The 576,716-nt window shown below is 42.6% G+C and overlaps 5 protein-coding genes and 2 pseudogenes across 12 annotated transcripts in view; 4 read left to right on the top strand and 3 right to left on the bottom strand.

Moving 5' to 3' along the window:
• Positions 1 to 95,745, bottom strand: part of POLA1 (DNA polymerase alpha 1, catalytic subunit) — a 305,648-nt gene extending 209,903 nt beyond the window's left edge. For both annotated transcript variants that reach the window (XM_079911477.1, XM_079911478.1), the window contains exons 1-26: positions 95,662 to 95,745; positions 90,674 to 90,798; positions 87,618 to 87,714; positions 86,065 to 86,145; positions 72,535 to 72,650; positions 71,701 to 71,763; positions 70,742 to 70,834; positions 70,224 to 70,311; positions 69,771 to 69,972; positions 69,504 to 69,682; positions 63,483 to 63,595; positions 62,656 to 62,772; positions 61,356 to 61,430; positions 58,609 to 58,747; positions 57,403 to 57,557; positions 53,634 to 53,718; positions 49,119 to 49,180; positions 47,567 to 47,656; positions 45,525 to 45,641; positions 42,083 to 42,258; positions 39,633 to 39,762; positions 39,021 to 39,140; positions 37,420 to 37,519; positions 35,693 to 35,817; positions 29,253 to 29,402; positions 28,724 to 28,846 (exon numbers count right to left, since the gene is read on the bottom strand). In XM_079911477.1, coding sequence (XP_079767603.1) covers positions 28,724 to 28,846; positions 29,253 to 29,402; positions 35,693 to 35,817; positions 37,420 to 37,519; positions 39,021 to 39,140; positions 39,633 to 39,762; positions 42,083 to 42,258; positions 45,525 to 45,641; positions 47,567 to 47,656; positions 49,119 to 49,180; positions 53,634 to 53,718; positions 57,403 to 57,557; positions 58,609 to 58,747; positions 61,356 to 61,430; positions 62,656 to 62,772; positions 63,483 to 63,595; positions 69,504 to 69,682; positions 69,771 to 69,972; positions 70,224 to 70,311; positions 70,742 to 70,834; positions 71,701 to 71,763; positions 72,535 to 72,650; positions 86,065 to 86,145; positions 87,618 to 87,714; positions 90,674 to 90,798; positions 95,662 to 95,704 — 2,964 coding nt within the window. In that variant the 5' untranslated portion in view covers positions 95,705 to 95,745. The remainder of the gene's footprint in view (positions 1 to 28,723; positions 28,847 to 29,252; positions 29,403 to 35,692; positions 35,818 to 37,419; positions 37,520 to 39,020; positions 39,141 to 39,632; positions 39,763 to 42,082; positions 42,259 to 45,524; positions 45,642 to 47,566; positions 47,657 to 49,118; positions 49,181 to 53,633; positions 53,719 to 57,402; positions 57,558 to 58,608; positions 58,748 to 61,355; positions 61,431 to 62,655; positions 62,773 to 63,482; positions 63,596 to 69,503; positions 69,683 to 69,770; positions 69,973 to 70,223; positions 70,312 to 70,741; positions 70,835 to 71,700; positions 71,764 to 72,534; positions 72,651 to 86,064; positions 86,146 to 87,617; positions 87,715 to 90,673; positions 90,799 to 95,661) is intronic.
• On the top strand, positions 59,038 to 59,576 carry LOC307180299 (cytochrome c-like; annotated as a pseudogene). The gene has a single exon. The product of its transcript is annotated as a cytochrome c-like (transcript).
• A 28,385-nt stretch (positions 95,746 to 124,130) lies between the features above and the next one.
• Positions 124,131 to 273,339, top strand: PCYT1B (phosphate cytidylyltransferase 1B, choline; the record flags this gene model as incomplete). Of its 3 annotated transcripts, none has more annotated exons than XM_079910043.1 (8): positions 124,131 to 124,361; positions 177,514 to 177,613; positions 190,241 to 190,357; positions 220,835 to 220,986; positions 224,434 to 224,512; positions 235,609 to 235,751; positions 238,415 to 238,603; positions 273,127 to 273,339. In XM_079910043.1, the coding sequence occupies exons 1-8, from the start codon at positions 124,200 to 124,202 to the stop codon at positions 273,337 to 273,339; spliced, it is 1,155 nt and encodes a 384-aa protein (XP_079766169.1). In that variant the 5' UTR covers positions 124,131 to 124,199. The 3 variants fall into 3 exon arrangements, with proteins under 3 accessions (XP_079766169.1, XP_079766171.1, XP_079766170.1); XM_079910045.1 differs by lacking the exon at positions 124,131 to 124,361 and adding an exon at positions 135,166 to 135,302; XM_079910044.1 differs by lacking the exon at positions 124,131 to 124,361 and adding an exon at positions 185,717 to 185,805 and having other exon boundaries at positions 177,512 to 177,613.
• Positions 273,340 to 284,114: 10,775 nt separating this feature from the next.
• On the bottom strand, positions 284,115 to 543,255 carry PDK3 (pyruvate dehydrogenase kinase 3). Of its 3 annotated transcripts, none has more exons than XM_079910041.1 (12): positions 543,085 to 543,255; positions 338,511 to 338,652; positions 334,715 to 334,786; positions 330,688 to 330,872; positions 328,637 to 328,726; positions 314,307 to 314,384; positions 304,924 to 305,000; positions 303,530 to 303,631; positions 303,012 to 303,122; positions 300,770 to 300,883; positions 299,347 to 299,486; positions 284,115 to 294,856 (listed from the first exon to the last, which is right to left on the bottom strand). In XM_079910041.1, exons 1-12 carry the CDS (start codon positions 543,161 to 543,163, stop codon positions 294,826 to 294,828), a joined length of 1,221 nt encoding a protein of 406 aa, XP_079766167.1. In that variant the 5' UTR covers positions 543,164 to 543,255; the 3' UTR covers positions 284,115 to 294,825. The 3 variants fall into 3 exon arrangements, with proteins under 3 accessions (XP_079766167.1, XP_079766168.1, XP_079766166.1); XM_079910042.1 differs by lacking the exon at positions 543,085 to 543,255 and adding an exon at positions 422,710 to 423,448; XM_079910040.1 differs by lacking the exon at positions 543,085 to 543,255 and adding an exon at positions 361,027 to 361,329.
• On the top strand, positions 393,699 to 413,946 carry LOC307180173 (tubulin epsilon and delta complex protein 2-like; annotated as a pseudogene). Its single transcript has 3 exons — positions 393,699 to 393,793; positions 411,686 to 412,243; positions 413,251 to 413,946. The product of its transcript is annotated as a tubulin epsilon and delta complex protein 2-like (transcript).
• Positions 446,231 to 448,451, bottom strand: LOC307180172 (transcription factor SPT20 homolog; the record flags this gene model as incomplete). The annotated part of the gene is made up of 3 exons (XM_079910308.1): positions 448,423 to 448,451; positions 446,530 to 448,309; positions 446,231 to 446,459 (listed from the first exon to the last, which is right to left on the bottom strand). The coding sequence occupies exons 2-3, from the start codon at positions 448,287 to 448,289 to the stop codon at positions 446,231 to 446,233; spliced, it is 1,989 nt and encodes a 662-aa protein (XP_079766434.1). The 5' UTR covers positions 448,290 to 448,309; positions 448,423 to 448,451.
• On the top strand, positions 490,901 to 493,525 carry LOC307180171 (transcription factor SPT20 homolog; the record flags this gene model as incomplete). Its single annotated transcript, XM_079910307.1, has 2 exons — positions 490,901 to 490,929; positions 491,043 to 493,525. The coding sequence occupies exon 2, from the start codon at positions 491,063 to 491,065 to the stop codon at positions 493,523 to 493,525; it is 2,463 nt and encodes an 820-aa protein (XP_079766433.1). The 5' UTR covers positions 490,901 to 490,929; positions 491,043 to 491,062.
• Positions 543,256 to 576,716: the final 33,461 nt, after the last annotated feature.

Here is a 576,716-nt window from a genome sequence, read left to right as displayed (position 1 = left end):
AAGACACTGAAGCAGGGAGGGCAGGGTGGGCAGAGATTAGCAGCATCAACCCTTCCAAAGATGCAGGCATGGGGCCTTCCTGCATCTTCTGTGATAATCCTACTTATTTCGCTCAGAATCACAGAACTGGCCCAGAGTTGGAAGGGACTTTAGAGGTCATCTAGTCCAACCTCTGACCCAAAGAAGGCTTCTCTTTTCTATTATGTACTTGTAATAGTCTGGAAGCTTCTGTTTGAATTCTTCCACTAACTGAAAGCGCAACTCCACTGCTTAGTAGAGCTAAGTGATAGAAAGTCCCTTATTGCTAATTTCTGTCAATTAACACATCTCTACTTTCTGGAGGCACACAGTATCAATCTTTCTTTTTTTTTAAAATAAATTTATTTTTATTTTATTTTATTTATTTTATTTTTGGCTGCGTTGGGTCTTTGTTGCTGTGCGTGGGCTTTCTCTGGTTGCGGCGAGAGGGGGCTACTCTTCGTTGCAGTGCGCGGGCTTCTCACTGCGGTGGCTTCTCTTGTTGCGGAGCATAGGCTCTAGGCACGTGGGCTTCAGTAGTTGCGGCACATGGGCTCAGTAGTTGTGGCACGCAAGCTCTAGAGCACAGGCTCAGTAGTGGTGGCGCACAGGCTTAGTTGCTCCACGGCATGTGGGATCTTCCCGGGCCAGGGATCGAACCTGTGTCCCCTGAATTGGCAGGCGGATTCTTAAGCACTGCGCCTCCAGGGAAGCCCACACAGTATCAAACTTAACCTTTCTTTATGTGACAGTCTAATATTATAAAACATAAAAGCAAGACTTGTCCACTACATTTGTAGTATAGGCCCGTTCTACCTAATGACGTTGATTCCATTAGTCATTCATTTAAGAAGTATGTGTTACCTACCATTCAAGAGACAGAAAGGTTAATAACGACAACAATAGCAGCTAACCTTTAATGATCACTTACTAAGGGCCAGGAACTATTCTCAGTGCTTTACACTTAATTCATTTAATCTTCCAAACATAGGAGCTAAGTATTCTGTTGACTTCCATTTCACAGATGAGGGAACTGAGGCAAAGAGAGATGAAGTAACTTTGCCCAAGGCCACAAAGCTGATTCTAGAAGGACTGCTCTCTGTACACTGGTTCCTATGCTTAAAAAACCCACAGTTTGGTAGTAAAGAACTAATAGCCATCCCTCTCGGCTTTATGACATACATGTAAATCTGCTAAGCACATGGTCTGTTTTCATCAAAATCTCAACAAATAATGTTGGTCTGGACAGGGTCACTGATCCTCACCACAAAACAGAGGGGTCCCTACCAGCTGACAATAACTCACTAATAAAACCCTTCTAGGGTATAGTTGTTCAGCAAGCTAGAGATGCCCCCAATTCTATGTGCATTCAGTTCACATCAGTCTGATTGGACCACGATGACAGTACAAGAAATTTTGTCAGAGCCTTCAAGAAAAAGCAGATTATGTGATCTTGTTTACTAAAAACTTATTAAAGGTGGAAAAACAACATTGGCCTATCCTATTTCTTTGCTGTGTTTATAAATAATAGCTAATTGTGGTGATGCTGTAAGGGGAGTTCTTTCATACACTCCAGGAGGGAGCATAAAAGAACACATCCTCTAATGGTAAGCAATTTGGAAATAGGTATTAAGAGTTCACATCCTTTAACTTAGAAATCACACTTTGCACAATTTATCCTAAAGAAACAATCAAGAGTACAATGAGACCATGATTCATATAGATGTTTATTACAGCACTATTTACCACTGTAAAACCCCAGAAACAACACAAATGTGCTAAAATAGGAACACGGATAAATAAATTATGCGACATCTACTTGCTGAAATTGTAAAAGTAAAAATTCAGTTTCTATAAATATCTGATTACAAGGAAATGCTTATGATAGGTTCAATATAAATAGCCAGATACTCTACAAAATTGAACTATAGTCTAAATTATGTTTTTTAAAAATAGCATTCTTGGGCTTCCCAGGTGGCGCAGTGGTTGAGAGTCCGTCTGCCGATGCAGGGGACACGGGTTCGTGCCCCGGTCCGGGAAGATCCCACATGCCGCGGAGCGGCTGGGCCCGTGAGCCATGGCTGCTGAGCCTGGGCGCCCGGAGCCTGTGCTCCGCAACGGGAGAGGCCACAACAGTGAGAGGCCCGCGTAGCGCAAAAAAAAAAAAAAAAATGGCATTCTTGTGATCATATAGGGAAAGATGGAAAGATATGCATAAAAATAGGTTGTTAGCTTATGAATAAATTTTATTTTCCTCTATTCTTCTGTATTTTCTAAGTATGCTATAATGCACATGTATTAATTTTATAATCAGAAAAAACGCAATAAAAACTATTAGAATACAAAAGTATTGGAACTTCCCTGGCGGTCCAGTGGTTAAGACCCAAAGCTTCCACTGCAGAGGGGCACAGGTTCAACCCCTGGTCGGGGAAACTAAGATCCCGCATGCCTCACAGAGCAGCCAGGGAAAAAGACAAAACAAAACAAAAAAACAAAACAACTGTTGATATTCAACTGCTTCGACTTTCAAAATTAGCACTTTCAAGTGGTTCAACCTAATATCAATATTAAGCCTAAAAGGAAAAACAAAATTAACAACACTACTGGATCTTGGTGAACCAATACTGAGCCTTGGTGACTGCTGTAATATACTGAAGAACAGCTGCTTAGCATTTTTTTCTAGAATTGTGCTCTTAAAAAGCTAAAATTTTCTAGAGTTCACCCTTCAGGAAACAGAATCAATACTTGCTGTCTTTGGTCTTCTAGAATGAAAACCTCAAGAAAATCCTGACAAAGTTATATGTAATTTGCATCCCAAATTACAAGAGTTATGACTCGAAGACCCTGCTATTTCTCCCCTGAAAGAAGTACTGAAAGGTTCTCCACCTTATACTGTATGAGGTGCTAAAGAATCCCACCTTCAGGCCCAGGGCAATGTCCAAGTACTGCTTATACCACGCCTACTACAGCATGGAGAACATGCGAAACATTCTGACTGAGCTTTGATTCTTGACTTCTTCCCTACAATCCCCATCTTACTGTACCAAAACAACCTGAAAGATCAGTTTGTTCCAGGAAGGGGAGGTGGTCTCCAAGCTGGGCAGATGCCAGAACACCTATTATCCAGGATTCCTCAGATTACCAATAGCCATTTCATATCGAATTATTCTTCATCAAGTGTATATCAAGGGTGAGGCACGGTGCTAGGAATTACAAGTACCTTCAGCATTCTGAGCTGAGATGTACTGCATCTGGCTGGGAGATGGAATTTATAAAGGAACACTTAAATTTTGAAATATTTTTTGCTTATCTTGGGCTTTAATTTATACTAATGATTTATCCATAATCTTTGTTATTCTTGTTGAAGGTGAGGAGGCAGCTTTTTATCCAACAACACTAATCCCCTTCTAGCTCCATTCCAAAAGGTTAATATGAATGAATCACAGGAAGATTTCAAGTTCTGCTGCCCTGTGGCAAAACAAACCTTTGTTGAGTGCCAGTTATGTGCTGAGCTGGAATTAGAAAGCCCTCTGCCCTTTCTGGTCAGAGAAGGGGATGAGGAGAGGTGGAGCTGAGGAGAATTCAAAATTAAGAAAACAAAGTTTAATGGCTGTAGAAATGGAAGACCCTTCACTCACCAAAAACAAAACCTTCATTAACCTCATGAATCTAGACCTCTAGCTAGAAAAGAAGGTCCCCAAGGATGTGACATCATATGGTTGCTCTTGGGCTTCACTCTTACAAAAACAGCATGCCATACCTCTCTGGGCAAATCTTGGCAATCACCAAAGAATCAACGGAACTGAGAGTAGGAATTATTCTATGGACATGGGTATCATCCTCTAACCCCAGGCGATAAGCATCTTTCCTCCTTTCCTTAAATGTACCTTATCCATATGGTATAGAATTCAATTACAGGTCAATGTCTTTCCTTTCCCTCTACCCTCTCAACTCAGACTACAATCAGGGACCCCTGTATCCCTGTATCCCCAGGACTCAGTACTGTGCCTGGCACATAGAAGGCCAGATAACTGAACTGAATTTGACCCATTTACAATTTTAAGAAAGAGTTCTCTATTGAAATATAGTAACAAAAAACCTATTATAGCCTTTTCAGCAATTGGACCACCCAGTATTTTACTTACCAAGCATAAGAAGATAAATACTGTTGGTGTCTGTGTTTCCTGTATTTCAGAAGAGTGGCATGGATGTAAGAAGCCATATTCATTTTAGCCACTTACAAGTAAAGAGACCTTGGCAATTTCCTTAATCCCTTCGAGATTTCTTCTTCATTTGTGAAAAGGGATAAGATCCCCTACCCACAGGACTGCGGGAGATTAAATGAAATACAGTAAAAGTACCGTATGTGGATAGCAGGCATCCAGCCAGAGATATTTCCTAGCTTCCACTTCTTCCAACCAGGCTGTCCTTATCAATCACCTGATTGCTATTTTATGTTTCCAGCTATTCCGCAGGTCAGTCACACCAATGCACTTCAGTCTGAATCTAATGAGGAGCTCTTTATCCCCTTCACAGCCCATTCCCTCCCCACTTCATCAAAGCCTTCCATAAACCACCAATGCCAGGAGCTGGCCGCTTTGACTTCTTAGGTTTGATAGGTCTCTCCTTCTGCCTTCCCACACTTAGCTCTTACAACGACCGCTTTGAAAAAGAAAACTGAGGCTAAATGGAAGATGGCCGAGCTCCTGACTCCAGGAAGTAGATGCCTTAGGATCTAAGCTACAGCAGGGCTCAGGGAGTAAGGAAATATGTTGCCTTGGAAGGAAGCTTTATACTTTCCATCACATGAGCATTGAGCACCCCAGCTTCATTTTCAGGAAGACAACTACAGGCAGCAGAATGAAAACCCAGAAGCATATTACCAAACCTGTAAATGGAAAGGCAACATGAGACTGGAGAGCACCAACAGCCAACTTCCATTACCCAGCCACTGAAGCCCTGGGCCAGCGCACACTTCACTTAAATCCCCCAAAGTAATTAGCTCCAAGGAAAGATGTCACCTGATAGGATTGAGAGACGAGGACCAGAAAAAGCTAAGGATAATTCTTATGCAGAACGAAGAAAGAGCAGCGGTGGGGGGGGGGGGGGGGGCGGCGCTCCGCATTCTGCCAAATCTACAATATAAAATTAACTGAATGCTGGAAACCCTCATGGTGTAGAACATGAAGAAAAACTGAGAGTGACTAAAGCAGGAGGAAGTGTTCTGTATTAGTAACAGCGTGATGTGGTGGCTTGAGCAAACAAAAGGGACACACAAGAGGCCAAGGATAGGATGCAGAGATAGATGGTCTGTGCTAATTCTCCCCTTCCTCGCAAGAAACAAATTACAACACAGGTTCACTTCATTACATTGCATGTAAAAGAATAAAGCACTGTTTCCGGGCAACAAACACTTTAGGAGCTTAATATTCACTGTGCAGAATCCTAAAAAGTCAGTGAATGCCTTGGAATTTCACCACACAAACTTGCGTCACCACACTCTTTTGTGTCAGACTGTTTCATTATCTTCAAGGCTTAGCATAATTGGAGCCTCAGTCTAAAAATAGGCTATTTTTTCCCTTTGCAATCTGACTGGTAAATAAAAGTTAGGGGAGTTTTTATCCCCTTCATTTGTTTTAAACAACCACTAGCTTCTGCTCACCAAGCAAAGATTACTGAATACATTTTCTGGATCTGTTTGTTTATTCTGCTTATGGCAAACACACTTCGACCTTCACAACTGTAACAGGCAGTGAGTGCCACAGACAAGCTATGCAGACATACTCCAGAGCCACCCCGGTTTCAGCTGTGGGGGACTGCAGCACCGCCATGTATGCCGCAAAACACACAGGGCAGAAGGGAGTACTCCTCCCCACCCGAGTCTACCCTTGTTTCATCACCCAATCCGCTTCCTTAACAATTCCATTCTTAGGGCCTCATTAATTAGGACCAATCAAATTCCTTTATCGCTGGTGTGAAAAGACTGAGGAGGTAAAAAGGGAATCAACGCTCTTGGAAAATCTATAAAATGGCAGCAAATATTAACCAAACCAGCATGATACATGCAAACTGGCACACATCCCCTCAAACAAAAATGGCTCCCAGCACGGTGAAGATAGAACCCTATTTTCTCCCACCTCGTGATACCTGTTGCATAGACATGCTCTCAAAAAACACAGGCAATGTATGCTGGAGGCAGTTAGAACGATTGGATAGCCCGGACTTAAATCATGGCTCTGTGATTCACCAGCCCCGTGGTCTTAGGCGAGTTACTGACAATCTCCATCCTTCAGTTCTCCCGGCTTATACAATAGAGATCATGGCCTAAACCCCCTTGCTAACCTGCCTCGTCCACGCAGCTGTCATTTACAGGACCGGACTAAAGCCTGAATCCAGAGGCTGCATGAGCAGCAAGGGAGGTTAGGAAAGAACCAGCTCAGGAACATTTCGATTTTCCCAGTTCAGTACATTTCTAAACACCTAATAAGTGAAAACATTTTCTCCTCCATGCCACCCCACACACACAGTAACTAGAAAACAAATTGAAAAACACTGTTTTTCATAAAACTCATAACATGACTCCTACACTTCACATAACCGGAAAAAACATTTTTTAAAATTCAGCTTATATGTTGTAGTAGGGCTTTGCTGTTAGCATAAACTGCTTAGAACAGTGTCTAGCAAGCATTAAATGCTTAGTATAGCTTAGCTATTATTATTATCCCTAATTGAATGGTGTGTCTAATTTTTACTGGTTAAATATAGAGGGAAAAGTCAGACCAGATCCCAATCTCTTTGGAAGTTCATAGTAACTGTTACCCAGCCTAAGTCAAGGGCCAGTCATGTGTGCCACAATGAACTGAGTGCGGGAGGGGACGACCAACATACTCTAAAGTGAAAAAGAAAAAATTAGAAGGCATTAGCATAGCATTGAACTACAGCTGTACTATTTCTCCCTCTAAGAAATGTCTCCAAGCATAATCTTCGGTGATTCAATTTATCAGCGAATGGTTTGCACAGGCTCCTAGAGGACAAAACAAGATGCCTTGTACTGAAAATGAGGCCCAAGATGTGATTATAGCATCGATCTCCATTTTAAGAATAGCAGACGGCTGCGGAGCCAAGATGGCGGCGGCACCTGGGGGATGCGGGGATCGCGCCCCCGGTGCCACTGAGCCTGTGCCCAGTGCCCAGTGCCCAGAGCCCCATGCCGAGCCGACTGCGCACCAAGCCGCAGCCGCCCATCGTGGGGCCACGGCCGGGGGACCAGCAGGGTCTTGGTGCTCTTGCCGGGAGTCAGCCCTGTGCCTCCGAGGTAGGCAAGCCGAGTTCACGACACTGGTCCACCAGAGACCTCCCAGCTCCACGTAATATCAAACGGCGAAAATCTCCCAGAGATCTCCATCTCAACACCAAGACTGAGCTCCACTCAACGACCAGTAAGCTACAGTGCGGGACATCCTATGCCAAACAACTAGCAAGACAGGAACACAACCCCACCCATTAGCAGAGAGGCGCCCTAAAATCATAATAAGTCCACAGACACCCCAAAACACACCACCAGACGTGGACCTGCCCACCAGAAAGACAAGATCCAGCCTCATCCACCAGAACACAGGCACTAGTCCCCTCCACCAGGAAGCCTACACAACCCACTGAACCAACTTTAGCCACTGGGGACAGACACCAAAAACAACAGGAACTACTAACCTGCAGCCTGCGAAAAGGAGACCCCAAACACAGTAAGTTAAGCAAAATGAGAAGACAGAAGAACACACAGCAGATGAAGGAGCAAGGCAAAAACCCACCAGACCTAACAAGTGAAGAGGAAATAGGCAGTCTACCTGAAACAGAATTCAGAATAGTGATAGTAAAGATGATCCAAAATCTTGGAAACAGGATGGAGAAAATACAAGAAACATTTAACAAGGACCTAGAAGAACTAAAGAGCAAACAAACAATGATGAACAACACAATAAATGAAATTAAAAATTCTCTAGAAGGAATCCATAGCAGAATAACTGAGGCAGAAGAACGGATAAGTGACCTGGAAGATAAAATAGTCAAAATAACTACCGCAGAGCAAAATAAAGGGAAAAAAATGAAAAGAATTGAGGACAGTTTCAGAGACCTCTGGGACAACATTAAATACACCAACATTCAAATTATAAGGGTCCCAGAAGAAGAAGAGAAAAAAAAAGGGACTGAGGGGCTTCCCTGGTGGCACAGCAGTTGAGAGTCCGCCCGCCAATGCACGGGACGCGGGTTCATGCCCCGGTCCGGGAGAATCCCACATGCCGCGGAGCGGCTGGGCCTGTGAGTCGCGGCCGCTGAGCCTGCACATCCGGAGCCTGTGCTCCGCAACGGGAGAGGCCACAGCAGTGAGAGGTCCGCGTACTGCAAAAAAAAAAAAACAAAAAACAAAAAACGAAAACAACAAAACAAAAAAGAAAGGGACTGAGAAATTATTTGAAGAGATTATAGTTGAAAACTTCCCTAACATGGGAAAGGAAATAGTCAATCAAGTCCAGGAAGCACAGAGAGTGCCATACAAGATAAATCCAAGGAGAAACACGCTGAGACACATATTAATCAAACTATCAAAAATTAAATACAAAGAAAACATACTAAAAGCAACAAGGGAAAAGAAACAAATAACATACAAGAGAATCCCCATAAGGTTAACAGCTGATCTTTCAGGAGAAACTCTGCAAGCCAGAAGGGAGTGGCAAGACATATTTAAAGTGATGAAAGGGAAAAACCTACAACTAAGACTACTCTACACAGCAAGGATCTCATTCAGAGTCAATGGAGAAATTAACCTTTGCACACAAGCAAAAGCTAAGAGAATTCAGCACCACCAAACGAGCTTTACGACAAATGCTAAAGGAACTTCTCTAGGCAAGAAACACAAGAGAAGGAAAAGACCTACAATAACAAACCCAAAACAATTAAGAAAATGGTAATAGGAACATACATATCCATAATTACTTGAAATGTAAATGGATTAAATGCTACCACCAAAAGACACAGACTGGCTTAATGAATACAAAAAAAAGACCTGTATATATGCTGTCTACAAGAGACCCACTTCAGACCTAGGGACACATACAGACTAAAAGTGAGGGGATGGAAAAAGATATTCCATGCAAATGGAAATCAAAAGAAAGCTGGAGTAGCAATTCTCATATCAGACAAAATAGACTTTAAAACAAAGACTATTACAAGAGACAAGGAAAGACACTACATAATGATCAAGGGATCAATCCAAGAAGAAGATAGAACAATCGTAAATATTTATGCACCCAACATAGGAGCACCTCAATACATAAAGCAAATGCTAACAGCCATAAAACGGGAAATCAACAGGAACACATTCATAGTAGGGGACTTTAGCACCCCACTTTCACCAATGGACAGATCACCCAAAATGAAAATAAATAAGGAAACACAAGCTTTAAATGATACATTAAACAAGATGGACTTAATTGATCATTATAGGATAATCTGTCCAAAAGAAGAGAATACATTTTCTTCTCAAATGCTCATGGAACGTTCTCCAGGATAGATCATACATTGGGTCAAAAATCAAGCTTTGGTAAATTTAAGAAAATTGAAATTGTACCAAATGTCTTTTCCCACCACAATGCTACGAGAGTAGATATCAATTACAGGGAAAAATATGTAAAAAAATACAAACACATGGAGGCTAAACAATACACTACTTAATAACCAAGAGATCACTGAAGAAATAAAAGAGGAAATCAAAAAATACCTAGAAACAAATGACAATGAAAACACGACGGCCCAAAACCTATGGGATGCAGCAAAAGCAGTTCTAAGAGGGAAGTTTATAGCAATACAACCCTACCGCAAGAAACAAGAAACATCTCAAAGAAACAACCTAACCTTACACCTAAAGCAATTAGAGAAAGAACAAAAAAACCCCAAAGTAAGCAGAAGGAAAGAAATCCTAAAGATAAGATCAGAAATAAATGAAAAAGAAATAAAGGAGACAATAGCAAAGATCAATAAAACTAAAAGCTGGTTCTTTGAGAAGATAAACAAAATTGATAAACCATTAGCCAGACTCATTAAGGAAAAAAAGGGAGAAGACTCAATAGAATTAGAAATGAAAAAGGAGAAGTAACAAATGACACTGCAGAAATAGAAAAGATCATGAGAAATTACTACAAGCAACTATATGCCAATAAAATGGACAACCTGGAAGAAACGGACAAATCCTTACAAAAGCACAAACTTCCAAGACTGAACCAGGAAGAAATAGAAAATATAAACAGACCAATCACAAGCACTGAAATTGAGACTGTGATTAAAAATCTTCCAACAAACAAAAGCCCAGGACCAGATGGCTTCACAGGTGAATTCTATCAAACATTTAGAGAAGAGCTAACACCTATCCTTCTCAAACTCTTCCAAAATATAGCAGAGAGAGGAACACTCTCCTACTCATTCTATGAGGCCACCATCACCCTGATACCAAAACCAGACAAAGATGTCACAAACAAAGAAAACTACAGGCCAGTATCACTGATGAACATAGATGCAAAAATCCTCAACAAAATACTAGCAAACAGAATCCAACAGCACATTAAAAGGATCATACACCATGATAAAGTGGGGTTTATCTGAGGAATGCAAGGATTCTTCAATATACGTAAATCAACCCATGTGATAAAACATACTAACAAACTGAAGGAGAAAAACTATATGAGCATCTCAATAGATGCAGAAAAAGCTTCTGACAAAATTCAACATCATTTATGATAAAAACCCTCCAGAAAGTAGGCATAGAGGGAACTTACCTCAACATAATAAAGGCCACATATGACAAACCCACAGCCAACATCATTCTAATGGTGAAGAACTGAAACCATTTCCTACAGGATCAGGAACAAGACAAGGTTGTCCACTCCCACCACTATTATTCAACACAGTTTTAGAAGTTTTAACCACAGCAATCAGAGAAGAAAAAGAAATAAAAGGAATACAAATTGGAAAAGAAGTAAAGCTGTCACTGTTTGCAAATGACATGATACTATACATTGAGCATCCTAAAGATGCTACCAGAAAACTACTAGAGCTAATCAATGAATTTGGTGAAGTAGCAGGATATAAAGTTAATGCACAGAAATCTCCTGCATTCCTATACACTAATGATGAAAAATCTGAAAGAGAAATTAAGGAAACACTCCCATTTACCAGTGCAACAAAAAGAATAAAATACCTAGGAAAAAACCTACCTAAGGAGACAAAAGACCTGTATTCAGAAAACTATAAGACGCTGATGAAAAAAATTAAAGATGACCCAAACACATGGAGAGATATACCATGTTCTTGGATTGGAAGAATCAACATTGTGAAAATGACTATACTACCCAAAGCAATCTACAGATTCAATGCAATCCCTATCAAACTACCAATGGCATTTTTCACAGAACTAGAACAAAAAATTCCACAATTTGTATGGAAATGCAACAGACCCCGAACAGCCAAAGCAATCTTGAGAAAGAAAAATGGAGCTGGAGGAATCAGACTCCCAGACTTCAGACTATACTACAAAGCTACAGTAATCAAGACAGTATGGTACTGGCACAAAAACAGAAATAGAGATCAATGGAACAGGATAGAAAGCCCAGAGATATACCCACACACATATAGTCACTGTATTTTTGAGAAAGGAGGCAAGAATATATAATGGAGAAAAGACAGCCTCTTCAGTAAGTGGTGCTGGGAAAACTGGACAGCTACACGTAAAAGAATGAAATTAGAACACTCCCTAACACCTTACACAAAAATAAACTCAAAATGGATTAAAGACCTAAATGTAAGGCCAGACACTATCAAACTCTTAGAGGAAAACATAGGCAGAACACTCTACGACATACATCACAGCAAGATCCTTTTTGACTCACCTCTTAGAGAAATAGAAATAAAAACAAAAATAAACAAATGGGACCTAGTGAAACTTAAAAGCCTTTGCATAGCAAAGGAAACCATAAAAAAGACAACCCTCAGAATGGGCGAAAATATTTGCAAATGAAACAACTGACAAAGGATTAATCTCCAAAAGTTACAAGCAGCTCATGCAGCTCAATATAAAAAACCCAACCCAATCCAAAAATGCGCAGACGACCTAAATAGACATTTCTCCGAAGAAGAAATACAGATTGCCAACAAACACATGAAAGGATACTCAACGTCACTAATCATTAGAGAAACGCAAATCAAAACTACAATGTGGTATCACCTCACACCAGTCAGAATGGCCATCATCAAAAAATCTACAAACAATAAATGCTGGAGAGGGTGTGGAGAAAAGGGAACCCTCTTGCACTGTTGGTGGGAATGTAAATTGATACAGCCACTATGGAGAACAGTATGGAGGCTCCTTAAAAAACTACAAATAGAACTACCATATGACCCAGCAATCCCACTACTGGGCATATACCCTGAGAAAACCATAATTCAAAAAGACACATGCACCCCAATGTTCATCGCAGCTCTATTTACAATAGCCAGGGCATGGAAGCAACCTAAGTGTCCATCAGCAGATGAATGGATAAAGAAAGTGTGGTACATATATACAATGGAATATTACTCAGCCATAAAAAGAAATGAAATTGAGTTATTTGTAGTGAGGTGGATGAACCTAGAGTCTGTCATACAGAATGAAGTAAGTCAGAAAGAGAAAAACAAATACTGTATGCTAACACACATATATGGAATGTTAAAAAAAATGGTTCTGAAGAACCTTGGGGCAGGACAGAAATAAAGACACAGATGTAGAGAATGGACTTGAGGACACGGGGAGGGGGAAGGGTAAGCTGGGACGAAGTGAGAGAGTGGCATGGACATATATACACTACCAAATGTAAGGTAGATAGCTAGTGGGAAGCAGCCGCACAGCACAGGGAGAGCAGCTCGGTGCTCTGTGACCACCTAGAGGGGTGGCATAGGGAAGGTGGGAGGGAGACACAAGAGGGAAGAGATATATGTATATGTACAGCTGATTCACTTTGTTATAAAGCAGAAACTAACACACCACTGTAAAGCAATTATATTCTAATAAAGGTGCTAAAAAAAAAAAGAATAGCAGAGGGGTACAGATAAATCTGTTTGATCCCATGAACTGGTCTTCCTTCTCTATGTGTGAATTCGGTATGTGAGTATCAAATAGTTTAATGTAAAGTCTGTGATGGTAAGGGAACACTTAACAGTTTCGAAAAGCAAAGCAGAGAACACATGCACTGATTTGTGGAGCCTAATAAAAATGAGACTTAAAAAAAAAAATCTGAAGGTCAACAGTCCGATTTCCTCTTGCGTCTCTTTATCTGTGGCATCTGTCTCCTATGCATAGCAAAAGTTCTATTCCAAAAATAAATATCAACAGGTGGATAGTTCTTTATTTTCTAATTTTCAAATAAAATGATTTTAGAATATAAATACAAAACCCCTTTACCTCTGCAAAATTCTATAATAAATAATGCTGCAGATATGGAAGGAGACCTCAGCTGATCAACCCAGCTCCTTTAATAACCAAAATGAGCCCATGTGGCTCCAAATCGCTGTTCACCTCCACATTTTGAGATGAAAATAGGTTTAGTTCAAAGCAAGTGATTTAAAGCTTTGTTTCTCCTCAGCTCCCTTGCACACCGGATTTACCTCATCACCTGCACTCATTACCCATGGGATTTGGCAGTTCATTTCATCAGTCTTCACCTTTCTTCAAAAGTCTAAAACCGATGATCAAAAACTAGAGATGAAGCATACAAGACAGATGGAGGGACTTTCCTGGTGGCGCAGTGGTTAATAATCTACCCCCCCCCATGCAGGGGACATGGGTTCGATCCCTGGTCAGGGAACTAGATCCCACATGCGTGCTGCAACTGAGGAGCCCACGAGCCGCAACTAAGGAGTCTACCAGCTGCAACTAAAGGAGCTGGCGAGCCACAACTAAGGAACCCGCCTGCCACAGCTAAGACCTGGCACAACCAAAATAAATAAAATTATAAAAAAAGAAAAAGCCAAATGGAAAGCAAGTAGCTGAATTAATACAACAAATACCAACCAAGTATTTACTACATGCCAAGGTCCATAGGAGGTGCTGTGTGTATAGAGGTGAGTAAAACAAACCCCCTACCTTAAATGGGGCTCATAGTCTAATAAGGAAGATGAATGTGAGCATGCAAACAGATGTTTGTCCAGTTAGTACAAAATGATGAGTAGCAAAATAGGGTGCTGAGCAAGAAAAGAACACGACAGAGAAACTCGCACACATGTACAAAGAGACAAATACACGAATGTCTACTTTCCGTAATAGTGAAATACCGACAACAATCTAAATGACCATCACTAGGGAAATGGAAAAATAAATTGCAGAATATTCATATGATGGAACACTACAGAGCAGTTCAAATGAATGATTAGATCTATATGTATCAACATGGATATACTTCAAAAATATAAACGTTGAGAGAAAAAAGCAAGTTGCAAACTCAAATATGACACGTCATTTACATAAGTTAAGTGGGTAGATTTCAAAGGTAAGAAAAGCATACCAAATGGAAAGCTACATATCAGCTTCACAAAAGCAGCTGCCTGTGGAGAGGTAAAGAGGAGACGAGGGAAGGGGAGGCACGCAGAGGATGCTGACTATCTGTAAGGCTTTCATTTAAAGAAAAGCTGAACCAATTATAAGAAAATCTTAACATGTATTAGTTCTGGGAGATGGCTACACGAATATGTTACTTTACTCTATAAAAATTAATGGGAAAAAAGAAAAACATTTTTTTTTAATTTAAAAATGAGAAAAGGAAGTGGGGTGAACGGACCAATGTAGGCAGAAGACCAAGAAGGTGCCGTATAAGCCAAGACCAGAGGAGAGAGGAAAACACAAACTTGCACCAAGCTGGGGAGAAGCATTCCAGGCAGTGGCGCCCAGAGCATGAGGGCTCTGCAGAGGGACAGAAGTGAACATGTGTGCGCAACTCAAAGAAAACGTAGCCCCGGGTGGCTGCAGCAAAGCTGGGGTGGGGAGTGCAGAGGGTCATTAGCAGGGAAGGTGACCGGAGAGGTGAAGCGACCCATGGAGGACCTGAGAGGCCATGGTGAACTGAGATGGAAGCCACTGGAAAGGACGTGATGCAATCACACGTAAAAAATACAGATCACCTGCTGTGTGGAGAACTGATCAAAGGCAAGAGTGGAAGGGAAACACCAACGGGAGGCTGCTGCGGTGATCCTGGCCAGAGACGGTGCGGTCTGAACTAGGAGACAGGGCGGAAGTGCCAATGGGGAGAAACGGATGAATCTGGGTATACTGAAGGTAAGGTTGGCAGGACTTAAAACTAACTGCATCTTAGGACTGGGCTAAGAAGTGATAGGAAAGACAACTATTTCTTAAATATTATAAAAATGGCTGGTGTTTGCCACTTAGGGTCCACTACTAGATGTTACTGAAGGACATGATAAAACACTCCAGGCTCCAGAATCTACTTAGTAAAAATAAACGAAAAAACTTAAACTCGTGAACATCAAACTCTTAAGAGTAAATGTAAGGATCAGCTGAGGTCATTAAGTTAAAGAGTGAGGAAGGTCAGGTTAGATCACTCAGGGGAAGTGAGTTTTCAGAAAGACTGAAAGAGCAGAAACTAGTGATGTGGGTGGACAAAGGCACAAAAAGCAGAAGAAACAACAAGTAAAAACACAAAATAGAAAATAATTTGGCAAACAGCCGACAAATTGGTCTTATAAGAGTAGACGTTTAGGCATTCAAGTGAGAGAAAAATGCAGACGGTAAGAATGGGTCTGGAGGGCAGCCACCGCTGCTAAGGTGTTAGATTTTCAGGTCACGTTTACTGAGCGCTTATTATGTATCAAACGCTGAATCGAAGCATTAACACACACCATCTCAGTTCATTCTCCCAACAACGTCGCTGGGGAATTACCATGACTAAAAATGACGAAGCTGAGGCTCAGAGAGGTTATATAACCAGCCAGGCTGCGCGTACCTGGGAAGCTGGGGGGCAGGGGGGGCTGAAGGCGGCAGGCAGGGTGGGGAGAGCGGGGAGCGTGGGACCCCCAGGCGTAGGCCTGGATTCCAGGGCTGCCACTTAGTTGAGGCATTTCACAAGCTACTTCTCTGGGTCTCACATCCCTCATCTATGAACTGGGGAGAATTAAAATATCTAACCACAGCAATTCTGGTCGCCGCCACCGCTGCACGCATACAGCACCAGCTGAAGTCAATGATCACCTCAGTGTCCCCCAAATTTTCAAAGCTATCACCTGTGTCTCTTGCTGACAGTCACCCACCACCTCCCTGAGACACTCTTCCCTGGCTCCCACGACACCTTGTGTTCCTGCTTTTCTCCTTCTGTGGCGGCCTCCTCCAAGCCATTCCACACTGGGGATCCGTAAGACAGCGTCCTTCCTACACCCACTTCTCTTTCTACTCTCTCCTCTCCCAAAGTAATCCCATCCATGTCCATGTTTTAATTTACGTCAATTCGCCAATGACGCCCAAATTTATATCGTATCGTGCCACCTCAAAATTAACATGTCCGACATCAGACTGCTCATCCTTCCCTCCCCTGGCCCCAAACCCAGGCATCTTCCAACACTCCTCACCTCAGTGAAAGGCTTGCCATCCATCAGCCTGCACAACTCAGAAGGCCAGGAGTTATCCTGAAGTTGTCCTGGATACTTTCCCCATCCTAAGCCCAATATCCAAGCTGCCACCAGGTTCTACTGGTTTTTCTTCTCTCACATCTCTCTCATATCTGCACCTTCTCCCTCTCCCAGCTGCCATCACGCCAGCCACGCTACCACCATTGCTTGCCTGGAATACCTGAATAAGAGCCTACTAACTAGTTTCCCTCATCCACACTGACCCTTCCAATCCACTCAGCCAGAGCGATGGTCTCAAAATGCAAACGGGAGCCAATCCCTCCACCGCATGGAGGACCTGCTAATGTCCACCCCTGCTCAACATGGCCGGCAAGGCCCACATGGTGTGACCCTGTCCTCTCCAGACTCGCCTCCCATCACTCCCCGCTTCCTCTCTACGTCCAGGCTACAGCAGCCTTCCCTCAGTTCCTTGACCACACAACGCTTCCACCCACCACAGGACCTCTGCACAAGGCATCCGTCACCCTGGAATGCTGATCCCTGTAACCCTTTAGCTTGTTAACTCCAGCATCCAGCACACACTTTTCTGATCTCAGCTCAAGTGTCACATGCTCAGGAAACCTCTGATTCTTCAGTCTGGGAGCTTTGATTCTTCAGAGGGCCTTTGTTAGCAGCACTCAGAAACTCCCATTCGTTTTCTTAGCTCTTATTTTCTCCTGGGTCGGCATGATTATTCATTGGACAATTTGCTTAATGGCTCTCTCCAACCAGAATGAAAACCCCATGAGGACAAGATCGTTGAACATTTAAATGTATCCCCAACACATCAGCACCAGGCCCAACACCTGGTAGGGGTTTGGCGCCTTCCTCTGCATTGTGACAAGAAACCATGGTGCCCAGGCTTTCCTAGGTTAAGGTGCTTTGTAACTGGGGGACAGGGCAGTAGCCATCGTCAACTAGCACGCTCTGGCACATGAAAACACAGAGGCTCACAGGGACCGACTTGCTCAAAGCCAAACAAAGCAAACACGCAGTGAGCATGGCGCCCGTGTTTCCAGTCCAGGCTTCCTCCAGCACATACTCAGGCTTTTCCGCGTGGTGTTTGCACCTACCGCAGATCCTTTGTCTTGCTTACTACTAAGGAATCATGAGTTTGGCCTCCTGAGCTCTAGCTCTAGTTTTACTGGAATCATTACCTAGGCTTTCATCTCAAGCCTACAGGTCACAAGCAATGTCATCTGTCTCCATTTCCCTCCATGGGACAGACTCAGCAAATATTACTGGAAGAATTTCTGGCTATGAGGCAAGAATCAGTAATTGAATTAAATATATTCACCTGCTCTAAGCCAAGCTTCTGAAAACACGTTATTTTTTTCTGCCCTGTCAGGACATGATTAAAGAAGAAATATCTGGATCTTTCGTGTGATTCAGTGATCAGCTGTCCATCGCATCAGTCCATGCAGTCCAACTTGAATAGAACATACACCCTACCCTGTTGGCCAGTGCACGGAAGTATTACACGTGGCCTTATGAACAATGCACATTATTAATAGCCCATGAGCTTATGCTTTTCCCCAAGTGCTCCCTACTCAACCCTCCTCCTCCCTGCCTGCGGAAGGCACACCACCCTCCTGCACTGGGCTGAAAATATAGTCTGTGGCTAAGTCAGCAGGGGTGAAAAGCCCCTGAAACAAATATAGCCAAATGTCTGACACTCCAAATTATGACAGAAACCTAATATCTTTGCTCCACTCCCATCCCCACTCAACTCTTAGCCCTAAGGCAAACACTCTCATCACTAGCCTCAAAAGAACAAATCTTTTCTTAAACGTAGAACAACAAAGGCAATAAAAATAGGTAATAGAAAACAAAACCCAAACCTGAAAAGAACAATTAGTAATCCCAAACACCGCACACAAGTCATTTCTGGAAATCCCTCATGCTCTGTTGTTCTTTTAAAAATGCAAGTAGAGATTGGCTTCAGTTACATTCTATGTCATTTCGCTTTTTACACGAGGGAGGGAACCCTCAAAGAAAAAATTTAAATTCTGAGACTCTAATACATTCAAGTGTACAAGTGACACCAGCCCATTCACCCACCAAAATTAATAATAAAAAGGAGACAAGGACAGCTGTACAACCTGACACTGGCACTAAATTTCAAAGTATGTACAAAATCTCTAAAGCAATGACTACAGGGCTCAGGAATCTCTGGCTTAAAATCAAACAGCTTCTTAGCACATACACACATACATAAAGCCATCCTTCTCCCCGCCTTCCAAAACTCCCACAACTTACCAAACTCGGCTCACTGTAATTTCACACCGTATTTATGATATGGCAAATTGACACAGGCTCATGCTGCCTACCGAAATGATGAAACGCAAACAGAAGGCACTAATTCTATTAGTCTGCTCTCAGTTAACCAGTCCTGAGCCATAATAAACCCAATCAGCTTGTTCTGTTTTTAAATTTGAGATGGATTTGTCTCTGAAGGGCCTGACTGTACTGCTGGGAAGAGCACACACAAGCCACCAGACGGCGCGGGCTGCCGAAAGCAGGTTCTTCCAATTAACACAGAGTGTCCCTGGCATGGCTGAAGCCAGGAGATGGTGCGGTGACATCTTGTACATCATCAGATTCAAACGCTGGGGCGGCTGATCCATTTGGGGGATGGGGAAATCTGCAAGGTTGCCGAGTGCAACCACATCACCCATAAATCTACTACCTGGGTGGATGAGGAAAGGAAAATCTGGAGAAAAGATCAATATTTTTGGCTTGCAGTGATCCTTTCTCTACAAACCATCTGTATCCACAATCTGTGAAGGGGGGTGGACATGGGAGGAAAAGAAATAAAGTTACAGGATATTTTCCCCTTTCCTTAAGAGTAGCATTGTCCAGGAAATTACCTAGGCAGACTGACTGTGGATCCAGACAATTAAACCTTACGCCAGTTTCTGTGCCACTGGTGAATAGTGGTTAATAACTTCACACTTTTCTTTTTGTGTCTTAACAAGGAGGGAATGGCACTTTCGAAATCATTACTGCTCTGTCATCTTGGTTCACTGCCAAAGCAATGAGCTGTAGAACACCTGGCAAATAACACGCGGCTCGTGAAAAAGAAACATACACCAAAACAGGTTTATAGAAAATGTTCACATATGTAGAAAGAGGAATGAGTTTGGGTTAACAGAAAATCACTCACTGTGGCGAGGGGTGGGGAAGAAAGGAAGAGGTTTCCAGGCCTCAGTTTCTGTGATTCGAGTCAGAGTAATGAAACTCAATCTGAGCAGAGATCAGCGGCGCCGACACAAAGTTAGTCCTATAGTATTTATCTCCTCATCCTCAGTCACACTCCCAGTGGGTTCAGTAATTAAATGGGCAAAATGTCGGGGCAAAAATAACATCCCTGCCTTCTCAAATGAGAGTGGCCCAGTAAAAACGTATAAAGTAGCCTTTTTCTTATTCTGAGTATCCAGGCCATTCTTATAAACTCAAATAAGGCTTAAATATCAAGATCCTATATCACAAAATGCATCTCCTCCACACCCACCCATCTATAACTGCAGAAACTACTAGACCAGCATGATCCCAGAGTCACAGCAAACTAGCACACACTCTGTGGGGCACGGGGCTAGGTGCTGGGGTGGGGGTGGGGGACATCAAAATACAGACATAGTGATCCCCGACAAACCAAACGCAAGTAGAGACTGGAGAATATAGAAACAATTTGAGGCTGCAGGCTTTTCTTTTCTTTCCTTTTTTGGTCAATTAAGAGAAAAATTTTAAGTATTCATACTAGTTTTTACAGACCCATTATGAAATCTAGGTGTAAAACTACCAACATGTGGGTTTTTAAAAGACCCTAATTTAGACTGAGAGTAAGGAAATTCCACCTTCTTTAATGAAATAAACCATGGCATTCTGAAGACAAGGGAGGCCAGCCCCCACAGCCCCAGGACCACCTGTCACCGCCGCTGACACCCAGGAGGTACATGTGAGGACGGGTGCGAGGCACTTCTTTCTGACAAAAGACTTGCTCACAGACCCAGCCCGGTTCACAGGCAGGACCTGACCCTGTCTCCCTCTTCCCAGCTACCTCTAACATCAACCGCCTGTTTGCTCCTAAACCTATACATTGCAACGTTCAAAACCCAAAGAGCACATGAAGGCAGATGTCCAGGCATCTTGGAGGGGATAGGTTCCAAACATTGAGAGGGATAACATTCTTCTGAATTTCTTTTTGAAAGTCTAAAGTTTTAGCCATTTTGAAAGAAATATTATGTGTGTTCAAGTAGTACATAAATTCAAACCAGGCCTAAATGTAACCCACTTATTTATAGAGTGCAATACTGTGTTCTATATACTTGAAATTGTTTTGTCATTGCATTTCTCTCAAATTATTGAAGGTCTAATTTATCATAATTTGAACTGGCCTTCCATAGGGTATCTCCAAGGTGTTTCCTCTTCTTAGCTTTATATTTACCAACATTACTTTCACCAATTTCAGAAAGGATACAGACAAAGGGACAAGCAAATATAGATGTTAATTAGTAAAAGTTCACCCATATAAATAATCTGCAGTTAAGATGCCACTTACTCAACAGAAAACAGGTGTTTCTATAGAAGTTAAAGGTATATAAAAAGAACCTCGGCTCTAAATTTGCTATTAATTTGTACTATGAAGAATTTCAACTCATTACATCTGAATTACCACCAATTCTGAATTAGTAGATGTGAATTAATAAAGTTGAATAGTATGAAGAATTGCCAAGAATTTAGAACCCAAACATCCCTGAAATACAACAATAAAAACTGAATTTAAAGTTTCTCTGGCTTAGAATATTATAATGTAAACAGCTTCAAAGTGGTAAGTAATCTGTAACCACTGAAAAAGGATATTGCTTTTTTTAACGTAAAATATATTCTACCAAAATATATTAAACCTTCACTTTCAGCCTTAAGAGAAATTATCTTCTTATATAAAAAAAAAATCAAAATGTTAGTAGGTCAGCTGAAGTTAAAAGTAGTCTTAATGGTGGCTATTAAATCCTGGAGACAGAACTCTTCCCCTCCTACCACCCACACAGTTTCCATGAGTCTGGTCTGGCAAGAAAATTCTTTATACTGCCATGTTTTAGGTAACAAAATCATACGTTTTTAAGACTAAAGTGTCCCCTGAACCTACGAGGGCAGAAATGAAGAAATATAAGAACCACCAATTCTTTAGCATTTTTGCATCATGGTGCCCTTCGAGAATCTCTTAAATGCTATGCACCCTTTTCCCCAAAAAAGCACACACATGCACAGACACATAAAATGTCACAAAGAACTTGAGGAGTCACAGACATTCGCTCTGCTTCTATGAGAAGTTCTCATATGACAATATAAACAGATAAAACTTGAAAATCTATGTTTTTTTAGATGTCCGAAAGATTGCTTTCCTTCCTTCTTACTACCTTGAGTGTACTTTCCTCTACTTTCACCCACTGTGACTGATGCTGTTAGAAATGAGAGTGACTTTTCTATTATACGTGACTCTCTTTTAGACCAGAGGTCCACCAATCTTTTTCTGTAAAGGGCCAGAAAGTACATATTTTAGGCTTTGCAGGTCATTCAGGCTCTCTGGGCACTAATCAATTCTGCCATTGTAACAGAACACAAGTGCAGCCATAAACAAGTGGGTGTGGCTGTGTCCCAACAAAATTTTATTTACACAAAACAAGCAGTGGACAGGAGTTAGCCCTGGAGTTCTAGGTTCTCGACCCCTGGAATAGAAGAATAGGTTCAACAACTCCACAGGAAGCAAAAAGACAAATAGAGTTAGATCCCTAACTTATACGATCCCTAAAAATAATTCCCAGAAGGGTTTAAGACCTGAATAAGAACCAAAGCTTGCAACTTTTAGAAGGAAATAAGAGAGAATGTCTATGTCACTGAAGGAGGGAAAGGTTTCTTAAGAAAAAAAACAACACAGTGTACAAGGGGGAAAAAACCAAATATTTGACAATAAATTTAAAAACTTCTGCACAAGAAAAGACCACATATAAAGTTAAAAAGATAAGTCACAGACTAAAAGATATCTGCAACAAAAATGACCGAAAAAGAACCAGCCTTTGAATAACTAAGAAGAAATACTAAGAGACATACAACCCAGCGAAATAGGACCTATATGCGCACAGGCAAATCACACTGAAAAGAAGAAAACTGAAGAGTTAAAACACATGAAAGGATGCTCACCTTAACTAATACTTGGGGAAATGCAAATTAAAATCACAATGAGATACCACTTCACACTCACGAGATTGGCAAAAATTTTTAATTCTGATAATAACAAATGCTGGCAAAGGTGTGGAACACTAAGGATGATGCAACAAGCATGTTTACAAGTATCTAAGAAGTCTAAAAATCCCTCAGTAGAAAAATAAACAACAAATTCAAAAAGGTAAAATTGTATATCAAAATTATTCCCAACTGTTTTTAAATTAACCTCTGATTCTGTGACGGAGGGAGTCATGTATTGTAGTCCCATGGCCATAAATATGAATTTAGCTATTTGAAAGAATTAACTCGCTATGATAAATTAAATGACTGCTCCTACCAATAACATGCCATACTGCTTGCAGATGTGCAAACTCCACTCTTAGTAATACGCTAGAGAAACTCTCACACATGTGGCACTGTCTACTATAGCACCATTCGCAACAGCAAAAAAGTAAAAGAAGTGAAAATGAGGAAAGCTAAAAAGATGGCCAATGGGAGAATAAAAAAGATCCTGTGCTGTATTTATTCACTGAACTATTACACAATAGGTAACATGAATAAATCAAGTCTAAAAATGTATCAACATGGACATACTTAAAAATTGGTATACAGAGTAGGGATTTTCCCATACTTTTCTTTTGGCAAACTGCAAAAAATATGATAGCATGACACATAAATGGTAAAAACTTGTAAGGCACCACGTGTATAGGTACACGTATTTGTTGTAAAAGCAAAAATCCCTGGGCAAGAAGGACAAAACCAACCCGGAGGGAGCAGTTACCTTGGAAGAAGAAAAGAAAAAAATGAGTGACGGTGGGGAGGAAAGGGTCTTTAGCTGTCTCCACAATATTTTATTCCATTTAATTTTTTAAAACTAGGCTTTTTTAAGAAAAAAGATTGGAAAAGTGAAATTTTTGCTTATTTCTAGATAAAGTTGAAAGTCTCCTTTAGCACTCAATTATAAGATTCTATATATTCACTCATTCTCTTTTGCCGCTGACATCAACAAAGGCTACAGCCCTCCATCCCAGGGCCATTCTGAAGGGCTCCTGACAGGTGCTAGCACATGGCCAAGAGACTCCCAGGAAGGCTTGCCCTGGGCTTGACTGCAATGTTTTCATGCAATGATTTGGACACATTTTCTAAATGCACAAATTTCAGCTCCAAACACAATTGAAAGCTAGGCAGTCTACAACTGATTGGCAAGCAGGCTGGCAAAGACTCACTTTAGCCTACTGGGTGAGAAAATGAAAAAGCATGGGCTCTACACCCAAACATTAGAGCATGCATTCACTTTAAAATGCAATCAGAAATCCAGACCAAAAATCATTTTCTCAAGGGCACAGAAATAACAGAGTGCAGAAATAAGACAATACCAGTGTCAGTAAGCAGTAATTATTCCATAAAGACAAATATTACCATTACACTACGGATTATGCAATGAGTATGCTTATAAGTATAGCGTAAGTTTTAAATCCCTCAAAAAAACCCCAACAAATTCAAAGAGGCAAAATTACACATCAAAATCATTTCAGTTCTCTTTAGATTAGCCTGATACTGTGACCAAGGGAGTCATGGATTGTAGCCCCACGGCCAGAAGTGTGAATTGAGCTCTCTGATAGAAGAATTAGCTTGCTATGATACATAAAATGATTGTTCTTATCAATAAAACTTTTTATTCAAAGACTGTCACTATTTAAACACTAAATACACTAGACTATTACAATCCTTTGGTCCTTTCTTTAATAATTTCAAAATTAATAAAAGTCAAAAATTTGGACAGATCTGTGTCACTAAATGGCTTTCACTATTGTTCACAGAATAAAACCCTTAATTGATTAATGATCTCAGGGTGTCTATCGCCATCTAGTGAAAAATCAGTTCAATTACCACACCAGTCACTTGACTACCTAGTCTGTTTTCTCTGTGATTTAAAATATATGTCCACTTACTGCTACCAACTTGCTCAGTATCTTTTTTATGTCTCCCTACACATACATTGAGAATAAACACAAATACAGATGGTATTTATATAGACTCACTTTCGAGTTATCTGTCAACTAGGTTTCCATATTACTTCTCTGGAAACATTGAGTTCATTATTTTTAAATAACTTGCACACCATGAGGTCCCTCATACAATTCTTTAACCATTAACTAATTCCTCTACCACCGAGCAATTAAAAATCATAGAAGAGTTTAAGTGTGAAAGATCACACCTGGGAAAAGACAATATTGATGTCCATTTGACACAACTATTAGCATTTTTATTATAAACCTGTTTTTAAAAGTACAATTAGTAATTACTCTGAGTACTCTAGCAGCCATAATACATTTGATTACAGAAATTATTAGGTCACCAGAGCCAAACCTGCACGATTCCAACAAACTGAGCACACACAAAACAGACTTAAAAATAAAAAGGGCGGGGGGGGGGGGTTAAGGCCTCCCCAGACTGTGTATTAATCTATATTCAAGTGCAAAATTTTATAATCTTTTTCAGACAACATGCTACCAGGTTTCCTTCTCATTAATTTCCAATTGAACCTTAATCTAATTTATCCCACAAGGACTTTAAAAGCAATCAACTTCTAGGATTTTCAGGTTACTATATTACTCGGTCTACTCTTAGTACAAAAAAGATAAGTTCGGTAAGTTACAAAGATATTCCAAAAGCTCGGCAAACTGACTCTCATTTTACACTTCGCTTCTCCTACCTCTAATAATCAAGAGATGCTTGAACTCACAAAGACCTAATAGTACGTACGGGAAAAAACAGTAAACCCAAAGATTATCACATAAAATACTTCCATCCGCCAGTGCTAATAATTATCATCAATACGTTACAATCATTTTTATTATAGGAAATAATTTCTGTACGTGGCTTTGAATCCTCTTCTAGAATAAGATTTCCAGGAAGCAACTGTGTAATTATTATTTCTCATTAACCTCACATTACTTTAAAGGCCCATTTCCCACCGTTGTATTTTTTATTTGTGGGAAGGAGCAAAGGGGAAAGAGACAAAGGGAAGCAGAAGCCAAGAACTTAAATCACATATGATTATTTCTAGATTTGTCTGAAGTTCTTTGTTTTTTAGTGGGAAGAGTAGGGTTTTTTAAAAATAGTTTAGAAAGATTTGTTGTTATATTTTAAATAAGAGAAAAATAAAAATTGAGTTTAAATTCCCCATTAAAAATCGAGCTAACCAAAAATATTGCCGTTAAAGTACAATGGATTAGGGGAGTTGGGGGAGATTATTGGACAAATTTGGGGCTTATCATTATCAACAGTGCCCTTTTAAGCTTGTGGATTTCTGAGCCAATGCAGAAAATGTAACAACAGGGATTTCCCAACAGCAAGAGGCACTCTCCAAGGGAGTAAATTGTCAACTACTGCCTCTCATGAGAAACTTAAGAGTAATCTTGATCCAATCTCAATAGTCAACCCATGTATTATCACCCAGTTGGGGCATAGTGAGTGCACTTCCTAATACAAAAATAAGATGGTATTCTATCAGAAGCCACTGGATACATACAGAGAAATAAAATTTAGATAATTTTAAAGTAAACTTGGCCAAAGAAACTGAAAACATCCTTTCCTCACTTCAATGAGCCCCTAAAACACCTGTATCTTCTCAAGTAAAAAAGGCCTATGTCGGGCTTCCCTGGTGGCGCAGTGGTTGGGGGTCCGCCTGCCGATGCAGGCGACGCAGGTTCGTGCCCCGGTCCGGGAGGACCCCACGTGCCGCGGAGCGGCTGGACCCGTGGGCCATGGCCGCTGGGCCTGCGCGTCCGGAGCCTGTGCTCCGCGACAGGAGAGGCCACAGCGGTGAGGGGCACGCGTACTGCAAAAAAAAAAAAAAAAAAAAAAAAAGGCCTATGTCTTGAGATGAGTATCAAAAACAACGTTCTTCTAGGAATAAGGGCAGAATATAAAGCAACAGGAGAGCCATCCTGAGATGGAGCAGACAACCCCCATGTAGCAAAAGCCTTACAGTCAGGAAGAGCTGGATTCCCATCCAAAGAAGTCACTTGTTACACTTCACCTCTTTCAGTTTATTAGCTTCGTCATCTGCAAAATTGGAACACTCTTGCCTATATCGATTGATTCTTATGGGGTCTTAAGGAAATAATGCATCTGAAAGCTTCTCGCATAATGCTGGTGTCCAATACAAGTGTCCTTCCTCACTGTGCCCTCAGCGGAGTGAAAGCGGGCTCCCAACAGAAGAGCACCTCTCAATATCCTGTTCGTTTCATGCCAGCTAGATCTGCACTGTCCAATACAGCAGCCACTAGCCACATGTGGATATGTGAGGTTAAATTTATTTTAATTATCATTAAATAAAACTCAAAATCCACTTCGTCAGCCAGCCATCAGGTGCTCACTAGCCACTTGGGGCTTGCGGCTATTGCACTGGGTATTGCAGATGGAGAACGTTTTCGTCACCTCAGAGTGCTATTAGACAGTCCTGATCTAGACTCTAAGCAGGGGTTAGCATTTTTTTTTTTTCTGAAAAGGGCCAGATAGTAAATATTTTAGGCTTTGCAGGTCATGCAAGTCTCCACCTTGACTACTCAACTTTGCCGCTGTACTTGCAAAAGCAACTATAGATGATACTTCAACGAATGAGTATGACTGTGTGCCAATAAAAGTTTACTTATAAAAATAGGTGGCGGGCTGGATTGGGCCCATGGGCTGTAGTGTGCCGAACTCTACTCTAAGAGTACTCTGAGTCCACGCTCCCAGCATGAGCGTTCTGCCCATAACCACTACCTCCGTAAGACCGAGTAGTCTTAAATCCACTGACAGAAATCAGTATTTTACTGGAGTTAAATGGAATATAATATTTAACATAACTGTTCTTTTACAAACTAAGGAAAAGCCATGCACGTGGTGCTAAAGCAAATGAAGCTTTTAGTGTTTACAAAGGGACAGTACCTCAAATCCGTTTGGTATCTGGCCCATGTTTCTAAAACCAATTACCCTCAATCTATAACTCCAGTCCCGATATATTCCTGACACTGGGGACTTGAACTGATACATCCAGCTGCCTACTTAACATGCCTACAGATCTATTACAAGCCTCAAAGGTAACATATCCAAGATAAAACTTAATCTTTCTCCCTCAGATTTCTCCTTCTTAATAAATGGTTCTACTAGCTAACCAGCTAGAAGACAAAAATGGAGGCATCCTCCTTGATTTCTTCTTTTCCCTCACACTCCAACCTAATATATCTGCAAAAAAAAAAAACTAGCTCCCTTATGTCGCTTAGTTCTCATTCATGTTAGCTCCTAAAGAAGCCTTCCCTGACCAAGCTAAACTAGCCAGCCATCTTAACATTGTTTAGCCCTCCACCCTGTTTACTTATCTGCACAGCATTACTTCTATCATATTCTCTTATGTTTTGTATTTGTTTATGCACTTATTTAGACTCTGTTTTCCTGAATGACGCTCTCCCCACCCCAAGCCCCTCTACACCCCCTGCCCTAGGCAGAATGTGAGGCTCACGATGCAGGGACTTCTTACGTCTTGCTCACCACTCTATCCACAGTACCTAGAATAATCCATGGCACACAGTGGATGCTCAATAAATAAATACACACACGCACACAAAATGTACGAATGAATGAATCCTTACTTAAAAAGCATATCTGTCTCAAACTTGTCCTAAGAAAGGGATACTTGAAGCTATATAACTAAGCAATAAACTTTTTGGCTCTCCTACCCCATAACATGTTTAGTTTAAAATACTCTCATTTTTAGATATAGGACGGTTACGCCATTTACCTCCCTTCCTTTGTATGTCACCAAAGCAGCCAGTGGTTTGGCATAAAATCTGCTGTAGGAAAATCCCAGGCAGCCATACATACTGTTTGCCGTGAGCTTCAAAGCCTTCTGTCGAATATCATACTGCAGGCCACATAAGGACAAAAGACAAACAAAAGTATTTGTAGGTGCTTCAGCATTACATTAGATGCTTTCTAGCTCACCAATAAGAAGAGGAAACCCGCAATAACCCTGGAAAAAAGAACTCTTAACATAATCAACCCATCCTCCCAGATCCATGATTCCCTGACCTCCTAGAATCAAGTAAACACACTCCAAAGTTCCCAGAAGTCAGAAGGATGTTGCTCAGATACAGTTCTGCAGATGGACGTGCCTTGTATTTTGAGGCATACAGTGTTTTTGAATGGTTTCCTACCCACCAACTTAAAATAAGCACATGCATTTGCCCACAGCATCAAGTTTAAATCACTCCTAGATAATTTTCAAAGGTGAGACTGTCACTCGGAGGTTGCTGAGTGGAAAGAGATACCTGAAGGACAAGGTCTGGATTTAAATCTTGCTGTTTCATTAGCTGTTTGACTTGTCTTCTCCGCTCTACCAGTTTCCGGATCTCTCTGGGCAAAATGCCCATTTCCAGGCTTGGATCTGGCAGCTCAGGGATCTGTTCTTGTTCTCCATCCTGATGAACACACGATGAAAATTTCAGACAAATCAAAATTTCATGAAATGAATTCCCAAAATCATACACTGTGGGAGCTGACCCCGTGATCACATCTTGAAAAGCTACTTTCTTGTCTAAGTAAAGGTCAACAAAGTGTGGGTGGTAGAAGAAAAAGCTGAGAGGGCTGCAGAACAACTCAACATTGCCCTCTTCTCCTCCAATTCTCTCAGCCCATCATTCCCAGTACCTCCCCCGTCTAGTTATTGACAAATGTAGGTATCATTTAAAGAGATGAATTTTTACACATGCTCCTTTCCTCCCTTCAACAAGATTGGGGAGCAATATGTTTGGGGAAATTGTTCTTAAAATAAAAACACTGGGCTTCCCTGGTGGCACAGTGATTAAGAATCCACCTGCCAATGCAGGGGACACGGGTTCGAGCCCTGGTCCGGGAAGATCCCACATGTGCACGGGCAAAGCAACTAAGCCCGTGCGCCACAACTATTGAAGCCTGCGTGCCTAGAGCCTGTGTTCCACAACAAGAGAAGCCCCCACTTGCTGCAACCAGAGAAAAGCCCGTGCGCAGCAACGAAGCCCCAACGCAGCCAAAAATAAAATAAATAAATTTATGAATAAATAAATAAAAACACTAAGAGAGATCTCTAAAATTTAAAAAAAGATAAAAAAGCAGCTAAACTACTGTTAAGTCCTGTGTACTAGCAAACAAAATGCTATAAAATTTTTTTAAACTATGGGGAATCATAGCAATTATTGTAAATGTTTTAGACTGAAAGATAAAAATATAAATACTAGGGGCCTCCCTGGTGGCGCAGTGGTTGGGAGTCTGCCTGCCAATGCAGGGGACACGGGTTCGTGCCCTGGTCTGGGAGGATCCCACGTGCCGCGGAGCGGCTGGGCCCGTGAGCCACAACTGCTGAGACTGCGCGTCTGGAGCCTGTGCTCCGCAACAAGAGGCCGCGATAGTGAGAGGCCGGCGCACTGCGATGAATAGTGGCCCCCACTTGCCGCAACTAGAGAAAGCCCTCGCACAGAAACAAAGACCCAACACAGCCAAAAATAAATTAATTAATTAATAAAAAAAAATGTAATTGATGAGTGAAGTCAGAGTATTTAAAAAAAATAAAATAAAAATAAATCCTAAATCAGCAGGTTTCTTTTAGGAATTTGGAGCCCATATTTTAATAGGCCACGACATTTCTAAAAATTAATACATGTATATTTCTTAGTATTTATGTAGTACCTTTTGTCTACAAATTGCTTTGCAATCAGTAAAACAGCAACATTTTAAGAAAGCAACCAGCAGTCTTCTTATATTACAATTTACAGCAGGAAAATGCAGGGAAAGCATTAGACCATTTTTCTCAAGGCTCCATTAATTCTATTAACAGGCTGCCAAGAAAAGCCAGGCACATTTGCCCTTTCAAAGGTTCAAAATTAAAAATAAACCTCTTGGCTTAAAGTATGTCAAGTCAATGCCATTTGATAACCCAGTCTTTACAAAGTGTCTGATTTTATAAAGATCAATAACTTCAAATGAACAATCTCACAATAGTAACAGGGACTATTATTGTTTTCCAATAGAGCAGATGATGACAGCAAACCTATTAAAGAGATCTTGGTACACATTCCAATTTATTTACAGCAACTATGGAGGTGCAATAAAAAGTAAACGGAAAGGATCTGGAGTCAGGAAATTTACAGTCCAGGCCTGGCTCCACCAGCACTAGCTGTTCTCAAGACTTGAGGCACTGCACAGGAAAATGATATGGAACCCATAAACTGCTACATGTATAGTATTTTTTAGATGACCTCTAAGGTCCCTTCCGACTCTGAAATGTTTTCATATCCAAAATCCAAACTGGAAAGCTCAAATAAACAAACTGGTGGCGGGGGGCAGGGTTGGTGGGGGGGGGGGGGTTGGCGCTGGATAATGATAATCATCCTAATACTGACACAGCAGCAGGACAAAGTCCAAAGAATATTATTAACCGAATGTATTCACTACCTTGTGGGGATGTCTACTCAATACCTACTCTGTAAAATTATCCTCTAGTCCCACAGAAGGGCCCATCCTCAGCAGACGTATTTGTACTGGGTGAACACACTCCTGTGGTCATGGCTGATGGATGAGTGTGTTCAACAACTTAGGCAAGCCTCTAAGATTCTCTCTTCTGGGAATATGGAATTGGGACTGAAAAACAGCCCCCAAGCATGTGGCTGGAACCAAAAGACATGTAAATTCAGGAGCTAGAGGGCAAACAGACGTCTTCTGCCCCATGTACAAAGAAGCAGAGAAAAACATACAGAGATAATAGGTTAATTTACATCTTTTACTGCTGGAGAACCAAATCTAATCAAATTCCCTACTGACAATCAATTGTATAAGCTTTATATACGAAGAACCACACATTAAGTTATTAAGCCCTACATAAAACTGTTGACTGAATGATCACTAGTTAAAATCCATGTGAGATAATTCAAAAAGATCCTTTTGAAGAGGATGTTTAATGAGTAGAATCATTAAGAAATGCTTTCATAGCCAAAATTTAAAAGCCTGAAAATAGCAAGTGTTTGGAGTAGAAGGGGAACAATTCACATACATGGCTGGTAAGAGTGCAAAACGGTATAACCACTTAGGAAAACAATTTGACAGTTTCTTATCAAGTTAAACATATACTGCCCATGCAACCCAGCAAATTCCCTCCCTAGGTATTTACCCCCCCCAAAATGAAAGCACACATCCACAAAAAGATCTGTACAAGAATGTTCACAGCAGTTTTATTAATAACAGCCCCAAACTGAAAACAATCCATATGCTCATCTCAGGGGAACAGGTAAGGGTGAAATACTTCTTAACAGTAAAAATGAAAGAACTACTAATACTGCAATAACATGGATTAATCTCAAAAACATTACATTGAACAAAAAAAGCCAGATACAAAACAGTACAGGGCTTCCCTGGTGGCGCAGTGGTTAAGAATCCACCTGCCAATGCAGGGGACATGGGTTCGAGCCCTGGCTGGGGAAGATCCCACATGCCGCGGAGCAACTAAGCCCGTGTGCCACAACTACTGAGCCTGTGCTCTAGAGCCCACGAGCCACAACTACTGAAGCCTGTGCGCCTAGAGCCCATGCTCCGCAACAAGAGAAGCCACCGCAATGAGAAGCCCACGCACCGCAACGAAGAGTAGCCCCAGCTTTCCACAACTAGAGAAAAACTCGCTCGCAGCAACAAAGACCCAACGCAGTAAAAAAATAAATAAAGTAAAATAAATTAATTAAAAAGAGTACATACTGTATTATTCCATTAATATGAGTTCTCAAACAGGCAAAATTAAGCTATGGTAATAGAAGTCAGATCAATGACTGACTGATGGAAGAGGGGATTGACTATAAAAAGGCCAAGTGTGACATATCACAACTTACAGGATGAAGCTAAAGCACTGCTTATAAGGGAAATTTACAGTTGTAAATATTTAATTAAAAGAGAAGACCTCAAATCAATAACCTAACCTTCCACCATAAGAAACTAGAAAAAGAAGGGCAAACCAAACCAAAGAAACCAAAAGGAAGTAATAAAAATTAGCACAGAAATAAATGAAATAGAGAACAGAAAAGCAACAGAGAAAAACCAAGGAAACCAAAGTTGCTTCTTTGAAAAGATCAACAGTGGACTTCTCTGGCAATCCAGGTGTTAAGAATCCACACTTCCAGTGCGGGGGCGTGGGTTCGATTCCTGGTCAGGAAACTAAGATTCCACATGCCGTGACAAATAAGAACAATAAAATTTGGTTAGAACCCAGGGAATTGACCTTTAAAAAAACAAAACCACACAATTTATGGGAATTCCCTGGCGGTCCAGTGGTTAAGACCCCACGCTTCCACTGCAGGGGACGCAGGTTTGATCCCTGGTCAGGGAACTAAGATCCCACATGCTGGCGCAGCCAAAAAAAAAAAAAAAAAAAAAAAAATCAACAAAATTGATAAACTTTTAGCTATTCTGCCAAAGAAAAAAGGTGACTCAAATTACTAAAATCAGGAATAAAAGGGGGGACCATCACTACTGACCTTAAAGAAATAACAGTGACTAAAAAGGAATACTATTTACAATTTTATGCCAACAAATTAGATAACCTACACAAAATGGACAAATTCCTAGAAAGATATAGACTCTACCAAAAGTGACCAAAGGAGAAATAGAAAATCTGAATAAACCTGTAACAAGAGACTGAATTAGCAATCAAAAAAAGTAAAGTCTAAGACCAGATAATTTCACCAGCAAAAGTTAAAGAAGAATTAAAGTGAATCCCTCACGAACTCTCCCAAAGAAACAGAAAAGGAGGGAATACTTCCCAACTCATTCTATGAGGCCTGTATTATCCTAAGACCAAAACCAGACAAAAACATAACAAGAAAAGACAACTACAGGACTTCCCTGGTGGCGCAGTGGTTAAGAATCCGCCTGCCAATGCAGGAGACACTGGTTCGAGCCCTGGTCCGGGAACATCCCACATGCCGCAGAGCAACTAAGCCCGTGTGCCACAACTACTGAGCCTCCCCGCTCTAGAGCCTGCAAGCCACAACTACTGAAGCTCACGTGTCTATAGCCCACGCTCTGCCACAAGAGAAGCCACTGCAATGAGAAGCCCGTGCACCACAACAAAGAGTAGCCCCCGCTCGCTGCAACTAGAGAAAGCCCGCACACAGCAATGAAGACCCAATGCAGCCAAAATTAAAAATAAATTAATTTAAGAGAAAGAAAAGACAGCTTACACACCAATAGCCCTTATGAATACAGAAAGAAACTCTTCAACAAAATACTACCGCATCAAATCCAGTGATATATAAAAAGCATTATCTACCAAAGCCAAGTGGGATTTATGTCAGGGACACAGGATGGCTCTACAATCAATATAACACATCCTATTCAAAGAATAAAGAACAAAAACCGTACAGTCAATAGACGCAGAAACAGTAGCTGACGGAATCCAAAACTCTTTCATGATAAAAAAAACACTCAACAAAATACTGATACTGATGATATACTGATATGGCCTCATACTGATAAAGGCCAGCTATGGAAAACCCACAGTTCACATCATATTTACTGGTGAAAGACTAGATGCTTTCCCCTAATGTCAGGAACAAGACAAGGGTGTCTACTCTTGCCACTTCTATTCAACTGTACTGGAGGTTCTAGCCAGGGCAGTTAAGCAAGAAAAAGAAATATAAGGCATCCAGATTGAAAAGAAAGAAATAAAACTATCTCTGTTCACAGACAACATGATCCTGTATATAGAAAATCCTAAGAAATCACAAACTATTACAACTAGTAAATGAGTTCAGCAAAGTTGCAGGATACAAGATCAATATACAAAAAATCAGTCATATTTCTATACACTTGCAATGAACAATCCAAAAATGAAATTAAGAAAACAATTCCATTTGCAATAGCACCCAAAATAATGAAATATTTAGGAATTAATTTAATAAAAGAAATGCAAGACTTGTACATTGAAAACTAGAAAACATATTTGAAACACATTAAAGACCTAAATAAATGGAAAGACTCGATTTTCATGGACTGGAAGACTTAACAATGTTAAGATGGCAATATTCCCCAAACTGATCCACAGATCTGATACAATCCCATCAAAATCCCAGCAGGCATTTTTGCATAAATTGACAATCTGATCTTAAAATAAACAAAATGTGAGATATATCCCTACAATGGAATATTCAGCAATAAAAAGGAATGAAGTACTAATACATACTACAACACGAATGAATCTTGAAAACAACATGCTAAATGAAATAAGCCAGACGCAAAAGGTCACATATGACTCCATTTATATGAAATGTACAAAAATATACAAATCTAGAGGCAGAAGGATTAGTGGTTGCCTAGATCTGGAAGGGATGAAGGGATTGAGGGAGGTTACAGCTAAAAGGGATAGGGTATCTTTGGGGAATAATGAAAATGTCCTAAAATTGATTGTAGTGAGGTTTGCAAACTCTGCAAATAAACTACCAGCCATTAAATTGCACACTTTAGATGGGTGAATTGCAGAGTACATGAGTTACATCTCAATAAAGCTGTTAGATAAAAGACACAGAACCAGTCTGAGTCTCCTTCTACCCAACCCTCCCCCCTTTTTTGACCACTAAAAAAGGATATAGTGTTATCTTTTATGAGGAAAAACTAGAACACTGAGCCCTTTGGTTATCTTCCTTCTATAAGCACTACTTTTAATCTCAATATCCAGAGTTCCCAGTTGAATACAAACCTCTGTAACTTTCTGTGCCTCTGAAGCAACTCTTTGCACCGTTGTAAAACAAATGTTGAATTCCTGAATGATGGAAGGATACAAACTGTTGAAGTCCAGAAGCAAAATGAACTTATCATAAAAACCTGCAAGAAAAAAGCCCCGTTACAAAAAGTCTTTTAAAAAAGTAGATTTGGCAAAACGCCATATTAGAAGTAACATATTATGAAACGATATACTATCCAGAGCTGTGAGGTACACAAAAGGAAAAAAGGAGTCAACTACCACTCTGTAAAAATGACTTGGATTAGAGTGAAGAGTCAGGTCACAAAAGGAAAGAAGAGACACTGTCTCGCCTTGAAATCCCAGCAGTCGCCAAAGTACGCCATTATTATAGGCAAACAGCTTCCCATATCAATTACTTTAGACAAGTACCATGTCCATTTCCAAAAAATGCTGTTAAATTCTCCTTCAAGAAAGCATTCCTTCCCACCTACCCTCCACACCCCCACTCCCCAAATGTTTCATGGGCTATACCAGTGAGTGGTTATACATTTTTTTACAATCACACCTGCAGGGAATAAAAACAGGCAGCCCATTTACCTGTACACAAACTGCTAAGATGAGACAAGAGATGTACACATAAATGTCAGCAGTGGAACGATCCACCCTTTTCACTTGCAAAGGGTGAACAGAAAGCTACTATATTTCTCTAGGACATTTACAAAGAGTTATCTTCACCTTGAGAAGAAACTGAATAAAAATAAATGTCCACAATTAAGACAATAATAACAACAGCAAGCATATATTGATAGCTTACTCTGTGTCTGGTACTATTATTCCTTAAATCTCTGTGCGGTATTTTTCTTGCCATCATTTTAAAGAAGAGGAAACTGAGGCATACGCAGGCTAAAACAGGCAGCCCAAGCACATAGCCAGAATTCAAGGCCAGATCTATCTAACACCAAAGGATGAGTGATCTGTCTCATTACAACTCACAATAAAATTACTTTTGTCAAAAATGTCTCCTACTCAAGAGTTCAAGTTACTTGATAAAATTGACATTCATTCCTGCACAACAATGTGAATACAGTTAACAACACTACTCAACTACACTTAAAAATGGTTAAGATGATTTAAAAAAATTTTTTTAACCTTTTCTAGCTCTGTTTACCACAAAACATCTTATTTGCCATTCATGATTACAGGAAACAATTATTCTCTTCTTAAAGTTCAATTTGGTAGTTACTGCCTGTACTTTAACTTTGCTGTCCAACTGCACTGGCCCTCGCACGCTGGGCAGAGGCGGAGCCCAAGAGTAGATGGGAGGAGACAGAGGCGCTCCTACCACAGGACAAATAGGTTGGCAAACTGCACAGAGCAAATCCTCCAACCTACCCCCTTTTTGTACCACTCATGAGCTAAGAACAGTGTTTATATCTTTAAATGGTCGAAAAAAATTTTAAAAGACTATTTCAATGATATGTGAAAATTATACAAAATTAAAATTTCTATGTCCATAAATAAAGCTTTCTTGGAATACAGCAAAAAAAAACCCACAAAAGATTCACATTAATTCGATGTTAGACTGGCAAACAAGATTTTCGCATGAACATGAGAAAATAAGGTCATTATGAAACCTATTTGCTAACCTACAAAACATAACTCAGGCCTTCTCGTTTCTCAAGCCTGGCTCTGCATTAAGTTCCTTAGCATCAGGGGCAAACCGAGCCACTGCGTTGCCTTACCAACTTTGGGGTCCAATACCAAGCCTCCAGAATAAGCTGCCTTCTTACGTCCTTTTTTGTATTTATTGGTATCTCCATCAATGTCTTCATCTTCATCTCCCTAATATCAAATGGAAAGATAACTTCACCAGCCAGCAACTAATGGACCAATTTAGAAGGTTTATGATTCCCCCCCCCCCCACCTTTCCAACTGCAGTACACAGTTCTATTTAACATTCTATCTAACATTACTTTTAGTTAGTGGTCCTACCTCTGAGGAAAGACAGTTATTGTAATATTTTCATAAATCCTAATGAATGCCAAGCATGGTAGTTACCGAAACAAACACTATATCTGAGTTGATAAGTATGCAAATTCTACTTTAAAATATTTCTGAATTCACAGAACTTCACATTTTAAAATCAATGGACAGGGCTTCCCTGGTGGTGCAGTGGTTAAGAATAGATCCGCCTGCCAATGCAGGGGACACGGGCTCGAGCCGTGGTCCAGGAAGATCCCACATGCCATGGAGCAACTAAGCCTGTGCACCACAACTTCCAGGCCTGCGCTCTAGAGCCCGTGAGCCACAAGTACAGAAGCCCACGCACCACAACTACTGAAGCTTGCACATCTAGAGCCCGTGCCCTGCAATAATATAAGCCACCGCAATGAGAAGCCCGTGCACCACAATGAAGAGTAGCTCCTGCTCACCGCAACTAGAGAAAGCCCGCGTGCAGCAACAAAGACCCAACGCAGCCAATAATAAACACATAAATTAATTTAAAAAGATAAATAAATAAAATAAAATCAATGGACACTAAAAATTCAACTATTCATATTATGTAAAATTTGAGATTCTAAGAGTCCTCTTAAATTCATTACTCTAACATTCATGATGTAAAAACACAAAATATTTTATATAGATATTATCATTATTCTCATTATTAATATGGACACCTTAAAATAAGTACATCCATATAGTGAAAATTCTTTCCCAAGTAGTTTACTAATAGCCAACATTCAATACCTCAGCAGATGTCAAACTCCTATAAGTTAATACTTCCTTTACTAATTTTGATAATGTGCATAAAACAAGCAAATATAAGAACCTGGGTCATTTTAACATTAGACTCCCATTCTGAATCAATTACTATCAGTGCTGATAAAACAGTAGCTAAGTTTTACTTCCAATGCGATGGAGGCCACTTCAGAAACCTGATTGTAGTGACCTTAATCCTACTAGAATATAAAAATGAAACAACACAACACAAAAATAAAGGCTTATGGGTTCAAGGAAATAAATGGTTCAACTTGCATCTAAGTTTGGGTAGGGCTAACGAGGCAAAACGCTTTCCAGGTATGGCCACCTATCAGAGAGGCCTAATGCCTCCCTCAAAGAATTTCGTATTTCACAAATAATTTTTATCTGTATAGAGAAATGTAAAGAAGGAAATGACCACACAAAACAACAAAACAAATGTGACACAGAGTCTAGAGTATACAGGGAATTAATTATTTGGGGAGCAGATACTATCACAGGAAAAAAACCCCAAAAAACAGCTATCTAGATAATAAAAGGGGGGGATAAGAAAAAGCAAAACACTATACAATTTTGGACCCACCGGTTTTTGCTGAGGCTTTCTGAAAATCTGCTTGTCAGGCACAATATAGTTGTTTTCATAAAATGCATGAAGCAACAAGAACTCATTACGCTCGGATCGTCCACCCATCAGCGTCCTAGACTATTAAATAGAAGTTTTTTTTAAAAAACTTGAGCTCAAAACCAGAATAAACAAAAGCAACTTCCAGTTGGCAGATTTAATCATAGCACCTCCTTCAAAAATCACTCATCATAACAAGGGCTGCTTTAAAAAAAAAAGGTGCTAAATTATTTCTAGCAGTTTCTTTAAGCACTATGGTTAAAATGAGACAAAGAGCTTAAAATACTGACAACTTGCGCTATTTCTTTACTTCCAAATGGACCATTCCACAAATCAGACACATCCAGATGTCAGAGATGGTCCTTATGTTCGTCCAAATTTCAACATACTGCACCTGGCTTTCCTCCCCTTCTCCCAAGCAGTTCTTCATTTTACAAAAGAAGCCCAGCTTTCAGAATACAGGTTACTTATTTTATAAGCATGCATTTAGACTCATTATCATATAACAACTACCCCCAGAAAACATTGGATCCAACAGGAAATGCTTTTTCCCCCTTTCTATGTTAAATTTACCATAATGTTCCCAGCGATGTTAGTGATCTGCAATGCTAATGGAAGAACATTTAGCTCACACATGATCTGCAAAATGAACCTGGCATCTTTCCAGGTGTGTTCCAACAGGTACAACAGACGAGAAGAGTCACTGTACAGAAAAGAAAGAATGAAACAGAATCAAGTAATTAAAAGAAACAATGATTATAATCAAAACTTCATAAACTATCACAAAAAATTTTTGGTATAAGTTAACTTCAGAGCAACGGCACCACAGCTTTGGAAACAATTTAAAATAAGGTCAGTATGAAATTAGGAATTCATTCATACCATTGGTCCCAATCAATGCCCTTCTCTAAAATACACAAAAAAATCCCACAAAGATACAACCTGAAAACTCCCTAAATTTTTTCATTCATCCATCCATTAAATACGTATTACATACCCACTCCGTGCCAGGCATTGTTCTAGATGCTGGCTGTGACCAAAACAGACAAAAATTCCCGTCCTCATGGGGGAGACAGAATATAAATTAAAAATTTAATATGTGATATGTTATATAACACTAAGCATTAAGAAGAAAAACTAAGAAGCAAAGGGAATATTAAGTGTCAGGAGCAGAGACAAATTTTAATTAGGGAACTGAGAAAGAGTTCACTGAGAACAAAAACTTGCAGGAGGTGAGAGAGCAATCCTTGTGGATGGGTTATCTCTGAGAGAACATTCCAGGCAGACAGAACAGCACATTCAAAGGCCCTGAGCTGAGCATAAATCTGGCAGTTCTAGTACCAAGAAGGAGGCCAATGGTTGCAACAGAGAGAATGATGGAGAAGAGTAGAAGGACAGAGCTAACGGCAGAGAGACCCATTGTATAGGACCTTGTAAATCGAAATAAGTACTTTGGTTTCTACTCTGCACGAAACAGAAGGTCACTAGGAGACTGTAAGCAGAGTGCCATATCTAACTTTAGCACAGTGACTCTGGTTCCTGGGTTGAGAACAGACAGCAAGGAGTCAAGGGCAAAAGCAAGGAGACCAGTGAGGAGGCTAATATAAGAAAGACCCAGGGCTTCCCTGGTGGCGCAGGGGTTGGGGGTCCGCCTGCCGATGCAGGGGACACGGGTTCGTGCCCCGGTCCGGGAGGATCCCACATGCCGCGGAGCGGCTGGGCCCGTGAGCCATGGCCGCTGAGCCTGCGCCTCCGGAGCCTGTGCTCCGCAACGGGAGAGTCCACAACAGTGAGAGGCCCGCATACCACAAAAAAAAAAAAAAAAAAAGAAAGACCCAGTGACCCAAGAGAAAGAGTTTGGTGGCTTAGACCAGGGTGGGTCCAACGGAGGGGAAAAGAAGTAGTCAGATAAAGACATATTTTGAAGATGGAGCTGACAGGATTTCCTGATGCATGGAACATAAGATGTCAGAGAGAGGAATCAAAGATGCCTCAGAGGTTCTGGGCTGAGGATGACTTTGGAGGTTTCCAGCGATACTGGAAAAATAAGAGAAACCTAGAGGAGGTCAGGAGCTCAGTTTTGGAACAAGCTGAGTTGGAGGTTAATGTCAGACATTAAGTAGAACAGGCAGGTGGAGATATGAGTCTGGAATTCAGGGAAGAGAGGTCTAAACTGAAGATATGCTGGCGGGAGGCATCAGCACCCATGTGGTATTGAAATTCCTGCGACTCAACGAGATCAACCAGGGAGGGAGTGCAGTCAGAAAGAGAAGCAGTCTGAGGACTTGGGAGGAACAGGCAGAAAAGAACGAGGAGTGGCCAGAGGGGTAGGAGAAATTTTAAGAGATCATCAAGCACAAAGTTTGTTACGCAAAATGAGTAAGTTCTGGAAATCTAATGTACAGCAACGTGGCTACAGTTAACAATAATGTATCGTATACTTGAAATCTCCTAAGAGGGGTAAATCTAAAGTGTCCTCACCACAAAAAAAGAAAAGAAAAGAAAAGAAAAAAATAGTGATCGTGTGAGGTGATGAATAGGTTAATTAGCTTGACTATGAGGATTATTTCACAATGTATATCAAACATCAAGTTGTACCTTAAATAAAATACACTTTTTATTTGTCAATTTGACCTCAACAAGGCTGGAAAAAAGAAATAATCAGCAATATCTCCAAATATTTGAATGACTTCTCAGATTTTATATTTCTAAAATATTTCCATCAATTTCTGAATTAATGAATTAAGGGCAGAAACCTAAATATCACATCAACTTCCAAACTGCTCTCAGGAAGCATCAAGATGGTGTTAAATGAGGGAGATATTATGATAAAATTAGAATAATTCAAAAAGCAAAATAATTCAAATTACTCAAGTAATGGAGATGGTGAGTCTGACATGAAGACAGACAATCTCCCCCTTCATAACACCACAGGCTCCTGTCTCTCCAGCCTAAGGATGATTCTGGTGTCTTGCTGTTGTTAATTTCAAGACAGACAAATTCTGAAGCATCCATGAACATACCTGTACATATTTCGTACATTTTCCATTGGGATTACAACCCTTTCAGTTTTCAGAATCTGTTGAACAAGTTCAGACAAATGGTAGCTTTTACAACGAATCAATTCCTTTGCTGAAATTTCCACATCACAGATCATTCGGCCACAGGTAGCATTTCTTTCACCAAATCCACTCCTGCCCTACAAGGGGAGGAAAAAAAGCAAATCCCATGGAAGAACAGATACTGAGAACATTTCATTCTAACTTGCTTTGAGGCTAGTCCCAAAATTACAATGATGAAACTCTCATTGTTCCATTCATGCATTCATTCAGCCATCAATCAAATATTTTTGAACACTGACTACGTATCTGACACTGTTCCAGGCACTTGGAATATAGGGATATAGCGGTGAGCAAAATAGAAAAGATTCCTGGTCTCAACTGAAATATACAACAAAAAAAAGAAATTATATAGTTTTAGGAGGTCATTAAGTACACGGAAAAGAGAAAATAGAACAGGGTGAGGGGAAAAAGGAATTTGGGGGGACTACATCTTAAATAGGGTGATCGTGCAGACCTCACCGAGAAGATGCCATATAAAGAACCCTGAAGGGGGTAAGGAGTTAGCAAAGCAAGTGTTTGGATGAAGTATTTATAACAACTCTACCGCCATAAAGATATGAATAGGAAAAGAAGCAAGAGCACTGGCTCCCAACTCCAAACTGTGGCAGCAGAATCCTCTGGAGAGCATTATAACGGTAGAGTCCTAAGTTCTCTGATGAGGCAGCATGCCGTTCTACTGATAAGGCTTTGACTAAAATAAGATTTCAAGCGCTGAGCACTGTCAGGTTTAGGAAATGAAGGTGCTTCATCCAAAACCACCCAACCTCCCTTCAGTGAAGCAAGCAGGTAGAATGAGAAGTGACAAGCTTTACAAGAGTCACACGGGGCCTGGATTCAAAATTTTAGTTCTTCCCTTTACTAGCTCTAAGATCTTGAACAAGTTCTGCCACCCCTGTGAGAATGTGCAATAAACCTGGAGCTACTGTGAGAGAGAACGAACACAGAAGGCATGCTGCCCGTTGTCTTCTCACATACTCAGTGTCTGCTCCCCTCCCCCAACCCCCGTTCCTCCTTCCAATCTCCTCCCTTAACAAGAACGCGCAACTCTGCTCTCAGGGATGCCCAAGTGGAGCTAACAAACATGTGCTGTCTCTAGATTCTAAGAGCTGATTTTTAAAACTACCAGTGGATTTTTAAGGAACCTCCATACTGTTCTCTATAGTGGCTGTACCAATTCACATTGCCACCAGCAGTGCAAGAGGGTTCCCTTTTCTCCACACTCTCTCCAGCATTTATTGTTTCTAGATTTTCTGATGATGGCCATTCTGACTGGTATGAGATGATATCTCATGGTAGTTTTGATTTGCATTTCTCTAATGATTGATCATGTTGAGCATTCTTTCATGTGCTTGTTGGCAGTCTGTATATCTTCTTTGGAGAAATGTCTATTTAGGTCTTCTGCCCATTTCTGGATTGGGTGGTTTGTTTTTGTTATTGAGCTGCATGTAAATTTTGGAGATTAATCCTTTGTCAGTTGCTTCATTTGCAAATACTTCCTCCCATTCTGAGGGTTGTCTTTTCATCTTGTTTATGGTTTCCTTTGCTGTGCAAAAGCTTTTAGGTTTGAGTAGGTCCCATTTGTTTATTTTTGTTTTTATTTCCATTTCTCTAGGAGGTGGGTCAAAAAGGATCTTGCTGTGATTTATGTCATTGAGTGTTCTGCCTATGTTTCCTCTAAGAGTTTGATAGTTTCTGGCCTTACATTTAGGTCTTTAATCCATTTTGAGCTAATTTTTGTGTATGGTGTTAGAGTGATCTAATCTCATACTTTTACATGTAGCTGTCCAGTTTTCCCACCACCACTTACTGAAGAGGCTGTCTTTTCTCCACTGTATATTCTTGCCTCCTTTATCAAAGATAAGGTGACCATATGTGCGTGGGTTTATCTCTGGGCTTTCTATCGTGTTCCACTGATCTGTATTTCTGTTTTTGTGCCAGTACCATACTGACTTGATTACTGTAGGTTTGTAGTATAGTCTGAAGTCAGGGAGCCTGATTCCTCCAGCTCGTTTTTTTTTTTTTTTTTTTTTTTTGGCGGTATGCGGGCCTCTCACTGTTGTGGCCTCTCCCGTTGCGGAGCGCAGGCTCAGCGGCCACGGCTCATGGGCCCAGCCTCTCTGTGGCATGTGGAATCTTCCCGGACCAGGGCACAAACCCGTGTCCCCTTTATTGGCAGGCAGACTCTCAACCACTGCGCCACCAGGGAAGCCCCCTCCAGCTCCATTTTTCGTTCTCAAGATTGCTTTGGCTATTCGGGGTCTTTTGTGTTTCCATACAAATTGTGAAATTTTTTGTTCTAGTTCTGTGAAAAATGCCAGTGGTAGTTTGATAGGGATTGTATTGAATCTGTAGATTGCTTTGGGTAGTAGAGTCATTTTCACAATGTTGATTCTTCCAATCCAAGAACATGGTATATCTCTCCATCTATTTGTATCAGGTTCCTTAAAAAACTACAAATAGAACTACCATACGACCCAGCAATCCCACTACTGGGCATATACCCTGAGAAAACCATAATTCAAAAAGAGTCATGTACCAAAATGTTCATTGCAGCTCTATTTACAATAGCCAGGACATGGAAGTAACCTAAGTGTCCATCATTGGATGAATGGATAAAGAAGATTTGGCACATATATACAATGGAATATTACTCAGCCATAAAAAGAAACGAAATTGAGTTATTTGTAGTGAGGTGGATGGACCTAGAGTCTGTCATACAGAATGAAGTAACTCAGAAAGAGAAAAACAAATACCATATGCTAACATATATATATGGAACTTAAGAAAAAAAAAAAGGTCATGAAGAACCTAGGAGTAAGATGGGAATAAAGACACAGATCTACTAGAGAATGGACTTGAGGATATGGGGAGGGGGAAGGGTAAGCTGTGACAAAGTGAGAGAGTGGCATAGACATACATACACTACCAAACGTAAAATAGATAGCTAGTGGGAAGCAGCCGCATAGCACAGGGAGATCAACTCGGTGCTTTGTGACCACCTAGAGGGGTGGGATACGGAGGGTGGGAGGGAGGGGGACCTAAGAGGGAAGAGTTTTGGGAACATATGTATATGTATAACTGATTCACTTTGTCATAAAGCAGAAACTAACACACCATTGTAAAGCAATTATACTCCAATAAAGATGTTAAAAAAAAAAAAAACTACCAGTGGTTTTTACCAATAAAATGCTGAATTCAAAGGAAAAGGTGTTTAGTGCCAAAGTTAAAATGTCCTATCATAAGGCAACAGATTCCTAGTCAAAGAAGCACAGGGTACTCCCTGGTAGCTACTTCATATAAAGAAACCAAATAGAGAAGTTAAGATTTTGAAAATTATTATTACCCCAAGCTTTGGCATGTTGGATCGCTTCAGCCGACCTATCTTGGACCAGTAAGGAACTTTGCACACATTAATTCTCTGAAGTAGCACTTCCAGTTCAAACCCATAAATATTATGACCCTAGTGAGAAAAAGAAGGCAGCCAATAACATTATAAGAAACGCAAATTAGAGGATTTATCTTCATATGCATAGAATTTCTTTGCCCTTTCTTTTTCTGGTCTCTAATTGAAGGCCTCATGAGCTTACCTCCGATTGGGGTCCTTTCTTCTTCAGGAATTTATTCATCAGCAGCATTCATTAGCCTTGACATTAACAAGGCTGCTAAGCAGATTGCTGGAATAAACTTTATTTTATCCTAATTGATGCAAGGTTCATATGATGTCTTTTAATTTGCAACTCATGCTTCACAGTCTCATGCAAATTTTAATGTCCCATACTTTTTAGCTGATCAGTAAAAGCTGTATTCAAACAATTTCTTCTTACTTCCTTAAAAACCAAGAACCCAGCTATGTTGCGTGACAGTTTACATAGACATCTCTAGAAAACGGAGGAAGTGCATCTAGTTTCTTCCTAAAGAACTGAGTTCAAACACTACTGATTTAGACTCTTAATCAATGTGCAACTAAATAAACATATACTATCACTCCATACTTCAAATAAGAACTTTGCTAAAAACATGGAAACAAAACCATCCCGAGTAAAAAAATCTCAAAAATATTACCAAATTTTCCATGTCTGTAATGATAATTCCCATCATGTGAATTATGTTTATTCTAGTAAGTTAAACTAGATGAAGTTTAAAATAAATTAATAAACATATTTGTCACTAATTTTAATTAAAAATATATACCACTATATATTTATGGCAAGTTTGTCTATTAAACTAAGAGACCCAAAGGACATGAGGAAGTCTCATTTCCAAATTATCATGCCTGGGATTAGGGACTCAAACCCATGTCAGGATTCTCTCTTCTTTCAGTTTGGATTTCTCACAAAGTCTTGGCTCTTACACCCTAGAGCAGGCCAGCTACCCTAGACTCCAGGATATCTCCTTGGGGTCCGAGAGAGACTACTAGTGGAGATTGGGTGAGGGCCTGGTGCTGAGCCAGAGTACCACAGGAGGGCACTGTGGACAGAATCTTCCCAGCACTTTCAAGATGGCTCCTGAAATACCATAAGGGAAGCGGGTGCAGAGACACTGGTAGCAACCTACAGGCTCTCAGTACTTGGCTACACCATCTTCCAGAGAGGCGTCCAAGAGCAAAAACGAACACAGAAATATACGGCAAACATTTTTCACAAGGCTTCAATGTAACCAAATTACTGATGTTACACTTAAAATATAGGCATTTATATGCTACTTCCCTCCCAAAAACCCAAAAGCACAAAATAATGTGATTGGTCCATTAACCCAGAAAAAAGACAAAAGGAAGAACTCCTTGATAGGAGTCTACAAACTGAGGAAGGCTGGAGGAAACACAAAGCAAAATGTTGTTTTAGGACTCTTCGGAACTGTGGCAAAGACAACTCAATGAATTATTACCTCTTACTATTTAGTAGGAGCTACTCAGTCATCAAGAGAAAAAAAGACTCCTAGACACGAGCTCTCAAAGGAATATGCCAGAGATCCACGGAGCTCATAAAATTAAAATACTTACACTTTGGGGATATGCACCAAACCAAGGGAATTCACTCCTGTGACATTATACTGCTGGGCCACTAAGCCAAAATTTTGGAGCTATTAACAGCTGACATGAGTTGACTTACTTCTGGGTTGCTCTCTAACTATAAATAACAGGAGTATCCTAAACTTCAACAGTAATTCGTGAGTTGCTTTTCTATTAGAGGGGAAAAAAAAGTATCTTATAGTAGGTTGGAGTTTTTTCTCCTTTCTGTTAGGAGAAAGTATAGCAATTCCCACCAGTCCACAGGGTTATTTCACTCTGAAAAGATTCTCCACTGCTCAAAAAGTACCAATCAAGTCACACTGAAAAGAACTATGGAATGAAGAGCTTCCCCACAATATGGTCAAACATCTACTCACCACAATGATATCAGGATCAATTTTGTGAATTTTTGCAAGGAAAAAACCTAGCAGTGTTCTTTCTGTTGCAGCAACCTCAACCTTCACATTCTGTTAGACAAAAACATACCAGTCACTTATCTTTACTCTCAACTACTATACCTTGGCTCCTTGTTCAAGCAGGATAAGATTTCTTAGGGTTAAAAGAAACGATCCATTTCAAAATTAAAGGCAGCAATGAAATTCCTGATGCTAGATTTCACAGTAATAGTTGCACAAAATCTCTGAGGAGCTCATTCAAGTAATAAACATGTGAATGAAGCAAAATTTTAAGTGCTGAGCACTATCGAGTGCAGAAACGTCCCTCCATAGGGACACGCTTGTGTATCTGGACACATTTTATAGCACCTGAATCAGAGTACCTATCAAAAACATTACTTACTTTCCTATATAATCCCTGGTAGGCTTTGTTGTTTATGTATTTACCACATAAAGAGATCCCAAGGACTGTATAAACTAATCCCAAATAGTAGTGTAAAAACCCATAAATAAGAAACTAGACTAAAAACAAACATACATGTAAGAATTAAGTGTCTTAAATAAAACCTATCTACACACAAAAGGCTTCCACTTGGATTACTCAATATAAATCAGATATTCAAAAGATCCACTCTTACTAAGACTCTTAAAATGAAGTTGATAGCTATGTTTTCTACAACTAGCTCAGGTTTAAAAAATATCAGTTTGACTCTAATGGAATTTTCCAAGGTCATTTTACTTACTAATTCAGGGCACTTCGCAAATAATAGCCTGATCCAATAGTACCCCCAGACTACTGGACTTCTCAAACCAATTTAAAGTAAGTGGAACCTGATAAGGTTGCTAACTTTTAATTCTGGCAAGTGAAGACTTTAAAAAAAAATTTTAAAACCTACACATTTACCAACCCAGGCATTTCATAAAATAAAAAACATACTCTCCAAAAATAAAATTCTTCATATTGAATACGTTTACTTTTATGAAAAACTCACATTATACTACCCCCCCCCCATTTTTATTAAGGACTCGTGAAAACTTCTTCATGGAGTATACTGGGAGTTTAGAGATCACTGATCAATTATAGCCAGCCCACACCAACCTTCCCAATATATGTCACCTTTAATATCCACAGCGTTCTCAACTTCTCTTGACTTCCTTCAAGTTAGCGGGGTGGGGGTGGGGTGGGCTTTACCCAACACTTTCCCAAAACACTAATCATGTGATCATGCAATTTTGGAAAAGCTTCCAATTAAGTTATCTGAAGGAGGGTTTGAGACCACCCATCTATTAATAAAGTGTCAAATCCCATTATTTCCAGGAAGTAACACATTTAAACACTGTTAAATAACACTTCTAGTTTTAAACTTCTAATACATTTTTAATGGGTTAATGCCATAGTCCAATCTAACAAGAATAGATCTAATAAATTAACATATAAAATAGCGTATTTCTACTAATCCATAGCATTCTCCTTTTCTCTTTTTAAACAAATACATATTTCATATTTAAAAGGAATAAACAGTGAGTTCTTTACCTTTTCCTTAATGCCTTCTTTAAAATCATATGGAAAAATACAATCCTTTGGTTTAGACACAACTGTAAAAAGGAAAAAAAATAAAGATTCCAACACCCATCTTAGTCCAATTTCAAGTACACATACACTGCAAGTTTCTGAATGGAAATCATCTTAAATATAAATAAATTCCCCTTGATCTCTAAATAGTTGCCAAAACAAACTACATATCCTAAAATTCATATGGAACCACAAAAGACCCTGAATAGCCAGGGCAATCTTGAAAAAGAAGAACAAAGCAGGAGGCATCATACTCCCTGATTTCAAACTACATTACAAAGCTACAGTAATCAAAACAGTATGATGTTGGCATAAAAATAGACATACAGAGAGCCCAGAAATAAACTCATACATAACATGGTCGATTAATTTATGACAAAGGAACCAAGAACATACAATGGAGAAAGGAGAGTCTCTCCAAAAAATGATGTTGGGAAAACTGGACAACCACACACAAAAGAATAAAACTGGACCACTATCTTACACCATACACAAAAAAGTAACTCAAAATGGATTAAAAACTTGAACATACTGGTGGCGCAGTGGTTAAGAATATGCCTGCCAATGCAGGGGACACGGGTTCAAGCCCTGGTCCAGGAAGATCCCACATGCCGCAGAGCAACTAAGCCCATGTTCCACAACTACTGAGCCTGTGCTCTCGAGTCCGTGAGCCACAACTACTGAGCCAACGTGCCACAACTACTGAAGCCCACACGCCTAGAGCCCATGCTCCGCAACAAGAGAAGCCACCGCAATGGGAAGTCCGTGCACTGCAACAAAGAGTAGCCCCCGCTCACCACAACTAGAGAAAGCCCGCACGCAGCAACGAAGACCCAACACAGCCAACAATAAATAAATAAAAATAAATTTATTTAAAAAAAACAAACCTGAACATAAGATCAGAAACCATAAAACTCCTAGAAGAGGGCCTTCCTGGTGGTCCAGTGGTTAAGACTCCATACTCTCAATGCAGGGGGCACGGGTCCAATCCCTGGTCAGGAACTAAGATCCCGCATGCCATATGGCATGCCCCCCCGCTCCCCTCAAAAAAGAAAAACAACTCCTAAAAGAAGACATAGACAGTAAGCTCCTTGACAGCAGTCGTGGCAATGACTTTTTGGATTTGACACCAAAACCAAAGGCATCAAAAGCAAAAATAAATAAGTGGGACTACACCAAAGTATAAAGTTCTGCACAGCAAAGGAAACCATCAACAAAATGAAAAGGCAACCTACTGAATGGGAGAAAATATTTGTAGATCATATATCTGATAAAGCATTAATATCCAACATATATATATATTTAAATTCATACAATGAAAACAAACAACCTGATTAAAAAATTGGCAGGGGAGCTGAATAGACATTTTTCTAAAGACATACAGAAGGCCACCAGGTACAGGAAAGGGTACTGAACATCACAAATCATCAGAGAAATGCAAAACCACAATGAGATATTACCCACACCTGCTAGAATGGTTATTATCAAAAAGAGAAGAGATAAAAAGTGTTGGTTGGAGAGGATGGAGAGAAAGGGAAACCTTGAGCACAGTTGGTGAGAATGTAAACTGGTACAGTCATGGAATTTCCTCAAAAAGTTGAAAATAGAACCATATAATCCAGCAATTCCACTTCTGGGTATTTATCTGAAGAAAATGAAAACAGTAACTCGCCACTTGCGATAACACAGATGGATCCAGAGGGCATTATGCTAAGAGAAATAAGGCAGAGAAAGACAAATACAGTATGATCTCACTTACATGTGGAATAACAAAAACAGAAAAGAAAATGAAAAAAATGAGCTCACAGATACAGAGATCAGATGGTGATTGTGGGGGCAGTGCACGAAATGGGTGAAGGGGGTAAAAAGGTACAAACTTCTAGTTATAAAATAAATAAGCCTTGGGTATGTAATGTACATCATGGTGACTACAGTTAATAACCCCGTATTGCATATTTGAAAGTTGCTAAGAGAGAAAATCTTAAAACTTCTCGTCACAAGAAAAGAGAAGTTTGTAACTATGGTGATGGATGTTAACTAGACTTATTGTGGTGATCATTTTGCTACATATACAAATATGGCATTATTATGTTGTATACCTGAAAGTCATACAATGTTACATGTCAATTATACCTCAATTTTTTAAAAGTTTAGAAGATTAAATCTGAAAAAAAAAGAATACCCAAGTACAGAGCCCTAAGTCCCTACAACTGTTAAAACTGCTTTGATGAAACATTTGCTATCCATCTAAGTCAGAATGGAAGATATTTAAGTCTTTCCCAAAGGAAATGCCCACCACCACCAAAACCTCAACCAGCATACAATGGAGGAACTCAGTCCAAACTTCTCAAAGCTAGGATAGTAAAGATGACCAAAGCTTCCCCCACTACACTCTCGACTCCCTGTCATTCACAACAGCTGTTCATACAGTGACATACTCTGAGGAGGTAAATGTTGAAATGAGCTCATGACTCTCTCTTCCACATATTTTCCAAACTATTCTCAACATCACTTTGTTTTGTGTATTCAACCCAACTTAAAGGGTAAAACTTCACAAAAATAACACATCACCCTCCCTTCTCTGCTTGCTTCCCTTGTCCCACTTTCCTAGTATCCAAGAAACCTGACAGGAGATGCTGCCCCAGTTAATCTCTGGTTCTGGGCTGGAAAATAACCCGGGAAGCATAACACATCAATAGTGTCGTGCCCTTATTTTATTTTTTACAAAAAAATGACTATTTAACTGGCCAAGTTCTCAACATGCAATACATCATAATCCACGGTGGAGACTGCCTCATGGCACGCAGAATTCTGTGGAATAGTTTCAACTATTTCCAACTCCAGCACGATATTACCATAACTCTGCCCAAATAGGTAAACATTTATTTATCCCTTGGCATCTTGCCTCATCACACAGAAAACTTTGGCCAGGCTTCTATGACAGGCTTTTAGGGTGACATCATGAAAAGAAAATAGTTACAGCATAATTTTGACCCAGAAGAAAAAAACTACTCTACCGCAATAGAGTAACCACTGGAACAGAGAAAAAGATATCAAACTGCCTCCCGACTTCCGCTCCTAGAAAAAAATTAAACAGCTGAATAGGAGCAACCAGTCCAATAAAACTTAGGGTCCACAACTGACCAAAAAAAAACTCCTTTACCAAACAAAACCAAAAATAAACAAATGGGACCTACTCAAACCTAAAAGCTTTTGCACAGCAAAGGAAACCATAAACAAGATGAAAAGACAACCCTCAGAATGGGAGGAAGTATTTGCAAATGAAGCAACTGACAAAGGATTAATCTCCAAAATTTACAAGCAGCTCATGCAGCTCAATATCAAAAAAACAAACAACCCAATCCAAAAATGGGCAGAAGACCTAAATAGACATTTCTCCAAAGGAGATATACAGATTGCCAACAAACACATGAAAGAATGTTCAACATCACTAATCATTAAAGAAATGCAAATCAAAACTACAATGAGGTATCACCTCACACCGGTCAGAATGGCCGTCATCAAAAATTCTACAAACAATAAATGCTGGAGAGGGTGGGGAGAAAAGGGAACCCTCCTGCACTGTTGGTGGGAATGTAAATTGGTGCAGCCACTATGGAGAATAGTATGGAGGTTCCTTAAAAATCTAAAAATAGAACTACCATATGACCCAGCAATCCCACTCCTGGGCATATAACCAGAAAAGACGAAAACTCTAATTCGAAAAGATAAACATATCCCAATGTTCATAGCAGCACCGTTTACGATAGCCAAGGCACAGAAACAACCCAAGGGCCCATTGATAGACAACTGGTTTAAGAAGATGTGGTGTGTGTGTATACACACACACACACACACACACACACACACACACACACACAAATGGAGTGTTACTCAGCCATAAAAAGGAATGAAATATTGCCATTTGCAGCAACATGAATGGACCTAGAGAATATCATACTACGTGAAATAAGTCAGAGAAAGACAAATATTATATGCTACCACTTATATGTGGAATCTACAAAATAACACAAATGAGCCTATATACAAAACAGAAACAGACAGACTCACAGATATAGAAAACAAATTTACGGTTACCAAAGGGGATGGGCGGTGGTGGGGGGTATGATAAATTAGGAGGATGGGATTAACAGATACAAACTACTATACATGAAACAGATTAGCAACAAGGACCTACTGTAGAGCACAGGGAACTAGAGCCAATATCCTGTAATAACGTATAGTGGAAAAGAATCTGAAAAGGATAGATATATATTATATATAACCGAATACTTTGCTGTACACCTGAAACTAACAGAGTACTGTAAATCAACTATACTTCAATTTAAAAAAACTTCTTTAACAACATGCACTAAGTATCTTAAAAGCATTTTTTTTTAAGTTACTGATCCAACAGCTGGAGAAAAAACAAAATAAAAATTAAGCCATTAATAAACCAGCTAAAAAAATACATACCACAGAAGTGTGAGTGAAAGGGAGGCCGTGGGGGTGCTTTATCTAGTGCGAAGCTGTGATGCACCAATGCTGCCACAGCAATAATCTGCCAAGAAAGGAGGAGAAAATCACTTATCAGATACCTACTACGCAGTCTGCATTCTCACCACAACCACCGAGAATAGAAAAAGATACAGATTTTAATCCGTAAGAATACTTTAATTTTTTATTACGGAAGTATTTAAACAAATAAAAAAATAGAATAATAAAATCAACTCTCATACGCCGATGACCCAGCTTCAATCATCAACTCATCAACAGCCCTACCCCACATTATTCTGAAGCAAAACGCATACCTATCACTTTATCCAGAAATATGTCAGCAGGTATCCCTAACCAAGGTTTCTCAATCTCAGCGCTATGGACATTTTAGGCCGAATAATTCTTTGCTGTGGGGCTGCCCTGTGCATTGTGGGACGTTTAGCAGCATCCCTGGCTGCCAACAGCACCGCTCCCCACTCCCCAGTCTCCAAGTTGTGACACCAAAAATGTCTCCAGACATGGCCCAAAACCCCTTGAGGGTTAAAATCTCACCGAATTGAGAGCCATTACTTTAAAAGATGAGAAGTTTTTAAAATGCAATACAATCATCTCAGCTAATTCAACTAACAGTGTTTCCTTAAAATCATTAAATATCCAGGCAGGATTCAAATTCTCATGTTTTCCCAACTATCTCAATTTTATTTACCAAATAAGTCCATACTTTGCAACCAGCTGATATGTTAAACTGTCTAAGTACAACTCCTCCCCATCTATTATTTCTTGCAATTTATTTGTTGAAGAAACTGGGTGGTTTTGCCCCGTAGAGTGCCCCCCCAGTAAAGACTCTGCTGCTCGTATCCCAATAATGTCATTTAACATGTTCTTCTGTTTCTGCACTGCCTGTATATTCATATGTGGATCTGAAGGCTTGATAAAAATCAGATTTTTTGGCAAGAATTCTTTGGAGGTGCTACTGATCACTGGTTATCACATCGGGTCTGGTTATCTCTACTCTAGTGATACTAGCAGCCTCTGAAAATCACTGCCTAGATCCATTATCTCATTAGAGATTGCAAAGTGGTCACATTCAATTTTTCCTTTATTTTATTTATTTATTAGCTGGAAAGCTTCTATGAAGACAAACTTCCCCATATCGATTATTTGGTTACCTGAGATACAATATATGTTCAAAAAAGTCAAGATAAATGCTTGATTCAATCTATTTATTTACCAGTTTTCAAAATAATGAGTTAGTTCCCTAGCTTTCTTCACAGGTGAGCAATGCGGTGCTGTGTTTACAGTATCATTATGAAGTCGTATGTTTCAATCTGTTGCAGTTATACTTATACATGCTCAAATTGTCCCACCTTTGGTGTAGGAAACTCTTCAAGTTTACTCTTGAGTCCTTCTGACATATCTTCAGTAGATTTTAATATCGTCCTTGCTTTCTAGTATAACAAGAAGTTCCAGGCTTATCCTGGACATTTCCTGCCCCAAATCAGCTATTTCTTCACAAAACCCTATTTCCTTTCTGGGGAAATGGTATTTAGAAACCTCACTCTGGGTGCTGGAAGGATTTTTTTTAACTAATTAAATTTTCCCCAAACACTTAACTAATAAATATCTACTATATCAACTATTATTAAAAGATCAAATCACATACAAAAAAAAAATTGCCAAAAGGCTGTTAAAAAAGATCCCCATCAATGTCAAAGGATTTAGAAGCAAACACAAAGAAGCTCCCATCGAACAAAGAGAGACAATTTAAGCAGCAAAAATAACAAGAATAATTAATGAATGAAACAGATTGAAATATACTAAGTATATATAAAGCCCATGAGTTTATAATGATAGTCCATAAAAGACGAAGCAAAAATAAGTAACAAGAAAAATAAACAAATCATGTGTCAACAGTGCACATAATGTAGGTCCCCAACTTCCCTCTCAGAAAACTGGCAGCGAAAGAGAAAGAAGTACACATTTATCTCTTCTTTCCTATATAAAGTATTGCAGCATAACCAAATAGTACTGGTTAATGAGGAAAAGTTAATTTTATAGAAAAATTTAACTAATAATCATTCTAATATTTCACATGCTTAACTAATAAACATGGAAAGGATGACGGAATTAGAAGACCATTTTACAACTCCTAATGAAATATCTAATTTAGGCAAAAATTAGATCAGTGGTTCTCAACCAGGAACAATTTTGCCCGCAGTCCCCAGGGGACATTTAGAGATGTCTGAAGGCATTTCTGGTTGTCAGAACTAGGCGGTAGCGGTGATATTTGGCATTGGGTGGAGGCCAGGGATACTGTTAAACATCCCACAATGCACAGGACAGCTCCCACAACAGGTTCATTCGGCCCAAACATCAGTATTGCCGAGGTTAAAAAACTTGAACCTACTAATCAATGATAGCCCCACTAACAGTGGTTTAACCAGACATTACGTGCCTACTGATACAACCCAACGTGAAATACACTGTACCACCTACACAGTATTTTGGCCAAAAAAAGTTAAACCTGAACCTAATCAATTCGGCAGTGCTAATGAGCAGGGGTGGATACTTTTTTCCGTAAAGGGCCAAAAAGTAAATATTTTAGCCTTTCAGGTCACAGAGTCTCTGCCATGACTACTAACTTTGCTGCCGTGGTACAAAAGCAGCTGTAGATAATATGTGAACGCACAGACATGCTGTCTTCCAGTGAACTTTATTTACAGAAACAGGTGATGGGCTAGATTTGCCCGCAGGCCACAGTTTGCCAACCCCTGATATACAGGAAGAAATCCACAGACACGAGGAAGCAAACAAATACAGAAAATGGGTCATTCATTGAGACCACTAACAGTGATTCCTCAGTAAGTCAACGTCACTGAAAAAGCTGGAGGGGGTGGGAGGGAGCTGCTCACATTTAAAAGAGATTCAAGAAACAAAAATTAAACACCGTCTGTGGATCTTGTATAAATCCTGACTCAAATAAATCAACTGTTAAAAGACATTTCTGAGGGCTTCCCTGGTGGCACAGTGGTTGAGAGTCCGCCTGCCGATGCAGGGGATGCGGGTCCGTGCCCCAGTCCGGGAGGATCCCACATGCCGCGGAGCGGCTGGGCCCGTGAGCCATGGCCGCTGAGCCTGCGCGTCCGGAGCCTGTGCTCTGCAACGGGAGAGGCCACAACAGTGAGAGGCCCGCGTACCGCAAAAAAAAAAAAAAAAAGACATTTCTGAGAAATAGAGTCATGTGACTATGGACTAGGTATTTTAGCTGGTATCAAGGAATCACTGTTAATGTTAATAGGGGTGATAATGGTATTCTATAAGAAAGTGTGCATGTTTTGAGAGATGCAAACCAAAGTATACAGGGGTAAAATGACACAATGTCTGAGATTAGCTTCAAAATACTTCAGGAGGAAAAAAGAAGAAGGGGGGCGATAAACAAGTGTGACAAAATCTTGCTAAATGGTGAATATGAGTGATGGGTATATAGGAGTTCATTATATTATTCTATGTCCATCTGAAGTTCTCCAAAATAAAAAAATTTAAAAACACAAAGTCCAGCAATTTAAGTCTTTAAATAAAAAAACCCTCCAAACCAGACAAATTCAATTCATTCTTCAAAATGGAGTTTGGTAGTGAATTAGTATTCTTTCCCTTCCAAAAAGAACAACCTCCCCTTACAGAAAAGCTATACAAGTGCAAGAAGTATCGCACCTCTGGCATAGGTACAAAATCTGTCCTGTTTCTTTACCTCGTTTTCATGTGTCTTTGCATTCTGCATTGTCTTCATGCTCAAAGACATGACCACAAGTGGAGGAGGACCAACATCCTTAATTACGTTCACCAGGTCCGGTTTCAAGGCCACTGCCTCAACTTTACACCAACTGATTGGCTGATTCAAGAGCTCTGAAAAAGAATAGGAACAACAGATCAATAGCTATTTGCTGAAAAAGAAAAGTTACTATAATTAAGACATCTGTGATTAACCGAGATTGTCTTCAATCCTACCTTCTACTAAGAATGTCTTATTATAACATCTAACTAAAACTAAACCACGTTATTGGATTGTATGCAAATCTTCGTGTGTGTATACATATGTTCATTTTCCTGGGAAAAAAGTCCACAGCTTTCATCTGACTTTCCAAAAAATCCAAGACCCAAAATAGGTTTGTAAAAGCCACAGCACTGCCTTAGAGGAATAAAAAAAAAAAAACAGTTTTGGGACTTCCCTGGTGGCGCAGTGGTTGAGAATCTGCCTGCCAATGCAGGGGACACGGGTTCGAGCCCTGGTCTGGGAAGATCCCACATGCCGTGGAGCAACTAGGCCCGTGAGCCACAACTACTGAGCCTGCACGTCTGGAGCCTGTGCTCCGTGTGAGAGGCCCGCGCACCGTGATGAAGACTGGCCCCCGCTTGCCGCAACTAGAGAAAGCCCTCACACAGAAACGAAGACCCAACACAGCCAAAAATAAATAAATAAACAAACCAATGAACCAACAATAAATAAATAAATTTTTTAAAAAAACGGTTTTAAGAGATTCATGAAGACAAAACAAAGTATCACAAATGCAAGTATTGAAAAACATCAGGTAAGAGACCATACATGCACTATCCACACCGGGCAGTGATGTTTTGCTCCTTCAGAAGTCAGCAGTTCACTATGTAGAACAGCTGAGCCACATCAGCCAGGTTGGAAGTCCACGCTGACAGCAACACAATGAAGGATGCACCCAAATGCCCGAGTAGGCTAGCTAAAACCTCCTTCCCACTAAAATGCTAAGCACCACGGTGAAAGAGTGATTTCAAACGTACTTCCTATACTCACTCAAGGAAAACCTTAAAGAAACTAACATTAAAAAGGAAGTGGTCGCACTGAAATTGAGTCCAATTCTTTAACTTCTAGAAACCGCATCTAACAGCAATTTACTTAGCATTCTGAAAGTAAATTTTCCCTTACGTGGACTTTTTACTTCGAGCCAACAAGGTCCTTTGATCTTTCTGTTCATCAAGAACAGTTCCAAGCTGGATGTGTTGGTCCCAAATACATGAGAAAAAGTTTCTCCTTTCAAATCCTGAGGAAGCTGTGGCATTTCAGCCTGAAAAAGGCAAAGACAAAAAAAAAATCTTTTTTTGTTTAAAACTATTACTTCACATTTTCCAAAGTCTATATTTGAAATAAACAAAAGTCTCTCTATGAACCACCAGAAGAAACCCCTTTGATATATATGAAATGTAATTTGCCACAAATGAAATCCATAACAATTCACAGTAGGAAACAAAAACAATTCACAATGACAAAATAATGCATCTTGATGACACCCATCAGAAGAAAAATGGGCCAAGAAGCTCCTGCAAAAGAGGATTTCTGTCCAGAGCTGTACATACCTTACTGATAAAGAATAGCCAAATAAATACAACTCCGTTAGAAGAATGAAAGCGAGAGAGCGGGACGTTCGGCTTGCGAGCGGGAACCTCTTAGTCATGCACGGAGAAAGAACGATTTAAAAATGGGTGATGTTGAGAAGGGCAAGAAGATTTTTGTTCAGTAGTGTGCCCAGTGCCATACTGTGGAAAAGGGAGGCAAGCACAAGACTGGGCCAAATCTCCATGGTCTGTTTGAGTGAAAGACAGCTCAGACTTTCAGATTCTCTTACACAGATGCCAACAAGAACAAAGGCATCACCTGGGGAGAGGAGACGCTGATGGGAGTATTTGGAGAATCCCAAGAAGTACATCCCTGGAACAAAAATGTTCTTCGCTGGCATTAAGAAGAAGGGAGAAAGGGCAGACTTGATAGCTTATCTCAAAAAAGCTACTAATGCATAATCGTTGGCCACTGCCTTATTTATTATGAAACAAATGTCTCATGACTTTTTATGTGTACCATATTTAAATTGATCTCATACACTAGAATTCAGATCATGAATGGCTGAGGTAATATTTCTGTCCTGATTTAAATAAGATTGGCTTGTGGCTAAATGAATATAGTCAGTTTTTTGAATTTCGATAGTAATTCTGGTTCAAAAAGTACTATCACTGTTTTCCCCTTCTAAAGAGATGATTAAACTTAAATAAGGAATGTTAAACTTTTCAGCGATACGGTGAATGCCTTCTCAAACCCTATAGGAGATTGGTTTTATATTTAGATTTCTATAACTGGTTATATTAATATATTTAAATACTGAGAAGCTCCCTTAACTGTCTCATAGACCAGCAAGATTCACCTGTGTTTCAAGTTGTGTTCGTTTGCCTGTTAAGGCAAGGGCTGAAGATATACTGACACATCTACTTTATCTTTTTGGTCTTAACTACGCCAATTTAATTAAAATTCTCCATCTAAAATATTGCGTTTTACGTAATGAAAGGAATTTTAGTGTGGTTTATGTATAGCATCAAATAAAGAATATTTAGTACTTTTCACATTTTATAGATGATCTTTAAGATCAGATGCTTTTAAAATTCACTGTGACAAGATATGTTAGGAAACTTGCTTGTGAATTCTCTACAAAGTCAGACTAAGTTATAATTCAGGATTGTCTTTTAAACAGGTATTCAGAAACACAACGGCAGAACTACTGTAGATGTGTGATGGGCAATGGTGCTTTTGCCAACTCAGAAGGGTTAAGGCAGAGGAGCTTTATCATCAGCACAAATTTGTAAATTATCTGATCATAAGGCTTGAAAATTAAAAACAAAGTCACAGATCAAAATAAGTAAATAAATAAAAGCAAGGGAGTAGGACTCATTCAAAATGCTTCCATGGAGAAAATTTTTTATGGGAGACAGTGTTTTATTTTTCTTTTCATAAGAAATATTCACGTTCTCAAGTTCTATATATATTGCCATGTGTGCTCTGATGAATACAGCCTAAACAAACCGATAATAAATTCAGTAATTTTCTTACGTTATCTGAGCAAAAAATAATGATACTGGTTATCATCTTCCTGTTGATGCTTGAAACAGTTGCTGCTTATAGAGCAATTTAAGACCAGGAATAATTACTAGTGCATCAGTTGAATGCTACATACATCCCTCAGATTAGAAATCCACAGCTAAAATTATCAAGTCATAAGCAATGTATTCCATCACAACTTTATTAATAATTTACACATGGCATGCAAGAAATGTTATTTCAAATTCATTTCTAAATAAAAGTTTTGACAGTTACAAAAAAAAATGCTTCCATGGTACTTTTCATCACCACTGTCAGAGATATTTCTTAAGTTTCCCTTTTCCAACATCATGAGATCAAAACACTAGAACGGAGAGGTAAAGAGAGGTTAAGGTCCAGTTAATTAACATCCTGCAGCAGTGACCTTGTCTGTCAAGGGAGCAGGAGCAGCACTACAGTGACGCTACTGACGCTCTTCTCTCACCTTCCCACTGCTCAGAGGGACACTTCAACAGACTAATGATGTCCAACTCCATCTTGTGGCATTCATTCCACTTGACAAACAGTTGTGCAATTTCAACTTATTTATGTAAAGATGCATACTTGAAAGCAGAGAAAGGCAGTATAACCTATAGTCTACATATTTAAATTCATTTTATTCATTTTAATTATTCATGACTATAAGTTCACTTCAATGAACTATAAGCTTGAAGAGCCCTGCCAATACTCCTAATTGAAAGCCAGTTGAAATTTCAAAAACAGGAAAATGCCATTTTCAAGCAAAATCCATTCATTTTCTTTGTTTGACTTACCGAGTATCTAACTTCCAAGTACTCCGACTTCTCTGGAACATCAGGTATCTCAAAAGCATAGTTCTTTTCCACTGGCTGGGTAAGTTGATATTTAAAAATCATTAAGATAAAAAAACTTTTCACAAATTAAATTGACAAGCATTACATACACAACGCATGTCTCTGTATTTAATCATTATGGAACACAAAGGTAAATAAAGCCAAAAAAGCACCTTTTCCCCCTCTCAACTGGGACTAAAATAGCCAGTGACAAAATGTTAAAAAGACTTCTTTTGGACACTAGAGAACTTAGAAGTATTTGCATTCAAGAGAGGTAATAAAACATTAAAAATGTTTACACTGTCAATGCACTAAATTATTTGCTACTCTTCGATACTAAGCAACTCCATCTTGCTACAAAAATTAATGATAAACATTATAATCATAGCTCACATGTACTGAGTGCTTGCTATGTACCAAGGATTGTTGTAATCACTAATCCTAATTAATTGACTTAACCCTTCCAACAGCTCTTGAAATAAGGCCCCACTTCTCAGGTGAAGAAACAGGCCCAGAGAAGTCACTCAGCACTTGTTCAAGGTCACAGACCAGGAAGTGGTAGGGCTAGGACTTAAAGCACAAGCAGTCTAGCCTGAGCACCTATGCTCTTCACCATTGCACCACATTGCTTCTAGAATTTTAGAGACCTGATCCATCAGCCACAAGTCAAAAAGCTCAAATAGTTCAGATGGTTAGCCTCATCTTCAGCAACTCAATCCTCCCTTTATTGCAATCACTGTTAATATAGCCAGTGTGCTGAGGAACTTACAGCCCCACAACTATGGCCAAAGGCATCAATAGCTCACTAAAATGAAGACAACTGATCAATATGTATCACACGAATAGAAGAACTTTGTTCTATCAGAAATTGCATCATAGACCCTGACTTTTAAAGATTTAACCTTCTGACCAAGACAACTTGGCAATAACCAATGTAAACAAGATCAGAACAGTTTCTTCTCCATCTAAGAATAAGAACACAAGCTATGCTTCAAGTAATTGCTTCAAGCAATTACTTTGCTAATGTTATCTTTTTATTCAAATTAATGAACATCATACACAGTTTAAAGAGAAAAAATAAATATTTTTATAAATCTAACATATTGGTTTTACATTGCTATCTATGAAATTTCCATTCAATGAATTATAGCCACACAGAAGGCATTTTGCAAAAAGAAGATATGCAATAACTATTTGCTAAATCAGGAAATTAACAAACAACCAATATATAGACCTGAAAAAATTATCACCAAATACAAACCTTGGACTTGAATTTCATAATCTTATATTTTGCTGCTATTTTCTCATCAAATTCATCATAAACATCCTTCATTGTAACTGGAGTTCCACTTTCTTTCCCTGTATTTAGATCAATTTTCTGCTTTCACATGGAGAGCGGAGGGGAGGAGAAAAAATATCTGTACATAAGATCTTTTCAACCACCAGAAACCCAAGCCTAAATCAACTTTCATCTTCACGTACTTGAACATTTAATAGAATAAGGTGAGTTCAAAGATACAAATGGACCCAAAAATGTACTAAATCCAACACCCAAGTCCTCCCAATGGCATCATAAAACCCAGAGATAAAGATGATCAATCCTACAAAATGGGAGAAGAGTGTTGTAAATCTTGACCAAGACGCTTCACAGTTCAACTGAGATGGGAAACAACTGGGGTTGAGAGGAGAGTGTGGATGTTAAGCCCTAATAAAAAGAAGGAGCAAATGGAACTGACCTTGTTAAAAATGGCTGTGGAGGAAATAACAAAACCATGAAAACTGGGCCAAACACCATGTCATATTTTAGAGTCATAAACTCCCAACCCCAATAATTATGGAAATGGGGAGTGGGGGGGGAGACAGCATTATGTACTGAAACTCAGGCACTTTTACGCTCTTTCTAACAAGTTGAAAAACAGATAGTGTTTCACTCCACTTCCCCCAATGTCTAATGGAGCTGCTGACAATCAGTGGTCACGAGGCAGGCAATAAGAAAGGCTGTAGATAATCCACAGCCCTGTCAAAGGACAGGGCTAGTGGCAGAAGACAGAATACACTTGGAATTAGAAGCTGTCTACTAAGGTTTACCGTTTCACGCGGAAGGAAGTAGAGCGTTCGCTCAATGTTTTTCACCATGACACAACAGCTCACATGGGTTTGGGCGAATTCGATCCAAACTTTGCCAAATAGAAACACCACACCTACAAAAATAAGGAAAAACCATGGGAAAATAAACATTTCAGTTATATCACATTAAAGGGACGATGTAAAAGCTCACTGTGTCCACACGTTTATGCTTTGGTAAGTCATTTCTTACAGCAAATGCATCTGCTGTCCATTCCCAAAAACTAGTTCCTTTACTCAGTACCTATGCCATGACAATATCACACCAGTAAAACCTGTGACCACTGGGAGGACAGGGAACAGAATGATTCTCTAACTTGGTGGGAGCATTTTTCCCTAGAATTAGGGAGACATCCCAGGTAAATAGGGACAAACCTCAGTTATCAGGGAGACATCGCAGGCCCGGATAACTACTGAGACACCCTAGGTCAGTGTAGAAACCGCTGGGGAATTAGAGAGACATCCCGGCTCAATGTAGACAGACCTCGAAAACTAGGGAGACATCCTAGATCAGTGTAGGAGGAAAAAAAGGACATTTTCCCTAGAACCAGGATTACCCACATTAAGAGAAACAAAAAAAAGCAACTTATTCTCCAACAAAACTCGTACTTAAACCTTTTATGAGAACTCTGAAAATGTAATACTAAACTCCTTTCTAGCTTGTACTTACCAATAAAACTTAACATTCATGTGTAAGGATAACTATGTATGGTATATCAGTATTCTCCTGTATGTAAAATTGTGTTTTGGAAAAACATAATTCATCTCACATCTTATTCCATATAATAGTATATATCTCCTAATAGGGCTAAACTATTATCTTCTATTTCACCCTTTCCATCTCACAGACTACTGAAGACATCTGGCTGGGTAGCATTTGTAATGTTCCTCCCTCTCCTATTTCAGTTTAACAAATGGGGTCTAGTAACCAAATCCTTTTGAGATCCCTAAGTAACATAGACCACAAAGTGGTAAACCAAGCCTTTCTGGACATCAAGCCATTGTTCATGAAACATGGCCATCAAGAAAGGACTCCAGGGCTTCCCTGGTGGTGCAGTGGTTAAGAATCCACCTGCCAACGCAGGCGACACAGGTTCGAGCCCTGGTCCGGGAAGATCCCACATGCCTCGGAGCAAGTAAGCCCGTGCACCACAACTATTGAGCCTGCGCTCTAGAGCCCTCGAGCCACAACTACTGAAGCCCCTGTGCCACAACTACTAAAGCCTGCGTGCCTAGAGCCTGTGCTCTGCAACAAAAGAAGCCACCGCAATGAGAAGCTCGCGCACCACAACGAAGAGTAGCCGCCATTCACTGCAACTAGAGAAAGCCCGTGCGCAGCAACAAAGACCCAACTGAGCCAAAAATTAATTAATTAATTAATTAATTTTTTAAAAAAGAAAGGACTCCAGAGGGAATTCCCTGGCAGTCCAGTGGTTAGGACTTCATGCTCTCACTGCTGAGCGCCCGGGTTCAATTCCTGATCTGGGAACTAAAATCCCACGTGGCCAAAAAAAAAAAAGGACTCCAGAGATTTGATAGTCAACCTAAGAGATGGTCACTGTGCAAAATCCCGGGCTCCATGAATAATTAGACAGCAGTAATGAACATAGCCGCTTATAGGGCCACTTGCCTGAGGCACTTAGAAAATTCTGGCACATGCAAAGGCTACTGTTCACAAGGCCAATTACTCCAGTTTCACAAGATAGCTCATCAGCGCTTCCTTCTGTCACTCGTTCTAGTAGAAATAAGACTATCTAAGAATTTTCATTTCTGCAGATGATTAAAATTCTTACAAGAGTTGTGTAATTTTCAGCTGGGGTAAAAGAGGTGTGGGGGGAGATAGGGGAGAGAGAAGGGAGGACTGTGGGGATGATTAAAAAAGAAAAAAGTCACAGTAGCTCAGAAAATTAAAAGTCATCCTCACAACAGTTAGAGACGAAAAACCAAAATTCCATGCAAAGAAAAATAAAGACCCTAATACTGGATTCAAAGATTCAAATAGCTCATTTTACAGTCAAACTAATATCACATTTCATGCAACACATTTGACACTGTTTATGCCTCATTTGCCACAAAAAGATCATGGTAAACAAAGATTACATTCCCCTTAAAGTTACTAGCTGAAACCAGGTGCAGTCAGGATTATTCAACCTTGAAAAAGTCATAATGAAGACAGGATATCTTCCCATATGCAAAGAGTAAGATTCTTTTCATAATTACGGAGCATTCAGCAACAACTGACTTACTTAGAATCTGTAAGAAAGTGAGAAACAATAACAGGGTCTTTAGGAGTACTTCGTTTTTATTAGCAACATTGATTTCACCAAAGCTCAGTGATCATTACCTGCTATCATGATGAAACTGTTCAACCCTCTGAGATTACAGGACTTTTTTTTTTTTTTTTTTTTTTTTTTTTTTTTTTTTGCGGTACGCGGGCCTCTCACTGCTGTGGCCTCTCCCGTTGTGGAGTACAGGCTCTGGACGCGCAGGCTCAGCGGCCATGCCTCACGGGCCCAGCCGCTCTGCGGCATGTGGGATCTTCCCGGACCGGGGCACGAACCCATGTCCCCTGCATCGGCAGGCAGACTCTCAACCACTGCGCCACCAGGGAAGCCCAGGACTTTTTTTTTTTAAGCCATCTACATCCATCGCAGAGGACACAACTTCAGAAGTACCACAGAACAGCAGAGTGGATTACGAGTGAGAAGCCCTGAACTCTGCCACTGAGGAGCTGACCACTTTATCTTTTGGAGCCCCAGCTTCCTCTGCTTTAAGTGAGTAACTAGAGATGATGGTATCTGAGGCCTTTTCCAGCAATAGAAACTCCCTTTTACCCTAGCATTTAGAAGACAGGCCAGTAACAGACTGGTACCTCTTTCAAATGCAAAATATTTCCCAATAGTGGTTGAAAAGGCCTACCCATGACTATGGTCAGTACCAGAATTCAACAACAATATATACCATAAATCGGTTGCTTTGCAAATATAGCTGTGCTTCAACGTGCTTCAATCTTAACCTACAACATCCATTACTGTAGATCAACACTAGTCAACAGAAATTTCTGTGATGACAGAATTCTTCCCTACCTGTGCTATCCATGGATAGGGTAGCTACTAGACACACGTGGCTACTGAGCACTTGAGATGTGACTAGTGGCTGAGAAGCTGAACTTTAAATTTTATCTCATTTTAATTAAACTTAAAGAGTTGCATGTGGCCAGTGGCTAACATAGTAGAGAGCGCAGCTCTAGACCCCTGCCCTGCGAAATGATGCTGTTTTTTACTAAGAGTATCAACCAGTAAGCAACAGACAGAAGTAATAAACTCATTTTCACACGGGAAAGAGAGAGGGTTGTTGTTTCCTAAGGTTCTAATTTTTGGCAACTGACACCAGCAATCTGATGCTTTATATGTGGATTTATGGAAGACCATCCACTTTTGTGTTAGCCATTCTTAATCCACAATGCTACAAGGCTTCAAGAGGCAGACTTGGTAATAGCAGCGAATGCAATGCTGATTCTCTGAAACCTTTCACGTGCATCTACAGGACTGTCGCTGTGCAGTTTATTTCAATGAACATTTACTTAACATCTACTATGTACCTGGCATCATCCTAGATGCTGGAAATAAAAGGTCCCAGCCCTGCAGGAGTTTAAAAGCTCTGAGGGAAAAGACAACACAGAAGCAGATCTTTTCAAAATAATATGACAAATGCTGCAATGGGTAAGGGTTCGATGGGGGTCACAGAAAGGGCTCTTAGGCCAGTTTGGAGGATTAGGAAATTTGGGGAGACCACACTGGGGCTGAGCCAGGTGAGGTCATTCTAGGCAGACAAATACAGTGAATAAAAGGATATGGTATAAAGAGCAGTAGGTACATACAGCAAACTATTTCTAGGACACAAAAGTCCTACACAGCAGGCAATAGAAGCCTTACTAAGTAACTTGGACTGTAAGTCACAGGCAGCAGCCACTGCGGATTTTCTCTAACGAGGAAATGACGTCCTGAGCAATCACTCAGGCTGCAGTGTGGAGGATGACAGCTGAGGGATCAGTTAGGAGGCTGGGTTCAGTAGCAGGAAGGAAGGGCTCAAGGGTGGGAGTTGCGAGGAGAGAGAGAAGACAGCTTGTCTAGTTTAGAAGGAGAAAACTAATAAGACTTGGTGAGGGAAGGGAGGAAAGGGGGGACTCAAGGCTGGCTCCCAGGTTTCTGGTTTTCATGGGACCATTAATCAAGTCAGGGAATAAAAGCCAGCCTGGAGCAGATACAGCAAAGCACAGGGAGTGGCACCAGGATGGGCAGGCCCACCACGTCACCCAAGTCCAGTGAGCACCAGCCATGCTGCTGTGCTGGGAGGTCACACGACACACACGTGAAAATGGTGTCCCCTGAAGCTGTATGATGGGGCTGCCCTGGGTTTAATTTGCAAAGCCTCATGAAATCACACTTGCCGGCCCACCCTGCACCAGCGAGTTACAAAGCAGGCAAAGAGGCGAGAGGGTCTAACCAGATCATCTTGCCCTAGCTCAGGTAGATGAGATACCATTTCTAAGACTGCTTACATCTTTACCTCAGCAATGAACACATGGCAGTTTGCTACTCAAGCAGCTCCGCAGGAGTTTCAACTCTTCGATAAGCGGAGCATACTAATGCTGCTGCCCCCGCTCTGATGGCTAATACTCGGACTCCAGGAAATCACTTTGAAAAAATTCAGTTTGTATCTACCCTTACATCCAGAAACGGATCTGAATAAAGGCAACTGTTTAAGGGTGTATGCTGTATTTTTTATGAATCTGACATGCCCTATCCTGCCCAGCCCCATAGTGAAGAAGTGCTCAAAGGAGCACAGAAGGAAACTAGAGAGCCTCCTGGCCCTTTGTGAGTCAGAATTCGGAGTATCAGCTCATTTGGAGGAGGACCTGGGAATTAGCCTGGATCCCTCCTTTCCGTCAACCCCCCACATCCATCCATCCATCCGCCAACGAGTTCATGTCGAAGTACAAGTTACGGGCATTCGCTCCTCTCCTCCACAGCCGCCACTAGGGCAAGTAACTAGCACACCTGCTGTAGACGGACTGATCTCCAGAGCTTCCACACTCCCTGAGTCCAGCCCCAGGCGTGCGCGCGTGCACACACACACACACACAGCCTTTTCTCCGCATAAACCAGAGGGTTCCTGTTAAAATGTAAACCCAACCATGGGGCCGCTCAACACCCTCACCCCTGCACCCTGCACTGAAAATCCTCCACTGCTCTTAGAGTAAGACTTCAACTCCTTAATACGGCTTTTAAGGTCCTTTATTATCCGGCCTTTGCATTCTCTCCGACCTGACTTTCAGCCAGTCCTGTCGCTTGATTACTCTGCTACAACCACGTAGGCCTCCTCCTTTCTCTCCCCAGGCCTCTGCACTTACGGGTTCCTCAGGCTGAAATACTCTCTCCTCGGCTCTGAATGTGCCTCAAATCTCAGCCCAACGGCCATTTCCTCAGACAGGCCCTCCCTGGCCATCCCCCAACTAACTGCCTTTACACCATTCATTAACTTACCTTATTTACTGCCTATCTCTCCCACCCTACTAGAACGTTAGCTCCACCAGGACAGGGAATTTGCCCAGCGTGTTCACCCCATCTTAGTGCCTGGCACAGGGCAGGTGTTCAAATTGCTGAAGGAACAAATTAAAGACTGATTCCACTTTAAGTAAAGTGCATTCCAATACGTTCAGATACATTAACAGTGAACTATAATACAAGCACACACTGCAAAACCACATATAACTGGTTTTGGGGATAAGCGCCTGTAAGGACTATTCACACCACAACTCCTCTCCATCCGGGTGGCTCACCCACTTTACAGTTCATGAGTGTTGCTCTTCCTATGTACGTACATGAGGGCAGAGCCTGTTCCAATTACAGTCACTAACGCTTCAGGGAAAGGCGCTATTCCACATTAAAGACATCCAGTTACCGTATGTAACTGTATGATTACCTGGTTGGCTGTACGGATCTTCATAAGCATCCAGCCAATAAAACTGAAATACTTGTTCCTCATCTGCCCCTTTTACCAGTGGGAGGTGACTGGAATCCACTTGAACTTCCAGGGCTGAGAAACTGCTGTCATCTTCCTGATCAATGTCCCAACAAGAGACATCTGGGAGAAAACTTGCTCTGCAAAAATCACATTTTCAAAATCCTTTCAAAATCCGATGGGATAATTGTAGCACTACTTGTCAGAAAAGTCATAAAATGCTCTTACGAGTAGGATATGGTCCCTTTCCCAGGATCTGCCTCATGTTTTGTCCCCTCTGCTGGCTCCCTCTCTTGGTCGGAGGTCTTGGCACCCACCGGCTCCACATCCACCTCCTCCGTTTCCATGGGCTCATCAAAGTCGCCATCTTCAAAATCCATTGCCCCTGACTCCTCCTGGTCAACTGTACGCAATGCCAGCACCGGCTCTCCTGGGGGTGGCATCACACAATCCCATCATGTGCCGCTGCCAGGGAGCACAAAAGCTTCCCCTACGCTGCAACGGCAGCCTACCCCTTGCCCACATGCTATTCGCATTTCTCTTCAATCTCCAAATTGGATGTTTTTTAACTTTCCCTGCTATGAATTCAAACCTTTCACGCTGAAACTGGCTATTGCAAGCCCTTCAAATTCCCCCCACTTCCTCCTTCACGGGGCCTCCATCTTTTGACAGCAGACTTACCAGCAAATCCAGCACATTTAAGAGGGGCAGGGGTTAATGAAGGCTCCTTCCTTGAGACCGGGGAAGTGGTTTTTCCTGAAGGAGCTGCCTGTCAATGTTTTTAAATGTTTAGTCAGTTAGACCTGCATACTAAAAATACGCATCTGTCCTACCCTGACCAGAGATAATGACAGTTCCTATCTATAAAACGGTTTTCTGTTTTATTAATGTAACATCTTCAATTATTTTACTGTTCCTAGGTTTACCAAAAAAACACTTGTTTCCAGAAGGAAAATTATTGCATCTAGCACAGCTGTAACGCCTATACTAAACATGTACTAGTTACTACAAAATTTACTATGAGAAACAGGCACATGCTATTGTTGAAATATATGAAACTATATAAAATGAAACAGGAGTCCTAATTTAAAACAAAAGCAAGAACAAATTCAAAGGCATTTCGCTCACACAGAAAAGCAACAAAGTAAGTTTTAAGCAATAATATAAATCAAGATTGAAGGTATTTCCACACACTATACCTTGGGGGTGTGCATAGAGAAAGGATTCAGTGAAGCTCCACTGGATCCTTTCTTCTTCGGTATTATTACAGGTGGTGGAGTTATTTGAGGTGTCTAAAAGGAGGGGAAAGACAGACATTCACTGCCATGCTTGGTTTACCACAAGACACAAAAAGTATGTTTCTTCCCCTAGTGAAGCCCAATGAGCAAAGCACTCTTTTCCTTCCCTGCTCCCCCCACAGATCTATGTTCATGCAGTGAGGTTACTATAGCAACAATACCACAGACTCACTAGAAAACCAGAATAGATATTGAATCCACCCCTCATCAATTTTTTCTCTTTAAAACTTAACATACTTCTCCCTTACCCTTGCAGAATATTACATTTAAAAACTGCCAAGCGCGAACTACACAGTGTAGGTGTAAGTCATTTTAATCAAGGGTCACTTAGAAAGAAGCACATCTCTAAATGAGAGCTTAGTCTTGCTGTGAAACAGCCCAGTTGCAAATTTCAGTACAGATGAACCTGTCTGAGTTCTATCAGGGACAACTCACTGCCTCTTCCCTCAACCCCACTCAGAATTCAAGACGAGGATCTCACGCCTGATTGTGCAGACTGACAGGCTTCAATCCATTTCGGGAACATACACGGCAGCAACTGAGCGCAAGCAGTGTGTCTTCCCAGAACTGACTCACGTGGATTCTTACTACTTCAAACACAGCCCCACACGGCCCAATCTACACAATCACAGAGCCTCGAGGAGCTAGAAACTACTCACCTAAAATGGTGAAAAGAAACCAATTTGAAGGGCTTTGTTTTGGTTTGGGGGTTTGTTTTCTTTTGTTTTGTTTTTTGGTGGTGGTGTTGTCACTGAATTTTCTGTTTTGCATTCTAGCAATAGTCTGTTTTGTAAAATTACTGAATTGTTTCTTCAGCCCATGTCTCCTGAATATTTGACAACTCCTGGAGATTCACTTACCTCAGTGTTCAAATCCTGTAGAATATCACCTAGCAGATCATCCTTGGACAAGTCAACAGCTTTCTGGAAATTATAAAGGCAGGAAGAATGAGAAAGCCCTGCCCTTCATATTTTCACCCAGACCCCATGTCAGTGGAAGGAAGAACCCAGCCAGTCAGTCCTTGCCTCTTCATCCCTAACTCTGAGGGCTCCTCTACTATTCACAGATCTTAACCACCAGGGGCCTAAACATAACTCCTACACCCTGAGCCCCCGCCCTCAATTTTCAGCTTCATTCCATAATCCTCCTGCTAACCACCAAAATAAACACACTCACTGCCAGTGCAGCTTTCTGGTTTAGGTTTCTCTTCTATCTCCAAGCCACAACCACTGAGGTGCCTCAATTCACCTAGAAATCTACATCCAACTTAGTGACTGAGATTGGGAAAACATTACTCAAATATTTGAGTTCAAACATATTGGGACTTCCCTGGCAGTCCAGTGGTTAGGACTCAGCACTTTCACTGCCGTGGATCCGGGTTTAATCCCTGGTCAGGGAACAGAGATCCCACAAGCCACGCGGCACGGCCAAAAAAATTAAAAAATACAATAAAATAAAAATAAAAGCAACATTAAAAAAACATACTGACCACCTACTAACTGTATAATCAAACATTAAATATAATCAAAGATCAAAGACCAAGCTCATCTAGAACCAGGGGATGAGCCTAGAAGCCTTCATAAGATCATCTGTTTAGAGCTATGGGGAATCTGACAGGAAAGGTGAACTATGAAGAAACAGGACTCTTCGCTTCACAAAGGAAGAGGCAAATATAAGAAAACCATGAGACGCACATCTGCGGTTTTCCTTCCAGCACTGGCAATGAACATTGACTTGATATTGTTCGGTTTTGTCACCATGGCCTTCTTGACATTCCTCTTGTCTTTGCTGCATGCTTTATTATTTTTTCCTGTTGGAAGAAAATTTGTTTAGAAACACGCACCAGCAAAAACCAAAATGGAAAACCAAAAGCCCAGTCACCTGCCCTCTGTATATGAGATTGTGACAAGAAAAATGTTAAAAACTCAAAATACAAAACTATGAGACTTTATGCAAGGTACACAGGAAAGAATCTTTAAAATGAACTGAATTCAGGACAACTTGACTAAATGTTACTACAGAAACTGATGAAATGCCAGTCAAATATCAGGATGAGTTAAGTGGGACTGTTTAATTGCTGCTGTTAATGTAAATAAAAAGCTTTTTAAAAGGTGGGTGGATTTTTCCCCCCCATAGAAATAAAAAGATCAAGCTCATCTGGTTCCAGGGGATTAGGCTTGCAGTCTTCATGAGATCATTTTAGTGTGATACTGACTCTGACAGGAAAACTGAACTACGAAAAAACAAGATCACCAGTTATGATACTGTAGCATCCTAGCTTCCATTTTATGAGGAACGCATGTCCTAGCAACATTAAACAGCACGGAGACATTTGTTCCATAAAGAACAACTTGTGCCATATGTTTTCTCTTCCGGGCATGTGGAAACCACCTGCAAACTCCTCTACTACTGTCAATTTTACTCTCGCTTTCTAACTCATCCCAGAGCAGCCTCCACCTACAAAAGACCTAGAATGAATAGTCAACATAGTGTGGTAGTGGCATACGAATACACAGATCAGATGAAACAGAATATAGATCTAGATAAAGACCAAATTACTTATGGAAATTTAGCATAAAACAAAGGTAACATCTCATATTACTGGGGAAAAGATGGACTTTTTAATAATTAGTGTTGGCTACCCATTTGTAAAGAAGTAAATCAGTATAAACACCAAGCAGATCACAGGTCAAAATTTTAAAAATGAAATTATACAAGTACTTTAATAAAAAAGGCAAATTCCTTGTAACCTGGATGTGGGGAAAGTCTTTCTATCTATGATTCAAAATCCATCTGCAAGAAAAAAAAAAGGATCGACAGATGCAATTATATCAGAAACAGGTTTAAAGACAAAACAGAAGAAAATTTTTGCAATACGTTTTACAGAGAAAAAACCAATTTCACTGATATTAAAAAAAAAGGCCAGTGGAATTCCCTGGCAGTCCATTCGTTAGGACTCCACACTTCCACTGCAGGGACCCAGGTTCGATCCCCTGGTCAGGGAACTTAAGATCCCACAAACCACATGATATGGCCAGAAAAAAAAGGCCAAAAACCCAAAGGGAATGTGGGCAATAAATACTAACATATGGTTCACATTAAAAAAATATACAGGGCTTCTCTGGTGGTGCAGTGGTTAAGAATCTGCCTGACAATGCAGGGGACTCGGGTTTGAGCCCTGGTCCAGGAAGATCCCACATGCCACGGAGCAACTATGCCCGTGCACCACAACTACTGAGCCTATGCTCTAGAGCCCACGTGCCACAACTACTGAAAGCCTGCGCGCCTAGAGCCCGTGCTACACAAAAAGAGAAGCCACCGCAATGAGAAGCCCACGCACTGCAATGAAGAGTAGCCCCTGCTCGCTGCAACTAGAGTAAGCCCGCATGCAGCAACGAAGACCCAACGCAGCCAAAAAAGTAAAATAAAATATATAAACAGCTATTAAGTTTTATGAAAAGATACCCAACTTCATACGTAAAAGAAATGCAGATGAAAACCACACCAAGATGTCATTTCTTGCATGTTAGAGTGCCAAAAATGTGAAAGCTTGACAACACATTCTCACCACATTCTGTTGGTGAGGCCATGGTGTCCAAATGGACACTCATATGTTGTTCATGGGAGTGTAAAATGGAACAACTCCAATGGAGAAGAATTTGGCAATATCTCATGAAACTTCATGTGCATGTACTCTCTGAGCCAGCAATCCCACCTCTAGGAATTTTCCCTGAGGAAAATACCATATGCATAGTTATTCAATGTGGTATTATGTGCAAGAGCTAATTACTGAAAATCTAAATGTTCATTCAAGAACACCACATGGGAGACTTCCGGGAAGATGGCGGCAGAGTAAGACGTGGAGATCACCTTCCTCCCCACACATACACCAGAAATACATCTACACGTGGAACAACTCCTACAGAACACCCACTGAACGCTGGCAGAAGACCTCAGACCTCCCAAAAGGCAAGAAACCCCCCACGTACCTGGGTAGCGCAAAAGAAAAAAGAATAAACAGAGACAAAAGGATAGGGATGGGACCTGCACCAGTGGGAGGGACTGTGAAGGAGGAAAGGTTTCCACACACTAGGAAGTCCCTTCGCGGGCGGAGACTGCGGGTGGTGAAGGGGGAAGCTTCAGAGCCGCGGAGGAGAGCACAGCAACAAGGGTGCGGGGGGCAAAGCAGAGATTCCTGCACAGAGGATCGGTGCAACCGGCAGTCACCAGCCCGAGAGGCTCGTCTGCTCCCCCGCCGGGGCGGGCAGGGCTGGGAGCTGAGGCTCGGGCTTCGGTCGGAGCGCAGGGAGAGGACTGGGGTTGGCGGCGTGAACACAGCCTGCAGGGAGCTAGTGCGCCACGGCTGGCCGGGAGGGAGTCTGGGGAAAACTCTGGACCTGCCGAAGAGGCAAGAGACTTTCTTCCCTCTGTTTCCTGGTGCACGAGAGGAGAGGATGAAGAACGCTGCTTAAGGGAGCTCCAGAGACGGGCGCGAGCCACGGCTAAAAGCACGGACCCCAGAGACGGGCATGAGACGCTAAGGCCGCTGCTGCCGCCACCAAGAAGCCTGTGTGCGAGCACAGGTCCTATCCACACCCCCCTTCCGGGGAGCCTGTGCAGCCCGCCACTGCCAGGGTCCCGTGATCCAGGGACAACTCCCCCGGGAGAACGCACGGCGTGCCTCAGGCTGGTGCAACGTCACGCCGTCCTCTGCCGCCGCAGGCTCGCCCCACACTCCGTGCCCCTCATTACCCCCGGCCTGAGTGAGCCAGAGCCCCCAAATCAGCGGCGCCTTTCACCCCGTCCTGTGTGAGTGAAGAACAGACGCCCTCCAGCAACCTACACGCAGAGGCGGGGCCAAATCCAAAGCTGAGCCCCTGGGAGCTGTGCGAACAAAGAAGAAACAGGGAAATCTCTCCCAGCAGCCTCAGAAGCAGCGGATTAAAGCTCCACAATCAACTTGATGTACCCTGCTTCTGTGGAATACATGAATAGACAACGAATCATCCCAAATCAAGGAGGTGGGCTTTGAAAGCAAGATTTATGATTTTTTCCCCTTTTCCTCTTTTTGTGAGTGTGTATGTGTATGCTTCTGTGTGAGATTTTGTCTGTATAGCTTTGCTTCCACCATTTTTCCGAGGGTTCTAGACGTCCGTTTTTTTGTTTTTTTTAATTTTCTTTCTTAATAATTACTTTTTATTTTAATAACTTTATTTCATTTTACTTTATCTTCGTTCTTTCTTTCCATCCTTCCTTTCTTTAGACAACGATTCATCCCAAATTGAGGAGGTGGACTTCGAGAGCAATATTTTTGATTTTTTCCCCTTTTCCTCTTTTTGTGAGTATGTGTATGCTTCTGTATGAGACTTTATCTGTATAGCTTTGCTTCCACCATTTGTCCTAGGGTTCTATCCGTCTGTTTTTTTTGTTTTTTTCTCTTAATAATTATTTTTTTATTTTAATAACTTTATTATATTTTATCTTATTTTATTTTACTTTATCTTCTTTTTGTCCTTCCTTCCCTCCTTCCTTCCTCCCTCCCTTCTTTCTTGCTTGCTTGCTTGCTTTCTATCTTTCTTTCTTTCTACTTCTACTAATTCTTTCTTTCTACTTTTGCTCCCTTTTCTTATGAGCCGTGTGGATGAACGGCTCTTGATGCTGCAGCCAGGAGTTAGTGCTGTGCCTCTGAGGTGGGAGAGCCAACTTCAGGACACTGGTCCACAAAAGACCTCCCAGCTCCACATAATATCAAACAGCGAAAATCTCCCAGAGATCTCCATCTTAACACCAGCACCCAGCTTCACTCAACGACCAGCAAGCTACACTGCTGAACATCCTATGCCAACCAACTAGCAAGACAGGAACACAACCCCACCCATTAGCAGAGAGGCTGCCTAAATCATAATAACTCGACAGACACCCCAAAACACACCACCAGACGTGGACCTGCCCAACAGAAAAACAAGATCCAGCCTCACCCACCAGAACACAGGCACTAGTCAGGAAGCCTACACAACACACTGAACCAACTTTAGCCACTGGGGACAGACACCAAAAACAATGGGAACTACGAACCTGCAGCTTGCAAAAAGGAGACCCCAAACACAGTAAGATAAGCAAAATGAGAAGACAGAAACACACAGCAGATGAAGGAGCAAGATAAAAACCCACCAGACCTAACAAATGAAGAGGAAATAGGCGGTCTACCTGAAAACGAATTCAGAATAATGATAGTAAACATGATCCAAAATCTTGGAAATAGAATAGAGAAAATGCAAGAAACATTTAACAAAGACCTAGAAGACTTAAAGATGAAACAAGCAATGATGAACAACACAATAAATGAAATGAAAAATACTCTAGAAGGGATCAATAGAATAACTAAGGCAGAAGAACGGATAAGTGACCTGGAAGATAAAATAGTGGAAATAACTACTGCAGAGCAAAATAAAGAAAAAAGAATGAAAAGAACTGAGGACAGTCTCAGAGACCTCTGGGACAACATTAAACACACCAACATTCGAATTACAGGGGTTCCAGAAGAAGAGAAAAAGAAAGGGACTGAGAAAATAGTTGAAGAGATTAGAGTTGAAAACTTCCCTAATATGGGAAAGGAAATAGTTAATCAAGTCCAGGAAGCACAGAGTCCCATACAGGATAAATCCAAGGAGAAATACGCCAAGACACATATTAATCAAACTGTCAGAAATTAAATACAAAGAAAACATATTAAAAGCAGCAAGGGGAAAATAACACACAAGGGAATCCTCATAAGGTTAACAGCTGATCTTTCAGCAGAAACTCTGCAAGCCAGAAGGGACTGGCAGGACATATTGAAAGTGATGAAGGAGCAAAACCTGCAACCAAGATTACTCTACCCAGCAAGGATCTCATTCAGATTTGATGGAGAAATTAAAACCTTTACAGACAAGCAAAAGCTCAGAGAGTTCAGCACTACCAAACCAGCTCTACAACAGCTGCTAAAGGAACTTCTCCAGGTAAGAAACACAAGAAAAGGAAAAGACCTACAATAACGAAACCAAAACAATTAAGAAAATGGGAGTAGGAACATACATATCGATAATTACCTTAAATGTAAATGGACTAAATGCTCCCACCAAAAGACACAGATTGGCTGAATGGATACAAAAACAAGACCCATATATTTGCTGTCTACAAGAGACCCACTTCAGACCTAGGGACACATACAGACTGAAAGTAGTAAGGGGATGGAAAAAGATATTTCATGCAAATGGAAACCAAAAGAAAGCTGGAGTAGCAATTCTCATATCAGACAAAATACACTTTAAAATAAAGACTATTAGAAGAGACAAAGAAGGACACTACATAATGATCAAGGGATCAATCCAAGAAGAAGATATTAACAATTGTAAATATTTATGCACCCAACATAGGAGCACCTCAATACATAAGGCAAATACTAACAGCCATAAAAGGGGAAATCGACAGTAACACATTCATAGTAGGGGACTTTAACACCCTACTTTCACCAATGGACAGATCATCCAAAATGAAAATCAATAAGGAAACACAAGCTTTAAATGATACATTAAACAAGATGGACTTAATTGATATTTATAGGACATTCCATCCAAAAACAACAGAATACACATTTTTCTCTAGTGCTCATGGAACATTCTCCAGGAGAGATCATATCTTGGGTCACAAATCAAGCCTTGCTAAATTTAAGAAAATTGAAATTGTATCAAGTATCTTTTCCCACCACAACGCTATGAGACTACATATCAAGGCCGTATATGACAAACCCACAGCTAACATCGTCCTAAATGGTGAAAAACTGAAAGCATTTCCACTAAGATCAGGAAGAGAAGACAAGGTTGCCCACTCTCACCACTCTCATTCAACATAGTTTTGGAAGTTTTAGCCACAGCAATCAGAGAAGAAAAGGAAATAAGAGGAATCCAAATCGGAAAAGAAGAAGTAAAGCTGTCACTGTTTGCAGATGACATGATACTATACATAGAGAATCCTAAAGATGCTACTAGAAAACTACTGGAGCTAATCAATGAATTTGGGAAAGTAGCAGGATACAAAATTAATGCACAGAAATATCTGGCATTCCTATACACTAATGATGAAAAACCTGAAAGTGAAATCAAGAAAACACTCCTATTTACCACTGCAACAAAAAGAATAAAATATCTAGGAATAAACCTACCTAAGGAGACAAAAGACCTGTATGCAGAAAACTATAAGACACTGATGAAAGAAATTAAAGATGATACAAATAGATGGAGAGATATACCATGTTCTTGGATTGGAAGAATCAACATTGTGAAAATGACTCTACTACCCAAAGCAATCTACACATTCAATGCGATCCCTATCAAACTACCACTGGCATTTTTCACAGAACTAGAACAAAAAATTTCACCATTTGTATGGAAACACAAAAGACCCCGAATAGCCAAAGCAATCTTGAGAACGAAAAACGGAGCTGGAGGAATCAGGCTCCCTGACTTCAGACTACACTACAAAGCTACAGTAATCAAGACAGTATGGTACTGGCACAAAAACGGAAAGATAGATCAATGGAACAGGATAGAAAGCCCAGAGATAAACCCACGCACATATGGTCACCTTACCTTTGATAAAGGAGGCAAGAATATACAGTGGAGAAAAGATAGCCTCTTCAGTAAGTGGTGCTGGGAAAACTGGACAGGTACATGTAAAAGTATGAGATTAGATCACTCCCTAACACCATACACAAAAATAAGCTCAAAATGGATTAAAGACCTAAATGTAAGGCCAGAAACTATCAAACTCTTAGAGGAAAACATAGGCAGAACACTCTATGACATAAATCACAGCAAGGTCCTTTTTGACCCACCTCCTAGAGAAATGGAAATAAAAACAAAAATAAACAAATGGGACCTAATGAAACTTACAAGCTTTTGCACAGCAAAGGAAACCATAAACAAGACCAAAAGACAACCCTTAGAATGGGAGACAATATTCGCAAAGGAAGCAACTGACAAAGGATTAATCTCCAAAATTTATAAGCAGCTCATGCAGCTTAATAACAAAAAAACAAACAACCCAATCCAAAAATGGGCAGAAGACCTAAATAGACATTTCTCCAAAGAAGATATACAGACTGCCAACAAACACACGAAAGAATGCTCAACATCACTAATCATTAGAGAAATGCAAATCAAAACTACAATGAGATATCATCTCACACCAGTCAGAATGGCCATCATCAAAAAATCTAGAAACAATAAATGCTGGAGAGGGCATGGAGAAAAGGGAACCCTCTTGCACTGTTGGTGGGAATGTAAATTGATACAGCCACTGTGGAGAACAGTATGGAGGTTCCTTAAAAAACTACAAATAGTACTACCATATGACCCAGAAATCCCACTACTAGGCATATACCCTGAGAAAACCATAATTCAAAAAGAGTCATGCACCAAAATGTTCATTGCAGCTCTATTTACAATATCCCAGAAATGGAAACAACCTAAGTTTCCATCATCGGATGAATGGATAAAGAAGATGTGGCACATATATACAATGGAATATTACTCAGCCATAAAAAGAAACGAAATTGAGCTATTTGTAATGAGGTGGATAGACCTAGAGTCTGTCATACAGAGTGAAGTAAGTCAGAAAGAGAGAGACAAATACCATATGCTAACACATATATATGGAATTTAAGAAAAAAAATGTCATGAAGAACCTAGGGGTAAAACAGGAATAAAGACACAGACCTACTAGAGAATGGACTTGAGGATATGGGGAGGGGGAAGGGTAAGCTGTGACAAAGCAAGAGAGAGGCATGGACTACCAAACGTAAGGTAGATAGCTAGTGGGAAGCAGCCGCATAGCACAGGGAGATCAGCTCGGTGCTTTGTGACCGCCTGGAGGGGTGGGATAGGGAGGGTGGGAGGGAGGGAGACGCAAGAGGGAAGAGATATGGGAACATATGTATATGTGTAACTGATTCATTTTGTTGTAAAGCAGAAACTAACACACCATTGTAAAGCAATTATACTCCAATAAAGATGTAAAAAAAAAAAAAAGAAAAGAAAACCACATGAATAAACCCTGGTACATCCATATAATGGAATACTATGCAGCTATATAGAAAGGAGCAAGCAAGAAAGAAAGCCCTCTATGTGCTGGTATGCAGTGATTTCCAGGCTTTTATTTTTAGCATTTCAGAATTTTCATTTTTTTCTGCATTATCAATACAGTTTTATTTCTTTTTTGTTTTCCTTTTTTAATTGAAGTATAGTTGATGTAGGATATCTTCTTAAGTGAAAATATGCCAAGTACAGAAGTATCTATAGAAAATATCCTTTGTGTAAGAAAGGAAATAAAAATACATACACGTAATTCCATTCCTCAGCATATGCCCAAAAGAATTAAAAGCAAGTGTTCAAACAAAAACTGGTACACAAAAGTTCATAGCAGCACTGGTCAGAATAACCAAAAGATGGAAACAATCCAAATGCACTACAACTAATAAATGAATAAACAAAATGTCGTCTATCCTTGCAATCTAATAGTATTCATCCCTAAAAAGGAATGAAGTACTGATTCATGCTACAACATGAACGAACCTTGAAAACACTATGCTAAATGAAACAGGTCAGACACAAATGTTCACATAATTGCATGATTCCAACTGTATGAAATATTCAAAATAGGAAATCCAGAGACAGAAAGCGGTTAGCAGTTGCCAGGGGCTGAGGGAAGGAAGACTGGGGAATGACTGCTTAATGGGTATGAGTTTCCATCTGGGGTGAAAGAATGTTCTGCAACTGGATAATGGTCATGGTTGCAAACACCGTTAATGCACTAAATGTCACAGATGATAAATTTTCTGTTATGTACTTTTCACATGCCTAAGACTATGAAAAGATTTGTAGCACATTTGTGAAAAACATAAGACAGGGGAATTTAATTTTTTAAAGAGATCATTTGGAGCAGTTTGAAAAGAGAATATAGGCAATGGTCAAAATGTTTAGTAAACAAAATTCAGGTCCTAATAAAGAATATCAAAACAGAAGGTCAATAGAGGTTTGACTAGCAAGGAAGGCTTCACTAAGGGGCTTTAATCTCACCATTGTAGGTTAGCAGGAATTAGATAGGACAACAGGAAACAGAGAAAGAACAGGAGTCAACATTTGAGATGAAATTCTTCCACAATTTTAGGGCTTCTGTTTTGTTTTTGTTTGTTTTTTCTTTCTTTCCGCTTTTTTTTCCTTGGCCGTGCCACGCAACATGCGGGGTCTTAGATCTTAGTCCCCCAAGTAGGGATCGAACCCAGGCCCCCTGCAATGGAAGTGCGGAGTCTTAACAACTGGACCGCCAGGGAAGTCCCCAATTTGATTTGTTTTATTCGTTTTCCCACTGACTTTTCTTCACTGGGATTTAGTTGATGTTTTTCTCTCTGTTTGAAAACAACATGCCAGGGACTGGATCTACACCAAAAAGAGTTGACCTTTTACTCCCAGGCAGAACTCTACGATTTCTTCTAAGTGTTTAAAGTGGATTGCGGAATTCCATTTCCATTCTGAAGATCTTGGGACCTTACTGGGCTCCTTGGGAAAGACACTGAAACGGCAGCAACTTGTGGGTGAATGGTGACAAAGCATGGAATAGATTTCTAAGATTAGTTCTCCTTCAGAATGTCAAGTCATTCTCTCCACTGATGTATTAGTGGGAAACGATAACATAGTGATTACAGAAACAGAGATGGTTCATTTATTCAATAAGTGCTGCACATTTTCTTTGCATTTGCTATTGTGATCAGCATTGAGATGATCAGGACGTGCGTCCTTTCCTCGAGAACCTCCCTGTCCAGTCCAATCTCCTAATTTACAGCTGACAAAACTAATGTCCAGAGAGGTGATGGGACTCATTCAAGATGATATAATTAACAACGCCAGAAACTAACACAAACCTCCTCACTTCAGGGAGGTGAAAAATCACATGGGCTCACTTCATCCTCTTCTTCATGGACTCATAAAAAGTAGGAATAACACAATTAGCCACACTACTATCTAATGGTAGGTACCAGTGTGTAGCGTTCCTACATGACACAGGTTGGCAGAAACCAGGAAGATGATCCACATAATTTAACTAATGAATGAACGAATAACATCCCACATGAAAAAAACATATACAACCCTATTTTTTTGTAAAGGGGAACACAGGAAGGATAATTAGAAACTAATAAAAATGGTTACCTATGGAGATGGGGAGAAATGAAGTAGAAAGCATAGAGGTGAGAGTAAAAGTTATCTAGTCTATTTCTTGAATATCATTTTGATTTTTAAGCCATAAAAATGTTTTACAATACTCAAAATCTAAAATTAAAACAAAAGGAAAAAAAAGGATATTTTTAAAAGCCTAAATTCAAATACAAGCAAAAACAAATGAACCTGTGTAGTAAACTCATACTACAGCACACAGAAAAAAATTACTTCATATAGCTTCTAAACACAACACCGTCACCATACACCCTCAGTAGGATATATGCCAAGAACAAATAAAACTGCAAAGAGGACTTCCCCGGTGGTCCAGTGGTTAAGACTCCGTGATTCCACTGCAGGAGGCACGGGTTCAATCCCTGGTGGGGGAAGTTCCCCATACCATGCAGTGCAGCCAAAAACAAATTTTAAAAACTGCAAAGAAATTGTAAACTTTACTTAGAAGGGTTGTTGCTAGAGGTATAGGTTTAGTAATTCTAAAATTCCCAAAATTATTCTGAGTATATTTTAGAAGACAAGGGTTTTTCACTGAGGGTGAAGCTAAACACAAATATAGATTGGGAAAATGAAGTACCCTGTGGTTTTACACTTGAATCGAATGTATCAGTATGAATTCACAGCATACATGTATATATAATCTCCTAGCTCTGTTCACTGAAAGGGCCTAGAAACCATTACATCCCAGGAGCAACGAGCACATCCCTCCCCCAGATCTGCTACCATTCTCTACTAAAAGGGACCATGATTCTTGGGAGAAATGGGTGATTCCAGGTCTAGGACAGGAATCAACCAAGGAGAACCTGGAACATCTTGTTGGCCCAGAAAGCAAGGAAATGCTCAAAGACTGATGAGACCATGTCAAAAGGACAGTAGAGCCAGCTCAAAGGGTCTCCCACTGCCAAATCTGTGGTAATTTGCACATCAAACAGAAAAATGATGATAATGGATACTGAACTGTAACAGCACTTTTATTTAAATCCATGAGTTTGAAATGCTAATTTAAAAAAGGAGAGTAAGGGGAATTCCCCGGCAGTCCAGTGGTTAGCACTCGGCACTCTCACTGCCGGGCCAGGTTCAATCACTGGTTGGGGAACTAAGATCTCGCAAGCTGCACGGCGTGGCCAAAAAAAAAAAAAAAAAACGGGTAAGGATCATCAGTAGAGGCTGAAAGCACTGGGTAAAAGTTGGTGGGAAAAAGGGATATACACACACTGTTTCAAATTATCACCCCTATTTCCATTAATTACAAAGGTGGAAAGGTAGCTTCACAAGGAAGAGATCTGACAAACATCATCTTAAACCAAGAGATCAAACTTCTTTTCACCAGTAATGGGACAAACTGACCTTATGTGTCCCTGATATGAGTGGCAAGGACACAAGTTCATCTAAATTTTATTTTTGTCAAAATATTTAACCTGATTCTAAGCACAAAACGACAATCAGGCAAATCCCAGGTTGTGGGACATTCAGCAAAACAACCAGCCTGGTCGTTTTTTGTTGTTTTTTTTTTTTAGTTTTATTTTTGGCCACACAACATGGCTTGCCAGGATCTTTGTTCCCCGACCAGGGATCGAACCCACACCCTCGGCAGTGAAAGCATGGAGTCCTAACCACTGGACCCCCAGGGAATTCCGTGGTCCCTTTAAAAATGTCCATGTCATGAAAGACACTGGGCCAGAGAGGGAGGAAGGAGGGATGGTGCTGCTCTCTACACTAAATAAGACTAAAGAGACATGAAAAGCCAAGTGGACACTGCATTTTTAAAAACAGTTATAAAAGACATTACTGGGCTAACTGGGGAAATCTTAATATGGACAAAATCTTAGATAATATCCTGAGAATGGTGCTGTGACTAAAAAGACAAGAACCCTTGTTCTTAGGAGATCACCACTGAAGCATGTCTACAACTTACTTTCAATAAATTCACCAAAAACAAAGTCTGCATGTATGTGTCTGGGAAAGGGGAAGAGGGACAAAGTGAACAAATGTCATAAAATGTTAATAATCTACAAATTAAGATGCAGACTTTCTGAAAAGGGTAAAGAGAGCACAGATTTTAGGTTTTGTGGCCACACACGTCTCTTAAGCTGTTGCACATTCTTCTTTGAATTTTTCTTTTCTTTTTTTACACACACTTTAAAAATGTAAAAGCCATTCTTAGCTTGAGGGCTATATAGTAACAGGTATGATTTCCTTCTGGGGTAATGGAATCGATTGTGCTGATGGCTGTACTACTGTAACTATACTGAAAGCCACTGAAATGTTCACTTTAAATAGGTGAATTGTATGGTATGTTAATTATGTCTCAATAAAGCTGTTCAAAAATAAACGGGCCGTAAGTGGGCCATAAACAAACTGGCCGTAAGTAGGCCACAGAGTGCTGACCAGTGATCTACCACTTGGTGGTAATAATGAACTAAACCAAAAAAACAAATACTGAAGGGAATTTTCCCCTCTCATTTTACAGGAACTAAGTCAGGCTTGTTTACTCAAAAAAAATTTTTTGCCAATGATTGTGTAGCTAAGAAACTATGACACATACATTCATATCATTTTAAATTTCAATTAAACAAAGCAAGTCGACAGAAGTTCTAAACCTTGTTATTGTACTGTACTTCTATCAAAGAGCTAAAATTCTAAGTATGTCACTTCAGTAGGAATGAAAAGACATCAATTCTTGCAGCCCCCAAAATTATCAAGGCTAAAATGACCACAGGACTAAAAGTTCCAAAATAAGTAAGACTAAACTCTTTGGATAACAGAGACATGATACTTCATTTCCTGGTTGTTTACGCTTTTTGCATTTAATTTTCTACATAACTACGCTTCTTTCAACATTAGAACATTTTTTATACTGAAAAACAATTGTGGTAGGTCCTTTATCCTTAAAGAAACTGTGTCAAAGTACCAAGTCATCTGAAATTTTAGACAATTCTATATATCTCAAAATGTAGATACCTTTCTCATGGGAATCAAGGGCATGATCTTCAAGGTCATCATCAAAAATCTCTCGGCCATCCTCCACATAGCCAATACCATCTGCAGGAACAAAATGTAATATCGGGATCAAATTTCTAAAATTGGCCAATAATATTTTAGCCATGACAAAAAGATTAAAAAAAAACCTTTTATACCCACTCAGAGGTTCTCCTGGCCCAGGCCATTTTTAAGTGCAGCAAAATCCTGTTCAACCAGAAGTCAGATGAAACACAGCACCCACACACGTTTTCTGAGTCAAAACCAAAGGATATACAGTTGACCCTTGAACAACCTGGGGGTTAATCCACACATAACTTAGTCAGCCATCAGTATCCACAGTTCTTCCAACTCTGCGGATTCAACCAACCACGGACCATGTAGTACTGTAGTATTTAATACTGAAAAATATCCACATACAAGTGGACCCAAGCAGTTCAAACCCGTATTATTCAAAAAAAAAAAAAAACCCATATTGTTCAAGGATCAACTGTATACTATGCCTATTTAGGTGAACTAAGGTAATCATTTGGCCCATAGGATCAAAGTTTGCCACAATAGGATGCTTTACAGTACTTCTACTCTACCAGAAGAATAAAAAGTAAAAGAATCAGGCTTCCCTGGTGGCACAGTGGTTGAGAGTCCGCCTGCCGATGCAGGGGACGCGGGCTCGTACCCCGGTGTGGGAAGATCCCACATGCCACGGAGCGGCTGGGCCCGTGAGCCATGGTCGCTAAGCCTGCGCGTCCAGAGCCTGTGCTCCGCAACGGGAGAGGCCACAACAGTGAGAGGCCCACATACCACAAAAAAAAAAAAAGTAAAAGAATCAAGATCACCAGAAGTCGGGCTTCCCTGGTGGTGCAGTGGTTAAGAATCCGCCTGCCGATGCAGGAGACACGAGTTCAATCCCTGGTCTGGGAAGATCCCACATGCCACAGAGCAACGAAGCCCGTGCGCCACAACTACTGAGCCTGGAAAGCCGGCAATATAGCTGAGTTCAATTACAGAAGTAGGAACAAAAATATAGTGGCAGGCACAGTCTACACCCCCCTCCCTCTGCTCCGCAGTCAGCACTCACACGCCCAAGAAGTCAAGTCCCACAAACAGGAACCATCGAGCTTTCCACAAGGGCTGTAAGAACATGGGGACCAGCCTCTGCCCGGGGCCCCTGCCAAAGTTACTCTTCACGAGTACAGTCTCCTGTAATCCTCACAGCTGTTCTGTGATATAGAGTTTTCCTACGCCCCATCACATGGGGATGGCCCACAGGTTCCTTCCAATTGCTACAGTCATTTCCTGGAGGATTTATACTATAGCCTGAGGTGTGTGCCTGGCTTCTCCAAAATGTCCCTCAATAAACTTCCTATTTTTCTGATTCCACACCCTCAAATCATGCATTTGAGGAAAACCCAAACCAAAGGTATGACCTTAAGTTAGCGCCTTACATCTGCCCAAGCAAAGCAGCAACTCCACCGAGTGAGAAGCTACGAAAAGCAAATGACACAGTGCCTGGCAGGCGGTTTCTTCCCACATACCATCATCCACGATCCAGTCGTCATCCTGGCGGGCCTGGACCAGCTTCGAGTACTGTTCCTCATCAACTTCTTCATAAACACTTGTGAAGTCCTCTACCTGCCATCGTACAAGTTTGAGAGAGCTTCAAGTGGAGTGAAAGTGTTAAACAATTCTGATGAAAAAATTGTCAAATTCAAAGTGGAATGGCAGCCTGAAGGAGTAGCTGCAACCAAATCATGAGTTCTGACATTCAACACCACTGCAGGATTTTCCTTAAATAGACATCAATTAACTTAGCATTCCTTTTAGGTGGGTGTTAACATAAGATATTAAATGATTCCATTAGCATAATATACTTGTCACACCAGCAATTACTCATCTACTTCATAAAAAACAAACTGAATTATAGCCAATTCTTCATTAGCTGCTTTGGGGATTAGTCACTTGTAATTTTGAGACTGGTTTCTCCTGTACTTGACAAACCTGTAAGACATGCCACCTCCCTCTCCACTAGCTGATGGTGCCCCACAAATGGACAATAATCTTAATAACTGTTCAACCAACCAAATGTAATTCAAAAGGAAAATCTCCCCCATCCATCCCCCTCCAAAAATCAGCAAAACACACACTACGGGTACACTAGAAATGGTTTTTGAGTGATCCCTATTTGTATTACCACCGATTCCCCACCATTTTCAGGTCTTAAAAACTGAGGGCAAGTGCGGACAGAATGGCAAGGCCTGAAATCATACGGGCTGCCCGACCGCCAGAAGGCCAGAACACCACAAACTACTGGCCTGAACAGAGCAGACCACCTCAGCACAGTTAAAGCAACAGACAGCATAGATGCACACCACTGCAGTGAGAATTTGGCGGGCTGGTTAGCAAGAACTTAAAGATACCTCGTTAAAAACTCCCCCTTCTCTTGAGAGTTCTGCCTTTTCAAGTGGGGACTGGAGGAAACGACCAACTCCATCTGAAGAGCTAAGATTCTAGGAGAAAACACCTGGACACAGAGCTTTGAGAGCCTGATGGGTAGAGGTAACTGGATTTCTGCCACACCTACCTGGGCTTATAGTAATTACAGGATTAAGCTTAGTTTTTACCTCCGGTTTAATCTACTCAACAGGGATCACTGGCAAACACTGATCTGGCCTTTGATCATTTGATGACAGAAATTACCTGCCCTACCAAATTAAGTTTTTTGACAACCCAAACACAAACTAGTCTAATTAAAATGACTGTACTGACCAACTTTCTTTTTGAGGGGAGAGGGAACTGGCAAGGTTAGCTTTGTTGGCTTAAGTCTATCATGCATACTGTGTCTCTCGTTTAAGCAACTCATTTATATACTATCAAAAGACACCTGAAAACTATTTTTAAAAAATAGTGACAAAGTGAGAGAGAGGCATGGACATATATACACTACCAAACGTAAGGTAGATAGCTAGTGGGAAGCAGCCGCATAGCACAGGGAGATCAGCTCGGTGCTTTGTGACCACCTAGAGGGGTGGGATAGGGAGGGTGGGAGGGAGGGAGACGCAAGCCGGAAGAGATATGGGAACAAATGTATATATATAACTGATTCATTTTGTTGTGAAGCAGAAACTAACACACCATTGTAAAGCAATTATACTCCAATAAAGATGTTAAAAAATAAAAATAAATAAAAAACAATAATAATAAATAAACAATAAAACAAATATTGTTCTAAAATATAAAATAAAATTTAAAAAAATTTTTTAAATATCATTTTGAGGGCTTCCCTGGTGGCGGAGTGGTTGAGAGTCCGCCTGCCGATGCAGGGCACACGGGTTCGTGCCCCGGTCCGGGAAGATCCCACATGCCGCGGAGCGGCTGGGCCCGTGAGCCATGGCCGCTGAGCCTGCGCGTCCAGAGCCTGTGCTCCGCAACAGGAGAGGCCACAGCAGTGAGAGGCCCGCGTACCGCAAAAAAAAAATCATTTTGCGTTAAAAAGTCATTTTGACTCAATCTCTAAAAACACTGCTACTGCTCAGCTTGAACTCTTAGAGCCATGCCATTAACATCAGCGATTAATGGGAAATCAGTCACATGGTGTCAACATCTGAAATGCCCCACAGAACTCCTTTATAGAAGTACCTACATTAAAAATGCTTTACTCTTGCTTTACTGTAATCCTTTTAGCAACCCTTTATGATCTGGTTGACTCCCTTAACTTGAATGAATGGTGCCAAATGACAAAAATCCTCTTCTACTTGCTTACTAGCCCAACACAGAACAGGCCATGGCTAAACAGGAACATTCTGAAGCCAGGCTGCCTGGGTTCCAATCAAGGCTCTGCCACTGTGACCTCAGATACCTCCCATGCGAAATGCTGTTAATCACAGTATCTAATTTTATACGGTATTGGAAGGATTGAATAAATGAACATATTTGTAAAAGCACTTAGAACAGTGTTAGCTGAAAAACTGCATTAGTTGCTATTGTTGCTGTTGATATTATTATTTTCTCATATTAATCACTTTCCAGCCCTGAGGCAGTTAACATCCTCAGCGAGTGCCCTCAATGTGAAGCTAGACAATGTTGTGCAGATGGTACCAATCTGCTTTTCTACCTGCAGGGCATCGACAGTGGGTAGAGGAAAAGAGCCAAAAGGGCATCACATTCAATCCTACACGCAGGACACAGCAGAGGGAAGGTCCAAGTCCCTACCGCGCTCCCCTTGCATATGAGATTAGGAACAATTCTCTCCAAGGAGCAGCAGTGCTGGGCTAGACTGCTCAATACCTTATGAGTAAAGTAAAAGCATCTGTAAGTTCCCTCAACGAAGCCATGGAACTTAGCAGAGATGCAGTGTGCTTACTAATTTTAAAATCATCTGTAAGGTGCCTCATAGGAACTTTAAGAGTTCAGTAGTCTCCCATAACCTGTAAATCTACCTCATACCCATATGTTTGATATTAAGAAATTACTATTATAAGAAGCTTTAAATATATGCATATTTCTAATCAGTGACAAAGGTGACCTAAAATTATCTACAGGCTATGAATTAGATGAAGCACAGGAGAAAAAGCCCAGAAAAATGGTTACTTACTTCATATTTATACTTCTCACCAGCTTTAGCCCTTTTCAGTCTTTCCAGAGCTTCCTGTCGCCCTTTCTTTGATTTCTTCTCTCTCCGGGATCGAGAAGTTACAAAACTCCCTGAATCTGACACAGCTGAAAAGAAGCCAAATTTACATGAGATGTACAAAATTGTCAGCCATCTTCCCTCAAAAACAAAGCAAGTTTTTAGCCAATAGTAATATACAAGTTTAATGTTATACAAATGGATTCTTTTTATAATGGAAATAATTCACAAGCTCAGGGCTGAATCTGCAGCTCCTGTGGCTCTTCAGAAATTTCCAGCTGAAGCAACTGTTATTTTTTTTCCGCCAAAAAGAGAAAAATTCCAAATTCAACTGATATCCCCTGGAGACACTAAAGGGAGATCAGTCGTTAACCCACAACCTTTCCCAGGGAAACGGCAGGCCGTTAAGTGGTTATGAAAGGGACAATTCATTTTGTGTTCTGTTAATCAACATTTGAAAGGCTTTGAGGAGCACCTGCTCTTTGCAAAGTACCAGGCGCTCTGAGAGACACAAAGATAAGAAAGACAGGGCCCACAGACTCACAGAATTTACAATCTGACCTGGGAGATACCTGGCAGACCTCGGAGATACTGTGGGTTCAGTTCCAGACCAACACCCATAAAGTGAATATCGCAATAAAGTTAGTCACACGAATTTTTTTTTTTGGTTTCCCAGGGCATATAAGGGTTATGTTTACACTATACTGTAGTCTATTAAGTATGCAAAAGCATTATGTCTTTAAAAATACTTTATTGGTAAAAACGCTAACCATCATCTGAGCCTTCAGTGAGTTGTAGTAACATCCAAGATCCCTGATTACAGATCACCATAACAAATATAATAATGAAAAATGTGAGAATTACCAAAATAATGTTAACACAGGGACATGAAGTAATAAGCAAAGGCTGTTGGGAAAATGGCACCAACAGACTTGCCCGATGCAGGGATGCCACAATCTTCAATTTGTAAAAAAAAAAAAAAAAAAAAGGCAGTATCTGTGAAGCACAATAAAGCGAGACATGCTTGTAAGTAGCAACTAACTCTAAAACAATTTTTAGAAGTAACACATGCCCTAACAGAAGTACAGATAAAGTGTCTGGAATTCCAAAGGAAGGATAAATTGGGGGTTGGGAGAATTTAACAAAGGTGGCTCTGAGGAGATTCTTGATTCCACCACTGATTTCCAGGCCTCATGCAGTTGGTTACGACATTAGAGGATGAGGTGAAAGATTACAAAGATTAAAATGTGTTTTGTAGAAAATTACTGAAGTACCAGAGAGCCTCAGTGGTCAGTCATTCAACTTTTGAATTACTCACACTTTGGGTCATCATAAACTGACCACTTCACACACGTACTAAAAAGATTTCATCCACAGAATGAAGACTTTCATATGCCAGCTGATGAATACCCAAGCCAAGCAAGACAGTGCCTCCTGCCAGCGATGAGTTGAGGCTCAGCATGACTGCCACCTATGTCTGTGAAATTGAGTACTGTATTGTATTTGTGCTAATTATTTTATAAAAAGTAGTAAGCACAGAAAAGGAGAAGTATTGATAACAGGCATCGTAAAAGCTCCAACCCCCCTGGAACATTCATAACAACATTCAGCTGTTTGACTAAGTGTTTGAAATAGAAGATGCAATTTACAGACCACGTACCAAGTGCTGGCAATAAACTGTTGAAAACTGTATCTTAAAGGTGAGGCATAATTAGAGATTTTTTTTCCTTAGCTTTCTGGAAATGGAATCTCTCTATAACATCTCAGCCTATTGTTTGACTTTCACATTTGACTTTTAAATCCATTTTCAGGAAGGCATTAAGGAATGCAGGTACTTAATGATGACAGCCACAAAATCTTGGGTGTCACTCAAATGATTTCAAAAAATCGTGAGCAGGCCTACATGAAAAGGTTTTGGAGATTATGGAACATGACCACTGAGAGTGAAAAGGTGGCCTCAGTGTATTCCCTTCAAGACTCCCTTGACTCCTTTGTCAGATTATCCTGACAAAAACCATAGGTTTTCAATAAGACGTATTCCACAGGCAACGATGTGCCCCTCTAAGGGTTTGGGGTACAATTACAAATAGGACAGAGTTGCCGGTCCTCAAGGGGCTCCCAGTCAAGGAAAGCAAAAAGACCTGAGGCTCCCACCATCATATAAAGATGGTGCCGTATTAGAGGTAGGAAGCCAGTATTGAGGAAATGTAGAAAACAGAGCCATTAATTTCGCCTGGGAAATCAGAGAAGGCTTCACAGGGGAGGTTCCCAACACAGAAAGAGTAGAACTTCACTATCAGAGTACAGGGTAACAAGGGGCACAAGCAAAGGAAAAGGCATGAGCCAAATTACAAAGGGATGAAAATGCAAGGTGTATTCAGAAACCAAGAGGAAGTCAATGTGGAAGGTAAGCTGGACATGAGAGCATAGAATGAGTGGGAGATTAGGAAGAAGCGGCACAACCAGGCTCTGACACTTACTGGGTGACGACATGAGACAACCAGCTAACCTCTCTGAGCTACAGTGGCCAGGTGTCTTGTTTTTTAAGCTGCCCAGCATCAGAATCTGTGAAGTCTCCCCTCCCTTATGCCCTTGCAGCTAGGGCATGGGCATATAAAATAGGCCCTCCAATTATGAACACCTGCTCAGACTTTAAATCACAAGCTAGTGTAACAAGGAAAGGGGGACGGCTAATGGAAGATTCTAGAAATAGCAACAGCTACAGGAGGATTGAGTACCTGGAACAACAGTGCCAGCAATGTCCCAAGGTACTTGAAGGCTCTAATTTCAAGTACTTGGCCATGGTTGGCAAAAACCTCCTCAATGGACCAGTTTTGTGGCATGATTTTAACCACTGTTCCTAGCTAAGGTGCCCCCTGACTGGGTCTCCGGAGTTTGTGAACACCACAGTATCCTTCAGATAAATTCCTTTTCGGTTTAAATCAACCAGAGTTGGTTCCTGTAGCCTACACCTAAGGACTCTAATGCAGAGCCTCAGGGTCCTCATATGTGAAATGGGGATAATCATGTCTGCTTCATAAAGTTGTTAAGGATTAAATGAAGATGCTTGGCTTACTTTGTACTCAGCAATACAGGAGCTCACTTAATGTGTATGTGTGTGTGTGTGTACAGATGCACACACATATGCCAACACCTCACAATTAGCACTAACATGGTCTAGCTTCTAGAAAACAAAAATAAAGCAAAGCCGTTTTCTCAGGGAAGCCCCAATATAGCACTGCATATAATTACATGTTTACATCTCAACTCCATGAAGACAAAAACCATGCCCAGCTTACCTACCACTGTAACACCAGAGCCTGACAGAATGCCTATACCTCGTAGGTACATAATGAATATTTGCTGAATGAACCACTATACCTGCTTTTTTTAATCATTAAACTCTCCCCTATCCATTTCCATATACAGTAACAGCTAGTTATAGACCTTTCAATTTTTCACAGCCACCCCATCTTCCAATACTTAAGGAGAAAAAAGGCCTAAATTTTCCTTTATGGAATATGTCTCCAATGCTTCAAGTAGGTAAGTTAGCAAAAAAAAAAAAAAAAAAAAAAAGAAGAAGCATGAAAAAAATCCAGTTACCAAAGTTTAAATATTTGGTTCAAAATTACCATCTAGAGTACCCCCACCACCCCCCAAGGCAGACACACACAAGGCTGCAACAGTCTTTCGGGTAACAATCTTTCCAAGTCGGCTGGAAAGGAAAAATTCCAGTCACAAGTCCCCAGCCACTCATCAACACCATGACTTAAGAGGGATCTCAAGACTGCACGATGTCCTCCAAAGAGTGATTTCTTGATGTTCACGGAGAACGTAATTTTTAGTGTGAAGAAAGGGCTTAGCGACATATCACTGATGGAGGGCTGCAAAGACTGTTCACATACATCCCACATTCCATTTGTAATTCAGGCTAGTGGGCTCTCCAAAACAAATTGTCTTAAAAAGCGAAAGGCTAGAAGAACAAATTGAAATCTGTGATTCACGACTAGGTGAATGCAAAGGAAGCTGATTAGGAAGCAAGTTCTCATTAATGGTGATGTATTTGAGTGACAGGAGATGTGATGCTTGAGCTGAGAGAGTGAAGCAACTAATTTTAAGTTGGAAGTTCACTGAAGTCACACTTTAGTTGCACACTGCTCAAAACTCAGAAATCAGACAAATCCATTTGCATTTTTGTATTCTATTTTTGGAGACAGAATATTACCACTAAAAACGGAGTAATATACAAGGCATCCGAAATGCTGCTGAACTGATACTTTTTTTTTAGAAGCTTCACCTGAGATGACTAGATTGTGAACACTATTTCTGTGTGGCACCTGAAGAACTTTCCATAGAATTTGAAAAAAAATTGTTAATGCATAAAGTAGAAACCTATTACCTACAAAGACAAAACGCGTTTGTATCTTCACGTGACAGCACTTAGAGCTTTCTTTCCTGCTGAGGTACAACGTGTAACAACCTCCCCAGCAGTTTCTACCAAGAGAAGGGCGCACATCCGTTCCGTCCCAGCCCTCAAGCGGACACCTGGGGCGGGAGCAATGAAATACTTTCGGCCAATACTGTGCCCCACCGGGGCCAGTCTCATGAAGGTGTGCCCAGCACGTGGGATGAGATTCACCAAAAGAAATAAAAAGAAAGGCAGCCAAGTGCGGAGACCCGCAGTGAGAGAGGTGAGGCAGCCTCCCAAACAAAAAGCCCCGCAGGGGGTTGCTCGGGCTTGCCAGGACCCCACAGCCCTGCAAAGAAGACCTGTCCGAGGCCTCACAGGTTCCAGTCCTGGACGTCCGAGGTCCGCGCCCAAAGAGACCGGCGGGTCAACCCGGGCGTGCGCCTACCTAAGAAAAAAATAAAACAGAGCCCCCACCACCCACAATCATGCCACAGTCTCCGCACTCCCCACTGGGGACCCCGCGCGCGGGGTCATCTCTCACCGCTCGCCCCCAGCTCGCAGTCATCGCCGTACGCCAGCGCCATGGTCCCGGAGTCTTCCGATTCCGCGCCAACCAGCCCGAAACTGGCGCGGAGGCCGACACAGGCGCCACCCAGAAAGCCAATCAGCAGCTCCGGAGCCTGCCGACTTCCGCCCGGAAGGCCACTGACGTGCCGCGCCGCGCCGCGCCGCGCAGCGCCGCGCAGCGCCCCGCCCCCGGCCTTCCCGCGGGCGCGCGTTTGGCGCCCCGTGATGACCCCTTAGGGAAAAGAGCGAGCGGCGGGGGAGGCCGTGGAGAGCAGAAAAAGAAAGCGGTCGGGCGCTGGAAAAGAGCCTCCTGGAGACTCGCTGCGCAGGCGCACCCATGCTGATGGGAAAAGATTTGGGCCCCTTGGAGTAGGAGCTTTCTGGTTCTGAGGGTTGATTTTCCGAGAAAAGGGGCGCGGGAGGCAGTAGGGTGGGCGTGGTTGAACGGGTTTCCCAGGAGCCTGGGAAAACGACTGCCTACTGCTGCGCACTCGGAGTCTTGCCTGATACTTTGCTTCTCTGAGTACGAATACAGTCGCTGTGTGATATATGGTATTGCAATATATGCACCAAGTTAACCAAAAGATCAAAAATACCATCACCAATACGGGGCCTCCCGATGTGGTGCTGTTGGAAAAAAGGAACAATATCACCTATATAGTCTTCTTGCAAATAATGTTTAACCTGAATCTAACCATGAAGAAACAATCAGATGTATTCAAAACGTAGAACAATCTATAAAACAACTGGCCTGGACTCCTGCAAAATGTCAATGTTATGAAAGATAAAAAGGGCATTAGATTCTTGTGTTTGGTACAATGCGTGCAATGTATGCACCTCATATATTGTTTTTTTTTCATTTATTGTTTAATAGTAAAACCAGAGACGTCTACATGTATATCTTAACTAGAGAGCACTATTTAAAGCAAGAACTTAAAATAAGAGTTAACCATCTGGTTAATTCTTTCTACAATTTGTGTAGAATTAACTTTAACCATTGAGGCCAATACATCTGAACACTTTTCTCAAACCCACTAGTGCACAGGGCTCTTGGTCCCCCCCCACCCCCTACCCCTCCCCCACTACCCCATCCAGAACAAAGTTAGATCCATGCCCTCAAGTGATTCAACATGAATTATTGACCAATGGACAAATCTTTTGTGATAATTGAGCCCTGGCTCATAGCATAAACTTGCAATGTCATCGTGAATAAAACCTGACCCCAAAGACAAATAGCTGTACTAATGCTTCAGAATCTTCTAAACCAGCTGCATGAACTAATACTTGGGGATGAAACCAGAATTATTCTGGGAATTATTAAAGGTATTGGTGCAATTAAGAAAGCATTATGAGTTAGAACATTGATGGTATAGTGAGTCAATAGTGAATTTTAGATTAATCCTTTGTCCGGTGATTCATTTGTAAATATTTTCTCCCATTCTGAGGGTTGTCTTTTCATCCTGTTTGTAGTTTCCTTTGCTTTGAAAAAGCTTATACGTTTCTTTGGGTCCCATTTGTTTATTTTTCTTTTAATTTCCATTACTCTAGGAGGTGGATCAAAAATGATCTTGCTGTGATTTATGTCAGTGTTCTTCCTATGTATTCCTCTAAGAGTTTTATAGTGTCCAGTCTTACATTTAGGTCTCTAACCCATTTTGAGTTAATTTTTGTGTATGGTGTTAGGGAGTGTTCTAGTTTCATTCTTTTACATTTAGCTGTCCAGTTTTCCCAGCACCACTTATTGAAGAGGCTGTCTTTTCTCCATTATATATCCTTGCCTCCTTTGTCATAGATTAGTTGACCATAGGTGCATGGGTTTATCTCTGGGCTTTCTATCCTGTTCCATTGATCTATATTTCTGTTTCTGTGCCAGTACCATACTATCTTGATTACTGTAGCTTTGTAGTGTAGTCTGAAGTCAGGGAGTCTGATTTCTCCAGCTCCATTTTTTTCCCTCAGGACTGCTTTGGCTATTCAGGGTCTTTTGTGTCTCCATACAAATTTTAAGACTTTTTGTTCTAGTTCTGTAAAAAATGCCATTGGTAATTTGAGAGGGATTGCATTGAATCTGTAGATTGCTTTGGGTAGTATAGTCACTTTCACAATATTGATTCTTCCAATCCAAGAACATGGTATATCTCTCCATCTGTTTGTATCCTCTTTAATTTCTTTCATCAGTGTCTTATAGTTTTCTGCATACAGGTCTTTTGTCTCCCCAAGTAGGTTTATTCCTAGGTATTTTATTCTTTTTGTTGCAATGGTAAATGGGGGTGTTTCCTTAATTTCTCTTTCAGACTTTTCATCATTAGTGTATAGGAATGCAAGAGATTTCTGTGCATTAATTTTGTATCCTGCAACTTTACCCAATTCATTGATTACCTCTAGCAGTTTTCTGGTGGCATCTTTAGGATTCTCTGTGTATAGTATCATGTCATCTGCAAACAGTGACAGTTTTACTTCTTCTTTTCCAATTTGTATTCCTTTTATTCCTTTATTCATTTGCAAAAATATTTGCAAATGAATCAATAGACAAAGGATTAATCTCCAAAATATATAAACAGCTCATGCAGCTCAATATTAAGAAAACAAACAACCCAACCAAAAAATGGGCAGAAGACCTAAATAGACATTTCTCCAAAGAAGACATACAGATGGTCAAGAAGCATATGAAAGCTGCTCAACATCACTAATTATTAGAGAAGTGCAAATCAAAACTACAATGAGGTATCACCCCACACCAGTTAGAATGGGCATCATCAGAAAATCTACAAGCAATAAATGCTAGAGAGGGTGTGGAGAAAAGGGAACCCTCTTGCACTGTTGGTGGGAATGTAAATTGATACAGCCACTATGGAGAACAGTATGGAGGTTCCTTAAAAAACTTAAAATAGAATTACCATATGACCCAGCAATCCCACTACTGGGCATATACCCAGAGAAAACCATAATTCAAAGAGACACATGCACCCCAATGTTCACTGCAGCACTATTTACAATAGCCAGGTCATGGAAGCAACCTAAATGCCCATTGACAGATGAATGGATAAAGAAGATGTGGTACATATATACAATGGAATATTACTCAGCCATAAAAAGGAACAAAATTGGGTCATTTATAGAGACCTGGTGGGATCTAGAGACTGTCATACAGAGTGAAGTAAGTCAGAAAGAGAAAAACAAATATCGTATATTAACGCATATATGTGGAACCTAGAAAAATGGTACAGATGAACCAGTTTGCAGGGCAGAAATAGAGACACAGATGTAGAGAACAAACGTATGGACACCAAGGGGGGAAAGTGGTGGGGGGGTGGTAGTACTGGTGGGATGAATTGGGAGATTGGGATTGACATGTATACACTAATATGTATAAAATGGATAACTAATAAGAACATGCTGTATAAAAAAATAAAGTTCCAAAAAAAAGAGTGAATTTTAGGAGAGGATGGCAGCATGAGGGTTTCTTAATTTACATATGGCCAGTGTTCTAGAAAGCTTAGAGCAGTGGTTCTCAACTTTAGTTGCAAATTAGAATCGTCTGAGCAGTTTTTCAAAGTTCTAACGCCCTCTGGACCTATTAAAGCAGAATTTCCGAGGATGGGATTCCAATGTGCAGCCAAAGTTGAAAACAAGTGGTCTAGACTAGGTGTTGCTAAACCTTTTAGAGTCATCAGCAGGATGGCTAACCTGGACATAAATATCCAGTTGAACAATTATGTGGTCACGCATGCCTGGACACACCTCTTTCCGTGAGAAAAGAAAGGAAAGCTCATTTCCCACCTGTTCTAAAGACTTTCACTCTTTAAATCTTACAGCATTTAGTGCTGTAACTTCCTATAAATTGAATGATATCTAGGTTACCTAAAACTCTTATGCAAGGGCAGCACTAGCTTTATTAGAAACAGTGTGAAACCACCCCCATCGTTAACCATCGGTCACCAATAGAAACCATAGCCTGAGTGTCTCCATGGTTTGTGTTTAGGAAATAGAGACCTATTTTAGTTGAAGCGGTCATCACTTGTTGCTTTATTTTATTACCCTTGATGCAGAATCCCGCCTCTGTACACCGACACCGAATTAACTCTCGGAGACAGAGTTTTGCATAAAGTAAAAAAGAATAGCTTTATTGCTTTGCCCTGGAAAGGGGGCCACAGTAGGCTAATGCCCTCAAAACTGTGTGTCCCAGAGAGTGTGATCAGCCTGTGGACATTCTTCTGATTGGTTGGTGGTGACGTAAGTGAGAGTCAGCATCACCAACCTTCTGGTTCCAACAGGTCTGGGGTCTACATGCTTGTGGGCAGCATACCGTTAACTTCTCCCACCTGGTGGGGGCTTCAGTATCTGCAAAACAGCTCAAAGATATTGTTATGTGTATCCCTTGAGGGGGAACCAGGACCCTGCCCCAAGGCTGCACTATTGTTTCTTGACTGCTCATCCCTTGTCTCTGCATCACCTCCCTTCCCTGATTAGCAACTGTTTGAACCTGCCCATTGGAACTCAGGGAAGGTCATGGAGGCTGAATAAAGCCTGTTTCCTGTAATCAAGAAATGGGGGACACAGAAAGACTTTTGTGCCCAGGAACCCCACAGGGTCCTGCTTGGTTTCACCCTCTGTGTTCCTTCCACAGTAAAGACAACTTTCATTTCATTGCCCTTTGTCCTTAACTCTTATTGAATAATTTCTGCCAGTGAGACAAAAGTGCCCAGTCATTAATAGTTCAGGCACAGTCAGTAATTTGTTTTATAATCAACCGCTCGAAAAGATCATCCTGGATAAACCTAGAGATTATCATATTAAGTGAAGTAAGTCAGACAGAGAAAGACAAATATTATGATACCACTTATATGTGGAATCTAAAAATTGTACAAATGAACTCATTTACAAAACAGAAACAGACTCACAGACATAGAAAACAAACTTATGGTTACCAAAGGGCAAGGGTAGGGGAGAGATTAAAAAAAATCATCCTGGAAACACAAAATGTGTTCAAAAGTGGGGGAGGGACATGTCCCCTAGATCAGACGTAAGCAAAGTAAGTCTGCTGAAAAGTTATGTATGTGCATGTAAATCTGATGCTTTCCAGAGCTGTATATGTTCTCCTTAGATCAAAAACAAAGATTGTCTTGATGGATTTATTTTCTTTTCCCTCTATTGGCATAATCAATGGTGAGCTACACTTGATGACTTACTATGTTATATCTATACCGCTTTAATACAGTGTTGCTTAAAATTCCTGTCAGTATTTACTTGCTTTTTACATGTTGTAGTCCACCTTACATTTTTTAATTAAATTTTTAATTTTGAGATAGTCATAAATTCACAGGCAGTTATGAGAAATAATACAGAAAAATTCCATATATCCCTCACCCAGTGTCTCCCACTGGTAACATCTTGCAAAACTATATCACAACCAGGATATTGGCATTGATACAGTCAAGATACAGGACATTTCCAGCTCTAAGGATCCTTTATGTTGCCCTTATGCAGCCATATCTGCTCCCCTCCTGCACGACCTGAGCCCCACCCCATCCTTAACCACTGGTAACCACTAGTCTGTTCTCCATTTCTATAATTTTGTTGGAGGTCTTTGTATAGACTTTCATTTCTTTTGGTAAAGACTTAGGAGTGGAACTGCTGAGTCATGTGGTAAGTATATGTTTAACTTTAAAATAAACTGTGAAACAGTTTTTCCAAAGTGGCTGTGCTATTTTACATTCCCACCAGCAGTGTATGAGAGATTTAGTTGTTCTACATCCTCAGCAATAACTATCAGTTTTTATTTTAATTTTTGTTCTAGTGATTATGTATTAGTATCTCACTGTGACTTTTACAGTTGTATTTTTTTAATAGTTTTTTTTTAGATGTTGGGGGTAGGAGTTTATTAATTAATTAATTTACTTTTGCTGTGTTGGGTCTTCGTTTCTGTGCGAAGGCTTTCTCTAGTTGTGGCAGGCGGGGGCCACTCTTCATCGCGGTGCGCGGGCCTCTCACTACAGCGGCCTCTCTTGTTGCGGAGCACAGGCTCCAGACACGCAGGCTCAGTAGTTGTGGCTCACGGGCCTAGTTGCTCCGCGGCATATGGGATCCTCCCAGACCAGGGCTCGAACCCGTGTCCCCTGCATCAGCAGGCAGATTCTCAACCACTGCGCCACCAGGGAAGCCCTCACTGTGACTTTTAATTTGCGCTTCCCTGATGACTAATGAGGAGTGCTTCTTGGCTATTTGCAACTGTTTCTCTTGGATGCACTTGTTTTTTTTTCCTCTTTGTTCTTTGTTTCTCTCTTTTCCCCCTTCTCTGGGTTTAATGGAGTATTTTATATGATTCCATTTTATCTCATCTCTTGGTATATCATTTATACTTCTTTCTTTAAGAACTTTTTTAGTGGTTGCCCTAAGGTTTACAATATACATTTTAAAATAATCGAAGTCCACCTCCAAATAACATCATACTGCTCCATGTGTAGTTTAGGTACCTTATAAGTGAGTATTCCCAAATCCTCCCTCCTGTACCTTGTGACACCTTGCTGGTGTCCAGGAATTGTTTGTTAGTGTAGGAAAATGCCCCACCCGCACATTGGAAATTGGGTCTCAGAACACTTATTATCTGGTTTCTGATGAGAAGCCACTGTAATTCTCATCCTTATTCTTCTATAAGTAAAGTTTCCCACCCTCCACCCCTCACCTCTGGCTTCCTTCAAGATTTTCACCTTGTCCCTTGTGTTTTGTTTTTTTGTTTGTTTGGTTGGTTAGTTTCTGGTTTTTCTTCTTTTTTAATAAATTTATTTATTTTTGGCTTCGTTGGATCTTCATTGCTTGGCTCAGACTTTCTTTAGTTGTGGCGAGCAGGGGCTACTCTTCGTTGCGGTGCACGGGTGTCTCATTGTGGTCCTTCTCTTGTTGCGGAGCATGGGCTCTAGGTGCATGGGCTTCAGTAGTTGTGGCACGCAGGCTTTAGTAGTTGTGGCCCACGGGCTCTAGAGCACAGGCTAAGTAGTTGTGGTGCACAGGCTTAGTTGCTCTGCGGCATATGGGATCTTCCCAGATCAGGGCTCGAACCTGTGTCCCCTGCATCGACAGGTGGATTCTCAACCACTGCGCCACCAGGGAAGCCCTTTTTTTTTTTTGCTTGTTTGGTTTTGGGTTGGGTTTTTTGGGGGGCGGGGGTTGTTTGTTGCAATTTGAATATGATGTTCCTCGGTGTGGGGTTTTTTAAATTTGTTTGTTTGCTTTGATATTTATCCTGCTTGGTGTTTTCTGAGCTTTCTGGGTCTGGTTGTGTTTGTCATATTAATGATACATTATTTGGAAAGTTCTTGGCCACTATTACTTCAGATATTTCTTCTGCTCTATTTTCTCTTTCTTCCCCTACTAGTATTTTGATATTGTTCCCATACTCCTTTCTCTGACTGCAACAGTTGCAATCTATTTCCTCTAAGTCTTGTCCCCCGTTGACTATGATTATTTTTGTTTTTCCTCAGGTGAAACAGAAAAGCTGGAGAGAGCTGAAATTCCCTTCCCCAAGCCGGGATAATATTGCAGTATTGCCCTTTGACAGTCTTTCCTCTGCAGAGTAGGCCTTTGTGATTGAGAAGATTCTGGAAGGGTTTCCTGTTGGTTACTCTTCCTCTTCCCCTGCCAAAGCCCCCAAGGGATTTTTCTCAGATCCTCAAGTTGAGAATCTGGTGAGGTTCCTGGAGAAAAAAGCCCACAAATGTGTGTGGTCCTCCCTCTGATTGCAGCGTACCCCTCAGGAATTTCTTAATTTCATGCTAGTCCATACTCAGCCTCCAGCAATTCATCAACATTGCCATGTAAGTGTTCCCACCAGATTATGGTTCCAGGTAAGCAGGTCTCAGCTGTGATTCCCTGTATGTGCCTATCTCTCCAGATTTGGTGATGGAAATTTTCCCTGTTTTCTCAATTCTTTTTGAGAATTTTCTTGTCTAAGAAAAGTCATTATTTTCAGTTTATCCATATTTTTCTTTTTCTTTTTTTTTTTTTTTTTTTTGCGGTACGCGGGCCTCTCACTGTTGTGGCCTCTCCCGTTGCGGAGCACAGGCTCCGGATGCACAGGCTCAGCGGCCATGGCTCACGGGCCCAGCCGCTCCACGGCATGTGGGATCCTCCCAGACCGGGGCACAAACCCGTGTCCCTTGCATCGGCAGGCGGACTCTCAACCACTGCGCCACCAGGGAAGCTCCCATATTTTTCTTGATGTAAGGATGGTAGCAACAGTGTCCACGCCCTTTACATGTAAGAGCAGAAATGAGAAGTCACTTGGTTATCTGTTGTATACGTTCTTTGGTGAATTATTTGTTCAAATCTTTTGCCCATTTTTAAAATTTTGGGTTATTTGTCCAATTATTAAGTTACAAAAATTTTTATACATCCTAAATAAAAGTCCTTTTGAGGCAGGAGATAGATGGGCCTCAGGCTGAGCAGCTGGAGTTCATCCCCTGTGGACAAATACTCCAAAATAGCAAGAGGGAGGAGAAGCTGAGCCCTGCCCAGATAAGAGATAAAAGACCACATATTCCTCATTCTCAAAGTCAAGGAGACCTTCCCAACTACACATGCCCAGAAAGGCTCCTTGAACGTCAAAAAGGGAGGGGGCGCCACCCCATAGTAGGTGATGTCAACCTACCCATACACCTCTTTGCTAGAATTCATCTTGGCTAAGAGATGCGTGCGCACACATGGGAGGACGCTGAGATAAACCAAATATGGACTCAGAACCAGCCAAAGCAAGATGATTGGCCAAAGGAAACCCAGAAGAAATGCCCCATAAAAGTGATTCAAACAACCACGAGGGTGTGGCTCTCTCTCTAAGCCTGCCCATGTGTCTATCCACATGTACTCTTTTTCCTCCTAATAAGCACTTTACTTGTTTCACTACTTTCCCTTTCTGTGTGGAAATTCAGTTCTACACAGCTGACGGGCCAGGGCCTTGTCACTAGCCACTGGTCCCTTGTGCTCTAGAGGCTAGGATTCAGTGCTCTCACTGCCACAGCCTGACATCATTCTCTGGCCAGGGAACTGAAATCCTGCTTCAAGCCACTGTAGGCCGTGGCCACCCGAGATCACTTTATAAATATGTGTTTTGCAAATATTTTCTCCCAGTATGTGACTTTTCTTTTTTTGTGTGTGACGTTTCATTTTCTTAACTGTGTCTTTATCTTTAATATATTTATTTATTTATTTATTTATTTATTTTATTTTTGGCTGTGTTGGGCCTTCGTTGCTGCACGCGGGCTTTCTCTAGTTGTGGCGAGCGGGGGCTACTCTTCATTGTGGTGCGCGGGTTTCTCATTGCAGTGCCTTCTCTTGTTGCGGAGCATGGGCTCTAGGCACATGGGCTTCAGTAGTTGTGGCACGTGGGCTCCGTAGTTGTGGCTCGCAGGCTCTAGAGCGCAGCCTCAGTAGTTGTGGCGCACAGGCTTAGTTGCCCTGCAGCATGTGGGATCTTCCCGGACCAGAGTTCGAACCCGTGTTCCCTGCATTGGCAGTCAGATTCTTACCCACTCCGCCACCAGGGAAGCCCAACAATTATTTTCAAAGCAGCTATTCTGTACTTAGAACTATGCTAGACAGAGCAAATTATTTCACCTCAGTCCAGAATCTAGCCCTCAGCCACTAGATTCAGAAAATCATACTGTTCGTACATTCAGAGATGATCAGACTTTTGATAACAAACTACTTGTAATTAACTGTAATTAAAATAACCAGAAAATGCAAAAAAATTCATTGATTTCTACAGTGATTTCGAATACCTCTAGCTGGGCCTGCTTTACTATTTGTGGAGTCAGGACAAGAATATGAATGGAAGCCTATATATCATATGTCTAACTATTTAAAAGTTTGAAATTAGGCTAGCAGACTGTTTGTTATGTGGGGTGGGGGAAGCCAGAGACAGAACCCCTCCTTTGTACCACACCACGGGGTGCGGCCAGCCCAGATACCCAGATTCTGTTCACATTTTCCTGCTGAAAGGTTGACCACCCCTCGTGCCCAGGGATATACCACTCTGCAGTGAGGTTACCTCCAGGAGGGTGGCCTTGAGGAAGAGGCTGCACATGCCCTGGAAACACGCTGAGAACATTTTGTCAGAGAACTCCAGAGTGTTCTAGAAGGGGGTTGGGGGTCCCAAGGCGTGTACCCTGTCCCCATGACCACATGCGCTCCTCAGAGGAGGAGAGCCAAAGTAGGGCCCTCTTAAACATGGCACACAAGGCCATGATCCAGGCACACCCTGCCCACTGGTGAGGTACTAGAAAGCCAACAGAATACTGCTGGGGAATTCGTGCAACAGGAGGGTGATTTCACCAGCTCTGAAGCTGAGGCCTAGTTGATCATCCATGTCTCCCAGCGTAGAACACCTCGTGGGCCATGAGGATACTTGTCCCCCAGATTCAGGTGTGTACTGTGATAGGGCTGACACAGTTTGCTTCCCCAACAATATCCTTTTCTTTGAAGGTCAGGGGCTGCAAATGCTCCTCACAGAGTGGGAGAATAGGGGCTGAGAGCCAGCCATCCCTCTGCTCACCAAATGGGGCTGCTTCTGTCCAGAGGAGCTCCTTTTTCTAATTTACACAAGGTGCCATATAGGGTAGCTGAGACATGTTGCCCACCCATTTCCAATTCTATGGACCTGGGCCACTAGGCTTCACCCACTGACACAACGCTCAGAGCTCTGGAGCGCCCCCTGTGGTAGACAGGGAACTGTTAATAGGACCCTCCCAAGACCATTTCAGTTCAAGAGGCTCTCAAAAGTAGAAGAGACCCCAGAAAGCCACCAATAAGTGTTCAGATAATAGACACATTCATAATCCAATTAAGGGTAATCGGCTTAATTTACTGACCCAACGAGGTCTGTGATAAGAATACAGAATACAGTTGTATCGGTAGCCCTCTTTCCCTTCTATTTGCTTTACAGTCAGAATTAATCAAGACCTACCCTCTCAACTTTCTCATGCTTATGACAAACAATCACCTTCCCTAAGCAGGAATTAACTGAGGGAATAGATTGGCAGTGATTCTTATTTTGGATGTGAGACAAGAAGCTTGGAAATATAATCAAATGCACTGTTATTCTAATAGATGACAACAAGAGGCAATTTCAAAACAAGTCTCTCTTGTGAACCATTGGGCCTTGATGACACAAGAGTGATTTTTCCATTACTGAGAAGAGCAAACCAGTGTAAATAGAAGTGGATGGGGCTTCCCTGGTGGCGCAGTGGTTGGGAGTCCACCTGCCAATGCAGGGGACAAGCGTTCGTGCCCCGGTCTGAGAAGATCCCACATGCCGAGGAGCGGCTGGGCCTGCGAGCCATGGCCGCTGAACCTGCACGTCCGGAGCCTGTGCTCCACAACGGGAGAGGCCACAACAGTGAGAGGCCCGCGTACCACAAAAAAAAAAAAAAAAAAAAAAGAAGTGGATGATGGGATGATGTTTTCCTGGCAGCTGAACCAAGCTTCAGTTTAGATTTAGAGAAACCTCCTCTTTGAATCAATCTGTACTATGTCGAGTTGGGCCATCATTTCAATGGATCCAGTGAATCACTCTGGAAGAAATAACGTGCCCAGGACTTCCTTCTTTTTTTCCTCTTTTAGTTTACTACCTGGAACCCACCCTGGGAATGTGGCTTACCTCTGATGTCCAATCCCAGCCTCTTTGAGGGAATGATCCATGGAGGATAAGAATTAAGATGAGGGAAAACCTAGGAAGGAAGAAGGAAGAGGTATCTGCAAAAATGCTTGGATCTGAAAGTGTTGCAGGGTGAGGGCTATGGGGAACTGGAGGGAGAGGTCCAATCCAAATATAGCATCTATTTCCTTGGGTTCTGCAGTAGCTTCTACACACAGGTTCTATGGGGTTGCCTCCATATTGCCCTCTAAACTTCCCCCATGCTGAGGATTCTCTCCTAACAGTCCTCGTACCATCTGGAAAAATGAGTGTATTTGTCCTAGTTCTGTCAGGGAAGCGGAGCACTGTGAGCCATGGAGGAAGGGATTTATTATAGGAAATAGACCTGGCCCATCGTGGGAGGGGCTGGGGTGTGGAGGTCTGGGAGTTTGGAGGATGAGAGAGGCCACCCACCTGGCAGTCAGAAGCCCAGCACATCTAGCTGCCAAAGTGGAGGAGGAAGCCCACGAGAAGCTTTGGGAAGCTCTATGGGACTGCACACACATCTGATGGTGGGCCTGGGGCTGCTGTTGATCAATAGTGTAGCAGTTGGAAAGAAGATCTGGACGCAGAGTGAAGAGAGGGAGGAGAGGCTGGGACCCACTGTCATATCCCTCTCTGTTTGTCACCACATCCAACCACTCTCTTCACTCTTTTTGGAAGATTTTGCCTTCCAAATCTTGTGCAAATTCCTCTCTTGGCCAACTCTAACCCAAAGCTAGGGGAATGGGATCCTTGGAAATGTGATTCCAGCTCACCAAGTCAGCACACTAGGACTTCCCTGGCGGTTCAGTGGTTAAGACTCCACGCTTCCACTTCAGGGGGTACCGGTTTGATCCCTGGTCGGGGAACTAAGATCCTGCAAGCCACGCGGCCAAAAAAAAAAAAAAAAAGTCAGCACACTACATACAGCCATGCTAGGAAACCAGCAGCAAATTCACTGACAGAGCTTCCCCTGCAACCATACGGCACCGGATCAGAGAAAGTGCGGGATGGATGGATGGATGGACAGACGGAAAGCTTGAAAGGATCCTTCAGCTGATCAGAGCAAGTTTTACCGTCCGGAAGATAGAATATGTAAGCAAGCAATTAAGAGTTTTCCTGCCAGGATGGGACATAGGAAATCTTTACGTGGCTTAGGTGAATTTAGATAGCAGTTTTTCTGAACTAAGTTATGATACTCATTTTAACAGTCAGCAGGCAAAGTTCCCATAGCACTTTGCTGCAGCCAGATTGAAAAAGAATCTTTTTCAGAGAAAGCCCCAAGCACATGCATATTTAAAGAGTTCTTTTAACATACAGCATTATCTGAGGGGAAATGACTTTAACACAAATTGTGAAGATTCCACGTCGCTAAAATGCACAAATTCACTGCCAGTGGTGCTTAGAATAGCTACCTGAAAGAGATAAAACGTTTATTAGAATCAAAGTCTGTTTGAGAGGTTTATTTTCTCTATCTTTATTCTCATATTTAAAGAAAGTGCTGAGTTGTATGTTAACACTTTAAGGTCTTGACCACTTTTTATGTTGAAAAAGAGAGAGAAAATGTTTGTCATTCCAGCAGCATAATCAGTTGAGCCAGCACACAATGACATTGTTAATTCACCAACAGAATTTGTTGCCATAGCTCCAGTGAGAGACAGGGTAGGTTAAACAATGGCCTTTTTCACCACAACCTGCCTGTCCCCACGCAACAGGCCTTCGTTGCGCCGGGCCAGAGCACAGCAATTGTCAATGAACAGCAGCCGTAGGGGACAACAGGAGGCTTCTGGTAAATAAAGCAAGAGCGCCTGGCAACTTGGATCTCCGCTTATTCAAGCACTGGGACGCAACTAGCTCCTCCGAGCTGATCTTTAAGCTTAACTTTTGGTAAAGTGCTCCCGTAAATCCTCAGAAAGAAAATTTTCACCTTGTGCCCCAAAAGAACTCCAAAGGGAAGAGAGGACTCTAAAAAAGAGGGAAAGCACGTCAGGAGCAGACATGGTGGGTCGCCAGGATTGCACCATGGAAGAGGACACCAGGGACCATTGCACCCCCCGGTTCTGGCGCAAGGTAATGTACACTCTTTCTTATTGATTTGTGCCTCTTTGATTAAGGTAGGTTCAAAAAGTTAAGTCCTATGTATCTTTGATGGACCTGTGATAATTAATAGAATCACACTCAAAAGAGAAATGTTGAGAATTCCCTGGTGGTCCAGTGGCTGGGACTCTGTGCTCTCACTGCCGAAGGCCCGGGTTCAGGCCCTGGTTGGGGAAATAGGATTCCACAGCCGTGCAGCGTGGCCAAAAGAGAAAAAAAAAAGAGAGAGAGAGAAATACTATCCCTTCTTAAGAGAAATATTTTCCCTTCTTAAGGTGATAAAAATAGAAAACTGTGGCTAATGGTTCTTTATGCCCTGACTGAGGATGTATGCACCCTGGACAGAGTTAGAAGACAGGAACAAATTCTCTTCCTAAAAAAAAGGTCAAACAGATACACACTACTATATATAAAATAGATAAACAACAAGGACCTACTGTATAGAACAGGGAACTATATTCAATATCTTGTAATAACCTATGAGGGAAAAGAATCTGAAAAAGAATATATATATATATATATATATATATGCGTGTGTATAACTGAATCACTTTGCTGTACATTTGAAACTAGCACAACATTGTAAATCAACTATACTTCAATTAAAAGAATAAAGAAAAAATTTTCAGGTCAAATCAGTATGAGTAAATGTAGGTAGTTCAACGCCAAGAATGATGCTGTAGGAACCCGAGGGTGCTGGAGAAATATTTTAACAAAATGTTCATTATCCTGTAGAATTAGAAACTTTCCTAGTAGAAAAGTCACAAAATCCTGATTAGAACATCCATTTCTGAATTCCTTGCAGTGTAACCATCATATAAGTGATACTACCTTCTATGGTCTTTTATTTGGGGGAGGGGTGCCTAGGGGAATGTGCACTTTAGTGGAGCCTTGTTAAACCGAAGAGTTCTAGACAGAAAAAGTTTAGGTGGTGAGACAAAATAGTAAGAAGGATTCCAGATGATGTGAAGAAGAGATTGATGTACTCTCTCTGCTTCATAGAAAAGCTGGTTTCACAGCACTCCCCGGAGACTGGTTTCTCAGGCCTTAGGACACTTGGCCCTGTTCCTTCCCATCCCAGCACTCCTTCAAAACTTTCCCATGCCCCTGGGAGTGGCTGGGGATGGCTGGTTAAAGCGTCGGATGGCTCAGAAAGGTGTCTGGGTCCATATCCACCAGGCACTTGAGCTACATGACTGGTAGACCATTTCCCCCAATCGGTCCCTTCCCTGTTTGCCTCCATATTCTCTCAGATTTGGAGAAATTTGTATGTTGAAGACTCAGGAGTTTTACCAACTCATTTTATTGAGTTAATGGGGGACTCAGGAGGCATTTTAGTCATTCATTCATTTACTCACTCATTCATGCCTCATTCCAAAAATAGATTTGAAGTGGTATCAAAACAATTAGATTCAGTTCTTGACTGGTCCAAATATGGAAAATTGATTTAATCTTTCTACGTAGAGTTATGTAGAGTTCAGTCTGCAAATATCACTCTGTACTCCTATACCTTTTGTGAATCGAAAAAAAGCCAAAGGCTTCTAATCTCATGGATCTCCTAATAGCGTCACTTATTATCCTAATAATAGCTGACATTTTTAGTTCTTAGTAGGTGGCATGCCCTGTCCAAGTACTTTACATGCCTTATTTCATGTGATTATAGCCAACGAAAGTGTTCAAACTCCTAACCACTAGCCTATTCTGCTAATTTGAGCCTCAGTTTCTCCCAGTTAAATGGAATGGGTTTATTTAACCTCCTTGGGCAAGCAAGACGAATTCTATTATTAATTGTAACAATAATAAAGAGATGATTGCATTAACATTTTAATCATGCTTTTCGGTTCTCAATGTACTTTTCATACAGAAACTGACCTCAATTTCTGTAAATTTAACTTTCTGACTGCCAGCCCTTTGGGGCACCATACATTGATACCCTCAAGCTGACGCATGACCATTTAAGGCTATTGCTAACGGTGCTGCTTACCAGCTAATAGTTATAAACATTGTCATTAAATATTGTATCTGAACGGTGAGGTTTTGAATTTAATAATACAGTTGACCCTTGAACAGTGCAAGGGTTAGGGGGCCGACCCTCCGTGCAGTTGAAAATCTGAGTATAACTTAGTCTGCCCTCCGTATCCAAGGATGCAACCAGCCACGGATGGTGTAGTACTGTAGTATTCACTGTTGAAAATAGTAAGTGGACCCGCACAGTTCAAACCCATTGTTCAAGGGTCAAGTGTATTTTTAATCTCTCCAAGAATGGAAACTCCCTTTATTTGAAAGAGTTGGTTATTCACTTTCCACGTATTTAACTTTAGTACTTGATTGGCACTTATTTTGATAATAGGAGAATGCCTGGACATTATCTCAATTCCTCTTACTCCAAATGCTATGAGGTAGGTATTATTTATATTCTCATTTTCAAGTGAAAATTGAGGCTCAAAGAGGTTAAGTAAATTGTCCAATGTAGTTAAGCAGAGGGCTGAAATTCAGATTCTTGGAATCCAGTTTCACTTTTTCTTTCAACCTACAGCATCAAATAAGGTAGCCACTAACCACATATGACTGTTTAAATTTAATTTTAATTAATTATAACTAAATAAAATGTAAAGTTTAGATCCTCACTTGCACTGGCCACATGTCAAGCTCTCAGTAGTCACAGGTGGCTAGTGGCTACCCTATTTGGACACTGCAGATACAGAATATTCCATCATTGCAGAAAGTTCTCTTGGATAATTGCTGCTTTAAGCCATAATGTCTCTTTTAGATATGTTGACACATTTCCTCAGAATATATTGCAGTTCTGTCACAAGTTATAAGGATTTAAAATTTTCCTGTGAAATCGCATTCATGTGAAGTTTCTTCATTTGCATAGCACCAAGTTAACTTTGATCTGCAAATTAATAATATAGATAAGAGTCAAGGAGACATTAAACACACTTCAGAGACCAAAGTTTTAAGCACCGTCAAATAACTCCAGAAGCACTCACTTAGATGTAAGGAACTGATATGATAATTACACATCATTTTTATTTATTCATTAAAACCGGGATCCCCTAAATTGCCCCGGTAGGAAATAATGTGGTTAGCCTAGTTCTTTCTAGCAGCGCTTCTGCTATTCCTAAATTCTATGTAAAATCATTTTATACTACTGATTTACCTTCCTCTCTTCCTTTGGTAAGTCAGTAGCATAAAATACTTTCAAGCTGAAAAGTTCTTTTAAAATTATACTATGATTTTTTAAATTAATATGTATTTATTTATTTATTTATTTGTCTGCGTCAGGTCTTAGTTGAGGCACATGGGATCTTTGTTGCAGCATGCGGGATCTTTTGTTGCCACACGCAGGCTCTTCGTTGCAGCTCGCGGGCTTCTCTCTAGTTGTGACGCACAGGCTCTAGAGCACGCAGGCTCAGTAGTTGCGGCTTGCAGGCTTAGTTGCTCCATGGCATGTGGGATCTTAGTTCCCTGACCAGGGATCGAACCCACGTATCCTGCATTGGAAGGCAGATTCTTAACCACTGGTCCACCAGGGAAGTCCCTCATGCTGAAATTTTTACTAGCTCAAGATCTAGTTCCAAAGCCCTTGCTTCTTCCACTATATCCCAGGTCTCCCTGGCAGGAGTGCTCCTGTGGGCCCCTCACAGAGGTTGGCACATATAGGGGTTCCATGAAAATCTGTTGATTGGTAGACAAAGACAGTTCTTTCAGGATGCCACCCATTGGAGTAGACTCTGATTTTCTACAAAGAATTCATGGATTAAAAAGAAAACTCTCTCCTTTCTTCTTTTTCCTTTACCAGTCTTTGCTGCAAAGCCTTCATGATGAGATAAGGGCTTCCTGTTTGTGAGGAAGATGTTTTCTGGGCACTCAGGTGGGAGTGGGGAGTGCTGAAAGAGATGTATCTAAAAGAGATATTATGGAAATTTCCCTGGTGGTCCAGTGGCTAAGACTCCGTGCTCCCAATGCAGCGGATCTGGGTTCAATCCTTGGTCAGGGAACTAGATCCCACATGTTGCAACTAAGAGTTTGCATGCCACAACTAAAGATCCTGCACGTGGCAACGAAGATCCCATGTGCTGCAACTAAGACCCGGTGCAACCAAATAAATAAATAAAATAAAACAAAATAAATTAAAGAGACATTATGGCTTAAAGCAGCGTTATCCAATAGAACTTTCTGCAATGATGGAATATTCTGTATCTGCAGTGTCCAAATAAGGGGTGGGGGTGGGGAGTGCTATCCAGCCTGAGGATTTGGGAATGAAATCTGCCAGCTTCTTCAGAAGGGACAGCTGCCTTCCCGCGGCACCAGTCATGGGTTGGGTCCATCAGTCCCTAAATATTATGTTGAGCACATTTGCCAGGTACAGGTTCTAGGTAACAGGAGAGAGAGAAGAGAATTTCGATTTCTTTAGAGAAGAATGGCACTTGCATTCCTAAATCTTTAGCTAAGGTGGTTTCTTATAACTTGCTTTGTTTGATCTTACCAAACTTCAATGCCTTTTTTAGCAAAAATAAAACTCAATTCCTCAATTTAGCAGTAAGTCTCAAAGAATATGACTTGTCAATTCCTTATGTTCTCTAAAGGAAATTTATAGTGCGTAGGCCATAAGAGAAGAAAGAAAAATTAATAGAAACAATATAAGTGTATGTTGACTATTTAGTCTTTATTTGGAGGAAATTAAACAGTTAGAACCCTCCAAATTTCTGAAGTTTAGATATCTGAGCATTTTTTTCCCTGCCACTTGTGGGAGCCAATCTCTGGTTCAGGCAAGGCTAGAAGGAGATCTCTTTGTCATGAAGTCGTTGCCAGCTCCTGTATAATATCTGTGGCAGAGTCAGGACCATTTGAAAACTTAATAAATGTGCCAAAAAGAAAACCACCACAACTATCTGAGCAGTTTTTAAAGCCACTTAAAGGGAAAGTAGATATTACATTTTGACTTTTTGTTCCAAAAAGCAATTAGGCCTTTTTCTTCTCATTCCTCTGTAATTCCTGCACATGAATCCTAATATTACAGGAACAGGCATTTATTTGCACAGCCTTCAGCTAACTCAACAGTCTTTGTCTCCTTTGGAAACTGTATGGTAGATTGATCCAAGGTCACATGTCCTCTGAAACCGATTAGCAGGCGTGTCATCACTGCCATAGGCTGCTCTGCTGATGGTTCTTAGTCTGAAAATTGACAGGTGGAGCACATGCTCCATTCCCGATACAACTGAATCCAAGTCTCTAGAAGACACTGATGTCTCTGCCTAAACTGGAGAGCCTCACCCACTGTGGTCCTCTAAAGCAAGCCTTGACCATCAAGCATCTGAGAACTCTCACAGGCTCACAAAAATGGCTCAATTAGCATGCAAAAAGATGGGACTAAGAGGCTGGACTTGGGAGTGTGTGAAACCTGAGGTTCCCTTGGTCTTTCCAGTGCTGGGAACTATGGGGAGAAAAGGCATCTTACTGGTTTCTCTTATTTTTGTCCTTTAGTCTCAGGGACTTGGAGCCAACTCTCAAATACCATGGAGTAAAGAGTATACAAGAACTGGCATAAAATTAATCTTGCCCCATTCTCACAATGAGCCCTCATTATGTGAAAACATACTCTATTTCAATCTCACCCCAGGTATTAGGACATTTGAAAAGTTCTCTGTCTTTCCATGAACTCCAAATCCTCTCTCTCTCCCTCTCTTTCTTCCTCTCTCTCTCTCTCTCTCTCTCTCTCTCTCTCTCTCTCTCTCACACACACACACACACACACACACACAGAAGGAGAAAAGGAATTTTAAAAATTAGAAAGTATTGGAAAGTATGGCCCAGGACAAAAAGGAAAAATACCTGTTTCAAATCTGTTTTCCTCATTCCTTAAGACAGAAATAAAAAGTACAGAAGCATGTAAATGATAATTCTTTTGAAAGCAAACACCAGTATGATTAGAATTTTTAACAGTACCATCATATTTACAAAAATTTAATCTTTAAGAGTTTGCCCTATATATATATGTTTTATTCTATATATTCTTTGAGAGTGAAGACTATCACATTCATCTTAGATACTTGGCTCCTGACATACTGTAGATGCTTAGTAAATGTTTGTTGAATGAGTGAAAGGAGTTTAAATCGCTGTTTATTCTATATCCTCTTTGCCCATGGAGAGTCCTGAGTTTGTCCATCTAAGGTCATCTCTAAGGTCATCTAGGAGAGTGAATGAGTTTCATCCCAGCCTTTGAGACACAGATCAGTGTTGGGTGAACCAACTTCAATTTGACTCCAAAAGCAGAAACTAACACACCATTGTAAAGCAATTATACTCCAATAAAGATGTTAAAAATTTTTTGACTCCAGCCTCTATATTCATATTATCATTAACACCAGCAACAAAGATGTGATCACTGTTTACAAGGCTCTCCACCTCAAATCCTGCCAGACTCCTAGGGTTGCTATAGGTTTGTGATATCTGAAGGCCAGGTGGGACCTGCTTAGAGAGATGGCAGACTCACCCTCTACAACTCTTCCTCAGCTTCCCCAGAGATGGGCAGAGCTGGATCAACATCCAAGAGAGATGGGTAAGACTTGAACACAAATCTGTCCCATAAATTCTTTTCCATGTGACTACCACTCTTTTTCTTTTTTGTTTTTTCGGCTGCGTGCAGCATGCGGGATCTTAGTTCTCCGACCAGAGATGGAATCCGTGCCCCCTGCAGTGGAAGCCCGGAGTCTTAACCACTGGACCACCAGGGAGGCTTCTCATTGCAGTGGCTTCTCTTGTTGCGGAGCACAGGGTCTAGGTGCTCGGGCTTCAGTAGTTGTGGCTCATGGGCTCAGTAGTTGTGGAGCACGGGCTTAGTTGTTCCGCGGCATGTAGGACCTTCCCGGACCAGGACCCCGTGTCCCCTGCATTGGCAGGCGGATTCTTAACCACTGCGCCACCAGGGAAGTCTAATAAGAGTTTTGAAAAAAAATAATAAGAGTTTTGTAGGGCTTTCTCCATTATACAAGGTAGTGGAGAGTTATGATCACCAGGGAGTATAGAATTCTTCTTATCCTATACAATGCAGACCAGTAGGTCAATTCATTGAAAAATAAAATGGTTATAAGGGAGACATGTTTTAAAAAATGATAAATACATAAACATTATATTTAAATTTAAAATAAATATTATAATTTGTCAGTCCTTTAACTGGTCCACTGATTAGAGTTCTGTGTTTTCTTTTTCATTAGGCATACATATATGCAATGTCTCTGATTTCCAAATTTTATGAATTCTAAATGAAGTGAAAACTCAAGATAGTTTCAAAATACTCTGAGCATAAAATCCTAGATTTGGGGGTGTTTTGTCCCCTATCTTTTATAGTCTTGTTTGCACCTAATTCAACAGCAATTTAAAAAAGTCACATGACTGTATCTTTTCTTTCTAAAACAATTTAGTTTCTTTAAAAAAAACTTCTTGTTTCCCATAATTTTATCAATTTACGTAACAGTTAATTAAATTATATCTTTACAATCACAAGTAAAATGGGCATAAACAGATTTGGGGAAAAGTTCAGCTAACTCTTGGAAAACTTATGACTCAACTGGTGGGAGCAAAAGTATCCAGGCATTCCCAAGAGTAGCTTACCTACTTACTCTGAAGCATTCAGAGTGCTCTTAGGACTCTTAGGGGAAATGGAGAGCATTGATTAATTCTGCAGGTTGGTTAACTTTGAGGTTATTTAAGAGAATAACTACCGTTACTTTTTGGGCATAAAATGTTAACATATTAGTAATCAGAGCAGGAAAGAAATCTTTTTGTCTTCCATGCCTCAGGTGTACTGCCTTATTTAATGAGCACCTACTGTGGAGTAGGCACTCAGCAGATTGAAAGACATTCTTTTACAGATATAATTCACATTGTAAAGTATGTAAGTCGGGCTTCCCTGATGGTGCAGTGGTTAAGAATCCCCCTGCCAATGCAGGGGACACAGGGTTGATCCCTGGTCTGGGAAGATTCCACATGCCGCGGAGCAGCTAAACCCGTGAGCCACAATTACTGAGCCTACACTCTAGAGCCCGCGAGCCACAACTACTGAAGCCCACGTGCCTAGAGCCCATGCTCCACAACAAGAGAAGCCACCACAATGAGAAGCCCGTGCACCGCAACGAAGAGTAGACCCTGCTCACCACAACTAGAGTAAGCCCGCACGCAGCAACGAAGACCCAGCGCAGCCAAAAATAAAATAAATAAATAAATAAAAAATAAAGTATGTGTCAAGCTGTACACCTGAAACTAACACAACATTGTAAATCAACTGTACTCCAATAAAATTTTAAAAAATAAAGTATATATGTCAATTTTTTTAGTATATTCACAGGGTCATGTAAGCATCAACACAATTTAATTTTAGAACACTTTCATTATCCCCCAAAAGAAATTCCGTACTCATTAGCAGTCACTTTCTGTTCCCTCCTAATATCCCCAGCACAAGGCAGCCATTCATCTACTTTCTGTCCTATGGATTTACCTATTCTGGAAATTTCATATAAATGAAATCATACAATATGTGGTTTTTTGTGTGTGTGTGACTTCTTTCACTTAGCATGTTTTCTTTTTTTTAAATTTATTTTATTATATTTTATTTTTCGCTGCATTGGGTCTTTGTTGCTGCACGCGGGCTTTCTCTATGTGCGGTGAGCAGGGGCTATTCTTTGCTGCGTTGCGCGGCTTCTCATTGTGGTGGCTTCTCTTGTTGCAGAGCATGGGGTCTAGGCAGGTGGGCTTCAGTAATTGTGGTGCATGGGCTTAGTAGTTGTGGCTCACGGGGTCTAGAGGGGAGACTCTGTTGTTGTGGTGCCTGGGCTTAGCTGCTCCGCGGCATGTGGGATCTTCCCAGACGAGGGATCGACCCCGTGTCCCCTGCATTGGCAGGTGGATTCTTAACCACTGCACGACCAGGGAAGTCCCATTAGCATCTGTTTTCAAGGTTCAGTCATGTTGTAGCATGTATCGGTACTCCATTCTGTTTTTGTGGCCAAATAATATTCCATTGTATGGATATACAACCATTTGTTTCTCTATTCATCATTCAATGGACATTTGGGTTGTTTTCACTTCTTGGTTATTGTGAATAATGCTGCTATGACATTCGTGTACAAGTTTTTTTTGTGGACATGTTTTCAATTCTCTTGGATATATACCTAGGAGTGGAATTGCTAGCTCAAATGGTAACTCTACTTTTAACTTTTTGAGGAACTTTCAATCTGTTTTCCAAAGAGGCTGCACCATTTTACATTCCCACCAGCAATGTGTGAGGGTTCCAATTTCTCCATATACTCACCAATACTTGTTATTTTCCATTAAAAAAATTATAGCCATTCTAGTGGGTGTGAAGTGGTATCTGATCATGGTTTTGATTTGCATTTCCCTATTGGCTAATGATGTTGAGCATTTTTTAATGTGCTCATTAGCCATTTGTATATCTTCTTTGGAGAAATGTCTACTCGAAGTCTTTGCCCATTTTGAATTGTACTATATCTCTCAAAGACCCATCTTTGCCCTAAAACAAGTTCTCTCAACTTTGGCATTATTGACATTTGGGGATGGATAATTCTTTGTTGTGTGTGGTTTTCCTGTGCATTGTAGGATTATAGCAGCATCCCTGGTCTCTACCCACCAGATGCCAGTAGCACCCTCCAACTTGTGACAATCAAAACAGACACTGAAAAATCACCTTGGGGCGGGGGGCAGGCACAAAATCTCTCCTAAGCAAGAACCACTACTGTAAAGGATCCTTCTGTGCATCTAAGAAACACATGGAAACATAACTCAGTTTTAGTGGAGTGGTGGAGGCAGAAGTCAGTTTGAGTGGGTTGAGGATGCTGTGAGAAAGTGGACAGACCCTTGGCATATGAACTGACCTTCCCAAGTCTGGTTGGTGAATTAATTGACAAAATGAGAGATAGGTATCAAGGTTACAGATGAGGATTAGGTCACATGATGAGATCAATAATAATTCAATATAATAACACAAAATGAGTTGTAAGACTGTATATGAAAGTATCAAAAATGTGGTATATCTAGAACTGCTTATAGGATTTCTGAGACAGGGAATTTACTGGGAGCTGGTCTCTGGGGCCGAGTGTCGTCCCTTGACCCTCCTAGGCATGAAGCTCAAATGACTGTTAAGTGGCCTTTCCGTGTTAGACAGCTGTCAGCTTCATTTCTCATGTTAGTCTCATCTCTTGGTGGTGATGTGGACACATCTGTCTCAGACATAGATGGTTGGATTGTAAGGAACATCACCCACTAAGCTAGCTTTTTCAGTAGGGAGGAATGCAAAGGGCTGTTTAATAGAAGCCACAGAAAGCTGAAAAGCAGGCCTTAGCAAGGACAGGAACTAGGGCAGCTTGAGAAGCTGTCAGGAGGGGTCGTCTGTGGACATACTTACTCTGCTGCTCTGCCCACAGCTCAGCTCCTGACCCACTTAGTCTCCACCTTTTTTTTTTGGCTGCTCAGTGTGGTATGCGGGATCTTAGACCAGGGATTGAACCTGCGCCCCCTGCAGTGGAAATTCAGAGTCTTAACCACTGGACCACCAGGGAAGTCCCCAATCTCCACCTCTTAGTTCTAATTCCTGAAAGAGGGAATCTGAGGATCTCGGAAACCACTGAGTAGGCCATGGCTTGGCTCTCTTAATCGGGTGTCCTAACCCAGTTCCCTGGGCTGTGGAGTGGGGCAGTTTTCATGGGGTGGGGTGAGGGAGAAATCAAGAAATAGGAACCACATCATAGATGCTTAAGCCATTCCACCACGTGTACAGATTTCCCCCCACTTTTTACCTTAAACATTTTTACCCCACTCTTCGTTCCCCACACCCCAACACACAACACATCTCACAGAAGCAGCCTTACCATTGTTTGCCAGTTGAATACACAGTTACCACCATTTACCTGACTCTTTCCTTCAGTGCCTGTGGTACTATGGTCTTGACCTCAAGTATCCTGACTTTAGAAGGGATGGAGGGGAGAGACGAATTACCCATCATGTTTTCTATTTAATAATGACATGCTAGGCAGGTGTCATCTAAACCTAGCTGGGCAATGTTTTTAAAATTAATTTATTTTTTAAAATTTATTTTATTTTTGGCTGCATTGGGTCTTCGTTGCTGCGCGTGGGCTTTTCTCTGGTTGCAGCGAGCGGGGGCTACTCTTCGTTGCGGTGCGCGGGCTTCTCATTGTTGTGGCTTCTCTTGTTGCGGAGCACAGGCTCTAGGTGCACGGGCTTCAGTACTTGTGGCACATGGGCTCAGTAGTTGCGGCTCACGGGCTCTAGAGTGCAGGCTCAGTAGTTGTGGCACACGGGCTTAGTTGCTCCACGGCATGTGGGATCTTCCCAGGCCAGGGATCGAACCTGTGTCCCCTGCATTGGCAGGCGATTCTTAACCACTGCGCCACCAGGGAAGCCCCCTTAGCCGGGCAATTTTGTGTGTGTGTGTGGTACGTGGGCCTCTCACTGTTGTGGCCTCTCCCGTTGTGGAGCACAGGCACTGGACACGCAGGCTCAGTGGCCATGGCTCACGGGTCCAGCTGCTCCACGGCATGTGGGATCTTCCCGGACCGGGGCACGAACCCGTGTCTCCTGCATCGGCAGGTGGACTCCCAACCACTGCGCCACCAGGGAAGCCCAGCTGGGCAATTTTAACAAGAGAAATATATCTGTTTGGGGAGCAGTGTCTGAAACCTCTTCATCCCAATCCTCCCCCATTGGCATAACAGTTGGGAATAAAGACTACCAAGCTGTTGGGAGATGGTACATCCTTCCCAGTAGTTAACGAAGTGATGCTCTGCCTTCACAGTATATTAATTAAAAAGGTAATCAGTGCATGCTTCAAGTTTGCTGTTTGAAACTCAACAGCAAAAAAAATCAGAACACTACTCAGATTTTTTTCTCATAAAGAAATGAATAACAAATTAGGGCCACAGAGACAGAGTAATCACATTTTGAATGATTTCTCCTGAGCATGCCTTTAATAACCTGTATGCGTCGGGTAAGAAGAACAAAGAAAGGCAAAGTTAATTATCTAGGAGAAGCTTCATCTAGGAGTTTTAGTCACATTAGCCCAGGGTTTCTCAGCCTTGGTACTACTGGTATTTGGGGCCAGATAATTCTTTATTGCGGGGAGCAATCCTGCGCCTATAGTAGGATATTTAGCAGCGTCCCTGGTCTCTAACCAGTAGATGCCAGTAGCACCCCTCTACCCAGCTTGTGACAACCAAAAATGTCTCTAGACATTGTTAAATATCCCCTGTGGGGCTAAATCACCCTGGATTGAAAACTACTGAGTTAACTACACACGTTTCTTCTCACCCCTCATTCCCTGGATCCCGCCAGGGTTTGCTGTTTTAAACCCTTGGAACCAAACGTACCAGGCCATCTACATTTTCCAGGGAGTAATATGAAAAGAAGTTGACTGGGTCAAAATTTCTTGTCCAGATGACAAGAAGGGCTCCTTGCGTTTCTGTAGTGAAAAGTAGCAGACAAAAAGAACAAAGGAAGAAAGTCTAATAAAGGTATTTATTTAAGGCACTCAGCTGAACACATATTTATTCCGTACAAAATCCTCAGGGACATCATTAGCCTTATTTTTTTGGTGAGGAAACTGAGGCCGAAAGATGCCGAGTAATTTGCTGAAGAACACACAGTTTGTAATTCAGCAGTGGAGCTAGAAGTCTGACGGCAAACTTTGTGCATTTATACACATTGCCTCAGTATAGGCATTTAAAGTGCTAGACAGCTAAGAAAGCAGTGACCAATTTTTATCTTTTCAAAAAATGCTTTTATTATGGAGAGATGCAAACACATGCAAAATTAGACAAAACAGTTCCTTCCCATTTGTGCTGTTCATGTACACTTCACCTAGCGTCAACAATGATCAACTCATGACCAATAATATTGTTTCATCTAGAGCTTTTCAACATTGCCATTATGGACATTTTGGGCTGGATAATTATTTGTTACATGTGTCCAGTCCACACACAAGACAAAGCAAGACCCTAGCCAAGGTCTGACTGATTTGACTGGTAAAAGTACATTGAGTTGCTTTTGGTTTCAGACAGTTTTTTTTTTAATTTTAAATTTTTAAATTTTTGGCTGCATTGAGTTTATTGCTGCTCGCGGGCTTTGCCTGGTTGCGGTGCGAGGGCTTCTCATTGCAGTGGCTTCTCTTGTTGAGGAGCATGGGCTCTAGGCGCGTGGGCTTCAGTAGTTGTAGCACATGGGCTCAGTAGTTGTGGCACAAGAGCTCTAGAGCGCAGGCTCAGTAGTTGTGGTGCACAGACTTAGTTGCTCCGCGGCATGTGAGATCTTCCTGGGCCAGGGGTCGAACCCATGTCTCCTGCATTAGCAGGCGGATTCTTAACCACTGCGCCACCAGGGAAGCCCCCAGTTTATTACTTGCGTAGACGTGAAAGAAATGTAGCCAGCTTCCTGTAGTCCTTGTCGCACATATCGAAAAGGACAACATGGACACAAAAGAGGCCAGATGACCTCAACTCCCATTGATGAGGAGCCCATTGTAAATGGCAACTAACTGGTTTTCTACTCTTCAGCTCTACAGTGAGGAGGGCAGGGTAGGAAGCTCCATAGTCAATAGAACCGAGAAGGCATTAGAAACTCTCATGACAGCCTCTCAGAGGACGTAGGGAGGGAGTGGGAGATGGGCTCAGAGCGGCTCCTAACAGGCCTCCCATCTCTCATGTTCCAGGAAGATCACAGGGCATTCTGCCAACACTCAGATGAGCTGCAGTTCAAGTCTTTGCCGGTGTGAACTACATGGAGAGGTTCAAGGTCATCAGGGTGCCGGGGCAGAGCTATTCCCTCACAGTGGAGGGCTGTTCCTGTGCATTGTAGGATGTTTAACAGCATCCATGGCCTCCACCCACTACACGCCTGGAGCACCACCCCGCAAGATGCGACAACCAAAAATGTCTCCAGACATCCTAAATGTACCTTGGGGGGCAAAATTGCACCCAGTTGAGAACTACTCATCTAGAGTCCTATCCACTCCTCACACCCACATGATATATTTCATCTGCAAATACTTTAGTGTATATTTCTAAAATAAAGCTTTTTAAAACATGAACACAATATCATTTTCATACCTAAACAAATTAATAATGATTCTTTTATAGCATCCAGAAACTGTGCAAATTTCTAGTTGTTTCATAAACCTTGTAATTTTTTTTACAGTGCTTTGAATTAGGATCCTACTAATATAGTCTATATATTGCAATTGATTTCTATGTCTTCTAGATATGGTTTCTTTCAATTTTTTTTTTTTTTCTGCAAAAAGCTTTATTGTTTCCATTTGGTCCAAGGCTGGGGAGAGGGCTCCAGGGTGGTTAAAAGCTGCCTAGTGGCTGCAGAGCGGGGCTTCAGGCAGAAGCCCTGACGCCAGAGGGGCTCCTCAAAGGCCGCTGGGCTCCGGACGCTCCTACTCGTGCTGGAGGGCGAGACTTTCGACGAGGGCCTCGCCCAGCCCCCCCCCCCCCCACCGGGGACCAGCCGGCCTGCGGAGGTTGGTCAGGTGGGACGAGTTCCCACCTTCTGGATGAGTTTCACCTGCTCATCTAGGAGGCGGCTCTCCGGGAAGTCACAGAGGCGGGGGTCTGCGCGCGCAGAGCCCGGGGCGTGCAGGTCTACAAGGGCCTGGTTCAGGTTCTCCGCGAGCACGACAGCTTCCACAGCGTCCTGGGTTTCACCCCACTCATCCTGAGATGCTTCTGCACGTCCTGGAAGAGGGCGCGGCTGCCGCGCTGCTTTTGCATTTTCAAGAGATGCTGGGCGTCCTCACGCTTCCCCTCGGGCACTTCGCGGAAAAAGTGGCCCAGGCCCTCCAGAGTCGCGTCGTGGCGGTGGAAATAGGAGCCCAGACAGAGGTAGGTGCGGGAGGCCGGCAGATGCCTGTTGACCAGGCGGTTGACGGCGGCCTCCACCTCGGCGGAATCATTCTGACGAATCTGGGAGCTCGTGGTGGATTGGTAATACGAAGTTAAGCTCAAAATATGGTGTTGGCGGTCCCGGTGGCCGAGGACAGCTGAGCGGCTGGTTCCAAAGGTTGCGAGTGGAACACAGGTTGGAGGTGGTCGGAGGTGGGAGCGAGGGGCGCCCCTGGGTCTGTTCTGTCCACACACCGCTGTAGCAGGAGACGGAGCCGCGGGAGTGCCCAGCGCACTGCCTCTTTCATTTTTTGATTGTACAAACTGGGTTTGTCCTATAGAGCGCCCCGCAATCTGGATTTTGTTGATTGCATCCCTGTGCCGTTAGCATACTCCTTTATTCTTTCTGTATTTCCCGTAAATTGGTCTTGGATCAAGAGGTGTGGTCACAGCCAGGTTCTATTTACTTGGCAAACTACTTCATAGGTGGTGCATGTACCTCTATCAGGAGCACATAACAATTGGGATTGTGTTTTTGTCATGTTAGCAGCTGTTGATGCTCAATGTCTAGATCCAGTCATTCACTTGGCATTATAATATATGGCTAGTCTCATTCATTGCTTTTTTCATTACCTTCTTCATTACTCATTCTCCAATGATGCACTTCTCCTTCCTTATTATTTGGTCACCCAGAGGTACAGTTTGTAGAGGAAAAGTAACATACATGCTTAATTCTTTCCCTCCAGTTCCCAGTTTTCAAAATAATGCATTTGTTCCCTTGAATTTTCCAATGCAGACAACTGAGGTTTTGGGTTTGTTTGGGACTTTTTTTTTTTTGGTAGTATTAGGAACTCATGGATTTAAATGTACTTGGTGGATTTCAATCCATTGCAGTTCTTACCCTTTGGATGCTTCCCTTTTCATCTTTGGTTGGCAGGAGTCTCTCCAAGTTGGTTCCTGAGTCTTTTCGATAATTTCTATCCTTTTAAAAAAGGATAATAGAACTTACATGTTCACATGAGTATTTTTTTAATGATTTTTAAAAATTAACTTATTTTTGGCTGCATTGTGGTGCACGGGCTTCTCACTGTGGTGGCTTATCTTGTTTTGGAGCATGGGCTCTAGGCATGTGGGCTTCAGTAGTTGTGGCACACGGGCTCAGTAGCTGTGGCTTGTGGGCTCTACAGCACAGGCTGAGTAGTTGTGGCGCACAGGCTTAGTTGCTCCGCGGCATGTGGGATCTTTCCGAACCGGGGCTCGAACCCGTATCCCCGGTATTGGCAGGCGGATTCTTAACCACTGTGCCACCAGGAAAGTCCCTCACATGAGTATTTTTATCTTCACAGTTTCACCCTACAACAGTGTTACTTAAAATGTGGGCCTCAGGCAATACCTGTGAGCTGATGGAACATCAAATTGACTCGCCCTACCCAGGCCTACTGAATTAGAGTCTCTGGGAATGGGGCCCAGCAAACTGTAGTTTAACAAGTTCTCCAGGTGATTCTTATGCACATTAAAGTTTGAGGACATATGCTCTACAAGAATTGACTTCAGGGTAGGACAGGAATAAAGACACAGATGTAGAGAATGGACTTGACGTGGGGAGGGGGAAGGGCAAGCTGGAACGAAGTGAGAGAGTGGCATGGACATATATACACTACCAAATGTAAAATAGATAGCTAGTGGGAAGCAGCTGCATAGCACAGGGAGATCAACTCGGTGCTTTGTGACCACCTAGAGGCGTGGGATAGGGAGGGTGGGAGGGAGACACAAGAGGGAGGAGATTTGGGGATATATGTATACGTATAGCTGATTCACTTTGTTATACAGCAGAAACTAGCACAACATTGTAAAGCAATTATACTCCAATAAAGGTGTTAAAAAACATTGACTTCAGAGCCTAGCTTTGGGTCACCTTCCTCACTTAAGATCCCTAGCCCTTCAGGAATTTTTTGCCAGAGTAAACCACCCCTCTGTTCTTATGGGATATCATCAGAGGGCACAGTCATCATTGAGGGTTATTGATTGATAGTTTGATAGGTGAATGATACGTCTTTGGATCCAAAAATTCCAATATAATTGCTTTTCATAAGTGGCCTTATAAAGCTGCCACGATGAAAATTTCAAAAGAATTACTCCAAAAATGTTTTGAGCAATGGTGGTGTTATATGTGCTAGGGACTGCCATGGTTTAATGCTAATGGTTTTGCTCCTATTAAGTTCTTATGGTTGAATGGTGTGGTGAGGTTATCCAGACTATTTTGCAGAAATAAAGGATTATTTTTCTTTGAAAGTGCTTATTCCATGCTTGCTTAGTTGCTTACTCAAGAGAATTTCTTCTTGTAGCAAAGATGGGCTTCTGTGGAAGCACACTGACTGTATGTAGTTATTCTCAAGCACCATTAGTGAATCAGTCATTCAACACAGCCTCTCATCCGGCACGTAAGTAGACTAGGTTTAAATGATTGCTTTTAGACATAATGGTTTTCACATAGCCAGCTTCGTGGGACGCATACACTAATAGGGCTTATTTCTTTCAATGTAAACAAAATAGAGATTCTTGGAAAAAAGAGAGCCTAATAGCTTTGGGGTCAAGACCCATGCCTTAGTAAAGTCTCTCACCATATCTCCTTCACCATAGGGGTTCTCAACTCTTTTTTTTGGTTTTGTAATTTTAGAAGTTCTGATACTGTTCCCAAGGCCAATTAGGCCAGAATATCTAGCGAGTGGGAATGTAGTCTCAGGGGGTTTGAAAGGCCCGCCACCGCCAGGTGATTCTAATGCACAACCAAGGCTGAGAACCTTGTGGAGTGAAGCAGAGACAATGAGAAACTTTATTAAGACATGAACTTATACCCCTAAAGTGTTAGGCTCTCTTTTTTCAAGAATAAGATATCTGATATACTTGGGGGCTTTGGAAAGATCAGTTTTCACCAGCACTACCTGATATTATTCAGAGATTTACATTTCACTCACAGAGAAGATAACCTGCTGAGTCTACTTCTGCTTGTATGATGGAGGAAGAGCCCATCTGATGCTACTTTTTGGAAGATTTATTAGAGGATGTGAAGACAACTTGAATGAGTGTTTCAAGATGACATCCTCCATTGGTACCTACTGAATGAGTCAAATATGAGATTTCTAGGGGCTTAATAAAAGGTTTTACCTAGCTAGGTTGTATTATTTAATGTCAAACTAAATGAAAAGCTTTAGACAAGTAGGCTCTCCAAAGAGAGCAAGCCAAGCAGGGTATGGGAAATGAGCTGCAGAGGCAACATATGATGAGCAGGGGCTTTGAAGTCCAACAGACCTGAGTTTGAAACTCAGCTCTGCCATTGACCAGCTCCATGACTTTGGGTAAATTACTTAACCTCTCTAATCACGGATTCTTTTCTGCAAACCTGGCATAGTGCCTGTGCTTGACACAGAGTAGGGTTTCACAAATTGCGAAGTATTAAAATTACAGGGAATGTATTGTTCGAATATCTGGAGATGAGATACCAGGTCCAGCTCATGCTAAGGAAGGTGTGGTATTCAGAATAATGCCCCCCCTCAATATGTCCACATCCTAATTCCCAGAACCTGGGAAATATGTTACTTTACATGGCAAAAGGGATTTTACAGATGTAATTAGGTTCAAGATCTTGCAATGGGAGTGAGTATCCTGGATTACCCAGGTGGGCCCAGTGTCATCACAAGGGTCTTTTCAAGAGAAAGAGGCAGGCAGGAGTGTTAGAGAAGATACGACTCCTGAAGCAGAGGCTGGAGTGGTGCAATTGCTGTTTTTGAGATGGAAGGAAGAGGGTTGTGAGCCACGCAATGCAGGCAGCTCTAGCAGCTGGAAAAAGCCTCCTCTAGAGGCTCCAGAAGAAATGCAGTCTTGCTGATACATTGGTTTTAGTCCACTGAGATCCCTTTCAGACTTCTGACCTCCAGAACTTTAAGATAATAAATGTGTGTTATTTTAAGCCACTACGTTTGAGGTAAATTGTTACAGCAGCAGTAGGAAACTAATACAGAAGATTAAACCAAATCTCTCTTTGAGCTTTCAAAGATACCAAGGACAGATTTTGCAAGATGAAGATTTCACTTTGGAGTCCAGGCCATTCAAATCAATTCGTATAAAGTCCAAGGACTGTAATAATAGTTTACTTGTAAATGAATTTATCTATTCTGGCATCGGATGGTCTTGATTCTTCACTTGTCAGTCAAGCACATTTGTAGCACGTTCAGAAGGCCCCTGACACAATCCTCAAGACCCTGCAGTATTTGCTGCAGTACTGAGAAACTGCCTGGTGGGAAAGCAAGAAGGAAGAAAACTGGTAATGGCAGATCAATAACCAAGAAAGACAGCCCTTGGGGATTATCAGGAGAAGTGGTGATTTGGTCAACTATTCTGGAGGACAATTTGACAATAGCATCCAAAAAAAATGTATATAAAGCCTTAAAAATGCAAGTCCTCTGACTCAGCAATTCTACTTGTAGGAAAATTTATCCTAGGGGAAAAAGCTGGATTAGTATGCATATTTACCTGCTTAAAAAATCCTTTCATGGAACACTTGGGGAGACTCAAGGGAGGCAGCAGTACATCCACTTACATTGGATAATTAAAAGTGGCAGGTGTTTGTACTGGCCATAGCTTGGTCTACATGTGAATCTGGTTAGATTAACCTCGAAGGTCCCCAAGCCACCTTTGCTACATTTGATCTCTTTTACGAAAATCACTGAAACGACGATTGTGACTAACAGTTCCAATGTTAAATTGGTGTCTGCCCTTGAATACTTACTATAAACTATCATCCAATTTTGTGACTTAAATAAATTAAAATTTTTATATGTCTGTGTAATTGAGCACTTAAGTGTTGAAAATTACCTATATTCTTATCCACTGACATTCAGATAATATATTTGTCATGCAAAAGCTGTGATTCCAAATTATGCTCAAATCCAAGTGAGGAATCTTTATTCATTTTTTTTTCTGTTGTGTTATCTGTTTTGGCGGTATGTGTGGACCCAAATTGCATCAAGGAGGGACCAAAATTTACACAACATTCTTGAGTATGATGGCGGCTGCATTCGAAGTTTTGATTAAACTGCTCTACATGTGTGATTATTACTTGTAAACAGATGATTAGATATTAATTAGACAATAAGTGATTGTAAAGCACTTAGAAAATAAAAGTGTTTATAAATACCACCAAGTAATAGCAACAGTAATTCTTTACTAACTACACAGCTGCTAATGTCAATAAGAATGATTTATTCTAGCTAAATATGCAAAAAAGCTGCTATCATATCTGTTTTGCTACAACAAAACAAAATATATCATATTTACAAGTGATTTTACATCAGTGTTTAGATAAATACATCTCATTTTGATAAAAATAACGTATCTCTTTTAGGACCTTCTCAAACACAGGTACAACCATTGTGGCATGGTGTCTTTGAGTGCTAAGAACTGAAGCTCCTTCCTGCTCATCTCTCTGACTTATGTCAAATATTCATTTCTTTAAAATATAAGATGTAGGGCTTCCCTGGTGGTGCAGTGGTTGAGAGTCCACCTGCCGATGCAGGGGATTTGGGTTCTTGCCCCGGTCCGGGAGGATCCCACATGCCGCGGAGCGGCTGGGCCCGTGAGCCATAGCCTCTGAGCCTGCGCGTCCAGAGCCTGTGCTCCGCAACGGGAGAGGCCACAACAGTGATAGGCCCGCGTACCAAAAAAAAAAAAAAGAATATATATTTATATATATATATATATATAAAAAGATGTAAGGTGACATTTTGTGAATGGCATTTTCATTCATGCAGTAGTTTTGTCATGTTGTGTCTGTTCAGTAGCTCCCCAGCACCTTAAAACTGTGTGTAACAGACTCAGTAAATGTTGGTCAGATGGATGAGGAAAAGTCAATTCTTTTTTGGTTATTCTAGAAGCTGGTAAAAGAAGAAAATCCATGTCAAGAATAAAATAAAGCACTTTCTATCTTCTTGATTTTGTTTTTCAAAAAAAGTTTTGAAACTGACTGCTTTTTATATCCAATCATTATTTTTACCCCTAATGGCCTTTATGGGTCATGGACCTGTATCAGCCTCACTCTTGACTCACTGGTGAATTTGGCAATGCATGTGTTAGACTTTCTGTCGTAAGTAAACTCAAGCACCTACAATGAGTCCAGGTCCGTGGTTTCAGAGACTTGAAATGAGCTGAACGAATACAAGTGAAGAGTAACTCATGTTACTTTTGAGTAACTCATGTTACTTTTACTTTTACTTCCCGGACCGGGGCACGAACCCGTGTCCCCGATGCAGGGGACACGGGTTCGTGCCCCGGTCCGGGAAGATCCCACATGCCGCGGAGCGGCTGGGCCCGTGAGTCATGGCAGCTGAGCCTGCGCGTCCGGAGCCTGTGCTCCACAAAGGGAGAGGCCACAACAGTGAGAGGCCCGCGTACCGTGGAAAAAAAAAAAAAAAAGAGAAAGCTTAAATGTAATGCCTGCTTTTAAAAAAATAAACAGATATACGATGTTATGACATATTTATCCACGTGTGATGAGGACATGAAAGGTATTTGCCATAAGAAATAGATCATATTAGAACTTTATGATGGGGCACTGAAATGCTATTAGTTGGAGATCCTCCAGATGCAGACCCTGAGACAAGAATTCAAGTTCAAGTTAATTTGGGAGGTGAGTCCAGGAAACACCCACAGGAGTGTGGGCAAGCGAGACAAAGAAAAGAAGTCAGCCAATACAATTCGCGGCGCTCTGTCAAGCCAGCTACCACCATGGGAAATTGAATTTAATCCCACTGGGGAACTCTGGGAGTCAGTGTAGAACAGCGTAGATTCAATGATCCCACTTGAGGACTGAGGGCAGTGCGGTATTTGTACATTCACTCCTCTCAGTCATTGCTTGAGAGCTCTTGGGGGTGTGGGCTGTACCTTTTCTGGCCGGTCAGCCCTGTCTCAACGGTATTGTTGGGGAGAGGGGGCAGGGCTTTCGGTGGCCTGAGCAAGCCCTCAGGCAGAGATGCAGGTGCTGGCCATTGGCAGCCAGCGGGCAGGTGTTGACGACAATGGTAAGGCCTGAGGGGATCAGGGAAAGCTCAGTTTCTGCTCTATTATTTTAGTTCTTCCCTGCAGATATTTGGGAAGAGTATTCCCAATAATTTGATGTTGAAGTGAAGACCGCTTGGGGGAAGAATGATATCGTTTGTAGGTCTCTTCCAAGCTGAAGCAAAGGTCCCTATGACTCGGTTTCCTCATTTGATCAGCTGTTGAGGGGGCTACAGGTAGCACACGGTGAGTACCTAGCATAGTACTCAGAGCGGAAGATACTTGATAAACGGTAGAAAGAAAGATGGTGGCGCTTGTGAGGGGTAGCGCTGATCTAACAAGTTCTCATGAAGCCGTGCCCTACTTGTAGAGGTTACAGGACTCAAGAGCCCTGTCCCCAAAAGTTCCCTGGGGGTTTTCTGAGCAGCCTGCCTCCAACACGTTCCCTCTGCTTCTGCTACCTGGAGATAGGACTCCCCCAGTTTCAGCTTTCTTTTTCCTCCACTGAGCCCCTGCACCTTTCTATTCTCTCACATGCTAACCTCTGCCTGCCTCATCCCCACCCCGTATCCAGCCCTTGATTCCTTTGGGGAGAAAGGGTAATGTTCATTTCCCCCCCAACTATCGGGGTAATAGATGCTTATTTTAAAATACTTGTTATAGACCTGAAAATATAAAAAAGAAATCAAAATCCCCCATAATCCCACCGTTTAAAGATGTTACTTAACATCCTGATGTATTTCCCTCCAGTGCTCTTTTCTAGGCATGTACATATCCCATAATCAGGATTATTTTTCAGAATCGTATTCTGTGGCCTGCTTTTCTCACCTGACACAATGTTAATATGTTCCCCTAGCATTAGATTTTCTTCAAAAACGTGACTCCTAATGCATGTATAATACTATATGGATGTATTTAATTTTTATTTTAGCCACTTCTCCTATTGCTGTAAATTGTATCTTTTTTTTTTTTGCTTCTTGTAAATAAGTCTGCATTAGCATCTTTGTATGTAATTATTTGTGAGCTTCTGGTTGTTTCTTTGGGGATAAATTCCCGAGGGAAAGCCCTGGGTCAAAGGGTATGAACTCTCTAAAGGCTGTAGCATGTACTGACAAATGTCCTCCATGGAGGTTTTTTTTTATAACAATGTTAACATTGTGTATAGATTTGTGTAACCATTACCATAATCAGGATACAGAACAATTCTATCACCCCAGTAACCCCTCTTCTCCTATCCCTTTGTAGTCACCCCCCCCATATAACCCCTAGAGGGTTATGGAATACTTAATTCCATATTGTGTAATTAACTGGTCATTCTTAATCATCTTAATAGCATTACAAAGCCCCCAAGTTTAAATAACCCATTCAGGTATTATTAAGAATTTCCTGAATCAGGTTGCAAGAGCAGCCAAGACTGATCCCCAGAGTGGGTGAATCTGGTAAGGACCCCTCAGAGTGGTGCCTTAAAGAGCTTATTTCTCCCCATTAGGACTGTGAGAGTCAACCACTGGGCTGTGGGGAGAGGGCGATGAGAAGCCAAGACGAGGCTGGGGTAGGATTAGTGGGAATGGAGTTACCTATAGAGCTGACCCTCAAGGCAGTTAGAGGTCTAACTTCTGAGGTGTAAGGACTTGGGCTGATTATGTGTCAGGTACGACTTGGATTTAGCACATAATGTCACTGATGGTTAAAGGTCTGATTTAGGTGACACAATGAAGATGCTCAGGCAGAGACAGCATCTTGTTTCGTTGAGATGGGGTGTGGGGGGAGAAGGGGGCATCTGCCCACTTTGACACAGCAAAGGCTGGAGGTGGGGGATAAGGGCACAGTCTAGGCTCTTGGGCAAGAGGGGTTTGCAAGGACCCCACTAGCCATCAGGATGCTGCTAAATAGGAACAGGTGAGCATCCCATTCTAGAGAGGGAATTAGAGGACCAATTAGGAACCAGGCTCGGTGGCCCAGAACACAGTGGGGGTTAGGGGGTGAGGTCTTTCCAACGGATCATGAACAGCCAAAAATAAATAAATAAAATAAGTAAATTTATTTTTTAAAAAAAGAAATGCAAATTCCGGCCCTATCCCAGACCTACTGAGCCAGGTCTTGAGGGATGAATAATTTACATTTCCAACAAGTTCTCGGGTGACGCTGATGTTGGTGTGGCTGGTCCTGGAGCATACTTGGATGAAAACCACTGCTATAGATTAAAATGAAAGATTTAGAAGCCCAGGGACTTGTCTTAAGAGGATTTCTACCTAGATGTTTTTTCTGTCACTACACCTGCTGCATCCCCCCTGCCCCGCCAAGCCCGCATCCTTCCAATCCCAGCTCCGCTGGCCCTGAGCAATTACTGTAAATTTCAATTTTCTCACCTGTAAATGGGGATAATGATAAGATTGACCTCTTTGGGTTGTTATGAAGATTAAACAGTATCTAGGTAAAGTACCTAGCACTGTGCCTGTGCTTAATAAATGCTAGCTATTACCATGATTTTTTTTTTTTTTGGCCAAGCCGCTTGGCTTGTGGGATTTTAGTTCCCCAACCAGGGATGGAACCCGGACCCTCAGCAGTGAGAGCGCGGAGTCCTAACTATGGACTGCCAGGGAATTCCCAAGGCGTGATTTTTATTAATGTTATTTAAAGTGTGATATTTCACTAGAACGAATACCTTTGTGAGTTCTTTTCTTTGGGTGTGTGTCTCCAGAACGCCCTCTTATAAATGGTGGCTATTCCTGGACGATTTAGACGTTAAGGCACATCATCTTTAATACCCCATCTGTGATGTTTCTGTGATTGCCATGAGCATTTCGCTGAGAGCAGGGTGCTTAGGAAATGGGAGCACGGGAATAATAGACCAGCATAAGGAACGGTGTATGGAAGCGCAGACAACAGCAAGAGCTCATTGAGGAAACTCAGAATAGCTGGGGAGGAGGAGGAATGGCCGAGGGAGGAAGTAATTGGGGAGGGCAGTCAGAGGTGGGAGGCAGGTTTTCGAAGACAATCTACCTCCTTCGAAGTTCCTCTCAGGGCAGCCCCAGGGGTAAGCGCCAGCGCTACACCAGGCCTCAGAGGATCTGCCATTGCTCTTGTTGCAGTCAAGGGGGTGAACACTCAGGTGCTCTCAATGAATGCCGTGAGAGGCCCTCCGAGGCCAGGTGGCAATTGTGGGCACAGGGAGTTTGGGCTCAAAAGTGGTTTTGTCTTCAGGGTGACTCCTATTTGGCAAAATTCTGACTACAGCACAGCAAACATGTCAGGGACTTGGTCTTTTTTAGTGGAGGTCTGCTATGTTCTGTCTCGAGGCGTCCTGGGCATGTCAGGACGCGGTTTTTTCTTATCTGGGTAGCGCAGCCGGGGTCCCTAGCCCAGAATGGACCTTTGCAACTGAATTAAACAGGAGAAACAAAAGCAGCAAGTTCGGGCCCCCAGGGCACGGCCCGCCAGCCAATGGGGCCCGGCCGCTCTCCGGCGGAGTGGTACTATTACGACAGTAGCCAACCAGCGCGCTCCATGCAAATGAGGTACTGTATCCCGCACCCGCAGCTCCTGTGCTGTCTGGTTGTTATAGTGATAAACTGAGGCCTTGCCTCTTGGGTTCTTGGAGAAGGAAAGTGGTGGGGGTGGAGGATAACCTCTTTACTTCCCCCTGGGAAGACAGAAAGAAGGGACGAAGAAGGGGGATGGGTGGGGAAGAGAAAAATACGTGACAAAGAAAACATTCTCTGCCTAGGAGGAGACTCTCAGAGGGTGTAGAACTGGAGGCAGCATTCACTGGCCATGCCAGTACTTACCACTGATGCTGAGTCAGAAACAGGTATCCCAAAATCCCTTTCCAATGAGCCTCCCTCAGAAACCATGGAGGAAATCGAGCACACATGCCCACAGCCTCGACTGGTAAGTAAAGACAAAGGATGCAAATGTATGCGTGGCTATGGCACAAAAGAGTTTCAGCGAGGAACTCTTTTATGCGCCCGCAGCCACCGAGGAAAGCGATGCTTAGAGGATTTTCATGTAAATGAGAATAGAGCTACCGCCTAATCCTTCTCAGCTGTTTATACTTAGCTTCTGTAACCGAGCGCTGCTCTCAGCTTACAAAGCATTATTGTATTGGCTGGGTAGGAAACGGGCAGCTTGGGCTATGCTGTGTTTTTGTGCCTTGGGAGGAGGGGATGGGCTTTTATCTTTTAGGTGTATTCTCATCTAAAGATACATTAAATTGTCCTGTGGTACAATTTAAAAATGGCATTCTCTTCAGAAAGCTTGAGACGAGTCCGTTGTTAAGTTCTAAATTTTAGGTAAGGAATGATTCTGTCCTCAACTAATTTTGGTGCCTAATGTCAGTTTTTGAAAAATGAAAACGACATGGAAGCCAAACTTCCCCATTCGTTTGAAAATTTCAAAATAAATAAGTAAAAGGGTTCCTCGGCGATGTGTTTAGAAATAATGTGCATCTTAAATGAATTGTAAACATTTCCGGAGCGTGCTGTGAGGGTTTCTCTTCAGGTAGTGGGAACCTGGAGCAGCTATATTTACTTGGAAAGGGGCTGCATGCCTTTCATAATGAAAGTGTGGAAACGGGCACTCAGAGCTTCCTTGCATCTCAGTTACTGGTATCCCAAATTTCATCAGCTTCTCCACCACTGGTCATGATTCCTTAAGTAAATGTGGAAGGTGGTTCTCAAACACCTCAACGTGTATCCTCAAGGAATCAAAAACACCAAATGGGTGGTGGATTTTCCGTGGCCTGAAGTCTTCGGGAACTTGGGGAGACCTCTCTTTGGACCCTCAAATCCAAGCGACATACTACTTAGAGCTACTCTCTCGCTAGCGATTTCCCTCGAGTTAAAAGGTGCAATATTTTGATTGGCTGTGGAGTTTGACCCTGGGAAGAGGTTTTTTTAAAAAAGGATTTTGTGATGTAGCATTTTCTGTGAACTCCCAAAATGAGGGCTCACAGATTTCAAGGCCAGTCCATCATGTAACTGTTATTTCTTCATAAGGGTTAATAAGGGTTCAAAGGGAGACTTAGGACAATTTTGTAAAACATGAAAACCAAGAAAGTTACATTAGAGCACCTAGGGCTTTTGTTCACTGTGTTTCTAGTTTTAAAGATATATTTTCTTAGGGAAGTTTGATATTAACTGCTCCCCAGCGCTTAAGCCGCTTGCTGAACAACATACACAGTGTAGTACCTGTTTCTGATGGGATACAAACCATCTCCATAAGTTTGTTACCAAGGGATTCCTTTGAGCCGCTGAACAACTCTTGCGGGCCTCTCACTGTTGTGGCCTCTGCTGTTGCGGAGCATAGGCTCCGGACGTGCAGGCTCAGCGGCCATGGCTCACGGGCCCAGCCGCTCCACGGCACGTGGGATCTTCCCGGACCGGGGCACGAACCCGTGTCCCCTACATCGGCAGGCGGACTCTCAACCACTGCGCCACCAGGGAAGCCCCACTAAACAACTCTTGGTTAAGCACTGCAAAACAACAACAACAACAACAAACTGACCATTAAAAGCTTGTTATGAGATCACCCAGAATATATATATATATTTTTAAATAAATTTATTTATTTATTTTTGGCTGCATTGGGTCTTTGTTTCTGCGCACGGGCTTTCTCTAGTTGCGGCGAGCGGGTGCTTCTCTTGTTGAAGAACACGGGCTCTAGGCATGCAGGATTCATTAGTTGTGGCACGCAGGCTCAGTAGTTGTGGCTCGCTGGCTCTAGAGTGCAGGCTCAGTAGTTGTGGCACACAGACTTAGTTGCTCTGCAGCATGTGGGATCTTCCCAGACCAGGGCTCGAACCTGTCTCCCCTGCATTGGCAGACAGATTCTTAACCACTGTGCCACCAGGGAAGTCCATCACCCAGAATATATTTTTTAAAGTTAAACTCAGTGTTCAGATTTGCATCACACAACTTCCTGACAGGTCAAGGGCAGGGGAGAGGGCAGCATCTGGTTCCTGTTTGTGTATCATTTCAGTCTCTGGTGCCTACTTCTTTTCCTTCCCTTTTTGCCTTTTAGCTATTCTGCTCCTTGGTTGCTTCTGCCTGAGAGGGTGGGCAGAGGAAATCAAGGGAAGGAAGAAAGTTCAGGTACTTTCTACTTTCACTTGTGACAGCTCATCCTGGAGGTTAACTCCCAGGAACCATACAAAGCTGGCAGTGTTACACCTCCGCCTCCCTGCCAGTTTAGAAATGAGGAAACTGAGGTTCAGAGAGGGTAAGCGACTTCTCCAAAGCCACATTGCTTTGAAGGCTGTAGAGCTGGGATTTGAACACAGAGCTCCATACCCGCAGAGTGGAAGACCTTTCTCCTGCAACACACCTTTAAGTGAGATACATTCTTTTTCCATCTTTTTGGCAGTTCTGGCTTAAAATGTGTGCGTGTGTGTGTGTTTGTGTGTGTGTGTGTGAGTGTGTGAAGGATGTACAGAATTTGAACTGTTAAAGTGATTGCTTTGATCTACCTTTTATAAAAATTTCCCATGTTGTCCATCATTATTGTGGTCTATTGAAAATTGGCTCTGTTTAAATAGGTGCTGCAACCACTTTATAAACCACTACTAAGTTTTTTGAAGCACCTTTTCTCTTATCAGCAAAATTGGGTCATTGTGGGGTTTTATTCTAAATTTAGAATTACACTTAATAACGAAGGCACGTATTAACTACCTAGTAACATAGTTTGTTGGTGAAGAGAGTGGCAAGTGAAAATATTAAATTAGGATTTCTTTTTATGTTTTTGAGTAGTTTCTGTTGATCTTTAGCTTTGCTAATATCTTCATATTTCAAATCATATAAATTCTGTTTCTCCCAGTACCCAAACATATTGCCCCAAGTCAATCGTGGGTCCCTCAGAGCATGGCTGCTCTGTTGCTTAACTGACTTTGGAAAGTGCATGGAAGACTTGAGAGATTCCCCTCCAGAGGACAGGCTCCTTCCCCCACGTGTAACCAAACTTGGATTCATAAAGTTTAGAGGAAACAGGACTCAATAACAAAACATTATCTTAAAAAAAAGTAGCATTTACCAGAGTGGTTGTGATTGTATCAGCCGAGGCACACACTGGTTCCCCAAACTCACTCTAACTTTACCTAGAGATATGGAAAAGGACATTTCTGGGTAAATAAAGGGACATAAAGCTTTACTGCAAGTCCCAGAACGTGACTTTATGTCACTGAATGTCACCCTCTGTAAATACGAATTTTATTTAAGTCTCAGCAATCGTGTAAAATGCCCTTTTTTAATGAACCATGCTCTTGATTTAGCCTGGCACTTGAGAAGGTGTGTACAAGTGTCCCTGTCTACATGCATCTGTCTATATATTATTTACAGTGAAGGCTGTTTATTGTGATCCGGGTTAGCTCTGCCCACAGTGATCGAGTACCTACTACGTGCTGAGCTCTGAGCCCTGTGGTACTTTGTGATCCAGAGATTCTAGAAGAGACTGGCACACAAACAGATTGCTTTCATACAGGTTGAGAAGGACACAGCCTGCAAAGGGGTGTGTTCCCAGGTGCAGTGGGGGCAGAAAGGAGAGAGCGGTGAACTCCTTGACAGCGAGTCCACGTTTGCCAGCGCGATGTTGAGTGGAAACCTGTCTTGTCCTCACCGTATCCCCGGTGTCTAATACAGAGCCTGGCATAGCCCTTTAAGGAAAGGGAGTGGGAAGTTGGCATATCTAAATACACAGGACTTTAAAGCAATCTATACTTTAGACCCTTGTAAGTAGCAAATTGATAAGGATATTGAGGATACAATGGAATCATGTTCAAGGGGGAACTTTTCTGGAAGGTATACCTGTAGGTTTTCCACCTGCCTTTTTTTTTTTGCGGTACGCGGGCCTCTCACTGTGGTGGCCTCTCCCGTTGCGGAGCACACGCTCCGGACGCGCAGGCTCAGCAGCCATGGCTCACGGGCCCAGCCGATCCGCGGCATGTGGGATCTTCCCGGACCGGGGCACGAACCCATGTCCCCTGCATCGGCAGGCGGACTCTCAACCACGGCGCCACCAGAGAAGCCCTCCACCTGCCTTTTTTTTTGTTGGAAGAAAATATAAGAAAGAGTAAATAGAATTAAATAACACTGATAAAGAAATTAGAAAAGAAATAGAAAATTGCCTAGGTTTTATGATAGAGCCTTGGTAATGAAAAAGGGCTGGTTCGGTATGCTACGTTAGCAGGAGTTCATTTTGGACTTTACTTCAAAGTGGAGCAGTGCCAAGAGACTGCTGTCTTGCAGAAGGTGCATTACGTTCGTTGGGAGGTAGGGCACTCACCCGCTAGTGCTCAAAAAGATGACCAGATTTCCAGAGACATCCTTGGCTTCCTTTACTAGCCTCGCCATCTATTTAGCTACTCAGATAGCATTTTAAAAGCGAGATACTTACTGTGCTACGTCAGTGAAAATAAACAACCATGAGCTTCCTTGGGCATTTACTGTGGTCGACTGGAATTCTGCCCAAGGTTATTATTAGACATCTTCCTGCTGGTCTTGTTCCAAATGCAACATCCATTTCTTGCAGATTGATAATAGTCGGGCATATTGAACATGGGATCAATGAATTCATTTCTCCCATTCTTTTAAGTTTATTCTTTCACTATCGCTCCAACCCTCCTACTCCAATTTGCTTAATGCTGAACTCCTTATGGAGGATATTAATATAAATCAAATATAAGAAGACAGGTCTGTACTTTGTTTTATTTTGGCATTTGAGCATACAGAAATGGAAAGGGTGTGTCCTCATTCAGGCAGTGAGGGGGATTTAAAGTATTCAGTGACGCAAGGCTTTAGAAGGGAACTGAGAGAAACCTCAGCCCCTGACCAACGATCCAGTTAGCCAGCTGCTTAGAAACTTCCACACACAGCAAGGCACCAGGTGCTGTGGAGAGAAATAAAAGAAATAATCCAGAGCCCCTGCCCTTGAATATCGTTTTCATTTACCAGGAGGCAGTGGTTTGGTAGGTGGAAGCATGCCAGGATGCTGAAATCCCTTAAGAGAGCTTTTTTTTTTTTATAAGTTTGGCTTTAATACGTTGGGCTTTCTACAGCATTTAAGCTATATTTTATCCATTGAGCAGAAGTACCTCACAGTAGGGGGACTTCCCTGGTGGTCCACTGGGTAAGACTCCGCGCTCCCAATGCAGGGGGACCGCTTTCGATCCCTGGTCGGGGAACTAGATCCCACATTGATCATGCATGCCGCAACTAGGAGTCCGCATGCTGCAACTGAAAGATCCCGCAACTAAGACCTGGCACAGCCAAAAAAAAAAAAAAAAAGTACATCACAGCAGGGAGTACTGCATTATCCTGATCCCCAAGTTAAGACAAGTCCCTGCATTTGAAGAAGAGATGCGGCTTGCTGATCCCCAAACGTTTTTGGATATGGAAAGGATCAGTCTATTTTTGAGGGGATCTTAAGCCCTCAGCTGTGAGTGGCACACTCCAGCTGCTACAGTAACGCTGTCCAGTGGAAATACAATGTAATTAAAATTTTTCTAGTAGCCACAATTTAAAACGTTTTTCTAAAAGGTGAAATTATTTTCAATAATACATTTAATTTAATCTGATGTATCTCAAGTATTATCATTACACATGTAATCAATATAAAAATGATTAATGAGGTATTTTATATTCTTCATACCAAGTCTGAAATCTGGTGTGTCTATTACAACACATCTCAGTTCAGACTAGCCAATTTCAAGTGCTCGCTAACCACATGTGGCTTTGGAGGGAGCTCAGACACCTGCCCAGGCCTGTGGAGGATGAGCTCTGAGAAGCCACAGTGATAAATACATTTCATGTTGCATAGCACACACGTGTATGTATTTACTCAGAACTAAAAAAAAAAAAAATCACCTTCCTTTACTTCATATTTTACACTCACTTTCTCTGCTCTCCCGTTCTGTTTTTTTTTGTAATCTACATGAGAATTAATAAGTTTGAAGTTAGGGGTGGGGTAGTGGAGAAGGAGAGTACTGGATGGATGTGGGAGACTTTAAAGGAGGTAAATGCACCAGGATTTGTAACTGAGCCTGAGGGCAGGCAGTAGCAGGACGACTCAGTTTTCTGGCTACAGTGGGTGGATGCCACCCCTGAGGTGGGAGCATCCGGGAATAGCAGTTTGTGAGAGTTAATGTTGGGGATACGATGGGGACTTCCATTTGAAGGTGTCTAGTTAATGTTTGGTTTTGGAGCTCAGAAGAGAATTCTGAGCTGGAGATGTTGATCTGGGAGACATCAGCATGGAGGAGATGAAAGTGGAATCGAGGTAGTGAAATCGATGGGAGCGAAATTAGTCAGTTTCTGGACTGATGGAAGAAGTGGATGGAAATGGTTAACTAGCAAGAGTGCCTCAGGATAATCCTACTATGGGGGCAATTCTAGAAAATAACTGACCCTGAGCCATCCTATCAGGTTCTTAGAAGGAGTAAAATCGAAGAGCTGTAATTAAAGCTATTAGAAGGCTCCTTATATCTGTCTGTCTCTACATGAAATCTGGTTAAATCAATCTACTTTATCCCAGAATCTTTCCAGGATGTAACCCTGACGAACACCATTTAAAGAGCCAATGGAGGAAGGGTCATGAAAAGAGGACAGACATCTCAAATGTCTGGGAGATCAGGGGTACCAAGGGCAGGGTAAGTTCTGTGGAGGGAATATCCAATAGAACCCAATGCAGCAGGGAGATCACATGAGGTAATAAGGGAAAGTTTCCTTTGGGTTTAGGAAGAAGAGGTCAATCATGATGTTTCAGTGAAACGGTGAAAACAGAGACCAGATAGGTTGAAGAGCATTTAGGAGGTGGGGAAGTAGAAGCTTGAATGAGAGGAGAAGCATCTAGAGTGTATAGGACCCAAAGGTGGATAAGTCAGGGTTTAAGATTGAGAGAAGCTAGCCTTTCTCTCCTCTTCTTTTTTTACTTCCATACTTCCCTCTAGCCTTCTTTCCTTCCATCATCCAGGATGTCAAAGCTTCTGGTTGGCTCATTCTTTTAAGATGGTACCTACTTGCAGTTAAATATGAATGGGAAAGAGCCAGTGGGAGAATGTGAAAATGATGGGGAAAATTGATGAAGGGAATGACCCTTAGACTGGAGATGTTGGGATCCAGTGCACAAGACGCAGAATTGGCTTCACGTTGGTAAAGAGATACCTCTCCCACTGTCTTGGCAAAGAAGCTGGTAAGGATGTTTTGGGTTATAAGGGGAAGGGTATAGAAAGTCGAAAGCCTCCCTTATCTGATAGCCTCTGTTTTCTCTGTGAAGGTGGAGGCAAAGTCATAGTGACTTGGTTCTGATAGGTGCAGAAGTGTAATTATGGGACAACCTGGGAAGTCGGGTCCAACCCCGAGGTATTTCCTCTCCACAGGCCTCCAGGCTGGGGTAGAGGCAGTAGGGGAAGGTGGAAAGGCTGAGTGATTCCTCATGAGAGATGTGGTATTGATGAGCAGAGATGGATCTGTTCCTTTATGGCCTCTGGGGCTCCATACCAACCCCCAAATCAAGGCAGATCCAGATCTGTAGCCCCAGGGGGAACCGGACTGACCTACAGTGAAAGGGCTGGATGCTGGGAAGGCAAATAGGCTGCAGCTTAGTCTCTGCTTGCTGGAACCCACAATCTCACTCCAACATCAGTTTTGCCATGGAATTAATTATCGTGTGAGCTTCAGCAAATCACTTCTCCTCTCTGGACCTCAATTATGTGACCCACTATGGTGCCAGTTTCAAGACTTTTCCAGTTCCAAGACCGTGATTCTAGCTTCCATAGCCATGGAACGTGCTTCAGCACAGTGTGCTCTGCTTGACCCGAGGCTCGTATCAAAACTCAGGGCTACCCCACTCCTCACCTCCCTTTGTTTTATCCATTTAGAGTAAAAACAGGTTGAATGATCTTATGGCAAGACACACTGGCAAAATATGCATAACAAATGTTCACAAAATACTTTGGAACTTTATATTAATGTCGTACAAACCACTTTGCTGTCTTCCACTTCATTCTTCATATGCTTCTGTGCTGAATCTCTTTTTAATGTGAACAATAGCCTCCTAATTTACCTACTTAATAATACTGAAGTTCAAAATGCTGGGTTTTCCACATGAAAAGGTGTTCAGCATCACTAATCATTAGAGAAATGCAAATCAAAACTACAGTGAGGTGTCACCTCACACCAGTCAGAATGACCATCATCAAAAAAATCTAGAAACAGTAAGTGCTGGAGAGGGTGTGGAGAAAAGGGAACCCTCCTGCACTGTTGGTGGGAATGTAAATTGATACAGCCACTATGGAGAACAGTATGGAGGTTCCTTTAAAAACTAACAGTAGGGTTTCCCTGGTGGTGCAGTGGTTGAGAGTCTGCCTGCCGATGCAGGGGACACGGGTTCGTGCCCAGGTCCGAGAAAATACCACATGCCGAGGAGCGGCTGGGCCTGTGAGCCATGGCCGCTGAGCCTGCACGTCTGGAGCCTGTGCTCCACAACGGGAGAGGCCACAGCAGTGAGAGGCCCGCGTACCGCAAAAAAAAAAGCAAAACAAAACAACTAACAATAGAATTACCACATGACCCAGCAATCCCACTACTGGGCATATACCCTGAGAAAACCATAATTCCAAAAGAGACATGTACCACAATGTTCATTGCAGCTCTACTTACAATAGCCAGGACGTGGAAGCAACCTAAGCGTCCACTGACAGATGAATGGGTAAAGAAGATGTGGCACATATGTACAATGGAATATTAGCCATAAAAAGAAACGAAACTGAGTTATTTGTAGTGAGGTGGATGGACCTAGAGTCTGTCATACAGAGTGAAGTAAGTCAGAAAGAGAAAAACAAATACCGTATGCTAACACATATATACGGAATCTAAAAAAAGTGGCTCTGAAGAACCTAGAGACAGGTCAGGAATAAAGACGCAGACATAGAGGATAGACCTGAGGATATGGGGAGGGGGAAGGTTAAGCTGGGACGAAGTGAGAGAGTGGCATGGACATATGTACAGTACCAAATGTAAAATAGCTAGCTAGTGGGAAGCAGCCGCATAGCACAGGGAGATCAGCTTGGTGCTTTGTGACCACCTAGAGGGGTGGGATAGGGAGGGTGGGAGGGAGGCTCAAGAGGGAGGGGATATGGGGATATATGTGTACATATAGTTGATTCACTTTGTTGTACAGCAGAAACTAGCACAACATTGTAAAGCAGTTATACTCCAATAAAGGTGTAAAAACAAAATACTGGGTTCTCTTTGCGGTATAGCAGTATGGCGTTGAACTCCAGGGGCCTTTTTTAACTGATGCTGCCCATCTAAGAATCATATTTGGGATTCAAGAACAACAGTGGGTCAGGCCATAGTCCTGCGGCTCCTGCATCTTTTGCTGGTGCCCATACAAAGCTTCTCAGTGCTCCTTAGTGAAATAAATGTAGAAAGGTTTATTCCATCTGATCACTGGAGGCACGATGAAAAGGAGAAAGCAAGGAGGGTAGAAAAAACTAAGTCATTGCAAAATAGGCCTATTTTCTTCCAATAATTTCCCAGGTAACAGCGTCTGCCTTGCTAGGATCTGATTACGTGGTGCTGGCCTCAGACCATAGCATTATTGTTTTAACATTCCTACCTTCCTCTTTATCCCAGCATGAACCAGGTTGTGTGGGAGGCTGGGGAAGCTGACCGTGCTCGGGGATAAAGAGATAGTTTAGCACTCAGCAGTCTTGAAGACACACTTGAAAACACAGTGATTAGAAAAGAAAGCAGCAAACCCTGGTAGTGCGCACCTGTGGAATAATGTACGGGGCTAGCCTGCGGATTCATTTTCATATCATCTCCTCCTTCCTGACAAAGTCTTTGACTTGGCGATTTTTGTTTTCTACTCAGTAAGTCATGCACACTGAACCTGATGTCACTGTAAAAGGATGCTGAGGGCTATTTAAACTGGCATTTAAGAAAAAGAACAACAACAACAATGATAATAGGTTAATAGGAGCATCATGAATGGTGTGTATGGCCCATTGGCAACCAAATGTTGTCAAAAGCTTGCTCCTGGTACTCATGGGCTTCTGTGCTTCATCTCTAGTGGGCCTGAGATTGTAGGCACAGTCACATAATACTAAATTCTGTTATACCTCCGGATGGTTGAGTTATGAGGTCATTGTTCTATAGTGACTTCGGGGCTAGAGGTCTCACTCACTTATTTTCCTCCGTCGGCAAATGAGGGAATGGAACAATCATTTATGATGCATACTGTGTTAGGCGCTGTGCTCGCTGCTTTCTATGGGTTATCTTGGTTAACCAGGCTGCAGACCTGTAAAATAAGAATGACTATGCCCCACCTTATAAATAAGAAAACCAAGCATTAAGTAATTCCCCAAAGATCAGACATTAACTCAGAAAGCTGGGATTTAAATTTCAGTTTGTCTGACTTCTAAAGCCTCCTGTTGCCACTACACACAGTTCTCCCACATAAATGAGTCGAGAACCACCTGCTCAAGCTCCCAGGTGAGTCAGAAACACGATGTGTTTGGATGCACTTTGAGAAGTGCTGTATTTAGCTCTGCCATGTTACATTTTCTGCTTTGAAACTACGAGTGGAAACAGATCAGATGTCTAAGCTCTTTGTAGTAAATTTAGAAATTCAAAATAAATATATTTGACCCAGCACTTCTACTCCTAGGAAGGTTGTACATACGACCACCAAAGACTAGTATTAAGTTGTTCTTAGCAGCATTATTCATAATAACACCAAAGTGGAAACTACCCAAATGCCCAGCAGAAGTAGAATAAATAAATCGTAGTATAGTCACACAAGGTCACCCAGCAATGAGAATGAAGAACCTACAACCACCTGCAAAAATAAGGACGAATTTCACAAACATAATATTGAATGAAAGAAGCCAGACATGAAAGAATATACACTACACCATTCCATTTCTATTAAATATTTTAAAAGTTGGCAAACTAATCTATGATGTTAGAAGTCAGGATAGTGGAAGGAGCACAGGGTGGATGCTGGCAGTGGTTGGGTACTTGATGCTATATGTGTTCAGCCTGTGAAAGTTCACTAAGTCGCACTCTTAGGATATGTGCACGTTTCTGTATGTATGTTATTCTTTTTTTAATTTTTAATTTTTATTTTTTATACAGCAGGTCCTTATTAGTTATCTATTTTATACATATTAGTGTATATATGTTAATCCCAATCTCCCAATTCATCCCACCACCACCATGCCCCCCGCCACTTTCCCCCTTGGTGTCCATATGTTTGTTCTCTACATCTGTGTCTCTATTTCTGCTCTGCAAACTGGTTCATCTGTACCATTTTTCTAGCTCCCACATATATGCGTTAATACATGATATTTGTTTTCTCTCTCTGACTTACTTCACTCTGTATGACAGTCTCTAGATCCAACCATGTCAAATGACCCAATTTCATTCCTTTGTATGGCTGAGTAATATTCCATTGTATATATGTACCACATCTTCTTTATCCATTTGTCTGTCAGTGGGCATTTAGGTTGCTTCCATGACCTGGCTATTATAAATAGTGCTGCAGTGAACATTGGGGTGCATGTGTCTTTTTCAATTATGGTTTGCTCTGGGTATATGCCCAGGAGTGGGATTGCTGGGTCATACGGTAGTTCTACTTTTAGTTTTTTAAGGAACCTCCATACTGGTCTCCATAGTGGCTGTATCAATTTACATGCCCACCAACAGTGCAAGAGGGTTCCCTTTTCTCCACACCCTCTGCAGCATTTGTTGTTTGTAGATTTTCTGATAATGCCCATTCTAACTGGTGTGAGGCGATACCTCATTGTAGTTTTGGTTTGCATTTCTCTAATAAATAGTGATGTTGGGCAGCTTTTCATGTGTTTGTTGGCCATCTGAATATCTTCTTTGGAGAAATGTCTATTTAGGTCTTCTGCCCATTTTCTGATTGGGTTGTTTTTTTAATATTGAGCTGCATGAGCTGTTTATATATTTTGGAGACTAATCCTTTGTTGATTCATTTGCAAATATTTTCTCCCATTCTGAGGGTTGTCTTTTCATCCTGTTTGTAGTTTCCTTTGCTTTGCAAAAGCTTTTAAGTTTCATTAGGTCCCACTTGTTTATTTTTGTTTTTATTTCCATTACTCTAGGAGGTGGATCAAAAACGATCTTGCTGTGATTTATGTCAAAGAGTGTTCTTCCTATGTTTTTCCTCTAAGAGTTTTATAGTGTCCGGTCTTACATTTAGGTCTCTAATCCATTTTGAGTTTATTTTTGTGTATGGTGTTAGGGAGTGTTCTGATTTCATTCTTTTACATGTAGCTGTCTAGTTTTCCCAGCACCACTTACTGAAGAGGCTGTCTTTTCTGCATTGTATACTCTTGTCTCCTTATCAAAAATAAGGTGACCGTAGGTGCATGCGTTTGTCTCTGGGCTTTCTATCCTGTTCTGTTGATCTATAATTCTATTTCTGCCAGTACCATGCTGTCTTGATTACTGTAGCTTTGTAGTATAGTCTGAAGTCTGTGAGCCTGATTCCTCCAGCTCCGTTTTTCTTTCTCGAGACTGCTTTGCCTATTCAGCATCTTTCGTGTCTCCATACAAATTTTAAGATGTTTTGTTCTAGTTCTGTAAAAAATGCCATTAGTAATTTGATAGGGATTGCACTGAATCGGTAGATTGCTTTGGGTAGTATAGTCATTTTCACAATATTGATTCTTCCAATCTGAGAACATGGTATATCTCTCCATCTGTTTGTGTCATCTTTGAATTCCTTCATCAATGTCTTATAGTTTTCTGAGTACAGGTCTTTTACCTCCTTAGGTGGGTTTATTCCTAGGTATTTTGTTGTTGTTGCAATGGTGAAAGGGATTGTTTCCTTAATTTTTCTTTCTGATCTTTCGTTGTTAGTGTATAGGAATGCAAGAGATTTCTGTGCATTAATTTTGTATCCTGCAACTTTATCAAATTCGTTGATTAGCTCTAGTAGTTTTCTGGTGGCATCTTTAGGATTCTCTATATATAGTATCATATCATTTGCAAACAGTGACAGTTTTACTTCTTCTTTTCCAATTTACATTTCTTTTATTTCTTTTTCTTCTCTGATTGCTGTGGCTAGGACATCGAAAACTGTGTTCAATACTAGTGGTGAGAGTGGACATCCTTGTGTTGTTCCTGATCTTAGAGGAAATGCTTTCAGTTTTTCACCATTGAGAATGATGTTTGCTGTGGATTTGTCGCATATGGCCTTTATTATGTTGAGGTAGGTTCCCTATATGCCCACTTTCTGGAGAGATTTTATCATAAATGGGTGTTGAATTTTGTCAAAATATTTTTTGCATCTACTGAGATGATCATATGGTTTTTATCCTTCAGTTTGTTAATATGGTGTATCACGTTGATTGATTTGCGTATATTGAAGAATCCTTGCATTCCTGGAATAAACCCCACTTGATCATGGTGTATGATCCTTTTAATGTGCTGTTGGATTCTGTTTGCTAGTATTTTGTTGAGGATTTTTTTTTTTTTTTTTTTTTTTGCGGTACGCGGGCCTCTCACTGTTGTGGCTTCTCCCATTGCAGAGCACAGGGTCTGGATGCACAGGCTCAGCAAGCCTGCTCTGCGGCACGTGGGATCCTCCCGGGGCACGAACCCATGTCCCCTGCATTGGCAAGCGGACTCTCAACCACTGCGCCACCAGGGAAGCCCTTTGTTGAGGATTTTTGAATCTATGTTCATCAGTGATATTGGCCTGTAGCTTTCTTTCTTTTTGACATCCTTGTCTGATTTTGGTATCTGGGTGATGGTGGCCTCGTAGAATGAGTTTGGGAGTATTCCTCCCTCTGCTATATTTTGGAAGAGTTTGAGAAGGATAGGTATTACCTCTTCTCTAAATGTTTGATAGAATTCGCCTGTGAAGCCATCGGGTCCTGGGCTTTTGTTTGTTGGAAGATTTTTAATCACAATTTCAATTTCAGTGCTTGTGATTGGTCTGTTCATATTTTCTATTTATTCCTGATTCAGTTTTGGCAGGTTGTGCATTTGTAAAAATTTGTCCATTTCTTGCAGGTTGTCCATTTTATTGGCATAGAGTTGCTTGTAGTAATCTCTCATGATCTTTTGTATTTCTGCAGTGTCAGTTGTTACTTCTCCTTTATCATTTCTCATTCTGTTGATTTGAGTCTTCTCCCTTTTTTCTTGATGAGTCTGGCTAATGGTTTATCAATTTTGTTTATCTTCTCAAAGAACCAGCTTTTAGTTTTATTGATCTTTGCTATCGTTTCCTTCATTTCTTTTTCATTTATTTCTGATCTGATCTTTATGATTTCTTTCCTTCTGCTAACTTTGGGGTTTCTTTGTTCTTTTTTCTTTAATTGGTTTAGGTGCAAGGTTAGGTTGTTTATTCAAGATGTTTCCTGTTTCTTAAGGTAGGATTGTATTGCTGTAAAGTTCCCTCTTAGAATTGCTTTTGCTGCATCCCATAGGTTTTGGGTCATCGTGTCTCCATTGTCATTTGTTTCTAGGTATTTGTTGATTTCCTCTTTGATTTCTTCAGTGATCACTTCGTTATTAAGTAGTGTATTGTTTAGCCTCCATGTGTTTATATTTTTTACAGATCTTTTCCTGTAATTGATATCTAGTCTCATAGCATTGTGGTCGGAAAAGATACTTGATACAATTTCAGTTTTCTTAAATTTACCAAGGCTTGATTTGTGACCCAAGATATGATCTCTCCTGGAGAATGTTCCATGAGCACTTGAGAAAAATGTGTATTCTGTTGTTTTTGGATGGAATGTCCTATAAATATTAATTATTATTAATTATTAATTATTATTATTTAAGTCCATCTTGTTTAATGTATCAGTTAAAGCTTGTGTTTCCTTATTTATTTTCATTTTGGGTGATCTGTCCATTGGTGAAAGTGGGGTGTTAAAGTCCCCTACGATGAATGTGTTACTGTCGATTTCCCCTTTTATGGCTATTAGTATTTGCCTTATATATTGAGGTGCTCCTTTGTTGGGTGCATGAATATTTACAATTGTTATATCTTCTTTTTGGATCCATCCCTTGATCATTATGTAGTATCCTTCTTTGTCTCTTGTAATAGTCTTTATTTTAAAGTCTATTTTGTCTGATATGAGAATTGCTACTCCAGCTTTCTTTTGGTTTCCATTTGCATGGGATATCTTTTTCCATCCCCTCACTTTCAGTCTGTATGTGTCCCTAGGTCTGAAGAGGGTCTCTTGTAGACAGCATATATATGGGTCTTGTTTTTTGTTTTGTTTTGTTTTGCGGTACACGGCCTCTCACTGTTGTGGCCTCTCCCATTGCGGATCACAGGCTCCGGACGCGCAGGCTCAGCGGCCATGGCTCATGGGCCTAGCCACTCCATGGCATGTGGGATCTTCCCGGACCGGGGCATGAACCTGTGTCCCCTGCATCGGCAGGTGGACTCTCAACCACTGTGCCACCTGGGAAGTCAAGGATCTTGTTTTGTATGCATTCAGCCAATCTGTGTCTTTTGGTGGGAGCATTTAGTCCATTTACATTTAAGGTAATTATCGATATGTATGTTCCTATTCCCATTTTCTTAATTGTTTTGGGTTCATTTTTGTAGGTCTTTTCCTTGTGTTTCTTGCCTAGAGAAGTTCCTTTAGCATTTGTTGTAAAGCTGGTTTGGTGGTGCTGGACTCTCTCAGCTTTTGCTTGTCTGTAAAGGTTTTAATTTCTCTATCAAATCTGAATGAGATCCTTGCTGGGTAGAGTAATCTTGGTTGCAGGTTTTTCTCCTTCATCACTTTAAATATGTCCTGCCAGTTCCTTCTGGCTTACAGAGTTTCTGCTGAAAGGTCAGCTGTTAACCTTATGGGGATGCCCTTGTGTGTTACTTGTTGTTTTTCCCTTGCTGCTTTTAATATGTTTTCTTTGTATTTATTATTTGACAGTTTGATTAATATGTGTCTTGGCATGTTTTTCCTTGTATTTATCCTGTATGGGACTCTCTGTGCTTCCTGGACTTGATTAACTATTTCCTTTCCCATATTAGGGAAGTTTTCAACTATAATCTCTTCCAATATTTTCTCAGTCCCTTTCTTTTTCTCTTCTTCTTCTGGTACCCCTATAATTCGAATGTTGGTGCATTTAATGTTGTTCCGGAGGTCTCTGAGACTGTCCTCAGTTCTTTTCATTCTGTTTTTTTTATTCTGCTCTGCAGTAGTTATTTCCACTATTTTATCTTCCAGGTCACTTATCTGCTCTTCTGCCTCAGTTATTCTGCTATTGATCCCATCTAGAGTATTTTTAATTTCATTTGTCTTGTTGTTCATCGTTGCCTGTTTCATCTTTAGTTCTTCTAGGTCCTTGTTAAATGTTTCTTGCATTTTCTCTATTCTATTTCCAAGATTTTGCATCATCTTTACTATCATTATTCTGAATTCTTTTTCAGGTAGACTGCCTATTTCTCTTCATTTGTTAGGTCTGGTGGGTTTTTACCTTGCTCCTTCATCTGCTGTGTGTTTTTCTGTCTTCTCATTTTGCTTATCTTACTGTGTTTGGGGTCTCCTTTTTGCAAGCTGCAGGTTCGTAGTTCCCGTTGTTTTTGGTGTCTGTCCCCAGTGGCTAAGGTTGGTTCAGTGGGTTGTGTAGGCTTCCTGGTGGAGGGGACTAGTGCCTGTGTTCTGGTGGATGAGGCTGAATCTTGTCTTTCTGGTGGGAAGGTCCACGTCTGGTGGTGTGTTTTGGGGTGTCTGTGGCCTTATTATGATTTTAGGCAGCCTCTCTGCTAATGGATGGGGTTGTGTTCCTGTCTTGCTAGTTGCTTGGCATAGGGTGTCCAGTACTGTAGCTTGCTGGTCGTTGAGTGAAGCTGGGTCTTGGTGTTGAGATGGAGATCTCTGGGAGATTTTCTCCGTTTGATATTACATGGAGCTGGGAGGTCTCTTGTTGGACCAGTGTCCTGAAGTTGGCTCTCCCACCTCAGAGGCACAGCACTGATTCCTGGCTGCAGCACCAAGAGCCTTTCATCCACTTGGCTCAGAATAAAAGGGAGAAAAAGTAGAAAGAAAGAAAGTGGATAAGAGAAAATAAAATAAAGTAGATAAAATAAAGTTATTAAAATAAAAAATAATTATTAAGAAAAAAATTTTGTTAAAAAGTAAAAGAAAAAAACAAAAATGGACGGACAGAACCTTAGGACAAATGGTGAAAGCAAAGCTATACAGAGAAAATCTCACATAGAAGCATACACATATACACTCACAAAAAGAGGAAAAGGGGAAAAAATAATATATCTTGCTCTCAAAGTCCACCTCCTCAATTTGGGATGATTCGTTGTCTATTCAGGTATTACACAGATGCAGGGTACATCAAGTTGATTGTGGAGATTTAATCTGCTGCTCCTGAAGCTGCTTGGAGAAATTTCCCTTTCTCTTCTTTGTTCGCACAGCTCCCGGGGCTCAGGTTTGGATTTGGACCCGCCTCTGCCTTTAGGTCACCTGAGGGCGTCTGTTCTTCGCTCATACAGGACGGGGTTAAAGGAGCAGCAGCTGATTTGGGGGCTCTGGCTCACTGAGGCCGGGGGGAGGGAGGGGTACGGAGTGCGGAGCGAGCCTGTGGTGACAGAGACCGGCATGACGTTGCACCAGCCTGAGGTGCGCCATGCGTCTCCCGGGGAAGTTGTCCCTGGATCCCGGGACCCTGGCAGTGGCGGGCTGCACAGGCTCCGGGGAGGGCAGGTGTGGATAGTGATCTGTGCTTGCGCACAATCTTCTTGGTGGCAGCAGCAGCAGTGTTAGTTTCTCATTCCCGTCTCTGGAGTCTGCGCTGATAGCCGCGGCTCACACCAGTCTCTGAAGCTCTTTTAAGCAGTGCTCTTAATCCCCTATGTCGAACAGTATGGAGGTTCCTTAAAAAACTACAAATAGAACTACCATATGACCCAGCAATCCCATTACTGGGCATATACCCTGAGAAAACCATAATTCAAAAAGAGTCATGTACCACAATGTTCATTGCAGCTCTATTTACAATAGCCAGGACATGGAAGCAACCTCAGTGTCCATCAACAGATGAATGGATAAAGAAAATGTGGCACATATATACAATGGAATATTACTCAGCCATAAAAAGAAACGAAACTGAGTTATTTGTAGTGAGGTGGATGGACCTAGAGTCTGTCATACATTGTGAAGTAAGTCAGAAAGAGAAAGACAGATACCATATGCTAACACATATATATGGAACCTAAGAAAAAGAAAAATGTCATGAAGAACCTAGGGGTAGGATGGGAATAGAGACACAGACCTACTAGAGAATGGACTTGAGGATATGGTGAGGGGGAATGGTAAGCTGGGACAAAGTGAGAGAGTGGCATGGACATATATACACTACCAAATGTAAATTAGATAGCTAGTGGGAGGCACCCGCATAGCACAGGGAGATCACCTCGGTGCTTTGTGACCACCTAGGGGGTGGGATAGGGAGGGTGGGAGGGAGGGAGATGCAAGAGGGAAGAGATATGGGAACATATGTATATGTATAACTGATTCACTTTGTTATAAAGCAGAAACTAACACACCGTTGTAAAGCAATTATACTCAAATAAAGATGTTAAAAAAATATATATATATAGTGCTACTCCCTTCTGGCTTGTAGAGTTTCTGCTGAGAAATCAGCTGTTCACCGTATCGGAGTTCCCTTGTATGTTATTTGTCATTTTTTCCATTGTTGCTTTCAATAATTTTTCTTTGTCTTTAATTTTTGTCAATTTGATTACTCTGTATCTCAGCATGTTTTTCCTGGGGTTTATCCTTTATGGGACTCTATGCACTTCCTGGACTTGGGTGGCTCGCTCCTTTCCCATGTTAGGGAAATTTTTGACTGTAATCTCTTCAGATATTTTCTCGGGTCCTTTCTCTCTCTCTCTTCCTCTTCTGGGGTCCCTATAATGCGAATGTTGTTGCGTTTAATGTTGTCCCAGAGGTCTCTTAGGCTGTCTTCATTTCTTTTCATTCTTTTTTCTTTATTCTGTTCTGTGGCAGTGAATTCCACCATTCTTTATTCCAGGTCACTTATCCGTTCTTCTGCCTCAGGTATTCTGCTATTGATTCCTTCGAGTGTAGTTTTCATTTCCGTTATTGTATTGTTCATCTCTGTTTGTTCTTTAAGTCTTCTAGGTCTTTGTTAAACATTCCTTGCATCTTCTTGATCTTTGCCTCCATTCTTTTTCTGAGGTCCTGGATCATCTTCACTATCATTATTCTGAATTCTTTTTCTGGAAGGTTGTCTATCTCCACTTCATGTAGTTGTTTTTCTGGGGTTTTATCTTGTTCCTTTCTCTGGTACATAGCGCTGTGCCTTTTCATTTTGTCTATCTTTCTGTGAATCTGTATGTATGTTATTATTTAAGATTAAGTTTAAAGATATTCTGATCACTGTAATAGGGAGAGAGTATGCTCCACCACAGATTTCCCATTTGCAAACAATTCTGGTGATCTAATAGGTAACACTCCAGGGAAGAGTATCAGATCCTACCTACAGTTACAGTTCATGGCTGCTCACAGAGCTTCAATGTGCTCAGTCCTTCCAGGAGTCAGTATACCCAACCCCAAAGAGAATGTAGGTAAGGCCTTGAACTAAACTTGCCTTATTTCTAGGACCAGTCCAGCCCTAGTCAGGTAATCTGTGAATTAAAATCCATGGTGCCCAATTTATATGTGTTGTCTAACAATGGCCTGGCTTCATGGTTTGTAGACTCAGAAGGAAGTGGTTGGAATTGGTTAGCTAGTAAGGGTGCCTCAGGATAATCGTGCAAATTGCAGAAAAGCTGACCCTGAGCCATCCTATCAGGTTTTTAACGGGAAGGAAAATGAAGAGCTGTTGTTAAAGCAATTAGAATCCTCCCTGTATCTGCCTATCTCCATATGCAATCTGGTTAAATTAATCTACTTTCCCCTACAGTCTTCCAGGATGTTACCTCGAAAAACAACATTTAGAGAGTCAATAGAGGAAGGGCCATGGAAAGAAGACAGAGAGGTATTTCTCAAAAAGGTGGGAGATCAGGGCCCAAGAGCAAAGCACCTCATTGGCAGGTACACTTACACAGGTTTTCCATATATGTATTTTTTTTTTTTATTAAAGAAGTCATCCAGTTTGCAGAACCAGTCTTCTTTGGAACATCTTTCTTTGGAAAATATTTCTTCATTGGAACATCTTTAGTGGCTCAGAAAAAAAGGGTTTTATTATTGAAATAGAATCTAGCAAATACCTCAAGCTGAGACATGTTGGAAATATCTGTACTTCCACCCAACTGTATAGCAAACCTCCCACACTGCATAATTTGTTCTAATGCTTGTTTTTTCCAGTCTTCAGCAATGTTTTCTATATGTCTTCCAAATATATTTGCTGACAAAGGAATGCATTTTTTTTTAAGGAATGCATTTTTGTTTGACATCAAGTTTTTTCTACACATTAGAGCAGCCAGTTTTCCTGTGACTTGAAGAGCAGGTGTTTCTGCAATGAGACTTTTGGTTTTTCTCTATTGAATTGTAGCAACTCGAAAAAGGCTTCTAAACATTTATCATTTATGGAACGTTATTTTGTGAAGTACAGGATTGAGTATCACATCTTGAAATGTTGCTGAAAAACATCAAAGAGATTTGTCTGCATGTTCTGAATGCTTCATTTTTAAGTATCATGGTAATTACAATAGCTTCATACCATCATTAGCTAATATCTCAAGGTACAATATATGCTCCAGGTGAAGTTTAATGCTAATAGCACATATTTCAAATAGTCTTCTTTGCGATCATTTTCGATTCAGCTGTCTTTTTGTCAAATCTAATGAGGCCATTATTGTTCACACCTGATAATGTGGCTGCTGCAGAACGTGTACAAAGAGTAGAAGGTCAGCTTGGCCACTTTTTTGGTGTTGGTTTGTGCTTATGGTATCTTTACTTTCCTATTTCATTGCCGGAAATGTTTTAAGCCACTTGCTGATCTTGTGAGGATTGGTTTAGTTAAAACTAGATAATATAATCCACAAAGGCACTCATATAGGCCCAGGTGAACTGTATTTTACTGCAGTAAGCCGAAAGTAAATGAAAATATCAGGGGACCCAGGCCACCCTTCTCTATTGTAACGACTTGCATTCTTCCTTTGAAACACCTTGTAGACTTTATGTTGACAGAGATGGGGCACCAGGGTAATTTTGGAAATTATAGCTGGTTGTTAGTAATCCTTCCTTTCTTGTTTTTTTTTTTTTTTTTTTTTGGTACGCGGGCCTATCACTGTTGTGGCCTCTCCTGTTGCGGAGCACAGGCTCCGGACGCGCAGGCTCAGCGGCTATGGCTCACGGGCCCAGCCGCTCTGCGGCATGTGGGATCTTCCCGGACCGGGGCACGAACCTGTGTCCCCTGCATCAGCAGGCGGACTCTCAACCACTCCGCCACCAGGGAAGCCCTCTTGTTTTTTAACATGAAAAAATAAATTTAGACACAAATGTTGCTCTCTAATCGATTGTTTTGCGCATCCCACGCTAGAAAACCCTGGTCTTCGTATTTTAAATCTTGCCCTTGGATCCATCCATGAGTGAGAGAATTGCATTCTCAGACTGCGTGTTTGACCCCTTGTAGAAATGCTTTTTTGAACTGCTTTTTGATTCTGGGGCTCTGCCTTACAGGGAGGGTGCTACAGAGACAAACGTAAAAAACAGGATTGTCTTTATCGGGAGGATGTCATTGAATATGTTGGTGTCGCTGTGGCATCACCCAACATGTCCCTTATAAAGGCATCATGGGAGGAATTTCAATAAAAACTTCGCATCAGGAAATGCTGTGCTTCTCCTCAGTATCTCTTGGGTTTTGCCTAAAGAGAATATTAACTTTGTCTTCCTCTTTGCTTTGACTGCTGGGAACTTAAAGACATTTTTGTGCCCTGCCCCCTGAAATGTAGAGGACCGTGATAGACATTCCTGTGTGCTCATTTCACCCTGGGCCTTTTTTCAAAACCCCTGTTTCCATCCTCACTCACATGTTGCAACTATTATTTTAAACTTCCATTATTTTGTTTTATTTTTTATGGTGGCTTTTATTGTTAAATTATCTTTTTCTTTCTTTCTTTCTTTCTTTTAAAAAAAATTTCTTGGCCAAGCTGCACAGCATGCAGAATCTTAGTTCCTCGACCAGGGATCACATCCGCACTCCTGCAGTGGAAGCATGGAGTCTTAACCACTGGACCACCAGGGAAGTCCCAACTTTCATTTTTTTAAAAGTCACCTCAAGTCCTATAAGGAAGGAGATGGAGATGAATAAGAAATAAGATTATTATTGGTACTCATTGTAAATGCCTTGAGCTCAGTTACCTAAGAAAAAATTGATTTAGTGTATGGAATTTTTATCTCCAGGTAAAGGTAATTATTTTCTATTGTGCGTAGCATCTATGCATTTCCTTTTTTTTTCACATCTTTATTGGAGTATAATTGCTTTACAATGGTGTGTTAGTTTCTGCTTTATAACAAAGTGAATCAGTTATACATATGTTCCCATATCTCTTCCCTCTTGCGTCTCCCTCCCTCCCACCCTCCCTATCCCACCCCTCTAGGTGGTCACAAAGCACGGAGCTGATCTCCCTGTGCTATGTGGCTGCTTCCCGCTAGCTATCTATTTTACGTTTGGTAGTGTATATATGTCCATGCCACTCTCTCACTTTGTCACAGCTTACCCTTGCCCCTCCCCATATCCTCAAGTCCATTCTCTAGTAGGTCTGTGTATTTATTCTCGTCTTACCCCTAAGTTCTTCATGACATTTTTCTTTTTCTTAGGTTCCATATATGTGTGTTAGCATATGGTATTTGTCTTTCTCTTTCGGACTTACTTCACTCTGTATGACAGACTCTAGGTCCATCCACCTCACTACAAATAACTCAGTTTCGTTTCTTTTTATGGCTGAGTAATATTCCATTGTATATATGTACCACATCTTCTTTATCCATTCATCTGTTGTTGGACACTGAGGTTGCTTCCATGTCCTGGCTATTGTAAATAGAGCTGCAGTGAACATTGTGATACATGACTCTTTTTGAATTATGGTTTTCTCAGGGTATATGCCCAGTAGTGGGATTGCTGGGTCATATGGTAGTTCTATTTTTAGTTTTTTAAAGAACCTCCTTACTGTTCTCCATACTGGATGTATCAATTTACGTTCCCACCAACAGTGCAAGAGGGTTCCCTTTTCTCCACACCCTCTCCAGCATTTGTTGTTTGTAGATTTTTTGATGATGGCCATTCTGACTGGTATGAGGTGATACCTCATTGTAGTTTTGATTTGCATTTCTCTAATGATTGGTGACGTTGAGCATCTTTTCATGTGTTTGTTGGAAATCTGTATATCTTCTTTGGAGAAATGTCTATTTAGGTCTTCTGCCCATTTTTGGATTGGGTGGTTTGTTTTTTTGATACTGAGCTGCATGAGCTCCTTGTATATTTTGGGGATTAATCCTTTGTCAGTTGCTTCATTTGCAAATATTTTCTCCCATTCTGAGGGTTGTCTTTTCGTCTTGCTTATGGTTTCCTCTGCTGTGCAAAAGCTTGTAAGTTTCATTAGGTCCCATTTGTTTATTTTTGTTTTTATTTCCATTTCTCTAGGAGGTGGGTCAAAAAGGATCTTGCTGTGATTTATGTCATAGAGTGTTCTGCCTATGTTTTCCTCTAAGAGTTTGATAGTATCTGGCCTTACATTTAGGTCTTTGATCCATTTTGAGCTTATTTTTGTGTATGGTGTTAGGGAGTGATCTAATCTCATACTTTTACATCTACCTGTCCAGTTTTCCCAGCACCACTTATTGAAGAGGCTGTCCTTTCTCCACTGTACATTCCTGCCTCCTTTATCAAAAACAAGGTGACCATATGTGCGTGGGTTTATCTCTGGGCTTTCTATCGTGTTCCATTGATCTATATTTCTGTTTTTGTGTCAGTACCATACTGTGTTGATTACTGTAGCTTTGTAGTATAGTCTGAAGTCCAGGAGCCTGATTCCTCCAGCTCCGTTTTTCGTTCTCAAGATTGCTTTGGCTACTCGGGGGCTTTTGTGTTTCCATACAAATTGTGAAATTTTTTGTTCTAGTTCTGTGAAAAATGCCATTGGTAGTTTGATAGGGATCGCATTGAATCTGTAGATTGCTTTGGGTAGCAGAGTCATTTTCACAATGTTGATTCTTCCAATCCAAGAACATGGTATATCTCTCCATCTATTTGTATCATCTTTAATTTCTTTCATCAGTGTCTTATAATTTTCTGCATACAGGTCTTTTGTCTCCTTAGGTAGGTTTACTCCTCGATATTTTATTCTTTTTGTTACATTGGTAAGTGAGAGTGTTTTCTTGATTTCACTTTCAGATTCTTCATCTTTAGTGTATAGGAATGCCACAGATTTCTGTGCATTAATTTTGTATCCTGCTACTTTACCAAATTTGTTGATTAGCTCTAGTAGTTTTCTAGTAGCATCTTTAGGATTCTCTATGTATAGTATCATGTCATTTGCAAACAGTGACAGCTCTACTTCTTCTTTTCCGATTTGGATTCCTTTTATTTCATTTTCTTCTCTGATTGCTGTGGCTAAAACTTCCAAAACTATGTTGAATAAGAGTGGTGAGAGTGGGCAACCTTGTCTTGTTCCTGATCTTAGTGGAAATGCTTTCGGTTTTTTACCATTGAAGATGATGTTGGTTGTGGGTTTGTCATATATGGCCTTTATTATGTTGAGGAAAGTTCCCTGTATGCCTACACTCTGGAGGGTTTTTATCATAAATGGGTGTGAATTTTGTCAAAAGCTTTCTCTGCATCTATTGAGATAACCATATGGTTTTTCTCCTTCAGTTTGTTAATGTGGTGTATCACATTGATTTATTTGCATATATTGAAGAATCCTTGCATTCCTGGAATAAACCCCACTCGATCATGGTGTATGATACTCTTAGTGTGCTGTTGGATTCTGTTTGCTAGTATTTTGTTGAGGATTTTTGCATCTATGTTCATCAGTGATATTGGCTTGTAGTTTTTTTTCTTTGTGACATTCTTGTCTGGTTTTGGTGTCAGGGTGATGGTGGCCTTGCAGAATGAGTTTGGGAGTGTTCCTCCCTCTGCTATATTTTGGAAGAGTTTGAGAAGGATAGGTGTTAGCTCTACTCTAAGTGTTTGATAGAATTCGCCTGTGAAGCCATCTGGTCCTGGGCTTTTGTTTGTTGGAAGATTTTTAATCACAGTTTCAATTTCAGTGCTTGTGATTGGTCTGTTCATATTTTCTAGTTCTTCCTGATTCAGTCTTGGCAGGTTGTGTATTTCTAAGAATTTGTCCATTTCTTCCAGGTTGTCCATTTTATTGGCATAGAGTTGCTTGCAGTAATCTCTCATGATCTTTTGTATTTCTGCAGTGTCACTTGTTACTTCTCCTTTTTCATTTCTAATTCTATTGATCTGAGTCTTTTCCCTTTTTTCTTGATGAGTTTGGCTAATGGTTTATCAATTTTGTTTATCTTCTCAAAGAACCAGCTTTTAGTTTTATTGATCTTTGCTATCGTTTCCTTCATTTCTTTTTCATTTATTTCTGATCTGATCTTTATGATTTCTTCCCTTCTGCTAACTTTGGGGTTTCTTTGTTCTTTTTTCTTTAATTGGTTTAGGTGCAAGGTTAGGTTGTTTATTCAAGATGTTTCCTGTTTCTTAAGGTAGGATTGTATTGCTGTAAAGTTCCCTCTTAGAATTGCTTTTGCTGCATCCCATAGGTTTTGGGTCGTCGTGTCTCCATTGTCATTTGTTTCTAGATATTTGTTGATTTCCTCTTTGATTTCTTCAGTGATCACTTCGTTATTAAGTAGTGTATTGTTTAGCCTCCATGTGTTTGTATTTTTTACAGATCTTTTCCTGTAATTGATATCTAGTCTCATAGCGTTGTGGTCGGAAAAGATACTTGATACAATTTCAATTTTCTTAAATTTACCAAGGCTTGATTTGTGACCCAAGATATGATCTCTCCTGGAGAATGTTCCATGAGCACTTGAGAAAAATGTGTATTCTGTTGTTTTTGGATGGAATGTCCTATAAATGTCAATTAAGTCCATCTTGTTTAATGTATCATTTAAAGGTTGTGTTTTCTTACTTATTTTCGTTTTGGATGATCTGTCCATTGGTGAAAGTGGGGTGTTAAAGTCCCCTACTGTGAATGTTTTATTGTCCATTTCCCCTTTTATGGCTGTTAGTATTTGCCTTATGTATTGAGGTGCTCCTATGTTGGGTGCATAAATATTTACAATTGTTATATCTTCTTCTTGGATCGATCCCTTGATCATTATGTAGTGTCCTTCTTTGTCTCTTGTAATAGTCTTTTCTTTAAAGTCTATTTTGTTTGATATGAGTATTGCTACTCCAGCTTTCTTTTGGTTTCCTTTTGCATGGAATATCTTTTTCCATTCCCTCACTTTCAGTCTGTATGTGTCCCTAGGTCTGAAGTGGGTCTCTTGTAGACAGCATATATATGGGTCTTGTTTTTGTATCCATTCAGCCAGTCTGTGTCTTTTGGTGGGAGCATTTAATCATTTACATTTAAGGTAATTATCGATATGTATGTTCCTATTCCCATTTTCTTAATTGTTTTGGGTTCGTTATTGTAGGTCTTTTCTTCTCTTGTGTTTCTTGCCTAGAGAAGTTCCTTTAGCATTTGTTGTAAAGCTGGTTGGGTAGTGCTGAACTCTCTGAGCTTTTGCTTGTCTGTAAAGGTTTTAATTTCTCCATCAAATCTGATTGAGATCCTTGCTGTGTAGAGTAATCTTGGTTGCAGGTTTTTCTTCTTCATCTCTTTAAATATGTCCTGCCAGTCCCTTCTGGCTTGCAGAGTTTCTGCTGAAAGATCAGCTGTTAACCTTATGGGGATTCCCTTGTGTGTTATTTTTCCCTTGCTGCTTTTAATATGTTTTCTTTGTATTTAATTTTTGACAGTTTGATTAATATGTGTCTTGGCATGTTTCTCCTTGGATTTATCCTGTATGGGACTCTCTGTGTTTCCTGGACTTGAATAACTATTTCCTTTCCCATATTAGGGAATTTTCAACTATAATCTCTTGAAATATTTTCTCAGTCCCTTTCTTTTTCTCTTCTTTTTCTGGAACCCCTATAATTCTAATGTTGTTGCATTTAATGTTGTTCCAGAGGTCTCTGAGACTGTCCTCAGTTCTTTTCATTCTTTTTTCTTTATTCTGCTCTGCAGTAGTTATTTCCACTATTTTATCTTCCAGGTCACTTATCCGCTCTTCTGCCTCAGTTATTCTGCTATTGATCCCTTCTAGAGTATTTTTTAATTTCATTTATTGTGTTGTTCATTGTTGCTCGTTTCATCTTTAGTTCTTCTAGTTTCTTGTTAAATGTTTCTTGCATTTTCTCTATTTCCCAGATTTTGGATCATCTTTACTATCATTATTCTGAATTCTTTTTCAGGTAGACCACCTATTTCCTCTTCATTTATTAGGTCTGGTGGGTTTTTATCTTGCTCCTTCATCTGCTGTGTGTTTCTGTCTTCTCATTTTGCTTATCTTCCTGTGTTTGGCGTCTCCTTTTTGCAGGCTGCAGGTTCGTAGTTCCCGTTGTTTTTGGTGTCTGTCCCCAGTGGCTAAGGTTGGTTCAGTGGGTTGTGTAGGCTTCCTGGTGGAGGGGACTAGTGCCTGTGTTCTGGTGGATGAGGCTGAATCTTGTCTTTCTAGTGGGCAGGTCCACGTCTGGTGGTGTGTTTTGGGGTGTCTGTGGACTTATTATGATTTTAGGCAGCCTCTCTGCTAATGGGTGGGGTTGTGTTCCTGTCTTGCTAGTTGTTTGGCATAGGGTGTCCAGCACTGTAGCCTGCTGGTCGTTGAGTGAAGCTGGGTCTTGGTGTTGAGATGGAGCTCTCTGGGAGATTTTCACCATTTGATGTTATGTGGAGCTGGGAGGTCTTTTGTGGACCAGTGTCCTGAAGTTGGCTCTCCCACCTCAGAGGCACAGCCCTGACTCCTGGCTGCAGCACCAAGAGCCTTTCATCCACACTGCTCAGAATAAAAGAGAGAAAAAGTAGGAAGGAAGGAAGGAGATAAAAGAAAAGAAACTAAAGTTATTAAAATAAAAAAGAATTATTAAGAAAAAAATTATACACATACACACACACAAAAAGAGGAAAAGGGGAAAAAATAATAAATCTTGCTCTCAAAGTCCACCTCCTCAATTTGGGATGATTTGTTGTCTGTTCAGGTATTCCACAGATGCAGGGTACATCAAGTTGATTGTGGAGATATAATCCGCTGCTCCTGAGGCTGCTGGGAGAGATTTCCCTTTCTCCTCTTTGTTCGCACAGCTCCTGTGGTGGCAGAGGCTGGCGTGACGTTGCACCAGCCTGAGGCCCGCCATGCGTTCTCCCGGGGAAGTTGTCCCTGGATCACGGGACTCTGGCAGTGGAGGGCTGCACAGTCTCCCCAAAGGGGGGTGTGGATAGTGACCTGTGGTCGCACGCAGGCTCCTTGGTGGCGGCCGCAACAGCCTTAGCGTCTCATGCCCGTCTCTGGGGTCTGCGCTTTAGCCGCGGCTCCCGCCAGTCTCTGTAGCTCCTTTAAGCAGCGCTCTTAATCCTCTCTCCTCGCGCACCAGGAAACAAAGAGGAAAGAAAAAGTCTCTTGCCACTTCGGCAGGTCCAGACTTTTCCCTGGACTCTCTCCCGGCTAGCCGTGGCGCACTAACACCCTGCTTGCTGTGTTCATGCCACCATCCCCAGTCCTCTCCCTGCGCTCCGACCGAAGCCCGAGCCTCAGCTCCCAGCCCCGCCAGCCCTGGCGGCTGAGCAGACAAGCCTCTCGGGCTGGTGAGTGCCGGTAGTCACCGATCCTCTGTGCGTGAACCTCTCCGCTTTGCCCCCCGCACCTCTGTTGCTGTGCTCTCCTCCGCGGCTCCGAAGCTTCCCCCTCCGCCACCCACAGTCTCTGCCCGTGAAGGAGCTTCTAGTGTGTGGAAACCTTTCCTCTTACACAGCTCCCTCCCACTGGTGCAGGTCCTGTCCATATCCTTTTGTCTCTGTTTATTCTTTTTTCTTTTGCCCTACCCAGGTACGTGGGGAGTTTCTTGCCTTTTGGGAGGTCTGAGGTCTTCTGCCAGCATTCAATAGGTGTTCTGTAGGAGGTGTTCCACGTATAGATGTATTTCTGATGTATCTGTGGGGAGGAAGGTGATGTCCGCGTCTTACTCTTCCGCCATCTTCCCCCTCCCTATGCATTTCTTAATTTTAAGAAGTCATTAATTGTACGACACGCTTCCCTTTCAGACGTGTTAAAGTGTCAGAAAATGGCCAACATGGATTTTAAGTCATTAATTGCAAGACCCCTTCTCATCTCAGACATGTTCAAATGGGGAGGAAAATGTACATTTTAGTATCAATGCAATGTGATATTATTTGTAGTAGTAAGAGTCTTCTAGCTATTTGAAATCCACTGCTGTGGGGTTTGGAAGGTGGGCACATGGGGGAGTTATGGATTATGGATGGTCAGTGTTTTAAGGGTAGAATAAAATTCATAATAATGTTCTGATCCCTGATCGCTGGAAGGGCAGTAATTACTAGCCTGACCTAGATGTGGGTATTTACACATTGTTTTAAAAAATGGAATTCTTGTGAGGGGACTCTAGATAAAGTTGGAAAATGTGTTTTTTAAAAAGATATTTAAAATAGTTTTTAGACTACTGTTGTTTTGCTTTTAACTGACTTCAAAATACTTATTCTCGGGGCCTTCCTTTGTGGCGCAGTGGTTGAGAGTCCGCCTGCTGATGCAGGGGGCACGGGTTCGTGCCCCAGTCCGGGAGGATCCCCATGCCGCGGAGCGGCTGGGCCCGTGAGCCATGGCCGCTGAGCCTGTGTGTCTGGAGCCTGTGCTCTGCGACGGGAGAGCCCCCAACAGTGAGAGGCCCACGTACTGCAAAAAAAAAAAAAAAAAAGTCTATTAATAAAAAATAATGAAGTTGAATACTATTTAAATGGTACGATAAAATAATCATAATATATTGAGTGAAAAAAACTGTCCATGCAGTAAGATTCCAAAAAGTTGTTAAAATGTATATATAACCTATCAGAAAGCTTGAAAAAGAAGTGTAGAAAATGTTAACAATGATTGTATTTGGCAAGCAGAATTCTTACAAGTTTTGCCTTCCTCTCTTTATTTTCTCAACTTCCTAGTAGTATATATCATGATGATAAGAAAAGTTATGGAACATTGGTAAGTGTATTTATTTTTTTCTTATGTGAGTTTAATCTTTATCAGTAATCTTCATCCATAATCATTCTGTCTCTAGTTCTTTTATCAATAATCATTCTCTCTCCAGTGACTTTAAATTTCCCCATTCAACACATATTTGTAGAGGACATTTTATACACCAGGTACTGCCTTAGGAAGTAGGGATATAGTAGTGAATAGAGCAGACTTAGTCCCTGTTTCTTGGAGTTTCCATAGTAGTTGGGGGAGACAGGCCATAAATATACATTGTTTCCTCATCTGCCCACCAGGACCTCTCTTTAACCTGCACTCACCCCCTTAGCTGAATTAATGAATCTAGTCTAGTGGTTTTAAATATCGTTTATATTCTGATTGCTTCTTAACCTGTATTGCTAGCTTAGTCCTCTGTCCCAGACTCCAGACTTGTACAACCAGCTGCCTACCTGACACCTCCACTTGGAGATCTAATAGGCATGTCAAATCAAGTGTGTGAAATTTTATTTTTTTCTTCCAGTTTTATTGAGATATACTTGACATATAGCACTATAAGTTTAAGGTGTACAGCATAATGATTTGACTTACATACGTTATGAAATGATTATCACAATAGGTTTAATGAACATTTGTCCTCTCCTATAGATAGACACAAAATTAAAGAAATAGGAAAAACAATTTTCCTTGTGTTGAGACCTCCTAGGATTTACTCTCCTAACTTTCATATATAACATACAGCAGTGTTAATTATATTTATCATGTTGTACATTACATCCCTAATAGTTACTTATCTTATAACAGGAAGTTTGTACCTTTTGACCCCCTTGATCCAATTTCCCCCTCCACCACCACTGGTAACACCTAATCTGATCTCTTTTTCTATGAGTTTGTTTTTGAAGGATAATTGACCTACAACACTATGTTCCTGTTACACAATGTAGTGATTTGATATCTCTATACATTTCAGAATGATCACCACTGTCTAGTTATGATATGTCAACATAGAAAGATATTGCAGTTATTAACTATATTCCCCACACTGTACATTTCATATCCATGACTCATTTATTTTGCTACTGGAAGTTTGTACCTCTTAATCTCCCTCACCTATTTCTTTCCTCCCCTCACACCCCTCTCCTTTGGCAACCACCTGTTTTTTCTGTGTACCTATAACTCTGTTTTGTTATGTTTGTTCATTTCTTTTTAAAATTCCATATATAAGTGAAATCATACAGTATTTGTCTTTCCCTGACTTATTTCAGTTAGCATAAAACCTTCTAGATCCATCCATGTTGTCACAGATGGCAAGATTTCATTCTTTTTTTAATGACTGAGTAATATTCCATTGTGTACGCGTGCATGTGTGTGTGTATGTATACACATATATGTGTATATATGTATACACACATATACGTATATATATTTACATGTATACATACATACCACATCTTCTTTATCCATTCATCTATTGATGGTCCCTTAGGTTGCTTATGTATCTTGGCTGTTGTAAATAAGGCTGCAATGAACATAGGGGTCCGTATATCTTTTCTAATTGTTGCTGTTTTCTTTGAATATATACCCAGAAGTGGAACTGCTGGATCATATAGTAGTTCTATTTTTAATTTTTTGAGGAACCCCCATACTGTTTTCCATAGTGGCTACACCAACTTACATTCCCACCAACAGTGCACAAGCATTCCGTTTTCTCCACATTTTACCCAACACATGTTATTTCTTTTTCTTTTTGATGATAGCCATTCTGACAGGTGTAAGGTGATGTCTCATTGTGGTTTTGATTTGCATTTCCTTGATGATTAGTGATGTTGAGCATCTTTTTATGTGCCTGTTGACCATCTGAATGTCTTCTTTGGAAAAATGTCTATTCAGATCGTCTGCCCATTTTTTAACTGGGTTGTTTGTTCTTTTGATGTTGAGTTGTATGAGTTCTTTGTGTCTTTTGGATATTAACCCCTTATTTGATATATCATTTGCAAATATCTTCTCCCATTCAGTAGGTGATCTTTTCATTTTGTTGATAGTTTCCCTCACTGTGCAAAAGCTGTTTAGTGTGATGTCATCCCATTTGTTTATTTTTGCTTTTGTTTCCCTTGCCTGAGAAAACATACCCCCCCACCCCAAATACTACTAAGATCAACGTCAAAGAGAGTATTGCCTGTGTTTTCTAGTACAAGTCTTATGGTTTCAGGTCTTATATTTAAGATTTTAATCCATTTTGAATTTATTTTTCTGTATGGAATGAGAGACTAGTCCAGTTTGATTCTTTTGCATGTAGCTGTCCAGTTTTCCCAATACCGTTTATTAAAGATATTGTCTTTTCCCCATTGTATAGTCTTGCCTCATTTGTTGTGAATTAAACAAATCTATATAAACGTGTGGGTTCAGAAATGGAATTGTTGGGCTTCCCTGGTAGCGCAGTGGTTGAGAGTCTGCCTGCCGATGCAGGGGACACGGGTTCGTGCCCCAGTCCGGGAAGATCCCACATGCCGCGGAGTGGCTGGGCCCGTGAGCCATGGCCGCTGAGCCTGTGCTCTGCAACGGGAGAGGCCACAACAGTGAGAGGCCCATGTACCGCAAAAAAAAAAAAAAAGAAAAAAAGAAATGGAATTGTTGATCTCCCCATCCTGTCCCTCCCACCCTCAAACCTACGCCTCCAGTGTCCTCCTCATCATAGGGAATGGCAATGCCATCTTTCCAGTTCTACAGGCCAGTAACTTTGGCGTTATCCTGTCTCCTCTCATTCTTTCACACGCTACATCCAATCACTTCCAAATTTTATTTATTGAGAATCTATCCAGAATCTGACCACTTCTTACCACTTCTACTGCCATCCGTCTCCCTGGCCCCAGCCTCCATCTACTCTTGCCTGGTTATGATACCAGATGTCTCAGGGATTTTCTTGCTGACAACTTGTAGTTTGTGCTCAATATAGCAGCCAGGTGGTCCTGTTAAAACTAATTAGATCATATCACTCTCTGTTCAAAACTTGCTAATGGTTTCCATCTCCTCAGAGTGAAAGCCAGTCTTTATAGCATCCTAAAAACCCCACAGCGTTGGGTGCCTTCCATCGCCTTCCTTCAGCCTCACCTCTCTGGCTGTATTTCCTACTACTTTCCTTTTTTGCTCACTTCCTCCAGGCATACTTTCCTTCTTGTTATTCCTGGTAGAAGCCAGGCATGCTCCTGCCTCAGGGCCTTTGCACTTGCTGTTTTCTCTGCCTGGAGTGTTCTTTTACCACATGGCTCAATTGATCCTTTATATATTTACACATATATCAACTTCCTTAACTATCCTATTTACAGTTGTACCCCCAACTCCCTTTCTCCCTTCGTTGCCTTATTTTTTTCCTATAGCACTTATCTCCTTTTAACATACTACACATTTTACAATGTTTTTTTGTTGTTCATCATCTTTAAGCATCACAAGGGCAGGATTTTTTTCTGGTTTTTTTTTCTGTTTTGTTCCTGTATGTATCCTCAGAACCTAAAATAATGCCTGGAATACAGTAAGAACTCAAGTAGTGTTTGTTGGAAAAATAAATGATGGGTGGATACTATGAAGACAATTAATTTTTTTATTATTATTTTTAAAATTTATTTATTTTAGGCTGTGCTGGGTCTTCATTGCTGCGTGCTGGCTTTCTCAAGTTGCGGTGAGCAGGGGCTACTCTTCGTTGCAGTGCGCTGGCTTCTCATTGTGGTAGCTTCTCTTGTTGCGGAGCGTGGGCTCTAGGCGCGCGGGCTTCAGTAGTTGTGGCACGTGGGCTCAGTAGTTGTGGTGCACGGGCTTAGTTGCTACACGGCGTGTGGGATCTTCCCAGACCAGGGCTCGGACCTGTGTCCCCTGCATTGGCAGGCGGATTCTTAACCACTGTACCACCAGGGAAGCCTGAAGACAACTTAAATGATTTTTAAAAGCTCAAATGAGTTTTAAACGTTCCACATACCTGGGAATAATGTCATTTAACAGTGAGTTTATGGATAATACTTGTTATTTTTTAAAGTACTCATTTCCTGTTAAATAGCTTTTCCCCCTTACATTCAAGACACTTGATCCTTGGTTAAATTTCCTGCATCTCTTAATTCACAGGGTAGGAAATAGTTCTTTAAATTTATTTTTAAATTAGACACATTGTATGAATGTGTTCTCATGGTGAAAAGTAAACAAAATAAGAGATATATACAGAGTAAACAATGAAAACATTCTTTCTTCTCTTCTTGTGATGCTATCTTCTTCCCCAGAGGTAACTCCAGTTAAAAATTTGTTGTGTATTTTTCTAGGCCAGTGCTGTCCAATAGAACTTTCTGTGATGATTGGAATGTTCTATATCTGTGATAATACAGTAGCCACTAGCCACACGTGGTTATTGAGCATTTGAAATGTGGCTAGTGGGACTGAGAAACTGACTTGTTCTATATAAATTGAATCAATCATAACTTGAATTTAAATTGCTACATACAGGTAATGCTAGGCATTGGACAGCACAGTTCTAAACTGTTTCTGCACAATTACCTAGTTCTCTCTCTCTCTAACCATAAATGACATCATACTATATAACGTGTATACATAGTAGACATATTGTTTTGTGACTTGCTTTTTGCATTGAACAGAATGTCTTCGAAATCGTTCCCTGTCCGTGCAGATGTATCTGTCTTGCTGTTTTTAATGGTGCCTATTACTTCATAATATGTGCATACCATACTTAGCTAAATGAAAAATGGATATTTCTTGGTGCTGAGCCATGTACTGGGTCTCCTTTTCCTCTGCTCCACTGGCATCTGTGGAGGCTTTGCACCAGCTGCCTGATCTGAGATTCTACATCGTCAGTAACACAGTCCAAGACTCCAGTGATTCATATGTGTTGGGCCTCTGGTCAACTCTAAGATCTACTTTTTCTTTCCTCTCTATTTTCAAAAGACTAATATTCTGATCCCAAATAAAATCAGGCCTTAAAAGAATATATTCAGTGACGGGTAAATACAGACCTGACAGCAGGAGACTGAGGGAAGAGTTTTGTGCCATCTTTTTGTGTTTCTGATTTTGCAGTTCTAAAGCTGGCCCGTCCTGAAGCAAAAGCCCTCCATGGGCGAAGTAGATTCTTTCCGAAGTTCTGCTCTTGTCTCTTGCATATCCTGACTAAAATGTTCTGTCCTAAAAGTCTTTCCAACTGGAAGACATTCTTGAGACAGATGGCTTTTTTTTTTTTTTTTCGGTACGCGGGCCTCTCACTGTTGTGGCCTCTCCCGCTGCGGAGCATAGGCTCTGGACGCGCAGGCTCAGCGGCCATGGCTCACGGGCCCAGCCGCTCCACGGCATGTGGGATCTTCCCGGACCGGGGCACGAACCCGCCTCCCCTGCATCGGCAGGCGGACTCCCAACCACTGTGCCACCAGGGAAGCCCTATGGCTTTATTAACTATGGGTAATTCAGTTTTCAGTTGATTTCTGTGCTTCTAACATGCCTCATCACCATTTGCTAGCTAAATTTATTGAGCCTGGCATCAGACTATTATATGTACTGTATCAGTAAAGTCCTGTCGAGACATAGACGGCTTTCTCTAAAGGGGAAATTTGAAGAGAGGGTAACAAAGGGACCATTTACAAAGGCATGGACAGAGTTTAAGGAAACCTCAAGGCATGGTATGGTACCTGAGGCCTAGGGACACTTGGGGGTTGCCACCCCTAGGCACGAAGGGGCAGGGGGAGAATGTGGTTACCAGAACCTCATGGAGCTGTGGCTTCCTATCAAGGAGGATGCCAGGGAGATGAGTATCCTGAGCTCATTCTTGTCCTACCCTCAAGTGTTTTGCATGCTTCCCATGGACCCAACCCAACTGGAAGCGGGAAGGCAAGGGAACTCATTGGTGCAGTCCATACACAAAGCCATGCAGAGAGGAGTAGAGAAGGGGAGGAAAAAGTAGATTCTGGAGAGGCAGAAGGAAGATAATGGCCATTGATTTATGGAAGTAGGATTTGAACTCAGGCCTGTGTGACTGGAGAGCCTCACCAGTTAAAAAGAGCTTAGCTTTGGGGCTTTGCTGGTGGTGCAGTGGTTAAGAATCCTCCTGTCAATGCAGGGGACGTGGGTTGGAGCCTGGTCCGGGAGGATCCTCCTATATGCCGTGGAGCAACTAAGCCCGTGTGCCACAACTACTGAACCCATATGCTGTAACTACCAAAGCCCGCAACAAGAGAAGCCACCACGATGCGAAGCCCGCGTGGCACAACTAGAGAAAGCCCGTGCGCAGCAACAAAGACCCAACTCAGCCATAAATAAATAAATAAATAAATAAATAACTTAGCTTAAACAAGCAACTCTGCAGTTGGCCTGTCACCATCAGCAGTACTATGCTAAGTTCTGATTGGTTGATTAGCTTGCTGTCTGATAGATCCATTCGTCAGTCAGGGATGCCTATTGCATAAGTAGAGGTTCTGCCGACCATTTTTGCACTCAAGTCACGTTTGTGTTGTATATTTTATATAGTGCCTAATACCTTTTGTTTTAAGTAAATATTTGTCAATGTCCAGTTGAACATATTCTGTAAATGAAATGCCCAGTATCTAATCTTCCCCCTTTAAAAGCTCAATGGGTATATGGCTTTGGTATGGTACTACCATGTCGTTTACATAACCAGAACTTGCGTGACAAATAGGCAACATGTTCACATGCGATGACTGGGTGTTGTGAAATCTTAAATTAGGTAGAAAGAAGTTTTATTGCAGTCTAGCTCCAAGTCTGTGGCCTGGCAAGGGCTTTGTACATGTGAGGTCCAGGGCTCTGGGCCAGGGCTTTATTTTGGCTGTGCCCTGTAGCATGTGGGATCTTAGTTCCCCAACTAGGGATCGAACCTGTGCCTCCTGCACTGGGAGCATGGAGTGTTAACCACTGGACCGCCAGGGAAGTCCCGGCCAGGGCTTCTTAACCCTTTAAAATCCTCACTCTGTTCTAGTAAACATAGAAATTTCATGGGCCTCTCTATCCCCAAATTTGGAATATGGCTTCCTTAGTGGGGCATAATCTATCCTCTGATGATCTCTACCAGTCAAGAGGCTTAATTTCTATGACTTTTAGGTTGAAAAGGGTAGTTTTTTCCCCATATATAAAATTACTAAAAATTGAATATGCCTTTTTAAACTAATACCTCCTCCCATTCTAAACAGGCCACCTTTCGCCTTTGAGGATTGCTGCCCCAGAGCCAATTCTGTTTTTCCCTTTCTTATTTCCTTCCCCGACTTATCCACCCTACAAACATCTAGCATCACATGAAACACATAGCATGTGCTGGTAAACACTCGACTATGTGATCTGGCTGGTGGTTTGGAGTCTAAGTTGAGGCTTGTTTATATGTAAGTCATCTGACCTACTTCACTAAGTCTGAGTAAAAATCTGGTCCCATGCTTTTGTTTTTTCAATTAATCGTTTGCCCCCCTCACTTTTCTAATTAGCAGGAAGTGCAGTATCTCCTTTTTGAGGCCCCTTTATCCTAATTGTCTAGGAATCCTAGCGTGTCCTCAGTTCAAAGGAAGCTGAAAAGGTAACTGAGCCTGAGGGATCTACCACTGCTGTTGCTTCTTGCTGCCACTTGGTGTCACTGTTGAAGACAAGTCCTTTACAGTTCAGTGGAGGCAGTACCTGCCTCGCAGAGCTGTGGTATAAATTAAATGAGCTAATACATTTGATAGCATATAGACGGATACATGGCACTAAGTAGACACTTAAAGATTTTTAAGTTATGTTATTGGGCCTCAGTTTTATGTCTTATGTAGGGCCTAGACGAGAGGATCCCTGCAACCATTCCAGCTCTGGCAAACGGTGAGGAATAGATGAGGGCCTGGGTCCCCTGCAGACTGGTATAGAGCCTGGAGGCCAGGTTGGACCAGTCCCTGTCCCTCTCTGGAGCCTTTGGCTCTCTTAATCCCATTGCCCTGAGGTTGGTCTGCCCTTTGTAGGTGGAGGAGACAACTTGGTAGCATAGAATTCCTTCTAAATCAAATGATTTGCTCTGGCTCAGAGGAGGAGGAATACTGGGATGTTTAGGCTGAAAAAATACTGTCTCTGATCACAGGGCTGGTTGATGGTAGCTGAGCCTTAACCAAAGTCTTCCTGAGTGCAGAGCTTGAATCTCAGCTCAGGAAGTATTGTGCCTCATTTTGGAAGGCAGTGTTCTAGAGAACAAGGCTGCGACTCGTTTATTTTTACATTCTCCCCATTCTGAGCACAGTGCCTTGTACATAACAAGAAATACCCCTTCTCCATGTCAACTGCTGTTAATGATACAGACTCACAAGGACGCTTAGGAATACTCTCTGCTTTCCATCTCTTTGCTTCTCCCATTTTCCTACTTCTAGGCCACAATAATTAAGAACAAAATGCACAGTGCATATAAACCTTTTTTCACCTTTGAGTAACTACTCTTGCTTTACAACTTTAATTACCAGATTTCACACCCTCTAGAATACAGCTTTCTTAGAAAATGGCAACATCTTATATCTTTTTTGTGTGTGTGGTACGCGGGCCTCTCACTGTTGTGGCCTCTCCCGTTGCGGAGCACAGGCTCCGGACGTGCAGACTCAGCGGCCATGGCTCACGGGCCCAGCCGCTCCGTGGCATGTGGGATCTTCCTGGACCGGGGCACGAACTCGTGTCCCCTGCATCAGCAGGCGGACTCTCAACCACTGCACCACCAGGGAAGCCCTCAGTTCAATTTTAAAGCAATGGGTGTTTATTGAGCCTCCACTAGATGCCCAGCTAATTGTTAAAAAACGTTTTTTTTAAAAAAACAAAAATTAATTATGGGCTGTGCTTAAAAGGTGCTATTTATCATTTCAGATATAGTAATATATAGACTTTTCTGGTGCTAAATAACTTACTTTTTTAAAACATCCTTTTTTTTTTTTTTTTTTTTACGGTACATGGGCCTCTCACTGTTGTGGCCTCTCCCGTTGCGGAGCACAGGCTCCGGACGTGCAGGCTCAGCGGCCATGGCTCACGGGCCCAGCCGCTCCGCGGCACGTGGGATCTTCTCGGACCGGGGCACGAACCCGTGTCCCCTGCATCGGCAGGCGGACTCTCAACCACTGTGCCACCAGGGAAGCCCCAGCACCTTATATCTTTAATAAAGTTTGTGACTAGCACATAAAAGATCTCCAGTTAGTAATTTTTTTCAGATCATGTGAAAAAGAGTCACTGTCCACATAGATTAAAGGTTAATCAGTCATTAATATCAGCTCACCCCTCTGCCAGTTCATTTACCTATTTGGGTTGTGTCCTAAAAGTTCAATCAAGAGTTTGCTTGTTTCAATGGGGAACTACACAATAGATATAATTATCATAACATATAGTACTCTATATTATGACATATAATAGTGAACACTAATAGAAGCACTAAAAATTGCTCCAAGTCATTGAGTACCAGCTACTTTACATACATGATCCCTATTTTTCACAACAACCCTACAAGATAGGTACCGATTTTACAGATAAAACTGAGTTTCAACTAAGTTGAGGAGCTTCCTTTCAAGAACACACAAAGTCAGATACATTTCTTGCCCCAAAGGCAGCCCCTGCTAAAGAGGCAGTGACAGGCCACCCATGACCTTCCTTGCCACTCCTCCTCCCTTCCCCAGCTACAGCCGGTGGGCCCCAGGTGGCCCCTGACTCAGTGCCAGCCGATCCTGGTTGTGGCCTGGTTTGAAAAGATGAGCTTGGCCAATCTGATCTTCCTTTAGGAATTGGAATTGGGAAACATGGAAAGAAGCAGAAAGTTGGTAGGAATGAATGAAGCTTGGGAAGGGAGGCTGAGGAAGCTGTAATGGGCCATATTCAAGCTGAAGTTTATCAGGAAGGAGAAGGCAGAGACTTTAACATAGTAGAAGGACATAGAGTAATCAGAGCGGGAGCAGCCAGGTTGACGCAGAGTGCTCTGGGGCTTATCCGCTGCCCCTTTCCTCCTTTTATCCCCACAGTTTCTGTGCCAGGGTAGCCATAAAATAATCCTTCATTTCTTGAGCTACGTTTAGTAGCAGTTCCTTTCTTTTTAAAAAAATTTTATTTATTTTTAAATTTCTTTCTTCTACCTTCTACTTTTTAATTTTATTTTATTTTTATTTTTTGGCCATGCCACACAGCATGTGGGATCTTAGTTCCCCAAGCAGGGATTGAATCCGCGCCCCCTGCATTGGAAGGGCAGAGTCTTAACCACTGGACCGCCAGGGAAGTCCCTCTCAGTTCCTTTCATCTAGGAGAGCCAAATTAGAACACACAGCCTTCAAGTGCTGGGAAGAGAATTTGAATCCCCATTTTGTAGCTACAGAGCCTCTGCTTTTCTGACTGCACCTGCACCGCTTTGCTACATCACAAACACTGCTCTAGCCCATCACGGCCCACAAGGTCACCTTACAGTACGTGAAAGAGAACCAATAACAGACTCAAATATCCAGAATCCATGTCTAAAGTCTTGGTTTGCTTTCAGAGTCCCGAATGGGAGGGTGGGGCTTAAGAAAGTCTCAGGCAGCTGGGAGGTCTCCAAAGAACTCTGGGGCAGGACTCCAGCTCCGAGGGTGGAAGGTTCTACAGTGGGGAGAGGGTAGGCACAGGGCAGGACGGCTTCTTGGCAGGGCAGAGGAGAATGGGGGCTACTCCAGGATAGGGAGTGGTCTTATCTGTGCTTCTATCCCCAGTTCTAAGATAGTGCCTGACATATATTTGAATGAGTGAGTGACTGAGTGAGTGAATGAGTGAATGAGTAAATGAATGGCAGAAGTGGGCCACAGCCCCCCGTCACATATGTGGATCATTCTTCAGTCGAGTCTTCCCAAGTTAAGGAACACCTGAGTCTATCTCTAAGCAGTAATTCATGCAACAATATGAGTATGCGTGCAACAGTATGTTCACAGTGACTCGCCGCCTTCAGCTTTAAAAATATTAAAGATGACATAGCGATGACCACGGTAAGGACATGGTTCAAAGACTACAAATAGATTCGGGATTGCATTTGCCCTGTTTACAAAACTACTGCTCGCTTTGTCTTCCTCTGTCTAGAGAGAGTGAGGTTTTCATTTTAAGAGGCTGACTCAAAAATGCAGGGCCACTTCCTGGGCAAGCTTCCAAGTGACTACATCTCCCTGACAGCGCTCCCCAGAGCCCTAGCGCAAGCTGCCTGGGGCGGGGCCTCCAGCCGTTGGTGGCTGTGGGAGCTACCAGAGGAGCAGTTATCTGCAGCCCGCCAGAAATGCTGTGCTTTTAGGCACCCCCCCCACCCCCGGGGCACAGATAACGGCTTTGGCCTTTGCCCTAAAGAGACGTCAGAGTTTGTGATTGGCCAGGCCGCTGTGTGTGAAAGACAGATGTCTGCCACACTCCTGACTATGGCATTCCTTCCAGCCGAGTACCCCCGGGTGTGGGTAAGTCTGAATGTTTGAAGTCTGCCCTCGTTGTTGGTGGAATGCTCAAAGCTGAGCGTTGTGACTTTCCAGGGGCATGACTTAGCGTATTTCTTAATCCTGCTAAGCCTCAGTTTCCTTTTCTGTGATATAGAGATGGTATTATCCTGCACTGTAGAAGGATAGAATGCCTATAGGAGGAGAGCAATAGCTAGCCATCGTGGGACCACATCTGGTACCTGGCAGACAGTACACACTGAAGAGCTCTTATTTCTGAAGCATCAGTCAAAAAAAAGGGTTTCAATGACAGCGTCCGTTTTTATTTCTAACAGTACAATATTTCTCCAAAAGACTCAGCAGATATCTTCTACTTAATCACACGGGCGTAGCCAACAGAAATAAAACTTCAGGGGAAGTTAGTGCCAAAGGAAAGTTTGTCGGACTATATTCCCTTTCTCTTTTTCCCTTCTAGACCCTGACTGCACCTGCCCCATTTGCAGATGAAACCAGCTGCCAGTGCCAAGCACCCCATGAGAAACTGACCATTGCTCAGGCCCGCTTAGGAACACCAGGTGAGGCTGTGCTTCTTGTTCTGCGGACGGGCCCTGTGCTGAGTTCTCAAGTGGCAGAAAGGCCATCATTATTTGAGCAGCACTGGCTTTGAATCGGAGAGATGAATTTAGAGATGACAGCACAGTGCCAGAAGGGTAAACACCGACGGCGATAAACTACGCCAAGCAAAGTAGCCAAGGGAAAGCTGCCGCGGGATACGGGAGTTGGAGCCCAAGCGCTGCCATTTAGTCATTCTACTGCCTTGGGCGAGTCATGAGAACAATCTGAATCTGTTTCCTCATTGCAAACGGGGCCAATGGTACCTGCTTCACAAGGTTTTTGTGACAACTAGATCGCGTTAAAAATACCATAGCGTTTTTTTAAAAACTGTGAAGTCGTAGATAAGCCTATGCTACTGTAATTGTTATCATTCTTAAAAATCTGTGGGTTTTTTTTAGCATCTTTATTGGAGTATAATCGCTTTACAGTGTTGTGTTAGATTCTACTGTATAACAAAGTGAGTCAGCTCTATGCATACATATATACCCATATCCCCTCCCTCTTGTGTCTCCCTCCCTCCCACCCTCCCTATCCCACTCCTCTAGGTGGTCGCAAAGCACTGAGCTGATCTCCCTTTGCTATGCAGCTGCTTCCCACTAGCTATCTATTTTACATTTGGTAGTGCATATATATCAATGTTACTCTCTTACTTCGTCCCAGTTTACCTTTCTCCCTCCTCGTGTCCTCAAGTCCATTGTCTACCTCTGTGTCTTTATTCCTGTCCTCCCCCAAGGTTCATCAGAACCATTTTTTTTTTAGATTCCATATATAAGTGTTAGCATATGGTATTTGTTTTTCTCTTTCTGACTTACTTCACTCTGTATGACAGACTCTAGGTCCATCCACCTCATTACAAATAGCTAAATTTTGCTTCTTTTTATGGCTGAGTAATATTCCATTGTATATATGTGCCACATCTTCTTTACCCATTCATCTGTCAGTGGACACTTAGATTGCTTCCATGTCCTGGCTACTGTAAATAGTGCTGCAATGAACATTGTGGTACATGACTCTCTTTGAATTATGGTTTTCTCAGGGTATATGCCTAGTAGTGGGATTGCTGGGTCATATGGTAATTCTATTTTTAGTTTTTTGAAGAACCTCCTTACTGTTCTCCATACTGGATGTATCAATTTACATTCCCACCAACAGTGCAAGAGGGTTCCCTTTTCTCCACACCCTCTCCAGCATTTATTGTTTGTAGATTTTTGATGCTGGCCATTCTGACTGGTGTGAGATGATATCTCGTTGTAGTTTTGATTTGCATTTCTCTAATGATTTGTGGCGTTGAGCATCCTTTCATGTGTTTGTTGGCAATCTGTATATCTTCTTTGGAGAAATGTCTATTTAGGTCTTCTGCCCATTTTTGCATTGGATTGTTTGTTTTTTTGATACTGAGCTGCATGAGCTCCTTGTATATTTGGGGGATTAATCCTTTGTCAGTTGCTTCATTTGCAAATATTTTCTCCCATTCTGAGGGTTGTCTTTTCATCTTGCTTATGGTTTCCTTTGCTGTGCAAAAGCTTGTAAGTTTCATTAGGTCCCATTTGTTTATTTTTGTTTCTATTTCCATTTCTCTACGAGGTGGGTCAAAAAGGATCTTGCTGTGATTTATGTCATAGAGTGTCCTGCCTATGTTTTCCTCTAAGAGTTTGATAGTGTCTGGCCTTGTATTTAGGTCTTTAATCCATTTGAGGTTTTTTTTTTTTTTTTTTTTTTTTTTTTTGCGGTATGTGGGCCTCTCACTGTTGTGGCCTCTCCCGTTGTGGAGCACAGGCTCTGGACGTGTAGGCTCAGCAGCCATGGCTCACGGGCCCAGCTGCTCCACGGCATGTGGGATCTTCCCGAACTGGGGCACGAACCCACATCCCCTGCATCGGCAGGCGGACTCTCAACCACTGCGCCACCAGGGAAGCCCTGAGTTTATTTTTGTGTATGGTGTTAGGGAGTGTTCTAATTACATTCTTTTACATTTAGCTGTCCAGTTTTCCCAGCACCACTTATTGAAGAGGCTGTCTTTTATCCATTGTATACTCTTGTCTCATTTATCAAAGATAAGGTGACCATATGTGCGTGGGTTTATCTCTGGGCTTTCTATCCTGTTCCATTGATCTATATTTCTGTTTTTGTGCTAGTACCATACTGTCTTGATTACTGTAGCTTTGTAGTATAGTCTGAAGTCCAAAGTCTGTGTTTTAAAACAGTTTCTCCAAGTGTGCCTTAAATTAAAGTGCCTGGGCTCTGCTCGAGGAATTTATTCGTTCAGTCCTTTAGCGTATACCAGAGATGGTGAGCGAAGAGATTTAAAAAGAACTATAAGGTACCATCTCTGTTTCCCAAGAGCTTTCACTATAATTAAAGAGACAAGACAGCTAGATAGGAGATAAACACCCACCAGTAGCATGCATGCATGTGCTTAGGGGTTAAATCCTGCAGCACAGATGATAACTGACAATTTTAAGAAGGGCAGATTCATTTGGCTTTGAGCAGTCACGCAAGACCTGGTCCCAGACCTGAGCTGATCCTTTTGGGAGAAGTAAGATTTGTACTTTGTGGGCAGAAAATGGAAGGGTATTCTGGATAAGTGGGACGGGAACAGCGAGGGCACAGAAATAGGGAATAAATGAATGGCGTTCCAGTCGATTGGGATGGAGTGAAAAATAAGATTAGTCCAGCAGGTATGCCTTGAGCCATTTAAGATGGCATAATTTCATGGTTTCTACTCACCATTGCAAAAAACCAAACATCCCAAATGTAATAGAGTCCGTGGGACAAAGGACAGTTTGCTTAATAATAACAACAGGTATTTATTAAGTGCTTTCTATGTACTAAGTTCTTTATCTGTATTGTCATTTCACTGTCACAGCTCTACGTGGTTGGTACTTTTAGTATTTCACAGATGAGGAAATGAAGCCTTTAGAGAAGCTGTGAATCTGCAGAAGATCATTTAGCTAGTAAGTGGCAGTGGTTCTCACATTTGAATCTGACTCAGAATAACCTAGAGGGCTTGTTAAAACACAGGTGGCTGGGCCTTGCCCCCTGATACAGTCCAACTGGGGTGAGGCCCAAGAATTTGCATCTCTAAGAAGTTCCCAGGTGAGGCTACTGCTGGGGGACCACACTTTCAGAACTATTGGTAAGTGTTAAAGCTGGGATTTGATCTCAAACCTGTATGTGCTCGAGCTTGATCTGTTGGCCATGACACTCTGCTTCCCCTTTAAGAATAGCTTGGAGGGAGTGAAGAGAGGAGCAGAGCAGGCAGAGTTAGTAAGCTTTGTAGAGACTTCTTGTGAGAAAGGCAAGAAGAGGCTTGAGGAGGTAGTTGAGAGCAGCTAAACCAGCCTGCAAAGAATCACCTGGTAAGTTTGTAAGAAGCAGATGTTTTGATCGCTCTCCCCCACCCCTAAATCTGGGATGGGGCCCAGGCATCTACATTTTTAACAAGTAGCCCAGGTGATTCTGAAGTTGGTGGTCTACAGATCATACCCTGAGAAACGGTGACCCAGCAACAAATCTAAAAGATGCAATGGAAGTCCAGGTGGTTATGAAGAGAGCAGATTTGACCTCAAGTTAAAGGATGAGCTTTAGACCTGAACAGAAGAGGATCCTACTTTTCTAAGGGAAAGGAAAGGGGATTTGAACTTACTCTCCATCTGCTGGGCGCTATGCCCTGTATGTACTCTATTTAGTCTTTGCAAAAAGTGAGTGAGGTGGGTATTTGCCGACAAGGCAAATGAGACTTGGAGAACTGAAAAGTGGTTTGTCAAATGTCCTAGCTGACTGGGTAGAGCTGGATTCGATCTCAAGTCCCTTTCCCCTCATACCCCTGCTTTGTCCACTACAACGGATTGCCCTGTGGAGCACGTGCCACAGCAGCCCATGGAGCTCAATGAGAACATGCTCAGACTTCGAACCAGAGGGTGGCAGGTGTGTGAACAAGACAGATGGAAGCTGTGATCTTCTGTAGTGGCGGGGCTGTCTTCATGCCCACTGCTGTTTCACCAGCACCTAGAGAAGTACTGTATGCTCAGTAAATACTTTGTGAGTGAATGACTGAATGAACGAACGAATGAATGGAAGTTTGGGACAACAGAAGGAGCTCATCATTTGGAGATAGAGTCAGAGAGAGTTTGACCTGATGCAGCCTGCCTGGGTGGGATTGGGCACCTGTAGGCTGTCTAACCGCCACGCGGTTTAAAGCCCGAGAATCTAGCTAGAATAAGATGGTGGTGCATATTGAAATACCTGTGTGGTGGGCTCTGGGGAGCACAGGTCACTACAGGAGGGATGAGATGGAGGAAAGGTGAACGACTATTCTCAGAAATTCTCCCCTCTTATCTCAGGTGATGACACTGGCAAGTTATCCAGGAGAATTTGGGACGTCGGTGGGCATCTGGCCGAGGGAACTTCTGTTAGAAATTCCTTTATTTAGAACTTCTAACATCAGTGTTAAAATGGGACAAGAAGTTGGTTCTTTGATTACTTACAAGGCACATATTCGTCTTAGACCACACTCTGATAATCTCTGTTTTATTACAGCAGTGGTCCTCAAACTTTAACTTGCTTAGAATCCCCGGGAGGGCTTGCTAAAACTGAGTGCTGGCCTCCACCCCCAGAGTTTCCCATTCAGTAGGTCTGGGTGGGGCTCAAGCATTTGTATGTGTAACAAGTTCCCAGGTGATGCTGATGCTGCCTGTCCTGGGACCACACTGCAAGAACCACTGCTTAAGAGTAACTGTTGGCTATTGTAAATAGTGCTGCAATGAACATTGTGGTACATGACTCTTTGAATTATCGTTTTCTCAGGGTATGTGCCCAGTAGTGGGATTGCTGGGTCATATGGTAGTTCTATTTTTAGTTTTTTAAGGAACCTCCATACTGTTCTCCATAGTGGCTGTACCAATTCACATTCCCACCAGCAGTGCAAGAGGGTTCCCTTTTCTCCACACCCTCTCCAGCAATTATTGTTTGTAGATTTCTTGATGATGGCCACTGTGACTGGTGTGAGATGATCCCTCAGTGTAGTTTTGATTTGCGTTTCTCTAATGATTTGTGGCGTTGAGCATCCTTTCATGTGTTTGTTGGCAATCTGTATATCTTCTTTGGAGAGTGGACTTGACACGGGGAGGGGGAGTGGTGGGCTGGGACAAGGTGAGAGAGTGGCATGGACATATATACACTACTAAATGTAGAATGGATGGCTGGTGGGAAGCAGCCGCATAGCACAGGGAGATCAGCTCTGTGTTTTGTGACCACCTAGAGGGGTGGGATGGGGAGGGTGGGAGGGAGACGCAAGAGGGAGGGGATATGGGGATATGTATGGCTGATTCACTTTGTTATGCAGCAGAAGCTAATGCACCATTGTGGAGCAATTATACTCCAATAAAGATGTTAAAAAAAAGTAACTGTTGGTAGCGGTTGGAGGGAGTGTCATGGAGATTATCTAAATATAATTGTTGGAGCATTGTCCTGTTACTAGAGAAGCTCACAGCGTTTTAAAAATATCTTGCTGTTTGACTGTTATTTAAGAAAACAAGAAAAACATCACTACTTTTTTGAAATGTTTGCTAGTTTTCAAGACTAGGAAGCCATTACCTTTCTGTGGCGCCGTCTTGAGCATCCCTTCAAAAAGACAAAAGAGACCTGTATTGGGGGTTCATAATGAGCTTCAAGATTATAGTTGCAACTGAAGTCTTTCACTAACTCCTTCTCTAGCCCATTTTATGACTTCATACAATTGCCTACATTATGTTTCGCGGTCTTAGGTCTGCCCAAGCGGGATCTGCTGTATAAATTCTAAAAGAAGCTGCTCATAGCTTTTAGCTCCTGCACCTCATCTGTGAGGTCAGAGGGTGATGAACCTCAAGAGAAGGAGCACAGTAGAGCAATTGGAACTGGCACCTTTTTTTTTTTTTAAGTTAATTAATTAATTTATTTTTGGCTGTGTTGGGTCTTCGTTGCTGTGCGTGGGCTTTCTCTAGTTGCGGCGAGCGGGGGCTACTCTTCGTTGCGGTGCATGGGCTTCTCACTGCGGTGGCTTCTCTGGTTGCGGAGCACAGGCTCTAGGCGTGTGGGCTTCAGGAGTTGTGGCACATGGGCTCAGTAGTGGTGGCTCGCGGACTCTAGAGCGCAGGCTCGGTAGTTGTGGCGCACGGGCTTAGTTGCTCCGCAGCATGTGGGATCTTCCCGGACCAGGGCTCGAACCCGTGTCCCCTGCATTGGCAGGTGGATGCTTAACTACTGCGCCACAGAGAAGTCCCGGAACTGGCACCTTTTAAAAAATTTTTTTTATTTAAATATAGTTGGTTTACAAGGTTGTGTTAATTTCTTCTGTACAGCAAAGTGACTCAGTTATATATATATTTTTTTTTCATATTCTTTTCCATTATGGTTTGTCACAGGATACTGAATATAGTTCCCTGTGCTATACAGTAGGACCTTGTTGTTTATCCACCCTATATATAATAGTTTGCCTCTGCTAATCCCAAACTCCCAATCCTTCCCTTCCCTACCCCTCCTCCCCCTTGGCAACCACAAGTCTGTTCCCTATATCTGTGAGTCTGTTTTTGTTTTGTAGATGTGTTGATTTGTATTGTATTTTAGATTCCATGTACACGGTATTTGTCTTTCTCTGTCTGACTTACTTCGCTTAGTGTGAGAATCTCTAGGTTCATCCATGTTGCTGCAAATGGCATTATTTCATTCTTTTTGATGGCTAAGTAATATTCCATTGTATATACGTACCACATCTTCTTTATCCATTCATCTGATGGACATTTAGGTTGCTTCCATGTCTTGGCTCTTGTAAATGGTGCTGCTATGAACATAGGGGTACATGTATCTTTTTTGTGTGTTTGTGTGATATGCAGGCCTCTCACTGTTGTGGCCTCTCCTGCTGTGGAGCACAGGCTCCGGATGCGCAGGCTCAGCGGCCATGGCTCACGGGCCCAGCCGCTCCGCGGCATGTGGGATCTTCCTGGACCGGGGCACGAACCCGTGTCCCCTGCATCGGCAGATGGACTCTCAACCACTGCACCACCAGGGGAGCCCTGCATGTGTCTTTTTGAATTAGAGTTTTGTCTGGGTATATGCCCAGGAGTGGGATTGCTGGATCATATGGCAACTCTATTTTTAGTTTTTTGAGGAACCTCCATACTGTTTTCCATAGTGGCTGCACCAATTTACATTCCTACGAGCAGTGTAGGAGGGTTCCCTTTTCTCTGCACCCTCTCCAGCATTTATTTGTAGACTTTTTAATGATGGCCATTCTGAGTGGTGTGAGGTGATACCTCATTGTAGTTTTGATTTGCATTTCTCTAATAATTAGTGATGTTGAGCATCTTTTCATGTGCTTCTTGGCCATCTGTATGTCTTCTTTGGAGAAATGTCTATTTAGGTCTTCTGCCCATTTTTCAGTTGGGTTGTTTGTTTTTTGTTGTTGAGTGGAACTGGCACCTTTGATCTTAGCTCAAATAGTCCAGCTGTGGAGGTATGACCCTCTAAGGTTTAGTATGTATCCTGAGACAGAGAAAATCAGTAATCTGCCTGGAGATAAAGGAAAAGCCCAAGCGATTGCTTCATAGGTTCATTTTCATTAAAGCTGACATTTTTTCTTAAAGGGAAACTGAGTTCTGATTTCCTATTTTCCTTCACAGAAAGGGAATTTGTATTATTCTGTTCACACAGTGATATGTGTAGTTTTCCAAATTCATTCTTCAAGAGCCACCTGAATGAATTTTGCCTTATTTCTGTGCCACCTGTACTGTAATTTACTTAATTTTTTAAAAAACGTACTCTTTCTTTTTTAACTTAAATTTAATGTATTTTGAAAAGCAAACATCAATCATCATTTATTGAAAAGAGCATCGCTGGCTATAAGTAGAAGGAAATGATTAAGTTTATATAAAACTATGTAAACTTTGTGAGATAGGTAACTATTAGATTTTAAAAGGTTAAATTTTATGCCACCTCTTTTGCACATCAGCTGTACACAAAAACAATACCCGTTACCATAATTACTGGGCATTCAGTAACAGTCTTTCTCTCTCTCTTTTTTTTAAAAGACTCCATAATGGCATGTCGTTTTCTAGAAGGCATCATGAGTTAGAAGAAAGAGCAGTGGCGTTTGGTTTGCACTCACACTCCATCATAGGTTGGTTATATGATGCTGGGTAAGCTGCTCAGCTTCGCTGAGCTTCCATTTTCCCCTCTATGAGAGAGGATAGTAAGTCCGCTCTCCTCTACCTACCTCACAGACTTGATGGAAAGATGAAGTGAAATACACGTGCTCTGTAAATCATATGTACTTTTAAGGCATTTTTAATAAGCTGCATTTTAAGAGCCATAATAAAAAATGAATAATCACCCTTTTATTGTTGCCTGAATCTGAAACAATACCAAGAAACACCATAACATGCCCTACAAAAATGTGAATTGAGATGTACTGTAGTTGGTGACTGCCTCCTATCTTGCCGTATGGTATGTGTATGTTTAACTTTTTAACCAACTGCCCAACTGCTTTCCAATGTATTTGTACCATTTACATTCCCAGCAGCAGTGTATGAGTGTTCCAGTTGCTCGATATCCTCATCAGCACTTGGTATGATCCATAGTTTTTAGTCATTCTAGTGAGTATGAAGCAGTATCTCAGGGTTGCTTTAATTTGTATTTCCCTAATGACTAATGGTATTGAGGATCTTTTCATGTGCTCATTTGCCATTCATCTATTTATTTTCTTTGGTGAAATGTCTGTTGAAATTTTTTTGCCCTTTCTGTAGCTTTTTTTTTTTTTCCCCCCGATACGCAGGCCTCTCACTGTTGTGGCCTCTCCCGTTGCGGAGCACAGGCTCCGGCCGCGCAGGCTTAGCGGCCACGGCCCATGGGCCCAGCCGCTCCGCGGCATGTGGAATCTTCCCGGACCGGGGCACGAACCCGTGTCCCCTGCATCGGCAGGCGGATTCCCAACCACTGCGCCGCCAGGGAAGCCCTTTTTTGCCCTTTTAAAAATGAGTTGTTTATCTTAGTATTGAGTTTTGAGGGTTCTTTATATATTCCAGATACAAGTCTTATATCAGATACATATTTTGCAGATATTTTCTGCCTAAGACTTGCTTTTCATTTGTGTAAAAATGTCTTTTGAAGAGTAAAAGTTTTAAATGAGGTTTAATATATAACTTTTTTTTTGTTTTATACTATGTCCTTTTTGGTTCCTATTTAAGAAATTTTTGTCAAATTCTAAGTCACTAAGATTTTCTCCTGTTTTCTTCTAGGAGTTTTGTAGTTTTAGCTTTACGTTTAGGTCTGTGATCCATTTAGAGTTAATTATTGTATATGGTGTGAGATGCTATGTAACATATTACCACAGACCTAATGGCTTAAAACACTGCACATTCATTATGTCGCAGTTTCCATGGATCAGGAGTCCAAGCCTGGCTTAGCCGAGTCTCCTGCTCAGGGTTTCACAAGGCTGCATTCAAGGTGTCACCCAGGGCTCAGTTCTCATCTGGAAGCTTGACTGGTGGATCTGCTAGATCTGCTTCCGAACTCACTCAGGTTGTTGGCAGAATTTATTTCCTTGTAACTCTAAGACCAAGGATCTAGCTTCTTGCTGGTTGTCAGCCCAAGACCACCCTCGGCTCCTAGACGACACCTGCAGTTCCTTGCCACATGGCCCTCTCAAAATATGGCAGCTTGCTTCTTCAAAGCCACCAAGGAAGAAAGAATGAGTCTGCTAGCAAAATGGAGTCTTATATACTATGACATAACCATGGGAGAGACATCTATCACCTTTGTCATATTCTCCTGGTTAGAAGCAAGGCATGGGTCCCACTCCCACTTCAAAGGGAGGGGATCTCACAAAAGTGTGAACAGCAGGAGGTGTGGGGGTCAGTGGGAGCTACCTTAAGGTCTCTCCACCATGGCCATGGAATAGGTGTGCCCCACCTTTTGATCATTGCCAAACCTCTAGCTTCACAGGCCGGTGGTTCCCAGCACAGACCCTCTAGAGAGTCCCCAGATGCCTAAAAGGATGTCCAGAAAAACCTCGAACAAAAGAGTAAAACAAATAAACGTACCAACTAACTTACAAAGCCACAGTCTATTAAAAAATATTATGGAGAATTTCAGACATTCACAAAAGTAGAGCAATATAATGAACCTTCATGTGTCCATCACCCATACCTAACAACCACCATCCTGTAGCCTTCCCTCATCAACTCTCCCCTCTTGAATTATTTGAAACAAAATCCCAGGCTTCCTATTATTTCATCCATAAATACTTGTGTATATATGTCTTAAAAAATAAGAACTCTGCGTTTTTTTTAAGGCATAACCACTATATCATTATCTCACCTAAAAAATTAACAGCAATTCTTTAATATCATCAAATATCCAGTGTTCCAATTTCCAGTTATCTTATGTCATCATTTATTTATAGTTTGTTTGAACCCAAATCCAAATAATGTCTATATATTACAATATGTTGAGGTGTTTTTTAAATATCTTTTAATCTCCAAGTCCCCCCCTCTATCTCTTTCCCTCTTCTTTTTTTTTTTTCTTGAAGTTTACTTGTTGAATAGATGAGGGATTTTTTTTTTTTTTTGGTCCTGCAGAATTTCCCAGTCTAGAAATTGCTAACACACCACAATTTTAAAAAGTGAGCTTACTGCAAAATCAACTCCACAGATACTCTTCACAAATTTACTAAATGGCCTTTTTTCTCAGTAATTATATCGTCTTTCTTTACTTTTCTTTCCTCCCTGCTTCCTGAATTTATTTATCTTGATCACTTCTGAATCAATAACACAAAGTTCTGCAAAACTGCCACCTGCTTCCCCCTGGGGTTTATATCTTAAAACAAATTTTCCTCAATTGAATTCAAATTGAATAAGAGCTTTGAAACCAAGGATCCCTCATTAGACAGTTTGTTATTTCAAAGTATTTTCTATTTACCGTGCCTTATTTAGAATACAGTATAATCCTGTGAAGGCAATTCTCTTTGTTCAAAACGGTGTATAATTGGGAATAATTGCAATTCCCTATCTGACAGAAAGTCTCTCGAGTTTTGTTTATTAGAGAAATTTAATTTATTAGAAACATTGTACCATCTGAATATATTAATGTAATATTCCTTTCAATTTATGTTCTAATTTAACGAGGTTGTATTACATCGAGAAATAATCACAGTTTTAAATCTGAGCCTTAAAGATCATTCAACAGAAGTGTGCATTGATTTCTTTTTTTAAAATTTATAACATCGATATAATACGTGCATCTAGTTTAAAAAGTTAGTAGGACTCTTAGGCTCGTAAAACAAACCAACCAGCAATCCCTTTCCCTACCTGCCCCACCTCTGATTCTTGTTCTCTGTAGATATTCAGCACTTGACAATCAACTTTCCAAAATGTTGTTGACATCTCTAATCCACTCTCATTGCCTTTCTTGTTTCCTCTGCCCTTGCGGGATTATCCCTTTTTAATTCTTTCTCTGTAATTCTTGTGGTGTTAGAGCGGAAGTGGAGCTAAGTGTGCGTGTGTTCAGTTTGCCACGTTTAGTTTGTCGTTCGCCATATTTTCATTTTCTAGTTCCTTTGCTGAGAATCCAAAATGGTGTAAAAGTAAAAGTTGGCACCCAGCCCCTCTACCTCCCTATGTCTCCCTCTTGCCAGAGGGGATGGTCTTTGGCTGACTCAGCAAAAGTGTCATCCTGCGGTTCCTAGTGCAGTCTCCTGGCTCCCGGGAAGCTCTGGTGAAGTGTGTCCCTCTTCCTCAAGAAATAGCACTTCCCAAGCACAGTGAGAATGTCTCTTGTGGCCGATTTGCTCTTGACCCTTCTCCCTAGGAATGACTGTAGTGTGGGTCACTCGCCTCCAACCCTGAGCACCCACCCCCATGTAACTTTTGCTCCCTGACACTCCTCCCCTTGGGGCATGTACACCCCGCCCCATGTCTTAGGATACCAAAGAGAATAGGGAGTGACCTTTGTGCAGTGTATGCTGGTAAATGTTTAACAACTGACCCTCCAGGGGGAAATAAGCCCTGATTTGAGCATTTGCCAATCTCTATGGTGTAAATACTCCTACCAAGGCTGATTTTACGCTGCCATGGTGACTTGGAAGAGGTGCACAGCTGTGTCTTTGCCTTTGGGAATAGGACTCTGGGTCTTAGTTCAGGACTGCCAGACTCGAGGATAAAGTCATTTGTCCTTTTCATTGAGCTCCTCAGTCACTCGTACCTCGATATTCCTGCTGGGCTGACTCTGTCAACCCTTTGGTTATGTCTGGTGTGTCTGAATCTGCCAGCTCAGCCACCTGAGACTCTACTCTGGATCAAGAAAACTCCCCAGTGCTGTGCGGCTAAAAATGTGTGTTCTGGGTCAATCTTAATTTTGTTACGTTTTTACTCTGCTTCGATGTCCTTAGAAGAACCTCTTGGTAAAGTTAATTTCGTGCACTAATATGAAACTGATGGTTTGTAGACATTGTGTTTTCTCCAGGTAAACCTTATTACAGTGCTGTACTGATGGAAGGATCGGGTGACTGGGATTACTTATTCTGCAGTTCTGTTGATGATGTTTTCTTTCTTCCACAGTTGACAGACCTGTCAGAGTATACGCAGATGGAATATTTGACCTCTTCCACTCAGGTCATGCAAGGGCACTTATGCAAGCAAAAACACTGTTTCCCAACAGCTACTTGTTGGTAGGAGGTAAGAAGTGCATTTTGTCTTTGTCTAGAAAACTCTTGTATAATGTGCTTCCTGAAAAGGACCCCTTTCAGACTTCCATCATTAACACCTCACATTGTAAATGCTCCCAGTTCAGCCTATATTGCGTCGCTTGTTCACTGCGTGAAATTTAAAATGATATTTAAAAAACCATAGGGGAAATTACGTCCTCAGATTATAAACCATTGATTCCCAGAGAAAGACGAATAATACCACCAAGGGTAACTGCTTCATGTTCTCCATTTATGCCTTCTTGTGTTTGAGGCATGATCCAATTTCTGTTTCTGAAATTTCCTAGAGGGTTAGGAGAAAAGCAATATTATTCTGATTTCAAATCTTAGAGACCTGAGGGGATTCAGGATGATTAATGGTAAGTAAGGTCATTGTCTGTTTCCTTGGTGTGACCCACAGTACTTAGGACCATGTTGTGCTAATGGTAGTGGCTTACAGCAGTCCCAATTAGTTGAATTTATGTGCTGTGTATTAAAGAAATAGAGATTTATATACCCAGGTAATCTTGGTTTACAATGAAGGAACTGACTGATTTCATAAGCTTGTGGAGAGAGAAGGGCAGTTAGACATAAAATTTTCTTCTTCCAAAAGGCCTACAGATTTCAATTTGGGTAAAAGGGAAAGTTTCTGACCTGCAAGACCTGGGTCTCATCTCTGTAGCTTCTGGAAACACCATTTCCTTTCACTATTATCATTTTTTTGGCATTACATGAACTAGACACCATCAACCCTTAGACCTCTACCGTGAGGGAAAAAGGTGATGGTAAGAGACTACATATCTGTTTTTAAAAATATTTTGTTGGGCTTCCCTGGTGGCACAGTGGTTGAGGGTCCGCCTGCCGATGCAGGGGACACGGGTTCGTGCCCCGGTCCGGGAAGATCCCACATGCCGCGGAGCGGCTGGGCCCGTGAGCCATGGCCGCTGAGCCTGCGCGTCCGGAGCCTGTGCTCCGCAACGGGAGAGGCCACCACGGTGAGAGGCCTGCGTACCACACACACACACACACATACACACACAAATATATATATATATATATATATATATAGTTATCTTCTACAAGTTTAAAACTACTTTTTGTATATTTGAGAGGAATCTTCTGCAGATTTTGCCAAGCATGGTGACCATGTGGTTATTGAATGGAGTTCTTTCCAGAAGGAAGAGGTGATACGAGGCAGTTCATTTCCCTTTATTTTGAGCGGAAAATCATTTCTTGCATGAGCACTACCACCTGGAGTCTGGTCCTAAGCTGCTGGGGTCCTGGGGAGACCTCTGCAGTGGTTGGGCTTTGGTCATTTTGGCAACCCAAGTTTGGAGGTGGTTAGGTTTAGGCAACACTTAACGGGAACACTGCCCCGGCCCTGGGTTAGCACATCAAAAGTAAAGGCAAAGGAAAAATGTGACTTTCAGTACGTTCAGGTAAATTGGAGAAAGCAGTAAAGTAATATCAGTAGCTGTCCAGGTCACTAGGCGACAATGCTTTCTCTGATTTACTGAATGATTCCTTCACTTAACTATTTTTCGAGCTCCTACTATGTGCCAGGCATTCTTCTGTACACTGAGAATGCAGCCATGATCGAAGCAGACTGTGTCCTCAAGAGAACTTAGAGTCTGAAGGGGAGGCAGACACTTAGAGTCTGAAGGGGAGGCAGAGGTAGGGGTTCTATGAAGAAATGTAAAATAGGGTAAGGGGAAAGAGTGGCTGGTGGGGCAAGGAGGGACATTTCAGGTATGGAGGTCAGGGGAGGACCCTCTGGAGTGTTGACACCTGTGCAGAGACTTGAATGAAGTGAAGGGCACACGAAAGCCAGAGCACAGAACCTTCCTTGTGTGGTGATCTTCCCACCAGCCTATATGAGAATGTTGGGACAAGTGGAGAAAACGTGGTAGCGACAACTAGATGTGTTATTTGTTTTTGGTTTTTTTTTTTTTTGCGGTAGGCGGGCCTCTCACTGTCGTGGCCTCTCCCGTTGCGGAGCACAGGCTCCGGACGCGCAGGCTCAGCGGCCATGGCTCACGGGCCCAGCCACTCCGTGGCATGCGGGATCTTTCCGGACCGGGGCACGAACCCGTGTCCCCTGCATTGGCAGGCGGACTCTCTACCACTGCACCACCTGGGAAGTCTACTGTGAAATATTTTTAACCACCCTATTAATAAAATTCAGTGTAGGGACTTCCCTGGTGGCACAGTGGTTAAGAATCTGCCTGCCAATGCAGGGGACACGGGTTCGAGCCCTGGCCCAGGAAGATCCCACATGCCGTGGAGCAACTAAGCCCGTGCGCCACAACTACTGAGCCTGCGCTCTAGAGCCTGTGAGCCACAACTACTGAAGCCCATGTGCCTAGAGCCCGTGCTCCGCAATAAGAGAAGCCACTGCAGTGAGAAGCCCACACACCGCAACGAAGAGTAGCCCCCGCTTGCCACAACCAGAGAAAGCCTGCACACAGCAACAAAGACCCAACACAGCCAAAAATAAAAATAATAAAAATTTTTAAAAATTCAGTGTAAGCCTATATTTCATGTGTCTCCACTAATTTAATTTTATTTGATTCCTAGTCTGTTAAACAGAATCTCCAACCACCTGTGTGTAGGCAGATTTCTACAGGGGCATGGTAGCTCAAATCCCATGACAAAGAACAATCTTCCTTTGATGTATATAGTAGTTGCCTTCCTCTAAAATTCAGCATTTATCACAGCTGTTCTAGAAATACTTTGCAGTTATATGTAAAACAAAATTAGGGTCTAGATTCAAATAATTTAAAATAATTATGCAGAGACATTCAGACATCTTACAGGATGTTAGAAAATTCTCATGTGGGGCTGCCCCACACATAGCAAGATGTTTAGGGACTTCCCTGATGGTCCAGTGGCTAAGACTCCATGCTCCCAATGCAGGGGGCCTGGGTTCGATTCCTGGTCAGGGAACTAGATCCCACATGCCGCAACTAAAGACCCCCGCATGCCGCAACTAAAGACCCCTGCATGCTGCAACAAAGATCCTGCATGCCGCAGCTAAGACCCGGTGCAGCCAAACAAATAAATAAATAAAATAAATACTTAAAAAAAGATGTTTAACATTGTTGGCACCCTGCCCACTAAATGCCAATTGCTGCCTCCAATCATAGTGACAACTAAAGATGCCCTACAGATTTCCAAAAATGCTTCCTAGCGGATGCTGAGGCCTTTGTTGAAAACCGTTCTTAGACTAAGAGTCTTCACTCTTTGTTCCCCACAATCCCAAAAAGGATTTTGAAAAACTATACACCTTCTTACAGATTTTTAAGCTGACATCTAAAATTTTCCATCCTAAGTTTAAATAGTTGTAAAATATGTAATTTCTGGAATACCGTAAATTTTAACATTTTCAAAAGTTAATAGACTTTATTTTTAAGGGAAGCTTTACGTTCACAGCAAAACTGAGCAGAAAGTACAAAGGTTCCCATTTACGCACTCACGCACAGCCTCCCCGCTATCAACATCTGCCACCAGGGTAGTACATTTTTTACAGTCCATGAACCTACATTGACATGTTATTATCACCCAAAGTCCATAGTTTAATACGTTAGAGTTCACGCTTGGTATTTTACATTCTTTGGGTTTGGACAAATGTATTATGACATATATCCACCATTGTAGTATCATACAGAACAGTTGCAGTGCCTTAAAAATCCTCTGCACTCTGCCTATTCATCTATCCCCCACCCAACCCCTGGCAACCACTGATCTTTTTACTGTCTCCATAGTTTTGCCTTTTCCAAAATGTCGTGTAATTGGAATCATACAGTATGTATCTTTTTCAGATTGGCTTCTTTCACTTAGTAATGTGTTTAAGGTTACCGCATGGCTTGTTGGCTCATTTCTTTTTAGCACTGGGTAATATTCCGTTGTCTGGATGTGCCACAGTTTGTTTATCCTTTTGCCTACTGAAGGACATCTTGGTTGCATTCATGTTTTGGCAATTATGAATAAAGCTGCTATAAACATCTATGTGCGGGTTTTTGTATGGACATAAGTTTTCAATGCAGTTTGGTAAATACCAAGGAGTGTGATTGCTAGATCATATGTTAAGAGTATGTTTAGCTTTGTTAGACACTGCCAAACAGTCTTCCAAAGTAGCTGTACCATTTTGCGTTCCCACCAGCAATGAATGAGAATTCCTGGTGCTCCAAATCCTCACCAGCATTTGGTGTTGTCAGTATTTTGTACTTTGGCCATTTTAATTGGGGTATAGTGGTATCTCATTGTTGTTTTATTTTGTAATTTCCTGATGACATGTGATGGAGAACATCTTTTCATTTGCTTACTTAACATCTGTATATCTTTTTTGGTGAGGTGTCTATTCAGATCTTTTTTGCATTTCTTAATCAGGTTGTTCATTTTCTTATTGTTGAGTTTTAAGAGTTCTTTGTGTAGTTTGGATAATAGCCCTTTATCAGTTGTGTCTTTTTCAAATATTTTCTCCCACTCTGTGGTTTTTCTCATTCCATTCACATGGCCTTTTGCAGAGCAGAAATTTTTAATTTTAATGAAGTCCAGTTTATCAGTTGTGTCTTTGATGGTTTGTGTGTTTGGTGTTGTATCTAAAAAGTCACTGCCATACCTAAGGTCATCTAGGTTTTCTCATATATCATCTTCTACGAGTTTTATGCTTTTGTGTTCTACATTTTGATCTATGATCCATTTTGAGCTAATTTTTGTGAAGAGTATAAGATCCGTATTTAGATTCCTTATTTTGCATGTGGATGTCCAGTTGTTACAGCACCATTTGTTGAAAAGACTATCTTTGTTCATTGTATTACCTTTGCTCCTTTGTCGAAGATCAGTTGACTGTATTTATGTGGGTCTCTCTCTGGGCTATTTCATTCCATTGATCTATTTATCCATTTTTTCACCAATACCACACCTTCTTGATTACTGTAGCTTCACAGTAAGTACTGAAGTTGAGTAATGCCAGTCTTCCAACTTTGTTCTTTTCCTCCAATATTGATTTGGCTATTCTGGGTCTTTTCCCTCTCCAAATAAACTGTACTATCAGTTTATCATTAGCCACAAAATAACTTGTTGGTATTTTGGTTGGGATTGCATTGAATCTATAGATCAAGTTGGGAAGAAATGACATCTTGTCACTGTTGAGCCTTCCTATCCATGAACATGAAATACATTTCCATTTATTTTGTTCTTTGATATTTTTCATCAGGGTTTTGTAGTTTTTCTCACATAGATCTTGTACACATTTTGTTAGATTTATACCTAAGTATTTTATTTGTTGGGGCGTGCTAATGTAAACAGTAATATGTTCTCATTTCAAAGTCCACTTGTTCATTGCTGGTATATAGGAAAGTGATTGACTTTTGTATATTAATTAACCTTGTATTCTGCAATCTTTCTATAACTGCTTATTCTAGGAGGTTTTTTTGGTCAATTCTTTAAAATTTTATACATAGATGATTATGTCATCTGTGAAGAAAAACAGTTTTATTTCTTCCTCCCCAATCTGTATACATTTTTTTAAATTTATGTATTTATTTATGTTTGGCTGCGTTGGGTCTTCATTGCTGTGCGTGGGCTTTCTCTAGTTGTGTCGAGTGGGGGCCACTCTTTGTTGCAGTGCGCAGGCTTCTCATTGCGGTGTCTTCTCTTGTTGTGGATCACGGGCTCTAGGTGCACAGGCTTCAGTAGTTGTGGCATGTGGGCTCAGTAGTTGTGGCTCGTGGGCTTTAGAGCGCAAGCTGAGTAGTTGTGGCGCCCAGGCTTAATTGCTCTGCGGCATGTGGGATCTTCCCAGACCAGGGCTCGAACCCGTGTCCTCTGCATTGGCAGGCGGAATCTTAACCACTGCACCACCAGGGAAGTCCTAATCTGTATACATTTTATTTCCTTTTCTTGTCTTACTGCACTAGCTAGGACTTCCAGTACAATGTTGAAAAGCTATGGTGAGAGGTTACATCCTTGCCTCATTCCTGATCTTAGTGGGAAAACTTCAATTTTCTCACCATTGAGTATGACGTTAGCTGTAGGGTTTTTTTTTTTTTTTTTTTTTTTTTTTTTTGCGGTACGCGGGCCTCTCACTGTTGTGGCCTCTCCCGTTGTGGAGCACAGGCTCCGGACGCACAGACTCAGCAGCCATGGCTCACGGGCCCAGCCACTCCACGGCATGTGGGATCTTCCTGGACTGGGGCATGAACCCATGTCCCCTGCATCGGCAGGCGGACTCTCAACCACTGTGCCACCAGGGAAGCCCAGCTGTAGGGTTTTTGTAGATAGTCTTTATCAAGTTGAGGAAGTTCCCCTCTATTTCTAGTTTGCCGAGAGTTTTTGTCATGAATGGGTATTGGATTTTATCAAATGCTTTTTCTACATCTATTAATATGATCATGTGATTTTCCTTCTTTTGTCTGTTGATGTGATGGATTACATTAATTGATTTTATTCTATTTTTTGTTTTTTAAAACTGAAGTATAGTTGATGTATAGTATTATATGTTACAGGTGTACAATATAGTGATTCACAATTTTTAAAGGTTATACTCCATTTATACTTATAAAATATTGGCTATATTCCCTGCATTGTAAATATATCCTCATAGCTTATTTATTTTATACGTAATAGTTTGTATCTCTTAATCCCCTACCCCTTACTTGCTCCTCCCGCCTTCCTTCTCTCCATTAGTAACCACTAGTTTGTTTTCTATATCTGTGAGTCTGTTTACCTGGGATAAATCCCACTTGGTTATGGTGTATAATTCTTTTTATACATGGTTGGATTTGAGTTGTTAATATTTTGTTAAAGAGCTCTGCATCTATGTTAATGAGAGATAGTGGTCTCTAGTTTTCCTTTCTTATAAGGTGTTTGGTTGTGGTATTGGGGTAATGCTAGCCTCATAGAATGAGTTAGGAAACATTCCCTCTGCTTCTATCTTGTGGAAGAGATTGTAGAGAATTGGTCTAGTTTCTTCCTTAAATGTTTGGTAGAATTCACCAGTGAACCTATCCAGGCCTGGTGGTTTCTCTTTTGGAAGGTTATTACATACTGATTGGATTTCTTTAATACATAGAGGCCTATTCAGATTGTCTCTTCTAGTGTGAATTTTGGCAGCTACAGTCTTTTAAGGAATTGGTCACTTTCACCTATGTTATCACATTTGTGGGCATAGAGTTGCTCAAAATATTCCTTCCTTTTAATGTCCGTGAGATCTGTAGTAATGTCCTCTTTTTAATTTCTGATATTGGTCATTTGTATCTTTCTCTTTTTTCTTTGTTAGCTTGGCTAGAGCCTTATCAATTTTATTGATCTTTTCAAAGAACCAGCTCTTGTTTTTGTTGACTTTCTCTATTCATTCCTGTTTTCAGCTTCATTGATTTCTGCTCTGATTTTTATTATTTATTTTCTTTTGCTTACTTTGGGTTGAATTTGCTCTTTTTTTCTAGTTTCCTAAGATGGAAGCTTAGATGATTGATTTTAGATTTTTCTTCTTTTCTAATATATATATTCAATGCTTTAAATCTCCTAAACACTTTTCATTGCATCCCACAAATTTTGGTAAGTTGTGTTTTCATTTTCATTTAGTTCAAAATAGTAAAAAATATTTCTTGATTTATTCTTTGACCCATGTGTTATTTAGAAGTGTGCTGTTTAATCTCCAATTATTTTGGGATTTTCCAGCTATTTTTCTGTTGTTGATTCCTAGTTTAATTCCACTGAGACCAGACATTGTGTGATTTCTATTCTTTAAAATTTGTTATGGTGTGTTTAATGGCCCAGAATGTGATCTATCTTGGTGAATGCTCCATGTGAACTTCAGAAGGATGTGTATTCTGCTGTGGTTGGATGAAGTCTGTAGATGTCAATTATACACGGTTGATTGCTAGTGCTGTTGTGTGCACACCCACACACACCCACACACACATACAATTAAATATATTGTTGCTGTTATTATCTTGAATATACTGTTATCTGTTAGATCAATTAAGAATAAGAAAAATAAAAGTTTTGTTTTATCTTCAGTTATTCTCTAATGCTCTTCCTTTTTAAAATGTATATCTGAATTTCTGACCTATGTAATTTTCCTTCTTTCTGAAGAACTTCTAAAAACATTTCTTGCAAGGCGGGTCTACTAGAAACAATTCCCTCAATTTTTGTTTGTCTCAGGAAGTCTTTATTTCTCCTTCCCTTTTTTTTTTTTTTTTTCCCGCTATGCGGACCTCTCACTGTTGTGGCCTCTCCCGTTGCAGAGCACAGGCTCCGGACGCACAGGCTCAGCGGCCATGGCTCACGGGCCCAGCCGCTCCGCAGCATGTGGGATCTTCCCAGACCGGGGCACGAACCCGTGTCCCCTGCATCGGCAGGTGGACCCTCAAACACTGTGCCGCCAGGGAAGCCCTCTCCTTCCCTTTCAAAGATGATTTTGTAGGCTATAGAATTGTAGGTTGGTGGGGTTTTTCTCTCAACACTATAAATATTTCACTTCACTCAGTTTTTATTTATTTATTATTAATTAATTAATTAATTAATTAATTAATTTGATTTCACCAGGTCTTAGTTGTGGCTCGTGGGCTCCTTAGTTGTGGCTTGCTGGCTCCTTAGTTGCAGCAGGTGGCCTACTTTGTTGCACCTCATGGGCTTCTTAGTTGTGGCACACAAACTCTTAGTTGCCCCATGTGAACTCTTAGTTGTGGCATGCATGTGGGATCTAGTTCCCTGACCAGGGATCAAACCTGGGCCCCCTGCATTTGGAGCATGGAGTCTTATCTACTGCGCTCTCACTCATGGGAGTCACTTACTCACTTTTTAAAAAATTTTAATTTTATACTGGACTATAGTTTTTTTTGTTTTTAGTTTTTTTTCATTTTTGTGATGTTGAGCATCTTTTCATGTGCCTATTGGCCATCTGTATGCCTTCGTTGGAAAGCTATTCAGGTTCTCTGCCCTTTTTTTTATTGTACTTTTTCTTGTTTTTTTAATTTTATTTTTTTAAACATCATGTTATTAGTCATCAATTTTATACACATCAGTGTATACACGTCAATCCCAATCACCCAATTCATCACACCACCCCCACCCCCACCCCCCGCGGCTTTCTCCCCTTGTTGTCCATACGTTTGTTTTCTACATCTGTATCTCAATTTCTGCCCTGTAAAACGGTTCATCTGTACCATTCTTCTAGCTTCCACATATATGCGTTAATATACGATGTTTGTTTTTCTCTTTGTGACTTACTTCACTCTGTATGACAGTCTCTAGATCCATCCATGTCTCAACAGTTGACCCAATTTCATTCCTTTCTATGGCTGAGTAATATTCTATTGTATATATGTACCACATCTTCTTTATCCATTCGTCTGTTGACGGGCATTTAGGTTGCTTCCATGACCTGGCTATTGTAAATAGTGCTGCAATGAACATTGGGATGCATGTGTCTTTTTGAATTATGGTTTTCTCTGGGTACATGCCCAGTAGTGGGATTGCTGGATCATATGGTACTTCTATTTTTAGTTTTTTAAGGAACCTCCATACTGTTCTCCATAGTGGCTGTTATCAATTTACATTCCCACCAACAGGGCACGAGAGTTCCCTTTTCTCCACACCCTCTCCAGCATTTGTTGTTTGTAGATTTTCTGATGATGCCCATTCTAACTGGTGTGAGGTGATACCTCATTGTAGTTTTGATTTGCATTTCTCTAATAATTAGTGATGTTGAGTAGCTTTTCATGTGCTTCTTGGCCATCTGTATGTCTTCTTTGGAAAAATGTCTGTTTAGGTCTTCTGCCCATTGTTGGATTGGGTTGTTGGTTTTTTTAATATTAAGCTGCATGAGCTGTTTATATATTTTGGAGATTAATCCTTTGTTCATTCATTTGCAAATATTTTCTCCCATTCTGAGGGTTGTCTTTTCGTCTTATTTATGGTTTCCTTTGCTGTGCAAAAGCTTGTAAGTTTCATTAGGTCCCATTTGTTTATTTTTGTTTTTATTTCCATTACTCTAGGAGGTGGATCAAAAAAGACCTTGCTGTCATTTACATCAAAGAATGTTCTTCCTATGTTTTCCTCTAAGAGTTTTATAGTGTCCAGTCTTACATTTAGGTCTCTGATCCATTTTGAGTTCATTTTTCTGTATGGTGTTAGGGAGTGTTCTAATTTCATTCTTTTACATGTAGCTGTCCAGTTTTCCCAGCATCACTTATTGAAGAGATTGTCTTTTCTACATTGTATATCCTTGCCTCCTTGGTCATAGACTAGTTGACCATAGGTGCATGGGTTTATCTCTGGGCTTTCTATATGTTCCATTGATCTATGTTTCTGTTTTTGTGCCTGTACCATATTGTCTTGATTACTGTAGCTTTGTATATAGTCCAAAGTCAGGGAGTCTGATTCCTCCAGCCCCGTTGTTGTCCCTCAAGACTGCTTTGGCTATTGGGGGTCTTTTGTGTCTCCATACAAATTTTGAGATGATTTGTTCTAGTTCTGTAAAAAATGCCAGTAGTAATTTCATAGGGATTGCGTTGAATCTGTAGATTGCTTTGGATAGTATAGTCATTTTCACAATATTGATGTTTCCAATCCAAGAACATGGTATATCTCTCCATCTGTTGGTATCATCTTTAATTTCTTTCATCAGTGTCTTATAGTTTTCTGCATACAGGTCTTTTGCCTCCCTAGGTAGGTTTATTCCTAGGTATTTTATTCTTTTTGTTGCAATGGTAAATGGGAGTGTTTCCTTAATTTCTCGTTCAGATTTTTCATCATTAGTGTATAGTAATGCAAGAGATTTCTGTGCATTAATTTTGTATCCTGCTACTTTACCAACTTCATTGATTACCTCTAGTAGTTTTCTGGTGGCATCTTTAGGATTCTATATGTATAGTATCATGTCATTTACAAACAGTGACAGTTTTACTTCTTCTTTTCCAATTTGTATTCCTTTTATTTCTTTTTCTTCTCCGATTGCTGTGGCTAGGACTTCCAAAACTATGTTGAATAATAGTGGTGAGAGTGGACATCCTTGTCTTGTTCCTGATCTTAGAAGAAATGCTTTCAGTTTTTCACCATTGAGAATGATATTTGCTGTGGGTTTGTCATATATGGCCTTTATTATGTTGAGGTATGTTCCCTGCATGCCCACTTTCTGGAGAGTTTTTATCATAAATGGGTTTTGAATTTTGTCAAAAGCTTTTTCTGCATCTATTGAGATGATCATATGGTTTTTATTCTTCAATTTGTTAATATGGTGTATCACATTGATTGATTTGCATATGTTTTTTTTTTTTTTTTTTTTTTATGGGAGGGACGGGGAAACACTGGGGCCGGGCCTGCTCCCTCAGCCAGCGGGGGACCCGTGGAGGGGAATTAATAGAGGTGGGAGTAGTAAAAGGGAGGGTATTTTAACAGCCAGGACTCCCACAGTAAAGCTGGCTGCCCTGAGGTGTCTAAACAGACGCCTAAGCATCTTCCAGGGGTACACAAGACTCCGACGTAAGAGTAGGCTGAACTCAGGAGTTTCTGTGGTCCTTCTTCAGCTTTCACACCCCCCATGGATAATAAAAAAAGAAAAAGAATTAAAAAAAATATTCTCCTGGGAACTTGAAGTCTTCATGAGAGCAGGGACCAATAGCGTATAACCTCAGAAGTGTGGAGTAGCTAATTCTATAATAGGGCTGAGGAAGGGTTGAGAGGTGTTCTAGAAAGAGAAGGAGAAGATGAGGGGAGAGACAGAGAGATTGGGAGGGAGGGAGGGAGAGAGCGCACAAGCCCACAACTTTCTGGTTTCCAGTTCTGGCTCCTTTCTCAGGAAATCTGCGAGATACCACTTTCGTAACGAGATTTCCCCTTTTGCTTACAGCACGTTGAACTGTTGTCTTTCCCTTACAACCAGTCTTTCTTCATAAACACAGTATTTTTTTTTTGAGTGTGGCTGTGTTTCAATAAAACTTTATTTACAAAAACAGGTGAAGGCCAGATTTGGCCCACGGGCTGCAGTTTGCTGGCCCTGTTGCAGACAATGGGGGGCGGGGGACACTTGAGAGTTTTTTTTTTTTTTTTTTACATCTTTATTGGAGTATAATTGCTTTACAATGGTATGTTAGTTTCAGCTTCACAACAAAATGAATCAGTTATATATATACATATGTTCCCATATCTCTTCCCTCTTGCGTCTCCCTCCCTCCCACCCTCCCTATCCCACCCCTCCAGGCGGACACAAAGCACCGAGCTGATCTCCCTGTGCTATGCGGCTGCTTCCCACTAGCTATCTACCTTACGTTTGGTAGTGTATATATGTCCATGCCTCTTTATCGCTTTGTCACCGTTTACCCTTCCCCCTCCCCATAGCCTCAAGTCCATTCTCTAGTAAGTCTGTGTCTTTATTCCTGTTTCACCCCTAGGTTTTTCATGACATTTTTTTTTCTTAAATTCCATATATATGTGTTAGCATACGGTATTTGTCTCTCTCTTTCTGACTTACTTCACTCTGTATGACAGACTCTAGGTCTATCCACCTCATTACAAATAGCTCAATTTCGTCTCTTTTTATAGCTGAGTAATATTCCATTGTATATATGTGCCACATCTTCTTTATCCATTCATACGATGATGGACACTTAGGTTGTTTCCATCTCTGGGCTATTGTAAATAGAGCTGCAATGAACATTTTGGTACATGACTCTTTTTGAATTATGGTTTTCTCAGGGTATATGCCCAGTAGTGGGATTCCTGGGTCATATGGTAGTTCTATTTGTAGCTTTTTAAGGAATCTCCATACTGTTCTCCACAGTGGCTGTATCAATTTACATTCCCACCAACAGTGCAAGAGGGTTCCCTTTTCTCCACACCCTCTCCAGCATTTATTGTTTCTAGATTTTTTGATGATGGCCATTCTGACTGGTGTGAGATGATATCTCATTGTAGTTTTGATTTGCATTTCTCTAATGATTAGTGATGTTGAGCATTCTTTCATCTGTTTGTTGGCACTCTGTATATCTTCTTTGGAGAAATGTCTATTTAGGTCTTCTGCCCATTTTTGGATTGGGTTGTTTGTTTTTTTGTAATTAAGCTGCATGAGCTGCTTATAAATTTTGGAGATTAATCCTTTGTCAGTTGCTTCATTTGCAAATATTTTCTCTCATTCTGAGGGTTGTCTTTTGGTCTTCTTTATGGTTTCCTTTGCTGCGCAAAAGCTTTTAAGTTTCATTAGGTCCCATTTGTTTACTTTTGTTTTTATTTCCATTTCTCTAGGAGGTGGGTCAAAAAGGACCTTGCTGTGATTTATGTCATAGAGTGTTCTGCCTATGTTTTCCTCTAAGAGTTTGATAGTTTCTGGCCTTACACTTAGGTCTTTAATCCATTTTGAGCTTATTTTTGTGTATGGTGTTAGGGAGTGATCTAATCTCATACTTTTACATGTAGCTGTCCAGTTTTCCCAGCACCACTTATTGAATAGGCTGTCCTTTCTCCACTGTACATTTCTGCCTCCTTTGTCAAAGATAAGGCGACCATATGTGCGTGGGTTTATCTCTGGGCTTTCTATCCTGTTCCATTGATCTATATTTCTGTTTTTGTGCCAGTACCATACCATCTTGATTACTGTAGCTTTGTAGTATAGTCTGAAGTCAGGAAGCCTGATTCCTCCAGCTCCATTTTTCGTTCTCAAGATTGCTTTGGCTACTCGGGGGCTTTTGTGTTTCCATACAAATTGTGAAATTTTTTGTTCTAGTTCTGTGAAAAATGCCAGTGGTAGTTTCATAGGGATTGCATTGAATCTGTAGATTGCTTTGGGTAGTAGAGTCATTTTCACAATGTTGATTCTTCCAATCCAAGAACATGGTATATCTCTCCATCTATTTGTATCATCTTTAATTTCTTTCATCAGTGTCTTATAATTTTCTGCATACAGGTCTTTTGTCTCCTTAGGTAGGTTTATTCCTAGGTATTTTATTCTTTTTGTTGCAATGGTAAATGGGAGTGTTTTCTTGATTTCACTTTCAGATTTTTCATCCTTAGTGTATAGGAATGCCAGAGATTTCTGTGCATTAATTTTGTATCCTGCTACTTTACCAAATTCATTGATTAGCTCTAGTAGTTTTCTGGTAGCATCTTTAGGATTCTCTATGTATAGTATCATGTCATCTGCAAACAGTGACAGCTTTACTTCTTCTTTTCCGATTTGGATTCCTTTTATTTCCTTTTCTTCTCTGATTGCTGTGGCTAAAACTTCCAAAACTATGTTGAATAAGAGTGGTGAGAGTGGGCAACCTTGTCTTGTTCCTGATCTTAGTGGAAATGCTTTCAGTTTTTCACCATTGAGGACGATGTTGGCTGTGGGTTTGTCATATATGGCCTTTATTATGTTGAGGCAAGTTCCCTCTATGCCTATTTTCTGCAGGGTTTTTATCATAAATGGGTGTTGAATTTTGTCAAAAGCTTTCTCTGCATCTATTGAGATGATCATATGGTTTTTCTCCTTCAATTTGTTAATATGGTGTATCACGTTGATTGATTTGCATATGTTGAAGAATCCTTGCATCCCTGGATAAATTCCACTTGATCATGGTGTATGATCCTTTTAATGTGTTGTTGGATTTTGTTTGCTAGTATTCTGGTGAGGGTTTTTGCATCTATATCCATGAGCCATATTGGTCTGTAATTTTCTTTTTCTGTAGTATCTTTGTCTGGTTTTGGTGTCAGGGTGATGGTGGCCTCATAGAATGAGTTTGGGAGTGTTCCTTCCTCCGCAATTTTTTTGAAGAGTTTGAGAAGGATGGGTGTTAGTTCTTCTCTAAATGTTTGATAGAATTCACCTGTGAAGCCATCCGGTCCTGGACTTTTGTTTGTTGGAAGATTTTTAATCACAGTTTCAATTTCATTACTTGTGATTGGTCTGTTCATATTTCCTGTTTCTTCTTGGTTCAGTCTTGGAAGGTTATACCTTTCTAAGAGTTTGTCCATTTCTTCCATGTTGTCCATTTTATTGGCATAGAGCTGCTTGTAGTCGTGTCTTAGGATGCTTTGCATTTCTGCGGTGCTATTGTAACTTCTCCTTTTTCATTTCTAATTCTATTGATTTGAGTCTTCTCCCTTTTTTTCTGGATGAGTCTGGCTAATGGTTTATCAATTTTGCTTATCTTCTCAAAGAACCAGCTTTTAGTTTTATTGATCTCTGCTATTGTTATTTTGTTTCAATTTCATTTATTTCTGCTCTGATCTTTATGATTTCTTTCCTTCTGCTAACTTTGGGTTTTGTTTGTTCTTCTTTCTCTAGTTCCTTTAGGAGTAAGGTTAGATTGTTTATTTGAGATTTTTCTTGTTTCTTAAGGTAGGCTTGTATAGCTATAAATTTCCCTTTTAGAATTGCTTTTGCTGCATCCCATAGGTTTTGGATCGTCGTGTTTTCATTGTCATTTGTCTCTAGGTATTTTTTGATTTCCTCTTTGATTTCTTCAGTGATCTCTTTGTTATTTAGTAACGTATTGTTTAGCCTCCATGTGTTTGTGTTTTTTACGTTTTTTTCCCTGTAATTCATTTCTAATCTCATGGCGTTGTGGTCAGAAAAGATGCTTGATATGATTTCATTTTTCTTAAATTTACTGAGGCTTGATTTATGACCCAAGATGTGATCTATCCTGTAGAATGTTCTGTGCACACTTGAGAAGAAAGTGTAATGTGCTTTTTTTGGATGGAATGTCCTATAAATATCAATTAAATCTATCTGGTCTTTTGTGTCATTTAAAGCTTCTGTTTCCTTATTTATTTTCATTTTGGATGATCTGTCCATTGGTGTAAGTGAGGGTTAAAATCCCCCACTATTTTCGTGTTACTGTCGATTTCCTTTTTTATAGCTGTTAGGAGTTGCCTTATGTATTGAGGTGCTCCTATGTTGGGTGCATATATATTTATAATTGTTATATCTTCTTCTTGGATTGATCCCTTGCTCATTATGTAGTGTCCTTCTTTATGTCTTGTAATAGTCTTTATTTTGAAGTCTATTTTATCTGATATGAGTATTGCTATTCCAGCTTTCTTTTGATTTCCATTTGCTTGGAATATCTGTTTCCATCCCCTCAGTTTCAGTCTGTATGTGTCCCTAGGTCTGAAGTGGGTCTCTTGTAGACAGCATGTATATGGGTCTTGTTTTTGTATCCATTCAGCAAGCCTGTGTCTTTTGGTTGGAGCATTTAATTCATTCACGTTTAAGGTAATTATCAATATGTATGTTCCTATGACCATTTTCTTAATTGTTTTGGGTTGATTTTTGTAGGGCCTTTTCTTCTCTTGTGTTTCCCACTTAGAGAAGTTCCTTTAGCATTTGTTGTAGAGCTGGTTTGGTGGTGCTGTATTCTCTTAGCTTTTGCTTGTCTTTAAAGCTTTTGATTTCTCCATCGAATCTGAGTGAGATCCTTGCTGGGTAGAGTAATCTTGGCTGTAGTTTCTTCCCTTTCATCACTTTAAGTATATCATGCCACTGCCTTCTGGTTTGTAGCGTTTCTGCTGAGAAATCAGCTGTTAACCTTATGGGAGTTCCCTTGTATGTTATTTGTCATTTTTCCCTTGCTGCTTTCAATAATTTTTCTTTGTCTTTAATTTTTGCCAATTTCATTACCATGTGTCCTGGCGTGTTTCTCCTTGGGTTTATCCTGTATGGGACTTGCTGCCCTTCTTGAACTTTGATGGCTATTTCCTTTCCCATGTTAGGGAAGTTTTTGACTATAATCTCTTCAAATATGTTCTCTGGTCCTTTCTCTGTCTCTTCTCTTTCTGGGAACCCTATACTGCAAATGTTGTTGCGTTTAATGTTGTCCCAGAGGTCTCTTAGGCTGTCTTCATTTCTTTTCATTCTTTTTTCTGTATTCTGTTCCGCAGCAGTGAATTCCACCATTTTGTCTTCCAGGTCACTTATCCATTCTTCTGCCTCAGTTATTCTGCTGTTGATTCCTTCTAGTGTAGTTTTCATTTCAGTTATTGTATTGTTCATCTCTGTTTGTTTGTTCTTTAATTCTTCTAGGTCTTTGTTAAACATTTGTTGCATCTTCTCGATCTTTGCCTCCATTCTTTCTCCGAGGTCCTGGATCATCTTCACTATCATTATTCTGAATTCTTTTTCTGGAAGGTTGCCTATCTCCACTTCATTTAGTTGTTTTTCTGGGGTTTTATCTTGTTCCTTCATCTGGTACATAGCCCTCTGCCTTTTCATCTTGTGTGTCTTTCTGTGAATGTGGTTTTTGTTCCACAGGCTGCAGGATTGTAGTTCTTCTTGCTTCTGCTGTCTGCCCTCTGGTGGATCTATATTGGATTATAGTTGATTAACAGTGTTGTGTTAGTTTCAACGGTACAACAAAATGATTCAGTTATACATGTACATGTATCTATTCTTTTTCAAATATTTTTCCCATTTAGGTTATTACAGAATATTGAGCAGAGTTCCCTGTGCTGTATAGCAGGTCCCTGTTTGTTTTTTATTTTAAATATAGCAGTGTGTACATATAAATACCAAAGTCCCAATCTATCACTGCATCCCTTTCCTCCAGTAACCATAAGTTCCTTCTCAAAGTCTGTGAGTCTGTTTCTGTTTTGTAAATAAGTTCATTTGTATCACTTTTTTAAGATTCCACATATAAGCAATATTATATGATATTTGTCTTTCTTTGTCTGACTTACTTCACTTAGTATGATAGTCTCCAGGTCCATCCATGTTGCTGCAAATGCCATTATTTCACTGTTTTTGATGGCTGAATAATATTCCATTGTATACATGTACCACATTTTCTTTATCCATTCATCTGTCAATGGATATTTAGATTGCTTCTGCAGTGAACATTGGGGTACATGTATCCTTTCAAACCATGTTTTTCTCTAGATATATGCCCAGCAGTGGGATTGCTGGACCATATGGTAGCTCTGTTTTTAGTTTCTCAAGGAACCTCCATACTGTTCTCCATAGTGACTGTACGAATTTACATTCCCACCAGCAGTGTAGGAGGGTTCCCTTTTCTCCACATCCTCTCCAGCATTTGTTATTTGTAGACGTTTTGGTGATGGCCATTCTCACTGGTGTGAGGTGATATGTCATTGTAGTTTTGATTTGCATTTCTCTAATAATTAGTGATGTTGAGCATCTTTTCATGTGCCTCTCAGCCATCTGTATGTCTTCTTTGGAGAGATGTCTTTTTACATCTTCTGCAAATTTTTTGATTGAGTTGTTTGTTTTTTTTTGATATTGACCCGCATACACTGTTTGTAAATTTTGGAGACCAATCCCGTGTCGGTCGCATTGTTTGCAAATATTTTCTCCCATTCTCTGGGTTGTCTCTTCATTTTGTTTATGGTTTCTTTTGCTGTGCAAAAGCTTTTTAGTATGATTAGGTCCCATTTTTTAAATATTTAATTAATTTATTTTTTATGTTTGGGTGCGTGGGGTCTTTATTTCTGCATGTGGGCTTTCTCCAGTTACGGCATGCAGGGGCTACTCTTCGTTGTGGTGCATGGGCTTCTCGTTGCAGTGGCTTCTCTTGTTGCAGAGCATGGGCTCTAGAGTGCAGGCTCAGTAGTTGTGGCACACGGGCTTAGTTGCTCTGCAGCATGTGGGATCTTCCCGGACCAGGGATGGAACCTGTGTCCCTTGCATTGGCAGGCGGATTCTTAACCACTGCGCCACCAGGGAAATCCCAGGTCCCATTTGTTTATTTTTGGTTTTGTTCCCATTAGTCTAGGAGATGGATCGAAAGAGATATTGCCGTGATTTATGTCAAAGAGTGATCTGCCTATGTTTTCCTCTCAGAGTTTTATAGTATCCAGTCATACATTTAGGTGTTTAATCCATGTTAAGTTTATTTCTGTGTATGGTGTAGGGAGTGTCCTAATTTCGTTCTTTTACATGCAGCTGTCCAGTTTTCCCAGGGCCATTTATTGAAGAGACTGTCTTTCCTTCATAGTATAGTCTTGCCTTCTTTGTTGTAGATTAATTGACCATAGGTGCGTGGCTTTATTTCTGGGCTTTCTATCCTGTTCCATCGATCTATATTTCTGTTTTAGTGCTAGTACCATACTGTTTTGGTGACTGTAGCTTTGTAGTATAGTCTCAAGTCAGGGAGCCTGATTCCTCCAGCTCCATTTTCTTTCTCAAGATTGCTTTGGCTATTCAGAGTCTTTTGTGTCTCTGTACAAATTTTAAGATTTTTTTGTTCTATTTCTGTGAAAAATGCCATTGATAATTTTTTTAAAGGCTACTGGATGACTTTATTTAAAAAAATATATGTATTAATTTGGCTGTGCTGGGTCTTAGTTGCAGCATGTGGCATCTTCTTTGTGTCATGTTGGATCTTTTTAAGTTGCGGCATGCAGGATCTTTTAGTTGCAGCATATGGGATCCTAGTTGAAGCATGCGGGATCTAATTCCCTGACCAGGGATCGAACCCGGGCCCCCTGCATTGAGAGCATGCAGTCTTAACCACTGGACCACCACGGAAGTCCTGCCATTGGTAATTTGATAGGGATTGCATTGAATCTGTAGATTGCCTTGGGTAGTATAGTCATTTTGACAATATTGATTCTTCTAATCCAAGAACATCTGATCTTTTGTTGTCAGTGTGTAGAAATGAACAGATTTCTGTGTTATAATTTTGTATCCTGCAACTTTACTGAATTCATTGATGAGCTCTAGTAGTTTTCTGGTAGCATCTTTAGGATCTTCTACGTATAGTATCATGTCATCTGCAAACAGTGACATTTTTACTTCTTCTTTTCCAATTTGCATTCCTTGTATTTCTTTTTCTTCTCTGATTGCCGTGGCTAGGACTTTCAAAACTGTGTTGAATAAAACTGGTGAGAGTGTACATCCTTGTCTTGTTCCTGATCTTAAAGGAAATGCTTTCAGTTTTTCACTATTGAGTATGATGTTAGTTGTAGGTTTGTCATATATGACCTTAATTATGTTGAGGTATGTTCCCTGTACGCCCACTTTCTGGAGAGTTTTTATCATAAATTGGTGTTGAATTTAGTCAAAAGCTCTTTCTGCATCTATTGAGATGATTATATGGTTTCTATTCTTCAATTTGTTGATGTGGTGTATCACATTGATTGATTTGCAGATATTGAAAAATCCTTGCATCCCTGGGATAAATCCCACTTGATCATGGTGTATGATCATTTTAATGTATTGTTGGATTTGGATTGCTAGTATTTTGTTGAGGATTTTTGCATCTGTGTTCATCAGTGATATTGGCCTATAATTTTTTTTGTGGTATCTTTGTCTGGTTTTGGTATCAGGCTGATGGTGGCCTCATAGAATGAGTTTGGGAGTATTCCTTCCTCTGCTATTTTTTGGAATAGTTTTAGAAGGATAGGTGTTAACGCGCCTCTAAATGTTTGATAGAATTCACCTGTGAAGTCATCTGGTCCTGGACTTTTGTTTGTTGGGAGTTTTTTAATCACAGTTTAAATTTAGTACTTGTGATTGGTCTGTTTATATTTTCTGTTTCTTCCTGGTTCAGTCTTGGGAGATTGTACCTTTCTAAGAATTTGTCCATTTCTTCCAGGTTGTCCATTTTATTAATGTATAGTAGCTTGTAGTAGTCTCTTGTGATCCTTTGTATTTCTTTGGTGTCCGTTGTAACTTCTCCTTTTTCACTTCTAATTTTATTGATTTGAGCCCTCTCCTTTTTTCTTGATGAGTCTGGCCACAGGTTTATAAATTTTGTTTATCTTTTCAAAGAGCCATCTTTTAGTTTCATCAATCTTTTCTATTGTTTTCTTCATTTCTATTTCATTTATTTATGCTCTGATATTTATGGTTTCATTGTTTCTGCTAACTTTGGGTTTTGTTTGTTCTTTCTCTAGTTGCTTTAGGTGTAAGGTTAGGTTGTTTATTTGTGATTTTTCTTGTTTCCTGAGATAAGATTGTATTGCTAGAAACTTCCCTCTTAGAACTGCTTTTGCTGCATCCCATAGGTTTTGGATCGTCGTGTTTTCATTGTCATTTGTTTCTAGGTATTCTTTGATTTCCTCTTTGATTTCTTCAGTGTTCTCTTGGTTATTTAGTAGTGTATTTTTTAGCCTCCATGTGTTTGTATTTTTTACAGTTTTTTTTCTTGTAGTTGATTTCTAATCTCATTGCATTGTGGTCAGAAAAGATGCTTGATATGATTTCAATATTCTTAATTTTGCCAAGGTTTGCCTTGTGGCCCAACATGTGATCAATCCTGGAGAATGTTCCATGTGCACTTGAGAAGAATGTGTATTCTGTTGCTTTTGGATAGAATGCTCTATAAATAGCAATGAAGTCTATCTGGTCTGATGTGTCATTTAAGGCCTGCGTTTCCTTATTGATTTTCTCCCTGGATGATCTGTCCATTGATAAAAGTGGGGTGTTAACGTCCCCCGCTATTATTGTGTTACTGTCGATTTCTTCTTTTATGGCTGTTAGTATTTGCCTTATATATTGAGGTGCTCCTATGTTGGGTGCATATATATTTACGATTGTTAAGTCTTCTTCTTGGATTGATCCCTTGATGATTATGTAGTGTCTTTCTTTGTCTCTTGGTACAGTCTTTAAAGTCTATTTTGTCTGAGATGAGTATTGCTACTCCAGCTTTCTTCTGATTTCCATTTGCATGGAATACCTTTTTGCATCCTCTCAGTTTCAGTCTGTATGTGTCCCTAGATCTGAAGTGGATCTCTTGTATACAGCATATATATAGGTCTTGTTTTTTGTATCCATTTAGCCATCTATGTCTTTTGGTTAGAGCATTTAATCTGTTTATGTTTAAGATAAGTATTATTATGTATGTTCTTATTACCATTTTGTTAACTGTTTTGGATTTGTTTTTGTAGGTCTTTTTTCTTCCCTTCCTGTTTTGTTCCCTCCTCTTGTGATTTGATGACTAACTTTAGTGTTGTGTTTGGATTCCTTTTTCTTCTTTGTGTGTGTATCTATTGTAGATTTTCAGTTTGCAGTTACCATGAGGTTTTGATATAGTAGCAGTCTCTACATAAACAAGATTGTTGTTGTTGTTTAAAAATTTATTTATTTATTTTTGGCTGCATTGGGTCTTTGTTGCTGTGCACAGGCTTTCTCTAGTTATGGCGAGCAGGGGCTACTCTTCGTTGCGGTGCGCGGGCTTCTCATTGTGGTGGCTTCTCGTTGCAGAGCATGGGTTCTAGGTGTGCAGGCTTCAGTAGGTGTGGCACGCGTGCTCTAGAGTGCAGGCTCAGTAGTTGTGGTGCACGGGCTTAGTTGCTCCATGGCATGTGGGATCTTCCCGGACCAGGGCTTGAACCCGTGTCCCCTGGATTGGCAGGCAGATTCTTAACCACTGCACCACCAGGGAAGCCCAACAAGATCGTTTTAAGTTGCTGGTCTTTTAATGTCAAATACATTTCCAATATCCTGCATTTGTGCTCTCCTCTTCTCACGATTGCTGGTTTTGATATTATATTTGTTCATAAATGATTTCCTACCTTTACTGTATGTTTGCCTTTACCAGTGAGCTTTTCCATTTGTAATTTTCTTGTTTCTAGTTGTGGCCTTTTCGTCTTAGAGAAATTCCTTTAGCATTTCTTGCAAAGCTGATCTGGTGATGTTGAATTCTCTTAGGTTTTGCTTGTCTGTAAAGCTTTTGATTTCTCCATCGAATCTGAATGAGAGCCTTGCTGGGTAGAGTATTCTCGGTTGTAAGTTCTTCCCTTTCATCACTTTAAATATATTGTGCTGCTCCCTTCTGGCCTGCAGAGTTTCTGCTGAGAAATCAGCTGATAACCTTATGGGAGTTCCCTTGTATGTTGTTATTTGTTGCTTTTCCCCACTTCATTCACTGCTTGTTTGCCTTGTTTCTGTGAGGGTGTCCAATGTAATTTTTATCCTCGCTCCTCTATAGGTAAGGTGTATTTTTGTTTTCTGCGTTTTTTTTGGCCACGTGGCACGTGGGATCCTACTTCCCCAGCCAGGGATTGAAACTGTGCCCCCAGCAGTGGTAGTGCGGACATCTAACCAGTGGACAGCCAGGGAATTCCTGTTTTTGTTTTGTTTTTTTTAACCCTCTGGCTTCTTTTGAATGATTGAGAAGAAATTGTAGATGGATATTTTTGTGGATGAATATATTACTGCTAGAATGAGACAGTGTTTAACATTGCTTTTATTCCTCTTTTTCTTTGTTACAGATGTAAGTGCTAAAATATTTTGTTCACAGAAATATTTAGATGGAAATGGAAGAAGTTTGTTACAGAGATACCACTCAGTCTTTGAACTCATAAGTTATTTGTCAAATATCACAAAAATAATTTATCATTGTCATCAAAATAATTTTAATGGTCTATCAAGTGATAATTTGTTAAGATCCTCTTTCAAATTTGTTGTTAGGCAGTGGATTAGAAATGATGTGACCTGGAAAAATATTTGCTTCCAAGCTATTAGAATAATTTGCTTTTTCCCTTTCTAGGCAGTATAACACAAAGGCTTTACCAAGACTTATCAAATGACTCTTAATTATAACCCTTACACTGTTACTTAAAAGCAACCTATTCAACCAGATATACTCAGAAAGGGTTGAGGAAATAGAAATATTGGTAATTTCATTACACCATTGCCAATCCAATAATTTTTGATAAAATGCATTTATCATTTGCTTAGAAACTTAAAAACACACACACACACATACACATACACACACCTTGGGGCTGCAGTTTTAGCAAATTTGCAGAAAATACCATCTAACTTAATTGGCAAAACCAGTCCTCATTGTCAAACCTACGAAAACCCTAGAAACTAAGACAAAGTCTTTTCAGTTCAAATGTATTAATTATTTCAAGAAGCTTTATAAAAACCATTGAGAAATGAATTATAGAATCCATTGTATAAAAAAGAATCAGTCAAAAAAAAAGAAAAAGAATCAGTCAAGATTAAAATGATGTAGGTCTAATATAACAAGTTACAAAGAAGATAAAAAGTTACAAAAATAAATCAATATCCTTAATTTATAGTAATACAGTATAATTTATACATAAAATTATATGATATTTATAAGAAAAGGAGTATGATTTTTAAAGACATGTTATTCCTTGTCTAAATATTGGTATATGTGTGTGTCAAGCTCTGGTGTTTGGCTTTGGGGAATAATTAAATAAAATCCAATGTAAAAATCAGAAATAACTTATCTTTGTTAGATACCCTGGGTATCTATTAAAAGGTTAGTTTAAGTTAGGTTATATCTAACCCTTTATTAGATACTTTTCCTATGTACTTGAGGATAGAAAAGGGCATATACTACCAAAAAGTAATTTGGCATAGATCTTTTATTCTCTGTTATGAGGAGGTAGGAAATAATAAACATTTAGAAGAGGAAATGGGAGAAAGATTATCTGTAAATGGAATAAATATGATGTGAGTTGATACAATAGATATTTAACTTCCTTTTTAAATAATATATATGAAGCCTGAGAAAAAAGCTTGTAAATATTTTATCCATGTGTTTATTCCAATGTACTTTGAAACATTTGACAATTCCAGAAAAATATTCCAGTTGTATTTCTAAGAAGCAGCAGTACCAGCCTATACAGCTTTGATTTATTGAAGTGATTTTGAAGTGAGTAGCGGAAAAAATGCTATGCCTTAACTACAAGGGAAAAGGCATTTTTAGGATTCAGTATAAGCATTGAGAAGAGCTGGAAAAATGCTTACCCTTAACTACATGAAAAAGCAATTTTTACCATTCAGTATTTCTTTCCAGTGCTCCTTTTGCTTTGAATTCGTGGGCCTTATCCCTCAAGATCCTTGCATCCTTTGATAATAGTTGGGAGAAGGTAGAGGCAAAGTTGTTCAGTAAAAATTTGCATTATTCCTCACTCTACCATATTTAGTTTCTAACTTTCAACTTCACCTATAACAGAGAGGTATGCAAGAAGGAGAAAGACAGGAAGCTTTTATAGGTTCATAGTTCTTTGAATAGTCATTAAACGAGGTTTCCATTTGGTTTGACCTCAGGATTTAATTCCCTGCCCCTAGCAATGCAGGTAGTAAGGTTTGCATGATGCTTTCTTTTGTGAAGTAGAGTAAGGTTGGTTTTGGACACAGAGGCTTTCTCCGACCCATTAATTTTAGGAAGGGGTACCCTTGGAAGCTGAGGATCTGGAAATCAATTCCTTTAAAACTACCAGTGCTTGGATACCTCTTGAAAAGCCTTTACGTATCCCCAAGGGTATGTGTACCCTAGTTTGAAGAGTACCTTAGACTATCTTTCTTGAGTTTGACAAAACAGCTTAATGGCAGAAAATTCTATAGGGAGGAAATTTAGAGAGTCCTTTAAAATAGGTATTCTGTGTTGTCGGTTGAAAGGCTAGCTCTTAATATTATGTATATAGTTAGCAAATAAAATGGTTATAGTGAGTTGAAAGAACCTGCTATATTAATTGTGGGCCCCCTTACATCTGCAGGTAGGTTTGTTGTAGGAATTTCCTCGGGTGGAGCAAGGGCTTTGCTCATGAAATCACTCTGGCCGGGGCAAGTGCACAGACAGGTACAGTTGAAATACTTAGTATTTGGCAGAAATAATGGATTCAAAGACCAGAACTTGTGATAACTGGAGGTACTAGAGTCTACTTCCCAACCTTAGGCAGTAACGGCTACCACAAACTACCATGATTTTTGCACTATGATTATAATACCTGCATTTTTAATTTTTAAGCATGTAGTCAGTAATGATTTGAAAATTTTTTATGCAAACTTCTGTGGGCATTATTTTAGTGAATTGAAACTATCCAGTTGTAATGCCTCTTTTTTCTCCATTTTATTTTAAAAGCTCATGTCATTTAAAAACAAGACAAGAAATTGAAATTTATTGAAGAGATCAGAGATTTTTTCCTGGAAATTTTTTTTTAAGGGTATGAGTCACCACATACTCACTTCTGCCTCACAGGAGGGGAATAAAAAGATAACAGCCATAGAAATACTATTCCCACTATAGTAGACATGAATAGTACTCTGTAAATGTGGGCTTATGCTCTATTGTGTCTTAATTGAAATTAAATATTCCTCTAAGACTCCATTTTGCCTGACTGGTGGGAGATTCAGTCTCGGTCCTTGTTGGGGTCCCTTCGCCTCCCCAGAGTCAAACAAGATTCTAAAATGTTTACAGAAACAGGAGAGGGGCTTGCAGTCCCCAGCCCAGCACCGTTTTTGCACTGCCCTCGTCAACTGAGCCCACAGAATTGCTAGGAAGGAGCAAATCCACTGTTTCTGTGGAAGGTGAGGCCCCGGCGGTCTGTGCCCAGGTGAACCCCAGTGTCCTCACCCCTCCTGAGGCCCTGCTGGTGGGACCCTCCCCCCGACCTTTGACCTCTTCCTCCTGTGGAGGAATCTTCTGTCTGTCTTCTTCCTTACGGAATTCCCCCAAGTTGGGAAAACGGCCGCCAGAAAGACAGGTTGTCTACCAGCAGCTTGAACTTCACAGCTTCTGCGGGCGAGTTTGTACCGAGAAGCCGGGCATGCGCATGAAGTGGGGACAGGGAAAAGACAGAGCCCAAAACACAAATGAATAAATATCTCCACAAATGGTCTTAGGTCACGAGTACTATTAATAAGTAGCAGACGTTTCTGAGCATGACTCTCTGCTCACACAGATGATCAAGTTTAATTCTCCAAACTTCGCCATGTGCTAAAGACAGACAACTGAGGCTTAAAGAGTTTGAGTAACTTTCCTGGTAATAAGTAGCAGAGCTGGGATTCGAACCAAGTCTGCTGGGCTCAAAATTCATCCCCTATGTTATATTTTCTCTCCCACGGGGTATTAGTAATAATTCATCTTGAGCACAGTGAGCTGCCAGCATAGGTTAGCTACAGCGGGAGCTCCCAGACAGCTCAGTGAATTCATCCACGGAACACCATGGCTCAGAGTTCTCCATCTGGTTAGGGTGCATTTGCCAAGACTGGGGAACAACAGTGCTGCTTTGGGCGCAATTACTGTTTAGACAATAACTGGTCAGCATGTTCAGCTGCTTCTTGAGGTCACTCCTGGGAGATGAAGATAGGACCCCATGTCGGCATAAACAGGTTGGTTGTTTTCTTTCTGCTCTGTCAAGAGGCCATTATCTCCGTCATCTCGAAGTTACACCAAATTGCTCAGGTGCAGGTTCAAAAGTGGGGGGAGGATATGGTTCGGCCTAGTTTTCTGTTGTTTAAAATAGAAAATTGATGGATCTGAAATCCATTTTTTGCTTAATACAATTCTTGAGGTACTATTTTAATAAAATCCTTTAGTCTTTTAAAAACGTCAAGTCTTTTAAGAACATTTCAAAAGCCATAGATCAATTTTTTAATTGTATAGGTTGGCCCATAAATAATTCTTATTTATGAAGTCAAAACCAATGCATTCAGTGAATCAATACATAACATGGTCATTATGGCCCTACTAACCACCACCCACCCACCGAGCTGGGCATGATGGGTGATTCACACACAGGCTGGGCTCTTTACTCAAGATGTTCATAATATGCTTTAGGGGCTTTCAAATGTTGTATGCCTCAGAATCATCCCTGAAGCTTGTCAAAACTAGAGCTGCCTGGACCCCGCTCCAGACCTACTGTCTTAGTCTGTTCGGGCTGCTACAACAAGATACCACAGACTGGGTAGCTCAAAGCAACAGAAGTCTATTTCTCATCATTCTGGAGGCTGAGAAGTCTAAGATCGGAGTGCTAACATGGTCTTCTGGTGAGGGCCAGCTTACTGATTCATAGCTGGCACCTTTTCACTGTTTTCTTACATGGTGAGAGGGGCTAGGGAGCTCTCTGGGGCCTCCTTCTAAAGGCACTAATCCCATTTATGAGGGTTCCACCCTTATGACCTAAGTATCTCCCAAAGGCCCACCTCCTAATGTCATCATCTTTGGGAGTTAAGATTTCAACATATGCATTTTGGGGGGACACATTTAGACCATAGCACCCATTGAATCAAAACCTTGAGTGGAGCCTGGGCATCTTTAACAAGCTCCTTAGGTGGTTCTAATACTTACCAAGGCTTTTGAGCCTGCCGTGTGGTGGATGGTGTTTTGGTAATGTAAGACACTACAATGTTTTCTGTGTTGTATTGCATTCTACACATGTCTATACATCATCACAGGAAGTATGTATAGCAGATATATAGACATACACGTGTATCGAGAGACACAGTAGTCTTTTATTTGCATGTATGTTGAAATGTACCTGCAGGTAAATATATACCTTTTATCTTAAATCCTAGTAAACCTTTATTGAGCGTCTGTGTGTATCAAGCATTGTTAATTCATTCAACAAGTAGTTGTTAAGAGCCTACTATGGGCCATCAGAAAATAAAACAGACAAAAGCCCCTGTCCTCAGGGAGCTATATTTTAATAGAGAAACACCAACAACAAACGAATAAGACAGTTATATGATGATGAGCACCATAGCAAGAAGTTAGGAGGGGTGGGGCCTGCCAGTGGTGGGGGCGGATCCCAATTTAGAATAGGGTGGTTGGGGAAGCCTTGAGGGAGGAGAGGGAGTGAGCACGATGGATACTTGGAGCACAACTGGTCCAGGTTTGCGGAACAGGAAGTGCAAAGCCCTGATCTCAGTAGGAGTATTCCTGGTGGTTTCAGGAAATAAGGAGGCCGGGGGCTGGGACACAATAGGAGATGCAGTCAGAGAGGCAAGGAATGGGCTGAGGGAGATGTGGATCTTGTAGGGGCCTGTAGGCTTCTGGAGGAGTTTGGCTTTTACTCTGAGGGAGATGGGAAGGGTTCGGATCCTGGGGATGATGTCATCTGACAGGTTTTAATGGGATCATTCTGGCCAATGAGAACAGGCTGCTGGGGGTTGTGGGGAGGCTGGAATCCAGTGACCAGTTAGGGGGCCACTGTAGTAATCCAGGGTAGAGACGGTGAATGGGCTGGGAAGGGAGCAGTGAAGGTGGCGAGAGGAATGTGGCTTCCGGTGCGCTGTGAAGGAGCCAGCAGTTTTGCTGACGGTTTGGTTGCAGAGGGTGTGAGGGCTGCAGTCGGAGGGTTTCCGAGGATGCTGGGTGTAACCGTTGGTTGTACTTACTCTCTGGCCAGGTTTGTTTCTGGATGTGGGTCATGATTTGGTTCCATCAAAATGACTGTGTTTTTGTTTTTTTATAAATTTATTTTATTTATTATTTTTGGCTGTGTTGGGTCTTCGTTGCTGTGTGCGGGGCTTTCTCTAGTTGTGGCGAGCGAGGGCTACTCTTCATTGTGGTGCGCAGGCTTCTTAGTGCGGTGGCTTCTCGTTGCGGAGCACGGGCTCTAGGTGCGTGGGCTTCAGTAGATGCAGCGCGTGGGCTCAGTAGTTGTGGCTCGCAGGCTCTAGAGTGCGGGCTCAGTAGTTGTGGCACACGGGCTTAGTTGCTCTGTGGGATCTTCCTGGACCAGGGCTCGAACCCGTGTCCCCTGCATTGGCAGGCAGATTCTTAACCACTGTGCCACCAGGGAAGCCCTGTATTTTTGTTTTTAAAACGTATCCTGTACACTTAACATTTGTAAGGTTACTGTATGTACATAATACCTTAAAGGAAAAAAAACCTCATCTTCAGGAGTGGTCAGGGTAGTCTGACTGACTGCAGTAAGACCCTGACGGGGATATTGGTAAACAGGGACTGTAGCCACAATGACGTCTCTTCCTGACATGTAGAAAAGCTGCTTTTGCCAACAAAAATATATTCTGGATATGATAATGAATAATATTTATTGCTCACTTTATTTCAAAGCACTTCTACATAAATCCTCAAAAAATCCTTTCTAAGGCTGATAGTGGAGGATAGTTCCATCCCCATTTGAGGATTCAGGAACTCGAGACCTAGAGAAGATGGCATGTGGGAAGGATGAACTCTGCTAGATCAGATCTTCTATTTCGTGACCTTCTCCTCTTGATCGTGTGGCCCAATGTGTAGTGACTGGACCTCATTCCAGGGAACAGAAGTGCGTGTGTGTGTGCGTGTGTGTGTGTGCGCACGTGCGTGCACGTGAATCACACTTGGGTTACTAAGTACAGTGATGTGTTAAAGGAATTGGAACTGACTGTTCTTACGTTCTGTAACTCAGGCCTCTTGGTCCTCGTTCTGCCTTCTCTGTCTGTTCATTTGGTCATTTTATTTCTGGATGGTAACGTTCCCTGAAGGGTGAGATAGGGAAATAAGAAGATGTGAAAGTCACATTAGGTAGCGTGGAGAATAATTTTAATAAAAGTCACAGTGGAGAATGCAGTTGTAATTAACACTAAAATGAAATTCTCAATTGCCAGGGGATTTCAGCTTGCTTCACTTTCCTGATCCTTCGTTCCCGTAAAAAAAAACAAACGAACAAAAAAACCCCCCTGAGTTTGATTATGTCACACACCTAGCAAGGCTGAGTTCTTTGTCTTGCTGAAGGAGCCATGTCTGTATTGGGATGGCTGTGAGCAGGGCCTGGGCCAGCTAACAGCATTTAACGCATTTGCCTGTTTCAGTTTGCAGTGATGACCTCACCCACAAATTCAAAGGTTTCACCGTGATGAATGAAGCAGAGAGATACGAAGCGCTGAGACACTGTCGCTATGTGGATGAAGTCATCAGAGATGCTCCGTGGACACTCACGCCAGAGTTTCTGGAAAAACACAAGGTACTTATTCTTCCACGTTCTCTAAGTAGCAGAATTAGGGAGTCGTCTGTTTCTCCAGCTTATACCCAGAAAGTCCAAAGACTCTTCTTATTTTGGCAAGAGGTAACTTCAGGCACTGTCATGTGATGTCACTTGATGCAGCACCTGTCCTGTGCCTACGCCTGGGGACCAACAGCATCCCACTTCCTCAGTGTGGTCTCTGGAGCTAGACCACTCAGGTCCATGTGTGGCTTAACTTCTTAACTGTGGGACCTTGAGCAACATATTGCACTCACTTACCTAAACCAGAACATGGCTGCTGTTTTGAGGATCTAATGAGATCATCTAGTAAAACCCTTGAAACACTGGCTGGCTCAAAGCAAGAGCTCCAAAAATGTCATCATCATTATTATTGATGCTTAGAGTTCCACAGGCATCATTTTTCGTGGAACAAATGACCACATACCTTATCCAGAGGGACAGGGGTCAGGCTTTAAGGAGAGAACTGTATATCTCTGATTTTGTGACCCTGAGACTCCTACTGATAGAAGATTTTTATTAGTTGAAAACACAAGAAATCCTTTTGATCTGCATCAAATTATGTGCTTTGTATCTCCCTACCAGCCCCACATTAGGAGCTCTTCTTTCCTTTTATAAGCAGTACAAAAAAATAAGATTAAGCTGTTCTAAGAGTTTTCTATTTTTAAATTCACGATGCAGGAGAGAATAGAGAACACTGATAAATGTGCATGGGTAATAGCAGAGCAGACAATTTCCCAGCAAGAATAAAAAGAAAAAGGAAAAACTCCAATAGGATTTACTTCCAGCAATCACTAACACATTTTTACTAAGCATCTATTGTATCTTCAACTTGTGTGCAGAATTACGGGGATGCTGATGATGGCTGCCATGTACCCAGCCCTGCGCTAAGTGCTTTGCTCTTACATGAATCACATTCAATCTCATGGCTACCCTGAGACGTTGTTGTTGTCATACACTGGAGACGAGGAACAACTAAGTTTGAGTACGAAGAATAGAATTGATGATAATAACATTTATTGAGTACTTGCTGTGTACCAGTTATTATTTTTAGCACTTTTACATAATTACATTATTTGATCCAGCGATTCTCAAGTGGGGGCAAGTTTGCCCCCAAGGGACATTTAACAGGGCCTGGAAACATTTTGGGCCATCATAACTAAAGGGGTGCTACTGGCATCTAGTGGGTAAAGGACAGGGGTGCTACTAAGCATCCTACAATGCACAGGACAGACTCTCCCCCTCCAACAAAGAATTTTTTATATGTAAATTTATGTACTTTATTTATTGGCTGCGTTGGGCCTTCGTTGCTGTGCGCGGGTTTTCTCTAGTTGCAGTGATGGGGGCTACTCTTTGTTGCGGCGCGCGGCTTTCTCATTGAGGTGGCTTCTCTTGTTGCGGAGCATGGGCTCTAGGTGTGTGGGCTTCAGTAGCTGTGGCGTGCAGGCTCAGTAGTTGTGGCTCGCGGGCTCTAGAGCGCAGGCGCAGTAGTTGTGGCGCACGGGCTTAGTTGCTCCGTGGCATGTGGGATCTTCCCGGACCGGGGCTTGAACCCGTGTCCCCTGCACTGGCAGGTGGATTCTTTTTTTGTGTGTGTGTGGTACGCGGGCCTCTCACTGCCGTGGCCTCTCCCGCTGCGGAGCACAGGCTCCGGACGTGCAGGCTCAGCGGCCATGGTTCACGGGCCCAGCCGCTCCATGGCATGTGGGATCTTCCCGGACCGGGGCACGAACCCGTGTCCCCTGCATCGTCAGGTGGACTCTCAACCACTGTGCCACCAGGGAAGCCCCGGCAGGTGAATTCTTAACCACTGCACCACCAGGGAAGTCCCTCCAATAAAGAATTATCTAGTTCAAAATGTCACTAGTAGCAAGGTTGAGAAATCCTGATTTAATCCTTACCACTAAATTGTGAGTTATATAGCTAGTAAGTGGTGGGGCAGGAATCTATACCCAGCAAAATTAAACTGCTACTCTACCTCTCAAGGTGGAGTGAAGCCTTGTTAAAGGGCTTTGAAAGTTAGGCAAGAAGTTTTTACTTGATGGAGGAGGAGAACAAGGAACTAGTGAAGATCAGTAGGCACAAGGATGACAAGAAGAAAATTCTGTTTAAGGAGGTCCCCCCACCATGTGACAGAGGGATGGCTTGGAGAAGAAAGAGCCTGCAGTGAGGAAGAGGTCAGGTTCAAGTTGGTATTAATAATCCAGGTGATGGGGCCCTGGATTTGGCATAAGCAATGGAGAGGAAGTGATGGGTGTATGCACTTATGTACACACACACACACACACACACACACACACACACACACACAATGGAACTTGTGACCTATGTGCTACGGAGAGTGAAGGAAGTAGGGAAAAAAGGCTGATTCCAAGGTGTTTGGAGCCTAAATAAACTTAGAAAATGGAGGTGCCCTTGGAAGGGGCCCCAGTTTTCAGGATGAATTAAAATTCCAGACAGGTTTCTAAAGTGACAGCAAGGCTGGCAAAAGAGAAAAGGGTGACTTTGGGCAAATTTGACAAGTTTTATCATTTCAGCAGCCGTATGACCCAACTGAAATAGTAATACTTGCCCTACCTGCCTCACAAGGTGGTTGTATGAATCAAATGCGAAGAGAGACGTGAATTCATTTCTACAGTATAAAATCTGACTTAAGTGGGGGAATTCCCTGGTGGTCCAGTGGTTAGGACTCTGTGCTTGCACTGCAGGGGGCACGGGTTCGATCCCTGGTTGGGGAACTAGGATCCTGCATGCCGCGTGGCACGGACAAAAAAATAAATAAATAAAATAAAATATGACTTAAATGTGAGGGTGGGCCTATTGCCATCAGTGGGACAGGAAATGAGGATTTGGGCTCCTCATAGCAGAGGTGATTGAAATCTGAAGAATGGGGCTTCCCTGGTGGCGCAGTGGTTGAGAGTCCGCCTGCCGATGCAAGGCACATGGGTTCGTGCCCCGATCCGGGAGGATCCCGCATGCCGCGGAGCGGCTGGGCCCGTGAGCCATGGCCGCTGGGCCTGCGCGTCCGGAGACTGTGCTCCACGGCGGGAGAGGCCACAACAGTGAGAGGCCCGCGTACCGCAAAAAAAAAAAAAAAAAAAAAAAAAAAAAAAAATCTGAAGAATGAGCGAATTGTCTGAAGGAGAGATTTTAGAGGCAGAAGAACAGAAGGCCAAAAACACCTACTGTCAGAGGTGAGAGAAGAAAGAGGGACCAGCAAAAGAGAGAAAGCAATCTAGTTCCCATCAGCTCGTGGAAACAGAGACAGTTGGAAATACCTTTCAGTCAAGGATTCAAGTCTGCCTTCTAAACTGCTCATTTCAACTGCTTAATTACAACTACTTTGTTCTAAAAAAAAATATGTATTTTCAAATTGCAGACATGCAGCCCCATCCCGGTGTTGATGTCACTCTCCTCTCTCTCCAACAGATTGACTTTGTGGCCCACGATGACATTCCGTACTCCTCTGCTGGCTCTGATGATGTTTACAAGCATATAAAGGAAGCAGGTGAGGGTCGTCCTGTGCTCACCCTGGTTGGCCCCAGGGACTTACTGGGGGACTGGAAAGAGGGAGGTTTCCTTCCATTGCGGGCTCCCCGGAATTAATTCCTTCATCAAGTACTCTTCGTACTCCTACGCTGCTCTGACTGCAGGGAAATCGCTCCTGGGCATCATAGATGATCTGTGGTTTCTAGCCTCAGTGGGATGCTCGGTTGCTCCTTGGTAACATTTACCTCCTCTTTTTCCCCTTCCTGCCCTGATTTACCCATAACTCCTTGCGTCCTTGCATCCTTGCTTCCTCTACTGCATCCAGAGGAAGAGGGGTATGTTTTCTGTCCCAGGCTAACCTCTTATCTGAACTTACCTTCTCCCTTCCCTGGAGCATGTTTTCTTTTATTCTTCCTCCCATTGTGATCCAAGCTTCTCACTCTCCAGTAGTTTCTTACCAGCTTACGCGGAAGTTTACAAAAACAAATAAACCCAGATCTTTCCTTCTGCCCTCCCTCCTGCCTCTACCTTCACGGACATCCTTGCTTGGTCCTCCTCTTAGTGGCAGCTGTCATTCCTCAGTCACCTGCAGTCTGACTTCTGTCCCATCTTTGCTCAGTTCTCAGATGCCCTTTGGACCACCCAATCCAGCGGCCTTAGCTCAGTCCCCGCTCTGGGCATAACGACACTGCTGACCGTGTTCTTTGCTTAGACGCTCTTGTCTTTGCTTCCATTTCTGGGACACTTCTGGGACCTTTGGGTTTTTTTGTGTTTTTTTTTTTTTCTTGATATCTTTTGGCCGCACCATGGGGCATGTGAGATCTTAGTTCCCCGACCAGGGATCGAACCCGTGCCCACTGCATTGGCAGTGCAGAGTCTTAACCACTGGGCCACCAGGGAAGTCCCCGCTCCTGGGTTTTGTTACTGGGTTTCTCTCCCTGTCTCACCAGCCTCAGCTCTGTGCTCTGCCTTCCACACACTCTACACTCCAGGTACACGGAATCTGTCCTGGTTTCCAGACACACCCCCGCTTTATACCTTTCCTCCAGCTGTTCTCTGGGCTTGGAATGCCCTTCCTCTGAGCATCTTGGTCAGGGCCCAGCTGAGGAGCAAACCCAGACATGCACCCTCTCCCTGGGCCATGATTCAGCACAGCCCCCGCCCTCTTCAGAGGCAGACACTCTTCGCACATGGACCTCCTTGTCAGCTCCCTTCTCCTGATTGTGTGTGTGTGTGGGTGGGTGGGTGTGTGTCCCTAGCTAGAGTGAAGTGCCACAGGCCACGGCCATAACTCATCCATCTTTGCATCCCCAGCACAGTCCCTGGTACATCTGTGATGCTCCTTAAGTGCTGGCTGAACAAGAGAGTGCTTTTATTGAGTATGATGGGGAGGCAGCTTAAGATGGAAGCCTTTTGTGTGCAGGGGCTCTTCCCAACACACGGGGAATGGAGCCATTTCCCCAGATCATTCGGGCACACACTTCTGTCTTGTGGAATGGTTCATATTATTTAGATGTAAGGGTGATATTTTGGCCTGAAGGATACGGACCTTTCATCCAATTTGTTGGCTTTTCACTGGTATCTTGGCCTCTGAGTTCCTCGCACACCTCTTTATTGAAGGAGATGCTAATGACAAGTGCTGAATTACTCCAAACCATCTTAGCCTCACAGCCCAACAAAATCTCAGTGAAAGATGGAAGGGCTCACTCTGTGACTTATTTCAAAAATGACTGTGAGGGCTTCCCTGGTGGCGCAGTGGTTGAGAGTCCGCCTGCCGATGCAGGGGACACGGGTTCGTGCCCCGGTCCGGGAAGGTCCCACACGCCGCGGAGCGGCTGGGCCCGTGAGCCATGGCCGCTGAGCCTGCGCGTCCGGAGCCTGTGCTCCGCAACGGGAGAGGCCACAACAGTGAGAGGCCCGCGTACCGCAAAAAAAAAAAAAAAAAAAAAAAAGACTGTGATCTGAAAGATCTTCGAAATTATATCTATGAATTTGCATCTTTTTTGCTCTACTTTATAACAGGCAAAAACTCACAAATTATAGGTGCTCTTTGGGGCAAATGTATAATGGAAAAATAGTCTCGGCTCTGCCCAATACTCATCATTTTCCTGAGCTGAGGTTTTCCGTCAATGTCACAGGGTTTCAAATAATCACCAGGAATCAGAATAGTCATTGCTGGGATTTTAAAATACCCAGCCTCCCCAGATAATATCCATTTGGATTACTTAAAAAGACAGCTGGGGCAAAGGTAATTACTTCTACCCTCTTACAGGATCAGATACGGTTTTTCTGACTCTATAAGTGGAGCTGTCCAAGGTTGAGGAGGCAGTACGGTAACGTGAATTCCTTAGCTTCTCCATCCCTCTTCCTTCATCAGACCACCTTCCATAAAATTCCCATAAGCCTGTTGCTGCCTGAGAATCTTGGAGCGAGGAAGAGTTTGAGGAAGGGATGGGCTGGAATTGGTATTTTAGCTAAAGGTAGGTGCAGAAGTAGATTTTTAATGGCTTAATTTATTTTCTGCTATTTTATTTTCTACCATACATGACGTCTATAGGTACTGTAGGTGCATTCATGCATACTTTCCTGCATACGTTAAGCCATCATCTGGCACGGTACAGATACTGTAGTTTAGTGAGTTACCATATGCTTTACTCAGGGATTTCAAGAAGTCGAATACACGCCACTTTATATTTGAGCTGCCCCCATTGCTGCCACTTGCATCGGAGCTATCTTTCCCCTTCCTGGAGGCCACTGGAACTCCACCCATTGGTCCCACCGTCCTTCACCCTCAGCCTGCTGCCGCTACAGCCTTTTCCTGGTATTCAGGGACCTTCAGACTCTGAAGGTAGAACGGGCTCCTAAGGGTCACTCACCCAGTCGTCTACCTCCTCTTTGGCATCACTGCCAGATCCAGGTAGAACCGATGCTTGCACGTCTCCCATGAGGGTGAGCTTCCTCTCTCCCAAGGCAGCCCATTCCGTCTTTGGATGGTTTTGACTCTCGTTGGTTAACACACGAACCGCTGAGTGCATCCACAAGCCTGCTATTGTTGGTGGGAAAACGGGATACAAAGATGAATAAGACGGCCCTCACCCTTGACAGAGAGCAGAGCCAGATATAAATAATTACACCAAAATATTAGAAGCCTGCTATATATAGCAGGCAGGGGAGGTGTGTCCAAAGGTGGGGGTATATGAGGAAGTGCAGCGTGTTTGGAGAAAATCGACAATGTTCATGTGGTAAAGGGTGCGTGGAGGTGGCAGCGGAGAGAAGAACTGGCAGGACGAGTGGTTTAGGCTTCCTTCCGTGCGTCACAGGGTCAGATGCCACTCGGAGGCGGGGGGGGGGGGTGCCAGGAACAGCTCTCTTGCGGGGGAAGGACAACTGGGTAGGGGGCAAGAGGAATTTCTGTAACCAAACTTAGGAGCTCCCATTTCCACAGATGACAGGAAAAAAAACAACCCACTCTTGACACTTGAAGTAATTCAGACTCTTTAAGGTTTGCACTTAGACCACGTGGACTCAACCTGTGGCCTTCTTCTCCTGGCATGATCCGAGTACTGGCTTGGATGGGCTACGGATCTGGCTCTGCTGACCTGTTGTTGTGGGGTATCAAGACCTGCTCAGCCATCATCCCTGGCTACCAGATCCCCATGGCCGCCGCGTCCATCTGTTCCCCAGCCACGGCCCTCTTTGGCCTGTCTCGGCCACAGCCTCTGCCTCACTACCCCCCTCCCCACATTACAGGTGTGCCACCCGGCAGTCATGCTGATCTCAAGTCCCAGCTACCATCAGTGTTCCTTGAGAGGGTCCCCAGGAACGTCAAATATGTCCCCCACGATTACTGGAGGGCAGTGGGAGGGAGCCACATTAGGCCCTGTCTGACCTGCTCGCCATGTTGGCACGGGGCCTCTGTGGGACCATTTCCTCCCAAAGTTCCTCGAGGTAAACAGGGTACCAGCCCCTCTGCTCTGGGCTTCCTAAGGGGGTTTCTTACTTGCCTCTGCCCCCGGGGGTTTGAACCTGAGTCAGGGCAAGACAGAGGACTTGCTTATATTCTCTTGCTTCTGATCCCTCTCTGGGCTTTTCCCTCAACCTCAGGAGGGGCTGTCTTCTTCCCCGAGGGCAGGAAACTGCCCCTGTGTTAATTTCATCTTTCCCCACTCCAGGGCTGACAGTTCAACATTCTATACCCTGAGTCCACTGAACCTCTGGTTCTTGATCATCAAAGGGACACTCCTGGCATTTAGAAAACCCTTTCTGCAGTCCTCAAAGCCTGGCTCTTTCAAGTGAAAGCCTTACCTTTCATAACTATTCTTTTGGAAATGAGCCTTCAGAAGAGCTTGTTTGAGAAGTCAAAAGCTGAACACAGTCTCCTGTATCCTCAGCTGCATCTGCTCTCCCCTGAGGTGATGGAGGTCTCAGCATCAGTGGGAAGAGGGCTTCAGGACAGACATCATCCCCAGAAATGAAAATGACATTGGCTAATATATCAGAAATGTATTCTGCTATGTAGAACGTACTCAGTCTCCCTAATGGAGTTTTTTTGTTGGTTCACATCCTTTTGGGGCCAGCTGGGGGAACTCCATGCTACCCTGAGCTGGTCAGGTCTGTACTGTTCTCTTAGAAAGGGCTCCCTTGGTGGTCAGGAACATTGGGTAAGAACGGGAGGCCTGACAGTCTCAGATACCAGTCTTGTCTGTAAGGAGTTCCGAGAAAGGAAACCCCATACGCTTTAGACTTGGAAGGCTGCTAGGAAACATGGCGAGGTGGGCTTTGGTGGGTTGGAGAGGAGGGAGGAGGGGGCTAAACTGCCTGATGTGTCAGTAACTCAGTGATGGGTTATGGCATGGGGCGAGTATTACCTTTTTAAGTCTTTGTAAGATCTGAGCTGTGAGCAAGCTGCTTCTTTCCGAAAGTTGTCATGAGGGGCCTGGTACACACAAGTGCTTGTCAGGTGTCAGTGTGTCTGCAGATCCCTGCAAGATCTTGTTCAGGTGCAGATTTGCGTTCAGTAGGTCTGGTGGGACCTAAGATTCCCATTTCTGATGAGCTCCCAGGGTGTTAGCTACTGTAGGTTCATAAAGCTCACTTAGAGTAGCATGAATCCAGACCGGGGATTCTGGTTCACCCAGAATTCCCCCAGGGGTTACTCCCAGGTTTAACTGAGTCAGCATGTCCTGGGGTGACAGTTCTTCGACTGCCTTGTAGAGCAGCAACAAGCATTTACCGGTGTTTTTATTTCTGGGTGAATAGCCTCTGGTGAGCTAAGAGAAAGTTACTTTCCTGATTTGAGGAATCAGGAAAACCTCAAGTTCTAGTTGTTGGGTGTAGAAACAGGTCCAATATTTTGCTAACTCTAAGCAATTGATCATCCGATTGTTGCATAACAAATTATTGCTGCAGTTAGTGACTTAAAAGAGCCACTTTAGGGACTTCCCTGGCGGTCCAGTGGTTAAGACTCCATGCTTCCAATGCAGGGGGCACGGGTTCAATCCCTGGTCAGGGAACCAAGATCCTGCCTGCTGCACGGCATGGCCAAGAAAAAGAGCCACTTAATTTTGCTCATGATTTTGTGGAACAGGATTCCAGTAAGGGCTTGACTGGGTGGTCCTTGCTCAGGGTCTCTGAAACGGTTGTAGTCAGACACTGGCCCAATTGGGCTGGAGGTCCCTGATGGCGCACTTAAGTGGCGGGCAGTGGGTGCTGGCTGTTGACAGGGAGCTCAGTTGGGGTTGACACTGGTTCTAGCCTTGGAAGCCACGCGGCATCGCTTATGCCACATTTTATTTGTTATAAGCACGTCACGAAGGCCAGCTCACATTCCAAGGGACAGGAATCGTGCCCATCTTCAATCCACCACAATTCCCACCTCCAAATTGAATAGTCAGGTGGCATTTTACTTGCTCTCGGAGCGCAGGCATAAGACTTACATGTGCCTTTTCATGGGCACAAGGACCCTTTCTTGTGGTCCATTGATCTACTCTGCTGATTCCTCACCAAGGGAGAGCCACGGTAGAAATCTGTTTGGGGCCCAGGTCGAGAAGGCCAGAGCGTTCGTCGTGGAAGAAAGGTGCTCAGAAATGGCGTCAGCAGCCACATTTGGCTTCTATCCTCTAATCGAGGTTCATTCTGAAAGTCAAAAATTTATATGAAGCCGGAGATACCGAGGGCATGACAGGCTCTGCTTGTCAGACTACATGTCAAAATTCTCCAGCAAAGATGGAGCTTAAATGAAGTAGACTGTAAGGTCCACATTACTCATTGTTATTCTAATATTGCCTACTACTGTTGAAAGTTTCCTTCATTAACATGTGCTTTGCTGCTTCTTAAAATAGTTCCATAACCAAACGCCGCAGTTCTGCAAAGCATGATGAGAAAGGTTCTTTGATCATGCTCATTACTGAATATTTTTAGCAGAGCAATAATTAGGATTTGGAGGAAGCTGGGTGCCTCATTATGTCAGCAGAGGGCTTGGCTTCTTTCAGGGACCTACCTCCCAACCAGCCAAAGCAAGTCTCTCCCCAGCCCCAACTTTCAGTTACTCAGCCACAGAGACTTCACCCTGTGGCTTCAAAGAAACGGTGAGCTCATGTCACCAGTGTCTGAGTGACTTGCTAAAATCAGTTAGTGGCTAGAGAATCTCCTTAACATTTCAGCCAGAGTGGTTGTGAGTGAAATGCCTGCCTACTGAAAGACGGGACATCCTCCTCACCAGGAAGCTCCCTGCTGCCCTCACCAAGGTGAGGATGCTGTCTCAGGCCCCCTGGCTTGGGACCTCTCAGGGATCTTTGCCCACTAGAGCCCCGTGCACAGTTGGGTGCTATTTATCTCCATGCCTTTATGTGTCGGCACCCTCTACCTTCTACTTAGTTTTCTATTTGAGTCCGCTTTCTTAGAAGGTGCTAAGAGAAGTTTCTGACCTCGGGGCCAACCCCAGCTCTGCCCTCTGAGCCACAGTATGTTAGAAACTGGATGCTTTGCCTGTGACAGCGGGGCCACCCTGCTGCTGATACTGTCAATGTGCAGATGGTGGCGAAGGAAAGCTCCAAAGGGACGCCCTGGTTGGGGCTAGAAGGCTGACAAATTCACCACTGTCCATAGATCCGAGAGAACTGGGTTTGGAAAAAGGCACTTGGACATCAGTGTTCATCTAGTCACTCATTCAACAAATATTCCTGGTGCCTGCTTGCCACCCAGTGCTGAGGACACAGACGAGAAGGAGGCAGGAGCGCTGCCTTCCCGCAGGCAGCTGACAGTCAGGCGGAAAAGGCAGTTACGGAACAAGCTGTCTGGGAATATTTGAAGGAAGAGAGCAGTGGACCATGGGCGAGAATTGTAAGCAGGAAGACCCAGTCTGGGCTTTGAGAGATTTCCTTGAGGAAGTGATGCTAAAGGTGAACCCCAGTGGATGGCCGGGAGTTAACCAGGTGGAGTGTATGTGGCAGAGTGAGGGGAGGGGGCAGCCCTTGGAGGACACTCAAGTCCGGGGCCGCTGGGCCAAGGCAGGGCCAGCCTGTCGCTCAGCTCCACAGAAAACAGTGAGAAGAGCGCCCGCTGCATCTGCGGAGCACAGGGGCCTTGGCTTAGGGAGTGAAGGGGGAACGCGGGTCTGAGATGAGACTGGAGAGAAGCACAGGGAAGAGAGAAGGCAAACTGCCTCAGAGTCAAGTTAAGGATTTGAATCCAAATACAAAGGACGGTAGAAAGCCAATGAAGGATGTTGAGCAGGTATCTGACTTATATTTTGAAAGACTGCTCTGCGGCTCTTGCTACGTGGAGAGTAGATTGAGGGGACAGAAAAGCGACATCCCTGGAGACTGGTTTTGAGGCTCTTGCTGTAATCTGAACAAGGTGGGGTTAGATTGGTTTAGATGGAGGATGGAGGAAAGTGGGTAAACCAGGGAGACATTTAGGAAGTAGATTGGTGAGTAGAAGGAAATTGATTGGACGTAAGGAGTGAGGGAGAGGGAAGCGGCACAGGTGAGGCCGAGGTCATCTTGTGCAGCCACCTCATTTCTCAGCTTCAGAGGCTGAGGTTAAGTAACTTGCCTTCTGAGGCTTGAGTGACTTGCCCAAGTGTACAAACGGAGGACCCAGCACCCTCGTCCCTAGGCTCTGTCCATCATGCTGTCTCATGCCTGATATCTCTGACTGAGTGACCATTATCATATTAGAAAGATCTCAATTGCCAACACATCATTTCAGTTGACAACAGAAGTGCGAGCATAAACCAGATTCTTTTCAAAATTTTAATTTTATATTGGAGTATAGTTGATTAACAATGTTGTTAGTTTCACGTGTACAGCAGAGTGATTCAGTTATGCATATACATGTATCTATTCTTTTTCAAGTTCTTTTCCCATTTAGGTTATTACAGAATATTGAGTAGAGTTCCCTGTGCTGTACAGTACGTCCTTGCTGATTATTTTAAATATAGCAGTGTGTATATGTCAATCTCAGTCTCCCAATCTATCCCTACCCCTGGTAACCATAAGTTCATTCTCTAAGTCTGTGAGTCTATTTCTATTTTGTAAATAAGTTCATTTGTATCATTTGTTAAGATTCTGCAGATAAGCGATATGATATTTGTCTTTGTCTTACTTCACTTAGTATGATAATCTCCAGGTCCATCCATGTTGCTGCAAATGGCATTATTTCATTCTTTTTGATGGTGGAGTAATATCCCATTGTATATATGTACCACATCTCCTTTATCCATTCATCTGTCGATGGACATTTGGGTTGCTTCCATGTCTTGGTTCTTGTAAACAGTGCTGCAGTGAACATTGGGGTGCATGTATCCTTTTGAACCATGGTTTTCTCCAGATATATGCCCAGGAGTGGGATTGCTGAATCATATGGGAACTGTATTTTTAGTTTTTTAAGGAACCTCCATACTGTTCTCCGTAGTGGCTATACCAATTTATACTGCCACCAACAGTGTAGGAGGTTCCCTTTTCTCCACACCCTCTCCAGCATTTACTGTTTGTAGACTTTTCGTTGTTGTTGTTGTTAAAGAGGAGCGTGTTTTGTTTCTTTATTTACTTTTGGCCATACTGCACTGCACGGCTTGCAGGAACTCAGGTCCCTGACCAGGGATTAAACCTGGGCCATGGCAGTGAAAGCCCAGACTCCTAACCACTTGGCCACCAGGGAACTCCCTGTTGGTAGACTTTTTGATGATGGCCATTCTGACTGGTGTGAGGCGATATCTCATTGTAGTTCTGATTTGCATTTCTCTAATAATTAGTGATGTTGAGCGTCTTTTTCATATGTCTCTTGGCCACCTGTATATCTTCTTTGGAGAGATGTCTACTTATGTCTTCTGCCCATTTTCTGATTGAGTTGTTTTTTTGATATTGAGCCACATGAGCTGTTTGTAAATTTTGGAGACTAATCTCTTGTCAGTCACGTTGTTAGCAAATATTTTCTCCTATTCTGTGGGTTGTCTTTTCGTTTTGTTTATGGTTTCCTTTGCTGTGCAAAAGCTTTTGAGTTTCATTAGGTCCCATTTATTTGTGTTTTATTTCCATTACTCTAGGAGATTGAAAAAGATACTGCTGCGATTGACGTCAAAGAGTGTTCTGCCTCTGTTTTCCTCTAAGAGTTTTATAGTATCCAGTCTTACATTTAGGTCTTTAATCCATTTTGAGTTTATTTTTGTGTATGGTGTTAAAGGATGTTCTAATTTCGTTTTTCTACATGTAGTTGTCCAATTTCCCCAGCACCATTTACTGAAGAGACTGTCTTTCCTCCATTGTATAGTCTTGCCTCCTTTGTCCTAGATTAATTGACCATAGGTGCATGGGTTTATTTCTGGGCTTTCTATCCTGTTCCATTGATCTATGTTTCTGTTTTTGTGCCAGTACCATACTATTTTGATGACTGTAGCTGTGTAGTATAGTCTGAAGTCAGGGAGCCTGATTCCTCCAGCTCCATTTTTCTTTCTCAAGATTGCTTTGGCTATGCAAGGTCTTCTGTGTCTCCATACAAATTAAAAATTTTTTTTGTTCTAGTTCTGTGAAGAATGCCATTGGTAATTTGATAGGCATTGCATTGAATCTGTAGATTGCCTGGGGTAGTGTAGTCATTTTAACAATTTGATTCTTCCAATCCAAGAACATGGTGTATCTTTGCATCTGTTTGTGTCATCTTTGATTTCACCAGATTCTTGTCTTTCATAACATTTGTGACTTCCTTATGGCCCTGTATTGGTACACCCAAATACATCTTTGAGGACTTTAAGGAAGTTCTATGAAAAATTGGCATCCTCTGTGCTTGTTTGTTTTTACTCAGTCCCACAGAGTCTAGATGAAAGGGCCTTTGAGTGGTGAAACCATCATTCAGAGTAGATTGTTCTTAGAGAGACAAAATCATCTAGCAGCCCCTGGGCATGTCTTTCAATCAGAGACAACAAAAATAGTCCACCCTTTCTCTTATCCTTCACTGTAATGTGACGCAGAACTCCCAGGGGAAGAAGGGGAGTTGCTGTGATCTAATTCGTTGACTCGGTTGTTACTCTCCATTCACTTATTCATTTAATTTGCATTTATTGAGCACTTGCCATGTGCTGGACACCAGGGCACTGAGCTGGGTGCTGGGAATGCAAAGGTGATCAAGGCACAACCTGTGCTTTCAGAATGTTCCGTTTCTACAAGGAGAAGGATGTCTAAAATACTTCTGTTAATGGAAATGAAGTTTATATTCTAAGTGCTGTGGTTTCTGCCTGGTGATGTCAGGAAAGACTTCGCAGAGGCATAGCCTTGAACCCGGACCCTGTAGGAGGAGGAGCAACTCTGCAGACGCTGTGGGCAGGGAAGGGGGATCTGGGGCAGAAAAGAAGGGCGTGGCATGAGCAAATGTCGGGAGACGGGTGAGCGCCTGGTGCATCCGGGGAATAGGTCTAGGATGACGAACACACAGTGTTTATGGCAGGGAGGGAGTGTCCGGAACTGAGCCTGGCAGAGTCAGCTGGGGCCAGATGTGAAAGCCTCACTGACCCACCTAAGAGCTGCCACTTTGTCCTGGAAAGGAGGGCCATTCAAGAAGAGGGGTCACCCGGGGCCACCTTAGTTGTTTTTCTTTATTCTGTCTTTCCTATTGGAACAGGAATGTTTGTTCCAACGCAGAGAACGGAAGGCATCTCAACATCAGACATCATCACCAGGATTGTCCGTGACTATGATGTTTATGCCCGACGCAATCTCCAGAGAGGGTACACAGCCAAGGAACTGAATGTCAGCTTTATAAATGTAAGTGTGCCACCGCGGACCCCCTGAGGCCCAGCACGTCACACTGCTGCGAACACTGTCTATTAATCACTTACTCTACGCCACGTGGGATTCTTGATGTTTGACATTTGTCTCATCCAATCCATGTAACAGCCCAGTGATGTATTATTATCCCCGTTTTGTAGATGGAGAAACCAGTGTTCAAAGGGGTAACATAAGTTGACCGAGGCCCACAGGTAGCGAGTGAGCTTCACATTTTCTAAAGGAGCCGCCTCGCCTCCCTCTCTTCACCCCAACCTCCCCCTTTAGCGTTCTCAGACTTGGGTGAAGGATTTCCGGGAGATCTGCCCTCACAAAAGGCAAGAGTTGTCTTCTGCTCAAAGGGAAGGAAGGAGGGCAGAGGCAGTGAAAAGCTAAACCCAGAGGAAATGCTTTCTTGTTTTAACATTTTACAACTTTCATTTTATTAAGGCCTTACAGATGCTCATTAGAAACGTTAACAGCCGCTTTTTTTTTTTTTATTGTCCAGAGAAATTACAGCTGCTTAAATAAAGCTCAAAGTCTCTGGCTTCCTTTTGTATTTCTGCCGTTTTGTTCCCACAGAGCTGCTGTTAGTTTAATAATAGAGCAACTGTTAAAACAATGTTTAAAACAAGCTGTTAAAAGGCAAAGAGGGCAGCCCAGTTGCTGGAGGTGATGCTCGTGAGTCTGGAAGACTGTACTGGCCTGGACTCCGAGGCGCTCGTGGAGTTGAGTAAAATAACTCTCCGTACATACGGAATTTCCACCCCCCGAAACAGATGCTGTCCGAGAGCGATTTTTCTACAAAACTAGATGCTTTATATAAGCATCTGTACATACACAGAGCCTATGTACGTGCAGCCACAGTTATCCAGCAGCTTACACAAATCGATCATCCGTGCCTCCGAATGAGGAAGGGTTCAGGAATCAGAAGTCAGTCATTATTAGTTGTCCTCGCGAGGCAGGGAGTGTTGGGAGTCCAGGCTCTGTGGCTTCGTACAAACTGGGCAACAAAATGGAAAATGTCGGGTTCAAGTGGCACCAGATCAAGTGGCTGAAAAGAATTCCGTCCAAGTGGTTATTTGGTATCTTATAGAGCATAAAGCCCTGGTTATTTCAATAAATTAAACTGTCTGTTCTTTTCAATTGAATTCAGTAGCCCATCCAAGCGTGTGGAGGCATTTCCAAAAGTTATTGCTCACGCTCTTTCAGCGGCCTGTGGATAAGCCGCTTAGCTCAGGGAACCGTGTAGTCAGCGTGGATGAGCCCGTTGCTTTTCTGTGACAACAAACCTGGCTGCGGCTCAGGGAGAAAATCTAATGTGTCGGATGGGCATGTAGATGAATCAGAACCTCAGAGGCGGCAGGAACCTGTCGCCCAGCCCAAGCCCCTGAATTCAGAAGTGAGGAAAGCTGAGCTCAGAGAGGGATGTGGCTAAAGTCCTTCAAGCAAAGTGGAGGTGGAGGCAGCAGCGGCCTCCCAGCCTTTTGGCTCGTGGTCCAGCGCTCACTCTAGTGTTCCGTGCTGCTCCTGAGAGCTGCGTATAGATAGTAACCAGCAGCACAGGTAGCTCACACCCCAACCTGAGGCTGCAGTAAGGTTTGTAAAGTCTAGATCAGGGAATCCTGACCCAGTTTTGTAATATTGTACCTGGCTCAAAAAATTCTGAAATATGAAATAGACTTCAGTTCCTTATAGTGAAGAAAAGTGATAAACCTTATTACCTCTCCAGGAGAAAATGGTTTATGATTGCATGGAGGAAAAGAGCCTTTGTTTCATCCTATTTTCATGGTTTTGATTCCATCCTCACCAGGTAACATGATTAAATGCCTCTGCGGCGTAAAAGTGATCAAAGAGCCAACACACACTGAAGCTTCTACTAAATGCCAGGCTTTGTGCCAAGCACTTTACATGCATTATCTTATCTAATTGTTACAGCACCCCTATAGGGTAGGGACGGTAATTATCCCTATTTTACAGATGAGAAAACTGAGGTTTAGAGATGACACGTGACTTGCCCAACGTATGTGCCTTCCAGGCACAGAGGTATAGCAATGCTGCATAAAGGCTATGAACAAAATCCCAGTCCAGAGAAGCTATCAGAACAAAATCTTCCTTCGTTACCAAGGAAACTGATGCAGTTCCGTTAGCTTAATGGCAAATATCGTGACAGTGACAATTTTAGTATGACACGTGGGTTCTGAGGCCCAGCCAATATTTCAACCAATATTGGTTTTAACAATGTCCCAGTAAAATAGGGAGCTCAGGTAGCTTCTGAGTGGCCATTCTATGTACAATTCGTATTTTTGTCTAAGTCTCAGGAGAATTGAGGGGCTGTATTCACCCAGGATCTCTCCGTAATAAAGGGCAAATGTATACTTTTGGTTCTTCTCTTATATAAGTGAATTCAACTCCAATATTTACAAGAAAGAGAACATTAAAACCACTTGTACTTCGCTGTACACATTCAAGTAGACTAATGAGAAGTGACTTTTCTTCCGAGACGGCCTTCCTGTCAATCCAGCCCTTGGGAAATAGCATCCTGACTCTTCAGGTTAAGAACACACATGAGTTGAAATAAAATATGACCCTTCTGTGAATGACTGATCTCTCCCATGCCCTCTTGGATAAATCCATTTCTTTCTCCTTTAATTTTGGACCAGGAGAAGAAGTACCGCTTCCAAAACCAGGTAGACAAGATGAAGGAAAAGGTCAAAAACGTGGAGGAAAAATCAAAGGAATTTGTAAACAGAGTGGAAGAAAAGAGTCATGATCTAATTCAAAAGTGGGAAGAGAAATCGAGGGAATTCATTGGCAACTTCCTAGAACTGTTTGGGCCTGATGGAGCATGGGTATGTAATTATTTCACTTGGCCCTGCAGTAATGGGTGTTTTCAGTTTATCCTCCTTTCCAAGGAACTACTCAAGGGTTCCCTTATCTCAGTCCAATATGTGGCCTCCACTTGGGGCATGAGCCCGAATGACTTCAAGTCTACGTCACTTCCTTAGTTTCTGCATTTCCTCTCAGTATGGCATCCAGTAGTGCCCAAAGCCAGCTCCGGTCTCTATTTCTATTTCTTATCCAGAGTTTGAAGCCACTTGGTAGTCGTTGAATGTCTGTTACCGCAGAGGTTGGTTCCGTAGCTCATCCCAGTCTCCCAGTTGGATGGTAAGGGTGAAGTGGGTCAGTGGCATCATGGAACTTGACCCACTTGTAAGTGGGTCAGTGGTATCATGGAACTGATGCCTCTTGGATCAACCAGAGGAGGAGGATGCAAAAGAAATATAGCTGCCTTGATCGCCTTTGGTTGTCAGGAACTCCTCTTTCATTGGTTGGAAGAGAGAAAGAAGAGGTAGGACTGTCTCTGTACTTATCATGCCCTGATTTGCCCCCTTTTTTTCCCCATGGTATGTATGTGCTGGGATAGGCATAAAGGTGTTGAGGGACCGCGGCCATGATCTGAATCTTAAAACTAAGAAAATGTAGACAGGGTCTCTTGCCTAAATTCTATATGGAATTCTGAGTGAAAATTATGGAAAGGGAAAAGAAAATTCTGGAAACCACCTTCTACTCCAGTGGTATTTCTATTGTGCATGCACTTCCAGAGTAAATAACCAGTATTATCAGCAGAGTTAATGAGGGTTCTAAAAAAGATAGTTTCTTAAAATTGAAGTATAGTTGATTTACAATGCCATGTTAATTACTGCTGTACAGCAAAGGGATTCAGTTGTACATATATATACATTTATTTTTAATATTCTTTTCCATTATGGTTTGTCATAGGATACTGAATAGAGTTCTCTGTGCTATACAACAGAACCTTGTTGTTTATCCATTCTATATATAAAAGCCTACATCTGCTAACCCCAACCTCCCACTGCATCCCTCCCCCAACAACCCCCCCCCCCCGCCTGCGTAACCACCAGTCTGTTCTCTGTGTCTGTAATTCTGTTTCTGTTTCACAGATAGGTTCATTTGTGTCATATTTTAGATTCCACATATAAGTGTTGTCATATGGTATTTGTCTTTCTGATTTACTTCACTTAGTATGATAATTTCTAGTTGCATCCATGTTGCTGCAAATGGCATTGTTTTGTTCTTTTTGTGGCTGCGTAGTATTCCACTGTATACATATACATCATCTTTATCCATTCATCTGTCAATGGACATTGATTTCCATGGCTTGGCTATTGTGAATAGTGCTGCTATGAACATTGGGGTGCATGTATCTTTTTGAATTAGAGGAGTTTTGTCTGGGTATATGCCCAGGAGTGGGATTGCTGGGTCATATGGTAACTCACTCTATTTTTAGTTTTCTGAGGAACCTCCATACTGTTTTCCACAGTGGCTGCACCAACTTACATTCCCACCAATAGTGTAGGAGGGTTCCTTTTCTCCATACCCTCTCCAGCATTTGTTATTTATAGACTTTTTAATGATGCCCATTCTGACCGGTGTGAGGTGCTACCTCATTGTAGCTTTGATTTGCATTTCTCTGATAATTAGCGATGTTGAGCATCTTTTCATGTGCCTCTTGGTCATCTGTATGTCTTTTTTGGAGAAATGTCTACTTCGGTCTTCTGCCCATTTATGGATTGGATTGTTTGTTTTTTGTTATTGAGTTGTATGAGCTGTTTGTATATTTTGGAAATTAAGCCCTTGTTGGTCACATTGCTTGCAAATATTTTCTCCCATTTTGTAGGTTGTCTTTTCATTTTGTTTACGGTTTCGTTTGCTGTGTAAAAGCTCACAAGTTTAATTAGGTCTCATTTGTTTTTGCTTTTATTTCTATTGCCTTGGCAGACTGACCTAAGAAAACATCGGTACAATTTATGTCAGAGAATGTTTTGCCTATGATCTCTTCTAGGAGTTTTATGATGCCATGTCTTATGTTTAAGTCTTTAAGCCATTTTGAGTTTATTTTTGTGTATGGTGAGAGGGTGTGTTCTAATTTCATTCATTTACATGTGCTGTCCAACTTCCCAACACCACTGGCTGAAGAGACTGTCTTTTCTCCATTGTATATTCTTGCCTCCTTTGTCGAAGATCAATTGACTGTAAGTGTGTGGGTTTATTTCTGGACTCTGTTGTGTTCCATTGATCCATAGGTCTTTTTTTGTGCCAGTACCACTCTGTTTTGATTACTGTAGCCTTTGTCGTATTGTCTGAAGTCTGGGAGGGTGATGCCTCCTGCTTGGTTCTTTTTCTTCAGGATCGCTTTGGACATTCTCGGTCTTTTATGGTTCCACATAAATTTTAGGATTGTTTTAGTTCTGTGAAAAATGTCATGGGTAAGTCGATGGGGATCACGTTAAATCTGTGGATTGCTTTGGGTGGTATGGCCGTTTTAACAAGATTAATTTTTCCAGTCCAAGGGCATGGGATATCTGGAAAGTGATCGTTCTAAAGCTAACTAACTAACTTTCCTTTTACAATACAAAGGAACGATTCCATTTGATTTTCCTGATTTTAAGTAGCCTAGATTTCCTATTATGATGTGAGAAGTCTCTAACAAAATTCACTTTGGCTTTATTTTATTGATGGGCTGTCACTGCTGAGTCTCTGCTCATTTGAGCTGGTTCATTATAGGATTATCTAAAACACTCCAATAGAAAAAAGAACAATGTTTGAGAAGTTACAAGAGATGCCTTGCTTAAAGCCTAGCAGTCTCTAAGTGATTACAGAGGCAGCTGTCATAGGCCAACCATGTCTTGTTGGTTGAGTCTGAGAGGGGTGGAGGGTTTGCAAGGGGCTGCTTGAGCCCTTGATGACTTCTAGAAGGAGCTTGTAAGAGTGGGGGAGCTAAGGGTTGGGTTCCTTTTCGTTTTCCCTGGGTTTCAGCTCAGTTCACTTTAATTCATGGGACACTGATTAATGTCCTTGTATGTGCATGGTACTAGGGAAGGACATGAAGGTAAAGCGCAGACCCTGTTCTCTGGGATTCCGTGGTCTCTGTAACAAGTCTGGAATTTCTCATTAAAATAGTTAACATTTTTCACAACTAATTTTCAGGCTCTGAGGAAACAACTAGTGGTTTTTAAAAAATGAAACCATGTAGGCATTCATTTGCTTGCAGGGATTCAGAAATGTGTCTCTGCTGAGAAGCGCTGGTATTGTACCTCAAGCGGGAGGATGTTTCCTCCACCTGCAGTGAGCAAAGGTGGGAAAGGATATCATTTACACAGCAACTTGACAGACTCTAGTCGTCTCGGGCTCCCAGTGAAGGTGGAATAGTAGCTGGAATTGTACTAGGGGAATTTGGTGACAGTGAGCTGAGGTGATTTTTAAGAAATGAAACCCAGCTAAGATACTGGAGGCTTTTCTTTTTAAAACTTGCTATTAGTGTCAAAACTGTTATTCCTATTAATTTACCGTATCAGCCAGCCTCAGATGTTACTTTTGTTCTGTTGACATTAAAAGTACAGGAATAGTTACAAGGATGTTAAATGCCAAGTTAAGTAATTTGCTTTCCATGAATATGCTATTATCATAATAATTCTTTATTTGTGGATTTGGGACTGGAACTCATTTCTTAAAATAGAGAATCTGTGTTAACCTGCCAATATAGTACTGATACAAATAACGCAGACTTGGAAAGGTACAAAATACAAGGATTTAAGGTAAAAAATTTGGTACAACAGGTTCAGCATGTAGCTTACAGTGGGTACTCCATAAATGTTTCTAGATTGAACGAACAGATGTGTGATGAAGACCTATTCACAGAACTTCCCAGCACCTGCGAAGGATATGGTGAGGCCTAAATCCTCCATGTCTACATGGACCTATATATCGATGCTCTCTATAGATATGTGTACTGCTAGATCAACACCTACCCTTAGCCTTCTGTTGTTTGTTTATGGTGCTGGACAGGGCTTGCTTACAACTTAGCATTTGGTGGCTCGATTTCAGTAGGCAGACTTGGTTTGCTTGGCCCTTAACAATGTTTAAACCTTTCTCATAGGGAGGGCACAAACTCTCCAGTTGACTCTGTCTATAACATTCCCCACTCTTCCTTGCTGCCACCTTCTCTAACCTTACACCTTTATGCTGCCCACCTGGCCTCAGGGAATATTTGTGTTTGCACCTTGTGGTGTAGTGTCTTCAAGTCTCCCCCAAGTGACCTCATGTTTGGAATCAAGAACGAGGATATAAAACCCAAAACCTTACAGTCCATCTCTAAGAGGAGGGTGGTGGTGATGTTACTGTCTGGAAGTTGTATAGTAGGTTCAACTCCTTTTTACATAGTCCTTTTAGGTCTACTCTACCCATTTTAATCACATAAGAGGGTAGTATTATAGCAGTGTTATAAAGAAACAAAGGTCTAGAAAAATTATGAACCTTTCCAATGGTCTCATAGGAGTTTGGAGGTACCAGGATGGACCCTGGGGCCAAGCCTCTTTATCCAGGCCAGCACTGGATCCTTCATGATAGAAATGTCCATGGGATGCAGTCACTTTGCTTCACTCTCCTTTGGCTAGCGTGTGGCACTGTGGAGAAACTAGGGTCTATCAAAACCCTCCCTTTAAGGCTTTTTAAGGCTTTTGTGTCAAAGCCAGTTGCCAAAAGGGCACATGAGGTCAGGTCATCTAGATTCAGGACTTCCTTCCTAAGCAAGAAGAAATCATGGTGTTCATGGCTGTACTCATTATTAGAGTGTAACACATTACCCCAAAACTTAGTGACTTAAAAACAAACGTTATCTCACATAGTTTCTGAAGGTCAGGAAGCAACTTAGCCGCATGGTTATGACTTGGGGTCTTGTTATGAAGTTGGCCGTCAGGATGTCAGCTGGAGCTGCAGTCCCTGGAGGCTGGAGGATCCTCTTCCACACTCTGATGTCACTGTCGACTGGATACCTCAGTTCTTCACTATGTGGGTCTTTCCACAAGGCTGCCCCAAGTGTCTTCACGACATAGCAGCTGGCTTTCTCCAGAGGGAGTGAGAGTCTAAGGAAAAAAAGCTATAGTCTTTTATGATCTAACATCAGAAGTGACAAAGCATCACTTTTACCATCTTCTATTGGTTACACAGACTAATCTTTGTATATTTGGGAAGGACACTACACAAGGATGTGAATACCAGCAGGTGGGGCCATTGCTTTTGAGAATTGGAAGCAAGCCATCTACTTTCCAGCTGCTGTAATAGCTTCTCAGTCCCCTTTTACTCAGTCTGATGGGTGGAATGTCAGAGACCAATATGTTAATTTTCAACCTTATCATCTACCACTCTATGTAGTTAACTGTTTGCTTGATTCTTGTTACTAGTTTTGACCCCTACTCAGAAGAGATAACCCAACCAGAGATGCAAAGGGAAGCCTTCCCAGCAGAGACTTGGCATTACCTCTCTTTGGAGGATGTGTCTCTGACAGACAGACGGTCTCAAGGGAAGGGTTGTAAAGGAGCTACATTTTGAAGCTTTGTTGCTATGTAGGAGGCAACCCTGTTCATGTCCAAGATATTGAGAGGCAAGAAGTCAGGACCAGGGGATGCCGACTTCCTAGTGAAACTTCATGTTTGCTCCGGGAATTCAAGCATTTCAAACAAAGATAGCGTTCTCTTTAAACATTAGTACCCCAGCCACACATGCTGTCCTTTAAAATATTACATATCATTTTGAATGATCTGCCATTCCTCCATTGACTCTGAAAATAGAATCATCTCCTGTTTGAAGGGAAAATGGCTCTATTCTGTTTTACCATGTGAACATAGACCCCTTCCCTGGAGTAACAGGAGAGAAGGACCTTAAGTCAGGTGCAAGTTTTCGGTTCTTCCTGGACCACGAACCCCCTCAGCCTCACCCAGTCAGCCTGGTGGATCTGTAATTTGCCATCTGATATGAGATTACTTAAAGAAAAAAACAAACACCTTGATGGTGTGTTCTTTTTTCTTAGAAAAACCAGATTTACATGATATAAGGTCCAATGCTAATTTTTTCAAACAGCACTAAGAACACAATTCACCATTTTAACCGTTTTTAAGTGTACGGTTCAGTGGTATGAAATACATTTACACTGATTTCCAACCACCACCACCACCATCCATTTCCAGAACTTTGTTTTTATCATCCCATATTAAAACTATGTACCCATTAAATAGTAAATTCACATTTCCCCACTCCCCCCAACCAGTCCTCGGGGACCACCCCTTTACTTTCTGTCTCTATCAATTTGACTATTCTAGGTACCTCATAAGTAGAATCATACAGTATTTGTTCTTTGTTGTACGGCTTCTTTCACTTACTATAAGGTCTTCAAGGTTCAACTGATATTATAACATATATCAGGATTTCATTCCTTTTTAAAGCTGAATAATCTCCCATTGTGAAAGACTTTATTTTTATGTAAAAGAGGCTTATTTACTTATGTTAACCTTGGTGGTGCAGTGGTTAAGAATCTGCCTGCCCAGGCAGGGGACAAGGGTCCAAGCCCTGGTCCAGGAAGATCCCACGTGCAGTGGAACAAATAAGCCCGTGTGCTGCAACTACTGAGCCTGCACGCCACAGCCACTGAGCCCGCGATCCACAACTACTGAAGCCCGCATGCCTAGGGCCAGTGCTCTGCAACGAGAGAAGCCACCGCGATGAGAAGCCCGCGCACCGCAACAAAGAGTAGCCCTCGCTCACTGCAACTAAAAGCTCCTGCGCAGCAAAGACCCAACGCAGCCCAAAATAAATTAAAAAACAAACAAGCATCGGCCTGAGGGGCAGGTATATAATTTAACATACTTTTTAGGGGCCTGCTGGTTACTCTCCAGGGACGGAGGCTGGTGGGTACCATCTTTGTGTTCTCCCTCTGCCTCATCTCAGCTTGCTTTGCTCATAACTTCCAGAAAGGAGCCTGTACCCTCCTTTGGCAGCCTGATTTTTCTGGCCGCCACCCGCAAGATACCACTCGATCACCTGGACCTGGTGGCCAGTGGGGCTTATGCTCAGGAATCCCACAGGACTGTAACCAATGGAGAAGACTTCTCGTCCAGGTACCATGCACAGGACACAGCAAGAGGCAACAGACCCAGGAGCCCAGTCTTTCTGTGAAAGTGGCCTATTTGCTTGTCCTGGAGCTATGGCCTGAGGGACAGATTTTAATGGTTTGGCACACATCTAGGGACCTACTGAAGTGTACTCCAAAAACAGAGGCCAGTAGATGCCATCTCTGCTCTCCTTCTGCCTCACACCAGGTCACCAACAGCTACCAGTAAGAGACAATAACTGAACTGAAGAATACACTAGAGGGATTCAATAGCAGACTAGATGAAGCTCAGTGAACGTGAAGACAGGGCTGTGAAACTCACCCCAATCAGAGCAGCAAAAAGAAAAAAGAATGAAAAAAAGTAAAAATTGCTTAAGGAGCTTATGGGACAATATCAAGCCAACCAAAATTCATATTATAGCGGTCCCAGAAGGAGAAGCAAGAGAGAAAGGGGCAGAAAACTTACTTGAAGACATAATGGCTGAAAACTTCCCTAACCTTGGGAAGAAAACAGAGACCCAGATCCAGGAAGCAAAGGGAGTTCCAAATAAGATGAACTGAAAGACACATTATAATTAAATTGTCAGAAATTAAAGACAAGGAGAGAATCTTAAAAGCAGCAAGAGAAAAACAACTTGTCATGTATAAGGGAACCCCCATAAAACTATCAGCACATTTTCAGCAGAAACTTTACAGGCCAGAAGGAAGTGGCATGATATAGTCAAAGTGCTGAAAGAAAAAACCCACAACCAAGAATACCCTACTGGGTGCAGGCTGTCACTCAGAATTGAAGGAGACAAGAAAAGGCTAAAGGAGCTCATCACCATGAAACCAGCCTTAGGAGAAATGTTAGAGGGACGTCTTTAAGCTGAAAAGAAAGGGTGCTCATTATTAATAGGAAAACATATGAAAGTATATATAAATATGTAGCAAAATTAAGAATAATCTAATGTTATAAAGGTGATGGATTAATCACTTATAAAGCTAGTGTGAAGGTTAAGACCTTCACACTAGCTTTATAAGTGAGTAAAAATAACTAACTACAATAATTAAGGGATACAAGAGATTAAAAGATGTAAAAGGTGACATCGAAGGTGTCAGACATCTGGCAGGGGTTAGGAGGGAGAGTAAAAAGGTAGAGCTTTAGAATGTGCTCAAACTTAAGTTTTTATCAACTTGAAACAGACTGTTATATACATTTTTTATGTGTAAGCCTCATGGTAACTACAAAGTAAAAACCTATAGTAGATACCAAAAGATAAAAGGAATCTAAGCACACACTAAAGAACGTCATCAAATCACAAAGGAAGAGAGCAGAAAGGAACAGAGGAACTAGAAAACAGCCAGAAAACAATTAACAAAATGGCAATATTTACATACCTATCAATAATTACTTTAAATGAAAATGTTTAAATTTTCCAGTTAAAAGAGTGTCTGACACATCTACATGGTGCCTACAAGACACTCACTTCAGATGTAAGGACACAGACTTAAGGGAAGGGTTGGAAAAAAATATTCCATGCAAATGGAAACCAAAAGAAAGCTGCGGTAACTAAGACAAAATAGACTTTACAACAAAGACAGGAGCACCAAAATGTGTTAACAGACCTAAAAAAGGAAAGACAACAATACAGTAATAGTAGGGGGATTTAAAACACTACTTTCATCAATGGATAGAGCATCCAGTCAGTACAGAAATTCAGCTGTAAATGACATACCAGATGGAGCTGATACATACAGCACAGTCCATCCAAAAGCAATGGCATATATCAATACATTCTTCTCAAGTGCACATGAAATATTCTCCAGGAGAGATCATATGTTAGGCCACAAAAGAAGTCTTAACACATTTAAAAAGACTGAAATCATATCAAGCACTTTTTTTTTTTTTTTTTTGCTGGGCCTCTCACTGCTGTGGCCTCTCCTGCCGCGGGGCACAGGCTCCAGACGCACAGGTCCAGCGGCCATGGCCCACGGGCCCAGCCGCTCCGCGGCATGTGGGATCCTCCCGGACCGGGGCACGAACCCGCGTCCCCTGCATCGGCAGGCGGACTCCCAACCACTGCGCCACCAGGGAAGCCCTCAAGCACTTTTCTAACTACAATGGTATGAAGCCAGAAATCGATTACGAGAAGAAAACTGGAAAATTCACAAATATGTGGAAATTAAACAGCATGCTACTGAACAACCAATGAGTCAAAGAAGATATCAAAAGAGAAGTCAAAAAATACCTTGAGACAAATAAAAATGGAAATACAACACACCCAAATTTATGGGATGCAGCAAAAGCAGTTCTAAGAGGGAAGTGTGTATCAATAAATGCCAACATCAAGAAACAACAAAAAAATCCTCAAACAACGTAACTTTACATGCGAAGAACTAGGAAAAGAATAATACAGGAAGCCCAAAGGAAGGAAATAAAGACCAGAACAGAAATAAATGAAATACAGACTAAAAAGACAGTAGTTAAGATCAACAAAACTAAGAGCTGGTTCTTTGAAAACAAAATTGACAAACCTTAAGCTAGACTCATCAAGAAAAGAAAGAGGACTCACAACAACAAAACTACAACTCACAAAGGAGACATTACAACTGACACCACAGAAATACAAAGAATAAGAGACTACTATTAACAATTATACACCAACAAATTTGACAACCTAGACGAAATGGATAAATTCCTAGAAACATACAGCCTACTGAGACTGAATTGTGAAGAAATGGAAAATCCAAACAGACAGATTACTAGTAAGGAGATTGAATTAGTCAACCAAAAACCTCCTTGGGATTAATATATACACACTACTATATATAAAATAGATAACCAACAAGGACCTACTGTATAGCACAGGAAACTACACAATATTTTATAATCACCTATAAGGGAAAAGAATCTGAAAATGTGTATGTATGTATATAGATCTGAATCACTGTGCTGTACACCTGAAACTAACACATCGTAAATGAACTATACTTCAATTAAAAAAATTATATATAAAGTTTCACATACTACTTCCTATGGTCTGAGCATTTGTGCCCCTCCCCCCCCAATTTCATACGTTGAGATCTTAATGCCCAATGAGATGGTATTGGCAGATGGGGCCTTTGGGAGGTGAGTAGGTCATGAGGGCAGAACCCTCATAAATGAAATTAATACCCATATAAAATAGACCCCAGAGAGCTCCCTTGCCTCCTGCCACCATGTACGGACGCAAGAAGGCTATGAACAGCAAGAGGCTCCTCACTCAATCCTACTGGCAACTTGATCTTGGGCTTTTCAACCTCCACAACTGTGAGAAATAAATTTCTGTTATAAGCTAAAGAAAACAAAAAAACAAAAACCCACCCAACAAAAGTCCACAACCAGATGGCATTACTGGTGAATTCTCTCAAACATTTAAAGAATACTGATCATGTTCAAAGTCTCCCAGAAAGAAAAAAAAAAAAAAGGAAGGAACACTACCAGGGCAATATCCCTAATGAATACAGATGCAAAAATCCTCAACAAAATATTAGCAAACCACATTCAACAATACATTAAAGGGATCATACACCATGATACGTGGGATTTATTCTAGAGCTGAAAGGATGGTTCAACATCCACAATTCAATGTGTTATACCAGTTTAACCAAATGAAGAATGAAAACCATGTGCTTACTCAATAGATACAGAAAAAGCATTTGACAAAATTCAACATCCATGTATGATTAAAAACTCTCAACAAAGGGTATAGAGGGGAATGTACCTCAACAACATAATAAAAGCCATATATGACAAGCCACAGTTAACATTATACTCAACGATGAAAAGCTGAAATCTTTTCCTCTAATATCAGGAACAAGTCAAGTATGCCCCCTCACCACTTCTATTTAACATAGTATTGGACGTCCTAGCCATAGCAATTAGGCAAAAAAAAGAAACAAAAGGGCATCCAAATGGGAAAGGACAAACTGTCACTATTTGCTGATGACATATATAAGAAACCCTAAAGACTCCACAAAAAAACTGTGAGAAATAATAAATTCAGAACTGTCAGAAAGAAATTAAGACAACAATCCCATTTACAATTGCATCAAAAAGAATAAAATACATAGGAATAAATTTTACCAAGCAGGTGAAAGATCTGTACACTGAAAACTATAAGATGTTGATGAAAGAAATCGAAGACACAAATAAATGGAAAGACATTCTGTGCTCATGGATTGGAAGAACATGGTTAAAATGTCCATACAACCCAAAGCAATCTGCAGATTCAGTGCAATCCCTATCAAAATTCCAATGGCGTTTTTTACAGAAATACAACAAACAATCTTAAAATTCATACGGAACTACCTAAGATCCCAAATAGCTAAAGCAATCTTGAGAAAAAAGACCAAAGCTGGAGACATCGTGTGCCCTAATGTCACACTATATTACAAAGTGATAGTAATCAAAACAGTGTGGGATTGGCATAAAAACAAACACATAGGGCTTCCCTGGTGGCGCAGTGGTTGAGAGTCTGCCTGCCGATGCGGGGGACACGGGTTTGTGCTCTGGTCCGGGAAGATCCCACATGCCGCGGAGCGGCTAGGCCTGTGAGCCATGGCCGCTGAGCCTGCGCGTCTGGAGCCTGTGCTCCACAACGGAAGAGGCCACAACAGTGAGAGGCCTGCGTACCGCAAAAAAAAACCCCCCAAAAACAAAAAAAACCAGACACATATAGTAATGGAACAGAATAGGGAGCCCAGAAATAAACCTATGCATATATGGTCAATTTATGACAAAGGAGGCAAGAATATACAATGGGGAAAAGACAGTCTCTGCAATAATGCTGCTAGGAAAACTGGACACCAACATGCAAAGAGAACGAAACTGGACCACTCTTACACTATACACAAAAAGCTAACTCAAAATGGATTAAAGAATTTAGTGTAAGACGTGAACCCATAAAACTCCTACAAGAAAACATAGGTGGTAGGCTCCTTGACATTGGTCTGTGCAATGATTTGTTGGATTTGACATCAAAAGCAAGAATAAACAAATGGGACTACACCAAAGTACAAAGCTTCTGTAGAGCAAAGGAAACAAAATGAAAAAGCAACCTACCAAATGGGAGAAAATATTTGCAAATCGTATCTGATAAGGGGTTAATATCTAAAAAATCGTATCTGATAAGGGGTTAATATCTAAAAAAATATATATATATATAAAACTTATACAACTCAACAAAAAAACCTATGATCCAGCAAAATGAGATAAAAGATACAGAGAACAGATTGGTGGTTGCCAAAGGCAGAGGGTAGGGGGTGTACAAAATGGGTGAAGGGGGTCAAAAGTACAAAATTTCAGTTATAAAATAAGTCCTGGGGAACACACAGCACGCCTCAGGCTGTTGCAACGTCACGCTGGCCTCTGCCGCCACAGGCTCACCCCACACTCCGTACCCCTCCCTCCCCCTAGCCTGAGTGAGCCAGAGCCCCCAAATCAGCCGCTACTTTAACCCCCTCCTGTCTGGGCAAAGACCAGATGCCAGAGGGCGACCGACATGCAGAGGCGGGGCCAAATCCAAAGCCGAACCCCGGGAGCTGTGCGAACAAAGAAGAGAAAGGGAAATCTCTCCCAGGAGCCTCAGGAGCAGCGGATTAAATCTCCACAATCAACTTGATGTACCCTGCACCTGAACAGAAAATGAATCATCCCAAAACTGAGGTGGTGGATTTGGGAGCAACTGTAGGCTTGGGACTTGCTGTATGTCACTGACGGGTTTCTGATTTATATGTTGAGCTTAGTTTAGTTTTTAGCACTTGTTATCATTGATGGATTTGTTTATTGGTTTGGTTGCTCTTTTTTTTATGACTTTTTAATTTTAATATTAATTTTTTAAAATCTTAGTAACTTTTATTTTATTTTATTTTACTATACTTTCTTTTTTTCCTCCCTTTTCTACTGAGCCGTGTAGCTGACAGGGTCTTGGTGCTCCGGCCAGGTGTCAGGCCTGAGCCTCGAAAGTGGGAGAGCTGAGTTCAGGACACTGGACCACCAGAGACCTCCTGGCTCCACGTAATATCAATCGGTGAGAGTTGTCCCAGAGATCTCCATCTCAACGCTAAGACCCAGCTCCACTCAACGACCAGCAAGTTCCAGTGCTGGACACCCCATGCAAAACTACTTGCAAGACAGGAACACAACCCCATCCATTAGCAGAGAGGCTGCCTAAAATCATAGTAAGTTCACAGACACCCCAAAACACACCACCAGACTCGGTCCTGCACACCAGAAAGACAAGATCCATCTTCATCCACCAGAACACAGGCACCAATCCCCTCCACCAGGAAGCCTACACAATCCACTGAACCAACCTTACCCACTGGGGGCAGACACCAAAAACAACAGGAACTATGAACCTGCAACCTGTGAAAAGGAGACTCCAAACACAGTAAGTTAAGCAAAATGAGAAGACAGAGAAACACACAGCAGATGAAGGAGCAAGGTAAAAACCCACCAGACCAAACAAATGAAAAGGAAATACACAGTCTACCTGAATAAGAATTCAGAGTAATGATAGGAAAGATGATCCAAAATCTTGGAAATAGAATGGAGAAAATACAAGAAACATTTAACAAGGACCTAGAAGAACTAAGAGCAAATAAACAGAGATGAACAGCACAATAAATGAAATTAAAAATTCTCTAGAAGGAATCAATAGCAGAAAAACTGAGGCAGAAGAACAGATAAGGGACCTGGAAGATAAAATAGTGGAAATAACTACCACAGAGCAGAATAAAGAAAAAAGAATGGAGGGCAGTCTCAGAGACCTCTGGGACAACATTAAACACACCAACATTCGAATTATAGGGGTCCCAGAAGAAGAGGAGGAAAAGGGACTGAGAAAATATTTGAAGGATTATAGTCGAAAACTTCCCTAATATGGGAAAGGAAATAGTCAATCAAGTCCAGGAAGCACAGAGAGTCCCATACAGGAAATATCCAAGGAGAAACACGCCAAGACACATATTAATCAAACTGTCAAAAATTAAATACAAAGAACAAATATTAAAAGCAGCAAGGGAAAAACAACAAATAACACACAAGGGAATCCCCATAAGGTTAACAGCTGATCTTTCAGCAGAAACTCTGCAAGCCAGAAAGGAGTGGCAGGACATATTTAAAGGGATGAAAGGGAAAAATCTACGACCAAGATTACTCTGCCCAGCAAGGATCTCACTCAGATTTGACAGAGAAATTAAAACCTTTACAGACAAGCAAAAGCTAAGAGAATTCAGTACCACCAAACCACCTTTGCAACAAATGCTAAAGGAACTTCTCTAGGCAGGAAACACAAGAGAAGGAAAAGACCTACAATAACAAACCCAAAACAATTAAGAAAATGGGAACAGGAACATACATATCGATAATTACCTTGAATGTAAATGGATTAAATGCTCCAACCAAAGATATAGACTGGCTGAATGGATACAAAAACATGACCTGTATATATGCTGTCTACAAGAGACCCACTTCAGACCTAGGGACACATACAGACTGAAAGTGAGGGGATGGACAAAGATATTCCATGCAAATGGAAATCAAAAGAAAGCTGGAGTAGCAATTCTCGTATCAGACAAAATAGACTTTAAAATAAAGACTATTACAAGAGACAAAGAAGGACACTACATAATGAGCAAGGAATCAATCCAAGAAGAAGATATAACAATTGTAAACATTTATGCACCCAACATAGGAGCACCTCAATACATAAGGCAAATGCTAACAGCCATAAAAGGGGAAATCAACAGTAACACAATAATAGTAGGGGACTTTCACACTCCACTTTCACCAATGGACAGATCATCCAAAATGAAAATAAATAAGGAAACACAAGCTTTAAATGACACATTAAACAAGATGGAGTTAACTGATATTTATAGGACACTCCATCCAAAAACAACAGAATACACATTCTTCTCAAGTGCTCATGGAACATTCTCCAGGATGGATCATATCTTGGGACACAAATCAAGCTTTGGGAAATTTAAGAAAATGGAAATTGTATCAAGTATCTTTTCTGACCACAATGCAATGAGACTAGATATCAATTACAGGGAAAAAAACCTGAAATAATACAAACACCTGGAGGCTAAACAATATGCTACTGAATAACCAAGAGATCACTGAATAAATCAAAGAGCAAGTCAAAAACTACCTAGAAACAAATGACAATGAAAACATGAAGACCCAAAACCTATGGGATGCAGCAAAAGCAGTTCTAAGAAGGAAGTTTATAGCAATAAAATCCTACCTCAAGAAACAAGAAAAATCTCCAATAAACAACCTAACCTCACACCTAAAGCAATTAGAGAAAGAAGAACAAAAAAGCCCCAAAGTTAGCAGGAGGAAATAAATCATAAAGATCAGATCAGAAATAAATGAAAAAGAAATGAAGGAGACGATAGCAAAAGTCAATAAAACTAAAAGCTGGTTCTTTGAGAAGATAAACAAAATTGATAAACCATTAGCCACACTCAACAAGAAAAAAAGGGAGAAGACTCAATAGAATTAGAAATGAAAAAGGAGAAGTAACAACTGACACTGCAGAAATACAAATGATCGTGAGAAATTACTACAAGCAACTCTATGCCAATAAAATGGACAACCTGGAAGATTTGGACAAATTCTTAGAAAAGCACAACCTTCCGAGACAAAACCAGGAAGAAACAGAAAATATAAACAGACTAATCACAAGCACTGAAATTGAAACTGTGATTAAAAATCTTCCAACAAACAAAAGCCCAGGACCAGATGGATTTACAGGTGAATTCTATCAAACACTTATAGAAGAGCTAACACCTGTCCTTCTCAAACTCTTCCAAAATATAGCAGAGGGAGGAACACTCCCAAACTCATTCTATGAGGCCACCATCACCCTGATACCAGACAATTATGTCACAAAAGAAAGAAAACTACAGGCCCATATCACTGATGAACATAGATGCGAAAGTCCTCAACAAAATACTAGCAAACAGGGCTTCCCTGGTGGCGCAGGGGTTGACAGTCCGCCTGCCAATGCAGGGGACACGGGTTCGTGCCCCGGTCCGGGAAGATCCCACATGCCGTGGAGCGGCTAGGCCCGTGAGCTGTGGCTGCTGAGCCTGCGAGTCCAGAGCCTGTGCTCTGCAACGGGAGAGGCCACAACAGTGAGAGGCCCGCGTACCGCAAAAAAAAAAAAAAAAAACCTAGCAAACAGAATCCAGCAGCACATTAAAAGGATCATACACCATGATCAGGTGGGGTTTATCCCAGGAATGCAAGGGTTCTTCAATATGGTCAAATCAATCAATGTGATACACCATATTAACAAACTGAAGGATAAAAACCATATTATAATCTCAATAGACACAGAAAAAGCTTTCAAGAAAATTCAACAGGGCTTCCCTGGTGGCGCGGTGGTTGAGAATCTGCCTGCTAAAGCAGGGGACATGGGTTCGATCCCTGGTCTGGGAGGATCCCACATGCTGTGGAGCAACTAGGCCCGTGAGCCACAACTACTGAGCCTGCATGTCTGGAGCCTGTGCTCCGCAACAAGAGAGGCCGTAATAGTGAGAGGCCCGTGCACTGCGATGAAGAGTGGCCCCTGCTTGCCACAACTAGAGAAAGCCCTCGCACAGAAACGAAGACCCAGCACAGCAAAAATAAATTAATAAACTCCTACCCCCAACATCTAAAAAAAAAAAAAATTCAACACCCATTTATGATAAAAACTCTCCAGAAAGTAGCCATAGAGGGAACTTACCTCAACATAATAAAGGCCATATATGACAAACCCATAGCCAACATCATGCTCAATGGTGAAAAACTGAAAGCATTTCCACTAAGATCGGGAACAAGACAAGGTTGCCCACTCTCACCACTATTATTCAACATAGTTTTGGAAGTTTTAGCCCCAGCAATCAGAGATGAGAAAGAAAGAAAAGGAATCCAAATCGGAAAAGAAGTAAAACTGTCACTGTTCGCACATGACATGATACTCTACATGGAGAATCCTAAAAATGCTACCAGAAAACTACTAGAGCTAACCAATGAATTTGGTAAAGTTGCAGGATACAAAATTAATGCACAGACATCTCTTGCATTCCTATACACTAATGATGAAAAATCTGAAAGAGAAATTAAGGAAACACTCCCATTTACCACTGCAACAAAAAGAATAAAATACCTAGGAATAAACCTACCTACGGAGACAAAAGACCTGTATGCAGAGAACTATAAGACACTGATGGAAGAAATTAAAGATGATATAAATAGATGGGGAGATATACCATGTTCTTGGATTGGAAGTATCAACATTGTGAAAATGACTCTACTACCCAAAGCAATCTACAGATTCAGTGCAATCCCCATCAAACTACCAGTGGCATTTTTCACAGAATTGAAACAAAAAATTTCACAATTTATATGGATACACAAAAGACCCCAAATAACCAAAGCAATCCTGAGAAAGAAAAATGTAGCTGGAGGAATCAGGCTCCCTGACTTCAGACTATACTACAAAGCTACAGTAATCAAGACAGTATGGTACTGGCACATAAACAGAAATATAGATCAATGGAACATGATAGAAAGCCCAGAGATAAACCTACACACATATGGTCACTTTATCTTTGATAAAGGAGGCAAGAATATACAGTGGAGCCAAGACAGCCCCTTCAATAAGTGGTGCTGGGAAAACTGGACAGCTACATGTAAAAGAATGAAATTAGAACACTCCCTAACACCACACACAAAAATAAACTCAAAATGGATTAAAGACCTAAATGTAAGGCCAGACACTATCAAACTCTTAGAGGAAAACATAGGCAGAACACTCTATGACATACATCACAGTAAGATCCTTTTTGACCCACCTCCTAGGGAAATGGAAATAAAAACAAACAAATGGGACCTAATGAAACTTCAAAGCTTTTGCACAGCAAAGGAAACCATAAACAATACCAAAAGACAACCCTCAGAATGGGAGAAAATATTTGCAAATGAATCAATGGACAAAGGATTAATCTCCAAAATATACAAGCAGCTCATGCAGCTCAGTATCAAAAAACGAATAATCCAATCCAAAAATGGGCAGAAGACCTAAATAGGCATTTCTCCAAAGAAGATATACAGATTGCTAACAAACACATGAAAGGATGCTCAACATCACTAATCATTAGAGTAATGCAAATCAAAACTACAAGAGGTATCACCTCACACCAGTCAGAATGGCCATCATCAAAACATCTATAAACAAATGCTGGAGAGGGTGGGGAGAAAAGGGAACACTCTTGCACTGTTGGAGGGAATGTAAATTGATACAGCCACTATGGAGAACAGTATGGAGGTTCCTTAAAAAACTAAAAATAGGGCTTCCCTGGTGGCGCAGTGGTTGAAAGTCCACCTGCCGATGCAGGGGACACATGTTCCTCTCCCGGTCTGGGAAGATCCCACATGCCACGGAGCGGCTAGGCCCGTAAGCCATGGCCGCTGAGCCTGCGTGTCTGGAGCCTGTGCTCCGCGACGGGAGAGGCCACAACAGTGAGAGGCCCGTGTACCGCAAAAAAAAAAAAAACTAACTAAAAATAGAACTACCATATGACCCAGCACTCCCACTACTGGGCATATACCCTGAGAAAACCATAATTCAGAAAGAGTCATGTACCAAAATGTTCATTGCAGCTCTATTTACAATAGCCCGGAGCTGGAAACAACCTAAGTGTCCATCATCGGATGAATGGATAAAGAAGATGTGGCACATATATACAATGGAATATTACTCAGCCATAAAAAGAAACGAAATTGAGCTATTTGTAATGAGGTGGATGGACCTAGAGTCTGTCATACAGAGTGAAGTCAGAAAGAGAAAGACAAATACCATATGCTAACACATATATACGGAATTAAAAAAAAAAGGTTCTGAAGAACCTAGGGGCAGGACAAGAATAAAGACACAGACATAGAGAATGGACTTGAGGACACTGGGAGGGGAAACGGTAAGCTAAGAAGAAGTTACAGAGTGGCATTGACATATATACACTACCAAATGTAAAATAGATAGCTAGTGGGAAGCAGCCTCATAGCACAGGGAGATCAGCTTGGTTCTTTGTGACCACCTAGAGGGGTGGGTTAGGGAGGGTGGGAAGAAGACGCAAGAGGGAGGGGATATGGGGATATATGTATATGAATAGCTGGTTCACTTTGTTATACAGCAGAAACTAACACAACAATGTAAAGCAATTTTAGTTTTATTTTTTAAACATCTTTATTGGAGTATAATTACTTTACAATGGTGTGTTAGTTTCTGCTTTATGACAAAGTGAATCAGTTAAACATATACACCTGTTCCCATTTCTCTTCCCTTTTGCATCTCCCTCCCTCCCTCCCACCGTCCCCATCCCACCCCTCCAGGTGGTAACAGAGCACCGAGCTGATCTCCCTGTACTATGAGGCTGCTTCCCACTAGCTACCTATTCTACGTTTGATAGTGTATATATGTCCATGCCACTCTCTCACTTCGTCACTGCCTACCCTTCCCCCTCCCTACATCCTCAAGTCCATTCTCTAGTAGGTCTGTGTCTTTATTCCCGTCTTACTCCTAGGTTCTTCATGACATTTTTTTTCTTTCTTAAATTCCATACATATGTGTTAGCATACGGTATTTTTCTCTTTTTGACTTACTTCACTCTGTATGACAGACTCTAGGTCCATCCACCTCACTACAAATAACTCAATTTTGTTTCTTTTTATAGATGAGTAATATTCCATTGTATGTATGTGCCACATCTTCTTTACCCATTCATCTGTTGATGGACACTTAGGTTGCTTTCATGTCCTGGCTATTGTAAATAGAGCTGCAATGAACATTTTGGTACATGACTCTTTTTGAATTATGGTTTTCTCAGGGTATATGCCCAGTAGTGGGATTGCTGGGTCGTATGGTAGTTCTATCTGTAGTTTTTTAAGGAACCTCCATACTGTTCTCCATAGTAGCTGTATCAATTTACATTCCCACCAGCAGTGCAAGAGTGTTCCCTTTTCTCCACACCCTCTCCAGCATTTATTGTTTCTAGATTTTTTGATGATGGCCATTCTGACCAGTGTGAGATAAAGCAATTTTATTATACTCCAATAAAAATGTTAAGAAAAAAAAGAAACTATTGCCTAATCTAACGTCTTACAGATTTACACCAGTGTTTCCTCTAAGATCCTTTTTTTTTTTTTTTTTTTTTTTGTGGTACACGGGCCTCTCACCATTGTGGCCTCTCCCGTTGCAGAGCACAGGCTCTGGATGCGCAGGCTCAGCGGCCATGGCTCACGGGCCCAGCCGCTCGGCGGCATGTGGGATCTTCCCGGACCGGGGCACAAAGCCGTGTCCCGTGCATCGGCAGGTGGACTCTCAACCACTGCGCCACCAGGGAAGCCCTAAGATCCATTTTGAGTTAATTTTTATATGTGGTATGAACTAAGGTTCAAATTTATTCTTTTGGATATAGATATCCATTGTCTATCACCATTTGTTGATAAGGATACTCTTGACATCCTTGTTGAAAATCAATTTACTTTTGATATATGGGTTTATTTCTAAGTGTTGTCATCTTAATATTAAATCCTCCAATCCATGAACACAGGATGTCTCTCCATTTACTTAGGTCTTTAGTTTCTTTCAACAATGATTTGCAGTATACAAGTCTTATATTCATAGATTAAATTTACTCTTATTTTTTTCTTTTTGTTATTTTAACTGGATTTAAAAAAATTTTTAGATTGTTTATTGCTAATATATAGAAATACAACTGATTTTTTTCTATATTCTTAAAAAAGAAGTCCTGGAGATGTAATGTGCAGCATGGTAATAGTTAATAATACTCTTGCCTATTTGAAAGTAGATCTTAAAAGTTCTCATCACAGAAATTTGCAACCATGTATGGTAACAGATTAACAAGACTTATTGTGATCATTTACATATATATATACACACACATATATATGTACATATTATATGTTATATATATATGTTGTACACCTGAAACTAATATAACATTATATGTCAATTATACCTCAAAAAATATATACATGAACATAGACTTTTTTCCTCTATTGTTTACTGCTCTATCCTCAGGGTTTAGATTAATCCTCAAACCATACATAGTGTGCTGTTGGTAAATGTTTGTTGAAGCAATGAATCTTTTGTGAGCTTTCAGATTCTCCATGCCAGGAAAACCCTCCATAATATTTTATAAGAGACAAAATGTTTCTTTTCAACACCATCTTAGAAATACTTTAGCCATGCTAGCAAAAAAAAACCCATCATACGTATATGCATACACGTGTACATATACATACATATACACATATACAGTTATTTATGCATACCTCATTTTGTTTATCCATTCATCCATCAATAGACATTTAGAGTGTTTCCACTTTTTGGCTATGAACATTACTATACAAGTATCTATTTAAGTCTCTGCTTTCAAGTCTTTTTGGGTATATACCCAGAAGCAGAATTGTTAAACCATATGATAATGCTCTTTTTAATTTTTTTGAGGAACTGCCATACTGTTTTCCATAGTGGCTGCACCAGTTTACATTCCCTTGGCAACGCACGAAAGTTCTAATTTCTCCAGCACTTGTTGTTTTCTGTTTGTTCCTTATAATAGCCATTTTCATGGCATTGCTAAGTTTTAAGACTTAATTTTGAGAAAAGAAATATAAAATGCAGTTCGTGGATCTGAACTAGATTTCCCACTTGTCTTTTGGACAGTTTGAAAACTTTGTCTTCCAACAAATATTCAATAAAACATGAGTAAACATGAAAAGCTTCCTACTATGAAAGTTATGGAGAGCTGGTCATGAGCAGGGGCTCACTTCCTAGCTGGGTAGCCTTGAGCAAGTTCATTTACCTCTCAGCCACTTCCTAGGGTTGTTGGGAGGATTAAATTTTCTCATACTTTAAAGCCCTTTATAACAGTGCTGGGTACCCAGGGCACGTGTCGGGCACTGTTTCAGGGTGAGTTGTTGCTTATTGATTTGCACAGAACTGAAACTCTCCATGAGTTCCATCTTGAATATCAGGAGGTCCAAACCATCTGTAACTAGGATATTTTTTATTTCCTTTTTGGTGGTGCCAGAGTATATCTGAAACACTGAAACCTTTAAATGCATGTGTCAAGACATTTACTGCCTTACTAGATATTAAGAACTTTTTTTTAAAAGGGAAAACATTGTAGGAGGGGAAATAGAAATTTATTTTCATGTGGACAGGACTATAAATGGGGTTCTTTTCTTGGGAGAAAACTTTATAAATGGAAACCTCTTAATACAGCAAAAGACTGAATTTAAATTCAGTCTTTTCTCTTTGAAAATGCCATGCCACGGTCTTCATTATTTGTTATATTTCTAAAGTGCTTTTCTTTCCAGGAAACTCATTACAAACTGTCTCCTGACCTGATTCAATTCAGCTCCTTCACAGGGGAACCACCCTTCAAAATGTACCAGAAACAGATCAGAGAGCTTGCAAATCAAGACCCATAGTTGTTTTGCCTGGATACTGCATTTTATAAAGGGTGACACCACTGTTTATCATTAAGGGTTCAAATAATTTCATCCCCTTAGGCAGAATATTCAGTTATGAGCTTGAGTCTTGTCTAGTCTCCAACTAGGAGACAAGTTGGAGATTCCTTAGAAAGTGGGCTTCTAATGGAAATGCTGACAATCCATTAACAGCCGGAGGGCTAGTGGCTGCCACTAAAAATATACTTAAAGATTACAGTAATAAAAACACATATTTCAAAATGCCTGCTAGGGGCTTCCCTGGTGGTACAGTGGTTGAGAATCCGCCTGCCTATGCCAGGGACACGAGTTCGAGCCCTGGTCCGGGAAGATCCCACATGCCGCGGAGCAACTAAGCCCATGCGCCACAACTACTGAGCCTGCTTTCTAGAGCCCGTGAGCCACAACTACTGAGCCCATGTGCCACAACTCCTGAAGCCCACACGCCTAGAGCCCATGCTCCACAACATGAGAAGCCCGCGCACCGCAACGAAGAGCAGCCCCTGCTCGCCGCAACTAGAGAAAGCCCGCACACAGCAACGAAGACCAACGCAGCCAAAAATAAATTTAAAAAATTTAAAAATAGAAATGCCTGTTAGAAGTTCAAGGATTTTTTTTTTCACGTTGCCATTAATAATAGGCCACCCTATCCTTTCGGCATTTGATTTTGTCTCATAAATGGGCTTAATCTAAATTAATGCTGTTGTACTACAGCATTTGTTTCTGTTTGATTTTGAGGGGTTTGGATGTCTTCTGGCAGAATTATCAGTGCCTTTAATGGAAGATGAATAATCGGTGTATTCATAGAATTATGGAGTTTTAAATCTGGAAAGGATCTCAGTGATCAGCAAGTCATCTCTCTTGTATCTGCTAGAGGAGATTTGAGCTCCTAAAAAGTAATGGGCTACAACTTAAAAAGGGAAAATGACTGCAGGGGAATTGATGTTGTGCCTGAGGCCTTAATATTTTCTTACCTGTGACATTATTGCAATGCCCTTTGGCCTAATCTCCTTGCCTCAGTTATCTTTCTTTCTTCCTAGCGTATCTTTTTTTTGATGGTAAAAATAGTGTGTTCATTGTAGAACTATTAGAAAGTAAAGAAAATAATAAAAGAAACTAAAAATCACCTCTAGCCTCATCACCCAGAGTAGTCACTGCTAATATTTGGCGGGTATTGCCCCCATCTTTCTTCCATCTACATGTATATATTTCCTTGCTACATGTATATATTTTCCTATTCTAAAATCATTTTTACTTTGCAATAGCTCATGAACATTTTCTCACATTACTGAATATTCTTTAAGGACTTGATTTTCATCAGCTGCTTAGTGTATAATCTCAGAGTTGTGCAAGATCTCTCTAACCTGTTTAGGGAGTTTGACGTTTTGTCTGTTGACACTGCAATGAATGTCCATGTACACAAATTTACATCTCTGACCATCTCCTCAGGAAAAAAAGTTTTTGTGCCTATTTGCCCAATTACCCCTCCGAACGGCACTACTATTTTACCCTTCCACCAGCAGTAACAGGAGTGTAGTCTTTTTCCTGAGCCCTCACCAACACTGGCCATTACCAATTAAAAAAAATAATCTTGGCGGAGTGACATCAAGATGGCAACATAGGTCATTCCTGACTTTGTTCTCCCTCACAAGAAGAACTATTCACAGAGAAGACACCACTGAGAGAATCCTAGAACACTTGGGTGAGGCTGGAGCACGCCCTGCACTACAGAGACCAAGACAGGTGGCATTAGAAGGGTAAGAGGAGCCGCTACGTGCTCACCGTACTGCCCCTCCCCCAGGCCAGCATGGCACCGTGGAGAAATCTCCCCCGAGCCTCTGGTTCCTCCAGTGGCGAAAGAGGCCCAGATGGACATCCAGCTCTCCCGGCACTGTGGGTTCTTTCTTGCGAGACCATCTCTGGTCTTACCCCATGGTGACTGCAGAGGAATCTGAAGGACTTGACCACTGAGGATCTCATCATGCCACAACCAGCACTCTGATCTTGGCGGACCAAGTTCCTATGTGCAGCGCCCAAGTAGTAGCCCCAGCCAGCCACTTTGTCCATCTGCAGAGTCGAGTCATTGGCACCATCTGACCTGGGAACTCAGTGGAGTCCAAGTCTGTCTGATTTGGGTCCTCAAACAAAGATTTTTGGCCCTGGAGCCCGGTCTGTCCCCACGCATGCAGCGGAGCTGAGTTTTAACCCCCACTGACTGCTGAGTGAAGCTCCCAGCCCCACCCAACCAGAAAGCCTTGCGAGAACACCTGGGAAGCTGCATAGCCCAGCAATACTTGAGCACAGAGTCTGGCAGGCAGAGCTGACAGACGGCAGAGCAAAGCCAGTGGCTGTGTTCAGCTACGGAACTTAGGGTGCAGGTCAGCTTGAATCAAGACCACCCACAAAGAGCCCTTCTGGCCTTGGAGTTAGTTCTCCCACCGTGCCCAGGAAGGGAACCTAATTCCCAGCCCCACTCGTTGCTGAATACACCTTGCAGCCCACCCGACCACAGAATCTAACTAGAGCACACGGGAAGCTGCCTAGCTCATCCAACAACCCTGTGTACAGTGGCACTTGAACAGAGAGCAAAACTGGTGGCCCTGTCTGGCCAGGGAATTCAGTACACACTCTTGCCTGACTCAGGTCCCCAAACAACAAGCCGTACAGGCCCTGGAGCCTATTCTGCTGCCCTACCAGGGAAGAGAGGGTAATTCATGGCCTCACCTACCGGTGAGTATAGTACCCAGTCATGACCATCTAGTTATCCTGACCAGAAAACCCAGGAAGCTGTGGAGCCCAAGCTCCAGCCTCACTTGTGCAGGGAACCAAATCAGCAGTCCTATCCAACTGTTCTCAGGCAGCAGCAAGCCCTCCCTGCCCCGTCACCTCAGAACTTGGGCAGTGGCCTCACCCCAAAATAAACCCTGATAGCAAACCATTCCTGCCCAAGGATGTTACCAGCAAACACATCCAGAAACCCAAACTGAGCTGTCTCTGCCAAAGTACACATGTAAAGTCTGGAAGAGAAGACCACTTACTCAAATGTGCATATACCAATGTAAGAAATCAAGGATCAAAAATATGGTTAATATGACAGCAAAGGAAACTAATAAAGCTCCAACTACTGACCCTAAATAAATGGACATCTCTGAACTTTCAGGCAAAGAATTCAGAATAATCCTCCCAAAGAAGTTTAGTGAACTACAAGCACACACAGACAACACAATTAGCAAAACCATACATGAACAAAATGAGAAACGCAAAGAAATAGGAACCATCAAAAAAAAACAACCCCAAACAGAAACCCTAGAGCTGAAAAATACAATGACTGAAGAACTCAACAATGAGCTTCGAAAGCAGACTCTACTAGGCACAAGAAACCTAGAAGTCAAGAAACTATCCAGTCAGGAGGAAAAAGAAAAAAAACAATGAAGAAGAGTGAATAAAACCTATGGGAATTACAGGACACAATCAAAAGAAACAGTATGTACATTATGGGAATTCCAGAAGGAGAAGATAAAGAGACAAAGTGTATTATTTAAATCAATAATGGCTGAAAACTTCCCACAACTTGGGAGAGAAAGGGACATCCAGATCCATAAGGCACAAAGGACACCAAATAGGTTAAACCTGAGTAGGGCTACACTGAGATTATAATTAAATTGTCAAAAGTCAAAGACAAAGAATTTTGAAAGCAGCAAGAGAAAAGAGAAATTACAAACACTGGAACCCTCATAAGACTTCTGGTAGATTTCTCAACAGAAACGTCTGATGTCGGGAGAGAATGGAATGGTATATTCAAATTTTTGAAAAAAAACCATCAAGCAAGAATTCTATGCCTGGCAAAGCTATCCTTCAGAAATGAAGGAGAGATAAAGGTATTCCTGAAGAAACAAAACCTGAGGGAGTTTATCACCACTAGATCTGCCTTACAAGAAAGGCTAAAGGGAGTTCTTTGAGTAAAAGGACACTAAATAACATCATAAAACATAAGAAGGTAGCATAAAACTCACTGGTAATGGTAATTATATAGTCAAAGTTAGATTCTATAATGTAACAGTGGTACATAATTCACATAACTGTACATTAAAGGTTAGAAAACAGGACTTCCCTGCTGGTGCAGTGGTTGAGAATCCGCCTGCCAATGCAGGGGACACGGGTTTGATCCCTGGTCTGGGAAGATCCCACATGCCTGTGCACCAAACTATAGAGCCTGTACTCTAGAGACTAGAGCCACAACTACTGAGGCCGTGTGCCACAGCTACTGAAGCCCGCATGCCTAGAGCCCGTGCTCTGCGACGAGAAGCCACTGCAATGAGAAGCCTGCACACCACAACAAAGAGTAGACCCCAGTCGCCACAACTAGAGAAAGCCTGCACACAGCAATGAAGATCCAATGAAGCCATAAATAAATAAATAAATAAATAAATAAGTAAATAATACTTTAAAAAGTTAGAAAACATAGTAAAAATAACCATGACTACAATAATTTGATATTGGTTACACAATATTTAATAATATATCAACTGTCCAGCAACAATAACCTAAAATGTGAGGGAGAGGACAAGCAAAAGTAAAGTTTAGGAAGTCTATTGAACTTAAGTCATTATCAGTTTAAAATAGTGTGTTATTATTTTAACATAGTCTATGTAAGCCTCATGGTAATGATAAGGCAAAAACCTTAGTATTTACACAAAAGAACATGATAAAGTTGTCAAAGCATACTGATACCAAAAGACATCAAAACACACACAAAAAACACAGCAAAATATGAAACAAGGAACAGAGGAACTACAAAACAGCTAGAAAACAATTAACACAATGGCAATAATAAGTCCTTCCCTATCAATAATTACTTTTAACATAAATGGACTAGATTCTGCAATCAAAAGATACAGAATGGCTAAATGGTTAAAAAAAAAAACAACAAGATCTGACAATATGTTGCCCACAAGAGGTACACTTTAACCTTAAAGACACACACAGACTGAAAATAAAGGAGTGAAGCTCAATATTAAAAAAAACAAACAACCCAATCCAAAAATGGGCAGAAGACCTAAATAGACATTTCTCCAAAGAAGACACACAGATGGCCAAGAAGCACATGAAAAGCTGCTCAACGTCACTAATTATTAGAGAAACGCAAATCAAAACTACAATGAGATATCACCTCACACCAGTTAGAATGGGCATCATCAGAAAATCTACAAGCAACAAATGCTGGAGAGGGTGTGGAGAAAAGGGAACCCTCTTGCACTGTTGATGGGAATGTAAATTGATCTAGCCAATATGGACAACAGTATGGACGTTCCTTAAAAAACTGAAAATAGAATTACATATGACCCAGCAATCCCACTACTGGGCATATACCCAGAGAAAACGATAATTCAAAAAGACACATGCACCCCAATGTTCATTGCAGCGCTATTTACAATAGCCATGTCATGGAAGCAATCTAAATGCCCATCGACAGACGTCATGGATCAAGAAGATGTGGTACATATATACCGTGGAATATTACTCAGCTATAAAAAGGAAAGAAATTGGGTCATTTGTAGAGACGTGGATGGATCTGGAGACTGTCATACAGAGTGAAGTAGTCAGAAAGAGAAAAACAAGTATCATATATTAACGCATATATGTGGAACCTAGAAAAATGGTACAGATGAACCGGTTTGCAGGGCAGAAATAGAGACACAGATGTAGAGAACAAATGTAGGGACACCAAGGGGGGAAAGTGGCAGGGGGGGTGGTGGTGGTGGGATGAACTGGGAGATTGGGATTGACATGTATACACTAATATGTATAAAATAGATAACTAATAACAACCTGCTGTATAAAAAAATTAAATTAGATTTAAAAATTAAAAAATAAAATTTAAAAAAACAGAAAAAAAAGGGGTGGAAAAAGATAATCCAAGCAAATGGTATATTTTAAGAAGTCAGGGGTAGGTGTACTTACATGAGACAAAATAGACTTTATAGTAAAAATAGTACAAAGAGACAAAGAATGTCAACATATAATGATAAAGCGGTCAATCCATCAAGAAGATATAATAATTGTAGATATTTATGCATCCAACGTTGGAGCGCCCAAATATATAAAGCAGACCTAAACTGAGAAACATCAATACAATAATAGTTGGGGACTTTAATACCCCACTCTCAACAATGGATAGATCATCCACACAGGGAATCAATAAGGAAACAGTGGATATGAACAACGCTATAGATCAACTGAACCTAAGGGACATATACAGGATATTCTATCCAATAAAAGCCAAATATACACTCCTAAGTGCATATGGAACATTTTTTAGAATAGACCGTATGTTAGGCCACAAAACAAGTCTAAGCAAATTTAAGAATATTGAAATCATACCAAGTATCTTCTCTGACCACAATGGTATGAAACGAGAAATCAGTAACAGGAAGAAAACTAGAAAATTCACAAATACATGGAAATGAAAAAATATTCTCCTGACCCATCAAAGAAGAAATGAAAGGGGAAATAATTTATCTTGAGACAAATGAAAAATGGAAATACTACATACCAAAACTTATGGCATGCACCAAAAGCAATTCAAAGAGGGAAGTTCATAGCAATAAATGCCTACATTAAGAAATAAGAAAAGTCTCAAATAACGTAACTCTATACCTTAAGGAACCAGAAAGAGCAGAACAAACTGAGCCCAAAGTTAGCAGAAGGAAGGAAATAAAGATTAGAGCAGAAACAAATGAGATAGAGAATAGGAAGACAATAGAAAAGGTTAACAACACTTTAACAAAACTAAGAGTTAGTCTTTGGAAAAGATAAACAAGGTTGTCAGACCTTTAGCTAGACTCACCAAGAAACAGAGAGAGAGGACTCAAATCAACAAAATTATAAATGAAAAGGGAGACATTACCACTGATACCACAGAAATACAAAGGATTATAAGAGGCTACTATGAACAATTTATACACCAACAAACTGGACAAACTAGAATAAATGGACACATTTTTAGAAACATACAACCTAACAAGACTGAATCAGGAAGAAAGAGAAAATCTGGACAGACCGATTAGTATTAAGGAGATTGAATCATTAATCAAAAATCTCCCAATGAAGAAAAGCCCAGGACCAGATGGCTTCACTGGTGAATTTTAGCAAGCATTTGAAGAAGAATTAATGCCAATCCTTCTCAAACTCTTCCCAAAATACTGAGGAGGTGGGAAACTCCCAAACTCCTTTTACAAGATCAGCATTACCCTCATACCAAAGCCAGAAAAGGACACTCTCAGAAAAGAAAACCATAGGCCAATATCCCTTATGAATATAGATGCAAAAATTCTCAGTAAAATACTAGCAAACTGAATTCAGCAGCACATTAAAAAGATCTTTCGCCATGACCAAGTGGGATTTATCCCTGAGATGCAAGGATAGTTCAGACACAAATCCATCAATGTGATGCATCAATTAATAGAATGAAAGTAAAAAAATCATATGATCATCCCTATAGATGCTGAAAAAGCATTTGACAAAATTTAACAACTATTTATGACAGTTAAAAACTACAAACTAGGTATAGAAGGAATATACGACAACATAATAAAGGCCATATATGACAGCTAACATCATACTCAATTGTTAAAGGTTAAAAACTTGTCCTCTAAAATCAGGAACAAGGCAAGGCTGCCCACTCTCACCACTCCTATTCAACATAGTACTCAAAGTCCTAGCCAGAGCAGTCAGGCAAGAAAAAGATATAAAAGGCATTAGGATTGGAAAGGAAGAAGTAAAATAGTCTCTATTTGCATATGACATGATTTTATACATAGAAAATTCTAGAGACTCCATCAGTAACCTGCGAGATCTAATCAATTCAGTAAAGTTGCAGGATACAAAATTAACATACAAAAATCAGTAGCATTTCTGTACACTGATAATGAATTATCTGGAAAAGGGACTTAAATTATCCCATTTACAGTAGCATCAAAAAGAATAGAATACTGGGGCTTCCCTGGTGGTGCAGTGGTTGAGAGTCCGCCTGCCGATGCAGGGGACGTGGGTTCGTGCCCCGGTCTGGGAAGATCCCACATGCCACAGAGCGGCTGGGCCCGTGAGCCATGGCCGCTGAGCCTGCGTGTCCGGAGCCTGTGCTCCACAGCGGGAGAGGCCACAACAGTGATAGGCCCGCGTACCACACACACAAAAAAGGAATAGTATACTTAATTTAACCAAGGAGGTGAAAGATCTCTGCACTGAAAGCTACAAGACACTGAAGAAAGAAATCCAAGAAGACACCAATAACTGGAAAGATATCCCATGCTCATGGATTGAGAGAATTGTTAAAATGTCCATACTATCCAAAGCCATCTATAGATTCAATGCAATTCCCATCAAGATTCTAATGGCATTTTTTTTCAGAAATAGAAAAAAAGTCCTAAAATTTATATGGAAGCACAAAAGACCCTGTATGGACAGCCAAAACAATCTTGAGAAAGAAGAACAAAGTGGGAGGCATCACACTTCTTGCTTTCAAACTATACTATAAAGCTGTAGTAATCAAAACAGTATAACAGTGGCATAATAACAGACACATAGACCAACAAAACAGAATTGAGATCCCAGGAGTAAACCCATGCAAGGGAGCCAAAAATACTCACTAGAGAAAAGACAGTATCTTCAATAAATGGTGCTAGAAAATTGGACATTTACATGTAAAAGAATGAAAGTAGACCCCTATCTTACACCACCCACGAAAATTGACTTGAACTAGATTAAGGATTTCAATGTGAGATCACAATCCATAAAATTCCCAGTAGAAAACATCAGAGCAAAACTCCTTGACATGGGTCTTGGCAATGATTTTTTGGATATGACACCTAAGGCAGAAGCAACAAAATAAATGAGACTACATCAAACTGAAAAATTTTGCATGGCAAAAGAAACCACCTACAAAATTAAAAGACAGCCTACGGAAAGGGAAAAAATATTTACAAACCATGTATCTGATAAGGAATTAACATCCAAAATATATAAAGATCTCATAGAGTTGAGTAGCAAAAAACCAAGTAATCCAATTTAAAAATGGGCAAAGGACCTGAAAAGACATTTTTCCAAAGAAGATATACCAATGGTTAACAAGTACATGAAAAGATGTTCAACATCACTAAATCAACAGGGAAATGCAGATCGAAACCACAATGAGATATTATCTCACACCTGTTAGAGTGTGAGCAATAAAAAGACAAGAGAACAAATGCTGGCAAGTATGAAGAGAAAAGGGAATGCCTGTGCACTGTTGGTGGGATTGTCAACTGGTACAACCAATATGGAAACATTATGAAGGTTCCTCAAAAAATTCAAAATATGATCCAGAATTTCCACTTGTGGGAATACAGTTGACCCTTGAACAGGTTTGAACTGCATGGGTCCACTTATACTTGGATTGTTTTCAGTATTAAATACTAAGTTACTACATGATCTACAGTTGGTTGAATCCACAGACATAGAACTGTGAACGCCGAGGGCCAACTCCAATGTTTTACACCGATCTTTCGACAGCAGAGGGTCAGCATCCATAACGCCCCCATTGTTCAAGGGTCAACTGTTATATCTGAAGGAAATGAAAACACTGTGTTGAAGAGATAACTGCACCCCTGTGTTCATGGCAGCATTATTGGTAATAGTGAAGACATGGAAACAACCTAAGTGTCTGTCAATGGATGAATGGACAAAGTTGTGGTTTATACACACACACACACACACACACACAATGGATTATTACTCATCCATATAAAAGGAGGAAATCCCACCATTTGTGATAACACGGATGGACCTTGAGGGCATTTTGCCAAGTGAAATAAGTCAGAGAAAGACAAATACTGTATGATTTCACTGACAGATTGTGTTTACCAGAGGTAGGGAGTATGGGGAGGGGAAATTGCATGAAGGGGATCAAAAGGTACAAATTTCCAGTTATAAGTAAGTACTAGGCATGTAATGTACAACATGATCACCATAGTTAACATTGCTGTATGGTATATATACAGGTTTTGAGAGTACATCCTAAGAGTGTTCATCACAAGGAAAAAATATTTGTATCCATATGAGATGATGGATGTTAACTAACCTTATTGTAGTAATTATTTCACGATTTAAGTGAAATCATTATGCTGTACACCTTAAACGTATATAGTTTAAGAACCAGAAAGAGAAGTTCAGTTGTTCATACAATTGAATTGTATGTCAATTCTATCTCAAAACTGGAAAAACTTTTAAAAAGGTTGGGAAGATGAAAAATATCTTTAGCAATCTGATATATTAAAAGAGGTATCTCCCATCACTTTGCGTTAGTTTATTAGTGATGCCAAACATTTTTTAGAGTTCATTTATAAGTCTTTTGTGAGTTACCTGTATGTGCCAAATGGTCGTTATATTCTTTTTGGTTTCTAAGCTCTGTTTATATACTAAAATGCTTTATTTGTATTTAAATGTTGCAAAAATTCCCCCCCCCCTTTTCTTTTTGGCAGTACGCGGGCCTCTCACTGTTGTGGCCTCTCCCGTTGTGGAGCACAGGCTCCGGACGCACAGGCTCAGCGGCCATGGCTCATGGGCCCAGCCTGCTCCGCGGCATGTGGGATCTTCCCGGACCGGGGCACGAACCCGTGTACCCGGCATCGGCAGGCACACTCTCAACCACTGCGCCACTAGGGAAGCCCTCCCCCTTTTTTTCATTTGCCTTGTACCTTATTTCATAGTGGTTTGTTGTTTTTTTTTTAGGTACAGAAGTTTTAAATTTTCTATACAGCCAAACATCAATCTTTTTTTTTAATGGTTTCGTTTTTTGCTTTTATGCTCATACCCAAAGGTATTTCTACATCACCAATCTTACCATACCCTTCTCTTGATTAAAATCTTCCAGGAGCTCCTCAGGAGAAATCCATCCTCCTCCTGGTGCTCCAGCCTCAACTACTGTCACCCTATAGGCACTTGGGGCCCAGTCAGGCCAAGCAGTTATGCTTAGCCCTGTCTACTTAGCACCTTCTGTTTGGAAAGCCAGTCCTCACCCAGCCCCACGGGCTCACCACCCATCTCCACCCCATCTTCCCGCATGTCACTGAAGCCCCAGCTTCGATATGACCACCAACTTTATCCTTTTCTTCCCCCCATGCCCCTCCTCACCCAGGTAACTCCACTCCAGCCCACAGGGTCTCCTTGCTTGTCCTGGGACGTGCACTGCATGCTCCCTTCTCGGAGTTCTGTCTGGAACGTGCTTCCCCCCGATTGCCATTCATGTAGTCCCCTCCTCACCTCTTTCAGGTCTCTGCTCAGACAGCATCTTCTCAGTGAGGCCTTCCCTGAGCGCCCTACTGACCTTTGCAGCCCACCTGTCTCCCCGGCCCACACCCCAATCTGCTAACCTCTCTCGTTGTAGTTTTCTCTCAGACCATAGTTCCATCTGACACACCTCATATTTTGTTTATTGTGTGATTCCTCCCTCATATCCATGAGGATAGGGATTTTTGTTTTATTTCCTGCTGCACTTCGAAGTACCGAGGACATTGCCATTTGCCTGGCACATCAGATAGCAGTTCGATTTGGAGATGGAGGAAAAGGTGGTAAGAAGGGGTGAGCCCCAAGAACCAGCCGGGAGGATAATCTGATGTGGCAGCATCTTCCTGCCCCAGAATCTCACTCAGCCCCTCCCCAGAGATAGTCTGGGGAACACGGGCTGTCATGCGAGCCTGCGTTTGTGCGTGCAGGTACTTAGAGCAGCAGCTGTCCTTCCTGCCTTGTTTGTTTCCCTCCCGCCTCAGAAGGCTCCTTTAACAGACGCCTTCTCTCCCTTCTCTCTCTAGAAGCAGATGTTCCAGGAGAGGAGTAGCCGGATGCTGCAGGCCTTGTCCCCGAAGCAGAGCCCTGTGAGCAGCCCCACCAGGAGCCGGTCCCCTTCACGCTCCCCGTCGCCCACCTTCTCGTGGCTCCCGAACAAAACCTCACCCCCCTCCTCACCCAAAGCCGCCTCAGCCTCCATCAGCAGCATGAGTGAGGGGGATGAAGATGAGAAGTAAAGGCTGCTGGGAGAAAACAAGAGCCACGCCACCCAGGCTGGGGGGAGGGCGGGGGCACGGGGGATGCCTGAGTGGCGTGGGAGCTGCAGCTCGGCCAGGAGACCCTGAGCTCTGCTAAGGGAAGGCCTTGAGACCAGCTCTCCGTCAGTCTCCACTCAGCCTAAGACTTGGACTCTGCATGGAGGTTTCCCGCCAGACAACCTATACAAACCTTCTTAGCATCATCTAGAACCACTACTTTAACCTTGCTAAGGAAAGATGAAGAGCACCCCTGGGAGACTTGCACTGAGTGGCGTGCCTTCTGCTTTGGTCCTTACACTGGCCCCCACCAAGCATACCACCTGTGGAAGCGTCTGCTCCCTCAATCTACTTCCAGCTCCTAAGGGCCCTGCACGTTGCCTCCTACCACCCGAGCTCTACCAGAATAAAGTTGTTTCCAGTAGAGGTGGCACAGTGCTTCTGAAGTAGTCAAGCTACAGACAAAGGCCAACCTTCTCAGTTTAGCCACGAGACCTGATGTTGCAACACATCAATTCTTTCCAGTTCCAGGAACGCGGCGTCTAGACCAAGCCTTGCTTTAGGCTACGTATATCAAAGGTCACCTAGCGTGAACCTCAACTTCTTATTCCAAGGACAGTTTTGTCAAGGAGAACGCCACCTAAGGCGTAATGTCTCCTGGTTGTACTCTTTCATCATTGGTTTGACTTGTTTTCCAGAAACTACCTTAATCTGTGGGAAATGCAACAAAACAGAACATCATGTATATACATACATATATATATATGTATATGTGTGTGTATATGTATATGAAGGAGCCGCTTTGCTTTGGCTCCAAGTTTAGCAGGTGGTAGATGTTTCCTGAAGCTTCTCCTTCAAGGATGCTATTACGGAATGGCTTTTCCCATTTCTGACCAGTTAACAGTTTCATAGACCTCAAGTAACGGTTTGATGTACCAAACCACATAGTATACCAATAGGGGGTGCTACCTGCACGTATCTGTTCTATGTATGCTCCCAATACGCCATCCAGGGTGTGTACCATGTGCAATATGAATCTATGGTGGTGGCATTTTCCATTATCCCCCTCTACTGCTCTCACCCTAATACCCTGCTGAAACCCTTGGTCTTAAGAACTACCTGGTTCCCTTGTGACTTGGGCACTTCGTCAGCTCATCCTGCATTCCCGTAGAAATGTCCCAGCCACGAAATCAGCATGTTGTGCTCACAGCCTCCCATCATCTTCCTGGGTAGAGGAAGGCTCTGAATAGTTTCGCCGAGCGAGGTGGAAACCTCAGCCGGACCTCAGCCTCTGGATGTTCCAGGTAGTCCTGTAATTACCCACCTCCCCGGCCCTAGGTTTCAAATGGGATGAAGACGCTAAGTATGCCTGCGGAGTTGTCTGAAGTTACTGTCCCCTAAGCACAGGTGGAAATGAGCAGGTAGAGGCAAGATGTAGAAGAGGCATTGGGTAGAAGAGGCATTGCCCGGCTGTCCCAGTAAAGCCAGAGGCCCGACACAGCAACTTGCGGACAGAGCCCGGCATCTCGTGACAGAAACTCTCCCTTTCAGAGACCCTGGGAAACAGCCTTCTGGGTGACAAGTGGGGCAACCAGTGAAGGAAGGTGGCATGTCTTTCCCCCTCGTGTTGGGGTTGAACTACCTCCCTACCCACCTGGAGATAAGTGGTGTTTGTTGGGAAGCAAAACCGTGCGGCTAAGCTGGCTGGGAACCCCCTTATCTGGGCACTTCCTCCGGAACCGTGTCGAGCACTCACAGGGCAGAGAGCTGGTGGGAACACGGCACGTGCGAAGAAAACTTGTTGCCGTCAAGGCCCACAGCACTGCTCTGCTGAGAGGGGCAAAGGCCCCGTTCTTCCACTGTGCCCGTTTGGTCTCTCTCCCGTCGTGTACCCAGGGCACACTGGGCATGTATGCCCACCATCTCCTGAGTGGTGACAGGGTGAGGAGGCCCGCTGGGGAAGGCAAGGCAGTCAGAACAAGGGAAGAGAAAAGGAGAAAGAGGTGCCTAGAGAAAGGCAAGTAGGTTAAAGAGAATCTGCGCGCTCAAACCGTTTCAGGGCCTCCCTTTGTAGGGGAAACGCTCTTGGGAATGCCTTTTATGGGCTTTGGCCACGGCCCAGAGCAGATGAATCACTTTTACCTGATTCCTGCTCTGGAGCAAATAGCTTGGAATTGATGTATCGGGCAGATTCTAAGTTTGCCGGCCTCACGCACCACACTGACAGGTGCCGCTTATGTAACTCATCAGATTCAGTGCCATCCTAGCTGCCAATTATGGGAAATGACCAATGCCTGGGATATCCCAGGGATGGGCCGTAACAACCCACAAGCGGATTCTAGGTCTCACCCTCTGTCCCGCTCCTGACCTGTAACAATACCTCCCCACCCTAAGGCTACGAGATTACTGAGAAGGAATGAGGAGATTCTGCAACCCAACTTTTGGTGCGTCCTGGCCACCAGTTTGTCCCTGCCCCTCCTCTCCTGCTTGGGAGGAGATGGGGCGGCTCTCTGTTTGGGCCGGCCACTCAACAGTAATGGCCAAGAGTGCGTTAAGGCTGGAATGAGAGATGTACAAAGTGTGACACAAGCTTGCAGAGGTAAGCGGGAATGACAAAAAGCAAGGAAAGGTTCTTTTGCCCTAGACAGGGAAGGAAGCTTCAGACTGAGGGCTGGAGAAGAACAGTTTAGGTCATGGAAGGAGGCAGGTTACATGAAGATGGGCAGGAGGGGGGGCGTACTTCCTTTCCGCTCCCTTACAAGTGTCACTCACTCCCTACCAGGTAAAGGAGCCAGGCTTTCTTTCACAGACACCCAAGGTTAGTGGGTACCTGTGCAGGATGTGGGTTCCCGTCCCCCCACCCCGTCCAGCTTCCCCATTTCAGCCCTTCTCCATTAGCTGCCACATCTTCCTCCTGGGGACCCTGAAATCAAATGTTCACCAGCTAAAAACATGGGGCAACTGTAATGTCATAGTCACATTGAATGGCCCGTCTCTGGCAAGCCAACTCCCGTGGGCCAGGACTTTACAAAGGCAAAGGAAACCAGCCCCAAGAGGAGTGATCCCAAGACCTAAGTCTGCCTTCTGACCTGCTGTGCGGGGAAGAGACACAGCTGCGGGATGGCCAGCTTGCTCCATGCCTTAGGCTGGAGTTACTGAGAGTCCATCCTTGGAGGGAGGGACGGGAAGAGCATGGATTCGTTCTCTCCATCTTCGGGACTTACCACCCAGGCATACCCCAGGGAGAGATTGCGAGATGGCGACCTACACTCAGCTGAATCAGATGAACCCGAAGGGAGCAGAGATGTCCCTGTTCCTCAAGCATCCGTTCAGCACTAGTCTTGGCCATCAGATTTGTCCTTTTTTAAAAAAACACGAGCTCATGAGGCGTTTGCAACTTTTACTTTCTCTCTAGACTTGAGTTTTTTGTTGTGTCCCTGCAGTGTGTCCCGGGACAAAGCCATAAGATCATACATACTTAAGACTATGCTGTACACGTGAGACAAGACAACGACTCGTCTGGGTTAAAGCCCGACCTTACGCCCAAGCATCTGCTCTGGTGCTGAATAACGCGAACTTCCAGAATCAGCCCCACCCCTCCCCAACCCACTCCTACCCCTGCACATGCCCCCCCCCCCCCCCCCCCCGCTCCAGACCCACTCCTGCTCGCCAACGGGACACGGCATTGCCAACGTGTTTATAAATAAAGGGATGCAGAATTGCACTTCTCCTACTGTGTTTCTTAAAAGCGTGGTGCTGTGCGTTCCTACTTATGAGCTCTGGCGCAATACGGAGGAGTGCAGGTGTGGCCGCTATCGTGCCTCCGCCCAGCCGGGCCCCAGCCCTTCAGAATGATGGGTCTGCGTGCAGTGCAGCACGGGGCCAAGCCTGGAGTTGCCAGCTGGCTCACGCCTGACGTGGAAACAACCTAAAGGTCCATCAGCAGAGGAGTGGATGAAGGAGATGTGGTACATATATACAAAGGAGTACTACTCGGCCATAAAAATGCGAAATGATGCCATTTGCAGCAACATGGAACAACTAGTGATTATACGAAGTCAGCCAGAAAGACAAACACCATATGATATCACTGATCTGTGGAATCTAAACTATGACACAAATGAACCCATCTACTAAACAAACAGACTCACGGACATAGAGAACAGACTTGTGGTTGCCAAGGGGGCGGGGGGAGGGGGGAGGGAGGGATGGATTGGGAGTTTGGGGTTAGTAGATGGATTCAACAACAAGGTCCTACTGTATAGCACAGGGAACTATAGCCAATCTCCTGGGGTAAACCATAATGGAAAAAATACAAAAAGGAATGTCTATATGTGTATAACCGAGTCACGTTGCTGTACAGCAGAAATTAGCACAACTTTGTAAATCAACTAGACTTCAATTAAAAAAAAAAAAAGTCTGCTTAGGAGCACTCACCTGGAGGGGAGGTCACGTAGGGAGCCCGGCCAGGACCCTGAGTTGTACGCTCCACTGCCAGCTTGCTTTCTGACCTCGGCCAAACCACTTCACTTCTCAGACCTCAGCGTCTGCTTTTGTAAAACGAAGGGGTTGAAGGCAATTGTTTCTGAGGTCTCCTTTGACTGTAAAAGTCTCTGAATTTATGAGGCGGGCTGCGTTCTCCCTAAGCTTCTCCAGCTATGGTGCTGTCACTGAGCCACCAAGAGGAAGTGCTCACCCTTCACTGGGACGCTGGAGACGCGGCCTGGGACCTCCACAACCGACGGCACCAGTGCCGCACTCACGCCCGCAGCCTCCAGCAGGCTCTCGGGCTCCACCCACCCTTCTTATCTAGCTGCCTGGTGGGATACTTTTCACCTGGACTTAAACATTGGGGCGTGGCCATTTCCACCACTTCTCCATCTGTGGGGAAAAGCTCCTTTGGTCAGCTGGAAGCAGATAGATGGGGGTGGAGGCGCTCAATCAGGATTCCAAATGTCAACAATTAAGGCAGATTGATGTTCTCGGCCTTCCATGAGCATTGTGCTCAGGCCCTCCTAGCCGAATTTACGAGCTTCTATTAACTCCATCTGGAGGGGTTTAGCTCTTTGAACCGACAACAGTTCTAACATCAGCCTAGATTCTAGAAGAAATAGAACCAGGCCTGCAGGCAGCAAGGGAATTCATTTAAAAATTGAATTCCTATCGTTCACAGACCACAGTACTTGGCTTTTGCCATACAGATCAAACACGTTCTCGACAGGCTGTATTTAGAGTCACGGTTACAGGTTTCTTCACGTTCCATGATACCTCAGAAATGTTCTCAAGGGAAAAGCAGTTCTAAGGCATAACAAAACTCACGTTTAAGAACTCTGATATTTGCTCCAAAGAGAATGAGCCTTTGTTAGCAAACCCCTAGGATTAAAAGGTATGCTATCAAAAATGTTTACACACACACACACACACACACACACACACACAGTCCTCTTGTATTGAAGTCCTCACAGCTTATTGGAGTTGAATGTTTAAGCAACTTCTCCAGGTATTCAGCAGAGGCTATTAGATAAAAAGACTCCTACAGAGATGCTTTTCAGGCAAAGAGGGACAGTTCATTAGCACCAAGTGTATACCCAGTGATCCAACTCTTCAAGAAACCGTCAAGTAAAATCCTGAAAATAAAGAACCAGTAAAATCTGAAATATCATTAAGAGCATAAACAGGTGCAAATTGTTCTTTACATTAGGCCCTGTACTGCCATAACTTATATTCTAGAAAAAAACCCACCATATTGGTTGAATGTCAGCTGCAGTTGACCACATGTGGGAAACTTGAGGAGAAATGTTCAGAGTAGGGTTGACTTGTCTCCTGTAAGCAATTTTTATTCTCCTTAACTTTGTTATCTTCCTTGGGGGGCAGGGAAAGGAATTAATCTGCCAGGTTACTGTACTCTATTCATCAAAGCTGAGTTCTGATGGAGGGATTAGACATAACTAAAATATTTGATACATCATCTTCCATTTTAAAAGAATTAATGAATCCATACCTGAAAGAGCTGGGATACTTTACCTCTTCCACGGGGACCTTTTCAACTTCTTATACTTGCAAATGAACTTGTCGCTCTAAAATTTCCAAGTTCAAAGAAAACCTGTCATCTTCTGCCATGCACATGGCAGGACATGACTCATTACATAGCTTGAGGCGGTAACCAGACTTCCTTGTCTGATAATCACGTTCCACTGGACAGATGTTGGCAAGATGCCATTTACTGGTCTGACCATACAAACTGACATTGACACAACTGAGTCATTGATTCTTTTTCCATTTTTTCCCATATCTGGCACCCAGGGATAAAGTAGTTGAAGAGGTGTGTGTGTTAGTTTCCTATTGCTGTAACAAATTCAGTGGCTTAAACAACACAGTGTGTTATTTTACAGTTCTGGAGGTCAGACGTCCAAAATGGGTCTTACTGGACTAAAATTAAGGTGCTGGCAGGGCTGCATTCCTGTCTGGAGGCTCTAGGGGAGAATCCATTTTCTTGCATTTTCTAGCCTGCATTTCTTAGCTCGTGGCCCCCTTCCATCTTCAAAGCCGGCCATGGCCAGTCCAATCTTTCTCACATCACATCACTATGACACTCCTTCTGCCTCTCTCCTCTATGTATGAGGGCCCTTATGATGACATTGGGCCCACTAGGATACTCCAGGACACGCTCCCTATTTTAAGGTCATCAGCAACTTTAATTCCTTCTTGCCATGTAATAAAACACATTCCCAGGTTCTAAGAATTGGGACGTGAACATCTTTGGGGGGCCATAATTCTATGACTGAAGACAATGGTCATAAACCCTTGAACCTTTTTCCAGATCCTAACAGAGTTGAGGAGAAGTAATCCTCATGCAGATAGAGAGATTCGTGTTCCTCTTTTTAACATTCCTACATCTACTCGCGATGGACCCCTTAAATGTTTCTCTTGAGTCTTGACATCCACAAGAGAAGCATGGGATAGGTATAATGGGAGATGTTGGACCCAAATGAACAGGCTAATTGGCCCATGAGGAAAGGAAGGGTTGGCTCCTCAACTCATGAACATGGAGCCGTGGCTGTTAGAGAAGGAAGTTTAAGAGCTCCCTCCCTCTTCTCTGTACATATCCTCCAATTCATATTTGCTATACCAAGAAGACAAGAAGTGGAAGCGCAGCTAACCAAAGTCTTTGATCGCTGGACACATTCTTGCTGAAATAAGCCAAGGAATACAGTTTCTGGCTATCAGGCAGCATCTGTTTCCTACCTATGCTCCCCCTGGTTTGTTTTTGGTTTTGTTTTTCTGGTCATTGGAGGTTGACCACAGCCAGTTTAAGCTGGGACTCACTTCCAGCCATCAAGTATCAAGGTATGCCATGCTCCTTTCTAGAGTAACTTATTTTTCCATGGTTGCCTTTGATCTGCATTTTAACTTAAGGTCTCAAATACATTCCTGTCCGAAGCATTCAGTAAACATTTACGTGAGCTCGTAGGTGCTGGAGATACAAAGACAAAAGAGGACACCATCCCTCCCCCCACCGCAATTTCAGTTCAGTAACTTGACTCTCAATTCTCACCTCTCCTGAGTGGCCCAGGCTCTGGCTTTACTGAGCTCTTGATGAACAGTCCATGTTTCGGACTGTGCCAAAGAGAATTTGACAATCATTTGACTAACTTCACTTATTTTCTTTTAACTAATCTCTTTGGGGTGGAGTGCTCTAAATTTCCCAGAGTGCTAAGAAAGATTGCTAACTCCTACTCAGAATAGGGAAAAATAGAAAAAAAATAGATTTGTAAAAGTAGATTTTCTATTTATGAGAAACCACTTGTTGAGAATGCTGAACGGTGGAGGCTGGTGACATCACCCCTCAGCTGGCCCGTGAACAGGAAGACTCTTAGGCGAGTTACCTAAGTCACAAGGCGTCAGCACACTCTTTCCCTAAAGGCCTTACCAAACAGGTGTGGGCCCTGGCCTGGAATGAACTCTATTTGAACAGAGCTGTTCTATGGATGAGATGGTCATTCGATGTCTCACCTTAGATTCTTCAATTGCAGGGTGGCTGACGGACTTCTCCCAGAATAATGGGGCAGAATTTGCTTTCATAAATTATTATTTTGTTACCAGTCGAAGCCCTAGAAAAAGAGCAGTTTTCATGTAAGAAGCTCGTTCCAATGATTGTGCCAAGGTGACAATAATTACCTCTAACTTTAGAAATGATGACACTATTATATTAAGCTGTTACTAAGGAACTGTTGGAACGCTTCTGCGTCCATCACTGTTGTTGAAATCATTAACATGTTTATTTTGTTTGAGCACTAGCAAATTCTGTTTGGACAAGAATGCCAGAAAACAGTAAGAGTAACATTAGCTTAGAGTTTCTTGCACAGAAGGAAACGGCAAAGCTGCTCAGTTGTCCAAAATCCAAATCGACAAGGCCTTTTCTCTAAGTATTTCCCAATTACCTGTTAAATAGAACATCAATTGGACCCTAGGCCTGCTCTATGCCAGGGAGACAGGATTTGCTGCTCCCAGAATTTTAGCCACTCTCAGAGGCTGGTCTGTGGTTTGGACTTGATCAGTGGTTTTTCAATCCTGTCACATGTTAGAATCTCTTAGGGAACCCTTTAAAAAAGACTTCTCAGACACCATCTGATGGAATGGATCTGAAATGGGCCCCAGTACTTGGAGATTCCAATGTGGCCAGGTTGAGACCCTCTGGGCTATAGTCAACACTTCAATTCAGAGAACAAAGTGAGCCTCTGAGAGAACTGGATTCAAAGAGGGTGACAATCAATGCCTTTTGTAGCAAAGATGAGAAGTGACGTGCCAAGCAGCTAGGACAGGAAAAGGTCGAGGTATCATCTTGTTATTTTCTTATCCAAAGAGAGACTCTTATGTTAATGAAAGTGTCATCAGTAGGCAGAGGACAAAGGATTCATTTTACGACCAACATTTAGAAATGACAAGGGTACCGTCAAGCACCCAACCCAATGACTGGTGAAAATGGGTACTCGATGTTAATTTAAAAAAATGCAACAACCTGTAATGCCTGTACGTAGCTGCACTGTCCAATATGGTTGCCACTAGCCACAGGTGGCTATTTGAACTTAAATGAATACCAATTAAAAATTCAGTTCCTCAGTTGAACTAGCCACATTTTAAGTGTACAGGTGGCTAGTGGTGGCCATATTGGACAGCAAAGCTAGAGAACATGCCCGTCATCACAGAGTTCTAGTGGTGGACAGAGGCAACCCCTCCTATGTGATGCTTTATAATTTATTCACGTGAGCAAAGAGTATGTCTCTGTTACTACGAACACCTGAAAACAGCAGATAACCATTTGTAAACACGCATTGTTAAGCCATTGGAAAGAATTCTGAAATGAGGACAAGGAAGTAAAAACCGACACTACAGTGCAATGCTCTTCAGCAGCTTCATGGAACCACAGACTCTTGAGTGAGGGTCTCTTTGTGAGTCTAAACCATAGTTACTTGCTGAATTTCAAACAGGGCAGGAGTGGCTGCTACAAGAATGCTCTTCCCCAGATGTGAATGATGTGTTAGAACAGTGACTGCTGGATGGACGATTTAAGAATTCTAACTAAAACCACTGTCACTTTCAAGAGTCAGTGGTTTGGTATTCTTTGGGCAAGATACAGCACAACATGACAGCAGTTGATTAGTAACTGCTTCACATTTTAGGTTTTAAAGAGAGCCCTGTAACATCAGACCTGGAAAGAACCCTGAAATCATGCAGTCCAACTCCCTAATTTAATAGATGAAGATACCAAAGCACAGTTAACAGGGAGCCGGTAGGGGAACCAAGGCAAACATGCTGATTTCCTGACATTAATACTCCCCAGGAATCATCCAAACCGAAGTTTCTTGCCTCAAACTTTCTAGACGTTTTGTTTTTTAGTGATGAGAACACAGGACAGGCAGTTGTGCAGCTCTCAAATTTGAAAAAAGACACCCATTCATCACTGAAGACTTAGTAAAAGAATGACACATTGGCAAATAACACGAAGACCCCATCTCTCAGTCAGTCAGGAAGTACCTAAGTGCAGCCAAGTGTCTTTGGAGGCACTGGGTTCTGGTGTCAGTGCTGCACCAGCTCCTCAGAAGAGACCATGGAACCAACAGCAGCAGTTTCCAACTTACATTTTTTAAAAGAATTCCACCTGGGGCATTTGTTAAAATCAAGATTCCTAGGCCTCCACCCCAGAGAATCTGAATCAGAAGAGCTGAGGCAGAGCCCAGGAATCTGCATTTAACCAGCATCTCAGGTAATTCTGGGGTAGGTGGTCCACGGCCAGTCAATCCCAATTTGTCCAGGACAGTCCCAGTTTACATCTGTTGACGTGGTTTACAGCATAATTATTAACAGTGCTCGTTCTCACTGTCAAAAGTGTCCTGGCTTGGCCGATATATTATATAGTCCCCTTTCTCCAATCCCTGGATCGTATTATGAAAACTACCGCTATAACGATTCACTGTTAAGCAGTTTATTTTGCCAGTAGGATGTTCCCCCCAAAGGTGAGCTGTATGTTCCCTGCCACAGAGAATCCAAAGAACCTGTTTTTCCTCCGAGTGATCATAAACATTTTAAAATGCACTCTTGCCCATTCCCAGCAACTTGCAAAGGTGCTTCGTGCTGTTCACGTACTGAATTCCAGAAACGGAGCGAGCAGAAGGCGGAGCTTACAGGTGGGACGGATGAGACTACAGACAAGAGCTCAGGAAAAGACCACACGGACGCACAGTGAAACACAACTACCACTTTATTGTTCGATGACTGTAGTACACAATTGTCCACGTGCTCCAGGACTCGTCTGGCTCTGACACACACCAAGGATGGCTCCGCGACCGATGGGGAACATGATCTGAGCCACACACTTCCCTGGTCGTGTTTTTCCAACAATCACAAAAACAAACCACTTTTCTCCACGGAACGTGGCGCGACAAATTACCTCAAACCAAAGTAATTCTTCACTCGTAACAGTGTGTACCAGCCAGGCCACAGAACAGCACAGAACACGAGGGGCCGGGCTTCCCTCTACAAACCACAAGGCAGCTCGTGAACACCGGACACACGCGTACATTTCACTGTAACTGAGCCGACAGCTGCCCAAAGCCAACCAGGTCAGATTTGGACTTAGGGGTACGAACACTGTAATGAACTTTCATTTCATATATACGTTACTCTACTTCTCTTGTTAAATCAGCTATTGTTCCCAGTTTAGACATTGCTTTTATGAGTTAAGGAGTTATGATGGAAGAAATCAGTCAAGTGACTTCACATTTCAATGCAGCATTAAATATGTTCACAATGGTATATTTTACTCCACGTTGACTTTTCTTATTTGGTTCAAGCATTTCTTAACTATTCACAACTTGTGTTCTAAATCTGGGAAATATTGAAGTTACAAGCACTCATGTACTTTCGTGAGGATGTGAACTTAGACCAACAGATGGCACGATGAGTATATAAACCTGAAGCAGCAATGACAATCTCAGATGACTTTAACACCAAGGAACTCTGCAGAGATCAGGGTTAGCCAGGATGCTAAAGTGATAGGGTTCACTCTCCTAAAACATGCGTCATGTCGTCCAGGACGGACTCGACCACAGCCTGGGTTTTTAATCAGAGTGGAGCATTCGGTTCCAGTGCAGCACAGCGAGAGGACAGAATAACAACGAGGAACGTAAGAGAAACGATGGAAGAGGCAACAGAGTTCAGTTCCTCCGACACTGAATATAGCCAACTTGCACTTTTTAAATACGTAATACTTTCTACTTTCTAGGTAAACCTTGCCTTGGCTGTCTCCTCAGAGCCAAGATACCTTTAGTTTGGTCTAGGCTAAAAAAGAATTTTAAGCATATGCACAACTTATTGGTCAAATTCACGTGCCAGCTCTAACAGGAATTTTAAAAGTAAAAAGCAAGATATCAAAGGACTTTATGTGATGCTTTCCCCTGGAAGACTTACACAGGCAGCTAGAGAAAAAGGGAGCAGATACAGGATCTTGGCAGGCCCCTTCTATTTTAGGTTTAATGCTGGTTATAACAACCAGGCAAAACCCGCGTCCTGATGGCGATCGGCAAGCCACGCTGCGAAGCCTGCGATCTTGCCTGGTCCCTCTCCAACGGCAGGTGGTTTTCAGTGTTTTCAGATCCCTACACTTACAGGCTGTAGCTGTAATTATTCTAAAACATTTGTTCTAATTAAACATGGGGAATAGTAACCTCAGCAGTGTTTTAGATAAAGGCACAGGCCAATTCTTAATGTAAATATAGTGCCTTTTAAAATACTGACTGAGGTTTCCCATGGATATAAAAGTTCAAGTGACAAAAGAAGATGGAATTTATAAGAAAGGGGTGCCATGATGTATTATAAACAGCAATATAACATTTTATACTCATCCTGCCTGTTTTCGCCAACCCCTCATCACTCCTCTTGTATATCAAGCATGGCCAAACGGCAAATGCCTTTGACGCCCAATGAGATTTCACTTTTGTCATTGCCTTTTTTTTTTTTTTTGCGGTACGCGGGCCTCTCACTGTTGTGGCCTCTCCCGTTGCGGAGCACAGGCTCCGGACACGCAGGCCCAGGGGCCATGGCTCACGGGCCCAGCCGCTCCGCGGCATGTGGGATCTTCCCGGACCGGGCCACGAACCCGCGTCCCCTGCATCGGCAGGCGGACTCTCAACCACTGCGCCACCAGGGAAGCCCTGTCATTGCCTTTTTAATGCCTGGCATATATGAAGAGCCAAAACAGAACCGAATGTTAAGGTTCTTTCCATTTTCTCCCAAAAAGAATCTCAAGGTAAGAATATTTTAAAACATTAAGTAGTTCTGTAATCAGTAAGCATTCCATTCTAAATGTGTCATTTTCAACGAATTTGGAAGGCAGAGATGAACTGAAGAGCCATTAAGCCAGTCATAAGTGCCAGGATTAGACATTTCTTCACTTCGCTAACTGCAGGGCGAACATATTGCTTAGAGTACATATGATCTTTGACATTTGTGCTGTTTCGGCCCATTTGCAAAAGTCAGCAGGCCATTCTGAGGTTGGCAAAAGTTAGAATTATTTAATAGAATGTGCTTTTAAGTGAAATTTTATTATCCCAAAAGGATTCAAATCCAATGGGAAACAGAATCTTCACTGAAAAGCCAAGAAGCAAAATTATCAACAAAATCAAATTCCAGGATTTTTCTATGAAAATCTCAGAGAAGCGCGATAAAGAGGTCTTTGTATACCTACTAAACCTAGGACTTTTAGGTGTCCTTTTATCACGAAAAAGCCTAGAAACACATAGAATCTGAGTGCTGATAAGAACGAAGTTCAAGTTTCTTGGGTAATCTTGTGTTCCTGAGATGACAATACTTTCGAAACTCTAGCTCTAGAAATTTAGACAAGAACTATCAAATCTGAGCACACCAGGATAGACTTTCAGAGATTTTCATGGGGATTCTTATCAAAGGCTATCCCTGAGACATGCAAGGGTAGTGAAAATGTAATTCTCTGAGTACAAAAAAATATAACTTATAAAATCAATTTGATCTCTTCACTTCTCCCTTTAAAGAAATTACTAAAATAAAAAGATTTATTATTATAGTCTAAACTCTTCTGTTCTACTTTATTTAAAAAAAAAATTATTTTATTTAGGGAGAGGCCAGGCACGGGCGGGATGCTTTCACATACATTCTCTCTCCCAATACTTCTCTTAAAAGATCACTTCTTTAAAGGTACAGAAATAAAAATAGACTTCTTACAATTATAACAAACTTAGTGGGATGACAAAATAGTTGCATTTTAAAGAATGCAACTGCAATTCTTCAGTTTTGGAAACTATGTAACATGAAAAAGTTAAGCAATGGAATGGAATCCTCAAATGATGAGAACTTTTAAAGAATGCAATAACCATTTTGTACTTTTGGAAAATGTGATATGAAAAACAAATCCAAAATACCTCTCTATGTAAATGAAAGCTCAAGCCATAGTAATTCAAAATTAAAATGATTTACATAATCTACTATACTTTGTGTTTTTTTAGTAATTAACCTTCCTGAGGCTGATTTTGTTCTCCTTGGTGTTTGCTTAACTAAAGTGCTTAATAAAATTTCTACAGAATATATTACCCTCTTCATAGATGAATATTATTTTCAACTACAATCTGACAAAAATCTAACTACATTTAATTATGCTTGATTAATCCAAATGTCACTGAGAGATTTATAGAACAGAGAAATATTTTTCAGGTTAAATTCATCCTCTTTTCCACCGCAAGCTTCCTGGATCCACTATTACCACAAACCTACTACTCATTTCTCTAACGTTAAAAAAAAATCCCACCAAAAATATTGCCAATAGTCCAAACTGGACCGTGGGACTCCAGGTATCAAACTCTACTGCTTATCCTTTTCAAGAGATGTGCAGACTCCATCAAAGACTGAAGTCACCACTTCAAACTGGGAAGTGAGCCACCCCTGCAGAGTCTGGCAGTGGTGGAGGGAAAAGGATACAGAGAGGGGAAGTCAAATACCATTACGGATTTATTAAACGCTGCGAGGATATGAATGCGAGATAAGGGGTGGGCTTTCTTTTAATGCAGGCACTTAACTGCATCAGACATTTGTTTGGAGGCTTTCAGTAGTGATGCCCTAAGGTGCTTTCATTTATATGCAAATAAGTCAATTTAAAGGATGACAAATCGGCTCTACTTATGGGAATAATTCAACTCATCCCCTCTCCTGCTCCAGCACTCGGCTCTACCCTCCCTGGGACCAGCCAGGCAGGTGTCAGAAAACCGAGTGTCCTCCCCGGCTTTGCTGCTGCCTCCGAGGGAGCAGTACCACCACCGAGAGCCACCTGTGTCCCAACATGAGTAGCTGCCCGCGTCCGGCTCCACTGACCCCATCACTGGGATCCTAGGCAATTCAAGTCCAGGTTTTATAGACAGATGAAAGAAAAGGCAGAAACAATGGTTTCTCAAGGATTCTGTGACCTCGATATTGCTGTCATTTTATTTTCTTCATTTTGGGGGTTGAACACAGCTAATGCCAACCTACGGACTTGAGAGGGAAGCCGCCTCGGCTAAGCCTTTCCTCCACGTCTCAAACCAGTTCGCAAGCGTTCACGTCCTCCTGACAAGCAGCTCTTTTCACTCCAGCATCATCAGCCAGAAGCTGGAATTGGGAAGATTTGGTTTCAATCATGATTTCTGAAGTTCTACAAAGATACATCTGGAAGCTGCTCTGATTGCATTTTCGTTACGAGGAAACAGCAGCCCACACCATTCAGTGCAATGTGACGATCAAAGCTGGCTCCTCTCACCTTACCACGTTGCCCCGCAAAGGGCTCAGCCGGCTCCTGGACCCAAAGTCACAGCGCCCCGTGGAGCCAGGCCCAGAAGGCGGCCTCTCCACATGCAGATGAACAGATACAAAGGAGACAAGAACTCAGGGCTCACCAATGCCTCCTCGTCCAAGGAACCCATCCATCCGTGACAATGAAAACAACAGTTACAGGGTTCGGTGCCTCCACCACCACTCGTCCTTTGCAACCCCCTTCCCGCCTTTATTTTTCTCCCAACTGTACTAGAAACTTTCCTCGTTGAGTGTCTCGTCTGATCCCCCTGCCCGAACGTGAGCCCCGCGAGGCCAGGACTTCCGTCTGCTGTCATCACTGCCACGTGCCCAGCCCTGGGCACTTCTAGCGCGCTGCAGATGCTCGCTATTATTTAAACGGAGGAATGAACACGGCTTTCCTTTCCACAACTCCTCTGTCTGCCACCTTCACTTCTTCCGTCCCTCACACATGGACACGTGTTCCATTGTGCACTTCACACCAGGACGGAACCTGGGCCAACACTCTGACCTGAGGGGAAGGCACTGCACAGGGTGGAGTTAGATGCACTGAGCAAGGCTGTCACCCCTGCTCCTTGATCACTGTGCTCGGCTCTGAAGGTGAGGAAAGTGTGCCCAGTGGAATACGCTGCCCACTGAGGAAAGGAGGCTTCAATCCTACAAATAGGCGAAATAGAACCCCCAATCTGTGATCCCCCTATAAATGCACTTTTGAAATGTCAGTTTGTGTGACAGCAGGTCCCAGACCTACAAACCATCTCAAGGTATATTCATGAATATCAGCAATCATCCTGATGAGGACTTGACTCCTTTCTGTTTCTTAATGAACCACATTTTAAGACGGGCTGATGAAAAGACAGGTAAGAAAACCTGTGTCACAGTAAAGCTCTCACGGGGTCACCACCCTCCGTTGGGCAGCTCTACTAGTAACCTGTCAGTAAAAAATAGTTTAAACTTCTCCTGATAATTCTGATTATGTGCTAGTTTGAAATATTCCATCATATTTAATTAACTAATAAATCACTGTCAATGGCTGGTAACTTTTTAAGTTCATGAAAATGTCACATGCCCCCTGTTTTCAAACCAGAAGGTACTGATCTCTCTAATCAATGGACCAGAAACCCAAGTTAAAAGTTATCTTTCCACAAAGAACAATAAACAAAAACCCTGTATTAAGTTATTAATGGTGCTTTCCTACTAGCGATATTGGTTCCATCTGTTGACTAACATATAGCTTATGATTAGGAAGGACATTATCTTCAAAGTCAAATGTTTAGGCAGCTGGACTGCTGGGAAGATGGCAGAGTAAATTCATGTTTATATAAGTGCTCCTGCCTTTCAACACATACATCCAAAAGCTGAAAAAGAAGCTGTCTATGGGGAAACTAATAAAAGCCACCACCCCATACCGAGGACTCCAGGAGAGTGTCTGACAACCAAGCTGAGGACTAATCAGAGGAGGGTTCTCGAAGTTGTCAAGCAGGCCACAGTTGCTGGGCAGTTGTTGAGAGCGTTCCAAAGGACTCTACCAATCATTTCTTAACTTGGAGAAATAAAGCCTGGTGGCGGTCAAGACAAGCTGAGGGCACACTGCGTGGGCATGTTTCCCGAAGCAAAAACTAGGAGGGGAGGTTGACATCTCAGGTGCGCCGTTTGTGTGCAGAGGAGAGAAACAGTAACTCTGGAGCCAAACACACAAATACTGACTACGTATAACCCAGCAGAGCAGAGGGACGAACCCACCACACTCCTGCTGGGGCGACGTCTAATGGACATGGGGAAACTCGAGGGCAATCCTCTCCCCCATTGGGACCCAGCACCCCCCACCCCAGGGCGAAGGATTCAACAGTGTCCACGGAAGGCACTCCAAGGAGGCTTTGCTTCACTCCTCCTTCCCCCGCGTCCAGATAGCAGAACGGAAAACAAAGACAGCCTCTGCCATTACATTCCGTCAATATCCAGCCTTACAGTTCAGGGGCGCAGGTGATCAAATGCTTCTCACTTGAAAAAGGAGAAGTCAAGGAGGATTTATCCACACTCTTCTCGGCAGACAGAAATGGTCCCATGCAAAGACCAACAAATAAGCAGAAAAAAGCCATCACGATACTTCTGCAACAAGAAAAAAGCAAAATAACACAAAAGGAATGAAAGAAGCAAAACACAGAAAAATGCACTCTGGAAACAGAATCATTTCAGAATCCACGAAAACAGAGTTCAGCTTCCCAAGCAACGAAAAAAAGGAGTCAAAGAGGAAAACACAATGAGAGAAAAAGCTGGCAGAGCTAAGGAAAGACACAGAGGGAAAAAAAAGAAAAGAAAACTGCAGCAGAAGTGAAAGCCACATGGCAAGTACTGGGGCCCAGAATCAATACCACAGAAAACAGAATCAGTGAAATGCGAGGTTAAGACCTGAGGGAAAAAATCACACAGCAGGAAGAAAGACAAGGAGACCAAAAGCAATCAAAGGAAAGATAAATGTGAAGGACAGAGAACAGAGAGTCAATATAGGGGCAGATTGTTGAACAAGAGAGCCGATAAACCGGTAAGAAACGCAGAAAGGCCCGAATGTCAATGTCTGATGCTCACCGAGGACCAGAAAAAGCCAACAGATAACTCTTGGCCCCGAGACACACTCGAATGAAGTTACTGCATTTCAAGGATAAACAAGAAATCACAAGTACTCAGGGCAAACAAGCAGTTCATCTACAAAAGGGGAAGAAAAATCTGTCTGGACTCAGCCCTCTCAGACCCACCACACACTAGAAGACAACAGAGTGATGTCTCCAAAGAACTGAGGGGAAAAAGACGTGATCCAAGAATCTGAGAGACAGCCAAGTTACTGTTCATAAAAGACGGCAACAGAAAGGCATCTGTAACTATGCGAGAAAATCCAACTGAAACTGTAATCCAGTCCACCGAGAGATAAAAGCATCGACTCTCGAATGTGGAGTCATTGTATGAGAAGGCTGGCAGTGAGCACTGAGTTCACTCAAACATAGAATTAAGTCTAAATAACTCCAGTAATTACCAACAGTTATACACTTTAAAGTCGGCTGCCTTTCTAGGTGACAGCCGCCAAATCCATTCGATTATCTCCACTAACTATGCCAAGATGAAAACACACAAAAGAAAACCTCTCCTGAATGAAATTCTCTGACACTACCGAAAAATTTTGGTTTATATCTTACCCTTGAGGGTTAATATACCCAAGAAATTCCTCAAAAAAGAGATAATGCTAATTACCTGGGGCATCGCTGAGAGCATGGACCTAGGAACAAGAAGACCCAACTACTCACTTTGGTTCTTCCATGCCACCGTGGCAAACCACTGAACTGCTTTGGAACTCATATGAAAAAGAGAGATAATACCTGCATGGTCCACCACGTGGCATTGGAAGGATCAAATAGGATGCTGTATGCGAAAGTTCTCTGGAATCTATAAGCAAGGGTATAAAACCATGTCACCTGATTGGATGGCAAGAACCCACTATATTAAGGAGTCAAAATCAGTCATTCAGAGACAAAGAAAGGATCAGATGGCTCCCATGGATCCATCACTACTTCCTTCCTCTTGTTTCTCTCCATTTTCAAGTCACCTCTTAGCACTATAAAAAGGAAATTCAGTACTTCCACAGCTCACAGCTCCTGACCTGAATTATTTTTAATTTGGAAACAAAGACAGTTACCCACCATCCAAGGTAAATGTCTGTCAATCTCCATTCACTAATTCAGCTAATACTCATTAAGCACCTACTATGTTCCAGGTCCTACTTCAAATAGTAGACACTGTCCCCAAATACTTAAAATAAAGTTGAGTAAATGAGAGGGAAATGCAGGGCAATTTGGGAGGACTAAACAAGTTTAGCTGAAAGACGGTTAATGTCTATGTACTTTACAACACGTAGAAATGTGACCAGATACACAGAGACAAAGCACAGCAACCAGCCAGAGGGATGCACCTAGGTTCAGGGAATGATGTACGGCCATCAGGAAGGATAAATTGATACTTGGGGCAGCTAAATTGTGTGAATGCAAGATATTATGAAACTCTTCTGATGGTTGCTTCAGAAGCAAAGTTAATTTCTTAATGCAGAAAACAAAGACAGGTGAGGCAAGATTGTCCCGGTGTCAGATGGATATGAGTAAGCCGAAACGTGTGTCAGCAGAGGACTACCAGTTAAGTCATTAAAACACTGAAAGAAATCTTTACTTTTGAAAAAGACCTAAAAAGGGAGGAAGATCATAGGCTTTTTTCACATCAGCTTTTCCATCTGCAACCTTTACATGGAGCTTGGGGTGAGGGCATATCAATCAATGGGAATTCCTCAAGCACACAGAACAAAGCAGGAGGGAACACTCCGGAAACTGCTGCCTCCTTCCCTTACAGCACATCACAAGTGAAAGTGTAAAGGGCTATGGTTGGAAATGCAGGCCAAGTAAGATACTGATAGATGATCTGAAACTTAGAAGAAAGCTGGAGTCTTTAAAAATAAAGGGCTATTATTTTTACATCTTTATACCACAAGGAAACAATCATACGGAACAGCCCCATTCCCAAGACACTGACTCAGTCTTCAGGAAACAGACCTCCATACGGACCACCTCATCACCCGTATCTTGGAAGTACGTCGGTCTTTTTCTTGACTAATTATGAGTCCCCTGATGACAGCCTTCTAGGGATGGGAGAGATGAGGTCTTTCTAAAGATGAAGGAACTAATCATGAGCTCAGGTAACATGATAAAATGAAAGAATATCAGATTTGGTGGAACTAAGAGAAACAGAGGTGACATCAAGCCAAGCGCAGCTGGTCAGCGCACAACTCCACCCAGGGAAAAACTGTGACTGAAGGAGGAGGAATACTTTACAAGTGACAGCTCTGAACTCAGTGAATTCAATACTTAAACACTGGATGGGAACATTTATATGGATGTTAAAAGAGAGCAGAAGTCAAAGTAGATCATAAATATACGAAAAATTATAGTGAAGAGAAACACATCCTGTGGAGCTTTATAACTTGTGAATTTTAACCTGGACTCTCAGCTTCCGTTTCTAAGAGTAAATACAACATGGCTCCTCTTTCCTCACCTCAAGTCCTCTGCCAAGTCCACCTTCCAGCAAAAAATAAACTATGCTGAAAATCAGATAGACAATTCTAAAACCGGCTAAACTTCATGAAAATATAAATTATGAAGACCTGGGGCATTTTTCAAAATAAACTAGGAAGAACTTTTCCCTTCGGTCTATTTTACAACTAGTAAAGTGCATCACATAGGGACTTAGAAAACTACAAAGGAATATAACATGACAAAAGGACAGTATTCAGAGGTAAAACTGTTACATAAGCATAAAAATTCCACTTCCCACTCTTTACGAACTTGATAACGACCAGAAGGTAGACTTTCACTTAAGATCTTTGAAACCAAGCAGTTAAGTGAAAAATTCCAAGACAACTTTTGGAACGCTTTAATTGACAGAATGGAAGTATACAAATGAATTTCAAAATAAAACCTATGCATCCAAGAGGAAGATCTAACACGAAACTACCCATACCTCACAATGAGAATCCGGTCAGATGGAAGAAGGCCAAAGTCTAAATCAGAGAGTGAGGAGGGATGCATAAGAGAAAGGAAGGGCCCAGGGACCGAATTATCAAGACATGCTAAGCTGACGTCCTCAACTTCCGGACTCCTCAGGCCTTAGCTGGTGGTTTGGGACAAACATGGTATTTGGTCACAAAGAGCAACAGTAGAGATCGGCTGTATCTGCAGTGGGGAGGGAGCTGAGAAATCTGGGGAGACTGTAGACACTCTACGATAACGAGGACAGAGGTATGAGGAGGCGAGTGCTAACGAGGTTCTGTGTCCCCTTATGACAGGCGCAAACCAAACCACGGCAACGTACTACGAAAAATGACTCAAGTTACTACTTTAGTGGAAGATCTGAAGTAGCTACAGGAAACTTCTGTGGAAAAGGTCCACCTCATACAGAGGGCAAATACACATTCAAACACTGGATTAACTATAGTGCCGCACGCAGAGTTGGTGGAGGAAAGGAGTTCTTTCTGGGTGACTTGCAGAAGACCATCTTTTCTTCATGGAGAGGACCGAAGCATTCAGTTCTTTACAAAGTTCTGTTAGTCTTGAACTTGTCCCTACAAAGAAAATAATGGGAATATCCACAGTGAGTTTATGAGGACAACCTTCTCTATTTTACGCGAGACTTATTCAGAGCATCTAGTTACAGTGATGATGCAAAAACGCGTGCCTTATCTCAGAATTATTCTCTATGGTTACTACAGAAAATGAATTACCATTTAATGACTTATATATACTTTAAAAGAGTTCTTTCCTCTCAGTTAAAAACCTGATTAGAAATGAGGAATCACTGCTAATGGGTATGGGGTTTCTTTGGGGGATGGTGAATATGTTCTGAAATTAGACAGTGGGTGAGGATCACACAACTCTGTGAATATACCAAAAGCCACTGAATTTGTACACTTTAAAAGGCTGCATTATATCTCAGTAAGGCTGTAATTAAAAATCTGCTTAGGAAATAAATTTTCTTAGGATTTCTCTTTCCCCTAGTGAATTTACCATTCCTACTAAATACTTTCCCAAGGTGGCCACCAATTATGCTATTTGTATAACTGAAATATCAGGCTAACCATTTTAAAATCTTAAAAATTGCTTTCTGCTAAAATTTGTCTAAGATATTAGAAATGAAGGCTCATACTTAGTCAGCAGTATACAACCTCCTAAACTATTTAAAGTTTTAAGTAGACTTTTTAAAAAAATTTATTTATTTATTTTTGGCTGCACTGGGTCTTTGTTGCTGCGTGTGGGCTTTCTCTAGTTGCGGCAAGCGCATGCTTCTCATTGCGGTGGTTTCTCTTGTTGTGGAGCACGGGCTCTAGGTGCGCGGCTTCAATAGCTGTGGCTTGAGGGCTCTAGGGCGCAGGCTCAGTAGTTGTGGCGCACGGGCTTAGTTGTTCTGCGGCATGCGGGATCTTCCCAGACCAGGGCTTGAACCCATGTCCCCTGCATTAGCAGGCGGATTCTTAACCACTGTGCCACCGGGGAAGCCCTAAACAGCCTTTAAAACAATATTCAACAAAGGCCATCTTTTAACAATCCAAATGGACCTTAATGTTTATAAAGACTGCTTATGCGCTACTCAAATAACTCCCCCTACCGGAGCCATAGCTGGAATTAACTGCTCACACTGATGCCCAACATGCTACTTGACTTACATACGGACTGAAAATGCAATCAAGGGAAACTGATCCACGGGTTTCAAGCTAATTTAGCTTAATCTCCGCCAGGGATGGTGTGCGTATGTGTCTACACACACCTGTGTGTACACTCACACTCACGTGCACAAACCAAACTCCTGTAGATTTCATCATTTGAGGTGAGTGACCAGTCCGGCAATATTGCACAGAGGTCCATCACAAGACGTCCGTAGAAAAGAATAAACATCAATATAGATAGCCTGTATATCATTCATCAGAAAAGACCAATGCTACTATAAAGGTACAAAATCACAAAGCTATATAAACTCTATTTGCATACAAATACCTTTCTGTTGCACTATGTTAGGAATCAAGGTTTTCAGAGTAAGAGGAAATATATACAATTAAAATATAATAGCGAGGGACTTCCCTGGTGACGCAGTGGTTAAGAATCCGCCTGCCAATGCAGGGGACACGGGTTCGAGTCCTGGTCCGGGAAGATCCCATGTGCCGCGGAGCAACTAAGCCCGTGCGACACAACTACTGAGCCCACGTGCCACAACTACTGAAGCTTGAGCGCCTAGAGCCCGTGCTCCACAACAAGAGAAGCCACTGCAATGAGAAGCCCATGCACTGTAACAAAGAGTAGCCCCCGCTTGCCGCAACTAGAGAAAGCCCGCATGCAGCAACGAAGACCCAACACAGCCAAAAATAAATAAATAAATAATTAAAAAATATTAGCGAGAAACATTACAATGTTAAAATCGAATAAAAATATCAATATGATCTTATAAAAGATATGTATTTTATAGTTCTGCCCAGAAAAGGGGACTAGAAAAGGTATAATGTACACCTCCAACACCCAGATTAGGGTCTCTAATACCCATTAAAAGGAAACAGGAGTCCTTGAGGAAAATGGCTGATTCTAGGCAAAGTGTAAGATAAGCCTAAGACATCATCTTGGGCCAGAAAGCAAGGAAGCTTTCAAAGATGAATACGGTTTTATCAATGGAACACAAAGGATCTGGCTCAAAATAGCTTCCAGTGGCCAAAGGTGTGCCAGTTTTAGCATCAAAAAGATGGCCACTACATGCAATGACATAGGTGAACCTCACAGAAAGCCAGACACAAAAAGAGCACACACTGTATCTTCCTTTTGTTTTAAGTGCAAGCAGTGAGAGAGTCAGACACAGTGATAGGTGATAGAGTTGGAATAATTGTTACATGGTAAGGAGGGAAAAAGGAGGAGAGTCTGACTAGAAAGCAGCCTTTTCACGTGCTGGAAATACAGGTGTAAAAATTCATTAAGTTATAAACTTAAGATTTGAACACTTTTTATATATATGTTAAATATTGACTGAAACATATCAAAGCAATAAAAATCTACAACATCTGTAATCATACTTAAAAAAGAGAAAGCCAGAAACTCATTGGTCAAATTTAAGGTGGTTTTTAACTCAACTTCTTACCTTGAAAATTGGTAATTAAAGGGAAAGACTGAAATGCTTATCCTGCCTTGCCAGGAGGAACTGTACTTCAAAAGGTACCTAAATGACCTTAGTTGTTGAGGAAGAACTTTATAGGAGAATGTCAGCTAATAATTGCCAAAGGAATGATACTAACAAAAAAAGAACTCATCATTTTATAAACATTAATAAAGTTACTGATTAAGGCCAAAGTTATCAGCTGGTGCTAAAAACCATTAGGTGATGGTTGCATGGTGCCGAAATAACATGACAAAATAACAGTACGCAGATTACTTTCTGGTTGAGAAGGGAAAATTAACTATACTATGGAGGGATCAGACGGTCATCACCTGAATTACGGTCAGTCTTAACATTACTAATGGTGGATCAACCAGACATCATGGGTCTCAGAGTGTAATTCTGCAAGAGTATTTATGAAATATTCTAGCAAAAAAATGCTCCACTGAGCCTTTAGATGAACTTCCAGTTTATGGGAGATACAGGGAAAGGGGGACAAATTAAATAAAACTTCAAAGACAAAATCAAACAAATCAAGGTGGGACATTTTTGCAGGACAACTGGTATGGTCCAACAACAAAAGACTGTTCTAGATTAAAAACAGCTTGAGACCTACTCAGATGTGTTATGTGGTCTTGGAACTGATTTGTTGTTTGGACAAATCAGGGGAATTTTCATGATGAAAATGTATTGACATGGAAAGGTGGAGATGGTTAAATGAAATAAAACTAGGTTGTACAATAGTATGAAAAGTATGATCTCATTTGGGGAAAAATACACATACATGTATACAAACAGCAAAATAGCTGGAAGAACACAGATAAAGCTCTAAGAATGGTAATCTCTGGGTTATGGGAATACAGCAGTTTCTCTTTTTTTCTTTTTTTCCTTTTTTATATTTCCTAATTTTTTACAATGTTCATATACTGCTTTTCTATTACTAAAAGGTTACTTGAAATTAAACAAATAATCAGAACCCTTACTCTTGCTAGCAGAGTTGGAGCTTAAAGGCAGTCAGAAGAAAAAGAAAACTGGAAACCAAAGATTGGATTATTGTCCTTATTACCACAAAGTAGTGAAACTTGTTATTCTATGATTGATAATTTTCCTCTTTTTCATTTTTTTTATTGCGGTAAATTGTACATAAAATTTACCACCTGGTTAAGATGGTAAAAAAAATGTTTTATTAAGTGTACAGTCCAGTGGCATTAAGTACATTCACAGTGTTGTACCACCATTACCACCATCCATCTCCAGAGCTTTTTCATCCTTCTCCACTGAAACTCTGTCCTCGTGAAACACTAAATTCGCCTTCCCCCTACTCCCCAGCCCTGGCAACCACCATCCTACTTTCTGTCTCTAGGTGCCTCACGTAAGTGGAATCATACAATACTTGTCCTTTTGGATCCGGCTTATTTTACTTAGCATAATGACTTCAAGGTTTATCTATATTGTAGCATGTCAGAACTTTATTCCTTTTAAGGGCTGAATAATAATACTCTGTTAGATGGATAAACCACATTTTGTTTACCTTGACTGATAACTTTAACTTCTTTATTTTTCCAGTTTCAACCCACCTACAGACTTCCTCTAAACATTCTTCTGTGAAGTCTATGGATGATGACAAATTACAAATTAACTCCTTTTTAAAGAAGCAGGATAAACCCTGCTTACTGCTTTTGATACCTCCACAGGGCAAGGACTCCTAGAACATCAAGGCCTCTATTGGAATTGCTACTCTGGCTACCCAATTCTTGCTATCCTTCCTGTCTGGGGTGAAAAAGCTACTCCATCCTTTCTTTAGGGATCACTTTGCTTTTCCAGTGATAAAACCACAAAGATGTGGCTGAAAATATCAATCGTCTGGCTGGTACACACTGGAGAAAAATCAGATACTTTATAATAGAAAGAAAAGTGGTAAATTACTGTTTCGCCTTGTATTTGGAAGCATCCCTGGGTTCACTGCTGGGATTGCTCCAATCGTCAGCTTCAGGTGTGGTCTTGTAATGGCGCCATGCGGACTTATTAAAAACTGGAAGTCTCTCAAATGATTCACTTGAAAGAGCCTAAGGAGAAACAAAAATAGACACCAAAGGTCCACAGTGTCATCCTGCTCACATGAAATACTGACCCAAATTTTATTATTTAAGACATTAGAAACCTTATTAATATACATATTTTTAGAGTTATATTAAAATTACAGTCTAAGTAAGTTACTTAGACTGATCAGGATGAAATTAAAGCTTTTCTATGAAAGTACTGGTTTCATGAAAAACCAGTACTGAAGTACACATGAGCAAAACAAAAACTATTTTAGTTCAGTTAATACTGATGTGAGATATTCAACTGTCTTGACTATGTGGTCTTAGACCAAACACTACTGTTCACTGGGCAACTGTTCTCCCAGAGGGCCCTGAAGAAATAGTTTCATACACAGTAGATGTATAAATATAAGCTCATAAAGTGATATCAAATAGCATATCATTTATATGCATTGGCATCTAAGATACACACTCAAAATAACTGGCTATCTTATCATATAACATATAACACACTAAGCAGCTGTTAAAAGGATGAGCCAGTTCTGTATGCACTGATATGGAAAGATCTCCAAGATATGTTGGAAAGTTAAAAAAAAGCAAAGTGCTAAAATAATCATTTGTGTGAAAAAAAATCAGATTTCCCCCCATACTTTTATCAATGCAGAATCAACTTCCATGAGGCTCCACATGAAACTGGCATCCATGGTCACCCCTGGGAAAGAGAACCAGGTGGCTCTGGGCCACTGATGGGAGAGACTTTAGTTCTCCCTTTTGTAGCTTTAAAATTTTGTACTATGTGCCCATATTACATATTCAAAAAATACTCCAAATATTCTAGAGTTTAGAAGTAAATAAAAGTCTGACTCCACCAATGAATGAGAAAACTTGTTTTACAGAGAACTTTGTTATTTGATCAGACTTTTAGGTAACCATATTATGAGCACTGAATTCTTGCAACTTTGGGAAAGCCGGCAAGTTTCTAAAACAAAAGACTACGAGAATTCAGTTTATGAAAACCTGTCTCCTTTTAGATTAGTCCTTTCAATGGGTATACGATTTTTTAAAAAATCACAACTTAGAATTATGGTTTTAAAAATCAATATTTAAATTTTTACCTCTCCATGTTTCCTATTTTGCTATATCTAAGCATAAAATCAAGGGTAGGACATAACTTGGTTTTCACGTAAAACTGGAGTAAATCCGAGCTGAATATAGGAGATGATATAGTGCTATTCTCCATTAGTTATTAGAACTTATAGCTTTAAAAAGTAAAGATGGCTTCATATAACAGAAATAAAATGCAGTACCTTCAAATAAATGACAGCATCAGTACCCACGCCTTCCATAGAATAGAGTTTTAGATCTCCTTGAAAATATCTAGCATACAGACGAGAAATTGGCAAGCCGTAACCAAATCCAGCCTACCGAGAAAAGAAAATTAATACGGTGAGACGGGCACAAAATGCTAACACATCGAGTCTGAGGACCATCTGCAAGATTATAATAAATTCTTGCTTCATATTTAAAGCAAATAAATTATTGATCCAAACTTTACAATGATGTATATGCTCATCTATGGCAAACAATCTGTTTTCACCCTGCAAAAATACTTCTCACATGTTTGGAAAAGAACAGAAATACTCCGATTTTGGACTAAGGCTTTTTGAACGTTTTAAAGCAAATTGTTAGCATTGTTAAATCCCAAATCAAGTGGAATTTGAACCAGAAACCAAAGTAAACCACATCATTCCAAAGTTCCACTATGATTTCTTTGCTCAATTAAATTGAGCAGCACGGGAGTTGAAATCTAACCGTACCAAGGCTAACACAATGACAAGAAAACAATCTCCTAAGAGCTACTTCCTAAGGCTCTGAGAACGCTGCAATATTTTGACATGTGGTAGTCCATATATTCTTAGAGACAAGAAAACAATTCCAGTACCCTCCTATACCTCTATGTCATAGAACCTTGACTGTCAGTAACAGGTTGTTGGGGGAAGAAAAAAAAGGTCTCCGATATTGATAGGAATAATTGAGACTAATTTCCAACACTCTGGGGTGGAGGGGAAGGGGCTGTTCCTCAAGCTTCGACCCCTCTGATTAAGTCCACCGACAGGGTGTCAAAGGATCAACAGGAGTTGTCTGGGAGGACATTTCCGAAAAAGAAATGCGTGTGTCACGGCACAGAGCTGTAACATAGTAAGGTGTTCGATGAAGAAGTTAACGTTTCCTAGTAGTACATACCCACACGCCCACTTAAAAGCTGAGGAGACTTGACTAACTGGGAGAGATGCTAGTGGAAGCATTTCTTCAAATGGAGAGCCACCAGGCACACTGGAAGGAATACAGACATGGCCAGTGCCAGCTTGACGATAATGAGCTCAATGACCTTGGGCAAACCAGTAACCTCATTTCCTCAACTATAAAATGGGAGGTGGGATGCACATTTTTTAGAGTGTCATTTTTGCTCAGTGTCATTTAAAAAAAAAGATGACATCACAGCTGTCCTCAAGATGCTATTTTGAGACCTGTAACAGACGATCCATACTCCTTTTCAACAATTGCGGAAGGTTCTAGATTTGCCTGTAGTGTCTCTTTTTCTTTTGACATTTATTTAAGTAGGTACCAGAAACTGGTCAAGGCAATGGCCTTCAAATTGACCTTTCAAGAATTTTCTGGAATCCTATGTAAACAACTTCCTCTCCGTTTTCAATATGCAGTGTTAAACCCTGTCTAGAATAAATGATGTTAAGTGTTGGATTTTATTCATACATATAAAATATAATCTTACGTGCTTGTCAGTCAGGTACAACTTGAAAATGAAAATTTACACTCTGAACCATTTTGCAGACTGACAGATACGTTGCTGTGCTTAATGACAAAGGGTTCAGTTGTTGTTTGTCAATTAGAAACACTCAGCCGGGGGAAGAAAGTGTGGCCCTACCAGGATCTAAATGCTGCCATGGTAACCAGAGGCTTTCCTCACTTCCTGAAGGTTATTTCCACAGTGAGACAGAAAGGGCTCTGAAAATGCATACGCCACCTATATGTTTCCTGCTTATATAAAAAATTTAATGTGTTCGTAATTTAACACTTTAATTATATAAACAAATTTGGCGGGGGAAGTTCAAAGGCCCTGGGTGATTTGGGCCTCTATGGTATGCAGCGCCAAAGTGCCCAGGGCCAGCTGCAGCCAGACACGCTGTGCTGTTCCCTGCTCACCTGCTATTAAACTTCCACCCCCTCCAAGGGGAGTGCCAGGTGGTAAATGGTGCTCCAGAAGCAGTCTTAACCACAGGGAAATATTTTTTCTCTGTATTGGGGAGGTAAGTACTCAGCTCTGAGTGTTTCTTAGACACAAATTAGAGAAGAAATCTGAGTCCAAAAGAGTCATAAAGAAAGCAGCAGTGGCATAAAATTCTCCCTCCTTCAAACCATGCGGGAAACATACAAATGCAACAAGGCTAATGCGACAACCCGGGGAAAGAGCCAGCTCTGTCCCTTCTCTAGCGAATGGTCTTTCCTCTAGCAGCGGTTTCAGAGGCTTACCAGCGGCGCGGCTCTCGTAGGCTCCAGGCTAGGTCTCGGAGCAGTTGAATACATGTAGTTAAAAAGACGATCTATTTTTCGTAGTGGGACCCCACCACCTAGGTCACTTATCTGTAATGTACAAAATGTGAAAAGGAAGAAAAACAAGAAGAAGTCATCAATCTATACTTAGTAGGAGGCAAGGAGTTCATTAAATAAAGTACATACTAGATTACTCTAAACCGTGCAAGGACTTGAACCCCCAACGAAATATGGTCCCTTTGTGAACAGTGTAAAACAAAGGAGGCGGGCAAGTGGGGTTAGGCTCCAATACGCTTGGGTTTGAGATCTTGTTCAGCCCCCTAAAAAATGGGGTTCCAACGAAGTTTAAACGAGGTAGCTCAAGCCAAGGATCAAATGCAGTATCTTACAAATAAGACACTCAGTTGTCAGTTCTCCTCCCTTCCCTTTGATTCCTCGATGTTTACACACTATTAAATTAACTGATAATTCAAGTATACGTACAAATAAAGAGTTACCTTAATGGATAAGTCTTCTTTACCCAGAGTAACAAGGGTTTTAACAGCTGGGTAGCCCTCTTTTCTATCTTCATATAGTTCCACTGTCGCTCTCATTGAGTTCTGAAATCACAGAACCTTTTTTTTTAGCATGCCACCAACTCACAAACTACAACTTTAAAAAAAGAAACTGGCGAAAGGCTACCGATGCACACCGTTTCTTTGGTGGGGGGCAAAGATCAGTTGGATTTATATGGCACTCTTTTCCCCTCTAAAGAACTTAACTAAACGTGTGTTCAGAACAAGGAAAAATGTCTTGATGCTCTACTTCGTTATTATCTCGTTTTAGTCTCATCCACCATATTAAATGCTTATTTTCCTTTCCTTCCTGTTTTCGATTTTGCTTCAGGGTATTTAAATTATTCAACTCTTAACCAAGAGGGATGTTTTTATCGCGTGTAATGAGGCTGCAGAGGCTCACTGGCGTGTGCTTTAAATCCCACTATCAGTCTGCACTTACAGAGCACCCTTCCTCTAAAGAAGGCGGAAAGCCTGAGAGGATTCATGCTGCCCACAAAAATTAATCATTTGGCTGGAAAAAAAAAAAAGTAGAAGAAATGTCAGGTGAAAAGAAATTCTGAAAAAGCCACAGCTGTTGCAGAGCAAGTTCACAACTGAATGCCCATCTCAACCTTAAGTGTCACATCAGTAACATAATTTTGGGAAGCAAATCAGCATAACTGATTTTTCAGGTGTTTGGTTTAGGGTTTTACACACTGGAAGAAATGAAATTTTAGCTCAAATGCCTTCTGCCTGTAATACTGCTACTTACATGCCGTTAGCTACTGGTTAATAAAAGCAACAGCTTAAGGTATAGACAGTCTTTTCTCTTTTGGTCCAGCCCTTCCACATCTTTGCCCCCTGCCTCTGTCAGATCTTCTGAATTTTCTAAACTGACTCAAATGTGTAAAAGTGTTAACGTATCTTTCAGGACCGGAACAACTGATAATGCACCGACATGGTTAATGTTCAGAAACATAAAGATGCATAAACATGTTTTTATTTTGATCTGACTACCACCAATAAAGCCTTTGCCAGATCTGGAAACTAAAAAGCATCTCTAAGCTCATCTCTGAAGAAAGAACAGTATGGATTTTACATAAAGCCACTGAAGCTTTTATTTTACAATTAAGCTTCAAAATCAATATGTACTAATATTCATGAAGACTATACTATACACAGCAAATTTTCACCTCAGAGTATACAAATTATAAAACCCACAGGGCATCAGAAATAGAATTTTTAAAATGGTTATGCAAAACCTTTTTCTTATGCTAATCTGATGAATCCATTATGCCCTGAATCAAAGTAATTTAAAATGAAGACTTCTTTCCATGTTTTTAAATTCCACTTACCTTGAACAACTCAAATAGCATGTGAAACAGATGTGAGGGCACATAAACTACCTGAATAGGTTTGTCTGGAGCTTTGGCTGAAAACAGAGACAAAACCGTCCATGAGTAAGGATCAAAACTAGAAGAAAGTCAAGAATGTTCTTTGCATCCTTTCTTCCAAGTACATAAAAAAAGAACTCTACAAAAGGCCAACGTAGGTTTCCAACTCTAAAGGCAGGGCTGAGCAAAAGCATGTGCTTTGAAGTCCAACAAACTTGGGGTGAAATCCAGTTCCTTCACTTACCAGCTATGTGACCTTAGGCAAATTTCTCTCTTTGGAACTTAGTTGAGCAAAACTGGAATATCATCACCTACGTCCTAATGTTCAGAGCATTACATAAGGTCATCCAAATATCACTTGGTGTTTCTCAAAATGGGGGACACCCTCCACCACCACCACTGACCCCAGTGGTCAGCCAGGGGAATGTGAAGCCACAGAGGTAGAGGGGTACGTCCTCTTGGAGACTTGGACTAAACAGTAATGTCAAGTTCTGTTAAATTATGACAAACGAGGCATACTACTCGCAGCTAGCAGACCAACTCCCAGAGACCTACAGTCCTTTCTCCTTGTGTCAGGGATCTTCTGAGGAAAATCCGAGAAACCCAGAATCCCAGAGTAGGATATAGAGTAGATAATAGAAAATTTAGGCTTTCCTCCTCCTCGTGACCTGAAATCATTAAGAGACCAAAACTACGTAAGCTTTCTCAAGTAGAACACCCATGTTATGATTTCAACCTAACTACTTCCTCTAATAAAGTGAGTAATTAATAGTAATATAAAGGAGAGCAATCATTTGTTTGCTTCTTAGCAGTTTACAAAGAGCTTGCACATACATTACCCAAATGAACTCTCATGACAATACTGTGTGGCTCATAGGGTGGGTGGCTGGGGACACAGGCTTTGCTGAGGTTATGCAACTGGCCTGCCATAATGGAGGAGGCCTGGAACTGGACACCTGAACTAAGAGTTTTTGATTCTAAATCTTGAACCTTTTGATGATCAGTTATTTTTTAAACTACTAAGTAATATATACAGCAATATCCCCTTGTCCATGGTTTCGCTTTCTGCAGTTTCTGTTACCCATGGTCAAACGAGGTTCGAAAATATTAAATGGAAACTTCTAGAAACAAACAATTCATAAGTTCTGAGTGGTGTGATGAAATCTCATGCCTTCCTGATCTGTCCTGCTCAGGACGTCTATCATCCCTTTGTCCAATAGATCCCGCCCATTAGACACTTAGTAGCCACCTTGGTTATCACATCAATGTCACAGTATTGTAGTGCTTATGTTTAAGTGACACTTATTTTATTTAATAGTGGCCCCAAAGTGCAAGAAGAGTGATGCTGGCAATCAAAACTACAGTGAGGTATCACACCAGTCAGAATGGCCATCATCAAAAAATCTACAACAATAGATGCTAGAGTGGGTGTGGAGAAAAGGGAACCCTCATGCACTATTGGTGGGAATGTAAACTGGTACAGCCACTATGGAGAACAGTATGGAGGTTCCTTAAAAAACTAAAAATAGAGCTACCATATGATCCTGCAATCCCACTCCAGGACATATATCCTGAGAAAACCATAATTCGAGAGATACATGCACCCCAATGTTCACTGCAGCACTATTTACAATAACCAAGACATGGAAGCAACCTAATGTCTATCGACAGAGGAATGGATAAAGAAGATGTGGCGTGTACACACACACACACACACACACACACACACACACATACACACACACAATGGAATATTACTCAGCCATAAGAAAGAATGAAATAATGCCACTTGCAGCTACATGGATGGACCTAGAGATTATCAAACTAAGTGAAGTCAGACAGAACAAAGACAAATACCATATGATATCACTTATATGAGGAACCTAAAATACGATACAAATCAACATATCTACGAAACAAAAACAGACTCACAGATATAGAGAACAGACTTGTGGTTGCCAAGGGGGAGGAGGGGTAGGGAAGGGAAGGAATGGGAGTTTGAGACTAGCAGATGTAAACTATTATATATAGGATGGATAAACAACAAGGTCCTGCTGTATAGCACAGAGAACTATATTCAATATCTTGTGATAAACTATAATGAAAAAGAATGTCTATATATGTATAACTGAATCACTTTCTGTACAGCAGAAATTAACACATTATAAGTCAACCATATTCAATAAAAAATATTAAAACTAAAAAAGGTTTTGACTTTTATTATCAGTTCCTATGGATTCTCAGCACGTGAAATTCTGTTTTATCTAATATTACATATTGCTTCATATATATACATGTACAACAATCAATCTGCTGTACACTTGAAACTAACACATTATATGTCAACCATATTTCAACAAAAATTAAAAAAATAAAGTGGGTTCCCTGTAGAAAAAATAAAAAAGATGAACACTGATTGTGTTGGTAACATAACCAGGTAAATATTGCTCACTGCAGATTGGCCACAGGAATAGACCAGGGTGACATTTCTTTCCCTATGAGCCCAATGTGTCATGAGTCATGTGTCACTTGAAGGAGAATATTACCAGCCTTAAGGTGAAATGGATTCACTTTATCCACCTCCAACTGCTCAAAATCATGTTACCTTTTAAGGTTGCCGAATATTTGGACCATGTCTTTCTGATACTCCTCTTCTTGGGTAACCGGACAAGAGACATATGCTTTCCTTGCCACATCACTGAGATCTTCCAGCCTCTTTTCTATTGCATGGGATCCATTCCATTCTTTAAGATTTTTCAAATTAGAATCAACTGCTTTCCAAACATGCTGCACAGCCATCATCCTCAAATTGTTTTTGATTGAGGTTCTAGAGTATTTTTTGCTATTTCTTATACCTACATTATACACACCATTAGGTCAGTCACGTAAACTACCTCAGAAAGCTATGCATGGGAAATACATTTCTCAGTCCTTATACCTCTGATTCACTTGATTGGAGGTTTCACCAGGTACAGAATTTGGATTTGAAATCAATTTCTTTCAGCATTTAGAAAGGCAGGGGGAGGGACTTCCCCGGTGGCGCAGTGGTTAAGAATCCGGCTACCAGTGCAGGGGACACGGGTTCGAGCCCTGGTCCGGGAGGATCCCACATGCCACAGAGCAACTGAGCCCGCGCTCTAGAGCCCGCGAGCCACAACTACTGAAGCCCACGTGCCTGGAGCCCGTGCTCCGCAACAGGAGAAGCCACTGCAGTGAAAAGCCCGTGCACCACCACGAAGACCCAACACAGCCAAAAAAAAAAGGCAGGGGGGAGGGAGAGGGGTCTTCTGACCATGACAGCGCAGCTGAGAAGTTTAATGCCAGTCAGGTTTCCATTCATGCTGCTGGTTTTTCGCCCGAGGTCTGATACATCTTGGTCGTAAAATTCTTGTTGAAGAATGAGGAACCGGATTGTTTGTTTGAGAGAGCTGGTGTTGATCTCCCCCTAAGTGGGAAGGCTGACGTGGAGCTCTGTGTACCTGGTCAAGACTTTTCCACTGGCTTTAGGATGAGCGGACAGCAAGCTGGCCTCTGACCAGAGGGTCCCCCAAATGCCTGAATGAAGAGGGCTTTACTTTGGGATGATGACACTCACACGAACAGACCTAGTTTTACCCAGGTTCTTGAAGAAACTACTTTGATTTTTGCCCAGGGGAAAATGCTCGTGGATGTTGGCAGGCAGAGCACAGCCAGAGTCAAGCTGCTTCCCATCACCCATCCTTACTCCACCTGAGACCAGCTTTCAATCAACCCCCATCTTTTACCTTCCCTATCCAGTCCCTGACACTTCCCAGCTCTGCTCCCAGAGTCCCTCCAGGATCATCTGATGCCATTTCTGCTGCAGCCTCCTCTTTCGTGGCTTCTTCTGCTCCGTCCCATTAATCAGCCAGTGTACTTCTATCTCGTTACCCTTTGGCAGGAGGTGGGATCAATGGCCCACTGACGAGTCCCCCTGGTTTCTTTGCTGTTTTTCTTTGTATTCCTTTACTGTCTTTTTAACGGAGCCCTAGGAGCACACTGAATGCTTAGACTATCTTGTACCGAAAGGCATGATTAGTTATATAAATAACCTTCGGAAGTCAACCTTTTCACTCCAGATCTCAGGGAACTTAAAATACCTTTGATAGCTTTGTTTTGTTTGTTTGTTTTCAGTTCAACCAGCATTCTCTAGGAGCCATCTGACAGCTTGCTCAGTTACTTGTACTTTTCTTTGAGAACATTATCGTTTAGATGTCTTTCCGTCCTTTTATTATTTTTTATTTATTTTTAAAATAAATTTAAATTTAAAATAAATTATTTGGCTGCGTTGGGTCTTCGTTGCTGCGCACAGGCTTTTCTCTAGTTGTGGTGAGTGTTGTTGCAGTGCACAGGCTTCTCATTTGTGGTGGCTTCTCTTGTTGCGGAGCATGGGCGGTAGGCATGTGGGCTTCAGTAGTTGTGGCACGCGAGCTCAGTAGTTGTGGCACGTGAGCTCAGTAGTTGTGGCTCGTGGGCTCTAGAGCACAGGCTCAGTAGTTGTGGTGCACGGGCTTAGTTGCTCCGCAGCATGTGGGATCCTCCCGGACCAGGGCTCGAACCCGTGCCCCCTGCATTGGCAGGCAGATTCTTAACCACTGTGCCACCTGGGAAGTCCCTTTCTTTCCTTTTTTTTTTTTTTTTTTTTTTGCGGTACGTGGGCCTCTCACTGTTGTGGCCTCTTCTGTTGTGGAGCACAGGCTCCGGACGTGCAGGCTCAGCAGCCATGGCTCACGGGCCCAGCCGCTCCACGGACCGGGGCACGAACCCATGTCCCCTGCATCGGCAGACGGACTCTCAACCACTGCGCCACTAGGGAAGCCCCCTTTCTTTCCTTTTAAAACCATGTCAAATGTCTTTGTCCATGACTCTTCCCTAATCCTGGGTCGAGGAGCTTTTCCATAGTAGACCCTTAATAGATGTTGGCTGGCTTTCTAAAATAAGACATAAATGGAATATGAATTTTCCATCTAAGGGTACATTTTAAAAAGTCAATGGAAAAATGGCGCAGGTTTTTCATGCTCAAGACTCAAGAAATAATAAAGTCCCTATTTGCACAGTCATTGCTCCAAATGCCATTAGTTGAAACGACATTTAATAAGTGCCAAAAACTCTACATAGGATATAAAGAGTTTTATCTTCAGACAGTTCTCCTATATGCATGAAAAAAAATACTGGTGGCTAAGCAGAAAAAATTCATTTAAGAGAAGCCTGATCCACGGCTGGTTGAACCCATGGATGTGGAAGCCTTAGATATGAAGGGCTGACTACACTATGCCATTTTATATAAGGGACTTCAGCATCCATAGATTTAGGAATTCCCGGGGGTTCCTGGAACCAGTCACCTGCAGACACCAAGGGAGGGCTGCATACTGATAGGAATTGAACACATTCCGTTTCTAAAATGAGCACTGTACGTATTTCACTGGGTTAACATAAGGGTTAAATGAGATAAGTGATAAACTAGTTTACACAGAGCCTGCCACATAGTAAGCAGCCAATACCTGTTGGCTATTACCACTACTAAAACATTAATTTCGACAGTGTTAACAGCGCTACCAGTAATGGCTTTCTTATTCTCGTGTAGAACCACCTGACTAAAAATATCCACAAAAGTATCCAATTTGAGAAAACTAGAGGTCAAAGACTCCAGGATAGACGCACACCTTTCCTACGAACCCTCTTACAACAAAATTTACATAGTGCGAACTGAAATCTTTACTTTTCCAACCAAACCTGAAGCTATAAATCAACCCTCTTGACAGGAAAGACTAATCTAGAAATGGTGAAAAAATGCAAGTGTGGCAACCATACGTCTTCTCTTTCCCAAGTCAACCCTGACTTCCAGTAACCACCCTTTATTAAATGTCCAGCACGTGCCTGGCGTTCTGCTTGAGGCCTTAGAAACATTATCCTTTTCTCACCTCACAAGGAGAGCTGACAGATGAGGAATGTGGGTGTCACAGCAGCAAAGTGACTTGTCTCCTAAGTGTCAGAATCCAGATTTCCACCACCTGGCTGGCTACAAAGTTCACCTCTTCCCTCTAAGCCACGCTGCCTTACCACACGGATGCCGAGAATGTAAGGTAAAAAGGTTTATTTGCTTAATGCTTTGGCAACCGATTTCTCAAGAGAATGAGAGTGTTGAGAACAAGCACGGTAGAATGGCTACCCATCTTTGGAGCAACCCACATGGGTTGCCGCGGGTAGCTAATCAGAAATATTTGAAACCTGATGTAAGGTAAATAAAATTCTGTTGTTTTTAATCTTCCTGTGAAATGTACTACCAAAAGAATAAAAAAGAAGTTTACTACAGCTAGCTCCCAATATTCAGAACGCTAGTGATGACCGTAAATAATGATGGTGCTCACACAGTACGTTCTGCATAATCCTATTTACTACTTTCTCAGGGGTCTGCATTGGGAAAGGAAAAAATCGAAACTTCAGAAAAAGAGATCATAGGGCAAACTCACAGAACTTAAATTCTCAGGTACCAGCAAACTGTTCTTTGGGATTCATGGCAGCGTTGGTCCTCTGAAGTGCAGAGCACAGGGGAATGGAACCATCCTGAAAGGGGATGCTATGCTAGTTCACACGGGCTCTGAAAATGAATCCACAGAATCTGGATCTGACTCCTCGCCGGAAAACAGTCACACACACTCTCTCTCCGTGACAAAGCCCGTGTCTGCTTAAGGTGTTCAGGACCAACCTCTGACCTCCGTCTCTAACACGGAGCTTGTTAGAGCTCAACTGCAGTGCTTAACCACACTCACAAAGAGCTTTGGCATTCAAGAAATAATAGAAATCGTAAATACATCCCCCAAAGCAACAGGAAACTAGAAGCTACCTATAACCACCATTTCTCTTAGTGATGGGAAAAAGGGCTTCAAAAATCACGCATGAGACAGTGCCAAAAATGGTTGGAAAGCTTCTCCCCTGGTGGGGTGCACTGCCCGTTGTGACAGCCTCGCTGGGAAGGAACGTGCTGACCTGGCTGGCACCCAGGAATCAGCAAGACCAGGCTCGCTGCTCTGGCCTTCAGAGTGAGTGAGGTTACCATTCATGCAAACGAGCAATTAATTACTACCGGTGAGTTTAAGTTCCATGTTTGACAGATAGAAATCAGGACAGTGAGGTCAGGCTCCGCCTAGCCAGTAGGAAGAAATAGAATATTAAGATGCTTCTACTCAGGAATGCTCAAGCAAAATCCACTTGGTGCTAGAGGTATATTTCTTCAAAATAGGGGTGCAACTGTTCTCAGAGAACCCAACAGACTTTGAAAGTGGCATCGATTCCACACCTCCTAGTAGAACGTAGGGGCAGTTGTCCTATGACGGCAGCCTGAAGTCTTCACATTCTGAACTCAGTATAAGAGAAATCAATTTTTGGAATATTTTTGAGAGGGAATGTGGTTTATCTTTAATGCCATACCCTAAGACCCCATACCCTAAGACTCAGTCGTTCCACACTTCTAAGAATCTAGCCTACAGAAATACTTCCACGCGTTCATAGGTTTTCCCACGCTCCAAATACATACATACACACACACACACACACACACACACACACACACATACCCCTTCATGCCTCATTATATGGAATATGGGAAAATCAGAAATCCACCCAATGAGAAACGATTAAATAAATTATGATAATCTACACTACGGATAATCTCTAAATGACACTAATACATGCAAAGATCTTTAAGGTGAAGTGAAATACACAAGTTAAAGAACATGTATGGTTTTAGCCTCATTTATGTAAAAAACAAAACTCTGTATGGGAGCAGAGTAGTGGGGACTTTCACTTTTTACTCTATATTTATGTTTGTATTTTTAGAGATAAGTATGTCTCTTTCATAACTTACAAATAAAAAAATAAAAGTAACATGTAAATATAGTTTCACACAACTAATATAAAAATTAGCTAAAACCCCCCTATCCAGAGAGCTGCTGTTTGTATTTTGGTGGTAAAAATCCTTCGACTTATTATCCAATGAACTTGCACTATTACAAGCTTTTATAGCCTGTGGTTAAAAATTCAACTTTTCTCAAACATTAAATATTCTTTAAAGCATTGTTTTGAATGGTTGCATACTATTCTATCTTATGGGTATACCAGAATTTATTTAAATAATTCCCTATTGTGGAAAACTTGGGTTGTTTTCTAATTTTTCTCTGTAAGAAAACTACTCTGATCATCATTCTTATACATGTATCTGTGCACACCTCTATTTTCTTTTTTTTAACATCTTTATTGGAGTATAACTGCTTTACAATGGTGTGTTAGTTTCTGCTTTACAACAAAGTGAATCAGCTATACGTATACATATATCCCCATATCTCCTCTCTCTTGCATCTCCCTCCCAACCCTCCCTATCCCACCCCTCTAGGTGGTCACAAAGCACCGAGCTGATCTCCCTGTGCTATGTGGCTGCTTCCCACTAGCTATCTATTTTACATTTGGTAGTATATATATGTCCATGCCACTCTCTCACTTTGTCCCAGCTTACCCTTCCCCCTCCCCGTGTCCTCAAGTCCATTCTCTACGTCTGCGTCTTTATTCCTTTTTTTTTTAAGTATTGGTTCTAGACAGATTTAAAAAATTTTTCATGACTTTCGCATATTTTTTATTTATTTGCTTTTATTTTTTGGCACTCCAAGGGGCATGCGGGATCTTAGTTCCCCGACCAGGGATCGAACCCGTGCCCCCTGCAATGGAAGCGCAGAGTCTTAACCACTGGACCACCAGGGAAGTCCCTATTTTCTCTTAATAAATTTTCTGAAGTTTATTTACTGGACCAAAGAATATAACCATTATTACTTTAACTTACTGGGCCAAAGAGAAAGAACATTGTTAGCCTGTTTTTTTAAAGAAAGGCTATACCAATTTAAACGTAGATCAGAAATGTGTAAATTTGGGGGACAGAGTATTTTTCTGGGCAGCAATTCAAAGCATTAAAATGTTTTAATCACCGCCACTTTGAAAGACAAAAATGGCATTCCTCTATGTTCTTCTTTGTACTTCTTTGATTAGTAAACACTTTTCTACATGTTTATTGACTGTTTGCACTGGTTATTTTGAGAACTGCTTATTTACATCTCTGTGCATCTTCCACCTTGATTACTTCTGTTCCAAGAGCTTGGAGCTCTAACAGAGAACACATTCCTGTACAAAAACTCACTGACCAGAGATATAAAAAAGGTTTTAAAAACACAGAAAGAGGAAAAAGCAGCACAATTTTAGGATCTCACTGAAATATAGCTCAGGTATGATCAGTTTTTTAGTCAGCTTCTTTGTATTTAAGGCTGAAATTATTTTTCTTTTACCATTGAATTCTTCAACTTCCAGCTCTGGAGCTACCAGATAATACTGTTCACAAAGCATCTTGGCAGTTTCATATGCATCTGCAAAGAGAGAGAAAAGTTTAGCTGCTGCACTAACAGCATGGACTCAGACAGACAGACTCAATAAAATAAAGAAACAAGGACAATCTGTAACCTGACAGATTTAGAATTAATCAACTACTGCCTTAAAAAATAGCCCTTTTTGGCTACAATAGAATTACAATAACTGAACCAAAATTTCTCTTTCAGTTTTAATGACCACAACAATATCAAAATACTGCACTAATGATGACATAGCCAGCTTTATACCAAACATGGCTTTAACTTTTAAATATTCCTAAGAGGCATTTTTCATGAAAGATCTATAAACTCAAGACTATACTTCTGAACAGCATGCAACCTGACTAAACTGTAGCAAAAAGATATTTGCTGTGATTTCAAAAATAATAATGGCAACCATCTTAAGATTTGCCAATTATCTGTAAATTAAACGTCAACAAGTATTTGCTAAATGAACAGGTTTCCACGAGCCACACAATTTAAGTTATTGGAGACGTTACTCTTGCTTTGAAATGTCCTCTAAATCGAATATACTTCAATAAAATTAAAACACTTTTTAAATGTCCTTTAAGTTAGTTAAAGGTAACAGGTTGGGGCTGTTATTTTATCAAAGTCTGAGGAGGAACAGTTTGCTTTTGAAAGAAAAAAAAAAAAAGGACAAAGGGTAAGAAGATCAGAACCATTACAGAGATGAATAGAAGAGGGAATTCAGGAAGGTACATCCAAAAGATGGGGAACAAATTCAGAAAGCTACAGTGCATTATTTTACACTGCATGTGTGCTTTTCTCTTGAACTATAAACAATTTGAGGTCAGGGTTTCTGTCTTACACTTGTTTCATAACTCACATAGAACTTATTTCATGCCTGTTAGCTAGTCAATAAATATTCCTTGGTTTGATAAATTTTAAACCTTTTGATGATCTACTTTTTTTAAAAAACAGCTTTATGGAGATACAATTCTCACATCATACAAATCATCCATTTAAAGTGCACATGCAATTCAATGATTTTTAGTGTATTCGCAGAGTTGTGCGTGCATCACCACAATTAATTTTACATTTTTCATCACCCCCAAAAGAAGCTCCACAACCATGAACAGTCATTACCCCCGCACCCAGCCCTAGGCAACCACGGATCTGCTCTATCTCTATAGGTTTGCTATCCTGGACATTTCATATAAATGGAACCATACAATATGTGGCCTTTTGTGACTGGTTTCTTTCACTCAGCATAATGTTTTCAAGGGTCATCCATGTTGTAGCATACATCAGTACTTCATTCCTTTTTATTACTGAATTAATATTGTATTATGCAAATATGTCACATTTTGTCTATTCATTTATCCATCAACAGACATTTGGATTGTTTCCACTTTTTGGATATTACAAATGAACGTTCACATGTTCATTCATATTGCTATGAACATTCATGTCCAAGTTTTTTTAGTGAAGATGTGTTTTCACTTCTCTTGGGTATAGACCTAGGAGAGAAAAATTGCTTGATCATATAGCAGCTGTATGTTTAAACGTTTGAAGGACAGCCAGACTGTCTTCCAAAGTGAGGAGATTTTTTAAGTTCCACCTTTACAATTTCTGAAGATCAGATATTCAAATTACTTTAAAATGCTTCATGATTGCATTTGCAATGTCCTCAAGTGTATATCAGCTCTTTGGAGACAGGTTTGTACTTCTTTTATATTCCCCATGTCAGTAGTGTGCATAGAGTAGATAATTAAGATTCAAGCGTTAAGAGGAAAGAGGGAAGGAAGGAAGAAAGGGGGAAAAATAAGCCTGACAGAATTTAAATACATTAAAAATTGACAATGTCAATCTAAAATAATACAAAAGATAAGATTAGGGTATGTTCAGACTATAAGGTTTGGTTCATTTCCCTCCTATTGCTACTAAGTTTAAATTTTACATAATATTTGACCTCAGAGGAAAAATTCTCATTTTATTAAACTTTCAGAATTAAACCACTATAGGGACTTCCCTGGTGGTGCAGTGGTTAAGAATCCGCCTGCCAATGCAGGGGACATGGGTTCAAACCCCGGTCCGGGAAGATCCCACATGTCGCGGAGCAACTAAGCCCATGCGCCACAACTACTGAGCCTGTGCTCTAGAGCCTGCGAGCCACAACTACTGAGCCCACGTGCCACAGCTACTGAAGCCCGCACGTCTAGAGCCCGTGCTCCACAAGAGAAGTCACTGCAATGAGAAGCCCGCGCATCGCAACGAACAGTAGCTCCCCCTTGCTGCAATTAGAGAAAGCCCACGTGCAGCAACAAAGACCCAACACAGCCAAAAATAAATAAATAAATTCATATTAAAAAAAGAGAATTAAACGACTATAAAGAACCACAGATAGAGACATCAGAATCTCTCTGACAAGATGAAATAATGAAGGACAGCCAAAGGAAACGTAGCAAAAGGAGAAAAAAATTTAAAAAGAGTTGATTGGTGTGAAAACAGACATCAAAGTGGACTGTAGTTAAATCCTAACAAAGAAAATTACAATTTAGAATTATATTAAGTTCGCAAGTTTTTTTGTAGGGTATAGTAAAACTCATCAAACATCTGTACAGTTCTTTTGGAAAAATCAAGATTCACTCTCTGTGCTGGGGCTATACCACCAAACAATGCTACATCTCCACCTAGCGACGTAACAGCACAAAGCTGACCAAGAACTCCCAACACTTACACCAATAAATACTGAAATCTACAAATGATGCTTCCTTATCCATATAAAATGCCAATACGTCTCCACAAAGCAACTCCTCCAAGGATAGGACACCTTTAAAGATGTTTAAACTGCTCTTCCATTCACCAAAAAACAGGAAACGAGCCCAACTCCACTAAATGTGCTAGTTCCTCATGGCATTATGAAGAGAAAGTATGACACAAATGTAACATGTGGAAGATAGGAGAGTCCAGATAGATGCAGCCAACTTGAAACTCAAAGACTCAATATGGTTCCTGAAACCACATGAGTAAGAATTTTTCAAGCATTACCACAAATTACAGTGTATCAATGCTGTCACTGACAACTGCATTATGATCCTTGAAAAACTCAAGACACGACAATGAGACTCACATATACCAGCCAGCCAGAAGTTTTCTGGGGGCAGTACTGGTAAAAGCTATATTCACATGCATCTTATAAATTCCCGGGGCATATCATAATGCCTTGGGCACCATACACACCCAGTGAGCATCTGTTAAACGGAACAATCCTGCCCATGCAAAGATTCTCCAGGTTCAATCAATTATACTGATTCGAGATGTTCTTTTTGGTCAGACTGGGAACTAGTGGGCTAGAGTGGTTCCCAAACCCGTGTGTGTGCGTAGAATTCATTAGCAAGTTAAAAAAAGAAGTATAGGTTAAACGAACCCCTGGAGGTGCTGATGCAGTAGCTCTGTGTTGAGGCCTGGGAATCCACAGATTTCAAAAATTCTGAAGAGAAGGTAGATTTGGAGACCACTGGCCTAGAAAGTCAAGGCTGGGTCATGCTAATTCTATCACTGTCACTCCCAGGCCATGAATGATCATGGAGTACTGAGGAGTATGACAGCACATATATACTCAAATAGGATACTTCTGTTTAAGTAAAGTACCATAAGAATGGAAAAGTTTTTTAAAAATCACCAACATAACAACCAAACTTCAACTACTGGCTTAAAAATTCACTTCCTTTATATCTAGAGTAAAATGCAAGTTCTACTAACAATAAGCTTTCTAATAAAACTTTTCTATTGTTTAAATAGAAACCAAAATCTTAAAATACGATAATTTATCAAATTACTTTTATCTGCAATATATTTGAGTCACTATTTACCACCCAATCTTTAAAATGAAATATCAGGAAATGATTATTACTGCCACTGAACATAAGTGCTTTTCATTGTTTTAAGAACCTGTTTTCAAGGGAAATAAGGTACCGATGATAAAGTAACAAACAAAAATGTAGGGGTAGGGACTTCCCTGGTGGTCCAGTGGCTAACACTCCATGCTCCCAAGGCAGGGGGCCCGGGTTCGATCCCTAGTCAGGGAACTAGACCCCACATGCCACAATTAAGACTTTGCATGCTGCAACTAAAGATTCCACATGCCTCAATGAAGATCCCACGTGCTGCAACTAAGACCTGGCATGGCCAAATAAATAAATAATTTTAAAAAAAGAAAAAAAAAAACTGTAGGTGTAGCACATTTCTACTTCCCCAGGATAGAATACCCAAACTATAAACACATAAGGCTAAAACTAAAAAAGACTGAGCCATAAAGAGTAAGGTGAAGGTTCACATGGCAACCAGCCCAACAGATCCACTGTAGCCACAAATCAGTTTTAAGAAGCACACAGGAAAATTTAAGTGTATGGACACTATTTTATTAGATGTTTTTACTAGAAGCTATGCAAAATTCACCAGAGGACCCTGCTATCAAATACTGGACTGGCCAAAAAGTTCATTCGGGTTTTTCCATATGATCTCGAATGAACTTTTTGGCCAACCCAATATTAGCCTCTATCACAAATACATGCCATTGTTTGTTTACAGATATCTTATAAGAGACTGGACAAAGATGAAATTTGAGTGAGAAGACAAACATGAACAGGATATCCAAAACCATAAAGCTCGAGTTTAAGAAACAATGCCTGGGGCTTCCCTGGTGGCGCAGTGGTTGAGAGCCCGCCTGCCGATGCAGGGGATGCAGGTTCGTGCCCCGGTCCGGGAAGATCCCACGTGCTGCAGAACGGCTAGGCCCGTGAGCCATGGCCGCTGAGCCTGCGCGTCCGGAGCCTGTGCTCCGCAACGGGAGAGGCCACAGCAGTGAGAGGCCCGCGTATCGCAAAAAAAAAAAAAAAAAAAAAAGAAAGAAACAATGCCTGAACAAGATAAAGGTAAACGACCACAAAGCATTAGAGTCACAGGTATGCTGCTTTTTTTTTTACTCCTTCATTTTATTTATTTTTTAAAATTAATTTTTATGGGAGTATGCTTTCTTAAAAGCAGCATACTTTACAATGTATGCTGCTTTTAAGAAACACTTTTAAGGGCTTCCCTGGTGGCGCAGTAGTTAAGAATCCACCTGCCAATGCAGGGGACACGGGTTCAAGCCCTAAGGCCATGCACCACAACTACTGAGTCTGCACTCTAGAGCCCGCGAGCCACAACTACTGAGCCCGCGTGCTGCAACTACTGAAGTCCGCATGCTTAGAGCCCATGCTCCGCAACAAGAGAAGCCACTGCAGTGAGAAGCCCACGCACCACAACAAAGAGTAGCCCCCGGCTCGCCGCAACGAAGACCCAAAGCAACCAAAAAAAAAAAAAGAAACGCTTTTAAGTCACAAAGCAATTCTAATAAGGTATGTCTATCATTACTTACCCAAAACCCATCTCGAGTGGGAAGCATCAGGGGTTTTTCTGAAGTGCTAGACCCTCTCCCACTGCCCAAAGCGCAGCCAACTGGAGAAGTGGGGGGCAGAGCATCTAATGTACGGGCGACCAATCCACAGGCTGACTAGAATCCTAAAACCTGCGGTTGTGGGCAAAAAGACGGGCTGAGCCGATGAAATTCATCCTGTGCGAATTCAGGATGGAGACACTCAGGCAGGGCAGAAGGCAAAAGGAAACACTTATTAGAGTTATGATGATCTAGGCCTGGAGTGCCTGTCACTGCCCTAAACAAGCTGCCCTAAAAAGGCTGCCAGTCTACAGACAAGAGTGGGGCTGAGGGGCTGTGACTTGACAAACCCACTTACACAGAAAAAAACCCTTGCTTTCTGTTTCCCAGTTCCAATTTCTATAGCTCCGACTACAAAGTGGTTCCTGCCCTAGGATTACCATGGGACCAACTAGGTTCTTTTAATACATCTGTCTCTTGAGTTGGTGGGAGTGGGTCTCTGTTACTTGCAACCTGAAGAGCCCGGAGTGAGAGCACAAGACGTTATTTCTGAACCAGAATAATGACATGCTCTGCAGAAACTGTTTGTGTGCTATTACGCTAAGCCCAGCAATAAGAGCATTTAGGAACAACACAGGCAAGCTAACGTCGCTGTGAGAGCTGACTTTTGTGCCAAGTATTTGTTTGTACCTTTAAAACGATCTTATCACAGGATTTTCCATTTTGTTTCCTGGTTTCTTACACAGAAAGGAGGGAAGAGGGTCACAATGGAAGGCACCTCCCAGAGGATAATAGGAGCTGCTCTACAACACTAATTCTAGCATTCACTGCCACGAGGCTATAATTTGCAGATGTGTGAAGGCAGATATTAGTGTGCTAAATAAGCAGCGAGGGGGCCTGCTTCAGTGTCCTGCACGTTCAATTACGATGATGCAAGACGCACCCCACTTCTACGCATTTATACAACTGTCTAGTCAAAAGTAAAAACTGTGTCCCTGCCCTTCTACATAAAAGTTTCCTAGAGTCTGTCTCAAGAGATCTAAGTACGGAATCATTGTTAGTTCATTAAGGCTTCCTGAGGCTATAAAACACGCACGTGCACGTGCATAGGCATGTACGGGCACATGCACGCACGCACACACACACAGCGGTCATTTGGACTGGACATCTGACTATGCTTAAACCATGCAGGACCTTCACAGCTGAGAAAATCAATAGCAGAGCTATCATTAAAACTCAGAACCCCTACACCTTGTAAATCAAGTTTCCTAAAACAAAAGGGAAAAAAAATATTAGAGACAGAGGGAGAACAGTATGGAGGTTCCTTAAAAAATTAAAAATAGACCTACCATATGACCCAGCAATCCCACTACTGGGCATATACCCTGAGAAAACCACAATCCAAAAAGATACATGTACCCAATGTTCACTGCAGCACTATTTACAATAGCCAGGACAGGGAAGGAACCTAAATGTCCATCGAAAGATGAATGGATAAAGAAGATGTGGTACCTATATACAACAGAATATTAGTCAGCCATAAAAAGGAACGAAATTGGGTCATTTGTAGAGATGTGGACGGACCTAGAGTCTGTCATACAGAGTGAAGTAAGTCAGAAAGAGAAAAATAAATATTGTACAATGTATTAACGCATATATGTGAAATTTAGAAAAATGGTATAGATGAACCTATATGCAGGGCAGGAATAGAGATGCAAATGAAGAGAACAGACGTGTGGACATGGCGGCGGGGCGGTGGGGTGGGAAGGGGGGATGAACTGGGAGATTAGGATCGGCATATATACATTAGCATGTGTAAAACCGATAGCTAGAGGGAACCTGCTGTATAGCACAGGGAGCTCAGCTTCGTGCTCTATGGTGACCTAGATGGGTGGGATGGGAGGTTGGGGAAAGGGAGTTCCAAGAGGGAGGGGATATATGTATACATATAGCTGATTCACTTCGTTGTACAGCAGAAACTAACACAACATTGTAAAGAAGATTAGCTGAAAAATCTCAGAAGGTATGAGGAGAAGGTAAAAATCAGTGAAAAAAATACCAACTACTTTCAAAAGAGGAAGGGAATGGTAAGACGTCACTGAAAGTTGAAGGAAGCTGACACACATCTCTTCCTCTCCTTGACAGCATTCGGGGGTATTGGGAAGAAGAGCTGGGGGGGCGTGGGCCCTTTGGGACTCTGACTATTGTCCCTGGGGCATTTGGGGGCGGAGACTCCAGTGCCTTTTTGCTAGAAGACATGGAAGAACTTCCAGGCCTTCTGATAGTTCGTGCTGTCTGCCTTGTTTATTTTTTCTCAGTCTTACTTTGAGCCAGAAAGAGCTTCTGCTTCGGTATGCAGACACTTAGAGAATTAAAAGTGGGGTCCACAGGGCATGAAACAGAAAGCTATTAAAATATGCTTTCTCCACGGGGAGGAAAGAGACCTTCAGGCTTCCTGCTAGGGTGCCTAGCCAATTTTGCCATGGTAGGAAAGGTAACTGATTTAAGACTAATATCTCATTGAGGAATAAAGATTATATACACCTAGCTGGGAAAACTATTTGAATATAGAGGTTATCAGTATAGCAGATCAGACACTGAATTCATCCAGGAAGGCGGTGTGTGATGGGCATTAGTGCTGGAGATGGGGAAATACACAAGTACTGCGGATTTCATATGAAGAGACGCATTATTCACAGTTGCTATCTGTAAAGTTGGTATGAATTCAATATAAAACAATGTTCTTGCTGGGTTATGAAGACAGGTGATTTTTAGTCTCTTCTCTCTTTTCCCACATTTTCTCAGTTTTCTTCAATGAGCACTTTTTATTATTTTGGTAATATGGTATTAGTCCTCTTGACTGACCAAAACGGAAACAGAAGTTGGATGACTGACAAAAAAGTTGGATAGTGGGAAACCATAAAATGACTACAATTGTAAACATTAACTTAAAATACACATTTGAATACACAATTTATTCCTCTACCAATCTTTTCATATAAGGCCAATGTCTCTCCTTTGAAGAGGCGTCAGCTTGGGGTTCCAGATGATACTTCTTAGATAAACAATATCACACACATCTATGAATTCCAATTCCTATTTCTTTAAAGTGCAAGAAACTTAAAGATACTTGTCAAGCAATCCGAGTGCAGATTCCTTCTGGGATTTTTACTCAGTGCCGCCCTGTCACCTAAAAGTTATCTTGTTCACAGTCATTTCATGACATTTTTAAGAATCTCTTCTTTATCAAGTCTTTCCAAAGCATTCGACTTGATTTTTATGGAAATAAGTCTCTTTTTTGTACTCACGTTTCTTCAGTTTACATAACGTATAAATAAATTATGTATATTTATACATATTCATGTGGTATAACTTACACCAACGGTGTGAGGACAAGTAAGTGACCCTCAGTAAGCGTATGTCTCACCAAGTGGAAGAAGCGTCAGGGCATTCTAGAAAGTATGTACAAGCCAAGCGTCCTCATTGTGCTGTGGGTATGATTTATGAAGGGAATGAAGGCGGCAGAAGAGCTGATGATGTGGAAGTTGCTTTGCGGGTTCATGCAGTTTCAGAATCTGAAACCAGCCTCCACTGTTGTCTTAAGGAAAGAGGCTATGAAGAAATGAAAAACACGGTTTGAAAGAAGCGGTGGGGAACAGGGAGCAGCGCAGTCCTTGCCCCTCGCCCCATGAGTGTGAGGCTGGAAGTGTGCTGGGGGAGGTGACATGCCCCGTGGCAGAGGGGCATGGGGGGGTGATCATCATGGGATACAGCTTTGCCAGGAGCCCAGGCTTTAAGTTGTGCCAGATGAGTGGTAGGAATGGTTACATGAGAGGATGGAGTAAAATGTGTTCATGGTAACTGGTGGACTCATTGGGTATAAAGTCAAAAGGGGCAGGAGAAAGAGTGAAGATAAAGCTGTGAGTGAGCGCGGGAAGAGGGAGAGGCTGGGAGGCGACCGGGCCCAGGGTCAAAACCTCGACTAAAAAGGCCAAAGAAAGCAGGAGGCACAAACTTCTAGTTTCTTTCTTTCAAATACTGATCCAACTGTTTTGCACACAATCTTCCGCTAGTGTTTGGTATGAAACTTCTGTCCCTGAGAGGAGTGATGCAAGCGTGGATGAGAGTAATTCCAGCCCTTGAGGAATTTACACCCCCATTAGAGAGACCAACAGAAGTACAGAACGATGCCAAGACCAGGCAGGATGTAATAAGTCCAGTAAGAGCCACACAGACAGTAAATGCTCAAAACAATGGCTTCTGCTCTCCTCCAGCGTCCAGCCTCATCCTCTGATTCACTTGAGCGCTGCTTCATCCCTCTGCCCTAACAACTGCCAAGAACAGTCCGTTACTTCTCTACTTACACTGACTCATGGTTAAAATCTCTCTGAAAAATTAGTGAGAGACTTTTTGTGAAGAAACAATGAGATGATAAAAAGGAGTATGATTTTTTTTTTTTTTTTGAGGTACACGGGCCTCTCACTGTTGTGGCCTCTCCCGCTGTGGAGCACAGGCTCCGGACGCGCAGGCTCAGCAGCCATGGCTCACGGGCCCAGCCGCTCCGCGGCATGTGGGATCTTCCTGGACCGGGGAACGAACCCGTGTCCCCTGCATCGGCAGGCGGACTCTCAACCACTGCGCCACCAGGGAAGCCCAATTTTTTAACATCTTTATTGGAGTATAATTGCTTTACAATAGTGTGTTAGTTTCTGCTGTATAATGAAGTGAATCCGCTATATGTATACATATATCCCCATATCTCCTCTCTCTTGCGTCTCCCTCTCACCCTCCCTACCCCACCCCTCTAGGTCGTCACAAAGCACCGAGCTGATCTCCCTGTGCTATGCGGCTGCTTCCCACTAGCTATCTATTTTATATTTGGTAGTGTATGTATGTCCATGCCACTCTCTCACTTCGTCCCAGCTTACCCTTCCCGCTCCCCGTGTCCTCAAGTCCATTCTCTCTCTACGTCTGCGACTTTATTTCTGTCCTGCCCCTAGGTTCTTCAGAACCATTTTTTTAAAGGGAGTACATTTTTACAACTTTATTATGAAGAATTGCAAACGTTGACGGAAGTGCAGAGCACAGTGCAGAGAATCCTAGTGCACTCATCGCCAGCCTCAACACTTCTCAACACAGCCTGATCTTTTTCACTGCCCTACCTCTTGATAATTTTGAAGCAAATCCCACAAGGCATTTGATATCATGTGTGATATTTCAAAATACCTCTCTTGAAGCTAGGACACCTTAAAAAAAAATAACCACAATACCAATATGATACCTAAAAAAATCAACAATATTTCTTGAAATATTTCATCAAATATTCAAGTGTCTTATAAATGTCCTAAATGTTTTAAAATATTTGATAATTTATGCCAGAAACAAAAGCAAAGGCACCAACTTATTATATAATCAATGGTATAAATGAGAAGGCAAATGACTCACATGAGGCCCAAGGATGCTCATGAACTTGTCTATCTACAGCCCTTCCTGGGTGCTAGTGCTGCTTCAGGAGCTCTACATATATTATCTCACTTAACCCTAGGACACAGCTGAATTGCCAAGAGCACCATTTTATTGATGACGAAACTGACGCCCAAAGAGGTTATGTAACATGTCCAAGGTCACCTAGCTAACCTAAATGTCTATCAGCTGATGAATAGATAAAACAAAATGCAGTCTATCCATACAGTGGAATATTACTTGGCCATAAAAAGAAACAAAGTACCGGTTTATGCTACAACATGGATGACACTTGAAAACACTGTGCTAAGTGAAAGAAACCATTCACAAAAGACCACATACTGTATGATTTCGTTTATATGAAAGGTCCAGAAAAGGAGTATCTATAGAGACAGCAAGTACTGGGTTGGCCAAAAGGTTTGTTTAGTTTTTTCCGTAAGATGGCTCTAGTAGTAGCACTTAATGGTCTTTAACTTCATTTGAAACAATTTTGTTAGATTGTATGTGACAGCTGTCATATCAGCGTGCACTTAAAAAAAGACATCAAAATTGGTGAAATTTTGCGTAGCCGTTTAAATATTGAAGATGGAAGAAAAAAAGCAACGTTTTCGGCCTATTATGTTCTATTATTTCCAGAAAGGTAAAAATGCAACTGAAACGCAAAAAAAGATTTGTGCAGTGTATGAAGAAGGTGCTGTAACTGATCGAACATGTCAAAAATGGTTTGCGAAGTTTCGTGCTGGAGATTTCTCGCTGGAAGATGCTCCACGGTTGGGTAGACCAGTTGAAGTTGACAGCGATCAAATCAAGACGTTAATTGAGAACAATCAACGTTATACCACGTGGAAGATAGCTGACATGCTCAAAATATCCAACATGAGCACTGAAAATCATTTGCACCAGCTTGGTTACATGAATTGCTTTGATGTTTGGGTTCCACATAAGTTAAGTGAAAAAAAACTTCTTGACAGTATTTTGGCATGCGATTCTCTACTTAAACGTAATGAAAATGTTCCGTTTTTAAAACAAATTGTGACAGGCGATGAAAAGTGGATACTGTACGATAATGTGGAACAGAAGAGATTGTGGGGCAAGCGAAATGAACCACCACCAACCCCACCAAAGGCCGGTCTTCATCCAAAGAAGGTGATGTTGTGTATATGGTGGGATTGGAAGGGAGTCCTCTATTATCAGCTCTTTCTGGAAAACCAAACGATTAATTCCAACAAGTACTGCTCCCAGTTAGACCAACTGAAAGCAGCACTAGACAAAAAGCGTCCAGAATTAGTCAACAGAAAACGCATAATCTTCCATCAGGATAACGCAAGACCACATGTTTCTTTGATGACCAGGCAAAAACTGTTACAGCTTGGCTGCGAAGTTCTGATTCATCGGCTGTATTCACCAGACATTGCACCTTTGGATTTCAATTTCTTTCAGTCTTTACAAAATTCTCTTAATGGAAAAAATTTCAATTCCCTGGAAGACTCAAAGGCCCCTGAAAGAGTTCTTTGCTCAAAGATAAAAAGTTTTGGTAAGATGGAATTATGAAGTTGCCTGAAAAATGGCAGCAGGTAGTGGAACAAAAGGGTGAATATGTGGTTCAATAAAGTTCTTGGTGAAAATGAAAAATGTGTCTTTTATTTTTACTTAAAAACGGAAGGCACTTTTTGGCCAACCCAATAGATTAGTGGTTGCCTAGGGCTGGGGAGAGGGGTAGTAGGGAGTGACGGCTAATGGCTATGGGGTTTCTTTTGGGGTGATGAAAAAGTCCTAAAATTGGATTATGGTGATGGTCGCACAACTCCATAAATAAACTAGAAACCCCTGAATTGTACACTTTAAATGGGTGAATCGTATGGCATGTGAATTGTACCACAATAAAGCTTTTTTAAAAGTAAATTACCGAAAAGCTGAACATTTCTCAAGCCAAGGAATGTTTATTGACCATCTACACAGGCATATACTAAGTCCTATGCGAGTCACAAAACAAGTATAAGACAAATACCCTGACTTCAAATTGCTTGCAGTTCAAGAGAAAAGGCACATATGCAATATATTACAATGCACTTTTGCTTTATGAATGTGTACCTTTTTTTTTCTAAGGGCAGTCAACTATCTGAACCAGGTTTTCTGAATCATAAAAGCCACTGGCTAGGGCCAGATGAACATACAAGTGGTGATAAGACCAAACCTGCTTCCCTTCCCTGCTGGGGGCCTACAGAGGGTTATCTTGTGAGAGAGAAACCTACATACAGGGTTCTTAGGGTGCTGAAGCTGAGCCTACTCACTTGTAACTGAAGTAATGTGAGTACATGTTTTCTAACTAAACAGAGGCCAGGGCAGCCTGACAAGCCTAGCCTGAGCTAAGGCCACCAGGGGGATGCCTAGGGTAATCAAACAGCACAGGTTTTCCTTAGCTTTAGCGGCTGAAGATCTGGTCTGTTCTCCCACTGGGGAGGCTGCCCACATGGGGCACCGTCCCCTGGCCCTCCAAGCTCCAAGAGCAAAGGTCACTCTGCTTGAGGCAGGCCTGAGAGCTCTGCCAAGGAGACAAGGCCCTCGTCTGCCTCCTGGTCATTTAGCTACACAATCCAGCAAAAGTAAGAGCAACAGAGATCCCAATGAAGATCGGAGAGAGCTATGGTCCTGAAACTAGTAAGGTGTGTGTTTAGATAAGGAGAGGAGGGCCACAGGAGGAGACACAATCTAGGAAAGGGGACAGTCTGGGGATCCGAGGCTGCAGAGAATAACCCTAACACCGAAGAACACTGAAGAGGTCCAGGAACCTGGTGGATCACTTACAACCAGGAAGGCTTTCTGGAGCTAGCATTGATCTTAAATGAAAAATGAGGAGACTGCTGTTCAAATTCCAAGTGCCCAGGCACTAGGAACATATGGCTCTAGGGTTCTGTTCTACCCTGAGGCTGCTGGAACAGAGTCCAGCTCCACATCCAGTGAACCCGTGAAGCCCAAATGCCATGTAGATTCGAAAACCTGGAGTGCATGTCAGAAAGATATATACGTTTTACAAACACGTGAATTCAGCTGAATTTTATAACAGGGGTTTGCAGTCTCTGAAATTTTCAGACAGTGGTGGCAATTGAAACTTAGACTCTTAAGCTAATAAATATTTACTGTTTAGCTAGAACTATAAGAAAAGCCTTAGTCAATGAAGTAGAAACTCCGATTTTGAACATTACTAATTATGCATCGCTTCCTGAGCCACCTAGAAAGAACAAGGCATATTTCGATCAAATGGCTTGGGCCCAGAGTGGCCTGATGAACCAGCAAACAGTTCAGCGCCATAACCCTAGAGCCAAGCTGCCTCAACGAAACCACAATCCTACTGGAACCACAACCGCTAACGTTACATTGGCCTCCTTACCTTTCACAACATCAGCCACGTTGCAAGTGGGATCAATACTTCCTATGTGTTTGGGATGCGCAGGATTGGTGTCACCGCCGAACAGTAGTGCTAAACAAACACAAGGGAAAAGGGAGAGGATTAAAAACACAGCAGGCTAGGATGGTCAGGCAGAGAAATATGAGGCTTGTAAGTTTTGAAAAGATTTTCTTATTGTGAAAACCGTTTTAGCATCCACAGTGACTCAGAGCAACAGAATCCACTCAACTGGTGGGTGATCAGCTATCAGACAACTGAGGAGGAAGGATGTGCTGTGAAATCTGCCAGGTGCAGTTAGCAGGTCCTAAAGCAGTGACATGGGCCGGGTACCCAACCCGCTCTCCCCAACACAACGTGACTTGGATGAAAAAAACTTCCTTTCATCCTCAGCCAAGTTTACCCACCTTCTCAGCACTACCCTAGACATTTATTCCAACATTCACTAAATATTTAGAAAATGCAGTCTGCACCATCAGACCAGGCTTGCACAGGGTCTTCACCATGAGCACCTCAAATGCCTCCACTGTGGAGCTTATTTTTCACCGTACTACACACGAACGCTATTTGTGCAAGCGTTTTTAAAAGTACATTTAACTACTTTCATAATATACAAGGTTTGCAAAATTTTACTTCTGAAAAAAACCAAAAGGACCCCCAAAGAAAAAAGTAATCTGAATTCAAATGTTTATATGTGTAGCTATTTTTAAATCAAACAAAAATTGGGAATAACTCAGGCTCCACAAAAGGAGAATGTTTAAACAAAATAGGTAGAGATTTTAATTATGAAAAAGGACAAGTATGGACATTAGGCCAATACATAAAGTGCCAACTAATTAAGTGGAAGAAAACCAAGAGGTGTGCAAACGTAGTCAACGACCGAAAAACATGTACGTATATATGAAGACACACATATGTAGGTCAGAAAGAAACTGTAGTTATCTAAGTAGTTTAAATAGTATTTGGGTTCTCTTTTTTCCCCTATAAATTTCCTGTAAACTGTCAAACATTTACATTTTAAACAGACACACGTTTAGAACAAACCCACATTTAACAGCTGCATAACATTTGGTTATCCAAATAAAACACATTAGTAAAATAAAGATGCTCTGTCCATTTTCTGACTCAACAGAGAGGGTGAATTAGACGCTAGACACCTGGATGCTTTTTCATAAGATTTATGAAATCCGGGCTTCCCTGGTGGCGCAGTGGTTGAGAGTCCGCCTGCCGATGCAGGGGACACGAGTTCGTGCCCCGGTTCGGGAAGATTCCACATGCCGCGGAGCGGCTGGGCCCGTGAGCCATGGCCGCTGAGCCTGCATGTCCGGAGCCTGTGCTCCGCAACGGGAGAGGCCACAGCAGTGAGAGCCCCGTGTACCGCAAAAAAAAAAAAAAAAAAAAAAAAAAGAATTATGAAATCTGACAAAGAAACACGCTGAAAATCAGTTTAAAAGTTTTTGTGAAGAGAATTTTAGTTGTTGTTTTTTTTTCTTATCTGCTTATCAGCCTAGAGAGGAGACTAAAACTCTCAATACAAGATTAGGGTTTGACAAACCCGCTTAATCTGATTTCACTGATCACTGTGAAATAAAAGATCCATGCTCATATTGCCAACTTGTCAGTTCAATATTGTTAGTATCAATGTTTTTAAAACCAAAAAGGAAAACATGTGACATCCTGAATGAAGACTAGAACAGACCCTAGAGACACTGAAAGTATTCAGAGATGAACACCAGGCTGCCATTAAAGCCGGTCCCTCACCCCCACCAGGAATGTAACAGGAGAGGCTTAAAAGGCAGGCAGTGGTCCTGTCTCAAATATGAGCACCCAAAAAGCCTTTCAAGGATTTCTTTTAACAGAGAGTTCTAATGATTAGCTTTTTCACAGATAGGACTCACTTAGGAGAAACTGAACTAGAAATGAAATTTCTAGACAAAAATGCAGATCAGTAAATTAAAAATGAAGCAACAGGAAAACATGTCGGAGAAATCACTCTGGTTATCTTTTCAAAACTGGACCAAGAAAAGCCAACTTACTGTGCTGGTTAATAAGCATGCGGAAAGAGATGCGGTTGGTATAAAACCGGTCCAGAAAATACTGGATGTTACTGCTAATGAACGGATCAAACCCAAACTTCTCCTTGTACTCGATCACTCCTTGGGCCATTGTAGGAACCACATCATTGTGTCTATTTCTGACTTTAATTAGAACTTGTAGAAAGCTGTGTGGGAAGGAAAGAAAAAAACGGTCAAAATGGTCAAAATCTCATGGGCTAATGTATAAACTTCCCAGGTCTATCTCAGTACTATTTACCTGTTGGTATTTATTTTATAAGGCAGAGACATCATTATCATCACAGGCTACAAGGAAGTACTCACGAGAAACTAAAGTATTACTCAGTTTTTGCTTGAAACTTTCTACAGAAAGTCTTCCTTCAGAGATACAAAAAGTAGAAGGTGGGCTTCCCTGGTGGCGCAGTGGTTGAGAGTCCGCCTGCCGATGCAGGGGACGCGGGTTCGTGCCCCGGTCCGGGAAGATCCCACATGCCGCGGAGCAGCTGGGCCCGTGAGCCATGGCCGCTAAGCCTGCGTGTCCGGAGCCTGTGCTCCGCAACGGGAGAGGCCACAACAGTGAGAGGCCCGCGTACCGCAAAAAAAAAAAACCCAAAAAAACAAGTAGAAGGTTCTAGTAAAGAAAAAAAAATGCTCAAATGCCTTTTTAGGAATCCACTGACTTTCCAGATAAGTGATTACTAATAATACAGATTCTATAACTGTTTGCTGAATACATAATTGCAGAATATATTAATATTTCTTCTGACAACATGAAGACAATCCCAAAAATCTCCAAGGATTTATTATGGAGTCTTAAAGAAATAGCTTCCATGAAGAAATAATGTCAAACTTTTTAAGAATAAAATTTTGAAACGAATTTCTCTCAGCAGTAAAATATGGTGACGAAATGTAGATAGAACAATGGTGATTAAGACAAACCTATTCAAGAATTCCAGTATATTACTGTAAAAGTGCAGAGGGAAAAATATATTGGGAATGGTAACTAAGAACAGAAAGACAAGTCAATGGAACCAAATAAAAAGCCTGGAACCAGGATCAAGGGTGAATGAGTATGTGTGTGTAAAAATTCAGCATATCGATAAAGTGACAATGTAAATCAGTAGGGAAACAAATTAGTTGGGACAGCTGGCTAACAATTTAAGTCACACCTCAATTTTAAACTTTAAGCCCCAAAATGGGTTAAAAGACTTAAATGTAAAAGGGTGAAATTGTAGAAAAGGAAAAAGAAAATCAGCTGAATAAGTATATAACCTTGGAGTAAAGGGAGGCTGTTCTAATACCAAAGGCAGAAACCACGATGAAACCAATAATAGGGCTATGCAGGATTTCAGCAATTTTATAGGGGCACACATTATAAAGTCAAGAAAAAGTGAAAGCTGGGAAAAATATATTCACAAGAGTTACTATTCTTAGTGAAGGAAAAGATGACCACCCTAACAGAAAACTAGGCAAGGGGCCTGGTATCAATAGAAAATGTACCAGAGGAAACGCAAACACCAACAACTTCACCTTCAAAATAATAAAAGAAAAGCAAATTAAAACAATGCAACGCTATTCTCCGCTTACAGACTGGCAAAGAATAACCACTGTCAGCCAGAGTGTGGGAGCATAACTGATGCATTTCTAGGGGCAATCGAGCAGCCTATATCAAAAGCCCAAAGAAAGTCATTCCACTCCCAGGAATTGATTCTAGGAAAATAACTGGACAAGGCCAACAGCTGTATTTAAGAGCTGTTCTTTAGAGCACTGCTTATAGTAGCAAGAAAACCACGAACTATTCTAAAACCCAATGACAGGAGGTCAAATCACATGAGTTATCTGCAGATGGACCACTATGAAACTACTACTAATGGTGTAGATCTATAATGCTGACACTGTTATTTCTGTAAAACACACACACACACACATTCTACACATATAGAAATATACATGCCTAGTTAAAAGTGTAAATGGAAGGAAAATGTTAACAGTGGTTGGCCCCCAGTAATGGAAATTTGGAGTAACCTTATTTACCCAAATAGTCTTATTTTTCTCAATGATGAAATACTTCTGTAACAAATACATATGTGCAAAGACAGCAAAGATGAATAAATCAACTCAGAAATTATAAGGTCATAATATCCTCAAGAAATTTTCTAATGGACCATTTATCCTTTACATAATGCTCTTCCCACCATATTCATAAATTAAATATTACTAAACTGAAACAATTCATTACAGTAGAAAAGTGCCTCAACTTATCTGAGGGGAGGAGACTTGCTTCAATGGTTCAATTCTCAGACTACTTCCCCAATCTTCTGGGGCTCTTCTAAACTTTATCATTACGACAAACATCCTTGTCCTCTAAGCTACTTTCACTTTACTTAAGTGGTTTCCCTGCCCATGACTGCTATATAACCTCTCACCGATAAGAAAAGGCTGCTACGATGGGCAGAACTCTCCACTCCTTCCTTCACTGCAAACTCGGGCTTCTACAATCCCAAGTCTCTTAACTAGCTTCACGGCAACCTGGACAAGTTACTAAACGTCACTGAGCGAGAGCTATTATCATTACAATCTCGTACACATTGGATCCAGCACTTGGCAGTTTCCAAAGCAGGCTCGCGTCCATAAATCGCATCTGACTGATAACCTGTTCCAGAAACTGAGACAGGACTCCAGGAAACACACAGCAGAAATTTAATATCATAAACTTCCACAAATCTATATCCCAAAATTTGAAGCTATAGAGGTCAGTCCTAATTTGGAGGATATCAGCCAAACTGTCACTAGCTAATGACTTTTGAGAAACCAAACTTCTGAGTTCGATTTATTTAACTTTGATAACTTAAATGACAGCAAGGGCTTACAACAAGAAAAACATTACAGCTGGGGGCTCTAATCCAATGCCTCCCTTTCCACATTTCATAGACCCATTAGCAAAACACCTAGCAAAGTATAAAACAGGTCAGGACTTTTTTCCCTTTGTATTTTAATCTGTAACTACATTTCAGCTAGCTACTCATGACTCAGACCAGCAGTTCTGGCAGTATGGTGCACTGCAAAGAGCGACGTACCAAGGAAGAGGAAACATGATTTACAGATCCAGCTCTGCTCCTAACTAATGTTACAATCTTGGGGAAGTCAGCTCACATCTTGGACCTCAGTTTTCTTATCTGTGAATTGAGAGAGCTGGGTTAAATGCCTCCAGCTATGGTCTCTTATGAAACACGGTGCTTCTTAGTTCTTTTTACGGAACAGCTACATGTAAGGCATTTGGTGTCACAATGCTGTGGGTCAGGTTTCTACTTACAAAGGAATTCCTCAGCACAACAGGCCTGCCATATGCATTCACTGATGGGTACATGAAAGAGGAGGAAAGTAATGTGAAGGGGACACAATTTCTCTTGGGGGTGAAAAAACCACACTCAGAGCTAGGGTCAGCGTTTCCCGGTTAAATGAAAAGGGAAAAACCAGAAATATTTTCCATCAGCATGAGAATTTAGCAGCCTTCGTGCCTAACAGCAGCAACAGAATTCAGAATAGCTGTTATGTTAATAGCATACGCTTTTACGCTGCTCCAAAATAAAAGCATTATTGATTCTCTGAGCTCAAATGTAATATCGCATTGAAAATTTAAAAACAAATTGTAAAGGACTAAGTACATAAACTCATGTATACCCAGGGGCCAGTGCATTCTTAAAACTACCACTAGGTGGAACATTTACTGTAATATTTACAGTGAGTGTCCAGCACCAGTTCACCAGAAGACAAGGATTAAGAATTAGATCATGAAGTGTAATTGGAAGGGTCATTATTCCCTTGGTACTATGTTAAATTCTTAACTCAAAATTTTAAAAAACTGCAACGTTGAGCTGTTACCCATTAAGAAACCTAATGCTTTCGTCCAAGTTGTACTTCTTGGTTCTTAATGACATGAGTTCCATTTACCAAAACATTTTTTAACCTAGATATTTTGACTTTCAGGTAAGTTTGGTACCATACTTACTTATCCAAGACGTGTGGATCCTCAGGGCTCTTATTTTCATATTCTAGAAGTTCAAGAAAACTCTGCATATACCTGAAAAAAAGAGATACTGTGTTAGCTGCCTACCCTACATCCATCCTCCTTTCCCTTTTCCTTAGGAGTACGTTAAATTTCCACCCAGGTATCCATCCAATCCCCTCCACCCGCCATGTAGCTCAAGTGCTTCCGGGGAAGCTGATACCACGCAAAGCTCCTGGGTGGCCCTGTTTTGCTCTGGGTAATCCTATTTCTCTTGTCACTAATTCCTAATTAGTCCGATAGTTCTGGCCTAAGCCTGTCACTGAGTCGCATTTCCCTGAACACAGGGATTGGCTCAGGAATGGACATCACTGCCTCGATTCAGGCCAGTAAAATAAGACAGCAGACTTGCTGGCGGTCTTTGGGAGAGAAATTAACTTGCTCTGCTTTTGGACAATGCGGTCCATGGATGTAAAGCCTGGAACTGCTGCAGCTATTCTGTCAGCAGGAGAAAATCCAGCCAGAAAATGAAGCCGACCCCATGGAAAGTAGGGCCTTGATAATCTCGTGAATCTCTGAATCAAACCAACACCAAAACCTCATCCTATGGCTGGATCTTACAGTTACAATTTATTGCTTAAGCCAGGTTTAGTTGGATTTTCTGCTACTCCCTAACACACATGTCCTAACTGATACATCGAGTCTACAGTTTGATTACCAAAAAAAGTGCACAGAAAATTTAAGAAGCACGTGTGTGACCCTGAAGTGCATGCTAAGAACTTAGAACTAGGGGAGTTTCCTGGCGGTCCAGCGGTGCTTTCACTGCCATGGGCCTGGGTTCAATCCCTGGTTGGGGAACTAAGATCTTGCAAGCTGCGTGGCACAGCAGGAAAAGGAGGAAAAAGAGAACCTAGAGCTAGAAATAAAGAAGGTTCCTTCTCACAGTTAACCTAGCTTCATCAACATGTAATGAAGGAGAAAGAATTCCTCTTAGGCCCTCAGAAACAGCTTCTGGATTAAGAATACTGACATATCTCATTCAGGGCCAGTATAAGAAATAATATGTCCAACAAAGATCTGGAGGACAGAGGAAAAATGGGACTTAGAGAGGCACATTACAGCAGCGGCTACAGCCAGACTGGACCTGCCGGATCTGGTGCGGATTCAAAGATTCCAATTACTTAGAGGTATATGAGCTCTGCTTTGGGTCTTAACATGTCCTGAAAAAATTATCCCTTATTCCAATTATTTCTAATAATTAATGACTACTAATCCTACTATCCCACTGTGGATAGAGGATGAGGGCACGCCAGTAACTAAAAATGACTGTTAAGCTTATAAATAAACAGGAAGGACGTTTTATTAATCAGCCTCACCTGAACTTTGTGACAACACATGATACTGAAGTATGTTCGTTGCTGGGTATATTTTTTTTAAAAGTTTCTGGGCATATAAGGCTATGAACTAGACATTGTTGAAATCACTAGGTTAAACCACCCTGAGAGGCCACAGTCAGCCATCCACAGTGATGCCCTCTGCCCTGCCACATATCAGCAGAATTTCAGGCAGGCATCCCATCCTTCCAGAAGGGGACAGTTCATTTAAAGGGCAAAGTCATAAATGGAAAGGAGTCAAAGATTATGCTGAGCTTCCTGGCCTGAAAGTCAAGAAAGCAAGGAGAACACTGACTGAGGTGGGCTTCACGGCCTGTTATACTTAAGATTTGCTTTCAAGAGGAAAAGGAAATGGCCAGTAAACACAATGCATGATCCTGAACTGGATTCATAAATCAGGGGTGAGGGTAGGGATTGCTTAAAAAGAAAAGCACTATTAGGACTAGTGATGAAAGACAGTAGGGTCCACATATTAGATAATATTACTGTATCAATGTTAAATTTCCCAAATTGGATAATCAAACTGTAGTTTTCTAAGAGTTGTTCTAAGGAGATACACACTCAAGTATTTAGGGGTAAAGGGGCATGATGTATACCATTAACCCAAATGGTTCAGAAAAAAATAATGTATTCTATGTGTGTACCATACATATATAAATATATTGAGAGAGGGAGAGAGAATATGAATGAGAATGATAGAACAAATGTAGCCAAATGTTAACAATTAGTGAATCTGGGTGCAAGGATATGGGAATTCTTGCTACTAGTCTTGCAAACCCTTCTGTTAAATACGCAATTATTTCAAAATTGAATGTTTAAAAAAGAAAGGGAAGAAGTAACATGCACAAGTTTGCAATGGCTATGGGAGAGAAATAGTAAGGAGACCAAAAAAAAAAAAAAAGAGCTGACTCAGTAATGTGAGTCAGCAATTCACTCTGAAGCCCCTGAAGTGACTTTTACGTAAGTGATAGTAAATGTTTGACTGTCACTGCCACCATGACCGGGGACTTGAAAGCCAGCTAGCCTATCTAGAATTCCCAGCACAGTAGCTAGCTCCCAGGAGTGCTTATGTACTTTCTGCTGGAGATCTAATCATGGTCTTGGAGCAATAAAGAAGTCTCATGCAAACAAGTACTCGCTGTTCCTGAAACAAGCTATGAGTTTACAGTAGAATCCAAGTGACCTTAAGATGGGAGCCATGGTCGCCACCTCTTTTGAGCTTTCTGGGGTCCCGGGGCCCCTGCGCCTGCCTCGGTGAGGGGCTGCTGCTTGTCTGGGACAAGGACGGACCACCCAATAGAGTGTTTCTCAGATGATTCATTCTCAACCCTAAGAATTTATTATAATCAGTATTACTGAGGAATGACTGTTGAATGGCCATCTTTCAGTAGCCCGGCCTCCGTTAATACTCTAGATGCCAACTAATTCATGGTTCCGCTCTCCCCATATCTGTCCACATCATTCCCATCCCCTGACCTGCTCTCCCTGTCCCTGTCAGTTCCACCCCCCACCCCGACCCCCCCGCACCAAGGGGCAGCGCAGACCACAGTCGGCACCTCCCTCCCCCAGGCCCCCATGGCACCTCCTTCAGTGCTGGCTTGAGAGCACTTTGTGCATCTGGCCTCCTGAACCCTTCCAGCTTTCTCCACGGGGACTTCTTTGCTTGTAGGATACAGAGGAGACAAGCGAGCGCTTCTCAAATCTATGCAAATCCCTTTCTAAAAATACACCACCTGCTCTTCCCTCCCACCACTCACCCATCCCACTCTGCCTACTGAGTGGGCAGTTCAGTCACAAATTCAACTTCTTCAATTAGACAGCACATGCTTTAAGCATCAGAGCTACACCTGACTGAATGCTAACATACTCTGTGAAGATACTTCAGACTTTTCATGGGGGAGATGAGGTACAGCAGCTAGCTCGTATTTTTCACATGGGAGGTTCCCCTTTAAATGACTTAATTTGTCCTAAAATAAGTACTGTCTTCTAAAAACTTCTTTAAAAGGAAAACAGAAAAAACACGGCAGAGACTGGATCAAAGCAGCAACATCCCCCTATCCAAAGAATTGCAGATCTGCTCACATGGGACACTGCATTGCTATTCTTCTATATTTTTCTGTACTTTCCCATTTTCTTCAACGAAAAATCACATTTATAACCAGAAAAAAAATTTGAAAAGTCAAGAAAGTGTCTAGTACAGTTGAAAAGTATTTTCCTTAGGACAATTATACACTGTCAGTTAAAATAAAAAAAAAAACCCAACTTTTAATTACCTGGGAAACCCAGCCATCCTGAATGACTCGTTCCCACAGAAGCAGTACGTGTACGTTTAGGGAGAATGGTCCCAATGCCAAATGTTCAGAGCATTCTGGGTAGACGCATCTGAAGCCACGCTATTTACTTACCAACTCTGAACCAATCCCACCGAAGGGCGGTTAAGCAAGTTATCCGGCAGAAGATTAACTTCTCTCATTGTGTTAGCCAGGCGCACAGGAAGCTCCTTTCGTAGGAACATATATGAAGTTTTCTCACATGCATTATCTCTCCCTATTAAGAGATGAAAAATGTTCCATGATTTTATAATCTAACGGAATAATAAAATGTTCTCATGGTAGCCCAGTGACTGGTCGGGAAGATAAAATTAAGTAATATTGCAGTCTCTAGTTAAATATTTATCCTCTGAAACAGCAAGTTTAAGAAAATAATTTAATTAGAATAGAAAAAGAACCCTTATTCCAAGAGGCAACCTTGAAAGCAGTGTTTTTCCCTCAGCACAAATACATCCTTAGTGTTACCAGTGGCGGTATAAAAGTAACCTGGGACAGAATCTGAATTTGTTTTCAAATGAACGCTGTGGGAAAACTGCCAAGCACAAAGGTAGGAGAACATGTAAACCCACTCCTGTTCACGGGGGTTTCCAGAAGGCAAGAGACCCATTCATTCCACAACTATTCACCTACTGCGGGCCGACTGCTTCCTAAGATTTTCTTCAAATGTGTTTCTTCAGGGACCAGGAAGCAGCCACAGACCCCAGCTCTGACCGAGACACAGGACTCGGGAGGTGCCCGAGAAGCCAGCTCACAGGTGGCCTCAGAAATGGAGGGATGGACCACAGCATGTCCAAGAGGACAGAGATACAGTGTTGACTAGGAAGACAGAGCTCAGAGAGGGAGTCTTCTGTTGACTGCCTTGCGCTGGCTGTGCACACAATGTACGCAACGAGGGGCACAGTGAGAGAAAAGGTACCAGGCCACCTGAAAGAGGAACCCGAGCCCTTTCCCCGGCTGCCACGTGACCAGAGCAGTAACACGACTGGTCTTGCCCCCAAACTCCAACCTTGCTGTAAACCCAGTGATAGTTGGGGGATAGAGGATGTGATAGAGAAGACATGAGCTTTGGGGACAGAAATGTGCTTCAGCCTCGACTTCTCCATTTACCCTTGGTAAGCTTCTTAACTTCTGAGGCTCAGCGGCCTTCAGCTGTAAGATGGGGATGAAACGTCAGTTTTTGTAAACACTACATGTGACAACATGTATGGAGCCTGACACAGATCAAGTGTTCGGCGAACATTAGTTCTTCTTCTGTCCTCTGTGATACTGATGGGTCTGTCCCAACTCTCTCACATTCGGACAGGCCTGCCTGATGCCCCATATTCCCTGGAGGCCGCTGGGAAATAGGCAACCTCGGGGCCAAGCCCAGAGAGAGAGAAGCAGGGCTCATCGAGCGATCTTCTCCTCCAAACTCTCCTCTTTCTTCCAAATGTGATGAAGACAGCAAGAGAGATTCAGAAGTAAATCCATTCTAACACTTCCAGCCAAATTCTTTCCTGTCCTCACGGAATAAGACTGGAAATAAAAGAACCCACTGTTTTTTTTTTGTTTGTTTTTTGTTTTTGGCCAAACCGTGCGGCATGTGGGATCATAGTTCCCTGACCAGGGATTGAACACGCGCCCCCCTGCACTGGAAGCGCGGAGTTTTAACCACTGGGCCACCAGTGAAGTCCCATAGAACCCACTTTTGAGAGTCATCTGCAGAACCTCTTCCCTCCACTGCCCCCTGCCCCCCTTTCTCCATTTCCAAAAAAAGTCAGAATAAAAGATTAAATTCTTAACCCATCCCTCACTTACCTCATTCTAAGTGAGTAGTATATTGAAGGCCTCCAGTAAATCTTTAATCAATAATTCTGCCTTTGCCCTTCCTCCTAAGGGAAATACTCCAAAAAGCAAGAGGAGTGTAATACCTCAGCAATGACCTTCCAACACTTACTCCATACACATTCATTTGGCCTTAGATGATTAACACTTAAGGTGATTCAGGCTGCTTTAGATTATATATATATATAATTCCTAAAATGTTCTGTATATAATTTTTATGGATGAATCATTTTAAGTGCACTAAAAATGCTGGTATTTCAAAACTCAGAATGAACCTCATTATAAAATGAAGGACCTATTATCTAAGTTAAAATGTGCATGTACGTTTGCACATACCAGGAGAAATACCTTGTACCCTGGTTAAATAGAAAGGACATTTAAAAAAAAAAAAAGCACAAAAAAAATGATGGCGGAGAAGGAAGTTAGGGAATGTGGAAGAAGCGAGAACCCTGTAGTGTTGAATTGGAACTGGAAATAGCAGTGTGACCTTAGGATTCTGAAAAATTATCTGAGTTTTTAGGGGTACTGAAAGTTGACATGCTTAAACTTCCACATCCAGAGCACACGAGGAGCAGCACATCAACAGCAGGGTGGGGGGCGTGGGGCTGGGGGTGGGAGTAGGGTGAAGAGGGAGGGTCAGGGAAGTGACAGCGGTCTGGCAGGTGCCAGGTGGTGAGAGGCAGTCAGGTGCACGTCTCTTCTGGAAATCCACAGGGCTAGACGGCTTTCAGAACTGAAAGGTTTTCAGTTTTAAAAAGAGTACGTGCCTCCATTGCGTGAAACAGTCTACTCTACAGACACAGTACAGCTACAGCGCAATCTGTGAACGTCGACACTGAGCAGGGGAAGACCACGGCCCCCAGATCACTGCAGGCTAGGTTTTGCCATGGACTTAGTTTGGGCAGCAGGTATAAAGAAAGAACTTCAATTTTTTGAGCTTTTTGGACTTCAGAATTCAGATTAAAAGACCGCAGTCCGGCAGGACAGTAATGCCGAGATCAGATGCCAGAGTTAGACTTGGCTCTGAATCCTGTCCTGAGCATCCACTGGCTTCGTGAACACCGGCAAGTGTCATTACACGTCGAAGCCTCGGTGTAACCATCTATAAAATAAGAACAGGACCGATTTCGCAGAGGTTGCAGCAAGGGTTAAAAAGCGCTCAACATTTAACACGAACAGGTTCTTAAAACTGAGAAGAGGGGGCTCATTAAATCGCAATCACTAATGATGCCGGCTTGTATAAAGCAGCGCAGCCCAAGGCCATGGGGTGCCAGATCAAACAGTCTGACGCTAAGCCCTGAGAGCGTGACTGCATTCTGGTTCAGCGCGGTCGCCTGTGCTCATCTGATGATTCTACATAATTAAAAAAGGATTAAAGTATGTTCCGTGTCCCTACCATCCAATTTTATTTATTTTAAAATAAAAGGCCTTGGTGTTTCCATTGGTCAACTCTGCACTAACTGGAAGACTCAACTAACTACTAGGCGTGGCCTGAAATAACCAACATTTCAAGGCAGCATTTTATTCTAGGCTTCTTGGATTATCAGCCTTTCATAAACTAGTGTTGAAAGAAACTTTGTCTCTATACCCCCCCACCTCCACCCCCGCCCCCACCCCCGTGGCACTGATTAGACTGCCTCACCTGTGGGAGTGTCTCAACGATTTACTAGAAGAATAGAGAATACTTTCAGAAGTTTGTATTTTTAAGAGAAAGAGTACCTGCAAAATCTCAGGTTTTGCCTCCTACGTTCTAATTTAGCTTTAGAGACGAATTCTTTGTACTCAGATACCTTAATTATACATCGGCTTAAACAGGGGGATAAGTCTTTTTTAGTTAATTAGTAAGCCTAAAAATAAATATGAAATGCCTGATTTGTTTTAACCTTCCTGTGGTTTTCCTCATATAAGTTGAAAGTATTTTATCTTATGTATTAATGTTAAATATTCAGTTTAAATCAAAGGGTTCAAACAATCTTGTTTTTAGTTAACTTACCAAAAAGAAACTTTTGGTTTTAACTGAATGTCCTCTCAAAAGGGTTCTGGTTTTCTAAGGCTTCTGGCATATTGAGTATTTTCCAGTTATTCTTCCCAGTCATTTGACTTCATTTTTTCCCCGCTTACTTGGCTTCTCTGCATTCCTTAATTTTGATTTTCTATTTTTATTCTGCATTTCTCCATATACTTCATCTTATTCAAATTTACCGATTAAAATTTTCCCTAGTATCAGTTCAGAAAAAGACGAAGAAGCAGTGTGTGAGAGGCATGGAAAATTCTGATTTCGTGAACGCAAATAAGTCACTGGCTTAGATACATTTGTGTATTTCTTCAGTTTTTCTTCCTCTTTTGATGACCCTTTAATTCTCTTCTGTTTTGTTTGTTTTTCATACTTCGCCCTTTCATTGAGAAGTCAGAGACAATTACTACATTTGCAAAAGGTACGACTGGCTTTGTCTAGAAAGGTTCTAAATGGCTTTCCAGTTCACCAAGACACAGGATAAACAGACACAGAAACACAAATGACTTTTTTTATAATTGGGGTATAGTTGTTTTACAATGTTTGGTTAGTTTCAGTAGATTCACAGCGAAGTGAATAGGCCATATGTATACATATATCCCCTCTTTTTTGGATTTCCTTCCCATTTCGGTCACCACAGAGCAGTAAGTATACACAAATGAGCTTTGTTTTGTTTTTTTTCCATACATGACTTCTGATTTAATACGGGGAGCCCTCTCAGGGATGGTCTCTGATAAGAAAGGAGCATTTGAGCAGCCTTCTGAGAGCAAGAGTTCCGACATTATTCTTTATACCTGGTTTCCACAGTGGCATATATTTCTGGTGAATCTCTAAATCCTCTTTTCGACTAATTTACAGGAAGCAGAAAAAAATAATTATTTCTTCGGTTAATGAAATGACCTGATAATGTATCTTATAATTAAAGCAGAGAGCTGAGCACATAACTCCCAAAAATGTAGTCTCCTGTCTGGATTACTTGAAGGCTATCTTTATCCACATCTTTCAGCTTTAAGGCTTGGTGGGGGATGTTTTAGGAGTGTAAGCGAGGGAATCAGGGAGTGGAAAAGGAGGGCAAAAAAACGGAAAAATTACCAGCAAGGCACTAAAACCCAACAGAATGATCAGCTCATTCTGATAATGCTGCTTTTTCTAATTACTGTCAATTAAATGTTTGAGTTTACAATGTATTTTTACCATTAGCCATGTTAATATGGGTAAAATATAACTGAGAAAATAATATTTCAGGGGCAGCTCTTTGATTTTTCTTCAGTTGTATTTATAAGATTTCAATCTCCTGACAACACTGAATTTTAGCATAAGTAATTTATTCTCAAACTTACCAGGGCTATAAACAATAATTAATTGAATAGTCCTGCAGAAGACACAACCGTAAGTGTGAATGGAGAGCTACCAAATGATTGTGAATATCCTTCAAAAGAATCCCCCCTCTTTCTTTAGCTTCATTTATACTTTGAAAATGTTTGTTTTACTCCATGTCCAGAAATAGTGTTGCACTGCCTGGGAAGTTTAACAGTTTTCCTGTGTTTGGGAAAACTTATTCCTGAATTTAAAGAGATCAAAATAGGTAGTGGGTTTGGGGTCTACCAAACTTGAGGCTGCATCCACTCTAGGCCGGCCCATTTGGGTTATTATTACTAACAGCAAGTCAGAAACTTCAGAGCCAAAGAGCCAAAGATCAGGTATTTCACACACACCTCATTCCCTATCAAACTCAATGCCCCAACAACATGCAGCTATTACACTATTTCTTTCAGCCCAATGTCTGTTTATTATGTTCATAGATGCTGTGGGTCAGGAATTGAGATAAGACACAGGAGGGAAGGCTGGTCTGGGACCTCAGCTGGGAAAACTTAAACGCTGGAAGAGTGACTGGACCGTGAGGGCTGGAACTACCTGAAGGCTTCCAGCTCACATATCTGACCCTTGGGCCGATTGCTTACTGACTGAGATCACCCACTGAAGCATCGCCAGGTGGCCTCACCATGGGCTTCCTCACAGCACGGCGGCCTTGGGCTGGTTGGATTCCTGTATGGCTTCAGTAACAAGGCAGAGGCTGCATGGCCTTTTATGACCCAGCCGCAGAAGTCACACAGCTAGTCCCCTTCTGCCATACTCAACTGTTCTAAGCAACCACAGCCTGCCCAGACTCCGGGGGAGGGGATCAGACCCCCCGCGTTGGTGGAGGGCTGGCAAGGGCACATCATAGAAAAGCCATCTTTGGAAAACACCATCTGCCCCAAGATGTTCAGAAGGAGGTGTACAAGATGATTTATTTCTCAAATTATACTTTCAAGCACTCTTCTACTACCTGAATTTGTTTTCTTTGGAGTCACTGTTGGGCCATTTATTTATGTTAGTTTCTCTTGCTGTAGGCTTCCCTCAGACGGCAGGCGATCCTTGCTTGTTCAGTGAGGCAGCCTAAGGACTAAGTGAGCACCCAAAACACCTGATTACATAGGGCTTTTGGGTGGGGTCCTAACACCACACCAGCTTCCCTTATTCTCCTTAAACAGTTCTTTCAGGGTCTTTAGAGAAGAACCCCCTCCTTGCCCTTCACTTGGCCTAGGGGTAAGTGCCTGCCTATTAATGTTCTGATGATCAGGATGGAGGGTAACCCTTCTGTTTGCAGACTTCTGGTTCATTCTCCAGTTTTCACCCAGCCATTCCTACCTCTCACTCCTGCCCTCTATCCCTGGTGCTGCATTACTGAGGTAGAAGCCCCTCCTGGGGCCACAGTGCCTCCTGAGTATGTTCTAGACCCCAGCTATCCAATACAGGAGCCATGAGCCATTAGAGGAAATGTGAATATTCAATTATATTATAAATCAATGATAAATTCGCTGTGATAACTGTACCGTGGCTATTAGGAAAGTACTCTCATGCTTAGGATATATATGTAAGTATGTAGAGGTAGTCATTACATCTGCAACTTACTCTCAAGATGGTTCAGCAAAAAAGGTGTATACAGAGAGGGAGGCAAGGAGATACGGACAGGGATGGATGCAAGGGGGAAGAAGCAAATATAGCAAAGTAACTGGTGAATCTAGGTGCTAAACATGGGTGTTTACTGTTCTTATCACTTTTCCTGAGGTCTGAAATTTTTCCAAATAAAAGGTTTGGGAGAGACACTGTAAACAACGTAAGTATCCAACAATAAGGGAATAGTCAAATAAATTACAATACTGCATATTTACACAGGGATTTCCTATGTAAACTTTAAAAAGTTTTTAAAGTTTAAAACTTTAAAAAGTTTTTAAAACTCAACAACAAAAAAAGCAAACAACCCTATCCAAAAATGAGCAGAAGACTGAAATAGGTATTTCTCCAAAGACATACAGATGGCCAATAGGCACGTGAAAAGATGCTCAACATCGCTAATTATTAGAGAAATGCAAATCAAAACGACAATGAGGTATCACCTCACACCAGTAAGAATGGCCATCATTAAAAAGTCTGCAAATGACGAATGGTGGAGAGGAGGCGGAGAAAAGGGAACCCACGTACACTGTTGATGGGAATGTAAGTTGGTGCAGCCACTATGGAAAACAGTATGGAGGTTCCTCTGAAAGCTAAAAATAGAATTACCAGATGATCCAGCAATCCCACTCCTTGGCATATATCTGGACGAAACTATACTTCAAAAAGATACATGCACCCCTATGTTCATAGCAGCACTATTCACAACAGTCAAGACGTGGAATCAACCTAAATGCCCATCGACAGATGAATGGGTAAAGAAGATGTGGTACATATATACAATGGAATACTACTCAGCCATAAAAAGAACGAAATAATGCCATGTGCAGCAACATGGACGGACCTAGAGATTATCATACTGAATGAAGTCAGACAGACAAATACCATACGGTATCGCTTATATGTGGGATCTAAAATATGACAAATGGGGACTTCCCTGGTGGCACAGTGGTTAAGAATCCGCCTGCCAATGCAGGGGACACGGGTTCGAGCCCTGGTCCGGGAAGATCCCACATGCCGCGGAGCTACGAAGCCCCTGCGTCACAACTGCTGAGCCTGCGCTCTAGAGCCCGTGAGCCACAGCTATTGAGCCCGCGTGTCACAACTACTGAAGCCCACGTGTCTAGAGTCCATGCTCCACAACAAGAGAAGCCACCACAATGAGAAGCCCACGCACCACTACAAAGAGTAGCCCCTGCTCGCAGCAACTAGAGAAAGCCCACGCACAGCAACAACGACCCAACGCAGCCAAAAATAAATGAATAATTTTTATAAATATGACAAATGAACCTATCTACGAAATGGAAACAGACTCAAGGACATAGAGAACAGACTGGTGGTTACCAAGGGGGAGGGGGTCGGGGGAGGGCTGGAGTGGGGGGTTGAGGTGAGCAGATGTGAGCTTTTATACATGGAATGCATAAACAACAAGGGCCTACTGTACAGCACAGAGAACTATATTCAATATCCTATGATAGGGACTTCCCCTGGTGGCCCAGTGGTAAAGCATCTGCCTTCCAATGCAGGGGACACGGGTTCAATCCCTGGTCAGGGACCTAAGATCCCACATGCCGCGGGGAAACTAAGCCCGTGCGCCGCAACCACTGAGCTTGCGCACCTCAACAGAGAGCCTGCGTGCCGCAAACTACAGAGCCCACGTGCTCTGGAGCCTGCGTGCCACAACTAGAGAGAGAAAACCCGCATGCCACACCTAGAGAGAAGTCCACGTACCTAAAGCAGCCAAAAAAATAATGAAAGAAAATAAATAAAAGTAAATATTAAAAAAATTCCTATGATAAACCATAATGGAAAAGACTATTTTTAAAAAGAATGTATATATGTGTAACTGAATGACTTTGTTGTACAACAGAAATTAACACAACATTGTAAATCGACTATACTTCAATTTTTAAAAAATAAAATGAGTTTTTAAAGAAAAAAGCAGTCTTCTGAAAAAGGTCTTCCTATAACTAGAGCCGTTCTATTATTTTAAAGAAAAACACCCTACTAGAGCCATTCTATTCTAAAAACAAACAAAAATCTCATACAGAACGTGCTACTATATGCAGAACTTCCTAATGGGGGCTGAAGCCCATGCTACCCTTCATGTAATGGTTTTTGACGCTCTTGTAAGAAAAGAGGGTACAGGGTGATCACGACAGGGTTCTTAATTAAGGTAAGTGAGGGTTACTGGATCCTCCCCTGAAGGAGATCTATGTCTGTGCTGAGGGAACATGAGCGACAGCCACTAGTACCTTGATCCTCTCTCTTTAGAGATCCTATTTGTTGACTCTTTCGAAATATATGTATCCATGAACAGATTAGTGAGAAACCTGCCCCTCTGTATGCCACATAAGGCCAAACCAAGTTGTGAGTAGATTCCACCGTGGGCCCACAATTTGTGCCCTTGGCTTGGGCAACCCCTCTGTCATCACCCCCAGTCACTGAGGTCTATGTCCCATGGATCCCAAGATTCCTCAAAAAACTGAACAGTCCATCAGCACAATACCTGGCACATTGCAGGTGTTTAATATTTCCTGATTAGAACTGAAAATTAAAATACCTAGTAAGTTGCAGTATAAACTTACAATAGCAAATAAACTTCAGGGGTTCAAGATGACATTTGCTGGTAATGGTAAATTCCTCTAATAGATCACTTCATTCTGTATATCTGGTTAGGGGTATTCCAATCCTTATAGTTAGGGGAAGAAGAGCCAAAAGGTAGACAAGGAAGGTGAGGGAAAGTGACAGTAATTGTCAATATGGTGTGTCAGGCCAGCGAGTGGACAGAAAAGGCAAGGATGTGTTGAGAACTGACATCACAAATAGAGCTTTGACCAGCTAACACCACACAGATCCACATCGTCCTAATTCCAGAAAGGAGTTTAGGATCTAGTCCTAACGGTGGATTACAGAATGTCTTGTTGTCATGGAAGCAGGAACAGTTAAGTAAACACCACACTGTACTCATCGTTGAGGTTAATTGAGGCAAAACCTTAAGTTAACCATTACAGTGAATGAAGAAGATCCAAAGCCAGTCATGCTCAAAGCACAAACGAGCTGAAAGTGCTACGTTTCTTGGAAAATGATCAGTTTATATGGCTGGGACCTTCAGCCAACAAACTTTAAGATAATTAACATTCGAGGTTAAGAGCTCCCCATGCAGTTTTCATTCTTAGCAGGAAGCTGACTTTGTCCAGGATAATGCTGTGTCACTAACTTCCCATAACAAAAGCACAGCCAACATCTACTGAGCACCTACCATGTGCCATGCGCCGTGCTGCATGTTCTCGAGTTCATGGGTGCAACAGGCCTATGATTCGATGCTATCGTTTCCATTTTGTAGATCAGGACATCGAAGTGCAGTGGGATTAAGTGATTTGCCCAAGCTCGCACTGGTGGTAGGCACCAGAAACCAAGCCTTGAGTACAAGTCCACATAGACCCGTTATCATATTTCCAGAGAGAGACAATAGGCTAACAAGACAATAAACTAACAAGTGTAGGTCCTCAGAATAAAAATTGTTTCTAGTGTAAGTAAATGAAGGAGGTAGCAATCTGATAGCTCCGAAATGATAAGACTAGACAAACATTAGATTATGCAATTTCCAGACTGTCTAAAAGAACAAATTTAGACAAGACCCCAAGCATTACTAATAGAGACTCTGTTTGCTAGAAAGAATTGCACTGTGGCAAATGGTATATTATGTGGTAAGAAATGGTATGTTAAGTTGAAAGAAAAAAAGCATACATTTAAAAGCTCAATCGACCTGCATTTTAACTGTGGTTTTGCTCCTAACTTTCCTTAGGCAAGATATTTAAATCATCTAAGCTTCAGCGTCTTCATCCAAAAAATGGAAACATCTATTTCACCTGGATGCTGTGAGAATTACAGCTACATCTGACTACTATTGTGTCTGGTGGAGAGCGGTACACAAATATAAGTTCCCTTCACCTCCTAGAAAGAATAATTTCTGGCTCACTTTGGAAGAGGCAGCCAAGATGTTAGGTCAACAACTAGCTGATGCTTTGGGCAGTCTCTTCCTTACTCGGGGCTTCTACTTTCTCATGTGTAAACTGGGGAGGTTGGACAGATGATCGTTAAGCTCAGGATCCCACTGAATCAATCTATGAGGATAAGATTCTGGTTTGTACACTTTACAGTTATTTATCCTACACCAACCTTGCCTAATGTACATTCTGGGACAACTGTGGAGAGAGCACTGCTAGGAGTGAGTAGCCAATGAAAGGAGCTAGAAATCAAGAAAAAGAGTACATACGTTATAGTGGTTTTCTACCAAAAAACTAAGAAAGAAACAAAGAAAGCCTCCAAGGATGCTCTGGATAAAGGACAATTGGGTTAACACTTCACACATACCCAGAAACCACCTCTATTACACGAACCTCCAAGGGAGAGGTAGAGAAAGCATGACACAAACTCATGGGATGCATACATTCTGGACAGCCTATATATATATTGACATATTTGTCTCGACTTCTCATTTATCTATAAGCCCCTCAAAGGCAGAAACTAAGCCTCGACAATTCCCCAATGCTTCTCAGTTTCCACTCCATTCCGAATCCAGAAAGTTCAACGAATGCTGACGGACTCCTGGGAATTCCCTGGCGGTCCAGTGGTTAGGACTCAGTGCTTCCACTGCTGAGGGTCCGGGTTCAATCCCAGGTTGGGGAACGAAGATCCCTCAAGCTGCACGGCGCGGCCAAAAAAAAAAAAAATGCTGATGGACTCCTAAACTCCTTACGTGTTAACCTTCAGCATCTCACAGACTTTATCCCCTAAAGTGGTTCACAGCTCTTGGGAAAAATTTTTACCAGATCTAACACAGTTCTTAACTCTGGAAGCACATTACAGTCAGCTGGGTAAGTCAAAAATACCAGCACCTAGACCCTACCTTCAGAGATTGATGTAATTGCCTTCTACAGGGTGAGGGTGGGGGGACAGGTGGCACTAGCTTTAGAAGCTCCCCAGATGATTCTCACAAGCACCCAGGACTGAGATCCACTGACTAGCATCTAATCACAGGAAATTCAACAAGGGAATAAACCAAAGAACTCCTCAGGCTCAGACAGCGGCTATTAAGCATCCCCAACTTTTTCACTGACCCATCGATTTTTAGTCTCTATTTTCATGTTTGAGTTTTGTTTCAGCCTCCTAGGAAACTGACCACACTTGAGCGCGTTACATGACCAATATAGGAATGTTAATATAGCAATGACACTTTGCTTTCTATTTCTTCTCAGAAGAGGAGAAATTAACCAGATTTATACAAAGTGCACAGTCAAGTATTAAGGTGCATCTGCTACCAAGCTTAAGGAAACACTGGACTCTTCTAGAACAGATCCAAGGGAAGGTTCAGGTAAACCCTGAATATGCTCTGGTCAATGAAGATGTAATAATTTGTTGGGAAAAGGTATGTATGTGACATGTTTCAAAGGGCCCTACTGTCTTCCGGCCAACAACACATGGGAATACTTAACTTCATGCTTTGAGAAAATGTTAAGAGATACGTAGCGATTTATTCCCAACAGTGAAACTATTATATACTGACTTCCATGCCCTAGTAAGAAAGAAACACTCGTACAACTCAAATGGTTGAGTGGAATCAGAGGTCAAGTCTAAGACTGAAAATAAAATCACAACTGCTTGGGTGATGCTTAGGGAAATAATCTACCAAGTTAGAACCCCAAATATTCAATCACAGGGAATGTAAATATCGACCTGTGTAATATATAATAAATAGTTTGCTGTAATTTTTGTGCCATTCATTAGAGCAGAAAGAATAATCTCAGTCAAGATGAGACAATGACTAGGAAAGGAGTTCTCCTCGAGGGATATGAAGGGCAATCAAACCCAGCTCTGCCACAAATATGGTGAAACGGGCTACCTGAAGATGCTTCCAGGCTAGTTTCAATAAACGCCAGGTACCCCATCCACAGTTCCCTTAGCACATTTTCTATAAGTTTAGCTAATTTACCAAGAAGAATAAGTGGGCAAGAACAGCGAGAATTTCTAAACATCTAAACTAATAAATAAGGAGCTGCCGTCACCAAATTTTCACAGAAATCACAAGGCAAAAGTTAGCGTATGATATTTAGTCGAAATCAGAAAAGTTGTCCTTTCAGAGAGAATCCACAAATATAAACTATTCTGTGAACTTTGTGATAAAGCAGCAACAAGACAGAAAGACGGGAGGTCTTAATAGTTGCTGCTATGCAAATGGACAGCAGAACAGAGTAAAAGTGAGTTGACTGCAAACGTCCCAACAGAGATGGCAACAAATTCCAGAGGGATTTAGTGACAGTTTACATACTGCTCTAGGTGATAAATCTGACCATGATAAAAGCATTGCAAATGACTGGGTATATTAAAACTCAGACTGTGCACTAAATGAAAAGGAAACCAATAATCAGTGTCAACATATGTGAATATATGGGCAAAAGATGTAACGCTATCACCAAAAAATGGATGGAAGAATTAGAGGTGATATTCTTTCCGAACGCCTTTAGTTGTATACTTTGATAATTACTTTACCAAAGAAGGGAGCACAAGAGGAAACAATAGATATACAGCACAACAGCTTACTATGCCAAGTAGACACAGGGAGTGCACGCAAATGATTAAAACTCCCGAGTCCAGTTACTAAATGGTCAAGGGCACTTCACACACACCAAAATGCACAAAATAAACCCACAAGGGGAAAAGATAAAACTTTTAGCTTCTATGTTACCTACTATACAATTGAAGTCATAAAACCTCATTTTGGCAGGGCTGTGGAGAAACCGGTACACTTAAACTTTGGTGACAGCCCTAGAGATTAAAGCTATAAAATCCCTCCAAGCCTTTCACATGGTAATTCCACACAGGGGCACATACCCTATAGGTAAGCCACCGATCACCTGGAAGAGTCCTAGCTACCCCAAAAGTCACACTCCAGATAGCCAAGTTTTACTGTTACTAGCATGCCGGACAAACAAAGCTTTATCATTGAAATGCCAATTAACAGCGATCACTGCACACTTCTTTAACAGGGAGCCAAACTGTCTCAGACTAGAGGTCCAAACTTTCTGTAAAGGGCCAGATGGTAAACATTTTGGCTTTGTGGGCCAAATCGTCTCTGTGGCAACTACTCAACCCTGCTGTTGCAGAGGTACAGAAGCCACATACGCTATGTAATGAATGGGCATGGCTGTGGTCCAATAAAACTTTATTTACAAAAATAGGTGCTGCCAAAACCCAGAGCACATGTAACACAAAGACTGAACGCTAATAGAAACTATCAACTTTGGGTGATAATGATGGATCAGTGTGGGTTCATCAGCTGTAACAAATGTCCCACACTGGTGTATGGGAGTTCCCTGTACTTTCTGCCCGTATTTGCTGTGAACCTAAAACTACTCTTAAAAATACAGCCTGTTAATTGTAACACAAAAACAGGTGGCTGGCCCTCGGGCTATAGTTCGATAACCTGTCTTAGACTATGGCATTCAAAAAAAAAAGGATTTGTCCAACTCTGGAATCAGATAATCATGGAAGTAAATCAGATAATCATGGAAGTAAAATAATAGAATTTCATTTTATGAAAATTTATGGTGATATTTTCTGATTCCATCCAGTAATAAGACCATGGTTTCCCAAATCTTGCCAACAATCTGATCAACTTCCCAGAGTTTACTGGGACGAAACCACTCAGTCATCAAGAGGTCAGGACGTGTGGCCATGTCTCCCCTTCAGAAGCACACAAAACTGCCGAGAGAGCGAACAAAGCTGGAACTACACCTTAAACGCTCAGAGCCTGATAAACCAGGTTATGTTGAAATCCAGTCATATCAGATCTTTAGGGCCCAAAAGGCCAATTCTTTCTTTAAATTTAAATATTGATCAGGGTGCATTAAGCCACGTTAGATATCTTTACCCTAAATGAAATTGTACTCTTCCCCTTTAATTCTGAATCATTAGCTCTGTCTCTAAACAGATTAGTCTAATTCTTGGCAACTCCTCACAGAAGAACATCATCTCTTACAGAAAAGGTGTGTCATGTACATATATGTAAAGGTACAAAATGTACACACTCAGAAACAAAATGCTACTGCTTCTCTCTTTTCCTAACACAATTAAAAAAAAACAAAACCCAAAAACTCTCCTCATTTTCTCCAGAAACAAAACCACTCTTCTCCCCAGTAGTAATCAGGCTTTAAGAAGCGTGACTTACAAACTCAAGGCTTTCCGAAGAGCAGTCATTTGCAACCAAAGTCAACTTCGCAGTGGATACTGGAATCTTAAAATACTTTCTAAAGGCAAACAGAGGGCAGCTGGGCCTTCAAACCTCAAGAAGAGTAAAAACAGGGAAACTGGTTGCTTCCTTCTAATAGCTAAAGGCTCCAAGGTTCAGAGAACCAGTGTAATTATGACAGAAATCTTTTCTGTGAAAAGAAGACAGAGCTGTCAGACAACCTATTGTCAGACAACGTATCTTCCGGTGGTTTTATTTCAGAGATGCTATATTTAAATGTGGGGACATTACAGAAGTTTAGACCTATATAACAACTGACTAAATTAAAGTGACATAATGTTTAACAACCTTTAAATGGAGTCAATAATCACCACTTATGAAGCGCCCACTCTGGGCAGAAAGCAAACAGCTGAGGAAGCTGTGAAAAGGGTACAAAGAACAGGTGAGTGCCTACCCTCTGGAAAGAGACAGTTCAGAATAAAATCAAAGAACAGGAGCCAGGAGCAAATATGTTTAATACAAGTGCAGCTGTGCAAAAGACGGGTGCAAAGCAACTGGGAAATAAAACAGAAAGTCAGTCTGTAGGGAGCGGATCAGAGTGATTAATGAAGGAACCCGAAGTGGACAGGGTAAAGCTGAAAGATGAAAAGCATGTCCAGATGAAACTGTGAATCATTTCCTATGAACTCATTCAAGATTCAGAAGGTTCTATCTTTAAGTTATGTCATACAGTCCAAGTTCTCCTTTGCTTACATCACTAAGAGAACTTTAAATTCTTAACAACCACTTAACAGAAAGACCTCAAGCTTTTGCAAACGTCACAAAGAACCACGGTAACGTTAACTGCCATTCAAAGACAGTTAATTGGTCCAAAACTCCTGAGAGCAACAGGTTTACAGGAAAAAAAGAGTAAAAGTTAAACTGAGAAATAAAATCAATAAATGTTTATTCTGAACATTAAAATGTGATATTTCTATTACTCCTTTTAAGGAGTTAATATATCATTGTCCAATAGAAACCTGTGAGCCACACACATAATTTTAAACTTCCTAGCAGCCATATGAACATAAAAAGAAACAGGTGAAATTTTTGATGTTTAATTTAATGCAACATACCCCCCAAATTACCATTTCAACGTGGAATCAATACAGAAACATACTGAGATAGTTTAGTATCTTTATATTAAGTCTTTGAAATCCAGTGTGTCATACTTACATCTCAATTCAAAAGCTAAATTTCTAACAGAAATAATTGGCCTATAATTAGATTTCATCAAATTTACAGTTAAGGTAGATTCACATATCCAAACTGTTCTAAACATACTTAAAAGTTTTCCAATTAACTGAATCAAGCGTCACTTTTAAGTTTAAATGTAAATTAAATCAATTCAGTTTCTCAGTCACAACAGCCACATTTCAAGGGCTCAATAGGTTCAGCTGGCTAGTGGTGACCATACTGGACAAAGAAAGTCTAAATAAATCAGTAGAAAGATAATCCCTGGAACCAAAAATTCCAACCTAATTACTGAAAGAAATATAACAAAACAAAGCAAGATATATAATATGGTAGAAAAATTACAGGTATTAAAGACATAAAGTGAAAGAAAATTATAGATGTTTATCGTTACAGATGACAGATCTGTCATATCAATAATATAAACTGGTTAAACTTAACCACATAAAAGAAAAAGTTTGACTCACAAAGCAAAACCCAGCTTTATACTACATTTCAAGAAATTCAGAAATGCTCTAGCAGAAAATGAAAACAAGAGGCAGATAGGGCTCCGGATCTCAATGTCACGTAAGGATGAATCCAGGCCAAAAAGCACTGAACTAGTCAAAGGGCAGCACTCTGTACCCTAAAGCGTGCATCTCGAAATGACAGTTAAGGATGTCTAAGCAGCAAATGCAACATTAACAGGCACAAAGCAAAAACCATAGGCAATAACTGGAGAAACAGAATCGGATTATTAGGAGACCTGAACTTCTTTTGACCCATGACAGATCCAGTAGATTAAAAAAAGCAAAGGTATAGAAAACTCAAATAAAATAATTAATATGGTAGATTGGATATATGAAGCTCTGTAACCTGAGAAGAGAACATAACCTTCTTTTTGCTGCCCAAGGAACAGTGACAGGAAATGAACACAGATTGGACTACAAAGCAAACATCAATAAATTAAAGAAATGATTCCGATAACATTCTCTGATCACAATGCAGCAAAAGTAAAAATCAACAAAATTAAAATACAGGGTGCACTTCTACTGGAAATTTAAAAACTCAAGTCTTGGGCTTCCCTGGTGGCGCAGTGGTTGGGAGGCACCTGCCAATGCTGGGGACACAGGTTCGAGCCCTGGTCTGGGAAGATCCCACATGCCACAGAGCAACTAAGCCCATGTGCCACAACTACTGAGCCTGTGCTCCACAGCCCGCGAGCCACAACTACTGAGCCCGCGTGCCACAACTACTGAGCCCATGTGCCACAACTACTGAAGCCCGTGCGCCTAGAGCCCATGCTCCGCAACAAGAGAAGCCACTGCAGTGAGAAGCCCGCGTGCCACACGAAGCGTAGCCCCCCGCTTGCCGCAACTACAGAAAGCCCGCACGCAGCAATGAAGGCCCAACGCAGCCAATAAATAAATAAATTTATAAAAAAATAAAATAAAATAAAACTCAAGTCTTAGTTCACATAAGAATAAAAACCTGAAGATGCAGAAGAGCTGGGGAGAAAAAGCATCAAACACTATACACATCAGCTGCTAAAGCAGTGTTCAGAGGAATGCCTGTAGCCTTAAATACTGAAATAAACAAAGAAGAAATGAATTTTGCCATTCAAAAAGAAAAAAAATAACACTGAGCACATGAGGGGGAATTAATAAAATCAAAGTAGACATTAATGAACTAGAAAACAAAAGTCATAAAGCTAATAAGTGAATCCAATCATATAAACCAACAACTAATCTAATCACAAAAGAGGGGGAGAATATAGAAGGAATAAAGGAGGATCAGCCACAGAGAAAATTAAGACTAATTACTATCTCAGTTTGCAAACTGGCTTTAAAACCTTGATGACTAGGATAATTTTCTAGAGAAATACATCAAAATGGATTCTAGAAGAGACAAAAAATCTATCCAGATCAATACCACAGACTAGAGAAACCTGTCAAAAAGCAACAGTCCCCAAGACACACTAGGTTTAAAAGGTTTCATGGGTGGATTCTACCAGATCTTTGAAGAACACATAGTTCAAAAGATAAACTGGTCTTAGTGCAGAAAAAAATGTATTTCTTCTGAAACAAGCATGACATTGATAAGAAAATCTGACAGACTGCACATACACACAACATCCACAGACAAACAGCACGTGCAGATCAATATAATGAACCCAGGATTTCATCAAACTATTCTCTCTAGTACTGTATATGCTTCCAATTTTCCATAATAAAAAGCTAAAGTTAAAATATTTTACTCTGTAAAAATACTGAATCACTATGCTGTACACCTGAAACTAATATAATCTTATAAATCAACTGTACTTCAATTTAAAAAATTTCTTTACTCAAGGAGAAAAAACTTTTATCTAGATACACTTCTTCACTTATCAAAAGTTTGACAACAATGTGGTAAAAGTGTAGGAAAATAGGTACTCTCAGAAACTTCTAGTGAGAGGCTAGACAGACAACCTCGATGGAAGGCAATCTGACAATATTTATCAAAATTTCAAATGCACATAGCCTTTGGTGTAGAAATGCCATGTTTAGGAATTTGTCCTATATATATACTCACACACGCATGGAATGATGAATGCAGTAATTCAGCGTAGCACAGGCTGTCACAGCAAAGATTGGAAACAACCTACCAGCCGTCAACAGAGAGTTGGCTAATGAATATAGTACACTCATATAAACAAGTTCTCAGAAGCCATAAAACAGAAAAAGGAAGTTCTGCAGTTACGATATGGAAAGCTGTCTAAGGAATGAAGTTTAAAAAGGTACGGACAAAAGTATTACAAGTTGCCGTTTATTTTAAAATGGGGAGGCTAGTGGACAAAAGTAGGAAGCTGACTTTTCTATGTCCTTTCGTACCTTTTGAATTTGGAACCATGTAACTATAATCTCAGGCCAAAAAGAATCTCTCTTTTTTTTAATCTCACCTTTCACAACGCACTACTGCCCTTATAAACTCATGATCCATTTAGAACGTTTGCTATTCTTGTTAAACTTGCGAACTGTGTGCAAGGCCATGTTTCAAGTAAAGATTGAGCTCAAGAAAACTCTTCTTATTTTAAAGGGCATAGAGAAATACGGCCCACGGATGAAAGGGGGACAACTCTAGATCCAGAAGATCATCTAATTAGTGGTTCTCAACCCTGGTTATGCTTAAGAACAACCAAAAATACCAATGCCCAGCCCCCCCAGAACATTTATAGTAAAGTCTGGAGGACTGGGGCACAGGCATGAAGACCATGCAGGCATCTAAATGCTTTACAGCAGTAGTCCTCAACAGAGGGTGACGCATTTTGCTCCCCTGGGGGACATGGCAGTGTCTGGAAACATGTTTGGTTGTCACAACTCATGTGTGGAGGGAGTGCGGGGGGGAGAGCGGGGTGTGCTGCTGGCATCTAGTGCGGAGAGACCAGGGGTGCAGCTTTCGTAAACCTCCCACAACGCACAGGACAGCACCCCTCCTCCACCGAACAATGACCTGCCCCAGAAAGTCAAGAGTGCTGAGATTGAGCAGGCCTCATTTCAAATAAAGTCACTGCTTCTGGAGTAACACGCAGTTTTAGCCTTCCCTCTTAAACAAGGAAGATCATCTCATTTACTAGTGGGGATACATTCGCGAAAGAAAGCTGCTTCAGTGCCCACAGAAACCACAATTTGTTGATGCGGTTCTAACAGATACTGTAAACGTGAAATTCCGTGGATATTCTTTCTCTGGTCCCTGTCCAGGTATTCTAGTCCAAAACTTCGGTCCCGTTTGCAAAGTAGCCAGGTAGAACGTCACGAAGTGGCAGTCTGTGGGTCAGCATAGTTCATGCGTCTGTTCTGTTTGAGCCCTAGGTCTTGAAAGTATACTGAATCAGCGCCGGTCAGCTTGCCCCTCCGGAGCCAGCATATACGGGGTGGACGGGGCTGCCACGGCCCCCCACCCCAAGCTGGCTTCGTGTAGTCATCTGCTGCTCCCACTCAGGGCCTGTAAGCACTGGAGGTGGCCCTCCCCTGCAGTGTTCTCCAATCATTCAGGGGCATAAAGCCTCTTTACTCTTCTTCCTTCTCACCTTAAAAATATCCCCACATCCTTGCTAAATTCTCAAACTCCCGCACCACTTGCCAAAATCGGACTTCTATCCAGAGCTGGAAGAACCAAGAGAAAGGGAGAAGTCGAAATGGCCTTTGTGTGGCAACTCTCTTCTAGTTGTTGGCATTAAAGATAGACTGCCTGCCACCTGATTCGTCTCTGGGCATTACAAATGAGCCTTGAGTTTCTAGCACATTCCACTACAATTATATATAGCTCTTCTGTGAGCTTCCTTATAAGGAAAAGACTTCAATTATTAGGCTTCTTCCATTATCCTAGATTAGAGTATCCCCTCCACTCTGCCCAAAATAGGTCAGAAGGCTCTTACGGGAAATACCTATCCAAAGATTTGGTAGTTTTCTTTTAAAAAGCTCATCCCTTTTCCTTGGAAATTAGGATCACACAGTTCGGGAACTGTGCTTTAGAGATGACCTTATACAATCCACGTGTTCTATTGACGGGGACAATGAACCCCAGTGAGGTTCAGTCACTTAGCCAAGGCCAGGCTCCTGAGTCAGTGGCAGAGCAAGAATTAGAACATTTCTTTCCAGATAATGGTCCCACGGGTTTTCCACGATAACACTATGCCCCACTGTGGTTTTCCTACTCAAATAACATCTCTGCCAAGACACCTATTAACATGGTAGATATTAGCTGCTATAGAAATAAATCAACCAAAATTTCGTCAAGCTATGAGAGCTATCACTTCAACTTTGAGGGTGGAAGGAAGGAACTGGGAGTCTCTGGATTCTTTCTGTTCCTTTTACTGTGAATTAACCTGTCTCAGTTTACCCCAATGAAAAGTCGATACCTTCAGAATCTCTCAAAGCCATAAATTAGGGACAGAATGTTGCTATTTATAGCAAGAGCGACATTTTCTTTCTAAACTCTGAAGTCGGGGGGCTGCCTCAAACCTCTAAAATTCTCACAAGTGGCCACAGATGGTAAAGTAAAACTACTGAAAAGCTTCTGGGACTGAAGTTTAAGATGCAAAGATCAACATGTCACTGAACCCTGACTTTCCTCATCATTCGCTGGCAAACTGGTTTCTTAAAATTTAATTTGGTCTCAACTTTAACCTATTCCTCTCTTTCTATCCTAACTTAAGTATGGACAACATCACATGGTGCTTACTGGGTCTTCTCCGAATGTGCTACCTACTTTGCACTTAGGTTTTTATGCCTACCTGACACCATCTTTTGACATTTACTTAAAAGTCATTAAACGACCAGCCGCCCCATTATTTTCCCTCGAGAGCTTAGAACATCTTTGCTGCTCCATTTTCTTCTCCTTCCAGGATGCCGCGTTCCCTCCTGATAGCTGGGTGCGCACTTCTGTTTTAATACTTTCAGGTGTTCCACAACCAGCTGCCTCGCATTCACCCAACTTAGAGGATTCCCTCCGCGCTTGAAACGGCACCACTCTGGGGAAACACGATCCAGTTAACAGAAGGTCGTGGAATCTATTCCCATCTCAGCTAGGCCTCAGGCAGGGTGGGGGCCGGGTCTTCTGCGCTCCCACCTCAATTCGTGGAAGCTGCCCACCGTCCCGCCCGACAGGGGAGAAGGTGGGACACAGAAGGAGAGGCGCGGCGAAAGGTGCTGGCACGAGACCCTGCTCTGACGCTAGGAGCCCACACGTCCGCTCCTCCCAGCATCTAAGGCTTTTGCAGTCCAGGCCTCTAACTGCTTTAACACTGCACGAACGAGACAGCAGTTCGAGTCCTGGCGCTCCGGCCAGACAGGAGCACCTTAAGAGCAGAAAAGGAACAAAATGCCATTGCATAATTTATTCGACCTCAAAGTGTTTCTAAACAGCTCTTACCCAATCCAAAAAAAAAAAAAGAATCTAAATACAAAAACGTTCAAAAGCCACCCACACTCCGCTCCGAAGTTTTAAGGGCGGTGAGGTCTGTGTCAAGTAGATTTGAAGCTAACGACGGCAGCTTTGGAGAGTCCCGCCCGGAATGAGGCTCCTCGCATGCGGTTTCTGTGTCTCCGGGTAAGCCCCCGGCGGGTGTGTGGGTGCCAGGCCATGCCCCTCTGTGCCCCGAAATCCGAGCCCCCCGGCATCCCGGAGCCCCGCCCGCGGTTCCAATGGACTTTGCCCGGAGGCGGCGGAGACCTGCGGCGGCGGGCCCAGAAGGCAGCGGCCCCACACCCCGGGGCCGTGGAGACCGTGGCGACCCGCGGCCCCGCACTTACCGAAGTCCAGGAACTGCTTGATGGAGAGCGGCGATGGCGAGAAGCGGGAATAGCGCTCAATCTGCTTGGGCACCGGCTGCTTCAGCAGCCACCGGAACAGCCGCATCCTCGTCGGGGCAACGCAGAGACCAGTCAAGACGCTCAAGCGGCCGCAAAGGCCGGTGCAGCCGAGCCGCGCGGATTAGGCAAGTTCGCCAAGCGCGCACCCTGGCCTCCGTCTCGGCCTCGGCGACGCGGGTGCAGCCGCCGCAGCACCACCAGCAGCACCACCAGCAGCTACCGTGCCCCGGCCGGCCGCCCGCCCGCGGCTTCCCCAGGCCCCGCCCACGGGGGCGGAGCCAGCCGCCGTACGTACGCGGCGCGCGGGGGGCGCGAGGGGCGCGCGGCCGCACGCGCTGGCTGCTGATTGGCCGCTGCCGCCCTCGCTTTCTTTTGCCGGAGTGCAGCCGGGGGCGCCCCCCTCCTTCGCTCCCGGGACCCAGACAGGCCCAGCAAGTGCATCTACACCCTGTCCCGTCCCGGGCTACGTCCTCCGCGGCCGAAAGGTGGCGGAGGTACAAGGGGACTGGGAGGAGATCCGGGGCCCTCGCCCGGAATCCGATCCAAAGCGCTGCTCAAGGCCCCTCTCCACCGAAGGCACCTCTTCCGGGAGGCCTTCCCTGGATCAGCTGACTGTTACACTTCAGGGTATTTGTTGCGTCTTGACACTTTTAAATCTTCTGTTTACCACTTAACTATACTGGCTGCTTCATGCCCTCCACCACAGCCACCACCGTTGGGCAAATATAAACTCACTGGTTCGGATTCCTGCCTGCCCCTCACCACTGGACGGGATTCACTGTAATGTCACTCTCTTGTTTCATAGCCACCCTCCCCCCCACCCGCCTGGGCCAACTCCTTTGGGCAAGATTAATTGTTACGTCACTGACCGTTTCATGCCACCACCGCCATCACCACCATTGAACGGGGTCAATTATGAGGTCAATGGCACTTCATTTAGTCCCTCCCCGGGAACTCCCCCTAACACCACTGGGCAGGATTAATTGTAAGGTCACTGTCTCTGTTTCATGTCACCCCCCCCCAACCGCTACCATTGGAAAGGATCCAATTTAAGGTCTTAGGCACTGTCTTTCATACCCCCTCACCTCCACCACCACCATAGGACAGCCCCCTGACTCTTTTTCATGCCTCACCACCACCAGCACCACTACTTCTGGACAGGAGTCTGTGCTTACACTATGTATTACACTTACACTATGTTAGGTATTGTTTGTATAAGAGTGAACTTGACCTCAGGGCTCAATATATGCAATCATTATTTCCTAATGTGAAGGTATGAAGTACAGCTTGCTTTAACTATTTCCACCAAACCTTGCTTTATTTTTGGCAACGTATAAACATCAACTAAATGAAAGGTAGAATGTTCTCTGAGGAAAGGTAAAAATGTAACTGGAAACCACTCCTTTGGTCTGATTGGACTGGTTTTCTCAGTGAGTAAGATGATTGGTGTGTAGCTATTTAGCTTTTGTGCCTTCATTGGGTCTCTGTGCACCCAATTCTTTGCTTAATGCTTGCACCTCTACTCTGAACTTAAAGAGAAAAGTAATACGTACACTCAAAGACATCCACTGGTCCTCCCTCACTTCTAGATTTTCAAGTACATCTTGGTCATCTTGGTGGTGGTATGGTATGTAGACTACCATGTCTTTTCAAAACAAAAAGCTGAACAAACATACCAACAACCTCTTTAACCAAGAGCTCTGCCAGAAGAGCTAAGCAATCGTGTTGGTGTGCATGGGCAGACGAAAAGACCTGTGGCCTGTGACTCCTCCAGTGACTTTCTCGGGTGCTACCAGGAAGCATGTTGTACTTGGTGGCAGTTGTGGGAGTCGATGAGCAGGAAGAAGTTGAATATCGATGGAGAGGGGTTTTTCCCAACCTAAGCCGCAAATCGCTGCTGATCTTTCTGAGCTTGGAAAGACTTGTTTCACTCCTTCCTTTTTTACTGAACAAAATGCTACTTTACATCTATGTATTCTGATTTACTGAATTGTCATGTGCATAGTTTTATTAATCTTTCTCCAAAAGGTGGCAAAGTCTTAGAAGTTGGGAACAATATGATAGAGCCTGGTATAATAGAAATTGTGCTGGTCCAGGGCTCAAATGACCCAGTCCTAAGCTTGGTTCTTTTATTAACTAGCTGTGTGACCTTAGACAAGTCACTTAGCCTTTCTGTGTCTGTGACTTCTTATGTCAGATGGGGCTACCTGATTTCTCTCCCTGGCATTTGTGACAATCAAATGAAATAAATATTTAATACAAACACAAGATATGGTTGTACCTCTTTTATCCAACTATTTATTTATTTAAGCTAAAAGTTTCATGTTAACTGGCAAAATCCAGAAGCTAAACCAGTGGGTTGATTTCAGTGCTGGTTGTAGTTATAAAAGAAGGATCTTGAGAGAAATAAATAGATCTTGATGAACTTTTTTCAATTATTTGTACACACCAAGGTCTTGCCCAAGCCCTGCTCCCAGTGGCTCTCAAAGTGAGATCCCTGGTCCAGCAGCAGGAGTGTCACCTGGGAACTTGTTAGAAATGCAAACTCTTGGACCCCACCCCAGACCTACTGAATCAGAAATGCTGGGGGTGGGGCCTGGCACTCTGTTTTAATAAGCTTATGGGGGTTTCAAAGATATGGCCACAAATTCTTTGATATTCCTCCCCTCAAGAGATGGTGCTTAATTATTCTCCCCTTGAGTATGGACTAGAAGTAGTACTCACTTCTACCAAATACAGGATGGCCAAAAGTGATGAGATCTCACTTCGAAGATTAGTTTATAAAACAACTTCTGTCCTACCTAACCAATATTCCTCAAAACTATCAAGGTCATTTAAAACAAGGAAAATGGGCTTCCCTGGTGGTGCAGTGGTTAAGAATCTGCCTGCCAATGCAGGAGACACGTGTTGGAGCCCTGGTCCGGGAAGATCCCACATGCCGCAGAGCAACTAAGCCCATGCGCCACAACTACCGAGCCTGCGCTCTAGAGCCCACAAGCCACAACTACTGAGCCCACGCGCCACATCTACTGAAGCCCATGCGCTCCAGAGCCCGCGCTCCGCGACAAGAGAGGCCACCGCAGTGAGAAGCCCGCACACCACAACGAAGAGTAGCCCCAGCTCACCGCAACTAGAGAAAGCCTGTGTGCAGCGACGAAGACCCAACACAGCCAAAAATAATAAATAAAAATAAAATAAATTTATAACAAACAAAAACAACAAGGAAAATAAGAAAAACTGTCACAGCCAAGAGAAGCCTAAGTAGACATGACAACTAAATATCATGTGCTATCCTGGATGGGATTCTGGAACAGAAAAAAGGACACTAAGGTAAAAACTAAGGAATTCGGCATAAAGGAAGGACTCTGGACCAAATTTGTTTAATAATAATGTATTAACATATGTTTATGAATTGTAATAAATGTACCATACTAATGCAAAATGTTACCAGTAGGGGAAACTGGATATGCGACATATGGGAACTTTGGGTGCTGTCCTCGCAATTTTGCTGTAAATCTAAAAGTGTTCTTAAACAAATCAAGTCAATTATACAGTACACTATTGATGACTATAGTCATCACATTATACTTTACATCAGAACTTATTTATCTTATAACTGGGAGTTTTGAAAGTCGCTAAGAGAGCAGATATTAAAAATTCTCATCACAAGGAAAAAAATTTGTAACTATGTGAGTCTATGGATGTGAACTAAATTTACTGTGGTAATCATTTCACAATATATACATATATCAACCATTTTAGTGTACACCTTAAATTTATACAATGTTATTTATGTCAATTATATCTCAATGAAACTGGAAAAAAAGCAGTACCTTTTGGTTCCAAAATGTAAAATCAAATACATTCAAATAATATAAAGAAAATATTTAAGATAGCAATGAAAATATTTTATAACCATGGAATAACTATTGAACATTTAAAGGACATGAATTACTACTACTACTACCACTACTAATACTAATGTCAACATTTAAAAAAAGACTGTGGCTTCCATGTTAGGGTTTTGTCTCTCCCCCTTCCCCTGTCTCTGTGTCTGTGTCTCTCTCATCCTCTCTCAAAAGCCACCTGCCAGGCTGCAAGGCAGCCCTGTGGAGAAGCTCACAAGAGTGAGCTTGGAAGGAAATCCCTTTGGAAGCAGATCCTTTCCCTGCTCAGCACCTTGACTGTAACCTCGGGAGAGACCCCAAGCCACAACCACTCAGCTAAGCAGTTCCTGGATGCTTAGCTGAGAAATGCTCACAGTTTGCTGTAATAAATGCTTGTTGTTTCCAGCTGCTAACTTTTTGGATAATTTGTTATGCACTAATAGTTAACTAATCTACAAGCCCTCCAGGTGATTCTGACGCATGCTCAAGTGGGAGAACCAATGGATGGACCTAGAGATTATCATACTAAGAGAAAGACAAATATATGATATCACTCATATGTGGAATCTAATTTTGTTTTAAAAGATACAAATGAACTTATTTACAAAACAGAAATAGACTTATGGTTACCAAAGGGAAAACGTTGGGGGGGGGGATGAACCAGGAGCTTGGGATGAACATACTAACCTTAACTATATGTAAGATAGATAACCAACAAGGACCGACTGTATAGCACAGGGAACTCTAACTCTACTCAATATTCTGTGATAACCTACATGAGAAAAGAATCTTAAAAAGAATGAATATATGTATAACTGAATCACTTTACTGTACACCTGAAACTAATGCAACATTGTAAATTGACTATTCTCCAATAAAAAAATTTTTTTAAGTGTGAGAACCAGTTTCCTGTACTATGCACTCTAGAGCAGCACCCTATTCCTTCTTGTTAATGCCTCAGACCTCAGCACGGTCAACACTTAGACATCAAGGGAGGCCTTCCCCCCTCATAAACGCTATTCATTCCCCTTGCTATACGGTTTCCTGACTCTGTTCCTCCCACTGTAACACTCAAAACACTTCGTTATCATTTGATTAATGCCTGTCTTCGGCACTAGACATCAGCCCTGTGACCACTGGGCCCAGGTCCGGCTTATTCACTGCTTCAGTGAGTAGCATATGTACTATATGTAGCTCAGTGTGTAGCATATGTACCAGTCACTATTTAGGTTCACAACAAGTATTTTTTTAAATAAATGAAAACCGACAATAATAACATCAAAACCTACCCCAGGGCTTCCCTGGTGGCGCAGTGGTTGAGAGTCCGCCTGCCGATGCGGGGGACACGGGTTCGTGCCCCGGTCCGGGATGATCCCACATGCCGCGGAGGGGCTGGGCCCGTGAGCCATGGCCGCTGAGCCTGTGCGTCCAGAGCCTGTGCTCCGCAACGGGAGAGGCCGCAACAGTGAGAGGCCCGCGTACCACAAAAAAAAAAAAAAAAAAAAAACCTACCCCAAATCGCATTCCTTCTGAGCAGCTCTCAATGGAGAACAAAGGCAAGGGTAGCGTTCTGAGTAATTCAAACAATAATGTACACTTCATTAAATAACATTTTGATAAAGCCAAAAGCCAAAATCCAAAGTGGACTGGAACAGATGAGGAAAAAAAATAACCCCTGACTATCTCATCATCAATCACCGGTCGCTGGATCTTGTTATAAAACGCCTCCACCATCACTTGACTTTATGAAATCCTGGTCTCCCTGCCTTTTCCTCCCCTCTCTCTCTTCACTCTCGACTAACATTTTTTGAGCACCTACTGTGTGCTCTGTGAAATTACCTATGTTGTCTCTTCACAGTAAATCTGATGAATGAATACTATCCTCATTTTATAGGTGAGTGAACTAAGATACAGAAAGCTTAAACTAATTTAAGATTACACAGCTTGTAAATGACAGTCCAGATTTGAATCCAGGTCTCCTGACTCTCAATTCTATGTTCTTTCATAATACCAGCATGAATTGTTTTTAATAGACTTTTTTTTAAAAGCATTTTTAGGTTCATAGCAAAATTATGCCTCCCCCACCATCAACTCCCACCAGATGGTACCTTTGCTACAATCAGTGAACTTACATTGACACATCATTATCAACCAGAGTCCATAGTTTACATTACTGTTCACTCCTGGTACTGTACATTCTATGGGTTTGGACAAAAGTATTGCCCTACAAATCCCCTGTTCTCTGCCTACGCATCCCTCCCCATCCCAACCCCTGGCAACCACTGATCTTTTCACTGTCTCCATAGTTTTGCCTTTTCCAGAATGTCATATAATTGGAATCATAAAGTATACAGCCTTTCAGATTGGCTTCTTTCACTTGACAATGTGCACTTAAGACTCCTCCATGTCTTTCTGTGGCTTGATAGCGCATTTCTTTTTAGGTCTGAATAAAATTCCATTGTCTGGATGTAGCCTAGTTTATTGATCCATTCACCTCTCGAAGGAAATTTCGGTTGCATCCAAGATTCACTGGCCCACCTTTTGATTTTAAAAGTGGAAAGTAAGAATGTGAAGATGAGTGAACTAGAGGAGTGACAACTACTTAACTTTTACTAAATTTATATCTTGAATCAAATATGTGTGTGATTTGAAGCAGTAGTTCTATCCTCTCAAGGGCCAAGATTCTTGATTCTTTCGACAAACTATTCTGGGTGGCACAAATCCTCTTGAAGTCCATTTATCCTGGTCCTTTCATTTCTAATTAAGGAGGGTTTTCAGTCTTGATGGTCTTTCTCTTGCCCCAAAAGAGGTCAGAAAAGATTTTAAGTACAGGGATAGTGTGGCAGGATAACTTATTGAGAAATTAAATTTGGATTTTGTTTTTGCTGCTCCTGGACGGACAAAAGAAAGGGGTGGCTGATCAGCCCCAATCTAAAAGACAACGGAGGGCTTCCCTGGTGGCACAGTGGTTGAGAGTCCGCCTGCTGATGCAGGGGACACGGGTTCGTGCCCCGGTCCGGGAAGATCCCACATGCCGCGGAGCGGCTGGGCCCGTGAGCCATGGCCGCTGAGCCTGCGCGTCCGGAGCCTGGGCTCCGCAACGGGAGAGGCCACAACAGTGAGAGGCCCGCGTACCGCCAAAAAATAAAAGACAACGGAGACTTTGGATCTTGGCTTTGGGCTGCTGTGCCTTGGGAAATTCGTTAGCTGTTCTGTATAGCAAAGTGCTTTGGTTTCTAGGGCTGAAAACAGGTTGGAAGATAGAGGAGACATTCTGGTAGTCTCTGTAATCGCGCCTCGGATTAAACCTCATTGGCTACGATACCGCCACTGTGCAAAGCTGGTACGGTAAGTCCCCTACATACGAACCTTCAAGTTGCGAACTTTCAAAGATGTGAAACGTGCGTTCCAACAACATCAGGTGTGAGTGAAACTGCAGCTTGCCCTTCATCTTCTATTACTGACGATCCGTCAGCTCTACCATCTCCCACCTCCTCTCCCTCCTCCAGTCAGTAACTCTTCTTGCCTGTTCACTTGATGCCAGCCCCTGTATGCCAGCTGTTGTACTGTACTACTGGACTTTTCAAGGTACTGTACTGTAAGATTAAAAATGTTTTCTTTATTTTTTGTGTTTGTTCCTTGTGTATTATTTGTGTGAAAAGTATTATAAACCTACTACAGCACAGTACTATATAGCTGATTGTGTTAGTTGGGTACCTAGGCTAACTTTGTTGGACTTATGAACAAATTGGACTTACGAATGTGCTCTCGGAATAGAACCTGTTCATACGTAGGGTACTGTAGTCTCTGTAAATTCATTCCCTCTCCTGTTGGTAACTACCCCCAGCTTTTGTTTAGTTCCCCATGCAGTACAATTGTGTTTTGGCCAGGGGTGGGAGTGGGGTGGGGAACAGCTCACTTTGGTTGTAGTAATGAAATATACAGCTCAATCTAAAAACCAATGAGCTTAGGGACTTTCCTGGCAGTCCAGTGGTAAAGAATCCGCCTTCCAACGCAGGGGACTCAGGTTCGATCCCTGGTCAGGGAACTAAGACCCCACATGCCGCGGGGCAACTAAGCCCGTGCGCCACAACTACTGAGCTCATGCGCCTCAACAAGAGAGCCCACGTGCCGCAGACTACGCAGCCCACGCCCTCTGGAGCCCGAGCACCACAATGAAAAGCCCGCCCAGCAACCAAAGATCCCGCATGCCTCAGCGAAGACCCCGTGTGCCGCACCAAGATCCGCTGCGGCCAAAGAACTAAAATAAATAAATTTTTACAATTATTAAAAAAAATAAAATAAAAGCTAATAAGCTTAATTCTGACCACTGGCCATGGCTCATGGTTATTGGCACATGGCCCAATTTAGGCCAATAAAAAGGAGGAGACATTTCCTGGGAGCTTCTGTAAAAGAAACTTGCTTGCCATTCAGAGGAAGCTTCTGGAAGAACCTCTTTCTCTTCTCTTTCACTCTCTCTACCTCCTCCCCATCTCTAAGCACACCCACAAAAGCATCAGTTGACAACCAACTTGTGAGCAGGGTGAAGCTGACAGTGTAGAAAGCAGAGCAGAAGTGGGAAGAGGCTGGGTCCTCGGTGATGTTGTCAGGTAACTAAATCAAACCAATCCTGAAACTTCCAATTTCACAGACTAGTACAGTCTCCTTTATGGTTTAGGCCAGCTTGGGTAGCTTTGTGTTACTTAGAGTCAGAAGCATCCTAACTTTCACATGAAGCCTTTTCCAGATACCCTGCATACACACTTAGGAACAAGCCCCACATTGACGGCTGCTGGTGGGTGTCTTGCCAGCTCTGCACGTAGGAATTCAAACCCAGATTTAATTTGATCTTTTAAAAATAAAGAAAGGTAACGTTTCACGTGCCCGAGTGTTATGGAACGAAATCACGTCTTATAATATCCAGAAGAAACAATAATGGAGGATGATTACGTAAATCATAGCACATGCACCCAGTGGACCATTACCCTGTCATTAAAAATTCACTGTATGGAGTTTATACGAGAACATGGAAATGCAAACATTATACGTAGGTAAAGCAAGATACAAAACTATTTATTAAAGTTGAGCTCAGCTATAAAGAGATCACAAAAGCTTCATAGAAAAAAAGTCTGGAAGGAAACAGAGCAAAATGCCAACAGCACAAGAACCCTGAAGAGTGTTTTGAGCGACACCATTTAGGAAATTCTTGGAGTCCCTGGGTGGGAAGTGATCCAAAAACATGAACCAAGGATAGGTAACATGAATGGCCTTATTCGGTTCTCCTTCACTCCAAAAGATGAAGGTTAATTATACAGAGACTTGTCAGAATCCACTGTTTTGTTTTTATCCAAAGCATGATCTTATTAGTTCTGATTAATACTTACTTAGTACCCACCCATAATTGACTGAGCACGAATCATTATATGCAGTGGACTCTGACATCTAAGGTGCCACCTCTTATCTGGAAAACTTGGTGTTTCTTACATGAGCAAGTCTAGTACAGCCTTCACCCATCCAAGCTGTTTGCCAAGAAGCAGCCGCCACCCCTACCCCTGACCATCACCACCCCCAACAGCGAACTTGACAGCGAACCTGAGTCAGTTCTCAAGTTGCTAAGATTTCCATCAGAGAGGGTTGTTGTGTAGCTACCAGGAGGGCCTCTTCCCCAGGAACTCTGGAGTCTCATCAGGCCCAATTCTTTTCACCTTCCCCCTCCCTCCACATATCCCAGGTTTCTAGAGGTTTGAAGCTTTGAGGACAAGAAAGGACAGCCATTCCTCACAAGGCGACTGGGGATTCCTGCTCTTGGACAATCTGTCCCGTGTACCATCTGATGCCTCAGATAAGTATAAATCAGTGATATTAAAGGAACAGGACTGAGGCCGATCACCTACCACAATTTGAAATGCACAATAGAATAGAATCGAAAAGGCCAGATTTCAAAATCTAAAGAGATTCAATCTTATTAGAAGTACTTAAAGCCCACGTGGGGCTATCGAGCACTTGAAATGTGATCGTCTGAATTCAGACATGTTGTAAGTGTAAAATTCACACCAGATTTTGAAGACTTGGGATGCAAAAAAAAAAAGTAAGGAAGAGAGAGAAAGAAAGAGAGAGAGAGAGAGGAAGAGAGGAAGAGAGAAAGAGAGGAAGAAAGGAAGGAAGGAAGGGAGGAAGGAAGGGAGAAAGAAAGAAAGAAAGAAAGAAAGAAAGAAAGAAAGAAAGAAAGAAAGAAAGAAAAAGAAAGAAAGAAAGAAAGAGAAAGAAAAGAGAAAAAGAAAGAGAGAGGGAGAGAGGAAGAGAGGAAGGAAGGAAGGGAGAAAGGAAGGGAGAAAGAGAGAAAGGGAGAGAGAGAAAGAAAGAATGGAGGGAGGGAAGGAGGGAGGGAGGGAGGAAGGAAGGGAGGGAGGGAGGGAGGGAGGAAGAAAGAAAAGGAAAGGAAAAAAGAATAGACAAAACTATCTCATTACTAATTTTTACATTGATTACATGCTGAGACAAAACATTTTAGATATACTGGTTAAATCATATACATTACTAAAATTAATTTCATTCACCCTTTTAAAAATGTGGCTTCTAGAAAATGTCAAATTACACCTGTGGCTCGCATTTGGGGCTCCTATTAGATTTCCAGTGGACAGTGTTGTGCTCAGTATATTGCAGGGTGTCCCTTATACTCCTGTGTATATATGGACAAGGTAACTAACATTTGCTGCTGGGCTTCTTTGTGCCAGAGCTGTGTTAGGCACAGTTAGCTCTTTCAATCCTCATATCAATCCTGCAAGGCACTCATGAGTATACCCCACTTACAGATGAGAAAACTGAGGCTCAAAGAAGTTAAGTAACTTGCCCAAGGTCATCCACTGAAGTATGACAGAGCCCCTAAATTCAACACTAGATAATTGTTCAGGGCGTTATCCAGTTGCCAAGGCTTTTCTCTCTGCCATGACTCAATGACCTATACAAGCAGAAGAAGTGATGCCAAAAAAAATGGAAGGAGACGTGTTCTCTAAAACTGAAATTGCTTCACACAGACAAGCCTCATTAAAAAAAAAACTACACCTCTCTAGTCCTTGAGGCCAAGTTCCAAACACATGACTGGTGACACGTGATATAGCACTGCCTTTCTTTTCCTCTGACCCTAACTTGGAAAGAGGTTTTCACTGTTGAAGATCTACACTTGCCCCATTCAAAAAAGAGTCCCATAGCTTTTTGTCATTTTATGTTATGTGTGTTACCATAGGGGCATTTAGGTTGTTTCTAGACTGTTTCTTTCCTTCCTTCCTTCCTTCTTTTTATCTATTTATTTATTTACTACAAATGGTAAACAGTGCTGCTGTGAATGTAATTTTTGGACAGGCATATAGACTCCATGAGAATGTTTAATACTACGAGACAATGCGAATCAATTAAGGCAGTTTATGATTCCTATGGTACGGTATTGTCATTAATACAACATTGTAAATCAACTATACTTCAGTAAAATACATTTTTTTAAAAAACTTGGTATTGTCAGACAGCTTCGTCGAATGCTCTGGTTTGGGGTTTGGGTGTTGGGTTCATGGGTGTTCATCTTAATTTATGTATTTATTTAAAAAGAGAGGCACACACGGACCTGTGTATGTTGAGCCCCGGATTATTATTAACTCAGTTCTATGCAATCACGGATCCCCCTCAGAAATAGCAGAGTCACAGCACACCTATCAGGCTCTGTAAATGCACGCTATCAGCTTTCATAAACACCTCAGCAGAGTTCGGGGCACAAAGATCCCGCCTCAGTGTAGATACTGTTCTGTTATTTCTCCAGAGACCCCTTCTCTTCATGTTGCCTCCACCCGACCAGCACCATCCTACTGGGCCTGAAAAGTTCCCCTTGCTTCCCAAAGTTTCCCTTCCCAACAAAACATAACGTTTCAGGGTCCCATTTCCTCAAGACTCTGCCCTTTCCTAGCAGTGACTCGAAGTGGAAACTTTAGGCACCAGAGCCAAGGAGCTGGGTCTATAATTTTGGTTGTGTGGGCCTCTGGGCATTCCTCATGACACCAGGCAGGCCATCATCTGTCCCCAGTGACGTGTAGGATCACCCTTAGCTACTGGTAATCCCTACCTGGTCATCCTGCAAGATGAGACAGTGTTGCTATTTACTGACAGGGTGGTTTTAGGCAAGTTATTTAACGTCTCTGAGCCTTGGTTTCCTCACCTGGAGAATGGAAGTGATAAAGCCTCCTTTAAAGGTCTGCTGTGAGAACTGGCCTCAGGAAGCTTTCTGTCATGGGAGCTGCTGCTGTTTCTATACATTCAAGCATGACAGCATAGCCTACTAGCACCTGGCCTCAAAGTTCCAGGCCTAGAACTGCCACTAGCTAGCTCCGTGGGTTTCGGAAGATTGCTTCATCCTTCCACGCCCAGTTCGTCATATGTAAAGCGAGACAGCTGGACTTCAGCTGATCTCTAAAAAGGAGATCATGAGTCTATGAGAAGAACTCTGACTACAATCGTCAATTATTTATTGATGCCAATGTAGTCACTACAGCTATCATTCCTCAAGTACTAACTTACTCGAGGGAAGAGTTAGGACAAGAACTTTCCCGGGAAATGAGAGAAAATAATTTTGTTTTACTTGAGGGAATAATTTCCAAATCTGAAGGGCAAAGGAAAGAGTTAAAGGGGAGGAGAGGATAACTACCCTAAAATTTACACATAAAACTTACGTTTTTTATGTGTTCAAAACCAAGTTCAGAACTCTGACGTTATTCCCATTATTTTTTCACCACTCAAGGTTGTTGCATGAGTCAGAGCTGTATTACGCGAGCCTCTCACTGTTGTGGTCTCTCCCGTTTGCAGAGCACAGGCTCCGGACGCGCAGGCTCAGCGGCCATGGCTCACGGGCCCAGCCGCTCCGCGGCATGTGGGATCTTCCCGGACCGGGGCACGAACCCGTGTCCCCTGCATCGGCAGGCGGACTCTCAACCACTGCGCCACCAGGGAAGCCCCAGAGCTGTATTCTGTTTCTCCTTGTATAACTCCTGGTATAACCCTTTTCTTCTTTTATTCCTTTCCCTCAAAATGGCTTCATTCTTTCACTGCATTTTTTTTCTTCTCTGCATTCCTGTTGTTGCTTTGGCTTCAGTGAGAAAGTCACTTCGGTCTTGGGTAAGTTTTCTTCGGCAGCAGAACCTGAGGAACACCTGTTCTCATTCTTAAGCTATGTCCCCTCATAGGCATGGTCAAAGAGTTCCATTTGAATTAGATGTAAGCTGAATTTCAGTAGACAATTTTAAAACATAGAGGAACGTTTTCTCTTTCCATTATTTGAACCTTCAACCTCAGGCAACTCTTTTGGCTTTTCCAATACCCTTCTTGGCTTCTCACAGGTAAGAGACTTACCTGTGTCCTCCCCTTACACTACTCTGTGAACTCACCAACCTAACAAATATCCTATTGTCCTTTGCTGGCTATGCTCCTGATGAAGAACCACTGCATACACACTGGATGAGAAGCAGCTGCAATGAAATGTTAATTTACTCAGACTCCCTGGAGACACAAAATCTCTATTCAAGTCTCAGAATAACCAACTGGAGAAGGACATGGCAGCCATCGAGGACTAGAGAGCTAAGAGGAAGAGCAAGTGATGGGAGTGCTTCTGGCCAAAGGTGACAGTGAACAAAGAGCTGTGGTTAAGGCCACAGGGGCCTGGAGTCCAGTCCACCACCTCCATTTGTCTTACTGGGAGGGCAAAGTACGTGTGCGCACGCGCTTTGGTGGCGGCGGCGGCGCATGTATTTCAGGCCCTCCTCAACAGCGGTTTCCCACTGGACTTCTCACCACCATCTTGCTTTTCCTGAAGGCTCTGTTCTCACGAACATCTGCCAGAAACACTCCGAGGAGATGACAATTCCTAGGTTCTGTCCCCATCCCACCCATCACGCCAAATTCATGCTAAGGTCACCATGATCTTCGTGTCCAAGGAACACTTTTTAGTTCTTATTTTTCTTGGCTTCACGGTCACTCCCTCCTGTTGAAAAACGGTTTGAATTCAGTGGCTCCCCACTGCCACTGTTTCTCTCCCAGCTTTCTGGTCACTTCTGGCTTCACCTTAGGGTTCCTTAGAGCTCTTTCCTTGCTTATCTCTTCCCAGGCAATCTCCACTATCCCCATGGCTTCATTTACCATTAAAACTCGGACTCCCAATAAATCCCCTGCCTTGGTATATGCAAATGCCTACTTGCCGTTTCCATTTGACTGTCTCAGTGACCCCCTCAAGCTATCCAAAATTATATTCATGATCTTCTCACCAAAATTCTTCTCTTTCAGCATAGTTCCCTTCCTTCGAAAACGGTAGTTTTGCTGACCAGGCTGCTTAAACGAAGAACCTTACACATCATCCTTGACACCCCCCTCGGTGTCCCCTCTCACACCCCATCAATCATCGAGTCTTTTTTTAAAAAATACATTTATTTATTTATGGCTGCGTTGGGTCTTCGTTGCTGCACGCGGGCTTTCTTTAGTTGCGGCGAGTGGGGGCTACTCTTGGTTGCGGTGCGCGAGCTTCTCATTGCGGTGGCTTCTCTTGCTGCGGAGCACGGGCTCTAGGCGCGTGGGCTTCACTAGTTGTGGCTTGTGGGCTCAGTAGTTGTGGCTCGCGGGCTCTACAGCACAGGCTCAGGAGTTGTGGCGCACGGGCTTAGTTGCCCCGTGACATGTGGGATCCTCCTGGACCAGGGCTCGAACCCGTGTCCCCTGCGTTGGCAGGAGGATTCTTAACCACTGCGCCACCAGAGAAGTTCCGCAAAACTGGATTTATATGAACGCCTTAAAATGCAATGTTTTGCCTGCCTACAGCTTTTGGACATGCTCTTCCTTCTGTCTGAAAAGCTCTTTCCACCCCCACTGACCTGAGGCAGCTAATTCCTTGCTCATCCTTAGAGTCTCCCGTCAACATCACATCCTCAGGGGGGAGGGAGGTGGGAGAGGGAAGGACTGGGAGCTTAGGATTGGCAGATGCAAACTAGTATATATAGGATGGATAAACAACAAGGTCCTACTGTATAGCACAGGGGAGTATATTCAATATCGTGTGATAAACCAAAATGCAAAAGAATATAAAAAAGAATATATATATATATATATGTATAACTGACTCACTTTGCTGTACAGCAGAAATAAACACAACACTGTAAATCAACTCTACTCCAATAAAAATTTAAGAATAAAAAAATTAGATCCTCAGGAAAACCTTCCCCGACCATCCAGATAGACTAGTTCTCCTCTGAATCACTCTCATAGCGCCATGCACACTTGAAGTGAATTAATAGCAGTTTTGGGCGTAATGCCAATCTTCCTCTTGTGGCTATAAGTTCCATATTGGCAGCGCCCATGTCTGTTTGTCCACCACTGAGGTCTCAGTTCCTAGCTAACAGCAGGCTCTCAAGAAAAAATCTGTATAGGAACTGACTCTCTGAACATTCTCACCAAACCATGCCTGTTGAGTTAAAAACACCCTGTTGAGTCCTCCTGACTTAGTTTCCTATTGCTGCTGTAACAAACTGTCACAAACTTAGTGACTTAGAACAACACAAATGTATTTTCTTACAGTTCTGGAAGTCAAAATTCCTAAAATCGAAGAGTCAGCAGGGCTGCACTCCTTCTGGAAGCTCTAGAGGAAAATCCATTTTCTTGCCTTTTCTGGCTTCTAGAGGCTGCCTGAATTCCTTGGCTTGTGGCCTTGCATCACTCCGACCTCTACTTCCATCATCACAGCTCCTTCTGTGACTCTGCTTCTCTCACTCCAACTCTCCTGCCTCCCTCCTATAAGAACCTTTGTGATTACCTGGGGCCCACCTGGATAATCCAGGATCATCTCGCCATCTGGAGATCCTTAACTTAATTGTATCTGCAAAGTCGCTTTTGCCACGTGAGGTAACACATTCACGGGTTCCGGGGACTAGGAGGCGGACATCTTTGGGGAGAGGCATTATCCAGCCTACCACACCTCCCACGCCCCGGAGGATAAAACTTTTGCCAAGTTTTCTGGAACAAATTCTGAACTCGCCATACACACTCCATACACATCATGATACTGCCCATGTTATAACTCTTTCTCCCCTTACAAATCAGTTTTGATTAGTCTTTCCTCAAGTGGGCACATATACTCCATAGTGTCCGCATACACACATTCCCCAAGTGTGCTTAGAATATCCCTCCTGATTCCTGTCCCTTTGGTGAGGAAGGGCAGAGGCAGCGGGAAGCGAACGAGGCCAAGTGGCTGAAGGCACCTTGTCTTGTTTGATGCCCGAGTCTACCCTCCCAACTCCAAGTCTCCCTTCCAAGCTGTTGCGTTGTGGGGAAACTGGCTGAGGGGATAGATGGTCACAAGGTGTCTTCAGGTGGAAGAGTCTTAGCAAGAAGCTCTGGTTGAACATTTTTAGATACATTTATAATTTGTAAAACATTCAGAAGGTGCACAAATATTGGGCAATGAGTGTGGAAGCAAAAGGGTTTCATGGTAAGCAATTTGCATCTTAAACACTCGACTTAGTTGGTATGAATATTCCTAAGACTGAGAAAGCCTGATCTTCAAAGAACTACCTACATACCGTTCCCGTCCTAGTCAGGGTGGGTAGAGACACTCAGCCCCAGGCATGGTCTCGTCTGGCATTGCAGCTGCCATTACACGCTTTTTCTGACAGTTATGGAAATCAAACAGAAGACGTTGCTCCTGGCAACACTGAATGTACTAACTGGGAGTAAATCTCTTGTTACCAACAGGCTCGATCTTGACCTGGGAGCGAAGACAGGCAAGATTTTCTCTCACGTTATCTACTCCCCTTGCAGTAACCAACTCTCAGTTCTTTAATCCTGGGTCCCACCTAGAGAGTAATGCTTTGTGGATACTCTGGGGTTTTCCCAAGTCCTGATTATTTTACCCATGAAAGATTTCCAAAGGGACAAGAAGGCATGGAAAACACTTTTTCTACACTCTTCTTACCTTTCTTTATTAAAATAGAAACCTCACTACCAAGGAAAGCTCTAGGTAAGTTGTTCTCAGACATCTATTCCTGAGACGCACACACCTTTAGTGTAAATCTACTCATGACATTTTAGAGCTTGGAGAGTACAGACCAGCTGATCCACCCACTCATTTTGCAGATGAGGAAGCTGAGGTGTAAACACCTAAGGAAATGGTCCAAGGACATACAGGCCAGGGCTGTTGACAGTTTCATAAGGCCATAAAAACTAACAACCGAGATTCTACATATTCAGTTGATAACAGTCATAGATACAGCTTCCATTTAATAGATTCAGTCTCCATTGTTTTAAGGTTTTGTGATACTTCGACCTGAGCTAGGGCAAAGTTTACTTCAAATGCTCTGAGAGAAAAACTTACTAAGCAATTAATGGTGTAGAAAGACCACAGAACATACTGTTTACCTATTTCTAGGGGCAAACGGTTTAAAGGACATTTGCCTTTAACTGTATGCAACTGTACTTTTGATTTTAAAATAAATTATTAAGATAGGCCATGCAAAACCTCAGTTGAGAGTCATTTTGTTAATTATTTAATCCCCATTATACAGAACTTTCATTGATCCGGCCTGATCATCCCTTCTAGTGACTCCAAATTAAAGGGGTTTAACTGCAGGGCTTCAAAGGGAATCAGAAATCGTGTGACAAGGCCGACTCTTCCAGAGCAACTGTCCTCATTCACCTTGAGTGAATCCTGGACGTTTTGCTTTAATGAATAAGGGAGGGTGGAGTGTTTAGGAATTTGGTTTTCCCCACCAGGACTAACAAAGTGCTTTGAATGGCAACCCTTATCCTTACACATAAAGGACTTCTTCAGATGAAAACTGACAACACAAGTCACTACCAGGCACGAGGCCTTTCGGAAGAAGTCCTTTGCCCATCCTGCCTGCAGCCCACACACCATTATCCTAGGCCATTTCTGCCACCCAGCTCTCTGGGAACCAGTGAATGTAACAGGATTTGATTTAAACTCCGGACCCCTATCAAGACATTCAAGAAAAGTCCCCTGCTTTTTTATTAATTGCAAAATCAAACTGACTCCCAGTGGAAAGTTTGTTCCCTCTTTTAGGACAGGGACTGCTAACTAATAATAGGTTCTTGCCAGAGAATCTGGTTTGGGGGTGGTTCCCTGTATTGAAAAGACATTTTTCATGTTCCCTACGATTTATCTCCCTCCTGCTTCCCTGGCATCTAGGGTTGCCAGGTAAAATACAGGACGTCCAGTGAAAATTGAATTTCAGACAGACAAGAAATAAATTTTTCTGAGTACAAGTATGTCTCATGTACTATTTGGAACATACGTATACTTGAAAAACTTATTTGTTGACTATGTGAAATTCAAATCTCACTGAATGTCCTGTATTGATCGGGTTTTTTTTTTTTTTTGGTAGATCTGGCAACCCTACATGATTTTCTTCATCCAACTTTGTTATGTTCTCCTAAAATTTTATTTTCATGGGCCTTCTTCGCAATTTCATTCCCCTCTTTAAGAACAGTTATTTCTTCACCTTCTACTCTTTTTTGGGGGGTATTAAGTTTAAGTGGCTTTGAATTGTGATGGGAAGCACCAGGCTTCTGTATAAAGGGCCTCAGAGTCACGCACGCATCAGGTGAGATTGGAAGAGAGCCTATCTGAATCCATTTCTTCTGATACTCTACCCTCAACAAGTACTCCTTTGAATTAAGCTTGCCTTCTCCAAGTGGGACTTCTAAACCGTATCTGGGGAACAGGAACACAACTTACTAATACCTTAGGAGAAACGGTAGTAATGATTTTAAAATTTCATCTCCAGCTACCTTTTAAAAATAAACTCCGTTTTGGAAGTGTAACAGAAGTGTGTCCAATTAATAAGTGCACAGCTGGATGAATTTTCCCCAAATGAACATACTCAGGTAACCAGCACCCAGATCAAGAAACAGAACATTGGGAAGGAAATCCTGTCACATGTTACAACATGGATAAGCCTTGAGGACACTATGCTACATGAAATAAACCAGCCACGAAAGGATAAATACTGTGTAATTCCACTCATAGGAGGCATCTAGAGTAGTCAAATTCATAGAAATAAATATGGAGTAGAATGGTGGTTACCAGGGACTGGGGACAGGGGAGATGGGACGTTATCTGTTAATGGCTATAGAGTTTCAGTTTTGCAAGATGAAAAAGTTCTGGACATCTGTTTTACAACTGTGTGAAGATACTTCACACTACTGAACTGTACACTTAGAAGCGGTTTAGGTGATAAACTTTATGATCTGTATTTTTTACCACAACAAAAAACCAGAAATACAATATTACCAGTTCCCCGGAAGACCTCATGCCCCTTCCCAGTCACTCCTCCATGCCTAAGGTAACAACTCTCCTGATCTCTAAAAGGAACCCATCTGCTTTAAAAAGATTCTAGAGTTAGTAAGAAAAAAAAAGTTGATCAGAACCCCTTCCTTCTGACAGTGAGATTCCTTCGAATCAGAAAAGGATTTGGGGCTTCCCTGGTGGCGCAGTGGTTGAGAGTCCGCCTGCCAATGCAGGGGACACGGGTTCGTGCCCCGGTCCGGGAAGATCCCACATGCCGCAGAGCGGCTGGGCCCGTGAACCATGGCCGCTGAGCCTGCGCGTCCGGAGCCTGTGCTCCGCAACGGGAGAGGCCACAACAGTGAGAGGCCCGCGTACCGCAAAAAAAAAAAAAAAAAAAAGGATTTGATCACAGCTACCATGGTGCCGGGCTTACAGGAGAAGCAGCTCAAAAAATGCTTGCTTAAAAAAAAAAAAAAAAAAAAATGCTTGCTAATTGCATGCAGACCGAGAGCCTTAGGCTTGCAGTTGTGGGAGGAGCTGAGGGAAGAAAAGGGCGCTGAGGAAAAAAGATGAAAGTGCTGGAAACAAATGCCAGCCACTCTGCAATCTTGCCAAAGGTGAGCGCTGCATATTCATTACAGGTTTATTCACTGATGATGCATTTTTTCCTCTTTCACTGTGTTGACATGATCTGTAGGTTCATGTTTGAATCCAGCCCAAAGTATATAGTTATTTTTTGTTACTGTGTGCATAGCTCTAACTGCTTATTTTCTTACCAGGGTGTTTATTGCCAACGTGTATTGCACGAGACGAAATAGATGTGCTTGTTAATGCTTATCTCCAAATTCCTCAAGGGAAAATTCTAAACTCTAAGGAAATTTAGGTTTACTTCATTTTACAACCACCTTAAGATTTGATCCACTGGACTTTTTGATTACGCCCTTTTCCAAAAGGGCACCAAATGTTCCAAAGAACAAATGACAAAACTGTAAGCACTGATAAAGAAAATGGATAAAACTGCTATTTTAGAGCACAAATGGTAGCGACTGGGGCAGAGGTGAACAATCTTTTACAGTCTTGAAGCCAAGGGAATATGATACACCACTCTTTGATGTCACAAGGTAGGCAGATAGGCTGGAAGCCTGAGAAACAAATGGTATTGTCATATTATGCTAAGGATTAGTTATTTAGATCAGTGGTTTCAGAGCCAATGATCCCTTTTATAACATAAATTCTAGTTAGCAGTCCTCCTATACTGACTTGAAATTCAAAGGTGATACCACATACTTCTACAATCATTGTAAAAAACAATCAACATAATGACCTAGTAGAAAGGAGAAATAAAAGGAAAGTAATTTATAATAAAATAGCATGCACCTCAAAATGTAAACCCTCAGGCACGGCAACACTAGATGACAAAATAAAATAGCCGGACGCTTATATTAATCATAACATCACTGTGAGTGACAGCTCAAGACACAGACTGACCCAGGTATGCTTCAGTGGCGACTCAAATGGCGACTATGACTTCCCAACATGATGCACAACTCTTGGAAAAGTCTAAGCAAAACTAAATGCAAGCATCCTTCAATTCATACTGTGCTTGCATTCTTGGAAAATTAGGTGCTTACTCTCACCTACATGAAGGTTCAGCAGGACATCTGAAGGTCATTTGGAACATGGAACAATTTCTAATTCTAGCGTCACTGGGCACCACCCTTTAAATATCAATAGTACCTCCCAATCATTGTGACAATCAAAACACGCCACCATCAATTTCTAAAATCCACCCCCACTGACCCCTGGACAATACCGGCTCCCATTTAGTATCCTTGATTTAGAGTAAAAAATTTTATTTGCAGAAGCATTTTTAAAATACATCATTGATAAAAAAGGACCCATATCCTCAGAAATTCCTCCATTTGTGACTCACATTCCTTCACATTTTTTGAAAAATTTGATCTTTGCTTTTATAATCCCACCAAAAAGGAGTTTCCCAACATCTGAGTCAGTAAGATCATCAAGAGATTCAATAAATAAAATTACATAGTACTTTTCTCTTGGGAACACTTTACTTAGTATTTCAGTCATTAAAATAAGAGGTTGACAAAGAAAAAAAAAGAGCAAAACCCTGCAGGTGGTCTCATCAAGAAAAGCAATTTAATGAGAAGGTGTCCTACAGAACTAGGACAGCAATAACTATTGTAATTATTGTTTTGTTCCATTTTTGCATTTATTCTGTTTAGTTGTTTTTCCAAAATGTTCGGTAACTCTGAAAAGTCTTTATTAGCGACATAAATATAAATCAGATATCTTACAAACACAATCAGTTCCTGTCTATAGAGCACTGCCCTCAGGTGGGGTTTCATGCGTTTGGGGGCCAGCAGGCGTGCTGGAGCCAACTGGTTCTAGCTCGGAAGAGTTCACTGCACTCAGCTCTTCCCAACTCTGCATTTGGTGATGTCATGTTGGTAGCCAGAAATCAGCAGCGATGGAAGTAGTCACACCATGGAAACTGGCAATCGCTACAAATCAGGTCTGCCCTCACACCCACGTCCTCCCCCCCAGAGAGCCTACTGTGAAACATTCACCAGATGCCACTGCATGGGGCTGGCTTGCAGGAAAGAACCTGACATAGAAGTACAAAAGAAGACTTCGGTACAAACTCTTTTCAAAAAGATCAGTCCAAACTGGGCTCTGTAGTGTTCCATCAGATTCTAGCAAGATACAAAATGATGGCCCATAAATAACCGAAGAGCCAAAACGAAACAGAGACATTAATTCACTCGCATCCAAATATCTATTTAGTACCAACTGTGTGCAAAAGAGTCTCCTTAACTTGTTCCTGGACCAAGGCAAGGTACAACTTCAATAAGTATACGAGGTGCAGTGGACCCATGGATATGCTGCCAATTTGAAAGAGATAATTAAACATCGATGGTAATAGTTTTCACCTATCACAGGGGATACTGACATCTAATAAGAATTGTGCCAGGTATTAAGCAAATATTACCTTGTTTGATCCTCACAAGCACCGTGAAAGGTAATCATTAGGGAAACTATATGAAATTGCTGATAGCTGACCAGTTTTGACCTCTACAAGAGGCAATTTCATAAGGTTTCATCTACTATTATTTTCTCTGTTTTACGGACAAGGAGGCCAAGACCCCAGCATACCAATTTGTCAAATGTCAAACAGCTATTAAGTGACTAAGCTGGGATTCCTTGCAGACCTGACTGGCTCCAGAGCCCCTGTGCTTTCCACCACACACACTTCCCACATGAAAGAACTGTTAGGCTCATTGGATATGTTGCTAACACTGAAAGAAATCTTAGAATGAAACTGTCTTGAAGTAACTCACTACAAAAAAAATTAAATTAAGGACGTGTGCTTTACCACATCACTAAACATTGGCTTCCTGGGTTTCTTAATCATATATGATTAGAAAGAATCGTCACTGTTCATACATTTTAGAGACTGAATAATAATTTAATATGGATTGCAACCATTGTTTAATTTGTTCTTAAGAAATTAAATTAATGATTATTTGTACTTAAGAAATTCCACTAACATTCAATTTATACTTGAGAAGTTAATGTTTAATTTATACTTAACAAATGACTTTTTAAAAATGCTGTGCTATTACTAGTACCAACTATCAAAGGTCTATGGTCACAGTCTATGATTCTCAACCCACTGGAATGATCAATGCTTCAGAAAAGAATTACAGTCACAAATGTTTGAACTAACTGTATAGTACAGAAGTGTCTCTTAAATTTTTAAATTACAACTCGCAGTAATGTCTTGATATAATACACGTATGCATATATATGGATATAACTGAAACAAAAGTTTCACGAAAACTTTTACTCTTGGTATGTGAAAAATACTCCGATACTTTCGATTCTATTTCATTTTTAGAAATGCAGACCACAACTTAGTATATCATTTTCACAAACTCACTAATATGTTGTAACCCCCAGTTTGAGAAACATTGTCTTAGAGACCTTTATTTTAGAGACCTCATCTACATCCCCAATTTTATCCCTTTCGCTCTAGATTACTCTGTTCTTTTCATCTAGACCTTTGGCCCCCAACTTACCAACTTCCTTCTTTCAACAGAGATTTACACATCATCTGCTCTGTGCCAGACACTGTGCTAGGTACAGGAGATGCAATGGATTTGTATCCACATGCTGTGGTCTCAACATCCATCCAGTCATCACGCAAATAAATGCAAACTTTCAGCTGTGCTTGGTGCTACAAAGGCTCCGAGGGAGGAGGATTTGACCTAATAAGGGAAGACTTTCTGAGGAAATGGTACCTGAGCTGAGATGTAAAGATACATTCTATTCTGTTCTATTTCATTAAGAAAATGCTGGCCACTCCCCATTATCCCCAACCCCTAATCTACTTTCAGCAACCTCAAATCTACTTTCTGTGTCTATAGATTTGCCTGTTCCGGACATTTTATGTAAACAGAATCACATATCATATAATATGTGGTCTTTTGTGACTGTGTCCGTTCACTTAGTGTAATGTTTGCAAGGGTCATCCACGTTACAGTATTGTATGGCTACATACAACATTATGTGTATCCATTTGTCAGCTGATGGACATTTGGGTTGTTTCCACTTTGGGCTATTAAGTAATGCTGCTATGAACATTTGTGTACAAGTTTTTGTATGGACCTATCCTTTTATTTCTCTTGGGTATACACCTAGGAGTGAAATTGCTGGGTCACATGCTAACTCTAATTTTAACATTTTTAGGAACCGCCAAACTATTTTCTGAAGCAGCCACACTTTTACATTCTCACCAGTGTGTGAGGGTTCCAATTTCCCCATATTTTGCCAACACTTGTTCATTATCTGATTATTTGGTTATAAGCATTCCAGTGGGTGTGAAGTAGTATCGCATTGTGGTTTTGGTTTGCATTTCCTCGATGGCTAATGATGTTGAACATCGTTTCATGTGCTTATTGGCCATTTGTATATTGTCTTTGGAGAAATATCTATTCAAATTCCTTGCCTATCTTTTAATTGGGTTAGTTATCTTTTTATTATTGAATTGTAAGAGTTCTTCATATTTTTTAGATACAAGTCCCTTATCACATCATTTGCAAAAATTCCCTCCCATTCTGAGTTGTCTTTTCACCTTCCTGATGACGACCTTTGAAGCACAAAAGTGTTTAATTTGATGATGTCCCAACACCCTATCTTACACCACACTTCACACTTCCCTGATTACTTCTTCAACCATTAACTCCATTTTAATGGACCTTGAAAGCACCCAAAGCTGTTTGAACTCTTCTTTCTTAAACTCCACTATTCTATTCTCAGGGTAAAACTCTTTGTCTTTCTAGCTCTCTCTCTGCCTTGTTTCTATCACATATGCTCTGTGAACCCTCGAAGACCTCCAATTGCCAGGCTTCTGCTTTCTCCGTTTGTCACACTTGCCTCTTGCCAACTTTCCCATCTTCCACTCTCATCCAGCCTAGCCCTTAGATCACAACACTGTAAACCCTCCACTCCCACTAGATTTCACTCCTTTGCCCCACTATCTTTTTTGTTACACTTGTTCTGCAACCTCCAACCATATATCAATCCGACCATCTGCCCTCTCTACTTCTACTGCTACTAAGCAGCATTGTAAAAGTCATGCAACTTTATGCATTGGTAACACTCCTGATTTGTGTTCTCCAGTATCAGCTGAGCTCTCACACCGGCCCTACAAGCTTTTTCTTCAACCCATTTTAGTTTCCTCTCCCGTTGCCTGATGTCAACTACTCTCCCTTTCACTCATGTCATTCCCATCATGCTCTTCCTTGAACAAGCCAAGATAACTTAAGTCTCTTTGGTGCTTGTTCCTTTGCCGTAAGCACTCTTCCACCAGGTCCTTGAATGGCTGGAAAGTCCTTGTCGTTCAGGTCTCAGTTCAAATGTTACCTCTTCAGAGAGGTCTCCCCTATCCACCCGGTCAAAAATTGCTGCCCTCCTCCCATTGCTATCACTCTGCCCTGATCTATTTCCTTATTTTCTTTATCTGTGCTGTCTGGAAAAGTCTTACTCATGCTTCCAAAACCCTTCACTAGCTAAAGTTAGAGACTTGCTCCTGTGGGCTCTCACTATACCCTGGGAGAGCTCTCAAACCCTGTGTAGAACTCTTACTAGGTTGCTGTTATTTATGGATTACAGGTCTGTGTTCCTCTTCTACGTGCCAAGCTCGCTGCAGATAGATGCTGTAATCATCTGTGGCTCCCTGGACATGCCCAGCACAGACCAGGCACTCAATATGTGTGGAAGAGATGTAGAGAAGCCCGTTATTTTTGTAGCATGGGATCCACCCAACCCATCATGCATGAGGATTAACAATCGCCGGGGGAAAACTGGGGAAACATACTGTAATACAAATTAAATCCTGCTGGGCATTATTTATAACAGCAAAAATAGGGGAAAAGTGTCTGAACATAGGGAACTAGAGGAGTAACCTATGGATTACCTACTCACTGGAATTTCATGTTGCTGTTAAGATGGTGTCTGATTCCAATGAAAGATAATGACATGGAATGTGCTTATGCTATGATGATAACGTTTTTATGAAAACAAAACCTGTACATAGAAAGATTGAAAGAAACTAAACCAATGTAATGCTGTTTTCTTTATGCGTGAGCAATAGAGATGCTTTTCTTCTTTTCTGAATTCTTCTAGTTTTCTCTATATATACATTGCTTTTACACTGAAATAAGCTCTAATATTTCATTCCTAAAAAAGAGATATAGTCATATTCTTTCTTTAGTTCATATAACTTCAAATATTAATATTTAATATTTAATTCAGTTTTAAAAACTGAAGAATGCAGAGTCAGAGAGATTTATCCAGCATCCCTCAACAAATTAATGACAGAAAAAGAAACATTATGGTAATCCTAAAGTGATATTGGGGAACACGACTAATTTCCCATAGGCTCTGTACCATCGATATTATACTTCTTATAGTTCTGTGTTCGTTGCTTGCTAAGAGGCTAAATAGCACTAGTATAAATAGCATAAAAAGAGTGGGGAGACTATAGGTGAACCCCATTTACATCAAAGTGGGTAAAGTTCACTTTAAGGAAACAAACTACATGAAAATTCACAAATTTGGGCTTTTTAAATGAAAGGCTTCACAAAAGAATTAGCTTGAGCTCTATATTATCAGAGAAGACATTTACCAAATGAAAGCCCATCTGTGATTCAGATACCAGAACAAATACCTAATACAACAAATTCCAATCTACCAAAGAAAGTGCCTTAGAGTCACAACAGGATTTTTTTAAACTTGATGTATCAAACACATCATTTGGAGGGAGGGGCCACTCCAGCTCGGTACGGAGTTTGAGAATGAACAGTTTAGAGGAAAGCAAAAACTGTTAAACAAGAGAAGAGAGCAAATTTCAATAAAACAGATCAAGGTAGGAGGATGTCTTAGCGTGGGCTCCCCTAGAACTAGGCACTGATATATATACCAGGATGCCAGTGCAAGTGGTTGATTTGGGAGGAGATTTCTGGGCACTTCGGTAGGGCACTGGGGAAGCTAGAACAGGCAGGGGAGGGAAGGAAGCCACTTAAAAGGATGTTATCAAGCTAGCTGCCACTGTGGGCCGCTGGAACCTCATCCTGCTGGGGGACACGGGGTGACCAGTGAGAACACACGCACCTGAGTCACCCTGCCTGAGAAGCGAGGGCACTTTGGGGGCCGCTGTGGCATCCAGATTACGTCTCAGGGCAGAGCAGCCGTTGTTGCCTATTGGAAGTCGGGCCGGTGTGTGTGAAAATGCAGAGGGCTGGCAGTGCAGAAGCACAGCTTCTGCTACAGATGGAGTAAACCAGCTCCTCACGGCGTGTTTGTTCCCTCTGGTGCTTTTTAAAAAGTGGTTTGAATGGCTTACATTTACGGTTGAAACTCCTTAAAGCTGACTTTCTGATATCCTCTCGTGTGCACTTTCGTTTTTCCTGCCCCAGGGCTGCTACTGACACGTCCTTCTCTGCCTGCTCCGCCCGCCCTCCCGGAGCTGCCGCCCACTTAACAGCAGGCTGAGGGCCTCCGTGCCCAAGCGGCTCACTCTGGTCAGACCTGTTGTGTTTTTGGGTGGACGTGGCTCCGGGCAGTAGAAAACACGGTCTGCAGTGCTATTACAGCAGAAGGCCTGGCACCTTCAAAGCATGTCTGCAAACACCCTGCTCCAGTTTTATACTTGTCGAACATGTTCCCCAGGTGAGGAAGGAAAGGCCAAACGCGGTTAGTCACTCTAGAAAGTGGCAGTTTGCGTTCCAAGAGGACTGCGTCTCCTCCTCTTTTTCTCCTCTGCACCCTGTCACCACAGGAAACACTCTTCCTAAGCAGTTTTCAAAGTCCCAAGAAGGATCGCAGAGTTCCTAACGCGCAGTTTATGGCTTGAAAACACTTGGCAGAGGAAACAATAACAAAGTCAATGCCACCTCGCCCTTTCCGTGTGGTTATGTAATCAAAGGGCAAACTGCTGTCTCAGGCAGAGCTGGGAGAGGGCTGGGCACACAGCTCTGCACATCCAGCCGCCCGCCATGCTTTGGAGGCTTGGGGAGGGAGTACCCTTCCAGCTGTCAGGAGGCTTTGACACGGGCGTGTCTGGGCCTCTCTCTCTGTCCCATCACCGGGAACTAGGACGGCCCCTATGACCCATTAATGTGGATTTTCTTTTTTTTTTTTTTAACATCTTTATTGGAGTATAATTGCTTTACAATGGTGTGTTCGTTTCTGCTTTATAACAAAGTGAATCAGTTATACATATACATATGTTCCCATATCTCTTCCCTCTTGCGGCTCCCTCCCTCCCACCCTCCCTATCCCACCCCTCTAGGTGATCACAAAGTACCGAGCTGATCTCCCTGTGCTATGCAGCTGCTTCCCACTAGCTATCTAGTTTACGTTTGGTAGTGTATATATGTCCATGTCACTCTCTCACTTCGTCCCAGCTTACCCTTCCCCTCCCCATATCCTCAAGTCCATTCTCTAGTAGGTCTGTGTCTTTATTCCCGTCTTACCCCTAGGTTCTTCATGACATTTTTTTTCTTAGATTCCATATATATGTGTTAGCATACGGTATTGGTTTTCCTCTTTCTGACTTACTTCACTCTGTATGACAGACCCTAGGTCCATCCACCTCACTACAAATAACTCAATTTCGTTTCTTTTTATGGCTGAGTAATATTCCATTGTATATATGTGCCACATCTTCTTTATCCATTCATCCGATGATGGGCACTTAGGTTGTTTCCATCTCCAGGCTATTGTAAATGGAGTTGCAATGAACATTGTGGTACATGACTCTTTTTGAATTATGGTTTTCTCAGGGTATATGCCCAGTAGTGGGATTGCTGGGTTGTATGGTAGTTCTACTTGTAGTTTTTTAAGCAACTGACAAAGGATTAATCTCCAAAATTTACAAGCAGCTCATGCAGCTCAATAACAAAAAAACAAACACCCAATCCAAAAATGGGCAGAAGACCTAAATAGACATTTCTCCAAAGAAGATATACAGATTGCCAACAAACACATGAAAGAATGCTCAACATCATTAATCATTAGAGAAATGCAAATCAAAACTACAATGAGATATCATCTCACACCAGTCAGAATGGCTATCATCAAAAAATCTAGAAACAATAAATGCTGGAGAGGGTGTGGAGAAAGGGGAACCCTCTTGCACTGCTGGTGGGAATGTGAATTGGTACAGCCACTATGGAGAACAGTATGGAGGTTCCTTAAAAAACTACAAATAGAACTACCATAATGTGGATTTTAAAAGGGGCCCATTCCTTCCTCTGGGAGCACACAGCCCCATGCTGGGGACCCCAGTTTGGCGAGGGGGGGCTTGGCCTGGATTTCAGCCCCCTCTTGGGGCCCTCGGCCAGGCCTCTGAGGGCAGAGCAGACCCCTACAGTTCACGTGGGGACACTGTGGAGACTGGAAACTCTCCCACCCCACCCCAGGTCAGAGCTATCGTTTACTCTATCTCACTTCCCTTTAAGTTCCAGATCCTGAAAGATTATTCCTTCTGCTTCAGAGGACAGCTCCTTACTCTGGCCACAACTTGCTTTCTTTATAAATTACCTGGAAGTTCCTGCCTGTCCATTTCAGTTAGTTTATTTACCCGATCATTTGGCCTGCTGTATCAGCATCTCCCCACAAGACTATATCACTCTTTCCGCCCCAAGTGGCATCACTTTGTGGCAAGGTATTTGGGGAGGCAATTGTCCTTTTTTATTTTCTTTTTAAGGTTAAACAAACAACTAGCTTAAAGGCAGGGGAATGGTCAAATCTGCATAAGTGGGAGGAGAGAAATTTGCATAAGAAGCCCAGGTGCCTCCTGGGAGGAAAGTAACCGAGATGCCAGTGCAGATTCCCTTCTCAAAGCTGTGGTAGAGACCAGGGGACTCTAAGGAAGGGCCATGGGCAGGGGAAAGGAGACAGGGGAAGTGGGGTTGGCGCTGCACTGGAGAGAGGTGGAAATCAAGCATGGCCTGGGTCCAGGATACAGCAGAACCCAGACGTGTGCTAACTTGGTTCTCCTGACAGCAAACCACCACCTTCAGGAAAGTGTTGTGTAAGCAAACTGGCAAGCTGCCCTCGCAGCAGCTGGCCCCAGGGTCCCGACCTCAGATGTGATGTGGGGATTCAGGAAGCCACTGCTGGAACCACTGGCTTCAGAGGCACACCAGATCTGTTGTAAGATGCACCCGCAAAACATAAGCTTCCCACCATGCCTCTTTCCCCACTTGGAAGAGGTCTGAATTTGTCTCATGTGACCGCATCTGGCTGGTGGAACCGAAATTACTCAGCTGCCAGGGAGTCTGGGAAATGTAGTTTCAGATTTGTAGACTCTGCTACATGTAAAGGCACACTGAAAGGACGTTGAAATGGATGATGAGTAATCATTTTCCCCACGGTTCCTCCACTTGAAAACCTTCAATGGCTCTCCATGTGGATAGCACTGTCGAAGGAAAGCAGGACCTGAGTCCAGGATACAGCAGACTCCAGCAATGATTTCCAAACTGTAGACTACAGACCCTGGGGAGGAGACTAGGAGATATTACAAGATGTTTCCGAACCTCCTTACACTGCAGTCATCCTGTGGACTGGAAGGCAAAGAAAAAAAAAAACCCAAAAACCACATTGTGACTTCCACACATGCGTTCACCTATTTTTCAAACATGGAGGGAATTATGATTCAAAAAATACAAATCACTTAACAACCTTCCTTACAAACATGTTTCTCACCCGCAGACCCCACTCCTCTGCCTAGATTGAGAATTCTGTCTCCGTCCTGTCTTGCCAATTCATATTCATCATCTGAGACTCAGCCCAGGCTACCACCTCCCCTAATCGGGGAGGTGATTCTCTCTGACTTCCTCAGGCTGGGGTAGATAGTCCTCATCAGTTCTCTCGTAATATCCTGATAATAATAAAATTAAAGTGAAATTTGATTGGCTTACTTTGTGCCAGGCTCCATGAGGTATGTACTCTTACTATCTCATTTTACAGATGAGGACGCTGGGGCACGGAGAGGTTGTATAACCTGCCCAAGGTCACTTATTAGTGACAGCTGTGACTGTCACAGGCAGCAGTCTGTCTTCAGAATCTATGCTCTTGGCCAATACCCTCACTTCCTCTCATCTATCTGTTGTTACACTGCCCACCCTGCTATATTTATCTATCTATCCATCCATCTATAGCCGAATCTGTACATCTATCTCCTCCACAAATAAGCAATGTCTTTCTATGATGTTTAAAATGGGAAAAAAAAGTTCAAAGTATTTCCTCTCTTCCTAACACATTGAAAATTCCAGGACCAGGGTCCAAATTCCTTGCTCCACCTTTCTCTCATCCTCTACTGTCTGTTAACACAGGGACTATTTTCTCCTTCAGCAGAGAATACCAGACTAAATTACAGAGCAGGGTACAAAATTACTATCCTCAGCTCCCTTCTTTGCCTGTTTTCTCCAAAATAGATTCTTTCCGTTGGTTGTATAAATACAAGACAGAACCCACCACTGCTTCGAAATCATGTGGGAAAGCGTATCATCAGCTGTGAGCTCTGTTGGAGCTGACCTTCTGGCCAGGGTCCACCAAGCGCTCCTTGAGAAAGGATGGGGTTCCTAGGCACTCCAGCCCATGCATCAGCATTCTCGTGCAAACATTTAGGAGGGTGAAATTGAGGAGAGCATGACATTTCCCTGGGAATCAGGAGGCGTTTCCATATCTGCACTCTTGCCTTCACTGTTTATTACCCTTTCTGTCTAACACGGATGACACTTGCTCGTGTTCCCTGTGTCTCAGTACCTGGGTAGCTCTGCTTACACCTGCCAACAACCCCACCAGGTAAGCTAGCTGATTGTTCCCTCTACTGGGGACACCCTGGAAGCACCACCTTACTCCAGACTCATCTCCCTTCTCGCTTTGCTCAGACTCCTTTCTCTTCCCTTTGTCTGATATTTGCTCAGCCCATTGGTTTTGGATCATAAACCAGGTATTTCCTTTTCCCTCTTGAAGGTAACTTATAAAAGAAACTTTCTTTAACCATCTTTCAGGTATGCCCTCTGGGCCTCTGCTTGGGAAAGTCCCCCCTGCCTGCAGAGTGCCCTTCTAAAGGCTGGTATCCTCTGCAGGAAACAGGGAACAATTTAGATGGATCAAGCATGATGGCTTTGCAAATCTCCCTTGTGTAATTTACGCATCTGAAACCATCATTTCTTCCGGTGAGCACACTATTACACCAAGGCCCATCAGCAGCGGGAGAGACAGGAAAACTCATAAATATGCTTAAGGAGTGACTCTGGTAACTCATTATTGTTTTAAGACATCTTAATTCCCATTCAGGCTAAATGACCTGGTATACCCACAGCCACCTCAGAGAATGTCAGTTCAATCTAAGAGAGTGCGATGTTTGTCAAAATAGTATTGCACAAACCCTCTAAAGAAAGCCAAAAACAGTTGCAGTGAATTACAAAAATATTATGGAGTCAATGAGGTCTGGCATTTAATCTTCAGCTAATGTTGACACCAAGCAGTACACCCACAAAAGCCAAAGAGAATCCGAGTGGAGAGCATGGGTTCCCAGCCTTGGCTGCCTTTTGGAATCATCGGGGTATTAAAAAAAAAATCTCCGTGTCCAGGCCATACTCCAAGACAATTAAATCAGAATCTCTGGGGGTGGGTCCCAGGCATCATTATATTTTAAAGCCCTCCAGGGATTCCAACATGCAGCCAAGTTCGAAATCCACTAGTACAGAACGTCTGGCCCTCGCTCACAACCAGGGCTCAGGCCCTCCTTATACACGCTGTCAGGCGTGTAGGCCGGGGAAGGTGGCACGACATGCCTGGTCATGCCACTCACCCATGCCAGCTTAACTCGCCAGCTGCCCACTCAGCGCCTGAAGCTACCCGAAACGTGGAAACTCAAGGTCGAGGTGATGCTCAGGTGACGATTAAGGTTACTAGACATCAGAGCATTGAAAGCGGGACAGCCAAGGCACAAACAGAATAGAGAGACACAAGTGCACGTTAAGCAGTAATCTGTGACGTCTTCACTGGCTCTGCTCCAAAGGGGGGTGTTGGATTTGCCAATTTGATGTACTGCCACCTGATATTCAACTGAAGAAGGAAAAAAGATACAGAGGGTAGGAGGGGGCTTCTGAAGTGCTGGTCATGTTCTGTTTCTTCAACTGGATGCTGGTTACACAGGGGTGCTGTTTCTGAAACATGGCTACTTCTACACTTACGATATGGGCACTTTTATATATGTACATCATGCTTTAGTAAAAAGTTTTATAAGGAGAGAAACCCTACACTGGTCAGTGAAAAAAGGTCATAGACGCTATCAAAAATAGAAAGCCCACCAGCCTGTTTATAGCACTGAGTTTGATAATAGCCCCATATTAGAAACCATTCAAATCATAGGGACCTGGTTGGACAAATGAAGGTTCAGTCATACAACGGGATACTACGTAGCTATTAAATTTTATATGGTAGAAGACTACGTCATGACATGGAAAAGTGCTCGCAGGCTATTTTAAAGTTAAAAAAAGAAGATGGATTATAAAACATCGTTATACATGTGTTAGATATTATTATGCATTTTTCTATGCACACTGGTCTTGAGATAAATAAATGTTAGGCATAACTGAGATACAAACAGAAAGAAAGACAGTGTGCAGATAGGACCTGGACTCAAGTCCCAACGCAGCTTATCTACTAATAATTGTTCACCTTTGGCCAACTTGCTCAACTTTGTGAAAAGAGCTTTATTGAGATATAATTCACATACCATACAATTCACCCATCTGAAGTGTACAAGTTAATGTCTTTTAGTATATTCAAAGAGTTGTACAACTACTACCACAAACTGATTTTAGAACATTTTTATCGCCCCGTAGCCATTTGCAGTCAGTCTCCACTCCTGCCAACCCCCGCAGCCCTTGGCAACCAGTCGTCTACCTTCTGTCTCCATACAGTTGCCTATTCTGGACATTTCATCGAAATACAGTCATACGATGTATGTTTTTTGCGCGTCTGGCGTCTTTCCATTAGCGTAGTGTTTTCAAGGGTCATCCATGTTATCAAACTTCATTCCTTTTACTGCTAAATAATATCCCCCTTTATGAATATATCATATTTTGCTTATCCATTCTTCAAATGGTGGACATTTGGGTTGTTTCTACTTTGGGGCTATTATGAATAACGCTGCTGTAAACATTCACATAGAAGTTTATGTGTGGATGCATGTTTTAGTTTCTCTTGGGTATATATCTAGGAGTGGAACTTCTGGGTGTGATATAATACAAAAATATATTTAGTCTTTGCCCACAGTTCCTGGCAGAGCTCCTAAAACCCTTGGAATTTCCTGAGTGATAGGATTTGTGGGGGGGGTTGCTATGCACAACCAGCCCCTTTCAATCACACCTGAGTGTATGCTAATGAGGTGACTTAGGGTGGGACCCGCCCCCTCCTCAGATAGCTATAGGATACGGCCAATCACCAGAAAGACCAAGTGATCAGAGGGTTAGAACTCTCAGCCCCACCCACCAACCCCTCTGGGAAAGGGAGGTGGGGCTGGAGATGGAACTCTATAAAAAACTCTTGAACAATGAGATTTGGAGAGTTTCCAGGCTGGTGAACACATGGACTCGCTGGGACGGTGGTGTGGCTGGAGAAGGCATGGAAGCTCTATGTTCCCTCCCTTCTCCATACCTTGCCCTGTGTATCTCTTCCATCTGGCTATTCCTGAGTTGTATCCTTTATAATAAAGCCATAAATGTAAGTAAAGTATTTCCCTGAAGTCTGTGAGCCATTCTAGCAAACTATTGAACTTAAGGAGGGGGTCGTGGGAACCTACAATTTACAGCCAGAAGTACGGGTGGCCCAGGACATTGCACTGGCATCGGGGGCAGTCTGGTGGGACTGAACCCTTAAATCTGTGGAATCTGTCACTAACTCCAGGTAGTTAGTTTCAGAATTAAATTGAATTGTTGGACATCCAATTGGTGTCCGGGGAATTGGAGAATTGGTTGACTGGTGTCAGAGTACGATCCAGACTAGGTCATATGGTAACTCTGTGTTTAACATTTACATTTCCTCCAGCAATTTCTCCATATCCTCGCCAACACTTGCTATTGTGTGTCTTTTTTACTATAGCCATCCTAGCAGATGTAAGGTGATACCTCATTGTGGTTTTGATTTGCTTTTCTCTAATAACTAATGATGTTGAGCATCTTTTCATATGTTTATTACCATTTGTATATATTCTATGGAGAAATGTCTAATCAGATCCCTTGCCCATTTTTAAATTGGGTTAACTTTTTATTACTGAATGGTAGTTTTTTATATATTCTGGAATCAAGTCCCTTATCAGACACATAATTTGTAAATATTTTCACCCATTCTGTGGGTTGTCTTTTCACTTTCTTGATGGTGCCCTTTAAGGCCCAAAAGTTTTAGATTTTTATGAAATCCAATTTATCCATTTTTTTCTTTAGTCACTTGTTTTTTGGTGTCATGTTTAAGGAGGCTTTCAGGATCCACATCTTTTAATCTTCTTATTCTTGGAGCCAAGCACAGAGCCTGGCATATAGCAGGCACACAATATTTGCGAACTGGGATGACGTATCTTTATCTGAACCTGGGAATGTATTGAGTCCTGTATCGTTTATCTATTACTGTGTAAAAAATGACCTCAATTTAGCAGTTTAAAACCACAAACATTTTATTTGGCTCACTAGCCAATGGGTCAGTTGGGCAGTCCTTCTGATCTCGACTGGCTCACGTGTCTGTGTTCAGCTTATAGTTTGGCAGCTGGGTGAATGATCTAGAATGGCCTCACTCTCATGTCTGGTGGTTGGTACACTGTCAGATGGGATGCCTTGGTTCTCTTTGTAGCCTGTCACCCAATAGCAGGCTAGCTCATGGTCGTGTTAGAGTTCCAATTCCAAGCCCTAATACCTAAGCGCTTTTCAAGTCTCTGCTTATATCACATTTGTTCATGTCCTATTGACCAAAGCAATTCACATAGCCAGGCCTAGATTTGAGAGATGGAGAAATAGACTCCAGCTTTTAGGAGAAGGGAAGGATTTGTGGCCATTTTTGTAATTTACCACAAGTACCTCGATGCTTCTACACTGTTAGGCTTTTATGGAGGATGTAAAAGAAAAACCTCTCCTTCTTTCAAGTTTACACGCCATTGTGGGCATTCATTCATTCAACAAATGTTTACTGAGCATCTACCATGTGTCAGGCACAGTTCTGGGCTCTTGAGCTATCTTAATAAGCAGAGCAGACTAAGATCCTTCCCCCTTCCCCATGAAATTTACCTTCTAGTGGAAATGGCAAGAGGAAAGATTTCAAATAGAGTCCAAGCAAACTGTTGTGGTGGTGAAAATTTCTTTGACCGTACCTACATACAATGAAGATTAAATCCAAGACTTAGCCCCTGCGGGCAGGAGGGAAGATAGAAACACCCTAAGAACACAGAGCAAAAGGGGAGAAGATTGCAAGAGATCCCAGAAAAGAAAAGCAGGCTCCTACGGAAAATGGAAATTTGTTCTTGTATTTTCAAAGTGAGTTTGTATCAATCGGGGTTCAACCAGAAACATATAAATGATAGACATATATTAAGAGATTTAGGGAATTCCCTAGTGGTCCAGTGTTTAGGACTCTACTTGCATGAAGAGTTACTTTATGCGATTGTGGGGCTGGCTAGGGAAGTCTGAAATCCATAGGGCCTGCCATCAGGAGGAGCAGGCTGGAATTCCCAGGCACGAGCTAAAGCTGCAGTCTGCAGGCAGAATTCCTTCTTCTCCTGGGAAACCCCAGGTCTGCTCTTACGGCCTTTCACCTGACTGAATCAGGGTTACCCAGACTATCTAAAATAATCTCCCTTACTTAAAGTTCACTGATTGTGGACTTTAATCACATCTACAAAACACCTTCACACAGCACCTAGATTAGCGTTTAATTGAATAACTGGAGACTGTAGCCTAGCCCAGCTGACACGTAAAACTGAACATCACATGAACTGCCTGCACAATTCTGTCAATTTACTAAAGCCCACTGTACACGTTAAGTGGGTGAATTATATAGTATGTGAAATATATCTTAATAAAGCTGTAAAAAAAAAAGTAGGTTAGTTCTATGCTTTCGGAGATCTAGTTTCAAAAAATAAATGTGGGCTTAAAACAAAAAGTCTTATTATGAATGTGTTTGACTCAGTCTGGAAGGCAGAACAGAAGCTGTAATCCACGAGGAACGTAGCCTAATTCACCCTGAGCCCGGCACTGTTCTATCCTCTCAGCTAGGAGTTGGAGTAATTTCTCTATGGCTTCCTTACAACCTGCGTGCCATAGACCAATTAATATTTACACTCCCCAGCCAGTTACCAGAGGAGACAGACGCTGGGAGAGCCGGAAGAGCAGAGCCCAGAGGATCCTCGGGCCCCTGGGCTGGTTATGGGATGTAGGATCCAGTGCCACTTAATAAGATTAAGCGTCACCTCCAATTAGCTCTCTGTCCTCTCTGCACTCAAGTGGCTCTAGCCTGTGGGCAGCTGTTAGAGCCCAGCTACAGACAAATAAGAAGGTGGTGCATTAAAAAAAAAAAAGTGTGGTGAGGGCTAGACATGTTCCAGGGGTCTGGAGCAGAGTGAGGACGCCCATGGGAAAGGAAAGATGAAAACACCATGGATGGAACTGGGGCGGGAGGGAGGGCCCACGGCACAACTGGGAACAAACAAAGGGCTAGAGGAGGGAACAGGCTGGACTGACTGGAACAGCGTGTCCTGGAGAGGTGGGTGCAGGGCAGGGAAGCTCTTGAAGAACAGGCGGAGGAATGCGGAACAGATGCAAGCAAACCTGTGGTGCCCAAAGGAGGGGTGCACATCTCAAGGGGTGGCCAAGATGATCCACTGCAGCAGGAGAGGGAAAGACGCTAACTTCGACTAGATTTATTTTTGATCCAAAGAATAAGAAAATAAACTCAACTAGTAGGTAATATATAGATTCATGCCACCACCCTGCCCCTGTCTGGAAGTCAGACAGTCGCAAGACAAGACTCCTCAAATGATTTTGAAGACAGAGTGGGAATTCCTGAATTGAAGGGATGATAAGCCTCGTCATTTACTTTCAGCATTTTGCAACATTTATAAGGTAAAGTGTGTTTACAGATTCTAGTCTCCAGTTATAATGAAACCAGCCCTCATAAAATAAACAGGTGACTTTGAAGAATCCCACAAAGGAAACCCTGCTTGGAAATAATATTAATAAGGCAAGAAAAATCAAACAACCTGAAAATGAGTTCTCCTTCTCACAATGCAACAAATGATGCATTTCTCCACTTTCTAGAACCTTCTTTGTCCACCATGGTTGAAGTCAAAACAATGACCATCTAGTCAGATCTGAAAAGAGGTTGTTCAGAGAACTCAAAATTATCCAGGTACCTATTAAAAATATGGATATAAAGCTGGCCCGAGGTATAGCCCATGACTTAATATACTGGTTAATGAAAGGATATCATTTATAAATAAACAAGTATGAATATAATGGGGGTGCATACTAAGGAAGGTATACGGGCAAAAAAAAAAAAAGGGAGTTCATTGCTGCAAGCAATGTGAAGGGCTATTTTCAGACGATATTGTAGAGTATATGGGCTGTTCTAGGTTGGGTTCCTCTAGAAGCAGACCTGGAGATGAGGATTGGATGTGAGTAGTTGAAATGAGAGAGAGACTCACGAAGCACTAGGAGGGAAGTGGGGGTGTGTTAGCAAGCATGTCATCACTGTGGGCAACTGAGGCAACTGGAAATTGGTGTAGAACCTGCGTTAGACGCGTCCCACCCTAGGGGGAAGGAAGACGGAGTAGTTATACACCAGCTTCTGCCATCAATGGTTCAGAGCCGCTCGCGGGGCATTTACTCCCCATTCTGCCTGTGCTTGGGCAAGCCCAAGGAAGCCCTCAGAATGACAGTCACGGGGGCTTGGAGGAGGAAGCCACAAGCATGCACGGGAATGGTGAAGGCCAAGAGATACGGGCGGAGCACCCACAGTGTCTGCTCCCTAGGCTTCTTTACGGTTTGACTTTTTACAATAAGCAGCGTTTACTCTCTCTGTCTCATCATTCTTTGTTTTTCAACTTTTCACTTGTCGAACTCTGGGTGGGGCAACGAGCCCAGGCGTGCGAGTCCTGAAGGCCTCGGAAATAGCGGCTTACCAAAGGCCAAGAAGCAGCGCACGGTCCTCCCAGCCCATTTTAAAGGAGCTCCCGGGCTGTTGGATTCTACAGAGGAAGGCTGTTTTTGGTAAAACGTTGCCGAGAACTCTAATTAATGTACCGCTGCAACAGAAAATACTGAAAGGAAGGGTTAGGGCTGGGTGTTTTCGGGGAGATTCCAGAAGGTTCAGAAAGTTCAATTCAGCTAAGAACTAAGCGAAGACACTCAGTGTAGCCCTAGTTCAGAAGTCCAGCTGAATGAATGCACGTCTGCCCTAGAGGATCAGGGCATTTATGAGTTGCCACGGGCCAGCCCAGAGAGGTCTAGATGGCAAAGGAGACATTCTGAGGGGCTCCAGCAGCAGAGGAGACGGTGGACTTTGCCCACCAGCTGCCTGCACTAAGGCCATCCTGTCTACCAAGCAGAGCCTTCTACGTGCTGTGCCTGAAGCAGAGATAAGCAAGAGCGACTCGATTCGGCCACCACTTTGGTGCAAGTAGGACTTCAGGCCCCATCTAGAAAGGAGGGGCTGCCATTTGGGAATGAAGTGCTTAAAGCAAGATCCAGAGCAGTGTGGAGAGGCAGCCAGAGCCATCGCTCCTACCCTCAGCTGCAGGGGGGCCCATCCTATGGGCAGGAGGAATAGGCAGCTAAATACAGAAGAGACACGAGGCACCCTCACTGGCTCGACCTCCGTGACAACAGGTTTTATTGGGAGCAGAGAAGAGACGGCTAAAGTCTATTCCTCCCAGCACTGAAGGAGTCAGAACAGAAAGAGAGGCAGAAAGGGGACTTAGGAGGGAGCCAGAGATACATCGTCATTTCATGATTTGTTTAAGCTGTTCTATCATTACAATGACTACAGGTTATGCCACAGAAGATTCATGTTAAAACACTGCTCTTGTTAGTATATTAACACAGGGGAATTGTGGGGGGCGGGAGGGGTGCATCGAGCTAGTTGATACCTTGGGAACCGAAGGGAAGAGCTACAAGATACCGCAATAGAGACAGTCAGTGGGAAGGAGCAGGAGTGGGCGATGTGAAGGCGAAAAGCTGGGAATGAATGATAGCTCTTGTGTGCAGGATGCCGGCCACGTTTCCGAGGTTATTCACATTGATCCTCACTGCAACCCTAAAGGGAATTAACGGATGAGGAAACGGAGCCAGAGAGAGGTTAGGTGACTAGCTGTGTTAATTCACTGGGTCCTCCAAGAAGCAGACGCCAAGATGGGATTAGAAGTGCAAGAACCATATGGGGACATATGTATATGTATAGCTGATTCACTTTGTTATAAAGCAGAAACTAACACACCATTGTAAAGCAATTATACTCCACTAAAGATGTTTAAAAAAAAAAGTGCAAGAACCGTATGGGGGGAAGTGCCAGGGAAAGGCTCAGAGGAGGGGGCAGGAGAAGGCAGAGCGTGCCTTCAGGTGGCGATGCCAGTCTGGACCCTGTGGAGGAGACATAGAAGGACCTCTAGGAAAGTCTCAGCCAGGCCAACGAGGAGTCCTGCAGCCAAGGTGGCCCGTTGGAGGAGTCCCGCATGTCCCTGGGATGGCCTGCCCTAGTACTCTGACTGCGCTTACTCACTGGCTGGGAGCAGCCCATGGGAAACACAGCCTAGGTGCAAATGCAGCAGTGAATCCGGAGGGGCAGGAGCTGGGCCCTCAGTTATGCTCCTGAAGCAGGAGGTCAGAGCGGCACCCTTTCATGGCTGCCATGATAACCTAAAATCACATGACCACCAAATAGTGGGAGGATTTGAACTGAGATCTTTCTGACTGTAAATCCCCCTTTCTTGGTCACTGCCTTGTATACATATGCATATATCTTGGGCATGAACTAAATGGCATCAGAGGACTGAATGTAACCGAACAGGACCCTATGGGGCCTTCCCAGAACATGGCCTTCCCAGAACATGGCCTTCCCATGTTCTCCTCCTACCTTTTGCCTGTAGAAAAACTTTTGTCAAAGAATAAATTTAATCAGAGAAGTGAGAAAATGCAGAAAGAAAGGAAAAAATACAAGCAAGACAAAATAATAACAGTTTAGCCAGTAAAAAAAGTCAAGGACCTTTAATTCCTCCTCAAGGGCTATAGATAATATTCTGAGTCACGTCCTTTGAGCTGTTTTGCAGATACTGAAACTCACACCGGGTGGAAGAAGTTAACTGTATGCTGCCCACAAGCACAGACCGGTTGGAACCAGAAGGTTGATGATGTTGACTCCCGATTACCTCACCACCAACCAATCAGAGGAGTGTCCACAAGCTGATCACATACCTGACAACCCCCCTCCCTCACCCTGTCTTTATAAACATTTCCCTGAAAGCCTTCAGGGAGTTTGGGTCTTTTAAGCACTTGCTACCTGGACTCCTTGTTTGGCACCCTGCAATAAACACTGCACTGTATTCACCACAGCCCAGTGTCAGTAGATAGGCTTTACTGCGCATGGGCAAGTGGACCCACTCTGGTTCAGTAACATGAAGACAAACTTGAGACATCCCTCACCGACTCCTGCAGCACAAATTTCTAAAATCACAACCTAGCTGGGCAACATACGTTTTTATGAAGAGATCAGAAAGATGAAAGATTTTCAATCCTATTAAAATTGTTTTTTAGATTCTCACCCATTCCTCCCCGTTCTCCACAGGAACACACAGATCCACAAATATTTATTGAGCACTCACCACGTAACAGAGTCTGCATTTGGTACTGGATACACATACATGGACTTTACAGTATGGTGGGAGAGGCACGCATTAACAAGTAATGAAGAAAAATTATGGATAAGTTTATAAGGGAAAGTTCAAGGTGCCTTGAGAGAAAAGGCAGGTGAGATCTAACGGAAATTGGGGCCTGAGGGGTGGATAAAATGTCTGAAGCAATGAATGCCCCAGTGAGGAATGGCATTGGTGTTAGTAGACGTAGGGTCTAGCCCAAAGCATGTGTTGTTGGCTCCTCTGAGCATGAGAAGAGCTGAAAGCCAGGTCCCCATACTTAACTTCCCTTCAATAAGCCCTGTTTGTATCTTCCAAGGAGCTTACATATCGTTTTTAAGAGAGGGCGTTATTTAGGATTGGCTCAAGATGGCGGAGTAGAAGGACGTGTGCTCACTCCCTTTTGCAAGAGCACTGGAAGCACAACTAACTGCTGAACAGTCATCAAGAGGAAGACACTGGAACTCACCAAAAAAGATAGCCCACATCCAAAGACAAAGGAGAAACCGCAGTGAGACGGTAGGAGGGGCGCAATCACAATAAAATCAAATCCCATAACTGCTGGGTGGGTGACTCACAAACTGGAGAACACTTATACCACAGAAGTCCACCCACTGGAGTGAAGGTTCTGAGCCCCACGTCAGGCTTCCCAACCTGGGGGGCCAGCAACAGCAGGAAGAATTCCTAGAGAATCAGACTTTGAAGGCTAGTGGGATTTGATTGCAGGACTTCGACAGGACTGGGGGAAGCAGAGACCCCACTCTTGGAGGGCACACACAAAGTAGTGTGCACACTGGGACCCAGGGGAAGGAGCAGTGACCCCATTGGAGACTGAACCAGACCTACCTGCTAGTGTTGGAGGGTCTCCTGCAGAGGCAAGGGGTGGTTGTGGGTCACCGTGGGGACAAGGAGACTGGCAGCAGAAGTTCTGGGAAGTACTCCTTGGCGTGAGCTCTCCCAGCGTCTGCCATTAGCCCCACCAAAGAGCCAGGCGGGCTCCAGTGCTGGGTCGCCTCAGGGAAAACAACCAACAGGGAGGGAACCCAGCCCCACCCATCAGCAGACAAGAGGATTAAAGTTTTACTGAGCTCTGCCCACCAGAGCAGCCCCCAGCTCTACCCACCACCAGTCCCTCCCATCAGGAAGCTGGCACAAGCCTCTTAGATAGCTTCATCCACCAGAGGGCAGACAGCAGAAGCAAGAAGAACTACAATCCTGCAGCCTGTGGAACGAAAACCACATTCACAGAAAGATAGACAAGATGAAAAGGCAGAGGACTTTGTACCAGATGAAGGAACAAGATAAAACCCCAGAAAAACAACTAAATGAAGTGGAGATAGGCAACCTTCCAGAAAAAGAATTCAGAGTAAGGATAGTAAAGATGATCCAGGACCTCAGAAAAACAATGGAGGCAAAGATCAAGAAGATGCCAGAACTGTTTAACAAAGACCTGGAAGAATGAAAGAACAAACACCTAGAAGAATTAAAGAACAAACAAACAGATGAACAATACAATAACTGAAATAAAAATACAAAAGAAGGAACCAACAGCAGAATAACTGAGGCAGAAGAACGGATAAATGCCCTGGAAGACAGAATGGTGGAATTCACTGCCACAGAACAGAATAAAGAAAAAAGAATGAAAAGAAATGAAGGCAGCCTAAGAGACCTCTGGGACAATACTAAATTCAACAACATTTGCATTATAGGGGTCCCAGAAGGAGAAGAGAGAGAGAAAGGACCTCAGACAATATTTGAAGAGATTATAGTCGAAAACTTCCCTAACATGGGAAAGAATACAGCCACCCAACTCCAAGAAGCGCAGAGAGTCCCATACAGAATAAACCCAAGGAGAAACATGCCGAGACACACAGTAATCAAACTGGCAAAAATTAAACACAAAGAAAAATTACTGAAAGCAACAAGGGAAAAACAACAAATAACATACAAGGGAACTCCAATAAGGTTAACAGCCGATTTTTCAGCAGAAACTCTACAAGCCAGAAGGGAGTGGCACCATGTGACAAAGTGAGAGAGTGGCATGGACATATATACACTACCAACCGTAAAATAGACAGCTAGTGGGAAGCAGCAGCATAGCACAGGGAGATCAGCCCGGTGCTTTGTGACCACCTAGAGGGGTGGGATAGGGAGGGTGGGAGGGAGGGAGATGCAAGAGGGAAGAGATATGGGAACATATGTATATGTATAACAGATTCACTTTGTTATAAAGCAGAAACTAACACACCATTGTAAAGCAATTATACCCCAATAAAGATGTTAAAAAAAAATAAGGCAGTTACTTTTCAGACCAAAAAAAAAATCAAACATGGTTAATCTTTTGGTAAATAAATAAAATAAAGTGATGAAAGGGAAGAACCTACAACCAAGACTACTCTACCCGGCAAGGATCTCATTCAGATTCAACGGAGAAATCAAAAGCTTTACAGACAAGCAAAAGCTAAGAAAATTCAGCACCACCAAACCAGCTCTACAACAAATGCTAAAGGAACTTCTCTAAATGAGAAACACAAGAGAGAAAAGGACCTACAAAAACAAACCCATAACAATTAAGAAAATGGTAACAGGAACATACATATTGATAATTACCTTAAACACGAATGGATTAAATGCTCCAACAAAAAGACACAGCCTCGCTGAATGGATACAAAAACAAGACCCGTACATATGCTGTCTACAAGAGACCCACTTCAGACCTAGGGACACATACAGACCGAAAATGAGAGGATGGAAAAAGATATTCGATGCAAATGGAAATCAAAAGAAATCTGGAGTAGCAATACTCATATCAGATAAAATAGACTTTAAAATAAAGAATGTTACAAGAGACAATAAAGGACACTACATAATGATTGAGGGATCAATCCAAGAAGATACAGCAATTATATATACATCCAACAGAGGAGGACCTCAATAGCTATAAAAGAGGAAATCGACAGTAACACAATAATAGTGGGAGACTTTAACACCTCACTTACACCAATGGACAGATCATCCAAAATGAAAATAAATAAGGAAACAGAAGCTTTAAATGACCAGATAGATTTAATTGATATTTATAGGCTATTCCATCCAAAAACTGCAGATTACACTTTCTTCTCAAGTGTGCATGGAACATTCTCCAGGATAGATCACATTTTGGGTCACAAATCAAGTCTCGGTAAATTTAAGAAAATTGAAATTATATCAAGCATCTCTTCCAACCACAACGCTATGAGATTGGAAATCAATTATAGGGAAAATAATATAAAAAACACGAACACATGGAGGCTAAACAATATGTTACTAAATAACCAAGAGATCACTGAAGAAATCAAAGAGGAAATCAAAAAATACCTAGAGACAAATGACAACGAAAACACGATAATCCAAAACCTATCGGATGCAGCAAAAGCAGTTCTAAGAGGGAAGTTTCTAGCAATACAAGCCTACCTCAAGAAACAAGAAAAATCTCAAATAAACAATCTAACCTTACACCTAAAGGAACTAGAGAAAGAAGAACAAACAAAACCCAAAGTTAGCAAAAGGAAAGAAATCATAAAGATCAGAGCAGAAATAAATGCAACAGAAACAAAGAAAACAATAGCAAAGATCAATAAAACTAAAAGCTGGTTCTTTGAGAAGATAAACAACATTGATAAACCTTTAGCCAGACTCAAAAAGAGAAAGAGAGGACTCAAATCAATAAAATTAGAAATGAAAAAGGAGAAGTTACAACAGACACTGCAGAAATACAAAGCATCCTAAGAGACTACTACAAGCAACTCTATGCCAATAAAATGGACAACCTGGAGGAAATGGACAGATTCTTAGAAAGGTATAACAACCTTCCAAGACTGAACCAGGAAGAAATAGAAAATATGAACAGACCAATCACAAGTAAGGAAATTGAAACTGTGATTAAAAATCTGCCAACAAACAAAAAGTCCAGGACCAGATGGCTTCACAGGTGAATTCTACCAAACATTTAGAGAGGAGCTAACACCCATCCTTCTCAAACTCTTCCAAAAAACTGCAGAGGAAGGAACACTCCCAAACTCATTCTATGAGGCCACCATCAGCCTGATACCAAAACCCAACAAAGACACCACACAAAAAAGAAAATTACAGACCAATATCACTCATGAACATAGACGCAAAAATCCTCAACAAAATACTAGCAAACAGAATCCAACAACACATTAAAAGGATCATACACCACGATCAAGTGGGATTTATCCCAGGGATTCAAGGATTCTTCAATATACGCAAATCAATCAATGTGATACACCATATTAACAAACTGAAGGATAAAAACCATATGATCATGTCAATAGATGCAGAAAAAGCTTCTGACAAAATTCAGCACCCATCTGTGATAAAAACTCTCCAGAAAGTGGGCATAAGGGAAACTACCTCAACATAATAAAGGCCATATACGACAAACCCACAGCAAACATCATTCTCAATGGTGAAAACCTGAGAGCATTTCCTCTAAGATCAGGAACAAGACAAGGATGTCCACTCTCGCCACTATTATTCAACATAGTTTTGGTAGTCCTACCCACAGCAATCAGAGAAGAAAAAGAAATAAAAGGAATACAAATTGGAAAAGAAGAACTAAAACTGTCACTGTTTGCAGATGACATGATACTATACATAGAGAATCCTAAAGATGCTACCAGAAAACTACTAGAGGTAATCAATGAATTTGGTAAAGTTGCAGGATACAAAATTAATGCACAGAAATCTCTTGCATTCCTATACACTAACAACGAAAGATCAGAAAGAGCAATTAAGGAAACAATCCCATTCACCATTGCAAGAAAAAGAATAAAATACCTAGGAATAAACCTACCTAGGGGGACAAAAGACCTGTAAGCAGAAGAGTATAAGACACTGATGAAAGAAATCAAAAATGACACAGATGGAGAGATATACCGTGTTCTTGGATTGGAAGAATCAATCTTGTGAAAATGACTATACTACCCAAAGCAATCTACAGATTCAATGCAATCCCTATCAAATTACCAACGGCATTTTTTACAGAACTAGAACAAAAAATCTTAAAATTTGCATGGAGACACAAAAGACCCCGAATAGCCAAAGCAGTCTTCAGGGAAAAAAATGGAGCTGGAGGAATCAGACTCCCTGACTTCAGACTATAATACAAAGCTATAGTAATCAAGACAATATGGAACTGGCACAAAAACAGAAATATAGGTCAATGGAACAGGATAGAAATCCCAGGGATAAACCCACGCACATATGGTCACCTTATCTTTGATAAAGGAGACAAGAGTATACAATGGAGAAAAGGCAGCCTCTTCAAAAAGTGGTGCTGGGAAAACTGGACAGCTACATGTAAAAGTATGAGATTAGAACACTCCCTAACACCATACACAAAAATAAGCTAAAAATGGATTAAAGACCTAAATGTAAGGCCAGAAACTATCAAACTCTTAGAGGAAAACATAGGTAGGACACTCTATGACATAAATCACAGCAAGATCCTTTTGACCCACTTCCTAGAGAGATGGAAATAAAAGCAAAAATAAACAAATGGGACCTAATGAAACTTAAAAGCTTTTGCACAGCAAAGGAAACCATAAACAAGACCAAAAGACAACCCTCAGAATGGGAGAAAATATTTGCAAATGAAGCAACTGACAAAGGATTAATCTCCAAAATTTACAAGCAGCTCATGCAGCTCAATAACAAAAAAACAAACACCCAATCCAAAAATGGGCAGAAGACCTAAGTAGACATTTCTCCAAGGAAGATATACAGATTGCCAACAAACACATGAAAGGATGCTCAACATCATTAATCATTAGAGAAATGCAAATCAAAACTACAATGAGATATCATCTCACACCACTCAGAATGGCCATCATCAAAAAATCTAAGAAACAATAAATGCTGGAGAGGGTGTGGAGAAAAGGGAACACTCTTGCACTGCTGGTGGGAATGCGAATTACTACAGCCACTATGGAGAACAGTATGGAGGTTCCTTAAAAAACTACAAATAGAACTACCATATGACCCAGCAATCCCACTACTGGGCATATACCCTGAGAAAACCATAATTCAAAAAGAGTCATGTACCAAAATGTTCATTGCAACTCCATTTACAATAGCCTGGAGATGGAAACAACCTAAGTGTCCATCATCGGATGAATGGATAAAGAAGATGTGGCACATATATACAATGGAATATTACTCAGCCATAAAAAGAAACGAAATTGAGCTATTTGTAATGAGGTGGATGGACCTAGAGTCTGTCATACAGAGTGAAGTAAGTCAGAAAGAGAAAGACAAATACCGTATGCTAACATATATATATGGAATCTAAGGGGAAAAAATGTCATGAAGAACCTAGGTGTTAAGACAGGAATAAAGCCACAGACCTACTAGAGAATGGACTTGAGGAAATGGGGAGGGGGAAGGGTAAGCGGTGACAAAGCGAGAGAGTGGCCTGGACATATATACACTACCAAACATAAAATAGATAGCTAGTGGGAAGCAGCAGCATAGCACAGGGAGATCAGCTGGGTGCTTTGTGACCACCTGGAGGGGTGGGATAGGGAGGGTGGGAGGGAGGGAGACGCAAGACGGAAGAGATGTGGGAACATATGTATATGTATAACTGAGTCACTTTGTTATAAAGCAGAAACTAACACACCACTGTAAAGCAATTATACTCCAACAAAGATGTAAAAAAACCCCAAAAACAAAAATAAACAAATGGGACCTAATGAAACTTAAAAGCTTTTGCAAAGCAAAGGAAACTACAAACAAGACAAAAAGACAACCCTCAGAATGGGAGAAAATATTTGCAAACGAACCAACGGACAAGGATTAATCTCCAAAATATATAAACAGCTCATGCAGCTCAATATCAAAAAAACAAACAGCCCAATCCAAAAATGGGCAGAAGACCTAAACAGACATTTCTCCAAAGAAGATATACAGATTGCCAACAAACACATGAAAAGATGCTCAACATCACTAATTATTAGAGAAATGCAAATCAAAACTATAATGAGGTATCACCTCACACCAGTTAGAACGGGCGTCATCAGAAGATCTACAAACAACAAATGCTGGAGAGGATGTGGAGAACAGGGAACCCTCTTGCACTGTTGGTGGGAATGTACATTGATACAGCCACTATGGAGAACAGTATGGACGTTCCTTAAAAAACTGAAAATAGAATTACCATATGACCCAGCAATCCCACTACTGGGCATATACCCAGAGAAAACCATAATTCAAAAAGACACATGCATCCCAATGTTCATTGCAGCACTATTTACAATAGCCAGGAATAGCTAGGTTCTATGTGGAACCTAGAAAAATGGTACAGATGAACCGGTATGCAGGGCAGAAATAGAGACACAGATGGAGAGAACAAACGTATGGCCTCCAACGGGGGAAAGTGGCGGGGGTGGGGGTGCGGGGGTGGGATGAACAGGGAGATTGGGATTGACATGTATACACTAATTGTATAAAATCGATAACTAATAAGAACCTGCTGTATACAAATAAAATAAAATTCAAAAAAATAAAATAAAAAAGAAAATTTAAAAAAAGAGGGTGTTAATTGACTGCTATGTTTATAGCATTTGAAAAATACTTTGCAGTCGATTTGAAAACATAAATAAAATAAACACACCACATGATGCTAAACTTATTTTTTCCCCTGGGAATAAAGCAGAGTTAAGCTTCCTACCAGCTGGCTGTTCAGCTATCACAGTGTAATGATTAAAACCCACGTATTCCGTGTTGCCAGTTGGTAAGATGGCGGGGGTGCTCTCAGATTATATTGTTTAAAGGCTGTAAAGCTCCCCTATCTCCTGGTTACAAAATTGTTTGCCTTTTGGTTGAATGACTGAGTTTGAGGCTCACTTGTTATACTGCTTATTCAGGTTTGAAATCATTAAGCAAAATGACAGCTCTTGATTTCGGAGACCATCCCCTAAAAACAACATGGCTCTCGCTGCTGAATTCTCATCAGTTTCTCACTCCCATTAAAAATAATTCTTTCCCCATGTGGAAGCCTACGACACCAAGCTTTTCTTCGACAGCCTCAAAACACTTACCAATCATCACCTCGTTCATCCTCACCTCTTCCCTATCAAAGAGCCAAGTGTCATTACATCACGCTAGGCCAAAACCAGAAAGAGTGCGGTTCAGTGGGCGATTATAGGGCTTACAGGAGCAACAGGGCACTCGTTTCCCACTGAGGTATCAAGGTTGAATCAGAGGACAGTAGAGTATGAAAGCTAGAATTTCCCATAAAGATGGAGAGGCAGAGTTTAAGGGCCAGTGCTACTTGAATGGCAGGTCAAATTTTTCACTCCCTTGGGCAAGGCTCTGAACCCCTTTGGTCCCGGTGTCCCCATCCATAAAATGAAACTAATGAAAGTATCTGCTTCCTTGTGTGGATGTAAGGACTAAATGAGACGGCGCACACGCAGCACTTAGCACAGCGCTCAATAAATGGGAGTTTGTTATTAGGCTCAAGATCAATTCTCCAGGGATATTAGAGATGACACTGAAGGCAGAGGGGTGGCCCAAGGTGCCAGAGTCAGGTCGAAGTAGGGGAGAGATCGGAACCTTATTGTCTCCGTGACAAATTAGTGAAAGGAGCTTAGCGATGATATCCATGACGTCCAAAAATGTCTTTTTTTTTTAATTTTTGGCCACACTGTGCAGCATGTGGGATCTTAGTTCCCCGACCAGGGATCGAACCCGTGTCCCCTGCAGAGGAAGCTCAGAGTCTTAACCACTGGACCCTGCCGGCTGCTCGCACCGGTGGATTCCGCGCCCTGGAAGGGGCGGGAGGCGGCGCAGTCCGAGGCTGCTGAGCCTCGGGTGCGTCCCTTCCAGGCTGGTGGCCAAGCTGCATGACGCCCTGGACTCCTGCACCGAGTGACAGCGGCAGCTGGAGCGGAGCCTGCGAGGCTCCCGGCGGCTGCTGAGTGCCTGGGAACCAGCCCAGGGCCAGAAACGAACGAAGAGGCCCCATCTGCAGCAAGCACACCCAGCCCGCAGGACCTCAAGGAGCCGGAGCTTCTGACCCAGGCACTGCAGAAGGCTGTACGGGTGCGAAAAGGCATCTCAAAGGCTGGAGAAGGCGACAAGGGCAAGGCCCCCAGCCTGAAGTCTGCGTCCACGGCCGCTTCCCTTGCCACCAGAGCCTCTGCCCCCTCAGCGCCTCACGCAGGGCTGACAGCCGTCCATCAGAGACAAGAGCCCCCAGGGGCATCCACCAAACCAGGGGGCCTGCCAAGGACCTCCCTGAGAGCAGGCTTCCGTCAGTGGGGCATCAGGCCTGTATGGGGAAGGGGCCGGAGCCACCAAGCCTGAACCAGGCCGCAGGGACCAACACATAGTCCCGTTGGCTGTGCCTCAGGCCCCAGAAGCTCTTACACTCGAGGATAAGGGGTGCGTTTCCCAGACCCTCACTGGAGGAACTACTGTCTCTACCTGATCAGATCCTGGCAGCAGCAGGAGTGACAGGGAGGGCAGGGCATTGAGCTGCATGTGGGCCAGGGGGGCCCCAGGATGCCACCCCATGAGGCCCAAGCCCGGAAGCCGGCAGAGTGGAACAGCTGGCTGTGAAGGTGCCACGTTTGATGCACTGGGGCCTGTCCTGTGCCCTATCCACTTATCCACCCAGCCCCGGGGCTCCACATGAGTTCTCGAAGGCCTGGGCTCCGCTTTCTCTCCTCCCTGCCAGGTGGGACCTGAACTGGGCTGGCGCCTGGGGTCACCCTGGAAGCCCTGCCTGAGGGGTGGGTGAGCCTCATCCCTCACTGGGCTCCGAGTAGGGAGTGGGGCCTGGAGCCCCCCGAGTGACACAGAGCTGTCCTGGGCACCGGCTTCTCCGACAGGATGCAGCTGCCCGAGGCCTTCAGGAAAGCGGCTTCCCGGAAGCCTCGAGGCTGGGGGAGGGGGACGAGGAGGGGGAGGTGAGACCAGGGGAGCGTGGAGAGCCGGGAGGCCGAGGCTTCCCGATGGTAAGACTTCTCCCACGGGTCCCTTGGCTTCCTCTGCTGGGTGGCGACACACTCTCCGCGTTAGGAGTCAGCCTCCCTAAGACGGCTGTGGTCACCTCACTCAGCCAGCGGCCTCGGAGGCCCCCAGCTCAGCCTGTCTCAAGCTGTGAGACCTTGAACAAGGCACTCCGTGTCTCCAAGTCCCCATCTGTCTTCCTTGTGGAGACGACAATAATAGTAGCAGCTCCTAGAGGTGCTGTAGGGCTTAAACAAGGTAGTGCCTTTCGGGTGCTTGTGCTGGGCCTGGTACAGAGCCAGCACCCAGAGCTCTCACCAGACATCTTGGCTACCAGTCACTGCTGGCTCCTCTCCCCTTTTTCCCTTGAATTCTCTCCTAGCATTTCCCAGAGTGGGTCAGCTCTGTCACCCTTTTCACGGACAGTGTCCCCTCAGTTCCCCAGGACCCCCAAAGGCCCCTCCTGACATTCAGCAGAGCCGGACAGCGCAGGCTGGGGCCGCTACCCTGGCCCTTGCCTACTTCTCGTGGCCCAGCCCGGCTGGCTGGGGTCACCACGTTGCTCTCTGGTTTGCGGGCTGCGCACGTGTGCATCCCAGCCTGTGGGCCCAGCTCAGCTCTGCACAGACCAGTGATTCTGTGGATGCTGCTACCACCGCCAAAACCCAGTTCCTGCAGAAAATGCAGACAACTTCAAGTTGGCCCGGCTCTAGGCTCAGCGCCGCGGAGGTGGAGGCAGAGTTGCGGCACCTACAGGAGGCCTGCTTGCTGCTAAGACTTCGAATGCGGAAGAGCTCACGGCAGAGCCCAAGGACTGGATACAGGAGTAGCGCTGCCTGCTCACCCCGGAGGGCCTGCAGGCCATCGCGGGGCAGCGTCTCCGCAGGCTGCGGGAGCGGCGCACAGTACCCAGGAGCTGCAGACCCCGGCGGCCCTCGGGCTGCGGGGGGGCCATGCGGCACCAGCAGATCCACCTGGAAAAGGTCCTGATGGCCGAACTCCTCCCCCTGGTGAGCAAGCAGGAGCCGCTGGGGCCACCCTGGCTCGTGCTGTGCCGGGCTGAACACAGCCTGCTCTGTGAGGGAGGCCAGCACTTCCTCACCCTCCCAGGAGAAGATAAGCCTTATGACTGAGCCCTTCCCGTGGCCAGGCCCACCCCCAGTCCCCCAGGACCATGCAGCAAAGGCAGGCTGCCTCAGCCCCCTAGCCTGCCTGTTAGGGAGAGCCGCGCTTCCCTAGGAGGCATTAAATGAATGGGCATTGAGGGGATTTTCACTGGAGCAGTGAGCCGGGGGCCCAGAGATGCCTGTACCCCCGTAGGAAACCAGGTTTCCAAGGGGCGGGGACTGCCTCCTGGCTCTTCCTGAGGAACTCAGGGCCTTTCTCATGGCTGCTAAACCGGCTGCTCAGGGCTCAGCTTGCCTTGGCCTTCCACAGGCTTAGGAGACCTGAGGCTGGTGGGGCCTTTTCTTAGCTACCTCTGATTTCTCTTGCTGCACACTGAAAAGCCACTTCTGTGACATTAAAACTACTTTAGAAAGTATATATATTTAAATCATTTTTTAAAAAAACCATTGGACCACCAGGGGAGTCCAAAAAATTTTTTTGAATTTTTTTAACAATGTCTTTTTTAAAATAAATTTTACCATTTCTTTTTTAAAAATTTTTTAAAATATTTATTTATTTTTGGCTGCATTGGGTCTTTGTTGCTGCGCGCAGGCTTTCTCTAGTTGCGGCGTGCGGGGGCTACTCTACGTTGCAGTGCACAGGCTTCTCATCGCGGTGGCTTCTCTTGTGGAGCACGGGCTCTAGGCACGCGGGCTTCAGTAACTGTAGCGTGTGGGCTCAGTAGCTGTGGTGCACGGGCTTAGCTGCTCCGTGGCATGTGGGATCTTCCCGGACCAGGGCTCGAACCTGTGTGCCCTGCCCTGGCAGGCGGATTCTTAACCCTCGTGCCACCAGGGAAGCCCAACAATATCTTTTTAATTCAACACTCTTGACAGACTGGAGCAGATCCATCCCCTCCCCCTCCTCACCCTCTATAATGGCCTGACACTCAGAAGACCTTGCACAAGTCATATCATCTTGTTAGGCCTCCATTCCTCCTTTTGAAAGTGAGGGGTTGGCCTGACTCAAACTGACTCAATCAGTAAGGGAATATCATCGTCCATTACATATTAAAGACTGTTATAAGATGTTCAAATCCAAATTTGTTGATTTTTTAAAATAATGATAAAGTGAGCTGGTTGCACGGACTCAGAGCTGAATGGTGCCTCCAGGATCATAAGTACCGAGGCAGGGAGCTTTCCCTGGAACAGTCCTATGGGACATCTGAGCGCTCTGCCTGCTTCTCCAGCTGTGTAGCCTCCAAGACTGGCTCTCTGGCCCTCCCCAAGACTCCAAAAGCTATTTAAAATTTTGAATAAACTCCTTAAACTAACTAGAGTAGATTCTGATGTTGGCAACTAAGAACTCTGATGGATTCAGAATAGGATACGTTTAAAATTAACCCAATAATGTTGCCACAAGTCCCAAAATGTTCAGAATCAATGTCTCAGAATATGTTTTTCAAAGTAAAAGTAACTCTTTCAAATCGTAGCAAAGTAAGAATGCTTTTCATTCTACCACATGTGCATTTACCTCCAAGAATGCCGACAATCTCCAAACTGAAGGACAGCCATAGGCGAACAATCTGTTGAAAAAGAGTCCTACTTTGCAGTGAGATTTTGCAAATACATTTCTTCTACAGTATGTGTAGGAGCCTCATGAGAAGATGCTAGCACTGACCTATAAGATGAACCTCAAAGTCAGACCTTTTCCTTTACTAGCACCACCATCTCTTACTGTGAACTTCATAATCGTGAAGCTGAAACACCATGGACTGTATACTCACCGTAATCAGAAATCTCCAGAAACCCTAATGCAGTGTTTTATGCTCTGCACTGGCATTATGAAACTATTTATGGTTATCAGAAACCTCCCTAGAAGGATAAGGGAATAGAAATGTCATGGAAAACAAAAACGTCACAGGCATGGGCTTCCCTGGTGGCGCAGTGCTTGAGAGTCCGCCTGCCGACGCAGGGGACGCGGGTTCGTGCCCCGGTCCGGGAAGATCCCACATGCCGCGGAGCGGCTGGGCCCGTGAGCCATGGCCGCTGAGCCTGCGCGCACGGAGCCTGTGCTCCGCAACGGGAGAGGCCACAGCAGTGAGAGGCCCACGTACAGAAAAAAAAAAAAAAAAAAAAAGTCACAGGCATGAATATTATAACAGATTAACTGACAAAGCTGCCCACTTCCCTCCATTATGTAATGGACAAAGGGAACTATTATACAATTACTCTACTCTTTTTTTATGTCAAGGGGGAAAACTGATGGTGCCATGAATTTCAGATTTACTGGAATTTGGATAAATGTTATCTCTGGTGAAGTTTCAACTTACTTTCTCAAGAACTATTGAGGCGCTCATAATTTCAGCCATACATTAATATTTTGTTCTTACACTGAGGCTGCTTTTTAAAAAATCTGTACTTCAAAACCCCAAAGAGACTACAAAAAAACACCTGTTAGAACTAATAAATTCAGCAAAGTTGCAGGATACAAAATGAACACACAAAAATCAGCTGCACTACTCACACAAGAGCCATGAGGTGGAAGCAACCCAAATATCCACTGACAAATGAAAGGATAAACAAAATAAAGTATACACATACAATGGAATATTATCAACCTTAAAAAGGAAGGAAGGGCTTCCCTGGTGGCGCAGTGGTTGAGAGTCTGCCTGCCGATGCAGGGGACACAGGTTCGAGCCCTGGTCTGGGAAGATCCCACATGCCACGGAGCAACTAACCCGTGCGCCACAACTACTGAGCCTGCGCTCTAGGGCCCACGAGCCACAACTACTGAGCCTGCGTGCTGCAACTACTGAGCCCGCGTGCCTAGAGCCCATGCTCCCCAACAAGAGAGGTCACCACAATGAGAAGTCCGTGTATCGCAACGAAGAGTAGCCCCAGCTCACTGCAACTAGAGATAGCCCGCGTGCAGCAACGAAGACCCAATGCAGCCAAAAATAGATAAATAAAATAAATAAATTAATTTTTTTTAAAAGGGAAGGAGATCTTGTCACATGTTATAACATGGATGAACCTTGTGGTCATTATGAGGTTATTATGGTAAGTGAGATAAGCTAGTCACAAAAAGACTGAATGATTCCACTTACATAAGTACCTAGAGTAGTCAGACTCATAGAAACAGGAAGTAGAATGGTGGTTACCGGAAGCTGGAGGGAAGGAGAGTTGTTTTTTGACGGGTATAGTGTTTCAGTTTGTGTCCATCAACAGATGAATGGATACAGAAAATGTGGCACATATATACAATGGAATATTACTCAGCCATAAAAAGAAAGGAAATTGAGTTATTTGTGGCAAGGTGGATGGACCTAGAGTCTGTCATACAGAGTGAAGTAAGTCAGAAAGAGAAAAACAAATACCGAATGCTAACACATATATACGGAATCTAAGGGGAAAAAAAGGTCATGAAGAACCTAGGGGCAAGACGGGAATAAAGACACAGATCTACTAGAGAATGGACTTGAGGATACGGGGAGGGGGAAGGGTAAGCTGGGACAAAGCGAGAGAGTGGCATGGACATATATACACTACCAAACGTAAAATAGATAGCTAGTGGGAAGCAGCCGCATAGCACAGGGAGATCAGCTCGGTGCTTTGTGACCGCCTGGAGGGGTGGGATAGGGAGGGTGGGAGGGAGGGAGACGCAAGAGGGAAGAGATATGGGAACATATGTATATGTATAACTGAGTCACTTTGTTATAAAGCAGAAACTAACACACCACTGTAAAGCAATTATACTCCAATAAAGATGTTAAAAAAAAAGTTCTAGAGAACTTGACTCATAACAATGTGAATACATTTAAAACTATTGAACTGCACACTTAAAAATGGTTAAGATGGTAAATTTTATGTTACCAGACCGTATGTCTTACCATAATAAAAAAGACCAAAAAAATCTGTGCTTCAAAAAAACATAAAGGTGTGTTTCAAATCCAGAGACTTCTACCGTAGGAATGTATCCCATTAGCATTTGAGAATGCAAAGATATTTCCGTATTGTATTTTCTTGCCCTAAACTCCGATGGTTACCCAAATCCTTATCGCTAAGCCAAGAACCAGACTCTACCCACAATCCTCTCACCCCAAACCCTATCACATGACTCTAATCCCTAACCCTAACCCCAATATGTAACGCTAACCCCTGACCCAAACCCCAATCCTTTTCTCCATGACACTCTGCTTACCTGCCACAACTCTGTCCCTCCCCACCCCCCCCACCCCCCACCCCCGCCACACTCCCTCCCAGGGGGAGCAGCTTTTCTAGAGAAGGACTTGCTATTTCCCACAACCCTTTAGGCCAGGCTAGGCCAACCAGCTGGAAACTCTTTGGTCTATACTTGCGGGTTCCCCCAAGTAACTGAGCCTCTTAGGCCTGATCCTCCAATCCCAGCATTGCCCTTACTGACCCATCCTGCTCCAGGAACATGTCATTCCCCAGCCCAATCCTGAGACAGGATGACCAGCTTCAGTTCTCTGGGAAATTAATTCAGGAGGAAAAACTCTTCCTTCATAATGTTCACCAAACTTATTTAGTTTAACGCCAACTTTGGGGCCAGTCTGCCCCGCCACTTAAATCCTACGGCAACCCAGGCAAGCTACTTAACTTCTCTGTGCCTCAACTGCTTGCTCTGTAAAATGGGTTTAATAACAGCATGTCTTTCATAAGGTGACTAGAAAGATTAAATGAGTTAATATATAAAAGCACCTAGAATGGTACCTGGCACCATAGTAACCACCAAATAAGTGTTCGCTTATGTTAACATTAGTATGACTGTTACCAAAAAAAAAAGTATACGTTTTCCTCTTCAGACTCCCACTTACTTTTATAATGAGGGCAAAAAACCTAAACGTGCTTATTTTAGAATTTTTACAAAGCACAGAAAAGTATAAAGAAGAAGAAAAATAGCCCACATCCATCCACTTACTTACATTTTGAGGACAAAGGATAATTTGACTTTGCTAACAGTCTGCATTTTAGTAGATTTTCACTTGCTGCAGCCCTGCCCAGCCAAGCAGAACTGCACTTTGATTTTATTTTGCTCTTGGCACTCAACTATAATTCCAGGCATAACATAGGGTCTCTGTATGTTTGTGTTTCCCACTAGGTTGGAAGCTCCTGGAGGAGAGGAACAGTATCTCTTTACTCTCTGCATGCCCTGGATGCCCAGCACAGAGCCAGACCAGGAAGATGCCTCCTCGATGCCAATACGCCTGGCTTCTCCCAGCTGTACCACTCCAGAATTCTGTTTCACAACTCTTCGCTCAGAAATGCAGGATTCTAGCAGAACTATCTCTGAAATAGAATGTAAGGCGAGAAGAATTGCCCCATTGTGAATTTGGTGGGGGGGGGGGTGGAGGGCGGTCTGCAGTACCTCTTCTCAAAGATCTTAGAAAGGGCGTTTTCCTCTGTTGGGTAATTGCAAACATTTTTTTCCACAGAGGATGTGGCTCATTAAAGTGGTGATTTTCCACTTGCAGGTATAAAAATGAAGAGAAGGCTGGCCAAAGCTGTGCCCCAAAGAGACATGGCATCTGCTAGCTGCCTGCCAAAGACCACAAAACAATGGAGGGTCCTTTCTCAACACAGGTAACTGTAGTCTAACCGACATCACTCCCTCTCTTAAGGAAGCTTACCAAGTGGCAGCAAATGCCATCCCAAGCAGTAAAATGAGAAACAGAAACATGAGGCTTAATGTAGCACGAACACGGGTTTTGAGAAAACTTATTTTTTAAGAAAAAGCTGGAAGGAGCAAGAGACGATCGAACAGACATGTCAATTTCAGGGATAATCCTGCTTTCCATCCATGCTCACTTCTGCCCTCTCCTTTCCCTTTCATCTTTCCAACTGGCCTGATGTTCACAGCAGAGAGAGCTGATGTAACCGAGATTTTCCTTTCCCAGAAAGGCCTTTTGTGATGTTTCCATGCAAACCGAATAAACTTACTGGAAGTGAAGTAGGAGACAGACGCAATAAAAGAATGAATGTGCAAGTTTACAATCCAAAAGAGGAAGAGGCTCTTCCCCCAACTTATGAGCAGCTTCTAAATCACACAGAGCATCAGCAGAGGCAGAATATGTATGTATGTGGATGTAAGAAATGCTTACGTTTTACATAAATCTATGCATCTGCCTCCCAAAGCGGACAATTAAGAAGTAGAAGTAATCAAAGCTTGACTCTGTATACCCAAATCCAAGAAAGTGCCAGGGCTGTCTTGTCATTGGTGTTTTTCCTCCCCCATAATAGATTCTCTTCCCTCTTCCATAAGCATTTTACCAGGCTATGTTTAGAATAGACGTCAGAGCTGGGAAACCAACTAGCAAAGCAAGACTTTCCCAATGGTGCCATCTGGTGGTGCTTCTGTGTATTACAACATGGCTTTGACCTGAAGCCGACACAGGGAAAGCCAAGGGCAAACAACTTGGAATTAGTCCTTTCATGATTTTTTTTAAAAAAGTCGAAACTTTGAGATTTGGCATTGGATCGTGTGTAGCAAGTGTCAAACACACAGGTGTTGAGAGAAAGTTCTGCCACATGACAGAAATCATACATTAAGAAACAAAGTTTTGGGTCGCCCTGAACACTCAGCTGGTTTCATGAATTAGGTGAACGCCCTGTCCATTTTTTTTTTTAATCGAGCGATGAAAATGTTTACAAAAGACCTCTGGGGAGAGATTCGTGAAAGGGCAACTTCTAGGGAAAGGGTTTAGAATCGCTGCATTTTAGAGAGAGAAGAATCCCTTTAGCTGTGGGCTTCTGAACCTGGGGACCACAATCCCATTTTAGGGAAAGTGGACTCCTTGATTTTGAACATAAAAAGTGGTGTGTTGGCACAGATGGGCATTTTAACATAAAGGGCATTTTATCAGATTCTCAAAGGAGTCCATGGCCTAGAAAAAGCTAAGAACAAATGCCTGGGATCCTAACCTAACCTCATACCCTGTTAGAAAATTCTGTCCACAACAGTCTCGACAAATTCAGTTACTCTCGGTTTGAACTTTACTGTTATGGAGACATCGTTGCTTTGAGGCAGTTAGTCAATGGTAATTACTTTGAAGCCTTCGGAACTTTTAATACTGAATTGGACTTTCCCAGAATGTCAACCCACCGGGCTCAGCTACGCTCTCCACCCTATTACAGCGCGCTCTAGTCCTTCTCCAAGCTTGGATGGCCTTCCTGCAAGTCTCCCCCTTTCCAGGCTAAACCCACCCAGAACCTTTCATTTGCCATGGTTTTCAGATCCTTCATTTCCCCCTCTCTTTTTGTGAGACAACACTTCTTTGACATTGACAACTTGACGTACAAAACAGAATACCCTACCCCCCATGACAACCCCTTCCACCTACAGAGTGCCTGACTTGAACTTGTTCCAAACACCCAAGGCCTCTTTTTAATTTCTTCACCGACCCCTAGTTTAACCAAGAGTCTTTCACCCTTTCCAGGTTAAAGAGCACTGGCCTTGATAAACAGTAAGAAAAAGGACAAACCAGAAGCTGTGTGCTTCTTCTCTCTGCCATTTTTTGTATCACTTCACTCGCCCCAAGCAGACCCATCCTTTCCTTCTTCCTGTTTCAAATAGAACATAAAAGCTTTTTTATTGCTATCATTACTATTGTTCTCAAATCTGAGCTTATTCTGGTCTTTTGATTTCGATCCTGAGAAATTTATGACATGCTTTGTGTTTCTCCTTTAATGATGCCAGATTTCTGGTTTTGTACATATCGCTTTAAAATCAAAGCTATCTAGAGCCCTCTGTGCAGCCTTGATGGTTTCCTTAGATCTGCCCCATTTGCTCTCTTCTCCAGCCTCCTTTGTGGTGATGTATCACAAACAGGTTTTTTTAGCAACCATTTTCTCTTGCTCATCTCTATCTTTTGGATTCTCTGACCACGAGCTCATGCCCATATTTTTGGTAGATTTTTAAAAATCTTTTTTCCTAAACTCTGGACACATGCCTGGGGATCCCTTTCTTGGCTAGGTCAAATTGTCCTTGTCATTCTCTCCTATTTCCCATCACTCCCACTGTCACCTCATGGGTGATGATTAGGATGGGTGTAGCATTCTCCTCACGCTCTCATCAGCACCGTAAGGCAAGAAAGGTAAACAAGAGAGACAGTGGGGGACTTCCCCGGTGGCGCATGGGTTAGGAATCCGCCTGCCAATGCAGGGACACGGGTTCGAGCCCTGGTCCAGGAAGATCCCACGTGCCACGGAGCAACTAAGCCCATGCACCACACTACTGAGCCTGCGCTCTAGAACCCGCGAGCCACAACTACTGAGCCCGCGTGCTACAACTACTGAAGCTCACGCACCTAGAGCCCGTGCTCCGCAACAAGAGAAGCCACTGCAATGAGAAGCCTACGCACCTCAACGAAGAGTGGCCCCCACTCGCCGCAACTAGAGAAAGCCCGCACACAGCAACGAAGACCCAACGCAGCCATAAATAAATAAATTTAATAATAAAAAAATAACATTTACTGCTCAGTTACCTTGTACCGGGCACTGTACCAATCTATTGTATTTAAAAAAAAAGACAGTGGCACATGATCAAGGCCAGAGATTAAACCAGGAAGAAACAGACAAGACAGTTCAAGAAGGAACTCCACGAACGCTGGCTGCCTCTCACAGCCAGCTTTGCTCTTACGCTCAGCCTGGTGCAATGGGGGAAGGGGTGGATTTTCAGAGAACCCAGCGCGGCTCCGAGATCCAGCAACGCAGTAAACAGAAAATATACTAGGCAAGGGTGGGTGGTCGCTGTTGCCTCCTCCTTACCTTGCGGATGCTAATTCCAGAGCAGAAGCGGCGTAAATCTTCTGGAACCTCATGATCTGCAGGACGTGGACCCCTTACCATCCTTAGGCCGAGGCGGTCCTGGAAATCCAGCCAGGCTGCACAGACCGACTGAAGGCCTCGAAGCCCGCGGCTGAGGGATGAGGGCCCGCGGGCGAAGCTTGCCCTCTGGCTGCAGACCAGCAGGCCCGCCTAACACCAACCCCGCGGGCGGCAGGCGATTTCATAAGAGACTGTCCTTGTTGCGAGGTGAGCAATTCCCAGCCGCCCTGGCAGCACCGTAGGTGTCCTGCCCGTGGGGGCTCAGCGCTCAGTCCCACGCAGGCTGACAGCCTTTCACCACCACCTTCTGCAGAGTGCGCACCACACACCCAGGGCAGCCAGGAGTTCCAGGGAGCGGTCCTCAATCACTGATGAAAGGGACCCGACCGCACAACATCCCAGTTTCTCACCGCCAAGTGGAGCCACTTGGAGATGCGTGCTCCCCAGGCTGCCTGCTGTCCCCAGTCGTCACCTGCTCACTGACACCAATAACTGGTCCTGACTGCCTTCCCTCCTCCTCTTATCCCCACTTTCCTGCTGGTGCTTCCGGGTTTCACCTCCCAAGTAAACTGCTTGTGCTCGAATCCTAGTCTCCTCGTGCGTGCTAAGACACCACCTGATTGCAGTTCCGTAAATCACATCCCCCGCTGCCCTCAGGGCTCACATAATGAGCGCTCCCGCGCCCGGGCCGGTTGCGCTTCAGCAGCCTCTCCCTGACTATCCACCCCTGGCAGGCATCTCACGAGGCTGTTTCCGCGCTTTTCCACGTGGGTTCACAAGTGAGCTCCTGGTAACACTGACTCAGTGCTCCTGGAAACCCGGCCCCAGCTAGCCGCCCCCCACCCGCCCGCCCTGCCCCCTCGCCAGCCTCCAACAGTCAGTCCCCTAAGCAGTGGTGCTCAGGGCGTGGCCCGAGGATCCCCGCCCCCACATCCGTGTCATCTGGGGAGCATGTTAAAAATGAGCTTTCCTGGACACTACCAACTGAATCAGAATTTCTGCCGGTGGGGCCCGGGAATCTGCATTCCAAGCAATTCCTCCAGGCATCTTATACAGCCCGAACGTTGAAATCAGCTGCTCGGAAGCGTGAGCCTTCAGCAATCAGCGTCATCAATTTACCGTAATCAGTTCCCAGCCCGGCCTCCTTCAGCAAAACGCACAGCGCTCAGCAGCCGAGCTCAGGTGCTTCATCCCCTTTACTGTTCCTGTGCGACCCTCCCGACAGTTTTGTGTGTTTTTTCTGCCCTCTAGGCTTTTGACACTGCTTTGCCCATAGTGCAGAGGGTAGACACGTGCCTGGGGTTGTAGGCTTCCTGGGGGAGAACTCAGCCAATGACTGCCAGGTGTGGGCATATTAAAGCCCAGCTGCCTGGCTTGGATCTGGGACAAACTCTTGGGGTGAGTTTACCCTCAAGAGCTCCCCTGGGGATCTGGCCTCGACTGGGACTTCGCTCAAGATCATCCTTTGCTTGCCTTCCTCCCCTTCCCTGTCCTGCTCCCACCCTGCCCTTCCTCCTGAAGAAACCTGAATCCTCATCTCAGGCTCTGCTCCTGGGGACATTTACCTACAAACGTGTTTTACTTATTTTTCCCTGACTTTTGCTATGTGAGTGCATTTGAAAATAGCTCGTTACACCATAAATAACAACTCTGCTCAGTATCAAATTGTTCACGAGCAGTTTCAGTTACAATGAAAGGAGGTGCCTTCGTGGATGGAGGTCACGAAAGCCAGTGCCCCTTTCCCTACTCCGCCATTTCCTCTGCCCTTCGGTCATTGCTGAGACTTCATGAGCACTTACTGCGTTCCAGGCGTTGTTCCAAGCACTTCATGTCTAGTATGTCTTTTAATCCCCACAGCAACCCTTTGAGAGTGGCACTTTTTATCATTTCCATTTTCTGAGGAGGAATCAGAGCACAAAGATAGTAAAGGACTTGCCCAAGGTCACACAACCAGTGGCAGAGCCAGCAATTAGTCCAGGCCATCTGGTCCTAACACCTGTGGCTGACCCAGATCTCTCCCTTCTCGGATGCACACAGTATTCATATATTTACATATTTATCTGTGTATTTGCATATTTACATATGTATTTATTTGTTTGGCATAACTCTGGCATTATGGCCTGTCTTGCTCACTGTGCATTTTATGCGGACAGATCTTGTCTCAACTCCAAAGATGGTAAGCCCCTCGAGGGTGGGACCAACTGGCCATACACCTGCAGCTTCTCCCTGGGCAAGGCCAGGCCCCCGTATGCACTTGTATATTGATTCCTCATGTTCTTCACCAATTTCCTCCCACCCAGGCCTTGGTGCTTTTTCTTCAACCACCTCCTCTGGCTACAGACCCAGGCTTTCTTCTCTTCCTCCTGTTCCATCACCATCACATGGCATGACCAGTAGGTTGTCTAAATCTTTATTATACAATATATAATATTGTGTGTATACAGGCCTAACTTTGTGACTATTAGTCAAACCTAAGCCTATATAAATCTCCTAGTCTTCTGCCCCAAATCAAGATGTATTTTGCAGGGCTTCCCTGGTGGCGCAGTGGTTGAGAGTCCGCCTGCCGATGCAGGGGACACAGGTTCGTGCCCTGGTCCGGGAAGATCCCACGTGCCGCGGAGCGGCTGGGCCCGTGGGCCATGGCCGCTGAGCCTGCGCGTCCAGAGCCTGTGCTCCACAACGGGAGAGGCCACAGCAGTGAGAGGCCCGCATACCGCAAAAAAAAAAAAAAAAAAAGATGTATTTTGCATACTTTGCTATGATGTCTAAGTTGGTAGACGCTAGCCACATGTGGCTATTTAAATTTAATTAAATTAAAAATTCAGTTCCTCAGTTCCACTAGCCACATTTCAAGTGCCCGATAGCCACATGTGGCTAGTGGCTACCCCAATGGAACAGCACAGACACTGAACATTTCCACTGCCAACTAAAAACTGTTGCTGTCCACCTGGTTTTACAAGAACGAAGTCTCTAGCCACTGCAGTGGCTGCCCTTCAACACCCCCCTGAAAAGAGTTCAGGGTGGAGACCAGGAATGAGGCACTCTGTGCTCTGGGAGGAACTGGCAGAACAGGGCTTCAGATAGATATTTTCAGGAGAAGATTTTATGAGCCCAATTTCTTGCATCTTCTCATATCTAGAAAAGCACTAAACTCACGAACAGAGACATCTGCTCCTCGTAACTGGCAGAACCTTCTGCCAAAATGTGTGCTTGCTTGCATGTACCCCCCTCACTAAAATCATCTATAATACTGACCTCTCCCCCCACCTCTCTGCAGCAGTTCCTCAGAGCTAGCTGAGAGGCTGTCTCCCAGGCTATAGTCCTCATTTTGCCCCAAATAAAACGTAAGTCACAACTCTCGCATCGTGCATTTTTTTTTTCCAGCCGACACCACAGGAAGTCCTATTGGATAGTGAGTGCTACTTCAGAGGCTAGCATAGCTGATTTTTCTCTTGAAGACTAAATAAAATTATTTCTCTTTTGCCAGATTCTATAGACTCCCACACATCGCTACTAAAATCCCATTCATGTCCGCCCTAATTTACAGGGTTACTCATATGCTGCCTGAGACGCAGGCCGGAGAATGGGGGTGAAGGTAACCTCTTCCCTGATCCCCCGGGTCCCAGAGAATGTCAGCGGCACCTGGAGTTTTGCAGGTTGCAGCCTTGCTTCTTCATTTAGGGGACATTCAAGTACATCCCGTCTGGTTTGCCAGCCCCCACCTCCCCTGAGTCTCCAGTCCTCAGAAGACTTGGGAATGTAAAGCTTTTTAACACAAAACTGCAACAGGGAAGAGCAAAATCTGACTCCATGTTGCATCTGTTTCTTTTACTTTAACCTTTGCTTTTCATTGCTTTTGTTACTATAATCACTAAAAGGACGCTGTCTATAGCCTTAAGCATACATAATGGCCTCCCTCAGGGAACCCTGACCCTCTGCCTGAATGTTAAACTAAAGTGCCTTTGTTCAGCTCACAGGGAAACACCCTGACCCTGCCCACCTGTGAATGGCTGCAGAAAAGAAGAAATTAACACAGCCCCTCCCTGAGGCTGGCCAAACCAGGAGATGTTTTGCAAGACTTACCGCCTTTCTGCTTTACTTCCTCACCTTCTCCGCATCTCTGTTCTATGAAAGAAACTAGGATCCAGCCCCCATAAGATGGTATTCTGGGATGCTAGCGCGCCATCTTCTCGGACACCCAGCTTTCTGAATAAAGTCGCTATTCCTTGCCTCAACACCTCATCTCCCTATTACTGTCCTGCTGTGCAGTGAGCAGACCGAGCTTGGATTCGGTCACAAAACTACACAACACACTTTTCTCCTCTCATTGTTGAAATCTCTGGTTAAAAACCAAACGGGGGCCATGAGCCTTGTCTGCAGCCATCTCCAGGGCTACAGAGGGAGCCAGAAAATGTTCACACGTTAAATGCATTTTCTTATAATTAACACAGCTGACATTCTTTAACTGTTTGGCTTCTTTCTGCCTTTAGGCAGCAAACGACAGCAGCGGTTTTGTCAGCCCCTCTCTTAAAATCAATTAAAGTCCTGAACACTTGAGTAGTCAGTTCCTGCCAATACACCAGCTCCATCTGCACCTCAAAGAAGTCGCTTATGCTGATCAGGCCTGCTGAGGTGACCTTTTGCACATTCCCAGGGAATCAGTACAAAGTCTCTTGCCAGGTGCAAACTGGCCTATTAAAAGGGATTTGTTCAGGGCCCCAGGAACTAGAGAGCGGTTCCCAAGGGCACACACAGCTCTCTAAGGAGACTCGAGACCCCGGAGTTTTCACACTCAGTTTTGCTTTCCTTTTCTACCTTGTTATTTCTCTATTTTCCCTACACCTTCAGTAAATGTTTGTCAAATATTGTGAGTCTGTCTTTGGAAAATTAAAGGAGGGGCTTGCATCCATTGCTGGGAGCAAAGTTCTAGAGAACAAAAATCCCCTGACCCCAAACCTCTTGCAGACACAGGCTGGCTGAGGTGACAGCCCTGACCAGGATGATCTGTGAGAGCACAGGAGCCTAAAGCAAAGCTCTCGCAGAACTATTTAGAAGAGGGAATCTGGGAGGACTGGAACTGTGGTGGTGTGGAAGGTGGGCAGAGTACCAAGCAGGTCCGTGCAGGAAAGGGATGGCATGCTCAAAAAAGTGGAGTCGGGGAGAGTTTAATAAGGAGACGAAGTACAAAGTGAGCGCAGGTTGCACAGGGTTAGAGGAAATCAACGAGGGATGGGGAAACACACCAGGGCAAGAGGAGGAAGCAGCCTCACACCTAGGCCTGAAGGGGCAAGAGGAGGGAGTGGTCACCCACCGAAAGTGGCGGCAGTTGTAGCTCAGGGAGAGGGCTGCCTGCTAGCAGGTGTGGCCTTCGCTAGAGGGAAACAGCTGCTGTCCAGCCCAGCCACGCAAGCAGGAGCTGGGGGAGTAAATACCCCGACCTCTCTTCCTGCCTCCAATTTCCTGCCCGTGTCCCCGTTGACTGGACCCAGGAGCTCAAAGTGTTTTCCAAGCTATTATTTGGAGATCCTGAAGACCTCTAGCTTACACACACACACACACACACACACACACACACACACCAGAGCCACTGTCTGTAGCTGGTCTTTCTTTTTTTTTTTTTTTTTCCGCCTTGCCTCGAGGCATGCAGGATCTTAGTTCCCTGACCAGGGATCAAACCCACGCCCCCTGCAGTGGAAGCTCAGAGTCTTAACCACTAGGCCGCCAGGGAAGTCCCTGTACCTTGTCTTTGTCCAGCACCTCAGCCCTCTTTCTTCTGGTAAAAGAAGCCCCTTTGGTATGCGGAATTGCCTTTCTCCTACTTGTGTGGTTCTCTATCCCCATCCCACGACAAGGGTGGCATGTCCTCAAGGCCTGGCCAATCATGACACTCCATCTCCCCAGTCGCTGGAGGTGGGAGCATGAACCAAGTCGAGCCCAGTGGGATTTTTCCCTGGAGTTTATCTCCTTCTTCTGTCCTTTCTTGCTTCCTATCATCTGGTTGTCCATCCACCCATGGATTGTAGAAGAGAGAAGCTCTCATCTCTGGGGTCAACTAAGCTGGGATAACAGGAGTTTACCTTCTTCCCCCACTACATGGAAGAATATTTAGGCAATAAAGAGACCAATATAAAGAGAAACGCAGAGTTAAGGGGAGAGAAGGGGTGACAGATAGCCCTTAGGATGTCATTTGACACCTTAGAGTCCCTGAGACAAGCTCTATCTCTGGATATGCCACTTTCCTGAGCCAATAAATCCCTCTGTTCTTAAACTGGCTTGAATTGGATTTCTATCACTTGCACTAGAAATGGTGTCGCACACAAGCCCTGACGGAAAACGCACACTCGGACACACACCAACCTATCCTACCCTCTCCAGGGTAGTCACCCCACACACTTCCTTCCACTCTCCACCCTTATAAACTGCATTCACAGAAATCTATAATCTCAGCAACCCCCCACGGAAATGCTAAATCACTGTGTTATTTTAGTGTGGAGTATAAGAGGAAGCAACTTTTAAGTTTAAAAAACTGAATTTAGATCAGTATACTATTAAAGATTGCATTATAATTTCCATTTTAATGTATTGTTTAGTAACATTCATAACATATAAGGACAAAGTTCTATTTGTTCCCATTTAACAAGTGATACCTGCTGCTTATCTTAAATTAAGTAGGCAAGAAAGAAAAGTACGCAAGAAAGAGCATAGTTTATCTACAATTTCAAAATGTCATCATAATATTGTGTTTGGGGACCAAATGTGTATTAATATGTAGATTGAAATTTAACTATGTGTTACAACCCTCCAAACTGCTTCTCTGACCTGATATTTGGAATCCTTGAATTTTGCACTATAAAAAAATCAATTACCTTATTATTATAATTTTCATGTTTTGTTTCTAAAAGAGGAGACGTGAGTACTTTCTGGCTGCTCTTTGCAAGTACTTCTCCAGAAATAACACTCTGTGGGTTTGGATAATTTTATTACCCATAAAGAAAAAGCCAAACTGGATACAAATTTCTCCTTTTAACTTCTGTTCTGAAGAACTAGAGATATCCTCAGGTACTAAGCAATGATATGAATATACCTTACAGGTCTGAGGTCAAAATCCAGAATGACTGTGTTTATGTCCCTCATTAGCTCTTTCATTCTATTTTTTTAAACCAGTTTAACCATTTTTAAGTGCACAGTTCAGGAGCTCACTCTGTTCACTAAATCAGTATTCTTGATCCTCTCTTTAACCAATAAGCCGTTGAGTTGAAGAGTGGAATAAAAATCATTGAAAACTGGGGTTTCCCTCATGGTGCAGTGGTTAAGAATCCTCCTGCCAACTCAGGAGACACGGGTTCGAGCCCTGGTCCGGGAAGATGCCACATGCTGCAGAGCAACTAAGCCCGTGCACCCTAGAGCCCGTGCTCTGCAACAAGAGAAGCCACCGCAATGAGAAGCCTGCGCACTGCCGGGAAGAGTAGCCCCCGCTCGCCGCAACTAGAAAAAGCCCACGCACAGCAAAGGAGACCCAATGCAGCCAAAAATAAATAATTTTTTAAAAAATGGAAAGCTATAAAATGGTGAAAACCACCATCGTAGCAGGTGAACTAGTCAGCTGAGTGATAAAACAACAAAATAGCTGATGTTGAAACAGGCCCAGCTGATCTCCACTCACTGCCCCAGACACCTCGTCCACATTTGGAGGCCTTTACAACTGAAATTAGAACAGACTTCACTATCATTTTTAAATATCGTGAAGCTCAGAACACTTCACAAATCCCTTGGCATTCTTTTTTTTTAAATTAATTAATTTATTTGGTTGCTCTGGGTCTTAGTTGTGGCAGGCAGGCTCCTTAGTTGCGACTCGAGGGCTCCTTACTTGTGGCATGCAAACTCTTAGTTGAAGCATGCACGTGGGATCTAGTTCCCTGACCAGGGATTGAACCCAGGTCCCTTGCATTGGGAGCACAGCGTCTTAACCACTGTGCCACTAGGGAAGTCCCCCTGGGCATTCTTAATACCAAAATTGAAATTGGAAATCTTGGATTCATATCCTGGTTCCACTTCTCACTAGCTCTGTGACCCTGAGTGAATGATTTCCTTTTTCTTTTTCTAAAGCTCAGTTTGTATATATATAAATGAGGATTTAAAACATCTACCCAGTGAACTTGGCCAGACCACGATGCGGGCACACCACAGTCAGATGCAAAGACATTGCTTTCACTTCAATTTACTATCGAAGCAGCTGATGGATAAAAGCTGCACAAAGGATAATAAATGTGGTAATGATCCCAATGAGTGAACAGATGTAGTTTGGCAAAGCAGCCCTAGTAGAGTAAGCTGTCCACAGGGTCAGAGGGACAAAAAGCCCAACTCCTTGCATCATTAGGCTGGGGTAGGGCCATGACACAAGAGCAGTGGTTTTCAAAGTGTGGTCCCCGGACCGGCATTTTTGACCTGGGTATTTGTGAGAAATACAAATCTTTGGGCCCCGGCCCAGACCTACTGAGCCAGGAGCTTTGGGGCTGGGGGGCCAGCAATCTGTGTTTTCACAAGCCCTCCAGGAGATTCTGATGCATGCTCAAGTGTGAGGACCCCACTGTAGCATGAGACAATTGCTTCTGGTACCGGTTTTCCTTGCATGTTCTCATTTCTCTCATGGGCCCGCTTACCACCCACCGCTACTGCAGGAAAAAAAAAATCCTGTGTGGACTTGGAAATTCTCCGTTTTCTGCAAAGCTCTATACAAACATAAAGGATTTATTTCTCTCAGGAGCAGCTAGGCCGAGAATTTAACAACTGGTTCTGCTGAGATCCTGAGTTATCAGCCCTGCTCATAGGCAGAGGGTTGGGCTACCCCTTTCCCTACGGTCTTTGGGGATCCCCTGCATTTGTATATGTGAAGAAGGAAGAGATGGCATGTCAAGAGCTTGCGAGCCTAGCCTATCTACCTGCGGACCTGGCTCCATCTTCCTGGTTTGCTCTAAGCAGCACTGTCCAACGGAACTTTCTCTGATGATGGAAATTTTCTCTAATCCACGCTGATCTGCACTGTCCAGTACGTACAGTAGCCACTAGCCACATGTAGCATTTGACAATATGGCTAGTGCAAGTGGGGAATTGCATTTTACATTTTATTTAATTTTAATTAATTTAAATTTGAATAGCCACATGTGGTACACAGCTATACTAGAAACTTTTTCGTTGTTTACCTGAAATTCAAATTTAATTGGGTGTCCTGTGTTTTTACTTGCTACATCTGGCAACCCTAGTTACAGATTCCCAGTAACATTGACCTTGCCTCCTCCAATAGAGAGTTTGATTCAAAGTTTCTCTACCCATGACCAGAGGAAGCAGATTTGACCTTACCTTGGCCAGAAAGGGCGCCTGGCTGTTGTTCTTTTTTGAAGACAATTTTCAGAGGAATAATGTCTGGGAAAATCAATATAAATGATGACTAAAAAGTGAAAATTGTACTATCATTCATAGAGTCATACTAATTTCTCTGCAACTGAATCCATCCTCCATAGACAGGCTGTGATGGTCCTAAGTACTAGGACTGTAGCAGGGAGAAACGGTATTTGCGGGTCATGTCACTGATTATAAAGCAAACCTTCCTTCCTTAATTGTCTAATCCCTTTCTTACATCAATGAGTGACTACCACATTAAAGTCATCATAGGAAGTGGAAAAAACAAGACCCAGATTCTTTTCTTATGACTGTATTTATGCTTTGCTTCAAAAACAAGACAAAAAGTATAGCAACTTAGAACATTGCCAGTTCTCAGGGAGACTTGATAATATTTTCCCAACAACCCTATAATTTCAAGATGTGATCAAACAGAGGTGCCCTTCTACCTCCATTCACTGTAGGCCTCACTCTCTGCCAATAACTACCTCCTCTTTGGCATTGATAAGAAACCAGTTCTTGAGGCCTCCAAGCTCGTCCCTGATAAAATAAAGTATTATTTTACAGTAACTTATTAAGTGGATATTGGCTAACATTCTTAACTAGAGGAAAGGATTTTAAAATTGGAATAGCAAAGAAAGCAAACATGGTACGAAGTAAATGGCATTCCAGAAGACGGGTTGATTCTTATAAAACCAAGGCCCGGGTTTCCCTGGTGGCGCAGTGGTTGAGAGTCTGCCTGCCGACGCAGGGGACACGGGCTCGAGCCCTGGTCTGGGAAGATCCCACATGCCGCGGAGCAACTAGGCCCGTGAGCCACAACTACTGAGCCTGCGTGTCTGGAGCCTGTGCTCCGCAACAAGAGAGGCCGCGATAGTGAGAGGCCCGCGCATCGCGATGAAGAGCGGCCCCCGCTTGCCGCAACTAGAGAAAGCCCTCGCACAGAAATGAAGACCCAACATAGCCAAAAATAAATAATAAATTAATTAAAAAAAAAAAAAAACAAGGCCCTCCTGTTTCCAAGAATGTCCAGGTCAAAGAGTAATGATTGTAGTTTTTCTCTTTCAATAGGTTTTAATGTAACAAACATAGCCAGCAGGCTTAAAAATGAATTTAGTAACACTGTGTCTCGACCACCACCTTTGGTATTTTCCTATTTTCTCCCTTGCTTACAATACTCACATGGATCTATATTTAGCTTTGGAGATCTGGCGGCTTGGGAACCAATGGGTCTCTAGCAAGAGATTATTAGGTGATGCAATAGTTCTCCGCTCCCACCTCCCCCTCCCACAGGCTCCTTCTCTGTCTTTTCTACCCATTTCCCTAAGAAAAGGTATTGGGTCTGGAATACAATGGCGTTCTGCCCAGAGAACCTGCATTTCTGAAGGGGCTCCCCTAAGTATAGCTCAGGTTTACATTTGGAAATAGGGGCACTCGCCCTGGAGAGCGCCGTGTGATTGGCACACAGACTGTAGTCCTCAAAGTGTGCATGGTCCCCGGCCCAGCAGTAGCAGCATCTGAGAATTTTAGAAATGCTAATTCTCAGGGCTCACTCTGTAGACCTAGCTGGATGACTTCAGTTACCTAAGTATTCTAGCCTTTTTTTTTTAACCTTTTATGTTTCTCTTTCTTTCTTCAGAAGCAGAGAACCCTTCTCACTGGCATATTCAGACCTTTCCCCATAGAAGAGAGCAGTGGTTCTCAAAGTGTGGTCCCAGTGAGGCAGGAGATAGATGGGCCCCAGGATGAGCAGCTGGAGTTTGTCCCCCGTGGACAGATACTCCAAAATATTGATAGCAGGAGAGAGAGAGCAGCTGAGCCCTGTCCAGAGAAGAGACCACATATTTCTCATTCTCGAGGTCAAGGGGACCTTCCTGACTACACAGGCGCAGAAAGGCTCCTTGGAGGTCAAAAAGGGTGTGATGTCAACCTATCCACAGGCGTCTTTGCTAGAGTCCATCTTGGCTAAGAGATGCGTGTGCACACATGGGAGGACCCTCAGATAAACCAAACGGACTCAGAACCAGGCAAAGCAAGACGACTGGCTGAAGGAAACCCGGAAGAAATGTCCCATATAAATGATTCAAAGTACCACGAGGGGGCGGCTCTCTCTCTCTAAGTCCGTCCTTGTGTCTACCCACACATACCCTTTACCTCCAAATAAACACTTTGTTTCACTACTTTCTGTCTCTCTGTGGAAATTCACTTCTACACAGCTGACAGTCCAGGGCCTTGTCACTGGCCACTGGTCTAGTGGCTAGGATTCAGAGCTTTCACTGCCGCGGCCTGATTTCAATCTCTGGCCGGGAACCGAAATCTTGCTTCAAGCTGCTGCAGGCCGAGGCCACCCGCGATCAGCAGGACCAGAGCATCAGTACCACCTGGTAACTTGTTACAGGTGCGCATTCTCAGGCCCCCACCCCCATCCCCCGGTGATTCTGGTGTACACTAAATTTTGAGAAACAATAAGGGTATTACCTGCTAGCGAGCCTATTCTGTGACCTGGCTTTGTTCTGAGACGCCACACAGCTACCACAGGCCTGCCCCAAAGCCCTGCGAGTAGATTATAAGCCCATGGACCTTAATCCTTTGTCAGTCTGCCTTATTCTCAAGAAAGTATTTAAAATGATAAATGCCACTTACAGTATTACTGTGTAGATATAAATCTGTGTTTCTCAGAGAAGAGGATTCGTTTGAGGGAAAGGTCACAACAGGCTGTGTGGGATCTGTGGTTGTGTGAAGGCAAGTGGGGAGAAGCATGGAATATTCCAAACGCCTCCTTTCCCCCTTGATGGAGGTAGATGAGTGAGTGGGTTTTTTTTTAAATTTATAATATATGTATTTCTTTTGCTGCCGGGTCTTCGTTGCAGCGCATGGGCTTCTCTAGTTGCGGCATGTGGGATCTTAGTTCCCCAACCAGGGATGGAACCCAGGCCCCCCGCATTGGGAGCATGGAGTCTTAACCACTGGACCACCAGGGAAGTCCCAAGTGAGTGTTTTTTAAATCAAGTTGGTAGAATAGTTTGCCAAGATTTGGATCGACTGGGGCATAAAAGCCTATTTTTACAGTCCACCCATTGTAGCCTATCATTGGGGAGAAATTCAAACTCTCAACCTTTAACTTACAAGTTTAATGCTAATTTCACTTCTTAATCGATTTATACTACGGATATGGATCTAGGGGTATATTTCAAGGACGATGAGTATGAAGCTAAGGTTTAATCTGCAGGCTGCGCTCTCCAGTCCCTCCTTCACACTCCTGCCACATAAACTGTGCTAACCCACAGCTCCAATGAGACCATTTTCCCCCAGTGCCACCTCCCCAATATTTACCAAATTAACTTCATAGATCTCACCTGGCATTCAAGACAAACTGTAGCTGTTAGATTAGACCACACGAAGTTGCCATTTTAACTGGGTAAAAACGGCCAGATAGCAACAATTTCATATGGTTCAACCTGATATTATCTATCTCATATTTAATTTGTTAAAATTCTCTACAGCCTTTTTTTGTTTCCATATTGTAAAGATTTAAACTTCTCAGAATTTTAATGCTTAATCTTGAAACTGCCAGCCCCAGCTCTTGGTGAATAAGCTCAGAAAGATAAAATGTACCCTCTTCCCTCACAGGTTCAGAGACACCATTGTGTGGTGTGAAGCCAGTTGCGCATCACAAGATTAGAATTGGGAACATTGACTCAAGGATCTGTCTGTCCCCATCTCCTGGCCAGTGTGGAGGTTTGAGTGAAAGGCTGTGGTCCTGTTTTGTTCTCTGTTACTATAAAACTGTCCTTGGAAGTGTTACCTGTAAAGAAATATCTCTCTTAAGATACCTGAATATCAGAGTTTGTTGCTACGTCTTGTAAAATGGAAACTGTAACACCTAAAGGTCTGCAACTATGATTGGTCATGTCGTTTAATGTGTTGCTCTGGTAATAGTAATACTTAAACTGTCAGTTCTGCTTTCCATAAGGGAACAAATACATCTAACAGATTTCTCTGTTAAGTGGAAGAAGAACTTTGGAATCTCTTTCTCTTCCTTTAGGCACGAAAGTGTTGTAAGTCCTGTTGTGACTCTCCTGCATCCCTTATGTAAACAGCGGAGTCTTTGTTTCATTTAAATTACCAAGAAGATCCATGATGTGGAGCCAACCTGTCATTTTGGCCTTATCCCTCCCTTCCGCTCTGCTCATACACCATGCTATACACATAGCTATATACGTAGCTCCTCTTCTGCACACATCAGCCTCCACCGCTCCTTAGCTACTGCTGTTCCCCTACTTAGAACACCCTCTTCCCACACCCATCTCAACCTATCAAAATCCAAGCCAAGATCTACCCAAAGGTCACCTTCTTTGTGAGGCCTTCCCCAATTCCATCCAGTAAGATTTATCTTTTTTTTAAATTGAAGTATAGTTGATGTACAATATTATATGTTACAGGTGTACAGTATAGTGATTCAGTTTTTTTTTTTTTTTTTTTGCGGTACGCGGGCCTCTCACTGTTGTGGCCTCTCCCGTTGTGGAGCACAGGCTCCGGACGCACAGGCTCAGCGGCCACGGCTCACGGGCCCAGCCGCTCGGCGGCATGTGGGATCTTCCCGGACCGGGGCACGAACCCGTGTCCCCTGCATCGGCAGGCGGACTCTCAACCACTGCGCCACCAGGGAAGCCCAGTGATTCAGTTTTAAAGGTTACACTCCATTTATACTTATAGAAGAGAAGCGATATTCCCCATTGTTGTACAATATATTCTTGTAGCTTATTAATCCCTTACCCCTACCCCTCTTAATCCCCTACCCCTATTCTGCCCCTCCCCCCTTCCCTCACCCCACTGGTAACCACTAGTTTGTTTTCTATATCTGTGAGTCTGCTTCTTTTTTTGTTATATTCACTAGTTTGTTGTATTTGTTAGATTCCACATATAAGTGATATCATATAGTATTTGTCTTTCTCCATCTAAGATCCAGTAAGATTTATTTTTAACAGTGTTTGCCACAGTGCCCTCGATTTAGTCATTTGCATACTTCCCTTCTCTCTCTGAGTAGGCTTTATTTTTTTCCAATTTTATTGAGATATAACTGACATATAACACTGTATCAGTTTTAGGTGTACAACATAACGATTTGACATGTATATATATATATATATGAATGAATAATTACCACAATAAGTTTAAGTAACGTCTACCACCTCACAGTTACAATTTGTTTTCTCTGAGTAGGCTTTAATCCCACTGAAGACAGAGAATGCACCTTACTCCTCCTCCAAGAACCGAGCAAAAGGCCTTGCATGCAAGCATGCTCTCAATAATCAAAAGACAACATTGAGGAAGTCTCCCACAACCAACATGAAGGGACATCTTGATCTAATGGACCTGCAAAACAAAACAAAACCAGTCCTCTTCCCCATGGTGGGGATTCAACTCCCCCACATACCTTGAAGATTCTAGGGCCTGATTCATGGTCACTCTCCAACACTTTGTCACACTTCTTGCTGATTTCTGTATCCACACAGATAGTCCTTCAGGTAGCCTAGCCCCTGGTCTCCTAGACCTCCTCTCTTCCAATGACTGTGTTCACCACCTCCCACAGGCAGACACTCCCGTAGCTTTACCTGAGACCAAAAGCCTCCACAATCACCATAGGGCTCCATAATCTCAGCTTCAAATGCCCCACTCTCCAAACAATGCAAAAACATAACTTCAGAGTAACTCTGCTGGGGCTCCCCTGGTGGCGCAGTGGTTGAGAGTCCGCCTGCCGATGCAGGGGACGCGGGTTCGTGCCCCGGTCCGGGAAGATCCCACATGCCGCGGAGGGGCTGGGCCCGTGAGCCATGGCCGCTGAGCCTGCGCGCACGGAGGCTGTGCTCCGCAACGGGAGAGGCCACAGCAGTGAGAGGCCCGCGTACCGCAATCGATCAATCAATCAATCAATAACTCTGCTTTCTCAAAGGGTATGAAGAAGATTCATAGCCCCAAATAACACTTCCTAAAAGCATCCCCTTTCCTCTCCAACTCTTACTTCCAGTAGAAGTTACCACACTTCCGTACAGGAGCCAATTAGAGCCCAAGAGGAATCTTGCTGGGTGGGGACAGGCATGAGGGAATTTGTTTCAAAGCTATATTTGCATAACTCTTCACACAATCCTGAGAGAACGTCACTTTTCCATATCAAAGAATGTCCCCCATAGTGACTATAGGGGTGGAGGGCTAAAGCAGCCCCCCATCCTCCCCAGTGACTTCCTCTTCAAGTCTTACAGTAAACTCTTTAGAAAACTCACCCAAAACAGTCCTTTGAGAAATGGTTTCACCAGCCATAGGCCTGTGCCCTATGCCACCGGAAAACGGGAGGGCAAAGCCAGAGCTTTTAAATAGACAAGAATGGGAGAAGGCTGGAACGCTGTGTGTGTGTGTGTGTGTGTGTGTGTGTGTGTGTGTGTATGCAGTGGGTCTTTTCCTGTTGTCCCAGAGTTGCTAACTCAAAGCTGGAAACAAAAAGCATCAGGGGCTCCCACATCCTGAAGAAGAACTCCGAACACCCAGCCAACACGTCCTCTCAGAGAGAGTGCTAAGGACTGGTACACGTGGCCCTATCACACCTGGGGCGGTTCCCCGCAACCACCACGCACCACCCTGTGTAAATACGGGAGGACCGGAAAGGTGAGGGAAGAGAACCAAGGGCTCCCGGTGACAGACTGCTTTCTCTTCGGGCCGAGTGGGAAGGGGAGCGAAGAGGAGTAGGGGTGCCCCCGGCTCCCCCAAGCCGAGACGCGTAAGGGAGAACTCCAAGAGAGCTGCTCGAGAAGAGGGGCAGGTCCGCACGAAGGGAAAGTGGGCATTCAGTTTCCTGCCGGAACTCCGGCCGAGCTGCACAGACCCGGCGGCCCGCCCAGCAGCCTGGGAAGCTGCCGGGCAGGGAATTCTTGCCAGAGCTTAACGAATCCTCCCCGTGCTGCGTGTTGCGTGTGAACCTGGAGTCTGGTGTCCCCTTGTGGTCGAGAGATATCTGAACGAGAGAGGCTCCAAAGATACTGAGGGGTAGTATGCCTGGAAAGAAAATGAGAACCTCACGCCCCCCTTGATCCATGACCCCACAGCCTTCAGAGTTCAAAAAAAGGACCTCAGCAATTCCCAAAGCTCCATATGGAGGAGCACAGGGCTTACTTTGAGGGCTGTCCAAGAGATGGGAGACAGAACCTTTAGAAGGGGCTGGGAGTCAGCAGGCAAAGCTGCTTTTCTCTGAGGGAGGCCCCAGGGGAGGAGGAGCCCAGGTGCAAAACCGAACAGCCCCCTGTTCGGAGCCGCCCCCTCCCCCCTCCCCAGCAGATCACAGCATCGGACCTGGAAAAGGACCATATCCGCAGAAGATCTCTGGTCTCTCTGCTCCCCAGACCAGAGGATGCCATGGTGAATTTGTAATTGGGACTGGTCAGCTTTACCAACCAAGATAACCCAGAAAGTTATGAGATCTGTCCAAGGTGTCATTAAAGAATGGGAAAAGGGGCTTGGTGCTGCACTGAAAACAGTGATTGGAAAAAACAGTTCCATGTATACAGTCCGCCACTGTATCCAGACCTGTCAACACATTAGTTACATGTACCCAGGCACAGGACTTCAGAAGAAGACAGAAAATACCATGGACACCACTTAATAGCTTTATTGCCTCAGGCAAGTCCTATATGAGCCTCAGTTTCTTCATTTCTAAGAGGACAGTAATACCTAATAGGCAAGGTTATTAAAAGATTAGAGGCAGTGTATATATAAATGAATAGAAGCTACTATTTATTAATACACGTTTATGCATGTATGGAGCCATGTGTTCCCAGTTTCCTTTGACAAAAGATTTTAAATAGTCTACAACAAAAAGCAACAGAAATAAACAATAAGGAGCAAGGAACGCTGAGATACTAACCATAAATATAAACTGGCAATTTCTATTTCAAATTTGGTTTTGAGTTTCCTGGCAGCCAAGGTGCAAAAGGAAACCTGAGAACATGTACAATTCCAGTTATCTGAAAGGAGGAGGGGTACTACCTTTTCGGGGGTGAAAAGCTTTTCTTGTTCCAAATTTCAAAAGCAGTTATCTCAGGAGGAGTTTTTCTACATTGGCTTGTAAATTACCTGAAACCTTGACTATTCTTTAGCATGCGTTTCCAAAGCTTTAGAACTACTAATTAATACAGTAATTGGGACTGGAACGAACTTCTGAAGGTGAATGACCCAGATTTCTACATTTCGGATCACAGTGGTATTCTGCAGCAACTATTATCCCACAATTCTTCAAATTCTCTCAGATGAGCTCTCCCTAACACGTACATTGTAAGATCACACAAAGGGCATTTAAAGTCACCACTTCCACCCCCAAGCAAATGTTTTTATTTGTAACTCATGCAGCAGCTTTAGGCAGAGGACAGATCTAAGCAAAAGTAGAGATGTATTTTTAGATGAAAGAGCTAAACTGAAAGGACTCTTCCCTTTCCAGACCCAATTCAGGCCTACGAAGGCCACATGAAGGCCCTTGAAGGTGCTCTCCCCTCAAGACCAAGGTCACATTTCAGGGGTATTAGCGCAGGAAGCAAACAGCCTTTGCAAAACGGTGCTACAGGTGAGCTGTCCCACCCCAACCCCAGAGGCATCTCCACTAATCCGCACTTGCTACCACGAGCTCCTGAGGAAGATACTGAAATAAGCTCCTGTCCTCCCTCACCTTTACTTTAATCCCCACATAGGTTTTGCTTTTACCATATGGTAATTAGTTCCAAATCACAAGTGCAAGCACTCACTCTGATTGGAAAATTAGCAGATTTCAAACTCAGGTAATTTGTCCCTAATGAGGAACTTGTTGAACTGAATTTAACAATTAACTTGCACACTCTTTGCTGCCTGCGGCTACGGCAGCAAAGCCAGGAAGAAGGAAGGGCAAGCCGAGGGTCAGGGCCCAGCATGACTTTGGGTGCAAGATGACGGTTAGGATGAGGCAAGGTGTGAAATGGGGCTGCAGGAACATCAGGAACTTGATTTCAAATGTATACATACAGGCAGACCTCGGAGACACTGCGGGCTCACTTCCAGACCGCCACGATAAAGCGAATATCACAATAAAGCAAGTAACACGAATTGTTTGGTTTCCCAGTGTATATAAAAGTTATGTTCACACTATGCTGTATTCTATTAAGTGTGAAATGGCATTACGTCTAAGAAACGTACATACCTTAATTAAAAATACTATATTGCTAAAAGACGCTAACCACCATCTGAGCCTTCAGCAAGTTGCAGCGGTAACATCCAGGATCGCTGATCATAGATCACCATAACAAATACAATAACAATGAGAAAGTTTGAAATATCGCGAGAATTACCTGAATGTGACACAGAGACACAAAGTGAGCAAATGCCGTTGGAAAAATGGCCCCGATAGACTTGCTTGATGCAGGGTTGCCACAAACCTTCAATTAGTCAAGACGCAATAAAACGATTTACACCTGTATGGCCAATTTCAAATATACACCTAAGTAGAGAGAAGAACAATGAGCCTCCATATACCCATCACCCAGCTCATGGCCGCTCTGGTCTCATCTGTGCCAAGGAGACCCCAAAGCTAGACAGGGAGGAGGAGTGACAGGAAAAGGAAAGAGCTGATGGTGCATCTCCGCTCTCAAATTCCCTCAGATTCCAAGCTCCTCAGGGTACACGTGGGTTAGGTGAGTTTTAATTCATTGCTGGGATGGCTAGTGCCTCTGCATCGCCATTTTGAATACAATTAGCAAAAGGCTGACCCTTGTTTTCTAGTGACTGCTTGACCTCTACCTGCAAGCCCAGGCCCAGGTGATGGCAGATAGTGAGGATTCCTGGGAGCTCTGCACAGCACATGGAACCAGTGTCACCTCTCCCACTCCAAGCCTGTGCTCTGATGATCGGCTCCCGCCTTATCTCCAGAGGTACTCTGGTATCCAGATCATGCCTGACGCTCTGTCTCTAGGATCTGCTTTGCTCTTCCGTCCAGAACTGCACTGATCAACACCATACCATAGGCAGCTGCTGACTACTTGAAACATGGCTAGTGAGACTGAGGAAGAAACTTTTATTTAATTTTAACTAATTTAAATTTAAAAACTGGTACTTAGGGCTTCCCTGGTGGAGCAGTAGTTAAGAATCCGTCTGCCAACGCAGGGGACATGGGTTTGAGCCCTGGTCTGGAAAGATCCCACATGCTGTGGAGCAGCTAAGCCCGTGCACCACAACTACTGAGCCTGCACTCTAGAGCCCGCGAGCCACAACTACTGAGCCCATGAGCCACAACTACTGAGCCCGTAAGCCACAACTACTGAGCCTGTGAGCCACAACTACTGAGCCCATGAGCCACAACTACTGAAGCCTGCACGCCTAGAGCCCATGCTCTGCAACAAGAGAAGCCACCACAATGAGAAGCCCGTGCACCGCAACGAAGAGTAGCCCCCGCTCACCACAACTAGAGAAAGCCCGCGTGCAGCAACGAAGACCCAACATAGCCAAAAATAAATTAATTAAATTTTTTAAAAAACTGGTACTTAATTCAATTTTTGGAAAACTACATTTGGAAGAAGAATCTACATTTTCAACTGTAAATTTTATGTAAAAATCTAAATACAGATGCAGGCTTTCTGATGAAAATTTTGCATCCGAATTTAGACAGGCTGGAAATGTCTGGATTTTGAAGGTTTAGTAAAAATAAAAGAATATAAAATGTCTAAGAATTTTAAAATATTGATTACATGTGGAAGTGATAATCCTCTGGATATATTTGGTTAGATAAATTACTAAAGGTAAGTTCTCCTGCTTCCTTTTACTTATTAAAATGTGGCTAGTAGAAAATTTAAACATACAGAACTCACAATCTATTTCTTTCGGACAGTGCTGACCTAGAACCAGTGTCCTCTCTTCACTTGATACTATCCTCGAGGAATATAATCCTGAACCCAAAGCCCCATCCTGTGACCAGGGCCCCAACTCTCTGAAACAGGTTAGGCTGTACGGGTTCCACCTGCATTTTCCTGGATGATCATCACCTGGATCAGTTTCTCTGCTGTCTCTTGGAAAATTCTGAGGCCAGCCGCTTTCACACAACCACCTCACTATGAACGGTCAGCCTAAGTCGTGAAGACACAGCCTGCAGGAAACTAATTTCAGATGAAGTGCATGGATCTGACCTGGCGTAGGGGAGAGACTCCAGGTTCTCATGATACTAAAATCAGTGAAAAGTATATTCACATAACACAGACAGCTAATATGCTCAGAAGGGATCCTGTATCGAGTACCAACCTTGGTGAGGATTAGTAGGAGGAAATAAAGACCACCAAATGGTAATCTGAAACAAAGCTGCATTTATTTGCTTGCCTGGGAAGGGAGCACAACGTCAGCTGGTCTCTCCGTGTAGTAGTATCTGAAAGGATGAGAGTGAGAACAAAAAGGGAGAAGGTACACAAAATCTAGTGAGATTCAGAGTTCACTTGTCTGGTCGGCTCCCAAGGCTGAGTATAAACTCCTCTTTGCAATTGGTCATTGCACTGGTCTTCTTTGCAATTGGTCACTTCTTCAAAGTGCAGGCACCGTTCCTAAAGATGTCCAGGGTGGGCTACATAAAGCTCCAATGGGCTCAGTGTCACTCCGCTGGCATATCTGCCATGTTGGCTTTCCTTAACAGGATCGGTAGCGCGTTAGTGCAGCCGGGTTAATGCAGTAAGAATCACCGGTTACCTGCCTCTTCACTCATCTCTTTTGGAACTGCCAAACTTCCTTTTTTTGGTTAGGGCAAAAGGCAGGGAAACATACATGTGTACTTGGGAAAAATACTTTTATATACACAGGTTGTCCTTCAAAGTTGTAAGAACGAAATACGAGAGGCCTCCAGATACTTGTACACAACTGTTCATAGCCCCACTATACACAATGGCAAAAGGTGGGAACAACTCAAATGTACATCAGCAGATGATGGATAAACAAGATGTGGCGCACACAAAGCAGGGAATGTTCCTCAGCCCCGAAAAGGAATGACGTGCCGATACGTGTGACGATGTGGACGAGCCTCGAAAACATTACGCCAAGTGAGAGGGGCCACACAGAAGAGGTCACGTCGTCTCTGGTTCCATTTTGAGGAAAAATCGAGATGGCGGAGTCTGTAGAGACAGAACGCAAATCGGTGGTTTCCTGGGCTGGGGGAGAGGAAGCTGGGAAGTGAGTGCTGAATGGGTACAGAGATTTCTCTCGGGCGATGAAAATGTTTTGGAAGCAGACAGAGGCTGTGGTCGCGCCACATTCTAAATGCAGTAAATGCCAAGGAATTGTACACTTTTAAATGGTTGATTCTTCTGTCAATTATACCGCAGTAAGAAACGGAAAAAGAAAACAGAAAACTTCAGGGGTCTTCTGAGCCCCACTGAAACGAGAAAGAAGGTAAAAAGAGATGAGGAAGCAGGGACAGCTGACCAGTTGGTGACCACTCAGGGGAGAGGGACTCCACTTCAGAATGTACCAAAGTTGAAAACACTTGAAAGACAAACCCATTTCCAGATGTTTAGATATTTACCTTCTGCAAATAACCCTGGGTTCTCAAAAATGTAAACGGTTTTATAAAGAGAGAAGACAACATCCCCCTTTCACAGCCAGCGACTGCAGCCTAGAGGAGAACAGCTGGGCTCTGGGGGTGGGGGGGCACCTTCTAAAGGGCTGGGGACATCCACGCAAGCAAGGGCCCCTAAAGCATGCTGCGCACTGGGAGGTATCCCATGGCCTCAATAGCAAGATGACAAGCATCAAGTTTTGGTAGCGTTAGCTTGTTTTTGTTTTTTTCCCAAACCAAATGTATAAAAATTGCATTTCAGACACTGGTGCAAAAAGCTTTTAAACTAAATAAACAAATAGGAAAGTGCACTCTCTTCCGAAGGACGTTTCTAATCCTTCGTAGGCCGCGTCAGTATATCGTAGGTACACTGAAAGCACCTGTAAACAGCTACAACCTTCCTGTGGCACGCTAACATGGATGGACCTCGAGGACAGGACACTAAGTGAAATGAGCCCGTCACGAAAGACAAATCCTGTACGATCCCACTTCTACGAAGTATCTAAAGCAGTCACACTCACAGACACAGAAAATAGAGGGGTGGGGGCCAGGGCTGGGGCGAGGGAAACAGGGAGCTGGTGCTCACGGGGATAAAGCTTCACTTTTGCCAGAAGAAAACAACCCTAGAGATCTGCTGTACAGCAACGACAGAAGTCCACTTAACACTACCGAGCTGTACACGTAGAAGGGTGACGCTGCTACACTTAGGCGTTAGTAGCATCTCGTTAGAATAATACTAATTTTGACTTGACTGGTGTTGCAGTTTTATTGCTTGAGAGAAATTACAGGCTTCAGGAGTTTAAACTGACCCTACTTTGGATGTGGATACGCTTGAGAACATCGCCATAAAAACAACTGTCAACAGCCACCGCCCAAGCGATGGCTTCGGCGAAACCCTGCCAGTTTAGTAAAGCACTTCCCCGTCTCTATGTAAAAATCATGGGCTTGTGCCTCTGCAGAAAGTTTGTACGTCTAACAACGTAAAAGAGCGACACATTAAAACAAAACCCAAATGCGGGTGAAACTCGAAATGCACTCGGTCGCTGCTCTTGTGTTTTCTAAAGGAGAGAAAATCAGCCAGGCCTCAGGGCTTGGGAACGGCTGGCGGGCCTCTATCCGCGGTGCCCGCGGCCTGGCTGCTGGGCTGCGGGCCCCGAGGGCAAGGCGCGGCGGCGTGGCGGCGCACGTGCACGCTGAACTGCAACTGCGGCCGCGGGGCCGCCAAGGCCCAGCCCGTCTGCTGCGGGGGACTCAGCCCGGGGCTGCTCAGGCCAGAGCCCGGCGGGGACAACACGAGCACCTGGGGCGGCCGGAAGCCGTCCTCTGCACCGAGGTGAACAACCACGGCTTCCTCGGCACGCACGACCGTGTTGGGAACGGCGGCGCCCTGTGAACCTGAAGCCTGTGCCCCCGGACCCTGTGCCCCCGGAACCTGTGCCTCCGGACCCTGTGCCCCCGGAACCTGTACCCCTAGACCCTGTACCCCCGGAACCTGTGCCCCCGGATCCTGTGCCCCCGGACCCTGTGCCCCCGGACCCTGTGCCTCCGGACCCTGTGCCCCCGGACCCCGTGCCCCCAGTCCTTGGGACGCCGGCAGCCGAGGAGGCGGGGCGCAGGGCCACTGCAGGGGAAGCAGCTGGGCGAGGCGCGGCTGCGGGGCCGGCTGCTGGCTGCTGCACAGGAGCGAACCGCGGGGCAGCTGCACCACAGGAAAGGCTCTGAGATCCGAAGCGCTTTTCTCTGGAGGAGGAGGCGGCGGAGGCGGCGGCGGCGGCGGCGGCGGCGGCAGAGCTCCTGCGGGCAGGTGGCCCGGCTGGATCCCCCCGGGAGCTGGGGCTCTGGTGGCACAGCCTCTCCCCGAGGCCTGGCCTCCACGTCTGGGGCCCACTTCTCTGATGACCTTCAGGCCAACGGAGATCACCGTGACCCGGGAGACCGAGGTCGTCTGTGATGAGCCCGCAGTGGACAGGGCGGTGGCAGGAAGCGTGCTAACTGGGCTCTGCTCCACAGAGGATTCCTGGGAAAGAGCTGGTGGCTTAGGAGCAGGGCCAGGAGATGCACATGCCTGAGCGCTGCCTGCCTGCTGTGAAGTGAGACTCTCACCCCAGGAGCTCCTTCCTGAGTGCCAAGGAAGTCGCATGGGTGGAGGTGGATGTGTGGCTCCGCTGTCGGGCACTGAAGACTGAACCCACCCAGTCTTAGGCTGTTCTGGTTCTTTCCCTGGAGAAGGTTGCCTGAGACCGGCTGAGCCACTGGAGCTGTGTGACATCTGCACTGGACACTGGGTGCTCTCCTGGACCGACTCCTCGGGCCGACTGACCACTCTCCCAGCATCAGACTCTGCCCCGGGCGGGAAACTGTAGGGATGGTTATCTGCGAAGGAGTGGCGGGGAGACAGCTGTCTCTCCCACGTGGCTTCTGTACCGGACCCTTTTCCAGAGGCAAGTGAATTATCAGTCAGCTGCCTGACGGCCAGCCTTGTTGCCTGGGACTGGTAGCCAGCGTCACCTCCAAATGCAAGATCACCTTGTACCTCATGCACTGGCCAGACTGTTGGTTGTGAGTCATCACATCCGACAGACTTCTTCCCTTTAGCGTATTCCTCCACGTCCACTTGAGAAGGTACGGCCAAGTCACAGCGTCTCTGTTTCCACATATCTACACAACTTCCTGCTTTAAAAGTTTTGAGGCCGTAATTCCCACTTGTTTTACTTTCTCTTATTCTTTTGCAGGAAGTCAGGGCTCTTAGCTCAGGAGAAGGTGGACGAGACAGCTCCTGCTGCCGATTCAGAGAGGCCATAGAGTACCTCTTGAAGTTCCTTTTCATGGGAAGAGTGTTCATCTTTTGTTTGTTATAGAGCAGTCTGTTTGCAGTGCACGCTACTGATACAGAAGGGTCTAGACACAGTGGTTCAGCCGTAGCTAAGATCAGTTGGCTCTCAAGCAAAAGTTTGTCCTCCTGGGTCCAATTCTGGTTATCGCTGGCTATGGCCTCTACATCCCAGGCTAAAGTCTGCATCGTGGGACGTAAGAGAATATGCCTGCTTTGGTAATGGGGAGCTTCCCTGTCGCTGGACTGCCTGTAGTCCCGTATTTCTGCTATCACACACCCGTGATGAAAAACGTTAACCTGAGACTTTTCCAGGAGACCCACTAAAACAGGAGGTAATTCTTCTGCATCCAAGTATTCGAGCAATTTCCCTTCTTCATAGGGCAGTCGGATGATCTCCGAAGATGATCCATTTTCCCCCTTGAGCATCAGCGAATAGCCCTCCTTTCCTGGGTACAGGTTGACCACCAAACACGGCAACGACTCTCTCCTAAGAAGCTTCTCTAACAGGTTCACGTTGCTTGTTAATTCCTCCGTAACCTCAGGCTCTTTTTCACATTCTTCAACATAAATGTCATAAAGTTTTTCATAGAGAGACTTCTCCCCATTAGATGGGTATTTCCTTTCCGGAGGTCTCTGTCGGGCACTTGCAATGATATACTCCGCACGATCCAAAGCTCTTTCTAGAGCCTGCTCCATTGCGGTACAAAATGGGGGCCCTAATGGAAGAGAAAATGTAAGTGAGCGAATGAACCGGGTGAAAACCCTGTCTGCAGTATCGACGAGCATTCTTGCAAACGCCGCCACTCCACAGTGGCGCGAGCAGCCTCACCTCCAAAAGGACACCAAGACACCCGCCCCCGAAGAAGCAGCGCGCAAAATACCTGCGATTTAGGGAAAGACCTAAAGGCGTGCAAGCGGCCACCGCGCTGGATCTCGCTCGCCTCGCGTGGCAGCAGATGACCCGGATGTGAATGTAAGCGATTCTCCGCCCCCCACGCCCCCCACCCCCGCACATCCCCCCGAAGGCGCGCTCATCCGTGCGTCCGCCTGCGCAGATCGTAGGCTCAGGCCTCATCCTTCTATTGCCTCTTGGGCACAGGCCCGCCCCCTTCACTTCTGGTTTTGGGGTCTGCACTTCCACCAAGGGCTGGGCTTCGCCACACCTTCTTTTCTTATAACCTTGAAAAGCACAAGCAGCCAACAATAAAAATCTATCATTTTTCGGTGCGGCTTTAATACGCACCAATTTGCGTGGTACTGCAGTTGCCGGGAAGGTCATGAAAGGTGGTCATTTCTTGGCGATCACTTCACCAAGCATTATTCACTGTTTTGGGAATGTCTTGTTTGTTCCCAGTGGCAGGACTGCTCCTGCTCCTGGTGTCCATCGCCAATTTAACACACCCAAAGACTTCCCATATAGGGCTTCCCTGGTGGCGCAGTGGTTGGGGGTCTGCCTGCCGATGCAGGGGACACGGGTTGCGTGCCCCGGTCCGGGAAGATCCCACGTGCCGCGGAGCGGCTGGGCCCGTGAGCCATGGCCGCTGGGCCTGCGCGTCCGGAGCCTGTGCTCCGCAGTGGGAGAGGCCACAGCAGTGAGAGGCCCGCGTACCGCAAAACAGAACAAAACAAAACAAAACAGAGTCCCCATACATAGCTCTTGCCTACATGCAGGCTCGCTGTATTCGGTGCAAGCATCAGAATTCTTCATTGATTCTTCCAGTGATCTCCTGCCTAATGGTGTTCATAGAGATGTGCACGTAACATGCCATTCTTTTACAGAAGTACTTACCTTTTATTTCTCTAGGTATTTCAGAAAGGGCTTTATAGTCTTTTTCAAAGTGTGTGGTAGGTACCTTATATCGTCTAAGAATTCCATTCAGGATTGTTTGTTTTAAAAGGTGGTTTGCATCTGATAGGGTTGAGAACTGTTGTTCCAGGTGACGGCAGTACAGTTTAAATGGTTACTCTAACTGTAGACCATAGCTACAGTCCTAGTGGTGGTTTGGAGTGGTATGATTGAGTCCTAGGTAATTTATGGGCCATTGTTTTCCATTAATATTGTTGCCTTGCAATCTGCCAGCCTTTTTGGACAGGTTTTCTTTGTTTTCTGTTTTCAAGAATCTCTTGATGTTTAGGTGTAGACATAATGATACTACAATATTCATAGTGAAGTCACAAATGAGAAGAATCCAAGATAAACTGGTGAAATTCCTGAATTACAGACTACTATAAAATACATGTGTTTTTCTAACCAATAGCAATTATGATCATTACATATTACAGTAGATACAGTCTACTGAAATAGGATTAAAAACTCCTTGACTAAGAGTTCCTTAAACATGTCCCTCGTTCAGCAATCGACAAGAATAATTTTCTCCTGGCATATCAGTTGTCTTTGGGCAAATGTATACAGTCGTCCCTCGGTATCAGTGGGTGATTGGTTCCAGGACACCTGCCCGCCCCCCCAAGGATGCTAAAATCCTCAGATGCTCAAGTCCTTACAGTAGGCCCTCCATGTCCCCATCCCTGGTTCTCCCTCTGCAGATCTGATTATATTTGATCCGTGGTGGGTTGAAACCGCAAATGCGGAACCCGCGGATATGAAAGGCCAATGTGAATACTTGTGGATGCCTCGGGGGGGCTTGAAATCGGTTTAGTTTCTTAGCTCTTTTAAGCATCCTTCCCTGTCTCTCTCTTTTCCCCTCCACATGCCCACCTTTAGGCTAAGCGTAAGACTGGATAGTTAAACCATAGTTTGCTATCCAGTCATCCAAATAGCCAACTTTAATCAAGCCCAACTGAATGAGGTGAACAGGAGCTCTGACCCTCACTCAAAGCACTGCCTATCCTTCCAACTTGAACAGATGAACTTAGCTGCCTGCCGGCCTCTTGCAGGCTTCTCACCAACCATGATCCCCTTCACCTTCTGTCCTCAGGAATTTGCTGTGTGTTGGGTCTGGAAAAGTACCAGTCTGGGACAGTATTCCGTTTAGGTGGAGAGGCTAATTAGAAAGGGAAAGCTCTGCTTTCTTGGGGATCTGAGGTAGATTCTGTTGGAGGGGAAGTGGCACAGTGGACCTGTGTTGGAGTCAGGTTATCCTTCTAAAAAGTAAAGCCCAGGATTTCTGGGGGCTGCTCCCAGCCTGCACACCAGGCCCGGTAGCTTCTCAGCATGACAGAGGAGGAGGGCTGGGGCTAGGGTGAGGCAAGCAGGAGCCCAGGGCGTAGGGTGCAAGGAGACAGCCACCCTCGGCTTGTGCAGGTCCCAACAGGGCCGGCGCCCTGGGTGCCTGGCTTGCTCACCTTGCCCCAGCCCCGCAGACAAGGCCCCTCACCACCTGGCGCCTGTCTGCTCCCCACCTCTTTCCTCTCCTCTCTTTCCTTTGCTTTCTGTGCTCTGAGCATAGTCACCGGGCACCGACAGGCCCACCCCTTCAGGGCTCTGTGCCCCCTCTGCTTAGTCACCTGCCAAGCTCCACCCATCACCTCAAATATCCCTTCCTGACTTCCAAGGAGCTCGCCCTCTCGTCTCTGCTGTTCTGCCAAAGCACACGTACCACACGCCGTATCAGAGCCAGGCTTCGCATCGGAAGGGAATCGAGCGTGTGTTTGCACCGTTCTCCACACCCAGCCTCTGGATTCTCTGAGGGCAGACACGATGCCTTTTCCGTCTTTGTCTGGTCACCAACTTGGTCATCAATTGGCACAAAGTTGGCACAAGAACGAAGGAACGATTGACCCCATGCTCTAGTTACTTTACTTCAAGACTCGTGTGAAGAAACATTTCATCCCCTCTTTAGCGGTGAGAAAGGCGTCCCGAGCCGGGTCTTCTGAGCGTCGTGCTGTAGCGCGCCGGGGCGTCTGAGCCTCGGCACTAGTGGCGTTTGTGAGGGGGCGTGTTCCCGTGCACCGTAGGGTGTTTAGCAGCACCCTGGCCTTCCCCACTAGACGCCAACAGCACTCATCCCCCGTTGTGGTAACCCAGAACGGCTCTAGATATTGCCCAAGAGGCCTTGCGGGGGCAAAATCATCCCCCTGGAGAGGAACCCCTCCACTACCCTGCTCTGTAAGCCATGAGCTTGATCCAAATGCAGCCCCTAAGCTCACATCCCCGGGCACCCCTCTCTCAGTAGAGAGGTGCATCTGCCCACTCTGTCATGGGATGGGCGAGATGCTCAGTTGTGGTCCTGACTGTGTCTTCGGTTGGGCTCCCCAGAAGCAAACCCTGACAAGAGGATTCGCGTGCAAGGAGTTTATTTGGGAGCTCATCCCGAGTGACACTGGTCAGGGGAAGGGCAGCTCAGTCAGGGATGGGGAAGAAGGTGATCAAAGGCACGGTCACGAGCAGAAGGCCGCTGTGGACAACCGGTCCCTGCTGGGGCCCTTTGGGAGACAGTACGGAGCAAGCTCAGGTTGTTCTGCCCTAGAGGCAAGGAAGCTGGGCTGTTTCTCCATCCGCTCCTCTCTCTCATTTGACTGACGACAGTCCTGAGGGCATTATTTCCCATCACTCTGGGTTGCCACATGTGAGAGCCACCCGTGCTCCTGTGGCCTGGGTGCCCTCAGAGAGAGCGTCAGGAGTGCTTGCAGTAATACTCAGTCCTCGTGTACAGGACGGCAAGTACCTCGGGGAGACGGGCAGGGCCCCGGCAGCATGGGCTACACCTGTGGCTGAAGAGCCATGGAAGGATGCGGCCATTCGCTCTCGGCGATGGAGACAGTGTGCTCCGTAATATAGGTGGGCGTGTGGAGACGTGAAATTGTACTCCATCCAAGTGAACGGGGCGATTTCACGTGAGGTTTTTGTCAGCTACTACAGCCCACGATGCCAACAGTGGAGAGTGTGGCCCACGCCTTACTCTTCCCCGGGAGGACCCCCGAGGCAGTCTGGCCACACGTGCGCTGGGTGAGGCTCTGTCCCTGGCTGTGCGTGTGTTCCGGTGAGCTTTAGCTGGCCAGACAGTGCTTACCATGGCTCAGCACGCCCTGCACTTGAGCTCCCTAATTGCCTGCTCTTTCCACAGCACGAGGTTTTTGGAAAATGTTCTCAGTGCACACCATCTTTGGAGCCTTCTGAGCACATCAGCGAGCACGCTGGCTGATTCTAAGGAGTCCAACTGCTGCCGTCCCCTACAGCAGCTCGACAGAGATGCACATGCTGAGAAAACCCATGGCCAGAAAAGACATGCTAGAGGAGGCAGAGGACTGAATTAATGACAAGATAATTAACCTAATTTACAGTAGTCAACTGGTTTGTTACACATTCACTGAGTGGAGCATGAAATTTGTTTTAGTTATAATATACATAGAGTAACAGTTACCATTTTCAGCGTACAGATCCGGGAGTTTTGAAAAATTTTGTCAACCATGCAGCTGTCATGCAACTGTTCCGTCATGCAAAAAAACTCCCTCGTCCATATTTGGAGTCAATTCCTCCCTCACCCAGAGTTCCTAGCAACCATCAATGTTTTTGTGCCTATATATCACCTTTTCCAGAATGTCACATAAATAGAGTCATAAGTCATATAGCTTTGGGAACCGGCTTCCTTAACATACCTACATTTAAGGCTCATCCATGTTGTTTCTTTTATTATTAGTTTGTTCCTTCTTATTGCTGCATAGTATTCCATCGTGTGGTGGTACCAGCGTTTGCTTACCCATTTAACAGTTAAAAGATATTCTGGTCGTTTCCACTTTGGGGTGATTATGAACAAAGTCAGTGTAAACATTTGCAAATAAGATTTCCTGTGAACATAAGTTTTCATTTCACTTGCGTAAATATCCAGGCATGGCAATGTTGGGTCACGTGGTAAGTGTGCATTTAACTTTATAAGAAACAAACTGTTTTTTAAAGTGGTTGTACCATTTTGTGTCCCCAACAGCAATGTTTAGAGTCTCCGCCACATCCTTGCCAGCACTTGGTATTGACAAGTTCGTTTTGTTTAAAAGCATTCTAATAGGTGTCTAGTGTATTTCATTGTGGTTTTAGCTTCCATTTCCCTAATGACTAGTGATACTGAGTACCATTTCCTGAGCTTATTTCCATTTATATGTTTGTTGATGTGTTTCTTCAAATAGTTTGCCTATTCTTTATTGGGTTGTTTTCTTATCATTGAGGTTTGAGAGTCCTTATAGGATCTGGATACAAGTCGTTTAGGAGATACGGGTTTTGCAAACATTTTCTCCCAGTCTGTAGCTTGTCTTTTCATTCTCCTAACAGTGCCTTTTGAAGAGCAGAATTTCTTAATTTTTACGAAGTCCAATTGATCACTTTTTTCTTTTCTAGGTTATGCTTTTTGTATCAGATCTAAGTAATCTTTGCCTAACCCAAGGTCACAAAGCTATTCTCCTGGGACTTCCCTGGTGGTGCAGTGGATAAGACTCTGTGCTCCTAATACAGGGGGCCCAGGTTTGATCCCTGGTCAGGGAACTAGATCCCACGTGCATACTGCAACTTGAGTTCGCATGCCACAACTAAGGAGCTCGCCTGCCACACCTAAGACCCCAGGCAACCAAATAAATATTTTATTTTTGAAAAAGGGTATTCTCGTATTTTCTTCTAGATATTTTATAGCAGTAAGCTTTATATTTAGGTTTATTATCCACTTTGAGTTCATTTTTGTATAAGGTGTCAGGTATAAGTCAAGGTTCATTTTTTACATATGGATGTCCAAGTGTCCCAGTATCATTTGTTGAAGAGATTGTCCTTTCACCGTTGAACTGCCTTCCCACCTTTGCAAAAAATCAATTGACCATATATGTGAAGCCCTATTTCTGAACTGTCAATTCTGGTCCACTGATCTATTTGTCTATCTCTGTGCCAATACCACTGTGTCTCAATTACGGTAGCTTTATAATAAATTTTGACACCAGGTAGTGATAGAGCTCCAACTTTGTTCTTCTTTTGCACAGTAATTTTGGCAATCCTAGTCCTTTTGTCTTTTCATACATTTTAGAATCATCTTGCCAATTTCTACAGATTGTCAGGTCTAAACTGTAGTTCCACTAATTATCTGTGTGCCCTTGAGCAAGTTACTTGATTCTCTTGTGCCCCTGTTTCTTCATTTATAAATTGGGTTGTTGATGATGATGATGGCTACTTCGTTTAATTGTTTTGAAGTTTAAGTGACATAACCCATATACACCATATCCGTAGAAAAATGCCTGGGACATAGTGAGAACTCATTAACGGTTAGCCATTTTTTGCCTCACCACCACCCTTCCGATTGCCTTTTCTTTTATTTCTTTAAGACAGTGGGGCCCCATGGTGAGGACAATGGACTGGAATAGGGTGAGACTGATGGCAGGAAAAACAGGTTTGGAAGTGACTGCAATATCCCAGTGGCAACTGATGAGGTCAATGTTAGTGAAGATGTGAAGGAAATACTTGAATCACTTCTCAGGTAGATTGGGCAGGGCTTGATAAGTAATTGGTTATAGGAGTTGAAAACAAGGAAAGTTGAATTTGACTCAGAATCGCTAGCTTTAAGAGATTGAGTGGCTTGTGGCAACTTATATGGTATCACATATAATTCACAATCTTTTGGGGGGGGTCAAGACTGTAGCAAGTTGGGGAATGGTGGCCTTCTTTAGACTGTAAACTGCCACAAGAGCAGGGACTGCTATTTTCGCTCACTACTGCTTACCTACGGCATAGCTACAATGCCTTGCTAGGTACTCACAGTAGACAGAATAATGCGCCCCCCCAGAGATGTCCAATCCTACTCTTTGGAACCAGTGACGATGTTACCTTCCAGTGCAAAAGAGACTTTGAGGGTATGATTAAGCTATGGAGCCTGAGATGAGGATAGTATCCTTGACCCTCTGGGTGGGCCCAATATAATCACATGGGTCCTTCTAGGGGAAGGAGGGAGGGAGGAAAGTCAGAGAGAGAGAGAGAGGAGATTGAAAGACGCTTCGCTGCTGGCCTTGAAGATGGAAGAAAGAGCTATAAGCCAAGGAATGCAGATGGCCTCTAGGAGCTGGAAAAGGCCAGGAAACAAATCCTCCCTAGAGTCTCCAAAAAGGAATGCAGCTTTGTCAACACCTTAATTTTTTCTTAGTGAGATCGATTTCAGACTTCTGCATTCCAGAAATATAAGATTATACATTTGTGTTGTTTTAAGCCACTACATTTGTGGTAATTTATTATAGCAGCACTGGAAAATGAATGTATGTTTTATGTGATAGACAGTGTTGAGAAATCGTGAAGACCTGTATACTGCTGCCTGTAGTTTACTGAATCCAGGTTTGTAAACCTCATGCTTCTCTAACAAGAGTACCACCTGGTTGTCTAATATCTGATTAAAATCGAGGGGGAAAAAAGATGTACGAAAAAGATGCATGCAGCCTTTCCCAGAACATCTACTGTCATCCTTTAATTTTATAAAATGCTTTGTTTCCAAGATCCCAAATGTCAGAAACAAGTAAGAGGCTTAGCGTCTTTGGGGAACGCAGAACGAACCCAACCAGAACAATATAGTGGTAGGAACTCAGGCTCTGAAACCAGAAAAAACCAAAACCAAGAGGCATATTTTGCTAACGGGGTTGTTTCCAAGTGTGCTTCTCCCAGGCCACTGCTGATTGCATCGTGGAGGAAGAGGCCACCAGCTCCCCATTTTCCTCTCAGAGGACCGCAGGGGAATGTTCCATTTCTGCAGGCCTTTTGGCCTGGTCACTTTCTCAGCACATACACTGCCAACCCCTTTCTGACCTCAGTTCACAGTTTACACTCAACAAATCCAGCTCCCTGCCCTGGGTGTAACCAGAGACAGGGATAACCCCATGACGTAAACCTAGATTATGTAAACTGAGTTTTTAATGTAAACAGAGATCACCTGTTCTTTAGCTCTGTTTAGCTTTATAGAATTACAATGGCTAACAGTTATTGAGTGCTCGCCGTGTACGGAGTGTCTGCATGCCTTAATCTCTCAAAGCCTACTATAGTCTCAGTTTTACAGATGAGGAAATAGAGACCCAGAAGGTTTTAAAACTCGTCAAAGCTCAAATAATTAGAGCAAATCCAGGAATATATATGGTTTTTCCTAGAAGACAAACTTTATCTTTCCCCTGAAATTAAAATGTGCTGCCTAGAAGCCTTTGGGCTTCCTAACATTTATATGGAAAATGGCAGATACTCTATTTAGCAAGGACTTTAGGAATCATAGCATCTATTTTTTTTCCCTATTTCTAATTCTTCCCAAGGTGAAGCATTTATTCAGGTGAGGCTTACAGTCCATCAGAGCCTCAATTAGCAGAACTTCAAGACACTGGAAAGGGGAACATCACAAGAAAATGAGCAGATCCAAAACGTATTCATTCCCAGGAGACTTATAATGAAAACAACATTCAGGATCAGGATCTGGAAGCAAAGCAAGATCGGCATCATCATACAAAAACTCAGTTACAGGGCTTCCCTGGTGGCGCAGTGGTTGAGAGTCCGCCTACCGAGGCAGGGGACACGGGTTCGTGCCCCAGTCCGGGAAGATTCCACATGCCGTGGAGCGGCTGGGCCCGTGAGCCATGACCACTGAGCCTGCACGTCCGGAGCCTGTGCTCCGCAACGGGAGAGGCCACAGCAGTGAGAGGCCCGCATACCGCAAAAAACCCCTCCCCCCCAAAAAAAACTCAGTTACATCCACTATACCATACCTGCTGAGGTCAGAAAGTGGGCTCCTGCTACCACTTGGAAGCCTTTCCAAGGACAAGGGCTAAAACCAAAACCTTTCTCATGGGAACCTACTGTATAGCGTGTATAGTTCAATACTCTGTAATGACCTATATGGGAATAGAATCTAAAAAAGAGTGTATAGATGTACATGTATGACTGACTCACACTGCTGTAGAGCAGAGACTAATACAACATTGTAAATCAACTAGACTCCAATAAAAAATTAATTAAAAAAAAAACCTTTTTCATTATCCACAACGCTCTAATCCCTAAGCCAGTCCATAGATTGCATGTTTTTACAAGAATTACCAAATATAGCTCAGAAAATGGAAAGTATGCTTGGTGCTCAGAAAAATAAAAATATATTTGTATATATATATATATGTGTATATATTTTACAATTTTATAAATGCTAAAACTCCATATTTAAATATTATTTAAATAGCATATTTAATGCTATTTAATAGGTTTTGGTATATATATAATGTTAATTTTTGGTAACAGGTTTTGGTATATATAATGTTAACATTTATATAATACATGTATATATTAAAATTATGTGTATATTCAAGGTCACCACATTACCTTACCCAAAGAAGTCCCTATAGACAAAGTACCTCCGACTTAGTCATCCTACATTTTGAAAAGAGTAAAAACTTAATATATTTTTAAAAGAAAAAAAATTGTCATCAGATCCATTTTAATATGGCTGACTAATGTTACTAAATATATAACACTGTCTAATACTAAATTACAGTTGAAATGCATTACTAAGAAAAGATGATAACCCCAACTATAATTTTAGTTTTGTCATATATAAAAGCTAGATATGACTCCCGGCCTACATTTTTCTGGAAATTTCGTTCGTTATCTGTTCATCTGTCTCAGAGAGTCAATGCCTTGTGCCATCGCCATTTTGATAACAATCTAGTGTCTACAAGGCCAAGGTATGAAGGTATCGTCTCTTGTAAGAACCTCTCACATCCGGTGTGACACTTAAACTCTAAGTGTAACCCAAGCCTTAGCTCCTCCCTACTCTCTTCAAATGTGATGTTCTTTTCTATTACGTTTGGAGAAAAAGGGGTTTGTCATCTGACTGCTCCAGAGTCATTCAGTCGGCACCTCCTTTTCTGCTTTGCGAGCTCCTGCTCGGGGCCACCCCAGGCAGCCTTTCCCTCCCCTGTAACGATGCTGTCATGGAGCACGGAGGGTGGGCCACATGCTCTATGGTGGCCTGCCCTCCATTCCCCCACGACGGCAGGTGAGAATGTGTTTAAGACTTTACTGACCAGTTGGGGATAACTTATTGGTATTACAGGGTAGAAAGTACTTTTTAACTGGATGCTAAATATGAATTCTCTCATAGTGCAAAGGAAAAGAACAAAGGACATTAAACACTTCATTGAGGAGGGTGGGGTCCTTGTGACGGGACATCCCAGTTCTCGGCCTTGCTGCCAGGCCCGCTCTCCTCTGACCCTTCCAGAGAGAGAGAAGGAGCCCCCTTCTTCAAATGTGTTCAGTGTACAGTTTTCACTCCATTACAGGAAAACTCCACTCACTCTCCTCAGGGGTTAGCACTGTGCTGGGTTGATCATCTTCTGTGGTGGGCACTCTTTGGGCCCCATCCAGGCTCCTCTCCAGGCTTCTGTGTGCTTTTGCTTCTAATGGTCTAAAGTTGAGACTCTTTGATCTGCTTTAAAGAGCCAGGGACAGGCAGGCACAGGAATGTGAAAGCCCCGCTCCCTGGCCTGAAGTTGGGACAAACTCAGAGGCGTGACATACTCCGGAGCTCCCCAGCAGGGTCAGGCTGAGGCTGGCTCTCCACCTGAGATCACACCCTCAGGGTTCCTCCCCTTCCCAGTCCCCCGCTTCTCTCACCCCTTTAAAGGTCTCCCTGGAAGCACTTACTTTACAAAAATCACTCTCATACGAATCCTCACCTCAGGGTCTTCTTCTCGGGAACCAACCTAAAGCAGCACCTTTCTACCCATTTTTAAGTGTAGTCAAAGGCTCCACAATTCTCAGGCAGCACATTCCCAAAGTGCAGCAGGACAGCCCAGGGTCTCTGGTGTGATAAGTCAAATCCTTTTGAGTTCTCTCCCCAACAGTGTGGGATGAAACTGCGCCACTTTACCGCTCCAGTCCCCAGTGGGTAAATGCTGGGCAAAATAAACATCTGTCCCAAGGACAAAAAAATCATTCTCAGCAACAAAGTTAAATCCGATTAAAGAGGACAAACTTTCCCCAAAGCAATACAACTTGAAAAGAGGCGCTCTACCCAAAATTAGATTCTATAATTGGCCAAGCTGATTCTCTTCCCTTCTTCTACCTCCTGCCCGGTTGCCAACCATACACAGGAAGTAAGTCCATCGCGCGCTGTTGTGAAAGAACAAGCCATCTACGCTGAGAGCCATTTTTAGTAATACGACGACTCCACAGGGGCTTTGACAAAAAACGTCTCTTTTCTCTGGTCCAGTGATTCTCAAACTATGGTGCCAGGACCACCAGCAGCAGCATCTGGGAACTGGTTAGAAGCACAAATGCTCTGACCCCCGCCTGACACCTAGTGAAGCAGAAGCTCTGGGGTTGGAAGCCCTCCAGGAATTCTGAGGCATGCTCGAAGCTGAGAACCACTGCTTCGGTCAAGTCAGGCATCTTCTGTCTTTAATCTCTGTAAACATTTTTTCAAATTCTCAGGAGAGAAAGTAGGATTGGCTGTTACTAAGGAGTTTCAATCCTCGATGCAATCATCTATGGCAAGGAGAAAGGATGAGTAGAATGAGGGGAACTCAGAGAACAAAGAAGCCTCCGTGAACTACTGCATCCACCATTATTCACTGGTCTAGGAGTCATGGAAGAAGTCATCTATGATGTACTAGAATACAATGGATCAGGTCAGCCAAATATAGAGGTCTTCATGACAGTGATTTTGAAAAATGGAAACAAAGCAAGTTTCTCTGCTTCAGACTGTTTAGCAGTGCCTAATATTGAGATGAGCGCTCCTCTAGTGTGTTCTTATAACGTGACTGAATTACCCCATTAGTGTACATACTGTCAAAATTGCTTGCTTTTTTTTGTCCCTATATTGGAAGCATCTCAAAGACAGGGACTATTTCTTGTTCACCTCTGCATCTCTAATGACTGTACCACAGTTAGGTGATCAATAAACATTTCTTACATGTTGAATAAGTAAAAAGAAACGAGGCATCAAAATAATGTAGTCAATTCCTAACTAGAGGAAAGCCCTGGGATTAGGATTGAGGGTTAGGTTCTTCCATTTACATAAGTGACTCAAGGCAGCTCTAAACAAAATCCAGGTAGACCCAGAAGTACTTTGTGGTAAAGTGGTAGGGTAGGGTGACAACAGTGGAAACATTTGACAAAGGAAAGGTCCTTTTTTGTTTTTTGTTTTTGGTGCTTGCAGAGTGTAAACTCTTTCCTCCCCTACCCAGTTCTATCGAGATATAATCAACATACAGCACTGTATATGTTTAAGGTATATAGCACAGTGATTTGATTCACATATATTGTGAAATTATTGCCCGAGCTGTCCAGGTCTTTGCTCAAAACCCACCAACCACTGCCTTTAGCAGGAGTTAACATAATCTTTAAATTAAAGGGTCCAGAGATAAGAAAGGAAGCTACAAAAACAAACAAACAAAAAACACAACGAGATGGAACCAGCTGGGACCAAGACAGCAACGAATCTGACCTCCAACAGACCCTGAGTCTCATTATTTGCTGATTTTACTACATTAGCATATTTAAATGATATGCCTACTGGTGGCCATGACCAGACATTAAGGATCAAAAAAGGATACAAAGGGAGTGGCACCCACTCCCTCGGAAAAAGCCCTGCCCCTTCCCCAGTAGACTAATGCATATGCCTCCCCACCACTGGCCTCACTCCTCCTCCCTGTGTCTTCACTCTTTAAAATTAAATCCCTCTCACCAGGTGGGCAAGAAGATGACCTGTGAACTTAGTTCCCCTTCTCCATTCTTTGGCCACCGAATAAAGCTTGTGCTGAGTCGATCTCAGCTCAGTTTTGTTACTACTCGGCTGCTCTAACCTGAGCGGAAAAAGAACCCTCCCCTGCCGAAGCAGAGAGCCTTGACCCAGGATAGGGCCTGAACAGGGTCCATACGACAATAATTTTAGTTAACATCCATCATCTCAAATAGGTACAAAAGAAAAAAAGAAAAAGGAAAAAAAGGTTTTTTACTTTATGTTAAGAACCCTTAGGGTTTACTCTTAACAACTTTCCTATATACCACACAGCAGTGTTAACTATAGCCATCAGGTTGTACCTTACATCCCTAGTACTTATCTGCCTTATAACCGCAAGTTTGTACCTCTTGACCACCTTCCTCCAACTCCCCCTCCCCTCATCCCCCACTCTGGTAACCACATATTTGATATCTTTTTCTATGAGTTTAGGGTTGTTTGTTTGTTGTTTGTTTTAGATTCCACATATAAGTGAAATCATACAGTATTTGTCTTTCTCTGTCTGGCTTATTTCACCTAGCATAATACCCTCCAGTTCCATCCATGTTGTCGCAAATGGCAGGATTTCATTCTTGTTCACGGCTGAATAATAGCCCATTGTGCATATATATACCACAACTTCTTTATCCATGCATCTGTTCATGGACTGGAAAGGTCTTTAATTGGAATCTTAAATTGCTTTTGCCTCACAAAGGAGAGGCCTGTGGTTGCTTTTCAGACCCCAGAAAATAACATTTTTTCCATTAAAATCTACTGTTTTACTGTAAGGAATTTATGCTATTTCCTGGGCTCTCAAACCCTTTGTGAAGCTCCAACCATTTGGAGGACAGGGCAAGTTTTGAGGGGAGGGATGTGAAATCTGAAGACTGAGTATAAAAGGGCTGGGGGGAGCAGAGCAAACATAAAGAAAAGTGGGTTTGGGTGGGGTGCTCGAGACCTTTGCCAAGCAAATACGTTGGGGAGGGGGAGATGGGGAATATCATCTGGTTTTTTAGAAAGGGGGTTTTAAGTTAAGGACCATTTATTTTAAGAGGCATAAACGTAAAACTACAATTTAAATCGCCTTCCAGGAGTGAAGACCTACAACTAATTCATAAGCAGAAGGGGATCAGAAAATGCCACATCTGTGGGACTTCCTTGGTGGCCCAGCGGCTAAGACTCTGCACTCCCAATGCAGGGGGCCCAGGTTCCATCCCTGGTCAGGGAACTAGATCCCACAGGCCGCAACTAAGAGTTCGCATTCTGCAACTAAAAATCCCGCGTGCCACAACTAAGACCTGGCACAGCCAAATAAATAAATATTAAAAATAAAAAGAAAATGCCACCCCTAAATATGCCACCTTGACATAAGGATTATTTTGAGCTAAAGGCAGTTAAGAAGCAACAAATGCAGAAAGAACTCTCTGCCCTCTTCCTATCTGCCTAGAAGCAGAGCACAAATTTCTCCTTGTAAAAGTGTTCCCACTCCCCTCTCCCACACCAGGAAGAGGAAAACCACCATTATCACCTGACACAGAACCTCAGTCCCAAGATGGGTCCGCATAACAAACCTTACTAAACAGCTTTTATCTTCCACTTGTTTCTCCCATATATTTTACCTGCCCACAATTTACTGCCCCTGGAATCCCAAACCCCTTGTTCTTTGTCTTATCACTTCTCCACAAACTTATCACCCCTTGTTAAAATGGAATATAAGCCCCTGGATCTAAGTGCCTGCTGGGGTCTTTACTTCCTTTTCTGTGAGGCCCTCATGTGCATATGTAATAAACCTTTTCTCCTGTCAATGTCTATTGTCAGTTTAATTAGCAGGCCCCAGCTACTGAACGTAAAAGCATATAGGAAAAGTTTCTCTCTCCCTGCAATATTTTCTTGGGTCCTAGAGAAACAGCTTTTATCTTAAGATGTGGAAAAGAACAACTTTAGGTTTTTTTCACAAGTTTTGGATTTTGTCTTCCTCTCTTTTGTTGTATGTGTTCATCTTGGTGGTTTCCTTGATTTTTCCAGTCAGTGATATCTGCATGATTCAGATCATCCCAGGCTTCCCTGTACCCAACCTTTGACGTAATTGATGATAAAGGAAATATAAAGACTTTGAGACATAGGTTTTTTTTGCCACACCATGCGGCATGTGGGATCTTAGTTCCCCGACCAGGGATTGGACCCGCGCCCCCTGCACTGGAAGTGTGGAGTCTTAACCGCTAGATCGCCAGGGAAGTTCTGAGACATAGTATTAAGGTGAATTTACTTCTGAACAAGAGAGGGGAAACCTGATCGAACACAGCAGGATTAAGTCCTATGGGATGGAGTCTTCAAACTAACTATCAAATAATAATTCAGAGACAATTAAAGTATTGAGGATTTACTTATATTTAGGGACTACACAGGGGAGTACAGCTCCCACGGAGACCCTCTCAGACCAAAAGCAAGGGTGGGACTTATAAAAATCAAACCGAGAAAGTTTCATAAAGGATGACTGGTTGAACAAGACCAAGTTTGTCAGTTCAAGATTGGTTCATTGTAATGAAGCCGGGCACAGGCCATTTACGGAACCCCAAGTCTGGTTGTGGTTTTTAGGAACTGTGTTTACCCATCAAGTCTGTTATGTTGACCCCAGATATGCAGTTGAGTTATACATAGGCTGCAAAAAGTCACAGTTGCATCATGAAGCCATTTTTCTGCTGATTTGGACCAGTTTTCCAGTAAGTAGCTGCTCGGTTCCTTTTAGTGGGGCCCTGACCACGCACTGCCTTGCAATTTCTCATACCCTCGTGGCTCAGGATTCTGCAAACCTCCTACTTTGCTAAACCCAGGGTTTGTCACTGTGACCAGGAACATCTCCATAATTAAAAGTTGATGGTGACAGACATTCTTCGCTTGACCAAACTTCAGTCAGGCTCTTGAACCTTCTCCTAGGCCCATCTGCACACTTTCTTGTAGAACCTATTTTTGGCAAGAACCCTGCTCAATCAGTTTAACCAGAACTCCCTCCCCTGGATATCTGATCGCCCTCAATATATGATCAGGTTCCTCATCCTCCACCATCCCCCAGGTAATGTCTGACCACCCTGCCTTGTTTTCAGTAAAGAATCCTATTAGGTCAGTTGAGCTAGAACCCCCCCCACCCTTACCCCTGATGTTTTCTCTTAGTAATTTTCTATCCACTGACCTGCCACCCTGCTCCTTGGCTATAAATTCCCACTTGCCCATGCCATATGTGGAGTGGAATCCAATCTCTCTCCTCCAGTGGGCCCTATACCTATCCTGAGGGTCTGGAATATACTTTTCTTTAACAATGATTCATATCTGAAGGGAGAATATATTAAGTGGACAAGGTAGAAAAGAATGTATCTGTGTTGGGAGGTACCCAAGACCACCCCTAGGTTTGATTATTCACTAGAACTCACAGAACTTTTTTTTATTGGAAGCTGGTTTTTTAACTGGAGGCTGGTCACACAGGCAGCCTCTGCCTAGCAGGTATAAAAATTCTCGATTCTTGGAAGGAAAGCAGGTGTTCAGCATAAACCATGTTGTTCGTACAGTGCAGGCACAGTGAGCTAGTCTTATCAGCTAAGAGTGGGAACTCTCTCCACAATCGAAGTTTCCAGATGCCATTCAACAGCCAGCCTAAGCAGGCCTTTAGCAGGCAACCTAAGCAGGCTTTCCAAAGGACTGCAGTCAGGCCTGCTATGTGAACTCTTTTCCGCACATATCCTCATTTGAAATCATTCTTTATCACGTTCAACTGTTTTATTTAGGGCACCACGGACAACATAAATATTTCTATAAAAGATTTATCAATCTTAAGGAAGATATCTACTTCTCCACTTAAGTTTTACAAAGATTTTGCTCCCTGGATTAATTTTTTCTGCCAGATCTCCCAGACAAGGGATCAGCAAATTACGGCCTGTGCGCTAAATACAGCTTGCCCTTGCTTTTGTAAATAAAGTTTTATTGGAACGCAGCCATGCCCATCCATTTATATATTGTTTACAGCTGCTTTTACACTAGAAGGGCAGGCTAGGATAGTTGTGACAGAGATTGTATGGGCCTCAAAGCCTAAAATATTTACTATCTGGTCCTTCAGAGAGGAAGTTTGCTAACTCCCATCCTAGACCAGAAGAAGTGCAAATAATCAGCTTTCTTTTAATACTCTCAAGTATGTTCTTCAAAATATGTATTTCCTGTTTTGAATATAGTGTTCGTCTAATAAGGAGAAAACATTGAGAATAAGACCATTAGACGGGCATTAACTCTTGGGATGGTTTTCTCCATCTAAGTAGTTTACTTCTGCCCAGTACACAGAATTGTCACAATAATGGCTAAAATGTTCTAAGAAAAAGTGTTCTCCAATAATACAAAGAATTGTTGCTATATTTATTTTTTTATTATTATTTTATAGCACCAGGCTTCAGAGTGCTGGAAGAAATCTGATATTGGAGAAAGTGACCCCTTCTCTTGGTTTTGGAAATTCCCTAGTGATCATTTATGGGCTTTAAGACAGTTGGTTTAAAACAATTTCTCTGAAGGCAATTTTCAGAGGAGAGGGTAGGCTGTTCCTTGAAGTCTTACCACTCATCCTGATCAAGCTTGGGATGTACAAACCCTACGGTCAACCTCACATTGTTTTGGATGGAATAGAGCTGAAAGCAGTTTCTAAATGTCCCCGCCTCAAGGATATTATACGGACAAGATTTACTGATAGACAAAGAAAGAGAAAACCAGACCAAAACAGTTATTGTGAATTTCAGGAGACCAGCTGTCCATGGACGTCGAAATTCTGCACAGGAAGTTTAGGGTTAAAAGTGCAATAATCGGGCTTCCCTGGTGGCGCAGTGGTTGAGAGTCCGCCTGCCGATGCAGGGGACACGGGTTCGTGCCCCGGTCCTGGAAGATCCCACATGCCGCGGAGCGGCTGGGCCCGTGAGCCATGGCCGCTGAGCCTGCACGTCCGGAGCCTGCACGTCCGGAGCCTGTGCTCCGCAACGGGAGAGGCCACAACAGTGAGAGGCCCGCGTACTGAAAAAAAAGGGCAATAATCATTTCTAACTGCGCTGGGACTTGTAGAGGCAGGAATTTGTAGAGGGGTCATTCCAACACCCAGAGCAGCTCTCAAGTGGTACTACCCTTGAGTCTCCCTCATGTGGGAAGACAAGATGAGGCCCAGGAACTCTCCAAGCTCTAGACACAGAAGCAAATCTCTCTTCAACAGGGGTCTGCTGCAGAATGGATAACAGGGGGCCGAGACCACAGGTGGTGGGAGTGACTCTGAGAAGTCCATAATCAAGGTGAACGAAAGGAAGATACAGAACCTTCTCACGCACTTCTAGTAACCTAGGCAAAAACACTGAATTGCAGAAGCAGCCCTATCTGATATTCATTCATTCATCCGTATTCATCCACTCAGGAAATATTTATGGATTATGTGGTATGTGCTAAATGCTAGGTGCTGAGTAAAAACTGCAGCTTACAGTATAGTGGAGGAGGCGGACATGAAATAAATAGGAGCAGCATAACATAATGGTTAGTAGAGTGACTTCAAACTACTCGGGTTCAAATGCCAGCTCTGCCACTTGCTATTCTGAGCAAGTTCACTTAACCTCTCTGGGACTCAGTTTTCTCATCTATTAAGTAGGATTAATAATAATACCGACCCTCTCTGAGATGAACCAACTGTAACTGCACACAACGTGGGTGAATGTTGAATGAAAGAAGCCAAACACAAGGGTACACGCTGTATGACTCCATTTACGTAAAGTTCAAAAAGAGGGAAAATGAAATCTATGGGGTCAAAAGTCAGGATAGTGGTTACCTGAAGGAGACATGAGGGGGACTCCGGGGTTCAGGTAATACTGTGTTTCTTCTTTGTCTGCTGGTTACACGAATGTGCTCACTTTGTGAAAATTCACTGGGCTGAACATTCATGTGAACTCTTCTACATGTACATAACAGTTCCATAAAAAGTTGGGAAATAACGATAGGAACAAAGCTAAAAGACAGATTTAGGGCTTCCCTGGTGGCGCAGTGGTTAAGAATCCGCCTGCCAATGCAGGGGACACGGGTTCGAGCCCTGGTCCAGGAGGATCTCACATGCCTCAGAGCAACTAAGCCCGTGCACCACAATTACTGAGCCTGTGCTCTAGAGCCCGCGAGCCACAACTACTGAGCCCGCGTGCCACAACTGCTGAAGCCCATGTGCCTAGAGCCCGTGCTCCGCAACAAGAGAAGCCACCGCGATGAGAAGCCTGCGCACCACAACGAAGAGTAGCCCCCGCTCGCCGCAACTAGAGAAAGCCCGCGCGCAGCGACGAAGACCCGATGCAGCCAAAAATAAATAAATACATTTATGTAAAAAAAAGACATATTTAGGTAAAAGACAATTTTTATGCACAAACATGTCCTTTATAGTTTTATTTATCCCTATGAAAAATTAGAGACAGCCTAAAAGTCCAACAGCTTTTTAAAAGATAACCATGGTGACTGTAACAGAAAAATTCTCACAATCTATTACTAATTGACCAAAACAGAACATAGCATTTTGAACACATACTACAACTTTATTTCTGTAATCATTAAAATCTATTATTAAAAAGGAAAAATAATGAGCTCATTGGGTTGTTGGAAGGATTAAATGGGATATTACATTTCAAGTGCACAGAAGAGTACTTAGCATGTAGTAAATGCTCAGTGATGTTAACTGTTACTGTTTCTATAAAATATATAACTGCACACAGTGAGAAGAAATATAATGAAAAATGTGGTGTTATAAGAGTAGATCCAGGATCCAGGTTAGGTTTTCAAAACAAAGGATTCCTGTCATCCAGGACGCCATGATGCCGACCCAGAGCATTAACCAGAGGCTTTGCACTCAGAGTCCAGAGCCACCAACCTCGGCACAGGCCACAAATGAACACCCAAACAGAAAGGACTGCAGACACTCACTGACAACAGCAATAATACAGTACATGGACATAGCTTGTTATGGTTTAAGAAGTATTTTCACACAAAAAGACTCATGTAGGTATAACAACAAACCAGTGAGGTAGATAATATTCCCAGTCCTCAGATAAAGTGACTGAGCTGTAATGACTTCTTTTTTTTTTTGTGGTATGCGGGCCTCTCACTGTTGTGGCCTCTCCCTTTGCGGAGCACAGGCTCCGGACGCGCAGGCTCAGCGGCCATGGCTCACGGGCCCAGGCGCTCCACGGCATGTGGGATCTTCCCGGACCGGGGCACGAACCCGTGTCCCCTGCATCAGCAGGCGGACTCTCAACCACCGCGCCACCAGGGAAGCCCTGTAATGACTTCTTTAACGTAACCCAGAAAGGGGAAGTACTGAGGTTTGAGCTTCATTTGTCTATACGTCCAACTTCAAAACATGCATTTCCCCCAGTGCCCCAGACCTTCCACAATCTGGGCAGCTATAAACAGACACAGAAGACACTCTGCATCCCATTCCTGTCCCTTGGAATCTGGGAAGGAAAGCAGAAGAGTGCATTCTAGCCTTTCCTTCTATTGAAGGACTACTGTCTGGGAAGGAAAGAAATTGAGCCAGTCAGATCTCCTTGTACACATGCTAATGACAGACCTCCTAGCAAACACTCCAATAGTATTAACTAGTAGGACAGTCTTTATCTATAGAATACTCTGAGGAGGATGTACTTGGTTTGTCTGGCATTGTTTGTGGTAAACAAACCTGGAACATACGTATTTATGGGGCACGGCTCCCTGGAAAATGTAAGTTATGTAACAATCAGAGTAGAAAAAATGGAGACATACCATCACCAAAGTAGCTTTCTTTTCTTGTAAGTGATGACTCTGACATTGCTTAGAGATCTTATATGTTAAATCTGACCTGGTATGTGTCTTAACGTGGCAAGAAAGGGCCAGGAGAGCTGCACTGGTAGTCCCTGACTTCCCATTGCTTTGTCTGTGCTCATTACTTGTACCCTTGAAATTATCAGTAAAGCTTGATGCTGGGTAAGATGTGTGATTCTTGTAAGTCTGATTTGCCAGTTTGATCCCTGTGTTAGCTCAGAAACGATGGGTATATAGCAGTAAGTACAGCTGAATTTTTGGGGTGTCCAAGGAGCACACTCAATGTGAAAACATCTTCAGACCACAACCCTTAGGGGTTGAGCCGCATCAGGGGACACCCCAGGAGCTCCAAAGACATGAATAGCCCAAATGAGGGCAGAGTCACTCCAGATGGGGTTTCACTTCCCAAAGGGGACAGGATGATTCCACTGAGAGACAGACAGGTCTTTCTAGATGGTCACAAGTTCCTGAACCAGAACCTTAGCCCTGGAAAAGACTCAACATTATTTTTCACTACTACTCAAATCCACACCCTGGTTCACATTCCAAGTTTGCCGGTGGTACTTTAAAGACCATTTGATAGAAAAAGAAAGAAGAAATCTTTCTTCAGAAGGCTTACCTGGTCAAAAGTCACCTCTTCTACAATGTCCCTGACTGTCGTGCTTGGTTTCGATCACTTTAATTAGCAACTGGTCCCTAGGGAGACCCCCAGATACTCCTTGCATTCTTTCCTTTTGTCATAAGTAAGCCCAAGTACTACCCACAAGCTTAGACCCAGGACTACCTTGTCAATACTTCAAATACTAGGCAAATGCAGAATTTTCCATTACTCATCCATAAGCTTCTCTTACTGAAGCAGGGAAAGGAAGTCCATAGGAAGTCACCTTGTCATAGCCAATAGGTTGACGATGGCTCAGAATAAGGCAAATGTGCAATCCTCCCCACCCTACCCCTGCAAAGGCACAAACAAAAGTTGTTCTTCGATCATTAGATAGAGCACAGTCTCCTGTGGAGGCATGCTGTTATTACAAACATAAACGCCTCATCTCCTTGTCCGTAATCCATCTCCAGAGAGGATTCTTCTGCTCTGCTTGGAAATTAGGTCACAACTTTTAACTCAAAGCTATAGTATATGAAAGCTAGATCTTCCAGTGTGAGCACCTAAGGAGGTATCATAGTGGAGTAGGGGGGCCATAGCTGACCAGGAGGAAATGAATAAAATTATCTAAGCGGTTTCTGGTGGTTGTATCTTAGTTACTGAGCCTCATTAAAATATTTATCTGGTCAATACATATTGTAAAGCATGCTGTGTTCTGTCTTACATGTGGGAGTAGACTCTGTCTACTTGGCTAATGGGTACAAAAGCCTGAAGGCACCAAAGTTAGGTGGAGTTTACTGGCTTTTTATAATTCTTCATTAAAAAAAAAATCCCACAGGTACACAGCAGGCTGGCCGTAGGCAAAAATGTTACAGTCCTGAGCTCACCCCCCAAAATACCTTGCTGTGTCCCAAAGTTCTCTATCGGGTAACAGAAACTCTGAAATTGTAACCATCCACTTCATTCATTCATTAATTCACTAAACATTATTGGGCACTGTTTTGTGTCAGACATTTTAAGTTGCTGGGGACAAAAGAATGTGTAAGAAAGATCCTTCCCTTCCTTCTTCCCTGCCCACAAAATCCTATTATTTTGGCCTCATAAAAATCTTTTGGAGGGACTTCCCTGGTGGTCCAGTGAGTAAGACTCCAAGCTCCCAATGCAGGGGGCCCGGGTTTGATCCCTAGTCGGGGAACTAGATCCCGCATGCCCGCTGCAACTAAGAGTCCACGTGCCGCGACTAAGACCTGGCACAGCCTGCCTAAATAAATACATAAATAAATAAATATTTTTAAAAATCTCTTGGATTCTCTCTTCCCTTTCTACATCCCTGCCACCATCATTCTGACTCAGCCCTGGTGAACTAATATTGGATCTGCTGCAGTAGTCTTAACTACCCATCCTCTTTGCATCCTTTTCCTTCAAACCCAGTCTCCACATATGAATTAATATTCCTAAAATGTTCTTCTTGCTCCAAGCTGCCCTCAGATCCTCTATGATCTGATCCTTACCTGCCTTCCTAGATGTACCCATTCTGTAATAGTTATGCCAATCTGCTTAGGTTCTTGGACTACACTATGGTCCTGTGCCTCTGTGCCTTACCATGTGGAAGATTTTTTGCTAACAGTTTTACTGAGATATAATTCACGTACCATACAATTCACCCACAAAAGTGTATAATCCAATGGTTTTTGGTATATCTACAAAGTTGTGTAACCATTGCCACATTGATTTTAGAACATTTTCGTCAGCCCCAAGAGAAACCCCTTACCCACTGGCTGTCACTCCCCATTTCTCTCCAATCCCCTCTCAGCCCTAGGCAATCATCAATATACAATTTTTTCTCTATAGATTTGCCTGTTCTGTACATTTCACATAAATGGAATCATGTATTTAGCCTTTTGTGTCTGGTATCTTTCATTTGCATAATGATATAGCATGTATTAGTACTTTATTTCTTGTTATTGACAAATAATATTCCATTGTATGGATATACCACGTTGTATTTATTCATTCATCAGTTGATGGACATTTGGCTTCTTTCTATTTTTTGGCTATTATGAATAATGCAGCTATGAATCATTCATGTACAAATATTTGTGTGAAAATACGTCTTCAGTTGTCTTGGGTATACACAGGCATACCTTGGAGATATTGCAGGTTGGGTTCCAGACCACCACAATAAATTGAATACCACAATAAAGCGAGTCACATGAATTTTCTGGTTTCCCAGTGCATATAAAAGTTATGTCTACACTATACTGTAGTCTATTAAATGCACAATAGCATTATGTCTAAAAAGATGGACATACCTTAATTGAAAAATACTTCATTGCTAAAAAATGCTAACCGTCATCTGACAACACAGGGTCGCCACAAACTTTAATTTGTAAAAAACATAGTACCTGTATCTTGGAGTGGAAGTGCTGGATCATACGCTAACTCCATGTTTAACCTTTTGAGGAACTAGCAGGCTGTTTTCCAAAGCAGCTATATAATCTTACATTCCCAAGAACAGTGTATGAAGGTTCCAGTTTCTCCACGATCTTACCAGCTCTTATTACTATCCGCTTTTTTGATGAGAGACATCCTAGTGGGGGTGAAGTGCTATCACACTGTGGGCTTGATTTGCATTTCCCCGATGATTAATCATGCTGAGCATCCTTCCATGTGATTATAGAGATCTTCTTTGGAGAATAGGTACCTCTCTGCTTTACACTCTTCCCTTGTCTTGAATGCCCTCTCTCCCACCTTGGTCCCCATTCCTGGTTTGTTGAGAACTTCTACTTATCCTTCAAACTCTGGCTTAACCATCATATTCTCTCTGAGGTCTTCCTTGACTCTCCCAGGTAGAACTAGCTCCTTTGAGCCACTTGTGTATGCTCTGCAACACTTATCACCCTGTGTTTTCTAACACGTAGGAATGCCCCCACACCACAGACTTGGGGCTTGGTCATGTAACTTGCCTTAGCCAATGGAACATGGACAGTTATGACTTATACCACATCCTAATACAAGCTCTCATGCTGTTCTCGATATGGCTTTGTTCCCCTTTTTGACCTTCTGCCTTCCACCATGAGAACAGCTCCAGATAGTATCTGCTCTCCAGCTTGGGTTCCAGAATGAGAAGACACATGGAGCTAAGTTGAGCCCAACAGAGCCCAAAGGTCCCCAAATGAATTCTGCCAAATTATAGTTTTTTGCTACTCAAAAGTGTGACCCAAAATGAAGCATCCACGTTTATAATATTTACAAATATTGATATTTACAAATATTCAGTGCAATGCTTCTCCTCTGAAAGAGGCTGAGAAATCTTACAAACTGGTGCTTAGGAGGAATCCTGAAAAGTGATCTAGTAACACTTTTCATCTCAGATAGGCTTCACTTCAAACATGTGAGAACATTTTTAAAAAGAATTCCAGTAAAGAATAACATAGTAATACAGGAATAAATTTAATACTTAATGCACATGTGTAATGGTGGGATTCTGCTTTACATCTAACTTATTTCTTCATGCTATAGTTTAAATTATTTTCCTAAACCTTGGAGAAACGGAGGAAAACTGATCTCTGCTTCTGCGATAGAGATTTTTATCTAGGAGGTTCAACCATAAAACAGTGGTTTAAAAGATACATGCACCCCTATGTTCATAGCAGCACTATTCACAATAGCCAAGACATGGAAACAACCTAAATGTCCAGCGACAGATGAATGGATAAAGAAGATGTGGTACATATATACAATGGAATACTACTCGGACATAAAAGAGAATGAAATATTGCCATTTGCAGCAACATGGATGGGTCTAGAGATTATCATACTAAATGAAGTAAGTCAGACAGAGAAAGACACATACCGTATGATATCACTTATATGTGGAATCTAAAATATGACATAAATGAACCTATCTACAAGGCAGAAACAGACTCACAGACATAGAGAACAGACCTGTAGTTGCCAAGGGGGTGGGGGAGGGATGGACTGGGAGTTTGGGGTTAGTAGATGCCAACTATTACATATAGAATGGATGGACAAGAATGTCCTACTGAATAGCACAGGGAACTATGTTCAATGTCCATAATGGAAAAGAAAATAAAAAAGAATGTGTGTGTGTGTGTGTGTATGTGTGTATATATATATATATATATATATATATATATATATATAAAACTGAGTCACTTTGCTGTACAGCAGAAATTAACACAACATTGTAAATCAACTATACTTCAATAAAAAATAAATAAATAAAACGGTGGTTTGGAAAGAGAGAAATTTTGTTCCTCAGAGGACATTTGGCAATGTCTGGAAACATTTTCGGTTGCCACATCTGTGGGAGAGTGGTGACGGTGGAGGGTACTACTGGCATCTTGGGGGTAGAAGCCAGGGATGTTGCTAGACATCCTACAATGCATGGGACAGCCCCCATAGCAAGAACAAAATCTAGCCCCAAATGCCGATAGTTGTAAGGTTGAGAACTCCTGCTATAAACTATCAAGACTGGTGGTAAGGATGGGTGAAATGAGTCTCATTATTTTTTTTTTTATTCCTGAAGTATATTCACACTTAACCTTTGAGACCATCCCATGGCCTCAGTTGGCTGCACTGCCAACATCAATTCCTCATCCCCACCCCCCAACTTTCCCTTCCAACAGCCATCAATTTCTCGGGGGTGGAGCATTTGAGCAAAACTAAGCCAGTAAGTGCACTCCATCTCTCTATACAATGATCTGTTCACAGGTAGGCATGTGGCATGCTCTAGGCCAATCAGGGTGAATATTAGAACTGCTGCTGGAAAGGCAGCAAGTTCTCTTTCTCCTGCTAGAAGTGAAGGAAGAAAAAGGAACCTTAGGTATTGCCTGCAGCCATCTTGAGACTGCAACAGGATGCATCTTTAGGTTGAACGACTCTGCAAAAAGCAGAGTGGAGACACAAAATCCTTGCTGATGTATTTAGGCTACTGGATCAAGGCTCTCCAAAAGCCAAACTAACTAGTCTGTAAACTTTTTGCTTGCAAGGGTTATAAATCCCTTCATTATTTAAGCCATTTTGAGTTACATTTTCTGTCACTTGCTATCAAAAGCAACCTACTAATATAACCATCCTTAACACTTTTCTCCAAGATTGAATGTTGACAGTGATTCCAAAAGGAGGGAATGAATTAATCTAGGATGGTCAGGAGTATGGATGGTTTGAACAAACTTTGCAGGTGATTCTCACGTTCCTTTGCTTCTCTCCTCTCATCCCCAGTGCCATAGACTGAGCGTTTATGCCCCACCAAAATTCATGTTGAAACTGAATCCCCACTGAGATGGTATTTGGAGGTGGGGCCTTTGGGATATGATTAGTGCATTTATAAAAGAGACCCCCAAAGCCCCTTGGCCCCTTCTGCCACGTGAGGATATAGTGAAAAGATGGCCATCTACGAATCAAGAAGCAGGCCCTCACCAGACACCAAATCTGCCAGCCCCTTGATCTTGGACTTCCCAGCCTCCAGAACTGTAAGAAATAAATTCATGTCGTTTATACACCACCTGTCAACTAAAAAAAAATGCACAACCTAAAAGTTGAGAGTTATGTTTTATTCGGGGGACATACTGAGGACTTCAAGCCTGGAGGCAGCATCTCAGGTAACCCTGAAAAAACTGCTCTGAGGAGGTGAGGGGGGAGCTAGGATATATAATAGTTTTGCAACAAAGGGCAGGTAGTAGGAACAAAAGATTACTGTTAATTAATGAAAGCTAGAAATCTCAAGTTAAGGAATTTAGCACTTTTCTATGTTTGAGAAGATGCAAGAGTCTGGGCTCACTGAAACCATTCCTTTGATATGCGCCTCAGCTATCTGGGGCCAGTATCCTGTGTTTTCACATCCTGAGTTCCCTCAGGGCTCACCGTGGGGAGTGGCTGCAGTCCGTTGGCTGCTAGACGGCAGGTATTCTTTGTTTCCTTCCTGAGTTCCCTCAGGGCTCCTCAGCTCACCTCCCGATGACTGTGACATGCTTTGTTCATCGATATGGCAGGCAGTATTTTATTTCTCCCACCCAATCTATGGTATTCTGTTACAGCAGCCTGAACAGACTAAGACAGAAATTGGTACCAAGAAGTGGGGTGCTGCTATAAAAGAATACATAAAAATGTGGAAGCGGCATTGGAACACGGTAATAACTAGAGGAGTTTTGAGGTGCACGCTAGAAAAAGCCTACATTTCTGTGAACGGGCTAAGACACCCGATAAGAAACATTATTTTCCTTTTTTTTTTTTTTTTTTTTTTTTTTTTTTGCGGAAAATCATCCCCTGGGTTTTCTTCTTTGAAATACCTGCCGCAAGGTGAAGGTGAAAATCAGATATCACTCTAGCTCAGTGGTTCTCAATACTCGCTGCTGCACGTGGGAATGAACTGGGGAGCTTATTTTTTTTAATTGAGGTATAGTTGATGTACAATATTATGTAAGTTTCAGGTGTACAACATAGTGATTCACAATTTTTAAAGGTTATATTCCACTTATAGTTATTATAAAATATGGCTATATTCCTTGTGCTGTATAATATATCCTTGTAGCTTACTTATTTTATACATAGTAGCTTGCATCTCTCAATCCCCTCCCCCTATCTTGTCCTTCCTGCCTTCCCTCTCCCCACTGGTAACCAAGTTTGTTCTCTACATCTGTGAGTCTGTTTCTGTTTTGTTATATTCATTAATTTGTTTTGTTTTTTTGTTTGTTTTTTGCTGTACACGGGCCTCATCACTGTTGTGGCCTCTCCCGTTGCGGAGCACAGGCTCCGGACGCTCAGGCTCAGCGGCCGTGGCTCACGGGCCCAGCCGCTCCGCGGCACGTGGGATCTTCCAGGACCGGGGCATGAACCCGTGTCCCCTGCATCGGCAGGCAGACTCTCAACCACTGCGCCACCAGGGAAGCCCCATTAATTTCTTCTGTTTTATTTTTTAAGTTCCACATATAACTGGGGAGCTTTAAAAGCTCCTAATACCCAAGCCACCTCCAGAGATTCTGATTTAATCAATCCAGTGTTTGGCTTCCTGGTCATAGAATTTTTTAAAGCTCCCCAAATGATTCTAATGTGCAGCCAGAGTTGAGATCTCCCTGGGCTTCACGCAGCATAGAATCTTATAAATGCCGTTCAACAACCTCTTTATCTGCCAGGCTGACCATTTTGTTCTTAGTCAGTGATTTTTGTGTATGGTTTTTGGAACTTTAAGACATTGTCTGAATCATAAATTTTCATTAGCTACAGATGAGACGAAATTGCATGGTTTCCCAAAAGAAAATTACTTAATACTTTATGCTTGCTTAATGTTTCTGATTAGGAAAGACCCAACATGGGAATAGAAGTTTCATATTAAAGCAAATCAATAGACCATGAGACAGAAAAATGTTCAATGAACACCTCTCTGGGCATCTTAGAGGGGTAAGGTCCTGGGCTATTAAAGACAGGAACTGTCACACATACATATACACACACACACACACCCCACTAATAACCTATTTCCTTCGGTCTAATTTATTCCCAAATAGCAGAAACAGGGACTATTCCATTGGCTTCAAAACCTGTGACACTTCCTCCTCTCTCTCAGGCCCCAATGCTAGGATATTACAGATGCCACAAAACCCAGACTGATCAGGGAATTGACCTTCATCACCTTGATGCAGCATAAACTTAGGGATTTTCTTCTTGCAGCTGAGGATCACACGATGTAGAAAAATAATTCCAACTGGTCACAGGATAAGAACAGTGAAGACCTCAACAGAACATTAGACCCACATTGCAGGAGGGTTATCCAGGAAGAGAAGGAACCAGAATTCTCTGGTTAAGTCTATTTCCTATTGTTCTGGCAAATCCAGTTCCCATCAGAATGTTCACAAGCCCCCACCTTTGACTGGACATGTGGAAACACTGTAGCATCAAGTGCTGCAGAAAACTGTTGTCTCCACCTGGAACTGCTGTGTTCTACTGAGACCAGGAACTGGTCTCCCTGTCGTTGGTTGCCTCACACTAGAAGCTGTTCCTTCCTTGCGCAGTACGTCAGATTGCCTCAGCACCTACATCAGAAAGGCTCTAGATTCCATTCATCCAGAACGCGATAGATAGCAATGTCAGGACAGGTCGGAGAAAAGCAAATTGGAAAATCCCTCACTTCAGCAAAATATAGGAATTGGCTGATGAGGGGAAAAAGCCAACACTTAAAGAATTTCCAAATGCCCATCATGGTAACAAATAGCTATCTGTTATATTTCTCTTCTTTTTTCCCCAATTTGCTGCCTTTGCAGGATCCCCTCTAAATGCTATTTTGAATTCTCTGTAGCAGGTGATAATTGAAAGTGATACACATTCTTGTGGATAGATTGAGCACCATCATAGCATGATCCAAATAGGATTCTGCTGGTTTCTGAGGTACAAGAAACATCGTTTTTATATTTCTTTTTTGAATTAACTTACTTGGAAATAATTTCAAATTCACAAGCTGTAAAAATAAACATTGTACAAAGAACCCTGTATATCCTTTACCCAGATTCACCTATTCTCCACCCCTCTCTCTTTGCAAATTTCATACGTCATGGCCCTTGATCCCTAAATATTTCTGTGTGTACTTCCTAAGAGTAGAGCTAGTCTCTTCCATAACCACAGTACAGTTACAGACTAAATGGATGCCAGACATTGGGTTCATTGTTAGCTGCTGGGTTTTTTAGAAGTAATTTTTGTAATATTCTGTAATTCTTGGTAAATAATTTTGAGCTTTCCTCTGGGATGCAGTTAAGTTACTTGGAAACAATTTGATTCTTTCAAATCTTGCTTTTCAGCTCTGTTACGCTGAATCAGACCAGAGCAGCCTTTAGTCTAGGCCTAGCTCGATCCCACTATTGAGATAACACCTTTCTAAATACTCTACCTAATGCCCACATAGTACAAGGGTTCTCCAGTCTAGCAAAAGGGAAGATGAACTACTCCCAAACTTGTGTGATCGCCAAGAAGTTTTCCACTTGATACTTTTGGGAGATTATTTCCCTGGCCTCAGCTAGTTTCCTTAAAAACTCATGTACAAAAAAAAACACTCATGTACAGATCAGCACTAAGCGGACGATTCAAGGGAGCCCCTCTGCAGACCTCCAGAGTTCAGTCTCCAGGCAGCACTCTCCTCTCTGGTCCCCCGCCCTGCGAATCCTAGCCACCGTGGCCTCTCCAAATTCTCAACTATGTCTCCGCAACTCAGGAAACCTGGGGGTTCTGTTTGCGTTGCCCGTCCCTGCACTGAGGTTTGCAAACTGGCTCCAGGCAGTAAACAGGGGCAATCATAGGGTTCCCCTTGTTTGTGTCTCTTCTCTTAGGGATCTCTGTCCTGTGCTGCCTATCGTCTAATGTCTGCGAACCATCGTTTCGTCCATTTTCTCTGCTTCTTTAGTTGTTTAAGGTAGGAGGGTACATCTGGCCCCTGTTACTTCATCATGGTCAGAACAATGTTTTTGCCTAATCTACTGTCCATATTTCAATTTTGTCAGTTGACCTAATAATGTCCTTTATGGTATTTTCACCTCCCCTGCAGTATACGGTTCGGTTTAGGCTCAGGTGTTGCCATTTAGCTGTCATGTCTTTTCAGACTCCTTTAATCTCAAACACTTCCACGGCCTTTGCCTTTTATGACACTGACATTGAAAGAATACTGTGCCACCTCCTTTTCCTCATTCTGTGTCCAGCTGATATTTCCTCAGGATTGGATTCAGATTATACATTCTCAGTCAAAATACTACATAGGTGACATGTATCCTTTTCAGGGTATCACCTCTGGAGCTACACGGTATCCATCTCTCCTTCACTGGTGATGTTAATTTTGGTCACCTGGACTAGGTGTTGTCCAATTTTTCCATTGTATACTATTTTTTTCCTTCCCTTGCTGCTAATGCGCCATCTCTGGGGAGACACTTAACAACCATGGAATATCCTGCCCATCAAAACTTCCCCTACATTTAGTATCTATTGATGATTCTTGCCCGACTGAGGCTTTATTATGATGGTTGCAAAATGATAATCTTCCAACTCTAGGACTCCCTCCACATTGACCCTTGGCATTGTCCTTGTAAGCAAAAGCCCACCACCCTTCTCCCCCATTTATCCATGTATATACCTGTTTTTCCATTGGTTTATAATTCAGTACTGTAATTAATTATTTTGGTGCTCAAATTGTCTAAGATTCAGCCTGCAGAAGCCCCTTCAAGCTGGCTGCTCTGTACTTGTGGCATGTCCCTAACATTTTTCTGATCACTTCCTTACTTCCTGACATATCAGGATATTCCATGCTCCTCTTGAATCGATCTTGCTACTTCCCTGGAATCAGCCAGAGAAACATAGTTTTAAAGTGTGAAATGAAACTCTGACATACACAACTGGCTTTCTTCAAGATCTCAATCCAGGAGAAAAGAAAAAATTCTCTCGGACAACCAAGTCATTTAAACTTGTGTCCCACACTACCAATTAAGAAGCACAATAACTGACGAAAGCACTATATATAATGCTACCTATAAACCCACTAAAATGGAAAATATTTGGAATATAAACTGACTTATACTCTCTTCTATCCATAAAAGTTACTCACAAGTTAGTTCATATATGGTTAATTTACATATTCCGGATCACAGAAGTTTCATTACATTAATATATTTTGCATAGCACTTTATAAGCATCAGCTGTGTTCGACTGCATTAACCCAATTTCTTCATCCTTCCCAGTATCCATACCATTTACTGTGTGACTTTACACATCTTTCCATCAAAAGGCCAGGTATACAAGCCCACTCCTTAATTTTCAGTTCAGCCACGTGGCTTGCTTTGACCAATGATAGATATGACACAGGACAGGCTTGTAAAAGTGCTTCCACAATGGGGCTTGTTCTCGTGCGATCGTGCACTCCTGCCATTTCCATGAGAAGGATATATCTGGGTTAATCACGCTTGTCCAGCCCTGGGGGGATCGGTCAACGTTCCAGCCATGTGAATCCAGGCAACATCGGCAGAGTTGCCCAGGAAGCCCAGCCTAGATTAGCTAAAACGTGTAGATCTATGAGAAACAAATATTTATTGTCATATACCACAGAGGCTTGTGATTGTTACAAGGCAAATGCTAACGAATATGTTAGCTAATATAATACTCCAATATCCCTCACTAGACAGGTAGAACGGATATCATTACCCTCTCTTTACAGATGTGGAAATGAGCTTCCTAGAAGTCAAATGATTTGATCATAGTTCTAGAGCAAGTAGGTGGGAGAACAATATTTCAGAACCTAGGTTTTCAGAGTTGGATTCCAGGGCTCTTTGCACTGCACCTCTTAGTAAAGCTGCCTCGAAGAGTGGAGTTTAAGGGCATTCCTGTGGAGTCACATGTTCATCAGGGGTCCTACGACAAATGCTTGCCGAGCTACACTCTTCGCTTGGCCACCTAAGACTACGGCTGCTTCACCCTTCCTGACTGGAAACCACCAGACTTGGAGCAGAGAACAGACTGGCATGTCATTATAACTGGTCACAGTAGTAGCCAGTTTATTCTCTGTTCCGGAAGCTATAACCATTTGAGTTGAGCTCACAACTTATTACAAATTGAAATGAATATCCATGTTCTTCTGAGTAAAGAACCACACACTTCAACAACAACAAACAACCAAACAAAATAAGAATTACGGAATTGTAACTAAAGCCTAGAGTTTGATAAAGCAGGGCTGTTACATTTTCTTAATGTCTTCACACAGGGGAAATCATTAAAATGATATTTAAGTTCTTTTTTGTACCACCGTGAAAGATCTAAAATTTTCTTTAGCTTAGAAAATATCAACAGGCAGTGTGCTGGGCACTCCCGCGGCTCCGTCTCCTGCTACAACGTTGTGTAGACGGCACAGACCCAGGGGCGCCCCTCGCTCCCGCCTCCGACCACCTCCAGCCTGTGTTCCACTCGCAGCCTTCGGAACCAGCCGCTCAGATGTCCTCGGCCACCGGGACCGCCAACACCATATTCTGAGCTTAACTCCATAAAGCCGCCGTCAACCGCCTGGTCAACATGCATCTGCCGGCCTCCCGCACCTACCTCTCTCTGGGCTCCTATTTCCACCGCCACTACGCGGCTCTGGAGGGCCTGGGCCACTTTTTCCGCGAAGTGCCCGAGGGGAAGCGTGAGGGCGCCCAGCGCCTCTTGAAAATGCAAAAGCAGCGCGGCAGCCGCGCCCTCTTCCAGGACGTGCAGAAGCATCTCAGGATGAGTGGGGTGAAACCCAGGACGCTGTGGAAGCCGTCGTGCTCGCGGAGAACCTGAACCAGGCCCTTGTGGACCTGCACGGCCTGGGCTCTGCCCGCACAGACCCCCGCCTCTGTGACTTCCCAGAGAGCCGCCTCCTAGATGAGCAGGTGAAACTCAACCAGAAGATGCGCGCCACCTGACCAACCTCCGCAGGCCGGCTGGTCCCCGGGGGGGCTGGGCGAGGCCCTCGTGGAAAGACTCGCCCTCCAGCACAAGCTGGAGCTTCCGGAGCCCAGCGGCCTTTGAGGAGCCCCTGTGGCGTCAGGGCTTCCGCTTGAAGCCCCGCTCTGCAGCCACTAGGCAGCTTTTAACCACCCTGGAGCTCTCTCCCAAGCCTTGGACCAAATGGAAACAATAACGCTTTTTGCAGCAAAAAAAAAAAAAGAAAGAAAGAAAGGAAGGAAGGAAGCAAGAAAGAAAATACCAACAATCTCATTAGCTCAGAATCGACATAGATGTCCATCGACAGATGAATGTATAAAGAACATGTGGTGTATATACACAATGGAATATTACTCAGCCATAAAAAAAAAGAATAAAATAGGGACTTCCCTGTTGCCGCAGTGAATAAGAATCTGTCTGCCAATGCAGGGGACACGGATTCGATCCCTGGCCCAGGAAGATGCCACATGCCGCGGAGCAACTAAGCCCGTGCACCACCACTACTGAGCCTGCGCTCTAGAGCCCACGAGCCACAACTACTGAGCCTGCGCTCTAGAGCCCGTGAGCCACAACTGAAGCCCATGCGCCTAGAGCCCGTGCTCCGCCACAAGAGAAGCCACCGCAATGAGGAGCCTGCGCACCGCAACGAAGAGTAGCCCCGCTCATTGCAACTAGAGAAAGCCCGCGCACAGCAACGAAGACCCAACACAGCCAAAAATAAATAAAATGTTTTAAAAAATAATGAAATATGCCACTTGCAGCAACATGGATGGACCTAGAGATCATCAAACTAAGTGAAGTAAGCCAGACAGACAAAGACAAATATCACATAATATCACTTATATGTGGAATCTTAAACAAAAATGATACAGAACCGACAAATTGGCCAGATTATATTCACCACGGGGATACTTATTAAATTATAGACAGCTGGACCCTACCGCAGACCTACTTAATAATAATATCCAGGGGAGGAACCTGGGAGTTTTTATTTTTGACAAGCAATCAGGTGATTCTTATGCTCAATCAAGTTTGCGTTTAGATGATGCAGAGGCAAAGAAGGGTTATAAATTGTGATTTTTTTAATGGTTAGTTCCAATTCTGATGCCTTAAGAACATCATTCATCTTCCCTGGACCTCAGTGTTCTCATCTGTAAAACTGTGCCATTGGACCAAATGCTGTCTGGAAGAGGCAAATCGAGCTTGTAGACGAGAGTGAAGTTTTAAAGTATTGGTTCTCAATCCTGGTTACACATTAGAATCCTCTGGGAAGCTTCTGAAAGTGAAGGATGCCCAGACACCGCCCAGACCAATGAAACAGAATCTCTGGGGGTGGTTCCATGTGTTGCTAGTTTTGAAATCTCCCTAGGTGACTTTAATGGATAGCCACGGGTACAAACCTCTGCTCTAAAGGCTGACTGTCGTCAGCCAGGATGATTCTGGTTAGTCTCCAGACACCTATTTCCTTGCCTGTAAACTGGGAAGCATATCACCTATTTTACGTGGCGCATAGCCCCTATTGATGGAGTGTCTACTATGATGATCCTAAGGTCTTTGTCTACATTAAATAATCTGCTATAATTCAGGAAGAAAACTCACAGCTTAATGAAAGAAGTTCAGAACAAACTCACTGCCAATGCTGACATCACCATCCAGAATAAGAAGGGCCAGTGAACATTTTTGTGATGAGGGGACACATGTGCAGGGATTGGGGAAACTCACTGAAGAGATCACTCTGAGAAAGTGGTTCTTTCTAAAATGAATTCCAGGATGGTTTTCATCGGCCCTTATTGTTAGGTCTGTGGCTTTCCAAAGAAAACTCACCTGGTGATTGGTAGGTTGGACAGACAGAAGCAGCAGCAATGGGAACCTGTGCTCTTCTTGAATTACCCTTTTCGAATGGGCTGGGCTATCATTTGATCTCCACATTCCTTACTCATCAACAGGCCCTTGAGGGATCCACAAAAGCAGAGAAACTATGAAAGGAAACAGCTGGGAAGTGGCATCTGGCCTATAGGGTTTAGGAAGGAAAAGGCCGTTCTTGAACAGCTGGTTTGAGTGTTTTAACTCCCTTGGTGGTTTTATTGTGCAGTTTCCCAGGGGTAATGTTTTGGGCCACAGCCCATGAGTCTCACAGGCTGGCTTAGCTTGTCCCACCCACCCACGTGGCACACACACAGTGGTCTCTTCCTGGGTGGTGACTTTTCCTCCACTTCATGAGAAAGTTGTACGGTAGGTGAAATACGGCTTCCTGGCCCCACCAGTCTCTGGTCTTTTTCTCACCTCCCTCAGCCACCCTATGCTTTCTCTCCTCCCTCAAAAAGAAAAAAAACACAAAAACACCATACAGGTTCTCAAGAATGATCTGAAATTCATCTACTACTTTAGAAAGTTCAAAGACCTTCTGAAACCCACCCATGGGTCTCCTAGTTAAAAACTAGATTTTTTTTTTTGGCTGAGTTGGGTCTTCGTTGCTGTGAGCAGGCTTTCTCTAGGTGCGGTGAGCAGGGGATACTCTTCGTTGTGGTGTGTGGGCTTCTCATTGCAGTGGCTTCTCGTTGCGGAGCACAGGCTCTAAGCGCACAGGCTTCAGTAGTTGTGGCACGCGGGCTCAGTAGCTGTGGTGCACGGACTTAGTTGCTCCGAGGCATGTGGGATCTTCCTGGACCAGGGATCGAACCCATGTCCCCTGCATTGGCAGGCAGATTCTTAACCGCTGTGCCACCAGGGAAGTCCCGATTTTTTTTTTTTTTACAGATAGTTGATAGCTCTCTGTTATCCACATTCATCATAGCATTTTATTTTATTTATTTATTACCTTTTTTTTGGCTGCACCGGGTCTTAGTTGTGGCAGGCAGGCTCCTTAGTTGTGGCATGCGAACTCAGTTGCAGCATGCATGTGGGATCTAGTTCCCTGACCAGGGATCAAACCCGGGCCCCCTGCATTGGGAGCACGGAGTCTTAACCAGTGCACCACCAGGGAAGTCCCCAGGTAGAGATTTTGAATAGGAAGTTTGATGTTATGAGTAGTTCATGGGAGAGGTCCAGGCTGGAGATATCAATTGAAGAACCATCTATGTATTGATGGTACCTAAAGCCATGAGACTAGATGAAGTCATTGAAGGATTGACTGTAAATAGAGAAAAGTGGGAGAAGGAGTGAGTCCAGGGACAGTCTGACATTAACAAAGCAAAATAAAGTGCAGAGAACATACATTGAAAGAGCAAATATTGAATGAAGATTAAAGAAAAATTATTGAAATGAGCAAAAATTCTCAACTGTTGAAGAAACGTGGAAAATCTGGAAATCGTTAGTGACTCTTATCAGGCAGATGAATTAAAAAAGAAAATCTCTGCTAGTATATTTTTGAAAATCTACCTTCTAAAGACTTAATGATATTTTTGTTTGCATCTCTCCTACTGGCCAGAGACTCTATTTATTAATCAGGTCCAATGGAAATTTTAGAGCATTAGCAAGATAACTCAGGGCCAACCTTAGCAGTAATTGCAGCAAAAAACAAACAAAAAATGTAAAAGTCACACCTAATCATTGGAACTGTCCTAGAAATTAAGGTGCAAAGTGTTTTGTGGTTTGTAGGTTGCTGCTTCCTTTCTCTAAACCCAGCTATTTTGTGATACCATGGTGTTGTGATTCTTAGCTGGGGATAACTCTGCTCCCCACAGGGAACACTTAGCCGTATCCATAGACATGTTTGGTTGTCTTAACTGGGATGGGGCTGCTATTGGCCTCTAGTGGGTAGAGGCCAGGGATGCTACTGAACACCCTACATTGCACAGGACAGCGCCCACAACAACGTCAACAAGCAGAGGCTGAAAAACCCTGACTCAGGCTACGGCTATTTACCTCAGGGAGTTTATAACAGAGCAATAACGCCAGGAAAACATCCAACTTCATTTATTTTTCAGTAAAATGATAAAAAAGGTGCACAAGTGGAAGAAGGTGGAGGGGAGACACAATTCAAGAAAAGGGGAAAAGAGGAAAATAAATATGCAGGGCAACAATTACGGGCTCTGAGAAGTTCTTAGATTCAATAAACAACTAGTAGAGGCGGCAGCACAGAATGACCTAACAGGCTGTGGGAGTGATCTTCGCTCACATAGTCTCACAGACCTACAACGTTCCCTGGGATTTGCTTTACTGAATCTGGGACCTGATCACAGGAGTAACGCATTAAGTCTCAATGCCAGTGATGGAGGGTTAACCCGAGAGGAGACCAACAAGCAATGATTCTTTACCTTCCCCAATCTTTGATCCCGGCAGTTGCAAGGCTGTGGCTGGTCCCTCTAATTACCCACAGCGAGAGAGGCGGCAAAAACCTAGAACTACACCTCAGCGGGTAGAGAATGAACCAGTTGACTACTGTAAATTAGGTTAATTATCTTGTCATTAATTCAGTTCTCTGCCTCCTCTAGCATGTCTTTTCTGGCCATGGGTTTTCTCAGCATGTGCATCTCTGTCGAGCTGCTGTAGGGGACGGCAGCAGTTGGACTCCTTAGAATCAGCCAGCATGCTCGTTGATGTGCTCAGAAGGCTCCAAAGATGGTGTGCACTGAGAACATTTTCCAAAAACCTCGTGCTGTGGAAAGAGCAGGCAATTAGGGAGCTCAAGTGCAGGGCGTGCTGAGCCATGGTAAGCACTGTCTGGCCAGCTAAAGCTCACCGGAACACACGCACAGCCAGGGACAGAGCCTCACCCAGCGCACGTGTGGCCAGACTGCCTCGGGGGTCCTCCCGGGGAAGAGTAAGGCGTGGGCCACACTCTCCACTGTTGGCATCGTGGGCTGTAGTAGCTGACAAAAACCTCACGTGAAATCGCCCCGTTCACTTGGATGGAGTACAATTTCACTCCTCCACACGCCCACCTATATTACGGAGCACACTGTCTCCATCACCGAGAGCGAATGGCCGCATCCTTCCATGGCTCTTCAGCCACAGGTGTAGCCCACGCTGCCGGGGCCCTGCCCGTCTCCCCGAGGTACTTGCCGTCCTGTACACGAGGACTGAGTATTACTGCAAGCACTCCTGACGCTCTCTCTGAGGGCACCCAGGCCACAGGAGCACGGGTGGCTCTCACATGTGGCAACCCAGAGTGATGGGAAATAATGCCCTCAGGACTGTCGTCAGTCAAATGAGAGAGACGAGTGGATGGAGAGACAGCCCAGCTTCCTTGCCTCTAGGGCAGAACAACCTGAGCTTGCTCCGTACTGTCTCCCAAAGGGCCCCAGCAGGGACCGGTTGTCCACAGCGGCCTTCTGCTCGTGACCGTGCCTTTGATCACCTTCTTCCCCATCCCTGAGTGAGCTGCCCTTCCCCTGACCGGTGTCACTCGGGATGAGCTCCCAAATAAACTCCTTGCACGCGAATCCTCTTGTCAGGGTTTGCTTCTGGGGAGCCCAACCGAAGACACAGTCAGGACCACAACTGAGCATCTCGCCCATCCCATGACAGAGTGGGCAGATGCACCTCTCTACTGAGAGAGGGGTGCCCGGGGATGTGAGCTTAGGGGCTGCATTTGGATCAAGCTCATGGCTTACAGAGCAGGGTAGTGGAGGGGTTCCTCTCCAGGGGGATGATTTTGCCCCCGCAAGGCCTCTTGGGCAATATCTAGAGCCGTTCTGGGTTACCACAACGGGGGATGAGTGCTGTTGGCGTCTAGTGGGGAAGGCCAGGGGTGCTGCTAAACACCCTACGGTGCACGGGAACACGCCCCCTCACAAATGCCACTAGTGCCGAGGCTCAGACGCCCCGGCGCGCTACAGCACGACGCTCAGAAGACCCGGCTCGGGACGCCTTTCTCACCGCTAAAGAGGGGATGAAATGTTTCTTCACACGAGTCTTGAAGTAAAGTAACTAGAGCAGGGGGTCAATCGTTCCTTCGTTCTTGTGCCAACTTTGTGCCAAGTGATGACCAAGTTGGTGACCAGACAAAGACGGAAAAGGCATCGTGTCTGCCCTCAGAGAATCCAGAGGCTGGGTGTGGAGAACGGTGCAAACACACGCTCGATTCCCTTCCGATGCGAAGCCTGGCTCTGATACGGCGTGTGGTACGTGTGCTTTGGCAGAACAGCAGAGACGAGGAGGCGAGCTCCTTGGAAGTCAGGAAGGGATATTTGAGGTGATGGGTGGAGATTGGCAGGTGACTAAGCAGAGAGGGCACAGAGCCCTGAAGGGGTGGGCCTGTCGGTGCCCGGTGACTATGCTCAGAGCACAGAAAGCAAAGGAAAGAGAGGAGAGGAAAGAGGTGGGGAGCAGACAGGCGCCAGGTGGTGAGGGGCCTTGTCTGCGGGGCTGGGGCAAGGTGAGCAAGCCAGGCACCCAGGGCGCCGGCCCTGTTGGGACCTGCACAAGCCGAGGGTGGCTGTCTCCTTGCACCCTACACCCTGGGCTCCTGCTTGCCTCACCCTAGCCCCAGCCCTCCTCCTCTGTCATGCTGAGAAGCTACCGGGCCTGGTGTGCAGGCTGGGAGCAGCCCCCAGAAATCCTGGGCTTTACTTTTTAGAAGGATAACCTGACTCCAACACAGGTCCACTGTGCCACTTCCCCTCCAACAGAATCTACCTCAGATCCCCAAGAAAGCAGAGCTTTCCCTTTCTAATTAGCCTCTCCACCTAAACGGAATACTGTCCCAGACTGGTACTTTTCCAGACCCAACACACAGCAAATTCCTGAGGACGGAAGGTGAAGGGGATCATGGTTGGTGAGAAGCCTGCAAGAGGCCGGCAGGCAGCTAAGTTCATCTGTTCAAGTTGGAAGGATAGGCAGTGCTTTGAGTGAGGGTCAGAGCTCCTGTTCACCTCATTCAGTTGGGCTTGATTAAAGTTGGCTATTTGGATGACTGGATAGCAAACTATGGTTTAACTATCCAGTCTTACGCTTAGCCTAAAGGTGGGCATGTGGAGGGGAAAAGAGAGAGACAGGGAAGGATGCTTTTAAGGAGCTAAGAAACTAAACCGATTTCAAGCCCCCCCGAGGCATCCACAAGTATTCACATTGGCCTTTCATATCCGCGGGTTCCGCATTTGCGGTTTCAACCCACCACGGATCAAATATAATCAGATCTGCAGAGGGAGAACCAGGGATGGGGACATGGAGGGCCTACTGTAAGGACTTGAGCATCTGAGGATTTTAGCATCCTTGCGGGGGCGGGCGGGTGTCCTGGAACCAATCACCCGCTGATACCGAGGGACGACTGTATACATTTGCCCAAAGACAACTGATATGCCAGGAGAAAATTATTCTTGTCGATTGCTGAACGAGGGACATGTTTAAGGAACTCTTAGTCAAGGAGTTTTTAATCCTATTTCAGTAGACTGTATCTACTGTAATATGTAATGATCATAATTGCTATTGGTTAGAAAAACACATGTATTTTATAGTAGTCTGTAATTCAGGAATTTCACCAGTTTATCTTGGATTCTTCTCATTTGTGACTTCACTATGAATATTGTAGTATCATTATGTCTACACCTAAACATCAAGAGATTCTTGAAAACAGAAAACAAAGAAAACCTGTCCAAAAAGGCTGGCAGATTGCAAGGCAACAATATTAATGGAAAACAATGGCCCATAAATTACCTAGGACTCAATCATACCACTCCAAACCACCACTAGGACTGTAGCTATGGTCTACAGTTAGAGTAACCATTTAAACTGTACTGCCGTCACCTGGAACAACAGTTCTCAACCCTATCAGATGCAAACCACCTTTTAAAACAAACAATCCTGAATGGAATTCTTAGACGATATAAGGTACCTACCACACACTTTGAAAAAGACTATAAAGCCCTTTCTGAAATACCTAGAGAAATAAAAGGTAAGTACTTCTGTAAAAGAATGTCATGTTACGTGCACATCTCTATGAACACCATTAGGCAGGAGATCACTGGAAGAATCAATGAAGAATTCTGATGCTTGCACCGAATACAGCGAGCCTGCATGTAGGCAAGAGCTATGTATGGGGACTCTTTTTCGTTTTGTTTTGTTCTGTTTTGCGGTACGCGGGCCTCTCACTGCTGTGGCCTCTCCCACTGCGGAGTACAGGCTCCGGACGCGCAGGCCCAGTGGCCATGGCTCACGGGCCCAGCCGCTCCGCGGCACGTGGGATCTTCCCGGACCGGGGCACGCAACCCGTGTCCCCTGCATCGGCAGGCAGACCCCCAACCACTGCGCCACTAGGGAAGCCCTATATGGGGACTCTTTGGGTGTGTTAAATTGGCGATGGACACCAGGAGCAGGAGCAGTCCTGCCACTGGGAACAAACAAGACATTCCCAAAACAGTGAATAATGCTTGGTGAAGTGATCGCCAAGAAATGACCACCTTTCATGACCTTCCCGGCAACTGCAGTACCACGAAAATTGGTGCGTATTAAAGCCGCACCGAAAAATGATAGATTTTTATTGTTGGCTGCTTGTGCTTTTCAAGGTTATAAGAAAAGAAGGTGTGGCGAAGCCCAGCCCTTGGTGGAAGTGCAGACCCCAAAACCAGAAGTGAAGGGGGCGGGCCTGTGCCCAAGAGGCAATAGAAGGATGAGGCCTGAGCCTATGATCTGCGCAGGCGGACGCACGGATGCGCGCGCCTTCGGGGGGATGTGCGGGGGTGGGGGGCGTGGGGGGCGGAGAATCGCTTACATTCACATCCGGGTCATCTGCTGCCACGCGAGGCGAGCGAGATCCAGCGCGGTGGCCGCTTGCACGCCTTTAGGTCTTTCCCTAAATCGCAGGTATTTTGCGCGCTGCTTCTTCGGGGGCGGGTGTCTTGGTGTCCTTTTGGAGGTGAGGCTGCTCGCGCCACTGTGGAGTGGCCGCGTTTGCAAGAATGCTCGTCGATACTGCAGACAGGGTTTTCACCCGGTTCATTCGCTCACTTACATTTTCTCTTCCATTAGGGCCCCCATTTTGTACCGCAATGGAGCAGGCTCTAGAAAGAGCTTTGGATCGTGCGGAGTATATCATTGCAAGTGCCCGACAGAGACCTCCGGAAAGGAAATACCCATCTAATGGGGAGAAGTCTCTCTATGAAAAACTTTATGACATTTATGTTGAAGAATGTGAAAAAGAGCCTGAGGTTACGGAGGAATTAACAAGCAACGTGAACCTGTTAGAGAAGCTTCTTAGGAGAGAGTCGTTGCCGTGTTTGGTGGTCAACCTGTACCCAGGAAAGGAGGGCTATTCGCTGATGCTCAAGGGGGAAAATGGATCATCTTCGGAGATCATGCGACTGCCCTATGAAGAAGGGGAATTGCTCGAATACTTGGATGCAGAAGAATTACCTCCTGTTTTAGTGGGTCTCCTGGAAAAGTCTCAGGTTAACGTTTTTCATCACGGGTGTGTGATAGCAGAAATACGGGACTACAGGCAGTCCAGCGACAGGGAAGCTCCCCATTACCAAAGCAGGCATATTCTCTTACGCCCCACGATGCAGACTTTAGCCTGGGATGTAGAGGCCATAGCCAGCGATAACCAGAATTGGACCCAGGAGGACAAACTTTTGCTTGAGAGCCAACTGATCTTAGCTACGGCTGAACCACTGTGTCTAGACCCTTCTGTATCAGTAGCGTGCACTGCAAACAGACTGCTCTATAACAAACAAAAGATGAACACTCTTCCCATGAAAAGGAACTTCAAGAGGTACTCTATGGCCTCTCTGAATCGGCAGCAGGAGCTGTCTCGTCCACCTTCTCCTGAGCTAAGAGCCCTGACTTCCTGCAAAAGAATAAGAGAAAGTAAAACAGGTGGGAATTACGGCCTCAAAACTTTTAAAGCAGGAAGTTGTGTAGATATGTGGAAACAGAGACGCTGTGACTTGGCCGTACCTTCTCAAGTGGACGTGGAGGAATACGCTAAAGGGAAGAAGTCTGTCGGATGTGATGACTCACAACCAACAGTCTGGCCAGTGCATGAGGTACAAGGTGATCTTGCATTTGGAGGTGACGCTGGCTACCAGTCCCAGGCAACAAGGCTGGCCGTCAGGCAGCTGACTGATAATTCACTTGCCTCTGGAAAAGGGTCCGGTACAGAAGCCACGTGGGAGAGACAGCTGTCTCCCCCCCACTCCTTCGCAGATAACCATCCCTACAGTTTCCCGCCCGGGGCAGAGTCTGATGCTGGGAGAGTGGTCAGTCGGCCCGAGGAGTCGGTCCAGGAGAGCACCCAGTGTCCAGTGCAGATGTCACACAGCTCCAGTGGCTCAGCCGGTCTCAGGCAACCTTCTCCAGGGAAAGAACCAGAACAGCCTAAGACTGGGTGGGTTCAGTCTTCAGTGCCCGACAGCGGAGCCACACATCCACCTCCACCCATGCGACTTCCTTGGCACTCAGGAAGGAGCTCCTGGGGTGAGAGTCTCACTTCACAGCAGGCAGGCAGCTCTCAGGCATGTGCATCTCCTGGCCCTGCTCCTAAGCCACCAGCTCTTTCCCAGGAATCCTCTGTGGAGCAGAGCCCAGTTAGCACGCTTCCTGCCACCGCCCTGTCCACTGCGGGCTCATCACAGACGACCTCGGTCTCCCGGGTCACGGTGATCTCCGTTGGCCTGAAGGTCATCAGAGAAGTGGGCCCCAGACGTGGAGGCCAGGCCTCGGGGAGAGGCTGTGCCACCAGAGCCCCAGCTCCCGGGGGGATCCAGCCGGGCCACCTGCCCGCAGGAGCTCTTCCGCCGCCGCCTCCTCCGCCGCCTCCTCCTCCAGAGAAAAACGCTTCGGATCTCAGACCCTTTCCTGTGGTGCAGCTGCCCCGCGGTTCGCTCCTGTGCAGCAGCCAGCAGCCGGCCCCGCAGCCGCGCCTTGCCCAGCTGCTTCCCCTGCAGTGGCCCTGCGCCCCGCCTCCTCGGCTGCCGGCGTCCCAAGGTCTGGGGGCACGGGGTCCAGGGGCACGGGGTCCGGGGGCACAGGGTCCGGGGGCACAGGGTCCGGAGGCACAGGTTCCGGGGGTACAGGGTCTGGGTGCACAGGTTCTGGGGGTACAGGGTCCGGGGGTACAGGGTCCGCGGGTACAGGGTCCGGGGGCACAGGGTCCGGGGGCACAGGGTCCGGGGGTACAGGGTCCGGGGGCACAGGCTTCAGGTTCACAGGGTGCCGCCGTTCCCAACACGGTCGTGCGTGCCGAGGAAGCCGTGGTTGTTCACCTCGGTGCAGAGGACGGCTTCCGGCCGCCCCAGGTGCTCGTGTTGTCCCCGCCGGGCTCTGGCCTGAGCAGCCCTGGGCTGAGTCCCCCGCAGCAGACGGGCTGGGCCTTGGCGGCCCCGCGGCCGCAGTTGCAGTTCAGCGTGCACGTGCGCCGCCGCGCCGCCGCGCCTTGCCCTCGGGGCCCGCAGCCCAGCAGCCAGGCCGCGGAGACCGCGGATAGAGGCCCGCCAGCCGTTCCCAAGCCCTGAGGCCTGGCTGATTTTCTCTCCTTTAGAAACTAACACAAGAGCAGCGACCGAGTGCATTTCGAGTTTCACCCGCATTTGGGTTTTGTTTTAATGTGTCGCTCTTTTACGTTGTTAGACGTACAAACTTTCTGCAGAGGCACAAGCCCATGATTTTTACATAGAGACGGGGAAGTGCTTTACTAAACTGGCAGGGTTTCGCCGAAGCCATCGCTTGGGCGGTGGCTGTTGACAGTTGTTTTTATGGCGATGTTCTCAAGTGTATCCACATCCAAAGTAGGGTCAGTTTAAACTCCTGAAGCCTGTAATTTCTCTCAAGCAATAAAACTGCAACACCAGTCAAGTCAAAATTAGTATTATTCTAACGAGATGCTACTAACGCCTAAGTGTAGCAGCGTCACCCTTCTACGTGTACAGCTCGGTAGTGTTAAGTGGACTTCTGTCGTTGCTGTACAGCAGATCTCTAGGGTTGTTTTCTTCTGGCAAAAGTGAAGCTTTATCCCCGTGAGCACCAGTTCCCTGTTTCCCTCGCCCCAGCCCTGGCCCCCACCCCTCTATTTTCTGTGTCTCTGAGTGTGACTGCTTTAGATACTTCGTAGAAGTGGGATCGTACAGGATTTGTCTTTCGTGACGGGCTCATTTCACTTAGTGTCCTGTCCTCGAGGTCCATCCATGTTAGCGTGCCACAGGAAGGTTGTAGCTGTTTACAGGTGCTTTCAGTGTACCTACGATATACTGACGCGGCCTACGAAGGATTAGAAACGTCCTTCGGAAGAGAGTGCACTTTCCTATTTGTTTATTTAGTTTAAAAGCTTTTTGCACCAGTGTCTGAAATGCAATTTTTATACATTTGGTTTGGGAAAAAAACAAAAACAAGCTAACGCTACCAAAACTTGATGCTTGTCATCTTGCTATTGAGGCCATGGGATACCTCCCAGTGCGCAGCATGCTTTAGGGGCCCTTGCTTGCGTGGATGTCCCCAGCCCTTTAGAAGGTGCCCCCCACCCCCAGAGCCCAGCTGTTCTCCTCTAGGCTGCAGTCGCTGGCTGTGAAAGGGGGATGTTGTCTTCTCTCTTTATAAAACCGTTTACATTTTTGAGAACCCAGGGTTATTTGCAGAAGGTAAATATCTAAACGTCTGGAAATGGGTTTGTCTTTCAAGTGTTTTCAACTTTGGTACATTCTGAAGTGGAGTCCCTCTCCCCTGAGTGGTCACCAACTGGTCAGCTGTCCTTGCTTCCTCATCTCTTTTTACCTTCTTTCTCGTTTCAGTGGGGCTCAGAAGACCCCTGAAGTTTTCTGTGTTCTTTTTCCGTTTCTTACTGTGGTATAATTGACAGAAGAATCAACCATTTAAAAGTGTACAATTCCTTGGCATTTACTGCATTTAGAATGTGGCGCGACCACAGCCTCTGTCTGCTTCCAAAACATTTTCATCGCCCGAGAGAAATCTCTGTACCCATTCAGCACTCACTTCCCAGCTTCCTCTCCCCCAGCCCAGGAAACCACCGATTTGCGTTCTGTCTCTACAGACTCCCCCATCTCGATTTTTCCTCAAAATGGAACCAGAGACGACGTGACCTCTTCTGTGTGGCCCCTCTCACTTGGCGTAATGTTTTTGAGGCTCGTCCACATCGTCACACGTATCGGCACGTCATTCCTTTTCGGGGCTGAGGAACATTCCCTGCTTTGTGTGCGCCACATCTTGTTTATCCATCATCTGCTGATGTACATTTGAGTTGTTCCCACCTTTTGCCATTGTGTATAGTGGGGCTATGAACAGTTGTGTACAAGTATCTGGAGGCCTCTCGTATTTCGTTCTTACAACTTTGAAGGACAACCTGTGTATATAAAAGTATTTTTCCAAAGTACACATGTATGTTTCCCTGCCTTTTGCCCTAACCAAAAAAAGGAAGTTTGGCAGTTCCAAAAGAGGTGAGTGAAGAGGCAGGTAACCGGTGATTCTTACTGCATTAACCCGGCTGTACTAACGTGCTACCGATCCTGTTAAGGAAAGCCAACATGGCAGATGTGCCAGCGGAGTGACACTGAGCCCATTAGAGCTTTATGTAGCCCACCCTGGACATCTTTAGGAACGGTGCCTGCACTTTGAAGAAGTGACCAATTGCAAAGAAGACCAGTGCAATGACCAATTGCAAAGAGGAGTTTATACTCAGCCTTGGGAGCCGACCAGACAAGTGAACTCTGAATCTCACTAGATTTTGTGTACCTTCTCCCTTTTTGTCCTCACTCTCATCCTTTCAGATACTACTACGCGGAGAGACCAGCTGACGTTGTGCTCCCTTCCCAGGGAAGCAAATAAATGCAGCTTTGTTTCAGATTACGATTTGGTGGTCTTTATTTCCTCCTACTAATCCTCACCAAGGTTTATAATTGAAGCAATTGCCTCACTGATGAAGAAGAAAGAGTGTACCCCTGGAAATACAATCCCAGAGTCTGTATTCATTCAAACACCTGTAAAGGGAGGACTTCCCACATGCCTTGTACTGTGTGAGGGCTTAGGTGGGATGCAGAGAATACAGATGGCAAAGAAAAGTAAAGTACCTCTTCAGAATGTAGATCTCATTCAAAATTCACGTCATTTTATCCTTCAGCAATTTAAGGTAAATTCCCTGTAGGAGAAAGTCTCAGTAGAATAATGAATGTTACATATCTGAAGATGAGTACACAACAGAATAGGAAATAGCAGAAGACTCAAGATTTTAGTAGCTTACCACCCTGCCACAAGTCAGAGGTTAGGACACAGACCAAGGAGATGGTGGAAACAGGACTCCAGAGGGAAAATATTGCCCAGCTGATGAAGTCCAGGTATGTGTATCTGCACAGAGAATTTGTACTTGTTTATAAATGATAAGTTAAAAAATCTATCATTCCATTCTAGATTGCTATTTTGAGAAAATCTTGGGGAAAATACTCCTAAGAAATTTTTGTTTATTTCTTTAAAGTGACAGAAACATGTTAGGTTCCTTGCTAGACCATCTCCAACATCCTGTTCTTACTTCTGCCACCTCTCAACAGATACCGATATTGTCTTTGGTTTCTGTTGTGTGTTGCTTCCTGAAACAGCACCACGACCACCTGTTCCTTAGAGAAAGCTGAGTTCATTCTTTCTGGCAAGGGAGAGGACAACCTTGACAGGGTGTTACTAGTGTTTTAGATAGTTAAATGTCTTTTCCCATAAAGTCTAATAAAATAACCCTTCATCTCAAGTACTTCAGTATTTGATCTGCAGGGAAAATGTAAAGCTTAGCTGCTTTAATTGCATTTTGAAAAACACTTAGGCTCTAAAATACAGGATTTTTCCCTCTGTTCTCACTTCCTGCTGGGCACTATTCTGTTTTTGCATGTTTTAATTCACTCAGTCCTTGCAAGGACCATGGAAGGAAGGTACAGTTATAGATGAGGAAACAAGGCATTGGGCAGTTAAATAATTTGCTCAAAGTCACCCAGCTATGAAGTATCAGAGCCCAGATTCGGATCCAAGCCTCCTGGGGTCAGAGACTATGTCCTTTACCACACTACCCTCTCCACTGCCTCACTGAGGGCAAGACATAGACCTGTCCCCAGTGGACTCATCATATGATTGGAAAGACCTCAAGATGTGTGGATGAAATGACAGATTACAATCTGTCACTTAGCCACATCTTGGTGTTTGAGAGGAGCTAATAACTGACATCTTTGCCACGGTTTGGAACCATTTGACAGAGATAGATTCAGGACTCAGCTGAACGTCAGTATGTTCTCTCTATACGTTCTGCTCATATATTCAAGGACACAATTTAGATCTGGGCCAAGCGAGTTTTCTAATACTGCACCCTGTATTAGGGAGATTCTTCCACTCGCTCACTGGCAGGGCTAGAGAACTACAGAGCCCTCCCTGTGGGTCTGGCTCTCTTACAGGGGAAATTGAGTGGGCAGAGCAAGGCCAATTTTACTTTACTGAAGAGCTTCTTAATCCCTGGACAATGGGCCTATGGCATTTGGTGAAGGCTACGGATCCTTTCTCAGAATGACATTTTGATGTGCATAAAGTAAAAGATATGGCATTACAAAGGAAGCCCGTTACACTAACATACAACCCTGAAAGTATAAAGTTATGATAAATAATAAATATGCTTCTTGGTTAATGCATTAAATAATAAGATGTAGCAGAGGAACTAATCATTACTATAATTTCAAAGCAGTGCTGAGCATGAATGATATTTTGAGGTACCTGCAATAAGTGGAATATGTGAAAACATCTGTGATTTCTATTCAATACAAATTCATAGACATTGTTAATACTACTGTGGTTTGTTCTCTGTATTCATTTGTAGGAAATAATATATTTCACTTAGAGATCAGAGAATGTAAATATATAAAGCATTTTCTTTTCTCATTAAGTTCATGGATCCCCTAAAAGTGTCCATGAGCCCCAGGTTAAGAATACTTGCTCTAACGGAAGGTCCTCCCCCAGCAAAAGAAATAGGTAATAAGCGTCATCTCCGGCAGTGTATGCTATATGAACAAGCCCGCCGGTGATCAAGTCTGCTCCCACTGTACATAGTGACCAGATTACTGAATGGTTATCACAGCAGCTTGGAAAGGAGTTGCTTACAAGGTGTACATTATTCATTTAATCCTCAGAATGACCCTATTGGTAGTTCATGTTGTTAACTCCATTTTCAAGTGAGGAAATTGAGGTTAATGTAATTTGTCGAAGTTCGCACATCTGAGGAGGGGTAAGCATTTGAATCTAGGCAGTCTGGCTCCAGAACCCACAGTCTTAACCACTAAACTGAACCTGCTCAGTAAGTTTAGAGGGCTAGTCTAAGAATACCTGGGGCTAAGTATAACTGCCATTTATAAAGTTCTTTTCCTAGAAAAAAGTTTAAATAAATCATTGGAAGACAACCCTTCTGTAGACTAGGGCTTCTTCCGTATAGAGATCAGGAATTACTGAACACCCTGTAGTTGCCAGTTATCCACTGTATCGAATAAGCATTATCCCAAAGTGACCTTATTTTGGCCGCCTGGACCACAAATCGTCTGGGGCTGGAGCAGAGTGGAGAGCGGGGCTTCCACTGAATTCAGCTTCCCGATGGGAGGGCACGTCACTTCTAATGAGCTCTGTCGAGAACTCTGAAAGGTCTGAGACTCTATGCTGCTTGAAAACTAACAAGTTAGCCTTAATTTCATGGATGCTGGCAGAAGACAGGAATACTGGGTCAGGGCTTCCCTGGTGGCGCAGTGGTTGAGAGTCCCCCTGCCGATGCAGGAGGATCCCACATGCCGCGGAGCGGCTGGGCCCGTGAGCCGTGGCCGCTGAGCCTGTGCGTCCGGAGCCTGTGCTCCGCAACGGGAGAGGCCGCGACAGTGAGAGGCCCGCGTACCAAAAAAAAAAAAAAAAAAAGAATACTGGGTCAGAGACAAAGGACTTTATTACTCATAGCACAACAAGGCAGCATGCATTTCATGTGTGCATTGGTTCCCTTGCCCACCCAAGTCCCATGGGGACAACAGAGAGGTGGGCCCGAGTGAATACCGCACATGCAGTAGATGTCTGTCACAAGGGAAGAACCCAAGCTTAGGAAATAACAATATGTTTAAAGGGGCTGCAAACAAACCTGCCTAAGTTTTGCTCTGGAGAAAGACATTATCTTTGTTATGACAGTCAAGAAACAAATTTGTCTTTGGCTCCATTAGGGAGATACTATCTCTATTTCCTCAGGCTGTTTACCATACAAACTTCCTGGAAAGTTAGTCCAGAATAAAGGTTATCAGTGTCTCTGCTCACAAGACATGCAGAAACAAGGGAAACATGGAGAACTGTCCCCCACCAGACTTCAGGTGCTGGCAACTGGAATTCCCAGACAACTCCTTTAAATAGCTAGTGTCCAACTCCAGATGGCAACACTCAAGCAGTTTGTGTGTCCCTTCATCGATAAAGGTGTTTTCTCATGCTCATTCTATGAAAGGAGAACAGTAAGGGTGCAGGTCCCTCTACCAGAATGCGAACCCACACTAGGTATCCAGGGGCGTGTGGTGGCACTGGCACTCTTCTCTAATGAATGATGGAAGGAAGGGGACCTGTGCCTTCTCTTCTCTTGCTACCCTGCCCTTCTAAGTTTTCCTTTCCCCCAATAAAGCTGATGACTCAATTCATTCCAGGCCCTACTGCATAACATGGGATACCCAAATGGTCTCAGTACATAGATAAAGAAAAGTAACAGACAACTAAGAGTTCCCAGCAGCCAGAAGGAGGAACATAAAACAGAACAGGCACCCAGCAAAACAGAATTGCTAGAGGAGGACAGATGACAACTTTTTTAAAAATCACAGGGCTTCCCTGGTAGCGCAGTGTAAGAATCTGCCTGCCATTGCAGGGGACACGGGTTCAAGTCCTGGTCTGGGAAGATCCCACATGCCACGGAGCGACTAAGCCTGTGCGCCACAACTACTGAGCCTGCGCTCTAGAGCCCGCGAGCCACCACTACTGAGCCCATGTGCCACAACTACTGAAGCCCACGCGCCTAGATCCTGTGCTCTGCAACGAGAAGCCACTGCAATGAGAAGCCCTCACCACAACGAAGAGTAGCCCCCACTCGCCGCAACTAGAGAAAGCTCGTGTGCAGCAACGAAGACCCAACACAGCCAGAAATAAATACATAAAATAAATAAATTTATATTAAAAAAAAAACAAGAAGAAGGGGATCCCCCAGGGTTCCTTTAAAAAAAAATCACAAACTTTCTGTAAATGGATGCTATGGCTTTAAACTTAAAAATACATTAGTTGGGGACTTCCCTGGTGGTCCAGTGGTAAAGAATCTGCCGTCCAATGCAGGGGACGTGGATTTGATCCCTGGTCGGGGAACTAAGATCTCACATGCCGTGGGGCAACTAAACCTGCATGCCACAACTACTGAGCTCGCATGTCTCAACTAGAGAGCCCATGTGCCACAACTATAGAGAAGCCCACGTGCCACAATGAAGAGCCTACACCGCAACAAAAGATCCCGCGTGCCTCAACTAAGATCTGACACAGCCAAAAAAATTAAATAAATACATTAGTTGAAAATATCGTATATTAACACATATATGTGGAATCTAGAAAAATGGTACAGATGAACCTGTTTGCAAGGCAGAAATATAGACACAGACATAGAGAACAAATGTATGGACACCAAGGGGGGAAGGAGGGGTGGGATGAATTGCGAGATTGGGACTGATATATATACACTAATATGTATCAAATAGGCAATTAATGAGAACCTGCTATATAGCACAGGGGCTCAGTGCTCTGTGATGACCTAAATGGAAAGGAAATCCAAAAAAGAGGGGATATATGCGTACATAGGGCTGAATCACTTTGCTGTACAGCAGAAACTAACACAACATTGTAAAACAACTATACCCCAATTAAAAAAAAAAAATTAGTTGAATTAAGGGAGAGGATACCTACTGTTGTGGCCAGAGTTAGTAACCTGGGTGAAGGGGAAGAAAAATCTCAAGGCATGATGTCTCAAAAATATAAAAAGATGGAACTTATAGAAAAAAAAAGATAAGAGACTTGGAGGATAGATCTAGGAGACGTAAGAAGCAAAAATAGGAGAACAAGGAACCGATGGAGGTAAAGTATGATGAAGCAAGTAATAAATGCAAGTTTCCCTGAACAAAACAAAGGCCCAAGTTTACAGACTCAAAAAGTACACCAACTTCCCAGTAGGTGCCATGAGAGCCGGAGTAGATAATCTACCCATTATAGTAGGTTAAATTATTGTTCAACAAGTACTGATTCCCTCCCCTTTAACATGGAGCAAATTGCACTTCCCTAACTTTTTTTTTATAAATTAATTAAATTAATTAATTATTTTTTGGCTGCATTGGGTCTTCGTTGCTGCGCGCAGGCTTTCTCTAGTTGTAGTGAGCGGGGGCCATTCTTCGTTGCGGTGCATGGGCTTCTCATTGCAGTGGCTTCTCTTGTTGTGGAGCACAGGCTCTAGGTGCGCGGGCTTCAGTAGTTGTGGCACGTGGGCTCAGTAGTTGTGGCTCGTGGGCTCAGTAGTTGTGGCTCGTGGACTCTAGAGCTCAGGCTCAGTAGCTGTGGCGCACAGGCTCAGTCGCTCCGCAGCATGTGGGATCCTTCCAGACCAGGGCTCAAACCTGTGTCTCCCCTGCATTGGCGGGCAGATCGTTAACCACTGCACCACCAGGGAAGCCCCGTACTTCCCTAACTCTTGACTTTGAGTTTTATCATGTGACTCACTTTGGCCAATGGACTATTAATGGATACGATACAAGAAGAAACTTGAAATATACCTGCATAGTGGGTTCACCATCATGTGCTTCTGCTTTCTGCCCTGAGAAGAGCATGCTTTGGGAGGCTCTTGATCCAAGGAGGATGAGAAATACATCAAGCAGACCTGGACCCAACTTGGACCTCAGAGTCAAGCCCAGCATAGATTTGTAGATGTGTGAGTGACCAATAAATGCTTATTGTTTAATGCCAATGAACTTTTTGGGGTACTTTGTTACACAGCCTTACTGTGGCAATAGCTGATAGGCCTAATTTTACTTAGGCATATCCTGGTAAAATTATAAATCTCAATAATTAAACATAAATCTTAAGTTTCTAGTCAGAAAGAATAAGTTGTCTACAAATAAAAAGTAAGATAAGTATTAGGCTTTTCTTATACAACACTGGAAGTCCTGGAAGCTAGAAGATGTTGAAAAAACAACTAGGAGACTACTGAAAGTAAAGGACTACAACCCAAGAATCCCATACCCAGCCAGTATTTCATTCATCCATCCTGGTAAAAAGCTTTTTTTTTAAAATTTTTTATGCATTAAAAAAATTGAACAACCACATGCTCTATTCGAGAAAAATCATTCTAACTACTCAACCATAAAAAAAAGAATGAAATAATGCCATTTGCAGCAAGATGAATGGACCTGGAGATTATACTGAGTGAAGTCAGTCAGACAGAGACAGACAAATATCATATGATATCACTTATATGTGGAATCTAAAATAAAGAGGGACTTCCCTGGTGGTCCAGTGGCTAAGACTCCATGCTTCCACTGCAGGGGGTACTAAGAGCTGGCATGCCGCGTGGTGCGGCCAAAAATAAATAAATAATAAGAAATAAAAAATGGTATAAATGAACTTATTTACAAAACAGAAACAGGCTCACAGACATAGAAAACAAACTTATGGTTACCAAAGGGGAAAGGGGGTGGGGGAGGAATAAATTAGGAATTTGGGACTAGCAGATACAAACTACTATATATAAAATAGATAAACAACAAGGATAGATAAACAGATAAACAATAAATAGATAAACAATAAGGATAGATAAACAGATAAACAATAAATAGATAAACACCACAGGGAACTATATTCAATATCTTGTAATAACCTTTGAGGGCAAAGAATCTGAAAAAGAAGGGGTGTGTGTGTGTGTGTGTGTGTGTGTGTGTGTGTATACATATCCGAACCACTTTGCTGTACACCTGAAACATTGTAACTCAACTATACTTCAATTAAAAAAAAAAGAAATCATTCTAACCAAACAACAAATGAACAAAAACAGAGGCTTCACATACTAAAGTTTAAATTAAATGGATAATAATTGGATTTCTAAAAATAAGTAATATGTAGTTTAATCTAAACCAATCATAAACAAATGTCTTGGAATATGTAATGTGAGTATTAGATAAGGATTCTTAAAATGAAAGAGGTTGCTGCAAAGGCAATTTTAATAATAATTTAGAACTAAACTATTTCAGAAAAACCTAGACGTTGGATGTGGTGAGCATGGAGGTAGAGTGAAAAAAGAGCATTTGAAATTTCTCAGAGCAGGAAGGGGAAGAGAAATTAAAATAGCCTAACTATCATCTTATTGGGGTAGGGGAGTCAGCGAAAAATAGACTGCCTTGGTGAGAAAAAATAGTTGAGGGGTCTTGTTTTCAAGTAATGGTAACAAAATAGGTAATTGATTAAGAACACTAGAGAATAACAAGTTGCCATTAAAAGAACGGAAAGGTACAATGGAATGTCCAAATTAACGAGGGCAAAAAATAGAATGGAGAGCAATTTAATAAAACTGGAAAGGAAAGAAAAGAAATAGTAAAAAGAAGAACTATCAGGGCTTCGCTGGTGGTGCAGTGGTTGAGAGTCCACCTGCCGATGCAGGGGACACGGGTTCGTGCCCCGGTCCGGGAAGATCCCACATGCCGCGGAGCGGCTGGGCCCGTGAGCCATGGCTGCTGAGCCTGCGCGTCCGGAGCCTGTGCTCCGCGGCGGGAGAGGCCACAACAGTGAGAGGCCCGCGTACTGCAAAATAAATAAATAAAAAGAAAAAAAACTATCAAAGTCAAATGTTATAGCATAAATGCATCACAGAAGGAATAAAACCAAGTATACCAGTCGTTTCAGTAAATGCAAACGGACTTAATTCTATGAAAAGACTGAACATGTCAAAATGAGTTTAAAAAAGAAACCAAACCCAGCTATAAGATAAGTTATAAGAAAGAGAGAGAGAGAGAGAGAGAGAGAGAGAGAGGTAGCGAGGCCAATGCCATAAAAAACAGAAATGGCAACATTATGATCAGGAAAGGAGGAGCTGAAGATGAAAGAATCTGCGAGAGACTGAAGAGGGACACTGGAACAACAGAAGGCACAGTTTAAGAAGCAAGTGTCAAAAACTTGTATGTTCCAAGCAACATAGCCGCTAAATACATAAAGAAGAAAGCCTAGGATTGAGTATCAAAAGACACCCACATTTACAGATTAGGAAAAGAGTAAGCTGGGGACTTCCCTGGCGGTCCAGTGGGTAAGACTCCACGCTTCCACTGCAAGGGGCATGGGTTCGATCCCTGGTCAGGGAACTAAGATCCCACATGCTGCATGGTGCAGCCAAAAAAATTTTTAAATAAATAAAAAGAATAAGCTGGAATGGGAGGCTGAGAAGGAGTGAGCAAGAAAGGAGAGGAAGAGCAGGAAGGCGGGTGATGTAATTTCTTGAGGTCTCAACCTACATACAGGTAAAGGCAACCCCAGCCACAGCGGTCAGACAGCCTCTCCACCCAGCACCAGCTCCAGGGTCAGAGAAGACAGAACCTGGAGGACAACATTCCCTTCCCTGCAGGCAGCCTGAAAGAGACACAGGCCTTTTCACACAACCCTCCATTCTCCCACATCTGCAATTTGTAGCAGACTGTAACAGAGATGCACAGTGCAGAATTAGGTTCTTTTATCTAAATGGGAGTTCTGTAGGCTTGGGGTGTTGTTAAGAAAGGAGCAGCTGCCCAATGTATGGGTGACATTGTGGAACACAGCAGTGGTGGAAATAAAAAGAGGGTGCCCATTATTTCCCATTAAAAGATCCATTTAACTTCCTGAGACTTAAAAAGTCAGTCCATGTTAAGACAATGCACTGTTTCTGACCCACTAAAAATCCCCTTTTCTCTTCTGTCGACTAACCAGGAGTCTATATTTACTGTCAAGTTTTAGCAATAGTTTTAGGGAATTTTTTTCTAATATCTATAGGATATACAACTGTTTAATATTGGCAAATACAGGTCCCATTTCTGTGCCATAAGCTACGCAGAGCTTTCATTTTTCAGTGATGAGAATTTGTGGCAACCAATAAATTTTCAAAACACTCTCATTATGCACATCGACCGCCCTTCTCAACACACATACACAGGCTCTCTTTTTTTCTGGAACAGGCAGTAAATTATGAAAGAAAAATAACACACTGCACAAAATACAGATACGATCAGGATGCCACTTGCCTGGGATTTCTACCTCTTCCTAGCCTTCAGGGTGATGTTGGCATTTTCAATGTGTAGGGAATTGGGGCAGGAGGATAAACTGTAGCTGGCCTGATTTGAACAGGGAAAGGGAAGTGAAAGAGCAGCTGATGTCCCAAACACTTCTTCCCCTGGTCGGGGGATTGGGGAGCTACTATTAAAGGGTATAAACTTGTAACTAGTAGATAAATAAGTCCTGGAGATCTAATGCATAGCAGAGTGATTACAGACAACAGTACTGTATTATATACTTCAAAGTTGCTAAGAGACTAGATCTTAAACGTTCTCACCACAAAAAAGAAATCTAATTATATGACGTGATAGAGGTGTGAGCTAACTCTACGGTAATTATATTGCAATATATAAGTGCGTCAAATCAACGTGTGGTACACCTTAAACTTAAACATGTTATATGTCAATTATAACTCAAATTTTAAAATAAATTTTTAAAAAACTTCCACTGAGTAGAACATTTGAAAATAGCTAACAGCATCCGCTCAGGAATTTACCTTAAAAAGAAACAGACACAACCAAAATCTAGAGCCACGTTACCCAAAGTGTGGGCCCCTGGACAGCAGCATTGGCATTCCAGGGGAGCCTGTTAGAAATGCAGTCTCTGGACCCTATCCCAGACCTACTGAATCAGAATCTGCATTTTGTAAAGATCCCCCAAAAGTTTGCAAAGTGCTGCTATGGAAAAATTTCCCGTCGAGCTAATAAAGAAGAGAGACCCAGGCTTGTTGAAGTGGGATGCAGCCTGGGCCTTTGTATTTTTACCAAGTTGCTCAGGGGACTCTGTTACCAGCCGAAGTCTGAGCATCACTGCACGAGAGCCGTGCTATTCGACACAGTAGCCATTAGCCACCTGTGGCTGTTTACATCTACGTTTAGATTTAATTGAACAAAATTAAAAATTCACTCACACTAACCACATTTCAGTGCTCAAGAGCTACATGTGGCTAGTGGCTACTCTACTGGACAGTGCATGTATAACACTTGCATCATTGTAGAAAGTTCTGTAGGGCAACATTGGGTTCATTAGTTCTCAATCTTGGCTATATGTTAGAATCACTGGCCACGGTTTTGTTGTCGTTAGTTTGTTTTAACACAGAATGCTTATTTTAGGCCTCCTCCTATAGGCACTTTATCTTCATAGAAACTTGACTTACTGTTTTCTAGTAAGGACACCATTAGGAAAACTAAGCTCTTGATCTCAATAAAACCTCACATATTTATACTCAGATAATCATGTGCAATATTGTCATTTTGAAACAAAGCAGGAGCTCATGGGGCCCTCCCAGGGACAAAAGCCTTTCCGCGTCCCCCATTTCCTGTTTGTAGGGAAAAGGCTTCACCCCCTAGACCTTCCTTGAGTTCCAAAGGGCAGATTCAAACAGTTACTAATTAGGGAAAGGAAGGAATACAGAAACAAAGGAGGAGCAGTCAAGAAACAACAGTGCGGTAATTAAAGCAGGGTCCTGGTTCCTCCTCAAGGGATATACATAGCAATATATCTCTGAGTTCTTCTGCAGGAACTAAGGCCCCCACCCAGGTGGAGGATGATAACTTCAGGCTGAGCACAAGCACGTGGACCCCAGACTGGATGGAACCAGAAGGCTGATGACTGAGATTCCTGGAACACCACCCTGTTATCTCACCACCAACAATCAGAGGAAGGTCATATACCTGCATATCTCCCCCCAAATTTTGCATATAAAAACTCTTCCCTGAACTGGCAACCTACTGTATAGCACAGGGAACTCTGCTCAATACTCTGTAATAACCTAAATGGGAAAATAATTTGAAAAAGAATAGATGCATGTATATGTATAACTGAATCACTTTGCTGTATGCCTGAAACTAACACATTGTTAATCAATTATACTCCAATATAAGATAAAAATTTTTAAGACTGAAATATAGGTTAAAATACAAAAAACAATAAAAACTCTTCCCTGAAACCAATGGGGAAATCGGGCCTTTTGAGCATGAGCCACCCGTTCTCCTTGTTTGGTCCTGCAATAAACCTTTCTCTGCTCCGAACTCCAGCATTTTGGTTTGTTTGGCCTCACTGTGCATCAGGCACACGAACTTGGGTAGGACAACAATTTCAGTTTGCTGGACTCCAAGCTATGGTGCCAGGCTCTACATAGGTCATTTCATAGATATGATACGTTCTTCATTTCCCTTGTTATTAGTTGAAAAGATCACATGAAAACACTAAGAAAAACTTGAAAAGATTTCACACAACCATCACACTATTTCACACTATTTCTCTGACACAGTCATCTTTGTTCAGAGCCACTACTCTCTAGTCCTTGCACATTTGCATATAGAATCTGATTTTACACAGGCCACCCAGCCTGGCTGTCCAATAGGTTTACAACAATTACAAAACTGAATCTCGATGAGATCAGCCCCCACCCCCAACCTTCAGAATATACAGAAATATTGTCAAGTGCCTGCCTTCCTGCTCCTTGGGGGGGCTTCTGCTTTGTCCCACATATATTTTTTGCACAAACATAATGTGGTTCTTCAGCCTCTGCTCCTACAAGGACAGTGGTGCCCCAGGGACCCAGGTTGTTTTAGGGATGTCCTTTGCTGCTTGTGACTCCTAGACATGCTGTTTCTCCTTGTCCCAGCCCAAGGCCCTGGAAGATCTACTTGACATTTGACTACATGGAAACATCTTCCCTCTGATCAACCATTCCCTAATCAAGTGTGTGCATTCGGACTCTCCCTCCTTTGGGGTTAATAAGGAGTGGCCCTTATTTTCAGTGGGGTTCAGTCCTAGAGGGAGGAGAGAGCTGGTGGTCCCACACAGCTAGTCACTGTCCTTACCGGGGCTGGACTAGGGTGAGGCAAGTGAAGTGTTCTCTCTCCGAGTTGGGCAAGGGCAGGATTGAACATTAACTTAAAATTTTGATACTGAAAAAAAAATTTTTGCTACTGTGTCCCATCATGGATTTTTTTCTGATTTTTTAAAAATATTGCATTAAAATATTTTTATCTTGATTATCGAAGATTTTTTGTTGGTTTCTTTGCTTGGCACTCTGTTAAATTTCATGCAGGTGCCTTGCTGACTTCACCCTATTCCCAAGCCCTGATCCTTTCTATCAGGTTCCTCTATCCCTCATTCAGATAGAGCCTTGATGGGCCGACCGCTGATGCCATCAAGCCATACCTGTAAATCCCTCCCGGTACCCAGCTTAGGCCCTGAGCTACACAGTGATGATTGCCACCTAGTTGTAATCACATTATTCACTATATTATATTTAATTTTCATAAACAATTGTTTCATAAACAATTTTCCTTGTTTCTAGGTTGCCTCAGTTGCCTCTTTTAACAGCCGCAAGATAGTCCACTAGTCTGATGCACTATACTTAACTATTCTCCAAATACTGGATAATCAGCTTCCTTCCTCCCTCCCTCCCTCCCTTCCTCCCTTTCATTCCTTCCCTTACGCTGCGCCACGCAGCTTGTGGGATCTTAGTTCCCTGACCAGAAACTGAACCCAGGCCCTCAGCAGTGAAAGCACTGAGTCCTAACCACTGGACCACCAGGGAATTCCCTTAGTTCCCATTTCTCATTCATTAATGAGCCCGTAGATCTACAAAGGAACTGAGTGTGTCTCTGAGTCAGTTCGCACTGTGGGAGACGTTTTCCCTTTAAGGTATCAACTAGATGAATGCACAATGGAGACCCTGCTATTACTGCCACATCTTCAGAAAACATCTCCCACAGTACGAACTGACTCAGAGACACACTATATAGGGAGCTGTTAACACGGTATTTCACACGTATACAAAAGAAGTCACTAACAGATCGGTTCCAGCTAACAAAGGCAAAGACAGGAGAAAGAGGAGAGAAGAAGAAATGGAAGACATTTGAAAATGGTTGCATTTGTTTTCTTTCCCTTAGCATCTCTTCCAATGCTAATCGGATGGCGGCCAGCAAAGAGGCCAGGGCAGATGTCTACCAACAGAAGATCGGCACTAACATACCTGTAGTCAAAACCCAATTAGCGGGGACTTCCCTGGTGGCACAGTGGTTGGGAGTCCACCTGCCAGTGCAGGGGACACGGGTTTGAGCCCTGGCCCGGGAAGATCCCGTGTGCCGCGGAGCAACTAAGTCCGTGCGCCGCAACTACTGAGCCTGCACTCCAGAGCCCACGAGCCACAACTACTGAGCCCATGTGCCACAACTACAGAAGCCTGTGCGCCTAGAGCCCGTGCTCCACAACAAGAGAAGCCACCGCAATGAGAAGCCCGGGCACCGCAATGGAGAGTAGCCCCCGCTCGCTGCAACCAGAGAGAAAGCCTGCGCGCAGCAACAACCGCAGCAGTACAATAAGTGGGCATCTTCACTTTTCTTTGAGAGGTGGGAAGATTAACAAGGGGCTAGAATTGTCATTGGTAAAGGAGCTACAGTGAGCCCTGTTAGTCAAGGGAGGCGATGGACTGTTAATCGATTATCTTCCCAGTTGAGGAGTGGCCTTGGCTCTCTCTACTTCCAAACATGGTCAGAGTGGCCTTCTCTGGACATTACTTATCTTCCACATGCACTATTTATCTTCGGTTGGGAACATCACAGCCTAGCTGCCAGCAGGGCTATTTTTCATTTTCACAGTCCCTCCTTTGGCTAAGGGCAGACAAGTGCAGCTCGCAGGATGCTAATCTGTGCAGCCCAGATCCACACAAGTCAGGACATTCTGCCCTTGAACAGCTGGATCAGTCATCAAGGGAATAAATCTGGTCTTTCATGGAGGCCCCAGGAGATCCTGGGAGTCTACTCCCATGTGTTTCTGACAGGCTGTTTCTGCTTTCTGTCTGCCAGCGTCCTTTGATACTGCCTGCATTTCAGTTATGCCTTCTCCCTCATCTGTTTTTCGGAACAGAACAGATGCAAATGCTGGGTCTTAGCTTCAGCTACTAAGCGCAGATCCCGAGGTGACAGCACGTGTACGGGTAGTTCCCTGTGGAAAGTGATCCCTTTTAGCAAGGGTGGCTCATCCGCACTGGGCCCAGCTGAGGGTCTATAGAAGATCCACCTGAGATCTTCACATTCATCAGATCTTCATCAGACCCAGAAGAAGCAATTCTCGACCCACCGGTCCATCCTCATAGCCAAGGGTCAGCCCTGAGTCCCTCACCCTTCCAGGTATGTGAACCTGCCAGAGTAACTGAGCGGCCCCCATAGGTGTCCCCTGGCTGGCAGACGTGAACCATTTCTTCGATATGTGAGAGATGAATAGACAAGTGAAAAAAATGTTCCGGCATTTTGCCGCTAAGAGTTTTCAGTGATTTCTTTTTTTTTTTTTTTTTTTTTTGGCTACACCGTGCGTCATGTGGGATCTTAGTTCCTCGACCAGGGATCACACCCACGCCCCCTGCATCCCTGCATTGCAAGTGCGGAGTCTTAACCACTGGACTGCCAGGGAAGTCCCCTTCGGTGATTTCTATGACCACCATGTTAGCAGGATCAAGTTCCAAACTTCTACGAGTCATTAGCCAGAGTTCTGCCTGCCTCTCCCGGGCCACAGAACCTGAACGGTTGTTTCTGTCCTTGTGGGTGAAACCCCTCAGCTCATGCATCTCCCCACAGACCAGACCTCTCTAGGCCCAGTAATGAGAAGACGGACAAAAGAGAGAAGACAGACAGACTAGCTTTATCCTGCTCCTGTGCCATTAAACTGGCCACACACCTCCTCAGGACAACGTACCTCTAATTTTAGCAGTGTAACTCTGGACAGTAAAGTTTAAGCCTTCAGCAGGTTAAGAAAGACTTGCCAGAACTGAAAAGGAACCCAAAACGTAACGACTGAGACGGGTAATGTACATAAATAGCTGGACCCGTTTGTCTCTTGTTCAAAATCCTATTCTATTTGCGAGCAATTTTCTTCTACTTCAAACCCTCTCATTATATACCCTTTCATTCAAAATGTTAATTCTCCCTCCTCGTGTAATTTAACCATCCACTAATCATTTCTGGGATGGAAACACATACTCCTAAGTGAAACTCTTTTGAAGAGCTGAACTAAGCAGACAGTGGGTTTGTTTCTCTCGTTTCTTGTCTGATGGTTAATAGAATTGCCAATGAAGAACTTTTTCAAAGTCTTAAACATGATCCATGACAATGCTTTTGTGCAAACTAAACTTTGCGAGGCCAGAGAGACGTCTGTATCTCAGTAATTAAAGTGAAAAAAAGACAAAAATATTAAAAATATGTTACCCCAAAATGATATTTACAAAAATGACTTGAGAGTCTATAAAAACACAGAGCAACTCTCTTCCCAAATAAAAGGAAAAGTACAGAGATATGGATTCTAACCTTGGATGTTCTGGTTACTAGCTAAGTGACCTTGGGCACATGTCTGCATTTTCCACCAAATTTGTGAGTCCATTTATAACAAAAATGATACAAATTGGATAAGAAGTTTCACATAAAGGAAGAATATCAATGTGATAGGGAAGAAGTTACATACTCTCTCTGGTTCATTTCTCTACCATCACTTCTATCTAGCCTTCCCTGCTGCTCAAGGGACTATCTAATCAGAGTAATTCACCATCTCCTTAGCAGAACAACCCTCTCTAGGGTGTCAGCAGTGAGCAAGGCCAGCTAAGGCTTTCCTGTGTTTGAAGTTGAGAGATAAACGAGCAACTGGCTCCAAATTCTATCTCACTTATAAATTTAAAATGGAATCTGCTTAGGGTCAACGGTTCCTACTAAATCCAATGTCATCCTTTATCGCTCTTGAGAAAAAACGTTAAAGATCTGAGCATTTTGAGACCCTCCACTCCCTCCTGTCCTCACGAAGTAAAAAATTTCCCAGGTCATCGAATGCACGGTGTGGTAAATCACATGAGGGCCCAGTTTCTCACCCCTCCCCATGTCCACACCCTTTGCCATGTAATTTGGTAGTGCCTTCCTGCTGAAGTACTCAGCCAGGTGCAGAGCCTGGATTTGTAGGGTCCAGTGCAAAATGAAAATGTGGGACAGCCTTATTCAAAAAGCAGCAAATGAGTGCTGTTAGAGCTACTAAAATATACAGCTTTTCCTTTCTTCCACAGCCTCTCTCTCAACATGTAATGGTGTGTTTTTTTCTTTTTTTTTGTTATGGTGTTTTTTATTTGCTATTTACTGTCATTCTAAGTTTAACAATTTTTTTAAATTAGCATAAACTTTGCAATTCATCTTTATATTTTTGAAGAAGTGACACCTGAGGCTGGGACATCCGTGCAAAGTGTACAAGGCAGGGACCCCGTGCAAAGATAAATATGCAGTGTCTGCCCTGGGCTGAGGACTTCTCAAGTGTGGAGACATATTCACCTTTGAATCCCCAGTGCTGGGCATGGTCCCGGGTACACAATAAGCGATAAATACATATTTAAGGGAGAAAGTGAGGGAGGAAGAAAATGAACTTGAAAATCTGTTTTGCTTGTGAGAACGTGGAGAAATCGGCACTCTGACACATCGCCAGTGAGAGAGGAAGATGGTGCACCTACTCTGGAAAACAGTCTGGCAGGGCCTCAAAAACTTCAACAGAGAGCTCCCACATGAGCCAGCAATCCCCCTCCTAGGTATAGTCCCAAGACAAATAAAAACATACGTTCACACAAAAACATGTACATCAATGTTCAGAGCAGCATTATTCATAATAACCCCAAAGTGAAAACAACTCAAAGGTCCATCAACTGATGAATGGATAAACAAAATGTGGTCTCTCTATACAATGGAATATTATCCTTCCATTAAAAAAAAGAATGAGGTACTGATTCACGCTACAACAGGGATGACCCTTGAAAATACTGTGCTAAGTAAAAGAAGCCAGTCACAAAGGACCACATATTGTATGATTTCATTGGTGTGAAGTGTTCAGAATAGGCAAGTCTGCAGAGACAGAAAGCAGACTGGCAGAGCGGGGAATGCGGAGTCACTGCTAATTGGAAGAGAGTTCCTCTTTAGGGTAATGACAATGTTTTGGAATTAGATTGCGGTGATAGTTGCGCAACTTTGTGAATATAGTAAAAACCACTGAATTTTATGAATTTCATGGTATGTGAGTTAAACCTCAATTTAAAAAAAAAACAGTTCTGCTTGGGTCCATTTCTTACTAGCGTGTGACCTTTGAAAAGTTATGTAACCTCTAGGAACTTCAGTCTCCCCAACTATAAAGTGGGAAACTAATACTTCTGTAGAACTGTTCGTGAGGACCGGGTTGGATATTAAATGTAAAGCAGTGGCACCATGCAGTCTTCAAGCCTCTGCTCTTACCTGCTGCCCTCAGTGTCAGGGAGGGTCTCTGGCAGGATTCGGGGCAAAACTGACCCCATGGGGTCCCTCGCTCACCCTCTACCCGCGGCAAGTAGAATGTAGAACATCTGGCGAGGGAGTGGAGGGATCAGAGTTCTCTCTCTTCTCTCTCTGTAAGTGGATTCTCTCCCCATCTCCCCTTGGGATAGTCAGATGGAGTGGATGAAGTTTCTTCTTGGGAGGGGCTCTGTGCCTTGGAGGGACCAGGTGAGACCCAGGAACAAGGCAGCTAGGTCACTGCCTCCCTGAGCTTGGCTGGCCTCTAGGCTGTAAGGGGCAGAGTAACAGGGCTTCTCGGGGTTTCTGCTTGGTCCAGCCGCCCTCAGCATGTTAGTGTGGAGGAAAGTGTGAACAGTGTACATGATTTCTTACTGGACCCAGATGCTCAGCAGGAATTACAGTTTCAGGGAGGAGAAGGGAGTCCCAGTGTCTGGCACAGCCAGGGCTAAACAGACCCATATGGCACTCCAGGCAGCAAAAGAATGCTCTTGGGGCTTCCCTGGTGGCGCAGTGGTTAAGAATCCGCCTGCCAATGCATGGGACACGGGTTCGAGCCCTGGTCCAGGAAGATCCCACATGCCGCGGAACAACTAAGCCCCTGCACCACAACTACTGAGCCTGCGCTCTAGAGCCCGTGAGCCACAACTATTGAGCCCACGTGCCACAACTACTGAAGCCTGCGCACCTAGAGCCCATGCTCCACCACAAGAGAAGCCACCGCAATGAGAAGCCCGCGCACCACAACGAAGAGTAGCCCCTGCTCGCCGCAACTAGAGAAAACCCGCGCGCAGCAACGAAGACCCAACGCAGCCAAAAATAAAAATTAATTAATTAAAAAAAAAAAAGAATGCTCTTGAACAGTATTTGCTCAAAATTATTTTGTGGATGGTAGTGATAAGGAGTGTTTTCGTATTTCCACCAGAGGGCGCTGTCTGACTCCTTGATGGCCACTCCAATGTTCTATAATTAAGTGGAGTTAAGCGGTACCATATGAACAATTTATTAAAGTTTTAACACCATGAAAGTGACTCCTAAGTCTACACTTTGAATCCTAAACTTTCCTCCAAACACTGGTCCTACATTTTTAGTTTTATGTTTCTTATTTCCGCCTGGACGTTCTGCTGACCTACGGAACTCACTATGCCCCAAACTGAGTTCATCATCTTTCTCCCCAGCTGAGTTCTTACCTCTTTGTGGGCCTAAGACAGCCAATTCCATTCTGCAGAACTTGAACTGCAAAAGGGAGCCCAGTTAAAACCCAGTCACACTCTGCTTGCCATGCCAGGCCCTCAGGAGAAAGCAGCATCTTTTTCTACTGTGCACAAAGGCGCCAAAATGGCCCGCAGCGACCCAGGGCACCACGCTCATCTCACGTACTCAACTTCGTCATTGGCACTAGGTGCTTTTCCCTACTCCATGTTCATCTTTCTTCCTGAAGACCCATCACAAATGTTGCCACTGCCATAAAACCTCTGAACTGCTTCCTCTCCTGCACTCCCACCAATTTTTTTTTTTTTTTTTTGGCGGTACGCGGGCCTCTCACTGCTGTGGCCTCTCCCGTTGCGGAGCACAGGCTCAGCGGCCATGGCTCACGGGCCCAGCCGCTCCGCGGCATGTGGGATCCTCCCGGACCGGGGCACCCGCGTCCCCTGTATCGGCAGGCGGACTCTCAACCACTGCGCCACCAGGGAAGCCCCCCACCAACTTTTCAGTCAACTCTTCTCCAGCTAAATTTTCAAAGCATCTTATTATACTTACTGTGGCATTTACCCCTTTCTGCCTGGTACTCAGCTATTGTTTTGTGGTAAAAAACATAACATTAAATTTACCATCCTAATCGTTTTAAGTGTACAGTTCAGCAGTGTTAAGTATATTCACATTGTTGTGCAACAGATCTCTAGAATTTTTTTATCTTGCAAAACTGAATCTTTATGGGAATGTAAACTGATGCAGCCACTATGGAAAACAGTATGGGGGTTCCTTAAACAACTAAAAATAGAGTTGCCATATGACCCAGCAATCCCACTCCTGGGCATATATCCAGACAAAACTCTAATTCAAAAAGATACATGCACCCCAATGTTCACAGCAGCACTATTTACAATAGCCAAGACATGGAAGCAAGTTAAGTGTCCATTGACAGAGGAATGGATAAAGAAGATGTGGTATATATACACAACGGAATACTACTCAGACATAAAAAAGAATGAAATAATGCCATTTGCACCAACATGGATGGACCTCGAAATTATCATACTAAGTGAAGTCAGTCAGACAGAGAAAGACAAATATCATATGATATCACTTATATGTGGGACCTAAAATAGGATACAAATGAACTTACTTACAACATAGAAACAGACTCACAGGCGTAGAAAACAAACTTATGGTTACTAAAGGGGAAAGTAGGGAAGGAATAAATTAGGAGCTTGGGATTCGCAGATACAAACTACTCTGTATAAAATAGATAAACAGGGCTTCCCTGGTGGCGCAGTGGTTGGCAGTCTGCCTGCCGATGCAGGGGACACGGGCTCGTGCCCCGGTCTGGGAAGATCCCACATGCCACGGAGCGGCTGGGCCCGTGAGCCATGGCCGCTGAGCCTGCGCGTCCGGAGCCTGTGCTCCACAGCGGGAGAGGCCACAACAGTGAGAGGCCCGCGTACCGCAAAAAAAAAAAAAAAAGATAAACAACAAAATCCTACCGTATTGCATAGGGAACTATATTCAATATCCTATAATAAACCATACTGGGAAAGAATATGAAAAAGAATATATATATGTGTGTATAAATGAATCACTTTGCTGCACACCAGAAACTAACACAACATTGTAAATAAACTGTACTCCAATTTAAAAAAAACTAAAAAAATTTAAACTGAACCTTTATATGCATTAAACACCAATTCCTCCAGTCCTTGGTAATCACATTTCTACCTTCTGTTTCTATGATTTGACTACTTTAGATACTTCATATACATGGAATCATACAATAATTGTCCACTTGTGGCTGGCTTCTTTTGCTTAGTACAACGTCCTCGAGGTGTATCCATGTTATAGCAAGTGACAGGACTTCCTTCTTCTTTAAGGCTGCATAATACATGTGTGTGTATACACACACACACACACACACACATATATGTATGTATACAACACATTTTCTTTATCCATTTATCTGTTAGCGAACACGGGGGTGGATTATTTCCACCTCTTTGCTACTGTGAATAATGCTATGATGAACACGGGTGTGCAACTATCTCTGCAAGATCCTGCTTTGAGCCCTTTTGGTACCAGAAAGTGGGGTTGCTGGGTCACATGGTAGTTTTTATTTTTTTCAGGATCCTTCTTACTATTTTCCATAACAGCTGCACCATTTTACATTCCCATCAACAGTGCACAAAGGTTCCAACTCTCTGCATCCTCATCGATACATGTTCTTTTCTGTTCTTTTGATAACGGTGCTTTGCTATTTTAGTACCTGTTGCTGTATTAGTTTCCTACGCCTTCTGTGACCAATAACCACAAACTGAGTGGCTTAAAGCGACAGAAACTTATTCTCTCATAGTTCTGGAGGTCAGAAATCCAAAATCAAGGTATCGGCAGGGCTGGTTCCCTCTAAAGGCTCTGAGGGAGGAGCCATCCCCTGCCTCTCTTCTAGCCTCTGGTGGCTGCCGACAACCCTTGGCATTCCTTGCCTTGTGGGAGCATGAGTGTCATCTCTCTCTACCTCCATCTTCACACGGACATCTTTTCTGTGTCTTTTCCTTCTCTGTCTCTTTTAAGGACACTGTCATTGAAAAAGCGCCCACCCGATGGGGTCGGGGAACACAATTCAACCCACCACAGCTGTCACTACTAGACTAAGCTCCTTGAGATCAGGATCTATGTCTTGTTCATATTTGTTTACGCCCAAGTGCCTAGTACAGTGCCTTAAACATAGAAAGGGCTCAGGAATTCCCTGGCGTTCCAGTGGTTAGGACTCGGCACTTTCACTGCTGGGACCCAGGTTCAATCCCTGGCTGGGGAACTAAGATCCCACAAGCCGCACGGTGCAGCAAAGAAACAAACAAACAAACAAACATAGAAAGGGTTCTATATGCCTACTGAGTTAATAGGTGGATGGACTGACGGTTGGTCAGATGATGGATAGTGTCTAACCTGTTGGATGGACACCTGATGCAGTCAGAATTGGGAAGTGTGCATTAGGGATTCACATCCCCCATAGAAACTTCATAATTGCTCCAGGTAGGACTTTAAAATACAGTGCACAGAACTCAATGAAAAACCACTCATGGCTTCACAGCCACGTAGCTTACATAAAAAACTTCCCCCAGTCCTTGCAAATAGATCCCAGATGAAGGCTGTCTGGCCTTGGGAGATTAAGGTAAACTTGGCTGAGACACTAAGTTGCACAATGAGAGTCCCTCCCCACAGTTTCTGCAGATTCTCAGCTCTCTATTTCATGGTCCTGATTTGTTGTTCCTGTGTGTGTTCTTGATTCCTTTCCTTGCCAAAGGTCAGACCCTTTACCAGATGCTGCACAAGATTCCCAACTCGCCTCCCACCACAAGCATTTCATAAGTTTAGAACTTTACAAAGATTCGGGGGGTACACAGTACATTCCCCCAGCCTTCAGCCATTGCCTCACTCCACTTTCTCCGCGTTTCACTTTTCCCTTTCCTCTCCCTCTCTGGTTCAAAACACAAATTCCTTTCCCTGTCTTATCCCAGGCCATTCTATAGTGCTGTTTACACTTCTGGCCCTTTTGCCATCTCAGCCTCTACTGTAAACAGGCTTATGTTTAAAACTTAAGGGAGGTAGGCAGGCAAGAGAAGAGAAAAGAAAAGGAGAAACAGAGGGGGAGGAGCGTGAGAAGAAAGAAAGAAAGGAAGGAAGGAAGGAAGGAAGGAAGGAAGGAAGGAAGGAAGGAAGGAAGGAAGGAAGAAAGAGAGAGAGAGAGAAAGGAAGGAATGAAGGAAGGAAAGAAGGAAGGAAGAAAGAAAGAAAGAAGGAAGAAAGAGAGGGAGGAGGGAGGAAAGAAAGAAAGAGAGAAAGAGAAAGCGAGAAAGAAAGAAAGGAAAGAAAGAGAGAGAGAAAGGAAGGAAGGAAGAAAGAAGGAAGGAAGAAAGAGAGGGAGGAGGGAGGAAAGAAAGAAAGAGAGAAAGGAAGAAAGAAAGAAAGGAAGGAAGAAAAAGAAAGAAAGGAAGAGTGCTTCCCTGGTGGCACAGTGGTTGAGAGTCCGCCTGCCAATGCAGGGGACACAGGTTCGTGCCCTGGTCCGGGAAGATCCCACATGCCGCACAGCGGCTGGACCCATGAGCCATGGCCGCTGAGCCTGCGTGTCCAGAGCCTGTGCTCCGCAACGGGAGAGGCCATGAAAGTGAAAGGCCCGCGTACTGCAAAAAAAAAAAAAAAAAAAAAAGAAGGAAGGAGGGGGAAGGAAGAAAGAAAGGAGGGAGGGAAGGGAAGGAGGGAGGAAAAAAGGAAAGGAAGAAAGAAAGGGGAAAAAGAAAAGAAAAAGGAAGAAAGAACTGCGACCTTCCAAGAGTTCTCATACCAGCTATTAAAATAATATTATTTTCTCTTCTTGTATTTTATAAATATTAATAATAACTTAATGTGGGAAGTTCTCTGAGTAGGGAGAGAAACTGAACCACATCCTCTCGTCCATTTGCTGTAGACTTCCCCCAAATCTTGGCCTTCTCACCAGAGTGAAGCAATCCTCTTCTCAAGTTTACATTTAATTATAATTGCAACCGTCATGATGATTAAGCCTCTCCCTTTGTCATTGTCTTTTCTTGGCATCATTTCTTTGGCTCAGCTTGTATGCTATAGACCTCAGATGAATCACAGAGAATCTGTGTTCTTAACTGTGGCGAAACCATAGGCAGCATTTTGTTTATTCCCAGAATCAGTTCCAAAACAGCTGTTTAATGTTCATCCTTGGTTTTTGTCATCTTACTTCAGGGAATTGTAACAGCAGCATCTTCTGTTTTTAATTCCCCTGAAGAAAAAGGAAAAAAAAAAAAAAACAAAAAGAACTCCCTGAGTCGGTGTGCTGTGTGTAGGTGCTAGTTAATGACTTATTTCCTCTCATTTCCTTAATCAGGAAATTTCATAGTTTGGCAGCGGCAGTGTTCCCATGAACGTGGCTCTGACCTGAACCAAGCTGTGTGAAATACTCGACCATGAAAACAGCTTGCTCTGCAAGCCTCTGACTGTTCCAAACTGAGGCCGACCAGAAGCTTCCATTTGACACAGTGGTGAGGAAAGCTCGTCAATTTTTCATGGGTAGCGATGGTTCCATCTCTAATAGAATCAATCAGCGGAAAAGTAATACATTAAGTCGTCCATCATCTGGTACTTTGGACACAAACTGACTGGTGGGTTTTACTTTAGGGACATTTCCTTCTGAAAACAGGCCACTGAATGATGGATACACAATACCCTGAGGTATGAAAAAGCACTCAGGAAAATCAAGACGAATTGTGCCTTATCTGGGTGCAAGAGACTGCTTAGTTTAGAATCATTACTTACCAAAATGGTCATTTTTAAATGTCATCAGCCATGTTTAAATTGCTTTTTACTAATGGTTCTTCACCCTGTTGCTGAGGACAGCTTTCCAAAAAAATACTGGTAACTGACCCTACCCCCAAAGACTGTAATTCATTGATCTCGAGTGAAACCTAGGCACTGGTCTTTTTAAAGCGCTCTCTTTTTAAACCCTCTTGCACTGTTGGTGGGAATGTACATTGATACAGCCGCTATGGAGAACAGTATGGAGGTTCCTTAAAAAATTGAAAATAGAACTATCATATGACCCAGCAATCCCACTCCTGGGCATATATCCGAAGAAAACCATAATCTGAAAAGATACATGCACCCCAATGTTCACTGCAGCACTATTTACAATAGCCAGGACATGGAAGCAACCTAAGTGTCCATCAACAGAGGAATGGATAAAGAAGATGTGGTACATATATACAATGGAATATTACTCAGCCATAAAAAAGAATGAAATAATGCCATTTGCAGCAACATGTGTGGACCTAGAGATTATCATACTAAGTGAAGTAAGTCAGACAGAGAAAGACAAATATCATATGATATCACTCATATGTGGAATCTGATTTTTTAAAATGATACAAATGAATTTATTCACAAAACAGAAACAGACTTACAGACTTGGAAAACAAACTTATGGTTGTCAAGGGGGGAGAGGTGGTGGGGAGGGATAAATCAGGAGCTTGGGATGAACACACACACACTACCATATATAAGACAGATAACCAACAAGGACCTACTGTATAGCACAGGGAACTCTACTCAATATTCTGTGATAACCTAAATAAGAAAAGAATCTAAAACAGAATGAATATATGTATATGTGTAACTGAATCATTTTGCTGTACACCTGAAACTAACACAACATTGCAAATCAACTATACTCCAATAAAAGCAAAATCTAAATAAATAAATAAAGTGCTCTCCGGGAGATGCTAACATGCAGCCGACTGGAGCCACTGCATTCTGCAAATCACAACTGCAAACAACCTTTGAAACCTGTATGTTGTGTAATTGTGATTGCGCACTTTGCAGTAAGTCAGCTTGGGATGTAATGACCTGTCTTTGAAGTAGAATTTGTTCGCCTTCAATCAGAGATAAATTAGCCTGTGACAAGTAATCTTTGGCAAACCTCACACTCACTTCTGTTCTTTCTCTCTCTCTCTCTCTCTCCCCTTTTCAGCCTAATTTTCATTCCACACCATCTTTCAGAGACCAAACACCTCTGAGGCCAGTTCAGGTCACCAAAAGGTGAGCCCTACAAGGAAACTCTTAATATCCCAATACGCCAAACTGGTCTTTGTCCAGCATCTTCCATTTCAGGAAGTGGCCCCCAAACCCACCCTTTTATTAAGACAATAAGTTGGACTCAACCTTGATCCTTTCCTTTCCCTCAGCCTTCACATCTAATCCCTTGCAGCCCGTCACATTCAATCACCTCAACCTCCAAACATAACTCACATTCACCCACTTCTCACCACCTCCTGGGGCCACCTGCCTGCTCCAACTATTAACACCTCCCACCCTGACTGCAAATGCCTCCCGCCTCCTTGTGCTTTCACCCCATTCAAGCCACTCTGAGCCCAGCAGCCAGAAAAATCTTTCATGTGGCGATGTATACGCTACTTTCCTGCTGAAAGCCTTTCAATAGTCGCTCATTTCAAGTGGAGGAAAATCCGAACTCCTCACCTTGGCCTCCAGGATCTGGCGGCTGTGCTGTGTCTCACCCAGACTTGTGCCCCTCCCCCATTCCCCTTTCCCTCCCCCTCCCCCCTCCCCCCAACTCCCTCAGCAGGATCCACTCACACTGGTTTCTGCCTATTCCTGGAGCAAAACAGGTGCTGCCTTTGGTGACTTGCCTGGCTGGCTCCCTTACCCTGCTGTCTCCTTTTGAGCGTCCCTCTTCAAAAAGGCCCTCCTTGACGATTTCAACTCTGTCATAGCGCTCTATTTCTTTCCTTTCTGGTAAGTATTTAATTTACCTGTTTTCTGTCTCCCCCCATTGGAATTGAAGCTTCATGGGAAAAGGAGTTTCTCTTATTCACAGCTGTGTCCCCAGCACCTAACAGTACACCTGGCACGTAGTAGGATCACATCAACTCTTTGTGGAATCAATGAATGAATAACTGGGAAGAGAGGCAGGAGGAGTAACTGGATAACCTGAGGCCACGCACCTCTGCGTGATGAAGGGTTGACTGCAGCTTCTGAGAAAAGGAAAGGCAGCTTTTACTTAACGTGCCCACTATGGCCGTTAGCGGTTGTTGACACGTTTATCACCCAAGACATTCTGGTAGCGTGCATCAAGGAGGGCTCTGGTTACAAGCACAGAAACCAACCAAAGCCGACTGAACCAAAACAAGAATCAACTATAAGGCTGCTGGCCTGCCTCATGGAACCTAAGTGGAGATTGGAAAGGGACTAAAATCAACGAACTCAAATTCTTTTTTTTTTTGTGGTACATGGGCCTCTCACTGTTGTGGCCTCTCCCGTCGTGGAGCACAGGCTCCGGACGCGCAGGCTCCGCGGCCATGGCTCACGGGCCCAGCCGCTCCGCGGCATGTGGGATCTTCCAGGACCGGGGCACGAACCCGTGTCCCCTGCATCAGCAGGCGGACTCTCAACCACTGCGCCGCCAGGGAAGCCCAACCACTTACTTTTTTATTCAAATATATTGATGGATCTGTTTTTATAGACTCAATCGTCAGTGTTGGAAGATGATGCTTCATAAGGGACAGAGACACAGGCTGCTTCATCAGTGCAGTATTTAATCAGGAATACCTCATCATTTGAACTTGCACTGTTAGCAGTGAAGTAAGATGGATCGTATAACAAAAGAATCTCTTGGTGGCTGAGTCACTTGGTTTGAAAAAAAATGACTCAAAGGCAACAACTTAAAAGAATCCATCAAGCTTTCACGCTTTATATGTACTTATTCTTTGCTTAATCCAATTCTCCTCTTAGAAATCATTTGTCATGCCTTGATGCATAAAATATACTTATTCTTTCCTTGATCTAATTCTCCTCTTTCTATGGCATAAAGTTAATTCTCTTTTTCTCTTCTTTCTCTCCCATACAGGCCCAATTCAACACCTGGAAGCCTCCAGGAACTAAAAAAATCAGCCCAAAGCCTGGATCCTCAAGAGGTAAACTAGTCATAGGGAGCAAACAGAAGAGACAGCCAGGAGGGGGTGAGGATGAGCGTGTCCCAGCAGCTAACTTGAATTTTCTAGTGGATATATTTTGAGGTGTCTACCTAGCCAAAAACCAGTGATTCCTCATGTCGTCAGGAATTGTCCCTCCAAATTCCCTTACCCTTGCTCCCATTTTTCAACGGGATCCCCTTGGAGGGAGTGTTTGTACATGTCTTCCCGCGTCATTGGCTGCATGTTACTGTCCGAGGTTAAGCACCTTACCTAGGGCAATCAGAATGGCTTTCTCAGGAAATTTGGAGGTTCAGTTCTGTGAGACTTGAGTTCCATCTAGGTTCTAGGACAGCAGAGATGTAAAAGTTCAGAAACTGTGAGTGGCAAGTGTGCAGAAAGTTGATCTGCAGAGAAAGAAGAAAGAAATAGTTGTGCAGAGAAAAACAGGGTTGGGGAGTGGGGAGAGAGAGATCGAGCCCCAGCTTTCGTAGAATTTGAGTTCCGGGCTTCCCTGGTGGCACAGTGGTTGAGAGTCCACCTGCCGATGCAGGGGACACGGGTTCGTGCCCCGGTCCGGGAAGATCCCACATGCCGCGGAGCGGCTGGGCCCGTGAGCCATGGCCGCTGGGCCTGCGCGTCCGGAGCCTGTGCTCCGCAACGGGAGAGGCCGCAACAGTGAGAGGCCCGCGTACTGCAAAAAAAAAAAAAAAAAAAAGACCCTGTGTGCCGCAACTAAGACCCGATGCAGCCAAAATAAATAAATAAAATAAATATTAAAAATTAAAAAAAAATAAGTGGTTGAATTTGGGTGTAGGATTTTAAGTTTTTAAGGAACAATGTCATGCAAGATAGAACAACAGACATATTTAGGAAAAAGGCCTCCTCAAAGGCCATATGGTATACCGGTCAATATTCTAGCTTTGTGGCCTAGTGATTCAAACCCTGGTTTCTGCCTCTTTACTAGCTGTGTGATCGTCAACAAAATATTTAATTTCTTATCATAAAATAGGAGTAGTGATAGCATTTGGGTGAGGTTTACTTGAAATAATGGATTGTATCAGTTAGGGATTTTGCTAGACTGCAAACAACAGAACCCCTGACTAAACAGTACCTTCAACAAACCAGGGGATTCGTTTTTCTCACTCACCAAGAAACCCAGAGGTAGGTAGTCACTCACTGGCCTTGGTTAAAGGGGCTCAAAGGTTTCAGAGCCGAGGTCTTTGCAGTTCCCATGACCTTTCTCTCATGGGCCCAAGATGGCTGCTGCAGCCTCAGCCCTCACATCCATATTCCTAATAGCAGAAAGGAGGGAGGGGTGATGACTGAATCAAGAGAGCAAAACCTTTCCCAGATGTTGAAGTCAGGGCAGGCTAAGAGCTGTAAGAAACAAGCCCCACTCATCAGCAGATTAGCACAATACTTTACTTCTCACTCTTGCCAGGGTCAACTGATAGCAAAGGGTAAGGGTTGTGGGGACAGGGTGGGGTGCAAGGGCTTCCAGGCTTAAACTGGGCATGAATATCCCACCAGCAGGCAAGGGAAAAGAGAATATGGGGAATTACGTAGGAAGGTTTATGGAGCAGGTTGAGAATCGAGGGACTATATTTTTATTCACAGTTTATTGGCCAGAATTCAGTCAAGTGGGTCCACATAGATGTAAGGGGAGCAAGAAAATATAGTCCCTGAATGGACAGTTCCTCCCGGCAACACCTCTATGTCATGGAAAGGGAGCATGAATCTTTGGGGATACAGCTGTCTCTGTCACATTGGAGATCCACAGCGACTTCTCCAGAAATTTTATCGTGTACAACCATGGCACCTGATCATCCCTGCCTGCAGTAAAGGCTGGGAAATGTCATTTTCAGCCGATATCATTGCAGCCCTGCATAGATTAGGTTTCTTTTAGTGAGGAAGAAGAGACTGTGTAGGCAGCTAGCAGTGTCTGTCACATGAGAGCACAGTGCCTGGCCCTTAGTAAATATTCAGTAAATGCTAGCCGTTGTCACTGCTGTGATAGCTTTCTTAGGGAAAGATATCCTATTTGACATAGCTGTCTCTCCTGCTGGAAGTTACTTACTCGGCACCCTGGTTAATTGATCGCTGAGCCTGGAATGAGAAGACTTGGGTTTAAATCCTGGTTTGGTCCCTTCCCATCTTCTCTGAGCCTCAGTTTCTTTATCCAAAAAATGGGAAGGGTTCAACCTGCCTCACAAGTTTGTTGTGTGGATTAACTGAGACAATGAGCCCACATGGGCTGAAAGCGTTATTTTATACATATTACATACGCAATACTAAAACCGAAAGTCAAGTGGAAGAAACCCACAGGCCCACTGCATTGCTTTCCTAGGGCTGCTGTGACGAATACCACAAACTGTGCGGCCTAAAACACAAGGATACAGTCTCTCCCGGTTCTAGAAGTCTGAAATTGAGGTGTCGGCAGGGCCAGGCTCCCTCTGAAGTCTCCAGGGGAGAATTGTTCCTTGCCTCCTCCAACTTCTGGGGGTGGCTGGCAAGCCTCGGCATTCCCTGGCTTTCAGCTACATCACTCCAATCTCTGCCTCTGTCATCACAAGGCCTTCTCCCAGCGTTCTCTGCGTCTCTTCTCCTCTTATAAGGACACCGTTTAAGGGCCCACCTACTCCAACACAACCCCATCTTAAGCAATTATACCTGCCACGATCCTATTTCCAAATAAGGTCACATTCTGAGGTACTGGGGGCTAGGACTTCAACATATCTTTTTGGGGGGGAACACAATTCAACTCACAAGATTCATCAAATGATGAATGGCTAAATAAAATGCGATATAACCATATTATGGAATATTATTCAGCAATAAAAAGGGATGAACTACTGACACATGCTACAATGTGGGTGAACCTCAAAACATTCTGCTAAGTGAGAGAAGCCAGATGTAAAAAGTCACATATTGTATCGTTCCATTTAGACGAAATGTCCAGAATAGGTAAATCTACAGAGACGGAAAGTAGATTAGTGATCGCTTAGAACTGTGAGAGGGGGGACTGGGGAATTACTGCCAATGGGTACGGGGTTCCTTTTCGGGGGGAGGGGGACGACAATGTTCTCAGATTGACCGTGGTGAGAGTTGTGCAAAGAAAATGAGCAAATGCAGCCATCAAAAAGAATGAAATAATGCCATTTGCAGCAACATGGATGGACCTGGAGATTATCATACTAAGTGAAGTAAGTCAGACAAGTACCATATGATATCACTTATATGTGGAATCTAAAATATGACACAAATCAACATATCTACAAAACAAAAACAGACTCACAGATGCAGGGAACAGACTTGTGGTTGCCAAGGGGGAGGAGGGGGAGGGAAGGAAAGGAATGGGAGTTTGGGATTAGCAGAGGCAAACTATTATATATAGGATGGATAAACAACAAGGTCCTACTGTATAACACAGGGAACTATATTCAATATCGTGTGACAAACCATAATGGAAAAGAATATGTGTGTGTGTGTGTGTGTATATATATATGTATGTATGTCTAACTGAGCCACTTTGCTGTACAGAAGAAATTAACACAACCTTGTAAATCAACTATACTTCAATAAAATTTACAAAAAAAAAAAGGAAAATGAGCAAATGAAACTCTGCCGTTCTAAATAAGTTTAGGCCTCTAACCTTCAACAAATTACATTTCCAGGGTCCTGAAAGAACCTGTGCATGTCATCCTATAAATGCTGATGGAAAGCTTAAAGGAATCCTTTGCTGGGAAAGAAGAAAATAAGACTTTCAGGTCCTCCCTCCAGCACCCTCCCTCCAATTCTCCACGGGAGGAGGAGATGCAGCTGACCAAGGGGACCGGGGAGAACTGACAGTCACTGTTGTCAAAGTGCATGCTCTCTGCCCAGCCTCTGGAAGCCCCCTCATTCGGAATGCGATGAGTTCCTCGGTATACAGCCAGGACATCACCCTGTATCTTGGCTTAGCTCAATTTTGAGTCCCCTGTCATCACTGGCTGGAGTAACCCCACTGTTTTCTCTTCCCTTTCCTTAAGCCTAAATTTGCATGTAAGCGTTCTCTTTGCAGGTCAACTTTGGCAAGCCATTCGAGGCCCTGTTGTAAAACTTTCCATGAAATTATCCCTACAGTGTCACAACAGGATACGAAAACTTGGGACATATATTATCACCAGACTGTTATTTAAACTTGTATTTTTATTTCTATGTCCCACAGAATCTAAATAGTCCAACTCCACTTCATCCTGCAAAGAAGAGGGGGCAGAAGCTCGTGTTTACAGAGAGAGGAAAGGCAACTGAGAGCTGCTGTTTTGATCTTGCATACTGCCACACGCCTGGTCCAGGGCTGGGGGCTGTCTGTGATCCAAAGACCCAGAATCTGCTCTCGAGAATCTTTGGATCTTGTTGATGACAGTGTGAGTGGTGAGTGAAGCAGGAAGAACTGGTGCACCTAAGATTTGTGACTTCAAATGCCTCCCAAACTCCCCCGTGTTCCCTATGTCCCTCTCTGGGTCTTCAATGATTTCGCCACTTTCTCTCTGTACATTGTTCCAAAGAAAGTTTCTCTGGCTATCTTTTCTTCTTTCTCCATCTTTCAATAATACTTCTTTTTGAGGTGACTCTTTCCTCCCCCCACCTCAGCCCCCGAATCAGCAGGCCATTTCTTCTGTTTCCAGCTGCCCCAGGGTTAAATACAAATGTCTGTTACATTAACAGGAAGAAAATAGAACTGAAAGAAAGTTTGCCTAATTTGTAAAATAAAAATGAGTTTCGATCCCAGTAGCTTATGTATTATTCTTGTAAGGACAGGGTTTACATCGATCATCTTTTCCATGGCAGTCAAGTGTGGAACGTGGTGAAGTTAGAAATGTAATTGTGTAGACGTAAAAAATTACATCTCTATAACCATCATTGGGACACTTTTCTCAAGATGCTATTTCGGTGTCCTTCAGAGCAATAACGATATCAATTGAGAATGTAAGAGAAGCAACTCAAATGTTATGGCTCGTTTACTTCTGGGAAGGCTAATGTGCTCCAGACCAAGACTATTGCTCATGACAGAAGGTACTCGCAGAGAGGCTGGAAACGCTTCAAGACCATTAAAATAAAATGCCAGTCGTTCCTGCTGTTCAAATATTCTTCAACTTCTCCTTTAAGGCACCAGCACATACGAATGTAATTGTGTTATTCTCTCTGATAGCTGGAGTCTATCTAAGCCAAATGCTTAGGAATTCTGGACTACTGGGGCTACCAGAAGACAAATGAGGTGGATAAAATGTGTCTTTTTTGTGCTGGCACGTTCAACATTTGAGCCCCGTTACCGTTTGTGTTGAAACGTATTCAAAAATGAAAGTGCCTGAAGTGTCCTTCCTCAGCTGAATTGAAGAAGAGGTTGGGGAAATGCATAAACCACCTCGAGATCTCAACTCAGAAATCTGAGAGCGAGAGAGAGAAAGCATCACACACCTGTGCTCAGAATTATTTCCCACACTAAAATTTCTCTAGAGTTAATGGTCCATTTGTGAATCAGGAAGTTGTCATCTTGATAAAGCTGTCCTCCCCACCCGACCCTCCCACAGCCCGGTAACTCAAAATTCTCTCCCTGATGAGCAAGTGGACCACAGTTTCAAAAAGGCACGTTGGATCAGAAAAGGGCAATTTTAAAAGCCAGTGCTGTGAAAGGTGGTGCTTCCCCATCACACGGGGGAAATTATTTCTGTTCAATGCCTGCCTTAGGAGGGGAACACTTAAGGTTCAGGGACCCCATTGGCACATCATGACTTTGCCTGGGACACCGTGCCAGTTCAAACTGTCACAGAGTACGGGGAGGGAAGAAAAGCCTAAATCAGTTTCTATTCTTTAACAGAAAGCAATACTGTAGTTTAAATTAGCAAGGCGCTGCTGAACCACTATTTAAAATGCGTTTGCACTGACATCCCAAGAAAGGTTTTTTTCTCGTTTAATTGCACTGTCAGTGTGGAACGCTTTCACTTAAAACCATTCTGAGGTAGACCTTTTAATAGAAAGTGACAATTTAAATTGCCATGATAGCAACGTAAATGGTGCTTAATTCGTTACTAAACTGATGTCGCAGTTGGCTCCAGACCACTTTGTTAAAGCCGAAGAAAAGGTGCTGGGGGAAGGGAGGAAAGTAATTCAATGGTGAATCATTAATTCCTTTTATATTCGCTGTAATAACGTTAGCTGTGATGAAGTTATCTGGCTCCCAATAGATGTAATGTACATTTCTATTGAATTCCACATTATTCCTTTCTAACGTCACCCTGATTAACGCCTATACCAAGGAATTGCTCCAGTCACAGTCACTTTCTTCTCTGCAGTTACTCTGTTATCTTGTCTTCATTGCAATGGGCCAAAGACAGGAGCTGTGGCTTCCATCTGCTTGTTGCCGTCTGGAAGTGTACGTGCTAGATGTATCTACCGCCGTTCTTTATTCTGCCTTAAATAAGTCGGATTCTCCTGGTAGCCCGTGGAAATGACTCTCACTAGCTTTCAAGAAGGACTGTTCCCAGAGCTGAAGGGGCCATGTGAGTTGAGGTCAAGGCTGCTTGAGTGCTGCCATTAGTCAAACTTGATTGGTTTAGGGGCCCAGTGGGTGCGGGCAGCATAGAATCTCAGGCAGTACTAGGTCTGTGAACCTGGAGAGGCGCTCGTAAGTGGGTTACAGTTGAGTTTGGAGCACTGGGGACAGTGAGAGGGATGGTGACAGGGGTTGGGAGGGATGGGCGAGGAACCGAGAAGCCTGTGGGATTGAGGGCCACGCAGAGTCACCTTCACAGTCTCCTGTTCAGTTGTCTCGGTTCTGAAACATACCCCCTTAGAAGTAAATTAATCACTCGGTTTTTCTTTTAAGCACAATAAGTAAACTAGATTATTCTAGAATCACCATTTTAAAATACACTGTACATGCCTCTTTATCATGTAAAAATTACCTCAAACAATCAACAGTTGTAACTGGGCTCACGGTAGGGAAACCTACTTCCCATTTTAAACTTAAAACATATTTAGGACAGGGTTTCTGAATAGTTTCTTGAGGCCATACAATTTAAGCGTTCTGGGAATGATTTTACAGTCTTCAAATTTTCCCTAAATCAGGCATTACAATTTCTGAAATTTCCATCACTCAAAATTGGAAGTGGCTACGGTGATCATCTGAGTCATGATATTAGGGTCTTGGTTTTGGTATCTGGGGATGGGTTACAAAGAGACCATGAAACCATACACAGATTTTTGTGTAGTTGTTTATTACTAAGGAGAGAGAGTTCATTTCTTTCATTAGAATTTCAAAGGAGTTTGCAAACCAAAAAAATAGTTAAGAACCATTCATTCCATCTTACTTTACTGAAAACCAGAAAACGGAGGCCCAGAGAGGTAGTTGACTTCCCCAGGTCACACTGATAGCTCTTGGCCGGTCTACAGAATCCCTGTCTCTGATTCCCAGTCCAAAACAGTCTTTTTAATTTTTTTACAAATCTTCTTCCTTTTGCAAAACAATGGATACTGCAATGCTGTGTTTTTCTGAAAGCCAGTCTCCTGGCAAACTCAACTTTCTGGAACACAACTGTCCCTGGCAGTGGCAAAAGAGGCCCCAGAGCCACTGAAACTGTCGTCACCACGTTTCATGCACTATGAAAGGACCTGAGAGATCACTGAAGAGACCGTTCATTTATTCTTTCACTTATTTAACAAAGATATATTGAGCTAAATGCTTATTAATGCTTTTGTAGACAAAATTCTGACAAATTTTGTTATCCAGTTTCACAGAAAACAGCAGAATGTGAGCTGGAAGAGGACTGCAGAAGGCAGAGATATGGATCGAGAAGTGTGAGATATTTCCTCACAACCTGACAACAAAAGGAAACAACATCCACTGTTGAAGAGCAGAGATTCCAAGCCGTGAAGCAGAGAGCAAGCGAGTTGTCACACTGTTTGTGAACACGGAGCTGGGCAGAGTATGTGTTAGGAAGCTCTTCATTTAAAGGGTTAAAATGTACGCCGTATGATGAAAACGTACGTCCACACAAAAACTTGTACGTGAATCCTCACAGCAGCACCGTTCAGAACAGCCTGGAGGTGGACACAGGCCAATGGCCATCACCAGGTGAACGTGATCTATCCATACAATGGAATATTATTTGGCCATAAAAAGGAAGGAAGCCATGAGGCATGCCACAATGTGGATGAACCTGCAAAATATTATGCTAAGTAAAAAAAAAAAAACAAACGGCCACAGAGGACTATATGTTGTATGATTCCATTTACATGAAATATCCAGACTAGGCCAATCTATTGAGACAGAAATATTCGTTGCTTGGGGCTGGGAAGGACGGTGCGGGGGGTGATAACTAAAGGACACAGGATTCCTTTTTTTTTTTTAATTTATTTTATTTATTTTTGGCTGCGTTGGGTCTTCATTGCTGCATGCCGGCTTTCTCTAGTTGCGGCGAGCGGGGGCTACTCTTCGTTGCGGTGCGCGGGCTTCTCATCGCGGTGGCTTCTCTTGTTGCGGAGCATGGGCTCTAGGCACCCAGCTTCAGTAGTTGTGGCTTGCAGGCTCAGTAGTTGTGGCTCGTGGGCTCTAGAGCGCAGGCTCAGTAGCTGTGGCGCACGGGCTTAGTTGCTCCACGGCATGTGGGATCTTCCCAGACCAGGGCTCGAACCCGTGTCCCCTGCATTGGCAGGCGGATTCTCAGCCACTGCGCCACCAGGGAAGTCCCTGGGGTTTCTTTCTGAGGTGATTCAAATGTTCTAAAATTGACTGTAGTGATGGTTGCACATATCTGTGAATATACTAAAAAAACACTGAATTGTGTACACTTTGAATGGGTGAATTGTATGCTGTGTGAATTATATCTCAATAAAGCTGTCATTTTTTTAAGTGTATGATACACAAATGCTTAAAGCCTATGCTTTAACCCTGTGGAAAATAGATTTTCCCTTTGGAGACAAATTTTGAAACTCCACTGGTCTTGAAGAAGAGGTAACAAATGAGGTTAATTCACACCAGGTTCTTAGTGGGTCTGCTTTTGTTACAGTAAGAAAGGCTCCCGCAAAATCTGTGGGAGAGCACAGAATGTCAGAGGAAACAGCAAGGGAGGGAGGAGAGAGAAGAGTTGTGAAAAAAATTTATATACTTCTGTATTATATATAATATTTGTGTGTGTGTGTGTGTGTATGTCTCACAATGTCCTATAAGAGGATAAGCCTGGGCTTTGCACTCAGTCATCTAGTTCCCTTAGCCACCTTCAGGAAGATAATTCTCAAAACAGGAAGGGGGAGGCTGAGTCTTGTTGGAGGAAGCTAACTGCCGGTGTCGAGAAAAGGGGGTAATCAGTCGCTTGCGTTTAAGGGTCAAAGGAGTGAAACTGCCTGGTGGCGTGGGGCTGGGGGAGTGCAGAAGACAATGTGAAGGTGTTGACAGAGGGTATGGCCCCTCCATTGTCTCTGGGGACACAGGAGGAGCCCTCTGGCACCATGGCGATCCTCAGGACTGCAAAGAGAGCAAGAATTTTGAGTTGCACTAAACACGAACACCTGGGCCAGCCCGGGTCCAGCATGTCTAGGGCATCCGAGCACTGGAGAGGACCCACGTGTGTGGCTGGTGGGATGGGACACTAAGAACTATGACCAATGGAAGCCTAGGCCCGGAGCTGAGCACACCCGGTTGAGCTAGTCACCAAGGGAGTGCAGCACGCTGGCCTCGGGGGTAGGGGCAGCACAGGCCAGCAGCCAAGGAAGACTGGCGTTCCCTGTGATGAGAGGTGGCAGCGAGTCCCACCACGGTAAGGCCAGCCCCAGGCAACAGGCAGCTGGGATCTTCCGTTTGGACTGTGTGAGGCGCAGTGTTCTCAGACCGCCTGGAGGGCCGTGGAGGAGCCTGAGAAGTTGATGTTGGACTTCCGGCCCACCTGGCACATGTGGTCCTGAACCTCTCTTAACTGAATTTGGAAAAACGAAAGAGATGGGGCATGCTTATACCCTGAAGTTTGTGGAGAAGTTCATGCTGTTTACAGTGAGCACAGTAAGCCCTAGAAGCTGTACGGAACTTTGAATTTATAATGTTTTTCACAAGCATCATCCCGTATGGCCCTCACAAAAGTCCTGCGAGAAGGTAGGTGGTTGACATTATTCTCCCCATTTATCAGATGAAGAAACTGAGACTTAGTGAATCCAAATGAACTGCCCAGTATCACTTAATTAATAAGTGCTGAAGCTCTGACGTCAGTTATTCTGACCCTTAGTTCAGTGGGCCTCCTACAACACCGTGATGCTTTTCGAAAAAAAAGAATACATAGGCCACCCAAAACTTCGGAATTTTCCTGGCTCTGGCCTGAAAGGAATGATCATGGTCCAGAGCTGTATTCTGAAATAACTTCAGTTTGGCCCCAGCTGCCTTTTCTTGCTTTAGTCTAGGACACTGGCTCAAAGAAAACCTCTCTCCATGCAGCCGGCCTCTTCAGCTGCCCCAGACTAAGACTGGCCCAGGCCCACCCAGATCATATGCACCCTGACCCGATCCTGCCACCTCTACCTGCCACGCCAATCGCTTCTGAACTCACCATGTCACAGACAAGTGGATGCTACACTTTGTTGGGCTGTCTCCAATATTACTACTGCCTTGTACTGTTAATTATCTGGGTCGTTGTGTAGATTCTGTCTTTCAAACTAGAGTGGAAGCTCCTTGAGGTCAGGGGCCTCGTTTCACTCGCTTTTGATTCTCAGCGGTGTGTAGTGCATAGAAGGGGCTAGTAAATTGCTTTAAATGAATGCTTACTCCTTTTTCTCAAACACATAGTGGCACTCAGAAAATATTTGTTAATTGCCTAGATGGCAAATTTACTATTCTCTAGTCAACTCCCATGCAAAAAAAAAAAAAAAAAATCAACATCCTCACCATCTCTGCCCACCCTGACCCTCACAGACCTATTTCCTCAGGCAGTGACACACTGATGACACTTTGCCCTGTAAAGTCATGGTTAAGAGCAGGGGCCTGGGGTTGCCTTGGTTCAGTCCTCTGTGTCAGTATTGGCTGTGTGACCTCAGGCAAGCTCCTAGCCTCTTGCTTCCTGCCTGTGAATTGGGGCTGATGAGGATGAAACCAGTTCTTATCACTTAGGGTTGTTATGGGGATTAAGTGAGTTAACACGTGCTTAGGACCGTTCCTGGAACAGGGGTGCATGATGGTTAAGTGCAGCCTGTTAAGATTACAAGTTTAGGGTTACCCCGGCCCTGCCCATACCAGGTAACCAGTCCACCGGCACCGTGGGCGTTCCTCACTCCCCTCAGTTGAACTTGAATAGATAAAAAGCAGATCCTAAAATCGCCCCCCAAGAGGAGGAAATACGTATTTAGCAACTGTTTTTTCTGCCAACATTCCCCTCCATCTTCAGGATGGGCCTTTAGAGTCACAACAGGTCATGTCATGCTTCACCCAACGGCAGCAAATCCTCAGTCCAGCAACGGAATTGGGAATTTTCTCACGCTCCCAGATTCTCAAAAGTTTTGTAGGCTTCGGTGCGGGTCACTTCAGGGGACCACTTCACTATCAGCCATTCACTCATCCAATCAATCCACCATTTATACACTGATTTATTCACTTATTCATTCATTTGTTTAACAAATACTTATTTAGCACCAGCTATGTGGTAGACATAACCCCAAATGGATACATTTCCTAATAGTTTACACCCTAGTCATTTACAGATAATAGACGAATGAAATATGTAGTAGTTTTAGATAGTGATATATGCTAAGAAGAAAAAATAAAAGCAGGGAAGGGGGGATGAAATGTTGGGGATGGATATTAAAATTCTAGATAAGCTGGCCAAGGACCCAAAATCTGTATTAGTCGAGGTTCTTCAGAGAAAGAACCGACAGGATGGAGAGAGAAAGAATGAGAGAGAAAGGGAGTGTAAGGAATTTGACTCACATGATTATGGGGGCTGGCAAGTCTGAAATGTGCAGGGCAGGCCAGCAGGCTGGAGACGCAGGGAAGAGTTGATGTTGCAGTCTTGAGTCAGATTGCTTCCCGGGAAACTCAGTCTTTTTCACTTAAGGCCTTAATTGGTTAAATGAGGCCCACCTTGTTGGAGGAGGTCATGGAGAGAACGTGACCACCGTTTGAGCCACAGAGCTGGACCTGCGCAGTCAGAGTCTCCTCACCCCGCTCCTTGTCCTTGGAGTGTGCCTTCTGCCCACCATTCTAATACTAGGAGCTGGTTTCAAGGCTGCAGCCTCTATGTCGACTTTTTTTTTCTTTTTTTTTTTTTTTTTGCGGTACGCGGGCCTCTCACTGCTGTGGCCTCTCCCGTTGCGGAGCGCAGGCTCCGGACGCGCAGGCTCAGCGGCCATGGCTCACGGGCCCAGCCGCTCTGCAGCATGTGGGATCCTCCCGGACCGGGGCACAAACCCGTGTCCCCTGCATCGGCAGGCGGATTCTCAACCACTGCGCCACCAAGGAAGCCCTCTATGTCGACTTTTAAGATTCTGGTAGGCAGGTGCAGAGATCTGCTCATCTGGTGGCACCCAAGACAAGCCTCGTGGATAAGTTCCCTTGCTCATTAAACGTGCCACCTACTAACCTGGAGGGGCTGCCTCTTTCTTCAGTGTACAGGGGCCAGTTTGTGAACCAACACACCCACATTATGGGGGGTAATCTGCTTTGTTCAAAGTCTACTGAGAAGGGGGTTTGGGGGAAATTTTTTCAGAATGTGTGTGTGTGTGTGTGTGTGTGTGTGTGTGTGTGTGTGTGAGAAAGAGAGAGAGAGAGACACACAGAGAGAGACAGAGAGAGAGAGAGAGAGAGAGAGAGAGAGAGAGAGAGAGAGAGAGAGAGGAGCGAGCCATGCAAATAAATATCCAGGAAAGAGAAATCCAGGTAGAGTGAGAAGCAAGTTCAAAGGCCTTGAAGTGACGTACGGCAGGCACGCTGCTGGAGTGAACAAGGGGAGGAGTAATGGAGAAGAGATCAGAATTCCAGGGGGCAGACCATGTAGGGCCCTAGTAGGTCTTCCTAAGGACTTGGGTGTTATTCTGAATAACATGCAGGGGAGGGTTTCAACAAAGCAATGACCTGATCTGACTTGGGTTTTCACGATTACTGGCTGCTGTGTTGAGAATGCAGGTGGGCAAGGACGGAAGCTAGGAGGCCAGTTGCGAGGCTATTTCAATAATCCAGGTGAGAGATGCTGGGGGCTGGGATCAGCATGGTAGCAGTTAGAGGCAGGGACAAAGGTCAAGGAGAAGCAGCTGAATTCTGGATATAGTTTGAAGACGGAGCCAAGAAGATTTGCTGACAGACTGGATGTGGGTTGTGAGAAAAAGAAAGGAATCAAGGATGACACTGAGGTTTTGGGCTATGAACTAGCAGAGCTGCCTCTGGGGTAGTGAAGTTTGCAGGAGTATCTTGGAGTAAGGTCAGTGTATATCAAAGACTCTATTTGGGAGAGAGAATGGGGGTGCCTAACACATATTGAAGTGGAGATATCATGTGGGCAGCTGGACATACAGGTCTGGAGTTTGGGAGTGAGGTCCAGGCTGGAGCTAGAAATTGGAGAGCTATCAGCATATAGATGGTATTTAAGGCCCTGAGACATTAAATGAGATCACTCAGAAAGTGAGAGTGGATACGAAAGAGGTCCAAGGATTGAACTGCTAGGCACTTCAGCACTGGGAAGTTGGGAAGATAAAGAGAAACCAGCAAACAGAATGAGAAAGAGTGATCGAAAAGACGAGACAGTAAGTGTCCATCGACAGATGAATGGATAAAGATGTGGTACACATATACAATGGAATACTACTCAGCCATACAAAAGAATGAAATAATGCCATTTGCAGCAACATGGACGGACCTAGAGATTATCATACTAAGTGAAGTAAGTCAGAAAGAGAAAGACAAATACCATATATCATTTATATGTGGAATCTAAAATATGACACAAATGAACTTCTTTACAAAACAGAAATAGGCTCACAGACATAGAAAACAAACTTATGGTTACCAAAGTGGGGGAGGGATAAATTAGGAGTTTGGGATTAGCAGGTACACTCTACTATGTATAAAATAGATAAACAACAAGGACCTACGATATAGCACAGGAGACTATATTCAATATCTTGTAATAAGCTATAATAAAAAAGAATCTGAAAAAGAATATATGTTATATATATAAAACCGAATCACTGCGCTGTACACCAGAAACTAACATAACATTGTAAATCAACTATACTTCAATAAAAAGTTGTTTAAAAAAAAAAAAAGAAGACAAAGGGGTGAGTGGGGTATTGTGGGAGCCGAGGAAGAAAGGGTTTCGAGAAAGTGACCATATTGTCAAGTGCTGCTGCCGAGGACTGAGAAGTGACCATTGGACTCACCCGAGTGGGGGTCATTTGTGACTAGGGCAGTTTTGGTAGAGAGATGGGGACACAACCTGACTGGGTGGGCTCATGGGAGAAAAGTAGCAGAGAAATTGGAGACAGTGAACAGAAGCAACTCTATTATTTAGTACAGAAGAAATAACAGTGTATGCTGGTGAGAACGGTCCAGTAAATAGGGATAAATTGGGTGATGCAGTAGAGAGAGGAGGACGGCAGCAGCCATGACCTTGAGAGGGAATGGAATCTAGTGCACAGGTGGAGGGACTGCTGTTGGCCGGGAGCATCAACAAGTCATCTATCTTACCGAGGAGGAAGCAGAGTAAATGGGGCCAGATGCAGGGGGCTGGGTAGCTATGGTGCTGCGAACTCGTGGAAGTTCTAATTCTTTCCACGTTCTTAGTGAAGTAGGAAGCAAGGTCAAGCTCAGCTGAGAGAGTGAAACTAGGGGGAGGAGAGGTTGAAAATTTGAGGAGTTCTTCAAAAATACAGTGCTGAATTTTGCTTATGAGTTGGGGGACAAGTTCTTTACTCGGTAGTTAGAGCACAAGACACACAAAGCCTGCAATGAGCTAACCCAAAGCTTAGGTTCTTGGTAAGATTAGTGTTCACAGAAGTCGGGGAAGAGGAGGGTGCAAAAGATCCCGAGATGCCTGCTGCAGGACAGGAGGTACCCCATCCTGTTCACCGGGTAGCAACTGAGGCTACTAGTAATTTGCTGCGTTGGCTGGTGTTGGACCCCAGTGTGAGGCCTGTCGGTGCCTCCAGAAAGCAAGAGACGAAGAGCCCTCCCTCCACCTTGCCCATTTGCTCCCTTCAAATGGAAGATGGGATGTAGAGGGTCAAGCAGGGCCCCCCCACACCTCTGAGTGGCCACCCTACTCCTCTGTTGACATGGGGTGACCGCGGCAGTGAGGTGAGCCAGGGGACTGCTATGAGGAAAGAGGGAAGAAGCCCGTTCTAACTGTTCTACACTCCAAAGAGCTCCACGTGAAGGCAGCGTTTCTCAACCACGGTCCCCAGACCAGCAGCATCATTTTACCTGGGAAATTGTTAGAAATCGAATTCTTAGGCTATGTCTGAGACCTCTACATCACAGCCTCTGAGGGAAGGGGCCAGCAAGCTGTGTTTTAACCAGGTCATTCTCATGCCAACGGAAGTTTGAGAAACGCAGCTTACAGGCAGCCTGGAAAAGTTTCTATCTGCTCTTATCCAGTAGTGCCACCTATTGGGCAAGCTCTTCAGATGCTGAGAGATTAATACAAACACTGGGGAATTTCCTTTTATCTTTCTGTACTTAACTTTACAAACCCAAAACAAAAGGCAACCTTCTTAGGACCCTTCACATTATGCAAACACTAATTTTACATGGCTGTAACGAATATATCGAGACGCCTATATCTTGGTTTTTCCATAAAACATTTTGTACCCACTTTCTACGTATTAGTCCAATAGAACTTATAAAGTCATTGTTTTTATTGTAAAATTCCACTATAACAAAATTACATAGTCACGGTGACTACATTTTTCAAAGTAAACTGGACACAGGGTCTGACAGAGTATAAACAAACCGATGGAGACAACGTGGCCTAATATTTGGAATTAACACCATCCCAGGAAATCATAGAAGTTTGTTATCATATCACAAATTAGTCCATTGTTCCATGGTTTTAGATGCTTGAGCCCTTTCCAGTTTTCAGTAGTTATAAATAATAAAGCCGTAAGTACCTTTGTACAATAAACTGGGGTTTTTTAAGTTATTTCTTTGGGATTAAAAGAAATCTCTAAAGTAAAATTTCCAGCCCAAATGTCTGATAATATCACAGCATTATTTAAAGTTAACAAAAAAACTAGAAATAGTCCAAATGTGTAACTTACGGTAGAGTCATCACGTACTATTCTACAGCCATCATCAATCATGTTTACCACAAGCTTAAAACAACAAATTAGCAGGGGATTTTGTCAAGGTTGTGGCTTCCCAGCATCTTTGGAACACCTTTCCTGTGTTGGTCCTGCCAGCATTGTAGAAGCCAGAAAACTTGCTTTGTCAGCTTCTCTTGCAGACAGATTTACACGTGACCTAGGATTCTTCCATCAGACATACCAAGGTAAGACTTTGATTCAAAAGTGAGCAACGAGAAGAAGCAGGAAACATATGGAATCCACTTTCTGGTGAGGGTGGCACTGGCTTCCAGCGTTCAGAGGTCCTGGTATCCGGTCCTCAGCATCATGGTTGCGAACTCTGGGTCCATGTCCAGGGGTCTTCACCTGGTGGTGTGGTTTGACCATTACTGCTGGCTGAATAACCTTTAAGCCCATCTCTCTGGCCCTGTCAGAGATCTGTGAACTATCTAAGTTTCTTTAATAAATTCCCTTTCTGCTTGTGTGCTTGTTCCAGTCCTTTTGCAGTAGAACAAAACATCTTAAAACTTAGTGGATTCCATGGCTTAAAGTAGGGTTTCTCAACCTCAGCACAGTTGACATTTGGGCCACATAATTCTTTGGGAGGGGGCCTGTCCTGTGTCCTGTAGGATGTTAAGCAGTATCTGGTCTCTACCCACTAGATGCCAGGAACAGCCCCCGCCCCTAGTTGTGACAACCAAAAATAATGTCTCCAGACATTGCCAAATGTCCCTTGGGGGCAAAACCTCCCCCAGTTGGGAACAACAATCAAATATTGGAGAATATCTTGACTGGGAGGTTCTGGCTTGGGGTGTCTCATGCGGTTGCAGCCAAATGGTGGTTAGAGCTGGGGGCTGGCTGGGGATCTTTCTCATGTAGTCTCAGGACCTCTCCACATGGTCTCTTTGTATGGACTAGTTTGGGCTTCTTCACAACATGGTGACCTCAGGTTAGTTGAACTGCTTATGTGGAAGCTCAGGGCTCCAAGAGGGTGTCCCAAAGAACCGGGCACAGGCACACCTAGAGATACTGGGGGTTCCGTTCCAGACCACCACAATAAAGCGAAGATCACAATAAAGCAAAGAGCACAATAAAGCGAGTCACACAAATATTTTGATTTCCCAGGGCATATAAAAGTTAGGTTTACACTATAGTGTAGTCTATTAAGTGTGCAATAGCATTATGTCTAGAAAAACAATGTGCATACCTTAATTGAAAAATACTTTAGGGGGCTTCCCTGGTGGCTCAGTGGTTGAGGGTCCGCCTGCCGATGCAGGGGACATGGGTTCGTGCCCCGGTCCGGGAAGATCCCACATGCCGCGGAAAGGCTGGGCCCGTGGGCCAAGGCCGCTGAGCCTGCACATCTGGAGCCTGTGCTCCACAACGCGAGAGGCCACAACAGTGAGAGGCCCGTGTACCACACACACACACAAAAATACTTTAAGGCTTCCCTGATAGCACAGTGGTTAAGAATCCGCCTGCCAATGCAGGAGACACGGGTTTGAGCCCTGGTCCAGGAAGATCCCACATGCCGCAGAGCAACTAAGCCCATGTGCCACAACTACTGAGCCCACGTGCCACAACTACTGAGCCCACGTGCCACAACTACTGAAGCCTGTGCGCCTAGAGCCCATGCTCCACAACGAGAAGCCACCACAATGAGAAGCCCGTGCACTGCAACGAAGAGTAGCCCCCGCTCGCCGCAACTAGAGAAAGCCTGCGCGCAGCAATGAAGACCCAACGCAGCCAATAAATTAAGTCATTAATTTTAAAAAATACTTTATTGATAAAAAATGCTAACCATCATCTGACCATGCGGAGTTGCCACAAACCTTCCATTTGTTAAAAAAAATTTTTTTTCCAAAGTGCAATAAAAAGAGGTACACCCGTAATGCCTTTATGAACTACCCTCAGAAGTTACATGTTACCATTTCCACCATAGTCACAGGATTCAAGAGGAGAGTACACGGACTCTGCCTCTGATGGGGAGAGGGTCACGGTGCCATTGTAAGATCACGTGGGATGGGAGTTGTGGAAACTTTGGAAAATCTTATCTGTCACAGTGCTCAACATCATTACTCACCAGAGAAATGCAAATTAGAAGCACAATGAGACACCACAGCATACCCACCAGGATGGCTAAAAAGAAAAAGACTCACAATGCCAGGTACTGGGAAGGTTGTGGGGGAACTAGAACTCTCATACGTTGCCGATGGGCATGTAAACTGGCACAACCAACTCTGAAAAAAACTGCTTGCATTGAGTAAAGCTAAACGTATGCCCAGTCTATGACCCAACAATCTCTTTCCTGGGTTTGTAACCCAAAGGAAATAAATGCATATGTTCACCAAAGACACAAAGGAGAATGTTCATAGAAGCTTTATTCAGCAGAATTAGAAACGGGAGAAAAACCAAATGTCTAGCAATAGGAGGATGGATATATAAATTGTGATCTCTTCATTCAATAGAATGTTACAGTGCAATACAAAAGGACTAACAACTTTAAATACAACAATATATGAATTTGAATTTCATAGGCATTATGCTCAGCGAAGGAGGTCGGACATGTACACATAGTGTAATTCCATTTCTGTAATGTTCAAAAACAGGAAAAACTAATCAGTGGTAATGGAAACAGGAAATGGCTACCTCTGGTGGGAGGACGGTATGAATACTCACTGGGAAGAGACACAAAGAACTTATGGAAGGCTGGGGATAATCTATATTTTGGTCTGGGTGGTGGTTATACAAGTGTATACCTCTGTAAAAATTAATCAAGGTATAGAGTATATTAGCGCCCTTTAATAATTTATTTCAGTTCCCAACAAAAAGTAGAAATAAAAGCCCTTTTCTGTTTAAAGTAGCTCTTGGATTCTGTCAGTTACAACTAAGACCCTCCTCACCTAAGAAGGATGGTGGCCCTCAGCACTGGAAGGCCAGGGTCACACTACAGCCACCATATGCTCCTGTGTGGCCAGCCCCTCTGCCAATTAGGCCCACTGGAAAACCATCTCCACTCAGGATGCACCCAGGAGAATTTTCCTATAGGACAGAATTCCACAACCAAGCATGGTAACCCTAAAATATTAAAAGCTGACGCACCAAAAACTGTAGCTGTTGATTACACCAGTGGAGAGCTGCTTGTGCACAGCTGAAGGATAAATTAGGAAGCCGAAAGGTTACATTGAGAAATTTTCCCAGAACACAGCACAAAGAAATAAAGGGATGAAAAGAATGAAGAGGACTGTAAAGACAGATGGAAGAAACATTCAGTAGCTAAGAAGAGTTCTCTAAAAGTTATTTCCAAAAGGAGATAATCGAAGCAACATCCAAAAGATACAAGTCAAGAAATTCCCAGGATTGAACCCAAACACAAGTCAGATTGAGATAGACCTCTGAGTGCAATCAGTAATAATGATAAAAAGCACACCTAGGGCTTACCTGGTGGCGCAGTGGTTGGGAGTTCGCCTGCCGATGCAAGAGACACGGGTTCGTGCCCCGGTCCGGGAGGTTCCCACATGCCACGGAGCGGCTGGGCCAGTGAGCCGTGGCCGCTGGGCCTGCGCGTCCGGAGCCTGTGCTCCGCAATGGGAGAGGCCACAACAGTGAGAGGCCCTTGTACCGCAAAAAAAAAAACACATCTAGACACTGTAGCAAATTTTCAGAACTAGAAGGATGAAGAGTTCCCTAAAAGCTACCAGAACAAAAAGATCTGAAAAAAATGAGAATGCGGTTGACGTGAGATTTCCTGTCAGCAAAACAGATGCAAAAATATTGTTAATCGCTGAAGTCAAGTGATAAATACATGGGAGTTCAGTACATTATTCCCTCTACTTTTCTGTAAAATTATTTTTTATGATAAAAATGTTTCTTCTCTGTTTTTCTTTTCTTTATGGATGCAAGAAGACAATAGAGTAATACCGGCAAAGTGCCGAGGGAAAATATCTTTGAACCTTGAATTCTATATCTATGCATTTTGTCGAAGAATGAAGGCAAAATAAAGACCATTTTCAGATTACAAGGACTCAAAAATGCCGTCATACCAGAAGCTCCAAGAGAACTTCACCAAGGAGAAAAATGAAACTAAAAGAAGTGATGGGGGAATTCCCTGGTGGTCCAGTGGTTAGGACTCTGTGCTTTCACTGCCGAGGGCCCGGGTTCAATCCCTGGTCAGGGAACTAAGATCCCGCAAGCTGCGTGGTGGCGCCAAAGAAAAAAAAAGTGATAGGATACAAGAAGCAATGGAGAGCAAAGAAATAAGGAAAATATGTGCTCAACTTAAGCTATTACTGCTTATAAAAATTATGTCCCTTAACAGCAAACTGTAACGAAAATTCAAGATATATCAACATGAAATTGGTGGGACAGGAAGAAAGAGGTGAAATTTAGGGAAATAAAAGTTTCTAAAGGTCTCATTTTGTCCAGGTTGGTTATACAGAAACTAACTGACCCTTAGAGGAGCGCTCCTCGAACTTGAATGTGTATATGACTTATCCGGGCATTTTGTTAAAGAGCCATTTCTGATTCAGCAGGTCTCAGGTGAGCCTGAGATTCTGCACTTAAAATACACTCCACAGAAAAGAGAAGCCCCTACACTGTTGGTGGGAATGTAAGTTGGCACAGCCACTGTGGAAAACAGTGTGGAGTTTCCTCAGAAAACTAAAAATAGAGCTACAATATCATCCAGCAATCCCACTCCTGGGCATATATCCAGACAAAACTATAATTCAAAAAGATACACGCACCCCTATGTTCACAGCATCACTATCCGCAACAGCCAAGACATGGAAGCAACCTAAATGTCCACTGACAGATGAATGGATAAAAAAGGTGTGGTACACATATACAATGGACTGCTACTCGGCCATAAAAAAGAAAGAAAGAAAGAATGCCATTTGCAGCAACATGGATGGACCTAGAGATTATCATACTAAGTGAAGTCAGACAGAGAAAGACAAATACCATATGATATCACTTATATGTGGAATCTAAAATATGATACAAATGAACCTACCTATGAAACAGAATCACTGACATAGAGAATAGACTGATGGTGGCCAAGGGGGAGGTGGGTGGGAGAGGGATGGATTGGGGATTTGGGATTAGAAGATGCAAACTGGTATATATAGAATGGATAAACAACAAGGTCCTCCTGTATAGCACAGAGAACTATATTCAATATCCTGTGATAAACTATAATGGAAAAGAATAGGAAAAATAATGTATATATATGTATAACTGAATCACTTTGCTGTACAGCAGTAATTAACACAAAATTGTAATTGAACTACACTTCAATTTAAAAAAAAACAGAAAAATAAAATACACTCCACAGACTCTAAAAAATACAACAACCTAGTGACTATAACATAAAAGAAGCAGACTCACAGATATAGAGAACAAATTAGTGGTTACCAGTGGGGCAGGGGGAGGGGCAATATGGGGTGGGGGAGTGAGAGGTACAAACTATTGGGTATAAAATAGGCTAAAGGATGTATTGTACAACACGGGGAATATAGCCAATATTCTGGAATAACTGTAAATGGAAAGTAATCTTTAAAATTTTATAAAAATAAAATAAAATAGTGAAATTAAATTAAATTAAAAACCACACTCCACAGAAGGCACTTTGAGCAGCAAGGCTTTAAACTACATTGTGGTTAAAAACTGTGTTGACTCAGGGTGAATGTATGCTAAACTTCCCTCACTCGGTTTCAAAAATGTAAAAACGATAGATACAGTGTTTAAAAAAATACTCAGGGACATGATTTTTAAAATCGTGGACCGGAAGGGAAGTGGAAACCCACAGCAGTAAGGACAAGTTTAACAATGTGGGCCCATAGAGTCCCGGAAGAACCTGACCCAGATAGTGAAGTCTGGAATTTCTTTTTTTGCTTTATTTTATTCTATTTTTTAATTTTCATTTTTCAGTTTTATTGAGATATAATTAACATACAGCACTGTATAAGTTTAAGGTATACAGCATAATGGCTTGACCTACATAATTGTGAAATGATTACAATAAGTTAACATCCATCAGCTCATATAGATACAAAAAGGGAAGAAAAATGTGCTTCTCCTTGTCATGAGAACTTTTAGGACCTACTCTCTTATCAACATTCAAATATACCACACAGCAGTGTTAACTGCGGTCATGATGGTGTACATTACCTCCCTGGTACTTATTTATCTTATAACTGTAAGTTGGTACCTTTTGACCACAAGTCTGGAATTTCAAATCCAACCAAGGAGTAAGGAACACCCACACACCCCCATTTCCAGTGGGGACACTGCTCATGGTCCCCCGGCTATATGTGAAAGTGAACAAGGCCCACCTATCCACTGGAAACAAACTGCCCCTGATAGAGCAAGAAAGCAGAGAGACTGCACAGTCAGCCACCAGGTATGCATTTTGTGTGAGCTCCTGCTTTGGAAGCGTGATGTGCCCACAGAGCAAAAGCCCTGAGCCACTGACTTTGGTCCTCAAGACGTTGGGCTGAAGCCCATCGTAAAACCACTTTCCAGGGACAGTGAATGGGAGAGAAAAAAAGCCTCCATGAAGATGAGCGTTCCAAAAAAACCTACAAAGGCCACAATGAAACCCAACACCCGCACAAGGAAGCCAACATCTAAGAGGAGTCATATAAAAGAAAGTCGAAATAATAGAACAATTTGGAAAGGATTTTAAAATAAGTGTATTTAAAATCAACAAACAAAAGCATGTGCTACGAATCAAGAACAGATGGAATTCTTGATAAAAAACAACACACAGGCAGTGCACTGGGCACTCCCGCGGCTCCGTCTCCTGCTACAACAGTGTTTGGACAGAACAGACCCAGGGGCGCCCCTCGCTCCCGCCTCTGACCACCTCCAACCTGTGTTCCACTCGCAACCTTCGGAACCAGCCGCTCAGCTGTCCTCAGCCACCGGGACCGCCAACACCATATTTTGAGCTTAACTCTGTATTACCGATCCACCACGAGCTCCCAGATTCGTCAGAATGATTCCGCCGAGGTGGAGGCCGCCGTCAACCGCCTGGTCAACAGGCATCTGCCGGCCTCCCGCACCTACCTCTCTCTGCGCTCCTATTTCCACCGCCACTACGCGGCTCTGGAGGGCCTGGGCCACTTTTTCCGCGAAGTGCCCGAGGGGAAGCGTGAGGACGCCCAGCGCCTCTTGAAAATGCAAAAGCAGCGCGGCAGCCGCGCCCTCTTCCAGGACGTGCAGAAGCGTCTCAGGATGAGTGGGGTGAAACCCAGGACGCTGTGGAAGCCGTCGTGCTCGCGGAGGACCTGAACCAGGCCCTTGTAGACCTGCACGCCCTGGGCTCTGCCCGCGCAGACCCCCGCCTCTGTGACTTCCTGGAGAGCCGCCTCCTAGATGAGCAGGTGAAACTCATCCAGAAGATGCACGCCCACCTGACCAACCTCCGCAGGCCGGCTGGTCCCCAGGTGGGGCTGGGCGAGGCCCTCGTCGAAAGGCTCGCCCTCCAGCACGAGTAGGAGCGTCCGGAGCCCAGCGGCCTTTGAGGAGCCCCTGTGGTGTCAGGGCTTTGGCCTGAAGTTGTACTAGGCAGTTTTTTTTTAATAATATATTTATTTATTTTATTTTTTTATTTTTGGCTGCATTGGGTCTTCGTTGCTGCGCGCGGGCTTTCTCTAGTTGCGGCGAGCGGGGGCGCTACTCTTCCTTGCGGTGGCTTCTCTTGTTGCGGAGCACGGGCTCTAGGCGTGCAGGCTTCAGTAGTTGTGGCACGTGGGCTCAGTAGTTGTGGCTTGCGGGCTCTAGAGCGCAGGCTCAGTAGTTGTGGCACACGGGCTTAGTTGCTCCGCCACCTGTGGGATCTATCCCAGACTAAGGCTCGAACCCGTGTCCCCTGCATTGGCAGGTGGATTCTTAACCACTGCGCCACCAGGGAAGTCCCACTAGGCAGCTTTTAACCACCCTGGAGCCCTCTCCCAAGCCTTGGACCAAATGGAAACAACAAAGCTTTTTGCAGCAAAAATAAATAAATAAATACATATTAAAAAATAAAAACAACACACAAATAATTTTTAGATGGCGTTATTAGTCAAGGTCCAGTCAGGAAAAGAAAAATCCCTCAACAGAGGGAACTTTATACAAGGAATTTATGACACAGGTGATGGTGGAACGGAGAAGCCAAGGAGGGATGGTGAGGCATCCTAGAGATTAAAAACAGCAGGAAGGGGCTTCCCTGATGGCGCAGTGGTTGAGAGTCCGCCTGCCGATGCAGGGGACACGGGTTCGTGCCCCGGTCCGGGAAGATCCCACATGCCGCGGAGCAGCTGGGCCCGTGAGCCATGGCCGCTGAGCCTGTGCGTCCGGAGCCTGTGCTCCGCAACGGAAGAGGCCACGACAGTAAGAGGCCCAAGTACCGCAAACAAACAAACAAACAAAAAAACAGCAGGAAGCTGCTACCGCCCGTATGATTGAAGGGACAACAGAAGGAGGTTGTGTTGGCAGAACCCAGCATTTACAGCCCGCTGATGGGAACTAGAAGCACAGCAGGTGCTGCGGCCCTGAAAGGTGAGGCTCTCTGGCGGGAGATGGAGGCAAAGACGAGACACAGTCACTTCCAGAGACGTTACCCAAAGCCGAGACAGAGGGAGAGAAATATGCAAACTTACATAGAAGGGATCATGGGATATGAAGGTCCTTGCAATACGGAGGGAACAGAGCATCAGGGAACAGGATGGGGAATGAATCTGAGAACTAACTGACGAATGCCCAACATGCTGAGATAAACAAAATAATGGGTGGAAAAAGTGAATTTGTGACTTAGAGGACAGCTGAGGGAATCACTCATCTAGAGGCTGCACAGTGATAAAAAGATTTAAAATATGAGGACATAATTAAGAACTAAGAGAGTAGGTTGAGAGGCACCAGGACTTATTTAATGAAAGTTCCAGAGAGTAAAACTAGAAAAAATCAGAAAGGGGCAATATTTAAGGAGATAATGTCTGAGAATTTTAGAGAACTGAAGAAAGACAGAGTCCCTAGATTGAAAAAGTGATTTCTAGGAAAGATGGGCTGTATTATTTGTACCAATCAACTAAAAATATGAATAACTAACAACTGAACACATGAATAGATTTTTAAAAATATGGATAACTAACAAACAACTAAACACATGAATAGATTTTTTTAAACCTTAAGAGCATTTAAAAGCTAATGAAAAAGCAAGGAAATACCAGGCCAAAAACCAAGAGAAAGCAGGAGTCTATAGAAAGAAACAAAGTTTCAAAGCCCAGGATCACTTTTACCCCCAAGAGATTTGCTAATAAGGAACACTTGTGCTGCAGTTTTAGCAGCTTAATGGGGAAATTTGGACGCAAAACAGCCCAAGGTAGAGAAAGTAATAGGAGGCCTTTCCTATGTTAAGCTGGGACCCCACTGGCTTGGTGATATTTAGAGCAGGAAAAAAATTCCTTTCCTGTGAAGTTGTGACCATGAACTTATAGCTTAGGTTCACAGTGCCTGAGTAGTTCTGGGAAATTAGAGCTGTGTACCTGATTTAAAGTGGTTCCAGATTGGGACTACCCCATGAAGAAAAGGCAAATGGAGAACTTCCTTTTGGAGAAAAGCAGCTTCATTCTAGCTTCAGTGAATCTTCAAAATAAAATTTCAAGTACAGTAATCAGTATAAAGTCAAACTAACCAAACATATAAGAGAACAAGTCACCATGAGTGGGAACCAGTTGAAACAACAGACTGCAGAATCAGACTTACCAAAACTTCAGAGATTAATTGAAAAAAAATGCTTATATTATTTAAAGAAATAAAATACATTATTGAAAATATCTGCAAAAAAACAAAAAACGGGCGCATGAAAAATACAAGATGAGCCTGGAGCATCTTGAAGTACCAGAAAGTAAGGAAGTGCTCAAAAAAAAAAAAAAAAAGGGATGGGAGTATGTCAGTGGAATACAGGAGAACACCTGAATGAGCTACCAATTGTCAAAGCTGGAACAATTTGGGCAAGAGAAACAAGACAAATCATGTAATACTGAACTACAACCTAAAGTTATACTTATAAAAAATATCCATGAGTCCATACTGATATAAACAACTGAAAAAAAAGTTGATGGGGGAGAATAGACAAATCTCCTATACTGAAGAATTACAAATAATTTATGTAGATACTCCCCCTCAAGGAGGTGATGCTTAACTCCTCACCCCTTAAGTGTGGGCTGTGCTTAGTCTTGCTTCTAAAGAGTACTGTATCAAAAGGGGGGAAAGTAACTTTATAGTGGAGAAACCTAGCAAGCACTAGGTCAACCAGGTGATCAAGGTCAACATTGCCAGTGAAATTGCAGAAAGATACATTTCCTACAAAGGAGAAACAGACTGACAGTGGACTTTTCAACAAAAATAGCAGAGGCCTAAAGAAAATAGGAAGTTAATTTCTGTGAGCTGAAAGAGAATAACAGCCAACCTAACAAGCTATACTCAGTGAAAGTATCCTTCAAGAATAAATATGAAATGTATTTACAATAGCCAAGACATGGAAGCAGCCTAAATGTCCATCAACAGAGGAGTGGATAAAGAAGATGTGGTACATATACACAGTGGAATATTACCCAGCCATAAAAAAGAATGAAATAATGCCATTTGCAGCAACATGGATGGACCTAGAGATGATCATACTAAGACAAAGACAAATATCATGATATCACTTATATGTGGAGTCTAAAATATGATACAAATGAGCTTATTTACAAAACGGAAACAAACTCACAGACATAGAAAACAAATTTATAGTTACCAAAGGGGAAAGTGGGGGAGGGATAAATTAGGAGTTTGGGATTAGCAAATACAAACTACTTCGTATAAAATAGATAAACAATAAGGTCCTACTGTATAACACAGGGAACTATATTCAATATCTTACAATAAAATATAATGGAAAAGAATATGTATATGTATAACTGAATCACTTTGCTGTACACCAGAAACTAACACAACATTGTAAATATACTTCAATAAATAGATAAAAATAAATTAAATAAAAGAAGGCAAAAAAATATTGACTGTACAATACAATAATAATAATGTTTTGAAAGGCTAAGAGACACAACTACAATGGCATATAGGCCAGGAGGGGGTATAATGGGGCATTCTACGGTCCCTGCATGGTCCTGGGAGCAAGCAAAATTACCATTTAACATTAGACTTTTACTTATTAAAGATACATGTTTTACCTCTATTACAAGTACCACCCAGCAATTTTACTCCTGGATGTATACCCAAGAGAAATGTGTGAACATGTACACCAAAAACGAAGCACAAGAATCTTCACAGCGTTTTCTTATAATACCCTACATTGGAATATAATCTGCAAAAAAAACTGAATCACTATGCTGTACACTTGAAACTAACACCATATTGTAAATCAACTGTACTTCAATTTTAAAAAAGAGAAGCACTCGGATGGCCTTTAAATTGAAGTCCAAGTTCAATTTCTTAAATATCAGATCCATGGAACGGGAGAGAAGCTTGGATAACACTGGAGAATAGTGGTAGAAGATGTGCTTTTTCAAGTTGAAAATCTATTCTGACTTTTAGAATGCTAAAGTTAAACTTCTCCTCACTGGGATTTCAGTCCAATGACATCTAGAGAAACATGACTTTTTTGGTGTCTAATACAAGATCATGAAAGTATTTTTAAATGGTTCAAAAAGCTCATTTGTTATGAACTAACATTTTAGAAACAACTTTTCAGTGACCTATGTGACAATAAATCAGAAACATACTGATTAAGTTTACCCTGAACTAACAGGCAAAGAGATAGAAAAGACACAGTTTAGACATTTCCAAAGGCAATGCATTTGGCCCAGTTTTTGAGTCGCTAAACAAAACAAAGGACATTGATTCTTTTTTTTGTCTATGATGCTATCACAAGCTATGAAACTAACTCCAACATTGCTTTGTGTATTTTCTTCCTTTTTAAAAAAAAATTTATTTATTTATTATTTTTGGCTGCGTTGGGTCTTTGTTGCTGCGTGCGGGCTTTCTCTAGCTGCAGCGAGCGGGGGCTACTCTTCATTGCGGTTCACGGGCTTCTCATTGCGGTGGCCTCTCCTGTTGTGGAGCACGGGCTCTAGGCACGTGGGCTTCAGTAGTTGTGGCTTGTGGGCTCAGTAGTTGTGGCTCGTGGGCTCTAGAGCGCAGGCTCAGTAGTTGCGGTGCACGGGCTTCGTTGCTCCGTGGCATGTGAGATCTTCCTGGACCAGGGCTCGAACCTGTGTCCCCTGCATTGGCAGGCAGATTCTTAACCACTGTGCCACCAGGGAAGTCCTGCTTTGTGTATTTTCATTGCAATTTTTGTCTTTATACAAATTTTGTCTTTTTCGTAATATTAAGATTATTAATTATAGAAACAAAATAAAACTAATCAAGTAATCGTGCTATTACTAAATTTTAAATGTTTTAGTTAGGTGCAGTGTTTGGCAATGAAAGACAATTTGGGAGTTGGATATGATTATTAGAAATTTTTCCCAACTTTGCATTTTTTACAGCTTGGTATTTTTTCTCTTTTACTTAAACTATAGATATATTTTCTCTTTTGGGGGGTATAAGCTTACTTTGTCTCTTCCTAGAAATGTATGTATCTAGTAAGAGCAATAAAAAGAAATTAAAACATATGTATTTAAATGTATTATAAATAAAACACTCGTGACAAAAATCTATCCATTCATTAGCTAGGGATAGAAAATTGAAGCTACTGAAGTAAAATTAATGGGGGACAAAAAAGGGATCCTCACAGCGGCAATATTTGAGACACCTCCAGATGTTGATAGAGAAAGGGTATATAAATTGAAGTATATTCAGGCAACGGAGCAAAACAGAACCAGGGAGTTCCAGAGAGTCTCTGTAACTGGAGTAGGTTGACAACCTTTCCCAGCACAGTCACTGGAATGAATGAATTGATTTGCTTCACTCTGTTGAGGATTAAAGGATTAAAAGTTCCAGAAGACTGAGTCACCCTCACATACTTTGGGCAACATGCTGACACTTTGGCTCTATTGCAGAAATTAGAGGAAGAATCTGGCAGATGGAGCATTCAGGGGCCTCTGTAGCAGGAGTTCTGCCAGATCCTCGATTTGTCATTCCACCAAGATTGTACACACCTAGGGAATTGCCCAGAAATAATCATGATTGCTGTTGGGAGGGTTGAATGAATGTTGGGTGGTACCCCCTCCTCATGAAACACCCCATCCCTTTGGTCACTAATTATTCACATAACCCATCTTCCCATATATACCCTTCCAAAAATTCTGTTGTTTAAAATAACGTGATTGTTTCCCCTTACAACATAAAATGAACTCACACTTCCCAAAGAGAAACCAAGGTCTCCTCAGTTTCTGCATCCAGCTGCAAGATAAAGATCTTTGGATCAGATCTGTTCCTCTTCTAATTCCAACACAATTCTGGAACCTATGGTCTAAATAGCACAAGTTTATCCATCTTCATTTATATTGAGAAGTCAGTCAAAGATTTGAGAAATTCTTTAAAATATATAAATACACATATTTGGCAAACTTGAGGATCAGCAATAGGCTTTGTTTTTGCCACTAGTTGTGAGGTATCCCTCCTCCATCACACAATCCTAACTGCTCTTGCCTTGCAGGTGTGAGGCGTCCCAAACTTGAATTCCTGAGCATCTTTGCCCTTGTCAGTTTTGCCTGTTTAGGCATCCGGTAGTCTTTAACTTTTACGGAGGGGAGCTTCCTGAGTTCCATTCATCCTCTGCCTTGCCCCCATAGTGTGGCAGCAAACTATTTTGCATTGATCAGAAGCAATGAATTAAGCCAACATCATAACCCCCTTGTGTTTGCATTCACACAGCAGTGCTGGGAAGAGACGAGCAGTTTTAGTACCAGATAACCCCCAGGGCTGTCTAGATTAACGTCCTAGCTGAAACCAGTGGCTCTATCTCACCCCAAAGGGGGAGGCTGCACATGATCTCAATTTCTCACAAGCTCTCCCAGTGCTATCAGCAGTGGGCAGCTGGTGTTCTCAGAACAGGAATGAAACTCCCCTGGGTCGTTGGCATCCAAGCTCAAATTCACACCCTTCCCCCAACCCCTGCTACACACACACACACACACACACACACACACACACACACACACACAAACACACAACTGCTCTCATAGGAACCCTATAAAAATGGAGAAAACCTGCCAATAAGTATATGAAAAGATTTTCAACCTCATTAATAACTAGGGGAATGCGAACTAAAACAACGTGAAGTTGTTTTTCTCTCACCAGACTGGGAAATATGGCATTCTGGCAAGATTTAGAGCAAACAGGCACATTCGTTACTACAGGAAGTGTAAATTAACACAGCCATTTTGTTGGGCAATTTGGCAATGTCGCTAAGACTAAAGATGTGCATATTATATGACCCAGCTCTTCCCCTCATAGGTGTCTGGCCCAGAAAAACACACTCTGGCATAGACAGGTAGGAAATGTTCACTGCAGCATTGTGTATAACAGTGAAAATCTGGAAACAACTTAAGGTCATCAGTACGAGATAGATAAGTAAAATGTGGTGTTTTCCATTTCATAGCTAAGAATGAACTAGATCCACATATATCAACAGGGATTTCAAAACTGGTTGAGATGGCTGAGTGGAAAAAAAAAGCAAGGAGGAGTGAAAAAAGTGAATGATATTGCAAGAGAGTGTTATTTTTTGTAAAAGCAAGCACATGCATGTCTATACAATTTTTTTAAGTTCTAGAAAGATTTACTCCAAACTCACAATAAAGAGTGGAGAGGTAGGGAGGAGAGGGACCTAGATCAGATTACTGTCGAAGAGGAGTTTATCTGTAACATACTTATTTTCACCAGGAGAATGTGTTCGTGTTTTATTCTCACAACTGAAGATTAATGATAAAAACAACACATGTTACACTGGAAAGTATACTTACCTTAAAATGCTCACTCACCTGGTGTATGATAAAGACCTGTCTTTTGTGACATCCTCTTTGTAGGACTACAGACCGAGTGACCCCAGAAGTTCCAGAAGTACTCCTCTGGAGACGCAAGGTCTAACAGGCTAACCAGCCAGGCACAGGAGCGGGTCTTTATGAGACTTATTAAGCCAATTCTAACAAGAACTTTCTGAAGCTTTTGAAAATCCATCAAAATTACTGAGTCAGTATCGGCCCTTGAATTAGTTATCTACTGCTGCATAACAAATCATCCCCAAACTTAATGGTTCACAACATTTGTTTTGCCACAGTTTCTGTGGGTCAGGAACCAGGGTCTCTCACAGTGTTGCAATCAAGATGGTGACTGGGGCTGCAGCCTCATCTGAAGGTTCCGTGGAGGAAGGATCTGCTTCTGAGCTCACTCACATGATTGTTGGCAGGATTGTGTTTCTCACAAGCTGTTGGACTAAGGGTCTCAGTTCCACTGAGGGCCTCAGTTTCTCACTGGTTGTTGGCCAGAGGCCGCCCTCGGTTCCTTGCCATGTGGACCTCTCCATAAGGTAGCTCACACGTGGCAGCTGTCTTCATCAGAATGACAAGCAAGAGGCACCAGAGAGAGACAGTTTGTGACCAAGACAGAGGTCACACTCTTTTGTAACTTGATTTGAGAAGGGCTTTCCCAACCCCTTTGTCATATTCTATTCATTAGAAGCAAGTGACTAGTGCGGCGCACACTCGAAGAGAGACAAGCATCATTAGGACTCAGTTCAGAAGCTGCTACACGGCCGCATGGGAACTCCGTGCTCTGTTTATGCTGTGTAAAAATGGGGCTGCTGGTGGGGAAGGAGGGAGTGCCCAGAAATGGAGGAAATATTAGTATCCCAAAGAGTCCTGAAAAAGAATTCCTGGTGGTGTTAGAGGGCATATTAGCAACTCCAGTACATGGCACACTTCCCTGTGAGCTGATACCCATTCCCCTGAGAACAGCACCTGACACAACCTATCCTGAGAATAAAGAGATTTAAGTCAATTGAATATTGTTAATAGGGAATTATCACATATACAATATTGATTATTAATTTTCAACAAAAATAGTACAATTCGACAACTCTAAGTGATTTCTGTGATTTTCTTTTTAAAATTTTGTTGCAGATTTTGACACATATGGTGGCCAATTATATCATAACGACATGTAAAGTTTTTGCATGTAAGCCAGGATCTGAGTATTACTAAGAGAGCAGTCATTTTAAGCTAAGAGCACCTCAAGTGAGCATCACAACTGATAAATTCAACAACATGTGACCATTTGTACCTAACAAGATATTAGACTCCCAGAAAAATGGCCATGCCAATCATGATGCATCCCTTGACTTTTCAACCTTTCTTCATGAAGATTAAAATCTCTGGTTGTTGTAAAAATTAAGGGTCATCTATCAGTGTTTTTCAGCCTATAGTATGTGAATTATTAGTGGATCAGATGGGACATTGCCATGGGGCTGAACAATCTTCTGGGTGGCTAATCTGAAAACTACATGTGCACATATGGAGTTTTTCTCCTCTCTCTGTCTCTCTCTCTCTCATCCTGTGTTCTCCAAGGGCTTGTGCTGAGCAGCGGACAGCAGCAACATGTAGTCTCTCCTTAAAACTGCCCCGGGAAGCCGGCAATCCCCAACAGAGAGAGACACAGCCAAACATCCCCTACTCCACTGAGGCCCTATAACACTCGAAACAAGCTCCATGATCACAGCCAGCATCACAGCCATACAAACAGGATCTCTCAGACGAAAACATGAGCACGCAAAAATCACAGAACATCTGAGGAAAGTCATGGCCATAAAAAACAGGCACCAAGCTCAACCAAAACAAGAAATACCAGAGTTGCCTCTGGTATTCATGGAGGAATAGTTGCGTGTGTGTGTATGTGTTTTTTCATTTCCATTCCACCTTGAGAAGCCTGAAATATCTCAAGGCTGAGGTAATAGGAGGAGGCTTTTAAAAAATGTAATTAAAGGACTTCCCTGGTGGCCCAGTGGTTAAGACTCTGCGCTTCCAATACAGGGGGCACGGTTCGATCCCTGGTCAGGGAACTAAGATCCCACATGCCGCATGGCACAGCAAAAAAAAAGTAATTAAAAGCTGAGAAGGAGCCATGAACTCTTTCAGCATAATTCGGTTCAAAACATACACCAACAGGAAGTTATCCTCCACAGAAGCATCTGATTGCTTTGGAACTATTTCTCCTACAGATCACAGCAGCACAATGAACTCTTCCGCTGTCCACTTCCACCCTCAGGACCTCAAGTTTTCTTTCCCGCCCCCATTCAAAAGAGGAACTGCGTGACAACCCATGACAGAGATACTAAAGAGATCAAGGAATATGGGGAAGGGGCGAAGATGTTGGAAATGGTTCAAGGAGGTTGCTCTCTACCGGCAGCAGGACACAGGTGCACGAGATGAGTTGAATGGATGAGGACAAGGAGCCAAGTTCTCCTTTACACTCCAGATGTCTTGGATTATGAAGTAAAGAACCAATTCCACGTGTTTGCTTGGCCGAGGGTGTGTGTATACTACATCTTTCACCTCTCCGATCACTTACAAAACTTCACTTTCTCCCAAGGAGAAGACAAAGAGAGGGAAGGGTTATGCATGAGGTAGTTATTGACCGTCCTGTCCCTTCCCCAGCATAGCAGGGGACACAGGGACTGAACTACATTTGGGGTGCTATCAGTCATCTTTGAGTTTTAAGGTGTGATATCCAGCTGGACTTCAGATTGAAACTTTTGTGTTAAACTTGAACAAGAGAATATTTTCACCATGAACATTAGACCATCAGATCAAGGATGGTAAAGAACAGAGTCACCCAGACCAAGGCCATGATAAGACCTGACATTGACTCCAGATGGCCCAAAAGAGGGCCAGGGTGAGGTCTGAAGTCAGAGTGGCAAATCTGGGGGAGAATATGCTGTTAGAAGTGTATATACTGGAACGAAAACCCAAACATATGCAGCATTATGTAAGTCTTACCAAATGGAGAAAGTCTGAAGTTGTAAATGACATGTCATTTAAAACATAACCTCCACAGATGTCCAGTTTCTTACAAAATGGAAGTTGTTCCTGGATGGGGGCAGGGGCCTTGTGACTGACACGTTTGCAGTGTATTCGCTCAGGGCCCTCCTAGGTTCCACCCACACCATCAGCCCCTGGGACTTAGCAGACTCTGAGGCTGGTCATGATGTAGGCTTTGACATCACTGATATGGATGGAGTACTTGCTACCAGAAACATCATCAGCTGGTGAGAAGTACCTCTTAAGGTACCAGATCAAAAGACTGATCTGTGACTAGAGATGCTGATGAAATGGAACACAGGCAGAGGCTGCAAGAACAGAGCATCAGTGAAATGACTCTCACGTTAGGGTTGTTCATGGACCCTAGGTCACCAAATCGTTTGTTTGTCTGCTTGTTTGTGTTTGAGAGCTGCGTCACAACCCTAGAGAGAGCAGCAGAATGGAAAACGGCCTCAATTCATAGGCCCAATCTATTAGCACACGTTAGTGAGAAGGGGGAAAGGCACTACTTACTTCTTCAGACTGGAACACCTCTTACAGCAGGCGTCTCCTGGCAGACAGCAAGGCTAGAAGGGCCAGAAGCACCAGGCGCAGAGGTTCTCAACCGTAGCAGCACGTGGAGTCACCTGGGAGCTTTGTAAAAATCCTGATGCCTTGGCCCCTCCCCCAGAGGTACACCGCTCAATTGGCCTGGCCTGAGTCCTGTGCAGGGGAACTCGTTAAACGATCCCAGGTGAGTCTAATATGCAACTAGGGTTGAGAACCTCTGACCCGAATTAAGGGCTTGTAATCCTAAATTATAGTCAAGATTTATTAAGCCATCTTAGATTTCATTAAACTTCAGAATTCTCATTGTTGGTGAAGCCAATCTGAGGAAGAGAAAAAGGTTACCGTCCATGTTCACCAAAAGCAAGATTTAACAATAAAGCTCAGGCTAAAGATTCTAGTGTAGATCTAGGGGAGAGAAGCGATTCAAAAATATGAAACTGTGGGAATTCCCTGGTGGTCCAGTGGTCAGGCCTCCGTGCTTTCACTGCCGAGGGCCTGGGCTCAATCCCTGGTCAGGGAACTAAGATCCCGCAAGACGCGTGGTGTGGCCAAAAAAAAAAAAAGAAACTGATATATAAAATAGATCACTAATAAGGACCTACTGTATAGCACAGGGAACTCAATACTCTGTAATGGCCTATGTGGGAAAAGAATCTAAAAAAGAGTGTATATATGTATATGTGTAACTGATTCACTTTGCTGTACGCCTAAAACTGACACAATATTGTAAATCAATTATACCCCAATAAAGATTAAAAGCAAAAGAAATTGTACCCAAGATAAGCAAAATCCCAGTGGTTTGGATAAAGCAGAGTCTGAAACACGAGTAGGGCTCCCTCCCTAGAGTTCAGTTGGGAGGCTACACCCACTAATTTGCTTTAGGTTGAAAAGATGAGTCAGAAGAGGGATGGCAGTGAGTTTTGGACCATCCATACCGTGGCATTTTGGAAATGGAAACAAATGGAAATGACGTTGAAAGTGCTACCTCTAAACATGGGGAGATTCTATCACTATATGGCTTGGGTTTGTTTCAAGTTGTTAAGGAGGATGGCCATCCAACAACAGCCTGCAAACGTGAACATCATCTACTTGGTGAGTGTCTCCTCCTTTTCACATTACACCGTGGAGTGTGCCATTCCCTGGCTCTAAGGTTTGTAAGAAGGAATCATGGTGTACTCAATCAGGCTCAGCCTGGCATGGTCTCCCGGAAGCCAAAAAACTAATTAAACTAACACCACCCAGAGAAGGACGGAGACTGAACTGGAAGAGAAGTAGTCTCTGGGTGCCACTATTAAATACCAGGATTCTCTTCACAGAGACTTTGAAATACTTCCTCGGGGAAAGTGTCGCAGAAACAACAATTTTATTTTCTTCTTTTCTTTCTTTTTTTTGGCCGCATCGCACAGCTTGTGGGATCTTAGTTCCCCAATCAGGCATTGAACCCGTGCCCTCGGCAGTGAAAGCACAGAGTCCTAACCACTGGACCACCGGGGAATTCCCTTAGAGTATGAGTATGCACAATTTTACCTCACTATGTTAAGTTTCTAATGGAGAAAGATTCTTCTGCATGTTGCAGCTCTTGGGTTTTCATTTGTTGTGGAGAATCCACAGGTAATGCATAAGGAGATTTTTTTTTTTTAAGTAGAGAACATAGAGATTCCCAGTTGGAAGAAGAAGAGCAAGGAGGGGGGACAAAAAAGAAGTTGTATGGACTAGATATTGGAGGGGATTTGAGAAGGTTGGAAGGTGATGTTCAGAGCTCTCTTACCAGCAGTCTATAAAGTGTATTCGGGAAGCAGCAGTGGGGAAAAGGCATATTTAAGATGTTAGGTAAGGACTTCCCTGGTGGTGCAGTGGTTAAGAATCCGCCTGCCAATGCAGGGGACATGGGTTCAAGCACTGGTCCGGGATGATCTCACATGCTGTGGAGCAACTAAGTCCGTGTGCCATAACTACTGAGCCTGCACTCTAGAGGCCGCGAGCCACAACTACTGAGCCCACGTGCCACAACTACTGAAGCCTGTGCGCCCAGAGCCCAGGCTCCGCAAAAAGAGAAGCCACCGCAATGAGAAGCCCACGCACCGCGACGAAGAGTAGCCCCAGCTCGCTGCAACTAGAGAAAGCACGCAAGCAGCAACGAAGACCCAACACAGCCAAAAACAAATTAAAAAATAATTTTTTTAAAAAAAAGATGTTAGGTAGGCATTAAAAATGCATTTCCTCTTTGGTTTTTCTCAAAAGACCAAGTAAAGCTGTAAATTACTCATCATGAATGTTGGCTGCTGACCTAGATTTCTTTGGATGGATGCCTTGCAATAAATGGATCACATAAGGCCCTGACTTAAATTAAAATTATTAACAGTAGATGCAGCATACACAAAATAACTTTAAATTAATGATTGATATCTGGAGAAAGATGAGACGCTATCACATTCATAAAACAAGAACTGGCTGTTAAAAAACAAACCATTTAAAGACTGGAAAATACTCTCTAGCTGAAGAACAAGTTTTTCTGAGTGATTTTCTTAGAACACAGTGCAAATGGGGAACAAAAGAGATTAAAATGTTAAAGAAAAGTTAAAAGAACAAGGACAGATCCAGAAGTATCAGCTATGATTAAATAAAAGTTCCAGCACAGCTGAAGACAACAGAGGGGAAACTATAATAAAATAAGCGAGATGAAAATTCCCCAGAGGTGAAAAAAAGACACAGTTTTCATATTTAAAGAGCCAGTCAAATGCTAAGTACAGTAAATTTTTAAATATTTATCTGGACTTATTGCGGTGAAATCTCAGAACACCAAGAATAAAGAAAAAGATTCTTTAAATTCCCAAAGAGGAAAAATATATTGCCTTCAAAGCAACTAGAATAATATTATTCTCAGAATTCTCATCACTGCCTCTAAGTGCTATATGAAAGGAAATAATACAGCTTCAACTATCAAAATTGAGAACAGAATGAAGACATATTCAGACATGCAAGGACTCAAAGTTTACCTTCCCAAACCCTTTTCAGGAATTTAGAACATGTGACTGTGTAATTTTTAAGCCTAGAAAGAGAAAGACATAATATTAAAGAAAGAGTACATATAGCCAGGAAAACAGTAAGTAGAAATAATTCGAGGATAGCAGCTGTACAAACAGACGTGGAAAGAAACCAAGCCAGTTGAAACAGGGAAAGGAGGCTTCCAGAGAAAAACTTTTGGGAATAGAATCCAAACAACCTAATGCTGAATCAAAATAAAGAGCTCAAAAATGGCACTGCAATGATGAAACGACTGGTGATGAACATCATACGTATGTAAATTTGAACTAACACGAAACAAGTGGGAATTGTAATTATACAATACAATGCAAATTTCAAACACCTTGATGAAGTAAAGTAACCAACAAAAAAGTGATAGGTAGGTTTTCTATTTCTGGCAACAGTGGACTAACTTGTTGCATACCAACTCTCTAACCAAGTACAACCGGAAAAACTAGGTAAGATATTTAAAAAAATCTGTTTGAAGGTATCAGAGCGAATGCAATGAGGTCTTGAGAGCAAGATAAAAGATGAGAAACACACAAAGATGAGACCAGCATTCATTGCTGGCTGCTTTTCCCTTCAAGGCATTTACTGATTTTAAAAACAGCAGCTGAAAAGCTGAGAAGCTTAGCAGAAGCAATGACTCATGGTCTGAGGAGCTGAGCAGTGCTTCCAATAGTCCCAAAGGGATGGGGGGAAATTAAGAGTTTAGGGTCCACCAAGGAACAGGGACCCTGATAAATACTCTGTGTTTTTAGCTGGAGTCTCTGAAGGGCCATATCTTAGGAATAAGGATGAATCAGAAATGAATAAACGCTCAAAAAGACTTACTCTCCGCTTCAAATCAGTTTAATCCCTGATTATATTAAGGAGAACTGCCTCTTTTTCAGCTGCCAGCCTAAAGCTAAAGTAAAACAATTCTATAAGAAAATAACACTTTACAGAGACTCAAATTATCTCTATAATTTTTCATATATATGTCAAACATTCCATCAAAAATTATTAGGAGGATTCTGGCCAAATGGAGTAAGAAGATTGAATTTACCCTCCCATCTGAAACAACCAAAAGATGAAAAAATATATGAAACACTGGGTTACAAGACACTGGACATTAGGCAACAAATGACAGTGATGGGGAGAGCTGGAAAACAAACAAGGTGAGCCCTAGGAGCACCCCACATTACTGTCTTTGGTGCCCACGTCATGGAGCAGGGAAGGGGAACTCAGAGATAGCCCAGTGACCTCCCCGAGTTGAAGAGACAGAGCTGAAAATCTGGGGAGATCAAAATGGCTAGAATCTTCAGGAATGAATTCCAGAGAGGAGAGAACTGCAAAAAGAGAGAGAACTCCAGCTCTCTGCACAGGGCCTCACTTGAGTATTCAGCAGAGTGCTAATCAGCACAGGCACGTCGGGAAACTGCCCAAGGCCAGGGAAAGAATCAAATGAAGAGATTAGAGGGAACAGTACTCAGAGTTAACACGGGGCCAAGAATACTGCCTGTTCCCACTAACCGGACTGGACAACCTCAGAATTCACAAGGAATTTGGCAACGTACTCTGAGGAATCTGAGGTCAGTTGAGGGGATAATTAACCCTAGACTAAACACTGTTCTGATCCTGTCTAACAAATCTTAAAAACAAGACCTGAAAGGATCAAATTGTTTCCAAGGAACCGTGTCACAGAATAAAGCTCAGCAAGGTAAAATGCACAATGCCTGGTGTCCAATTAAAAAAATTACTAGGCATGCAAAGAAGCAGGAAAATACAGCCCAAAAGGGGCGGGGGGAAATCAATCAATGAAACCACCCCAAAATGACACAGGTGTTAGAATTCATAGACAAGAACACTAAAAAGGGTTATAACAGTATTTCATGCCCTCAGAAGTTAAGACGTGGAAGACTTGTTTTTTAAAAAAAAAGACTCAAATCGAGATTCAAGAGATAAAAATTACAATGTCTGAGATGAAATTACACTGGATAGGATTAGTAGCAGATCAGTGATAGCCAAAAATTTTCCAAATATAATTAAAACTATATACTCACAGATCCAAGAAGCTCAGTGAATCCCAAGCACAAGAAGCATGAAGAAAACTGTACCAAGGCACATCATAAATCATATTGCTCAAAATCAGTGATAAAGAGAAAATCTTAAAAGCAGCCAGACAATTGTAAAAAAACAAAAACATGTTTACATAACAGATGAACATCATATTTCTCTTTGGAACAATGCAAGCAGTGAAGAAACATCTTTAGAGTATTAAAAGAAAAAAAGCCAACCTAGAATTCTATACCAAGTGAAAACATCTTTCAAAAATGAATGAAATGGAATATTACTCAGCCATAAAAAGGAACGAAATTGGGTCATTTGCAGAGACATGGATGGACCCAGAGTCTGTCATACAGAGTGAAGTCAGAAAGAGAAAAACAAATATCGTATATTAACGCATATATGTGGAATCTAGAAAAATGGCACAGATGAACCTATTTCCAGGGCAGGAATAGAGACGCAGACATAGAGAACGGACGTGTGGACACAGGGGCAGGGGTGGTGGGGCAGGAAGAGGAGGGTGGGATGAATTGGGAGATTAGGTTTGACATAAATACACTACCATGTGTAAAATAGATAGCTACGGGGAACCTGCTGTATAGCACAGGGAACTCAGCTCAGTGCTCTGTGATGACCTAGATGGGCAGGATAAGTGTGGGATGGGAGGGAGATCTACGAGGGAGGGGACATAATGTATACTTATAGCTGATTCACTTCACTGTAGAGCAGAAACTAATACAACATTGTAAAGAAATTATACTCCAATGAAACAATTTAAAAATAAAATATTTTTGTTTCAATGAAGGGAAATAAAGACTTCTTCAGACTTACAAAAGCTGAAAGAAGTCATCACACAATGCAGAAAGGATAGTCTTTTCAACAAATGGTATTGGGAAAACTGAATATCCACATGCAAAAGAATGAAATTGGACCTGTATCTTACACCATACACAAAAAGTAACTTGAAATGTATTGAAGATTTAAACGTAAGGCCTGAAACCATAAAACTCTGAGAAGAAAACATAGGGGAAAATCCATTTCTCACTGGTCTTGGCAATGATTTTTTGGATACAACACCACAAGCACAGGCAGAAAGAACAAAAGTGAGACAAGTGAGACTACACCAAACTAAAAAGCTTCTGTACAGTAAAGAATACCATCAACAAAATGTTGCTACCTATGGAAGAGGAGAAAATATTTCCAAACCATATACCTGATAAGGGTTAATATCCAGTATATATAAGGAACCCGTACAACTCAATAGCAAAATAACCAATAACCCAATTTAAAAATGGACAAAAATCTGAATAGACATTTTTCCAAAGAAGACATACAAATGAACAATGGGTTCATGAAAAGGTGCTCAACATCACAAATCATCAGGGAAATGCAAACCAAAACCACAGTGAAATATCACCCCACACGTTAGGATGGCTATCACCAAAAAGACAAAATATAACAAGTGTTGGCAAGGATGTAGAGAAAAGGGAACCTTTGTACATTCGTGGTGGGAATGTAAATTGGTGTAGCCATTATGGAAAACAGTATAGAGGTTTCTCAAAAAATTAAAGATAGAACTATCATACAACCCAGCAATCCCACTTCTGTGTATAGATCTAGAGGAAACAAAATAAGTATCTCAAAGAGATATCGGCATTCCCATGTTCATTGCAGCATTATTCACAATAGCCAAGATATGGAAACAATTTAAGTGTCCGTAATGGATGAATGGATAAAGAAAATGTGATATGTGTATATATAATGGAATATTATTCAGACTTTAAAAAGAAGGAAATCCTGCCATTTGCAACAACATGGATGAACCTGGAGGACATTATGCTAAGTGAAATAAGCCAGACACACAAAAATAAATACTGCATGATCTCACTTATACGTAGAATCTAAAAAAGTCAAACTCATGAAAGCAGAAAGTAGAATGGTGGTTACCAAGAGATAAGGGTAGGGGAAATAGAGAGATGTTAGTCAAAGCGTACAAAGTTTCAGTTATGCAGGATGAATAAGCTCTGGAGAGCTAATGTACAGCATGGTGACTAAAAATAGAGCTACCATATAGTCCAGCAATCCCACTCCTGGGCATATATCTGGAAAAGATGAAAACTATAATTCAAAAAGATACATGCAACCCTATGTTCATAGCAGCACTATTTACAATAGCCAGGATGTGGAAGTAACTTAAATGTCCATCAACAGTGGAATGGATAAAGAAGATGTGGTACATAGATACAATGGAATATTACTCAGCCATAAAAAAGGAATGCCATTTGCAGCAACATGGATAAACCTAGAGATTATCATACTAAGTGAAGTCAGACAAAGACAAATATCATATATCACTTATATGTGGAATCTAAAATATGATACAAATGAACTTATTTACAAAACAGGAACAGGCTCACAGACATAGAAATCAAACTTACGGTTATCAAAGGGGAAAGGGGGAGAGGGAGTTTATAATAAGGAGTTTGGGATTAGCAGATACAAAATACTATATATAAAATAGCTAAACAACAAGGTCCTACTGTATAGCACATGGAACCATATTCAATATCTTGTAATAAACTATAATGGAAAAGAATCTGAAAAACAAGATATATATATATATATATATATATATATATGTATGTATAACTGAATCACTTTACTGTACACCAGAAACTAACACAATATTGTAAATCAAGTATACTTCAATTTTTAAAAATTAGAAAAGAAGTTAAAAAAATTTTAATGCACAAAATGCATTAACAGACACTGAAACAAAGAGGATACATGGATGGTAAATGAGCATATTAAAAAATGGCCAAAGTTACTAGTCATTAGGGAAATACACATTAAAACCTCAATGACATAGCATTACACACCTAATAGAATGGCTAAAAAAATAAAAGTTACAATACCAAGTGCTGACAAGCATGCAGAACAACTGGAAGTCTCATACATTGATGGTAATACAAAATGGTACAGCTACTCCAGGAAATGTTTTGACAGTTTCTTATAAATAAACATACACTTACTTACCACATTACCCAGGAATCTCACTCCTAGGTAATTACCTTACATAAATGAAAACTTATGTTCACAAAAACATCAATGTCTACAGCAACTCAAATCATAATTGCAACCCAAATGGCCTTTAATGGGTGAATGAATAAACAATTGTGGTACAGCCTTACAATGGAACACTACTGAGCAATAAGAAGGAACAAACTATTACATGGATGAGTTCCAAAGGCACTACACTGAGTGAAAGAAGCCACTTTCAAAGGTTATATATTGCATGCTTCCATTTATATGAAATTCTGTAAAAGGGAAAACTATAGTGATAGAGAAGATTATTGGCTGCCAGGGATTAGGGGTGGGATGAGGGTAGGATTACAAAAGGGCAGGCTGAGAGAGATTTTTAGGATGATGGAATCTTTCTGCATCCAGTTTGTGGCAGGGGTTACACAAATATATACATTTGTTAAAGCTCATGGAACTGTACACCAAAACAAAAAAGAATCATTCTTATTATACGTTAATATCTAAAAAGCTCTTAGACTTTTACACCAAAGAGTCAATTGTACTGTGTTATTTTAAAATAAAGTAAAATAGGGGCTTCCCTGGTGGCGCAGTGGTTGAGAGTCCGCCTGCCGATGCAGGGGACACAGGTTCGTGCCCCGGTCCGGGAAGATCCCACATGCGGCGGAGCGGTTGGGCCCGTGAGCCATGGCCACTGAGCCTGCGCATCCAGAGACTGTGCTCCGCAACGGGAGAGGCTGTGATGGTGAGAGGCCCGTGTACTGCAAAAAAATAAATAAATAAAAATAAAATAAAAAATAAAATAAAATAAAGTAAAATTAAAAAAGAATTTAATGTCAATACATAACCACTAAAATGGCTACAATTTCTAAGAGAATGACCACAGCAAGCATTGGTGAGGATGTGGACCAACCAGAACTCTCAACACGGCTAGTGGAATTGGAAAATGGTCCAACTACATTGGGAAAAAAGTTTGGCTGTGTCTAAAATGTTAAACATAGACCATACAAACCAATCACTCCATTTACCCAAAAGAAATGAAAACATATGTCTGCACAAATACATAAATGTTCATGGCAGTTTTATTTGTAATAGCCTAAAACTGTAAACAATCCAAATGTCCACCAACAGGTGAGTGTATAAAAAGATAGTGGTATATCCATACAATGGAATAACACTCAGCAATTAAAAGGAATGAACTATTGGTATATGCTGCAATATGGATGAAACTCAAAACAATCATGCTGAGTGAAAGAAACATGACCAAAAAAAAAAGAAAAGAAAAGAAAAAGAAAGACAGAAAAGAAATGAAAAAGAATAGTAGGGTTAAGAGCAGATTACATGCAGCCAATGATAGAATTACTGGTAGGTCCAAAGAAACTATCCAGAATGAAGTATGGAGAGACTTAAAGGATGGAAGATATATTTTAGAAAGAATGAGACACAGGGGATACAATATAGAGACCTAAAATATATCTCATTGGACTCCCAGAAAGAGAGGAGAGAGACAATGGAGAAGAAGCAACATTTGAAGAGATCACAGAAGTCATTCATCTCTGGTTTCAAGAAGCCCAACAAATCCTAAGCAGTATAAATGAAAAGAAATTCACACCCAGACATATCGCAGCAGAATTACAGGGGTGGGGAAAGCACACAGAAGGGAAGAAAACTGATTACCTTCCAAGGAGCAATAGTTAGGTCAACAGCTGACTTCTCAATGGGAACAATGGAATCCAGAAAACAATATAATGAAAATAACTGCCAACCTAGTAGTCTATATCTAGGGTTTAAAACAGGCAGAGAATTAAAATATATGACAACAGTAGCATTTAAGTTGGGGAGACTAATCTATAGTCCTTACATTTTCTCAGAGAATATAAAAGTACCAATTAACATTTGACTTTGATAAGTTAAGAAACCACATTGTAATGTCCAGGGTAACCATTATTAAAACAGTAAAAGAAATTTCTTTTATTGGCAGACCAACAGAAGGGGAAAAGTGGAGTAGTAAAACACAACAAATCCAAATTAAAGCAATTAAATAGATGAAAGGTAAATATGCATCTAAATTTACTCAATAATCAGTAAAAGTGGGAAAACCAGATCTTATGTGCCCAAGAATGTGATGCAATGTGAAGCACACAGCACCACCTATTAAGTATTCTTGCCAAAAAAATGAATATGAATCTAATCAAGGCTTCAGATCTAACTACCCATTTACAAGAAATAAGAGCAACAGAAGAACAAGTTAAATGACATCCAGAGGAAGCAACCAGCCAAATGTAGTCTGTGAGACATTCCATATAACAAACGACCTGATTTCTCTGAAAAATTAATTCCATAAAATCGGGTGGGTGAGTGGGTGAAGAACTTTTTTTTTTTTTTAATGGCTGTATACAACATTTGTTGTTTTTGCATTTGCTGCCAGGAATGCTTACCACAAGTTCAGGGTCAAGTTGTAGATAGTAATCTGTGACTCTCGAAGCATGAAGGTATCCACTCTTCCTGAGTCCATACCTGGACTCAGTCTCCACTTGGCTTGCTTGGGTTGGTTTAAGCTGTAAGCTAATTCAAACCTTTCTACACAAGCTGTGTATACATTCCACACACAGATCATCTATGACCCTGGTGGTGAAATCTGACAAGAACAACATAAAGTGGTTTATAGCACTTATTGATTTTAACTTGGCTAATGTCCCAAACTAGTTAGGAGATACGGCAGTACTCAGCAAACTTCTGTTATTTGAATAAGAGTCAATTAGGGAAATTTGGATATGGATTGGATAATATATGATAAGCAATTATTGTAAATGTTTCTACATCTGATGATGGTGTAGTAGTTATATTATTTTAATGCCATCTGTTTGAGAAGCATACTTGGGTATTTATCAGTGAAACTACATGATATCTAGGATTTGCTTTAAAACAATACAGCATAAAATGGGATGGGAGGTATAGATGAAAGGAGACTGGCAAGATAGTGATAATTATTGAATCTGGATAATGCGTAAGTGGGGGGCTATTATCCTATTCTGACTGCTTTTGTTTACGCTTGAAATTTTTTATAATAAAAATGAAGAAAATATACAGCAGGTTAGACAAGTATCAAATATATATCACTGATTACATTAAAACAATTACAGTTAACAAGACTAAAATTGTATTGAATTTTTAAAAATTTGCTTATATACTGCTTACAAGAGATTAATTTTAAAACATGAGGACACCATAAGTTTATAAGTAAAAATATTTTTTAAAAAGGAAAATGTTAAGAATGATACATTTGTAAGCACATAATAAGCCCCCAAACTTTATAGTATATGGGCATTGCAAAGAACCAAGAAAGCCAAGACACACTTGAAGAAGAATAAAATGGGTAGACTTGCCCTAAGAAATATAAGAATTATTCTTAAACTATATAAGTCATGGGACTGGTATCCAGAATACATAAAGAACTCTTTCAACTCAATAACAAAAAGACAGATAACCCAATTTAAAATGGGTGAAGGATTTAATAGACATTTCTCCAAAGAAGATATACAAATGGAAAGCAAGCATATGAAAAAATGTTCAACATCCTTAGTCATTAGGGAAACGCAAATCAAAACCACAATGAGATAAAATTTCACATCCATTAGGATGACTATAATCAAAAAGACAGTCAATAACAAGTGTTGGCAAGAATATAGAGAAATTGGCACCCTCATATGCTACTGATGGGAATGTGAACTCCTGCAGCTGCTTTGGAAAATAGTCTGGCAGTTGCTCACAATGTTAAACATAGAATTATCATATGACCCAGCAATTCCACTCCTAAGTATATATACCCAAGAGAAATGAAAATACACATACATGCAAAAACTTGTACACAAATGCTTATAACAGCATTATTCATAATAGCCAAAATGTAGTAAGTCAGAAAGAGAAAGACAAATACCATATGATATCACTTATATGTGGAATCTAAACTATAACATAAATGAACAAAACAGACTCACAGACATAGAGAACAGACTTGTGGTTGCCAAGGGGGAGGGAGGGTGGAGGGGATGGATTGCAAGTTTGGGATTAACAGATGCAAACTTATATATAGAATGGATAAACAACAAGGTCCTACTGTATAGCACAGGGAACTATATTCAGTATCCTGTGATAAACTATAATGGAAAAGAATATGAAAAAGAATGTATATACATGCATAACTGAATCACTTTGCTGTACAGCAGAAATTAACACATTGTAAATCAACTATACTTCAATAAAATTAAAAAAATAATAGCCCCAAAGTGGAACAACTCAAATGTCCATTAACTGATTAATGGATAAACAGAATGTTGTATATCCATACAATGGAATATTATTCTGTCATAAAAAAAGAATGAATTACTGACACATGCCACAATACGGATGACCCTTGAAAACATTATGCTAAATGAAAGAAGCCAGCCAAAAAGAGCACATGTCATATGATTCCATTTATTTGAAATGACCAGAATAGCAAATCTACAGACACTGAAAATGGACCACTGGTTGCCAGAGGCTGGGAGGAGAGGGGGACCAGAGAATAACTGCTAGTGGGTACAAGACTCCTTTTGGGGTGATGAAATATTCTAAACTTAGATCATGGTGATGGTTGCACAACTCTTTGATTATACTAAAAGCATGGAATTGTATATTTTAAATGGCTGGATTTTATAGTACGTGAATTATATCTTAAGATGTTTTTTAAAACTATAGTAATTCAAACAGTGTGGTAGAGTTGCAGAAAAAGACAAATGACAAATGGAACAAAACAGAGAACCCAGAAGCAGACCCACATATGTAGGAATATTTTCCATATTACAGAGTTGGCTCTGAAAATCAGTGGAGACAGTATTGGTTTTCAATAAAGAGCTGAACTTGTATCAATTCGAAATTGAAAAAACTTAAATTGGATGCCTAACTCATACATATCCTAAAACTGATTCTGTGGATTAAAGACTTAGTTGTGATGAGTCAAACTTTAAAGCTTTTCAAAGTAACGTCAGAGAGTATCTTCATTACTGTAGGAAAGGGAAGGCTTTCCTAAGACACATGAAGCACTAAACAAAATGAAAATATTTCAGTTTTAGTTCTTTAAGATGAAGACCTATGTTCATTAAACAAAACAATAGAAAGAGTAAAATGGCAAGCCACAGAGCAAGAGAAGATATTTGCAGGGATTGCTAAATGACACATAGCTGACAAAGGACTAATATCAAGAATATATAAAGAATGTGTATGGATCAACAAGGAAAAGGCAAACAATCCAACAGAAAAATGGGCAAAAAAAGATCCATACCGGCTTTCACAGAAGAGGTAACATGAATGATCAATAAGCATGTGAAAAGATGCTCAACATTATTCATATTTAGGGATATGTTAAAGCCTCAATGTAATTTTTTTTACACACACAAAGTTGGCAAGACTTAAAAGTCTGAAAATATGCTTTGGTGAGAAAGTGTAGCAATGGGACTTCTCATACACATTGTCACCAAAACTTAATATTTTCTTATTTTACTGGTGAGAGTGTAAATGGGTTCATTTTGAAACAAAGCTTGGCACTGCATGTTAAATTTGAATAATGTGAGAAAAAATATTCAGAAATAATGGCAATGTCTGTGACAATTAAATGCTCTCATTCTTGCTAGCTTAACAAGATTTATAACATACTGAGAAAGGATATGGGGAACTCTTATCCAGCACTATGTGCTAAGCATTTAATTAAGATCTTTTCACATGCTTCTTTATTTAAAGTTGAGGCAAAAGGTGTACCCAGACTGCTGGTATTTTATGGCAGGAAACTTCTGACTGAAGTTCCTCCTACTAGATAAAAATAACTCAGAAGCACTGTTAGTCCATGAGGACAAGCTACACATTTACAAACATTACCACTCTCTAGCTTCTTTCTTCAAGAGACATAGGTTTCAAACATTTAAAGTTTTCAGTACAATAATAATCACATGGTGGGATGTGGAATAAAGAGATTCTTTCTTCTAGGCGCCATTTTATGACCATAAGACAAATCCAGAAGATCTTATATGTGAAAGATACGAATACTCACAGAAGCAAAATGCCAGTCAGAGAAGTAATAATTATACACATAATATATGGAAATTTCCTTCAGCTAAAGAAAGACTTGACCCATCAGCAAGAAAAGGCTCAATAAATAACTTCCAGACATGATTAAAACACCACACACACACACACACACACACACACACACACACACACACACACAACTATATAGATATAGATATAGATATATATATTGTAATGACATTTCTGAATTCCACAGATTTTTAAAAAACCATATAAACTTTAGGAAACAAAGGAAGAGGCAACATACACAAAAGAGAACCAGTGAAACAACATCTACTAACTGTGAAAAGTTTATACCTCCCAACTAAGGGACTGTGACCAAAAGTTTATACCTCCCAACTAAGATAGCATTTGTCTTAAGTTGGGAAGGAAAAAGTAGATATTTTGGGGTAGTCAAGGCCTCAGAAAGAATATAATACACCCACATACCAGACATGAGGGAACAAACATTTGGTATGTGTCAATCAAATGACAATTTATTCAGCACAGAGATGTCAAGTGGGGAAAGATGAATAAGAAACAACAGTAGCAATGAATCCTGCAATGTACACTTACATATAAATAGATTATGATAGCGTGACTGAGGATTTGTAATATAAGCGATAAAAAAGGATTTTTGAAATAGGAAACACGTATCAGACAAAACAGAATTCAAGATCAAACGTTAAAGAGGACAAAAATTGATGCTCTGTACAGTCATGAAGAAATGTCATGTATCTATGTAACAAAAATCTACAGATGCCAAATACGTAATGCAAAACTTGAAATACAAGGAAACTGAATAAAACACCAATATGATGGGAGATTTTAATATTTTTTCAGAAATTTAAAAAGGATATAAATAAGCAGGTCACTGAAAGAAAAATCCAAAGAAGATATACTGATGGCCAAGAGGCACATGAAAAGCTGCTCAACATCACTAATTATTAGAGAAATGCAAATCAAAACTACAATGAGGTATCACCTCACACCAGTTAGAATGGGCATCATCAGAAAATCTACAAGCAACAAATGCTGGAGAGGGTGTGGAGAAAAGGGAACCCTCTTGGCACTGTTGGTGGGAATGTAGATTGATACAGCCACTATGGAGAACAGTATGTAGGTTCCTTAAAAAACTAAAAAGAGAATTACCACATGACCCAGCAATCCCACTACTGGGCATATACCCAGAGAAAACCATAACTCACAAAGACACATGCACCCCAATGTTCACTGCAGCACTATTTACAGTAGCCATGTCATGGAAGCAACCTAAATGCCCACTGACGGATGAATGGATAAAGAAGATGTGGCGCATATATACAATGGAATATTACTCAGCCATAAAAAGGGATGAAACTGGGTCATTTGTAGAGACGTGGATAGACCTAGTGACTGTCATACAGAGTGAAGTCAGAAAGAGAAAAACAAATATCGTATATTAATGCATATACGTGGAATCTAGAAAAATGGTACAGTTGAACTGGTTTGCAAGGCAGCAACAGAGATACAGATGTAGAGAACAAATGCATGGACACCAAGGGGGGGAAGCAGCAGGGGTGGTGGTGGGATGAATTGGGAGATTGGGATTGACATGTATACACTAGTATGTATAAAATAGATAACTAATAAGAACCTGCTGTATAAAAAACAAATGAATAAAATAAAATTCAAAATAAATAATAAAAATCAGGTAGTCAAAAAGTAGCAAGAATATAGATTTGAAAATATAATCTATAAGCTCAATTTTATCTATAAATTTATATCAGTAATGGAAAAATATACATTATACTAATATGCCTGTATTCTATTCCCCCCCCAAAAAAATCTTATTATGCCTTGTCTAAAAAGAAAACTATAAAATTCCAAAAAATGTAGAGGATATACAGGCTATACTATGAACCCAAACCAATAAAACTAGAGATCAACACTAAAGAGATTAATAAAAAAACTTTTACTACTCGGAAGTTAAACACTATTGTAAAGAAGAAATAAAAAGTGATATGTAGAACTATCTAGAAAGCTATGAAAAAGAAAAATTCGTATGTAATGGACATAGCTAAGATTGTACACCAGAGGAAATGCAGCTTTCAAGGAGTTCGTTTGAAAAGAAATGACAATAAATGAAGTATGAAACATAAGACGTTTTAACTAGATAACAAAATAAACAAGAAAATAGGAAAAAATTAATAACAATGCAAGAGGAAATTGATTAAATACAAAACCAAAAAATATAAAGAATAAATAAAATTAAGAGCTGTTTCTTTGATATTATCTATGAAACAGCCAAACCTATGGAAGCCTGTTTAAAGAAAACTGAGAGAAAAAATATACAACATTCAGGATGAGAAAGGAGGTATCACCAGAAATGCAAGAGAATAAAATAATTATGAGAACATTTTGTGCATCTTTATGGCAATAAATAGAAAATCTAGAAAAGTGGTTCTCAACCTTGGCCACACATTGTCATCACTTGGGCAACTTGGAAAATTACTGATGCCTAAGTCCCTCCCAGAGATTCTAATTTAGTTGGTCTGGGGTGTGGCCTGGGCACTGGGTAGGTCAAAGGCTGCCTCATGTGATTCTGATGTTCGATCAAAATTGAAAACCACTGAATTCTTAAGAGGGCTTGGACCATATGGTCCATGAACCAGCATCACCATCTCCAGGGAGCTTGCAAGAAATGCAGTATCTTGGACCCCACATCAAGCCCACGGAATCAGAATTAGCATTTTCACAACCTCCCCTAGGTGACGTGAATGCACATTAATGTTTGACTAGAAGAAATGGATGATTTCCAAGGGAAATATAGATACGAAAATTTATTTAAGAAGGAAAGCTGGTGGACCAATTAGTGTAGAAGAGGTCGTTAAAGTAAAAACTTACCATTTACAAAGAGGCATCAGACCCGAACGCTTTCACAACTGAGTTCTATCTAATCCTCAAAAGTCAGATAATGCCTCTGGTTTTTTTTTAATTCTTTTTTTTTTAATGCCCCTGGTTTTTAAACCATTCCAGATTATGGAAAAGTTTCCAAGTTTATCTTATGGACTTAGCTTTACATTGATAGTCAAACCTTGTACAAAACAAGAGAACACCAGAATTATGAACATAGATACAAAAATTCTAAATAAAATATTAGTCTATTTAAGCAACAATATATTTAAAGAACTGGGATTTCCCTGGTGGTCCAGTGGATAAGACTCCGTGCTCCCAGTGCAGGGGGCCCAGGTTCGATCTCTGGTCAGGGAACTAGATCCTACATGCCACAACCAAGACCTGGCACAGCCAAATAAATAAATTTATATATATATATATATATACACATACATATATATATATTTAAAGAACAATAAAAATTACCTAAGTAGCATGATTTTATCCTGGAAATGCAAATATGGTTTAACTTTAGAAAACCCATCCATGTAATTCAGTATACTTCATTACATCAACAAAATCAAGTAATTATATCAATAGGTCGCTAAAAGACAGTTGATAATATTAATTAGTCATTCCTAATAAAATCTCTAAGTAAAATAATAGTGGAAGGAAACTAACCTTGGTAAACACTACTTTTCCAAAACCAACATTATACTAAGCGGTTAAGTGCTGAAATATTGCCATTAAAAGCAGGAGTTAAAACTAATACAATGTAATATGTCAATTATCTTAATTTAAAAATTTTAAAAAGGGAAAAAAAAGCAGGAGTAACAGAAATGCCTGCTATAATATATACTATTCAGCATTGTTTTAGAAGTTCTAGCTAACCTAAAATAGAAAATGGAAATAATTGACATCTTTTTGCAATATGACTGCACACACAGAAATTCAAAAGACTACTAAAGCGAATTAGAATTGGGAAGATTACGTGGTAAAGTAGCTGGGTGCATGAAAAGTATATAAAGATCAATAGATTTTTCTCTTCTCTAACAGTATCTAGGTTGACTATATTATGATGGGTACAATCTCTGGCCAAGTTTTTCACCTATTAAAGAGATAGAGCTTGGTCTACTTTCCCAAAGGGATGGATACGATATATTAAGTGACTTGCAAAGATGCATAATCTCATTTTTGTCAAAAAAATTTACATTCCTCCAAACGTCCTCTTGCTCTCTTTACGTATCTATCTTTGTACAGTTTTGTATGAGCATGAAGGGAAGGCATACAGTCTGTTAACTATGATTACCTCAAGGAAGTCAGCTTGAAGGAAGTGTAGGGATGAGATCATTAAGTTGTCTTTATACTTATTTTGTATTGTACAGCATGTTACAATAACGTATTTTACAA

The sequence above is a fragment of the Stenella coeruleoalba genome (assembly GCF_951394435.1).
Source record: "Stenella coeruleoalba genome assembly, chromosome: X".
In the NCBI taxonomy this organism is placed as follows: domain Eukaryota; kingdom Metazoa; phylum Chordata; class Mammalia; order Artiodactyla; family Delphinidae; genus Stenella; species Stenella coeruleoalba.
This window is presented reverse-complemented; position numbering and strand designations above follow the sequence as displayed.

Bases quoted from the DNA above. Each gene is read 5' to 3' on its own strand.
- PDK3 (XM_079910040.1), bottom strand. From the start codon at position 361,132: ATGCGGCTGTTCCGGTGGCTGCTGAAGCAGCCGGTGCCCAAGCAGATT. The intron at 314,385-328,636 runs GTAAGGAGGCCA...CTCTCTTTGCAG, and splicing joins CGTGGCTGATGTTGTGAAAG to ATGCATATGAAACTGCCAAG. The intron at 303,632-304,923 runs GTAAGTGGAATT...CTGTGATTTCAG, and splicing joins TGCTATTTGAGTTGTTCAAG to AACTCAATGAGAGCGACAGT.